Source organism: Lissotriton vulgaris, chromosome 7 (assembly GCF_964263255.1).
Source record: "Lissotriton vulgaris chromosome 7, aLisVul1.2, whole genome shotgun sequence".
NCBI lineage: Eukaryota > Metazoa > Chordata > Amphibia > Caudata > Salamandridae > Lissotriton > Lissotriton vulgaris.
The window spans coordinates 1402047779-1402624494 of NC_141695.1; the positions used below are offsets into that span (position 1 = coordinate 1402047779).

Genomic DNA, 576716 nt, shown 5'->3' on the forward strand with positions numbered 1-576716 from the left:
AAAATGAAATGATAGAGATAACCTTCTCCAATTTTTATATGGCGAACGCACTGAAGGGATACAAAACACAACTGGATAATTGGGGAATAAAAATTAAGCCTCCTCTACCAACGAAATACCCTGAGATTTTGAAAGATAAATTCCCTCAACAGGGAGACGAAGACTCCAAGGAACGGAAAAACATGAACATCAATTTTCTAACTTCACCTGCCACCGGATCCATCTTACTTGGCTCAATCGGTGGCACACAAGCAATACAGCTGAGCAGGAATTTAATTCAAATCTCCAAACACACAGAAGGAGGTAACCGCTCTGGCTCAATCATGGAACGATGCAACACAGATTGGTCTTGGCTTTGCCAGGCCGTAAATTCTACTTCCTAATAGCAACATGGGTGATCCACTTAACAGTCAACTGACAACAACAAAGAATACCTTGGGCCATACCAGGCATTACGAGCTGGTATCTTGCAATAACTGCACCGGTCAAGAGTTGGGCAACAATCTAGCACCAACAAATTCCAGCATTGGCCACACTGACCATAATTTAATCATCAACATAGTGTCTTGGAATGTCGCCGGGATACACAAAGATTTGCAAAGCCCAGGAGCAGTGGGACTCATGGTCGACGCAGGCATAATCTGTGTACAGGAAACATGGGCCACCTCTTCTACACCAAGAGGGAACTATGCCGAATATTTTAAACCAGCAAAAAAGGTTAACATTTTTGGGAGACCGTCAGGGGGCATTTCAATGTACATTAAGGATTCCCTGAAAGTAAATTTTTGAACAATACAGAACATTTCAGACATGTTTCTGGCTGGAATTTTGAAAGGCCTTACAACGATTGATGACCCGATTCCAATTCTTCTCATCAACGTCTATTACAATCGGCATGGGCCACACTCAAACGATAAACTGACCCGCCTATTAAATGAGATTGAGACCCTCTTAGTACGCTACGCAGGTATGGACTCAATTATCTTGGGCGACTTTAACATCCACGACATAGGGCAAATAATCGATGAAAAACATTACAACAGAAGCACCAAAAGATGTAATGCCCTTATGCGAGTCCATAACTTGGCAACATCACACAGCATAACTACAAAAAACAATCCAACAGCACTGATACCCCCTATGTTCAACAATCAGACAACAATCGACTACATTTTACTAAGCGAACGCTAACAAAATCACATGTTAATCTACAATGTACAACCTCGGACTGAATGCGACCATGCCGCTCTCATAATAAAGTTGTCCATGAGAGCGAAAATCAGGCATACTCTCCATTGTATCGGAGCCACAAATGGAGATGAGCAACATAGACTCCTTGGAAGAATTAAATGGGGTCCGCTTCCGACTCATAAGTTTGCTGCATGGAAATCTACCTGGAAAGGTTGGCAGACCGTCCGTAACGATAAGGGCAGAATCGGTGAGTGGGGCGCTCTTGCATATGATTTAGCCTACCAACTTCGAGGGAGCAAAAACCAAAGAGCCTTTGACAATCCTACTTACAAACTGGGATTCCAGCCAGCAATTAAGAAATCCTCAAAAGCATTCAACTCCAAACACAGAGCCTATCGAGAAACCAGATCGATGACTGCGAAAAAAGATCTAAAGGAAACGGCCAAGACTCACGCAAAAGTTGTCTGGCAAGTGAAACGTAAAGCAACAGAGCCAAAATGGTTGAAGATCTTCGAGCTGCTTGCCCCCAGCAAGACCCAAGAATTTTGGCAATATATAAACAAGCTTACCCATGGAACCTGTAATAGAGAGGACCCCCTTGATGCAAGTACTTGGATAGCCCACGTAAAAACCCTTTATACCAACGACTCAGAGAAAAATTCAAGTAAAAAAACATCCCTTGATGAACATCCAAATGAAGAAACGACTGAACTCACGTCCCCTCTCGTTAATGTTACACCTGCTGAAAGAAAGGTTTTAAGAGCAATTTTGAGAAAAATACGCCACAATGGGGCCCCTGGACCAAATGATTCAGAAAAGGGGGTGGTGATGAACAGAGTGTCTGAATTAAGCAGACCACTCTTACCCAGTCCAAAGATCAAGGCTTGATCCATCACCGTTATTTATCTCACTGCACCATCCCAGCTCAGAACCTGGCTATATGCAAATCAGTCTGTCCCTGGCCCAGTGCATCATGGGAACAGGGCAGACTAAACTACCAAGCCAATTCTTCACCAGAAAGGAGACAAGCTACCGGGGACCGGTTTCTGGCATTTCAGCCGTCTTCGGCCCAGCTTGCTTGAATCCTGATGGTGCAGTGAGAAAGGGACTCATGTCTGAGTATACCCTGCCACACTTATAGTGGCCAAAAACGATTCAGAAAAGGGGGTGGTGATGAACAGAGTGTCTGAATTAAGCAGACCACTCTTACCCAGTCCAAAGATCAGGGCTTGATCCATCACCGTTATTTATCTCACTGCACCATCCCAGCTCAGAACCTGGCTATATGCAAATCAGACTGTCCCTGGCCCAGTGCATCATGGGAACAGGGCAGACTAAACTACCAAGCCAATTCTTCACCAGAAAGGAGACAAGCTACCGGGGACCGGTTTCTGGCATTTCAGCCGTCTTCGGCCCGGCTTGCTTGAATCCTGATGGTGCAGTGAGAAAGGGACTCATGTCTGAGTATACCCTGCCACACTTATAGTGGCCAAAAACGATTCAGAAAAGGGGGTGGTGATGAACAGAGTGTCTGAATTAAGCAGACCACTCTTACCCAGTCCAAAGATCAGGGCTTGATCCATCACCGTTATTTATCTCACTGCACCATCCCAGCTCAGAACCTGGCTATATGCAAATCAGTCTGTCCCTGGCCCAGTGCATCATGGGAACAGGGCAGACTAAACTACCAAGCCAATTCTTCACCAGAAAGGAGACAAGCTACCGGGGACCGGTTTCTGGCATTTCAGCCGTCTTCGGCCCGGCTTGCTTGAATCCTGATGGTGCAGTGAGAAAGGGACTCATGTCTGAGTATACCCTGCCACACTTATAGTGGCCAAAAACGATTCAGAAAAGGGGGTGGTGATGAACAGAGTGTCTGAATTAAGCAGACCACTCTTACCCAGTCCAAAGATCAGGGCTTGATCCATCACCGTTATTTATCTCACTGCACCATCCCAGCTCAGAACCTGGCTATATGCAAATCAGTCTGTCCCTGGCCCAGTGCATCATGGGAACAGGGCAGACTAAACTACCAAGCCAATTCTTCACCAGAAAGGAGACAAGCTACCGGGGACCGGTTTCTGGCATTTCAGCCGTCTTCGGCCCGGCTTGCTTGAATCCTGATGGTGCAGTGAGAAAGGGACTCATGTCTGAGTATACCCTGCCACACTTATAGTGGCCAAAAACGATTCAGAAAAGGGGGTGGTGATGAACAGAGTGTCTGAATTAAGCAGACCACTCTTACCCAGTCCAAAGATCAGGGCTTGATCCATCACCGTTATTTATCTCACTGCACCATCCCAGCTCAGAACCTGGCTATATGCAAATCAGTCTGTCCCTGGCCCAGTGCATCATGGGAACAGGGCAGACTAAACTACCAAGCCAATTATTCACCAGAAAGGAGACAAGCTACCGGGGACCGGTTTCTGGCATTTCAGCCGTCTTCGGCCCGGCTTGCTTGAATCCTGATGGTGCAGTGAGAAAGGGACTCATGTCTGAGTATACCCTGCCACACTTATAGTGGCCAAAAACGATTCAGAAAAGGGGGTGGTGATGAACAGAGTGTCTGAATTAAGCAGACCACTCTTACCCAGTCCAAAGATCAGGGCTTGATCCATCACCGTTATTTATCTCACTGCACCATCCCAGCTCAGAACCTGGCTATATGCAAATCAGTCTGTCCCTGGCCCAGTGCATCATGGGAACAGGGCAGACTAAACTACCAGGCCAATTCTTCACCAGAAAGGAGACAAGCTACCGGGGACCGGTTTCTGGCATTTCAGCCGTCTTCGGCCCGGCTTGCTTGAATCCTGATGGTGCAGTGAGAAAGGGACTCATGTCTGAGTATACCCTGCCACACTTATAGTGGCCAAGAACGATTCAGAAAAGGGGGTGGTGATGAACAGAGTGTCTGAATTAAGCAGACCACTCTTACCCAGTCCAAAGATCAGGACTTGATCCATCACCGTTATTTATCTCACTGCACCATCCCAGCTCAGAACCTGGCTATATGCAAATCAGTCTGTCCCTGGCCCAGTGCATCATGGGAACAGGGCAGACTAAACTACCAAGCCAATTCTTCACCAGAAAGGAGACAAGCTACCGGGGACCGGTTTCTGGCATTTCAGCCGTCTTCGGCCCGGCTTGCTTGAATCCTGATGGTGCAGTGAGAAAGGGACTTGTGTCTGAGTATACCCTGCCACACTTATAGTGACCAAAAACGATTCAGAAAAGGGGGTGGTGATGAACAGAGTGTCTGAATTAAGCAGACCACTCTTACCCAGTCCAAAGATCAGGGCTTGATCCATCACCAATATTTATCTCACTGCACCATCCCAGCTCAGAACCTGGCTATATGCAAATCAGTCTGTCCCTGGCCCAGTGCATCATGGGAACAGGGCAGACTAAACTACCAAGCCAATTCTTCACCAGAAAGGAGACAAGCTACCGGGGACCGGTTTCTGGCATTTCAGCCGTCTTCGGCCCGGCTTGCTTGAATCCTGATGGTGCAGTGAGAAAGGGACTCATGTCTGAGTATACCCTGCCACACTTATAGTGGCCAAAAACGATTCAGAAAAGGGGGTGGTGATGAACAGAGTGTCTGAATTAAGCAGACCACTCTTACCCAGTCCAAAGATCAGGGCTTGATCCATCACCGTTATTTATCTCACTGCACCATCCCAGCTCAGAACCTGGCTATATGCAAATCAGCCTGTCCCTGGCCCAGTGCATCATGGGAACAGGGCAGACTAAACTACCAAGCCAATTCTTCACCAGAAAGGAGACAAGCTACCGGGGACCGGTTTCTGGCATTTCAGCCGTCTTCGGCCCGGCTTGCTTGAATCCTGATGGTGCAGTGAGAAAGGGACTCATGTCTGAGTATACCCTGCCACACTTATAGTGGCCAAAAACGATTCAGAAAAGGGGGTGGTGATGAACAGAGTGTCTGAATTAAGCAGACCACTCTTACCCAGTCCAAAGATCAGGGCTTGATCCATCACCGTTATTTATCTCACTGCACCATCCCAGCTCAGAACCTGGCTATATGCAAATCAGTCTGTCCCTGGCCCAGTGCATCATGGGAACAGGGCAGACTAAACTACCAAGCTACCGGGGACCCTGTTCCCATCATGCACTGGGACAGGAACAGACTAATTTGCATACAGCCAGGTTCTGAAACTGGGATGGTGCAGTGAGCTAAAAAACGGTGTTGGATCTAGCCCTGATCTCTTGACTGGGTGAGAGTATTCTGCTTAATTCAGAGACTCTGTCCCTCACCACCCCTTGTTGTAAATATTTTTGTCCACCCTGAGCGTGGAAGGGTATACTCAGATGTGAGTCCCTTGCTCATTGCACCATCTGGATTCAAGCAAGCCGGGCCGAAGACGGCTGAAATGCCAGAAACCGGTCCCCGGTAGCTTGTTTCCTTCCCAGTGTAAGAATTGGCTTTTGTAGTTTGGTTTGCCCTGTTCCCATCATGCACTGGGACAGGAACAGACTAATTTGCATACAGCCAGGTTCTGAAACTGGGATGGTGCAGTGAGCTAAAAAACGGTGTTGGATCTAGCCGGGCTCTCTCTTCCGTGAGGACATCGACTTTTGGGTAGAGAACCTGGGTCAGCTGTACGCAGAGTGCAGGCTCCTGATGGATGTCCCAGACTCGTGGAGAGGATCTCTAATACATCCAATCAAAAAAAAGGGCAAAGCGCAGACCCTAAGAACTATCGAATGATTGCCTTATTGGATGTGGAGGGCAAGGCATATGCAAGTTCTCTTCTCATGGAATTAGTAGAGTGGGTCACCAAGGAGAACTTGCTTCCCTTCTATCAAACAGGGTTCCGCCCGGGAGGCTCTACCATAGGTAACATTATAGCCCTATCATATTTAATACAACAAACAACGGTTCGGGCGACCAGCCTCTCTTCGCCTGTTTCATTTATTACACAGCAGCCTTCGATGGCGTAGATCGGAATATTTTATGGAAGAAATTAGCTAGCTGGAACATCTGCTCAAAACTTCTACAAGCCATCAGATCACTGTATATCTCAAACGTGGGTAAGTCCAACTACTACGGCCATCCAACGAGTTTTGAGAGCAAAATTACTACCCTCCCTCAATTACGCCATACAGGCGTTCCCAGGTAAATAGGGGCAAGACCTTGAAAAAATAAACTGTGCAGCTCACAAAAAGCTATTTTGTCTTCCGTTATGCACAAGGAACACTCTAATTCACTTGGAATTCAATCTCAACTGGCAATCTTTGGAAGAATTAGCAAGCCTGGCTAAATATTACTATCTGACCACTATGGCATCAGAGAATTCGATGAAGTTTGTTATAAATAAAATATTCAAAAAGCCAGGTAACCAGTGGTCAGCTGGTCTAACTTCAGCCAAAGAGCTTCTGAATCTAGCGACAGAGAATTGGGACCTCAATATAATAAAGTACACAACCATTAAAACAGTAATAAAAAAGCAAGTAAGATCCTGCTCATGAAAACTGGACATTGAAGCTTTGACAGTCAGAGGCATCCATGAGACGCAAAGCTCTCCTCACATTTTAAATGGCCATACATCTCACCTTCTACAGCCACTGGGCAGGCAAGCCCTACGAAGGATTCTGGCAGCAAGATTGCATGTGCTTCCCTTAAAACACCTGTATCCTTCAGTCAAAGTAAGTCCAGAGTGTCGTCTCTGCCACTACAAGCGTGAAACATTGTCTCACATCCTATTATGCTGCCCTGCCATGTTGTCAGTCCGTAGAATCCATCTAAGGCCTATCCTTCTCCAACTGGGAACACGGACGGTAAAAGAGGCAGTTCTTCAACTATACTTGCTGGACACGGTGAAGCACATGGCCAACTACGTCAAATTTATTTACCATGCGCGACAAGCCCTAATGGACAGTCCGACCATGGCACAACTTGACTTTTAACTGGTGGAAGGTCCAATGTAGTACATGCCTCCCATACACACATTATTTTACTCAACTTTAAACACATTTTTTACACTGATTGTTCTCTTTTTTGTATTGATTTTTATTAATCACTCAAATAAAGCATTGTCATTGCTAATTGGATAGTACCCTTAACTATGTGATTAATGCGCTCAACTAATACATTCTTTGTGGATTGTACAGAGAGCAACAAGAGTGTTTTATACCCACAGAGTAAAAAAAAAACTTCATTTATGTTGAAGTCAGTTGCCTACCATTGTCAGTAAGCAACACAGAAGGAAATTTTCCCTCTTAAAGATGTCTGACAAAACAGCAATTGTAGAGGATGTGGTAATACTGCTCATGAAGGCAACCTCAACCCACTTTGATTTCGCATCCACCAATACCACAGCATATCTCTCACTGTCCTTTAGAAAAGAAAACAGACCAATGAAATCTAAGTATACCTTTTCCCAAACTTCATCATCCAAGCAAAACATGCTGGGGCTCATCAGAAGAACCAATACCAACCCTCAACTTTTTCTCAGATTCCTTACATGCTACACACCTTTCCACTGGATCCTTCACCTTCTGATCCATAGAAGGCCACTAATAAACCTCCCTCAATCTCTTCATAGTCATGGTCTGCCCCAAATGTCCCACATGCGCTAAACTAATCAATCTGAGACACAAACCAAAGGGCGGTACAAACTTGTCTTGACACATAATAATTCCATCAGCAGTTATGAATAATTGATCCACAATCTTTAACCCCTTCCATGCTCATGACGAGCTCAGCTCGTCATGAGGCACAGTTGAGCTGTGCTGATGACGAGCTGAGCTCGTCATGAATCCAGGAAAATACCGATTTCCAGCACAGGGGAAAAATAACCACAGCAGCGATGTGGTTAAAAAAGGTCTCTCACCCTCTGGAAGGTTACTCTCTCTTCTGATGTTACCCTTTATCAACTTACAACGCCCATCAATGTTGCATCCTCTTCCATTTCCTTAATCCAAGTCTTCCTTGGAATAGCATTGGCAAACCCCACCAACGCATTATCCACATTTGCCACTACTTCTTCAGTAGCAAAATCGGACACCACTGTCTCTTTATCCGGAAGTCTTGACAAACAGTCAGCAACCCTGTTTCGCCAACCTGGAATATTCTCTACCTTGCAATCAAATTCTTGCACTCTCACAGCAAGTCTCGCCAATCTACCGGAACAATTGGTTGTACCACCAGGACCCAATACTTTTAACAAAGGTTTATGATCCGTAAGCAACCTAAAAGGACAGCACCACAAAAACACTCTGAAATGATTGGTAGGCCAAGCTGCTGCTAAAGCCTACCTTTCAATAACCGAGTAATTACGCTCGGATTCAGACAAGGAATGTGAGGCAAACGCTGTGGTTCTTTCATCTCTCCCACGCACTTGTGCCAGTACAGCCCCAATGCATACAGCACTGGCATCTACAGTAACAATGTTGTTAAGCCCATTTTGAAAAGGAGTTAACACCCCTGCATGAGCTATCTCTTCTTTAATTAAATCAAAATCGGATTGTTGCATCTTCTCCCAAACAAATCTTTCCCCCTTCTCAAAAGTTCCCTCAAAGGCTTGGTCTTGTGTGAAAAATCTAACACAAACTTTAAATAATATTCTACAAGTCCCTTAAAAAATCTCAAGGAGTCTCTGTCATGCGGCACCCGTGCATTCACAATGGCACTAACAAGATTTTCCTTAGGTATTATTCCTTCTTTAGTAACCAAGTGCCCCAAATACTCTACCTGTTGTGTCATGAATTTGCAATTCTCTCTCCCCAAAGTTAATCCAGCCTTTGCAATTCTGTCTAGTACCTTAGATAAGGTTTGATTGTGTTCAGTATCATCCTTTCCAAATACAAGGATGTCGTCTTGAAACACCACAGCTTTGTAAACACCTGAAAGAATTGAATTCATTAATTGCTGAAAAACACTCGCAGCAGAGCATAAACCAAACAGCAGCCTGCAAAATTGAAACGTGCCCTCACCAGTGATGAACGAAGTGAGAGACTTAGATTCAGCACTAAGTTCAACCTGGTGATATGCACTCCTCATATCAAGTTTTGTGAAAACCTTCGCACCATTAAGCATCAAAATTAGTTCATTAATGTTTGGCAAAGTAAATTTGTCAGTTATAACATTTTCATTTAAACTCCTCAAATCCACACAGAATCTGAGGGACCCATCAGCTTTACTTGTGATGACGACCAGAGCTAACCATTCAGCCACCTCTAGGGGTTCAATCATCTAGAAGTTGCTGAATGATCTCCTTCACCTTTGCCCTGGCTGCTATAGGAGCCCTTCTAGCTCCATGCTTAATGGGAATAGAATGTTTCTTTAGCTTGATGACATGCTGATCATTTTTGAATTATCCCAACCTAGGTTCAAATACAACATTGAATTTTTCTAACAACTCACTCAAACTTTGGACATTGCACGCATCCACACTCATAACAGGAACCTCCGCCCTGGGACCCACTTTGATGTTCAAGTCATACTGGTGTGGCCATCCCAGAATTGGTGGTCCCTCTTTAGCCACATAGACTTTGCCAAGAGTTTATTTTCCTTCAAACACAATATCTGCTTCTATGTACTCCACCACACTAATTTCGCTCCCTTGGTATGCTTTTAGAACAACATCTGATCAAGATAATGGGCTATTTGGCCAAGTTTGTTCATAAATTTCAAGTGGGATAATAGTATAAAGCGATCCAGTATCAACCATCAAAGAAACTTTTTTCCCATTGATCTCAAAGTCAGCCTTAGGTCGTGTTCTCCTTTTTTCCACTCCTTCCACATCTGCAACAGTAATGTTATCATTAACTATGACCCTGTTGGTAGATTGCACATCTTCCACAGATGCAACCTTTTCAACTTGTTGTTTGCACATTCGTGCCAAATGTCCTTTTTTTCCAACAGCATAGCACTGTTTAGAATTCGCCATATGGTAACTGCTACCGCACCTAAGGCAATGTTTTCCTGCAAATTTTCCAGAGGGTTTACTCATATTCTTTTGATATTTATTTTTATTACCAGAAGAAACTTGAACCTTATTTTTATTTGCACAAACTCCATCAGGATCATCTTCCAGAACTGTTACATCTTTATCTTTATTGCTAGGGAGACCTAAGCTCCATCTGCGGCCGCCGAGTAGGGGGACTACAGCCCCCAGAATCCCTGGAGGCAATCCCCACCCAACCACGCCCACTTCCGCGCATGGAGGCACAGAAAACACCGGCGCCCCCCCTGGGGGAGCGGGAGACTCTGTCCTGCTTGCCTACCTGGTTACATTTTGACTTGCTGCATACCCAGCGCCGTGAGCGCACACTCTCCTGTGGCTGCTTCTTCCCCTCGCTGCCACCCTAAGCTCCATCTGCAGCCACCGAGTAGGGGGACTACATCCCCCAGAATCCCTGGAGGCAATCCCCGCCCACCCACGCCCACTTCCGCGCGCGGAGGCACAGAAAACGCTGGCTCTCCCTCCGCGTCGCGGGACGCGCGCGGGCGTCGCCGGGCTAAGCCCGGGCAAAGGGCGGGCCGTCTGTGGCCGTCCGGGGCTGGCTGAGGCTGGGCTGGGCCACCACTCTTGTTTTTTTTCTGAAGACATTGGACCTTGTAAATAGGATTGTTATCGCTCAACCCAGGGAAAGACATCACACATAAAGACTGGACAGATGTTATTGTTATTATCCGTCACCTTTTGATACTGTTTCTGTAAACTGTATATTATTCTTAAGATGGCGATACGTTTAAAGAAAGGGAGGAAGTCCCTGGTGGGGGGAACTGTCCATGGGACTCTGAATAATTTTATAACTAGGGCCGCCTCGGTCCTGGAATAGGAGATCGCTGTCACTGAGCGTAGATTGTCTGCCGAACTTCTCCAAAATAAACGTTCTTCCCTTGGAGCTATTCATCAAGCAACTACCACGAGACAAATTTGCCTAAATGATAACAGTACCACCCAGCAGACACAAATTGCTGATTTCTCCCCAGAGCTTAGCAAGGAGGTTAGCATTGAAGACTTAAGTGCTGACCCGTTATTAGAAGATATCACAGGAGACCCTATTATATTATCATCTCCAAATCCGATCCCCATGAGTCATGCACATAATAAACGATCACCAGCAGCCGCTACTATGAAGAGAAAGTGGGGGGGGAGAAGGACATAAGGGCAGATGCTCAAAAATTCCTAAAATACTCCCTGGCCCCGTTAAGGGTCATACCTTGAGTGCTATGAATACCTCGTCGGACAAGTCCCCCCTCTCACCAATAAAGAGCTTATGGACAACATTGAACATTTGGTTAAATCTCTTTTGTTACCGTTGGCGGAGAGGATTAAAAGGATTGGGGAGAAACTAGACTCAATTGAGCAAATGATTGCTGCTAACACCTCGCTAATAAAGGAACTTTCCCCTGATAGGTCAAGTAAAAACACTCCTGGAGAAGTTAGAGGGTTGATTTTACCCAGTCCATTGACTCAAAATACTACCACCATTTTGACACATGTGAAACCCAAGGGTCTAATTAATCCTGATGCCATCAGTATTAAATGCAGTATTAACCCTAGGTCAAAAGTCCCCGTAGTATCAGCTAAACAAGTGGATAGTAAACAGGTCAAACAGGCTACGTGGAAGGAAACTACTAATACTAGGAAGCATCAGATAGACCTTCCACCCGAAGCAACTCCGTACGTCATAGTTTTAACTGGCGTACCAGAGTTACCACCGGGGAAGAGAGAAGGCTATTCAGAGCTCAAAAACAAGGTAATTTACTGGTTGAGGAAAAACAGTCCCCTACCCCTAGCCTAAATGGTATAGTCCTGCATGTAAGGAGACTCGCCTGGGCAGGCCATAGACCTAAAGAGATACACGGAGACATCATTTTCGTTAACTTTAGGGACCGCAGGGTAGTACCATATATAAATGATTGGTACCAGGAGAGAGGTGAGGGAGGGATAGCAACATGTACACGGAGCTATTTTTATCCCCGTCTCTTTTTTCTCAACCAACTGAAAGTCTGCTTCAACAAGGAAATAGTGCTCCTGATCTTAGCTTTGCTGTTCATACCTCTAACCGTTTTGCCACACTATTAGGGATGGAAGGGGTAGACTGACTTCCTAATGAGATATGTCCCCCCTCTCGAGCTCAGACCAATGCAATCCACAAGCGGCCTTGAAGGGAACCAACGAGGAGGGACTCCTTTTATCTTGGAATGTTGCCGGATTATCTGATAAAGTGACCCCCTCCCCCCCTGGTTAGATCTAGTCACCAAATATAGCATTATTTGCTTACAGGAGACATGGTCTGTGGTTGACTTCCATATTATGGGGTTTTCGACCTATAATACACCAGCTATACAGAGTTCACACAGGAGAAACAAAGGGGGCATATGTACATATGTTTCAACTGTGGGGGGGATTAAGGTGCCTAAATTTATCACCGCCGAGTAGTACCAAATTATAACAATTAGCTGGGGACAGGTAAAATGTATGATTTTGGTGAACCTTTATAATAATGTGCCTTCCAACTCTCTGGATACCGTGACTAATAATCTCATGCATACTGTAACCACCCTTAAGGAACAATGGGGCGGTGAAATGCTTATGCTTTGGGTGGGAGATTTAAATTGTACCATTTGTCCCCATGGTTTGTTTGGTATTTGTGGTTTAGCCGAAAGTAAAGACGATAACCCTACTCACTTTGTACATTCTACACTGGGAGATGTGTTGAATAACATTGTTTTTTATTTTAATTTGTCCTTTGCTAACGAACTATGCAGTCCATCCTTCTCGTTCCAGCCCACCTTTCACGGAAGGGGGTGCAACTCGACTATTGATTTTTCACTCCTTTCCTCTGTTCATTTTGAGTTAGTATCCTCTTGGGAAACACTTAAAGTTTTGTTTAGCGACCATTATCCCATCTCCCTCGGTCTAAAAATCAAAAGCCGCGAACAGAGCTTGAGTGCTATCCCTTTTTATCCATCTAGGATAGTCCTTGCAACCAGTAATGGTTATACCTAAAAATGGGAAAAGGTGGAGCCAGTGGCATTACTTCATAACCTAGTATCTAATTTATATGAAGAAATTACAACTTGCCTTACATATGAACCACAAACTGTGATAGATTTGTTTATTAAAATTCAAGCAGAGATGAAAAAATCACTAACAAGGGTTTATAGACAAGTTCCAAGTAAAACTAGCAGTTGGTTTAACAGCATCTGTACTAATGCCCTCACTATCCTTAAAAAAGCATTACATACATCACCGAAGTGTCCTGTGCTGATACGGAAAGCCAGAAAGTCTTACCAACTTACGATTAAAAATAGAAAAAGCCAATTGAAGAGGGAGGCCTGGCTGGCTTTACAAAAAGCTTCGCAATGTAAAGACAATACTGCCTTCTGGAAGGTGGTTAACGCACCTTTCCTACAATGCAAGGAGACAAATGTGATCGATCAAGCAATCACTGGGGATACTTGGGTAAACCACTTTAAAGGTCTCTATGAGCAAGTGATCTCCCCTGTATCAGGTAACCCAACAACGGAGGAAAGGGGTACCGGCCATGATAGCAACATGCAAGAAGCTTTCCCAATTAATATAATTTTTGACCTCCAAGAGGTCATAAGGCCATTAAGGATAGCCCTTCTAGTAAGGCTCTGGTCCCTGACGGAGTCCCAATCGACTTATATAAAGCCGAGTGCAAACTTTGGGCTCCTTTATTGACCAACGTATTAAATAAAGCTAATCAGCATGGGTTTATACCCTCTTGGCCTGATGCTATTGTCGCCCCCATTTTTAAAAAGGGTAATAGAAACGACCCTACCTGCTACAGGCCAATCTCGCTCCTTAACGCTCTGATGAAGGTGGCGGGTCGGATCATTTTAAATAGGATGCAGAAATGGGCAGATGAAAATAACGTGATATCGAACCTACAATATGGTTTTAGACCTGGCAAGGGAACAATAGAGCAGGGTTTAAACTTGGCCTTAGTAACATCTAAATATACGCATGCCAAGAAGGGTAACATCTTTGTGACTTTTGTGGATCTCAGCTCGGCTTTCAACTGTGTAGACCATGTGAAACATTGGGCAACCCTAAGCACCATGGGCATTGATCCTCAAATTCTTATATTCATTAGAGTTATATAATGGTGCAGGACCTAGGGTGAGATACGGCAGGTTGGGTGAATGTTCCGACAGATTTGATATACGGAGGGGAGTGAGACAGGGGTGCATACTTGCGCCCCTTCTCTTCACCCTGTATATCAATTCTGTTGGGCAACACCTCAGAGAATCGCAGTATGACTACCCTTCCATCTCGGGAACACCGGTCCCTATACTCTTGTACGCCGACGACGCGGCTATTGTGTCTCGGACTAGGGTCGGCTTGCAGAGGGCCGTCCTTAAATTTACAGACTATATGAGAGATAGGGGGCTCAAGGTTAATACCAAAAAGACTTATACCATGTCCTGCGGAGCAGGGACAAAGAGGCTACCCTGTCCCATCTTCTTGGATGGGAAAAGGATTGAATGTATAGACAGGTTTTCCTATTTAGGGATAAACCTTGATAGAAAGGGTTCTTGGCATTCAGCAGCGATGGCTAGAAATGTGGCTCTCTCTAAAGCGATAGGAGCTTTGAGAAACTTTGCAGTGAAACTTGGTGGGCGGCCCGTGAGGGATGTCATTCAAATTTACAAGGCCAAATGCGCCTCCACAGGTATTTATGGGTCAGGTTTATGGGGGATTGAAAACTCGCAAAAGATACAATGCTCCGAAAACCAGTTTATACAGTACCTATTAGGAGTCCCTAGATCAACAGCCACCTTTGCCATATATACTGAAGTGGGCTTACCCTTTATTTCCTATATAATTAATATAGCCCCTGTGTTGTTGTGGCATAAGGTTTGGGTGACTCCAGAGACAGCTTTTAATAGAGATGTAATCACTGATTGTCTCAAACTTGACGGTGTGGTCAATATAAAATGGTTGATGTACGTTAAAAAGACATTGACTGAGATTGGGCACCCGGAATACTTCAAAAAACCAGAAAGTATGGCAGCTGTCCCCAGAAGAACCTTGAAAAAATTGGTACTGGACCACGTAGCGAATAAGAGGTGGGCTCGAGAAAAAACGAGGAGCACTCTGGTAGTGTATCAGCAAATTGCACAACGTGAAGGGATACAACAGTACCTTTTATCTGAGCTGAGTTGGTACTCCCGTACACTATTGACCCGTTTTCGTATGGGTACCATCTTCCGCCTCGTTACTTTTCCTACATGTAACTAGTCCAGTGAACGTCTTATATGTCCCTGCGACGATATCTCATTTCAATCAAACATACACTGTGTCCTTTTTTATAAATTTTATAAGATACCAAGGGGGGGTTTCTTGAAACCTATTTTAAAAGCCTGGGGGATACGCACTTGCTGTGAGGCTTTTATTAAGTTACAGTTATTAGAAAATTATTTTATTGTACAGGCAGTATGATGTTTTTTAAAACGTGTAATTAGGTTCCGAAATTCTATGTAATTGAAATGAATTAGCAATTAAGGTATTACTAGCCAAGGAATGTGTTTTGATATTTTCTGTACATTTTCTGTGTTAATACTATTACCTAGCCCTTGCAACATGAATTTCTGAGCCTAGGTGACACGTGCAACCTGTTTTATTGTGAATTTTTTAATAGGATTTGTGCAAACTTTTGTTTTACTGATTGTATAGCCTTTCCTTTTTATCTATCTGAGAGTATCTTTTAATGTATGCTTTTATGATTTTCAAGTGAAATTGAATAAAGCTTTTTGAAACTGAAACTGAAACTTATTGCTACTAGGATGTATCTTCATTTCTCGCATGCACTTCTCAGATTCTTCCACAACCTTTGCAATAGCTATTGCATCCTTTAACGTGGGATTGCTAGATACCCACAGTGTCTCTTGCATCTTCTTGCAACTGCACTGAACAATTAGCTGATCTCTAATCATCTCTTCTTGCATTGCACCAAATTTGCATTTTGCTGAAAGTTCTCTTAATCTAGCAACAAAGTCATCTATACTCTCATTTTGGCGTTGTGGTTGTGTGTAAAATTTATGGCTTCTCATGACCACATGGACATGTTTAGCGAATCTCTTTTCTAACTTAACACTGCTTCCTTATAGACATCTTCCATTTCTTCTCCAGATGGAAGATACTTAAAAACATGTTGCCCCTCCTTGCCAAAGCAATCCAGAAGCAAAGCTTTTTTTCTGACAGCAGGAAACTCTGTGCCATCTAATGCAACCAAATAATTTTCAAAACAGTCTATCCAATCTTCCCATTCTATAGGGGGTTCGCCTGGAGACATTGGAAAAGGAGGAGGTATTACAATAGCAGTGCTCACATCCATGTACTACTTGAACAACCACTTCTCACTTCCTCCAGAAGATGGCAGCAGCAGTCTTGATTTACAGTTCTCAACTTGAATGCCTTTCCAATGAAACAGCGAGAGCCAATGAGCATGCAGTTAACAACTTGCCAATTTTACTTCACACATGGACTGCAATGGTTCGACACACATCTCTCCTTCTGCCATTCAAATGTGAGTTTTTAATCAAAATTAACTTCCTTATAGTGCTTGCTGCGGTGAAAGGGATACATTAGGCTAACATCGTGATTAATCTCTCGAGAGCGCTCCACCTTTTCCTTTTGCCAAAGAGTGTTTACTCATGAAGGTCTAGCATTCCATGCAGACCGTTACGGCTTAATTTGAGCTTTAAACACTCTCCCAATTATAGATTTTTTTTTTTTAAAACCTTTATTATCAAATGCACAGTACACAGCGTCTGCCTACAACCCAATCGGGCCGGCCGCTATGACAATCGACAGAGTAATCAACCACATTACGTTGCGGACAAGGCCATAAATCGCTTCATTACAGTGTAGTGGCATCAAACATATAAGAAGGATCAAGTAGGTTTCATTTTATGATTTTGATGAAGTTCAAACAAACAACAGAAACACTCACATGGGGAAAACAATGTCTCGGGTATGGGAGGGGGGAAAAGGGGAAAACAATCACTAAGAATAAAAAACAGCTCTTCAAGGGGCGGGGAGATGGCGAAAAGGAGCAATAGAAAGGAATGGTAGTCAGTCTAAGGGAACGTCAATTACGGGGACGAGGGAATGTTAGCAGTGTAATCAAGAGGTGGGGTACAGATGTCTCCAAGGTATTCGTTCCATTGTGACCAGATCCTACCCCATTTCTTGGGACGGCCCGAGCCTCATATACTGTCTTTTCCCGAAACATGCACCAATCCATGTTATCTTTCCAGGCACTTATTCCAGGTGGTCTGTGGGAGCCCCAGAGTTGCGCAATATCCCTCTTGGCAACCATGTTGCCCAGAGTGATCCAAAAGGTCTGAGCTGCCGTACAATCCGTAGGCTCCCACACATTAAGCAGGCAGCGCCACGCCTCAGGAAGGAGGGAGACCCCGGTGACTCGTCCCATTACATCATGCACTCTAGACCAGAAAGCAAAGATAACCGGACATTCCCATAGAATGTGAAGAAAGGTACCATCCATACCACAGCCACGCCTACACAACCCATCGGTTGAGAACCCCATCCGGACCAGACACATACCAGTCATGTAGACTCGGTGGAGTATCTTCAATTGCACAAAACGAAGTCGAGCCGGAATAGCCACCTCCCTGGGGGAGGAAATCGCCATTTGCCAGTCCTCGTCATCCAATTCGAGGCCATCCGCTATCCAAGAGGCCCTGAGTTTCACCAGAAGATCAGCCCTGGTGTTAATGAGCTTTTTATAAATTAAAGAAATCGTACTGTCCGGCACATGGCCGTCCAGAATCCGATCCTCCAACGGGGACGACTGGGGGACCTCCGTCCCAGGGGGAAAGGCAGAGAGCAGAGCGTGACGCACCCGAAGATAACGAAAATACTCCTTATCGTCCAGTTGATACTCTACCTTCAGGGCCTCAAAGGACTTTACTGTGCCTCTGGCCAAAAGATCCTCCACCTTGCTAATACCGATCATGTCCCATCTGTCGAACCCTTTCGTCCGCCACAGGCTACCTAGCCGCTCAGAGTCATACAACGGGGTCATTCGCGTCAATCTATCACTCCAACCTGTGGCCACAGTCGCATCTTTCCATGCACGCACGGCGCATTTCGTAGTCCAGTCAGAAGTCAGAGTGGTGCCTTCGAGTATAAGGCCCTATTGAAATTGCCGCCCGGCAACAGGAGTTTATCCATTTCGAAAGCGGGAGTGGGCCCCGGGGAATACGTCACGTGGTTAATAGCACTCAATTGTGAGGCCCAATAATAACGCCTGATGTCCAGCAGGGCAATGCCACCATCGTACCATGGGAGCGTGAGTTTAGATAAGGAGATACGAGCTCGTCCGTCCCAAATTAACTGCCTATGAAGGCCCTCAACCTCACGGAAGTTAAGGGAGGGAACAGGGTCAAAAAAATTCTGTAAGGCATACAAAAACCTGGGGGGGGGGCATCATTTTAAAAAGTGCCGCCCGTCCCAGTGGGGACAGAGGCAAGCCACGCCACCTCCGTAAATCCTGCTTAAGGCGACGAAGAGGAGCATAGAGATTACGATCATAGCGTACTGAAGAGTCCATAGAAATGAAAATTCCCAAATATTTGAAGCCAATGTCTGCCACTTGGATCGGGAATCTACGAGGTAGCGGAGGCAGCACCCCCGCTATAACATACACACATGATTTGGTCCAATTAATAACGAGCCCTGAGTTCTTCCCAAAAGAGGTGAGAATATCGAAGAGCACGTTGAGGGACTTCTGAGGTGAGGTAAAATAGAGAAGAATATCGTCAGCGTATAGCGAGACGCGATCCTCAAGGTCCGGTGTCCACTGGATCCCCTTCCTCGAGGGCTCCCATCGACGCCACGCCGCGAGTGGTTCCAGTGCCAAGGCGAAGAGAAGTGGAGAGAGCGGGCACCCCTGACGGGTGCCACGTCCCAATGTAAACGATTCAGAAACCCTGCCGTTAACTACAACTTGGGCCAACGGTTGTTCATATAGGAGTCGAACCCACGCAATAAAGCTAGGGCCAAAACCAAACTTGGAAAGGGCCGCCCACAAATATGGCCACTCAATGGTGTCAAAGGCCATTGTGGCATCCAGGGAGGCCATGACAGCAGGTTCAGTAAGGGTCTCAGCTCTCGCGAGAGCGCTGTGGAGTCTACGGAGATTGAGCGCTGTATTCCGATGAGGAATAAAACCGGATTGATCCGGATGGATCAAGTCGCAGATCACTGTCAGTAAGCGATTAGCAAGGACCTTAGCCAGAATCTTAGGCTCGGCGTTGAGCAACGAGATGGGGCGATAAGAGGTGCATCGATCACGAGGCTTGCCATCCTTGTAGATGACTACTATGGTAGCCAGACGCTGGTCGGAAGGGAGGAGGCCCGCCTCAAATGCATCAACAAACATAGTACACAGATGGGCCGCCATTTTGTCCGGTCGCAGCTTGTATAGCTCGATAGGTAAACCGTTGGGCCCCATTGCTTTGCCTGATCGCAAGGACCGAATGGCAATAGCGATCTCATCCACCGTGATAGGCGCGTCTAGAGCAGATCTATCCTCCTCCGACACGCAGGGCAGCGCGATATCGCGCAAAAGCAAGCGGGAGTCAGCCTCATCTCGGTCACTCACAGATCGGTATACTGTTTGAAAATGGTCCACGAAACATTCGACAATCTCCCCCGGATCAGTCACACACACTCCAGTCTCACTGGTTATTACGGGCACCACACGATTCAGTCTCTCAGATTTATCCAACCATGCCAAGAGCTTACTAGCCTTATCACCCACATCATAAAGCCGGCCCAGCTGATTCATACACATCACTTTAGCAGCGTCAGTTACCAAGGCTCTATAGTCTGCCTGTTTCAGTGGTAAGGAGTGCAAAATTGCAGGTGTATCATCACCACCCAACTCACTTTCAAGTGTAGCAATTTCCGCCTCAAGAGCTGACGCAGTTTCTCTCCTGGCCTTCTTATCAGCCGCAATAAGGGACAACGCGGAACCCCGTATAACGGTCTTGAAAGCCTCCCACAAAGTCGTAGGGGAAGCGACTGATCCCTCATTCTCATCAAAATAACAGTCAATTGCCTTAACCAGGTCCGAGCGAAGCTGAGGATTTCTAAAGTGCCAGGGATGAAGAGGAGGGACCCTACCTCCGGAAGAGCCTCCCCTCGAAACTTCAAGTAGCAGGGGGGAATGGTCAGAGATACCCCTAGGGAGATGTCGGACCCCACGCACCAAGGAGGTGTTAGCAGTTAGCATCAGAAAGTAGTCAATCCTCGAGAGGCTGCCATGGGCACCAGAGTGAAAAGTGTACTGAGTTTGTGTGGGGTGCAACATCCGCCAGACATCCGCTAACCCAAAAGTCTCAATTAACTCAGTCAGCCACATCTGGGACAACGGCAAAACCCTGGGGGGTAGCCGGTCACACTCGCCCGAAACCACCGAATTGAAGTCCCCACCCATGATAAGGAACCCATCCGGAAGCCCCAGAAGAGTCTTGCCAAGGTCAGCATAGGTGGTAGCCTGGAGTCCCGGAGGAACATAAACAGCAACAATTACAATCAGCCTCCCCTCCCATCTCCCCGAAACAGCAGCATATCGACCCCGATAGTCGAGAACGACTTCATCTATCTCAAGGGGCAAGGAGGATTTCACCATTATACCAGCCCCCCGGGAACCGGATGTAAAACCAGCATGCGCCACCAGGCGGTATCCTCGGCGATCTAGGGCTTTACAAGCATTCCCTATCAAGTGGGTCTCTTGGAGTAAAACTACATCAGGGGAATGGCGTCTAATAAATTGAAGCACAATACCACGCTTGATCCTGTCTCCCAGACCATTAACGTTCCAAGACAGCACTTTCATGTCACCCCCCCATCCCTGCAGGACCCCCAAACCATCCCCTCCCAGAACCCCCGAGCAAGGATACAGGCAGATGAAAAAGTACCATGTGAGAAACAAAACATAGAACACCAAAAACGACCAAAACCCCTCCTCCCACCCCCCAACCAAGAACCCGTTACAACACCCCCCACCCTGCACCCCTGCAGACTCATAAGCCACCCCAAACTGCAGTGTGCCTGTCGCCCCTTCATAAAATCTACACAAAGAACCCCTGAGGAGGAGGGGAGAGACAACCCCACCCCACCCCACCCCGGGGCCTAACAGTGAAAACATATAGAAAATACTCTGCAAATAGTTACGACCCAGAATCGGACCTAGGGACCAAAATGTCATTCCTGTGCCGATGCACCTCCGTCCGCGCCTCCGGGGCCCCTGCTCTCGGTGTCTTCCTTAGGCAATGAATCCAGCCAGTCGCTAACACTGTCCGGTTGATCAAAAAAGAAAGTACGTTCTCTATACTCGATGCGAAGGCGAGCTGGGAACAGCATCGCGTATTTAAGTCCCAAGTCCCTAAGTCGACGTTTCACTCCCAGGAATCCCGATCGTTGTCGCTGCACTTGAGGAGTGAAGTCAGGGTAAATAGAAATGGAGCTGTTCTCAAATTTCAGCGGACCATGCCTGTGAGAGGCCTGAAGGATGGCGTCCCCGTCCCGAAAGTGGAATAGCCTAGCGATCATAGGCCTCGGGGGAGCCCCCGGTTAGGTCTGTCCACCCGGGAAGCGGTACGCACGCTCAACCGCAAAGAACTTGCTGAGGCCTGCGGGAGCAAGTTTGGTCACAATCAATTCTTCGACCAATAGATCGATAGAAGCAGCGCCACTGTCCTCCGGTACCCCGACCAGGCGGATGTTGTTCCGTCGGGCCCTGTTATCATACTCCTCCATACGTCTGGCAAGCAGATCATGCGATGACCACAAATTTCCGATCTCCGATTGTGCGTCCGCCATGTCGTTGACCAGACTGGTGGCTTTAAGGTCCAAGGCTTTGACCCTCTCATTGGTCTTAGCCAAGTCAGCTCTGATAAGGGTAACATCAACCGCCACCGTGCCTATCTTGGATACGATGGCCTCATACTGTTGACCCATATCTGTCTTGAGTCCAGCAATGGCGGCCATGAGGTCTTGAAGGGACACCTCCGATGTAGCCACCAGGTCCGTCCTCGGGTCCTCAAGACTGCGGCCAGCAGCGCTGGGGGAGCCTCTTGGTTGAGTGTAGCGATCTATTACGTTGGACTGGACTGATCCCCCTCGATTAGTGACTTTTGTCCTGCGCTTCTCCATCTCGGGTTTAGTCGCCATATTGGAATCAGTGCCCCGATGGGTCTTCCGGGTCCTGGTGTAATGGCAGCGATCCGCTGGTCTCCAAGGCAGCACTTACACGAAAAATCGCAGACTGCCGGCCCAGGGCTATGGTCAGAACGCACAACTGGTTAGACTACCGGAGCCAGGAATGCAGATTGCACCTTAGGTAGTCAGCCCGGAGGAGGAATGGAAACCGAAAGTGAAAGTGACAACACCACTGGTTGAGCAGATGCCAGGCGACCGTTGTTGTTGAATTACTGCTCGGCCATCCAGAGCAGCAGAGGCCCCAGTCCCGTCCGGGGCTAGGCCAGAAAACTTAAGACGACGTAGAGATGGTTCCCGAAGTCCGATCTCAGCCCTGAAAAGTGCGGCAGCATCAGCACGAGTAGTAATTCAAAGGCCCATCAAAGTAACCAGGATATCGGAAGGATAGATCGATGAGGGCGGCGTGGGTCTCGGGAGCTCTCTGCTCACGTGACCATCTTGGATGCCCGCGTAGCTCCTCCCCCTCCCAATTATAGATTAATCCTTTTCCACGACTTTGCCACCACAACACTAAAGAGGGTGTAAAATCGTAAATCTCGTCTTTAAAATGCCGATATACATTATTCGCCGAGCGCTTCGATATTCACCTCTCGCTCTCAACGGCAATGTGATTTAACTAATATGCAGTTGCAAGATGTTTAACAGATCGTTATGCCAACACAGTAAAAATATCAAATATTAGCGCTGCAGCACATTGTTTCACTGGATACTTGCGTTGTCACTTCCAATAAATCACAGTTTGTTGACATTAATTCTTCATGCTGCGCTTAACAATAGCTTTACACGTTTCCGCTCAGTGTTATTTATTTAACAAGAGGTGAAGAGCTCACACGCCTGTTAACTTCGCTCATAAATCTACAATTGAAGTTTAACTCAGTCTGCTGCTTGCTGTCCTTAGACAAATTAAAATACTTTACAGCTTTGCGCTCACTGTTTCCGGCATTTAGTTTAATAGTAATTATATTTAGCGTACGATAACGCGCTTGCTTAAATGCAATGATGGCAATCCACATATAATGCGCAGTTAGCTCTTACTGAAAACATCAGATGTACTTCAGTGAGCCAATTTCTTTTATGCAGCACAGGTTTTACGCAGCAATCTTGTAATACTGCCTGCAAGGTGTCTCCACTTTCCTTGCAGATAAACTTCAATACTTGCTGAGCATGACGAGTTGGGTTCTTGTTCTCTTATGTTTGAGTCGATCTTTTCCACATATGATGTCTTCTACATGTCTGTCTTCTCCGTGTCTGGCACACGTGAAGCATCACCAAAATTGTTGTATTTACACCACCGCAATGAAGACAGGAGAAGAATACCTTCTTAAGTATTTAATGATTGGAGAAAGATCTCAAACGATGTTCATGCCAGACACAGCTGGGCCAACTGACAATGATGCCACAGATATGACATCATGCTAGTGATGGAGCGGGTTAATGAACTATATTTTGTTCAGGCTTGTGAAGTCAGTCTTCCATAATGTTTTAATAAAACTAATATGTTTGCTGCATGTTAATAAATCAACCTAGAATAAACTGTGCAACATGAACATATGGGGTTAACATTATGCTTATTTGTGCAAAATGCAAAAGAAATAATACAATAATTATTGTCTATTGTCTTTGTCATATACTAACTGCTGCTGTCAAAAATAATAGCATGTGCTTTTTAAATGTGCTTTTGTCTTGTCTTTTCTGTGACAAATGCAGTTCCAGATCGGATTGGTACATCAAAGGTAATATATGCTGCTTAAATGTGCTTTTGCTAGGTAACATAGTTAATGGGTTAACATTTAGCAAAGGGGGTGGGTAACAGAACAAATGTCAATTCTTTAATTAATTACTGTTTTGTGTTTGTTTAAATAATAGTTTACTGAAAGAAGCATAGCTGCAGAAAAATAATGTATTCTGAAAAAGTGACGAAAGCTAAAAGTGGCGCAGTGACGCAAGCAAAAGTGGCACAGAAAATTGACACTTTCTGAAAAGAGGCCTGCTGATGAAAAGCCACAAGAGAAAAACTTATTTTGAAAAAGATGAGAAGCCTATAAACTTTTATTGTGAAAAGTTTTTGAAAAGAACTGCAAAAGGCGACTCTGTGGAGAGGTTTGCTAATGTGCCACGAGAAGCTCAGAACGGACAGGCTCAAGGCCAGGATGTGAGTCGTGGCATTTTTGTGCACTACATGAACAATCTTTGCTACAAAATGTAGCAGCCTAAGGAAGTGCCGCCAGGACTCTGTGCATGAACAATGGCTTTGTGTAAAAGCCCGGACTCGAGGTGGAAGATGTCACAATTTACTGTGGCGTGAGGTGGTTCAGCCAATGGGGAGCCAGAATTCAGCTGTTGGAATGTGAAATTAGTTAGTTTAGCCTTAGTTTTAGGGTATAAGAATTGGCTCAAGGAGCAGACTTTGGCCTACGCTTCTTGATTCCAGAGGGTCGTGTTCTGCTGTTCGACGACACGTAAGGAAAGGAGATTTTTTAAAAGACTTTGTTTTCAGGCAATTAGGGTAGAGACAGAGAATGAGTTAGAGTTTGGAAATGCACTTTTTCACTTATTCCTGTTAATGATTAATATTTCTTGAAACAAGCTCACTTTATAAATGCTGAATAAAACTCTCTTGATGACTTTTTCTAGATGCTTGCTTAATAAAGTTCCAAAACCTAAGTTTTCTTGAATATGTTTGAATAAACGTTTAAAATGACAAGCTGGTCTTGTTTATTGTAGACAGTTTAAACAACATATTAGATTCATTTGCCTCATGATTCAGCTGCTCTGTTATTTTTATGGGCCTGGTATTGATTGGTAAGTATGGTGGTAGATAGTGACATCATTTATGCAGAATTTTAGTAGGAGCGCTGGATCACTAGAATGTACAAAGCATCACAGAGATGTGCCATTCCAAGCAGCTTCTCAATGAAATATAACAGAGGACTCGTTGCCGGACGCCTCCCAAGACGCACAGTGTGCAGTATTTATACAGATGGCCAAGACCAAAGGACTGGCTTGGACCACGGGGATCGTGAAAGCTGTTGATCCGGAGGACTTGGGTGTTGTCTGTGAGCCCCCCACTCCAGAGCATGAACACAATGCGGAGGCAGGGCCCTTGAGGCCCAAGTGGCACCGCAAGCCCATGTCGGAGGACTTCATAGGCAGACCCGCCACCTGCAAAAGCCAGGTTCCCCTCAGTACACGGGGTTGGTAACCCCTTCAGGCAGTCTAACGGCTGCAGCTAACTACACAACTCGGGAAGATCTAGGTAAGCTCACAGGCACACTGCAGAACTTTATGGCAGAGCTCAGGGCCGGTCAATCGAGCACCAGCCCCCACAGTTGGGCAGTGGGTTACTCACAGGAGAGGGAGGGGCGCTTACGGCTGTGATTGTGTGGGCAAGCCAGGGGACCATGCAGCAGGCACATCAAGGGGCCCCTACCTCGGCCACCCCAGAGGTGGCGAAGGAGCGTGCGACCACACCAGGGGGGTTTCACTCTTAACTACCCTCGCCATCCTCCCCTCATCATTAACTCCTAGCCTGGGTACAGTGGTGGGCACGGCAGCCAAGCCGGCCGCTGTGTCAGGGTCACCGTCACTTTCCAGCTTTTTGAGTACTTTTCTCCAGGCAGCAAGGGGGACACCCTGTCAAAAACACCCTTGTCTTCACCACTCACCCTGCCTGCAGTTGTTACTCCACTTCAGCTGAGCTTGACTCCCGCTCCGACCCCGGTTGTCGTAGTGGCCCCGCTGCTGTCAGGCCATTGCTCCCTAGCCTGGCAGCCACCCAGGCAGCCAAGGAAGCAAGTTGGAGAATGGAATTGATAGATATATTCTCCCTGCTCTTGCTTGGGCAGGATGGCTTAGATGCCAGAAAAGCTGGAGTGAAGGAGGAGGACAAGAAAGTTAAGTTTCAGACTTGGCCTGAAAAGAGCATCGAGATTTGGCTAGATGCTTTTTCTATATTGTCCACAGTCATTTTGAAAAAACATCCGGAATTGGCTCAAGGGCTCGTACAATACGGCAGGCTGATTCACAAGGAGGTTTTGAAGTGGTGGACAGGGCTGGTTGAATTACGACAGGGAATTCAGGAAAAAAATGTCCATGTGTCCAGAGATGACGTGGGACCAGAAGGAGGTCCAGCGGTGTTTGGAACACATGGGATCACGCACAGGGCACGGGGCGCAGCCTAGAGTTCAGACAGGCGGGACGCCAAACAAGGGTTCCTTCCACACAGACATGCGTGGAGCCAGGCAGTCTTTTTGGGGAGGGAACAGGGGGTGAGGGAGCCAGAGGGAGATTAGAAGGTCTCCCCCGGGGACCTGCCGCTTGTTTAACTCTGGTTCGTGCTCATGGGGTAAAACATGCAAGTTTCTGCACACATTCAACAGATGTGGGGGCCCTCACCCAGCGGTCTCTTGCCACAGTCAGGAAGGGAGTGCCGCCAAAGGAAAGCAGGATAACTGAAGTTGGGGGGGGCACAGCAGGACCACCCAGCACCCCTTTCCTCTCCACAGGCGCAGCAAATTCTTTGTCCTCACAAGTGCACCAGGCAACACCTCTTTCACCCTCCCCTGCAATGGACCATGCCCCCAACCACTTGCGCACAGTTGAGGGCCCCTCGCCAGTTAGCCTGACCAACCTATTGCCTCTCCTCAGACAATACCCAAACAAACAAGACAGTTGGTTGTTGCTAACAGGATCTAGAGAAGGTATCAGGATTCCTTATGTGGGACCCCAGGCGAGCGGGGATGCCAATAACCTCGTCAGCTAGGGACTTACCGGCTATAGTCAGAGCCAAGGTGGAAAAAGAGAGGGCCCTAGGCAGGGTGGTGGGGCCTTTCCTGCAGCCTCTGTTGGCCAACTTTGTGGTCTCCCCTCAGTGGGTTGTTCTCAAGAAGGAGCCAGGGGCTTTTTGCTTAATTCACCACCTGTCATACCCGGAGGGGAGGTCAGTCAACCATGAGATGGAAGAGGTATACTGCTCTGTGACGTATTGTACCCTGGACGTAGCATTGGACTTAGTCAGGAGGGCGGGCAAGGGGGCCTGGTTAGCCAAAGCGGACATCGAATCTGCTTTTCGCTTACTGCCAGTTCACCCAAGCAGCCAACACCTGCTCGGTTTCAAGCTGCAAGAGAGGCACTTTTACGACCGGTCATGTGCCTACTTCGAGGCATTCAGCAGTTTCCTTAAGTGGGCACTACAAGCAGGTTATGGGGTTTTAGGGGTGAAGCACTACCTGGACGGCTTGCATTACATGGGGGGGGGGGGGCACACAGGACTGCAGGAATGCCCTTGGGGATTTTGAAAAGCTGGCCAGTCATTTGGGGGTCCCTCTGCGCCTGGGAAGATGGAAGGTCCGGCGCAAGGTGTTAACATTTTGGGGGATAGAGCTTGGCACTTTAGCAGGGGAATCCAGGCTGCCAGCAGACAAGGTCCAGGACCTTACACTTCAGATCCAGTCAGCCTTCAGCCAAGACAAGGCCACCCTGGGTTTCTTACAGAGCCTCCTAGGAAAGTTAAACTTTGCAGCCAGAGTAATACCAGCAGGGAGGGTGTTTGCGCGGAGGATAGCCAGGGCAATGTTAAAGGTCAAGAAGAAAAATCACCTAGTGAGGTTGAGCAAGGGGATGAAGGAAGACCTGAGAATGTGGGCTAACTTCTTGGAGAGCTTATATAGCACAGTCTTATGGAGGGCGCCTTGGGCGGGACCCCAGAACTGGCTTTATTCACAGATGCCTCTAGTAGAGAAGGTTTCGGGGTGATCCTAGACAGTGAGTGGTGCACGCAGAAATGGGCCTGATGTGTGGCACAAGAAGAAGGTCACGACCAACATCACAGTTTTGGAATTGTTCCCAATAGGGATAGCTTTTCACCTAGGGCCTGCAGTACTGGCAGCAAAAAGTGTCCTGTTCTGGTCCGACAACCAAGCTATGCTGCAGGCCATCAATTCACAGTCAGTGTCTTGTCCTCTAGTCTTGTGTCTATTGAGGAAACTGGTGAGGACTTGCCTATTTAACAATATTGAATGCAGGGCGCAACACATCCAAGGAGTGCAGAACACAACGGCTGATGCTCTCTCTCATTTTCAGTGGCACAGGTTCCGTGAGACGTGGCTTTGAGAGAGGGAGGAGATGACCCTTTTCCACCACACCTATGGTTCCTTCTGAAACTGAAAGGTGTTTAATCGCATGCGCGCTAGCGGGTTTTCCCGCTGCGCGCTGAAAATGTAAAAATCCCGCGTTACGTGACAAAGCCAGCTCGTCATGCGAGCAGCGCAGGTAACGCCCATGACGAGCTGGCTTTGTCACCAGCATCGTAGGGGTTAAGGGGGCCGGGCGAGCTGTCCTTAGCACCTAGGACCAACAAGAGAAACAGAGCATGTGTGGCCAAGTTTTGTGCAGTAACTGGTGCATGGGTAGAAGGGAGGTCATCTCTGGAGAGCAGGATTCAAAATTTCATTTTATGGGCCAAAGATCAGGGGGAAAGCCCCCCATGGATTGTGGGCCACATGCCGGCAATCAGCCACCACACCGGATTAAGGGGGTAGGATGATCCTACAAAATCATTCCTGATCAGGGCACCGCTCAAGGGCTGGGCCAGGAGCGAGCCACGGGCACCGGACAACTGGTCCCCTATAGATTTTGAAACTCTACAAGGGATGCTGAACTGGGTGCACATGGTGACCCACTCAGCTTTAGAGGCAGCCCTCTTTTTGGCTACCTTTAGCCTGGCCTTCTTCGGGGAATTTAGAATTGGGGACCTGGTAGCCAGGTCTAAGCAGGACACATCTGGTGTGGCTTTGAACAAACGGGATGCGGTGATGTCTGGGAGGACTTCACCATATGTTTAAGAAGATCGAAAACTGACCAAGCGGGGGTAGGGAGGGGGATCTCGTTGAACAAACTAGAGATTGCCAAGTATTGTCCAGTGCGCCTAGTCTCCACTTACCTGACTCTGTGCCCAGTGACAGAAGGTTACCCGCTTGTGCATGCAGACAGAACCCCCCTGACTATGTTTCAGGTGCAGCGGATAATGGAAGTTTGGAGTTGTCAGGCAACAAGGTTCAGTGCAAATGCTTCTGCAGCCATTCATTCCAAATAGGGGCAGCGACCACAGTCTTAAGGGCAGGCTTGCCGGCTGAGCGCAGTAAAAAAACATGTGGGGCGGTAGGAGTCCCAGTGCTACAAAGATACATACAGTCCTGAGGGCACACAGTTAGGCCAGGGGATCTTGAGGAGGGGGGAGTTGCGTGAACAGTACTATGGTGGCGCTTAGGGAAATGTTGAGGCACCAGATGTCGGTGGCTTGCAGTGAGGTGTAATGAAGTACATTTTTGTTTAGATGTTGTAATGGTGTTCAGTTTTCAATAAAACAAGTTTGCAAACCTTCACCTCTTTATTTACCAGGAACGAAGGTCTGGGTGATGGGCCATTCTGGAGTCCTGAGGGTGGCACTGTGGGCGGAAAGCAAGAAATGGAGGCATGGCTTTACTGTCAAGGAGATTATTAGGCTAAGATCACCAGGCATGCAATGTAATTTCTTGATGAAGAAACTCCAACAGAGACTGGGGGGGACTCTGCCCGATGTGTTGGTGATTCAGCTGGGAGGGAATGATCTGGTTTCCCTGGGTAGAAGGGCCCTCCTTCAAGATATGGGGGCTACAATGTGTGAGTTGAGCAACAAACTAGGTACTTGTGAATAATGGTGGTCTGAAATAACCCCCCGGCAGGTGTGGCAGGGGGCGCGTTCAGGGGAAGCAATGGAGACCTTGCGCAGGAGGGTCAACAGCGGCAAGCGTAAATTCACCTAGCAAAGGGGTTTTGGTTTTATCCAGCATGGGTTACTGCACGCCATGTCCACAGAGTGTTTTGATGAGGATGGGATACAGCTGTCCAGAGTGGGAATGGACCTATTCTTGCTTGATCTGGGGGTGGCCTTGGAATCAGCAGGGTGTAGGTAATTAGGTCTATCATGCTGGGGGGCCCTGGGGTGACGGTGGCCACACCTAGTGCTTTGGTGGAGTTACAGGGCGATCCAGAGGTTGTAAGGTACAGAAGGGTATCCTCTGCAGGAGCACAGTAAGGGTGCTGAATATCCCCAGGGAGGTCTTCGCGTTGGACCCTGGAGGATCGACGGCACCCCGTTAGTCCTACAGGCGGTTGTGGACCTGAGCAACTGGGGGTTTCCTGCAATGCTCCGCCCTCCCTTAGCTTGAGGTGGTGTGAGTAAGGGGGTGGACTGGCGGTCCACAGTGTAATTTGTCTCATCAGGCGGGCAGGCGGCGAGGGGCTGCCTGCCCTGGGATCGTCCGTAAGATAACCCACCATGTTGGCATATTTCTCCAAATTATTGCTGTGGGAGGAATGGGGAGTGTTGCCGATATTGGCACTATGCAGGGCTGCCCCGGGCCCGCAAAGGGGGCCCTCCTAAGAGGATGGCACACAAATCAGCCTTCCAGTGTTGGGGACACTCTAGGGTCCCCCATGCACGCGTCACTTTCGGGCAGGAGGGGGTGGGGGGAAGAGGTACTTATACCTCTCCTGCCCACTGTTGGCCTTCTTTCTCATGCTGCCCTGACACCGTTTCCCTCCCCACTGCTTACCCGGCATACAGGCAGGGGGGGGGTTATCTAATTTATTATTTTGTGTTGCAAGCGGAGTTACAGGGTGATCCAGAGGCTGTAAGGTACAGAAGGGTACCCTCTAAAGGAGCACAGTAAGGGTGCTAAAGCCAAATATCCCCAGGGAGGTCCTCGCGTTGGATCCTGGAGGAGTGACGGTGCCCCGTTAGTCCTACGGGCGGTTGTGGACCTGAGCAACTGGGGTTGCCTGCAACGCTCTGCCCCCCTTAGCTGGGGGCGCATGAGTAAGGGGGTGGACTGGTGGTCCACCGGTGGGAGGGGCTATCCTCTCCCCCAAATCTACAAACACCAGTTGGCTAGGGCCACGGTGTAATTTGGCTCATCAGGCGGGCAGGCGTGAGGGGCTGCCTGCCCTGGGATCGCCCATAAGATAACCAACCATGTTTGCATATTTGTTATGCAAATAAACCTGCAGCAATTTTCTCCACTAAGAATGTGTCTTGTCTGAATATTTCTCCAAATTATTGCTGTGGGAGGGATGGGGAGTGTTGCTGATATTGTCAATATGTCACAGGTTCAGTATCTTGATATTCCTTGATTCATACGTCTAGTCTACCTTTTACTCAACATTATGCACAGAAATGTAGGACCATCTAGAATTACCTGTATGTACTGGTAGTGCATTGGTTTAAAAGAAATATACAGTTTGGAACATAGAAAGCATGTTGTCAGGATTGTCTATAAAGTTCCCTACTGAGTTTCTATACATCTACAAAATGATGTTGCAGTATTCTCCTAGTACTATCTATCTCTTATGATAACTTGCACCTAGCTGCTCAGCCTGTGTGAGTGTTCTGAGTGGAATGTTTGGTGTGTGGACTATGTGTGGAATGCTTGGATACTTAGGACTGCTGATATATACATATTGATGAAGATTTATATTTATTTATCTGCCACTGGAATATACCTACATTAACTCTATCACACCAGTGTTGTCCTGATTATTACACTTATTTTTGGCGACGAGGATGTAGACGTCCCCACGTGCAACAATGTGTACAAGTGGCCTGAGAAACCTCATCATGCTTTCTACATTATGCTGGAGAAAAGATACTACAAGTATTGGATGACTGGTCAAACCAACAGGAACAATATGCCACAGAAAAGACTTTCAAGAGTCCTCACAGGTATCTTTCTTTAAAGACATTAAGTTTCAAATGAAACAAAGGAAACAAGCACAAAGACAGCACACTGTCCAGTCCCACCGGTGTCGGAGAGCCCCCAGACAAGTGTGCTGTTCACCGTCTAAACAAACTACTACTAAAAGTCACAGAATGGATGCTGCGCAGAGTGACCTTGAAAGTATAATAAGCTGTTTTTGTCATTTCATGACGCTGCCCATTGTGTATTTACCATTAACATTTTGACACCAGCTCAAGCATGCTGCACTCTGTTCAACTGATAATAACAAGAAGTGTGCATTCATGGGAAGATTTCATTAAGATAAACAGAGTATTTGCTCAAGTCATTTTTCGAGTTAGGCTTATTTCTTTGAGACCTGTTGTCTGCAAATGGCCTGCTTGTTGGATTCGTTCAGATTAATGTATTCCCTTGGCCAAGCAGACACTTTTCCTAGTTTTTATTAGTTTTTGAATGATTACGGTGAACTGTTTTGAGAATGAATATTGGTAGTTTAACCGCAGGATAGAGGTTTGAAAAATGAAGCGTGTGCCGTGCTCTGCTCGCGCCCTTACCTTCATGAGGACTGCATTCTCTACTCTGCTCACGGAACTGCCACAGGATGTTTCTCACTTTCAATGTGCCTTGAGCCAACCCGGAGTTAGCGTAAAAAAAAACGTGCTGCTATTTTGTGCTTCCACCGGAACTCTGCACTGCTTCTACTCTGTCTCCGGCATTTCATCTTTCAGCATCCTTCTGCCAACCATGCCAACCACAATTTTGTCACTTGAAACGTTTTCAATTAGGTTAATTGAAGCTTTGGCCTGTCTGAACGCTGTCGTGGGAACAAGATTTACACGTTTTTGTCTGTTTGCCTGCAGAATGTCCCTGGTTGTTTCAAAAGGTACTTTTCCTTCTTCTTCACAATGTAGCTGCTCTGCAACATTACAATCTACGCTCTCTAGTACAAATACTCGTTTGGATGAGTAAATCTTTGGAGGTTGCTCATACGCTCATAACATGGGCAGTGACTCGTTTTTCGAGATGGCATTCTTTTCACGAGTGCAGCGTAGGATTGCTCTAAGTTGTGAAATCTTCTTTTCATCCATTTCAGTATTCACTGTTCTCTACTATGCTGCCATCTAGTAACTATTCCTTAAATTTTTTTTAGATGCCTTATTTATATGACAGTTTACAGTATTTCAGTCAATGCTTCATTGTTCAGTATGTATGTGGATATCTTGAAGGTCTTATTTCAATTATAATTTACAGTATTACTGCTTCCACATTTCACATATTAAGTTTTCCCTTACGTTCAGGATGGGGTTTTTTTCAGTGGTTAGCTGCACTTCATTATCCCTTACATGAGGGATGGCCATTGTAAAATATTACACGTGCCCCTACATAACAGTGAACCCTTACACGGGGTGAGTGTTCCCTTACATGAGGGTTGACCCTAAGTCGGGGTAAGTTTTGGGATTTTTATGTCAAATTTTACGCTATATTTTCCTTATACCTTTACGTGAGGGTGGTCTCTTTGATTTGTTGCAGGGGTTAGTCCCTGCGTGCTTAAGACGCATTGCGCTGCACGAGTTGTTGTTGCAGGGGTGGGTCCCTGCGTGGTTAAGACGCCTTACGGCGCACGAGTTTTGTTGCTCTCTCTTCACATTGCTTGCCTCCTCACATTGGAGAGCTTTCACATTTTATTTCAGGTTGTCCCTTAGTTACTAGTGGGGCAGGATATTGGGTGCAAGTCCCTATGTTGTCATGGCGTCCTATTGTCCCTTTTTTTGGTTTATAGGGGCAGGACATTGGATATTAGTCCCCCTTGTCCACATTTACATACAGGTTGTCCCCTGTTTAGGACAGGGGCAGGAATTTGCGTCCCAGTCCCTCTTTCCACACCTTTACATGGATTGTTCCTTACATGGGATTGCATACATTTTTGTCATCTATTTATTGCCTTTATTGAGAGGAGGAGATGGGTAATTTGTATTTTATATAATGTACCTTTTTCTCTTTTCTTTATCTTGCTTCGTCGCTACCCCTCTCGTGATGTTGTTTCTGTCATTCCTGGGTTACTGACTTTTTTACTTATCTTTTGGTGTTTTTATTAGTCTCAAGATGTTCGGTATATGTATTTGTCTTATACATATATGCTTGTAGTTTTAAGATGTTTTGTTTATTTATCTTATCTTGTACTTTTGGGTTTATAGTTTCAAGATGTTTAGTTTCGTCTTTTGCTTATTAGGAAAGAGCTATGTAGTATTCTCCTATTACTATCCATCTCTAATAACTTGCACCTAGCTGTTCAGCCTGTGTGAGTGTTCTGAGTGGAATGTTTGGTGTGTGGACTGTGTGGAATGCTTGGGTGACTGGTTGAGAATGACAGCTGGTGAATGGGGCTGCTAGCTGGCTGCTCCCGGTGGGACTGTTGATGGATACTTAGGACTGCTGATATATACCTATTGAGGAAGATTTATACTTATTTATCTGCCACTGGAATAAACCTATATTAACTTCATCACACCAGCTTTGTCCTGATTACTACAGATGTCTATGAGCAAAACCGTAGTCTAGTCCATTCCCCTGAACTGAGAATACTACAACTCAAAATTCTGTTTGGGCATTGTATCCCTTGTCTCTCTTAGCGAGAATGGGGTAGACTCTGAAAATATATATGGATATGTTGTCTCCGAAGACAACATAGCCCATTTGCTATCTTTAGGCTTATTGGAATGTATGACCTTTTGGGAATTGAAATAGGGGAACTGCGTGTATTACATTTATAATTGTTTTTTGTATCACTGTCTGGTCTCCAGTCCTCTCCATCTGACCGTCAATATGTTGTGGCTAAATATATATGGAAGGCTTGAAAAGAGAGATGATATCCGAGATGACAGGCTCCATCCAGTGTATTAGGCCTTAACAGATCTTACCCTTTTCTAGCTCGAAGGTTTTTTGATTATGTTTGCCTACTACGATTGTTACATCTGTCCTGGATGGCCTTGAGTAGTAAATTATCTATTGTATTTTACTTTTTATAATACAGTTTTAAGGCGTTAATTTTAGAATGTAGCCCAGGCTGATGTTTTAATTGTGTTTTGTATTTTAAGATTGTATTGATTGTAATGCTCTGTCATCTTGTTTATCTTTGGTTTGTAATCTCGAGCGCAGCTGCTTGGTGGTTGAGGATCCCCTAGCAACGCCAGTGTTGGCATTGGATTCTCCGCAGCTGGATGGCTACGGTCGTGGGTGCCTGCTTCTTGGAGTAAACCCACTTCAAAATCTGCAAATCTACTGCCTTTTCATTTAACAAAGATTGCTGTAAATGCAAACAAACTCAGACCTGAAACAATGTTGTGCCTAAATTCATAATTCTTCTATAGAGCTGAGTGACACATTCATCCCCATAACATAAGCACTCCTGGAGCTATTACCTCTTACCCGTCAGCCTTTTTATACATGCACTGGGCTATTTGCACTAGTGAAGGATCCACCAGCTCCTTTCCCACGTCCTGGACACCATACTGCACTCCTGTCTAATCCTTATCACTTTGAAATTGACTAAGTAGCCCTTCTGTGTCGTGTCCTACAGCTTTGGCCATGATGTAATGCCTATCTGGCCTCCTTCCTTCTTTGAATAATGGGACTTTCTTTAACATTCACCCTTCTCCATCTTCCTTCTTGCTGACTTCTTTCTTTGTTTAGCTTCATATGCTCACTTATTTTTTCACCGAGTGCAGTGCTTCATTGACGCAGTTTGTAGTGGAGGGGAACGCCAAGCACGACAGGAAACTCCATAGAATGAAGTAAATCTTCGATTTATTTATAGTAGTACAGATAAGAGGAACCCACAGTATGAGGAGTTGAGGGAGCAGGAAACAGACAGCAACTGACCCACCATACAGAGTCCTAATGACCTAGCAGAATTCTAAATAAAGGATTATAAATAATTAACGTAACTACATGCATCATACCCTACCCCCATATAACAAAAACAAAAAAACAAAAAAATTCAATACAATACATAATCATGAAACTTGAGAGGCATTCTACAAATTTGTTGATCAAGTACAGGTGCCACAATGGGTGAAACACCAGAACAAATAGGTGAAGCCATGTTAGTGCAATTCTGTGAAGAAAAGTTAACATTAGTGTCATTAGAAAAATTGGTGAAATCAAAACCAGGTCCAAAAGTAAAATCAGTATAATTTTTGTCTGACCTGTTAGCATACACTTTGTTAAAACTGTTAACATGATTGGCAGTAACTTTTACAACATTTTTCTTATTCTACCAACCTTTATTCTCTAAAAGAACAGATTTGGTGACTGATGACCCGAACAGGTAATGTGAATCTAGATTGACCTTTGCAAACTTTGTAGGTATTTTTTATGAGAACCCAATCACAAGTCTTGATGTTAGGGCCAAATGACGTACAAGGACCATCATAGGATTTTTTCTGTAGAAATTGTTTGTCAGCAACTCTGGTTTTAAAAATGTGAGGATCTACCAGAGTATTTCTTTTGTGAAGTAGAGTAGAACCCACTGCTAAATTAGTGAACCACTTAGGCATGAGCTTGGACCGACCTTCCCTGCCCCTAAGAACTTTAAAAGGTGTAACACCTGTAGTGGAGTGAGGTATTGTTGAATAAGCCCACATTTTTCCTTGCAAAAAAACACCTACATCCACATTGGTTGCTATAGCAGTTTGAACTCCTTCTTTAATGAAACAATTGGCCCTTTCTACAAGTCTGTTAGAAGAAGGACTATATAATGTAACTTGACCATGTTTAATCTTGTGACTTTCCATAAAGTTGGTGACTTGACAAGAAAGAAAAGGTTGGCCATTGTCCGTGACAACACAATCAGGAGTACCTTCGACCTTAAAAATACTTTGAAGAAATGAAATGACAGTAGAGGAGTTAGCTGCCTGTACAAATGAATAATATATCCATTTAGAATGATAGTCAATGGCAACTAAGCAGTACCTTTTCTCTAAAGGAAATAAATTAAATGGTCCTGAGAAATCCAAGACAATTTTCTCCCAAGGAGAGTCCGGGAATGGGACAGGAAGCAAAGGTTTCTTGTTAGTTTTCCAATGCTTATCTGAAACAACACAACTGGGACATTTGTCCACAAAAAGAGCAGCATGTTTATCTAGGCCTGGCCACCAATAGATTTTCTTTATCCTTTTGCAGGTCGCAGAAATGCCTCGATGGCCTTCGTGGCCAATGTTAATGGTCTTCTCTTTAAGTGACGTAGAAGCTACAAACAAACCACTTCTTACACAAATCTCATTTTCAAAAGATAATTATCCACTAATTTGTGCAAATTGCTTCACTTCATTGCTCATGTTTTTATTACCTGGCCACTTGCTTTTAATGAAGACTTCCACTTGTTTGAGAGTGTCATCCAATGCCATAGCTGATGCCCATTCATCTTGTAATATTCTGCCATGAGATGGGATGTTGTTTCTCGCCAGAGATAGCCAATTTGGTTATGTCCCAATTTGAAAACAAGTGGATATATAGCAACAACAACTCATTTAAATATCATGTAGAGTTTTGGTGTCGCTATATAGATGATATTTTTTTAATTTGGAAGCGGGACCAAACCTAATTATCTGAATTTCATAATTGGTTAAATTCACGTACCCAAGAATTCAACTTCACTGTTTCCAGTGATAAAGAAAAAATCAACTTTCTAGACGTTTATGTTCAATATGATGAGGGTCAGTTAGCTGTTAGTTTATATACCAAACCAACTGACAAAAATACATTATTACATTTCACCAGCAGCCATCCTCGGTCCTTGAAGGAAAACCTTCCCTATGGACTATTTCCTCAATGCTGAAAAATGAAAAGACAAATTGATCTTGAGAGGATATCCTAAAAGATTAGTGAAGGTAGCTTTAAAAAGGGCTTTAGTATAACCCATGGGAGACATTGTTGGTACCTAAAACACATGAAAAAACTACACCTCTCACATGTGTATTAACATATGATCCAAGAGCTAATAAGGTGAAAAGCTGATCCAAAACAATTGGAAACGAATTGAAAACTAGGGTATACCTAAACCGTTATTTGCCTTTAAAAAGTGTAAAAATATTCAGAACCAATTGGTGAAATCCGCCCCCCCTACGTTACTGCCTCTGAGAGATACCCACAATTTGTTAAAACTGCCGACGATTATTGGACATTACAGATGCCATAACTGTTTTGTGTGCGATTCTACAAAAGACTAAGGAAATTGAGATAAATGGTAAAACCCATCACCAAAGATCTTTCTCTAACTGCAATACCAAATTTACTGTATACTGCATAAAGTGCCCATGCGATAAGTTTTATATAGGGCAGACAGTACAAGCGTCAAAAAACGAATATTGCAGCATAAATCCGGAGTGAGATGCAATACTCCAGGGGCTCCGTTGGTATTGCATTATCAAAGAAACAGCCACTCCAAAACAGACATGAAATGGTCAGTACTATGTACTGTGTTCAACACAAACAGAAGTGAGACAGAAAATAAACTAAATCGATTGGAGGCCAGATTAATTGAAAAATATCAAACAGCTAGAACAGGTCTAAATGACAGAGATGAAATTTGGTCATTACTACAATAACTCACAGAAGGATGTCTGTGATTAACATTCATGGCTGCAATATATATATATTTATATATGGTTTGAGGTGTTACAAATGTCAATGAACAATTGGTTATAACGAACCCAACATTGGGATCAAGATGTTTTGTATGACGAGATTGTGAGAGGTGTTGGCATCACACGGGGTTATAAGGTGTCTAAATTCTTTTAACTAAAAGATTCGTTATTAAATCTATATTTTCTCTCTTTCCGAAATTTGTCTCAATTATGTTCTGATAACTAGGACTTTGTCCTGTCTTTAGCCTTAATTGTCCCGATTATGGCATGAAAATTTGGGCGTAGTCCGGTCTTTAGCTTTACCGATAATATTATTGCGAGATTATAGTATATGGTAGCTGGGAAGTCCGCCGTTGCATATAATATGGAAGCAACGCACGTTTTGTTGTAATTCAAACGCGAGGCTTGAGCCTCTACGGGTAGTCTGTCGTTTCTGTCTACATGGTACAACGCAAGCGATACTGAGATCGAGTGATAAGACCCGGGGTGACTTGCTAACTGAAACCACCGCCGTCGTGGAGATACTTTGGATCCAAACAAGAGGTATGAATATAGAGCGGAGCTTTTCTGCTCCCGTGTGTTTGTGTGTGTTAACAATTTAAAAATAACGTAGAGGAGACTAGTTACTTTTAGGTATCTCCATTACAGATTTTCATTTCTGTTGAGGCAACTGCCCGAATTTGAAGCGTCCTTTTAACAAGGTTAGCCTGGTGCTTACAGGGCTCTACACTCAGGCTTTGGTGGTTATTTTTCGATACTTAGTAAGTGTATGCTTTTCTCTTATAGCCCGTATAAGTGAAACCGCCCGCTAGAGAATTCTGATCTCTCTTTCCTGGCTACATAAGTTCCAGTCCTGGTATGCTATATGTATTTTAACCGCACCAAGGGCTACTGAATTGGGACTAGTCTATGCATGATATAGTGGTTGTCGACATAGAGGCTTTACACAACTAACACGTTGTCATGGCTGAGGGTCTTTTCTTTATCTTCCTTTAATTAGTATTCACTAAATATGGAGTTCACTAAATATAATATATTCACTTTTGATGCCATTCACTTCAAGATGAGATACTTGATATTGTAAATAGATTCACAGCACTTGATGTTGTGAATAGATTCACAGTAGTTATGTGCATAGGTTTGTGATACGCTTTCCCGGATAATATATATGGAATACAAATTCAGTTTTTTTCGTTTTAGGTTTCCATTATATTTGCCCTCATAGTCCTGATGAGGCCTGGATTAAGTAGAGGCTGAAACGCGTCGACACACATTATTTGAAGACTCCAATACAACAAAATCTGTACTAACTTTGATGATGAAATTACAATCTTAAAGGGAGTGCTAGATGGAGACCGGTTAAAAGTGGTTAAACCTTTCTACACTCCTTTTGTGTTGGTTTTGTTTTGGTGATCTGAAAAGAAGGAATGTTATGTGGATCAATTATGCATTGACATCCTTGTATAAAATAAGTGGGGCAAAAGAACCTTGAGTTTGGTTCTAAAAAATTGTATATATGTGTAAAGGAGAAATATTTCTTTGTGTTTGTATATATGAATTTTGTATAGTTATGTGTAATGTGAGAGACAAATATTTAAGGTAAAATGAGGTTGAATTAAAAGAAATACCTGAACCACATACTTGATAAATCTCTGTATTTGTTTAGTTTTGGCAATCCAGTGGGAGTATCTCTGTATCTGAAAATGTCTTAATTAATTTGTTTTGAGAATGATTAATACAAGAATGGATAAGTAATGGTATCCATTCTTACAATTAACTAGATGTATTACAATTCCGTAGGCTTTACTTTTTTGTTTACTTTGTTCAATACCCAAAAGCCTATGGGCTAATTGGGTCACCCCTGTAATATGTTCGAGACCTGGAAATAGCATCATGATGCCAACTACACAATCTTTGTGGATGTCAGTTTCACCTTCACTGCAATCAGGTAAAGGAATACGTGAAAGACAATCAGCACTGATGTTTTCACCTCCTTGAATATATTTTTATAATGAGGTTGTATTCTTGTAATTTAGAAAGCAATCTAACTAGTCGTGCTGAAGACTTCCCCAAACCATTACCGGACAATAGTGAAACAAGGGGTTTGTGGTCAGTAAAAATTTCACACTGAGTACCCCAAATATACGTTTTGAATTTCTGGACTGCCCAGACAATAGCACAGGTCTCCCGTTCAATCGTGCTGTAATTGCATTCAGTAGGAGTTAGAGCATGGGAGGCAAAATCAATGGTATTTTCTTTACCATCAACCCATTGTCCAAAAGCTGCTCCAAGGCCTTTTTGACTGGCATCTACAGACACAAAAGACTTGGCATTGGAGACAAATGGTTGTAAAGCAGGAGCATTGATCACTAGTAATTTGATTTTTCAAATGCATCACACAGAGTGTCATCCCATTCAAACGTTATACCTTTTTTAAGTAGACTTCTTAGTGGTTGGACTAATTGTGCATACCCCAGTACAAATTTGGCATAATGTTTGCAAAGTGCTAGGAACGAGCGTAGAGAATCTTTGTCATAAGGAGGAAGAGCATTACTTATAGCTTCAACATTGCAAAATTTGGGTTTAATGCCTTTGCTCGAGATGGTGTGCCCCAGGTACTCAACCTAGTTGACAAGTAATTTGCATTCATTGGCTTTTACTGTCATGCCTTTGTCTTTTAAGATTTTGAGTACAATGTTGAGTATGTGTAAATGCTTCTCTTTTGTCTCTGTATGGATTAAGATATCATCTTGGAATGCCTGCACTTGAGCAAAATCACTAAATAGAGTATCCATAATTTTTTGAAATACACTCGCGGCTGATGCAAGACCAAAAGGAAATATAAGATATTTAAAAGCCCCAAAAGGCGTTACAAAAGCGGTAAGTGCTTGACAATTTGGCGAAAATGGAATTCGATGGTAAGCCGAATGAAGGTCTATAGTTAAAAAAATGTTTGACTTACCAAGATTGGCTAGCATTTCATGTATGAGGGGTAAGGGATGGCAATCAACAAGGATGTTTTCATTTAGAGATCTTAAATACACACAGAGTCTCAAGTCCCCAGTCTTTTTTTCCTGTAAAACAACCGGAGAAATCCATTCTGATGAATCAATAAGAGAAATGATACCTTAATTTTGAAGATCATTGAGTAGTGACTTCAAATCTTCTCTAATGCTAAGTGGTACTGGTCTGACTTTATGTATTCTAGGAACAGCATTTTCCTTTAACATAATAGTCTGTTTATAACCCTTGACAGTGCCAACAGTATCGCTGAGGATACGTTTTTGAACAATATCCTATCAGTGCCCCAATCAACTCCTGGTTATATTGTCCATCAGGAACTTGGGGTTGGGTATTTGGAAGACCGTATAACTGTGGCACCTCTTTTAAAATGGATAACAACATGGATAAATCCGGAACTGGTTTTAAATCATGAAATTTTGAACTACTGTTTGACTTTGGACCACAGTTTATCCATTCCATGGTTGAGATATGTTAAAGCCTTAGCTGATTTATTAGGTCGCCCAAAACTGTTCACACAGCCCCAAAACCTGGTCAAGGGAGATGTAAAATGGACCAAAGATACTTTTATGCTGAACAAGAGTTTTGTAAGGGAGGAAATGGAACTGAGTAAAGTGACCGTGAGGGCTCATCAGCTCTTAATCAATTCCAACGATACTGAATTATATTTGAAAATAGTCAATAACTCTAATCACCGTTTTCTCCTAACTAGATTTAGGTTGAACAAAATTCATCTGCTCCTTACTACACGACCAAGCTGGACTAAAACAAAAAATCTAGACATTTGTCCATGTGATGGCTTTTCTATAATGGACACTGCACATTTTTTTTTTTTTTGTAAATACTTAGTGGAGCTACGGAAAAAGTTCAATTATACCATTGATCAAATACAAAGGGTTTAGACAAGTTAAACCAGCCCTTATGTACCTCCAGTTACTGTCGAACACTTGGGAAATTTTTAACGTGGCATGCTTTTTAACCATAGCTATGAGACTTGAGAAAAAAATGAATTGGCCTAGTTGTAAATAGCACATTTTTGGGGGGTTTTAACAAATTATATTTATTATGTTCATGTTTGATTTTATTAATGTAATATGATCTTGATTTCTGATGTGTGTATACTTTTATGGTTTTTGATATGAACCGAATAATGTACTTTTGACTGACTGGCCAACAGTATCTTTAAATACATTAGGAAAAGATTTTACCAAATCTTCAGCAACTGGGTCTGGTTGACTGATGGAAAAAACACTAGATGGTAAATCACCTAAAATTATTGGCGGATCTTGACCAGGACGCAGGATGATACCTAAAAGAGCAAGGTCTTTCCCACCAATAATGTCCCTTCCTTTTATGGCTATATACATTTAATTTTAATAGATCTGCCCAGACACTAATATATCCTAAAAATAACCTAGGTGATCAATATCTTGTTCTCTGAAGGTGTTAGGGTTAATGTCAGGAGTGATAAGAGTCATAGTGTTCGGCCAAAATTTGTAAAATGTTTTGTCTGCTAAAATGGTGACAGGAGCTCCTGAATCAGCCAGGGCTAAAATGCTTATATCATTAATGGAAATGTCAACTAAAGTTCCTTTAATGGGTTTGTCTGAAGATTCAGGAACTTCTACAGTAACTACTAAGTTAGTGAATTGAAAAGGTACAATCTTGGATTTCCGAAGTATCTAAGGAAATGTTTGAAATATTGATTCTATTAGATGATGTAGGATACATACCATTCCTATATAGTCCTTGAGAGTGTCTTAATTTTGGCATTTAATATATTTTGTTCCTAAAGCAGAACAGTTTGGATTGTTTCCTATGTGATTTTTTTAACCACATCTGAAACAAACAAGTTGACTCCTTTGTAGTTGATTCCTATAAAGCCGTTTGTTGAACATTGTTTAGAATTTGCAGCATTAAATGTTTGTTTAGTATTTATAGCACATACAGAATTGTCATCATAAACTAAATTCACATTAGACGGAACAGAAGATTGATTGTAAGCGAGAGTGGTTTGATTGGAATGAGTAGATAGTACTTTAGATGTAACAATCAAACTTTTAATACTTTTTGCGATGTTGATTGTTTCAGCTAGAGTAGGATTGATAGAAGTAAGAAGATGCTGTTGAATCTTCTTAGAGTGACAGTAAAAAACAAATTGATCTCTTATGTAAATATCCACATTAGCACCAAAATCACATTTTTCAGCTAGAACTCTAAGAGATGCTATATAATCTTCCACTGACTCTTCAGGAGATTGCTTACACATAGCAAAGTTAAATCTTTCTAAAATAACGCTTGTAGAGTCAGAATACTGTTTGCCCATGCGTAGTTTGGCTTCAATGAAAACATTCCAGACAGCATCTTCAGCTATTGGAGGAGGATAGCGTGGTAAGTTCACAAAAACTCTGCGGCCAGCTGTACCAAGGTGATTTATTAGTAGGGCTAACTTCCTTGAAGGTGAGTAACTGTCTGCATCAATAGCAGTGAGATCGTTTTCGAAGTCTCTCAACCATTCAGCCCACTTTAAATCGAGTTTTCCTGGTTTTGACAAGAAAGGTGCTGGCCGAATAATTCCTTGGCTGGATTATGAATCCCAAATAAGCATAAATCACTCTTTATGAAAGTATAAAAATTATTAGCAGGCAAATATTTGAATTAGTACAATCAAATTAAGTATTAATAACACTTGTTTTTAAAATGAAGTATAGATATATATAATCTGTAAAGTACCATAAAATGATCATTGAAGACTTCAAATATAAAGTAGAAATTGATGTGCCGGTTGATAATCAGGATCTCGCATACAGCTGAGGCTGTTTTTGTTGTAAATATGGTGTGCAAATCACCGATAATGGTCTCCGGCACAGTTAAGATGCTACTGGTTACAATTGAGGAAATCCGTCTTCGAAATACATTTTTAGACTGATTCAAGATGGCCGCTGGAGAACGTATGACATCAGGACGTTCTCCCAGCATGCATCGCGGTGGTCTGATGGCAGAAAAAGACAGAGAAACCAGGAGAACAGAATGGCCGGTGAAGTTCCACCACTTAGAACGAAGCGGGAATAGGAAGGGCGAGCCACGTAAGCAACATTTTAAACAGTCGCGCGCTTCAACGGTCAGCCAGATTTCTCACAGAAATAGCGGGTAGAAGTAGAGGAATAAGACGTAATATTTGACCGACCTGAATGCAGCCAATGTCTTGTAGGGAAGTAGTGTCCAGAATACAGGAACAGCGGTCCGGTGGGCTCCAATTCAAATAAGAGCAGGACAGGCAAAAAGTTCCTTTTTACCCTACTCCTGGTACCAATATGTTGTGGAGGGGAATGCCAAGCACGACAGGAAACTCAGCAGAATAAAGTAAATCTTCTCTCTATTTATAGTCGTACAGATAAGAGGAGCCCACGGTATGAGCAGTTGAAGGAGCAGGAAACAGACAGCAACTGACCCAACATACAGAGTCCTAATGACCTAAAAGAATTCTAAATAAAGGATTCTAAATACTTAAAGTAACAGTAACAGTAACTACATACCACACAGTTATTCCTACAATCTCTACCAGCTTTGAACCACTAATAGGCAGGCATCTTCACTCAAGCTTATGTTCTTCTTTACTTCTACCCAATCTGCCCTCTCCAATAACCATGTCTTCTCTTTCCAATTAATGCCATTTTCAATCTACTTTTGATTCGTGCCTTTTGGAATGTCTTCATCTATGTGATCATCACTCAAAAACTCTGATTCTCATCCCTTATCTTATTTGGGTAGGCCCCATTGCCACCTACCTCTCAATTACATGTTTTAATTCATTATTCATGATACCTCCGTCTTTGCAGGAAAAGCTTGCCCCTTATGACGGCTCGATCCTGGATCATCAAAATGAATATGGATTATTTGGACCAACTCAACCTGTGAGAAATGAGGGCGCGGACATGTATTACAATACAGATGGAGTGAAGCATCAAAATGCTCAGAGTTGTCTTGGTCAGTGTCAGCCTAAAGGAGGCAAGGATAAGGGCCTGTGCATTACTTCCCATGAACCTCTGGTTTCTAAATATAAACAATTCTTGAAAGCTTCATGAAATACTGCTCCCAGTCCCTAGCAAATACACAGCAGATTATAAACTGGGATAGGTGATTGGTTCAAAAAGAGATTATAACAGGGCAAGACAGTGGCAAAGGTGGGAGACTAGAATGTTGGCTAGAGGGTGGGTTATTCCATTGGTAGACAGCAGTAGTTGCTGCGGCAACATGGGATAACAATGGTAGGCTAGGCTCTCATTAGAGAAATGATCAGTCAAGAATGGTGAATGATGCAAATTCAAAAACATCGAGAGCAGTAAATATATTTTTTAATGCAAAACACTGAGAGGTACAGGTTTGAATGTCATATCTCCGTCCTGAAGTGCAACAAGCTGCCCGCCATCTTCCTCTCATAGTCTTCATCGAATCTCTCATTCTGTGCAACAGTGAAGTGGTTCTTCCAGTCCCCTGTAATCCCTGTGTAGAGAGAAAGAAATAACCATTTTTGTATACATTGGGAGTTTCATATGCAACAAATAGGGTACATTTGCACTTCTTCCTTATTTATGCATGATATGGCAAAGCTGGAACAGAGTTGTAAACAAACTTTATCTGGATTCCATTACCGTTTTCTAACATACAGAGGTGTAGACGTTCAGTTTATCCATGTAGCTAACTTCTTCAACGATAACCACTGAGTTCGGATGAGGGTCACAATCCACTCAGTAGACATAATGGTATAATTGCAAGATAAGCAGGAAACGTACTCTGCTCAACAAATTTCGATATGAAATATGAATACTTCCCTTGTTATCCAAACTAGCGGTCGAAATGCGTGAGATCTGAGGGCAACGGTGTGCCCATACATTTTTAATTTAAGAAAAACAGTTGCCCTACTTTATGTGAAAAGAAAATCATCCTGGGATGGTTAATTCTGATCCTTGAAATGCTTCAACTGAAGTTAAGGCAGGGAGTCTCAAGTGCTGTGAAACCGAGAACGTGACGGACAGCCACACACGCCTTCTTGCCAGGGTGTCTGCTTGCTCGAAAGAAATACACATGTGCACAACTGGTAAATGTTCAACTGCAAAGTGCACTTGGAAGCCAGTACAGGCTTTAATTGATGAAATCCCTTGAAGGTTTCTGATGATCAAGATTTATTCTTTTGAGTGATACTGCAACGGAGTTACCAACTGAGCTGTGAAGTGTGAGCTTGTAATGAACAGTCATAAAAAACAATCACTACATATAGTTTCAGAATTACTAAAATCTATATTTTGGAAGCATTTTTTATCTTAAACTTTATTGAACATTTTGTAGCAGCCCATCTTTTACTGCGTGTAAATCAAGTTAAAAAAAATGACTTTCATATTTACTGCACTGTTTGTCACAGGCTAGGGCCCTTTGCACTAAAAATACAAACTTACTAATACTATTCTCCACTGCACCGACCCGGTTTCACTGCTGTGGCTCTCTGGTTACACACAGAGACCTCTGCAGTACATTAACTAATACAGGTTTCATTTATGCTGTGCGTTTTTAGGTCTCGCCTATGCAGCGCGCATGCACTGCATAGGAAAAAGACCTTTAGCCATGGGTTCCTTTTTTTGCCCAAAAAACGTGCACCTGTTGCATTGCTTTCAATGGCAACGCGTGCACGTTTGGCGATTCCCTTGTGGGAGCGAGCAGCAGTGCCATATGTTCTCAATTATCGTGCCTTGCTGCTCGCTCCCGCAAGGGAATCGCGCAGGCCCCTCCTCTCTCCCCTCCCCCTGTTGCAGCGCGAGGCGAGAGCGCTTGTGCTTGTTTAAGTTACATCGACAAATTTGCACACGGAGCAACAATCAAATGAAATGTGGGGGGCAAACTGGTTAATTTTGTTGTTTAATTTTAACTCCTTCATCAAGTAGTATTCATACGAACAAATGATGCAGCCGCGCATCGCTAGCATCAAGACAGGGAGGTGAGAAATAATTCAACAGAAGCTTCATATGAGAGGTAATGCAAACTTAGATTTTTCTTGCATAAATACCTATTCCTCAAGAATGAGATGTGGTCCTTCCAGTTAAACTCTTAACTAACTGCGGAGCTAACAGGAAACTCCTATAATCCCGGCTCCGTACTTTATGAAATTGTGGGATCCTGGGCAAAATCTCCACGCGCCCAATACCCTTAGCTGATAAAAAATTCAGAAAAAAATGAGTGTCTGAATTAGATGTTTGTGGCCTGAACTAGATCACAGGCACTGTGGGCAACACATTTTTTTCTGATTGGGGGGTTTGTAAAGAGCTGCAAATTACTTTTCAGTAGGTCACAGGCACTTTGGGACACATAGGGGAAAGGACAGTTATCAAACTAGAGGTAACGCGACTAGTCAATCAAACAGCAAACGGATGTGTGCTGGTTTGGTCACCACTGTGCGAATTTGAATCCCTGCAGTCGATAAAATATTTCAAAACTCAAACATACAAATGACATGACCTTGGAAGTATGAAACACAGAGTTAGGCGGTATTTAGACCTGTGACCTGCAGACTGAACTCACATCTCAGCCGTGAGTACGAAACTCACTGAGGTACCATAACAGTTTACTCACTCAAACTGTCGGATAACTCCATGCATTTGCATCACCTATAATTTAAATCTGCTTCAGAAAACCGAGGATTTCCCCGAAGAATAAAGGGGATCAGTGTGCGAGCGAGACAGAGAAGCTTGGAAAGAGAGAGCGAAATGGGGGGAAAGAGGGAGACGGCGAGGGACAGAGAAGAAGACAGGGAAAGAGATAGAGGGGGACGCGTTAGAGGCTGAATATACAGGCAAGGCTTCAAAATCTATATCATATAAAATAAGGTTTCACAGGTGGAAATGCGTGTTTGTAGGTGAAAATGAACAATTTCACTCCAGGTCCTGCTGATGTATTGGGTTAGGCCTGGATTGAGGCACAATGTGCCAAGTACCCCAGAAAACGTTGGCAGGGTGGAAGGGGATGAACAGAGTAGATGTGGGACGCGCTTACGTGGGGGCATTTTAGCTGCTGTCCTGTGCCGGTCCAAAGGCGAGACCTATTGGCCATGCCAATGCTTGTTTTATATGCAGTTACCTAATGGAAAAGGACCTAAAAAAGTTGCAAAATATTTTTAGCCACACCTTTGACCCCGTCCCCATGCTCACTGGCCCCACCTTCATTACATGCACCATCACAGTTCCCACACTTTTTTTAAAGCACTTCAACTCCTGATCCAAACAGATTCTCTTTAGATCTAATGAATGGAGGTATGGAGGTGGCATGTTCATGCATATCCTGGAACACTTGTTTTCTGATTTAAAGTTTACATACATATATAAAAGCCTTTACTTTAACAATTTTTGAAAGACCTGACATGCCAAAAAATGCATTACTGTGTGATATACCTCGAAGAATGATCAGCCAGCAGTGAGTAAGTGTGAAACTGACTTTCTCCCTGCTCTGAATGAGGACATGTGGTGGTCAATAGGAGACAAATACCTTTTCTCATGAAAGCGGATACCTGGTGATCCATCCTACATTTTGGAGTGGTCTTATAGTTGGTCATCAAGTTATCCTTCATTTCCTTGAAAGTTGTGTGGTGATTGATCCTTTCCAAAATCTCTTCTTCCAAATCCTTCTCCATGAACTGCATGATCTTCCGAATTTCCTGCTTTGGGTCCTGAAATAGAGAGAAAAGCGGGAGCCACCAGATTAACATACACCAATAAAATAGTACAGTGATATCCGAAGGTGAAATTTTACAAGCAGGAATGTTCATTGTGGTTTTCGTTCCTTTGGCTTCTCACCTCCTTCATATCTTCATAGAACAGGTACAGGATGCAGTTGTCCTTTCTCTTCTCCCACCAGCCCTTGACGTGTTCATACCAGGAGCCGTATGCAACTGACAAAAGGAAGAGTCATGAGAAACAACACATATCAACCTTCAACTCTCCTCCAAACCCACAAGAGACATCGTCCAGCCATGTTCTTTAGAGGACAAAACACAAACAAATGTACATTGTGCACGCTATACCTCATTTTGGTATACTATATGCAGAGCCAGCTTCCTACAGAGTCTAGTGGAGCCCAAAAGGTAGGCAGAGGTAACGTAGATAGGATGTCACTTTTTATTTGGGATAGTGTGATCGAGCAGTAAGGCATTAAGCATTTGTGCTTAATGCACAAATGCTTAAGTGCTAAGCATTTGTGTAACACACTCAGTCAGCAAATTAATTTACACACTCAAAGACTGAACTTCAGACCAATTGTTTTTGTATAAAAATATTCTTTCAGATATTTTATTTCCTAGAACCAAGCAAGCCTGGCAAAGGTAAGTGATAAATAATTTGCAGTAAATATACTGTTGAAATACAGTTTGAATTGTAATTGTATATGCACTTTGTTTTGACTTACAGTGCTGTTACTGGGAAATGCAATGCTTTGTATATACAGTACATATACTTTGAATGGGCTTTTTAGTAAAATTACCAGTACATTACTTTCAGATTACTTTTCTTAAAAAGTGTAGTATACCTGGATACTACACTGGGACAGTACCTGCAAACACATAAGTAAATGCGTTTTGTTAGTACAATTTTAAAGAATTTCTTTAGGTTTTCAAACTCCACACTTAGAAACTTTTCATAGAAAAACAGTCAATGTTATCCTACGAAGGAAAATCGTGTTCTCGGTTTAAAGGTAAGTACTTGGTTGTGGGGTTTGGTATTTTTTAGGATTAGACTCAGGGGTCCCCCAGGGTCTAGGATACACTTGTGTTACACCCTCAGCGGCACTAGGAGGACCGACTGCAGAGTGCTGAAGCCCAATGTTATCCAGTGGGGGTGCAGAGTGCTGTTTTGGAGTCAGAAGCCCTGTAACCTTCAATGGGGTGTCTCCGGTTTGCAAAAGCACTGCAGGCTTGGGGACAAAAGTCTTCTGGGTGCGACCATCACTTGGAGGTCAGTTGGGATCATGGGGATTGGTTAGGCACTGTCTGTTAGGCCACCCAAGCCTGTGGGGTGTCAGGTGCAGGGGTGCCTTTTAGGGTCAGATCTTCTTACCAGCTCCTGGTCGCAGTTGTGGAGAACTTCCAGTTCGAGGCTGCAGGCATCGGCTGGATGATTGAGGCAGGTCAGGGGTCATCAGATCTCAGGTAAGGATGACCAGGGGGGACCGCCTCTTTGTGCTAGGCCACTCGAACTCCGGTCGTGGACGTCTGGTGCAGAGTGGTGCAGACCCACGGATCCATGTGGAACTGGGATCTGTTGATTGAACAAATCTGGTGTTCACAGGAGGCAGAGTCTTTAGGATTGAAGGCAGGCAGGTTCTCCAGGTGTGTCGAGGTTGCTGGCTGCAGGACACACTGGTATTTTGCTGGAGCAGGTTTGAGGTGGGTACAGGCCGATAGGGCTGGGGCCAAGACAGTGGGCATCCTCCTCCTGTTCGCTTTGGCACGACTGTTAGGTCCTTCTTTTTATCTTCTTGCAAGTTCTTGTCTGAGGAAGCAAGGTTCAGGGGTGCCCCTAAATGCTAGATTTAGGGGATTTACAGGTAGTTAAAAAGGTTGGGACCAATTGGGTCCCTTCCCTGGGGTGGGTACACCCCCTATTATGCCACCGTCCAGTGGGAGGGGGCATAAACCTTTCCCTGGTTGGCTGGGTCCCCCATCTGCAAGATGGCGTGGACTGAGAGTTGTGCTTCACCTTGCCTACCCCACCTGAGGGGTGGAGTTTGCAAAAGTAGGCACACCTCTCTTCCTCACTTGATTTTCCCGCTGGTTCTCCACCCAAAGTGGGGGTCAGAACCAGTGGGGACCAGTTGCTGAAAGCAGCAAGTGGCCTGGGGAAGCTCACAAAGGTGGCAAGCCTTTGAAGCTTCCCCTTCGTGGTCCGTGCCCATAATGGGGGAAGAGGCTTAGCACCTCGTCCCAGATTGTGCATTGTTTCAGGCCCCCGAGAACAGCAGGCTCTCAACCCAGGGGTCCAGAAACATGTCTGGTGGTGGCAGCTGAAAGCAGCCAATTAGCCTAGCACTAGTGGTAGGTCGTTTTTCAGGGGCCATCTCTAAGATGCCCTCTGTGTACATTTTTCATTAAATCCCACACTGGCATCCGTGTGGTTTAATGTGCTGAGAAGTTTGATACCAAACTTCTCAGTTTTCAGTGTAGCCAGTATGGTGCTGTGAAGTTCGTAATGACAAACTCCCAGCACCATAAACTCTTAATGGCAGCACTGCACATACAATGTTTAAGAATGAACTTAGACATTGTAGGGGTACAGGGCTCATGCACCTGTACCCTCACCACTGGTATAGGGCACCCAGCTAGAGGAGTGATTGATATATGCCAGGGCTGTGGGTTGTAGGCATGGCACACACGGTTGTGTGCCATGTCGACTCTTCACTCTGTTCTGCACCAAGACATGCAGCCTGCAAAGGCAGTGTGTGAGTGTAATGGTACAGGGCCTCTAAGGGTGGCACTATAAGTGCTGCAGCCCTTTAAGGTCTTCCCTGGTCACAGTGCCCAGGGTACCTGTGGTACCATTTACCAGGGGCTGACCTGTGGCCAGAGATGCCAATTGGGTTTTGTTTTCAATGCAGTTTTAGGGAAAGTACATAGGCCCTGGGTGCTTGATTGGCTGGAGCCCAGGGCACACTCAGTTAAAACACATCAGCAGTTCAGCATAAACTGGGGGCTACCATGCAGAACGAGGTCACTTCCTCACACAATGCCCCCCAAAATGAAAGAGTATGAGACTAACCTTTCCCTAGAGAGTCTTCATTTTCTAAGTGGAAGAACCTGAAATGTCCATCTACATTGGCAAGGGCAGTCCCAGGTCTGTGTTCCCCCGTAAAAGTCTAATCCCGGTAGGAAGAGGGACCACATCAACAGTATAGAGTTTCCCCCTTTCATCTGCATTAGCCATCTGAGAGGTCTGTGATCAGTTTGAACTGGGAAGTGAGTACCAAACAAGCATGGTCTCTGCCTCTTCAGGAACCAACCCACAGCAAAGGCCTCCCTCTCAATGGCACTCAAATGCTGCTCCATGGGGAGAAGCCTTCTGCTTATAAAAGCAAAAAGTTGGTCTTGGCCTTCATCATTGGTCTAGGATAGGACTGCTCCTATCCCTAGCTCAGAGGCATCAGTCTGCACAATAAACAGTTTGCAAAGTCTGGAGCTTTGGGAATTGGAGCTGAGCACATTGTCTCTTTCTAGTTGTCAAAAGTCTTTTGACAACTAACTGTCCAGTTTACCTTTTTGGGCATTAGGTAAGTTCTGTGAGGGGAGCCACAATGGACTCATATCCCTTCACAAACCTCCTGTAGTACCCTGTCAAGTCAAGGAATGCCCTGACTTGGGTCTGGGTTGTTGGAGCTTCCCAGTCCAGGATAGCCTGGATATTGGGCTGCAAGGGCTGTACTGGGCTCCACCAACAAGGGGGCCCAAGTACACCACAGTTACCTGCCCTATCTGGCATTTGGATGCCTTGAAAGTTAGGCCTGCAGTTTGCTGGGCATGTAAAACCTTCTCAAGGTGGATAAGGTGATCCTGCCAGGTGGAACTAAAGACAGCAATGTCATCTAGAAAAGCTTTACTAGAGGATTCCAAACCAGCAAGGATTGATTCACCAACCTCTGGAAAGTGGAAGGTGCATTCTTTAAACCAAAGGGCATTTTAGTAAACTGATAGTGCCCATCTGGTGTGGAGAATGCTGTCTTTTCTTTTGTTCCTGGTGCCATGCTGATCTGCCCGTACCCTGCAGTTAAATCAAAGGTACTTATAAACTGATAGACAAACTAGGTGCAGCCAAATTTCTATGCTCCTGTGACAGAGTTGAGCACTTTATTGTCCACACAGAACCTAATCCCTCTATTTCCACCCTGTGGATAAGGTTTGGGGACTAGAACCACTGGGCTGGCCCAAGGGCTCTCAGAGGGTTCAATAACCCCTAACTCCAGCATCTTGCTGACTTCAGCTCCAATGTTTTCCTTGACTTGATCAGACTTGCGATAGATTTTGTTTTTGACAGGTGAAGTGTCACCAGTGTCCACATCATGGATACATCAGTTTGTCTGACCAGGGGTCAAGGAAAAGAGTGTTGCATACTGCTGCAAGACTTGCTTGCAATCAGTCTGCTGTTGGGCAGAAAGGGTATCTGAAAGGACAACTCCATCCACCTACCCATATTTTGGGCTGTATGAGAGGAGGTCAGGGAGAGGGTCACTCTCAGGCTCCTGATCCTCATCAGTAACCATCAGCATGGTGATGCCAGCCCTATAATGAAAAAGATTAAGGCGGTTCACATGGGTAACCCTTTTGGGTGCCCTGCTTGTGCCCAGAACAACCTTGTAGGTGACCCACTTTTCTTTTCTAGGATAGGGTAAGGGCCACTCCATCTGTCCTAGAGAGCCCTTGGTGCCACTTGCTCCAAAACCCACACCTTTTACCCTGGTTGAAATTTAACCAGGGCAGCCTTTTGTTCATACCAGTGCTTCTAAAGCTCCTGTCTGGCCTCAAGATTCTTGGATGCCTTTTTCATGTACTCGTAAGTTCTAAGAGACAGTGGTCCCTTCTAACATAAGTTAATGTAGATAGCCACAACGTTACAATCAAGATTGGGTCTGCTTATGTCTACATAGACAATTTTTAATATTAAATAAACAAAAAATTCAGGCAAAGCAGTGTACAATCAGTGAGTGAGCAGGGCGTGAAGAGATATTGGGAAATCAGCCGATTTCCTTACCACAGGCAGGTGACTTAAAAGTGACTTCCGAAGTGAAATGCAAATAAGTAGAAGTCACAATACAAGGAACATATAGAACTCTACAAATTTTCAATTTTCAGGAGGGGCGTGAACAGGGACGGCGGCCAAGATGGCCGCATCCGCTTGAAGCTCTGCCGGTCGGGCTTACAAGCTTCCATTTAGCTTAATGTAGGAGCTAGAACTGGCAGCTGTACACCATCCTACAGTGCCCGGGATCATGAGGCGCATGATCGGAGGTCCGGAGCGGTACGACATTTGTTACGGAGGAGAGCCGATCTGAGCTGAAGGCTGTGGTGGTGTTGTGGCCAACGTCGTAGCTGCGCAGTGTTGCTGTGGGTGCGGTGAGTTCGCGTCCGTTAGCTGCCCTTTTACTGCCTTTTTGCCCTTTTCTCCTGGCCGGCGGGCTTTCCGCTATCTGCTGTCCCCCCTGCCGCCCCTCCAAATGGCTCCCTCAGTATCTGCTGGGCCCGCCGGTTTTCGCGGCCTAGTGGGTGCTCCGAGTCGGGGGCCTAGAGTGCTAGAACTGGCGGGTGTGTGAGGGTGCATCTGCGAGGAGTCCTGGGTTTCTGGGGGAGGGAGGGCAGAGGTGGTGTTGGGGCAGTGCGGAGAGCGTGAGCTTCCACCCTCAGCCCCCCCCGAGGGTACTCCATGCCGGTAGTGGGTAGGGGCCTGCACTGGGTGTGTATTGCCCAGTGTTGCTGGGTCTACCTCATGCTGGTTGGAGACCCTGTTGGGAACACCGGCTACTGTTGGGTCCCCGACTGTGATTGCGCCGCTTATCTTGTGCGGTCCACCAGCCCTACCAATTTGTGCTGACCCTCTCCTGCGGCGACTACTCCGGTTGAGCCCCTGCTGTGCTGCTGCAGCCTGTGCCTCTGCTGCCCGGACCCCTCCCGGATGTGGCTGCACCGCTGGAGGCCCCTCACGCTGTTGGAAATACAGTCTGCCTCGCCAACTTGTCTCTAGGTGCGGGGCTGGCGCTGAGCTTGGGCCTGACATACTGGCATACCATGGTACTCGTCTGTGGAGTCTGGGTGGATTGGATGCTGGTTGCCGAATTGTGATCTGTGCCCTTTGTAGCCTTCAGAGTGGTGGAGCTGCGAATGCCGTGATCGCACGCAAGCGCCCACATACCGCGACTGATCTTGCATTGTATTTAGGAGTCATCTGCTCCCCCTCATTTGCCGCTGCCCTTCGAATCCTGGTTGCCCCACGACCTGGGCCTGGTGTGTGTGGCGCCGCCAGTCGGCTCGGCTGAGTTTCTTCCACTCGCTTGGCAGTACCCCCTTTGGAGCTCGGCTTGTACAGTGGTGCTCTCCTCATGCTCCTTTCATCTGGATCCCCTTCTAAACTTCAACAAAATGGTGAAGAAGGACCCTAAGCAGACCAAGCTGCAATTTGATAAAACGCTGGGCCCTGCATCAGATGCTCCAACAGCTCAATCTGCAGAGGCCTCGGCCCCCAGGACACCGAATGCTCGACTCCTCTTGCTGCGGCCATGCTAGCTGAAATGAGGGCTGGCTTCAAGGCGCTAGATGGCCGGTTCGATGACCTGGACAAGAAACTGGCGGATATGAGTACTAAAATCCAGGTGCATGATCGTAGACTGGATGTAGTTGAGTCCAGAGTATCCGACGTCGAGAATGGTGCCTCCTCCTCTATGAAGCAGCTGGAAAGAACACAGAAGATCCTCAAGGAGGTGGCTATCAAGGACGCGGACTTATAGGCCCATAGTCACCAAAATAACATTTGTATTATTGGAGTTCCGGAGACGACAGCCACCGGTCGGATGGACACATTCGTTGAACAGCTACTGTTGGACCTATTTGGCAGGGATACATTCACGCATGGCTTCGTAGTTGAACGTGCCCATAGATCCTTGGGCCCCCGTCCTAGACCTGGACTGCCTCCAAGTCCCATCATTGCCAGACTCATGAACTTCCGAAATAGAGGCACCGCACTACGTGCTGCTCGTGATTTGGGTGAGGTCCAGTGGCAAGGGAACAAACTGGCTTTTTTCCCTGACTTCACCATCGTGGTTCAAGAGGCAAGGCGCAAATTCCAAGGGGTCAAAGCTACCTTGAAAAACCTGAGTCTCCGTTACGGTACGCTGTACCCAGTGAGGCTCAAAGTAGACCTCAATGGCAGGTCCCGAGTGTTTGACACTCCCACTGAGGCGCAGGAATTCTGCCGGGAATACAGGAGGGACAACGCTGGGGCCTCCGGAGAGCCTAGATCTGCTTCCCTGCCGCAAGAGGCCTCCCAAACAAGTGTTGGGATTTGCCTCTTTAGGGTTTACATGAGGCTGTGTGGTGGGTGGGATGGGGGTGTTGGCTCAGCATTAATGGTTTTTGCAGCTGTTTGGAATCTATGGTCGCAATGTGGTTTAGATCAAGCGTATGTTTGTAATGACACTGTTTCAATGGTCAAGCTAGGTAACTTGCCCTGTCCTTCCGGGCTGTCTCTGATGACGTGGAACGTAAGAGGACTAAACATCACTAGAAAACGTAGACAAGTTCTCAACTATATTGTAAGACATAAGATTGACATCTTATTTATGCAGGAGATGCACTTGTCCACATCAGATGCGGCGCCGGTTGCCACAAGTTTTTTTTCCAATTATAGCAGCTACGCGAGAGGGGTTTCCATCTTCATACATAAAAGGGTCCAGTTTGCACTCTAGAACATGATCCACGATCCTGATGGCCACACCCTGATGGTAACTGGCTTGCTGACGGGACACAGGGTTACCTTGGTGGGAATTTATGGCCCTAATGTAGACTCCCCGGCTTTCTTTCATGATTTACAGGTTCGGCTCCTTTTGCTTGACACCGGACTTTTGATATTGGGGGGTGATTTTAATCTCTTGTTAGACCCCGCTAGGGATAGTACCTCTGCCTCCCCTGATGCCAAGCCCCGCGCACGTCAAGCCCTCAAGGATTTGTGTTCAGTATTCCTTGGTTGACGTTGAACTTCAAATGCATGCACACCTTCCAGCTTTCACTCATTATTCAGGGTTTCATAACACATGGACCAGGATCGACTATTGGTTAGTTTCCCGTGGGGTAGCGGGCTGGTTGGCTGCTGCCCTTACCCTCCCTCGCACACTTTCAGACCACTCCCCGGTGGTCCTGCAGCTGAAGGTTCTCAGACTAGGGGGTTATAAGAGGCAGTGGCAATTCCCCGGCCATGCCTTGTTAGATATGGTTTTTAATGAAGAGATTAGACGAGCTATCGAGGAATATTTCAACATAAACACGGAATCGGTAGACACATGGGTGGTTCTTTGGGAGGGCTTTAAGGCTTACATTAGGGGGGTGTGCATTGCCAAACACGCTGGCGTCCTGCGCGACCTCCCCACCACCTTGAACCGCATTGAGCACGACATCGCCGCGTTAGACCGTGACATGCTTGCGGCGCTCTCTGCGACTATAGAATCAAGACGATTGGAGTTATTGCTGAAATATAGAGAAGCCGCGGAAAGGGAGCTGTAGTTCCGGAGTAAGCAACACGTTGCACGGCGATACAGCGAGGGTGAGCGCCCCGGCAGATTGTTGGCCAATACTCTGCGCCCCCCACGGGTCTCTGCTTACATTACTGAAATGACTGGTCCAGGCGATACCCCACTACACTCTACCCCGGACATTTGCGACCATTTTCTCTCTTATTATAAAACACTCTATACTTCTCGACTCTCTGGTGACCTGCGTGACCAAGGGGATTACCTATTGGAGATTGCTCTGGCGTATTTAGAGCGCTACATGCAGGACTTTCTGTTGTCCCCTATCACTCCAGATAGTGTTTTGGAGGCCATCGATGCACTACGTGCCTCTTCGATGTCCGGTCTCGACGGATTTTCAGCCAACTTTTTTAAGGCTTATAAGGACATCTTGGTATTGCGATTGGTAGAGGTCTATGCGGAGGCTCTTGAGATCGGTATCCTTCCCCCAACGTTCAGAGAGGCGGTAATCATTCTCCTGCCCAAACCGGGGAAAGACCCCAAATTGTGTGGTTCTTATTGGCCATTGTCGCTGTTGAACCTGGACTATAAAATACTGGACAAGGTTGTTGCAATTAGACTGTCATTTCGCTGGTGCAGTTGGGATTCGTTCCCCATAGATCCACCTCTCTTAATTTGAGGACCTTATATACGGTGTTGCATAGGATTGACCCCTCCACGCCCGCAGCTGCCATTCTTCTGGATGCTGAAAAGGCGTTTGATTCCCTCAAATGGCCCTTTTTCCTATCTGCATTGTGCCGTATGGGTATGCCGGACTGCTTGGTCTCCACGGTCGCTCTGTTATACACTAAGCCGACAGCCAGACTGCTCCTTAACAGCACTCTCTCCGATTCTTTCCCCTTTAACTTGTGGTACGAGACAGGGGTGTCCATTATCTCCGCTCCTTTTTATTTTGGCCATGGACCCTTTGGTACGCCAGTTCCAAGAGAATCACTTACACCGTGGCCTACAATTTCGAACTGGCCCCCTTTTAATTTCATTGTATGCGGATGACACTGTTCTCTATGTTAGGATGCCCCATATCAATCTAGAGCCCTTGATTTTGGAAATTATTAGGTTCAGAAGGTTTTCAGGGCTCAATATTAACTGGCATAAATCCGTTATTTCTCCCCTCACGGCTGGCACCACTGCCTGGACCAGCAAGTTCCCACAGGAATGGTGTTACGACTCGGTTAAGCACCTCGGAGTTCATATAGATCTAGACACTGCTACAATGATCAGACTCAACTATTGTGGAGCAATTAGCTTGTTGGAGTCACAGATCGTAAAATGACTATGTCTCCCGCTGTCTATGGCAGGCAGGATTGCTATAATTAAGATGGTGGTCCTGCCCCAGTTTCTCTACCTTTTTAATAACATCCCTATCCCTCTCACCAAGACTTTCTTCCTACAGCTGCATTCACTACTTTTACGATTAGTGTGGGGGGATAAATCACCACAAGTCAGTTGGAAGATTCTTACTTTACTATATGGTAGAGGTGGGTTCGGGGTGCCGGATTTTTATTTGTACTACCTGATCGCACAATGCTGTATGCGTATGCTTGGTTCCATCCGGATGCACGCGTCCCATATTTGAAACCAGAGGCAGACCTGGTACTCCCGTGTCAGCTCATTACTATCCTCCCCGCGGGCTTCCCCCGGGATCCGCGGGATGTTCAAATGGTCTGAACCACGTGTTGGGCTTGGGACAGGCTACGTAAACTATTAGGGTTTGATTCACTATACTCTCCTGATCTACCTCTGCCTAACCCTTCCTTGCTTCTGATAACTGGTGAGACCTTGGACCAACGCACCTTGGAGAAATTTCATGTTCGTACCTTTGGTGACTTATTCCCGGAAGGTCATGCTTTTTCGATATCGGAAGAGGCCCGCTTCAGTGAGCGTACTTTTATGGATACCTTTGTCCTGACCCCGTGTGCGTTCCGCCCTTCGAGCCGTGTTTCCCTCTTTTCCTGCTGCCCCTGAACCTACCCCTCCCTTGACGCTGGTGATACAGAGCCCAACTGGGGCGCATCTGATTTCCAAACTATACAAACAGTTTTGTGCGATTCGGCCAGTGGCCGACACCAGGGTGCGGGCGGCATGAAAGGTAGGCTTAGGAAAGCCTATATCGGACGACCAATGGGAGCAGTGTTGTAGGGCCACCGGGGAGATCTCCTTGAACAGTAGACACAAACTACTCCATTTAAAATTTCTCCGTAGGATGTACTACACTCCCGCCCACTCCCATAGAATAGACAGCACCAGACCTCACCACTGTCTGAGGTGCTTATCTCCATTTGCAGACTTCTCTCACATGGCCTGGACGTGTCCTAAAATTCATCAGTATTGAACGCTTGTTCACTCTACGCTAGAAGACATACTATCCATGCAACTCCTGCCCACTTCAGAGATTGCTCTGCTGGGTTATGTAGCAAACTTCCTTCGGAAGGTTCGGAAATTGGCTGCCCTGGGTTTTCTATTGGCCAAGCGCGAGATTGCATTATTGTGGGGTAGCAGTAGAATCCCCACTCTGCAAGCCTGGCTAAGAAGCTTGCCATTTTGTAATGTCAACAGCAAGTAATTTTATACTTTACTTTCCAGTTCATCCAGGACAGTGGACATAATATGGGGCCCATACAGAGACTACATAGCCCGAAGTACAATGACACAGAACACACAAGTGGCTGCAGGCATAGTCCCTGAGGGGATGGGTTAGATACCCATTTTAGGTAGGAGGTGAGGTCATCTCTTGGAAGTGGTTCGTGGAAATTCGTGCCTCCCTGCTGCTTGGCATGGTTCTCCTTGCTGGGGATTTAGTGTCCTTTTTCCATTTTTTTTGCTTTTTTTGTGTTGTTTGGCCTTTTATTCATTATATGCATTTAATATTGGTCTGTAATGCATTTTTTTTGTTACCATTGCAATAAGTGACTGTGTAATGCTTGGTCTGCCACGGGTGAACAATATCACAGTTGATGACATAATCTGCATTGTATCACTGTTATATCTCTGTGTAAAACCAGAAAATAAAGTTTAAAAAAAAAATCAATTTTCAGATATGAGTTTTAAGATGTAAGTGTCGACAACATTTCGATCCCCAACTTGGTTATGGGATAATCATCAGGACTTAAGCATAAAGCAAATGCCTGGGAAGTTGCCTGGTTAAGCATAGGAGAAGAAAATAGGGAGGGGGAAGTTGGTAGAACAAGGGGAAAAGTTAAAATATACTTGAGGTGTGAACACCCATTTATCATCTATTGCACTGAATTCCACGTTTAAATATTCACATCAGAAGTTACATGGACTGTGGGGCCACAGTGTGGCATTAAATTGTTACAATTCAAGGGAAAAAAAGGGTGATCATTTTCGGCCGTTTATGCTGAAAAATTGTTACAATTCAAGAAAAACGAAGCGTGAACATATGCGAACATTTACGCTGTGTCCCTTGCCCAGGGGTGAATCAATACGGGAGTAATAGTCATAGCTGTCGTGTGTAGGCCATGAATATTGGTGCCAAGTAGCGGGGCGCGTTAGAACCAAATGAGGAATGTGATGGCTCTGGCGTAATTCACTGTGTGAGTAAAAGTAAAAGCCGTCATGTGTGGGTCGTGATTAAAGGCGATAAGTAGCGCAGTGTGTTAAAACCAAGTGAGGGATGTGATGGCTATGGCGTAATTAAGGGAGGCAGGGTGAGATGCGCTGGGGAGAGAGAGACTTACTCAGGGCAAACCACCGCAGAACGTTCTCAAGAATAGGCAGAGCAGGGAATAAAAACGTGATCAAGTGAAGCAATGGCAGATATCAAGATAAACAGCCAGCCTGAATGAAAGGAAATAAGGGTGGGTTAGGAAACCAAGGTATTGTGGTGAGACAGCTACACGGGGCGCTGTGAGAGGCAATGACTTACCGGAGAATTGCAATTGCTGGGGTAGGGCCGAGACTGTCGACTTGGAAGAGCCTGGTGAATTGGCAGGTGAGATGTCCTCTGGCGTCCAACCTAGCTGGATGGGTCCTGGGAGGGGTTTAGTCAATGAGGGACTGATTGAGGTCCGGACAAGGGCACGGCGCCAGGAATGAGGAATTAGCAAGCAGGCCCAGGGTGATGCGGCCAGAGGTTGAGGTGAAGGCGAAAGACCACAGGAGTGTTGGCTCGGATGAGGTCCCGTGTCTGAAGGAGGAGGGGAGCAAGAGGGTGAAGGCATGATGGTGAAGGCCGGATCGGACCGGAGTCCATTAAACTGGGTACTTACTTGAGTCAGCAAGGAAGGGGTTGCGAGGGCATGTTGACCGCTTTGCAGCAGTGTGGAGCAGGTGTCTGTGGCAAGTTCCGGTGTGGGTGGCTCTGAAATATGACACGATGGAAGAGTGCACATGCATGAGGAAAAATAAACTAGACTTGGTGGGAGCGTCTAAGGTACGGCGCGGTGCCGCACTGTGCATGCGTGAAAATTGAGGAACTCGCCCGGACAGTGGCACGGGATGGGTGAGACAGGTATGCCTTATGGATGGTAAAATTGATTGGACCAAGTGAGAAGTAGAATAAAAGCTGTAACTGGGGGCCTAAAGGCTGACAAGAGTGAGAGATTAGGAGAGAAACCCTCAGGGAGAGAGCAACATCGCCCCAACGCAGAGTTAACACTGTATAAGCACAAGAATACAACATGTATGGCACAGTCTTCCTACTGGTAGATTGAGGTAAAAAATTAATAACAATTACAAAAAGAGCTGTCTGGGCAATCCAAGGACAAAAAAATATTTGACATAATAGCCGTGATACTGTCAATTGTAATCATAAGGGTATTGGAGGCCAACAGTGAGGAAACTGAGAACAATATTCACGTTAAGGGGGAGGAGAGGCCTCCTATAACAAATTAGTCCAATCTTCCATGCGATTTAGGCCTGTGTGGAGGCTGTCCGTGTAGATAATCCATTTTAGCTCCTATTTGTTCAGGATGCTGGTGATGTTGGCGTTCCTTGGGGGCAGCTGGATCACACTGATTACTTGCCCCCGTAGGCACAGCTCTTCCCTAGAGGGTCCCCCTGGGCCCAAGAGTTCAACCTGGTAAGGGTCAAGCTCCATGGGCTCAGTCCCCTCAGGGGTGTCCAAGTCTTCTCCCTGAGGAGAGGGGTCCTGATCCTTTTGCTGCACAGAAGCTGGTTTCCCAGTCTTCTTACCTTTCCTCTTGGAAGGTTGGGTCATATGTTAAGGCTCCCATACTTCTTTATCACCCTGTTTTCTGCTCTGTGCTCTTGTTTTTATACACACCATCTCAGGGCTATCCAGCATTGCTGCATGGGTTTTCAGTTCAACCTCAGCCCATGCTGAGGTTTCCAGGTCATTGCCAATCAGACATGCAGCTGGTAGCTTTGGAGAGACCACTACCTGTTTCAGGCCAGGAACCCCCGTGTAATTTTACTATAACTATTGCATGGTTAGTAGTAGCACTGTCAGCATTGATGACAAGAATTGCTCAGGGGAAACCAGTGTATCTCTCACCATAGTGTGACACTGGCACCTGTATTCCTCAAAGCTTCTATCCTAGTTCCATTTATCCAAGGGTATTGCAAATACTTCTTTAAGTTGGGTGGCCACACAGCAACAATGGCAAACTCAACTTCTCCCTCTGAAACTAGAACTGCTTCAGTGTGCAAACTGATTTTTTCTTGGCACATCCCATCTGGAGACTGGCTACACCAGGAGTATCTGTACTAGGACTAGGGGGCGTCTTGTTAGGACAAGTAGCATCTCCAGTTAAGTGTCCCAACTTACTTCAGATGTTACACTAGGCATTTAAAGGGTCAACGTTCTTTTCCCTGTACTTGTTAGTAGATTGGGAAGGGTTTTGGGACCCATCCCCCTATGCAGGTTTTGGGGCCCTTTTGAAGACTCAGGCTTTTTATCTTGGGGATTATCACCGCCTTTCCCCTGGGCAGGCTGTGTAACCCCTTTCTTTTGGGCACCCCCAGTGGTTGTTTTTGCCACCCATGTCTTGACCCAATGGTCTGCCTTCTTTCCCAATTCTTGCGGAGAGATTAGACTTAGGTCTACCAAATGCTGATGTAACTTTTCATTAGTGAAATTACTTAATATATGTTTTTTCATAAACAGATTGTAAAGTCCAGTGAAATCGTGCACATTGTGTCCAGTTAATCAACCATCTAGTGTTTTAATTGAGTAGTCTACAAAGTCAATCCAGGATTGGTTTGGGATTTTGTGAGCCCCCCCTGAATCTACTTCTATATTCCTCAGTTGTGAGTCCAAATCCCTCGATCAGAGTTTCCTTCATGAGATCATAAGACCCAGCTTCTGCCTCAGAAAGGGTTAGGAGTCTGCCTCTTCAGTTACCAGAGAACAGTTCCCAAAGAAGTGCCCCCAGTGTGACTTCTTCAGTTTCCTCATTTCACAAGCCCTTTCAAAGGCTGTGAACCATTTTGTGATATCATCACTCTCTTCATATTTAGGCAAAATCTTGCACTGTGCAAGATGAGGTTTTCACTGATTGCACAGTGTGGACAAGCATCCAGGACTGTGCAATCAGTGCGAACAGCATTTTGCACAGTGCACTACGCAGTTAGCGTAGCTATGCGTAGCACGCGTAGTGCAAAGTGCACTTTGCGTAGCTACGCGTAGCGCTACTTCGCAAACTACAACCAGGGTTCGTTTAGGCCAGCACAAAAGACGCACCCTCAGCGGCACTGGGGCAGCCGGGTACAAAGTGCTGTTTTGGCATCGGAAGCCCTGTAGCTTTCAGTGGGGAGTCTCCGGTTTGCAAAATCACTGCAGGCTTGGGGACAAAGGTCTTCTGGGTGCGACTACCACTTGGAGAGATAAGTTGGGATCTTAGGTTGTTTAGGCACCATCGGTTGGGCCACACAAGACCATGGGGTGTCGGATGCAGGGGTACCAGCTCCTGGTTGTGGTTGGAGAAACCTTCCTGTTTGAGGCTGCAGGCATCGGCTGGAGGCTTAAGGCATGTCAGGGGTCGCCCGATCTCAGGTCAGGATTGCCAGGGGGACCGCTCTTGGTGTTGGGCCACTTGAACCCGGGCCGTGGGCATCGGGTGCAGAGTGTTGCAGACCCGGGGATCCTTGCAGAACTGGAGTCTGTTGTTTGAACAAATACGGTGTTCATGTGAAACATAGTCTTTGTAATTGAAGGCAGGCAGGTCCTCCTGGTTTGTTGAGGTTGCTGGGTGCAGGGCTGGGGCCAAGTCAGTGGGTGTCTTCCTCATGTTAGCTTCAGCATGGCCGTTCGGTCCTTGCTCTTCTTTTCCTCTTGCAGGTTCTTGAAGAAGCATGGTTCATGGGTGCCCGTAACTACTAGATGTAGGGGCATTACATGTAGGTAAAAAGGTTGGAACCAATGGGACCCTTGCTAGGGTGGGTACACCCCCTATTATGCCACCCTCCAGTGGGAGGGGGGCATAAGTCTTTCCCTGGTAGCCTTGGTCCCCCCATCTGCAAGATGGTGGGGACTGAGATTTGTGCTTCACCAGGGTGGAGTTGACAGAGGTGGGCACACCTCTCTTCCTCGCTTGTTTTTTCTGTTGGTTTGCCTACCCAAAGTGGGGTCAGACCCAGTGGGGACCAGTTTCTGAAAGCAGCAAGTGGCCTAGAATAGGTCACAAAGGACGCAAGCCTTTGAAGCTTCCCCTTGGTGGATCCTGCCCATCCTAGGGAGGAGGCTTGGCACCTCATCCCAGGATGTACATTGTTTCAGGCCCTCGAAGGGAGCAGCAGGTTTTTGACCCAGGGGTCCAGTAACATGTCTGGTGGTGGCAGCTGAAAGCAGCCACTCAGCTTGGACACTAGTGGTAGGTAGTTTTTCAGGGGGCATCTCTAAGATGCCCAATATGTGCATTTTCATTAAATCCCACACTGGCATCAGTGTGGGTTTAATGTGCTGAGAAGTTTGATACCAAACTTCTCAGTTTTCAGTGTAGCCAAAATTAGGGGGAGAATAAACATATGCTAGATAGTCAATATGTCCTTTGTCCAGCCGGACAGGAATTTATTTTTCAAAATGTAAACAATAACATTGGGTCAAAAGTAATGTCAAGGGGGCACAGCCTGTGACCCACAGAGAACAAGACAGAACAACAATTTTCAAGCAAGTGCAAACAAGGCGGTCTGTTTACTAGTATTCAGTGTACAGACTTAATTACTTCAAGGTACCATTGTGCAATACATTGTAAGTATTTTGAAAACATATGGTACAAGGGTGTCGACGTTTTGATGCCAAAACTCAAATACGTGGCATCATCTTCAGGACAATCTTATAAACCATGTTTGTCTTGAAAAATACAGTTGCCTTTCATACCACAAACATACAACAAAGGAATTTAATAAAAAAGTGATTAATTAAACATTGGAGAAAAGAGACTGGAGAAAAAATGGGAAGAGAAGGGGAAAAAAGGGACAATGTAAATACAGTGCTAGGCATGTACTAATATTTCCACAATCAGTGACTCAAGGGCATTTAATGTAATGGTCATTATACTGGTAAACTGTTGCTAAACATATCAAGGCGGCTGTACTTTAGCATACTGGTGGGGAGGGTCAAATCCTGCAGAGTGGTATATGCACGCTGTGACCAATGGCGAGGTCATTCTTCTAAAAAACCTAAATTAGGGTTTGTTTAGGTTGCTTTCACGAAAAAGTAAAGATACGGTGATGGTGTTTACATACATAAATTGCTGCGCAGTGAATGGCTGGCGTTGTGCGACAATTGGCAGAACAGTTACGGCACAGCGGGTTGTATGGTAAACGAGTTACATGCACGCTGAGAACAATGACCCGGTCATTCATCTTAACATACCTTAATTGGGGTTTGTGTGGGTTGCTTTCACGAACCACTAATGGTGTTAGCATACAAATTTGGGGCTCAGTGAATGGCTTTCGTGGTGGGGACAATTGGCAGAACAGTTACGGTTGCAGTGGGTTGCCTGGTAAACAAGTTAAAAACAGTCATGCAAGGGAGACGGTGAGTGTGGGTAATAGGAAATTACCGGTTTCCAATTTGCGTGTGGTGAGCTTCAGCGAAAGAACCTGGCGGAGTGCTGGTAAAATAATTGGCGGCACGGTGTTAAGAACATCGGTGGATGCACTAACATTTCTGAAATGTGATGTGACTACAATTTGCAGGCAGAATGCACAAGAGGGAGGGTAAAAATTACCGAAGCAAGGTGTGTGGGTAGACCGGAGATACTGTCAAGTCCCGGGCGGGAAGTGGACCTAAAAGAATTACGAGAGTGTAAGTGAATAAACCAGGGTTGATAAAGGTACACATGCTACAAGTATTAAGAGTAATATTTACCCAAGGGATAACGGGTTTGCACTTCTCCGGCTAGGGAATAGGTTGCTGTTGTGGATAGCGAAAGTGGCAATTTCTGGAGAGAAAAGGGCAGATCAGAGCGGGACTTAGTATCAGAGCGTGATGGCAGGGAGGGGGGAAAAAAGGGAGAGGGGGATCGGGTATTGACTTACTAGAATGATGCCGAAAGCCAGATCGCTAATTCTGGCTTGTTCTGCGGTGATCGCTACAGCGCTGCAGTAGCTAGCCGGCTTAAATGTGAACGTGTCACGTGTGGAGACATGGGGAGAGGAAATGGAAGAGGTACCGTCTCGCCAGCATTGGCAGCAATCTTGTAGTGGAGCTCTTGCATTGACAGAGAGATTGTAATGGGGGAATGCAAAAATGGCAATTCATGCGGCTGTAACGGTTGTTTGCATGATCAAGGGTGCACTGTGGATAGAGAACCAAATCAAGTGTATATGGTGATTTGGACTAGTGTCATGCATGACTATAATCTTGGCGGAGAGTGGTGATAGATTGTGACATGAAAGTCTAAGTACATTCAATTACAAGAGCAAATACATATATGTGTATTTAAGAAAAAGACAGTTAAGATATGCGCAACACAATTGCATGCTGATTGAGTTTCTGGATTTTTGCTTAAATAACAATATTTTCCTTTTTGAAGATGAATATTACAGACAGGTGTCTGGTACGGCGATGGGCACCTGCTTCGCTCCCAGGTAAGCAAACTTGTTCGTTGGCTGGTGGGAGGAGCGGGTGCCCAGAACCTACAGGGACGACATATCGAGTGGCTCAGTGATAAAATGGCATCGATATATCGATGATTTATCTATCATCTGGCAAGGAACAGAAGAGACTGCATGTCACTATATCGCTAACCTGAATGAAAAAGATCACAATTTGCACTTTTCGGGGACAATTAGTCCAACTTCTGTGGACTACTTAGACCTGAGAGTGCAAATTGTTGGGGGCAAGATCGAGACCTCATTATTTCGGAAAGCCACTGCTGGCAATTCGATATTATATGCAACAAGCAGTCCCCCCCTAAACTAGTGCAAAGTATCCCCTATGGAGAATTACTTAGACTCAGGAGAAATTGTACACGCGATTGTGACTTTGAAACAGCAGCTTCTGAGAGTGTAGCCAGATTTACTGTAAGAGGTTACAATCCCATTACCCTGAATAAGACACTTTGCAAAGTAAGATCCATGACCAGAGATAATTTACTGGAACAGAGCAGGGATAAGAACACTGAAGGAGGTAAATTCCGATTAATTACCCCATACTCAGCGGAAGCTAATCACCTAAAACAAATGCTGAGAAAAAACTGGCACATCCTGAAAACGGATAATGTTATAGGTGAGGATGTCCCCCATCACCCATTGGTCACATTTAAAAAGGCTAGATCCATCCGAGACCAATTGGTAAGGAGCCATTTTGAAAAAACACCTCTTAAAACAAACACCTTGAGAAGCATGAAAGGTTTTTTCCTCTGTCATAAATGTAAAGCGTGTTGTAACAGCAAACGAGCGCTTACATATACTATTCAAGACACTGGTATGATCAAGAAAATCAGCAAGTTCATCACTTGCAGTACACCGTATGTGGTGTACTGTCTTGTTTGCCCTTGCGGGCTGCGTTACATAGGCAGTACTGTTCATCCATTTAAAATCCGGATATTAGAGCACATGAGGGCAATAGACAAGGTGGACCAGGCATATCCGGTCGCAAGACACTTTGTGAAAAAACATCAAAGTGATCGGAACCAGTTACTTTGTTATGGACTAGATGCAGTCCCTGACAATATCAGAGGAGGGGATAGACTTAAGAAACTTCGAAGGCTGGAATCGAGGTATATTATTGACCTCCATACCAAAACACCTTGGGGTATGAACTGTGGCGAAGACCTGGTGGTCCATATTGGTACATAAATGATTGGTAACAACGTTAATGGTATTGCAAAGGATGTACTAATGATACCTTTATCTGTGTACATATGTATATTTATGTATATATGTAAATATGGATGAGTTTTACAGGGTTATTTTGGACAAACTATGTTTTCTGTACTTTTGGATTTATGATTAATTGGTGACTTTGTAATCTGATTTGAAGTTATAAGATGAGCCTTGGTGGGCCCCTGTTACCGCAAAACATGAATTTGATATGATGAACTAATAATGAACTTTAAAATTTGATCAAGGATAAAGTTGCACAAAAATGCATATAGAAGAAGAAAATGTTAATGGTTGATTTATTTTGTGAAACAGACCTGAATAACATCTAAGGGAGGATAATGGCCGATACACGGCTCAATTTTGTTTGTAAACCAAGTAATTTAATTTGATGTAATTACCGAGAATTGTATGTGTGGAATGGTGGTAAATTATGTACATTTCACAGTTCGAGTTTACTTGGACAAATGAGTGGTTAAAATGTATGTTCGAATCGTAACATGCATAGAGTTGATTACATCTTTGGGATAGCATACCACTCTAAGATGGCGCTGGTGAATGTCAGCAAGCCAGTAGTCCTTCCTTTATTGTGAGGATATTGTTTAAAAACATGCCGATGTCTAGTGGCTACTGACATCGAGAAAGGCTGTGTGCCGAAACGCGAGGGCGTCTGTCTTGTCTGTAATAAAGCAACCTTGGAAAATCAACCCCGGGAGTGTGGATAATTCTTTGGTAACGGAAGGATTGGGGATATATATATATATATATATATATATATATATATATATCCAACACACCGTCACCTTTCTCGCGCTCTGGACCAACTCCAGCCAGGAAAAAAGCCAACGGACACGGACCAGTTGAAGTGCTCCAATTTTTATTTCAGGTGCAGTAGAAGCCTCATACATATACATATACATATATATATATTACCTACTGGCGGTCGCCAGTAGGTAGTTATAGTTAGGACCTAGTTTCCATAGGAAATCCTCAACATTCTATTTGGAATAACTTTGGCCCTGGTGGATGAGTCTTTGCGAATTTCTCAATGAAGAGGGCTCGGTCCGCTGCGCTCCTTCCCTGAAAGTTTGGGGGGGATTGGTCAAGTGGGGGCTGAGATATAAGGGGGGTCCCAAAACGTGTTTTCTCCATGTTATTTTCCATAGGACCTTTAGACTCGGCTACAGGTCGAACGGCTGAATGGATTTATAAGAAATTTGCCAAAACTGTAGAGTCTTGTTCGCAGATTACGCTTTTTTTGGTATGGTGTAAATCCGTTCAGTAGTTGTTGAGAAAATTAAAGTTAAAGTCAATTATATATCTATAGGCGCGCACACGTGCGCGCACCCAAGCGGCTGCGCGTGAGCGGAATTTTTTTTTGCTGCGTGACGTCTGTTAACGTTCGATTCGAAGGAAATCAGGAAGTTTTGTCCGCCATTTTGTCACTGCGAGTAAATATATTGTTCATTTCAAAGCGTTGAAACATGGAAAGGGGAGAAGGTAGAGATTGTCTTGCTGCGTAGGTTTTCTCGGGGTGTGCAGTAAGGCCCTTGAGCGTGAAAAGATATATTTTTTTTCGGGAAAAAAATAACGGGGTGCGCGCACCCGGTCGCGCACACCTATTCACAAGAGTGTGAAAATGGAGATAAATCAGAAGTTTAAGTGCTTAGATATAAGGTGGCTCTGAAAAGAGCCCTTGTGTTAATTGAGTGTTTTCTGCATTTATAAGTAAGTACCGATGCAGAGCCTGATGTTGCAGAGGAAGATTCTGTTTCCCTCATTCGTGAAATGAACACCGTCTCTCCTATAGACGTCTTGCATGTGGTATCGCAAGTTGTTGTGGTAAATAGAACCCATGCTATAATCTCTGAGGAACGCAGAAACAGATTTATTTACATGTCTCCTTGCTTTCTCAAATTGTGCACAATGTTGATTGGACCAATTCCATTTCTGTCTTTGGCATATATTGGAATATACCAAGGCAGATCGAGGAAAAAGTGTCATCAATTGTCGAAAGGTGTCTTTTAGAAGCATTTCCAGACCTACCCCAGTGATTGTGCCTAGATCGTTCCCACCACAGTGCACAATTATAAGGTCTGGTTCTGGGAGATGCATAAAAGTTTTCACCAATGGAATCAATTGGTGACATTTCAATCCTCTTTTGGCAATCCATGTTATGTGTACATTTGGTAAGCCGAGATTGCAAATTCGTCTGCTTACTGCATATTTTTCACTCCAGTGAATATAACTGTGTCCTATTAGCCAGACCTTCATTTTCAAGGGATTTGTAGTCGTCCTCCGATCGGTTGTGGAAGTGGAATGGTAGTTAGAAGTTGAAATTCTAAATAAAGAAAAAGGAAGAGGCTGGGTGTGGTTTAAAAAATAAAAATGATTGGTTGATTGTAACAAGTGGAGATTGAACAGTACGTTCCATGTTAATGTTTATGTTAAACGAAAAGTACTATTGGGTGTGAAAAAACAAGACATGTAACAGAGCTGTGTATTGGCAGGAGTTTCTGGAGGGAAAATAGTGTTCTTAGTTTGTTGTAGAACGTTAAGACATGAACTTTTGACCTGTGCCTTCAGCAAGGTGCAGAATGAGGTGTAACCATGGAAACAGCCGGAGATGGCAGTTGGTGATGGGTTCACTCTTTGGTGCCTCTGCATCTGAGTCTGTTCTCTGGTGGCAGGCGGAGAACTGTTTGTTATTGTGGAGATGAAAGGGTGATAAGGAGAGAAATACGACATAGCGTCTGGCCTGTAGAAGCATGGGAGCAGTGATTAACTCTGAGTAAAGCGGAACTGTGTCGGTGCTTAGTAACAGTAAAAAAAAAATGTTAACAGTGGTATAACTGTCTTTACGGTGCGCGACCTACTAAGAAAGAGTTCACGGGCCGTAATTGGCTTGGAGGTTCTAGTATCAGTAAGTGAGCTCGAGAAAAGAAAACATTCAGGATTTTATTTATGAAGGCCTTGCGCCACCGGTGCGTTACTTTTTCCCATTTTAAAAAATGAGGCCCCGGCGGCGGAAGGTCTTTATAAATAAGGTCTTCAGTGTCTACAGTTAAGGTTATGTGGAACCCATGAATAGTTTTTCAAAATGAAATCATTTCAGTTGAGATTATGGATTAAAAGAGAAACCGTGAATATTTGAAATGTTTATTTAGAAATGTACTGTTTTAAAGGCAAATCATTATGTAATATGAGTACATAAATTGCAAAAAACACAGTAATTGGTATTGTCAGTAGTACATGGAATACAAACGCTATAGTTGAAGAAAAATGAATATAGTTGGAAAAAAACATTGTACACTCTTATAAGGAAGTATATTATATTTTAATAAATGGAAGAAGGTCTCTGGCCTTTCAGTTTAGGAACGATATATGAAAATGCAAGTGGTTATACATCATTACTTTATGAATCAGCTGTCAAACAACACGAAATCATAATGTCCATTGTTAGTAAAGCAAATAGGTCTGTTCTTCAAAAGAAAATATGGAAAAGAACGTGAACGTATAGAAAACCAAAAGGAAATGAGGACGTCAATGGCTTGTATAAGAGTTATTGAAGCATTGTTTAGGCAAAATAGGTAGATTCTGCTTGTAACAGGAAATCAGTTTTATCATTTGAAAGTATGTCAGCTATCCAATGGAAAAGAGTAAAGCAGTACTGATGATCTGTTATAATCGGAGCCTCTTTTACCATCAGAGGGCAGGTCGGTGGGTTTTCGATGTAGCTCGCTGTTAGGAAAGAGTTAACCGTCCATTGTGTAGGCAAAGTATGCAGCAAGTGCCTCTAACATGAAATCACTGTTATCATCTGAAAACATGTCAGCCATCCAATTGAGAAGATGAAAGGAGCATTCATGATCTGTCATTATTGGAGCGTCTTTTACCATCATAGGGCAGCTCGGTGGGTTTTCGATGTAGCTCTCTGTTAGGAAATCTTGCGCCGCTGCGAATATATTCCAATGACCCAGAACTCCTTGTATTGCTGCAAAGGTCATAAACCCTCCGTTGTAACAAAGCTGTTCATGATCAAGTAACGGATTCATGAGGTGATTGTAATTCGGTTCAGGAGGTACCAAATTGCAGAGACATAAATCCAGGGCCCAAGTGAAATCACAGCTCAGGCAATGAAATACAGGCTGCACACAGGTGAAATACGAATATCGAAATGATAATCGATATGAAGTATTCAAAGTTGAGAGTGGTAAGGTGCCGTAGTACAGAAGCATTCTCTGTCGAAATAGTTCTAAGTGGCCCGGCTCGTTTGCGAAGGCAGGAGGGACATCCATTTTGAATTTCCCTAGATGGTAAAGGAAACGGCGCAGCACCGCTGGTTGTATAGCAACTCCACAGAATTAGGTCGCCGGCTATGCAGTGGAGAGGAGCAGAATGACTTGATAAATTTTCTAGGAGTCTAGTCATTTATATATTGCTTAGTAGTTATCAAAAAAGTAGCCTGTCTTGAAGTGGAGGATGCGTTAAAAAATAAGGGAGTGATTTGAGGGAGTTGTAAAGCAAGGTCAATTTTTTTTTACATCAATGATGTTTTCTGTGAATGTTAGCTTAGTGAAAGATATGTGTGTGAGCAGATGCAACGTTCAGTTTTAAATGTGACAATGGCGGTCTTGTTCATGTCTTCCGATTCAAGGTCGGTATTCGCTGCCAAATATAAAGATGAAGAAACGCATGCGTGGGGTACATAGTCTGCATTCTTAAAGGAAAGCAAATGAAGGGTTATTTTTACCGCGTTAGCATTGTTGTTTAAAAAGTTATAGTGATTTCTATTATATGTTAAGAAAGTGTCACTGATGAAGACTGAAAATAAATCCTTATAAATGATAGGGACTGGTGTATTTTAGAAAAGGTGTGTAACATTACATGAATTGTGGAAAAAAAAAGAATGTAATTGAAAGTGTATGGTTTGAAAATGAAAAGTAGAGGTTTATAGTTCACGTTTTGAAAGCAGTTGTAGAGGGTCAGATGAAAGTGTATGGTTTGAAAATGAAAAGTAGAGGTTTATAGTTCACGTTTTGAAAGCAGTTCTAGAGGGTCAGGTGCATGATAGATTTATAAAAAATAGAACATGTTTTTAAATAGTATTATGGAAAAAATATGTGTCTTTATGTACTATTTACATTATCTGCCTGTTGCGTATTCTTTGAGTTTTAGTAATCCTGTGTCTTATAAGTTTTCTAGGGGCGGTTTGAGGTTCATGGTGGGTTTGGGCAGGGAGGGTAGGTTGGGGGTTTGTAATAGGGGGTCCGGGTGGGGTGGAGTGCGGAGTTTAGTGAAAAGTGAGGGGGGCGGGGAGTTACGGTGTTTGGTAATGGAGCAGAGTCAGAGGACGCCACATTTGTGTTATGGGGTGCCACGGAAATATGTATTTATTCTCAGAGGTTTATTATATTAAGGATATATATCAACATGGTGGCTCTTGTCGTTTTGTGGTTCTGTGCATGTTTATAATGCTGGCCCTGTAGTTTTTGTTTATGGACCTTATTACGACACACAGGGGAGGTACGTTGCACACTTGGAGATCAGAGACTTAGGAAATAAAACTTTATAATTGTAAGGATCAAAGCGATAGAAATCGCCCGTTGTCGGTGTAAAAAATATCACCGCTATTGGTGGTATTTTCTACGGTGTTAGTGCTCGAAGGAGAATAGTAACATATATGTGAAAGCAAATTGTGTAACAGGCTCAGCATTTCACATTATCGCGTGAAAACAAAAGTTGCTTTTACATAGCAATAAGTCTCTTATAATTAAGGGACGGAGTGTATATAGTGCTATTTAGTACTCCGCTATGTGATTGATGTCGAATATTTCATAAGAGGAGGCTTTAAAAGTTTTCCGATAAAGTAGTTTTCTAGGGAAGTGGGTGGAGTGTTCCGTGTAAATTGCAGAATAGAAACTAGTAAGAACCAATTGGAAGTGTTGTTTTAAAGTCACATGACTGCACATGCGTGTCTCGACGCCTGTATGCGATAGGTGGGTGCGCGCACCCGGTTGCGCACTATACGAAAGCGGCGAGAAAATATCAGCTAATATGCTCTTGAAGCTTGTTTTGGTACAAAGAGTTAGTTCTGAAAATAACTTTTTTTTTTTTTTTTTTTTTGGGAAACCAGTGTTATGATGCTTTTGATTTCTTAAAGTTGGTACGACATTTTTCAGTATGTTATACTATCCAAATAGTGAAGAAATTTAACTTTTCTTGGAGCATTTATGACTCTCAATTTTGTGTTTAATTAGAGTAAAGCTTTGCTCTCCGTATACAAGAAGTTCTCCACAGTTGTTGCATTTTATGTGCACCTTCGCCAGACATGGTTTCAAGTCCATTTCAGCACTCGATGGAGATACAGGTCGTCCACCGGAAGATGTGCTGATTACTTCTGATGGTAATAGCGTGGTCTCCGTTTTTCTTGTCAAAGGTGGTCGCTCATTTTCATCAGATTCGGAAGATGAATGCGGAACGGTAGCCATTGTACCGAAGTCTTCGGGAAGATGTTCGACGTTGTTGTCTCTTGAGAGTAGAAAAGAAAGTGATGGAAGTGGGTGGAGTGCTGCGTGTAAATTCCAGAATAGAAACTACCAAGAACCAATTAGAAGTGTTGTTTAGAAGTCACATGACTTCACATGGAAGTGTCAGGTCCTGTACGCGATAGGAGGGTGCGCGCACCCGGTCTCGCACTAAAATAAAGCGGCGAAAAAACATCTTATAATATGCTCTTGGAGCATGTTTTGGTGGAAAGAGTTAGTTCTGAAAAGAACTTTTTTTTTTTTGGAAACAAGTGTTTTGATGCTTTTGATTTCTTAAAGTTGCTACGACATTATTCAGTATGTCATACTATCCAAATAAAGTGAAGAAATTTAACTTTTCTTGGAGCATTTATGACTCTCAATTATTTGTTTAATTAGAGTAAAGCTTTGCTCTCCGTATACAAGAAGTTCTCCACAGTTCGTGCATTTCATGTGTACGTTCGCCAGATATGGTCTCAAGTCCATCTCAGCACTCGATGGAGATACAGGTCGTCCACCGGAAGATGTGCTGATTAGTTCTGATGGTAATAGCGTGGCCTCCGTTTTTCTTGTCAAAGGTGGTCGCTCATTTCCTTCAGATTCGGAAGATGAATGCGGAACGGTAGCCATTGTACCGAAGTCTTCGGGAAGATGTTCGACGTTGTTCTCTCTTGAGAGTAGAAAAGAAAGTGATGGAAGTGGGTGGAGTGCTGCGTGTAAATTCCAGAATAGAAACTACTGAGAACCAATTAGAAGTGTTGTTTAGAAGTCACATGACTTCACATGCAAGTGTGAGGTCCTGTACGCGATAGGAGGGTGCGCGCACCCGGTCTCGCACTAAAATAAAGCGGCGAAAAAACATCTTATAATATGCTCTTGGAGCATGTTTTGGTGGAAAGAGTTAGTTCTGAAAAGAACTTTTTTTTTTGTGGAAACAAGTGTTTTGATGCTTTTGATTTCTTAAAGTTGCTACGACATTATTCAGTATGTCATACTATCCAAATAAAGTGAAGAAATTTAACTTTTCTTGGAGCATTTATGACTCTCAATTATTTGTTTAATTAGAGTAAAGCTTTGCTCTCCGTATACAAGAAGTTCTCCACAGTTCGTGCATTTCATGTGTACGTTCGCCAGATATGGTCTCAAGTCCATCTCAGCACTCGATGGAGATACAGGTCGTCCACCGGAAGATGTGCTGATTAGTTCTGATGGTAATAGCGTGGCCTCCGTTTTTCTTGTCAAAGGTGGTCGCTCATTTCCTTCAGATTCGGAAGATGAGTGCGGAACGGTAGCCATTGTACCGAAGTCTTCGGGAAGATGTTCGACGTTGTTCTCTCTTGAGAGTAGAAAAGAAAGTGATGGAAGTGGGTGGAGTGCTGCGTGTAAATTCCAGAATAGAAACTACCGAGAACCAATTAGAAGTGTTGTTTAGAAGTCACATGACTTCACATGCAAGTGTGAGGTCCTGTACGCGATAGGAGGGTGCGCGCACCCGGTCTCGCACTAAAATAAAGCGGCGAAAAAATATCTCATAATATGCTCTTGGAGCACGTTTTGGTAGAAAGAGTTAGTTCTGAAAAGAACTTTTTTTTTTTTTTTGGGAAAGAAGTGTTATGATGCTTTCGATTTTTTAAAGTTGCTACTACATTTTTCAGTATGTAATAGTTTGAAAATGAAGTGAAGAAATTTATCTTTTCTTGGGGCATTTGTGACTTTCAATTTTGAGTTTAATAAGAACGAGGCTCTGCTCTCCATACAAAAGAATTTCTGCACACTGGTTGCATTTCATATGCACCTTCGCAAGATATGGTCTCAAGTCCATCTCAGCACTCGATGGAGATACTGGTCGTACACCAGAAGATGTGCTGGCCACCTCTGATGGTAATAGCGTGGCCAGGGCTCTTGTCGATGCTTTTGCATAATGCTCAGGATGCCTTTGTTTAACATGCCGCTGCATGGTGTGTATAGAAAAGGAATATTTTCTATTTGGATTTCCCCTTGAGAGCTCCGAATTGCATATCGTGCAGGTTACTTTTGGCGCATTCACTTTCTTTTGATCTTCAGGATAAGTAAAAAATTGCCAAATGAAAGATTCCTTTTTTCTTCTTAACGGTGGTCGCTCATTTCCTTCAGATTCGGAAGATGAATGCGGTAGGGCAGCCATTTCAGCAAAGTCTTCCGGAAGATGCTCGACGTTGTTGTCTCTTGAGAGTAGAAAAGATTGTGAGGAAAGTGGGTGGAGTGCTTCGTGTAAATTCCAGAACAGAAACTACTAAGAACCAATTGGAAGTCTTGTTTTCAAGTCACATGACTTTACATGCGCTTCTCAGGACGTGAAGGCGGTGACACTATCTAGTTACGAACGTGATTACATACTTAGGAACTAGCATTCAAAAAAACTATGAAATTCACTGAAAAAACCATAGGTTTTACACACGTTATAGTTAGGAAGTAGCATTTGAAAAACCTATGAAATTCACTGAAAAGACCATAGGTTTGACACCAGTTATAGTTAGCTGGAAATTTTACTGACATAAAACCAATGAAATTCCACGTTATAGTTAGTTGGACTCACTATAACTTGCGCGTGTAATGCACTGCTGATGACATTACATATTACATCACTCATGACATGGTCAGTGACATCACTTATTACACGATCCAGTGAATGTGTGTCTTTCTAAAAAATAAATATGTTTTATATATGTATATGTAAAGGTCGAGGGAAGAATAAATGTTTAAATTATTGTCTTAATGAATGTTTTTTTCAAAAAGAAATGATTGGATAACTGGCTTATTAAGTGTACCTTAGTGAATACATATATTAGCGAGTAATGTTTAAATATTTAAATACATGTATCAGTGTTTCACTTTGTGAATAAGTGGCTGCATGGGTTGATGAGTACCTACATGTGTAGGTATTTGGGTTCTTAGATGTTTTTTTAGTATCAGTATGAGTGTTTCTATGGTTTTGTGGGGGTATTACTAATCACATAGATGCATGAATGACTAACTCTCTCTTTGTATGTGTTTAGAAGACACCATATGTGCAGGACTGTATGGGTGGTTGAGTGTGTATATGTGTGTGTTAGTGAGTGAATGCCTGCCTCACTAGTGTCTTTATCAGTAACGAGATATGTTTTAATTTAGTATATGTGAGTATTGATATATATAAGTCAGTATATGTGAGACTAAGAGATACAAAGAGTTCCTGTTTAAATAAGTATGTGTTTCTATAAGTGATTGTTTAAGAGAGTAAGTATGTATAAGTTTCTTTAGAAGTAACGTGGTAGTGTGTGTATAGTTTTATATGCAAATAAATGGATGTTCAATAGTTTATTTGCATGTGTGAGTATGTGTGTGAGTAACATTTGGATGATTGTCGGTGTGTAACAGGATGTATAGGTGTATCACTACATATGATGAGTGAGTATATGTATGACTGACTATATAGAACTGTTGGTGAATGAGAGAATGTGTATATAGATGGTGGAATTACTGAATTGGTTGTTGTAACTGGTATGGGTATCTCCATTTTTTTGAAAATGTTAATTTCTATTTTCCAATATGTGTTTTAAGGGTTACATTACACTTAAAGGAGGTCTGTCATCAGTGATGTCATAAGTGATGTCACTGACCATGTCATGAGTGATGTAATATGTAATGTCATCAGCAGTGCATTACACGCGCAAGTTATAGTGAGTCCAACTAACTATAACGTGGAATTTCATTGGTTTTATGTCAGTAAAATTTCCAGCTAACTATAACTGGTGTCAAACCTATGGTTTTTTCAGTGAATATATATATATATATACACATGCCTAGGCTGGACGAGAGAGCCAATAATTACAGAACCAATTTCAATTGGAGGAACCAAGCCACTGGATCAATAGTGAAGTGGGTTGGATCGGAGAAGTGTCTTATTATAGGTGGGATGTCCAATCTTCAAGACGATTCAGTCCGTTACGGATACTGTTGGTGCGTAATATCCAATTCAGTTCCTCTTTATTCAGTAGTTAGGACACATCTGCTCCTCGCGGTGGTGGTTTTATCACAGTGATGATTGTCCATGTGAATTCTTTCGTTTTGTGTCCCATGGCCTTGAAGTGCTCAAATAGAGGTGCATTAGCAGTATTGCATCGGATCCCACTGCGGTGCAGGCCGATGCGAAGCTTAATTTTTTGGGTTGTTTGCTCTACATAGATTTTCATACAAGGGCAATAGATGGCATACACAACATTTGATGAATTACAATTGGTAAGGTATCTTCTCTCATACTTAAGTGTCATGTATACAAATGTTTTTCCTTCAACTGTAGAATTCACCTTGAAGGAAATCGAAGCTCTGGAGGAAGAGTTGCTTGCCAATTCAGAGAAAGATCAGCAAGATCAACTCAGACAAGCAATGAAGAAAAGTTTGGAGAAGTAAGAGACTAAAATTAAAATTCGCAAACAAGAAAAATTTGATTGCGACGAAAGGCACTATGCTATGGGCAGGGTCCTGACCTTCACTAAGAAGTACGAACAAACACGTAAGGACATGGCAAGCAAAAATCAGGCATCTAAAGCGACAATCGCTCAGAGGGTAGAAACCTCCAAGTCAGAAGTCACAGAAGGAGAACAATCTGGAGATGAAGTGGCAGGCCCATCTGTTACAGCACAGAAAACTCCTTTTCAACAGGAGTTCAACCTCATCCAACAGAATTGGTTAAGGGGGGGAAAAGCCACCCCCCCCCCCCAGAAGTAGGGGGAAAACCAGAAGAGATGGTCTGAAGGGGAAGAGGGAGAGCAAAACAAAATCAAAACACAGAGTGACAAGGAGCAAGAGAGGGGGCAGGTGGTAACCAACCAAGATCTCCTGACCATTGTCAATCTCTCAAATAGAACTCTGACTGATGAAGAATCCATCTTGAAGTTAGGACTTACCTTCTGTCCCAATGATGGCATTGAATACACCCAAACAAGAATAGACTTTTTTAAATTTATTCGGAAAATGAAACTGCACAAGTTCTATAAAATCAACCCCACCCCCAAAGAAAATAGACTTATGAGGGAGAGCAAAACAAAATCAAAACACAGAGTGACAAGGAGCAAGAGAGGGGGCAGGTGGTAACCAACCAAGATCTCCTGACCATTGTCAATCTCTCAAATAGAACTCTGACGACTGATGAAGAATCCATCTTGAAGTTAGGACTTACCTTCTGTCCCAATGATGGCATTGAATACACCCAAACAAGAATAGACTTTTTTAAATTTATCCGGAAAATGAAACTGCACAAGTTCTATAAAATCAAACCCACCCCCAAAGAAAATAGACTTATGAGGATTACCAACAGAGAAACGGATCTACTCAATGTAAGTGATCTCACGGCATGGGAACTTTTGGAAAATCTTCACAAAGAAAGTAGTGGAGGAGAACCAGTGGAACCCACTACGCTGTCACAGAGACTATTGAACATAGACATTGAACAAGATGTACCAAACAGTGGATTGAAGCCCTCCAGCAAGTTTCTTCCACAGTTACCACCAGATGCGATCGATACATTCTCGGATCTAATTATCAGGGAGCTAAGAAACTTCCAAGTAAAGAAACCATCGAAAAGAAGATCAGACAATGGAACGAAGGCACAACGAAAAGCTTTAAAAGATCTAATGGATGATCACTCTATTGTCTGCAAACCCTCAGATAAGGGGGGGAATATTGTTCTTCTTTCAAGGGAACAATATATTGAGGAGACCATGCGTCAACTGGGCGATGTACACTGTTATGAACCAACGACCAAAAAAGTGTACTTGGAAAGTATTGAAAATCTACATTGCCTACTGAAAAAATGGCATGATAAACATATGCTTGATGTGGAGGAATATCTTTTTCTGAAAACGATTAACCCAATCCTGCCTACTTTTTATTATCTACCAAAGATACATAAAAACTTGAATCATACACCGGGACGACCCATAGTTTCCTCAATGGGGGGGTTAACTGAAAGTCTATCTAAATTTTTGGATTATTTTTTGTTTGATTCAGTTCTTACCTTAAAATCGCACATCAGAGACACTGCTGACTTTATTGAACATGTTGAACAAATAAAATGGAAATCATCATACTGCATCATAATTCTTGATATCACTAGTCTATATACGTGTATAGACCGTATACAAGGTCTTCACGCAGTGGAATACTTTTGGGAAAGAAACCATTGAAGCATGCCACACATAATCAGATGCTATCGGAATTAATTGACTTGTCTTTTGAACAACATTTTTCTTTTTCAGGACAAAATGTTTAGACAGATCTCAGGGACGGCGATGGGCTCCTGCTTCACCCCCAGCTAACCGAATTTATTCGTGGGCTGGTGGGAGGAGCAGGTTGCCTGGGCCCCAAAAAATGAAGTCTGGTCTGAGAAGATTGTCTCATGGTACAGGTATATTGATGACCTGTTCCTGATATGGGATGGGTCGATCATTGAGGCAGAAAATTACATCACTGTACTGAAGGATAATGCTTGCAATTTAAAATTCACGGGACAGGCAAGCTCAGTGGCAGCCAGCTATCTGGATTTGAGTGTTGAAATAACTAACAACACTATAAATACATCTTTATACAGAAATCCCACGGCGGGCAATAGCACTCTGCATGCTTCAAGTAGCCATCCGAAAAGTCTTATTAAAAGTATCCCGTACGGGGAATTTTTAAGACTAAAACATAACTGCACGTTGGACAGTGATTTTCGAAAGGCAGTAAGTAATAGCAGGATGAGGTTCCTAGCAAGGGGATATAAGGTTGAACTTTTAAACAATGCCCTACAGAGAGTAGAGCGGCTGACCAGGGAAAAATTGTTTAAGAAGAAAACCAAACCTCCTGTTGATCAGGGCAAATTCAGGCTGATAACTGCATTTTCACAGGATGCTGGCTGGTTCAGATCTGTCTTGAAGGAACACTGGCATGTCCTTAAGACAGATCATATTATTGGTTCAGACATACCCCCCAGACCACAAATAACATTTGAGAAGGCCAGATCCATACGGGAGCAACTTGTACATAGTCATATGGACCCCAATAATTAACACCAAAGGTACCTTACATGAAGTAAAAGGTTTTTTCCCTAGTGGAAAATGCAAAGCGTGTGCTTTTAGTAGGAGAGTACTCACCTACCAGGTAAATGGAGTGAAGGGAGGTAAAAGAATAAATAAATTCCTGTCCTACCAATTATGCAGTATACTGCCTGAGGTGTCCTTGTAAACTAAATTACGTGGGGAGCACCATCAACCCCGTGAAATGGAGAATACTAGAGCACATGCGGGCCATAGCCAAGAAAGATTTTGCGTATCCTGTCGCAAGACATTTTGCGATTAAACACCAGAGTGACAGGAATCTCCTTCAGTATTTTTGTTTAGATCAGGTACCAGATACCCCCAGAAGGGGGGATAGGTTATTAAAACTCAGGAGACTGGAGTCGAGATATATAGTGGACATGCAATCAAAGGCACCAGGTGGACTTAATAGTGGAGAGGATCTGTCCGTACATTTATGAACTATGAAATCAGGAAGTTGAAATCATAGGAACTACAAGTACAGTAAAGAATTTTGAAGCAGTGATGAAATATGAAAATATCTTCTGACAAAATATGTTAGATGTAATGTGAACTTTTGTACATAATGACAGAGATCTGCCGATTATGGTTTTTTTGTCTCATGTGATGAAATTATATATTGATGGATATGTGGATATCTAGACTAGACTGATCATGTGTTAAGTAGAGTAGCTTAATGTTTGTATGTATTCTTATTGACCACAAAGTAGGAGGGACGTGGCAACCTTATAGGTTGCTTTGCCGATCCACGGCAAGATAACAGACTAAAACGATATGTTTTAAATGTTTAAGGCGCAATATCCATGCGTGACTTAGACAAGAAATGCGGCATGAATATGTATGCCAGAGATTGCATCTAGCACTTACAAGATGGCGCCCATGAATATTCAAAGAGCGCGTAGTCCCTCATTTATGTCATTAGACCGTGAGTTACCTTTTAAAAATGTTGGCGCACAATGCGCGATTGTTTGACACGGAAAAGGGAGTTTCTCCCAAAACGCGTCTGTCTAAGGCGTAAATAAACCCACTTTTTTGGCTACTGTTCCCGTGAGTGCTGTTTGTGTTTCTCAGAAGGGAGAGAAAACATTGGAGCTTATATATATATATATATATATATATATATATATATATATATATATATATATATATATATATATATATATATATATATATATATTCACTAAAAAAACATAGGTTATAGACCATATATAGTTAGGAATTAGCATTTACAAAACCTTATTTTACTCACACAAAACCATTGAAATTCCATATATAGTTAGTTGCACTAACTATATATCGCGCACCCGCAATCCACTGCTGATGATGTCACATATTACATCATTCATGACATGGTCAGTGACATCACTGATGACATCTCAAATAACATCACTGTTGACATCACTGATGACATCTCAAATGATATCACTGATGACATCACTGATGAAATCTCATTTGACATTACTGATCACATCACTGATGATATCATTTATGTGATAATACAATGAACATCTTCAGACTCTAATATAACCTTAGATACAATCAGTATAAACAGACACTCACAGACTGTCACTTATCCATGGAGTTACTCACACACCTAGTCAGTCATGCAAAGAATCAATCACACCTCCATTTTCTCAACTATACAGTTATACACACCTTACTTATTCAAACATATACTAACACATATTTACTCTCTTATACAATCCCTGATACATGTTCACAATGATCCATACAGCCACTCACATATTCACTGGCTCTTATGCACAGTTATTTATATATGTCAACTCTCACATGTACTGTGTTTTACATATGTACTTACTTTGACATGTAGCACTGAGAAATCCATTTACTCACCAATACACTCATGCAGACAGTCAACCGCCCATACAGCTGTTTCCACATGCCCTTTTGAACCCAAACATATAGTGAATCAACTACTCACACATCTATGCACAGAGTCACACACCTCCCAGCCACCCACACACACACTCAGTCTCCCATACAAATGTGTGGGCAATTAATCAATAACCCATATAGTTACTCATATAGCTACTGATCAACACATGCAGCAGTTTACAGAACAACAGACATAATGATGCACAAATTAAGACAGTTTAGTCACTAACCCATGCACTCAGTGAGACACATTAAATCACTCACTCATACAGTCAGTCATGCACCTACTAAATCCTTCATCCAGACACTTATACATCCACTCATTCTTCAATATGTAAGACATATTTTAACTTTACAGAAACATACAGTCACTGGGTGTTGTCATCAGTGATGTCATCAGTGATGTCATTTGAGATGTCATCAGTGATGTCATCAGTGATGTCACTGACCATGTCATGAATGATGTAATATGTGACATCATCAGCAGTGGATTGCGGGTGCGCGATATATAGTTAGTGCAACTAACTATATATGGAATTTCAATGGTTTTGTGTGAGTAAAATAAGGTTTTGTAAATGCTAACTCCTAACTATATATGGTCTATAACCTATGGTTTTTTCAGTGAATTTTCAAGGTTTTGTAAATGCGAATTCCTAACTATATATGGTCTATAACCTATGGTCTTTTAAGTGAATTTCAATGGTTTTTTAAAAGCTAATATCTGTAGCTGTAAAATGTATTCTTCTTTAAATCTTAAAATATATTTTACATGTTTTTTATACAATTTTTTTTAAAAAAATGTTTTTGTTTCGCTCCCAGTCCGCGAACCGGTCAGCTTCCCGTTAGCTCAATTTAAAGCCGCGACTCGGTCCGCGAACCGGTAAACGTTCCTTTAGCGTAACTGTTACGTTAGAATGACGTTTTGCGTTGTCGCGTAATACGTCATTTGACGCGCCAAGTTAGCGGACCCGGAAGCTGACCGGAAAGCGGAGCAAAGCACGAAACGTAAACACAGCAGGTCATGTGACTCGGTAATAACACTTTTCATTGGTTCATTTCACTTTTGGTTTCCTAATGATGTAATACTAGGTCATGTGATCTAAAATTAACACTTTTCATTGGTTTAGAACTTATACTTTTCCCAAATGATGAAAACCCCTCCTTCTTTCCTCACTCTGACTTTCATCTTGGTGAGAGAAAGACCCTTTTTCATAGTTGAGCAATGGCTTCAGTAGTTGCTTCAGCTGGTGCACCCCCACCACCACCTCCACCTCCTCATGGGAAGAGAGGACCACCTGCTTCAGTAAACATACAACAAGAAGAGGAAGAGGAGGAAGAGCAGGAAGAGCCAGAGTTTTTGCCAGAGGAGCCCAGGAGGTATAATCGAAAAGAAAACTACATTTGTCATTTTTTTAAATTTCCTGAGGGGCAAAAAAAAGTGAATGCAAGATATGTGTTTTGCCGTATATGCGATGATAGACTGTCAAGGGGGACTGATAAAAAATACAGCTACGGCAATTACACTATGCATAGGCATATGAGTAGGTGGCACCCAAACAACTATAGTGCTGCCCAGCTTCGTGATGAGCAACAAAATCCCCCTGCGATGGCAAGAAGATCGGTTGTCCAAGAAGTGTCGGGACCAGAGGCGAGGGAGATGGTCCCAAACATTCAAATGAACTTTGGGGAAGTGAAGCAAGTGTGCGTGCGCTGTAACCAAATAATTTGCTACAGAGAAAGTAGCATTACTCTAATTATGAAAGCTATTAATGATCATGTTTGCCCGAAACGCCCCAAACAATAAATTCTTCTTTTTTTCGTTGCTCCTGTTGAGCCCTTTTCAATGAATCATTTTTGTTTCCCCCCTCCCCCAAAAAAACAAAAAAATATCAAAGTGTTCAGAAAATACAAAAAAAATAAAAAAAATGTTCAGAAAAATAATAAAAAAAATTTAAAACAACAAAAACAAAAAAAAAGTTCATTTCAGAACTACCTCCCCATTATAAAAAAAATTGGTAGAATTTTTGAAACTCTGCCAACCTCTATTTCTTTTAGTTCGCTCCCGGTTCGCACTCCGGTACGCGAACCGGGAGCAAACCAAAAATTTTTTTTTTAAAAAAAGAACAGTAAGTATAAGGGAAGGAAACAGACAGTTATGTTACAAGAAAGACAGCTATAGGGAGTAAACAAAAGATACTGTTACCCGCAATCCACTGCTGATCATGTCACATATTACATCATTCTTGACATGGTCAGTGACATCATCAGCAGTGGATTGCGAGTAACAATATCTTTTGTTTACTTCCTATAGCTGTCTTTCTTGTAACATAACTGTCTGTTTCCTACCCTTATACTTACTGTTCTTGTTTTAAAAAATGTTTTGAGATCATTCAGAAACAGTAACATTAATAGAGACAGAATGAGTAAATAAGAATGAAGAAGTATGAGAAGAGAGGGACTGAGAAAAATACTGGAAGGAGTAGAATAATTAAGTAATAGAGAAAGGAATGAGGGAAGTAGCAAACGCAGGAAAGTAAGGATTAAAGAAATGAAGCAGTAGAACTAATAGATGTTAAATGTGATAGATTAAATGATTGATTCAGGATGACGATAAGGTGTGTCCTCTCCAAAAGTTTGTTTAAGGTGAGGCCTACTCAGGGTTGCATATCAAATTTATGCTTGTTGAAGAATACAGAGGAGATAATACATGTGAAGGCCTACCATTGAAGTAAAACATGTCCACTTCACTCTTGAACAACGGCCAGACCTCTTCTGTGTCCATAGACAGACCTAAACTTCATCTGCACAATGTCATTCGTAAACTTAGAAAACACAAGTAATGTAATAGAAAAATGTGGAGTTTCTTTTGCTCATTTCACAATCACATCACCTGTGTTGCCTTTGCTTAGGTATCTCATAGTGCAGATGTAGTCCAGCATATGAAACAGTACGCAGAAGTGCAGCAGTGTATGCATTAATACATGTGAAGGCCTACCAATGAAGTAAGTCATGTCCACTTATTACATCATTCATGACATGGTCAGTGACATCATCAGCAGTGGATTGCGGGTAGAAAGAGTAGAATACATTTACCTTATAATTCTTGTTAACTTTTTCAATTCTTTTTTCATACTTTCAATCTGTAAAAGAGAGAACAAACATTTCAAAAATATTAAAACATGTATTTAAAAATTAGAAAAGACAAGGGAAAAGGTTCAAGAACAAACAGTTTTTCAACAACTTTGACATTTACAGAAGCCTCTGCTTCTCTACGCCCCCTACACAATCCTAAAGATATATATTTTAAACAAACAGTATCTTGATGCTGAAAAACTGAGGCCTATTTTGGAACATGGTGCATCTTTTGCACTGCTGATGTCTCACAATAGTGATGCAATAGCAGCGCAAAAAAGATGTAAAGCCATCATAAAATTGTGTCTAACATTTTAAATGATTGTTTCAGGATGCAAATAAGATGTGTCCTTTCAAGAGGTTTCTTTGAGGTGAGGCCTATTCAGTTTTAAAAAAAAACAGTACCCAGAAGTGCAGCACTGTAAGCATTACCTTTGACACTTACAGAAGCCTCAGTTTCTCCATATCTACCTCACATTTCTAAATGTATATCATAAGTACAAAAAGTAGAACATTAATTATACATGTTAAATGGTTTATTTTTGCTGTTCTCAGAATGTATCAAATTTCACTTAAATCAGTGACTTGAAGGTATTCATCATGTAACAGCGGGGAAAAAAAAACACAATCAAAATGATTGTGTTTAAAAAACCCATACAACCTAAGAAATCTGAATTCAAAACTCCTTAAAATTAACTTACTTTCCATAACGTCGAAGGATGTCCTATGAATAGCATACACTCTGTTGTGCTATAAATATTTTCAGCCCGCCACTTTCTGAAAGAAAACCTCCATCGTTTTGAAAAATATGTTACATACAATAAAAGACTTCTCACATTCTACCACATGTTTCCACTTGGCCAAATCATGTTGCAGCGTTTTTCAACTCTTGTAATTCTTATAATGAAATCCCGTCATTTTCTATTTTCGCAACTTTCAAAAAGAAAACATTTAAGATTACTTTCACAATCCTGGACTACTAATATCTTACCCTTCTTTCTCACTCATGTTCTACTTTTCCTATGACACTGATACTGCTTACTATGAAGCAGACTTACTTGCATCAGGTTTATATAGTTGGATTTTTAAATTGACATTAAAATTAAAAGTTTTGGACCAATAATCTAGACAGCATTGCAGACTTACATTCCCTCTACTCCAAGAACCTCTTGCAATTCCTCAGAGCAAATCCCGAGATTCTTTCCTTAAAATTTTGGTTTTAAAAACACCAGGTAAGAATTTTTAAGGTCAAACGGCAATTTTTTTTTGAAAGTTACAACAGAATAGTTGCAGAATGACCAGCCGTTTCTAGACTTTAAATAAGCTGTGTAATGTCCTGATGTTGTTGAAGGACCATTGTGATAGATAATTGCTACAGTTACAAAAGTCCTTCCTGATATTGACAGCTGAGAAGCAACAACATTTTTTATTAAAGTTGACAATTTTGATCCATCAGGCCTACATCGTTGGATCATTAAAATGACATACTGGCCATATCTTCGTATAAATAATGTTGACATCATTTCAGATTTACATTGGCTACACTCCATGTTGTGATCAGCTGCATTTACTAGCTTATTAAAGGAGACTGATTTACTGTCTGGCAAAGCTAAATATATAAATCTTTCTGAGTCTACACTAGTAGTACTTGATACCATACAGTTCTCGCAGTCATGCTGCCATTGATAAGAAAGCCCAAACAGGTGATCTACATCTACACCCTCATCTTGCAATACATCAAGCATATACATTAAAAACTCCTGACAATCCTGCTGATTATTTTCAGAGAAGTCTGTTTGACCTGAACATTCATCTAACAGATAACGAACTGCAGACACACTTTCTACTTTTGTTCGATCAGTGCTACATTTCTCTAACACAGAATTCAACAAACAGCATAAACTTTGTTCCGAATTGAACACAATCTGTTCTTTTAAAGTCTCTATTGAAAAGAGAACATTAACCACTACATTTGCATAGCAGTTGACACCAGAACTGTTTTCAAATTGAAAACCGACAACATCTTCAACAGAATCCGTTTTCTTTCTGCTTACAATTTTCGGTTCATCGACTTTTCGGCTTTTTGCTACAACCTCCCTACTATTAGTGATATTTCTTCGTTTACGGCCTACCACACGTTTCTCAAACAAAGGATATTGAGGCAAATGTGGCGCATACTCTCTTCTTGACCTATTGTATTCCTTAACACAATCTAGATCCGCACAAATGTTTGTGACATCACAATCAATCAAGTACAATCCCGATAAAGTTCTAACTCGTGACAATGCCACATATGCCATACCCTCTTTGAACACAGAACTGCCAATATTCACCAATGCATTATCTACACTTAAACCTTGCGATTTATGGATTGTCACCGCATATGCCAAGCAAACAGGAAACTGTTTACGGCGAACATATAAGTCTTTAACAAGCAAAAACCTAGCAGAACAACGACCAATTAGCTGTACTTCCTCAATGCCATCAAATTTAATTTTTAAAAATTCAATACCATCTCTACTTCTGTATTTCTCAAAATCAACAACATTACCCATTGATCCATTTACCAGACCTCTTTCAACATGTAAATTCCTTCTCAAAATGATTCGGCAATTTAAACACACATTCAAAGTCTTTTCAAAACCCGCTGTTTTAGATATAGTCTTCTCTAATGAATCCAATTTTGATTTCAAATTCTCAGACAAAATAATTGTTGATCCCATATGCTCTATTCTGTCAATAGCTTCAAGTTTCACAATGTCTTGCTTTTCTAAATTCAACATTTTGTTGTTGAAGATGGCACATTCTGCAAGAGTTGGCATCAAACATATTATACCTGGGTGACTTCAACCTCCACTGGAACGATCCTAACGATGCGGTGGTAAATAGTCTTAAAAGCTTCCTCAGCGCACTGGACTTCACACAATTATGTAACAGCCCAACCCACGAGAAAGGCTCTACCCTCGACCTTATCATCACCAAAGAGGGCGCTACTCAACTTGAGACTATTCAACCCTGTGACTGGTCTGACCATCATATTGTTACATTCCACATCAATGAAAAAGTCAAACACAATTCGGTTCAACCCACCAGAACTAAAGTCTGGAAAAGAGACCTGAAAAAACTCAACCTATCATCCTTACCCCCGAACAGTCGCGACCTCCTACTCCCCCCTACTGGCGTTACAGATGTCCAATCCCTGACTGACCACTATCTTAGCGCCGTGACCTCAATAATTAATGAGGCTGCTCCCATGCAGCTAAAAAGAGTTTCCGCTAAAGTCTCCAACCCATGGTACGACGGGAGTCTCAATGAAGATAGACGAGCCATGAGACTGGCAGAGCGCACCTGGAGGACAGCTCCCTCTGCACTACACCTGAAAACCCTGAAGAAAAAGAGAAACGCCTACTTCAGGAAAATAAAGCGCTCAAAAGCAAACTTCTTCAGCCTCCAGCTCGACCAAGCTAAAAATCGCCCTAGAAAACTCTTTGAGTTAATCAGAACACAAGCCAAGGAACAACCCCAACCTCTCACTACCTTGCACGAAGCACCCTCCTGTGAAGACTTCGCCACTTTCTTTACCCAAAAAACCGACAACATAAAGAATGATCTCCGCGATGACGCAAGACTCCACAACACACTGAACTGCATAACACCCACCGAACCTAAAAACAATGCAACATGGTCAACCTTTGAGACCTATTCCGAAGAAGAAATAGGCAAACTGCTCCACACCTTGAAACCTTCCAATCACCTCACGGATCCCCTCCCTGCTAACGCTGTCAAAGATTTCATCCCACTGCTCCTTCCTCTCTGGACTAAAATCATCAACAGCTCGCTCCAAGAAGGAACCATCCCTGACTCCCTCAAAGTTGGACAAGTCACACCTTTGCTAAAGAAACCTACTGCTGACCCTTCCGACCTAAACAACTACCGTCCCATTACCAATATTCCCACTCTCGCCAAATTATTGGAAAAATGCGTTCAACTACAACTGACTAAACATATCGACCTGCTTGATCTCCTCAACCCGCATCAATCAGGCTTCCGGGCAGGACACAGCACTGAAACTGCTATGACGCACATAATTGACGACGCCCTTCAAATCCTAGATCAAGGTGACACCTGCCTCCTCATCCTGCTTGATCTTTCTTCGGCATTCGACACTGTCAAACATGAGAAGTTACTCGATCTTCTGAGCACAAGAATGGGTCTTTCTGGGACTGTTCTCAAGTGGTTCACCTCCTTTTTACACAACAGGACGCAGAAATTCAAGAGTAACAACCTGATGTCCTCTCCAATACCTGTGTCGTTAGGCGTGCCCCAAGGATCTTCCCTATCACCAACCCTGTTCAACCTAGTTATGGAACCTCTCACCACCTTGCTTCAAGCATCCAATGTACTTTTTCACATGTACGCAGATGACACCCAACTATATCTCAAATTACAATCCCCCAACGACATTTTACTACTGAACTCTACGATTAGAAGCACCCAATCCTGGCTTGCTGATAATCATCTCAAACTCAATGCTCTGAAAACAGAATTCCTGCTGATCGCACCTCCCGCGAAGATCCCCATCACGCAAACCTGGCTTAAACAGTTAACGGCACTCAATGTCCAACCCATCATAGTGGACTCAGCGAAATCTCTAGGCATAACCCTCGACTCCAACCTTAACATGCAGCAGCATATCAGCAAGGCCACCAAGGGAGCAAACTTCCAAATCAATACACTGAGGAAACTTAAACCCTTCCTACCAGCCAAAGACTTCCAAACTGCAGTACAAGCTTTAGTAATCCCGCGAATTGAATACGGCAGCACCGCCCTCTGCGGTCTCCCGTTAACAAGCACTGCACCCCTAAGAGCCTCTCTAAACGCTGCAGCCAGACTCATCACTGGATCAAAAAAACACTCGCACATCACACCTGATCTGAAAACGCTGGACTGGCTGCCTTTTGAAGCCAGAATACATTTGAAAATCGCCTGCATGACACACAAGGCTCTACATCTGAGCTCTCCCGGATACCTCGCTCAGAAGCTGTCAATCTCTGGCGGCTCTAGAAACACTAGAGGCACAGACAATCTTCTGCTAAAACCTCGAAGATTCCGGAAGGTAAAAACCTATAAACGCTCTTTCTCAGGAATGGCACCCAGGATTTGGAACTCACTCCCTCCTGAAACCAGGCTCATCTCCTCCTTCACACTTTTTAAGAAAGAAGTAAAAGCTATTTTTATGGCCAAATACACTTGACCTATTAGTTTGGATTTGGAAAGACCCTACTCTGACCTGTATTACTTTGCTCGAACTCTATGACTATGTATTTCACCTTGAGCCATTTTGAGTTGTAGTAAGACCGCGACTATGTACTTCACCTGAACTATTGTCGCTACTAACTATCTACGCACACATTTAACTCGCTGTTCGAACTCTATGAATATGTATCTTACCTGTATTATTGATGCTATTGACTATCTATGCACACATTTAACTGTTATACTGGTATTATTGATGTGCTGTACGTCTTATGTGTAACCCCACTCTCTTGCTGGCATTCCCAGCCGTGTAAAGCGCTCTGATATCTGCAAAGATCTTGTTCGCGCTATATAAAACTTTCAAATAAATAAATAAATAAATATTCCGGATTTCTTCTCAGTAATTTTCTGAAAAATATTCTCAGGCACAAAGTCTTGTTCTGGATATAAATTTGACAGTAATCGTGCATTTAAAGCTTCTTTCCCATGCTCGGTCACTTTTCCAATTCTAATATCTTGTAGAATATTCTTGTAATCTTCCTCCTTTGCCTGACGCATATTTTCATGCAGTTCAGCATAATTGAAGTTTAACCATATATTGACGTTGCCAATGCTCCCTAGGCACTTCCTGGTATCCTCATGCGTGAGTATTTTGAACACAGGTTGTCCTTTTACTGGTGTCAGCTGCAGAAGATCTCCGAAAACAATGATGTGTTTGCCACCAAATAACACATCATACTCAGTTTTAAGAACTTCTTGCATTCTCAAATGCACAAAGGCAAGCATGACATTGGAAACCATGCTTACTTCGTCAATGATAAGAAGTTTCATTTTCCTCAAGACTCTTGAAACTTCACAACAAGCATCCCCAGATAACTTGTGGTATTGTATTTGTTGTCATGCTCCACTGGCAGCATCAGTAGACGATGCAAAGTAATACCTTTAATGTTATGTGCTGCCAGTCCAGTAGGAGCGGTAACAACACAAGACAACGATGACTCAGTCCTTTCCTGCAAATAACAAGAAATTGCTTTAATAAGGAAACTTTTTCCAGTTCCCGCTTCTCCACTCACGTACAGTCGGACAGGCTTCAACGACGTACATGAGCACTCTTTCTTCTCATGACTTAATCCATGATCAATTTGCTTGGTAACTTCGTCATATATTTTCCTCTGCTCAACGTTGAGTTGTTTTTCCAAGTCTTCTAAGTTACCCGCATCCTCCTGAGCATGTGCCATGGCTCTTTCCACTTCATTCATAGCAGTGGCAGCTTCATTTTCGATAATAGGTCCTCCTAGTGGATCCTGACTCAATGAAACAGAACTCTGACTGTCCTGAGAACTGTCTCTGGCAATCTCGGCTGCAATCGTTGCTTCCTGCTCAATTTCCAAAGTCAACATTTCTTGATATTTGGGAAAAGCAGGACATTCTATGGACTCCTTGGCTGCATTGAAAGAGTCTTCGTAACAGAGGAAATCTCCAAGCAGTTCCTCTTCTGCACGCCAAGGCTTGAAAAGTTGCAAAAGTGCTAAATAGAAAAACTCCTTTTTTTCTTGAGATTCACCACTCAATTTTCGATGGTTTACTAATTGGCATTTTCTTTGCTTGACCAGACATCCCTCACTTCCAATTACAGCATACACTCCTTTCTCAATATCTTCTTTGATGTTCCTCTTGAATATATAATTTTGTAGAACCTCATATAGACAAACATTCTCAAGGTGACTGCTTCGATTTGGATAATATGTATCCAACATGTTGGTCTTCAAAATGTCGGTACTGTTTGGTTCCTTTTCTGCCAAATACTCAATTTCCCGGACAGGTTTTAGAACTCGATTTCGCGTTGCAGCAAGACCAAGACTCGCCCAAACGATACTCCTGGATTTGGCATAGAGACTTGCTGAAGACAACCGGTCAGAACATTCGTAAGCTCTGATTTCTCGATGCGACAACATCTTCAGACTGAAACTGTACAACTTCTTGCTGAGGCTCTTTTCATGGGAAATGTCCTCCCACATATCCTTCAATTCTGTCTTTTCTTTTTTGGTGATGTAAGATGTCACATACCGAGCCACAGCCATACAGTTGTCAGCCACAAACTGTATATCCATGTTAGCATTCCACATGGACAAAATCACTGGGTTGTAGTCGTTGATGTACTTGGACTCTTCGTTCCTTTTCAAATTGTATGTATTTTTGGGTGATTTCCTCGTCACATTATGTCGCAGCGAAGACATCAAACTGTTCACTCTTCCTTTAGAAATCACCGGTCGTGGAAAGTTGAAACGACATTTGGTGTAGAACTTGTCCTTGTTTCTGAATTTACGACGACCGTACTTTCCACAACGATGGCTTTGGAAACGTAGAACTTGTTCTCTTAGGCTTTTCTTCTCCGTTGCGTTTGGAACAGCACACGTAGAATACTGTTCTATGAAATTCATCACTAAGTCATCCGGATCTGTTCCAAATTTAGGTGCATCCTTGATCCACAGCAACATATGTATATGAGGAGCACCTCTTGCTTGGTACTCCTTTCTCCAGAAGAAATCCAACACCTCTCCAAGAGGTGGATTCTTCTTATTTGTGATGAAAGACATCATAGCTTCAAATCTATGATTGAAGTACCTGCATACATTCACTGGATCCAAAGAACACAGTTCTCCAGGTGTCTTGAATTCAATGTTTTCAATATTTCCATTTGCCTCTCGTAGAAATTCAAGTAAGTCTTCCCAGCCATACTCGGCACAGCTCAGAGTGAGGAACCATGTTGGAGTTCCTAAGTTCCTCAGCATACATTTTAAATCACCATGACGACGGTACCAGTACTCATTAGTACCACGCTGACACGCCATGAGATTAATTAGGTGAGAATCCAAAATACTGTCTTGGACATTGACTTTATGCATAAAGTCACTTGCCGAGATATTTCGCATCTGTATACCACTTTTTAAGATGTGGTTTACTGCATATGACAGTCCAGACAGATCGCTTTCAAACAGGAGATGAAACAAATAGGGAATGCATTGACGAAACCTAGGATCTTCTGCATACAATCGTAAAGTCCGGTATTCAGACGCAGGAATTTGATGAGGTCGCTCATCATATCTTCCTCCTTGACCTGTTGGAAATAGCTGTGGGAAACACCGAGCTTCCAAACTTTCCTCCCAAACACTAATGGGACTCCCTTTGGCTTGTTTCATTTGAAACAACTCAATTGCATTCCCCATGACTTCCTTGGAATGCAAAGGATGAACACTATAATGTTCATATATTTCTTCACTTTTAGAGGCCTCTACTTTCTCAATTTGGCCAGCACACAAATCGCTATCCTCTTCATCACTTACTTCCTCTTCTGCAACATATACATTCTTATAGTCCCTATTATTTTTCTTCAAATACAATGTTGCCTTTTTGACTTTCCTAACATCCACTAAATCTTGCCATATTTTCTTATTCTTTGTCGGAACCCCATTAACCAAGATAACCAGAGGTTCCTCTTCCACTTTTTCTACTCCAATTGTGTTAATGTTTTTGTTCAAATCTAGAGGCAAATAAACAACTCTTCCCTTTAATCCTCTCTGTAAATCTGATGGAGGCAACTTCCCTGTCTTTGGCTCCATTCTTACAATAGCCTGAAAGGGATGGATACTTTGAATCAAAATAGATTCATAAGTATTTAAATCCTTCAATTCAGAAGGAACCTCAACCAATTCCAGATTATTATGAACCGCCCTAGCAGGCATCTGGTTTTGGTTTAATTTGTTACAACAATAAGTACACACACGTTGATCCGATCCCAAATTAAAATAATTTTCTACAAGTATGTGGCAAAATCCTTCCATTCACTATTATTTTCCCTTTCACTTTTTACATATAAATCCACTAACTTAGTCTGATTCTTATAATAAGTGCGTCGACAACACACACAAGTGAAATTAGGCCTCTCACTTGATTTCATCTGAAACGTGGCAATTTCCTTCTGAAATTTATCTGTACTAGAAACCTGTACATTATCTTCAACATTACCCTCTACTTCTGGGTCAATTTGAACATTCTCATCTTTACTTCCAAAGTAACAAAACTCAATTTCTTCACAAATATTCTTGACATCTATTTCAGAACCATGCAAAAGAGCAGCACATAATTGTTTAAGCATAATTGCTGGACTCTTAGCATGATACAACATTCTCACTAATTTTCTCATTCTATTATGATGCACTGCTAGCATCCTGAAATGATGAAAAACACTCTGGCATACTCTCCTGGAAAGACAAGCCAGTGAATGACCACGCAAACCTGTCATTTGTCTCACTCTGCAAGGATCTAATTCTTGCAACAACTTCATTTTCTGCTTCAAACTTTTCATATTAAATGTCCGTACAAAATCACAAAGTAAATTGATGGAATCCTGTTGCACACTGCAAATAGAACTACACTTCCAAATGTACACAGGACCCTTAGGACGTCTTCCTAAAACCTCATTACCTAACACCTCGTCTGTCTCTGTTGTCACAAGTTTTTCTTTTTCAACTGGACAACCATCCTTCACTTCATAAGCTCGACCACTGGTGTCAACTGCAAACACCAAATCATTATCCTGAAAATAACTCTCCTCATTAAAAAATGCCTCACAACTTGAACTATGCATCCATTCTCCGGAAAAAACTTCACAAAAGTTACTACGATTTACTACTCTCTTCCATCTACTATTTGATTTGAAATCAGAAATTACCTTGTTTAGTTTCCTAATTCTATTGATTACCAAAATAAATAACTTTCGCTTAATTTCGAAAGCATGATCAATAATTTTCTCTACATTTTTCTTCTTATAAAATGCCACTTTCTGTTGGCCTTTCTTAATATTTTTTAATAAATTAACTATTATCCTGTTGCGGAACATTCGTTTTCGAATGTCCCTAAACTGTTGTTTCCTTCTACTATCATGCACAGAGTTATCTCTTGCTCTACCAGTAACAATTTTGATTGGTCTTTCCTTTCCATTTAACTTGCTTTTCTTTTTCTGGACTGAAACATTTTTTGGAGAAATACTTTTTTTACTACAAATATTTCTTATGAATGATTTCGTGCTCTTACCCGAAGCTTTCTTGGTGATTTCACGAGTATTTTGGGGAGAGGACTGCTGCAATAATAGATGATCTTGCTGTCTTTGACGTTTTCTAGCCTTTCTAATTCGATTCTTAGTTGGCATTTTTCAAATTTTGAAATGATCTGCAGTTGAATCTGTGGAAAAATATAATAAAAAATGTTATTAACCACTATTACCAAACAGTAAAGGAATAACAGTCATCAAAAACTTAACACCCTACTTATTATTTAACATAGCAAATCTTTTGCACCACCACTGCGTCACAAAAGTGACACACAGTGGTACAAAACAGGCATACACCTATCATAAATCTCTCCCTAACATTTTAAATGATTGATTCAGGATGACGATAAGGTGTGGCCTTTCTAGAGGTTTGTTTGGGCCCAGATCTTTGGACTGGGGTGAATGTGTGTCATTGATCCACATTCGGTCCATCACCTGTTTTGTTGTTTGAGGTGAGGCCAACACATGGTTGCAGATGAGATTTTCGCTTGTTGAAGAAAACAAAGGAGATAATACATGTGAAGGCCTACCAATGAAGTAAGTCATGTCCACTTCACTCTTGAACAAAGGGCAGACCTCTTTTGAATCTGTGGTCACACCTAAACTTCATCTGCACAATGTCATTCATAAACTTAGGAAACACTAGTGATGTAATTGAAAAATGTGAAGTTTCTTTTCCTCATTTCAGAATTACATTATCTGTGTTTCCTCATTGACTTAAAATGTCCTTAATACACATGAAAGCGTTTTTTTGATTGCCCTTGCACCATTTTTGGGTCAATTTGAACATGGCTATGTTACTCCCATAATCAAAATCTAAATTTGCCAAGCGCAGGTGGGAGCGTATTTACAAGAAACTTGCCCCATGAGGAACGCTTTCCATTTAAAAAGGGAAAAATAACATCATAGACACTCAAATGCCTTATAAATATGGCCCAAACAACCTATGAAGCTCTAGCAGTACATATCCAGAAATGTAATTGATTTCAAAAATAGTTTTTAAACACAACATATAAATCAATTGTATACCTACATTCAGTTGGAAATGACTGTAAATGTCCTTGAGACACATGAAAGCGTTTTTTTGATTGCCCTTGCACCATTTTTGGGACATTTTTAACATGACTATGTAACTCCCATAATCAGAATCTAAATTTGCCAAGCGCAGGTGGGAGCGTATTTACAAGAAACTTGCCCCATGAAGAACGCTTTCCATTTAAAAAGGGAAAAATAACATCATAGACACTCAAATGCTTTATAAATATGGCCCAAACAACCTATGAAGCTCTAGCAGTACATATCCAGAAATGTAATTGATTTCAAAAATAGTTTTTAAACACAACATATAAATCAATTGTATACCTACATTCAGTTGGAAATGACTGTAAATGTCCTTGAGACACATGAAAGCGTTTTTTTGAATGCCCTTGCACCATTTTTGGGACATTTTTAACATGACTATGTAACTCCCATAATCAAAATCTAAATTTGCCAAGCACAGGTGGGAGCGTATTTACAAGAAACTTGCCCCATGAAGAACGCTTTCCATTTAAAAAGGGAAAAATAACATCATAGACACTCAAATGCTTTATAAATATGACCCAAACAACCTATGAAGCTCTAGCAGTACATATCCAGAAATGTAATTGATTTCAAAAAATCGTTTTTAAACACAGCATATAAATCAATTGTATACCTACATTCAAGAGGAAATGACTGAAAATGTCCTTGAGACACATGAAAGCGTTTTTTTGAATGCCCTTGCACCATTTTTGGGACATTATTAACATGGCTATGTAACTCCCATAATCAAAATCTAAATTTGCCAAGCACAGGTGGGAGCGTATTTACAAGAAACTTGCCCCATGAAGAACGCTTTCCATTTAAAAAGGGAAAAATAACATCATAGACACTCAAATGCCTTATAAATATGACCCAAACAACCTATGAAGCTCTAGCAGTACATATCCAGAAATGTAATTGTTTTCAAAAATCGTTTTTAAACACAACATATCTGTTTCAGCTTACATGAGAGACCATGGAATGGGCTCCATGTACAACAATAACTTGTGTTACTGCATGCCAGAATGCTACACCGAATATGCAATTACAATTTCTCAAAGAAACAAAATCTATTTGTATATCACTTGAGACAAAGCCACATTTTAAAAACACAGCTTTCTTCATCATTTTCTCCTTAAATCATACTATTCTCTATCTAAATTAAATAAATCTTTTCTCACCTTAGCAAATACTTTTTGAGTTTCAAAACAGTCTCAGAAATACTCCAAATTGTCTTCAGCAGAACAAAGAGGATGCACTCCAGAGGCTGCAGCTATAGAAAGCACAGAAATGCTGATATTCATTACACATATCTCTCATATTAGCCAATCATAACTCTTCCCTCACTTTTTTCAAATCAAAACCCTTCCCCCCTCTGCCCTCTCTGCCTTTTTTGCTTAGCAACCACCTCCTGAAAGACCTCTCATGTTTGCAAGTTCACACAACAATGTTTCAATTGAACTCTGAACTCTCAGTGCACCTGCGTATCCAGTGCAATCTTTCATTAAATGTTTTTTCCTTGACCATTCAAATTACATCTTTCAAAGAACACATCCATGCACCCTAACTTTCTGTTTTCAGAAATGGAAATGCACCAATCACTGCTAATGAATCATTAGCACTGGAAATCCACAGTTTTTTTTCTTTACAAACTCCAACTGTTTCAACTGCCCCTTCATTACCACACTTCATCTGACTGCAGCCCAACCTTCTCTCACCATGTTTAATGTCTGGATTGTTGGACATAGTTACATCTACTGGGCTCAAAGGAATGCTGAGAACAGAAATTTACCTAACCTCAATTTACAAGATGTGGAAATTACGTGGTTGGGCCAAAGAGGATTAAAATGTCACCAATTGATACCATTGGTGAAAACCTTTATGCATTTGCCAAAACCTGACCTGTTAATTGTGCACTGTGGAGGTAATGATTTGAGCACTTTGACTGGGGTAGGTCTGGAAATGCTTTTAAAGGACACCTTTGAGCAATTAATGGCACTTTTTCCTCAAACTGCCTTGGTATATTCCAATATATGCCAAAGACAGAAATGGAGGTGGTCCAACCAATTTTGTCCACAAATTGAGAAAGCGAGGAAGCATGTAAACAAATCTGTTTCAGCTTACATGAGAGACCATGGAATGGGCTCCTTGTACAACAATAACTTGCGTTACTACATGCAAGATATCTACAGAGGAGATGGAGTTCACTTCTCAGATGAGGGCAACAGAATTTTCATTTTGAATTTAAGACTGTGCATTGGTACCTACTTATAAGTACCAAAATGTACCATAAACCCAAAAGCTCTTCTCAGAGCTACCCTACATCTGATCACTCACAATTATTATTTTTCTCTAACTTTTTTCTCTAATTTTCAACAAACTACGCTCAAAGAGCGCTACCCGGTACGCGAACTGGAAGCTAACCGCGCAAAATTTCTAAAAAAAATGTTTTTCCCCGCACATATGGTCCTCCTCAGCCACCCTCAGAAAACCTAGGGGGTCAAGATACTTGTACCGTGCCCCCTTCTACCCATTCTGAACATTATTTGCCCTCCATCTTGTATCTTAATTCGACCGAAACACAAAATGGTGGACTCCCGTTACGCTCCTGGTTCGCGGACCGGGACGCATACCGGGAAGCGGTCCAATAAAAAAGGTGGGAAAGTAATTCACAGAAAAACGACTGGAGACACTCTCACCAAATATACATTGGCTCATACTACATAACAATCCCTTTCATTTTCACAAATTTGATTGAAATTCCATTTAGCCATTAAGCCTGTAGACCTCTCTAAATACCGTGAGGTAAATTCCTTCACAAAACACATCTGAAGTGTTGGAATTGACAACCAATGAAAATGTTACTTTCATTTTCTACTTTTATTACCTGACATTTGATTGGTTATATACCTGAATATATATATAAAGGAAGAGAAGAAAACACAGCCATTTTGACTGCTACTTCTTGTTGTACATTACATTTGAATAGCTACTAAACACTTCAACTTGTTTGTGAAGGTAAGTTGTTATTTTTAAAACTGAAGTATATTGTGCACTATAACTTAATATGGTAGACTTTTTCTGATAGATATATACTATCCCTCTGTAGTAGTTATAGATTTAGATAGACTTCTCTGTTATAGTTATGGATGGAGTTAGGCTTCTCTTGGTTAAATCACATACACTTTTTTATAGTCCTATTTCCACTCTGATACTATACACTGCCAAAAGATAAATTCACTGATAAAAACTGCCTATCTAAAATTAATCCCAACAGTGCCCTATCTCTACTAATATATATTTTTTTAATCCAAATTTCAGGCAAAATGGAAGGCGAGCAGCAAGTTCAATTTAAAATTGTACTGCAAGAGAGCAGCCAAGGAAACATTGATGAAAATCAAAATGAATTTATGGATGAAAGTAGGGACCAGGAACTACTACAATGTGTGGAAGCAGTGGATAACCTGCTTAAAAATGAGGACATTTTACACCCTCATAGAATACAAAATATATTCAATGACAATTTTGAAATTTCTGACAATGAAATGTTAGAAAGTTTAATGAATTATGAAACACAATCAAAATAGAAAAAATGCTTTAAAAATAAAGAAAACAAAAAAAAAATCAACAAAAACAACAAACAATTACCATACAGTATTTGAAAAGTCTATCATTCTTTTATCCTTATAGTACGCTGCCCAGAACGCTTTCCGGTTCGCGGACTAGGCGCTCACCACGCAAAAAAAAAAAAAAATTTTTTTTTTTGCCCTGCTGGGCCCTTTTAAAACCTCCACATAAAACCTAGGGGGTCAATGAGGATCTACTATGCCCCCTTATGGTAATTTCCCCCTTTGTTTTGGCCTCCTCTTGTCTCTCGATCCTACCGAGAGACAAGATGGCGGCCGCTCCGGACTGTTTAGAATGTTGACAGACACCGAAGAGCCAATCAGCTTCGCATCGCAAAGTTCCGTTACGCGAAAAGTACGCGAACCGGAGCGCTACCCGGAGCGCTGTTACAGATATATATCTTTTTTTGAACGTTAATTTCTCAAAATCCACTGGAGCACATATATTGAGACCTAGCAAAGGCACATCGGGCTAACAGTCCCTACAATTTTGCCAAGTTTCGTGCAAATCCATTCAGCCGTTCGGGCTAAAAGTGAGGCCAACCGCCCTATGGAAATTAACATGGGAAAAACGCGTTTTGGGACCCCCCTTTTTTCTCGGCCCCCCCTTGCCGAACCCCCCCCCCCCAAAATTTCAGGGGCTGCTCAGAAACAAAATGTGCCATTTTCCTGAAAATTTCAGCCAATTCCGTCCACAAACGCCAAAGTTATTAGACATAGAATTTTCAGAAATCCCATAGGGAAAATATCCTAACTATATATACCTACTGGCGACCGCCAGTAGGTAATATATTTATATATATATATATATATATATATATATATATATATATATATATATATATATATGAATGTATTTGCTCTTGTAATTGGATGTACTTAGACACTTAGACCTTCACGTCACAATCTATCACCACTCTCCGCCAAGATTATAGTCATGCATGACACTAGTCTTAATCACCATATACACTTGATTCGGTTCTCTATCCACAGTGCACCCCTGATCACGCAAGCAACCGTTACAGCCGCATGAATTGCCATTTTTGCATTCCCCCATTACAATCTCTCTCTCAATGCATGAGCTCCACTACAAGATGGCCGCCAATGCTGGCAAGGCAGTACCTCTTCCATTTCCTCTCCCCATGTCTCCACACGTGACACGCTCACATTTAAGCCGGCTACCTGCTGCAGCGCGGTAGCGATCACCGCAGAACAAGCCAGAATTAGCGATCGTGCTTTTGGCATCATTCTAGTAAGTCAATACCCGATCCCGCTCTCCCTTTTTTCCCCCCTCCCTGCCATCAAGCTCTGATACTAAGTCCCGCTCTGATCTCTCCTTTTCTTTCCAGAAATTGCCACTTTCGCCATCCGCGACGGCAAACTTTTCACTAGCGGGAGGAGTGCAAATCTGTTATCCCTTGGGTAAACATTACTCTTAATACTTGTAGCGCGTGTACCTTTATCAACCCTGGTTTATTTACTTACACTCTCCTAATTCTTTTAGGTCCACTTTCCGCCAGGGACTTGACTGTATCCCCGGTCTACCCACACACCTTGCTTTGGTAATTTTTACCCTCCCCCTTGTGTATTCTGCCTACAAATTGTAGTCACATCGCATTTTCGAAATGTTAGTGCATCCACACATGTTCTTAACACCGCACCGTCAATTATTTTACAAAAAACACAGTTGATGGACAGAATGCAGAACAATGTCTTACATTCACCCCAGTACAAAGATCTGGGCCTAAATCCATCGTTTTTTTGCACTCCACACCACCCTAGGTCAGACAATGGCTATATGCAAATCAGCCTTGACCCTGTGCCTCATGGGAACAGTCAAGCCCGAACTACCAAGCCATGTCTTTCCTAGACCGGAATCAAGCATCCAAGGACCGGTTTCTGGCTATCAGCCTTCTTCAGCCTGGATAGCTTGACTCCAGTGATGTGGAGAGCCTGGGACTCACGTCTGAGCATACCCAGCCCACTCGGGGTGAAAATTGCAAAAAACACAGCTGATGGACAGAATGCAGAACAATGTCTTACATTCACCCCAGTACAAAGATCTGGGCCTAAATCCATCGTTTTTTTACACTCCACACAACCCTAGGTCAGACAATGGCTATATGCAAATCAGCCTTGACCCTGTGCCTCATGGGAACAGTCCAGCCCGAACTACCAAGCCATGTCTTTCCTAGACCGGAATCAAGCATCCAAGGACCGGTTTCTGGCTATCAGCCTTCTTCAGCCTGGATAGCTTGACTCCAGTGATGTGGAGAGCCTGGGACTCAGGTCTGAGCATACCCAGCCCACTCGGGGTGAAAATTGCAAAAAACACAGTTGATGGACAGAATGCAGAACAATGTCTTACATTCACCCCAGTACAAAGATCTGGGCCTAAATCCATCGTTTTTTTGCACTCCACACGACCCTAGGTCAGACAATGGCTATATGCAAATCAGCCTTGACCCTGTGCCTCATGGGAACACTGGATTCAAGCAAGCCGGGCTGAAGACTGCTGGAATGCCAGAAACAGGTCCTCAGAGGCTTGTTTCCGGTCCAGGGAAGACATGGCTTGGAAGTTCGGGCTGGACTGTTCCCATGAGGCACAGGGTCAGACTGATTTGCATATAGCCATGTCTGAACTGGGGTGGCAGAGTGGGCTAAAGAACGGTGATGGATTAAACCCAGATCTTTTGACTGGGTGTGAGTGTTTGATTGATTCAGATGCTCCGTCCATCACCACCCCCTTTTGTACCGCTTTTGGCCGCCATAAGTGTGGCAGGGTATGCTCAGACGTGAGTCCCTTGCTCACTTTGCCACTGGATTCCAGCAAGCCGGGCTGAAGATGGCTGGAATGCCAGAAACCGGTCCTCGGAGGCTTGTTTCCGGTCCAGGGAAGACATGGCTTGGCAGTTCGGGCTGGACTTGGGGGACATATCTTGGGGATTCTCACCGCCTTTCCCCTGGGCAGGCTGTGTAACCCCTTTCTTTTGGGCACCCCCAGTGGTTGTTTTTGCCACCCATGTCTTGACCCAATGGTCTGCCTTCTTTCCCAATTCTTGCGGAGAGATTAGACTTAGGTCTACCAAATGCTGATGTAACTTTTCATTAGAGAAATTACTTAATATATGTTCTTTCATAAACAGATTGTAAAGTCCAGTGAAATCGTGCACATTGTGTCCAGTTAATCAACCATCTAGTGTTTTAATTGAGTAGTCTACAAAGTCAATCCAGGATTGGTTTGGGATTTTGTGAGCCCCCCCTGAATCTACTTCTATATTCCTCAGTTGTGAGTCCAAATCCCTCGATCAGAGTTCCCTTCATGAGATCATAAGACCCAGCTTCTGCCTCAGAAAGGGTTAGGAGTCTGCCTCTTCAGTTACCAGAGAACAGTTCCCAAAGAAGTGCCCCCAGGGTGACTTCTTCAGTTTCCTCATTTCACAAGCCCTTTCAAAGGCTGTGAACCATTTTGTGATGATATCACTCTCTTCATATTTAGGCAAAATCTTGCACTGTGCAAGATGAGGTTTTCACTGATTGCACAGTGTGGACAAGCATCCAGGACTGTGCAATCAGTGCGAACAGCATTTTGCACAGTGCACTACGCAGTTAGCGTAGCTATGCGTAGCACGCGTAGTGCAAAGTGCACTTTGCGTAGCTACGCGTAGCGCTACTTCGCAAACTACAACCAGGGTTCGTTTAGGCCAGCACAAAAGACGCACCCTCAGCGGCACTGGGGCAGCCGGGTACAAAGTGCTGTTTTGGCATCGGAAGCCCTGTAGCTTTCAGTGGGGAGTCTCCGGTTTGCAAAATCACTGCAGGCTTGGCGACAAAGGTCTTCTGGGTGCGACTACCACTTGGAGAGATAAGTTGGGATCTTAGGTTGTTTAGGCACCATCGGTTGGGCCACACAAGACAATGGGGTGTCGGATGCAGGGGTACCAGCTCCTGGTTGTGGTTGGAGAAACCTTCCTGTTTGAGGCTGCAGGCATCGGCTGGAGGCTTAAGGCATGTCAGGGGTCGCCCGATCTCAGGTCAGGATTGCCAGGGGGACCGCTCTTGGTGTTGGGCCTCTCGAACCCGGGCCGTGGGCATCGGGTGCAGAGTGTTGCAGACCCGGGGATCCTTGCAGAACTGGAGTCTGTTGTTTGAACAAATACGGTGTTCATGTGAAACATAGTCTTTGTAATTGAAGGCAGGCAGGTCCTCCTGGTTTGTTGAGGTTGCTGGGTGCAGGGCTGGGGCCAAGTCAGTGGGTGTCTTCCTCATGTTAGCTTCAGCACGGCTGTTCGGTCCTTGCTCTTCTTTTCCTCTTGCAGGTTCTTGAAGAAGCATGGTTCATGGGTGCCCGTAACTACTAGATGTAGGGGCATTACATGTAGGTAAAAAGGTTGGAACCAATGGGACCCTTGCTGGGGTGGGTACACCCCCTATTATGCCACCCTCCAGTGGGAGGGGGGCATAAGTCTTTCCCTGGTAGCCTTGGTCCCCCCATCTGCAAGATGGTGGGGACTGAGAGTTGTGCTTCACCAGGGTGGAGTTGACAGAGGTGGGCACACCTCTCTTCCTCGCTTGTTTTTTCTGTTGGTTTGCCTACCCAAAGTGGGGGTCAGACCCAGTGGGGACCAGTTTCTGAAAGCAGCAAGTGGCCTAGAATAGGTCACAAAGGACGCAAGCCTTTGAAGCTTCCCCTTCGTGGATCCTGCCCATCCTAGGGAGGAGGCTTGGCACCTCATCCCAGGATGTACATTGTTTCAGGCCCTCGAAGGGAGCAGCAGGTTTTTGACCCAGGGGTCCAGTAACATGTCTGGTGGTGGCAGCTGAAAGCAGCCACTCAGCTTGGACACTAGTGGTAGGTAGTTTTTCAGGGGGCATCTCTAAAATGCCCAATATGTGCATTTTTATTAAATCCCACACTGGCGTCAGTGTGGGTTTAATGTGCTGAGAAGTTTGATACCAAACTTCTCAGTTTTCAGTGTAGCCAAAATTAGGGTGAGAATAAACATATGCTAGATAGTCAATATGTCCTTTGTCCAGCCGGACAGGAATTTATTTTTCAAAATGTAAACAATAACATTGGGTCAAAAGTAATGTCAAGGGGGCACAGCCTGTGACCCACAGAGAACAAGACAGAACAACAATTTTCAAGCAAGTGCAAACGAGGCGGTCTGTTTACTAGTATTCAGTGTACAGACTTAATTACTTCAAGGTACCATTGTGCAATACATTGTAAGTATTTTGAAAACATATGGTACAAGGGTGTCGACGTTTTGATGCCAAAACTCAAATACGTGGCATCATCTTCAGGACAATCTTATAAACCATGTTTGTCTTGAAAAATACAGTTGCCTTTCATACCACAAACATACAACAAAGGAATTTAATAAAAAAGTGATTAATTAAACATTGGAGAAAAGAGACTGGAGAAAAAATGGGAAGAGAAGGGGAAAAAAGGGACAATGTAAATACAGTGCTAGGCATGTACTAATATTTCCACAATCAGTGACTCAAGGGCATTTAGTGTAATGGTCATTATACTGGTAAACTGTTGCTAAACATATCAAGGCGGCTGTACTTTAGCATACTGGTGGGGAGGGTCAAATCCTGCAGAGTGGTATATGCACGCTGTGACCAATGGCGAGGTCATTCTTCTAAAAAACCTAAATTAGGGTTTGTTTAGGTTGCTTTCACGAAAAAGTAAAGATACGGTGATGGTGTTTACATACATAAATTGCGGCGCAGTGAATGGCTGGCGTTCTGCGACAATTGGCAGAACAGTTACGGCACAGTGGGTTGTATGGTAAACGAGTTACATGCACGCTGAGAACAATGACCCGGTCATTCATCTTAACATACCTTAATTGGGGTTTGTGTGGGTTGCTTTCACGAACCACTAATGGTGTTAGCATACAAATTTGGGGCTCAGTGAATGGCTTTCGTGGTGGGGACAATTGGCAGAACAGTTACGGTGCAGTGGGTTGCCTGGTAAACAAGTTAAAAACAGTCATGCAAGGGAGACGGTGAGTGTGGGTAATAGGAAATTACCGGTTTCCAATTTGCGTGTGGTAAGCTTCAGCGAAAGAACCTGGCGGAGTGCTGGTAAAATAATTGGCGGCACGGTGTTAAGAACATCGGTGGATGCACTAACATTTCCGAAATGTGATGTGACTACAATTTGCAGGCAGAATGCACAAGAGGGAGGGTAAAAATTACCGAAGCAAGGTGTGTGGGTAGACCGGAGATACTGTCAAGTCCCGGGCGGGAAGTGGACCTAAAAGAATTACGAGAGTGTAAGTAAATAAACCAGGGTTGATAAAGGTACACATGCTACAAGTATTAGGAGTAATATTTACCCAAGGGATAACGGGTTTGCACTTCTCCGGCTAGGGAATAGTTTGCTGTTGTGGATAGCGAAAGTGGCAATTTCTGGAGAGAAAAGGGCAGATCAGAGCGGAACTTAGTATCAGAGCGTGATGGCAGGGAGGGGGGAAAAAAGGGAGAGGGGGATCGGGTATTGACTTACTAGAATGATGCCGAAAGCCAGATCGCTAATTCTGGCTTGTTCTGCGGTGATCGCTACAGCGCTGCAGTAGCTAGCCGGCTTAAATGTGAACGGGTCACGTGTGGAGACATGGGGAGAGGAAATGGAAGAGGTACCGTCTCACCAGCATTGGCAGCAATCTTGTAGTGGAGCTCGTGCATTGACAGAGAGATTGTAATAGGGGAATGCAAAAATGGCAATTCATGCGGCTGTAACGGTTGTTTGCGTGATCAGGGGTGCACTGTGGATAGAGAACCAAATCAAGTGTATATGGTGATTTGGACTAGTGTCATGCATGACTATAATCTTGGCAGAGAGTGGTGATAGATTGTGACATGAAAGTCTAAGTACATTCAATTACAAGAGCAAATACATATATGTGTATTTAAGAAAAAGATAGTTAAGATATGCGCAACACAATTGCATGCTGATTGAGTTTCTGGATTTTTGCTTAAATAACAATATTTTCCTTTTTGAAGATGGATATTACAGACAGGTGTCTGGTACGGCGATGGGCACCTGCTTCGCTCCCAGGTAAGCAAACTTGTTCGTTGGCTGGTGGGAGGAGCGGGTGCCCAGAACCTCCAGGGACGACATATCGAGTGGCTCAGTGATAAAATGGCATCGATATATCGATGATTTATCTATCATCTGGCAAGGAACAGAAGAGACTGCACGTCACTATATCGCTAACCTGAATGAAAAAGTTCACAATTTGCACTTTTCGGGGACAATTAGTCCAACTTCTGTGGACTACTTAGACCTGAGAGTGCAAATTGTTGGGGGCAAGATCGAGACCTCATTATTTCGGAAAGCCACTGCTGGCAATTCGATATTATATGCAACAAGCAGTCCCCCCCTAAACTAGTGCAAAGTATCCCCTATGGGGAATTACTTAGACTCAGGAGAAATTGTACACGCGATTGTGACTTTGAAACAGCAGCTTCTGAGAGTGTAGCCAGATTTACTGTAAGAGGTTACAATCCCATTACCCTGAATAAGACACTTTGCAAAGTAAGATCCATGACCAGAGATAATTTACTGGAACAGAGCAGGGATAAGAACACTGAAGGAGGTAAATTCCGATTAATTACCCCATACTCAGCGGAAGCTAATCACCTAAAACAAATGCTGAGAAAAAACTGGCACATCCTGAAAACGGATAATGTTATAGGTGAGGATGTCCCCCATCACCCATTGGTCACATTTAAAAAGGCTAGATCCATCCGAGACCAATTGGTAAGGAGCCATTTTGAAAAAACACCTCTTAAAACAAACACCTTGAGAAGCATGAAAGGTTTTTTCCTCTGTCATAAATGTAAAGCGTGTTGTAACAGCAAACGAGCGCTTACATATACTATTCAAGACACTGGTATGATCAAGAAAATCAGCAAGTTCATCACTTGCAGTACACCGTATGTGGTGTACTGTCTTGTTTGCCCTTGCGGGCTGCGTTACATAGGCAGTACTGTTTATCCATTTAAAATCCGGATATTAGAGCACATGAGGGCAATAGACAAGGTGGACCAGGCATATCCGGTCGCAAGACACTTTGCGAAAAAACATCAAAGTGATCGGAACCAGTTACTTTGTTATGGACTAGATGCAGTCCCTGACAATATCAGAGGAGGGGATAGACTTAAACTTCGAAGGCTGGAATCGAGGTATATTATTGACCTCCATACCAAAACACCTTGGGGTATGAACTGTGGCGAAGACCTGATGGTCCATATTGGTACATAAATGATTGGTAACAACGTTAATGGTATTGCAAAGGATGTACTAATGATACCTTTATCTGTGTACATATGTATATTTATGTATATATGTAAATATGGATGAGTTTTACAGGGTTATTTTGGACGAACTATGTTTTCTGTACTTTTGGATTTATGATTAATTGGTGACTTTGTAATCTGATTTGAAGTTATAAGATGAGCCTTGGTGGGCCCCTGTTACCGCAAAACATGAATTTGATATGATGAACTAATAATGAACTTTAAAATTTGATCAAGGATAAAGTTGCACAAAAATGCATATAGAAGAAGGAAATGTTAATGGTTGATTTATTTTGTGAAACAGACCTGAATAACATCTAAGGGAGGATAATGGCCGATACACGGCTCAATTTTGTTTGTAAACCAAGTAATTTAATTTGATGTAATTACTGAGAATTGTATGTGTGGAATGGTGGTAAATTATGTACATTTCACAGTTCGAGTTTACTTGGACAAATGAGTGGTTAAAATGTATGTTCGAATCGTAACATGCATAGAGTTGATTACATCTTTGGGATAGCATACCACTCTAAGATGGCGCTGGTGAATGTCAGCAAGCCAGTAGTCCTTCCTTTATTGTGAGGATATTGTTTAAAAACATGCCGATGTCTAGTGGCTACTGACATCGAGAAAGGCTGTGTGCCGAAACGCGAGGGCGTCTGTCTTGTCTGTAATAAAGCAACCTTGGAAAATCAACCCCGGGAGTGTGGATAATTCTTTGGTAACGGAAGGATTGGGGATATATATATATATATTCACTGAAAAAACCATAGGTTAGAGACCATATATAGTTAGCTGGACATTTTATTGACATAAAACCAATGAAATTCCATATATAGTTAGTTGCACTAACTATATATCGCGCACCCGCAATCCACTGCTGATGATGTCACATATTACATCATTCATGACATGGTCAGTGACATCACTGATGACATCACTGATGACATCTCAAATGACATCACTGATGACATCACTGATGACATCTCAAATGACATCACTGATGACATCTTCTAGTGTCTGTGTGTTTTTGTAAAGTTTAAATATGTTTTACATATTGAAGAATGAGTGGATGTATGGAAGACTGAGTGTGTGTATGGCTGGCTGGGAGGTGTGTGACTCTGTGCATATCAATGTGTACTTGTATCAGTGATTGTATAAGAGAGTAAGTATGTGTTAGTATATGTGTGAAAAGTATGGTGTTCTGTGTTTAACTGTATAGATGAGGAAATCGAAGTGTGATTGATTCTTCACATGACTGACTAGGTGTATGAGTGCATATGATAGTGTTGTAATAATGAGTGACTGTATGTATGAGTGATTGTATGGGTGAATGAGTGAATGTGTGTGTAGACGTAGGAATCAGTGAGTGCGTATGTAGTAACTGGTATTGGTGTGTCATGATGTCATCAGTGATGTCATTTGAGATGTCATCAGTGATGTCATCAGTGATGTCACTGAAGTATGGTGTTCTGTGTTTAACTGTATAGATGAGGAAATGGAAGTGTGATTGATTCTTTACAGGACTGTCTAGGTGTGTGAGTAACTCCATGGATGAGTGGCAGTGTGTGAGTGTCTGCATAGGTGTATGAGTGCATATGATAGTGTTGTAATAATGAGTGACTGTATGTATGAGTGATTGTATGGGTGAATGAGTGAATGTGTGTGTAGACGAAGGAATCAGTGAGTGCGTATGTAGTAACTGGTATTGGTGTGTCATGATGTCATCAGTGATGTCATTTGAGATGTCATCAGTGATGTCATCAGTGATGTCATTTGAGATGTCATCAGTGATGTCATCAGTGATGTCACTGACCATGTCATGAATGATGTAATATGTGACATCATCAGCAGTGGATTGCGGGTGCGCGATATATAGTTAGTGCAACTAACTATATATGGAATTTCATTGGTTTTATGTCAATAAAATGTCCAGCTAACTATATATGGTCTCTAACCTATGGTTTTTTCAGTGAATTTTCAAGGTTTTGTAAATGCAAATTCCTAACTATATATGGTCTATAACCTATGGTTTTTTCAGTGAATTTCATTGGTTTTTTAAAAGCTAATATCTATAGCTGTAAAATATATTCTTTATTACGTGACGTATCACGTAGCCACGTGAGACGCCTCATGACGCGTCGCATAACCGTGACGTATCGGCTCTGCAGCGCAAACAAAACCCGTAACGTAAGCGTGCCGGAGCACGCTTACAGATATATATATTTTTTTAACCTTAATTAGACAAAATCCACATGTGCACATATCTTGAGGCCTTGCAAAGGCACATCAAACAAACAGTCCCTACAATTTTGCCAAGTTTGCTGGAAATCTATTCCCTTAATTTTTTTTTTACTGTTTCTCTTGGTTTTCCCCTTGTTACGCTTACCAGGACGCTACCCGGTACGCGAACCGGACGCTCCAAAAACACAAGATGGCAGACTCCCGTTACGCTGCCGGTTAGCTGCCCGGTTCGCATACCGGGAAGCGCCTCTACCGCGAAAAATCGCGGGGGACTTTAATATCCCCCTCATCAATCCTAGGGGGTCAGGAGGGGTTTACCTTGCCCCCTTTACTTCATTTCCCCCTTCTTTTTTCACCACATCTTGTCTCTCGAACTTACCGAGAGACAAGGTGGCGGCCGCTCCGGACTGTTTACAATGTTGACAGCTACGCTGCCGGTTAGCTGCCCGGTTAGCTGCCCGGTGAGCTGCCCGGTTCGCTGCCCGGTTCACGTACCGGTACGCGCCTCTACGGCGTAAAATCGCAAAAAAAATTTTTTTTTTATTTATTGCCCCGCGGGGCACTTTAATATCCCCCTCATCAATCCTAGGGGGTCAGGAGTGGTCTACCTTGCCCCCTTTCCTTCATTTCCCCCTTCATTTTTCACCACATCTTGTCTCTCGATTGTACCGAGAGACAAGATGGCGGCCGCTCCGGACTGTTTAGAATGTTGACAGACACCGGAGAGCCAATCAGCTTCGCTTCGCGAAGTTCCGTTACGCGTCAGGTACGCGAACCGGGGCGCTAACCGGAGCGCTGTCACAGATATATATATTTTTTTAAACGTTAATTTCTCAAAATCCACTGGAGCACATATATTGAGACATAGCAAAGGCACGTCGGGCAAACCATATCTACAATTTTGCCAAGTTTTATGTAAATCTATTCAGCCGTTCGAGCTAAAAGTGAGTCCAACCGCCCTATGGAAAAATGAATGGGAAAAACGCGTTTTGGGACCCCCCTTTTTTCTCGGCCCCCCCTTGACGAAACCCCCCCAAATTTTTAGGGGCTGCTCAGAAACAAACTGTGCCATTTTCCTGAAAATGTCAGCCAATTCCGTCCACAAACGCCAAAGTTATTAGGCATAGAATTTTCAGAAATCCCATAGAGAAAAAATCCTAACAATATATACCCACTGGCTATCGCCAGTAGGTAATATACATATATAAACATATATAATCTGCATATCTATATAAATATAAATGCATGCTTACATATACATATATGCATACATATGCATGTTATTTACATGAAAGTTTTAAAAACACTAATAAAAGCAAAGCTAAAAAGCCACCTCATTACAAACAGAATGGCTTTAACTTAAACGAGGGCGAGATCTATTGCATTTTCAATGCTTGTTTACTTTGGTTCTATCAAGAAGGCATTCAGATGTGTCACACATTTGCCATAAATTCTGAATGTTAGCACTCTAGTTGCTCATTAGATCACTGTAGTAAAGCTAGTGCTCACCAGGGAAGTCTGCTGCTAATCATGGTTTGCAGCCATTTTCCCGCATTTTTTATCCCGCAGACTTTCAGTCCGCATACCATTATCCCGCAAGGTCATTGACCTCGCATACCATTATCCCGCATTTTTTCAAAACGCATGTGCATTTATCGCGCATGCCTTTACAAAGAATTACGTTTTAAAGGCATGTATGGTAAATGCATTTGCGTTGTGAAAACCACGATGACGAGAGAGGTAAGTGGGTTTGTGTTAATTTTTTCGTGGGTTAGTGATTGTGTAGTGTAGTGTTGTGTTAGTGTAGTGTAGAGTTGTGGTGGTTGTTTAGTGTAGGGTCATGCTGGGGGTAGTGTTTTAGGGTTTAGGGTTGTGTTGTAGTGATTGCGTAGTGTAGGGTCATGCTGGGGGTAGTGTTTTAGGGTTTAGGGTTGTGTTGTAGTGTTTGCGTAGTGTAAGGTCATGCTGGGGCTAGTGTTTTAGGGTTTAGGTTAGTGTTGTAGTGTTTGCGTAGTGTAGGGTCATGCTGGGCATAGTGTTTTAGGGTTTAGGATAGTGTTGTAGTGTTTGCGTAGTGTAGGGTCATGCTGGGGGTAGTGTTTTAGGGTTTTGGGTAGTGTTGTAGTGTTTGCGTAGTGTAGGGTCATGCTGGGGTGTAGTATTTTAGGGTTTAGGGTAGTGTTGTAGTGTTTGCGTAGTGTAGGGTCATGCTGGGGGTAGTGTTTTAGGGTTTTGGGTAGTGTTGTAGTGTTTGCGTGGTGTAGGGTCATGCTGGGGGTAGTGTTTTAGGGTTTTGGGTAGTGTTGTAGTGTTTGCGTAGTGTAGGGTCATGCTGGGGTGTAGTGTTTTAGGGTTTTGGGTAGTGTTGTAGTGTTTGCGTAGTGTAGGGTCATGCTGGGGGTAGTGTTTTAAGGTTTTGGGTAGTGTTGTAGTGTTTGCGTAGTGTAGGGTCATGCTGGGGGGTAGTGTTTTAGGGTTTTGGGTAGTGTTGTAGTGTTTGCGTAGTGTAGGGTCATGCTGGGGGTAGTGTTTTAGGGTTTAGGGTAGTGTTGTAGTGTTTGCGTAGTGTAGGGTCATGCTGGGGGCAGTGTTTTAGGGTTTAGGGTAGTGTTGTAGTGTTTGCGTAGTGTAGGGTCATGCTGGGGGCAGTGTTTTAGGGTTTAGGGTAGTGTTGTAGTGTTTGCGTAGTGTAGGGTCATGCTGGGGGTAGTGTTTTAGGGTTTAGGGTAGTGTTGTAGTGTTTGCGTAGTGTAGGGTCATGCTGGGGTGTAGTGTTTTAGGGTTTTGGGTAGTGTTGTAGTGTTTGCGTAGTGTAGGGTCATGCTGGGGGTAGTGTTATAGGGTTTAGGGTAGTGTTGTAGTGGTTGCGTAGTGTAGGGTCATGCTGGGGGTAGTGTTTTAGGGTTTAGGGTTGTGTTGTAGTGTTTGCGTAGTGTAGGGTCATGCTGGGGGTAGTGTTTTAGGGTTTAGGGTTGTGTTGTAGTGTTTGTGTAGTGTAGGGTCATGCTGGGGGTAGTGTTTTAGGGTTTAGGGTAGGGGTAGTGTTGTAGTGTTTGCGTAGTGTAGGGTCATGCTGGGGTGTAGTGTTTTAGGGTTTTGGGTAGTGTTGTAGTGTTTGCGTAGTGTAGGGTCATGCTGGGGGTAGTGTTTTAGGGTTTAGGGTAGTGTTGTAGTGTTTGTGTAGTGTAGGGTCATGCTGGGGGTAGTGTTTTAGGGTTTAGGGTAGTGTTGTACTGTTTGTGTAGCGTAGGGTCATGCTGGGGGTAGTGTTTTAGGGTTTAGGGTAGTTTAGTTGTTTAGTGTATGCTAAAGGCATATTCGTTCTAAAAGTTTTCGTTATTTTAATTTGCGGCCTAATAGTACATGCGGGATTTTTTTTGCGGACTGATGGTATGCGGGATTTCGTCATATATTTGCTAATCATACTTTCTATGGCAAAATGAGCCCCCTCATTTTGTTCCTTTTTAAATTAAATGTTTTAAGAGTTACCACTTTATTCCAATCAAGATGGCTTCAGGTGTGCCATACCTTTGTAATAAGCAGGACTGTTAGCACTCTAGTTGTTCTTTAGAACTCTCTGGGACATTCTGTCATTGGGCTATAGTTGGGCTACATCTGGCTGATATTTGGGCTACATTTGTTTTTTTTTGTCTCTGGTGGCCATCTTTGGGCTACATTGGGCTACATTGGGCTACATTTGGGCTCCAACATATATATAGCCCAATGTAGCCCAATATATATTTTTCAAAGTTAATTTTCGTAAAAACCACTGGAGCCTATATCTTGAGACATAGCAAAGGCACATCGGGCTACCAGTCCCTACAATTTTGCCAAGTTTGGTGTAAATCCATTCAGCCGTTCAGGCTAAAAGTGAGGCCAACCGCCCTATGGAAAATTGCATGGGAAAAACACGTTTTGGGACCCCCCTTTTTTCTCGGCCCCCCCTTGACGAAACCCCCCCAAATTTTCAGGGGCTGCTCAGAAACAAAATGTTCCATTTTCCTGAAAATTTCAGCCAATTCTGTCCTCAAACGCCAAAGTTATTCGACATAGAATTTTCAAAAATCCCATAGGAAAAAAATCCTAACTATATATACCTACTGGCTATCGCCAGTAGGTAATATATATATACATATATATATATATATATATATATATATATATATATATATATATATATATTACCTACTGGCGGTCGCCAGTAGGTATATATAGTTAGGATTTTTTCCCTATGGGATTTCTGAAAATTCTATGTCTAATAACTTTGGCGTTTGTGGACGGAATTGGCTGAAATTTTCAGGAAAATGGCGCATTTTGTTTCTGAGCAGCTCCTGGAAATTTGGGGGGGTTTCGGCAAGGGGGGGCTGAGATAAAAGGGGGGTCCCAAAACGCGTTTTTCCCATGTTAATTTCCATAGGGCGGTTGGACTCACTTTTAGCTCGAACGGCTGAATGGATTTACACGAAACTTGGCAAAATTGTAGGGACTGTTAGCCCGATGTGCCTTTGCTAGGTCTCAATATATGTGCTTCAGTGGATTTTGAGAAATTAACGTTCAAAGTAAGATATATATCTGTAACAGCGCTCCGGGCAGCGATCCGGTTCGCGTACTTTCCGCGTATCGGAACTTTGCGATGCGAAGCTGATTGGTTCTCCGGTGTCTGTCAACATTCTAAACAGTCCGGAGCGGCCGCCATCTTGTCTCTCGGTAGGATCGAGAGACAAGAGGAGGCCAAAACAAAGGGGGAAATTACCATAAGGGGGCATAGTAGATCCTCGTTGACCCCCTAGGTTTTATGTGGAGGTTTTAAAAGGGCCCAGCAGGGTCAAAAAAAAAAAAAATTTTTTTTTTTTTTGCTCGATGAGCGCCTAGTACGCGAACCGGAAAGCGTTCTGGGCAGCGTACTATAAGGATAATAGAATAATACACTTTTCAAATACTGTATGTTAATTGTTTGTTGTTTTTGTTGTTTTTTTTTGTTTTCTTTATTTTTAAAGTTTTTTTTTTATTTTGATTGTTTTTCATAATTTATTAAACTTTCTAACATTTCAGTGTCTGAAATGTCATTATTTTCTTGAAATATTGTTTGCAATCTGTGAGGTTGTAAAATGTCCTCATTTTCAAGGAGGGCATCTACTGCTTGGACACATTGCAGCAGTTCTTTATCCAAGCTTTCATCCATAAATTCCATGCCAATTTGATCAATCAATTCTTGGCTGCTCTCTTGCAGGTCCATTTCAAAAGAAACTTGGTTTTAGCCTTCCATTTTGCCTGAAATTTGGATTAAAAAAATATATATTAGTAGAGATAGGGCACTGTTGGGATTAATTTTAGATAGGCAGTTTTTATCAGTGAATTTATCTTTTGGCAGTGTATAGTATCAGAGTGGAAATAGGACTATAAAAAAGTGTATGTGATTTAACCAAGACAAGCCTAACTCCATTCATAACTATAACAGAGAAGTCTATCTAAATACATAACTACTACAGAGGGATAGTATATATCTATCAGAAAAAGTCTACCATATTAAGTTATAGTGCATAATATACTTCAGTTTTAAAAATAACAACTTACCTTTAGAAACAAGTTGAGGTGTTTGGTAGCTATTCAAATGTGATGTACAACAAGAAGTAGCAGTCAAAATGGCTGTGTTCTCTTCTCTTCCTTTATATATATTCAGGTATATAACCAATCAAATGTCAGGTAATAAAAGTAGAAAATGAAAGTAACATTTTCATTGGTTGTCAATTCCAACACTTCAGATGTGTTTTGTGAAGTAATTTACCTCACGGTACTTAGAGAGGTCTACAGGCTAAATGGCTAAATGAAATTTCAATCAAATTAGTGAGAATGAAAGGGATTGTTATGTAGTATAAGCTAATCTATATTTGGTGAGAGTGTCTCTAGTCGTTTTTCTGTAAATTACTTTCCCACCTTTTTTTTGGACCGCTTCCCGGAAAGCGGTCCGGTCCGCGAACTAGGAGCGTAACGGGAGTCCACCATTTTGTGTTTCGGTCGAATCAAGGTATAAAATGGAGGGTAAATAATGTTCTGAATGGGTAGAAGGGGGCATGGTACAAGTATTTTGACCCCCTAGGTTTTCTGAGGGTGGCTGAGGAGGACCATATGTGCGAAGAAAAAAACTTTTTTTTTGAAATTTTGCGCGGTTAGCTTCCAGTTCGCGTACCGGATAGCGCTCTTTGAGCGTAGTTTGTTGAAAATTACAGAAAAAAGTTAGAAAAAAAATAATAAAAGTGTGTGATCAGATGAAGGGTAGCTCTGAGAAGAGCTTTTGGGTTTATGGTACATTTAGGTACTTATAAGTAGGTACCAATGCACAGTCTTAAATTCAGAATGAAAATTCTGTTGCCCTCATCTGAGAAGTGAACTCCATCTCCTCTGTAGATATCTTGCATGTAGTAACGCAAGTTATTGTTGTACAAGGAGCCCATTCCATGGTCTCTCATGAAAGCTGAAACAGATTTGTTTACATGCTTCCTCGCTTTCTCAATTTGTGGACAAAATTGGTTGGACCACCTCCATTTCTGTCTTTGGCATATATTGGAATATACCAAGGCAGTTTGAGGAAAAAGTGCCATTAATTGCTCAAAGGTGTCCTTTAAAAGCATTTCCAGACCTACCCCAGTCAAAGTGCCCAAATCATTACCTCCACAGTGCACTATTAACAGGTCAGGTTTTGGCAAATGCATAAAGGTTTTCACCAATGGTATCAATTGGTGACATTTTAATCCTCTTTGGCCCAACCACTTAATTTCCACATCTTGTAAATTGAGGTTAGGTAAATTTCTGTTCTCAGCATACCTTTGAGCCCAGTGGATGTAACTATGTCCAACAATCCAGACCTTAAACATGGTGGGAGAAGGTTGTGCTGCAGTCAGATGAAGTGTGGTAATGAAAGGGCAGTTGAAACAGTAGGAGTTTGTAAAGAAAAAAAACTGTGGATTTCCAATGCTAATGATTCATTAGCAGTGATTGGTGCATTTCCATTTCTGAAAACAGAAAGTTAGGGTGCATGGATGTGTTCTTTGAAAGATGTAATTTGAATGGTCAAGGAAGAAACATTTAATGAAAGATTGCACTGGATACGCAGGTGCACTGAGAGTTCAGAGTTCAATTGAAACATTGTTGTGTGAATTTGCAAACATGAGAGGTCTTCCAGGAGGTGGTTGCTATGGAAAAAAGGCAGAGAGGGCAGAGGGGGGAAGGGTTTTGATTTGAAAAAAGTGAGGGAAGAGTTATGATTGGCTAATATGAGAGATATGTGAAATGAATATCTGTATTTATGTGCTTTCAATAGCTGCAGCCTCTGGAGTGCATCGTTTTTCTTCTGCTGAAGACAATTTGGTGTATTTCTGAGACTGTTTTCATAACTCAAAAATTATTTGCTAAGGTGAGAAAAGATTTATTTAATTTAGATAGAGAATAGTATGATTTAAGGAGAAAATGATGAAGAAAGCTGTGTTTTTAAAATGTGGTTTTGTCTCTAGTGATATACAAATAGATTTTGTTTCTTTGAGGAATTGTAATTGCATATTCGGTGTAGCATTCTGGCATGCAGTAACACAAGTTATTGTTGTACATGGAGCCCATTCCATGGTCTCTTATGTAAGCTGAAACAGATATGTTGTTTTTAAAAACGATTTTTGAAATCAATTATATTTCTGGATATGTCCTGCTAGAGCTTCATAGGTTGTTTGGGGTCATATTTATAAGGCATTTGAGTGTCTTTGATGTTATTTTTTCCTTTTTAAATGGAAAGTGTTCCTCATGGGGCAAGTGTCTTGTAAATACGCTCCCACTTGCGCTTGGCAAATTTAGATTTTGATTATGGGAGTTACATAGCCATGTTAATAATGTCCCAAAAATGGTGCTAGGGCATTCCAGAAAACGCTTTCATGTGTCTCAAGAACATTTTCAGTCATTTCTTCTTGAATGCAGGTACACAATTGATTTATATGCTGTGTTTAAAAACGATTATTTGAAAACATTTACATTTCTGGATATGTCCTGCTAGAGCTTCATAGGTTGTTTGGGGTCATATTTATAAGGCATTTGAGTGTCTTTGATGTTATTTTTTCCTTTTTAAATGGAAAGTGTTCCTCATGGGGCAACTGTCTTGTAAATACGCTCCCACTTGCGCTTGGCAAATTTAGATTTTGATTATGGGAGTTACATAGCCATGTTAATAATGTCCCAAAAATGGTGCTAGGGCATTCCAGAAAACGCTTTCATGTGTCTCAAGAACATTTTCAGTCATTTCTTCTTAAATGCAGGTATACAATTGATTTATATGCTGTGTTTAAAAACGATTATTGGAAAACATTTACATTTCTGGATATGTCCTGCTAGAGCTTCATAGGTTGTTTGGGGTCATATTTATAAGGCATTTGAGTGTCTTTGATGTTATTTTTTCCTTATTAAATGGAAAGTGTTCCTCATGGGGCAAGTGTCTTGTAAATACGCTCCCACTTGCGCTTGGCAAATTTAGATTTTGATTATGGGAGTTACATAGCCATGTTAATAATGTCCCAAAAATGGTGCTAGGGCATTCCAGAAAACGCTTTCATGTGTCTCAAGGACATTTTCAGTCATTTCCTCTTGAATACAGGTATACAATTGATTTATATGCTGTGTTTTAAATCGATTTTTGAAATCAATTACATTTCTGGATATGTACTGCTAGAGCTTCATAGGTTGTTTTGGGTCATATTTATAAGGCATTTGAGTGTCTTTGATGTTATGTTTTCCTTTTTAAATGGAAAGCGTTCCTCATGGGGCAAGTGTCTTGTAAATACGCTCCCACTTGCGCTTGGCAAATTTAGATTTTGATTATGGGAGTTACATAGCCATGTTAATAATGTCCCAAAAATGGTGCTAGGGCATTCCAGAAAACGCTTTCATGTGTCTCAAGGACATTTTCAGTCATTTCTTCTTGAATGCAGGTATACAATTGATTTATATGCTGTGTTTATAAACGATTATTTGAAAACAATTACATTTCTGGATATGTACTGCTAGTGCTTCATAGGTTGTTTTGGGTCATATTTATAAGGCATTTGAGTGTCTATTATGTTATTTTACCCTTTTTAAATGGAAAGCGTACCTCATGGGGCAAGTTTCTTGTAAATACGCTACCACTTGCGGTTGGCAAATTTAGATTTTGATTATGGGAGTTACATAGGCATGTTAATAATGTCCCAAAAATGGTGTAAGGGCATAATCAAAATCTAAATTTGCCAACCGCAGGTGGGAGCGTATTTACAAGAAATTTGCACCATGAAGAACGTTTTCCATTTAAAAAGGGTAAAATAACATAATAGACACTCAAATGCCTTATAAATATGACCCAAAACAACCTATGAAGCTCTAGCAGTACATATCCAGAAATGTAATTGATTTCAAATAATGACTTACTTCATTGGTAGGCCTTCACATGTATTTTCTCCTTTGTTTTCTTCAGTGAAAATCTTATCTGCAACCATGTGTTGGCCTCACCTCAAATAAACAAAACAGGTGATGGACCGAATGTGGATCAATGACACACATTCACCCCAGTCCAAAGATCTTGGCCTAAACAAACCTTTAGATGGGCCACATCTTATCGTCATCCTGAATTAATCATTTAAAATATTAGGGAGTGATTTATGATTGTTCTATGCCTGTTTTGTACCATTGAGTGTCATTTTTGTGATGCAGTGCTGGTGCAAAAGATTTGCTATGTTAAATGATAAGTAGGGCATTAAGTTTTAGATGACTGTTATTCATTTACTGTTTGGTAATAGTGGTTAATAACATTTTTTATTATATTTTTCCACAGATTCAACTGCAGATCTTTTTTAAATTTGAAAAATGCCAACGAAAAATCGTATTAGAAAGGCTAGAAAACGTCAAAGACAGCAGGATGATGTTTTATTGCAGCAGTCCTCTTCCCCAAATACTTTTCAAAACACCAAGAAAGCTCCGGGTAAGAGCACAAAATCATTCTTAAGAAATATTTTTAGTAAAAAAAGTATTTATCCCAAAAATGTTTCAGTTCAGAAAAAGAAAATCAATTTAAATGGAAAGGAAAGACCCATCAAAAATGTTACTGGTAGAGGAAGAGATAACTCTGTGCATGATAGTAGAAGGAAACAACAGTTTAGGGACATTCGAAATCGAATGTTCCGTAACAGGATAATAGTTAATTTATTGAAAAATATTTAAAAAAAAGGCCAACAGAAAGCGGCATTTTATAAGAAGAAGAAAAATGTAGAGAAAATTATTGATCATGCTTTTGAAATTAAGCGAAAGTTGTTTATTTTGGTAATCAATAGAATTAGGAAACTAAGCAAGGTAATTTCTGATTTCAAATCAAATAGTAGATGGAAGAGAGTAGTAAATCGTACTAACTTTTGTGAAGTTTTTTCCGGAGAATGGATGCATAGTTCAAGTTGTGAGGCATTTTTTAATGAGGAGAGTTATTTACAGGATAATGATTTGGTGTTTGCAGTTGACACCAGTGGTCGAGCTTATGAAGTGAAGGATGGTTGTCCAGTTGAAAAAGAACAACTTGTGACAACAGAGACAGAAGAGGCGGTAAGTGATGAGGTTTTAGGAAGACGTCCTAAGGGTCCTGTGTACATTTGGAAGTGTAGTTCTATTTGCAGTGTGCGACAGGTTTCCATCAATTTGCTTTGTGATTTTATACGGACATTTAATAAGAAAAGTTTGAAGCAGAAAATAAAGTTGTTGCAAGATTTAGATCCTTGCAGAGTGAGACAAATGACAGGTTTGCGTGGTCATTCACTGGCTTGTCTTTCCAGGAGAGTATGCCAGAGTGTTTTTCATCATTTCAGGATGCTAGCAGTGCATCATAATAAAGTGAGAAAATTAGTGAGAATGTTGTATTATGCTAAGAGTCCAGCAATTATGCTTAAACAATTATGTGCTGCTCTTTTGCATGGTTCTGAAATAGATGTGAAGAATATTTGTGAAGAAATTGAGTTTTGTTACTTTGGTAGTAGAGATGAGAATGTTCAAATTGACCCAGAAGTAGAGGGTTATGTTGAAGATAATATACAGGTTTCTAGTACAGATAATTTTCAGAAGGAAATTGCCACGTTTCAGATGAAATCAAGTGAGAGGCCTAATTTCACATGTGTATGTTGTCGACGCACTTATTATAAGAATCAGACTAAGTTAGTGGATTTATATGCAAAAACTGAAAGGGAAAATAATAGTGAATGGAAGGATTTTGCCACATACTTGATGGTAGAAAATTGTTTTGATTTGGGAGTGGACCAAGGTGTGTGTACTTATTGTTGTAATAAATTAAACCAAAACCAGATGCCTGCTAGGGCAGTTCATAATAATCTGGAATTGGTTGAGATTCCTTCAGAATTGAAGGATTTAAATACTTATGAATCTATTTTGATTCAAAGTATCCATCCCTTTCAGGCTATTGTAAGAATGGAGCCAAAGACAGGGAAGTTGCCTCCAACAGATTTACAGAGAGGATTAAAGGGAAGAGTTCTTTATTTGCCTCTAGATTTGAACAAAAACATTAACACAATTGGAGTAGAAAAAGTGGAAGAGGAACCTCTGGTTATCTTGGTTAATGGGGTTCCGACAAAGAATAAGAAAATATGGCAAGATTTAGTGGATGTTAGGAAAGTGAAAAATGCAACTTTGTATTTGAAGAAAAATAATAAGTACTATAAGAATGTATATGTTGCAGAAGAGGAAGTAAGTGATGAAGAGGATAGCGTTTTGTGTGCTGGCCAAATTGAGAAAGTAGAGGTGTCTAATAGTGAAGAAATATATGAACATTATAGTGTTCATCCTTTGCATTCCAAGGACGTCATGGGGAATGCTATTGAGTTGTTTCAAATGAAACAAGCCAAAGGGAGTCCCATTAGTGTTTGGGAGGAAAGTTTGGAAGCTCGGTGTTTCCCACAGCTATTTCCCACAGGTCAAGGAGGAAGATATGATGAGCGACCTCATCAAATTCCTGCGTCTGAATACCGGACTTTACGATTGTATGCAGAAGATCCTAGGTTTCGTCAATGCATTCCCTATTTGTTTCATCTCCTGTTTGAAAGCGATCTGTCTGGACTGTCATATGCAGTGAACCACATCTTAAAAAGTGGTATACAGATGCGAAACATCTCGGCAAGTGATTTTATGCATAAAGTCAATGTCCAAGACAGTATTTTGGATTCTCACTTAATTAATCTCATGGCGTGTCAGCGTGGTACTAATGAGTACTGGTACCGTCGTCATGGTGATTTAAAATGTATGCTGAGGAACTTAGGAACTCCGACATGGTTCCTCACTCTGAGCTGTGCCGAGTATGGCTGGGAAGACTCACTTGAATTTCTACGAGAGGCAAATGGAAATATTGAAAACATTGAATTCAAGACACCTGGAGAACTGTGTTCTTTAGATCCAGTGAATGTATGCAGGTACTTCAATCATAGATTTGAAGCTATGATGTCTTTCATCACAAATAAGAAGAATCCACCTCTTGGAGAGGTGTTGGATTTCTTCTGGAGAAAGGAGTACCAAGCAAGAGGTGCTCCTCATATACATATGTTGTTGTGGATCAAGGATGCACCTAAATTTGGAACAGATCCGGATGACTTAGTGATGAATTTCATAGAACAGTATTCTACGTGTGCTGTTCCAAACGCAACGGAGAAGAAAAGCCTAAGAGAGCAAGTTCTACGTTTCCAAAGCCATCGTTGTGGAAAGTACTGTCGTCGTAAATTCAGAAACAAGGACAAGTTCTATACCAAATGTCGTTTCAACTTTCCACGACCGGTGATTTCTAAAGGAAGAGTGAACAGTTTGATGTCTTCGCTGCGACATAATGTGACGAGGAAATCACCCAAGAATACATACAATTTGAAAAGGAACGAAGAGTCCAAGTACATCAATGACTACAACCCAGTGATTTTGTCCATGTGGAATGCTAACATGGATATACAGTTTGTGGCTGACAACTGTATGGCTGTGGCTCGGTATGTGACATCTTACATCACCAAAAAAGAAAAGACAGAACTGAAGGATATGTGGGAGGACATTTCCCATGAAAAGAGCCTTAGCAAGAAGTTGTACAGTTTCAGTCTGAAGATGTTGTCGCATCGAGAAATCGGAGCTTACGAATGTTCTGATCGATTGTCTTCAGCAAGTCTCTATGCCAAATCCAGGAGTATCGTTTGGGCGAGTCTTGGTCTTGCTGCAACGCGAAATCGAGTTCTAAAACCTGTCCGGGAAATTGAGTATTTGGCAGAAAAGGAACCAAACAGTACCGACATTTTGAAGACCAACATGTTGGATACATATTATCCAAATCGAAGCAGTCACCTTGAGAATGTTTGCCTATATGAGGTTCTTCAAAATTATATATTCAAGAGGAACATCAAAGAAGATATCGAGAAAGGAGTGTATGCTGTAATTGGAAGTGAGGGATGCCTGGTCAAGCAAAGAAAATGCCAATTAGTAAACCATCGAAAATTGAGTGGTGAATCTCCAGAAAAAAAGGAGTTTTTCTATTTAGCACTTTTGCAACTTTTCAAGCCTTGGCGTGCAGAAGAGGAACTGCTTGGAGATTTCCTCTGTTATGAAGACTCTTTCACTGCTGCTAAGGAGACCATAGAATGTCCTGCTTTTCCCAAATATCAAGAAATGCTAACTTTGGAAATTGAGCAGGAAGCAATGATTGCAGCCGAGATTGCCAGAGACAGTTCTCAGGACAGTCAGAGTTCTGTTTCATTGAGTCAAGATCCACTTGGAGGACCTATTATAGAAAATGAAGCTGCCACTGCTATGAATGAAGTGGAAAGAGCCATGGCACATGCTCAGGAGGATTCAGTTAACTTAGAAGACTTGGAAAAACAACTCAACGTTGAGCAGAGGAAAATATATGATGAAGTTACCAAGCAAATTGAGCATGGATTAAGTCATGAGAAGAAAGAGTGCTCATGTACATCGTTGAAGCCTGTCCGACTGTATGTGAGTGGAGAAGCGGGAACTGGAAAAAGTTTCCTCATTAAAGCAATTTCTTGTTATTTGCAGGAAAGGACTGAGTCATCGCTGTCTTGTGTTGTCACCGCTCCTACTGGACTGGCAGCACATAACATTAAAGGTATTACTTTGCATCGTCTACTGATGCTGCCAGTGGAGCATGACAACAAATTACAATACCACAAGTTATCTGGGGATGCTTGTTGTGAAGTTTCAAGAGTCTTGAGGAAAATGAAACTTCTTATCATTGATGAAGTAAGCATGGTTTCCAATGTCATGCTTGCCTTTGTGCATTTGAGAATGCAAGAAGTTCTTAAAACTGAGTATGATGTGTTATTTGGTGGCAAACACATCATTGTTTTCGGAGATCTTCTGCAGCTGACACCAGTAAAAGGTCAACCTGTGTTCAAAATACTCACGCATGAAGATACCAGTAAGTGCCTAGGGAGCATTGGCAACGTCAATATATGGTTAAACTTCAATTATGCTGAACTGCATGAAAATATGCGTCAGGCGAAGGATGACGATTACAAGAAAATTCTACAAGATATTAGAATTGGAAAAGTGACCGAGCATGGGAAAGAAGCTTTAAATGCACGATTACTTTCAAATTTATATCCCGAACAAGAGATTGTGCCTGAGAATATTTTTCAGAAAATTACTGAGAAGAAATCCGGAATATGTTTGATGCCAACTCTTGCAGAATGTGCCATCTTCAACAACAAAATGTTGAATTTAGAAAAGCAAGAGATTGTGAAACTTGAAGCTATCGACAAAATAGAGCATATGGGATCAACAATTATTTTGTCAGAGAATTTGAAATCAAAATTGGATTCATTAGAGAAGACTATATCTAAAACTGCGGGTTTTGAAAAGACTCTGAATGTGTGCTTAAATTGCCGAATCATTTTGAGAAGGAATTTACATGTTGAAAGAGGTCTGGTAAATGGATCAATGGGTAATGTGGTTGATTTTGAGAAATACAGAAATAGAGATGGAATAGAATTTTTAAAAATTAAATTTGATGGCATTGAGGAAGTACAGCTAATTGGTCGTTGTTCTGCTAGGTTTTTGCTTGTTAAAGACTTATATGTTCGCCGTAAACAGTTTCCTGTTTGCTTGGCATATGCGGTGACAATCCATAAATCGCAAGGTTTAAGTGTAGACAGTGCATTGGTGAATATTGGCAGTTCTGTGTTCAAGGAGGGTATGGCATATGTGGCATTGTCACGAGTTAGAACTTTATCGGTATTGTACTTGATTGACTGTGATGTCACAAACATTTGTGCGGATCTAGATTGTGTTAAGGAATACAATAGGTTAAGAAGAGAGTATGCGCCACATTTGCCTCAATATCCTTTGTTTGAGAAACGTGTGGTAGGCCGGAAACGTAGAAATATCAGTAATAGTAGAGAGGTGGTAGCAAAAAGACCAAAAGTCAATGAAGCGAAAATTGTTAGCAGAAAGAAAGTGGATTCTGTTGAAGATGTTGTCGGTTTTCAATTTGAAAACAGTTCTGGTGTCAACTGCTATGCAAATGTAGTGGTTAATGTTCTCTTTTCACTAGAGAGTTTAAAAGAACAGATTCTGTTGAATTCGGAACAAAGTTTATGCTGTTTGTTGAATTCTGTTTTCGAGAAATGTAGCACTGATCGAACAAAAGTAGAAAGTGTGTCTGAAGTTCGTTATCTGTTAGATGAATGTTCAGGTCAAACAGACTTCTCTGAAAATAATCAGCAGGATTGTCAGGAGTTTTTAATGTATATGCTTGATGTATTGCAAGATGAGGGTGTAGATGTAGATCACCTGTTTGGGCTTTCTTATCAATGGCAGCATGACTGCGAGAACTGTATGGTATCAAGTACTACTAGTGTAGACTCAGAAAGATTTATATATTTAACTTTGCCAGACAGTAAATCAGTCTCCTTTAATAAGCTAGTAAATGCAGCGGATCACAACATGGAGTGTAGCCAATGTAAGTCTGAAATGATGTCAACATTATTTATACGTAGATATGGCCAGTATGTTATTTTAATGATCCAACGATGTAGGCCTGATGGATCAAAATTGTCAACTTTAATAAAAAAAATTGTGGCTTCTCAGCTGTCAATATCAGGAAGGACTTTTGTAACTGTAGCAATTATCTATCACGATGGTCCTTCAACAACATCAGGACATTATACAGCTTATTTAAAGTCTCGAAACGGCTGGTCATTCTGCAATGATTCCGTTGTAACTTTTTTAAAAAAATTGCCGTTTGACCTTAAAAATTCTTACCTGGTGTTTTTAAAACCAAAATCTTAAAGAAAGAATCTCGGGATTTCCTGTGAGGAATTGCAAAAGGTTCATCAAGTAGAGGGAATGTAAGTCTGCAATGCTGTCTAGATTATTGGTCCAAAACTTTTAATTATAATGTCAATTTAAAAATCCAACTATATAAACCTGATGCAACTAAGTCTGCTTCATAGTAAGCAGTATCAGTGTCATATGAAAAGGAGAACATGAGTGACAAAGAAGGGTAAGATATTAGTAGTCCAGGATTGTGAAAATAATCTTAAATGTTTTCTTTTTGAAAGTTGCGAAAATAGAAAATGACGGGATTTGATTGGAAGAATTACAAGACTTGTGAATCGCTGCAACATGATTTGGCCTAGTGGAAACATGTGGTAGAATGTGAGAAGTCTTTTCTTGTATGTAACATATTTTTCAAAATGATGGAGGTTTTCTTTCAGAAAGTGGCGGGCTGAAAATATTTATAGCACAACAGAGTGGACGCTGTTCATAGGACATCCTTCGACGTCATTGAAAGTAAGTTAATTTTAAGGAGTTTAGAATTCAGATTTCTTAGGTTGTATGGGTTTTTTAAACACAATCATTTTGATTGTGTTTTTTTTTCCCCGCTGTTACATGATGAATATCTTCAAGTCACTGATTTAAGTGAAATTTGATACATTCTGAGAACAGCAAAAATAAACCATTTAACATGTATAATTAATGTTCTCCTTTTTGTACTTATGATATACATTTAGAAATGTGAGGTAGATATGGAGAAACTGAGTCTTCTGTAAGTGTCAATTTTAATGCATACAGTGCAGTACTTCTGGGTACTGTTTTTTTTTTTGAAAACTGAATAGACCTCACATTAAAGAAACCTCTTGAAAGGACATATCTTATTTGCATCCTGAAACAATCATTTACAATGTTACACACAATTTTATGATGGCTTTACATGTCTTTTGCGCTGCTATTGCATCACTATTGTGAGACATCAGCAATGCAAAAGAAGCACCATGTTCCAAAATAGGCCTCACTTCATCAGCATGAAGATACTATTTGTTTAAAATAAATATCTTTAGGATTGTGTAGGGGTCGTAGAGAAGCAGAGGCTTCTGTAAGTGTCAAAGTTGTTTAAAAATTGTTTCTTCTTGAACCTTTTCCCTTCTTTTTTTTATTTTAAAATACATCTTTTAATATTTTTGGAAATGTTTATTCTCTCTTTTACAGATTGAAAGTATGAAAATTTTTCTTTAAAAGTTAACAAGAATTATAAGGTAAATGTTTTCTACTTTTTTAACCCGCATTCCACTGCTGATGATGTCACTGACTATGTCATGAATGATGTAATAAGTGGGCATGTTTTACTACAATGGTAGGTCTTTACATGTATTATCTCCTCTGTATTCTTCAACAAGCATAAATTTGATATGCAACCCTGAGTACGCCTCACCTTAAACAAACTTTTAGAGAGGACACATCTTATCGTCACCCTCAATCAATCATTTACTCTATCACATTTAACATCTATTAGTTCTACTGCTTCATTTCTTTAATCCTTACTTTCCTGTGTTTGCTACTTCTCTCATTCCTTTCTCTATTACTTAATTATTCTACTCCTTCCAGTATTTTTTTCAGTCCCTCTCTTCTCATACTTCTTCATTCTTATTCACTCATTCTGTCTCTATTAATGTTAATGTTTCTGAATGATCTTAAAAAATTTTTAAAACAAGAACAGTAAGTATAAGGATAGGAAACAGACATTTATATTTCAAGAAAGACAGCTATAGGAAGTCAACAAAAGATACTGTTACTCGCAATCCACTGCTGATGATGTCACTGACCATGTCAAAAATGATGTAATATATGACATGATCAGAAGTGATTTGCGGCTAACAGTATCTTTTCTTTACTCCCTATAGCTGTCTTTCTTGTAATATAACTGTCTGTTTCCTTTCCTTATACTTACTGTTTTTTTTAAAAAAAAAATTTTTGGTTCGCTCCTGGTCCGCGTACCGGAGTGCGAACTGGGAGCGAACTAAAAAAAATAGAGTTTGGCAGAGTTCCAAGAATTCTACCAATTTTTTTTATAATGGGGAGGTAGTTCTGAAAAGAACTTTTTTGTGGCTTTTTGTTGTTTTGAATTTTTTTTATTATTTTTCTGAACATTTTTTATATTTTTTTGTTTTTTTCAGAACATTTTGTATTTTTTTTTACTTTTTGGGGGGAGGGGGGAAACAAAAATGATTCATCGAAGAGGGCTCAACAGGAGCAACAAAAAAAAGAAGAATTTATTTTTGGGGGCGTTTTGGACATACATGATTTTTGATTGCTCTGATTATAAGAGTTATGCTACTTTCGCGGTAGCATAATATTTGATTGCACCTCACGCAGACTTGTTTCACTTCCCCCATGTCCATTTGAATATTTGGGATCAACTCCCTTGCTTCTGGTCCCGAAACTTCTGGCACGACCGATCTTCTGGCTATTGCTGGGGAATTTTGTTGTTCGTCCCGAAGCTGAGCAGCACTATAATTATTTGGGTTCCACCTACTCATGTGCCTGTGCATTGTAAAATTACCAAAACTATATTTTTTATCCGTACCCCTTGAAAGGCGATCATCACAGATTCGGCAAAAAACATATCTTGCGTTCACTTTCTTTTGACCTGGTGGAAATTAAAAAAATTGCCAGATGAAATTTTCCTTCCTGTTGTACCTCCTGGGCTCCTCTGGCAAATATTCAGGTACTTCCTCCTCTTCCTCATCTTCCTCTTCTTGAAAGATTGGTTGAGTAGGTGGTCCTTTCTTTCCATGAGAAGGTGGAGGTGGTGGAGGGGGAACACTACCAGAAGCAACAACTGAGGCCATTTCTCTGGAATGTAAAATGGTCTTTCTCTCACCAAGATGAAAGTCAGAGTGAGGAAAGAAGGAGGGGTTTTCATCATTTGGGAAAAGCCAAAGTTCTAAACCAATGAAAAGTGTTAATTTTAGATCACATGACCTAGTATTACATCATTAGGAAACCAAAAGTGAAATGAACCAATGAAAAGTGTTATTACCGAGTCACATGACCTGCTGTGTTTACGTTTCGCGCTTTGCTTCGCTTTCCGGTCCGCTTCCGGGTCCGCTAACTTGGCGCGTCCGATGACGTATTACGCGACAACGCAAAACGTCATTCTAACGTAACAGTTACGCTAAAGGAACGTTTACCGGTTCGCGGACCGAGCCGCGGCTTTAAACTGAGCTAACGGGAAGCTGACCGGTTCGCGGACTGGGAGCGAAACAAAAAAAAATATTAAAAAAAATGTATTAAAAACATGTAAAATATATTTTAAGATTTAAAGAAGAATACATTTTACAGCTACAGATATTAGCTTTCAAAAAACCATTGAAATTCAATGAAAAAACCATAGGTTATAGAGAATATATAGTTAGGAATTAGCATTTACAAAACCTTAAAAATTCACTGAAAAAACCATAGGTTATAAACCATATATAGTTAGGGATTAGCACTTTCAAAACCTTATTTTACTCGCATAAAACCATTGAAATTCCATATATAGTTAGTTGCACTAACTATATATCGCGCACCCGCAATCCACTGCCGATGATGTCACACATTACATCATTCATGACATGGTCAGTGACATCACTGATGACATCACTGATGACATCTCAAATGACATCACTGATGACATCACTGATGACAACACTGATGACATCACTGATGACATCTCAAATGACATCACTGATGACATCTCATTTGATATTACTGATCACATCACTGATGACATTATTCATATGATAATTTGATGAACCTCTTCAGACTCTAATAAAACCTTAGATACAATCACTGTAAACAGACAGTCATAGACTGTCACTCATCCGTGGATTTACTCACACACCTAGTCAGTCATGCAAAGAATCATTCACACCTCCATTTCCTCAACTATACAGTTATACAAACTTTACTTATTCAAACATATACTAACACATATTTACTCTCTTATACAATCCCTGATTCAAGTTCACAATGATCCATACAGCCACTCGCACATTCACTGGCTCTTATGCACAGTTATTTATATATGTCAACTCTCACATGTACTGTGTTTTACATATGTACTTACTTTGACATGTAGCACTGAGATATCCATTCACTCACCAATACACTCATGCACACAGTCAACCGCCCATACAGCTGTTTCCACATGCACTTTTGAAACCATACATCTAGTGAATCAACTGCTCACACATCTATGCACAGAGTCATACACCTCCCAGCCACCCACACACACACTCAGTCTCCCATACAAATACTTGGGCAACCAATCAATAACCCATATAGTTACTCATATAGCTACTTATCAACACATGCAACAGTTTACAGAACAACAGACATAATGATGCACAAATTAAGACAGTTTAGTCACTAACCCATGCACTCAGTGAGACACATTTAATCACTCACTCATACAGTCAGTCATGCACCTACTAAATCCTTCATCCAGACACTTATACATCCACTCATTCTTCAATATGTAAGACATATTTTAACTTTACAGAAACAAACAGTCACTGGATGTTGTCATCAGTGATGTCATCAGTGATGTCATTTGAGATGTCATCAGTGATGTCATCAGTGATGTCACTGACCATGTCATAAATGATGTAATGTGTGACATCATCGGCAGTGGATTGCGGGTGCGCGATATATAGTTAGTGCAACTAACTATATATGGAATTTCAATGGTTTTATGCGAGTAAAATAAGGTTTTGAAAGTGCTAATCCCTAACTATATATGGTTTATAACCTATGGTTTTTTCAGTGAATATATATATATATATATATATATTACGTTTCACAGTTGCCATTTGCGAGGCGCACTCCTCGTTGGTGAAATATTAGGGTCAGGAGAAGGGTGTCAGGCATGACGGCGTCTGCAGCTACCTGACGCGTTTCGGGCATCCGCCCTTCTTCATAGGATACGCTGCTACCACACATTGCCACCATTTTGGATTTCCAGTGTTCACCCTTTTATTGAAAATCGTTTCAATCAGCCAATAACACACAGGTAAGTTCCAATGTTGCATTATGGGACTGGAAGTCCAATGAAATGAATCCCAAGTGGGGCTGCTGGCAAGATGCAGTAAATTACAAAATAAATGTCCTCGTTATGCCTGCAGCACCTTTTCAATACTGCCAAACACCAGTTGGTCCGCTCTGCTCTATAGTTGAAAGGCAGGGGAACCGCTCCTCTCAGCGGCGGTGCACCTCTCGACCAGACCGGCCGAATTAGATTACGTTTCACAGTTGCCATTTGCGAGGCGCACTCCTCGTTGGTGAAATATTAGGGTCAGGAGAAGGGTGTCAGGCATGACGGCGTCTGCAGCTACCTGACGCGTTTCGGGCATCCGCCCTTCTTCATAGGATACGCTGCTACCACACATTGCCACCATTTTGGATTTCCAGTGTTCACCCTTTTATTGAAAATCGTTTCAATCAGCCAATAACACACAGGTAAGTTCCAATGTTGCATTATGGGACTGGAAGTCCAATGAAATGAATCCCAAGTGGGGCTGCTGGCAAGATGCAGTAAATTACAAAATAAATGTCCCCGTTATGCCTGCAGCACCTTTTCAATACTGCCAAACACCAGTTGGTCCGCTCTGCTCTATAGTTGAAAGGCAGGGGAACCGCTCCTCTCAGCGGCGGTGCACCTCTCGACCAGACCGGCCGAATTAGATTACGTTTCACAGTTGCCATTTGCGAGGCGCACTCCTCGTTGGTGAAATATTAGGGTCAGGAGAAGGGTGTCAGGCATGACGGCGTCTGCAGCTACCTGACGCGTTTCGGGCATCCGCCCTTCTTCATAGGATACGCTGCTACCACACATTGCCACCATTTTGGATTTCCAGTGTTCACCCTTTTATTGAAAATCGTTTCAATCAGCCAATAACACACAGGTAAGTTCCAATGTTGCATTATGGGACTGGAAGTCCAATGAAATGAATCCCAAGTGGGGCTGCTGGCAAGATGCAGTAAATTACAAAATAAATGTCCTCGTTATGCCTGCAGCACCTTTTCAATACTGCCAAACACCAGTTGGTCCGCTCTGCTCTATAGTTGAAAGGCAGGGGAACCGCTCCTCTCAGCGGCGGTGCACCTCTCGACCAGACCGGCCGAATTAGATTACGTTTCACAGTTGCCATTTGCGAGGCGCACTCCTCGTTGGTGAAATATTAGGGTCAGGAGAAGGGTGTCAGGCATGACGGCGTCTGCAGCTACCTGATGCGTTTCGGGCATCCGCCCTTCTTCATAGGATACGCTGCTACCACACATTGCCACCATTTTGGATTTCCAGTGTTCACCCTTTTATTGAAAATCGTTTCAATCAGCCAATAACACACAGGTAAGTTCCAATGTTGCATTATGGGACTGGAAGTCCAATGAAATGAATCCCAAGTGGGGCTGCTGGCAAGATGCAGTAAATTACAAAATAAATGTCCTCGTTATGCCTGCAGCACCTTTTCAATACTGCCAAACACCAGTTGGTCCGCTCTGCTCTATAGTTGAAAGGCAGGGGAACCGCTCCTCTCAGCGGCGGTGCACCTCTCGACCTGACCGGCCGAATTAGATTACGTTTCACAGTTGCCATTTGCGAGGCGCACTCCTCGTTGGTGAAATATTAGGGTCAGGAGAAGGGTGTCAGGCATGACGGCGTCTGCAGCTACCTGACGCGTTTCGGGCATCCGCCCTTCTTCATAGGATACGCTGCTACCACACATTGCCACCATTTTGGATTTCCAGTGTTCACCCTTTTATTGAAAATCGTTTCAATCAGCCAATAACACACAGGTAAGTTCCAATGTTGCATTATGGGACTGGAAGTCCAATGAAATGAATCCCAAGTGGGGCTGCTGGCAAGATGCAGTAAATTACAAAATAAATGTCCTCGTTATGCCTGCAGCACCTTTTCAATACTGCCAAACACCAGTTGGTCCGCTCTGCTCTATAGTTGAAAGGCAGGGGAACCGCTCCTCTCAGCGGCGGTGCACCTCTCGACCAGACCGGCCGAATTAGATTACGTTTCACAGTTGCCATTTGCGAGGCGCACTCCTCGTTGGTGAAATATTAGGGTCAGGAGAAGGGTGTCAGGCATGACGGCGTCTGCAGCTACCTGACGCGTTTCGGGCATCCGCCCTTCTTCATAGGATACGCTGCTACCACACATTGCCACCATTTTGGATTTCCAGTGTTCACCCTTTTATTGAAAATCGTTTCAATCAGCCAATAACACACAGGTAAGTTCCAATGTTGCATTATGGGACTGGAAGTCCAATGAAATGAATCCCAAGTGGGGCTGCTGGCAAGATGCAGTAAATTACAAAATAAATGTCCTCGTTATGCCTGCAGCACCTTTTCAATACTGCCAAACACCAGTTGGTCCGCTCTGCTCTATAGTTGAAAGGCAGGGGAACCGCTCCTCTCAGCGGCGGTGCACCTCTCGACCAGACCGGCCGAATTAGATTACGTTTCACAGTTGCCATTTGCGAGGCGCACTCCTCGTTGGTGAAATATTAGGGTCAGGAGAAGGGTGTCAGGCATGACGGCGTCTGCAGCTACCTGACGCGTTTCGGGCATCCGCCCTTCTTCATAGGATACGCTGCTACCACACATTGCCACCATTTTGGATTTCCAGTGTTCACCCTTTTATTGAAAATCGTTTCAATCAGCCAATAACACACAGGTAAGTTCCAATGTTGCATTATGGGACTGGAAGTCCAATGAAATGAATCCCAAGTGGGGCTGCTGGCAAGATGCAGTAAATTACAAAATAAATGTCCTCGTTATGCCTGCAGCACCTTTTCAATACTGCCAAACACCAGTTGGTCCGCTCTGCTCTATAGTTGAAAGGCAGGGGAACCGCTCCTCTCAGCGGCGGTGCACCTCTCGACCAGACCGGCCGAATTAGATTACGTTTCACAGTTGCCATTTGCGAGGCGCACTCCTCGTTGGTGAAATATTAGGGTCAGGAGAAGGGTGTCAGGCATGACGGCGTCTGCAGCTACCTGACGCGTTTCGGGCATCCGCCCTTCTTCATAGGATACGCTGCTACCACACATTGCCACCATTTTGGATTTCCAGTGTTCACCCTTTTATTGAAAATCGTTTCAATCAGCCAATAACACACAGGTAAGTTCCAATGTTGCATTATGGGACTGGAAGTCCAATGAAATGAATCCCAAGTGGGGCTGCTGGCAAGATGCAGTAAATTACAAAATAAATGTCCTCGTTATGCCTGCAGCACCTTTTCAATACTGCCAAACACCAGTTGGTCCGCTCTGCTCTATAGTTGAAAGGCAGGGGAACCGCTCCTCTCAGCGGCGGTGCACCTCTCGACCAGACCGGCCGAATTAGATTACGTTTCACAGTTGCCATTTGCGAGGCGCACTCCTCGTTGGTGAAATATTAGGGTCAGGAGAAGGGTGTCAGGCATGACGGCGTCTGCAGCTACCTGACGCGTTTCGGGCATCCGCCCTTCTTCATAGGATACGCTGCTACCACACATTGCCACCATTTTGGATTTCCAGTGTTCACCCTTTTATTGAAAATCGTTTCAATCAGCCAATAACACACAGGTAAGTTCCAATGTTGCATTATGGGACTGGAAGTCCAATGAAATGAATCCCAAGTGGGGCTGCTGGCAAGATGCAGTAAATTACAAAATAAATGTCCTCGTTATGCCTGCAGCACCTTTTCAATACTGCCAAACACCAGTTGGTCCGCTCTGCTCTATAGTTGAAAGGCAGGGGAACCGCTCCTCTCAGCGGCGGTGCACCTCTCGACCAGACCGGCCGAATTAGATTACGTTTCACAGTTGCCATTTGCGAGGCGCACTCCTCGTTGGTGAAATATTAGGGTCAGGAGAAGGGTGTCAGGCATGACGGCGTCTGCAGCTACCTGACGCGTTTCGGGCATCCGCCCTTCTTCATAGGATACGCTGCTACCACACATTTCCACCATTTTGGATTTCCAGTGTTCACCCTTTTATTGAAAATCGTTTCAATCAGCCAATAACACACAGGTAAGTTCCAATGTTGCATTATGGGACTGGAAGTCCAATGAAATGAATCCCAAGATGCAGTAAATTACAAATAAATGTCCTCGTTATGCCTGCAGCACCTTTTCAATACTGCCAAACACCAGTTGGTCCGCTCTGCTCTATAGTTGAAAGGCAGGGGAACCGCTCCTCTCAGCGGCGGTGCACCTCTCGACCAGACCGGCCGAATTAGATTACGTTTCACAGTTGCCATTTGCGAGGTGCACTCCTCGTTGGTGAAATATTAGGATCAGGAGAAGGGTGTCAGGCATGACGGCGTCTGCAGCTACCTGACGCGTTTCGGGCATCCGCCCTTCTTCATAGGATACGCTGCTACCACAAATTGCCACCATTTTGGATTTCCAGTGTTCACCCTTTTGTTGAAAATCATTTCAATCAGCCAATAACACACAGGTAAGTTCCAATGTTGCATTATGGGACTGGAAGTCCAATAAAATGAATCCCAAGTGGGGCTGCTGGCAAGATGCAGTAAAGAAGAAGGGCGGATGCCCGAAACGCGTCAGGTAGCTGCAGACGCCGTCATGCCTGACACCCTTCTCCTGACCCTAATATTTCACCAACGAGGAGTGCACCTCGCAAATGGCAACTGTGAAACGTAATCTAATTCGGCCGGTCTGGTCGAGAGGTGCACCGCCGCTGAGAGGAGCGGTTCCCCTGCCTTTCAACTATAGAGCAGAGCGGACCAACTGGTGTTTGGCAGTATTGAAAAGGTGCTGCAGGCATAACGAGGACATTTATTTGTAATTTACTGCATCTTGCCAGCAGCCCCACTTGGGATTCATTTTATTGGACTTCCAGTCCCATAATGCAACATTGGAACTTACCTGTGTGTTATTGGCTGATTGAAATGATTTTCAACAAAAGGGTGAACACTGGAAATCCAAAATGGTGGCAATTTGTGGTAGCAGCGTATCCTATGAAGAAGGGCGGATGCCCGAAACGCGTCAGGTAGCTGCAGACGCCGTCATGCCTGACACCCTTCTCCTGATCCTAATATTTCACCAACGAGGAGTGCACCTCGCAAATGGCAACTGTGAAACGTAATCTAATTCGGCCGGTCTGGTCGAGAGGTGCACCGCCGCTGAGAGGAGCGGTTCCCCTGCCTTTCAACTATAGAGCAGAGCGGACCAACTGGTGTTTGGCAGTATTGAAAAGGTGCTGCAGGCATAACGAGGACATTTATTTGTAATTTACTGCATCTTGCCAGCAGCCCCACTTGGGATTCATTTTATTGGACTTCCAGTCCCATAATGCAACATTGGAACTTACCTGTGTGTTATTGGCTGATTGAAATGATTTTCAACAAAAGGGTGAACACTGGAAATCCAAAATGGTGGCAATTTGTGGTAGCAGCGTATCCTATGAAGAAGGGCGGATGCCCGAAACGCGTCAGGTAGCTGCAGACGCCGTCATGCCTGACACCCTTCTCCTGATCCTAATATTTCACCAACGAGGAGTGCACCTCGCAAATGGCAACTGTGAAACGTAATCTAATTCGGCCGGTCTGGTCGAGAGGTGCACCGCCGCTGAGAGGAGCGGTTCCCCTGCCTTTCAACTATAGAGCAGAGCGGACCAACTGGTGTTTGGCAGTATTGAAAAGGTGCTGCAGGCATAACGAGGACATTTATTTGTAATTTACTGCATCTTGCCAGCAGCCCCACTTGGGATTCATTTTATTGGACTTCCAGTCCCATAATGCAACATTGGAACTTACCTGTGGGTTATTGGCTGATTGAAATGATTTTCAACAAAAGGGTGAACACTGGAAATCCAAAATGGTGGCAATTTGTGGTAGCAGCGTATCCTATGAAGAAGGGCGGATGCCCGAAACGCGTCAGGTAGCTGCAGACGCCGTCATGCCTGACACCCTTCTCCTGATCCTAATATTTCACCAACGAGGAGTGCACCTCGCAAATGGCAACTGTGAAACGTAATCTAATTCGGCCGGTCTGGTCGAGAGGTGCACCGCCGCTGAGAGGAGCGGTTCCCCTGCCTTTCAACTATAGAGCAGAGCGGACCAACTGGTGTTTGGCAGTATTGAAAAGGTGCTGCAGGCATAACGAGGACATTTATTTGTAATTTACTGCATCTTGCCAGCAGCCCCACTTGGGATTCATTTTATTGGACTTCCAGTCCCATAATGCAACATTGGAACTTACCTGTGTGTTATTGGCTGATTGAAATGATTTTCAACAAAAGGGTGAACACTGGAAATCCAAAATGGTGGCAATTTGTGGTAGCAGCGTATCCTATGAAGAAGGGCGGATGCCCGAAACGCGTCAGGTAGCTGCAGACGCCGTCATGCCTGACACCCTTCTCCTGATCCTAATATTTCACCAACGAGGAGTGCACCTCGCAAATGGCAACTGTGAAACGTAATCTAATTCGGCCGGTCTGGTCGAGAGGTGCACCGCCGCTGAGAGGAGCGGTTCCCCTGCCTTTCAACTATAGAGCAGAGCGGACCAACTGGTGTTTGGCAGTATTGAAAAGGTGCTGCAGGCATAACGAGGACATTTATTTGTAATTTACTGCATCTTGCCAGCAGCCCCACTTGGGATTCATTTTATTGGACTTCCAGTCCCATAATGCAACATTGGAACTTACCTGTGTGTTATTGGCTGATTGAAATGATTTTCAACAAAAGGGTGAACACTGGAAATCCAAAATGGTGGCAATTTGTGGTAGCAGCGTATCCTATGAAGAAGGGCGGATGCCCGAAACGCGTCAGGTAGCTGCAGACGCCGTCATGCCTGACACCCTTCTCCTGATCCTAATATTTCACCAACGAGGAGTGCACCTCGCAAATGGCAACTGTGAAACGTAATCTAATTCGGCCGGTCTGGTCGAGAGGTGCACCGCCGCTGAGAGGAGCGGTTCCCCTGCCTTTCAACTATAGAGCAGAGCGGACCAACTGGTGTTTGGCAGTATTGAAAAGGTGCTGCAGGCATAACGAGGACATTTATTTGTAATTTACTGCATCTTGCCAGCAGCCCCACTTGGGATTCATTTTATTGGACTTCCAGTCCCATAATGCAACATTGGAACTTACCTGTGTGTTATTGGCTGATTGAAATGATTTTCAACAAAAGGGTGAACACTGGAAATCCAAAATGGTGGCAATTTGTGGTAGCAGCGTATCCTATGAAGAAGGGCGGATGCCCGAAACGCGTCAGGTAGCTGCAGACGCCGTCATGCCTGACACCCTTCTCCTGATCCTAATATTTCACCAACGAGGAGTGCACCTCGCAAATGGCAACTGTGAAACGTAATCTAATTCGGCCGGTCTGGTCGAGAGGTGCACCGCCGCTGAGAGGAGCGGTTCCCCTGCCTTTCAACTATAGAGCAGAGCGGACAAACTGGTGTTTGGCAGTATTGAAAAGGTGCTGCAGGCATAACGAGGACATTTATTTGTAATTTACTGCATCTTGCCAGCAGCCCCACTTGGGATTCATTTTATTGGACTTCCAGTCCCATAATGCAACATTGGAACTTACCTGTGTGTTATTGGCTGATTGAAATGATTTTCAACAAAAGGGTGAACACTGGAAATCCAAAATGGTGGCAATTTGTGGTAGCAGCGTATCCTATGAAGAAGGGCGGATGCCCGAAACGCGTCAGGTAGCTGCAGACGCCGTCATGCCTGACACCCTTCTCCTGATCCTAATATTTCACCAACGAGGAGTGCACCTCGCAAATGGCAACTGTGAAACGTAATCTAATTCGGCCGGTCTGGTCGAGAGGTGCACCGCCGCTGAGAGGAGCGGTTCCCCTGCCTTTCAACTATAGAGCAGAGCGGACCAACTGGTGTTTGGCAGTATTGAAAAGGTGCTGCAGGCATAACGAGGACATTTATTTGTAATTTACTGCATCTTGCCAGCAGCCCCACTTGGGATTCATTTTATTGGACTTCCAGTCCCATAATGCAACATTGGAACTTACCTGTGTGTTATTGGCTGATTGAAATGATTTTCAACAAAAGGGTGAACACTGGAAATCCAAAATGGTGGCAATTTGTGGTAGCAGCGTATCCTATGAAGAAGGGCGGATGCCCGAAACGCGTCAGGTAGCTGCAGACGCCGTCATGCCTGACACCCTTCTCCTGATCCTAATATTTCACCAACGAGGAGTGCACCTCGCAAATGGCAACTGTGAAACGTAATATATATATATATATATATATATATATATTACCTACTGGCGATAGCCAGTAGGTATATATAGTTAGGATTTTTTTCCTATGGGATTTTTGAAAATTCTATGTCGAATAACTTTGGCTTATGAGGACAGAATTGGCTGAAATTTTCAGGAAAATGGAACATTTTGTTTCTGAGCAGCCCCTTAAAATTTGGGGGGGTTTCGTCAAGGGGGGGCCGAGAAAAAAGGGGGGTCCCAAAACGTGTTTTTCCCATGCAATTTGCCATAGGGCGGTTGGCCTCGTTTTTAGCCTGAACGGCTGAATGGATTTACACCAAACTTGGCAAAATTGTAGGGACTGGTAGCCCGATGTGCCTTTGCTATGTCTCAAGATATAGGCTCCAGTGGTTTTTACGAAAATTAACTTTGAAAAATATATATTGGGCTACATTGGGCTATATATATGTTGGAGCCCAAATGTAGCCCAATGTAGCCCAATGTAGCCCAATGTAGCCCAAAGATGGCCACCAGAGACAAAAAAAAACAAATGTAGCCCAAATATCAGCCAGATGTAGCCCAACTATAGCCCAATGACAGATTGTCCCAGAGTGTTCTAAAGAACAACTAGAGTGCTAACAGTCCTACTTATTACAAAGGTATGGCACACCTGAAGCCATCTTGATTGGAATAAAGTGGTAACTCTTAAAACATTTAATTTAAAAAGGAACAAAATGAGGGGGTTCATTTTGCCATAGAAAGTATGATTAGCGAATATATGACGAAATCCCGCATACCATCAGTCCGCAAAAAAAATCCAGCATGTACTATTAGGCCGCAAATTAAAATAACGAAAACTTTTAGAACGAATATGCCTTTAGCATACACTAAACAACTAAACTACCCTAAACCCTAAAACACTACCCCCAGCATGACCCTACACTACACAAACAGTACAACACTACCCTAAACCCTAAAACACTACCCCCAGCATGACCCTACACTACACAAACACTACAACACTACCCTAAACCCTAAAACACTACCCCCAGCATGACCCTACACTACACAAACACTACAACACTACCCTAAACCCTAAAACACTACCCCCAGCATGACCCTACACTACACAAACACTACAACACTACCCTAAACCCTAAAACACTACACCCCAGCATGACCCTACACTACGCAAACACTACAACACTACCCTAAACCCTAAAACACTACACCCCAGCATGACCCTACACTACGCAAACACTACAACACTACCCTAAACCCTAAAACACTACCCCCAGCATGACCCTACACTACACAAACACTACAACACAACCCTAAACCCTAAAACACTACCCCCAGCATGACCCTACACTACGCAAACACTACAACACAACCCTAAACCCTAAAACACTACCCCCAGCATGACCCTACACTACGCAAACACTACAACACTAACCTAAATCCTAAAACACTACCCCCAGCATGACCCTACACTACGCAAACACTACAACACTACCCAAAACCCTAAAACACTACACCCCAGCATGACCCTACACTACGCAAACACTACAACACTACCCTAAACCCTAAAACACTACCCCCAGCATGACCCTACACTACGCAAACACTACAACACTACCCTAAACCCTAAAACACTACCCCCAGCATGACCCTACACTACGCAAACACTACAACACTACCCTAAACCCTAAAACACTACCCCCAGCATGACCCTACACTACGCAAACACTACAACACTACCCTAAACCCTAAAACACTACCCCCAGCATGACCCTACACTACGCAAACACTACAACACTACCCTAAACCCTAAAACACTACCCCCAGCATGACCCTACACTACGCAAACACTACAACACTACCCTAAACCCTAAAACACTACCCCCAGCATGACCCTACACTACGCAAACACTACAACACTACCCTAAACCCTAAAACACTACCCCCAGCATGACCCTACACTACGCAAACACTACAACACTACCCTAAACCCTAAAACACTACCCTCAGCATGACCCTACACTACGCAAACACTACAACACTACCCAAAACCCTAAAACACTACCCCCAGCATGACCCTACACTACGCAAACACTACAACACTACCCAAAACCCTAAAACACTACCCCCAGCATGACCCTACACTACGCAAACACTACAACACTACCCAAAACCCTAAAACACTACCCCCAGCATGACCCTACACTACGCAAACACTACAACACTACCCTAAATCCTAAAACACTACCCCCAGCATGACCCTACACTACGCAAACACTACAACACTACCCAACACCCTAAAACACTACACCCCAGCATGACCCTACACTACGCAAACACTACAACACTACCCTAAACCCTAAAACACTACCCCCAGCATGACCCTACACTACGCAAACACTACAACACTACCCTAAACCCTAAAACACTACCCCCAGCATGACCCTACACTACGCAAACACTACAACACTACCCTAAACCCTAAAACACTACCCTCAGCATGACCCTACACTACGCAAACACTACAACACTACCCAAAACCCTAAAACACTACCCCCAGCATGACCCTACACTACGCAAACACTACAACACTACCCAAAACCCTAAAACACTACCCCCCAGCATGACCCTACACTACGCAAACACTACAACACTACCCAAAACCCTAAAACACTACCCCCAGCATGACCCTACACTACGCAAACACTACAACACTACCCAAAACCCTAAAACACTAACCCCACCCTACACTACGCAAACACTACAACACTACCCAAAACCCTAAAACACTACACCCCAGCATGACCCTACACTACGCAAACACTACAACACTACCCAAAACCCTAAAACACTACCCCCAGCATGACCCTACACTACGCAAACACTACAACACTACCCAAAACCCTAAAACACTACCCCCAGCATGACCCTACACTACGCAAACACTACAACACTACCCTAAACCCTAAAATACTACACCCCAGCATGACCCTACACTACGCAAACACTACAACACTACCCAAAACCCTAAAACACTACCCCCAGCATGACCCTACACTACGCAAACACTACAACACTATCCTAAACCCTAAAACACTACGCCCAGCATAACCCTACACTACGCAAACACTACAACACTACCCTAAACCCTAAAACACTAGCCCCAGCATGACCCTACACTACGCAAACACTACAACACAACCCTAAACCCTAAAACACTACCCCCAGCATGACCCTACACTACGCAAACACTACAACACTACCCTGAACCCTAAAACACTACCCCCAGCTTGACCCTACACTACGCAAACACTACAACACAACCCTAAACCCTAAAACACTACCCCCAGCATGACCCTACACTAAACAACCACCACAACTCTACACTACACTAACACAACACTACACTACACAACGCTACACTACACTACACAATCACTAACCCACAAAAAAATTAACACAAACCCACTTACCTCTCTCGTCATCGTGGTTTTCACAACGCAAATGCATTTACCATACATGCCTTTAAAACGTAATTCTTTGTAAAGGCATGCGCGATAAATGCACATGCGTTTTGAAAAAATGCGGGATAATGGTATGCGAGCTCAATGACCTTGCGGGATAATGGTATGCGGACTGAAAGTCTGCGGGATAAAAAATGCGGGAAAATGGCTGCAAACCATGATTAGCAGCAGACTTCCCTGGTGAGCACTAGCTTTACTACAGTGATCTAATGAGCAACTAGAGTGCTAACATTCAGAATTTATGGCAAATGTGTGACACATCTGAATGCCTTCTTGATAGAACCAAAGTAAACAAGCATTGAAAATGCAATAGATCTCGCCCTCGTTTAAGTTAAAGCCATTCTGTTTGTAATGAGGTGGCTTTTTAGCTTTGCTTTTATTAGTGTTTTTAAAACTTTCATGTAAATAACATGCATATGTATGCATATATGTATATGTATGCATGCATTTATATTTATATAGATATGCAGATTACATATGTTTATATATGTATATTACCTACTGGCGATAGCCAGTGGGTATATATAGTTAGGATTTTTTCTCTATGGGATTTCTGAAAATTCTATGTCTAATAACTTTGGCGTTTGTGGACGGAATTGGCTGAAATTTTCAGGAAAATGGCACATTTTTTTTCTGAGCAGCCCCTGAAAATTTGGTGGGGTTTCGTCAAGGGGGGGCCGAGAACAAAGGGGGGTCCCAAAACACGTTTTTCCCATTCATTTTTCCATAGGGCGGTTGGACTCACTTTTAGCTCGAACGGCTGAATAGATTTACATGAAACTTGGCAAACTTGTAGATATGGTTTGCCCGACGTGCCTTTGCTATGTCTCAATATATGTGCTCCAGTGGATTTTGAGAAATTAACGTTTAAAAAAATATATATATCTGTGACAGCGCTCCGGTTAGCGCCCCGGTTCGCGTACCTGACGCGTAACGGAACTTCGCGAAGCGAATCTGATTGGCTCTCCGGTGTCTGTCAACATTCTAAACAAACCGGAGCGGCCGCCATCTTGTCTCTCGGTACGATCGAGAGACAAGATGTGGTGAAAAACGAAGGGGGAAATGAAGGAAAGGGGGCAAGGTAGACCACTCCTGACCCCCTAGGATTGATGAGGGGGATATTAAAGTGCCCCGCGGGGCAAAAAATTTTGCGATTTTACGCCGTAGAGGCGCGTCCCGGTACGCGAACCGGGCAGCTCACCGGGCAGCTCACCGGGCAGCTAACCGGGCAGCTAACCGGCAGCGTAGCTGTCAACATTGTAAACAGTCCGGAGCGGCCGCCATCTTGTCTCTCGGTAGGTTCGAGAGACAAGATGTGGTGAAAAAAGAAGGGGGAAATGAAGGAAAGGGGGCAAGGTAAACCCCTCCTGACCCCCTAGGATTGATGAGGGGGATATTAAAGTCCCCCGCGATTTTTCGCGGTAGAGGCGCTTCCCGGTACGCGAACCGGGCAGCTAACCGGCAGCGTAACGGGAGTCCGCCATCTTGTGTTTTTGGAGCGTCCGGTTCGCGTACCGGGTAGCGTCCCGGTAAGCGTAACAAGGGGAAAACCAAGAGAAACAGTAAAAAAAAAATTAAGGGAATAGATTTCCAGCAAACTTGGCAAAATTGTAGGGACTGTTTGTTTGATGTGCCTTTGCAAGGCCTCAAGATATGTGCACGTGTGGATTTTGTCTAATTAAGGTTAAAAAAAATATATATATCTGTAAGCGTGCTCCGGCACGCTTACGTTACGGGTTTTGTTTGCGCTGCAGAACCGATACGTCACGGTTATGCGACGCGTCATGAGGCGTCTCACGTGGCTACGTGATACGTCACGTAATAAAGAATATATTTTACAGCTATAGATATTAGCTTTTAAAAAACCAATGAAATTCACTGAAAAAACCATAGGTTATAGACCATATATAGTTAGGAATTTGCATTTACAAAACCTTGAAAATTCACTGAAAAAACCATAGGTTAGAGACCATATATAGTTAGCTGGACATTTTATTGACATAAAACCAATGAAATTCCATATATAGTTAGTTGCACTAACTATATATCGCGCACCCGCAATCCACTGCTGATGATGTCACATATTACATCATTCATGACATGGTCAGTGACATCACTGATGACATCACTGATGACATCTCAAATGACATCACTGATGACATCACTGATGACATCTCAAATGACATCAGTGATGACATCATGACACACCAATACCAGTTACTACATACGCACTCACTGATTCCTACGTCTACACACACATTCACTCATTCACCCATACAATCACTCATACATACAGTCACTCATTATTACAACACTATCATATGCACTCATACACCTATGCAGACACTCACACACTGCCACTCATCCATGGAGTTACTCACACACCTAGTCAGTCCTGTAAAGAATCAATCACACTTCCATTTCCTCATCTATACAGTTAAACACAGAACACCATACTTCAGTGACATCACTGATGACATCACTGATGACATCTCAAATGACATCACTGATGACATCTCAAATGACATCACTGATGACATCATGACACACCAATACCAGTTACTACATACGCACTCACTGATTCCTACGTCTACACACACATTCACTCATTCACCCATACAATCACTCATACATACAGTCACTCATTATTACAACACTATCATATGCACTCATACACCTAGTCAGTCCTGTGAAGAATCAATCACACTTCGATTTCCTCATCTATACAGTTAAACACAGAACACCATACTTTTCACACATATACTAACACATACTTACTCTCTTATACAATCACTGATACAAGTACACATTGATATGCACAGAGTCACACACCTCCCAGCCAGCCACACACACACTCAGTCTTCCATACATCCACTCATTCTTCAATATGTAAAACATATTTAAACTTTACAAAAACACACAGACACTAGATGATGTCATCAGTGATGTCATTTGAGATGTCATCAGTGATGTCATCAGTGATGTCATTTGAGATGTCATCAGTGATGTCATCAGTGATGTCACTGACCATGTCATGAATGATGTAATATGTGACATCATCAGCAGTGGATTGCGGGTGCGCGATATATAGTTAGTGCAACTAACTATATATGGAATTTCATTGGTTTTATGTCAATAAAATGTCCAGCTAACTATATATAGTCTCTAACCTATGGTTTTTTCAGTGAATATATATATATATATATCCAACACACCGTCACCTTTCTCGCGCTCTGGACCAACTCCAGCCAGGAAAAAAGCCAACGGACACGGACCAGTTGAAGTGCTCCAATTTTTATTTCAGGTGCAGTAGAAGCCTCATACATATATATACATATATATATATATATATATATATATATATATATACATGCCTGGGCTGGACGAGAGAGCCAATAATTACAGAACCAATTTCAATTGGAGGAACCAAGCCACTGGATCAATAGTGAAGTGGGTTGGATCGGAGAAGTGTCTTATTATAGGTGGGATGTCCAATCTTCAAGACGATTCAGTCCGTTACGGATACTGTTGGTGCGTAATATCCAATTCAGTTCCTCTTTATTGTGAAGTAGTGTGGCTCACTGGTTAGAGGCGGCAGACCCGAGAGCAGAGGACGGCCCGGGACCAAGGTTCGATTCCCGGCGCGGCAGGTTTCTGGACCAGGGTCAGCGGACTCGATAATTCTCTCGCCTTGGTGCCCACTCTGATCAGCGATCACACTCGGCAACTCTGGGCATTAGCTTGCCTCATCTTCACTAACGGCCCCACCAGACCACCGGGGATGCCTGGTCTCACCCTGGAGATACCCATTAAGGGACTATCTCTCAGGGAAGCCAGGAAGGGTTTTGCAGCGGTCGAAGCGCCTTGGGACCCTACGGGTAAGTAGTGCGCTATATAAATTCCAATACATTTACATTTACATTTATTCAGTAGTTAGGACACATCTGCTCCTCGCGGTGGTGGTTTTATCACAGTGATGATTGTCCATGTGAATTCTTTCTCTTTGTGTCCCATGGCCTTGAAGTGCTCAAATAGAGGTGCATTAGCAGTATTGCATCGGATCCCACTGCGGTGCAGGCCGATGCGAAGCTTAATTTTTTGGGTTGTTTGCTCTACATAGATTTTCATACAAGGGCAATAGATGGCATACACAACATTTGATGAATTACAATTGGTAAGGTATCTTCTCTCATACTTAAGTGTCATGTATACAAATGTTTTTCCTTCAATTGTAGAATTCACCTTGAAGGAAATCGAAGCTCTGGAGGAAGAGTTGCTTGCCAATTCAGAAAAAGATCAGCAAGATCAACTCAGACAAGCAATGAAGAAAAGTTTGGAGAAGTAAGAGACTAAAATTAAAATTCGCAAACAAGAAAAATTTGATTGCGACGAAAGGCACTATGCTATGGGCAGGGTCCTGACCTTCGCTAAGAAGTACGAACAAACACGTAAGGACATGGCAAGCAAAAATCAGGCATCTAAAGCGACAATCGCTCAGAGGGTAGAAACCTCCAAGTCAGAAGTCACAGAAGGAGAACAATCTGGAGATGAAGTGGCAGGCCCATCTGTTACAGCACAGAAAACTCCTTTTCAACAGGAGTTCAACCTCATCCGACAGAATTGGTTAAGGGGGGAAAAGCCACCCCCCCCCACCCCCCGGAAGTAGGGGGAAAACCAGAAGAGATGGTCTGAAGGGGAAGAGGGAGAGCAAAACAAAATCAAAACACAGAGTGACAAGGAGCAAGAGAGGGGGCAGGTGGTAACCAACCAAGATCTCCTGACCATTGTCAATCTCTCAAATAGAACTCTGACTGATGAAGAATCCATCTTGAAGTTAGGACTTACCTTCTGTCCCAATGATGGCATTGAATACACCCAAACAAGAATAGACTTTTTTAAATTTATTCGGAAAATGAAACTGCACAAGTTCTATAAAATCAAACCCACCCCCAAAGAAAATAGACTTATGAGGGAGAGCAAAACAAAATCAAAACACAGAGTGACAAGGAGCAAGAGAGGGGGCAGGTGGTAACCAACCAAGATCTCCTGACCATTGTCAATCTCTCAAATAGAACTCTGACGACTGATGAAGAATCCATCTTGAAGTTAGGACTTACCTTCTGTCCCAATGATGGCATTGAATACACCCGAACAAGAATAGACTTTTTAAAATTTATTCGGAAAATGAAACTGCACAAGTTCTATAAAATCAAACCCACCCCCAAAGAAAATAGACTTATGAGGATTACCAACAGAGAAACGGATCTACTCAATGTAAGTGATCTCACGGCATGTGAACTTTTGGAAAATCTTCACAAAGAAAGTTGTGGAGGAGAACCAGTGGAACCCACTACGCTGTCACAGAGACTATTGAACATAGACATTGAACAAGATGTACCAAACAGTGGATTGAAGCCCTCCAGCAAGTTTCTTCCACAGTTACCACCAGATGCGATCGATACATTCTCGGATCTAATTATCAGGGAGCTAAGAAACTTCCAAGTAAAGAAACCATCGAAAAGAAGGTCAGACAATGGAACGAAGGCACAACGAAAAGCTTTAAAAGATCTAATGGATGATCACTCTATTGTCTGCAAACCCTCAGATAAGGGGGGGAATATTGTTCTTCTTTCAAGGGAACAATATATTGAGGAGACCATGCGTCAACTGGGCGATGTACACTGTTATGAACCAACGACCAAAAAAGTGTACTTGGAAAGTATTGAAAATCTACATTGCCTACTGAAAAAATGGCATGATAAACATATGCTTGATGTGGAGGAATATCTTTTTCTGAAAACGATGAACCCAATCCTGCCTACTTTTTATTATCTACCAAAGATACATAAAAACTTGAATCATACACCGGGACGACCCATAGTTTCCTCAATGGGGGGGTTAACTGAAAGTCTATCTAAATTTTTGGATTATTTTTTGTTTGATTCAGTTCTTACCTTAAAATCGCACATCAGAGACACTGCTGACTTTATTGAACATGTTGAACAAATAAAATGGAAATCATCATACTGCATCATAACTCTTGATATCACTAGTCTATATACGTGTATAGACCGTATACAAGGTCTTCACGCAGTGGAATACTTTTGGGAAAGAAACCATTGAAGCATGCCACACATAATCAGATGCTATCGGAATTAATTGACTTGTCTTTTGAACAACATTTTTCTTTTTCAGGACAAAATGTTTAGACAGATCTCAGGGACGGCGATGGGCTCCTGCTTCGCCCCCAGCTAACCGAATTTATTCGTGGGCTGGTGGGAGGAGCAGGTTGCCTGGGCCCCAAAAAATGAAGTCTGGTCTGAGAAGATTGTCTCATGGTACAGGTATATTGATGACCTGTTCCTGATATGGGATGGGTCGATCATTGAGGCAGAAAATTACATCACTGTACTGAATGATAATGCTTGCAATTTAAAATTCACGGGACAGGCAAGCTCAGTGGCAGCCAGCTATCTGGATTTGAGTGTTGAAATAACTAACAACACTATAAATACATCTTTATACAGAAATCCCACGGCGGGCAATAGCACTCTGCATGCTTCAAGTAGCCAACCGAAAAGTCTTATTAAAAGTATCCCGTACGGGGAATTTTTAAGACTAAAACGTAACTGCACGTTGGACAGTGATTTTCGAAAGGCAGTAAGTAATAGCAGGATGAGGTTCCTAGCAAGGGGATATAAGGTTGAACTTTTAAACAATGCCCTACAGAGAGTAGAGCGGCTTACCAGGGAAAAATTGTTTAAGAAGAAAACCAAACCTCCTGTTGATCAGGGCAAATTCAGGCTGATAACTGCATTTTCACATGATGCTGGCTGGTTCAGATCTGTCTTGAAGAAACACTGGCATGTCCTTAAGACAGATCATATTATTGGTTCAGACATACCCCCCAGACCACAAATAACATTTGAGAAGGCCAGATCCATACGGGAGCAACTTGTACATAGTCATATGGACCCCAATAATTAACACCAAAGGTACCTTACATGAAGTAAAAGGTTTTTTCCCTAGTGGAAAATGCAAAGCGTGTGCTTTTAGTAGGAGAGTACTCACCTACCAGGTAAATGGAGTGAAGGGAGGTAAAAGAATAAATAAATTCCTGTCCTACCAATTATGCAGTATACTGCCTGAGGTGTCCTTGTAAACTAAATTACGTGGGGAGCACCATCAACCCCGTGAAATGGAGAATACTAGAGCACATGCGGGCCATAGCCAAGAAAGATTTTGCGTATCCTGTCGCAAGACATTTTGCGATTAAACACCAGAGTGACAGGAATCTCCTTCAGTATTTTTGTTTAGATCAGGTACCAGATACCCCCAGAAGGGGGGATAGGTTATTAAAACTCAGGAGACTGAAGTCGAAATATATAGTGGACATGCAATCAAAGGCACCAGGTGGACTTAATAGTGGAGAGGATCTGTCCATACATTTATGAACTATGAAATCAGGAAGTTGAAATCATAGGAACTACAAGTACAGTAAAGAATTTTGAAGCAGTGATGAAATATGAAAATATCTTCTGACAAAATATGTTAGATGTAATGTGAACTTTTGTACATAATGACAGAGATCTGCCGTTTATGGTTTTTTTGTCTCATGTGATGAAATTATATATTGATGGATATGTGGATATCTAGACTAGACTGATCATGTGTTAAGTAGAGTAGCTTAATGTTTGTATGTATTCTTATTGACCACAAAGTAGGAGGGACGTGGCAACCTTATGGGTTGCTTTGCCGATCCACGGCAAGATAACAGACTAAAACGATATGTTTTAAATGTTTAAGGCGCAATATCCATGCGTGACTTAAACGAGAAATGCGGCATGAATATGTATGCCAGAGATTGCATCTAGCACTTACAAGATGGCGCCCATGAATATTCAAAGAGCGCGTAGTCCCTCATTTATGTCATTAGACCGTGAGTTACCTTTTAAAAATGTTGGCGCGCAATGCGCGATTGTTTGACACGGAAAAGGGAGTTTCTCCCAAAATGCGTCTGTCTAAGGCGTAAATAAACCCACTTTTTTGGCTACTGTTCCCGTGAGTGCTGTTTGTGTTTCTCAGAAGGGAGAGAAAACATTGCAGCTTATATATATATATATATATATATTCAATGAAAAAACCATAGGTTATAGACCATATATAGTTAGGAATTAGCATTTACAAAACCTTGAAAATTCACTGAAAAAACCATAGGTTATAGACCATATATAGTTAGGAATTTGCATTTAAAAAACCTTATTTTACTCACACAAAACCATTGAAATTCCATATATAGTTAGTTGCACTAACTATATATCGCGCACCCGCAATCCACTGCTGATGATGTCACATATTACATCATTCATGACATGGTCAGTGACATCACTGATGACATCACTGATGACATCTCAAATGACATCACTGATGACATCACTGATGATATCTCAAATGACATCACTGATGACATCAATGATGACATCTCAAATGACATCACTGATGACATCACTGATGACATCTCATTTGACATTACTGATCACATCACTGATGACATCATTCATGTGATTATACGATGAACCTCTTCAGACTCTGATATAACCTTAGATACACTCAGTGTAAACAGACACTCACAGACTGTCACTCATCCATGGAGTTACTCACACACCTAGTCAGTCATGCAAAGAATCAATCACACCTCCATTTCCTCAACTATACAGTTATACACATCTTACTTATTCAAACATATACTAAAACATATTTACTCCCTTATACAATCCCTGATACAAGTTCACAATGATCCATACAGACACTCACACATTCACTGGCTCTTATACACAGTAATTTATATATGTGAACTCTCACATGTACTGTGTTTTACATATGTACTTACTTTGACATGTAGCACTGAGATATCCATTCACTCACCAATACACTCATGCACACAGTCAACCGCCCATACAGCTGTTTCCACATGCACTTTTGAACCCATACATCTAGTGAATCAACTGCTCACACATCTATGCACAGAGTCATACACCTCCCAGCCACCCACACACACACTCAGTCTCCCATACAAATACTTGGGCAACCAATCAATAACCCATATAGTTACTCATATAGCTACTGATCAACACATGCAGCAGTTTACAGAACAACAGACATAATAATGCACAAATTCAGACAGTTTAGTCACTAACCCATGCACTCAGTGAGACACATTTAATCACTCACTCATACAGTCAGTCATGCACCTACTAAATCCTTCATCCAGACACTTATACATCCACTCATTCTTCAATATGTAAGACATATTTTAACTTTACAGAAACATACAGTCACTGGATGTTGTCATCAGTGATGTCATCAGTGATGTCACTGACCATGTCATGAATGATGTAATATGTGACATCATCAGCAGTGGATTGCGGGTGCGCGATATATAGTTAGTGCAACTAACTATATATGGAATTTCAATGGTTTTGTGTGAGTAAAATAAGGTTTTTTAAATGCAAATTCCTAGCTATATATGGTCTATAACCTATGGTTTTTTCAGTGAATTTTCAAGGTTTTGTAAATGCTAATTCCTAACTATATATGGTCTATAACCTATGGTTTTTTCATTGAATTTCAATGGTTTTTTAAATGCTAATATCTGTAGCTGTAAAATGTATTCTTCTTTAAATCTTAAAAGATATTTTACATGTTTTTTATCCATTTTAAAAAAAAAAAAAATTATGTTTCGCTCCCAGTCCGCGAACTGGTCAGCTTCCCGTTAGCTCAATTTAAAGCCGCGGCTCGGTCCGCGAACCGGTAAACGTTCCTTTAGCGTAACTGTTACGTTAGCATGACGTTTTGCGTTGTCGCGTAATACGTCATTGGACGCGCCAAGTTAGCGGACCCGGAAGCGGACCGGAAAGCAGAGCAAAGCGCGAAACGTAAACTCAGCAGGTCATGTGACTCGATAATAACACTTTTCATTGGTTCATTTCACTTTTGGTTTCCTAATGATGTAATACTAGGTCATGTGATCTAAAATTAACACTTTTCATTGGTTTAGAACTTTTGCTTTTCCCAAATGATGAAAACCCCTCCTTCTTTCCTCACTCTGACTTTCATCTTGGTGAGAGAAAGACCCTTTTTCATTGTTCACAAATGGCTTCAGTAGTTGCTTCAGCTAGTGTACCCCCACCACCACCTCCACCTCCTAATGGGAAGAGAGGACCATCTGCTCAAGTCTTCATAGAAGAAGAGGAAGATCAAGAAGAGGAGGAAGAGCAGGAATAGCCTGAATATTTGCCAGAGGAGCCCAGGAGGTACAATAGAAAAGAAAACTATATCTGGCAATTTTTCAAATTTCCAGAAGGACAAAAAAAAGTCAATGCCAGATATGTGTATTGCCGTATTTGCGGCGAACGACTTTCAAGGGGCACTGACAAGAAATACTCCTTTGGAAATTACACAATGCACAGGCATATGAGTAGGTGGCACCCAAACAATTATAGTGCTGCCCAGCTTCGCGATGAACAGCAAAATCCCCCGGCAATGGCGAGAAGATCTGTTGTGCAAGAAGTATCGGGACCAGAGGCGAGGGAGGTGATCCCGAACATTCAAATGGACTTTGGGGAAGTAAAGCAAGTGTGCGTGCGGTGCAGCCAATTAATATGCTATAGAGAAAGTAGCATTACTCTTATAGTGAAAGCTATCCAAAATCATGTTTGCCCGAAACGCCCCAAAAAATAAATTCTTCTTTTTTTCGTTGCTCCTGTTGAGCCCTTTTCAATAAATCATTTTTGTTTCCCCCCTCCCCCCCAAAAAACAAAAAAATTACAAAATGTTCAAAAAATACAAAAAAAATATAAAAAATGTTCAGAAAAATAATAAAAAAAATTTAAAACAACAAAAACCAAAAAAAAAGTTCTTTTCAGAACTACCTCCCCATTATAAAAAAAATTGGTAGAATTTTTGAAACTCTGCCAACCTCTATTTCTTTTAGTTCGCTCCCAGTTCGCACTCCGGTACGCGAACCGGGAGCGACCCAAAAAGTTTTTTTTTAAAAAAGAACAGTAAGTATAAGGGATGGAAACAGACAGTTATGTTACAAAAAAGACAGCTATAGGGAGTAAAGAAAAGATACTGTTACCAGCAATCCACTTCTGATCATATCACATATTACATCATTTTTGACATGGTCAGTGACATCATCAGCAGTGGATTGCGAGTAACAGTATCTTTTGTTTACTTCCTATAGCTTTCTTTCTTGTAACATAACTGTCTGTTTCCTACCCTTATACTTACTGTTCTTGTTTTAAAAAATTTTTTGAGATCATTCAGAAACAGTAACATTAATAGACACAGAATGAGTGAATAAGAATGAAGAAGTATGAGAAGAGAGGGACTGAGAAATATACTGGAAGGAGTAGAATAATTAAGTAATAGAGAAAGGAATAAGGGAAGTAGCAAACGCAGGAAAGTAAGGATTAAAGAAATGAAACAGTGGAACTAATAGATGTTAAATGTGATAGATTAAATGATTGATTCAGAATGACGATAAGGTGTGTCCTCTCCAAAAGTTTGTTTAAGGTGAGGCCTACTCAGAGTTGCATATCAAATTTATGCTTGTTGAAGAATACAAAGGAGATAATACATGTGAAGGCCTACCATTGAAGTAAAACATGTCCACTTCACTCTTGAACAACGGCTAGACCTCTTCTGTGTCCATAGACAGACCTAAACTTCATCTGCACTATGTCATTCGTAAACGTAGAAAACACAAGTAATGTAATTGAAAATCGTGGAGTTTCTTTTGCTCATTTCACAATCACATCACCTGTGTTGCCTTTGCTTAGGTATCTCATAGTGCAGATGTAGTCCAGCATATGAAACAGAACGCAGAAGTGCAGCAGTGTATGCATTAATACATGTGAAGGCCTACCAATGAAGTAAGTCATGTCCACTTATTACATCATTCATGACATGGTCAGTGACCTCATCAGCAGTGGATTGCGGGTAAAAAGAGTAGAAAACATTTACCTTATAATTCTTGTTAACTTTTTCAAATATTTTTTCATACTTTCAATCTGTAAAAGAGAGAACAAACACTTCAAAAATATTAAAACATGTATTTAAAAATTTGAAAAGACAAGGGAAAAGGTTGAAGAAGAAACAGTTTTTCAACAACTTTGACATTTACAGAAGCCTCTGCTGCTCTACGTCCCCTACACAATCCTAAAGATATATATTTTAAACAAACAGTATCTTGATGCTGATGAAGTGAGGCCTATTTTGGAACATGGTGCATCTTTTGCACTGCTGATGTCTCACAATAGTGATGCAATAGCAGCGCAAAAAAATGTAAAGCCATCATAAAATTGTGTCTAACATTTTAAATGATTGTTTCAGGATGCAAATAAGATGTGTCCTTTCAAGAGGTTTCTTTAAGGTGAGGCCTATTCAGTTTTCAAAAAGAAACAGTACCCAGAAGTGCAGCACTGTAAGCATTAACTTTGAAACTTACAGAAGCCTCAGTTTCTCCATATCTACCTCACATTTCTAAATGTATATCATAAGTACAAAAAGTAGAACATTAATTATACATGTTAAATGGTTTATTTTTGCTGTTCTCAGAATGTATCAAATTTCACTTAAATCAGTGACTTGAAGGTATTCATCATGTAACAGCGGGGAAAAAAAACACAATCAAAATGATTGTGTTTAAAAAACCCATACAACCTAAGAAATCTGAATTCAAAACTCCTTAAAATTAACTTACTTTCCATAACGTCGAAGGATGTCCTATGAACAGCGTACACTCTGTTGTGCTATAAATATTTTCAGCCCGCCACTTTCTGAAAGAAAACCTCCATCGTTTTGAAAAATGTTACATACAATAAAAGACTTCTCACTTTTTGCCACATGTTTCCCCTTGGCCAAATCATGTTGCAGCGTTTTTCAACTCTTGTAATTCTTATAATGAAATCCCGTCATTTTCTATTTTCGCAACTTTCAAAAAGAAAACATTTAAGATTACTTTCACAATCCTGGACTACTAATATCTTACCCTTCTTTCTCACTCATGTTCTCCTTTTCCTGTGACACTGATTCAGCTTACTATGAAGCAGACTTACTTGCATCAGGTTTATATAGTTGGATTTTTAAATTGACATTATAATTAAAAGTTTTGGACCAATAATCTAGACAGCATTGCAGACTTACATTCCCTCTACTTCATGAACCTTTTGCAATTCCTCAGAGGAAATCCCGAGATTCTTTCCTTAAAATTATGGTTTTAAAAACACCAGGTAAGAATTTTTAAGGTCAAACAGCAATTTTTTTTTAAAAAGTTACAACAGAATCATTGCAGAATGACCAGCCGTTTCTAGACTTTAAATAAGCTGTGTAATGTCCTGATGTTGTTGAAGGACCATCGTGATAGATAATTGCTACAGTTACAAAAGTCCTTCCTGATATTGACAGCTGTGAAGCAACAACTTTTTTTATTAAAGTTGACAATTTTGATCCATCAGGCCTACATCGTTGGATCATTAAAATGACATACTGGCCATATCTTCGTATAAATAATGTTGACATCATTTCAGATTTACATTGGCTACACTCCATGTTGTGATCAGCTGCATTTACTAGCTTATTAAAGGAGACTGATTTACTGTCTGGCAAAGTTAAATATATAAATCTTTCTGAGTCTACACTAGTAGTACTTGATACCATACAGTTCTCGCAGTCATGCTGCCATTGATAAGAAAGCCCAAACTGGTGATCTACATCTACACCCTCATCTTGCAATACATCAAGCATATACATTAAAAACTCCTGACAATCCTGCTGATTATTTTCAGAGAAGTCTGTTTGACCTGAACATTCATCTAACAGATAACGAACTTCAGACACACTTTCTACTTTTGTTCGATCAGTGCTACATTTCTCTAACACAGAATTCAACAAACAGCATAAACTTTGTTCTGAATTGAACACAATCTGTTTTTTTAAACTCTCTAGTGAAAAGAGAACATTAACCACTACATTTGCATAGCAGTTGACACCAGAACTGTTTTCAAATTGAAAACCGACAACATCTTCAACAGAATCCACTTTCTTTCTGCTTACAATTTTCGGTTCATCGACTTTTGGTCTTTTTGCTACAACCTCCCTACTATTACTGATATTTCTTCGTTTCCGGCCTACCACACGTTTCTCAAACAAAGGATATTGAGGCAAATGTGGCGCATACTCTTTTCTTAACCTATTGTATTCCTTAACACAATCTAGATCCGCACAAATGTTTGTGACATCACAGTCAATCAAGTACAATCCCGATAAAGTTCTAACTCGTGACAATGCCACATATGCCATACCCTCCTTGAACACAGAACTGCCAATATTCACCAATGCACTATCGACACTTAAACCTTGCGATTTATGGATTGTCACCGCATATGCCAAGCAAACAGGAAACTGTTTACGGCGAACATATAAGTCTTTAACAAGCAAAAACCTAGCAGAACAACGACCAATTAGCTGTACTTCCTCAATACCATCAAATTTAATTTTTAAAAATTCAATTCCATCTCTATTTCGGTATTTCTCAAAATCCACAACATTACCCATTGATCCATTTACCAGACCTCTTTCAACATGTAAATTCCTTCTCAAAATGATTCGGCAATTTAAACACACATTCAAAGTCTTTTCAAAACCCGCTGTTTTAGATATAGTCTTCTCTAATGAATCCAATTTTGATTTCAAATTCTCAGACAAAATAATTGTTGATCCCATATGCTCTATTCTGTCAATAGCTTCAAGTTTCACAATCTCTTGCTTTTCTAAATTCAACATTTTGTTGTTGAAGATGGCACATTCTGCAAGAGTTGGCATCAAACATATTCCGGATTTCTTCTCAGTAATTTTCTGAAAAATATTCTCAGGCACAATGTCTTGTTCGGGATATAAATTTGAAAGTAATCGTGCATTTAAAGCTTCTTTCCCATGCTCGGTCACTTTTCCAATTCTAATATCTTGTAGAATATTCTTGTAATCTTCATCCTTCGCCTGACGCATATTTTCATGCAGTTCAGCATAATTGAAGTTCAACCATATATTGACGTTGCCAATGCTCCCTAGGCACTTCCTGGTATCTTCATGCGTGAGTATTTTGAACACAGGTTGACCTTTTACTGGTGTCAGCTGCAGAAGATCTCCGAAAACAATGATGTGTTTGCCACCAAATAACACATCATACTCAGTTTTAAGAACTTCTTGCATTCTCAAATGCACAAAGGCAAGCATGACATTGGAAACCATGCTTACTTCATCAATGATAAGAAGTTTCATTTTCCTCAAGACTCTTGAAACTTCACAACAAGCATCCCCAGATAACTTGTGGTATTGTAATTTGTTGTCATGCTCCACTGGCAGCATCAGTAGACGATGCAAAGTAATACCTTTAATGTTATGTGCTGCCAGTCCAGTAGGAGCGGTAACAACACAAGACAACGATGTCTCAGTCCTTTCCTGCAAATAACAAGAAATTGCTTTAATAAGGAAACTTTTTCCAGTTCCCACTTCTCCACTCACGTACAGTCGGACAGGCTTCAACGATGTACATGAGCACTCTTTCTTCTCATGACTTAATCCATGCTCAATTTGCTTGGTAACTTCATCATATATTTTCCTCTGCTCAACGTTGAGTTGTTTTTCCAAGTCTTCTAAGTTAACTGCATCCTCCTGAGCATGTGCCATGGCTCTTTCCACTTCATTCATAGCAGTGGCAGCTTCATTTTCGATAATAGGTCCTCCTAGTGGATCCTGACTCAATGAAACAGAACTCTGACTGTCCTGAGAACTGTCTCTGGCAATTTCGGCTGCAATCGTTGCTTCCTGCTCAATTTCCAAAGTCAACATTTCTTGATATTTGGGAAAAGCAGGACATTCTATGGTCTCCTTAGCAGCAGTGAAAGAGTCTTCGTAACAGAGGAAATCTCCAAGCAGTTCCTCTTCTGCACGCCAAGGCTTGAAAAGTTGCAAAAGTGCTAAATAGAAAAACTCCTTTTTTTCTGGAGATTCGCCACTCAATTTTCGATGGTTTACTAATTGGCATTTTCTTTGCTTGACCAGACATCCCTCACTTCCAATTACAGCATACACTCCTTTCTCAATATCTTCTTTGATGTTCCTCTTGAATATATAATTTTGGAGAACCTCATATAGACAAACATTCTCAAGGTGACTGCTTCGATTTGGATAATATGTATCCAACATGTTGGTCTTCAAAATGTCGGTACTGTTTGGTTCCTTTTCTGCCAAATACTCAATTTCCCGGACAGGTTTTAGAACTCGATTTCGCGTTGCAGCAAGACCAAGACTCGCCCAAACGATACTCCTGGATTTGGCATAGAGACTTGCTGAAGACAACCGGTCAGTACATTAGTAAGCTCCGATTTCTCGATGCGACAACATCTTCAGACTGAAACTGTACAACTTCTTGCTGAGGCTCTTTTCATGGGAAATGTCCTCCCACATATCCTTCAATTCTGTCTTTTCTTTTTTGGTGATGTAAGATGTCACATACCGAGCCACAGCCATACAGTTGTCAGCCACAAACTGTATATCCATGTTAGCATTCCACATGGACAAAATCACTGGGTTGTAGTCGTTGATGTACTTGGACTCTTCGTTCCTTTTCAAATTGTATGTATTTTTGGGTGATTTCCTCGTCACATTATGTCGCAGCGAAGACATCAAACTGTTCACTCTTCCTTTAGAAATCACCGGTCGTGGAAAGTTGAAACGACATTTGGTGTAGAACTTGTCCTTGTTTCTGAATTTACGACGACAGTACTTTCCACAACTATGGCTTTGGAAACGTAGAACTTGTTCTCTTAGGCTTTTCTTCTCTGTTGCGTTTGGAACAGCACACGTAGAATACTGTTCTATGAAATTCATCACTAAGTCATCCGGATCTGTTCTAAATGTAGGTGCATCCTTGATCCACAGCAACATATGTATATGAGGAGCACCTCTTGCTTGGTACTCCTTTCTCCAGAAGAAATCCAACACCTCTCCAAGAGGTGGATTCTTCTTATTTGTGATGAAAGACATCATAGCTTCAAATCTATGATTGAAGTACCTGCATACATTCACTGGATCCAAAGAACACAGTTCTCCAGGTGTCTTGAATTCAATGTTTTCAATATTTCCATTTGCCTCTCGTAGAAATTCAAGTAAGTCTTCCCAGCCATACTCGGCACAGCTCAGAGTAAGGAACCATGTTGGAGTTCCTAAGTTCCTCAGCATACATTTTAAATCACCATGACGACGGTACCAGTACTCATTAGTACCACGCTGACACGCCATGAGATTAATTAGGTGAGAATCCAAAATACTGTCTTGGACATTGACTTTATGCATAAAGTCACTTGCCGAGATGTTTCGCATCTGTATACCACTTTTTAAGATGTGGTTCACTGCATATGACAGTCCAGACAGATCGCTTTCAAACAGGAGATGAAACAAATAGGGAATGCATTGACGAAACCTAGGATCTTCTGCATACAATCGTAAAGTCCGGTATTCAGACGCAGGAATTTGATGAGGTCGCTCATCATATCTTCCTCCTTGACCTGTTGGAAATAGCTGTGGGAAACACCGAGCTTCTAAACTTTCCTCCCAAACACTAATGGGACTCCCTTTGGCTTGTTTCATTTGAAACAACTCAATTGCATTCCCCATGACTTCCTTGGAATGCAAAGGATGAACACTATAATGTTCATATATTTCTTCACTTTTAGAGGCCTCTACTTTCTCAATTTGGCCAGCACACAAATCGCTTTCCTCTTCATCACTTACTTCCTCTTCTGCAACATATACATTTATATAGTACTTATTATTTTTCTTCAAATACAATGTTGCCTTTTTGACTTTCCTAACATCCACTAAATCTTGCCATATTTTCTTATTCTTTGTCGGAACCCCATTAACCAAGATAACCAGAGGTTCCTCTTCCACTTTTTCTACTCCAATTGTGTTAATGTTTTTGTTCAAATCTAGAGGCAAATAAACAACTCTTCCCTTTAATCCTCGCTGTAAATCTGATGGAGGCAACTTCCCTGTCTTTGGCTCCATTCTTACAATAGCCTGAAAGGGATGGATACTTTGAATCAAAATAGATTCATAGGTATTTAAATCCTTCAATTCAGAAGGAACCTCAACCAATTCCAGATTATTATGAACCGCCCTAGCAGGCATCTGGTTTTGGTTTAATTTGTTACAACAATAAGTACATACACGCTGATCCGATCCCAAATCAAAATAATTTTCTACCATCAAGTATGTGGCAAAATCCTTCCATTCACTATTATTTTCCCTTTCACTTTTTGCATATAAATCCACTAACTTAGTCTGATTCTTATAATAAGTGCGTCGACAACACACACAAGTGAAATTAGGCCTCTCACTTGATTTCATCTGAAACGTGGCAATTTCCTTCTGAAATTTATCTGTACTAGAAACCTGTACATTATCTTCAACATTACCCTCTACTTCTGGGTCAATTTGAACATTCTCATCTTTACTACCAAAGTAACAAAACTCAATTTCTTCACAAATATTCTTGACATCTATTTCAGAACCATGCAAAAGAGCAGCACATAATTGTTTAAGCATAATTGCTGGACTCTTAGCATAATACAACATTCTCACTAATTATCTCACTTTATTATGATGCACTGCTAGCATCCTGAAATTATGAAAAACACTCTGGCATACTCTCCTGGAAAGACAAGCCAGTGAATGACCACACAAACCTGTCATTTGTCTCACTCTGCAAGGATCTAAATCTTGCAACAACTTCATTTTCTGCTTCAAACTTTTCTTATTAAATGTCCGTATAAAATCACAAAGCAAATTGATGGAAACCTGTCGCACACTGCAAATAGAACTACACTTCCAAATGTACACAGGATCCTTAGGACGTCTTCCTAAAACCTTGTTACCTAACACCTCGTCTGTCTCTGTTGTCACAAGTTTTTCTTTTTCAACTGGACAACGATCCTTCACTTCATAAGCTCGACCACTGGTGTCAATTGCAAACACCAAATCATTATCCTGAAAATAACTCTCCTCATTAAAAAATGCCTCACAACTTGAACTATGCATCCATTCTCCGGAAAAAACTTCACAAAAGTTACTACGATTTACTACTCTCTTCCATCTACTATTTGATTTGAAATCAGAAATTACCTTGTTTAGTTTCCTAATTCTATTGATTACCAAAATAAACAACTTTCGCTTAATTTCAAAAGCATGATCAATAATTTTCTCTACATTTTTCTTCTTCTTATAAAATGCCACTTTCTGTTGGCCTTTCTTAATATTTTTTAATAAATTAACTATTATCCTGTTGCGGAACATTCGTTTTCGAATGTCCCTAAACTGTTGTTTCCTTCTACTATCATGCACAGAGTTATCTCTTGCTCTACCAGTAACATTTTTGATGGGTCTTTCCTTTCCATTTAAATTGTTTTTCTTTTTCTGGACTGAAACATTTTTTGGAGAAATACTTTTTTTACTACACATATTTCTTATGAATGATTTCGTGCTCTTACCCGGAGCTTTCTTGGTGATTTCACGAGTATATTGGGTAGAGGACTGCTGCAATAATAGATGATCTTGCTGTCTTTGACGTTTTGTCGCCTTTCTAATTCGATTCTTAGTTGGCATTTTTTAAATTTTGAAATGATGTGCAGTTGAATCTGTGGAAAAATATAATAAAAAATGTTATTAACCACTATTACCAAACAGTAAATGAATAACAGTCATCAAAAACTTAACACCCTACTTATTATTTAACATAGCAAATCTTTTGCACCACCACTGCGTCACAAAAATGACACACAGTGGTACAAAACAGGCATACAACAATCATAAATCTCTCCCTAACATTTTAAATGATTTATTCAGGTTGACGATAAGGTGTGGCCTATCTAGAGGTTTGTTTGGGCCCAGATCTTTGGACTGGGGTAAATGGGTGTCATTGATCCACATTCGGTCCATCACCTGTTTTGTTTGTTTGAGGTGAGGCCAACACATGGTTGCAGATGAGATTTTCACTTGTTTAAGAAAACAAAGGAGATAATACATGTGAAGGCCTAGCAATGAAGTAAGTCATGTCCACTTCACTCTTGAACAAAGGGCAGACATCTTTTGAATCTGTGGTCACACCTAAACTTCATCTGCACAATGTCATTCATAAACTTAGGAAACACTAGTGATGTAATTGAAAAATGTGAAGTTTCTTTTCCTCATTTCAGAATTACATCACCTGTGTTTCCTCATTGACTTAAAATGTCCTTAATGCACATGAAAGCGTTTTTTAGATTGCCCTTGCACCATTTTTGGGTCATTTTGAACATGGCTATGTTACTCCCATAATCAAAATCTAAATTTGCCAAGCACAGGTGGGAGCGTATTTACAGGAAACTTGCCCCATGAAGAACGCTTTCCATTTAAAAAGGGAAAAATAACATCATAGACACTCAAATGCCTTCTAAATATGGCCCAAACAACCTATAAAGCTCTAGCAGTACATATCCAGAAATGTAATTGATTTCAAAAATCGTTTTTAAACACAGCATATAAATCAATTGTATACCTACATTCAAGAGGAAATGACTGAAAATGTCCTTGAGACACATGAAAGCGTTTTTTTGAATGCCCTGGCACCATTTTTGGGACATTTTTAACATGACTATGTAACTCCCATAATCAAAATCTAAATTTGCCAACCACAGGTGGGAGCGTATTTACAAGAAACTTGCCCCATGAGGAACGCTTTCCATTTAAAAAGGGAAAAATAACATCATAGACACTCAAATGCTTTATAAATATGACCCAAACAACCTATGAAGCTCTAGCAGTACATATCCAGAAATGTAATTGATTTCAAAAAATCGTTTTTAAACACAGCAAATAAATCAATTGTATACCTACATTCAAGAGGAAATGATTAAAAATGTCCTTGAAACACATGACAGGGTTTTTTTGAATGCCCTGGCACCATTTTTGGGACATTATTAACATGGCTATTTAACTCCCATAATCAAAATCTAAATTTGCCAACCACAGGTGGGAGCGTATTTACAAGAAACTTGCCCCATGAGGAACGCTTTCCATTTAAAAAGGGAAAAATAACATCATAGACACTCAAATGCCTTATAAATATGACCCAAAACAACTTAGGAAGCTCTAGCAGTACATATCCAGAAATGTAATTGATTTAAAAAAATCGTTTTTAAACACAGCATATAAATCAATTGTATACCTACATTCAAGAGGAAATGACTGAAAATGTCCGTGAGACACATGAAAGCGTTTTTTTGAATGCCCTGACATCATTTTTGGGACATTATTAACATGGCTATGTAACTCCCATAATCAAAATCTATATTTGCGAAGCACAGGTGGGAGCGTATTTACAAGAAACTTGCCCCATGAAGAACGCTTTCCATTTAAAAAGGGAAAAATAACATCATAGACACTCAAATGCCTTATTAATATGACCCAAACAACCTATGAAGCTCTAGCAGTACATATCCAGAAATGTAATTGTTTTCAAAAATCGTTTTTAAAAACAACATATCTGTTTCAGCTCACATGAAAGACCATGGAATGGGCTCCATGTACAACAATAACTTGTGTTACTGCATGCCAGAATGCTAAACCGAATGTGCAATTACAATTTCTCAAAGAAACAAAATCTATTTGTATATCACTTGAGACAAAGCCACATTTTAAAAGCACAGCTTTCTTCATCATTTTCTCCTTAAATCATACTATTCTCTATCTAAATTAAATAAATCTTTTCTCACCTTAGCAAATACTTTTTGAGTTTCAAAACAGTCTCAAAAATACACCAAATTGTCTTCAGCAGAACAAAGAGGATGCACTCCAGAGGCTGCAGCTATTGAAAGCACAGAAATACAGATATTCATTACACATATCTCTCATGTAAGCCAATCATAACTCTTCCCTCACTTTTTTCAAATCAAAACCCTTCCCCCCTCTGCCCTCTCTGCCTTTTTTGCTTAGCAACCACCTCCTGAAAGACCTCTCATGTTTGCAAGTTCACACAACAATGTTTCAATTGAACTCTGAACTCTCAGTGCACCTGCGTATCCAGTGCAATCTTTCATTAAATGTTTCTTCCTTGACCATTCAGATTACATCTTTCAAAGAACACATCCATGCACCCTAACTTTCTGTTTTCAGAAATGGAAATGCACCAATCACTGCTAATGAATCATTAGGACTGGAAATCCACAGTGTTTTTTCTTTACAAACTCCTACTGTTTCAACTGCCCTTTCATTACCACACTTCATCTGACTGCAGCCCAACCTTCTCTCACCATGTTTAATGTCTGGATTGTTGGACATAGTTACATCTACTGGGCTCAAAGGTATGCTGAGAACAGAAATTTACCTAACCTCAATTTACAAGATGTGGAAATTAAGTGGTTGGGCCAAAGAGGATTAAAATGTCACCAATTGATACCATTGGTGAAAACCTTTATGCATTTGCCAAAACCTGACCTGTTAATAGTGCACTGTGGAGGTAATGATTTGGGCACTTTGACTGGGGTAGGTCTGGAAATGCTTTTAAAGGACACCTTTGAGCAATTAATGGCACTTTTTCCTCAAACTGCCTTGGTATATTCCAATATATGCCAAAGACAGAAATGGAGGTGGTCCAACCAATTTTGTACACAAATTGAGAAAGCGAGGAAGCATGTAAACAAATCTGTGTCAGCTTACATGAGAGACCATGGAATGGGCTCCTTGTACAACAATAACTTGCGTTACTACATGCAAGATATCTACAGAGGAGATGGAGTTCACTTCTCAGATGAGGGCAACAGAATTTTCATTTTGAATTTAAGACTGTGCATTGGTACCTACTTATAAGTACCAAAATGTACCATAAACCCAAAAGCTCTTCTCAGGGCTACCCTACATCTGATCACTCACAATTATTATTTTTCTCTAACTTTTTTCTGTAATTTTCAACAAACTACGCTCAAAGAGCGCTACCCGGTACGCGAACTGGAAGCTAACCGCGCAAACATTTTTAAAAAAATGTTTTTTCCCCGCACATATGGTCCTCCTCAGCCACCCTCAGAAAACCTAGGGGGTCAAAATACTTGCTCCTTGCCCCCTTCTACCCATTCTGAACATTATTTGCCCTCCATTTTATATCTTAATTCGACCGAAACACAAAATGGTAGACTCCCGTTACGCTCCTAGTTTGCGGACCGGACCGCTTCCCGGGAAGCAGTCCAAAAAAAAGGTGGGAAAGTAATTCACAGAAAAACGACTGGAGACACTGTCACCAAATATAGATTAGCTCATACTACATAACAATCCCTTTCATTTTCACAAATTTGATTGAAATTCCATTTAGTCATTAAGCCTGTAGACCTCTTTAAATACCGTGAGGTAAATTACTTCACAAAACACATCTGAAGTGTTGGAATTGACAACCAATGAAAATGGTACTTTCATTTTCTACTTATATTACCTGACATTTGATTGGTTATGTACCTGAATATATATATACAAAGAGAGAGAAACACACCCATTTTGACTACTACTTCGTGAAGTGCATAACAAAAAATCAACTGATAACTTCAACTTATATTTAAAAAGTAAGATATTATTTATAAAACTTAAGTATGTTCTGTACTGAAAGCTAATTAGAAAAACATTTTCTGACAATTATATTCTATCACTCTGTAATACTTATAGAAAAAAATAGACTTCTCTGTTTTAGTTATGGCAGGGCCATTCCAAGGATTTGCAAGACCATGGGCTAAAAAGGAACGTGCGCGAAGCCCCCTCCAATTTACATAAGTGGCCCCTTGCAAGGAGAACATTCACAGGCACTGAGGGGGCCCCATTGTCCAGCATTTTGACGCCCCCACAGTTTTAACTTTAAATCCACACGCATATCTCACACCTTCATAGGTGTGAGAATTGATTGTGGTCTAAAAGTTAAAACTGTGGGTGCGCAAAAATGCTGGACAATGGGCCCCCTCAGTGCCTGTGAATGGTCTCCTTGCAATTGAGGGAGCGTCTCCTTCTCCCTCCCCTATACCTCCTGACACCATCCATGGGAGGCCCAAGGAGGGGGCCCCCTGCAATAGACCTTAATTGCAGGCGACACCTTTCTTTGTGAAAAAAACACTATATAAATAACCAAACTGCCAATCTGTACTGAAACCCAACAATGCCCTTTCTGTACTGATATATTTTTTAAAAATTCATTTTTCAGAATTGAAAATGGAAGAACAACAAAACAACATGAAAACTGAAACAGAAAAAAAAATTGAGACACAAGATGACATGGATTTCTACGACGACACAATAAATAATGAACTTGTGCAATGCGTAGATTCAGTAGATTTTCTACTAAAAAATGAAGAAAAAAATGATCACGATTTTTTAGATTTTCTTTTAAATTTTGAAAAACAAAATGAAAAATAAATTTTAATTTCTTAATTCAAAAATTGTTTGACACATTATTTATTTTTATATGTATATTGAATGTTAGAAAGTTTAATGAATTATGAAACACAATCAAAATAAAAAAAAATACTTTAAAAATAAAGAAAACAAAAAAATCAACAAAAACAACAAACAATTAACATACAGTATTAGAAAAGTCTATCATTCTTTTATCCTTATAGTACGCTGCCCAGAACGCTTTCCGGTTTGCGTACTAGGCGCTCACCACGCAAAAAAAAAAAAATTTTTTTTTTTTTTGCCCTGCTGGGCCCTTTTAAAACCTCCACATAAAACCTAGGGGGTCGAGGAGGATCTACTATGCCCCCTTATGGTAATTTCCCCCTTTGTTTTGGCCTCCTCTTGTCTCTCGATCCTACCGAGAGACAAGATGGCGGCCGCTCCGGACTGTTTAGAATGTTGACAGACACCGGAGAGCCAATCAGCTTCGCATCGCAAAGTTTCGTTACGCGAAAAGTACGCGAACCGGAGCGCTACCCGGAGCGCTGTTACAGATATATATCTTATTTTGAACGTTAATTTCTCAAAATCCACTGGAGCACATATATTGAGACCTAGCAAAGGCACATCGGGCTAACAGTCCCTACAATTTTGCCAAGTTGCGTGCAAATCCATTCAGCCGTTCGGGCTAAAAGTCAGGATAACCGCCCTATGGAAATTAACATGGGAAAAACGCATTTAGGACCCCCCTTTTATCTCAGCCTCCCCTTGCCGAACACCCCCCAAATTTTCAGGGGCTGCTCAGACACAAAATGTGCCATTTTCCTGAAAATTTCAGCCAATTCCGTCCACAAACGCCAAAGTTATTAGACATAGAATTTTCAGAAATCCCATAGGGAAAAAATCCTAACTATATATACCTACTGGCGACCTACCAATGCACAGTCTTAAATTCAGAATGAAAATTCTGTTGCCCTCATCTGAGAAGTGAACTCCATCTCCTCTGTAGATATCTTGCATGTAGTAATGCAAGTTATTGTTGTACAAGGAGCCCATTCCATGGTCTCTCATGAAAGCTGAAACAGATTTGTTTACTTTTGGAGAGGCCTCACCTTATCGTCATCCTGAATCAATTATTTACTCTATCACATTTAACATCTATTAATTCTACTGCTTCATTTCTTTAATCCTTACTTTCCTGTGTTTGCTACTTCTCTCATTCCTTTCTCTATTACTTAATTATTCTACTCCTTCCAGTATTTTTCTCAGTCCCTCTCTTCTCATACTTCTTCATTCTTATTCACTCATTCTGTCTCTATTAATGTTACTGTTTCTGAATGATCTCAAAAATTTTTTAAAACAAGAACAGTAAGTATAAGGATAGGAAACAGACATTTATGTTACAAGAAAGACAGCTATAGGAAGTAAACAAAAGATACTGTTACTCGCAATCCACTGCTGATGATGTCACTGACCATGTCAAAAATGATGTAATATATGACATGATCAGAAGTGAATTGCGGGTAACAGTATGTTTTCTTTACTCCCTATAGCTGTCTTTCTTGTAACATAACTGTCTGTTTCCTTTCCTTATACTTACTAAAAATTTTTGGTTCGCTCCTGGTTCGCGTACCGGAGTGCGAACTGGGAGCGAACTAAAAGAAATAGAGCTTGGCAGAGTTCCAAAAATTCTACCACTTTTTTTTATAATGGGGAGGTAGTTCTGAAAATAACTTTTTTTTTGGTTTTTGTTGTTTTAAATTTTTTTTATTATTTTTCTGAACATTTTTTATATTTTTTTGTTTTTTTCTGAACATTTTGTAATTTTTTTTATTTTTTGGGGGGAGGGGGGAAACAAAAATGATTCATTGAAGAGGGCTCAACAGGAGCAACAAAAAAAAGAAGAATTTATTTTTTGGGGCGTTTTGGACATACATGATTTTTGATTGCTCTTATTATAAGAGTAATGCTACTTTCTCGGTAGCATAATATTTGATTGCACCACACGCACACTTGTTTCACTTCCCCCATGTCCATTTGAATGTTCGGGATCAACTCCCTTGCCTCTGGTCCCGATACTTCTGGCACGACAGATCTTCTCGCTATTGCCGGGGGATTTTGCTGTTCGTCGCGAAGCTGAGCAGCACTATAATTATTTGGGTGCCACCTACTCATGTGCCTGTGCATTGTAAAATTTCCAAAACTATATTTTTTGTCCGTCCCCCTTGAAAGGCGTTCATCGCAAATACGGCAAAAGACATATCTTGCATTGACTTTCTTTTGCCCTGCTGGAAATTTAAAAAATTGCCAGATGAAGTTTTCCTTTCTGTTGTATCTCCTGGGCTCCTCAGGCAAAAACTCAGGCTCTTCCTCCTCTTCCTGATCTTCCTCTTCTTCAAAGATTGGTTGAGCAGGTGGTCCTTTCTTTCCATGAGGAGGTGGAGGTGGTGGTGGGGGAACACTACCAGAAGCAACAACTGAAGCCATTTCTCTAGAATGTAAAAGGGTCTTTCTCTCACCAAGATGAAAGTCAGAGTGAGGAAAGAAGGAGGGGTTTTCATCATTTGGGAAAAGCAAAAGTTCTAAACCAATGAAAAGTGTTAATTTTAGATCACATGACCTAGTATTACATCATTAGGAAACCAAAAGTGAAATGAACCAATGAAAAGTGTTATTACCGAGTCACATGACCTGCTGTGTTTACGCGACAACGCAAAACGTCATTCTAACGTAACAGTTACCCTAAAAGAACGTTTACCGGTTCGCGGGCTGGGAGCGGAACAAAAAAATATTTTTTAAAAAAATGTATTAAAAACATGTAAAATATATTTTAAGATTTAAAGAAGAATACATTTTACAGCTACAGATATTAGCTTTCAAAAAACCATTGAAATTCAATGAAAAAACCATAGGTTATAGAGAATAGATAGTTAGGAATTAGCATTTACAAAACCTTAAAAATTCACTGAAAAAACCATAGGTTATAAACCATATATAGTTAGGGATTAGCATTTACAAAACCTTATTTTACTCGCATAAAACCATTGAAATTCCATATATAGTTAGTTGCACTAACTATATATCGCGCACCCGCAATCCACTGCCGATGATGTCACACATTACATCATTCATGACATGGTCAGTGACATCACTGATGACATCACTGATGACATCTCAAATGACATCACTGATGACATCACTGATGACAACATCCAGTGACTGTATGTTTCTGTAAAGTTAAAATATGTCTTACATATTGAAGAATGAGTGGATGTATAAGTGTCTGGATGAAGGATTTAGTAGGTGCATGACTGACTGTATGAGTGAGTGATTAAATGTGTCTCACTGAGTGCATGGGTTAGTGACTAAACTGTCTTAATTTGTGCATCATTATGTCTGTTGTTCTGTAAACTGTTGCATGTGTTGATAAGTAGCTATATGAGTAACTATATGGGTTATTGATTGGTTGCCCAAGTATTTGTATGGGAGACTGAGTGTGTGTGTGGGTGGCTGGGAGGTGTATGACTCTGTGCATAGATGTGTGAGCAGTTGATTCACTAGATGTATGGTTTCAAAAGTGCATGTGGAAACAGCTGTATGGGCGGTTGACTGTGTGCATGAGTGTATTGGTGAGTGAATGGATATCTCAGTGCTACATGTCAAAGTAAGTACATATGTAAAACACAGTACATGTGAGAGTTGACATATATAAATAACTGTGCATAAGAGCCAGTGAATGTGTGAGTGGCTGTATGGATCATTGTGAACTTGTATCAGGGATTGTATAAGAGAGTAAATATGTGTTAGTATATGTTTGAATAAGTAAAGTTTGTATAACTGTATAGTTGAGGAAATGGAGGTGTGAATGATTCTTTGCATGACTGACTAGGTATGTGAGTAACTCCACGGATGAGTGACAGTCTATGACTGTCTGTTTACACTGATTGTATCTAAGGTTATATTAGAGTCTGAAGAGGTTCATCAAATTATCATATGAATAATGTCATCAGTGATGTGATCAGTAATGTCAAATGAGATGGGTTTATAACCTATGGTTTTTTCAGTGAATATATATATGAATGTATTTGCTCTTGTAATTGGATGTACTTAGACACTTAGACCTTCACGTCACAATCTATCACCACTCTCCGCCAAGATTATAGTCATGCATGACACTAGTCTTAATCACCATATACACTTGATTCGGTTCTCTATCCACAGTGCACCCCTGATCACGCAAGCAACCGTTACAGCCGCATGAATTGCCATTTTTGCATTCCCCCATTACAATCTCTCTCTCAATGCATGAGCTCCACTACAAGATGGCCGCCAATGCTGGCAAGGCAGTACCTCTTCCATTTCCTCTCCCCATGTCTCCACACGTGACACGCTCACATTTAAGCCGGTTACCTGCTGCAGCGCGGTAGTGATCACCGCAGAACAAGCCAGAATTAGCGATCGTGCTTTTGGCATCATTCTAGTAAGTCAATACCCGATCCCGCTCTCCCTTTTTTCCCCCCTCCCTGCCATCAAGCTCTGATACTAAGTCCCGCTCTGATCTCTCCTTTTCTTTCCAGAAATTGCCACTTTCGCCATCCGCGACGGCAAACTTTTCACTAGCGGGAGGAGTGCAAATCTGTTATCCCTTGGGTAAACATTACTCTTAATACTTGTAGAGCGTATACCTTTATCAACCCTGGTTTATTTACTTACACTCTCCTAATTCTTTTAGGTCCACTTCCCGCCAGGGACTTGACTGTATCCCCGGTCTACCCACACACCTTGCTTTGGTAATTTTTACCCTCCCCCTTGTGTATTCTGCCTACAAATTGTAGTCACATCGCATTTTTGAAATGTTAGTGCATCCACACATGTTCTTAACACCGCGCCGTCAATTATTTTACAAAAAACACAGTTGATGGACAGAATGCAGAACAATGTCTTACATTCACCCCAGTACAAAGATCTGGGCCTAAATCCATCGTTTGTTTGCACTCCACACCACCCTAGGTCAGACAATGGCTATATGCAAATCAGCCTTGACCCTGTGCCTCATGGGAACAGTCAAGCCCGAACTACCAAGCCATGTCTTTCCTAGACCGGAATCAAGCATCCAAGGACCGGTTTCTGGCTATCAGCCTTCTTCAGCCTGGATAGCTTGACTCCAGTGATGTGGAGAGCCTGGGACTCACGTCTGAGCATACCCAGCCCACTCGGGGTGAAAATTGCAAAAAACACAGCTGATGGACAGAATGCAGAACAATGTCTTACATTCACCCCAGTACAAAGATCTGGGCCTAAATCCATCGTTTTTTTACACTCCACACAACCCTAGGTCAGACAATGGCTATATGCAAATCAGCCTTGACCCTGTGCCTCATGGGAACAGTCCAGCCCGAACTACCAAGCCATGTCTTTCCTAGACCGGAATCAAGCATCCAAGGACCGGTTTCTGGCTGTCAGCCTTCTTCAGCCTGGATAGCTTGACTCCAGTGATGTGGAGAGCCTGGGACTCAGGTCTGAGCATACCCAGCCCACTCGGGGTGAAAATTGCAAAAAACACAGTTGATGGACAGAATGCAGAACAATGTCTTACATTCACCCCAGTACAAAGATCTGGGCCTAAATCCATCGTTTTTTTGCACTCCACACGACCCTAGGTCAGACAATGGCTATATGCAAATCAGCCTTGACCCTGTGCCTCATGGGAACACTGGATTCAAGCAAGCCGGGCTGAAGACTGCTGGAATGCCAGAAACCGGTCCTCGGAGGCTTGTTTCCGGTCCAGGGAAGACATGGCTTGGAAGTTCGGGCTGGACTGTTCCCATGAGGCACAGGGTCAGACTGATTTGCATATAGCCATGTCTGAACTGGGGTGGCAGAGTGGGCTAAAGAACGGTGATGGATTAAACCCAGATCTTTTGACTGGGTGTGAGTGTTTGATTGATTCAGATGCTCCGTCCATCACCACCCCCTTTTGTACCGCTTTTGGCTGCCATAAGTGTGGCAGGGTATGCTCAGACGTGAGTCCCTTGCTCACTTTGCCACTGGATTCCAGCAAGCCGGGCTGAAGATGGCTGGAATGCCAGAAACCGTCCTCGGAGGCTTGTTTCCGGTCCAGGGAAGACATGGCTTGGCAGTTCGGGCTGGACTGTTCCCATGAGGCACAGGGTCCGACTGATTTGCATATAGCCATGTCTGAACTGGGGTGGCAGAGTGGGCTAAAGAACAGTGATGGATTAAACCCAGATCTTTTGACTGGGTGTGAGTGTTTGATTGATTCAGATGCTCCGTCCATCACCACCCCCTTTTGTACCGCCAATTATTTTACCAGCACTCCGCCAGGTTATTTCGCTGAAGGTCACCACACGCAAATTGGAAACCGGTAATTTTCCATTACCCACACTCACCGTCTCCCTTGCACAACTGTTTTTAACTTGTTTACCAGGCAACGCACTGCGCAGTAACTGTTCTGCCAATTGACCCCACCACGAAAGCCATTCACTGCGCCCCAAATTTGTATGCGAACACCAATAGTGATTCGTGAAAGCAACCCACACAAACCCCAACTAAGGTATGTTAAGATGAATGACCATGTCATTGTTCTTAGCGTGCATGTAACTCGTTTACCATACAACCCACTGCGCTGTAACTGTTCTGACAATTGTTGCCACCACACCAGCCATTCACTGCGCCGCAATTTATGTATGTGAACACCATTACTGTATCTTTACTTTTTCGTGAAAGCAACCTAAACAAACCCTACTTTAGGTTTTTTAGAAGAATGACCTCGCCATTGGTCACAGCGGGCATGTACCACTCTGCATGATTTGACCCTCCCCACCACCATGCTAAAGTACATCCGCCTTGATATGTTTAGCCACAGTTTACCAGTCTAATGAGCATTACACTAAATGCCCTTGAGTCATTGATTGTGGAAATATTAGTACATGCCTAGCAATGTATTTACATTGTCCCTTTTTTCCCTTCTCTTCCCGTTTTTTCTCCAATCTCTTTTCTCCAATGTTTTATTAATCACTTTTTTATTAAATTCCTTAAAAAATCATACAACAGGGTCGAGGCAAAGAAGATCTGCACCTGTTAACATGTGTGGCTAATAGGTCTGGTGATAGTGCTTGTGAAACCATGGAACACAACCCTATCTGTTTCTTCTTGAGCAAAGCTCAAATTACAACATGAACAGAATATGGAATCAGCACCCATCAAGTGAAAATCATGATCAGTCTTTTTTGTCTTGAATAAATCAGAGAAAAGGATTTCGTAATCAGCAGGCCTGGACTTCGGTGATGATCGTTTTCAATTCTTTATTAGTCGATCCAAAACAGATAAAATCCAAACATACAAGTACTTTTTCTTTTTTTAGCCAACGCGTTTCGTCTCAAAAACGAGAATTCTTCAGGGCTCGATAAAGTATCTGTGCTAGTTCATGAATAAGATGATTGCTCTTGTGTCAGTAACATAGGATTTGCTATCCTGTCTTGTTCTCGCTGTGTCTCATGTGTGCGAAAAAAGGCGTGGTGGCCAGAAACGAAAAACAGCGTCTGCAGTTCGGCAGTGCTATTTTTCAAGACAAACATGGTTTATAAGATTGTCCTGAAGATGATGCCACGTATTTGAGTTTTGGCATCGAAACTTCGACACCCTTGTACCATATGTTTTCAAAATACTTAAAATGTATTGCACAATGGTACCTTGAAATATTTAAGTCTGTACACTGAATACTAGTAAACAGACCGCCTCGTTCGCACTTGCCTGAAAATTGTTGTTCTGTCTTGTTCTCTGTGGGTCACAGGCTGTGCCCCCTTGACATTACTTTTGACTGAATGTTATTGTTTATATTTTGAAAAATAAATTCCTGTCCGGCTGGACAAAGGACATATTGACTATCTAGCATATGTTTATTCTCAACCTGATTTTTCGTGTGTAGTTTGTAATGACAAACTCCCTTCACCACATACTCTTAAGGGCAGCATTGCACTTACAGTGTCTAAGAATCAACGTATACACTGTAGGGGTACCTGGCTCATGCACATGTCCCCTCACTACTGGTATAGGGCACCAAGTTAGAGGGGTGACTGATCTATGCCAGGGCTGTGGGTTGTAGGCATGGCACAAAGAGATACGTGCCATATCTACTCCTCACTTTGTTCTGCACCAACATACACAGCCTGCAAAGGTAGTGTGTTATTGTAATGGTACAGGGCCTCTAAGGGTGGCCCAATAAGTGCTGCAGCCTTAAGAGGTCTTCCCTGGTCACAGTACCCTGGGTACCTGTGGTACCATTTACCAGGGACTGACCTGTGGCCAGAGATGCCAATTGGCTTTTATTTTCAATGCAGTTTTAGGGAAAGAACATAGGCCCTGGGTACCTGATTGGCAGGAGCTCAGGGCACACTCAGTCAAAGCACATCAGCAGTTCAGCAGAAAGTGGGGGCTACCCAGCAGAAAGAGGGCACTTTCTCACACACATCGCATCTTTTTCAGTAAAGAAGGATTATCTACCCACAACGGCTTGGGGTGCGAATGCCTCTCCCCACTTAGGAATCTCTGCATCTGACAAACTAGGTTGGGAATCCTAGTGAAGCCCTTTGTTTAGCGTGAAACTAGCTAATAGTTAGTGGAGCACTGTATAAGGTCAAAGATAATGATATAGTAAGTAGTTGTTTGGAGGGGTAGCTGGTTTCTGGGCCCAGAGGTGGACAGTTACTTCATTGTGATGTAGTGTTTCTACATTTGGAGTGAGGGGTGGCTGAACAAACTACTCAGCTCTTCTTTCCTCACAAACCCAGCTTCCCTGGGTGCAGTATTCTAGCTAAAGCTATTGTTATTTTTGGTATTATTATGGTACATACATATTGTTAGTATTAACAATCTTGTATGTTCCCGATGTTTTAAGCCACTTCACTGTCATGCCTGCCGATCCGATAAAGACGTGATTGGCAAAAGCTTGGTTGGCGAGAGCCGCTAGGGTCTGGAGAACGCATGCGCAAGGTCTAGTGCATGCGTGATAATACTATAAAGTCCTTTCTCTCTTATGGTACGACGCATTGCGTTCCTTCCGGGTATTGCGCATCGCTTCCGGGTCACGGTGGTGGCGTCCGGGCTTTGTCAGGAGTTCTCTGCGGTTCTTCTTCGTCCTCCTGATTACAGAGCACTCTTCTAGTCAGATAAGTACGGGTGCTATCCTACTTAGTAGTAAACTCGTGTGAGTTTACAACCAGTTTGTACTTGGCGCTGGTGATTGTTTTTGGTTACTTGTCGAACCTTATTTCGGAGTTTGTTTGCTTTATCCTTAGAAGCAGGGGTAGTGTTATGTTTTTGTTAGGTGCTACACAGATGGTGCATTTGAGCTCCAGGATTTCTTCTAAGCCTTATTTGAAGACACAAACAGGTACGACCATTTCCCTAAGGGTCAAAATCTGCACGGAACAGTCTAAGGAGATACTGATTATCTCGCTTATGTTTTAGGGAATCACCATTAGAGTACAATTACTTCTTGTGGAGAAACAGGGAGTCATTCTTCTCACGGCACGCTAAGCGTTAGGTACTCTTATATATTGCTCACTATACACATACCTGCCCATGTTACACCCTGAGAGCTAACCTAATATCCCTACCTTATAGGAGTGTTCTTTCCTTTGCATCACTCTACCTACCTTTCTGTGAAGACAACAGAAGTGAAGTCACGTACAGGTAGATGCACTGCACATAGTTTCCAGGTACTAAGTATCCCTGTTAATTGCATATATACTCACAGATATAATAGGCACTATATTAATCATTGTTCTTTGTATTATAGGAGAGGGTCCTGAGGCCATAGTGAGTGCTGACCAGTTCTCTTCGCATCCTGGATTTAAGATTCCTGTGTCTCCCCAATCTTTCCTTGTTTTGTTTCCCTGCTTTCCCTACATTGGCATCATCTCTTATCACCAGTATATATACATCATTGGTGTAGAGTGAACCGGTGTGGGGGAGTTGTGGACAGAGCTTCAACTCCGTGGTGTTTCCGAGGCATCCTCCTACAAGGCACGACATTCACCCTGTCCCTGTTTGGAATTATTTTTAATAAGGTGCTAGCTACATTTCTGAAATTATCTAATTTAATTCCGGAGGGCTGACTGCCAGTGCCTTGTTGTTATCTTTATTGGAGGGCATGGGTAGACATTACTGAAGCTTGCCCTGGAGTATAGAAAAGTGGTGGGATTACACACATCACTTCGTAAGAGCTAGCACTGCAAAACAAAGGAGAATATACAATTCACATTGTTGGGGTGATGAATATAGCTTTGATGGAAACAGAGGCCCTTCCTGGCACAGCCTCAAAGTCATTTCTATGCTGCAGTTACCTTAAAGTTCTGTAGTAATACCTTTATTTCGGTTGTGAGACATAAAATTGCAAGGGTGCAAAATAAATGATAAATAGATTTTACCACAGATCATTAAAAAGGTAAGGTATACAATACATATTACAAAACATTGAATATTAAAAGGAGACTACATTTTACATTTGAACAGGATCAAATAAAATCAGCAAAAGACTCAAAAGGCCATGAAAGGCGATAGGGCCTGCCATGCTGTCTAAGAGGTACTGTATTCAGTGAATACTCCGTAGAAAAAGTTCCTACAATAAAAGTAACATTAATAAAACAAGTTTAGCACACTGGGATTAGTAAAACAGGTAATCACAATGGGAAGCAAGGCTTTTAGAAATTCATTCTAGTTCCCCAAATGCGGCCCAAGAATTTAGCGAGCAAGCAAGCAAACAATGGGTCTAATAATACGTATATAAGTTCCACTAATCCCTTCCTCCCTAATGTTTCTTTACCCCCTGATAATCCTTTCCTTTCCTCTCTCAATCCCTCAGCAAGGCCTTTCCAAGATGCATCTTCAATTGCAGTTATTCCTCTGGTGTCTCCTAAGGAAAAAATAAATGTAGATACTTTGTTTCTTGATTTTTCTCCCTTATTTGATACTGATTTAATTCTAAACAGATCTGCCTTACTTATCTGTTTTAAAGAGATTGAAAGCCTAAAATTAATCCGAACGTCTGATCTGGATGTGGTATTTCTTCTTAACTCTTTGTTAGGGAGATCAACAAGGGTGAAATTTCAATCTAAAGTGGTGCTAAATCTTATTCTACAGTGGGCTGAGGAATTACAAATCAGAGGGATAGATGTTACCCCTTACTTCGGGGAAAAACGAAATCAAAGTGCTTTTTCCAATTTGTCAGCTTCCTCTAATACTGGTTTGATGCTGTCTGATTGGTCTTCTTCTAGATCGGAGGACTTAAAAATATGTGTGTCTAGAAATGAAAGGCAAGTTTTGTACAAAAACCCTCCTCCCCTTAAACAAACCTTGAAGGATGATCAGTCTAAATGGAGTTGGTTACCAGGAGTTTTATCGAGTAAATCTGCTTCCTGCCCCAAACCGCACTCAAATTTTTAACAGAGAGCTGAAGCTCATTTCTTGGAATACTGCAGGTTTTAAAGATCACAAGGAGAAACTATGTTTCTTGCGTTCCCTAGAGGCGGATATAATCTGTTTACAAGAAACGTGGGTGGAAGGTAGATTATCTCTAGAAAAAGATTACTTTGTCCTAGAAGATAGCGCAATCTCCTCCAGGAGAGGCCATGCAAAGGGAGGAATAGCATGTCTGTTGTCAAATAGAATAAAATGGAATTACTCGCATTATCTTGATCCAGGGAAATTGTTCCAGGCAATAACCTTAAAAAATGTATTCAAGGATTGCCCTAATAGATCTCTTGTTGTGATAAACATTTATATTCCTCCAAACTGTTGTTTTAATGAAGGTTTAAAAACACTCTTCTCTTTTCTAACTAAAACTATGGATACTACACCTTCTCCTCATGTATTAATGCTTGGGGATTTGAATTGCAACATATCCAATTGCGGACTTGATGTGTTTAGAAACAAACTTAGGGAAGAGACTCTGAATATACCCCAGGCCCAGTTCCCTCCTAAAGTTAAAACTAACAAAAGAGGTAAACTAGTCCTAGAAGGTCTACAAAAAGTCGATTGTTTAATAGTAAATGGGAGGCTCCCCTCTGACACCCCGGCAGCTTATACGCATAAATCAAATAAGGGAAAATCTATTATTGACTATATAATTGTAGATTATGCTTTCTTTTCCCTGTTGAAAGATATGAAAGTCATTGAGTCTAATCTTAGTGACCATAATGTGTTGATGCTTACAGTTTCCCTCAGTCCTCCAATGGCGGATTCTTGGAGCATGGATACGGATATGGTGAATTTTGACTCCAACTCTGGGAAATGTTTTTGGAATTTTCGTTCCTTTGAAAGTTTGGTGTCCCTCTTGAATTCGACTGTCGAGAGTTTATCTCTCTGGGAGGGGAGAGAACTGTTGGGATTTGCTGACTTTTTAGAATCAGTAACTTCTTTAGCTAAAAAGAAATCCTGTGTGAAAAAACCTTTAGCAGTCCCCCAACCCCTTCGGGCAATAAACATAGAAATAAATAAAGTAATAAGGGGGCAATATTTATCATTTACTCAAGAAGCCAACCATAAGTTGGCAATTTTAAAAAGAAGGAGATCCAGGCTTAAGGCTCGTTTAAAACGAAATAAGGAAGATTCAATATGGATACAACTTAGGGAAGCTTCTTATAACGGCCAAGCCAAGACTTTCTGGTCCTTAATTGGCAAAGGTTGTGGTACTAGAGCCAGTCCTACACCTATTGCCATTGAGGAACAGATTTGGGTCCAATATATTGAGAATTTGTACAGTAATAATAATTCACAATTACATAATGTGGAATCTTATATTGTCTCACATGTATTTGATTGTCCATCTGAAAAGGAAATTGAATTTTCTATTAAGAACATGCGCTCCTCTGGTGCGATGGGACCAGACGAAGTCCCCATCTCTGTATTAAAACAACAGAGTGAACTTTGGAGCAAAATCCTTTTTCCAGTGTTTAAATTTTGCTTTTCTAGCGGAATAGTCCCCCCTTCCTGGAAAGGGAGTATCCTTGTTCCTTTACATAAAAAAGGGGCAAGAGACCTTCCTCAAAACTATCGTCAAATCGCTTTACTTGATGCTATTGGTAAGGTTTTCGCAAAATGTATTCTCACTTTAATTAACAAATGGGTAACCGAGTTCAAAATCCTGTCTCTTGAACAAACGGGTTTCAGGCAAAAGCACGGAACTTTAGATAACTTGACGGCACTGCAGGTTATCACGGAAAAGTATGTGAAAGTTCGTGGTGGGCAGGTATATGGCGCTTTTATTGACTTCTCCACCGCATTTGATAAAGTGGATAGAATATTGCTGTGGAGAAAGTTATTTGATTTAGGGATGCCCCCTTTTCTCATTAAGTTAATCCGCGCCCTTTACTCAGATACCTGGTGCAGAGTCCTGCTGGGAGGTGAACGAGGTTTATCTAAAATAATTCCCACTTCCAACGGGTTAAAGCAAGGTTGCCTTTTGGCCCCTTTGCTTTTTTCTCTTTATACAGTTGATCTACCTCTTGCGCTCTCAGCTTGCTCTGGTATTGCCCCGACCCTGGGGGGCGTTCCGATTGCATGCCTTATGTATGCAGATGACATTTTGATTCTCGTTCTTACCCCGAAGGGCTTGAATAATCGCCTGCAAGCGCTTTGTGAATACGCTGAAAACCATTATCTGTTGATAAACACTGCAAAAAGTAAAGTGATGTGTTTGGCTGGTAGGAAGAAACCTAAATTTCCTAACTTTCCATGGGTAGTGGGGGGTCAAAAATTGGAAATTGTGAAGTCCTATACCTTCCTTGGTAAAATTGTCACAAGTAATCTAAGTGACAAAGCGCATATGGACAATAACTCCCGGAAGGCTATCTAACAGGGAAAGAGTCTAGTATCCTTGTATAAAGCCACAGGTAGAAGGCATTTTTCTATTTTACTGGATGTATTCAGAGCGAAAGTTCCTGCCTCCCTGTTATACGGAATAGAGCTAATTGACCAAAAAAGTTTTTTAAACTCCTCGGAAGGAAAAATTTTGCGTAGTTTACTATCTGTTAGCACAGCAAATTCTACTGCTTCCTTGAGACAGGAACTTGGCTTACGCAGCAGCTGGGTTCAAGGTTTGGCCAGCATTATTCGCTGGGTTGTAAGTATTGCAAAAAGTGAGTCTAATACCTTAAGACATCTCATAAAAAATGAATTGCTGGGAAACTTTAATGACCATTCCTTGATTGTAAAAAATTTCAGATTTGCTGTGGCCCTATTGAAACTGGATAAAGAGATTTTATTTTCTTTGTCCTCTTATCAATTAAAAACCATCTTGAAGTCCTCCACATGGGAACTGGGGTTTAGACAGGATAGAGATTTCCGGTTGTTGAAAAAAGGCTGTACACCTGTTATTGAGTCCTGTATTTTGAGGAAAGCTCAACCCTACACTCACTGGAACATCTCTCATTGTGTTAGACGCTTAATGTTTTTAATAAGACAGGACCTGCTTCCATTGAAATCTCTTTATGCCAGATGGTATGGCCACTCAGCACTCTGTGATTTTTGTCAGATGTATGACCAGGACTTGGTTCATGTCATTTTTGTTTGTCCTGCCCTGATGCCTTTTAGGCGAAGATGGTTAAGACCAATTTGCTTACAACTCAACATTTTATCAGCCTCTTCTTTTCAGGCGGCCCTGATTAATCCACCAAATGAAATGTTTTGTTTTAAACTGTACAGTTTCTTTAAATGTTTTTTGGACCTATATTAAGATGGTAATTTTTCACCTTGTTGCTATTGCATAATCGACATTTTATGTGTTAATTGCTTTTGTATGTATATTCTGTCTTTTATGTGGACCTCATAAAGAGTTCCGTTATCATAATAAATAAACTTGAAACTTGTAAGGCTTCGCCATGCCCTCGGGTACCAATTGTTTACGTATAGGCGTAAGCCACCTTGCTCATGGGGATGTTTCAGCCAGACAGGCGAGTAAAACATGTGCAATTGATTCTATAGGTAAAAAACAAAACGGACATGACTGAGGATGTGTTTGATTGCAAAGCCATTGACAGGTGAATGATTTTAAAGGAAACGTTCCAAACAAACTGCATGTAAAGTTTCCTGTCAAAGGGTGACTGGATAATGTCCAGATAGTCTTCAAATGATTGAGTCAATTTTAACTCAACAAATTCCACTGTTAACCTACCACTCGGGGAATTATTGAGTTCAGAGAAGTGTACCCATTCCCAGTGAATGGCTTTCAGTTTATGCTTGCTGGAAGGTGGCAGAGAATGTGTTGTCCCAAAGATCCTGTACTCCAATAGATTTCAGTAAACATTTCATGTTTTCAAGCCAACTTATCTTGTTGAAAACATCAAGAGTTCTAACTCACTCCAATGAAATGGCATAGGAATGCAGTTCGGGGTAGATCTGATTCTCAGCCAAAAGAGGAACGGGCATAGTTTCGCAATATCAGAAATAGATTGGAGGCCAAAGTCCAGTCTTAATGGGATTAGAGGAGTGCACTGATGTACTAACATCAAGTTCCTCAGTAACTTTTTTTTCTGCTAGATTGAGATCAGTCTTTCGAAAACCCACAATTTGGCTCTGTATACAGCACAGTTTACAGCTTTAGAGTAATAAATTTAGAGAGCTGTTGCGGCTGGTTTGCTGTTAGAGGTGCAGTGTTCCTTCTTTAGAGCTCCTGTTACTTGCTTAAACTTCAGGGACAACCTAGCTATATGTGTATTCCATGACATGTCCATAATTCTAATACCTAGATAGTCAAAATACAAGCCATCTCTAACGGGGCAGCGTTTAAGGTCAAACGTCCCTTGTAGATTTTGTGGGGATTTACCTTAAAGTCGATACTAGTACCTTCCACAGTGCCAGTGGCTGTTTGAAATAGTCTCTCTGACGTGAAGCTAATGTACAATTACAAGCTGTGTCAACTAGACATCCACCCAACTTCCCAGCTACATTCCAAATACAATAGTGCTGTTGCTGGGCAGAACTGGGTTTGGGGTATGCATGAGGCTTGGGGATGTTTTCTACAGATGCTCGCATTCCTCTGAGGTGCAGGCTCAGTGGGTACTATAATTATGAGAGAAGCTAGACGGATATTAGAATTGTACTACAAGCACTGTATCATTGTAGGAAATAAATGTGCATCACACATGCTCTTATACACACCATGTATGAAGCATACACACGAGGTCGCCAGTTATGGGAACTGAACAGATGTTACTGAGAGGGCTAGGAGGGCTCTGTCCCAGGGGTACAAATATATGCCTGCCACACCAAAAAAATACACATTGCTTTGCCAGTCAGTCAAGCTACAACCTGGTTTGGCGGCACTAAGTATCCTACAATGTACGCGTACTTTGCTATTAGAGCACTGAAACCATGTACTCCCTCCAGTGGCATCAAAGAGAATGAGGCCACTAGGGACAAATCGGGCAAGACAACTGGAAACGGACAGGAAGGGATCTCTAGTAAGAGAATGGAGAGACATTCTACCTTCCACTGTCCAAAGACATATAACTGGATTTGGCTAGAAGCATTGTAATTGGTCACTTCGAATGCCTATCAGTGCTTTAGCCAACAAGAGGCTCCATCAGAAGGCTGCAAAGACTTACCTTCTCCAGTTATGAATTTTTCCAGAAACTCGACCCAGCTCCCAGGATCTGGATGCACAAAAGCCATCTTATAGAAGTAGTAATAGGAGACTGCCACGTCCTTTGCATTTCGTGCAATATAGACTATCTGCAGGAAACAGGAAATGAAGAGGTGTGCAATGTAACTGCAAATAGTTATAAACTGACACTTCACGGAGATGCACACATATCAGAGGCCCTTCAGTAGGAAGGCGCTACTCTAAGTCCTTCCAGCTGCAGAGGTAGCGGTTTGGTATTGCCTGCTATACTTATCGCAATCACCCAAGTTACACCAAGTGGTTACATCCTCATTTTACAATCTATACAAATCTCTATTACCCTAGGGCTTGGTACCTTGCAATTCTTCTCCCAGAAGGTCTTGGGAAGCAGCTTGACGGGCAGATGGGTCTTAATGATCCTGGGAGATTGAGAATTGTCCAGGAGCTCTACTCCTGTGAAAGGAAAGCAACAAAGTACAAAAAAGGTTAGTGTGTGAATGTGCTTGCTACAGGATTTTGACTTATATCCATGTTTTAGCCCCAATAAGATTTTATTTACTTGAAACGAACATCCTTTTTAGGTCACGCATGAGCCAGCGCATGCGCTGCTCTTCGATACATTTAGTGGTGGGATTTTAAACGTGCTGCCCCACGCTTTTGCTGGCCTAGCATTTGCGGTTACGCGAGCAGCCGCCAGCTTTTGCACTACTCGTGTGCTTGTTTTGCCTCGCGGCCATGACACTTTTTTTCCTTTGCGTGCCTATTTTGTTTTACTTTAGCAGCCGCGTCACTTTTTTCCCTTTCCCCTACCCTTCTTCAGCTTCGCCTCCAATACTCACCTCGCTCACCAGGTTCGCATTTCTCTTGGGGTTCACACGTGCGCCATCGGGACTCACAACCAAACGAATAGTGATGACCGTTTCCTCGACGAATTTCAAGCCCGAAACAGACTCCGACAAACTACAGCCAATAACAAAATGACAATACCTACCCAACCAATTCAAGGCCTCCTCAATTTTCCACCACAGAAAGAATATGATTGGTTGCGAGTATCTGGGTGGGACAGGCTCAGGCCCAGATTGCTAAAATTACGGGACAAAAGACCTCAGCTAAAGCAGTAATAAAAGACAACGGGTTCCAGTCTCCAGTAACAAACTGACCAGTGCAATTGTCGATCAGCTGTCTCTTTAACTTGCTGCAGCCACATCTTCAGACACCCCAACTATATACACCATAGGAGGCTTGGGCACCAAGATGTCCAACCGAGTGGTTTGCCGAGAAGCCAGTCATTCTGGGAGCTGAACACCTCATCAGGTACATGCATTGTTTTTCTGATAGCCTGTCACTCCAAAGAAAGCCCAAGGGCAATTGAAAACAAGTACCCAAGTGCCCGTTAGAAAAATTAAACCTATCAGCTTGAAGCAAATCAGCTTTCTCCTGTCCTCCGTATGACGCCACTGACACCCGGCTTGCCCAACTGGAGATTCTAGTGGCACTGCGAGCTAGCTAATGCGAAAACATAGGCTGACATATTTCGTCGGGGTGTACAGAGTCAGTTTGCTGCCAAGCCCACAGTATATGTTATCCTTAAACAGGGTAGGTCCTGCATGAAAGAGGGCTATCGGAACAATACTACATGGCGCCCAACGTGTCAAACATGGTTTACCCAACGTGGTATATACATGGCGAACTTACTCAACAGTAGAATCTGAGTAGCTCAGTTGTTATTCGCAGAGACCCTACTTACAAAACCTAGAGATGTCTGGAGTAGGTGGGAAAAAACTCCACCACAGCTGAGTAGGCGAGATATCCTATGTATTGGCTGTTGGTTAATCAAGCTTGAAGGAATATTCCCAAATTTGTGCATAAAACCTTTGCATAAAACCTTTCATGAACTTCCTTGGAAAGTTAGCCTGCATTCTAAACACAATGGTTGAACAAGAGGAAGATTTAAGCCATCTAGCCCAGGGACTTAATCGGTCTGGTGAGGAAGATACAAATGCAATACATATTGCACCCAAAGTAAGACACATTTTGACAATTAAACTTGTCAAACATGAGCTATCACCCAGAGGAGGTGTAGTAATATTTGTGATAGATGCACACGAAGAGTTCAAAACAGAGGTATCCTACTCAAGGGTTACATTCCCAGAAGCAGATGCTGTAACAAAACATTTTCATTATTACACACATGAAGAAGTTCCAGGGGCCTACACTCCGTTTGAGGAGATTGAGATTCCGCTTACTTTCCAGGAACATATTTTCTGGATTAATGGCGCCCCACCCCACACAAGAACAATAGCAAGGCTTGGTCCTTTAGGAAGACCAGGAGCAACATGGAGGATATTAGCGACCTGTGCACCACATCCAGACATTGACACATTGACAGATGATGAACTACTTGTTCAATCAAAGAGTTGATAAAACTCTACCAAAACATGGCACTCTTTGTCTTAAGGACACTAGCTGTCCAACTTACAGTAATTACACCAAATCCATCTCCAACACAGAGTTCAGGTACTAAAATGACTCCACTAACACTACACGCCATAATTGGCAAAGTGCCCACAAAACATGAACAAATTCCTTTCTGGGTAGCTCAGAAAATAATCCAGTTAGAAGCAGTTTTCCCAAATACAACATAATTTGAAAAATATAGAATGTTAACAATCTGTTTGCCCATGGGGATTACACCACAGTTAGAGGACTGCACCTCTTGGGGTACAGTCTTTGCTGCCATATATACCAGAACTCATGGTATTCCTTCATTAGCAGTAATCCCAGATGTATTAAGACAAATACAAAATGACTTTGGAGGAGAACCTGCCCTAAACTTAGGGATGAAGTTATTTAATGACTACGTTCAGGTATCAGCCATAATACTAGCTAATATTAAAGGAGAAGCAGTATCAGTGGCAATCTGCCATCGCGTAAGGGAGATCAGCCCGTTAACTGAGGAGGCTGAGCTACCCAAAATAATTGAAACTGCATATGCAGAATTAGGCGGAGATAGTTTGAGGGGAGAGCTTTAAAGCCTCAACTACAGGGCAGTCATGAAAAGGACACTTCTAAGCAGACATCCACTTCTTCTAAAAAGAAGTCGGATAATAAAAAAGAAAACTCTAAAGACAGATCTCAATCCCGAGGTAGGTCTCCTTCACAGGAGCCCTCTGAAAAGAAGTATAACCTTAGGAATAGGGATAACATGAGGAAACCTGACAGGTGGTATGATATTTATATACATTCCTCCCGTTCCTTTCAAGACTCGAAGAAAAGCTCTGAATGGGTAGGACGGTCATAAAACAGAGAGCAGCGCACACAGTACAGAGACAAGCAGTGTGCTCAAGACTTTACTTCTAAAAAAGAAGATAAGCAAAATCTAAAACCTCAATTTAAGAAAAAGAAAGTTGCAGGTCTGGAAGTCAGACATACCCAGAAGTCTGAGGACACAACTTCTGAACGGGGAATGGGCTCTGACGATGCTAGACAGTGCAGCAGAAGTAACAATAGCTCGCCTGAACCTGAAGGAATTTCTGGTGACAGCGGAGCTGAATGATTACATCACGGTAGAAACACCAGACACCAGGGCAAGCGACGCTCATAAGTTATATGAAATAATATTCTGGATGGGGGGGGAACAAGCCCAGGCATGTAAAAGATCTTTTTTGGAAGAACGTATCATCTGGTTATGACATCCTGTTAGCAGAACAAGATTGGTTGCCTGTATTTGTAATGGAGTGCCCCAGAGAAGAAAGAATAAATGTTCCTACTTTTTCCAACCACGGTACCCTTCACCTGAAACATACATATGCGCAGGAGTGGGCAGTAGCCCAAGCTCCGGCATTGTACAAACATCACACCGGGTGGGATGAGAACTCAGCCTACCACGTCAGCCTGTTAAAAGTTTCACCTAATGCTCATAGGCAATCTCCAATAAAGCAAGAAGCTAAAAAACAGGTCCGGGAGATCTTAGATCAACTTGAATACCAGGGAGTAATTAAAAAATGTACCTCTCCAATAAACAATCATTTGTTTCCTGTCGCTAAATCCGACAATACATATCATCTAGTTTTAGATTATAGACATTTAAACTTATGCACAAAGACATTTGCTGTCTAAAATGCACATAGTGCTGCATTAAGGAATAACATTGTGCGCAAAAAATTCAAAACCCTACATATCTCAAATGGAGATTTTCTGCCAAAATATAACGCCTGAAAGCAGGTATCTGACCGCATTCAGTGCGTTAGGACTTCTGTCGTCTAGCACAAGGGTATAAAACTGCCCGGGTATATTTTCAGCAAGAGTAACAGAGTTACTTCAAAAATTTGATGAAGAAGCGTTGTCCTACGTGGATGATATTTATCTGACAGACGGCAACTTAGAGAGGCGCTTGACCAGGGTAAGCACCATTATTTTGGGATTTGCCAGAGAGGGCTACAAATGTAACTTTAAAAAATCAAAAATAGCCCACCTCAAAGTTCGTATTTTTGGGATATGAGCTGTCAAGTGAAGGCAAAAGTCTGGCAGCTAACTTTTTAGAAAAATGTGCGCTGCTCCAGCCTCCAAAATCTTTTAAAAATGTACAATCAATTCTAGGATTCCAAAACTTTGGCAGGACATACATTTTAGATTACGCACAAAGGCTAAATCCTTTCTATGACTTAATAAAACCTGACTGTTCAGCCAGAGATTGGACCCCAGACCATACTCATATTCTTCTTTTACTCCAGGAAGACATGATAGCTTCCAAACACTTCCAAACACAGGTAATCGAGATTCATCTGACTGAACCCTCTGCTTATATATAGCTGTAGAGTATGTTCTTGAGCAGATTGCATTTATGCATCCTTGGGCTTTGTCTTTACCCACCATCATCAGTATCAAACTATATAAACATAATGAGAGTGTATCTAATGCCTAGTTGGTTGTGTGCTTGTGTGCTGGGGACAATTGTTACTGATGCTAATGTAAAAGACTGATACACCACAAGAATTCTAGTTTTGTGTATTCTTCTTTTTAGAGCGGTGCCTCCTATATCCTGAGCCGTTGCTAGGTAGGGTGAGGTTTTCTCTTCCATATTACAAAGGTAAGATGGAGTTTTGCACCATTCAGGGGCATATATGATGGCATAACTCTTTGTGGCCACATATTATGAGAGGACTATTAGGTTGTTTTTTTCTAAGAATCACATGTGTTTTGTGCTATTTTATTCCATTTATTTTTTCAGAAAATTGAAGATATCAAGAGGAAAAAGGGATTGTGAGATGCTGTACTCACACCATATCCTTTTTTGATGTATTATAAATAGCAGTTATTATATTTTGGTTTTTTGAGGTCCTGACGAAAGCACCTGGCTCAATTTTTTGCCTTAAAGTGCTGAAACATGTTGACCACTCCTGCTTAGGACAGCTATTTGTTAAAACTAGTCTTGGCGTTCACGTTTTTAATCCTTGATCGTGACTGACACGAATAAAAATTGTTAGTCTGTTCACGCACCAATTTTAAATTCTTGCACTCCACTATTTTGCACTGCATAAAAAAAAAAAAGTCATAAAAAAACTTGGTCCCACATATTCTATCCTGCTCATCTTGGTAATTACACCTGTCTGACATTCGCAAGCTCTGATGTTTATAGAGCTAGTCTGTCATTTTGCACATCAAAGGATACCCAAATGATGAAGCTAATCCCCAGGTTTGGTGAATGATGGGAATCCATATACATACATTTTTATGTCTATTTGCCATTTCACAATTCTGATTCTCAGTAGGAACTTCCTCTTTTTGTTCTCTCTTTCTCTAGACGCTGGAGTATAATTTGTATGTACAAGTCAGTTTGGGGCTACATATTCCAGTTAGTCTTTATAGATTTGACCCTAATCTATCTTTTTTGTGTGTTGTGGACTATTACCCACCCCAACTAATATAATCTACTTTCTCACAGTCTGCTTTTTTTGTCCACATTTTTCTTCTGCCCACTATGTATACTAACTAGATATTAAGGGCAACAGAGCAGTAAAAGTGATAGGTCACATAAGTGAACACAATTTGCTGGTGATTACTACAATTAAACAGTATGGTAACAACGTGTGGAATAGGTTTGTAGAAAGTCTCAAAAAATGAGTACAATCCAGTCACTACAACATGTTGCTACACTAATCTGTTCGTGTAAGTGCCAGAGAAAATCCAATCTAGGAATCCTTTAGATCATACTTTTGTAAGGGATGTTTACCTAGATTTAACTAACAATTGCAGGCCAGGAGAAGCATTGACCAAGTGAAATAGATAGTCCTGAAAACTGTTTTTTGGAATTAAAGTTACCTGTGGTAAAGTTCACCTAAGCAAAGTTAACCTTAGACTTAGCCCTGAGATAGAGTGACAGCTATCCAGGCGATGGGGGAGCAAGCTAGTACAAGAATCCAGAAATTAAGATTAAATAACCGTGAGCACTCGTCTGATGTGAAAATCCTTCATAATTTTGGATGCTATTCTGAGCTCGAATCACGCTATACTGTGTTCAGCAAGAAATGCAACACAAATACATGGAGGCCTAGCACAAGGAACAAATGAAAACTAGGAATCTCCAAGATGTTCCACTAGAATATCAAAGGCAAAATACTTTTCTACAAAAAATATTGTGGCCCAAATATCGACTGAAAAATATTATGAAGTTAAGTGTTTCTAGGTACGCATGGATTTTATTTATTTATTTATTTATTTGTGTTATTATTTTATGAGTTTTATATAGCGCTGGCTAGATCCGGAGGTATCAGAGCACTTTACAAGAGTATCAACAGAGGTACAATAAATTACACAAAGTTACACATTAAAAACAGGAGGTAAGGACATGAGAATACTCGAGGATGGCAGACGAAGACGCTAGGTGAGGCAACGAAAAGCAGTGGGATAGCAGTAAAAGCGACAGAGAATAGGAGACAAGAACAATCTAAGGGGCTGGGGAAGGAAGAGGGTGGGATAGAAAGAAAGGGAAAGGAAGGCAAATAAGAACAGGAAAGTGAGAGTGAAACAAAATTGGAGAGGGAAAGGAAGGCAGATAAGGACAGGAAAGTTTGAGTGAAACAAAGGGAGAGAGGGAAACCGAGATAGTAACAAGTGCAACAGCGAGGAGTAGGTCAGAGGTACAGGGGAAACGGCTGGGTCAGAGAGGGCTAAGATGACGGATCAGTTATAAGGGAGTAAAAGAAGCAAGTCACAAAATGACGGGTTGCACAAGGGTTCAAGTCCGAAGGTCAAAGGGAATAAAAATCCTCAAAACACCAAGAGCAAATTTAGCAGAGGGTTACCAGAGGTGGAAACAGGCCAGAGAGTCAGGAGGGAGGAAGGCAGTTGGCTCCAAAGTCACAACCACACCCTTCCATGAGCAAAGGCTTCCGCAGAGGGGCAATTGTGTCAAATTCGGTGACCATGGGTCAGGGAAGAAAGACCAAGGGTGCCAAGGCAGCTGTCCGCAGAACGACAGGCAGCAAAGTCCAAAACCAGAGTCCAAGGAAAGCCGGAGGGGGCGTCTCTCCAGCACGGGACAGAAAGATGGGCTCAGATAGCCACGGAGAGCTGTGTAGACTTCAAACCTCCGCTATATCTCCGAATCGGCTCAGATGTCAAGCAAGGAGGCGAAGCAGCAGCAAAGTTCGAAAAACCAGAGGGGGCGCCTCTCCAATACGGTTGAGGAACAAAGGGCTCAGAACAGCCACGGAGAGCGGCGCCGGTACTTCTCACCTCCGCCATGCCCCTAAAACAGTCCAGATGTCCTGCACAGAGGCAAAGCAGGAAGGCTGGCTGTAGGGAAGGGCAGCAGCAATCAGAGACAGGAGGGGGAGCCTCTGCTCAGCTCTTCAACAGTCTTCCTTAGAGATCCAAGAGGCATCAGCTACGAAGCAACGGGGTCCGTTGAAGGGCGTAAAACAGGAAATGAAGAGGAAAAGGCGGGGGAAGACGAAGACGAGGCGCAGACTTAGGAGGGGAGCTATGCCAAATGCCCGTCTGGGTAGGTGTCGGCCGCGGCGAGAAACCGGGCCAGATCCCCTGTAGCTGAACAGAGCGGGTCCACCGGACATCGGCCATGCTGGCTCTGGAACTCCGTGGGAGAAAGCCTCAGGCACCCATTCTGCCGAGTATCTCAGGCTCACAAGATTTGCTATATTTGACTCTGCATATGTGTACCTTGACAATATATAGGCCTTTAAAGGGCTTAGCTGTGGAGTTTAACTATTGTCAATCTTTACTTATTAATAAATACTTAACTTTAAAATATTTTTGGATCATCATGAGCGCCCGGGGGCACGCAGAGACGCCAAATCAAAAACTCCAACTGCCAAGGACGCAACCGATCACGCTGCTTCTGCTGCCACTGAAGGAGCCCCTAAAGCAAAATCTGAGGTCAGTGGGGACAAGAAAGTGGGGGGTACTGCTGGGCAAACCAGATGGGGGGCTCCGCCCAAAGACACTAAAACATTGAGACATTTCCTCCCCCCCTGCTAAAATATTCCTGGGAGGTAAAAAAAACCCTGCCAAATCCCAACAGCAAAACCCCCCTCTTTCCCTCCAGCAACCCACTAGCAGGAAATATAAATACTGGTGCTCAACAAGCGGGAAGCGTTGTTAAAAGTGATATCTTGCCCATCAGCCCAATAACCAGCTTGGCAGCACTAACAAAGCCCACAAAAGGTCAAGACGGGCTTCCCCAAGTCTCTGTCTCATTACATCTAGTGCTGACACCTCGGTCTCTCTAAGTCAGCCCACCCCACAGTCGCTGGGCACAGAGAGCATACTCGAGGAGAATAGCGAGGAGAATCGCCCTGAAATACCGCTGATCTCTTCTGAATTCGGCGATGCAGGGACCAACAAAGTTATCCAAAGCCTGGTGGTGCCCCCCGGTTCCCAAACACCTTGGACCCCAGAGACAGGAGCGGAAGATTTCTACTCAGTGTCAGACAGTACCCCGACCTCTTCTAACGAGGATGGCTCAGAGGAAGACAGCGAAGGGGACAGTGAGGTTTCATACAAGGATACAAGCACGGTTCAGCGTCCCAAAAAATCCATCAGCAAAAACAAACACCGCAGTCAGCTTAAGTGGGACTATTCCGATTCTCAAATGCCCTACCCCCCGGATGAAGAGGATTTAAATTCTACTCAGTGGGGAAGTACAAAGAGTCTGCAAACAGACTCCTCTGAACCTTCTCTAGCCTCCATCTTGGCCTCCATCAAGGATTTTCATGAAGAAGTGCGGGCGGACAATCATATCGCTAAGAACGCTGCTAAAAAGCGGCAGGGCGGGCTAAGGCGACTGAACAAAACCTGTGCCGATATCTGTGATCGGGTCACTATGGTAGAGGCACGAACTGAATACCTGGAAACAGAAACCCTGACCACCAAACAACAGGGGGCGTCCAATACAGCTTGTATGATCGACCTAATGACAAAGATGGAAGATCAGGAAAACCGCCAGCGTCGAAACAACTTACGCTTACTTGGCATTCCTGAAGGGAAGGAGAGGGAAGATCCAAGACGCTTCATCGTCAAGTTGCTTCAAGAGTCCTTCCCTGACGAATCAGGTTGGGATTGGGACCGTGAGGTACAGAGGGCGTACCGCTTCCCCTTTCACCTAAAACGACAACATAATCCAGCTGGAGGACACCCGAGGGTGTTTCTGGTCTATTTCGGAAACTTTCTTCTCGGAGAGATTATTTACAATAAAGCACGCTTCAACTCTAAAAAAGGTGCCAATGGAATAACTTTCTTTGCTAAGCCAGACTTCTGTCATCAGACAGTCGAGCGCAGATGGCGCCTAAGACAATTAATTCTGCCTTTTCAGCAACAAGGGGCAGACGTGTATCTCATGAATCCCGCCAGACTAAAGGTCATACGCAATGGAACAACTAAAATCTTCCTATATGAAATAAAAGCTGGGGAGTTTCTAGACGAGCTGAAGTCCAAGAAAAACAACAGATTAATTAAACTCTAGCTCTAGCTCTAGCCTTAGCCGACGCTGCCCACCCGGCAGGACGCCTGGCAAAGGCGCCTGTTACAAGCCACTATTGACTATTGACTAATTCTGGCCTTCATGCCACACACAACGATGTCTTTATACCGTATGCCTCTATACCGTTACCTTATTTTTTCTTTTTCACTTCTAGTTTCTTCTCCTATTTTTGTCAGCCCAAACATAGTAAACTATATGAGGATCTCTGACATCTGACCATTTAGAGGAGGGAACTTACTTGGGCCTTTTTCTTTCATTCCGGCGTGGCTGACGGCTGGGGTTCATGTAGATTGCCATCATTCAGGGTTTACCTGATTGCTCAGAAAAGGGGGGTGGGGGTGGCACTCGCACTTCTATTGGAAGAATCGGCACTACACTTTGTTGTAATTCACTACTTAGTTATTATATGTACATACAAGCAGACTGTGCATTTCATGGCACCGAATGGCGAACAAAATTCTTTTTCAAATGGCTAACCTTGATACTTTAAGAATCGTTTGTGTAAACATCTGTGAGCTAAATGACCGTTCCAAAAGGCAAAGTGTTTCACAGGGCCTCAGAACCTTGAGGGGAGACATCTACTGTCTGCAGGAAACACATGTCGAAGGCTCACAGAAATACCTACTTGACTCTTTAGGATTCAACATTTTGGGGGCTACTTCTCAAGGGTCTAAAACCAGGGAGGTGGGAATCCTGGCTGAAAAAAGGCTCCTTTTTAAAACTCCCAGGTCCAAAGCAGACCCTCTCGGTAGATGGGTCATAACGGAATGTCTTCTTCCTGGTAGTCCCTCTTTCACACTTTGTTCAATCTATGGGCAGTAATACGGATGATCCTGGGGTTTTCAATTTAGTATCAGGGGAATTAGCACACTGGCCTATCCCCATAATTCTCTGTGGCGACCTCAACCTACACTTGCCCAGTAATTGGGCAACCGATAGCACCTGGAAATATAAAGGCAGAAAACCACTGGCTTTTCAGGCTCTGACTAACCTGGTAGAGATGCATGGTCTAAAAGACGTTTGGGCTAGCTTGAAACCTTCCATCCCCTGCTACACTTTCTACTCTGCCCCTCACCACACTCTTGCCAGGCTAGACTATTTCTTCATATAATCCTCTCTTATTAACAACAGTACTATTGAGATAGTCCTGCGTTTTATGTCCGATCACAACCCCCTTATTCTTAACATCAAGGGGCTGTTAAAACCTAGAACTCCTTCCACTTGGAGCTTTGAGAAAGACCTACTGCAGGATCTAACATTTCAGACGCATATGCGTGGTTGGATACAGGACTTTCTAGAAATAAATATGGGTTCAGCTCCCTTGGCTGTTGTCTGGGACACACTTAAAGCAGGCATCAGGGGCAAGACTCTTGGTTTTTCAGTGGGTAAAAACAAAAAGGAGAGACTTGTTATTACTGATCTCCAGAAGAAGCTTAAGATTGCTGAAACTAAACTAACACCAGCTATCCAAGCAGGGTTAAACACTGAGGCTATCCAAGATGAGGTTGTCCTAGTTAGAGCTAAAATTGGAGCAATTTTTCCTGAACAAAATCGCTGCAAAGTGGACTGCTACATGACAAGAAAATTATGAATGTCGCGATAGTATAGGGCACCACTTGGCGGTCAAGACCCGACAGCAGGTTTCGAGTAACGAAATACACACAATTAAACTCCAATCAGGAGAGGAGACTAAAGATTTTGATCTAATACGTAAGGGCTTTCAGGACTTTTATGCTAAATTGTACACTGAGGAGAAAAAAACCCGATTGACCTAATTGAGAATGACATCTCCAGATATTTGAATGAGATCAATCTCCAAACACTTTCCACCAACTATCGATATATTAGAACTAACTCTTACTTGGGAAGAGATACAGGAATCTCTTTGGTCCCACCCCGACGGTAAAGCCGCAGGCCTGGATGGGATCCCTGTGGAATTTTATAAGGTCTTTGCACCTCAAATCCAGAAAATATTAGCGGAACTGGTAACATTCATTTTCAGCAGGGCTTCGCCTCCAGATTCCTGGTCTAATGCTAGGATAGCTATTTTTCCCAAAAAAGACAAACCCCCGCTTGAAATGAGCTCATACAGGCCAATAACACTTATCAACTGTGACTCCAAGATTTTTTCCAAAGTATTGGCAAGTCGAATCTCTTCCGTGGTGGAATCCCTTGTATCAGAGTAGCAGCATGGGTTTATCCCGAAAAAGGACACCACGGAGCATGTTAGACGAGCCATAACTCTATTTGACGCTGCACAGGCAGCAGGAGACCCGATGTCATTAACACTACTTGACGCCGAAAAGGCCTTTGATCAGGTCTTCTGGAGATACTTGTGGGCAGTCATGAAGAGGATGGGCTTTGGGCCAAAGCTCATATAGGCCGTACAAGCGCTCTACCTTAAACCCTCGGCCTGTGTCTCTATAATTGGTCAATTAACCGGGCAACTGGAGATATCCAGAGGCACCAGACAGGGTTGCCCCTGTTCCCCTCTGCTGTTTGCCCTGTACCTGGACCCCTTTATTTAACAGATTGAAAGCAACCATAACATCCCATCGATTAGTTTCCAAGGCTGCAGTATAAAAATTTTAGCATACGCAGATGACCTGGCCATTACATCACCAGACCCCCTAAAAGCCATAACGGGACTAGAACTTGAGGCAATAAAGTTTGGAAAGATCTCTGGCTACACTCTTAATAAAAATAAGACACAGATAATAACTAATAGCAAAATCTCCTGGACTGACCATAGGGTGGTACCTAAAGCTAAATATTTAGGAGTATTTATTTCTTCTAATCTGGACGAAGTTGTTTCCAGTAATCTACTCCCGCTCGCTTCACAAACCAGGAAAGCACTGAAGCAAATAAATAACCTTCACCTCACTTTAGTTGGCAGATGCAATGTCGTAAAAATGACCTATTTTCCCAAACTTTTACATTTCTTCCGGACAATACCTTTAGTAATTTAGTAAAGCTAACCTTATGAAATTCCAACAAATGTACACACAATCTATCTGGGCATACTCGCAACCCAGGAGGGCACTCAGACAACTATGCCTGCCTAAAGATCGAGGAGGCTGGGCCTTTCCCAACATCACTCTGTATTACTGGGCCGCGGTCATGTAATACAGCACTGAGCTAACTAAAGAACGTTCTGACATGTACCCTACAGTGCTGCCCTCTCCCTTCCAACTACTGGTGGGGGAGCACCATTGGGGGTGTCTGTTACGAGAAACTACCTTTGGATACTTTAAACGGGTTAGATTTAAGACCCTGCTCAACTCGTTTAAGGTATTTCGAAGCATCCGTAGATACCTCGGTATAGGCAGATACAACCATTATTCTCCCATTCTAAATATTAATAACCTCCCTGATATCTTTGGAAGGGCCTACTTCTCTGACTGGTATAGGGCTGGTTTTAGAATATTAGGTGACCTAATTACCAGTGAGGGAGTTGTCCCCTTCCCTGACCTTGTAGATAAATTCAGCCTCAAGAAAGAGGACGCTTTTAAATATCTGTGCATCTACGATTTTCTCTCTAGGAATGTAAGGGGTACCTCTGGATTTATGGAGGTGGAACTTCTTAATGTCTTACGGAAACCTCTGACCCCCCGAATTGGCCTCCTATACAGCATCCTAAATAGACAGACTCCTGACGATTTACAAACAATTGCAGGCAAATTGTATATCAAACTTGACTCTCCTAGGAATGTTTTCTTTAATTCACTTACCCTCTCACAAAATATTTTAATGTCTGCTAAACTACAAGCTCAGCACTTTAAAATCATTTTTTCTTATATATCACTTCTAGCAAAACCGCAAAATGGGGGACCGGCCAAGGTACTCTTTGTCCTAGTTGCGCTGAATTCGGGGCCAACTCCATACACATATTTGTTTCTTGCACGAAGCTCTCATTTACTTTGAACCGAATACAGGGGTTTCTAAGAGAAGTCATCTATCAGCCAATAACTTTGAACCATACTACCATTATGCTTGGGACACAAACAGAAACGCCACATCTGAAAAGGGAGGGCTTAATATTTATAGCAATGGCTGTTTCGAGGATCTGAGTTGCTACAGCTTGGCTAGACCCAGAGCCCCCTTCTTTCTCTCAATGGCTTGCCAGATTTATGGCAACTTATCACCTGGAAATAGCTGTATACGCAAAAAAGGGGCGCAGGGGTCGGAAGAAGGGTATTGAGGTGTAGGAAAATCTTACTAATAGTCTGACTCTGTCCGACTAGCCTGTGTACTCCTGTTTTTGTATTATTCGGTGCCAATCTCGCTCGTCCAGTTTTCTCTGCATCTTCTTAGGTTTGCTTTTTTTTCCCCTATATTTCCTTTCACCCTTTTACCTTTTTGATTTTTCTTCTAGTGTTTTTGTGTGCCCTTTATTCCAATTCCCAATGTAATCCTTTTCTTCTTTGCTATAGATGGGTGGGGGGGGGGGGGGCTCGACAGATCTTCAATATAAATTTGTATGTGTACTTACTTTGCAATTTGAAAATTAATTAAAAAAAAGAAAAAATATATATATATATTTTTGGACTTGATATTGAGGTTTCTCGTGATATTCCAACATAGGACCATCCCTGCAGCAGACACAGAGGGCCTGATTCACAAAAGTAAACTTAGACCAAAAGTCTAAGACCAGACCTGAAGTCTAAGTTTAGACCTAAAGTCTAAACTTAGGGGTAGTAAAGTTAGACTTTTGGTCTTAGTTTAGACCTGTAGTCTAAGTTTAGACCTAAAGTCTAACTTTAGTAGTAGTAAACTTCAGGTCTAAACTTAGACTTTTAGTCTAAGTTTATGTCACACACCAGAAAGGACGCAAGGCCAGGGACTTGATAGGGCACCGTGTTTATTTCAAATACAGTATGTTGTCTCTGTGGGTTGGGTGTGTCCTGCACGTCCTTTGGGGTCTTGGGTCCGTTTTCAGGTTGCTTCGCCGCGGGTCTGCCGGGATTTCCCTGGAGGGTTCTACTTTCAGGGGTCTCCGCCTCAGGGAAATGAAGAGTGGAACAGGCAATTAGAGACCTGCATTTTCCTACAACTGCTCCCACCAGTTTTCGTGAAACAAAACAAAGAAGGGGGAACCTCCTGTCTTGGGAAACGTGTTACCTCACCGGGTCATTCCAGGACATACCATCAAAAGGGAGGTTTGAATATCAAAAGAAAAGTAAATACCTACAGGAAAATAGGGGAAGGGTTTGTTGTGGGGGGGAACCCACCCGTGCAGGAAGGGAGGAAGGGCCAGGAGTTTTGAAATCCTCTCCAGGCTCGTGAGTGCCCCACTAGTTCTAGCGCTGCTTATTAGTCTTATGTGACCGTTGTGTGGAGGCTGTGGTGCCTCTGGACTTAAGCACCGCCTGGCTGCACCTCAATATCCCATGAACGCCACCCGGAAAACCGCCCAGTTTTTCTAGACCCTCCCCGCCCCTCTCGCGACTTGCCTTGTACCGTGACATTGTAACGGGGTTACGGCTGCCTCGTCCTCAGCGCGTTACCGAGGGGTGTTGTCCTGGACTCCCTCACTCCCGTGGTCTTCTTCAGTCTCAGCTCCTCCATTCCCCATCTCTGGTCCGCTGCTCTCGGTCTCTGGTCTGCTGCTCCCAGACTCTGGTCCACTGCTCCCGGTCTCTGGTCCGCTCTGGTCCCGGTCTCTGGTCTGCTCTGGTCCCGGTCTCCGGTCCGCTGCTCTCTTTTCCCTCGCCAGGGTCTTTGCCAAGGTCCGATACGCCGTCTCCATCCGCCACACCGCAACGCTCCACTTGTTCTGTCCCTTCATCTTTTGTTCTGCGGGAGCCGAGGGCTGGACTTCCTGAGGGGGAGAGTATGTCCTTGAAGGTGCCCCGGGGGTGCCTTTGGTCCACCCCCGCAACTTCTCTGTCACAGTTTACTATTGTGAATCAGGCCCAAGCTGGCTGAAAAAGCCCTTAAAATAATAAGGCAACTGGTGTAGATGGGTTACTCTCAGAATTTTATAAAGGTTTGTGCTATAGAAATTATTCTCAGATTGCCATCTTACTGAATTATAAGGGCAACCGTGAGAAGGGACTCAAATCCTGCGGGGAGTTATTTTTGGACCTTTACCCTAACAAATAAATAGCCATAGTGACTCATATCACTGAGGCTTCATTAATACAAGTGTTACTATATATACATCGCCCTGGGATGCTCTGGATGTTTTTACAGAAGCCATGAAGAACGATCTCATGCAATACAGGAAAGCGGATCATTCAGCTGCAAAGCACAATATCACTGAGTGGCGCCTGGCGTTGACAAACCTGATGAACGATAAAACCCTTGTGATCAAGCCCTCCGACAAAGGGGGGAATGTGGTCATAATGGGTAGAGAACAATATAAAAAAGAAGTACTAAGGCAACTTGCAGACGAAAATTTTTACAAGAAGTGTACAACTGCAACAAACCAACATAGTATCACAGAATATGAGACACTAATCCAGAAGTGGTACAGTCTTCAGATGCTGAAGAAAGACGAGCATCTCTTCCTAAGGAGCAATAACCCGATGATACCCACCTTCTACCACCTCCCTAAGCTGCATTAAAACATTGACTGTCCTCCCGGACGCCCTATAATCTCATCCATTGGCAGCTTGACGGAGAACAGGTCTAGTTTCGTGGACAATATCTTGTTCCCTTTGGTGGTAAAACTGGAATCGTATATACAGGACACCAAAGACTTCTTAATCAAGATACAGAAGCTAGTATGGAGCCCACGATATCTGTTGATGGTGCTGGACATTACCAGCCTATACACTTGTATAGAACATGGGCATGGCCTGGAGGCAATCAGACATTCTTTAGAACAGCGCCAGATGAGATTTGCTAAACACAATGAAATGATTGTTGGATTCACGGAATTATGTCTAACTCATAATATCTTTCTTTTTGAGGACCAACTATACATCCAAAGGTCTGGCACGGCGATGGGCACCTGCTTCGCTCCCAGCTACGCAAACTTGTTCGTAGGCTGGTGGGAGGAGCAGGTGCCCAGGAGCTGTAAAGTTGGACAAGATACAGGGGAGGTAGTATGCTGGCATTGTTACATCGACGATCTATTTATCGTCTGGAACGGTGAGACAAACACAGCTGAAGAATACATCAGGGTACTTAACACCAATGACCTAAATATGCATTTCTCAGGTTCAATTAGTCCGGTGGCAGCGGGTTACTTGGATCTGAAGGTGTTTGTCGAGGGGGACCAGCTACATACTGCCCTCTATAGGAAAGAAACTGCTGGCAATTCTACACTCTTTGCCAGCAGTAGCCATCCTCCCCAGCTCATAAAGAGCATTCCATACGGAGAACTCCTAAGGCTCCGAAGAAATTGATCCAGGGATTCAGATTTCGAGGCGGCTGCCTCGGAATGTTAACGCGCTTTTCTGTTAGAGGCTATGGTGGGAAACTCCTCAACAAAACATTGAAGAAGGTTAGAGGGATATAGAGGGCAACATTATTGTCCACAAAAAATCAAGGTATTGGTCGAGATAAAAAGGGTGCCGCCACTGAAGGGAAGTTCCGATTGATTACCCCTTATTCGTCAGGTGCCAACGACCTGAGAACAATGCTTAACAAGAACTGGCATATATTACAAACGGACAGCATACTAAAGGAGGATTTATCTGCCCAACCTTTACTAACTTTTAGTAGAGCAAGATCATTGGGCAACAAACTGGTCTCCAGTCACTTAGAGAAACCTATACCTAAAACCAACACCCTAAAACAGATGAAAGGTTTTTTCCCCAGCGGGCGGTGTAAAGCTTGTGTCGGCAGCAGAAGAGTGCTGTCGTATACCATACCAGACACAGGGAGAACACTTCCCATCAAGAAATTCATAACCTGCAGTTCTCAGTTTGTAGTGTACTGTTTGCTCTGCCCATGTGGCTTCCGCTACATCGGCAGTACAATTAAGGCACTCAAACTTAGAATATTGGAACATCTACGTGCAATCGAAAAAGCGGATCCCGCCTACCCGGTTGCACGGCATTTCGATGAAGAACATGGGAAAGATCGCAACAAACTCCAATTCTTTGGGCTGGACTTATTCCCACCCAATGCTAGAGGAGGCGATCGCTTGAGGAGATTGCGCGGGTTAGAATCAAGGTACATTATTGACCTTTCCACCAAACATCCAAGAGGACTCAATAGTGGAGAAGAAATGGCATTCCATTTAGGGAAGTAACACTAGACTACTAGTCTACCCTGTGGAATTAGCTCCCCATAAAGACAGAACAGGGGAACCTCCACCAGTATGCCATTCCCCGACTCGTAACAACTTTAGCCTTAGAGTTTTACTTGGGAAAGGAATAGGATGGGAACCGCCACGGTTACATATAAATATATAGACAGACTAGAGACAGTGATTTCTTCTCTCGACTCTCTGTCTTAGTGTAATAATCCTTCATTCTGCTGCCCTCTATGAACTTTATTCTGCCTTGCTGTTCTGTACTTTTGGTTTTCACTGGAATCTGCCCTACATCTATCTACCATTTATGTAGTTATGGCAGGCCTAGAAGCACACCATTGAAAAACCAGGTTACTGCGATTTGAATTGAACTTGGTGCACAATAACATGAAAACATCCTTCATTGAGGATATCGAGGAAATAGAACCTTTCTAGATGTACAAAAAGAACTCATTGATTTTATGGATGTCACTAAATTTAACAGTAATATATTTCGTACATTCTGTATTTTGAATTGATGATGATTGATCTCGATGAATTGTGAGGTTATTATTCTTTGATGAACTGCAGTGTTTATTTATTATTTTTTCAGTACATACAAAATGCTTTAATCATGATGAGACAACCTGTACATAGGACATTAGCCAATCCACGGCTCTATTTTTGTCAAATTCATTATGAACACCAATATACTCAGTACACCCTCCCTATATACAAACGAATAATCTCAGCATATGTCAAACTGCTTCTCATATGTAGATGAATGCTAGAAATAACAACATTCTAATATGGCATCCATAGTGATGTTTGAGGGTTCAGTCCAATGTCGTTGTCCATGAATGTTAAGAAACTTTATTAACATGCTGTTTCTGAGTCACGATTGATACACTGACGAAGGCTTACGCCAAAACGCGTCTGTGCGTTTTTCCCCAACAATAAACCCTTCCATGACTCATAACCCCTCCTTGAGTGCTGTATCTTTTCTCTGAACCGTGAAAAGTTTGAGTGCAATATATATATATATATATATATATATATAAATATATATTACCTACTGGCGGTCGCCAGTAGGTATATATAGTTAGGATTTTTTTCCTATGGGATTTCTGAAAATTCTATGTCTAATAACTTTGGCGTTTGTGGACGGAATCGGCTGAAATTTTCAGGAAAATGGCACATTTTGTTCCTGAGCAGCCCCTGAAAATTTGGTGGGGTTTCGTCAAGGGGGGGCTGAGAAAAAAGGGGGGTCCCAAAACACGTTTTTTGCATTGAGTTTTCCATAGGGCGGTTGGACTCACTTTTAGCTCGAACGGCTGAATGGATTTGCACGAAACTTGGCAAAATTGTAGGGACTGTTAGCCCGATGTGCCTTTGCTAGGTCTCAATATATGTGCTTCAGTGGATTTTGAGAAATTAACGTTTAAATCAAGATATATATCTGTAACAGCGCTCCGGGCAGCGATCCGGTCCGCTTACTTTTCGCGTTTCGGAACTTTGCGTGCAGAAAGCTGATTGGCTCTCCGGTGTCTGTCAACATTCTAAACAGTCCGGAGCGGCCGCCATCTTGTCTCTCGGTAGGATCGAGAGAGAAGAAGAGGTGAAAAACGAAAGGGGAATTTAATGAAAGGGGGCAAGGTATCCCCCTCTTGACCCCCTAGGAATGTTGTTGGGGTTATTAAAGGGTCCCGTGGGGAAAAGAAAAAAAAAATGATTTTTCACGGTAGAAGCGTTTCCCGGGCCGCGAACTGGGCCGCAAACTGGTAGCGAAACGGGAATTCGCCATTTTGTGCTTCGTTTTAATTGTTTAGAGACAAAAATTATCGCCGCACATCGGCCGCAATGCATGAATATCGCTGAAAAGTCAGCGATATTCATGCATTATCCAGCAAATGCTCTTAGCCATGTTATCCACCTTCCATTGGATAACATGGCTAAAAACTGCTCTGTGCGTGACGTTTGTTAACGTTCGATTCGATGGAAATCAGGAAGTGTTGAACACCATTTTGTCACTGCGAGTAAATATTTTGTTATAAATGAATCCTTATTGATAAACATTGTCTGCGCCATCTTGCGTTTTTGTCCAATGCCACAATTTTGTCGTGCACGGCAGCCATTTTAGATGCCTTGACCAGGGCCACTCTCTGCATGCCGCCGATTCTCAGCATGGCTCCCCACCCTCGCACGCATCTCCCCCACGCAATGGTCACCCCCGCTCTCTCTCTCATGCATGGGACATATACTTCCCCCATCTACGCTGCTCTTCTCTGAGAATCACACCCTGTGCCCGCTCGACACCTCCCTTTCACCCTATTCACTACCGCACCCTCTGACACTCCTCTTCCTCTGTGTCCGATTGTCCAGGCCGGACCTAGGCTATCACCTAGCCCCGCTGAATATCGTTGAAAAGTCAGCGATATTCATGCATTATCCAGCAAATGCTCTTAGCCATGTTATCCACCTTCCATTGGATAACATGGCTAAAAACTGCTCTGTGCGTGACGTTTGTTATCGTTCGATTCGATGGAAATCAGGAAGTGTTGAACACCATTTTGTCACTGCGAGTAAATATTTTGTTATAAATGAATCCTTATTGATAAACATTGTCTGCGCCATCTTGCGTTTTTGTCCAATGCCACAATTTTGTCGTGCACGGCAGCCATTTTAGATGCCTTGACCAGGGCCACTCTCTGCACGCCGCCGATTCTCAGCATGGCTCCCCACCCTCGCACGCATCTCCCCCACGCAATGGTCACCCCCGCTCTCTCTCTCATGCATGGGACATATACTTCCCCCATCTGCGCTGCTCTTCTCTGAGAATCACACCCTGTGCCCGCTCGACACCTCCCTTTCACCCTATTCACTACCGCACCCTCTGACACTCCTCTTCCTCTGTGTCCGATTGTCCAGGCCGGACCTAGGCTATCACCTAGCCCTGCGGATGTAGTTTATGGCCCCAGCTGTAGAGTATCCAGACATGCCAACCCTCCCGATTCAGGCGTGAGACTACTTATTTCAGTGGTAGTCTTTCGCTTCCCGATTCCTGCAAGGAAAAACCCGGGGGCATATTACCAAAAACTAGCGGTAATTTTTGTCTCTAACTTGTTTAGAGACAAAAATTATCGCCGCACTTCAGCGAATTTTATCGCACATAAACCTTGCTATTAGCAAGGTTTATCGCAAATGCGATAAAAAACGGCCGCAATGCATGAATATCGTTATAAAGTCAGCGATATTCATGCATTATCCAGCAAATGCTCTTAGCCATGTTATCCACTTCCCATTGAACAAGCGCATGGTCTTTTAAAGATTTGTGAAGTACTCGGGGCGGCGGTGTGTGTGTGCCCTCTTTCAGGAGCGGGCGGGGGGGCACTGCCAGCAATTTGCAGGCCAGGCAGTGTTCAACACGTGCATCACCCTTTCTCTGCCTGCTATTGCACTCCATGCTTCGGAAAGGTAAGAAAAAGAACGTGCATTTGAGTTTGAAATGTCCGATCTTGTAGCAGTACACTTGCAAAGCCCACACATGACAATAACCCGATTCAAGGCCCCATTCACCCGATTTTTAAAAAATATATAGTACTCCAAGACAGTTACATTTTAAAATTTTATTAACATTTAAATATAACGAACGCAACAAAAACTGTAAATATATTTAACCATTTTTTGAAATTAACCAGAACTATAATGATAACAACAACAACAACAATAATATAACTTTTATGCCTAAATTACGCAAACATTTAGCTAATCTGCTAAAGGGGGGAGTCGCCATTTCTTTACAATAATCAATAATGAAAAATCCACATCAATAGGGTTGCCCGTTTTCTCGATGCAGCACTATAGTGCAATATACACAGCACCTGGGGTGTCAAGAGTGAACAGGTCTTTCTTTGTTCCTTAAGATGTTATCTCCGAGAATGCTGATGCATTGGTGTCTGTACACTTCTTTGTCAATTCTGTCAAGATGATAACTGCTTTATAAACAGACGATATCTTTGTTTAGTCATTAGTGTTAAGTGTGTCTGAAACTACAGTGCCCTTCTGTTTTTTTTTCTTCAGGCTCTACAGAGTTTTGTGTGTTGTTCTTTTGAGCGACAATTATTCCAGAGGTTTCAGGTTCACTTGTTTTGTCCTGCAGTGAGTTAACAGCTTTAGAGAGTTCATGTTTATTTACTATGTCCTGCTGTTCGTCAACTGCTTCAGAGACGTCAGCCTCATTTTTTATGTTTCAGTAGATCCTGGACCTGCCCGGCCGCGCCCAAAATGGCGCCGGTGTAAATGGGACTCGTAACTGCTTGTTCTGTACTGGTTGCCCAACCTTGATATCACGAGATACATATGCAGTTTTGAAGCACATGGCGGAGGCTTGTCTGCTGTAGTGGGGCGCCCCTTTATCGTTTCAGTCGCCATTCCGCCCGCTTTTGCTACACTGTGCCTTTTCCGCCATTCAGCTGTTTAGCGCCCGCTCTTACGGCTACAGCGTCTCGCTCACCATGTAGTTGAGTTGCTCCCACTCTTGCGGTGCAGCGATAGGCGGCTGCCACAGGACTCTTAAAATGGCGGCCGGCTGTTCGGATTTGGGCCTGGTCCAGTAAAATGGCCCTGGGACACCTTGGAACTCGGACGCTTGTCTGCCAGGGCTTGGGTTCCATTCTCGAAAGCGTCCCCTCAGCCTTGAAGATTGTACAAAAGTCTTGGGGGCCCTCGACTCCCGCAGGCTTCCGGTGGGGAGCGGCTGCCATGATTGCTTGCGGAATGGCCACGACGGAGCTACGAGATGGTGGTGCTCTCATGGTGATGCCAGCTTCAGTCTGAAACATCCAGAAACAAGGTGGGGCTTTCATCGTTTGGGGAAAAAAAATGTTTTAATCCAATGAAAAGTGTTATTTTTAGGTCACATGACCTAGTCTTAAATAATTAGGAAAAGAAAAGTAAAATGAACCAATGAAAAGTTTTATTAACAAGTCACATGACCTGTTATGCTTACGTTACGCGCTGCGCGGCGCGCTCTGGATCGTTTCCGGGAAGCTGCGCCTTGCGCACCGGAGCACTTCCGGGTGCGCTAACGCGTCGCGTCATATGACGCATTACGCGACAATGCAGGTGCAGAATATAGTCAAAATGTCTCCACCAACCAGCGGTCGGAATACAACCGCTTTCAGCAGTCCAAAAAGTTCGGTCAAATCTTAAGAGCGGGAGCAACTCAACTACATGGTGAGCGAGACGTTGTAGTCGCAAGAGCGAGCGGTAAACAGCTGAATGGCGGAAGAGGCACAGAGTACCAAAAGCGGGCGGAATGGCAACTAAAACGGTAAAGGGGCGCCCTACGACAGCGTGTCTTCAGGTGAAACGGATTGTGGGACAAGGTCCAGAATGATTCTTCAAAAGGGAAAAAATTCCGCTGGACCCCGGGAGCCGGCCGCCTATGCCGGGGGCGATCTCAGGCCTCACCAGGGCAACACGACTTGGGGAGGGGGCAGGAGCCAAGCGCCCCCTCTCAGTCCGCGCCATCTCACCGCCCCTCGGGGGCCTCCGTCAAGCGGTTTAGGGAGGCACCGTATCACATTGTTTTCCAATGCAGTCAGGTCCACAAATGGACCCCACTTACTTTGAATAGTGAAGCTGCAGCAGGTGCAAATAAGGTTTAAACAGTGTTACAAGAGCTGCTTAGAACTCTGAAGTATGGCACTCAACAACCAGGACTTATGCCATTTATGTAAGGCAGTGACATGGAAGCAACTCAGGGACAAAAAGCATGAACGAACATTCACGTATGAAAATCTTATTTGGAGAAGGGGTAGAATCCAAACGCCCCCTGCCAGTTCGCGCCACTACACCGTATGTGGAAAATCTGAAGCCATCATTCTACAAACTCTCAACGCTTGTTATCAGTGCATGAGTTTCATGCTCGATCGATTGAGCTAGCCGGATCGGGCAATAAAAAGTATAAAATAGTTATGTAAATAGTTATTTAATAAAATGTTTTACTCTGTTTCTTTGGTGGTGTGTTGTGTATATTTATAATATTTGCATAGGGTTTGCCGTTATTTTGGGCGGTGTGGGTGGCGGAGTCGAGCTGTTTTGCAGCCCTCATGGTGTGGAGCTCAGTTCATTTCACTATTTTCGTATTTCTCATGAAGGGTTATTCCTAATGTTTGTATTTTACCGAGGTCAAAAAGAGATCGAATTAGTGGTCTACTGATTTTGCTCGATTACTTTTATTTTTTTACACGATTTTTCACTATCTGCAAAGACTAAACAGAGTATTGCGACTTTGTGCTTGTTTGTAAATAGAGAATGATCCAAAGAGAACCAATTGTAAAACAGTAAATGCTTGGATAATAATCAATCAAATGGAGAAACAAGCAGGTACGACGGATTACAACAGGGGTAAAGGTCTGAGTTAACTACCGTTCACTATCTGCAAAGAGAGAGTACTACTAAGAGAAAAGAGGGGAGTGGGGGGGGGGCAGCGTTCAAAGCACATCAGCGTGCATAAACACGAAAACGTTTTTACCTATCACGTACTTGACATTTGACAGCTTTTGATACTTGCTATTAAAAAACCATTGAAATTCACAGAAAAAACCATAGGTTATACTCCATATATAGTTAGGAATTTGCATTTACAAAACCTTGAAAATTCAATGAAAAAACCATTGGTTTTAGGCCATATATAGTTAGGGATCTGCATTTAGAAAACCTTATTTTACTCGCATAAAACCATTGAAATTCCATATATAGTTATAAGCGCTAACTATATATCGGGCACCCGCAATCCACTGCTGATGATGTCACATATTACATCATTCATGACATGGTTAGTGACATCACTGATGACATCACTGATGACATCTCAAATGACATCACTGATGACATCACTGATAACATCTCATTTGACATGACTGATCACATCACTGATGATATCATTCATGTGATAATACCATGAACCTCTTCAGACTCTAATATAACCTTAGATACAATCAGTGTAAACAGACAGTCACTCATCCATGGAGTTACTCACACACCTAGTCAGTTATGCCAAAAATCAATCACACCTCCATTTTCTCAACTATACAGTTATACACACCTTACTTATTCAAACATATACTAACACATATTTACTTTACTCTCTTATACAATCTCTGATACATGTTCACAATGATCCATACAGCCACTCACACATTCACTAGCTCTTATGCACAGTTATTTATAGATGTCAACTCTCACATGTACTGTGTTTTACATATGTACTTAATTTGACATGTAGCACTGAGATATCCATTCACTCACTAATACACTCATGCACAGTCAACCGCCCATACAGCTGTTTCCACATGCAGTTTTGAATCTATACATATAGTGAATCAACTACTCGCACATCTATGTACAGAGTCACACACCTCCCAGCCACCCATACACACACACTCAGTTTCCCATACAAATACTTGGACAACCAATCAATAACCCATACAGTTACTCATATAGCTACTGAACAACATATGCAGCAGTTTGTAGAACAACAGATATAATGATGCACAAATTAAAACAGTTTAGTCACTAACCCATGCACTCAGTGAGACACATTTAATCACTCACTCAATCAGTCAGTCATGCACCTAGTAAATCCTTCATCCAGACACTTATACATCCACTCATTCTTCAATATGTAAGACATATTTTAACTTTACAGAAACATACAGTCACTGGATGTTGTCATCAGTGATGTCATCAGTGATGTCATTTGAGATGTCATCAGTGATGTCATCAGTGATGTCACTAACCATGTCATGAATGATGTAATATGTGACATCATCAGCAGTGGATTGCGGGTGCGCGATATATAGTTAGCGCTTATAACTATATATGGAATTTCAATGGTTTTATGCGAGTAAAATAAGGTTTTCTAAATGCAAATCCCTAACTATATATGGCCTAAAACCAATGGTTTTTTCATTGAATTTTCAAGGTTTTGTAAATGCAAATTCCTAACTATATATGGAGTATAACCTATGGTTTTTTCTGTGAATATATATATATATATATATATATATATATATATATATATATATATATATATATGCAAAACCTTCGCTTCCCTCGCGCTGCAACTCCACTGCCAGCCACGATCAGGAATCAAGCACAGACCACAATTTTGGTAAATTTAGAATATTTTTATTGCTGTCGCCTTCATAACATTTCGGCTCGCCTGAGCCTTGATCACATGAAGGGTCTGTAAATAAACACTTTGTAATTGGAGATCTGTGTGCTTTCCCCTTTTCAACATCGGAACGGATGCTAATGTGTTTTGAAAAATATATATATATACATATATTCCAACACAGACAGCTCATATTGCTGAAAAACGAAAGCACACAAGTATCCTCTTAACTAATGTTTATTTGCAGACCCCTTAAAAAAAATCTATATTATATATATATATATATATATATATATATATAAATATATATTTTACCTACTGGCGGTCGCCAGTAGGTAATTATAGTTAGGATTTTTTTCAATGTTAAATCTCAAAATTCTATTTGGAATAACTTTGGCTTCGGTTGACGAATCTGCCTGAAAATGTCGTCAAAATGGCCTCGCGGCGCCCCGGTCCTTCCCTGAAAGTTTTGGTGGGATTCGTCAAGCGGGGGCCGAGATAAAAGGGGGTCCCAAAACGCGTTTTCCCCATGTTAATTTCCATAGGGCGGTCGATTTCACTTTTAGCCCGAACGGCTGAATGGATTTACACCAAACTTGGCAAAATTGTAGGGACTGGTAGCCCGATGTGCCTTTGCTATGTCTCGAGATATGTGCTCCAGTGGATTTTGAGTAATTTAGGTTCAAAAAAATATATATATCTGTAAGCGCGCCCCGGTACGCGCACCAGGGAGCGCACCAGGCGCGCCACGCGACTTGCGCACGGAAAGCTGATTGGCTGTCGGTTGTCTGTAAACATTCTAAACAGTCCGGAGCGGCCGCCATCTTGTGTCTCGGTAGGATCGAGACATGAGAGGTGGCCAAAACAAAGGGGTAATAGACCATAAGGGGGCAGAGTAGACACCCCCTGTCCCCCTAGGTTTGATGTGGGGGCCATTTTTTTTCGATTTTCGCGGGGGAAGCGCCCGGTACGCGCACTGGGGAGCGCACCGGGGATCGTACTATGGGAAAAAAATCACTTTAAAAAATTGTATGTTTATTAATTGTTTTTTTTATTTTTTTTTATTTTATGTAAGTACCTACATGTAGGTACCAATGCAGAGACTTAACTTTAATGTACACCATCTCCTCTGTAGATATCTTGCATGTTGTTATTGAAGTTTTTGTGGTATATGGAATCCATAACATAGTCTGTCTGGAAAGCAGAAACAGATCTTTTAAGCACTCCCTGAGAATTTCTAGGGGATCATGGGTAGTCTATCCTGATCCCTTATGATGAAAAAGAGGTGTAAAATATACATAGGAGATAATATAGTGGGAGAAAGGTAGTAACTATGAGTAAACTTACTATGTAACAGAAAAAAAGTTGCACAGTATACTATGAGTCTCATTTTATAATATAATTATTTTGGTAATACTTCATGAATTACATATAAAAATGAATATTGTCTCAAACAATTTTAAATTATTAAATATAAATTTATTCCTCTGATTCTTTTTCATAATTTAATAAAACTTGTAACATAATATTGTCCGGTATTTCCTCATAATTATAAGTACATGATTCCATTTGTTCCAAACATTCTATAAACTGTTGATCCAAAGAGTCATCCATGAAATCAACTTTATCTTTTTGCTCTTCTGGATTTTCCACTTTTACTTCGATAGAAGTAACATTTGCTTGTTTTTCTCCTTCCATTTTCTTTCTGAAAATTGCATAAAAATTAACTATATTAGTAGAGTTAGGGTACTGTTGGGTTTAAGTTTAGACAGGTACTTTTGAGTTTTTAACAGTCAAGTAATTTTTGGGCAGTGTATGGTTTCAGGCAGGAAGTAGAGTTATTAAAAAGTGCATGTGATTAAGCCTAAGTAAATTCATAATTATACCAGAGAAGCCTAACTCAATCTATAACTATTACAGAGGGATAGTATATAACTAACAGAATATTTTTTCTCAAATTAACTTAAAGTGCACAACATACTTCACTTTCCAAAATAACAACTTACCTTTGAGAAATCAGTTGAAGTTGTCAGTGTTATTTGTTTTCAAATGTACTTCTGGAAGCAGTAGTCAAAATGGCTGTGTTTCCCTCTCTTCTTTTATATATATTTTTGTACATAACCAATCAAATGTCAGGAAATAATCATAGAAAATGAAAGAAACGTTTTAATTGGTTGTAAATTCTAACATTTCATATGTGTTTTTGTCATGTAATTTACCTCAGGATATTTAGACAGGCCTGTAGCCTAAATGTCTCAATGGAATTCCACCAAATTTGGGCAAATGGTAGGGACTGCTATGTAGTAAGGCTTATTCTATATTTGATGAAAGTGTCTCCAGTGGTTTTTCTGAAAATTACTTTCCCACCTTTTTTTATGGAGCGCTTACAGGTGCGCGCTCCGGTACGCGCACCGGCAGCGTAACGGAAGTCCTCCATTTTGTGTTTCGGTACAATCGAGACACAAGATGGAGGGCAAACAATGTTTGGTATGGCTAGAAGGGGGCACAGTAGAGACTTCTCGACCCTCTAGGTTTTCTGAGGGGGGCTTAGGAGGCTCATAAACGTAAAAAAAAAATAAAAAATCTTTAATTTTTCGCGGGGGAAGCGCCCGGTACGCGCACTGGTAAGCGTACCGGGGAGCGTACTTTGGTGAAAAATAGTGAAAAAAGTTAGAAAAAGATAAACGTTTTGAATGATCAGAGGTAGGGTAGCTCTGAAAAGAGCTTTTGGGTTCTGTGGTTGAGTTAGGTACCTACAAGTAGGTTCCAATGCACAGTCTTAAATTCAGGAGGAATATTCTATTTCCCTCATCTGAGAAGTGCACACCATCTCCTCTGTAGATGTCTTGCATGTTGTAACGCAAGTTTTTATTGTATATTGAACCCATTCCACAGTCTCTCATGTAAGCAGAAACAGATTTATTCACATGTTTCCCTGCTTTCTCAAATTGTGGACAAAATTGGTTGGACCGGTTCCATTTCTGTCTTTGGCATATATTTGAATATACAAAGGCAGTTTGTGGAAAAAGTATCATCAATTGATGAAAGGTGTCCTTTAAGAGCATTTCCAGACCAACCCCAGTTATAGTGCCCAAATCATTTCCACCACAGTGCACTATTAATAGGTCAGGGCTTGGCAGATGCAAAAAGGTTTTCACCAATGGTATCAATTGATGACATCTTAATCCTCTCTGGCCAATCCACTTGATTTCCACATTTGATAAATCAAGGTTGTGATAATTTCTGCTTGCTGCATACCTTTGAGCCCAGTGGATGTAGCTATGTCCTATAATCCATACAGAATACATGATGTGAGAAGGTTCTGGTGCAGACAGATGAAGTGTAGGAATGAAATGGCAGTTGGACCAGTAGGAGTTTACAAAAAAATAATTGTGGAGTTTCACTGCTCTTGAATCACAAGCAATGATTGGTGGATTCAGATAGTTGAAAACGGAAAGTTAGGGTGCATGGTTGTGTTGTGTGAAAGAAGCAATTTGAATGGTTAAAAAAAGTCACTAAAAGCAAAAATACCCTGGATAAGCTGGTGTATTGAGAGGTCAAACATCCTTGCTGAGTTAATTTGCAACATTGTACAATACACTTTTGAACCTGAGAGTTCAGTTAGGAGGGAGTTGCTATGGTAACAGATAGAAAGATCTGAGAGGGGGAAGGGTGTTGGTTTGAAAATAGTGAGGGAAGACTTTTGATTGGTTGAATTAAGGCATATGTGTACAAAGTTAGAGATTTTCTATGCCAGTCTTGGTTTCAGTGTATTGAGTGCACACTTTTTGCTCTGCTAAAGAGAAATTGGTGTGTGTGTCTGACACTGTTTTCAATCTCCCAAAGCATTTGTAAAGGTAAGTAATGATTTATTTAATTTAGATAGAGACTTGTTTGCTCTATGGAGAATATTTGGAAGCAGATAGTTATGTTTCAGAAGTCAAATTGTATGCTAGTATATAAGTCCTGTGTTGTGTTTCTAAAATGTTATACAAAAAACGATTTTGGGTGCAAATGAATGGTATTTTCATTTGGCCCTTTTTTATGATTGCCTTGTGCAACTGGTGCATCACTTTGTACATGGGAAATAAGTGACGCTCTTGTGGCGCAAGGCCTTCATAAATAAGGCCCTGAGTTTGTTGGCTGTTGATTTATTTGCTTTTTGATAATACTTATTATGAACATATGCAAGATAGTGCATTTGTATTTTGGGACACAGTGATGTTTCAAAGCTGATATTGAGTGGTTGTACATAGGTTCTGCGCAGTGTTTCTTAAATGTTATTCAAAAAACGATTTTTGGGTGCAATTGATTGGTATTTGCATTTGGCCCTTTTTTATGATTGCCTTGTGCAGCTGATGCATCACTTTAAACATGGGTAATAAGTGACGTACTGGTGGCGCAAGGCCTTCATAAATAAGGCCCTGACTTTGTTTGCTGTTGATTTGTTTTTGGATTTTTAATAATGCTTGATATCAACATTTCAAAGATAGAGGATTTGTATTTGGGGAAACAGTGACGTTTCAAAAGTGATATTCTGTGCTTGTACATAGGTTCTGCGCAGTGTTTTTTAAATGTTATTCAAAAAACGATTTTGGGTGCAAATGAATGGTATTTTCATTTGGCCCTTATTTATGATTGCCTTATGCAACTGGTGCATCACTTTATACATGGGAAATAAGTGACACTCTTGTGGCGCAAGGCCTTCATAAATAAGGCCCTGACTTTGTTTGCTGATATTGAGTGGTTGTACATAGGTTCTGCGCAGTGTTTCTTAAATGTTATTCAATAAACGATTTTTGGGTGCAATTGATTGGTATTTGCTTTTGGCCCTTTTTTATGATTGCCTTGTGCAGCTGATGCATCACTTTAAACATGGGTAATAAGTGACGCACTGGTGGCGCAAGACCTTCATAAATAAGGCCCTGACTTTGTTTGCTGTTGATTTGTTTTTGGATTTTTGATAATGCTTGATATCAACATTTGAAAGATAGAGGATTTGTATTTTGGGAAACAGTGACGTTTCAAAAGTGATATTCTGTGCTTGTACATAGGTTCTGCGCAGTGTTTTTTAAATGTTATTCAAAAAACGATTTTGGGTGCAAATGAATGGTATTTTCATTTGGCCCTTATTTATGATTGCCTTATGCAACTGGTGCATCACTTTATACATGGGAAATAAGTGACACTCTTGTGGCGCAAGACCTTCATAAATAAGGCCTTGACTTTGTTTGCTGATATTGAGTGGTTGTACATAGGTTCTGCGCAGTGTTTCTTAAATGTTATTCAAAAAATGATTTTTGGGTGCAATTGATTGGTATTTTCATTTGGCCCTTTTTTATGATTGCCTTGTGGCGCCGGTATGTCACTTTTAATATGGGTTGCACTGGTGGTGCAAGGCCTTCATAAATAAGGCCCTGAGTTGCTGTTGTATAAACTTAAATATGTTGCAATTTTTTGTTTATATTGTTTGCTTTTTGACATTACTTTGTTGTTTGCTAATAGTGGTCTTTCATGTGTTTTTTTTTCAGAACAACAGATTCAAATCAACTTCTGAAAAGCAAGCAAAAATGCCTTCAAGGCAAAGAATTATAAAAAATACCATACGTAAAAGGAGAACATCAACAACAGAATTTATGGAATCCTCTACAACAACTACTTTAAAAAACACCAGAAAAGCTTCTGGTAAGCAACATATGTCGTAGAAAAAGAAATGATATTGCTAATGTGAATATTCAGAAAAAGTCAGCAAATCTAAAAAGGAAGGAGAGGCCCACAAAAAATGTTTCGATTGGAGCAGGAGAGAAGAGAATGGATAGCAATAGAAGGGTAAATCAATTTAAGGACATTCGTAGGTGAATGTTCCGCAATAGGGTAGTTTTAAATTTGCTAAAAAATGATAAGAAAAGTAAACTGAGAGCTGCTTTTTACAAGAAAAAGAAAAGTGTAGAAAAGATTGTTGATCAGTCTTTTGAAGTTAAGAAAAAATCATTTATTTTAGTAATCAATAGAATTAGGATACTTAATAAGGCAATTGATGTTTTCAAATCGAACAGTAGATGGAAAAGAATTATTAATCGGAGTAATTCTTGTGAAGTATTTTCTGGTGAATGGATGCATAGTTCAAGTTCTGAGCCGTTTTTCAATGAGGAGAGTTACTTTCAGGAAAATGATTTGGTGCATGCAGTTGACACCAGTGGTCGAGCATATGAGGTGAAAGATGGTTGTGTGATGGAAAAAGAGAAACTTGTATCTAGAGATGCAGAAGAGGTGTTAGCTGATGAAGATTTAGGGAGACGTACTAAGGGTCCAGTGTACACATGGAAGTGCAGTAGTATTTGTAGTGTGCGACAGGATTCAATCGATTTGCTTCGAAATTTCTTACGTACATATAGTAAGAAAAGTCTCAAACAAAAAATGAAGATCTTGCAAGAGTTAGATCCTTGCAGAGTGAGAGAAAGCACAGGTGTGCATGGGCATTCACTAGCTTGTCTTTCTAGAAAAGTTTGTCAGAATGTTTTTCATCATTTTAGGATGTTAGCAGTGCATCATAATAAGGTGAGGAAATTAGTGAGAAAGTTGTATTATGAAAAAAGTCCAGCACTTAAGCTTAAACAGTTAAACAGTGCTCTTTTGCATGGATCTGAAGTGGATGTGAAGACTATTTGTGAAGAAATTGAGTTTTGTTATTTTGGGAACAAAGAGGACAGTGTAGAAATAGATATAGTAATGGATGGTAATGTGGAAGATAATGGACAAATTTCAAGTATAGAAAAGTTTGACGAGGAAATTATCAAGTTTAAGGTGAAATCAAGTGAAAGGCCTAATTTAACTTGTGTGTGTTGTCGACGGACTCATTATAAGATTCAGACTAAGTGAGTTGATTTATATGCAAAAAGTGAATTGGAAAATAATAGTGAATGGAAGGATTTTGTAAGTTATTTGTTAGTGGAGAATTCTTTTGATTTGAGTTTTGATCAGCGTATTTGTAATTATTGTTTAAAAAAATTAAATGGAAATAGAATGCCTGCTAGAGCAGTTCATAATAATCTTCAGTTGATAGATATTCCTTCTGAATTGATGGATCTAAATACTTATGAATCTATTTTGATTCAATGTGTCCATCCTTTTCAGGTTATTGTTCGCATGGAGCCTAAGACAGGGAAATTGCATCCATCAGATTTACAGAGAGGATTAAAGGAAAGAGTTGTTTATTTGCCTCTAGATGTAAAGAAAAATATTGATACAATTGGTCTAGAAAGAGTAGAAGAGGATCCTCTAGTTATTCTAGTTAATGGGGTTCCGACAAAGAGTAAGAAAATCTGGCAAGATTTAGTGGATGTTAGAAAAGTCAAAAAGGCAACGTTGTATTTGGTCAAAAACAATGAGTACTACAAAGATGTAAGTGTTGGAGCAGAGGAAACAGCTACAGAAGAAGACAGTGATTGTTCAGTTGGTCAAATTGAAAAAGTTGATGTGTCTAGAAGTGAAGAAATATATGAACATTATAATGTTCATCCTTTGCATTCCAAAGAAGTAATGGGAAATGCAATTGACTTGTTTCAAATGAAAGCAGCAAAAGAAAGTCCCATTAGTGTATGGGATGAAAGTTTGGAAGCTCGTTGTTTTCCACAATTATTTCCAACAGGTCGTGGAGGACGATATGATGATCGACCAGTTCAAATTCCTGCAGCTGAATACCGGACTCTAAGATTATATGCTGAAGATCCAAGTTTTCGTCAATGCATTCCATATTTGTTTCATCTATTGTTTGAAAGTGATTCATCTGGGCTTTCTTATGCAGTTAATCATATACTAAAAAGTGGAGCTCATTTGCAAAATGTTTCTGCAAGGGACTTTATGGAGAAAGTTAATCTGCAAGATAGTATTTTGGAATCTCAGCTAATCAATCTCATGGCATGTCAACGTGGAACCAATGAGTATTGGTTCCGTCGTCATGGAGAATTGAAATGTATGCTAAGAAACTTAGGAACTCCTACATGGTTCCTCACTCTTAGCTGTGCTGAGTATGCATGGGACGACTTACTTGAATTTCTACGAGAGGCAAATGGCAACATACCAAATATAGAATTGAAAACACCTGGAGAACTGTGTTCTTTGGATCCAGTAAATGTTTGCAGATATTTTAATCATAGATTTGAAGCTATGATGTCTTTTATTACCAACAAAAAAAATCCTCCTCTTGGAGAGGTTTTGGATTTCTTTTGGAGGAAGGAATATCAAGCGAGAGGTGCTCCTTATATACATATGCTGTTATGGATTAAAGATGCACCCACATTTGGATCAGATTCGGATGAAACAGTGATGAGTTTCATTGAAGAGTGTTCCAAAATCTACTGAAGAAAACAGTTTAAGGCAACAAGTTTTACGTTTTCAATCTCATCGTTGTGGAAAGTACTGTCGTCGAAAATTTAAAAACAAGGAAAAGTACTACACGAAATGTCGTTTTGCATTTCCACGACCAGTGATTTCTAAGGGAAGAGTAAATAATTTGATGTCATCTCTACGACATACTGTGACGAGGAAATCTCCCAAAAATACATACAATTTGAAAAGAAATGAAGAATCTAAGTACATCAACGATTACAACCCAGTGATTTTGTCCATGTGGAATGCTAACATGGATATTCAGTTCGTTGCTGACAACTCTATTGCTGTGGCTCGATATGTGACATCTTACATCACCAAAAAAGAAAAGACAGAACTGAAGGAAATGTGGGAGGACATTTCACATGAAAAGAGTCTAAGCAAAAAATTATATAGTTTCAGTCTGAAGATGTTGTCGCATCAAGAAATTGGAGCATATGAATGTTCTGATCGGTTATCATCAGCAAGTCTCTATGCCAAATCAAGAACAATCATTTGGGTGAGTCTAGGTCTTGCTGCAACACGAAACCGAGTTTTGAAATCTGTACAAGAAATTGAATATTTGGCGGAGAAAGAACCAATCAGTACAGATATTTTGAAGACAAATATGTTGGATACATACTATCCAAATAGAAGTACTCACCTTGAGAACACTTGTTTGTATGAAGCTCTGCAAAACTACAGTTATAAGAGGAACATCACAGAAGATATCAATAATGGAAAATATGCAGTCATTGGCTATGAAGGATGTCTAGTGAAGCAGAAAAAAAGGCCATGTGATTAATCATCGAAAATTGAGTTGTGAAGCTCCAGACAAAAGAGAATTTTACTATTTAGCTCTTTTGCAACTCTTTAAGCCATGGCGTACAGAAGAGGAACTACTTGGAGATTTTCTCTGTTATGAAGACTCTTTTAATGCAACTAAGGATACCATAGAATGTCCTATTTTTCTAAATTATCTGCAAATGTTGAATGAAGAAATGGAGCAAGAAACCACAATTGCTGAAGAGATAGCTAGAGACAGTTCTCAAGACAGTCAGAGTTCTACTTCATTGAGTCAGGATCCACTAGGAGGACCTATTATCCAAAATGAAGCTGCCACTGCCATGGATGAGGTGGAAAGAGCTATGGAACAAGCTCAAGAGGATGGAGTTAACTTAGAAGATTTGGTAAAGCAACTAAACATTGAGCAGAAAAAAGATATATGATGAAGTCACAGAGCAGATTGAACATGGATTCAGACATGAGAAAAAAGAGTGCTCATGTACATCATTTGACCCTGTCCGACTGTACGTAAGTGGAGAAGCTGGAACAGGAAAAAGTTTTCTAATTAAAGCCATTGCAAGTTATCTGCAGAAAATGACTGATTTACCGCTGTCTTGTGTTGTAACTGCTCCAACTGGTCTGGCTTCACATAATATTAAAGGGATTACTCTACATCGTTTACTGATGCTGCCAGTTGAGCATGATAATAAATTGCATTACAACAAGTTATCTGGAGATGCGTGTTCTGACGTTTCACTAGTCTTGAAGAAAATGAAACTTCTTATCATTGATGAAGTAAGCATGGTCTCAAATCTAATGCTTGCTTTTGTGCATTTGAGAATGCAAGAAATTCTTAGAACAGAGTATGATGTGTTATTTGGAGGAAAACACATTATTCTTTTTGGAGATCTATTGCAGTTGACTCCAGTAAAAGGACAACCAGTGTTTAAAATGCTTACACATGAAGATACCAGGAAGTCCCTTGGAAGCATTGGAAACGTTAATATATGGTTACATTTTAAATATGCTGAACTGCTTCAAAATATGCGACAGGCAAAGGATGAAGATTATAAAAATATTCTACAAGATGTAAGAATTGGAAAAGTAAGCGAGCTTGAGAAAAAAGCTTTACATGGTCGATTAATTTCAAATTTGTATCCAAATGAAAACATTCTTCCAGAGAATATTTTTTAAAAAATGACTGAGAAGAAATCTGGAATATGTTTGATGCCAACTCTGCAAGAATGTTCCATCTTCAACAACAAAATGTTAGAGTTAGAAAATGAAGAGATTGTGAAACTGGAAGCAATAGATAAAATAGAGCATATGGGTGCAACAATTGATTTGTCTGAAAATTTGAAAACAAAATTGGATTCATTAGAGAAAAGTATTTCTAAAACAGCTGGTTTTGAAAAGACTCTGAATGTGTGTTTAAATTGTTGTATCATTTTGAGAAGGAATTTAAATGTTGAAAGAGGTCTGGTAAATGGAGCAATGGGTTATGTTGTTGATTTTGTGAATTACAGAAATAGAGATGGAATTGAATTTTTAAAAATAAAATTTGATGGCATTGAACAAGTACAACAAATAAGTCGTTGTTCTGCTAGATTTTTACTTGTAAAAGACTTATATGTTCGCCGAAAACAGTTTCCTGTTTGTTTGGCATATGCAGTAAAAATTCATAAATCTCAAGGTTTAAGTGTAGATAATGCTTTGGTGAACATTGGAAGATCTGTGTTTAAAGAGGGTATGGCATATGTGGCATTATCCAGAGTCAGAACTTTATCAGGATTGTACTTGATTGAGTGTGATGAGACAAAAATTTGTGCAGATCTAGATTGTGTTAAAGAATACAATAGGTTAAGAAGAGAATATGCTCCACATTTGCCTCAATATCCTCTGTTTGAGAAACGTGTGGTAGGCCGAAAAAGAAGAAATGAGGATAATTCCGGTGAGGTAGTTGCAAAAAGACAAAAAGTAGAGAAAACTGTAATTGAAAACAGGAAGAAAAAGAATTGTGAAGAAAATGTTGTTGGATTTCAGTTTGAAAATAGTTCTGGTGTCAACTGCTATGCTAATGTAGTGGTTAATGTTGTTTTTTTCTTAAAAGTTTACAAGAACAGATTGTTGAAAATCGGGATCAAAGATTGTGTGGTTTATTGAATTCTGTGTTTGAGAAATGTAGCAGTGATACAGCAGAAATAGAAAGTGTAACAGAAATTCGAAATATTTTAGATATGTGTTCTGGTCAAGATAAATTTTCACAGAACATTCAGCAGGATTGTCAGGAATTTTTAATGTATATGTTTGGTGTTTTGGAAGATGAAGGTGTAGATGTAGATAATCTTTTCAGCCTTTCTGATCTATGGCAGCATGACTGCCACAATTGTAGTTTATCAAGTACTACTAGAATAGACACTGAAAGATGTATATATTTGACTTTACCTGACTGTAAATCAGTGTCATTTAAAAATCTAGTTAAAGCAGCAGATCATAATATGGTGTGTACCCAATGTAACTGTACAATGCTGTCCACATTATTTATACTAAGTTATGGGCAGTATATCATTTTAGTTTTCCAACGATGTAGACCTGATGGAACTAAATTGACAACTTCTATCAAATATTTTGTGGCTTCTCAGTTATCTATTTCAGGAAGAACCTTTACAACTGAAGCTATTATTTATCATGACGGTTCTTCAACAACCTCAGGACATTATACATGCTACTTAAAATCTGAAAAAGGATGGAGTTACTGCAATGATTCTCATTTAACTTATAAACAACGTTTGCCTTATGACTCTACAAATTCTTATCTAGTGTTTTTAAAACCAAAGTTTTAGTAAAGGGAATTGGCCTTTGAAGTCGGGAATAGATACTAAAAGTTAGTTAGTTAGTTAGTTAATCTAATATTTTAAATTATTTATCTCATGTAGATACTTTAAGTGGATCTCAAAGTAAAAAATACTGATATATCTGGCACAAATTGGCCGTGAGGAAAGTGTAAGGTATGATGTTCTTAGATCTTTTTTCATAGGAAGTCGATGAAATGGAAGTTATAGAGCACAGCAGACTTTTTTTCCACCAAAAGGACCTTCACTATCTTCTATTTGGCCTCACGGAAAAGTAAGTGAATCAAATATTAGTGTACATATATGAGATGTATGTTTGAATGGTTTTTTTTAAACACAATCTATTAGATTGTGGTTTTTTTCCCGCTGTTATATGATGAAGACTTTGAACTCACTAATTTAAGTGAAATTCAATATATTCTGAGAACAGCAAAAATAAATAATGTAACATATTGTAGAAGTTATTGTGTAGTTTGCATTGTGTAATTTATATTGTGTTCACATTGTCTCACACTCATTTTCCTTTTTCACCCTTATTTACCTCTCTTTACTAATTTACACTCTTTTTCATCGCTGTTTTTTTACTGCACTTCATTCACAACTTCTCAATCTAATTTGAACTGTCTGCATTTCCTCTCTTCCATCCACCACTTTTTATCTTTTTCATATTCTCTCAGTACCACTGCTTTAGTTTTCTTACCCTCTCTTTCTTTTTCTCCTTTTTTTTCTTTTGCACTCATTGTACTGTAGTTCACTTAGTTCTTCCTTTTGTTTTTCTAGTACTTACTCTCTCACTCCTGTTTTATCCATCGTTCTATAATAACCTCATTCCTTTCATCCCTTCACTCTGTGACTCCACTTCACTCACTCTCAGTCATCTTGTATTCCTCTTTTTTATTAATAGTTTCTCATTCAGACTTTTCTCCTTTTCACTCATTTTCCTTTTACTTTATTATCTTTACTGATTTTGTTTTGATATCTTACATTCTTTTAGTATCTTACTTACCTTTAGGAATTTGCTCTCTTTCTATTTCTTTTTCCTTCTTTTTTCTCTTTCTACATTACTTTGTTTCTGTTTTTGTATCCTTCACTATTGCTTCATTTCTTAGTAAACTTTTGTAGATTTTTAAACCTCATGAACTGTTTCTTCTATTTTATTATATATTTTTAAGTAATTATAACGTGTTTTTTCTTTTATCTTTCACAGATACAAGTTTTCATTAATTATATGTTTTTACAAAATGTATTTTGTAATTATCTTTTGTTTTATTTTCACTTTTTTTTTCACCCTACCTCACCCCTGTTTCCTTACTTTGCTTCCCTCACTTATTCTTATCCTCCATGTTTACTTCCTACCACATTCAACTTCTTTCAGTACCTCTGCTTATCCACACTTCTTCCCTTACCTTTTTTACTGGTTCACTTAGTCCCTTTGTGACACTCCTTCCTTTACTCTCTCTCTTCTTTCTCTCTGTCAATCCCCATGTCTTACCCTTATTCACTTATATGTACCCTCTTTCACTCCTCTTTACTTACACTCACTGCTATTTTCTTTCCCTCCGTCACCGCTGTTCCTTTCCTCTGGTTCCGTCACTATCTGTCATTTCGCATACTTAACTCTCCTTCCTTTTACTTTCATCATCCATTCACATTCTCCCAGAACCTCTGCTTTAGTCTTCTTCCTATTTCTTCTCTTCTTTTGCTCCCTTATTCTTTTTCTTTTTCTCAGTTACTTCCTCTTACACTTTTTCTCTGTCTTACTATCTATTACACAGTCCCTCTGTGTTCCTCCCTCTTGCTCTCTTTCTCTTAACACCACTCTCTCTGTCCCCATTCCTCAGTCACTCCTTCATACTTTTTTTTTTGTTGGTGCGCTGACGGGACGCGCACCGGTACGCGCACTGGAGCGTTCACCGGTGCGCGCACCGGGAGCGCCCCAGAGACGAATATATAAAAAAAAAAATACTATTTTAAAACAAAAAACAATATTATAATATACATTATAGTGTTCATTTTTATAAAAACATACCTTTCTCAGCTATAGACATTTTTGAAAAAATAAGCTTAGAAATTTACTAAAAAGTACATAGGTATGAAGCCCTATAAAAAGTTAAAAATTAGCATTAAAAAAACCTATGAAATTCACTGAAACCAGAGGTTTCACACCAGTTATAGTTAGGAATTAGCATTTAAAAAACCTAAGAAATTCACTGAAAAAACCAAAGGTTTCACACCAGTTATAGTTAGAAATTAGCATTAAAAAAACCTATGAAATTCACTGAAAAGAACAGAGGTTTCACACCAGTTATAGTTAGGAATTAGCATTTAAAAAACCTATTAAATTCACTGAAAAGAACAGAGGTTTCACACCAGTTATAGTTAGCTGGAAATTTTACTGACATAAAACCATTGAAATTCCCACGTTATAGTTAGTCGGACTCACTATAACTTGCGCATGCAATGCACTGCTGATGACATCACATATTACATCACTCATGACATGGTCAGTGACATCACTCATGACATCACTGATGACACCATCCTTGTGACACAGTGACAGACCTCCTTTCACTGTAAAGTAACCTTTGAAACACATATTCAAAAAAAGAAACTAACATTTTCAAAAAAGTGGATATACCCATACCAGTTACAACAACCAATTCAGTAATTTCACCATCTATATACACATTCACACATTCACCAACAGTTTTATATAGTCACTGATACATATACTCACTCATCATATGTAGTAATACCCCTATTCATCCTGTTACACACCAACAGTCATCAAAAAGCTACTCACACATATACTCACACATGCAAATAAACTAATAAACATCCATTTATTTGCATATACAGATTTACACACACTACCACCTTACTTCTAAGGAAACTTACACATATGTACTCTCTTAAACAATCACTTATAGAAACACATACTTATTTAAAGAGGAACTCTTACAATCTCTCACTGTCACATATACTCACTTATATACATTAATACTCACATATACTAGATTAAAACATATGTCGTTACTGATAAAGACACTAGTGAGACAGGCATTCAATCAGTAACACACACATATACACACTCATCCACTCATACAGTCCTGCACATATGCTGTTTTCAAAAAACATACAAACAGTGAGTCAGTCATTGATACATCTATGTGCTAAGTAACACCCCCACCAAACCATACAGACACTCATACTGATACTAAAAAAACATATAATAACCCATATACACACACATGTAGCTACTCACCAACCCATACAGCCACTTATACACAAAGTGAAAGACTGATACATATATTTAAACATTTAAATATTACTCGCCAATATATGTATTCACTAAGATACACTTAATAAGCCAGTTAACCAATCAATTTTTTTAAAAAAAACATTAATTAAGACAATAATTTAAACATTTATTCTTCCATCGACCTTTACATATACATATATGAAACATATTTATTTTTCAGAAATACACACATTCACAGGATGGTGTCATCAGTGATGTCATGAGTGATGTCACTGACCATGTCATGAGTGATGTAATATGTGATGTCATCAGCAGTGCATTGCATGCGCAAGTTATAGTGAGTCCGACTAACTATAACGTGGGAATTTCAATGGTTTTATGTCAGTAAAATTTCCAGCTAACTATAACTGGTGTGAAACCTCTGGTTTTTTCAGTGAATATATATATATATACTGGCGGTCCCCAGTAGGTAGTTATAGTTAGGACCTAGTTCTGCTGGGATACCATGAATCATGTTTGAAAGAAAACTATTATCTCATGTTTTTCCCACAGTGTTTTGAAAGGGGATCTATAAGCTAAACTGAAAGCATATTTTTCTGTAAATTCACATTATCTTTCTCAGTTATGTGAGAATGAAGTCTGACATTCTCAGTAAAACTTGTACATCCAACAAGGACAGAGACTGTCAGTTGATTCCTTTGTGTTCTACTGCAGCTTCCCAGAGTGTTCTAAATAACAACTAGATCGCTAACAGTCCTACTTATTACAAAGGTATGGTACACCTTAAGCCACCTTGATTGGAATAAAGTGGTAACGCTTAAAACATTTAATTTAAAAAGGAACAAAATGAGGGATTATATTTTGCCATAGAATGTATGATTAGTGCTGCAGAAATAAAAATTAGGGCACATTTTGAGTGACATCTCAAATCCTCTTCTATTTCATTAAAGAATTCTGACATGCAGACTGAAACATGCACTTTCAATATCAGCAGCAGACTTCCCTGGTGAGCAGTAGCTTTACTACAGTGATCAAATAAGCAACTAACGTGCTAACATTCTGAATTTATGGCAAATGTGTGTCACAACTGAATGCCTTCTTGATGAAATCAAAGTAGAAAACTGAAAGTATTTCCTACTGAGGCGACTGTAGTAAATGAGGAAATTAGGAAACTTCATAACAAATAAGTTTCCCGAGATGGCCACCAGAGACAAAAGAGCCCAAATGTAGCACAAATATCCCCCAGATGTAGCCCAAGTATAGCTCAATGACAGAATGTCCCAGAGTGTTCTAAAGAACAACTAGAGCGCTAACAGTCTTACTTATGACAGAAGTATGGCACACCTGAAGTCATCTTCATTGGAATAAAGTGGTAACATTTAAAACTTTTAATTTGCAAAGGAACAAAATGAGGGGGTTCATTTTGCCATAGAAATTATGATTAGTGCTAGAGAAAAAAAAATAGGGCACATTTTGACTTCTCAAATCCTCTTCTATTTCATTAACAAAATTCTGACATGCAGACTGAAACATGCACTTTGAATACCAGCAGCAGACTTCCCTGGTGAGCAGTAGCTTTACTACAGTGATCTAATGAGCAACTAGAGTGCTAACATTCAGAATTTATGGCAAATGTGTGATACATCTGAATGCCTTCTTGATGGGACCAAAGTAAACAAGCATTGAAAATGCAATAGATCTTGCCCTCGTTTAAGTTAAAGCCATTCTGTTTGTAATGAGGTGGCTATTTAGCTTTGCTTTTATTAGTATTTTTCAAACTTTCAAGTAAATATTATGCATATGTATGCATATATGTATATGTATGCATGCATTTATATTTATATTTATATAGATTCACTGAAAAAACCATAGGTTTTACACACGTTATAGTTAGGAAGTAGCATTTGAAAAACCTATGAAATTCACTGAAAAAACCATAGGTTTGACACCAGTTATAGTTAGCTGGAAATTTTACTGACATAAAACCAATGAAATTCCACGTTATAGTTAGTTGGACTCACTATAACTTGCGCGTGTAATGCACTGCTGATGACATTACATATTACATCACTCATGACATCACTGATGACACCATCTTTGTGACAGAGTGACAGACCTCCTTTCAGTGTAAGGTAACCCTTAAAACACATATTGGAAAATAGAAATTAACATTTTCAAAAAATGGAGATACCCATACCAGTTACAACAACCAATTCAGTAATTCCACCATCTATATACACATTCTCTCATTTACCAACAGTTCTATATAGTCACTCATACATATACTCACTCATCATATGTAGTGATACACCTATACATCCTGTAACACACCGACAATCATCCAAAAGTTACTCACACACATACTCACACATGCAAATAAACTATTGAACATCCATTTATTTGCATATAAAACTATACACACTCAACCACCCATACAGTCCTGCACATATGGTGTCTTCTAAACACATACAAAAAGAGAGTTAGTCATTCATGCATCTATGTGATTAGTAATACCCCCATAAAACCATAGAAACACTCATACTGATACTAAAAAAACATCTAAGAACCCAAATACCTACACATGTAGGTACTCATCAATCCATGCAACCAGTTATTCACAAAGTGAAACACTGATACATATAATCAAATATTTAAACATTACTCGCTAATATATGTATTCACTAAGGTACACTTAATAAGCCAGTTATCCAATCATTTCTTTTTGAAAAAAACATTCATTAAGACAATAATTTAAACATTTATTCTTCCCTCGACCTTTACATATACATATATAAAACATATTTATTTTTTAGAAAGACACACATTCACTGGATGGTGTCATAAGTGATGTCACTGACCATGTCATGAGTGATGTAATATGTAATGTCATCAGCAGTGCATTACACGCGCAAGTTATAGTGAGTCCAACTAACTATAACGTGGAATTTCATTGGTTTTATGTCAGTAAAATTTCCAGCTAACTATAACTGGTGTCAAACCTATGGTTTTTTTCAGTGAATTTCATAGGTTTTTCAAATGCTACTTCCTAACTATAACGTGTGTAAAACCTATGGTTTTTTCAGTGAATTTCATAGTTTTTTTGAATGCTAGTTCCTAAGTATGTAATCACGTTTGTAACTAGATAGTGTCACCGCCTACACGTCCTGAGAAGCGCATGTAAAGTCATGTGACTTGAAAACAAAACTTCCAATTGGTTATTAGTAGTTTCTGTTCGGGAATATACACGCAGCACTCCACCCACTTTCCTCACAATCTTTTCTACTCTCAAGAGACAACAACGTCGAGCATCTTCCGGAAGACTTTGCTGAAATGGCTGCCCTACCAGATTCATCTTCCGAATCTGAAGGAAATGAGCGACCACCGTTAAGAAGAAAAAAGGAATCTTTCATTTGGCAATTTTTCACTTATCCTGAAGATCAAAAGAAAGTGAATGCGCCAAAAGTAACCTGCACGATATGCAATTCGGAGCTCTCAAGGGGAAATCCAAATAAAAAATATTCCTTTTCTGCACACACCATGCAGCGGCATGTTAAACAAAGGCATCCTGAACATTATGCAAAAGCATCGACAAGAGCCCTGGCCACGCTATTACCATCAGAGGTGGCCAGCACATCTTCTGGTGTACGACCTGTATCTCCATCGAGTGTTGAGATGGACTTGAGACCATATCTTGCGAAGGTGCACATGAAATGCAACGAGTGTGGAAAAATTCTTTTGTATGGAGAGCAGAGCCTCGTTCTTATTAAACTCAAAATTGAAAGTCATAAATGCCCCAAGAAAAGATACATTTCTTCACTTCATTTTCAAACTATTACATACTGAAAAATGTAGTAGCAACTTTAAGAAATCGAAAGCATTATGACACTTCTTTCCCCAAAAAAAAAAAAAAAAAAAGTTATTTTCAGAACTAACTCTTTCTACCAAAACGTGCTCCAAGAGCATATTATGAGATATTTTTTCGCCGCTTTATTTTAGTGCGAGACCGGGTGCGCGCACCCTCCTATCGCGTACAGGACCTGACACTCCCATGTGAAGTCATATGACTTCTAAACAACACTTCTAATTGGTTCTTGGTAGTTTCTATTCTGCAATTTACACGCAGCACTCCACCCACTACCATCACTTTCTTTTCTACTCTCAAGAGACAACAACGTCGAACATCTTCCCGAAGACTTCGGTACAATGGCTACCGTTCCGCATTCATCTTCCGAATCTGATGAAAATGAGCGACCACCTTTGACAAGAAAAACGGAGGCCACGCTATTACCATCAGAAGTAATCAACACATCTTCCGGTGGACGACCTGTATCTCCATTGAGTGCTGAGATGGACTTGAGACCATATCTGGCGAACGTGCACATGAAATGCATGAACTGTGGAGAACTTCTTGTATACGGAGAGCAAAGCTTTACTCTAATTAAACAAATAATTGAGAGTCAAAAATGCTCCAAGAAAAGTTAAATTTCTTCACTTTATTTGGATAGTATGACAGACTGAAAAATGTCGTCGCAGCTTTAAGAAATCAAAAGCATCATAACACTTGTTTCCAAAAAAAAAAAAAAAAAAAATGTTCTTTTCAGAACTAACTCTTTGTACCAAAAAAAGCTTGAAGAGCATATTAGCTGATATTTTCTCGCCGCTTTCTTATAGTGCGCGACCGGGTGCGCGCACCCACCTATCGCGTCGAGACACGCATGTGCAGTCATGTGACTTTAAAACAACACTTCCAATTGGTTCTTACTAGTTTCTATTCTGCAATTTACACGGAACACTCCACCCACTTCCCTAGAAAACCAGTTTATCGTAAAACTTTTAAAGCCTCCTCTTATGAAATATTCGACATCAATCACATAGCAGAGTACTAAATAGCACTATATACACTCCGTCCCTTAATTATAAGAGACTTATTGCTATGTAAAAGCAACTTTTCTTTTCCAAGATAATGTAAAATGCTGAGCCTATTACATAATTTTTTTTCACATATATGTTACTAGTCTCCTTCGAGTACTAACACCGTAGAAAATACCACCAATAGCGGTGATATTTTTTACACCGAGAACGGGCGATTTCTATCGCTTACAGCCCTCACAATTATAAAGTTTTATTTCCTAAGTCTCTGATCTCCAACTGTGCAACGTAGGTCCCCTGTGTGTCGCAATAAGGTCCATAAACAAAAACTACAGAGCCAGCATTATAAACATACACAGAACCACAAAACGACAAGAGCCACCATGCTAATATATATCCTTAATATAATAAACCTCTGAGAATAAATACATATTTCCGTGGCAGCCCATAACACAAATGTGGCGTCCTCTGACTCTGCTCCATTACTAAACACCGTAACTCCCCGCCCCCCTCACTTTTCACTAAACTCCGCACTCCACCCCAGCCGAACCCCCTATTACAAACCCCCAACCTACCCTCCCTGCCCAAACCCACCATGAACCTCAAACCGCCCCTAGAAAACTTATAAGACACAGGATTACTAAAACTCAAAGAATACGCAACAGGCACATAATGTAAATAGTACATAAAGGCACATATTTTTTCCAAAATACTATTTAAAAACATGTTCTATTTTTAATAAATCTATCATGCATCTGACCCTCTAGAACTGCTTTCAAAACGTGAACTATAAACCTCTACTTTTCATTTTCAAACCATACACTTTCTTCTGACCCTCTAGAACTGCTTTCAAAAAACATGAACTATAAACCTCTACTTTTCATTTTCAAACCATACACTTTCAATTACATTATTTTTTTTACACAATTCATGTAATGTTACAAACCTTTTCTAAAATACACCAGTCCGTATCATTTATAAGGATTTATTTTCAGTCTTCATCAGTGACACTTTCTTCACATATAATAGAAATCACTATAACTTTTTGTACGACAATGCTAACGCGGTAAAAATAACCCTTCATTTGCTTTCCTTTAAGAATGCACACTATGTACCCCACGCATGCGTTTCTTAATCTTTGTATTTGGCAGCGAATACCGATCTTGAATCGGAAGACATGAACAAGACCGCCATTGTCACATTTAAAACTGAACGTTGCATCTGCTCACACACATATCTTTCACTAAGCTAACATTCACAGAAAACAGCATTGATCTAAAAAAAAATTGACCTTGCTTTACAACTCCCTCAAATTACTCCCTTATTTTTTAACGCATCCTCCAGTTAAAAAAAAACTACTTTTTTAATAACCACTAAGCAATATATAAGTGACTAGACTCCTACAAAATGTATCAAGTCATTCTGCTTCTCTCCACTGCATAGCCGGCGACCTAATTCTGTGGAGTTGCTATACATCCAGCGGTGCTGCGCCGTTTCCTTTACCATCTTGGGAAATTCAAAATGGATGTCCCTCCTGCCTTCGCAAACGAGCCGGGCCACTTAGAACTATTTCGCCAGAGGATGCTTGACTACTACGGCATCTTACCACTCTCGACTTTGAATGCATCATATCGATTATCATTTCGATATTCGTATTTCACCTGTGTGCAGCCTGTATTTCATTGCCTGAGCTGTGATTTCACGTGGGCCCTGGATTTATGTCTCTGCAATTTGGTACCTCCTGAACCGAATTACAATCACCTCATGAATCCGTTACTTGATCATGAACAGCTTTGTTACAACGGAGGGTTTATGGCCTTTGCAGCGATACAAGGAGTTCTGGGTCATTGGAATATATTCGCAGCGGCGCAAGATTTCCTAACAGAGAGCTACATCGAAAACCCACCGAGCTGCCCAATGATGGTAAAAGACGCTCCAATAATGACAGATCATGAATGCTCCTTTGATCTTCTCAATTGGATGGCTGACATGTTTTCAGATGATAACAGTGATTTCATGTTAGAGGCACTTGCTGCATACTTTGCCTACACAATGGACAATTAACTCTTTCCTAACAGCGAGCTACATCGAAAACCCACCGACCTGCACTCTGATGGTAAAAGAGGCCCCGATTATAAGAGATTATCAGTACTGCTTTACTCTTTTCCATTGGATAGCTGACATAATTTCAAATGATAAAACTGATTTCCTGTTACAAGCAGAAACTACCTATTTTGCCTAAACAATGCTTCAATAACTCTCAAACAACCCATTGACGTCCTCATTTCCTTTTGGTTTTCTATATTCTTCACGTTATTTTCCATATTTTCTTTTGAAGAACAGACCTATTTGCTTTACTAACAGTGGACATTATGATTTCGTGTTGTTAGACAGCTGATTCATAAAGTAATGATGTATAACCACTTGCATTTTCATATATCGTTCCTAAACTGAAAGGCCACAAACCTTCTTCCATTTATTAAAATATAATATACTTCCTTATAAGACTGTACAATGTTTTTTTCCAACTATATTCATTTTTCTTCAACTATAGCGTTTGTATTCCATGTACTACTGACAATACCAATTACTGTGTTTTTTGCAATTTCTGTACTCAGATTACATAATGATTTGCCTTTAAAATAGTACATTTCTAAATAAACATTTCAAATATTCACGGTTTCTCTTTTAATCCATAATCTCAACTGAAATGATTTCATATTGAAAAACTATTCATGGGTTCCACATAACCTTAACTGTAGACACTGAGGACCTTATTTATGAAGACCTTCCGCCGCCGGGGCCTCATTTTTTAAAATGGGAAAAAGTAACACACCAGTGGCACAAGTCATTCTGCTTCTCTCCACTGCATAGCCGGCGACCTAATTCTGTGGAGTTGCTATACATCCAGCGGTGCTGCGCCGTTTCCTTTACCATCTTGGGAAATTCAAAATGGATGTCCCTCCTGCCTTCGCAAACGAGCCGGGCCACTTAGAACTATTTCGCCAGAGGATGCTTGACTACTACGGCATCTTACCACTCTCGACTTTGAATGCATCATATCGATTATCATTTCGATATTCGTATTTCACCTGTGTGCAGCCTGTATTTCATTGCCTGAGCTGTGATTTCACGTGGGCCCTGGATTTATGTCTCTGCAATTTGGTACCTCCTGAACCGAATTACAATCACCTCATGAATCCGTTACTTGATCATGAACAGCTTTGTTACAACGGAGGGTTTATGGCCTTTGCAGCGATACAAGGAGTTCTGGGTCATTGGAATATATTCGCAGCGGCGCAAGATTTCCTAACAGAGAGCTACATCGAAAACCCACCGAGCTGCCCAATGATGGTAAAAGACGCTCCAATAATGACAGATCATGAATGCTCCTTTGATCTTCTCAATTGGATGGCTGACATGTTTTCAGATGATAACAGTGATTTCATGTTAGAGGCACTTGCTGCATACTTTGCCTACACAATGGACAATTAACTCTTTCCTAACAGCGAGCTACATCGAAAACCCACCGACCTGCACTCTGATGGTAAAAGAGGCTCCGATTATAAGAGATTATCAGTACTGCTTTACTCTTTTCCATTGGATAGCTGACATAATTTCAAATGATAAAACTGATTTCCTGTTACAAGCAGAAACTACCTATTTTGCCTAAACAATGCTTCAATAACTCTCAAACAACCCATTGACGTCCTCATTTCCTTTTGGTTTTCTATATTCTTCACGTTATTTTCCATATTTTCTTTTGAAGAACAGACCTATTTGCTTTACTAACAGTGGACATTATGATTTCGTGTTGTTAGACAGCTGATTCATAAAGTAATGATGTATAACCACTTGCATTTTCATATATCGTTCCTAAACTGAAAGGCCACAAACCTTCTTCCATTTATTAAAATATAATATACTTCCTTATAAGACTGTACAATGTTTTTTTCCAACTATATTCATTTTTCTTCAACTATAGCGTTTGTATTCCATGTACTACTGACAATACCAATTACTGTGTTTTTTGCAATTTCTGTACTCAGATTACATAATGATTTGCCTTTAAAATAGTACATTTCTAAATAAACATTTCAAATATTCACGGTTTCTCTTTTAATCCATAATCTCAACTGAAATGATTTCATATTGAAAAACTATTCATGGGTTCCACATAACCTTAACTGTAGACACTGAGGACCTTATTTATGAAGACCTTCCGCCGCCGGGGCCTCATTTTTTAAAATGGGAAAAAGTAACGCACCAGTGGCACAAGGCCTTCATAAATAAAGTCCTGAATGTTTTCTTTTCTTGAACTCACTTACTGATACTAGAACCTCCAAGCCAATTACGGCCCGTGAACTCTTTCTTAGTAGGTCGCGCACCGTAAAGACAGTTATACCACTGTTAACATTTTTTTTTTTACTGTTACTAAGCACCGACACAGTTCCGCTTTACTCAGAGTTAATCACTGCTCCCACGCTTCTACAGGCCAGACGCTATGTCCTATTTCTCTCCTTATCACCCTTTCATCTCCACAATAACAAACAGTTGTCCTCCAGCCACCAGAGAACAGACTCAGATGCAGAGGCACCAAAGAGTGAACCCATCACCAACTGCCATCTCCGGCTGTTTCCATGGTTACACCTCATTCTGCACCTTGCTGAAGGCACAGGTCAAAAGTTCATCTCTCAACGTTCTACAGCTAACTAATAACACTATTTTCCCTCCAGAAACACCTGCCAATCCACAACTCTGTTACATGTCTTGTTTTTTCACACCCAATAGTACTTTTCGTTTAACATAAACATTGACATGTTCACTCTCCACTTGTTACAATCAACCAATCATTTTTATTTTTTTAACCACACCCAGCCTCTTCCTTTTTCTTTATTTAAAATTTCAACTTCTAACTACCATTCCACTTCCAGAACCGATCGGAGGACGACTACAAATCCCTTGAAAATGAAGGTCTGGCTAATAGGACACAGTTATATTCACTGGAGTGAAAAATATGCAGTAAGCAGACGAATTTGCAACCTCAGCTTACCAAATGTACACATAACATGGATTTCCAAAAGAGGATTGAAATGTCACCAATTAATTCCATTGGTGAAAACTTTTATGCATCTCCCAGAACCAGACCTTATAATTGTGCACTGTGGTGGGAATGATCTAGGCACAATCACTGGGGTAGGTCTGGAAATGCTTCTAAAAGACACCTTTCGACAATTGATGACACTTTTTCCTCGATCTGCCTTGGTATATTCCAATATATGCCAAAGACAGAAATGGAATTGGTCCAATCACCATTGTGCACAATTTGAGAAAGCAAGGAGACATGTAAATAAATCTGTTTCTGCGTTCCTCAGAGATTATAGCATGGGGTCTATTTACCACAACAACTTGCGCTACCACATGCAAGACGTCTATAGGAGAGACGGTGTTCATTTCACGAATGAGGGAAACAGAATCTTCCTCTGCAACATCAGGCTCTGCATCGGTACTTACTTATAAATGCAGAAAACACTCAATTAACACAAGGGCTCTTTTCAGACCCACCTTATATCTAAGCACTCAAACTTCTGATTTACCTCCATTTTCACACTCTTGTAAATAGGTGTGCGCGACCGAGTGCGCGCACCCCGTATTTTTTTTTCGGAGAAAAATTATATCTTTTTGCGTTTAAGGGCCTTACTGCACACCCTGAGAAAACCTACGCAGGAAGACAATCTCTACCTTCTCCCCTTTCCATGTTTCAACGCTTTGAAATGAACAATATATTTACTCGCAGTGACAAAATGGCGGACAAAACTTCCTGATTTCCTTCGAATCGAACGTTAACAGACGTCACGCAGCCAAAAAAATACCGCTCACGCGCAGCCGCTTGGGTGCGCGCACGTGTGCGCGCCTATAGATATATAATTGACTTTAACTTTAATTTTCTCAACAACTACTGAACGGATTTACACCATTCCAAAAAAAGCGTAATCTGCGAGCCGGACTGTACAGTTTTGCCAAATTTCTTATAAATCCATTCACCCGTTCGACCTGTAGCCGAGTCTAAAGGTCCTATGGAAAATAACATGGAGAAAACACGTTTTGGGACCCCCCTTTTATCTCAGCCCCCACTTGACCAATCCCCCCCAAACTTTTAGGGAAGGAGCGCAGCGGACTGAGCCATCTTCTTTGAGAAGTTCGCTAAGATTCTTCAACCAGGGCCAAAGTTATTCCAAATAGAATGTTGAGGATTTCCTATGGAAACTAGGTCCTAACTATAACTACCTACTGGCGACCGCCAGTAGGTAATATGCATATTATATATGTTTGTATATGTATGTATATATATACACACACACATATAAATGCATATGCATATATATGCATATATATATGTGTATATGTGTGCATGTAGAGAGAGGTAGAGGTGTAGAGGAGAGAGGTAGAGAGGTAATGGTAGAGGTGGAGATGTAGAGACTAGTAGAGAGAGAAGTAGAGAGAGGTAGAGAGTTAGAGAGTGAGTAATAGAGAGTAGAGAGTAGTAGAGAGCCATAGAGAGAGTAGCAGAGAGTGAGTAGTAGAGAGTAGTAGAGTGAATCGTAGAGTGAGTAGTAGAGAGTAGTAGAGAGGGAGTAGTAGAGAGTGAGTAGTAGAGAGTAGTAGAGAGAGAGTAGTAGAGAGAGAGAGAGTAGTAGAGAGCAGTAGAGAGTGAGTAGTAGAAAGTAGTAAAGAGTGAGTAGTAGAGAGTGAGTAGGAGAGAGTGAGCAGTAGAGAGTAGTAGAGAGTGAGCAGTAGAGAGTGAGTAGCAGAGAGAGAGAATAGTAGAGAGTAGTGGAGAGTGAGTAGTAGAGAGTTAGAGTGAGTACTAGAGTGAGTAGTAGTGTCACGACCTGGCTTCCTCAGGATCAGGATGATGCTTAAAAGGGGTCCACCTCCAGATTACCCTATGCTCCGACTATAGTATATGACAGAGCATAAGGGCAATCAGGCGAGAGAAAGGTAGGGAAGAGTCTTTAATGGGAAAGGGAGGCTGAAACGAGAAAAGAAGAAAACACACGAGGTAAGTTCAGTAAATTGCTGACTACTCTCATTCAATTCTCGCTAGAACACCACCTACCAAGTCGACTATCTGTAGACTATTTCCTCCTCTTTCTTGGTAGGTATTAGATGAACGTCTCTAGATTCTAATAACAACTCTGTAATACATAATAAAGATAGTGGTCATACATTTGATTCAACACACCAAAGGCTAGCAACCACCTCTCTCATGTGTCATGCATACCTTCCAGTCTTCCCAAAAATAACCAAAAAAAAACCCTTAGTCAATGTAATCCAAAACAAGAGAGCAAATGTTCTTTAAGGAATCCAAAAGAGAAAAGGAAGTCTTGCGCAAAACAATGCAATCAAATGTTAAAGCTTAAGTGTTCCTTCTTCTTAATATTAGCACCAAGTTCGAAAGTTATATATCATTCACTGCAAAATACCAAGTTCTTTATCTTTGCAGCTCCGGACAGCAATCGTTAAATGCGCGTCTCAGCCGAGAACGCTTGTACTCCTGTTACGAAGAGAACACTGGCAGCCTTCCAACAATGCTAAACTCCAAGATTCCAATGGGTTAACGAAGCGTCTCAGCCGAGAGCACGTTTGTTAAAAGTCTCCTTTTCCCGGCAATGGAGAAAGGCTCCGAGACATAAATCAGCAGCTTTTCTCGAGTTTATCCAAAAACGCCAGAGACTTCAAAAGACGTTCGGCAATCCGCCGAACGATTAATAAACAGCTGTAAACAAACAGAAAGTTCCGTGTCTTCTCCAAAACACGATACTACGAACAGGAAGCAAGGCGTTCAGCAGCCGCTGAACGTTAACCAAATCCACACACGAATCCCAGGACAACTCCAATTCGGGTAACAAATCACGTACAACGAGCCGTGCTAAAATGGCCACCTAAATAATGTACACAACTCCTCCCAGTTTCTAAGCCTTGTGGGAGATGTAGTCCGTATATTCATATGATAGCTTTTATGCAGTTCCAAACCTATTATCATTTTTTTTTTTTTTTTTTTTTTTTTTACACAATTTTTTATTGAAGTTCTTTGGTTCTTAAAAATCTGAGCAGTTATATACAATGTCAAAATCAAGATCAAGGCATAGGTAAAGTAACATTACATGCAGAATACAAACAAAATAAAATAAATTAAAATAGAAATAAGAATTATAGGGCTACTTTTTACCAAGCAAAAACAGATCCATAATTACTCAAAAAACGAATACCAAGTCTTTTCAAATTTCCTCAGCCCTCCTATCCGTTTTGCATATAAAAATTCACTTCTTCTAACATTTCTTATCTTTTGCAGCCATGCTTGGAGCGACGGGACCTGAGTTGATCTCCAATTTTGCAGTATTAACGACCTTGCTACAGCCATTGCAATATATAACAATTTGACGGTTTGATCATCAATTTCCAGTTCGAGATCATACCCATAGAGCATCAACTTTTCATTATATAAAATCTGAATCTTACAATCAGTTTGTAGAAACTTAAATAACTCATTCCAAAAGGGTACAATTTTAGGACAGTTAACTATGGTGTGAGGCCAATTAGCAGGGGAAAAGTGCTGGCATCTAAAACAATTGGCAGATGTGTTAACGTACATTTTTGAGATAGCGGCTGGTGTATAATATAGCAGCCATTTATTAAAAAATAACATTCTTCTCCAATTAGCACCCCGTAGCACTTTAAAGTTTAACTCATTTAACGTTTTCCAAACATTTACAGAGAGAACATGATATTCTTGATCTTTCCATTTTTTAATAGCTTTCGGGGTGACATCTATCTCAATCTGAAGAGCTAAACAGCGTTTCCATTCCCCTGGTTTCTTGGACCTTATGACCTCAAACAAATCTTCCCATAGCTGATTCTGTAAACTAAGATTTCCTGGGTCCAGCTGTTCCAGCATTTTATAAATCAGAATATAAGAACCTATTAGCAGGTAATTCCCCTGAATTAATAGTTGCATCTCGCACGGCTTTATCCAGACTCCATCCCTTATAAAATCTGATAAATTGTTAAAACCTCGATGATTCCATTGCATAACAGTATCTGAACTTATTTTAGTCTCTGTGTATTTGAAGACATATTTCAGAGGAGTTTTAGAGTTGAAGCGTGGAAGGGAATATCTTTTAAGGATAGCATCCCGTCGTTTAAAAAACCAATTCATGATCTTATATCGTACTAATTTTGGAGATTTCGGAATTTGCAAAAAGAAGGGAGTCTGGGTATCATGACAGATAAGGTCAAAGAAGAAATTAATAAATAAACTAGGTCTTTGCGCTCCAATCTTAAAGCGCTCTAGATATTGTGCAAAATATGCACTATAATAATCTTTAATATTCGGTAGAGATAGCCCACCTTGTTTTGTATCTGTATAGAGAGTACTTAATGCTAGTCTAGCTGTTTTTTTTGCCCAGATGAAACCAGAAAATAAAGATTCTACCTTTGAAAAGAAGGCTGCAGGAAGAAAACATGGAATAGTTGCAAACAAAAAATTAAACAGTGGAAGCACAGACATCTTAATCAGGGCCACCCGGCCCAAGATTGATAATGGCAGAGGACTCCACCTAGTAAACATTAAATGTATTTTCCGCAAAAGAGGTTCAAAATTAAGTATATATAAATCTGCGACCGAAGCCGAAAAGAAAATTCCTAAATATCTTTTTGGCCTTGGATTGATACATCCGACTAACTCTGGGTGAACATTTAGATCCTTCCCTCCACAGACTAAAATTTCGGTTTTTCTTTTATTAATCCTATAGCCACCTAAGGTTTCGAATTCCTCAAAAAGTTTTAAGGCGCAGACCTGAGATTTCATATCTGGTCTGATTAGCAGCATGATATCGTCTGCGTACAATTTAATTTTGGCCATAGTAGGAACAGGGGGGACTATATCTACGGAATTACGAATTGCTATGGCTAAAGGCTCAATAAAAAAAGCAAAAAGAGTGGGGGATAAAGGACAGCCTTGTCGAGTCACTCGCTGAACTAAGACTGTGCCTACTAAGGCCGAATTGATAATTATCTTAGCTTTAGCACCCGTGTACAAATTTTGAATTAAATTAATAATCTGTGAAGGAATGCCAAATTGTGTCAAAATAACAAAAAGTGTGTTCCAAACCACCAAATCAAAAGCCTTTTCTGCATCAAGCAATAAAATTAAAGCAGGGATCTTATTCATCTCAAAATAATCTAAGGCTTCTACTAAAAAATGAGTGTTCGTTGCAAGTTGGCGGCTTGCGATGAATCCATTCTGATCTGGATGTATAAGATCCGCAGCAGCCATGGAATTAAATCGCAAGGAAAGCAGTTTTGTTGTAATCTTATAATCAGTATTGAGTAAGGTAATGGGCCTATATGAATTGGGGTCTTTACGGTCTTTGCCTTTTTTAGGAAAGCTAACCACCGAGCCTTCCGTAAACGAGTTAGGAACTTGGCCCCCCTTTAACATAGAATTTAGCAACTGAAGTAGTAAGTCCGACAGGGAGTCATAGAAAACCTTAAAAAATTCGGCTGGCAGGCCATCCGGCCCACAGGCCTTGCCCATTAGTAAGTTTTTAACTACTAGTTCCAACTCAACGTTAATGAAAGGGGCTGACATTCCTTCCTGATCCTCTTGTGCTAGAGATGGTATTTCGTATTTATTTAGAAAGGTCCTAAGTTTAACTGCATCTATATCTTGGTGTTGAGTATATATCTTTTGATAATGTGACAACATTATATTACCTATTGCAGCAGTTTGTGAGGTCTCTGTGTGTGTAATCGGACAATTTAACAGATGAATCTTATTCGCAGCCGCTTGTTCTTTAGCTTGCCAAGCCAAAAGTTTACCCGTGAAATTACTTTCCTCATATATCTTCTGAGATTGTTTTAGAAATTGTTCCTCACTCTGTTTATAAACGTTTGTACTGAGTTCACGTTTTGCTTCATTTAACTTGTTTTTCACTGTATTTGAGAGATCAGATTGACGTAATAGTGTTAAGGTAGCGATTCTATGATACAGTTGATCTCTTGCTTGCTTGACAGCTCGCCATTCTGAAGCATCCTTACTAATTATAATGCCGCGAATGAAAGCTTTCAGTGAATCCCACACAATATGCAGAGGGGCAGTATCTAGATTACTTGTAATAAAGTCTGAGATCTCCACTTTTAATGTTTTAATCCACTGCTCATCCTGTAAATATGTCTTATTGAATATCCATCTTTTAGGAGTTTTTTCCACTTCTCCAGCCCCAAATTCAATCACTAACATAGCATGATCTGAGAACCCATTGTGCATCAACTTTTGAAAGGAAAACTCTAATTCCGTGGATGCTAAAAAGAAATCAATTCGAGATGAGGATTTATGTCTCCCTGACCAAAAGGTGAACTCTTTTTTTTGAGGATTATCTAAGCGCCAAGGGTCACAGAGATCTAGTGTAACTATATTTTGGCTTATAGATCTTCGTGATTTAGGTTTAAGTTGTTTTTTAGTGAGCACAGTTGAATCCAATTTTACATCCATCAGAATATTGAAGTCTCCTCCAATCACAATATCCCCCCTAATCATGTAGAGTGATTGAAATAAGTCATCATACTTCTGACTCGAGTCATCCACTGGGGCATAAAAAGAGACAAAAGTAATAGGCTTACATCTGCCACTCACCACGCATGACACCCAACACCATCGTCCCTCCCTATCTTCTTCAGTTTGAAGAATCTCAGTATCCATATTACGATTTAAAAAAATAGCCACCCCTCGAAGAGATTCTGAGGCACATGAAAACCCTCGATACGATGCCCAAGTTTTAAACATGGAAAAATTCTCGATTTTTGTATCAGGAATATGGGTTTCTTGCAACATAACAATAGATGGATTCTCCGTTCTAATCCAGGACTCAATAGCACGCATTTTTTTTTTATTATTCAGTCCGTTAACATTAAACGAAATTATCTTTAAACCTCTACTAGTCATTGTAAAGAAAGTACTTCATACTTTTTAGCATAAATAATTCCTTCATTATCACCCTTAAGCCACTCTTCCAAAAACTTCTGACCTCACCCAAAGAAACTTCAATATTTTCATTTTTTCTCCCCCCCCTCACCCTTACCTTGTGGCCCTGCTCTCTCCCTACCTCTCCTTTCCACGCTAGCCACCCGGTACTAACCCCTATCTTGGAGGTGCCTTGTGATTGCACCTCTTACCCCGTGATATCCTTGTTCCTCCCTACCCCGCCATCACCCCTAACCATGTAAACACATAGGAGAACACACAATTTAAACTGAAAAGCTAATATTTAAGCTTATATCATATTAACCCTGTGATATCTTATCCAAAAGTTCCCTTGCTTCATCCACCTCCGTAAACATATAGAATTTGCCCTTCACCAACACTTTTAGTTTAGATTGCTGTGCAATCATTGCTTGCGCGCCTTTATCTTTAAACAGCTGCAGTATCTTAACAAATTCTTTCCTGCGTCTTGCAGCAGCGGCTGACATATCTGAGAAAATCCTACATTTAGTAGTGGGATTCACCACAAATTGTCTTTGCCTAAATGCCACAGAAAGAATAGTCTCTTTAACGCGCACATCAGCAAAGTTCACTAGAATAGTTCGGGGATACGTAGAGTTGAGGGGCTGATGAGTTGGAACTCTATGTGCACGAGTAATAGTCAAATCTCCTTTAAACTCGGGAATGACCTCATGAAGAAAGAATGAAGTAAGCCACTGTTTCATATCAGACCCCTCAATATTCTCTGGAACCCCTACAATTCTCAGATTTGACCTTCTGTTATAATTTTCCAAATCGTCGAGTTTGGATTCCAGAGCTTTAGAAATTTTTGATACACTTGCGGTGACCTTCTTTACTTCTGCTAGATTCCCTTCTAGTCCCGTAATTCTGGTTTCTGCCTCTTGAAGACGAGCAGGAAATAAGGTCATTAAATCTTCCATTTTGTCTAACCGTTGATTAATCACTATGAGTTCCGCTTTCTGAGATTGCTTCATCTCTCTTACTTCACTAAAGATCAGATTAAGCATATCTTTTACTGATATCTGAAAGTCACCAGTGGTGTCCGATTCAATCTCAGAAGATTCTTGTACATTAGGAACATCCGCAGAGCACAAGTTTGGTAAAGCCGGGGCCAAACTGGGTTGCGGGCTAGCTGCTGCTACATGTTCGGTAGAGATTAAAGAACCGATTGGGTCCATCATCAATTCTGCGTTTAGTGCTGCAGAGGTACTATTGGCAGATGCCACAGATTTCTTTTCAAATAAAGGAAACTGTTTAGTGATTTTCGCAGTTTTTGGCTCTCCAAAGGTTTTTGTTTCTTTCAAATTTTGCAAGTCTTTCAGCTTGGGGTCCTTGATAGAAGATATTGCATCTTTCGGTTCTGGACCTACAGTCCCCGGCTTGTCCACTAAATTACCCGAATCCATATCCAAGGTGGGTGCTTCCAGAACTAACATACCACCTGGCCTCTCAACACAGATCTGCGGGGCATGAATGGATATAATTTCCGGAGACTCCTCTTCCCCCCTCACCAGAGTTCTCTGAGTTCTCCACAGAAGAGGGCCCTTTATCTCCTACCAGACCAGCAGATTTAACCGCATCCTCGCCGTCCTTAATTTGTTGGCGGCGCGCTCTCGCTTTGGCATGGGCTGTTAACTGTTTCCCCATTTCAATTTGCCGAGGGCTCAAGCAGCTCTACAAGTCTGTACTCCAAGTTAATCCTATCCACACTGCGGTTGAAGCTTTAGCTTATGCCCAGTTGCGATGGTGGGGTATCCTCTGCTGAGGTCAGGGAGTCAAGGGTCAGGGATTTTTATACGCTTTAACTTACTTTACCCTATTAAGAGTAGTTGACCAGTCTATCAAGCCTGCTAATAGATTGTCTGCCCAACGAGTAAACAATCCGCCTTAAGCCTTAAGGCACCACAGCTCAATAGTTCTGTTAATTGCCTACATTTGCATGAAATTCCAGAAGCGGCCCCCACTGACCTGCTTATCCGCCGTATCATTAGGGTCTGAATCAATCCAAACGTTTTTCAGACACTTTCTCCAACAAATGCCTAAAAGCGTGGCATTTCACCAGTGTCCCGGAATCCAAATTGCGTTTAGCAAACTACCGCCGTCAGTAATCCGGGACGCTGCAACAATGTTGCCGCCGTCAGCCGTCAGCCGCCATCAGCCTCATGGAAGGGGGGAGGAGTCTCGGGACGGAACAGGACATCCGAGCGCTACGCGAGTGCGTGGAGCTCCAGCGTTGCTTTCCTACCTTCCAAACCTATTATCATGTAGGCGCTTTACGTATTCAAAAAGGCAGTTCATGACAAGTAGAGAGTGAGTAGTAGAGAGTGTAGTAGGGAGGGAGTAGTAGAGAGTGAGAAGCAGAGAGTGAGAAGTAGAGAGTGAGTAGTAGAGAGTGAGTAGTAGAGAGTAGTAGAGAGCGAGTAGTAAAGAGTGAGTAGTAAAGAGTGAGTAGTAAAGAGAGTAGTAGAGAGTGAGTATTAGAGAGTAGAGAGTGAGTAGTAGAGAGTAGAGAGTAGTAGAGAGTGAGTAGTAGAGAGTAGTAGATAGTGAGTAGTAGGGAGTGTGTAGTAGAGAGAGAGTAGTAGAGAGTAGTAGAGTAGTAGAGAATGAGTAGTAGAGAGTGAGTATTAGAGAGTAATGGAGTAGTAGAGAGTAGTGGAGAATATTCCAAAGTTTGGCACAGCACCACTTGCACAACAAGTCCAATCAAATTATATCACTTAGAGTCCCTATTGAAGCGCTGAATCTTGGTGTATATGCAAATGCTTTTATTTTCCTTAAGTTTATGTACCACAGCCAGCCGACGTGTTTCATTCTGTACATCAGAACTTCTTCAGGGCGTTCTTATTTCCTTCAAGTTAGGTCGGTACCCTGTTGTCATATAACTAGATATTTCTTCCAAATGTTAGACGAGTCGTAAGTACATTCTTATTCAAAGTGACTAGGTATCAATTTTACCCACACAATTCGGGCAGACTTGAGTAATTTATAGCATCAAGTCCATGGATGCTGCTGGGAACACCCCCAGCAACACCCATTGCATGCCCCTTTAACGCAGGACACTGCGTTAAAGGGACTGATATTTATCAGGCAGGATTACGCCACAAAAAGGGGCTTAGTCCTGCCTGATAAATATCACTCAGTCTTCTGCGCCACTGGAACGTCACAAAAAGTGACGTTCCGGAGGCGCAAGGGGCTTGTAAATAAGGCCCCATAGGTTTCACACTCGTTATAGTTAGGAATTAGCATTTAAAAAACCTTTGAAATTCAATGAAAAAAACATAGGTTTCACACCAGTTATAGTTAGCTGGACATTTTACTCATACAAAACCATTGAAATTCCCCTGTTATAGTTAGTTGTACTCACTATAACTCGCGCGCCCGCAATCCACTGCTGATGATGTCACATACTACTTCATTCATGACATGGTCAGTGACATCACTGATGACATCTCAAATGACATCACTGATGACATCATCCAGTGAATGTGGTTTGCTTTGATATTTAAATATGTATTATAAATACAATACTTTGCATTGAAGAATGAGTGGATATGTAAATATAAATGTGTGGATGGTGGATTTAGTAACAGTGTCATTGATTGTTTCCTTGACTAATTTGTAGAGTCTCACTATATATAATGAGTAGTCACTAAACTGTGGGAAAGTCTTTATTGCTCTGTCTTAATTGCTATGTTAAAGACTATATTTGTTATTGGTTTCTTAACTGAGTATTTGTATGGGTAAATGAATTTCTATGTGGTTTGGTGAGGGGTGTGTGATTGCCAAAAAATGTGTGAATAGTTCATTCAGTAGGTATATGAGGTTAAGACTACATGTTATAACAGTTGTTTCAGTGAGTGTATATATTTATGGGTGTGGTGGTGATGAAATATTTCTCTCAATGGTACATCTCCATTAAACTTGAAAAAAAAGGCAGTGTATGTGACAGTTATATCTAATTAAGTGTTCCTAAGACTTAGTGATTGTATGAGTCACTATATGGATAACTGTATACTTGTAATAGTGATTTTATAACACACTAAGTGTGAGTTATTATCTATATAAATAGATGAAGTGGTGTTTATATAAGTGTGTAGGTGAGTAAATGTAAGTATAATCAATAGTTTGCATAAGTCAAAAGGATGTCTTTATAAGTAAATACAATGTGTGCTGGTGTGTAATGTTGAAATAGGCATATAAGTATATTTGATAGTGTTCTATTGATTATTCACTGCATATAACACTGAATCTATAGGTAAGCGATTAGATGTATGTATAGTTCTATGAATAGAAGAGAAGTGTGGCTCAATCGTTAGAGCGGCAGACCCTGATGCAGAGGTCTAGCCTGGGACCAGGGTTCAATTCCCCGCCTCAGCGGGTCTTGGGGTAAAAAGAAAATATTCCACAGACCTGATAATTCTCGCCTCGGTGCCTATTCCAATCATTAAGTCCCACTCTGCAACTCTGGGCAATAGCTTGCTTAATCTCCACAACGGCCCCCACAACGCTAAGGATGCCTGGCCTCCACCTTGGGGTGCCCAGGAGTGGACGCCTCACAGGGAAAGCCAGGATGGGTTCCACAGCGGTATTCATACAAGCGCCTTGAGACCCTTGCGGGTGAGTAGTGCGGTATACAAGTATCAATTTACAATTTTACAATTTACAATAACTGAGTGGGTGTTTAGAAATTTCTATTGGTGTGTGAATGGTTTCAAATATGGCACTTTCTATTTTACAGTGAGTGATGAAATATTATACTAGTGTGTGATGAGGTGTATTTGATTGTCACATGGATGATGTCATCAGTGATGTCATCAGTGATGTCATTTGAGATGTCATCAGTGATGTCATCAGTGATGTCATTGGAGATGTCATCAGTGATGTCACTGACCATGTCATGAATGAAGCAATATGTGACATCATCAGCAGTGGATTGCGGGAGCGCGAGTTATAGTGAGTACAAATAACTATAATGGGGGAATTTCAATGGTTTTGTATGAGTAAAATGTCCAGCTAACTATAACTGGTGTGAAACCTATGTTTTTTTCAGTGAATATATATAATATAATAGCAAAAAAATTGGAAATCATATTGCTATTCTAATTATTTCTTCTTTGGTGATTTATATCTTTAACCCCTTCGCTGCTAGGCCTTCTCCCCCAGTGCTAAGCCTTTTTCTGGCTAGTTGGGGTAGTTCGTGCTCGGTCCCTGTAACCTTTTGACCACATAATGTATCCCCACCAAATTTCCGTACTTTTCTTCCATCATCATGAGGACTCTAAAGGTACTAAGGGTTTGTGGATTTCCCTGGAGGGGACCCAGAAATTTGCCAAAATACAGCAAAATGTAGTTTTTCGGGGGGAAAATGGGTAAAAGTGCTGCAAATGAAAACATTTGTTTTTTCCCTGCAAATGGTATCAAAAAGGGTTTGTGGGACTGAAATCACCATTTTCCCAGCTTTTAGGGAACTACAGACTTTTGTCCGAAAACCAACAGTTTTTGTAAAACAATTTTAAAAACCCAAATTGAGGAATAGAAACAGGACACCAAAACACCGTGCAGTATCACAATACACAGCAATAAGGTACAGTCCAAAGCAGGCAAAAAAAAATTACAATGAGGTACTTTACAGCAAAGGAAGGATCCAGGAGTGGTAGATTCGCAGCACCAAAAAACCTCAAGGTCACTCCTCCCCTAAGGGAACACACATGAAAAAACAATATCAGAGTGGAGCAGTAAGCCACAGGGCCATCAGTAAGAAAACAGTAAGGGGGCAAGGCGCAAGCCAGCACCGGCAGCTGCTGTGGGCCGGCGGGGAGCGCCGGAGAGGCAACGCCGCCGGGGCGGGAGCAGGAAAGGAGATAGGCGACCAGGGAGCCAATCGGGCAACAGGGCGGGAGTGTCAAAATCTCAACACCATATACCCGGTGTCACACCCCCCAAAGGGAACACACATAGAAGAACAATAACAGAGAGGCTCATGAAACAGCAGTGGCGCCAAAGTAAAACGGTGAAGGGAACAGTCTCTGACCCACACCGGCGGCCGCCACGAACCCAGGGCCGGCGGGGAGCACGGGAGAGGTAGCGCTGCTGGTGTGGAAGCGGGAAAGGAGATAGGTGATAAAGGGCCCAAATGTCGACCGGACGGGACCTGGCAGGCATCAAATCCCAAAACTCAGATAGGAGAGTCTGACAGCGAGAGGCGTCCTCCAGCCAACTCTCAACCCTAGGAGCAGGCCGCCGACCCCAACACATGGCCACCCTACGCCTGGCTAGCACCAATAGCATCGCGATCAGACGGCGAGAGGCATCAGGACAAAATTTAACGAAGCCGAGGAGACACAAGGGAGGATCCGGGCACACAACCGCACCGGTGATGTCAGAGATGGTGGAACAAACTGCCTGTCAGAACTCGTGAACCTTAGGACAAAGCCACGCCAAATGAGCAAAAATTGCCGCGGGCAGCACATCGCATACAAGAGTCCCCGGGGATAAGCCCAAGTCGGTGGAGCTGCACAGGGGTGCCGTAAAACCTGTGCAAGTACTTGAAGTGAATCAGGCGAGGCGGTAATTCGGAGAAAGCTTTTTGGTTTGCCTACAACAATAAAGCCAGTCGGCCTCCAAGATGTCAATACCAAGGTCCGCAGCCCACGCCCAAGCTGAAGAGGCGGGGTAAGACAACAGGGCAAAAGCGTATAGTTTGGTGACCAACTTGTGTGGTGACGAGGAAGTATATAAAAAATCTAGAGCCGGAAAGGTAGGCAGGGGTTGTGGGAAGGTGGGATGTAGTTTCCGGCAAGTGGCGCGCAACTGATAAAATAAGAGCGTATCCTGCATCGTCGGAGACTCTGGAAACGAGTAGGTGGTGTTCTCTGGGTAGAGATTCACTATAGTCCTCAAGCCCAATTGCGCCGCATGTCGAGACATGCTGGAAGACTGAAGGAATAGGAAATCCGGGTGATTCGTAATTGGCATTGCATTGGCAGAGAGAAGAGAGAGACCAGTAAGCCAGTGCAGTGCAGCGTCTCGAACGTATCAACCCCCGCCTGGGGGCGCATCGCAGGAGTGAACAGAGCATCGGGGCAGCTGGAGACAGAAATGCGAGCCCGGCACTCTCTGGACCCCCACTGGGGTCCTTTAAACAATTATGCCCCCGTTGGAGCAGCCAGGCTCTGCAATTGGGAGATGCTCCCCCTCATGGGGGCGGTTTGTAAAGTGCGGCCTTGGTCCCTTCCCAGCCCTCACTCACTGGGATTTCGCATGAATCCTCGGGCTGCTCCTTGGTCTCTGGCGCTGGGAGAATCCTTTTCTGGGGTCCCTCAAAGCTCCAGTATTTCTCTGCTGCCACCTCTGGCCTCTGCACAGCGTTGTGGAGCCCCTCTTCACAGAGGCTCCTCTCCCGTGATGACGCTGAGGCAGCGGGAGGGCACAAGCAGTGTGCCCTGGTCGGCCTCCACCTCTCCTATTCAGGATGCGGGGCTCTCTCCAAGCATGGGAGCCCCACGCTACATACTGCCGTTGCTTCACCCGGTCCCCCTCCTCGGGACCGGGACTTCGTTCTGGAGCCCACGAGGCTCGCAGACTTCTGCAGCAGTCCTTCCCACATGTTTTTCTCTGGCCACACGCAGGAGCGCGGGGTAGGCTCCCGCTGCTTCCTGCTGGAGCACTGCCAGGTCGCCGTGGGCAGAGCGGCAGCCCGCATGTGTTGATTTCTTTGTCGACTGCAATATGGGGTAGGCACCCAGTAAAATATAAAGTCCCCTGCGGGGTGGGCACCCACTAGTGATATAACGAGCAACACCAGGTCCCTGGCGGGGTGGGCACCTGCTAGGGATATTAAGAAATGGCAAATCTGCGGGCGCACCCGCGCTGGGATCGGGCAGAATGCAGGGATCCCACGCGGTGCAGGTTCGTGCTGCAGGCCCTTTGCAGTCCTTACAGCGCTCCCCCGGACAATGCAGCGCTTCTTCAGCAAGGGAAGCCAAAGCTCTTCTTTTAGGAGGAAAAATAATGCGCTCCCAGGCGCAGGAGAACAACAGTCCCAGGGACATCTTTCAGCAGGTAGAGGGGGGCAAAGGCTGGAACGAGGGGCCAGCTCACAGGGCACTCCAGCAGGGAGGCTGTCCCCAGTGGCAGTCCTCCTGGCGCCCAGCAGCAGCAGCAGGCCCCCCTCAAGATAGGATCAGTGAGAACATTTTACATGGGGTCATGCCCCGTTTTTATACATACATTTCCTTTGTCTGGAGGGTGCAGGGTAGGGTGAAAACCAGACGCAGCTGGTTCTGTAGCACTTGGTTGTGCTCAGCCCCTCTCCCCATTCACAGGACAGGCTAGGAACATCAGTCGCACCACAGGGGGTGGAGCCAGCATTGTGTAGGGAAGGCCCAGCCATATTCAGGTCCCAGGTGCACTCCTCCCTCCCATCAACATGCAGATCTCTCCATTCACCACCGGGGCAGACCCATCCTGACTCCTGGAGCCAGGAAACCAGCCAGCTCCAGCCAATCACAAGCCAGACAGTCAATTCACATTTACTACACAGACATGCCAACTTCTAGAAGTGGAAGTTCTACACTAGACACAATAAATCTGTGCACACCGTCGGGCAGCATTTAATCAAGGATAATCTTCAGGGCGATAGTTAGTTAAGCATTTATGATCACATACAGTAAACCCACTGACCCACCATAGACGGACACCAGTCGTAAGGTAAGCATGGGCGGAAAATCCGTTTCGCTCGCGGATTTTGCGGATTTTTGGTAAATTCGCAATCCACGAGATTCGCGAATCTCCCGCAAAATCCGCAAATCCGCGAGCAGCGGATTTTATGGCTTGCTCGCACTGTTCGCGTGAGTTCGCGGCTTTCCAGTACAACTTCGCGCCCCGCCAATAAGCGCTAAATTGCAGAAATACGATCTTAGCAAAACTGAAACTACTTACCAGGTTCAAAAGTTCAGGCTCATCATTAGTAGCCATTTCCTGTAGTGCTTCCTGAGGGGCCCCTCCAGAGTTCAGTTGCCAGTTGCAACTATTATGTGACCCTGGTCTGAACCTCAGAATAGTTACACATATGCCACAAAGGTCCTGAATTACAGCTAAGGGAGACAAGCAGGAGCCAGGCTGGAAGTTCAAATCCATTAATCAGTCCCTAATTCATTATTGTCAGTTGGGGCAGGGCAGGTGTTGTAACTAATTTTGCAACAATGAAAGCACTTAGCAAGTGCAAAAGATCACTAACCAGGAAGCACTATGGAAGCAGGTGCCAGCTAAAAAAATATTCTGTGACACATTAATCAGCCCCAAATTAATTCAGGTCACTTGAGGCAGGGAAGGTGTGCTTTGCTTTGCCACAATAATGTAAAACTGGACAACCAGAGGGTGCTGTGATGAAACACAGGGTGGCATGAGTAGTCAGAGAATGGCAGTGGTGACAGAGAGTGGCAAACACAAAAAAAAAAATCCGCAAATTCGCGAGAATTCGCAGATTTTGCGGATTGCGAGTTCGCAAATCCGCAAAATTCGCGAACGCGAGATTCGCAAAATTCGCCCATGCTTATCGTAAGGTTGTATCCAAAAATACGTAGACTTTATGTAAAATATATACTTCATATGCAGGATTAGTACAAGACCATGTATAACGTTTATCGATTTAGGCCACCAGATTTAAATAGGCAATAGTTCTTAAGGGTTCTTTGTCAGCAAGGTACACTGTGGGTCGATGCGTGCTTCGCGCTGGTGAAGCGACCCGTTGGTGAATGATGGACGACAGGGAAAACAAACGTTGCGGAACTTGGATCCGATGTGAACTCGGGATCGAGCTCAAGTGTACCTTGTTGCGGTTGTCCGAGGCGTTTTAGGGGCGGCCTCAGCTGAGGGCAGACCCGGGACGAGGCCGGCAGTTCTCAGAGGATTTATCCGGGTTGAAGCCCCCTCGAGGTGCGAGGTGGGTGAGCGAGACGGTGGAGGGTTGTGGCGATCCGGGGTCTGGAGCAACTCATGGGGCGAGGCGCCGTTCAGGCCTGTGGGACATACTTCTTCTTAGTTGTGCCTGTGGATCTGTGTGGGTCGTCGCTTTCTCGCGCAGACCGGTGCAGCACCGGGCCTCCGGTACCAACGTATGGAATGCCTTCTTGAGGTGCGGCACGGGCCTTAGTATACAGGAGGGCAATGTGAGACAGTCGGATACGTATCAACGTACGGACCGTTTGGGGCTATCAGATGCGCTCCGTGTAGATTCCCGCGGGAGAAGATGAGGCGCACAATGCGCTCCGTAGCAGGCGAGGTGTCAGGAGAGCGGGCGGCCCGGCACTGATGCGGAGAGCGACTCAAGCTTGAGCGGGGCTCTCTGCGGCGGGGCGACCAGACTCCGAGCTGTCACGACCTTAGGAGGGCGAAGGCACCCGCGTTACAACTCCGGCGAGGGAAGAGAACTTAAGGGCCCAGCAGCAGACGGGCACAGGCAGAATTGAACCCACTGGTCCTGGGGTTCAGTTCAGGGGGCAAGCTTGAGATCAAGCCCTTGGAGATCGTTTCAGGCACAAGTCTTCAAAGTCCTCTCTGGTCTTTTCCTCTCCGTTCTCAGCAAGGCACCACTGCAGGCCAGTCCCCAAGGTCAGGGACAGGTTTCCTTCCTTCAGCTTCTCTTGGTCCTTCTAGTCAGGCAGAGGTTCGACGTGGTCAAAACAGGATCTGATTTCTTAGGAGCAGGGCTCCTACTTTTATACACAGTTTCTTTTGTCTTTCCTGGCCAGGGGGGGCTTTGCATAGCTCATTCCATCCCAGGAGTACTTTGTTTTGGCAACTCTGGTCTTTCCTTTCAGTGAGTGGGGCAGGCACATCAGACGCTCCGCAGGAGGTGGAGCCAGCATTGTGATGACAAGTACAGTCCAGGAGTACTCTGTTGACCGTCTTTCCCTCTCTCCTACGAGGTGCAGGGCAGAGTCATCAGCCGCTCCCCAGGGGGCGGAGCCGGCATCGAGGTGGCAGAGCACAGGCCTATTCAGAGTCAAGGGGCACTCCCCCCACCCATCCTGGTGTAATCTTTCTATTCACCACCTGGCTTTCCCCAGCCCTGTCACTCACACAACCCAGACAGCAAATACACATGAGAAGAGGCGGGCTGAGATGGTTAGGCAAGCAAATGCTAACTTTCTAAAAGTAGTATTTGCAAACACAGGATATTAAAATAAACTTTACTAAAAGAAGTATTTTATTATTCTGAGTTCAGGCATGCTAAACTTGACTTCCTACCACGTTCACTGAGTCTACTGGGATTATAGAGTGTAATAATCCAGCAGCCCATTCTGGCGTACGAGAACAGGTAGCCTTGCAATAGTGAAAAATGAGAATGGCTGTAATTCACTATTAGGACATGCCACGCACATCAGGGCTTGTCCTACCTTATGCTTACATTGCACCCTGCCCGTGGGCCTACCAAAGGGGTGACCGATATGAAGTAAAGGGAAGGGTTAGAGGCCGGCAAGTGTGTGCACTTACCCAGCCAGCATGACGGTACCAGACAGCACGCAGGTTCCGCGATGGCAGACCATAAACACATTTTACAAGGTGGCTTCTGAGAGTGGCGCAACCCGCGCTGCTGGCCCACGAGCCGTATCGGTCTTTACAAGCCCTGGCACTCCGGGTGCACTTTACTGGGGACTGACAGTAAATCCAATAAGCCAATCATAGAAATCAATTCATGTACACTTTACAGTAGGGAGAGCATATGCACTTTAGCACTGGTCAGCAGTGGTAAAGTGCCCAGCGTCATTAAACCAACAAAAACAGGTCAGGGAGAATATTGGAGGAAGGCAAACAAAGTTCAGGGATGACCCTGCCAAGAGGGCCAAGTCCAACACAACCCCCTTCCAGCCAAAACGCAGGGTAGACCAATCACTACCGTGATGGGCTTCCCTGCTTTGGGCGATAGAACATGGACCTGGCCCACAACAGCAGGGACATATTCCAGTTCTACGCCAATCTGAACCTATTTCAAATCCTCTGTCGATACTCTCAGGGTCCACCAAGCCAATCCCTGGGAAACCCTTCTCTACAACTGTGGACACCACCTGTACAGCCTCTAGCCTTAACTTGCTCACAAGTGTGTCCCAACAGACAGACAGCAAGTTACAGTGGCCACTGACAGTATTCAGGGATGAGACCCAGGCCTTATGCCTCTCGGGGCTCTCAAACCTCTGTGGCCCTAGAGAGCGGGGGGCAGTAGCCCCAGGTGCTCAGCACCCTTTGTCCACTCTCCCTCCTGTCAGGTCAGGTCAGGTATGACATCCTGGCACTGACCCACCAGCCCCAGTCCTGCACCCGGCGGCTGGACCAAAGTCTGGGGTGGGTACTCCCACACCCGGTTCTCCTCCTCGGGGCTCTGTACCCTCCCACCTGGAGTGGTACCCCCTTCCAGAATTGTCAGGGCACCTGGGGCAGGTGTCCTGTACAATTCACCCAACAGTTCAGGGGTGCTATCCTGCAACTGGGGCACCAGGTCAGGGGGGACACCCTGCACCTGGCCCTCTAACCTAGGGTCTAAACCCTCAAGCTGCACCAGGGTCAGAGACGAGGACTCCCTCCCTCTGCACCCCCTTCCAGATGGCTGTACCATCCCACCTGGAGTGGCACACCAAAAAGACAGACTGGTAGGGACACTGTTTACAGTGGTCCCCCCTCCAGGTCAGACAGCCTCTGAACCTCGTTCCCAACTCAGGGACCCAGACCTGCAGCTGAACACTCACATGGGGCACCAGAACTTCCTTGGGAGCACGCATGCCCCCCCTGAGGGTAACACATTCTTCCTGTGTTGTGTGACAGTCTGCCTGGCACCGATCTCCCATCCCTTGTCCAGTTGACAGTGCGCGAAATCCCCCTGGACAGAAGTGGTGTCACCATGGTCACTTCCTAGGGACGCAGCCCTTCTAGCTGGCCCCTGACTCACTGGTTCTTCACTGGGGACTCTCTCCCCCTCTTTCCCCTCCATCTGGACCTCTGCACCCTCCCAACTGGAGCGGTACTGCCAGATACCACAACTACTGGAGCTCTACTTACAGAGTCTCCACGTTCTCTAGCCAATTAGAGATCCTCCTCAAATGGCCGACAAGTACAGCCTAGGCCCCCGACCTGATGTTCCCTTAAGAAACCATCCAGGCCCTGAGACTGGGTTTCGGGTACCTAGGGACAGAACCCACACTCACTCCTTCTCTGAGACAGGACGTGAGCCCCTACACCCCTCCCACTACACTGAGACCTAGCTGGGCTACACTGAACCTCTTCCATCACACAGAACTGGCAGTTATCTGAGCCACTCTTGTTGGAATCACTCCCCAATGCTGCTTCAGACCCTCTGGAATCCACCAAAGGGTCAGCCTCCAATGTGAGCTCCCTGGGGTCAGAGAACTCACTCTAAAACAGGTGTTGACATAGCTCTGGAAAACAGGGACTTAAAATATGCTCTCCCAGAATTGGATCACATAGCCCCCTACAAGGGTCAACCAAACTATCCTTCACCTCACCATCCAGTGCCTCACACACATACTCCACACCTCTCTTCTGAGATTGGCAAGGCAGTATCTGACTGTCTCTGTCCCACAACCCACACTCTTCCGGGCGGTCTCCATACTCACATTCCAGGACCTCAACTTGGGGGATCCCCTCTCCCTGAACCTCTCATCTAGAGTTAGTGGAGTGTCCCTCCCACTACTAGGACCATGAACTCCTACGCCAGTTACCCTATTCCCTTCAGGGATACTGCGCACTACTGGAGCTACCTCATGTCCTTGAACCTCCTGGTGTATGTTAACCCCCTCCAAGTCAGGTACCACATCTCTGGCTGTGTGAACTATTCTCCCAGCACTAGATACCTGAATGTTGCTGCCACCATCTGAGCTGGATTCCTCCTCCAACTCAGCAAAGCTCAATCTCCGAGCTACACACATTTCTTGTTGCGGAGCTGAAGCCCTCCTGGCTTCAAGCCCCTCGAGCTCCATATCAGTTTTTCTCATTCTCAAGTCATGTTCCAATTGGAGCTTTTTCTCTTCCATTGCCAACCTTTGTTTTTCCATTTCCATCTGTCCATTTAATCTTGCCATCTCCATTTCATGTGCCCTGGTTGCTGCCCTGTCAGCCAACTCCTCTGGCGACCGACATCTGGTAGAAACACTGCTGCTCACCGGGGAGGTTGCCTTTTCCATTCTCACTGAACCAGGCATGACGTTTGAAAAACACATGGAGACCTCACAGCAAAACTAAAAACAATAAATCTGTGGCTGCGTTATAGGTCTATACTCTCACTACGTGGTGATCAATAATCACTGTACATAAATCATAAATGCAAATTCAAAAATCCTCACCGCTGCCTTCAATGTTAGACTCGGGGGTCTCTGGTTGGCACAGGTATGCACTTGTGACAAACAGGGACCCTCTCCTCTAGTCAGGGTAGGAGAACTACTCCTTAGAAATAACCCTTGCTTACCCTCTAGGTAGTGTGGTGCGAGCAGACAAGGCTAATCTTCGGGGTGATAGTTATGCATTTATGATCACATACAGTCAACCCACTGACCCACCACAGACTGACACCAGTTGTAAGGTTGTATAAAAATACGTAGACTTTATGTAAAAGATATACTTCATATGCAGGATTATTACAAGATCATGTATAACGTTTATCGATTTAGGCCACCAGATTTAAATAGGCAATAGTTCTTAAGGGTTCTTTGTCAGCAAGGTACTCTGTGGTTCGATGCGTGCTTCGCGCTGGTGAAGCGACCCGTTGGTGAATGATGGACGACAGGGAAAACAAACGTTGCGGACCCTGGTTCCGATGTGAACTCGGAATAGAGCTCAAGTGTACCTTGTTGCGGGTATCCGAGGCGTTTCAGGTACGGCCTCAGGTGAGGGCGGACCCGGGACGAGGCCGGCGGTTCTCCGAGGATTTATCCGGCTCGAAGCCCCCTCGAGGTGCGAGGCGGGTGAGCGGGACGGTGGAGGGTTGCGGCAATCCAGGGTCTGGAGCAACTCACGGGGCGAGGCGCCGTTCAGGCCTGTGGGACGTACTTCTTAGTACGCCGGGTTGTACCTGTGGATTTGTGTGGGTCGTCGTGTTCTCGGGCAGACCGGTGCCGCACCGGGCCTCCGGTACCAACGTGAGGTGCGGCAAGGGCCTTAGTATACAGAAGGGCAAAGCGAGACAGTCGGATACGTATCAACGTACGGACCGTCCAGGGCTATCAGATGCGCTCCGTGTAGATTCCGGCGGGAGAAGATGAGAGGCGCACAACGGGCTCCGTAGCCGGTGAGGTGTCAGGAGAGTGGGCGGCCCGGCACTGATGCGGAGAGCGACTCAAGCTTGAGCGGGGCTCTCTGCGGCGGGCGACCAGGCTCCGAGCTGTCACGACCTTAGGAGGGCGAAGGCACCCGAGTCACAACTCTGGCTAGGGAAGAGAACTTAAGGGCCCAGCAGCAGACGGGCACAGGCAGAATTGAACCCACTGGTCCTGGGGTTCAGTTCAGGGGGCAAGCTAGAGATCAAGCCCTTGGAGATCGTTTCAGGCACAAGTCTTCAAAGTCCTCTCTGGTCTTTTTCTCTCCGTTCTCAGCAAGGCACCACTGCAGGCCAGTCCCCAAGGTCAGGGACAGGTTTCCTTTCTTCAGCTTCTCTTGGTCCTTCTAGTCAGGCAGAGGTTCGTTGTGGTCAAAACAGGATCTGATTTCTTTTATACACAGTTTCTTTTGTCTTTCCCGGCCAGGGGGGCCTTTGCATAGGTCATTCCAGCCCTGGAGTACTTTGTTTTTGGCAACTCGGGTCTTCCCTTTCAGTGAGTGGGGCAGGCACATCAGACGCTCCACAGGAGGTGGAGCCAGCATTGTGATGACAAGTACACTCCAGGAGTACTCTGTTGATGGTCTTCTCCTCTCTCCTACGAGGTGCAGGGCAGAGTCGTCAGCCGCTCCCCAGGGGGTGGAGCCGGTATCGAGGTGGCAGAGCACAGGCCTATTCAGAGTCAAGGGGCACTCCCCCCACCCATCCTGGTGTAATCTTTCTATTCACCACCTGTCTTCCCCCAGCCCTGTCACTCACACAACCCAGACAGCAAATACACATAAGAGCAGAGGCGGGCCCAGATGGTTAGGCAAGCAAATGCTAACTTTCTAAAAGTAGCATTCGCAAACACAGGATATTAAAATAAACTTTACTAAAAAAAGTATTTTATTATTTGGAGCTCAAGCATACTAAACTTGACTTCCTACCATGTTCCCAGAGTCTACTGGAAAAACGAGAATGGCTGTAATTCACTATTAGGACATGCCACGCACATTAGGGCTTGTCCTACCTTATGCTTACAATGCACCCTGCCCATGGGCCTACCGAAGGGGTGACTGATATGAAGTAAAGGGAAGGGTTAGAGGCCGGCAAGTGTATGCACTTACCCAGCCAGCATGACAGTACCAGACTGCATGCAGGTTCTGCAATGGCAGACCTTATACACATTTTACAAGGCGGCTTCTGTGGGTGGCGCAACCCGCGCTGCAGGCCCACGAGCCGTATCGGTCTTTACAAGCCCTGGCACTCCGGGTGCACTTTACTGGGGACTGACAGTAAATCCAGTAAGCCAATCGTCGAAATCAATTACATGTACACTTTACAGTAGGGAGAGCATATGCACTTTAGCACTGGTCAGCAGTGGTAAAGTGCCCAGAGTCATTAAACCCACAAAAACAGGTCAGAGAGAATATTGGAGGAAGGCAAAAAAAGTTCAGGGAAGACCCTGCCAAGAGGGCCAAGTACAACACCAAACTCGCCCCAACACTCCCCACACATCAGGAACTACCATGGACACACACATTCCCCATGCATTCCTATGGGAGAGCAGGCCAATCTCACCACACGCACTCAGACTGTGCACGCACTTTACACAGGGACACAGTGTTAAAGTGCGCATAAGCCATAAACAACTAATACCAGGTCACAATTAAAAGCAAAAAGTTTAGGGGCGAACCTGCCAAAAGGACCAAGTCCAACACACTTCCCTTCCAGCCAAAATGCTGGGCAGACCAATCACCATGGTGATGGGCTTCCTTGCTTTGGACGATAGAACACGGACGCGGGAAGCAACTGCAGTGACACCCTCCTGTTTTATGCCACTGTGAACCCATGTGGTTCCTTCTGAAAAAGCTGTCCGGAACAGCTGGGCTACCTCACTGGTACTCCCAAGCAGTCCGCGGCCCGAACCAGGCCCTAGGCCACCCAGGTGCCACTGGTCCTTGCCCATTCACGGAGTGGGGGTAGTAACCCCTGGTACATAGTAGCCATTCTCCACTCTTCCTCTCCTCAGGACAGTTCTAGACTGCCACTGATCCTCCAGCCTAGAGTCTGTACCCTCAGGCGGACCAGAAGTCACGGGTGAGGCTCTCCTCCCCTACCTCTCCTTCTAGGTTTCCGCCCTCTACTCCTTTCAGGGGTACCCATAGAACACCACTCTCCCAACCTAGGGTTTAACCCCTCAGGTTGCACCGGGGGCAGAGGCGAGGACTCCCACCCTCTGCAGCCCCTTCCAGAGTTCTGCACCCTCCCAACTGGAGTGGTATCCCTGGGAGATGAACTGGTCAGGACACTGGTTACAGACGTCCTTTCCTCCAGGTCAGGCAGATCCTGAACCTGGCCTCCCAACCTTGGGTCTGAAACCTTTGGCGGAACACTTGCCTGGCACTCCAGGACTTTTGGGGACTCACACACCATCCCCCTGAGGGTGACACATGACTCAGATCTCCCATCCCCTGTCCACCTGACAGTGCGCGAAGATTCCCCATAACAGAAGTGGTGTCACAATGGTCACTCCAAGGGAACTTAGCCCAACTGGCTAGTCCCCGACCCACTGGTTCTTCCACTGGGGAACACATTCCCCATTCACTCCCCACTTCGGACTTCTGTGCCCTCCCAACGGGAGAGGCACTGCCAGACACTAGGAGCTCTGTTTACAGACGCTTCAGGTCCTCCTGACACTAGGATATCCTCCTCAAATGGACTAACAGGACAGCCTAGGCCCCCAAATTGGTGTTCCCTGAAAAAACTATCCAGGTTCTGAGACTGGGCTTCAGGCACCTGGGCACACTCAGTCCCACACTCACTCTTACTCCACTGAGACAAGACGTGAGTCCCTTTACCCCGCTCGCTATCCTGGGACCTAGCTGGGCTACACTGAACCTCTTGCACCACTCTGGGCTGGCAGCTACCTGAACCACTACTTTTGGAATCACTCACCAATACTTCTTCAGAACCTCTGGCCCTTTCCCAGTGGTCTGCTTCATGTATAAATACCCCTAGATCAGAAAATCCACTCTCCAACTGGTGTTGGGGCAACCCTGGCAAACAACAACTGAGCAGGTGCTCTCTGATAACCAGATCCAAACTGGTCATCAAAATTAGGTTCCGTCTGAACCTCTAACCACTCAGCCAGTGCCTCATGACATTCATCCGCAAACTTATCCCAAGACTGGTGAGACAGCTTCCTACTATACCTGAACTTCAACCTGTACTCCTCCTCTCGGGAACAAGGCACCATAAATTGGGAACTGGGAATGGGACTTTCTGCACTGGACTTTATATTGCTGCTTCCACTGGACTCCACCCTCACTGGGGAATCCAGAAAACTACCACTGCGCTCAGGGGATAATCTACCCTCCAGAGCTAATTTCTCTCTGGTGAGGCCCTCTCAGCCTCCTCCATTCTCTCCTGCGCTAAGACCCTCTCAGTCTCTAGATTTTGCTTTTCAAGGCCCAACGCCTTAAGACTCAACTCCTGAGCCCATAATGCTTTTTTTTTATCCTCGAAGGCTAACTTCATATTCTCCAACTCTAATTTCTGAGCTTCCATATACTCATAGCTCTCCTTCTGGAGTTTCTCTAATGCCAGCTGATGCTCCCTTTCTACCCTCCTATCTACCCACTCCTCTGGGGACAGGGAAAGGGATGGGACGCTTCCCCCGACACTGGACCCAGCAAGGGACTCCCTATCTATGGGGTCCACTATCTACTGACGTCCATGCACTGTCATCTTCTTCCTCTTCAAGGCTCCCCTCAGACCCACCACCCTCATGGCGTGTGGCCCGGGCCCTCTCCCCCTCACTGCGCTCACGTTCCCATTCATACTTCTGCCACTGGATTAGGTTATGCCTAATCTTGGACTGGGTGTCTGACCCACTCACTGCTATGTCTCTCTCTTCACAGAACTCTACCAACTCATACATTCTGTATTTGACCAGACCACAGAAATTGAAAGCAGACTCCATCTTGGCAGGATGCTCAGAGACACGTGCAACACAGGAGACCTAACTGTCTGAGCTGAAGCAAGAGTACACAATCTAAAAATGACACTCTTAGGAGAAATAAAACTCAAAAACAATAATCCCCAAACATGTGATTATCTAAATGCAGAGTTTGTAGTGCAACCAGTTGTCACTGAGGTATTGCACAAACACAAGTCCAGATCCCTTCCGCTTGACTTCCAGTGTTAGAAATGGGTTTTCTGGTTGGCTAAGGCTTGCGCCAAAGCCAGACAGAAACCACCACTCTAGTTAGGGCAAGGGAGTTACACGCCAAGATAACCCCTGCTCACTCCCTTGGCAACGTGACACGAGCAGTAAGGCTTATCCCAGAGGCAATGAGTAAAGCGTTTGTGCAACACACACACAGCAGCGACACACTAGGCACACCACAAAAAGGAACTCCACACCAGGTTATATATTAAAATAGCCTTTGTATTACCATAAACACATTATATCATAATCACACAATTACACTGTGCAACTGGCACTGGGCGGTATTTACTGGGGATTACACCAGAACAGGGCCACGTGGGCCACTGTCAGAATCAGCACTTAGTAGAAATAGCACTTCTAGAACATAGAATAATTGTAGCACAAAATAACAATGGTAGAACACAACCAGTAACCACTGGTAAAAGGTAGGCACACACTACGCAATACTAATCACCATAGGCATAGATCAGGCAGGGACACAAACTCACTAGTATAACCTATACTAGGCAATACAGCCTCCTAAGCATGAAAACACATTTAGAGGTATAAAACAGGCATAAAGGTATTACGCATAAAATCATATTAGGCAATTGCCATCATAAACACAAATCACCAATCCTCTTGCGCAAGAATCACATTAGGCATAGACACAGTGCGCCTCAGGCGGGGGTACAACACAGGCAAATTGTCCCCAGGCCTACTGGCCTCTCAAAGGGCACCAACGCCCAATGTCCAAAAGTCAGGGCTGGTTGCGCACGCAGCCAAAAGCAACAATGCAAAAAGACCAGGCCTAAACGTGGCAGCTGCCCACTACTTGCTGGGCAGCTGGAAATGGGTGGGGCGAAGGAGTGCGTCCCACTCCTAACTTCAACTGTGCCCCCAAAAGAACTGTGCGCCTAAACGGTGCAGCTGCCCACTACTTGCTGGGCAGCTGGTAATAGTTAAATGGGGCTTGGGCTCCCCGGGCCCTTAAAACAATTTATGCCCCCTTTGTTGGAGCCACCTAGGCTCTGAAAATAATCCTGTGCCCCCTTTAGAAAATGGCCACCTCTAGGACACAGGCTCCTCTGGCCTTGTAAAAAATGATGGCCCAGGTGGCAGCTGCCCTCTAACCATCGGGCCAGCTGGAGCCAGAAATACGGGACCGGCACCCTCTGGACCCCCACTGGGGTCCTTTAAACATATGCCCCCGTAGGAGCGGCCGGGCTCTGCAATTGGGAGTTGCTCCCCCTCATGGGGGTGGTTTGTAAAGTGCGGCTGTGGTCCCTTCCCAGCCCTCACTCATCGGGATTTCGCGGGACTCCTCGGGCTGCTCCTTGGTCTCCGGCGTGGGGGGAATCCTTCCCTGGGGACCATCGAAGCTCCGGTCTTTCTTTGCTTCCAGCTCTGGCCTCCGCGCAGCGTTGTGGAGCCCCCCTTCACAGGGGCTCCTCTCCCATGATGACGTTGAGGCCGCGGGAGGGCACCGACAGTGTGCCCTGGTCGGCCTCCATCTCTCTTCTTCAGGATGCGGAGTTCTCTCCAAGCATGGGAGCCCCGCGCTACATATAGCCCGTGCTTCACCTGGTCACCCTCCTCGGGACCGGGACTTTGTTCTGGAGCCTGCGAGGCTCGCGGACTTCTGCAGCAGTAGTTCCCACATGTTTTTCTCCGGCCACACGCAGGAGCGCGGGGTAGACTCCCGCTGCTTCCTGCTGGAGCACTTCCAGGTCGCCGTGGGCAGAGTGGCGGCCCTCAGTGTTTATTTCTTTGTCGGCTGCAATACGGGGTAATCACCCGGTAAAATATAAAGTCCCTGGTGGGGTGGGCACCCGCTAGGGATATTAAGAAATGGCAAATCTGCGGGGGCACCCGTGCTGGGATCGGGCAGAATGCAGGGATCCCATGTGGTGCAGCTTCACGCTGCAGGCCCTTTGCAGTCCTTACAGCGCTCTCCAGGACAATACAGCGCTTCTTCAGCAAGGGAAGCCAAAGCTCTTCTTTTAGGAGGAAAAATAATGCGCTCCCAGGCGCAGGAGAACAACAGTCCCAGGGAAGTCTTTCAGCAGGCAGGGGGGGGGGGGGCAAAGGCTGGGCCCAGGGGCCATCTCACAGGGCCCTCCAGCAGGGAGGCAGTCCTCAGTGGCGGTCTTCCTGGTGCCCAGCAGCAGCAGCAGGTCCCCCTCAAGATAGGATCAATGAGAAAATGTTACATGGGGTCACAGCCCCTTTTTATAAATATATTTCCTTAGTCTGGAGGGTGCAGGGTAGGGGGAAAACCAGACGCAGCTGGTTCTGGAGCACTTTGTTGTGCTGCGCTGATGAGTACAGGCCTCAGCAAAGCCTGCGAGTGCAAAGGGTTCGCCCTTCTGTGCACGAAGTCCTCAGACTATACAAAAAAATTGGCACGGAAACTGAAAATACAAAGACATAGTTTAATAAACCTTTAAAGGTGGTACTACAGCCCACACAACCCCCTACAGTATTGTACCAGGTAGCACAAAGAACTCTAGCACACAGTCCCCTTTTATACACAAAGAAGGGGCTCATAAGTGGGCGGATACAACTCAAGACATGATTTACAACCATATATGGACATTTCTTGAACATAATCAATACATGGGTGGAATTAACAGTTCTTGAGGCCCACGGAAATACACATTCCTATCTACGCTAATCAAAGACAGATGTAACTCCTACTGAGCATGCGCTAGACGCACAAAGGACTATTCATAGCTTGTTGCTGGGCAAACTTCAGGGGTGACTAGCAGAGAGGTAGGACTCGCCACATGTCGGGCACATGGCAATGTGTAGCAGACAAGATGGAGTCCAGAAAACAAAATGGAGTCTGGACGTATTTTAAAACACGAGTGGGAAAACGAGCAGACAGACACGATATCATGTCTTCAGCTAATGCTTAACACTATCGCTGTTTTATTTACAACAGCGCCCCTCTCCCCATTCACAGGACAGGCTAAGGTCATCAGTTGCACCACGGGGGCGGAGCCAGCATTGTGTAGGGAAGGCCCAGCCCTATTCAGGTCCCAGGTGCACTCCTCCCTCCCATCAAAATGCAGAGCTCTCCATTCACCACCAGGGCAGACCCATCCTGACTCCTGGAGCCAGGCACACCAGCCAGCTCCAGCCAATCACAAGCCAGTCAGTTCACATTTACTACACAGACATGCCAACTTCTAGAAGTGACACTTCTACACTAGATACATTAAATCTGCGCACACCGTCATGAAGCATTTAATCTCACGCGTTCGCACATACCAAACTCGCCCCTGCACTCCCCACACATCAGGAACTACCATGGACACACACATTCCCCATGCATTCCTATGGGAGGGCAGGCCAATCTCAGCACACGCACTCAGACTGCGCACGCACTTTACACTGGGACACAGTGTTAAAGTGCGCAGAAGCCAAAAACAACTAACACCAGGTCAAAATGTAAAGCAAAAAGTTTACGGGTGAACCTGCCAAAAGGGCCAAGTCCAACACTGCACAATTAGCCATTATCACTTAAGTGACCGGCTGCCTCGTGTGGAGACTTTGGAGGAGAGGATCTGGATTCTTTGTCGAGTCTCTTGGCAAATGCAAGGGCCTCTTGCGGGTCAGGAAAGACTAGAGTCTTGGAGCCTTGTCGGACCCTCAGCTTCGCCGGATATGCCAGAGAGTATGAAACCTCGAGCTTCTGGAGGATGCGCTTGGCCGGCAGAAACTCTCTCCTAGCGGTTTGCACGGTCAGGGTGTAGTCCGGGTAGAAAGAAAAGGTATTTCCCTGGTGCGTGATGGTGCCCTTGTCACGAGCCGCCCGGAGAATGGCAACGCGATCTCGGAAGTTAAGGATCTTCACCACTATTGGGCGGGGAGGCAGACCAGGACCAGGACTCGGGCCAAGGGAACGAGGAGCGCGTTCCACAACAAAGAAGGATGAGAGGACATCCCCGAAGATCTCCTTGATGAGTTGCTTGACAAAGTCATCCGTCTTGGAGATGTTGGTGGACTCGGGAAGACCCGTGATGCAGAGGTTACTCCAATGGGAGCGAGCCTCCAAATCTTCATTCTTCTCCCGAATGACAGCCAGGACCTTATCCAGCTGGAGTAACTTCTGCCTGTCCTGCATAGCCACGTTCTCGGCGTCAGAGATCCTGGATTCCACATGCAGAAGTCTGTTGTCGTGGGAGTCAACACGTGCCTTCACCGAGTCGAGGCGAGCGGATAACTGCTCAAGCTGAGAAGCCATACCAGTTACAGTCGATTTAACCTCTAGCTTAATCGCCTTAAGGTCATCGTCATGGCTCCGGGGAGGTTCCATTATCACCGCAGAGTCAGCGCCGTCCAAGCCCATGCCGTCCTGACATGAGGATCTCCGTAGTTCGAAGGCAATCTTGGACTGCTTGGGGTCTGACTTCCCCATAGCGATGCACAGTTCGGATGGGAACCAAATTGCACAGAGAGGGAAAAAAGGCAGGAGGAGTAGCAGACGATTAGCGGCCAGCAACGTTGAACCCAGCAGGTATTGTGATCAAGGCCACCAGAGGAGGCAGCACCAGCAAGCCCACAGACTTGCCTCCCTCAGGGAGGCACAGATCGTGGTTGGTGACCGGGAGTGTAGGAGAGGAGCTAGGAAAACTGTCCGAAGTCCAGGTGCCACTAGCAAGAGAAGAGATGGAAAGAACTGGGACACAGCACGATGCAGGGCGCTCCGGGCTAAAGCCACAGACAGTGGATTGCAGAGCCAGCAGCCAGGGCGCCCCTCTAGATCATAAGGGGCAGCACACAGTCCGAGGGTGCAGACTAGATGGAATAAGGAATCTGTGGGGCACGACGCAGCCTTGTTGCAAGGAATATTAAGGCAACTGGCCGGCCCGGGGCAGCCGCAGCTGGGGGGCCCAGAAACACACCGGCAAGCAGTGTGGCCGTGCACCAGAGCACCAGGGGAAGGAGGGGCAAAGACAGGTGAAATGGGGGCCCTGCGGCCTCCCACTGAACACAGCCACCATCAAGGAGCAGAGCATAGGAGAGCCAGTCTGCAGGACGGCCCACGCAGCTGATATGGCTTGCCCAGTACAACAGCAGATCTCCAAGGCACCACCAGGTAAGTAGGGCCCGTCCCCCAGCAGGCGGATCCAGATAAGGCGGGAGCACAGGATCGATGAAGGAAAGGAGCAGTGACAATCGCACCACCCTTCCCCCGGGGGCAGGCTGCAGAGCTGGGAGACAGGAACAGCAAGCGGGCCTCAGCGAGGCACCGAAGAGGAGGCGCCCCAGACGGCGCGGCCGCAGCAACAGGCAGTCCACACAGCGCCGAATAATAGCTGCAGAGCAGAGCGTGGCGACCGGCCCACACCGGGGGGAAACACCAGCAAGGAAAGCAAGGGGGGTGCGCCACTTCCTCAGCCAAGCCGGGCAGCGCCGCACCAGCGTAGGACCGGTGCAATACACTAGGCCGCAGCTAGGCCGCAGCGCCACCAGACTGGGCCGTACAGCAAGCGGCCCCAAGCCCCACCGGCAAACCCCCCCAGTGAAGGCACAACTCACCGTGACAGGCGTCAGCACCGCTGCCCAGCACAAAGCAACAGCTCCGGCAAGATCACAGGCAGCCCCCTGGCACAGGAGACCAGCACCAGCCACGAGGAAGGAAACTCGGCCGGGGAGGCACGAAAAAGCACCGGAGCGGGACAGGTAGGTGCGCGGTGCTCCCCCGAGGCCGGAATCAGAAGGTAATGCGGCAATGTTAACGATGTCAACTGGATTCTCATGGATTAAAGCGCCTGGCCGGCAGAGCCCACTCAGAGTGCGGCCCTCTTGCAGCCGGCCAAGCCTCCTCCGAAAACCCACCATTTTTACACTGTTTTGGGATTTTTCTGGGAAATATCCTATTATTGCAATTATTTTTGCTTGCAACCTCTTTCCAGTTAATGGTAGAAATGGATATGAAAGCAATAATGGATCCTGGAAAGCTATACATTTGAGAAAATTAGACAACATTCTGAATTCAGCAAGGGGTCATTTGTGTAGATCCTTCAAGTTTTCTTTATAGAAACTAACAGTTAAATATAGGAAAAATTGAAAATTAGTTGAAAAAACAGCCATTTGTGTCAACATTTTCACCTGTAACTTCTTCTAAATATGACAGATGTTTGAAAGCAATATATCATTGCATCCGCTGGGCCTTTCTGGTTGTGGGGATATATAGGACTTGTAGGTTCACCAATAACCCGACGAACCTAGAGCCAAAAACTGAGCAGCGACTTGCAATGGTTTTTTATTATGTACCGGGTATATAGCAATTATTCTGGGAAATCGGTATTAAAGACACCCATGTATTTATGAAATGGGAACAAAATATAGAGTTTAGAAACAGTAGATATTTGCACATTTCCGAAATTGGGAATACCCACACTAGCATGACAATTGTAGGTCTCTTTTCAAAATGACTTATTTTTTACACATTGTCTTTCATTTGGAAGGCAGAAATGCATCAAAAGTCAATAGGTAATAACAGTTGCTCTACAAATATGTGTTACGCTAAGGCTCCCAATTAAAATGGTACCTTACTTGTGTGGGTAAGCCTAGTGCCCACAACAAGAAAGGGCTTAAATCCACAAAGATTCCTGAATAAGCATGGGCGGATTTCGCGGATCCATGATCCGCAAATTTGCGGATCTGCAAAATCCGTGAACTTGCGAACTTGCGGATTCGCGGATTTTGCGGAATTTTTTTAAATGGGGGGATGCAAAGGGCCTCTATCCAGCATCACAGCTGATTTTCGACGGTAGATTTGGGAAGAAGGCACACCTGCCCAGCCTCGACGACGCTCACGATTGTTTTTGGGCTGATGAATGAGTCACTGAATTTCAGCTTCAACTAGTTCCAGCGACCATGTGTGTGTTACTATGCAATCGCCCCGAAGGGCGCAGGGGTCCCTTGCGTGAGCTGTCCATCCCATCCATCATCCTGTAACTATTTTAGGATGGCGCCGGCAAGCTGCCAGCGCCATCCTAAAATAGTTACTAAATTAGATTCATCAGGAAGCACTAATAGATAAAATAAAGCAGGTGCTCGGGCACCTGCTTTATTTTATTTATTAGTGCTTCCTGTTGAAGCTAACTGAAGCTAACTTAGTAACTATTTTAGGATGGCGCTGGCAGCTTGCCGGCGCCATCCCAAAATAGTTACAACTTCAAAAGCTTGAAGGCTTGAACTTTTGCCCCCCAAATCCGCCGCTCGCGGATTTTCGGTAAATTCGCGGGAGTTCGCGGATCACGCTTATTCCTGAACTTTCCCACACAGATATTTGAGAAAAAAGTGATTTTTTTCAGCGAAATTTGAGGTTTGCAGGGAATGCTGGGTAGGATAATGTTGGGGGACCCATGCAAGCCATACCTCACTGGACTCCCCCGGGTGTCTAGTTTCCAGAAATGTCTGGGTTTGGTTGGTTTCCCTAGATGGATGCCGAGCCCTGGACCATAAACTCATGGGACCCCCCCTTGTAAATCCAGGTTGGTTTGTGATAGGTAATTTTGATGTTGCCTCAATAGGTTTTTGGCCCTTGCCTGTCGCGGGTACTTGACCCACCCACGCAAGTGAGGTACCGTTTTTCTCGGAAGACTTTGGGGGATACGAGGTGGGTGGAAATTTTGTGGATCCACCCAGATTCCAGAACCTTTCACCACAGAAATGTGAGGAAAATGTGTTTTTGACAGTTTTTTATGTTTACAAGGGATTCTGGGTAACATAACCTGATGGCAGCCAGTCAAGTCATGCCATCCTGGAATCCCATGGGTGTCTAGTTTCCAAAAATGTGTGGGTTTGCTAGGTTTAATCTTTGACGGTGAAAATGTGGTGTGTCCACGTTGCGTTTTGCGTCATTTCCTGTAGCGGGCACTAGGCCTACTCACACAAGTGTGGCATCACTTTTCTCGATAGATTTTGGGGAACATTGAGTTGGTGAAATTTTGCGGATCCACCCAGATTCCAGAACTTTCCACCACAGAAATGTGGGGAAAATGTGTTTTTGGGGACAAATTTTAAGGTTTGCAAGGGACGCTGGGTAACAGAAACTAGGGCGAGCCAGTTGTCACACCATCCTGGATTCACCTGGGTGTCTAGTTTAAAAAAATATATAGGTTTGGTGGGTTTCCCTGGGTGCAGGCAGAGTTAGGGTTCAAAATCTACAGCTAGGCACTTTGCAAAAAAAAGGGTCTGTTTTCACTGGAAAAACGTGGTGTGTCTACGTTGTGTTTTGAGCCATTTCCTGTTGCAGGCACTAGGCCTACCCACACAAGTGAGGTACCATTCTTTTTGGAAGATATTGGGGAACTCGGGATGGGTGAAATTTTGTGGATTCACGCAGATTCCTAAACTTTCTATCACAGAAATAGGAGGAAAATGTGTATTTTTTTACAAATGTGTAGGTTTGCAAGGGATCCTGGGTAACAGAACTTGGTGAAAGCCAGTCAAGTCACCCCATCCTAGATTCCCCCTGGGTGTCTAGTTTTAAAAAATGTATAGGTTTGCTAGGTTTCCCAACGTGCTGGGAGAGTTAGGGTTCAAAATCTAGAACTAGGAACTTTGCAAAAAAAGGGTCAATTTTCACTGTGAAAATGTGGTGTGTCCACTTTGCGTTTTGCGCCGTTTCCTGATGCGGGCCCTAGGCCTACCCACACAAGTGAAGTACCATTTTTCTTGGAAGACTTTGGGAAACGCAGGGTGTGTGGAATTTAGTGGATCCACGCAGATTCCAGAACTTTCAACCACAAAAATGTGAGGAAAGTGTGTTTTTTTAGATACATTTTTAGGTATGCAAGGGATTTTGGGTAACAGAACCTACTGAGAGCCAGTCAAGTCACCCCAGCCTGGATTTCCCCGGGTGTGTAGTTTTAAAAAATGTATAGGTTTGCTAGGTTTCCCTAGGTGCTAGCAGAGTTAAGGTTCAAAATCTAGAGCTAGGCACTTTGCAAAAAAAGGGTAATTTTTCACTGTGAAAATGTAGTGTGTCCTCATAGCCTTTTTGCGCCGTTTCCTGTCACGGGCACTCGACGTACCTACACAAGTGAGGTACCATTTTTCTCGGAAGACTTTGGTCAATGCTGGGTGTGTGAAATTTTGTGAATCCACACAGATTCCAGAACTTTCAACCACAAAAATGTGAGGAAAGTGTGTTTTTTTAGATACATTTTTTGGTATGCAAGGGATTCTGGGTAACAGAACCTGGTGAGAGTCAGTCAAGTCACCCTAGCCTTGATTCCCTCGGGTGTCTAGTTTTAAAAAATGTATAGGTTTGCCAGGTTTTCCTGAGTGCTGGCAGAGTTAAGGTTCAAAATCTAGAGCTAGGCACTTTGCAAAAAAAGGGTGATTTTTCACTGTGAAAATGTGGTGTGCAGATTGGGGGCTTCTGCCCCCATCTGCCCCAAGGGGGGCAGAAATGCTGTAATTGTGGTGGAGTGGAGGCATTGGCATGCCTGTTCTTGGCAGCCCCCACCCTAATTAAATTGCCCAAAAAAATCCCTGGCATCTAGTGAGCTTTCTTCCCCACCAGGGGGTCAAATTGTGGGCTACTGCCCCCATCTTCGCTCAGGGGGGTCAGAAAGTCTGTTAATGTTGCGGGTGGGGGCATTCTTTGTAAAACAACAACGGTCCCATGCATAAGAGAAATATGCTAAGCAAATGAATATAGACTAAATCAATTCTATATTTGGAGCGACATGTCCAGCCGGACAGAGGTCTTCAATTTTTTACTCAATTGAAAATTTACACAAAAGAATTACCTTGAACAAATCACCAGTGTGGGGCACAAGCCTGTACCCACACACCATCGGATCATAACAGAAGGTGGACAGAAGACAAAACAGGGCTTTTTAAGGCAAAAGTAGCGATTTCTGTAAAAATGCAGGTGTACAGAAAAATCAGGCAAGCACCATTACATATACATAACATATAAATCAAGTTTTTGTATAAGGTGCACAACAGGTCGACGGCGTTTCGGTCCCACTAATTAATCATGGGGACCATCATCAGGACATTCAATAAATGCCTTAAGGTTGTAAGCCTCTAATGCCTAAGGAGGGGAGGAAAAGAGAAGGCATACATACATTTAGTTGTGGACATATAATAAACATTATTTCATTATTTACTAAGTGACTAAGTGAGTGGTGAGTTTAAATAGGTAGAGCCGCGGTGTGTGAAGCGTCGAGTGGGTTTCCTGTGGGCGTCAAGTAAATTATTCGAAACAACCCCATCCAGAGGGGATCTGAGCTCGGGTGCGTGGGGAGTAGAGTTAGCTACTCAATTTTTCTGTATAGAGAGGTTACCACATTAACCAGGAAAATCTCCTGGGGGCGGAGATTGAAACTAGATACCACCTAGGTACATCGCAGATTTTCTGTGTGGGCGGCACTTTAAGTGTGATACGTCTTGGTGGTTTACACTGAAGGGCGCACTGCGGACGGTACTTTAAGATGAGATTTCGACTGAAAAGCGTACTGTGGCGAAAATTATTTGATATATCGGTGAAAGTGAAAAATCGGCGCAGTGATCCGGTGCCGAATTATCTGTGTTCCGGTTCTTGGGCTAATGGTGTAGGCGGCACGTTAAGTGGGATACTGAGTGGCAAATATTAAAAACATTCCATTGATATATCGGCGAAGGTGAGAATTTACGGCGCAGTGGGACAGCGTGGAATTACCTTGTGTTACGGTTTTATGATGAGATACGAAGTGACAGTTCTATTATTATCATGCTGTGAAAGAAACGGTCTAACCGCGGGAGTGAAAGTTACACAGCGCAGGCTGAGGGAAGGCTCACCGGGGTATAGTAATCCCGATCTAACCATGCAGCAAGCTGGACGGTAGGGTGCCAAGTGAGGCGGAGCAGCCCTGTGAATAAGGGAGAGAGGATATCGTTAAGACCGGGTGGCCAGTTTACAAGGGCTGTGAAGGGGTAGGCGCGGCATGACTCTTACCAGGATCGGGAGCTAGACAAGGTACCCGCGTTACGATAGAGTGTTTCCGCGGTGCCAGGATTAACCTGCAAGGGAAATCGGGTGGTTAGGGTGGAGGAGTCGAGGAATAGAGGGTAAAGATTACCCACGCGTTGCATGACTTACCGGGTTAGTCGGTAATGGGATCTGCTTCCTGGTTTCCCCGTGGGGATTGCAGGGGAAGGATTAGAAGGGGTGGGCATGCCTGTTGTGGACAGCCCCCGCCCTAATTAAAATTTCCCATAAATAATCCCTAGCGTCTAGTAGGCTTTGGGGGGCAGAAAGGCTGTCATTGGGGCACGGGGTGGGGGCATTGGAATCCTCGTTTGGGCAGCCCCCACCCTATAAACAAGAGACCAAAAAATCCCTGGTGTTTAGTGGGCTTTCTGCCTCGCACAGGAGGCAGATAGACTGAATATGGCCAAAATATTATGGGGGGAGCACAGGTCCTTGCCCAAGGGGCCGCTCCCCCCTCCTTTGTGTTTAGTGGGTGGATCCCTGCTTGAGGATCGCCCTCTTGGGGCAATCACCAAGCAGGGATCCACTGGGGAGGGGTACCAATGATACTTCTCCGGTCTTTCTACATGCTCAGGGGGCTGAGATAGCCCCCTGAGCACGTAGAAAGTGAAACTGAAATGAGCCGGCTCATTTCAGTTTCGGTTTCTATGAAATGACGTCAGCGCAACATGCGTGATGATCGTCATTTCATGGAAACGGGGTGGGGGACTCGGGAGCTGGGGAAGCTCTTCCCTAGCTCCCGAGGCTTTGGGGAAGTAAAAGAAATCACTCTGGTGCCTGCACCAGAGGGACTTCTTCTGCAATGGCGTCGGATGCGTGGGAGTCATCCGACGCACAGGAGAACGTATGCATCGGACAACTCCTGCGAATCCAACACATGGAATGGGTTGAGAAATATTTTAAAACAATGCTGCCTACTGCGCATGACCTACACTTCTTTTCTGATTTACTGGGATAGTTTCCTCAGTTTTCATTCATTTTTTCACAGTGCAGATTCCAATTTAAAAAAAATCTTCTGAAATGCGTATATGTTTTCTTACCAAGTGTTCAGATATTTCCAGAAAATATTTGCGACATTCTTTAAAAAACATTCACAGATATGTTTAGAAAATATTTTCCATAATGTTTCAGAAAATGTACCACCTCATTTATTAGTCTGCATAAAAAAATAGGAAGACTTTTCACTTGAAAAGCATCTAGATCAGGGGTCTCAAACCTTTTCTGTAGTGAGAGCTAATTCTGCTCAAGGAAAGTCCTGCCGAGCTACTAGCATATTATTTTATCACTGTAAAATGCTGATGATATGTATTAACATTACACTATGACCACCCTAAGAAATATTTATCAGGAGTCACCACCCAAACATTCCAGATGAAGTCATAAGCAGAATGCTAAGAAAATGTTTATCAATATTGAATGCTTATAATCAAGTAAAATTTGAATCATCACATGCTGTGTGCCACAGCAGTAAGTCTCCCCAACTCAAATTGAATTATCATTCAGCTAACAACTTTAAATGTGTTTTAGAATTGTAATATTTTGCCTTCATTAGCATATTAGTTTTTAAAAAGACACATGTTTTTCTATCAAAAGCACTTTCCACTTTCCAGCAATCAAACTCAATTTTCCAAAATAAAAACCTTCTCAGAAAAATCATTATTTATTTTCTTTGTAAATCAAATCAGTTTTTATTGTTAGAAAATACGCAGTCCCTAAACATCAGCTTTTCGTTTTCATTGAGTACCGCCATGTAAAAATGGCAGGGATGGAGACATTCTGCTTCAAATACCCAAAAATTGGAATCATAGGCCATGCTTGCTCACCATAACACTGTTAATGCATCTTTTATGCTATTAATGCCCACCATTAAACCAGGGCTACCACTGTGCCACAGTTGGATGCCCACCATATATCAGTTATGGACATTATTATGGGAGAAGCGGTTGCCACTCTGTCAGCATTGGCTAAAAGCAAGCCAGTCATGCTCTTAATATGTCAGTGAGGGCAGCAAGTATGTCATTACTAGACTTGTATGCCCAAAATAGTCAAGGATGTAATATTATGGCAATGGCACAATTATACCATGAACGAGCACAATTGCGTCAGAGATTATACTCTTATGATGGGGACCAGCATACATATTTGGCAGCCCTTGACACTGGGAGTAGCTTTAATGAACCAACGCGGTTTATTACGGAAGAACACAATGTCACACACCCACACAAAAATGAATATGATGCTTCTAATTTTCTCTGCCCTGGATGCATCCTCTCTTCCCTCAGCTCTTTGGTTGATCATGCTCTCAACTAACACATTTTCACTCTAGTTCTTGGAGTCACACACTTTAGTGGGTCAGCCCTGGTTACTGCTCCCACTATTCTTTGATGTCACAAACAGTGTGACTGATAGAGCAGGGCATATAACATGGCCAATCTCCTTCTTAGGTAGACTTAAAGTGGATAAAGATGGTTCATGTGACAGACCCATAGGCCAACACCGTAACCTACACAGGCTTCAACACCCTCCGCATACTTCGCAAGACCTTTAAATGGATCCCTCCCGAATCCAGAAAGACCATCACCCATGCACTCATCACCAGCAGGCTGGACTACTGGAATGTCCTCTATGCCGGAATAAACAAATCTCCACAAACTCCAGACCGTCCAGAACGCCGCAGCTAGACTCGTCCTCAGCATCCCACAACAAGACCTCATCACCCAGCACCCACGGGATCTCCACTGGCTCCACTTCAACAAAAGAGTGACCTTGAAGCTGCTCACACACACCTACAAAGCCCTCCACAACACCGGACCCCATTACCTCAATGAAAGAATATTCTTCTACGCCTCCAAGAGAAACCTCAGCTCTGCTGACCAGGCCTTGGCCGAAATCACCCGCATCCCCAGAGCCAGAACAGGAGGCAGATCCTTCTCCTACATCGCGGCCAAGACCTGGAACAAACTGCCCCTCAGCATCAGATGAAGCCCCACACTGAAAGCATTCAGGAAGAGCCTCAAGACCTGGCTTTTCGGATGACCAGAGCTGCCCAAATACCCCCCCCCCCCAAGTGCTTTGAGACCCTCACGGGTGCACTCTATAAATCCCTGATTGATTGATTGATTGATTGATAGGCCAACAGAGTGTGTGTTTGAGTGTTACCAAGAGGTCCTGCCATTGCTTTGGCTATCTGTAACTCTTACAGGTAATGAAATAAGCAGTGCTGCCTTCTTTAATATACACAGAATCCCTGAGATCAGATTGGGTGGCTTCACCTCTGAGAGCAACTTTGAGGGTGCTGGTGAGCTACCAGTAGCTCCTGCGCTACTGGTTGGAGACGCCTGATCTAGATGTATTTAGACCTGAAACTTAGAATCCATTTGAAATAGTTCCAAGTTGCTCAAAGTCCTGTACAAAATTGTTTGTAAAATGCATAGACTTCTTTGGAAAAAATATTGCAGATGTGTTTTGAATCATTATGCAGACCAAATCTAAATCATGCAATGGAAGACGAGCAGAATACATAAGAACATGTGCTTAATTCATTAAGAGGAGTGCAGAAATATTCTTACAAAATTTGTGCTAAATCTTCCAGACATGCCAATAATTTGGGTGAAAAAAAAGAACATGATTAGCTCGAAATTTTTGTAAAATCTTTTATGAAACAGTGTAGAACTGTTAAGAAACTGTGCAAAATGCTGTGCAAATTGCTCCGAAACACTATACAGAATTCCACAGAATCCAATTGCAAAGGATTCAGAGTAAAGCAGAAAAAGATTGCAGGACTGAAAAATTGTCCATTAAGCTTAAACAAACAAGAAATCTTTAGACAAAAATGTATAAAATTCTTTGGAAAAGTCAGTCATATTTGTTGCAAATGTGATGAATAATGAAAAATGCCCTAGTAAGCATGACGGAAAGTTTCAAGTCTATTGAGGACACGGAGGCGAGGATTATGCTGTAACTTTCCTTTAGTCCTTACAGCTAGCAGTGTTTAACTTCAACTTTTTTTTATTTTTTATTAAAATAAAACTAGCACTCCCGTGGTGTTCTACACAGTTCATGCACAGTCCATCAATCAGCAGCATCCGCTATCCCCAAGAGCGTGTGCTTCCTGTGGCATATTCTCTTTCTTGACTGCGAACAGAAAAATCTTGCGTCGTTCAATCATTCTTGGAACCCTCAGAACCTGAAACAGATGAACCATAACAAACCATGACTGTTCTCGAGGACACCCTAAGGCAAACTCAATTCCACATATAACAACAAGCTTGAGATAATGATATCAAGGAATATAACACGAACAGCTTCATGAAGCATATAAGGTAACAACGAACTGAGGCATACCATGCCATACGACAAATCTCCCATTATGTGCCCACACTGGGTGGGAACAAGGAGATCTCCAGAGCCCGGGGTGGGAATAATCCTCGCCTCCACATCCTTAATAGAATTGAAACTTTCCGTCATGCTTACTAGGACATTTTTCATTTTAAGCGAGGACCGGAGGCGAGGATTATGCTTGTTCAAAGCTTATCCACAACAAGCGACGCCATGTTTATTACTGGTTTGAAAAAGAATCTTTTGAACATCGAGTCCGAAGACCAGTCAGCCACATTCAAAATGTCTTCCAGCCTGCTCCCATGGAGAATGCTTTTGACGCCATGGCTCCTCTAACCGAATGCGCTCCAAACTGCGAGATATTTAAACCCGCTTCTTGCATCACCCATCGGATCCAGCATGCTATAGTTGGTGGTGTAACCGCTTTGAAGGGCTTTTGCAAGGAAATCAGCGGCTGACGCTCCCTAGGGGGGCGTGACTCCTCCATCATGCTTTCGTATTCCTTAAACTCAATTGGGGGGTACTGTAATAGTGCCCCAAGCATGGCACAGTAGCTGCTGCATTTGCAGTATCATTATTTATGTTAATCCGCTTTAGTCTTTGTAATCCATATTATTACTTCTTTAACCATTCGTCATCCGTTTATAATCATCTTAAATCCACATGCAAGCTTTGAGCCAATTTCCTGTGTTTCTCATATTCATGATGGGCCATCCGTACCTCTGCATTCAAGAATACGTACTAAAGCACATTTCATCAGAAGCAGTATATTCAAAAACCCAATGCATTTCGGGCCTCTATGGGTCCTTCGTCAGGGGTAGCTGTGAAATCAATATAAACAAACATTAATATGCTATACGCCATTGTTTGTACAAAGTTACCTGTTAGTCAATTCAATTAAATTCAATAATGACTTTATTCGGTAGTTTAAAAAGAAACACCATAAAAGTTCACAATGAGCAAATTACAGGTTTACAAAAGTTAAAAACCGATATAAAAATACATTTGTTAAAAAAGCATTTAAAAAGAACAACAACGTCTCGATTTGTGTAAATTTTCGACCTTGCGATAACATACAGTTTTCCTGTTGTCTAGCATTCTTTCATTTGTGCAATGCTGAAATGTAATTCGTACTCAAAGATTCGTACGATGACGTAAACAAAATTTGAGAAAATGTACAATCGCTTTAGCATAGTTTTCATTTTCGAGATACTGAAGTGCCAGATGTGCAGGACGGCACTGTCGAAGACCCCAGATTTTCAAAATGGGCAGTATCCAGCGTTTACGGGGTTCAGTAAAAAACTTGCAGAATAACATTGTGTGTATCGTTGTTTGTGGGGACACTAGGTCACAAGGGCACATAGAAAATGTGGATGTCCAGACATTTTGCTTTGGAAATGCAACCAGTAAATGGAACAAATCAAATCTAAAACGGGTGAGCAACATTTTTTCATTCTGTGTTAATTTAAAGTTCAGGTAGGGTTCAATGGTGAACACAGTCTGCGCTAGTAAAGAGTGTTGAACAGATGGTTTGTGAATCTCGGATAGTAATCGTAACTGGCGCAGGTGTACAAGACACTCTTTTTAAATTCTTTTTTGGGATTTAGTTTATCAGTAACGGGTGGTCAAAATACTTCCTGTAACCTAAATCTGTTAGTAGTGCTTTAACATAGGATAACCATTTGATTTTCTTGCAATGATCAAGTGTTAAGATATCTTGAATGATCGCCCTAGTTAGTTGGCATTGCTCGGTGACCCATATTCGACGCCACAACATTATTGGTTGCAATTTTATAGTGTCTGTAATATAATCGATGCCCAGCTCTGTGTGGCAGGCATAAGTGGAGCAACTTTTTGGTACCGCCAGCAAGTATCTCAAAAAGGAGTTCTCGATTTTTTGTATTGAGTCCACATTTACAAAGCCCCATATCCCCGCCCCATATGTTGCCGTGCTTACACATTTTGCGTTATATATTTGCAACAGTTCTTTCAGTGGTCGCTGCCCCAGTCTTTGTGAAAACATTTTTAGCGAAGTTGTCTCTCGGAGAAATGAAAGCTTCCTTGCGTTAATAGCTGGGTGCCATTTAAATTTTTCGTCAAAGACAATCCCTAAATAGGGATAGGTTGTAGTCCTGTCCAGTTGATCACCCTGTACAAATAATCTCTGTTTTTTTGCGTTTCTTTTCCCCCCCGCGTGCATTGTGTAGGTTTTCTTTGCGGTTAGTGTCAGATTCAGACTTGCCATGAAGGCACAATATCTGTTCAAGGCCAGCTGTAGTTCAATTGGTGTTCTTGCTAAAATAACAGCGTCGTCGGCATATAGAAGCGCTGGTATCTGCCTACGAGCTATTAAAGGGAGATCTTTACTGCCTTGAAGCATGGCAGCCTCCAAACCATTAGTATAAAGGGTGAATAGAAAGGGGGCCAGTACACAACCCTGTCTGACCCCCTTTTCCACCCTGAAAGTATCCGTTAGCTCACCTCTCACCCCGAATCTTACCCTGCCTGTAGTGCCTGTATACAGTTCTCGGAGAAAGTCCACAATTGGAGGGGGAACTCCCATTTTCAAAATAATGCTCCACAGCGTTGAGTGTGCCACACAATCAAACGCTGCGGAGAGATCGACATATACCATATGAAGGGAAGACCCTTTAGCTTCCCTTTTAGTTTGTTAGTCAATAAAAACTCATTTTAAAGCAACAATAATGTAATCCAATATTTTAACTGGGTGCCTAATGATATATTCCCTTTATGGTTAAAAAAGCATTTAAACATTAAGTTCTCATAAAATTTCTAAACATTCCTAGTGCGAGTCGCCGCCTCTATACTCGTGTGGTTTTACCGCATTCAGGCCGGCCCTTCACTTCAAGTACATTATCAGCATGGTGGTTTCCCATCATCCCTCATTAGCAACTAGCTTCCCTTAACATGCTTCAACCCCACCTGACTGCAAAATGCTTATCGTTCTTGCTCTACGCGCCCCAGACGTTCTTCATAACTCAACAATCTTTACTTTTAACACACATTCCATGTTCGAACAGTCCGTATCACAACGCGGTTAAACCAGCATCTACAGCGCTTTTTTTTACATCCCCCGATCACGTACCTGCTGCTAAACATCCATCTCCTTTCTTAATCTGAAAGAGAGTCTCCTACCACTCTCAAAATCACCTGGCTTTTGAACTCAGTTATCGCCCCTCCTCCCTGCTGAGCCTTCCCATTAGCGCGGCATCGTCATCACCTGTCGAACCCTCAAACTGTCAAACCTTACTCCTGCACTACAATTCCCATGCTGCATTTTAACAATTAAAGGCATCCCCAAAAAATCAGTTCCGTTGTTTTTATGTAAAAAACGTGTCAATGTGGCTTTGAACAATTCCAAAACCTGTGGCGCTTTCCCAAAGTCCTACATATTGAAATGTTAATAAAATCGATTCTAAATTGCTTCTGACGTTCCAAATGAACTAAACTTGCTGAATGAAATGAGTTGTTCCGTCTTGCATGTGGGTCATGTCCTCCTCTTCAAGAACTCCTTTTATTCCAAAGTAGTGTGGGTGCTAACCCGGCGGAGCCAAGTAATTGATAAATTCATGTATAAATGGGTTGCACACCTAAATCGCAACAAGCTCCTTCTTTCTTGCCAAACTTTAACAAGCGCGCTCGATGGTATCGCGCCCAGCTCCATTGGCACTTGATACAGTTAAACTCAATTGGGGGGTACTGTAATAGTGCCCCAACCATGGCACAGTCACTGCTGCATTTGCAGTATCATTATTCATTTTAATCCGCTTGAGTCTTTGTAATCCACATTATTACTTCTTCAACCATTCGTCATCCGTTTATAATCATCTTAAATCCACATGCAAGATTTAAGCCAATTTCCTGTTTTTCTCATATTCATGATGGGCCATCCGTACCTCTGCATTCAAGAATACGTACTAAAGCACATTTCAGCAGAAGGAGTTTATTCAAAAACCCAATGCATTTCGGGTCTCTATGGGCCCTTCGTCAGGGATAACTGTGAAATCAATATAAACAAACATTAATATGCTATACGCCATTGTTTGTACAAAGTTACCTGTTAGTCAATAAAAACTCATTTTAAAGCGTGTGGTTTCACCACATTCAGGCCCGCTCTTCACTTCAAGTACATTATCAGCATGGTGGTTTTCGTATTCCTTAAGGCATCTGACAACACACAGCATGGGAGGACTATCGAAGGCTGGGTAAGAGCTCACTCTGGAATCCGACTTAGTCCAAGGGATATGTGGAAGGTGACTCCTTACGGAGTGTAAACCCATCCTGAGATGTCCAGTCCCCGGACGTCAGACACTCTGCAACAAGAAATGAGGCACAAGAGCATCAGCAACTTTGCAGAGAGTTCTTTATGGGACAAATATCTATTGGACTGCCAGGATTGAAACTGGTGAAGTCCCTTATTAATGTCCCAAAGAGATGAAAATCTAGGTTCCGCAAGGAGAGTTAAGTGTATACCCCTCAACAGCTTGAAAACCATTGAGTGTTCCTCAACAGGTCGGCCTTGGGCCAGTAGATGGCCCGCGGAAATTGCTGACCAATAGGAATTGATTGTTTGATAAGCCAAACCCTGAAAAGCTAGGGATGCAAGGAAGTTTAAATTTGCTACCACTTCGCACCCCATGGGATCCTGATTGTTCCGGACACACATACTGACCCATCAAGACCAGGCTGATCTATACCTCTTGTTGGTGCTGTCTGGCCACGCTGCTCCCAGCAACTGCTGAGCCTCCTACGAAAGGCCCCCAACTCACCAGCAATGCCTGAAATCCGCCAGGCCACTAAAGGCATTCTCCCTTGCAGGAACGAGGGAGACCCTGAGGATTCCTCAGAAGAAGAGGGTCGGGGGAGAAGGATTGGAGAATCCCAAGAAAGTTCCAGAAGAACTGGAAACCCTACTTGCGACCTACAGTAAGGTGTGATCAATACTACCCTCCCTTGCTGCCTGTGAACATACGTCGTGAGTCTCATGAGCATCGTGAACGGGGGAAAGGCATAGCTTGTGTCCCCGGCCCAATTCTGAAGAAAGGCATCAGTTGTGGCTGCTAGCAGGTCTGGTTTCCAGCTGTAAATTTTCAGAAGCTGGTGATCCAACCTGGTCGCAAAAATGTCCACCGAGAACGGGCCCCATATGTCATGTAGACTCTTGAAAACTTGTGGCTGAAGCTGTCACAGGCTCATGTCCGACCAACTCCTAGAGCACCAGTCTGCTACCACGTTGGAATCACTGAGATGTTATGGGAGAGACAAAAGGTCCACAGATCCTTGGCCAAGTCCGCCAACGCCTTGGACTTAGTACCTCTAGGTGGTTGATATAACGCACTGCTGAGATTTTGTCCATTTGTAACAAGACGCTGCAGGACACCCTGTACTTGGTCCAACACCGGATCGCGAAGGAGCCCCCATCAATTCTAGACAATTGATGTGGAGCTGGCCGGTTACGACAGACCACTTTCTTCCTGTAAAAGAGTCCCCGCAACCAGACCCCCAAGCCCCCAGCCCAATTTGCTGGCATCGGATTCTATGACGAAGTCTGGATCGCAAACGAAAATGGCCCGGCCATTCAAGGCCTCCATATGGTCGAGCCACCTTCTCATCTCCATGCGGGCCTCATCCGTGAGAGAAACTTGATCTGCATATTGGAGGCCCCTGCAAAGGTGGGAGGCTTTTAGGCATTGAAGCACTCTGTAGTGGAGCGGCCCCGGAAAGATAGTTTGGATCGACGAGGTCAAGAGACTAACCAGTCAGGCTACCTGCCGCAGCAAGGTAGAGGAGCGAGCCAACATTCTTCTCAGCTCTCTGTGGATGTTGGTAATCTTCTGCAGAGGAAGGCTCAGGGTGCGGACTACCGAATCGATGGTAAACCCCCAGAACGTGACTTGTCTGGAAGGGGTCAGGATGGACTTTTTGTCGTTGATGACAAACCCCAGACTCTGGAGTGGATCCGTCATTTCCTTGAGTTGGGTAACGAGACAGAGGGCACTGCTCTAGCAGCAAGATGTTGTCCAAATAGATGATGAGACGCAGGCCTATCGCCCAGAGCATCTCCACGACTGGTTTGAGAAACTTCGTGAAGCACCACGGTGCTGACAAAAGGCCGAAAGGCAAGGTCGCTAACTTATGAACCTGGTTCTTTCCGAGAAACTGTAGGAAATGAGTGTGTGGTGGAAAAACGGGTACTGTCAAGTACGCGTCCTTTAAATCCAGGCGAACCATCCAATCGTTGGGTTGCAGGAGGTCGCGCCAAAGATGGATACCTTCCATCTTGAAGTGGCGATAAACCAGCCACTGATTGAACTCCTTGAGGTTTATGACCAGCCGCTAACCGCTGTCCGTTTTGTTTACAAGGAAGATGTTGCTGAGAAACCCTGCCGGGTGCAAGTAAGAGCGCACAATTGCTCCTATTCGCAGAAGATCAGTCACTTCTCTGTCGATAAGCGGGATCTTGTCCTGAGCTAAAAATAGTGGTTTGGGACAGATGTCCTGAACAGGGGTTCTGTAAAACTCTATTTAGAAACCCTTTACAGTTTGTAGCACCCAAGCGTCTGAAGTAATCGATCTCCAATTGTGTATGAAAAACATCAATCTGCCCCCCTACCTTGAGATGTTGAAAAGGAGAAAGGCTCACTTGCTGTGGCCGGTGGTTGGCATCTTGCTGCTCCTCTGCCTCCCTGGCATCTGTAGTCTCGGCGTGACTGGAAGAATTCCTGCCTTCCGGGGTCCGTGGTTTTCTTGCCACCTCTTTGAGGGCCTTGTGTGTAGAATCTGCCGGCAGAGCACCCCCTGCCATGACTGGCACTGACAAAAACACTAGGTGTAAGAATTTCTTTATCGATGTTTGTGCCTTATCAAGGAAAGTGAAAGTTGATACGAATTTCGTCAGTTCCTTGATAGAGAGGCCACCTTTATCAGAGCAGCTGGCAGGAAAGCTCTGCCCAGGAGCGACTCACCCGTTGCTTATAGTGGGTGTCAAAGAGGTCTGGGACCGCCACCCCCACTACAGCGGTCAGCGCCTAAACAGAGCTGAAGGCAATGTGCTTTACCATAAAATCACCTCACGGTGATGGATCTGACCTACGGAGTTTGTGGGTTTAACGCTGTGGCCTCCTAATATATGGACCCGCTACTGCAGGCGTAAGGGTTCCCAGACTGATGCAGGCTTATCAAGAAGCGCGTCGGATTGAAAATGCGGACTGCGCGATTGAACTCACCGATCCCACCACAGAGAGCGGCATGGATCAGCGAGTTCAATCCTGCGTCCCCCTGCGAGCCCACGCGTCCTGCAGCCTGTCACAGGGGCCACGAGCGGAGCCTCGGCAGTGGTCCCGCGGCCCCAAGCGAAGGGAATAGTCACCTAATAAGGGAGAAATTAGTATTAACACAAGCGCAATGTAACACTAAGACCCTATGAGAAAAAAACAGGCGAAACACACTTGCGCACAAAAATGGGAAATTCAATGAAGAAACCTTTCCCCCATGCGCTGCAATCGCTGGGTGTTATATGGCAGCAAGATTAGCTGAACAAAGCGCACTCTGAAAATCACATTACATTAACATGAATATTTTCCCATTAAACGAGAGAAAAGATATAGACAACTTAACTGCTGGCAGCAGGAAAGAAAGAGGAGTTGCCATAGGAAGCACACGCCCTTGGGGATAGCGTATGCTGCTGATTGGTGGACTGTGCATGAACTGTGTAGAGCACCATGGCAGCTCTAGTTTTTTTTGGGGGGGGGGAAAGGGTGAAGTTAAACTCTGCTGGCTGTAAGGAATAAAGGAAAGTTACAGCATAATCATTGCCTCTGGTCCTAACATAGAATTTATAAAGAATTTGCAAAATATTTTTGTACTCAAGCACATTCATTAAAAAGGGTGTACAGAACTTGTGCAGAATTCCTTACAAAAGGAGCAAAGAATTCTTTAGAGGGACGTGTGCATAATTCTTTTGAGAAATCAACAGTATTCTAAAAAGTGTTGCTGTATTCTTTAGGAAAACGGAATACCAAGCTTTAAAAAGTTCATATACTTCCTAACAAGATGTGTGCAGATTGTTTACACTGTGTGAAGAATTCATTAGTATTAAAATTCACACAAAGGCACCCAGGCCAGCGGCACTGGAATGCTTTTCAGAGTGTGGGTGCTGCATCAATGTTGCCTGTACATCACTGAAGTCATGGGATTGTGAAACATTAAAGAATCACACAAAGAACAAGGGTAGCAACTGAGCCCCGCCTATTCCGGGACATATAAAACTTTAAAGTATATGCCAAACCATTTAAATACAATGCACTCTGCATTCTTCCTTAAGAATAGGGCTTGTGCTAGTGGGGACATCCTGGTGACATATGTAGTAAAAGGGAGTATTTTTAGGCCTGGCAACCTTTTGCCAGGTCAAAATGGCAGTTTTACAACTGCACAATCAGACTGCAATGGCAGGCCCTGGCCTTGACACATCTTTAAATAGGCTACTTCAGTGGGTGGCACAATAAGTGGTGCAGGCCCAGTAGCAGCATTTAATTTGCAGTCCCTGGGTACATGTAGAACCACATTTCTAGGGATTTACAAGTAAATTAAATGTTCCAATTCGGTGAAAGCCAATTTTACCATGTTTAAAGGAAAGAGCGCAAGCACTGTTTAGCTGTGGTAAAGTGCATTGAGCCATAAGAGTCACCGAAAATGGCCTAGTGCTACAGCTCACCATCCTTGAAGAGCATCTCCCCATGAAGTCCCAGTATCATTTTGAATGTTTAACACAGGAGAGAGTTTACAGATGCATATTCTTTAAAGCGCTGTGAGTGCAACTGCTCTTGTAAGTGTATGGATAGTGTATCACTATTCATTGTCACACTTTTCTAAGTATTAGCTGTTTCCACTTGGATTAAGATTGCTAGCCCAGTTGGCATGGGCCCCATTGCTCCACACCTTATTGGGCTGATTTAATATTGCCTGTTATCATCATATAGTAACTTCATCTAGCAGTGTTCAACTAAAACTTGAGTTTAGATCTTGACAAGACTTCAAATGCCCAGTGAGATGTGCCCTCTAGTAGTAGCGTTTAGTAGCCTCTGCATGCAAAAACAATTCGATGTAACTGATCATGTGCACCGCAGGAACCACGGATATACACTCACACCAAGGACAACAATTGGATGGTATTTGGTATGTGCAAACAAAAACGGAGCAACCAGTATTTGGGGCATGGGCGGCCCCCAAGCCTCTCACTCACAAAATAGAGGCTCTGGAGCAATCATCGTCAGTCATCTCGTCTCAGACCCGGCTCTGCCCTGCTCAGTGGAGTCAGAGTCTGAGTGAGTCTCAAGATGAGACCGACCGCTCCAGAGCCTCCAGTTTGTAAGTGAGTGGCTGGAGGGCCGCCCATGCCCCAAAAAATGTTAGGCAGCAATCTGATGGTATGTGCAAAAAAATTAAATGGGCCTGCATTACTTTCGTTGGCCGCCCCATGCAGCTGTGGTGAGCCTGCCCTGCACGCACTGTCGCGTGGCTGCAATAACTCAAAATTTGTATTCATGATGATTGTCACAGACAGTCATGGTGAGAATCATCATGATTAACATTTTTGATTTATTGCAGCCTCTGCGACGATGCTCAAGCCATCAAGCGCTTCCAGTCCCCCTAGGGCTGCTCCTCACAGACTGGTTATCTAATGCGCAGAACCAGGTCAGTCTGGGGGCTACCCACATTAGTCTGTGGACAAAAGGGGGTATGCCTTTCAGATTACAATGGTTCCCCATGGTGGTGGTATCTGGTGAGAGTCATTCATGCATGAAATGTTGAGATAGATACACTGGATTAAAGTGATAACCTCAGTTGTTTACATCGCTTTTGAGTCCGATTGAAATTTTAATAGCTGTGTTTGGAACGGTATATTGTTTTCGTTATTATTACTGGTTAATATAAGGCAAATTACGGAAATGTACTTTTGTTCCCGCCCGTGTTAGATCATATGCAGTCTCTCAGTAATACAATAAATGTTCAAAGTGACCTGACATTATACGATCAAGGGATGAGGGGTGCCCCTTTCTCTGGAGTCCGTTTCTGACACTAGATAGTCCAGTTGCTTCATTCTACACCCGACCATCATGGTCTAAGAACTGTGCCGAGAGGCCTAGCAACCACAGTAGGCCACAAATAAAGTAGGAGAATGAAGCAACCTGAATTACCTTCATTCTCCTACTTTAAAAGCGGCCTGGCTGCCCGCACCATGCCGTTTCATCCTGGATTCATGATTAAAATGTTTGATTGATTGCCTGCAGCCGCGGCCATGACGGGCCTGTGCGCAACTCAAGCCACCTCGCTCCATCCTGCTCACAACAATCAAATCCACTACTGCCCAGATTAAAACCGAGCCGGGGCCTAAACCTTTTGCTTGGCTGTGACACCCGCCCAGTGCCCAGTGCCCATGATGATTGATGACGACTGGAGTGGATGAAGTGGAGTGGATTGGATGAACAAACTCACCTGCTGCGGGTGGCAGACAGTGAGAAAACCTGCCCCCCCCCTCCCCCCCCGGCCAGCCTACATGGGGAATGCCCGGTGCCCGGAATTTCCAGTCCGGCTCTGCTCAACACCCACAAAAAAGTATGACTGGGGGCATCCACAAGGTAAGATCCAACCCCTTTCCACTTTAGACATGGCCAAATATTTACTCCAGAATAGGACAGGAGTGATTTCTCTTCTAGGGTGGGTGGGAGATGGGATCACAGCCACAATTGGTGTGAGTGTAGAACAAGCATTTACAATGCAATGGTCTCGGCATTATTAAAGGTAGAGCTATTGGCATTGCTCATGACATTTTATTTAAATAAATAGCATTGTCATTTACATTGCCAATAGCTTAATCATTTTCTATTTCTTTTTCTATAGTATATCCTCACTATATCGCATGTGTTATACTGTAAGATAAAAAAAAAAAATTGCGTCCAGTAGGTCAGCCTAATCAGAACATTGCAAGGTAAGTCTAGGTACACTTCAGAGTTGTGGAGGTAAAAATAGTGACTATATACAGACTACGACAATGTACTGCAAGGCACACATTACAGACCTTGATAATGTAACACAACCTTTTCCACCTCCGTCAGAATGTAAATCAATGAGGAGCTCCCCTGCTGCCGTGTTGGCTGATCTGTCGATCTGGACCTGGATTCTAACTCAAGTCTCTTGCACGTCACTGAGAACCGTGGTATCCTCGGCAAATCACTTGATCTCACGGTTTCCATAGCTCTCACTGTGTGTAAATAATGTCCTTCAGCCTGAATGGCTCTGTTGTTACTCGGCTTGGCCGTTTATTACACATACAGTACTTGACTTACAGTGACAGCTATCTTCTGTAAACGAGCAAGCACAAAAAACACACCCTTTTTGTAATGTCCCTTGTTGCAATTTCAAAGCATAAGTGAAGGAAAGAAGACAACAGACTCATTAGCCGCTGCTGGCCGGGGCTGCCCTGAAGGTACAGCATTTCACCCATGCACAGCGAGGCGTGTACAGGGCCTGCATTTCCTCAGACAGCGCCCCTGGCGACACTACATTTGGCGCCTCTCCCGATCTTCCTGAGACAATGCATCCCCATTGCGGATTTGTGGAGGGTGGGGGGTGGGCTCACTGGTGAGGTCCTGGCTGAATACACAGATGTGCATGCTGTTCCCTCACCGACATCCTCTAGTCCGTGCTAAACTGGAGGTGAGAGTCCCCGGGAGAGGGATTGAGAAAGAGGTAATCGGTGGGAGGCTACGAAAGTAAAGAAAACATTTTAAACACCGCCTGAAGTGACGATGACCCGGCGGTCTGCAACAAATGCGTTCTTCGTGGCAGTTCGAGAGGTCAACTACCTGTGTGCCCCTCTAAACGGAGGCGCCCCGGGCCATCGCCCATGACAAAAGCCGGCCCTGCTTGTGTACTAGGACGGCTGCTGACAACTTTGTGTGAAAGCGGTACCGACAGCATTATTGGCTTCCTGCGACTTTAAAGTGAGGATTCCAAGTAGGTTAAGAGCAGATCCTGCGCACATGTTAGTCACACCTGGCGCTGAGTGCAGCGCGAGCTGTGGTGACCTTCTACTGGTGGAAGCAGCTCTGTGCTGGCCGTACCCGAGCCTCACGTACAGAGAAGAAGCTAACCCGGCCGGTCAGGAGCCCCCTGTGCTCTGGTGGATCATCCGAAAGCGGGACGAAGGAGGGCTGCGGGAAGGGAGTGTGCGGGGGGCGGGAGGCGAGCGGAGCCGAGCAGCTCCAGAAAGAGCTTAAATATCTTTGATACGCTACAATATACAAGGTGTGCACAGGAAAAAATAAATAAACAAACAGCCAGTCAAGTACGGTGCGGGGGAAGGAAGGACAGCAAGCACGAACAAGGGAGGGGGGGCAGGACAGCAAGCACGAACAAGGTGAGGGGGCAGGACAGCAAGTACGAACAACGAGGGGGGCAGGACAGCAAGCACTCACCTGAGGACGACTTCTTCCGGCGGCAGTCGGGGGGAAATGGCAAAACAAAAGCGTCGCCCAAAAAAAAAAAAAAGTAAACGCCCACCTCCGAATGACGAACAAAAAGGGGCGGGCTTTAAAAAAGCAAGAAACGCCCACGAATCTGCTCCAGCCCTGAGTGACAAACATCTCTTCCAATGGCTAGCCTTCATTTATGAAGCTAGCCAATGGAAGAGAAGGCGGGTTCAAGCCCCAGTACTGGGAAAACATAAGATCTCGGCTGCGCGACACTGCTGCGCAGTGTACGCTAGGCCGAGCCCTAAAAAGGGCTTTCTCCATGAGGAAAATGATTACATTGTGGAGAAAAAAGTGTGTGTTTGCACAGAGAGCTCCCCTTCTCTGCTATGGTAAACATAGCAATAAGGGAATAGAATAAGAGACTTTTGGAAAAGTCACATGACATTCTCTGTAGCATGTATGGAAACTTGCAACTTTCCTGGAATATGTCTGTGAATGCCGGTAAATCCCACAAGAAATGTACACTCAGAAGAGGTGTAAATCTCTACCTATACTTTTCTTTTTTAGGTGAACAGGGCTATGTGTGTGTAGGATTCTTCTAAAAAGCATGATATGCACTATAAAAAAGTGTTTAGAATACACAAGTAAAGCAGCCTTTTTCAACATCTCCAATATATCTCAAAGACGATGGACCCAGGACAGAGCACGGAGCACCGAGTTGAGCGGAACCATGCTTAGCTGAGGAGGGTAACAGCAGCGCGGCATCGGAAGCTTGGCAGTACAGTCTAGAGCCCCAGAGCGACCCTAGAGCTACCCACGTAAGAGGGTGCACATGATTGCACGTATCACCATGCAGCCGGAGCCTCCCCCTCGGCTCATGCTGCGGCTCGAACTGCTCGGACTGCCGCCTGCATCCGAACCCAGCACTGTTCTTAAACTCCGACATCTGAAAACTGACCTGCCCCCTGTCTATCTATCTGGCTGTGTCATCCCTCTGGCCCCTCTACCTACAGCTCCCTGTGTCCGCAGCGACTTCCGGACCCCATCAGTCTCCAGGCTCCCATCAAGCCCACTTTGTCTGTTATATATTTGAAAAGGTTAGGAAAGAGGATGAGGATGAGAAAGGAGAGGAAAGTTATAGTGAATAAGTGAGGAGGTGAGGTGGTGGTGAGGGGCCTGAGCTGCAGCTGCAGTAGTTACAGCCTGCTTAGTGTGAACCGAGGCCCTTGCAGTAGCAGCCCAACCAGTGGAACCTGACCTTGTTGTGTGCAATACCAGTACCGCAGGATGGTAAAGCAGAAAGAAAAGGACAAAGCCCACCGCCCCACAAAAGTCCTTAGTCAAGAATTGGGGAGTAATGAGAACAAGAAATTCCACGCAATCACAACACTTCCATCCCCCCACAAGACTGCCAAAAGACAGAAAACAAAGATGTTGTACCCCCAAAGAGGAAAGTGAGAAGACTAGTTGCCATCTCCAATTGAAGGAAACCAGGAGGCACACCAGGGGCTCCAAATAGGAAGGCATGGTAATTTACTGACATCCCCGATCAAAGGAAAGCAAGACGCACATGAGAAGCAACAACCATGAAATACTCCAACGTCAGTAAAAGGAACAAATCAAATATAATTACAAGGAAAATAATAGTGACAGCAGAGATACCAGAGACATCAGGGACTATCTTGATCGGAAAAGTAAAAATACGCAAAAGCTCACGCAGGCAGCCTCCACTTTGGGAGCCATGGCATCTAGCAGCAATAGGAGGAAATTCAAATAAGCACACCTCATTCTATTCCCTCATCACCAGAAATATGTATCTGTGGGAAAGATCCAATATAATTGCGACCAGCCCTGACCACATCTCCAAGGAAATTCAGAGAAAGTCGACTTGATGACTCGCTAACTCTTGAGGTTTCTGGTATCCAGAAAGCCAGTGAGGTTCACCAACAACCCTGGTCACGTTTGGAACCTCAAGAGCTCCGAGAAGGCCAGGACCTCACTTTAAATCAGAACACTAGCCAGAAATCAGCAATATGGATCTTGTCTCCTAGCAGAGAGCCCAGCAAGTCTGTTAATCAACTCATCAACCCGCTGCTTCCTCAAATAGTAACTAAGCAATCTAATGGCAAACTGGGATCCTGCTCTCTAGAGCTTAGGTTTGACCCGCCTTCACCTGTACTCCCGTCGTCACAAGTTTTCTGCAAGCTACCCTATAATAACCACCTTGAGGAATCACACCAGCATGAATCCAGAAGCTGAATAACAAATGCTTCGATGGAAGACTCCATGTTCGTGATAACTACTAACAACATCAGTGATAGTAAAAAAAAAAAGCTAAATCACAAGACTACCAAAAAAATCCCAAGGGGAATGACCCTTACTAAGTAGCTGCTTCTCAAATTAAACAATCTTACATTTTCAAACCCTGGCTAAGGAACTTCCAAAACCAGAGTTCTTGCACAGGCAGGCCCTCCATACCTCATCCGCTCATAAGGTTGAGACCCTGCTTATAACTACTCACAAAGCCCTGAACTGAATGGCTAACACATCCCATATGCACACAGATAGACTGGATGTACAAATAAACATTCTCCACCTGATAGCTGAGCAAATAACTGGAACTGACACCAAGCCTGACCAACTAAACTCTCTGATACGTAAAGCTCAGACCAAGCCAGCGCAACCTCAAATGTACAAGGAATGCAGCTGCAACCCCATACTAAAGAAACTAGAAACATTCCGGAACATATTGACTACCCTAATTGAGGATTTGAAGAATGAGGCACAGAGGGAAGCATACACAACTCCTTCTCCCAGCCACCTCATAATCAACACCAATCCTGGCCCATATAAAGTAAAGAACACCCGCTCACCAGTGAGCGCCCAGGAGGTAACATTACTGGCACCAGAACAAGAATACAGTCGCACAGTTGTGATCTCTCTGAGTGACCACTGCGCCTCCTGGCCTGGTCACCCCCACGCTCCTGTGCCTTCCTGCTCAGCCCCAGCCTCCGAGGACCGTCGAGCACACCAGCCTCCCGCCACCCCAGCCACCCGAGGGCCGCCGAGGTCGCGCCAGATTTTCCCGCCGCCCTAGCCCCGCCCCCCGCCAGCCAATTGGCTCCCGCTCCCGCCCCCCCGCAGACCCTCCCGACCAGCTCCCTTTTTATGACGTCCCCAGAGCGACCGCGCAGTGGATGCGCGCAGCGGGAGCGCCGATTGAGCGCCGAAGGCGCGCCACGGGTAAGCCCGTCTGCGCCCGTCCGCGCCTGGACCGCGCCCAGTGCCAGGACCCCTGGCCCCCGCAGACCCCAGCCCACCCGCCGGACGTACGACGCCGCCACCCTCAACGCACTCAACATCGGCCGAATCCCGGGATGCTACCGAGCCACCCCGAGACGAACCCACGGACCCTTCAGCTGCCGCGCCTGCAAGTTCACCTGCATCCGGACCTGCCCCGCACCAGCACCCGCCAAGCCGAACACCAGCAGCAACCACCTCAAGTGCATCCTACTCAACACCCGCTCCGTCCACAGACACGCCATCGAACTCTGGAACCTCCTCGACACCACAGCTCCTGACGTCGCCTTCCTCATGGAAACCTGGATGAACGACTCCTCAGCGCCCGACATCGCCATCGCCATCCCAGAGGGCTACAAGATCACCCGAAGAGACCGCGGCAACCAGACTGGAGGAGGCATCGCCATCATCTACAGAGACACCATCCGCATCGCGAGCAACACCGACGACACCCTGACAACCGCCGAACACCTGCACTTCCAGATCCACACGGACCCCAAAACCACTCTCAGAGGCACCCTCATCTACCGACCCCCGGGACCACGCACACAATTCAGCGAAGACATCGCCGACTTCATCAGCCCGCACGCCCTCCCCTCCGCTGACTTCATCCTCCTGGGGGACATCAACTTCCACCTGGAGAACAACAACGACCGCAACACCACCACCCTTGCTTGACAACCTCGCCATCCTCGGACTCAAGCAGCTGGTGACCACCCCCACCCACCTCGCCGGACACAAACTCGACGCTGTCTTCTCATCCAGCAAGGACATCGTCTTCAGCCACGCCACCGGACTCCACTGGACGGACCACAGCTGCGTCCACTTCACCTTCAGAAGATCCACGATCCACCACCACCAGCAACAGGTTGCTCGAAGAAACTGGAACAAGATCACAGCAGACCAGCTCGCCGCTTCCCTGAGCCAGCACCCTCCCGCCAGCTCAGCGAACCCCAGCCAGGCCGCCGACAACCTCACGAAGTGGATCAGCAACTGCGCAGACGACCTCGCCCCACTGAGGACCCCGCCTAGCAGACCCGGCAGCAAGAAGGCCCCATGGTTCACCGACGAACTCAAGAGCTCCAAGAAGAACTGCAGAGCCCTTGAGAAAGCCTGGAGAAGGGAGCCAACACCGGACAACATGACCACCCTCAAGCTCGCCACCCGGAAGCACCATCAACTGATCCGCGCCACCAAGAAAACAGCATTCAAGGACCGGCTGGACAACAAGCACACAACTGCAAGGAACTCTTCAACATCGTGAAAGAGCTCTCCAACCCCAACGCCGGAATCAACGACATCACCCCGTCGCAAGACCTCTGCAACTCCCTCGCCTCCTACTTCCACAACAAGATCGCTGACATACACAACAGCTTCAGCCCACAAACAACGCTCCCCACAACCGCACCAACGCCCCCTACCACCACCCTCAGCGCCTGGACCCAGATCAACACAGAAGACACCATCTGCACGATGAACTCTATCCACTCCGGATCTCCGACCGACCCCTGCCCTCACCACATCTTCAACAAGGCCGACGCGGTCATCGCACCCCACCTGCGGGACATCATCAACACCTCCTTCGACACCGCCACCTTCCCTGAGAGCTGGAAGCACGCCAAACTCAGCGCTCTACTAAAGAAACCAACAGCGGACCCCACCGAACTCAAGAATTACCGCCCCATCTCGCTCCCCCCGTTTCCAGCCAAAGTCATCGAGAAGACCGTCAACAGGCAGCTGGCCGCCTTCCTCGAGACGAATGGATCCCTCGACCCCTCACAGTCTGGCTTCCGAGCCAACCACAGCACCGAGACCGCCCTCATCGCTGCCACCAATGACATCCCAGCCCTGCTGGACAACGGTGAAACAGCGGCCCTCATCCTCCTACACCTCTCCGCGGCGTTCGACACTGTTTGCCACCGCACCCTAGTGCAGCGCCTCAGCAACATCGGAATCCAGGAAAAGGCCCTGGAGTGGATCATCTCCTTCCTCGCTGGAAGGACACAGAGCGTACGCCTACCACCGTTCAGATCTGCAGCCACGGAAGTCATCTGCGGCGTTTCTCAGGGCTCCTCACTCAGCCCCACCCTCTTCAACGTCTACATGAGCCCCCTTGCGGCCATCGCACGCCAACACAACCTCAACATCATCTCCTACGCCGACGACACCCAGCTGATCCTCTCCCTGACCAACGACCCCGCCGCCGCCAGAACCAACCTCCACGAAGGGATGAAAGACGTAGCCGAGTGGATGACGACCACCCTCCTGAAGCTGAACTCAGACAAGACGGAAGTCCTCATCCTGGGCTCCTCGCCCTCCGCCTGGGACAACTCCTGGTGGCCTCCCGCCCTGGGCACCGCACCCAAACCGACAGACCACGCACGCAACCTGGGCTTCATCCTGGACTCCTCCCTCTCCATGACCAGACAAGTCAACGCCGTCTCCGCGTCCTGTTTCAACATCCTGCGCATGCTACGGAAGATCTTCCGGTGGATCCCCACCGAGACCAGGAAGACGGTCACCCAGGCCCTCGTCACCAGCCGACTGGACTACGGCATTGCCCTCTACGCCGGAACCACCGCCAAGCTCCAGAAGAGACTCCAGCGGATCCAGAACGCCTCAGCCAGACTCATCCTCGACATCCCCCGACGCAGCCACATCTCTGGAAATCTGAGAGACCTGCACTGGCTCCCCGTCAACAAGAGAATCACCTTCCGTCTCCTCACCCACGCACACAAAGCCCTACACAGCCAAGGCCCGAGCTACCTCAACAACCGCCTCAACTTCTACGCTCCCAAACGCCACCTCCGATCGACCAACCACGCCCTCGCCGCCGTCCCCCGCATCCGAAGAGCGACAACAGGAGGAAGGTCCTTCTCCTACCTGGCCGCCAAGACCTGGAACACCCTCCCTCCCGACCTTCGCCTGACCCAAGACCACCTCTCCTTCAGGAAGAAGCTCAAGACCTGGCTGTTCGAGCAGTAGCGTCCCCCCCCCCCCCCCCAAGCGCCTTGAGACCCTCCGGGTGAGTAGGGCGCTCTATAAATGCCTTGATTGATTGATTGATTGATTGATTGAGGTTCCAGTTCAAAAGACCATCGACACACAAGAGGACCAGGTTGGCATTCCGATAGTCAATGACAAATAAGAATATGACCTCACCCAAAAAACGACAATTAAAGATGCAGATAGACTCGCACAACCAAACTCCATAATAGATATCAGCAATCTGACTTTACCAGTTGAGGTAAAAAACACGACAAAAGCATCCTCCAAAGAAGGCCAGCACTTATCTAGGAAAAACAAGAAATAAAGAAATCAAATAAGTCCAAGAAAAAGGATGGTGCCCTAAAAGGATGGTGCCCTACTTTGCTGGCTCCTGTGTGAAGACATGGAACCTAAAGACCAAATAGACCCCCAGCCTAACAGCAGTCCTGGAGGAGAAACAGCAGCAACCTGCTCTCCTGAACAAAACATCAAAGGGAAAGGCACATGCCAAAACCATGCAGTCACCGAAAGATTTACAGAGCTTGGACCTGCAAAGAACCTTGAAAAAGCAAAGGTGAACCAACTATCAAAGAAAGGCTTTAGGCCAGAGGCTGTCAAATAATCCTCCTTGATTCCTGACAAGCCTACTCCACCACCAAAAGATAGGGTTCTTTGCAGGCATGTCGCAAAGGTAAACCCCGGTAGGGGCTCCCAACATAAAAACACCAGCTGCTAAGAGACACTACAGTTGCTTGAAGAAGACGAAGAAGACATCAAAATGAGAAAAATCACCCAAGAGATAGCTACACCTGTAAATCTCACGGTCTGGTCAGAAAAAAACAAAATGTGAAAGCACTAAATCACCTTGAAATCGCAGATGGCAGACTGCAGCATTCCCTAGAAAACGAAGGAGGAAAAGAACCATGCTTTGATGCTTCCCTAAATTGTCCACAAGTTGAAAGACCAGATCAGTATAGTTGACCCTCTGAGATCGAGGTGCCCAAAATAGGCACACCAATAAAAATGTTATGACAGCAGAACAAAGCAACAGCGAACACCGCTAAGAAAATGCAGCTGACCCAAGAAGGCTTAAAACTTGTTGAACCCTGAGTACGTGTCCGAAGCGAAATGGGACACCCTCACCAGAGGAAATATCTTAAAGCTGTGCTTGCACCTACCGGAGTAAAAAATATTAATACCATAGACATTGAAAGTGTGGCATTTGTAGACCCAGAACAGGGTAAGATAAATGAGGTCACAGAAGTAACCTATAGTAAAGATATGGCCTCTGCTCTAATGAAGAACAAAAATCATCTGAGAGATTGGAGAATCCAGGTCAGTTTCGCCGCTACAGTTAAGTACAGCATTTCTAAAAGAAAAATCCTCCAGCACTCCGAAGGAAAACAATGACAAAAGTGTGATCTACAGTAATACAACTATGCCCTCATCCATTTCAGTCGAGAGTGGTCCCCTAGCAGGACCAAAACCAATGCCTTGGATACAGGGCTTGCTGCAAATCACTACAAGTAAGTCGGGAGGTCCGCGCCTGTGTGTTCTTGAAAGGCAAAATTCTCAAGACTGGACCTGGTTCTCCCGGGCCCTAAAGTGAAGCACCTAGCATCCTGGTTAAAAACAAAACCAATAAGGAAGCTGCTTACTTCTTAAAAGTCTGTTCATGGAACATCCGAGGATTAACCAAAGATGAAGCCAAAAAGGTGACAAACTGCCTCCTGGCTAGCTATGACTTCATCGCCATACAAGAAACTTGGACCTTGCAAACAATCTCATGGTAGGACTATACTGTTTACGAATCATATGCAACAGCATCCTAAGCAGGTGGCCATTCTCCTGGAGGCATGCCAATCTACGTGAAGAACAATCTGGGCATTCAAGCTTGTTTACTGTGCACAGGGCAGGGAGATTATATTTTTTAAGACTCAGATCCAACAGGTGGATGATCATAGTTCCAAACAACAAATAATGAGCCTTGGCTGCATCTACTTACATCCATCCCGAAACGACGAGAGGTAACCCTGAGCAAATGTTCCCCACTCACTTTCCAAACCACATGTAGCTAATAATGGTAGATTTTAATGCCAACCTTATGGAGACTTGCTTGGATTCTTCTTCCTTAACTTTACTGGAAGGAGAAATATGGGCTTTTCCGGACATAAGACATCAGTACGGAGAGACGGATGTGGCATAAAGGTAGCAGCTTACCCAAATCAACTAGGCCTCCGCACTTTAAATGGAAGATCTGAATCAGACTCGCCAACCGCTTACACACATGTATCGTTCTTTAGAATAGCCACACTGGACTACATCTGGGTTTCAATCGCTCACTTCAATTTAGTGCAGGAAGTCACAATAACTCCTTCACCAGCAAGTGATCATGCATTGTTACGTGTAAAGTGGCACTCTAGCAGTGCCTCCTACCAGTAACCCAGTTGATCAGGAAAGAAGACAACCAGGAACCAGTAAAAAAAAAATACGGTGGACCGCAGGCGACCAGGACGTGATCGATGAGAGGGTAGACCACTTCCTGGATACATTGATACAAGAGTGCAACGACCCATTGACTGTAATATCATGGGAAAAGACAGTTGATGACCTACGAGAAAACCTAGTCATAAAAAAAAAACACAGGGCTAAAAAACACCACGACAAAAACACAGCACATTATCGAATACAAGGAAATCATAGTAAAAATTACATGTAAATTAAACAGCCTTCTGCGTAGACACACCTAAGATGACACCGAATGCAAATCTCTCCCAGAGTAGGTATCACCTACTCGCAATGAGTACAGGAAATCAAGATTCACCGTCCAGAGGTTGAAAGAAGACCACCTCTGAGCAACTGCTCACGAATTTATAAAATGAAAAAAATCAAAGGAGATTTTGGATCAGGGTAAACAAATGTGCCAGACCGGCCCAACCATCAACTATAACAAACATTGCCCCCGCCGAGTTGGAGGCTCACATTGAAACACTCGCAGAGCCCACCAGTAACAATCGGTTTGGTCTCCAAAGCTCTAGCCATGTCAACTTTCACACAGGACCTTAGCCCATCGTCAACATAACACCAATGGGCCCACAAAGGGCACCTGATCGAATTGCATACCAACAAAGGTGTACAAAGCTTCACTGCACAAGTGGGCTTTACTTTTGGCCCCACCTAGTCGGGGAAAGCCAAATGGGTGGGTCGATTCCTGACTACTAGGAAGGCTCTCTTCTGGTTCCCATTCATGAAAAAGGTTCCTGCTCCAGACCCAAAAAATTACAGGATGATCCCTCTTCTTGACGTTGAAGGAAAGCGTTATGCCAGTACTTTACTGCAAGAACGGACTACCTGGGTGGAAGATCACCAATTGATCCCATACACTCAAAACACCTTTCAAAACGGCTGATACATTTAAGACAATTTGATCTGTCTAGATCATGTGATCGAGAGCACGCTTGCTGCAAAAGGAAAGTCATTGTACTTGGGGTTCATCGACTTCCAAACAGCTTTCAAGAGCGTTGTCTGCCCCAGATGTGGGAAAAACTAAACAATTGGGGCATCCCGCAATCCTTAATAACTTAATAAATGCTCTTATCACTTTGTACACCGATACATGGGTAAAAATGTGACCCTCGTCTGGATGGTATATGACTAATTAAATCATGACCAACAGAGACGAGGGTGCATATTGGCCCCACTACTTTTAAATCTGTACCTAGCAGACTTGCCAGAGTGGCTGGCAGCCACTCCGGTATCTCCGCCCAAACTTGCATCCACCAAAATCCAATCAATGTAATACGCAGACAACACAATTATCCTTGACCAAACCCCGGTGGGCCTCCAGAGGCTCTTTGTCTCACTGGCCTCGTACTGCACAATAAACGCTTCAAAGATTACATGTGCAAAGACTAAGGTGATGATGGTATTGAGACAAAAAAAGAGAAAATGCCTCTGGTACATCAAAGGAAAACCTATATAGGTAGTGGCCACATATAAGTACCTGGGAGTGTGGATAGATCACAGAGGAAGATCAGCACCGCATATTACAGCAATGGAAGGAGCGGCCCACTGCCTAGAGGGGGCTTTTTTAAGAATGAGGAAAGCCTTGAACACTCTGGATTTATCGCCGCTAATTTGTGTAATGGGTGCTAACTTTTTACCAACAGTAGCCTATGGTGCGGTGGCCTTTAAAGATAAAATTTTCACGTGACTAGATAGAGCGCAATCAGCCTGTTTCCACAGAGTGTTCCATCTTCCCAACTCAACCTCTCATGCCCAAATCCACATAGAATTTAACCTGTCATCTCAACACTGGATCCTGAAAGAAAGATTTATAGACTACTGTCTAAAAACTAAAAATGCCCAGGACCCTACATTAAAGGGCTGCATTTGATCCCTGATAAACAACCCTAGATCCTCTTGGAGTACATTTCTAATGCACTGTATAGATGCATTGGAAGCCCATGAAATCTGGTCAAGCTCATTACCCACAGGTGTGCCTGCACGATCTTGTCAGCTGAACAGGATGTGCTAGTCGTGAACAATATTTCCCATGGCAGCTGGGCGTCAAAACTTTATGATTATGAAACTTTACCACACTATTTAACATCTCTCCTGAAGCCTTCAGTAAAACACCATTTAATGAGGCTACGCTTTGTTTTAATCTGTCTGATGCCGTAGAAGTATGGCCAGAGGAACAAGGAAGACATGCTCTCCAAGTGCCGCATTTGCAGCAAAGGGGAAATGGGAGAAGCTGGCTTGGTATAAGGTGTATTCTTATCTAGGTGGGCACATTTTATCAATCCAGGCAACCCTTATTGTGATTTTAGTGGTCTTAGACAAACTTAGAAAGCTCTCGAACTGATAGCTGTGGAGAGCAGCCTTCAGGCTTAGCCCAGAAGGAGTGTAAAGCAGCTTGTTTTACCAGAACATCATCTTATTGATATAGATTAAGTGAAAAAGGACCACACAGTGTATTTATAAAAATATACATTTATTATAAGACACTCACTAACACACACAGATATCTCCTAGCACAAGATATGCACAATGCACACAATACTTTTCAATAGAAACTGGTAAGTAGCACAAAATACTCTGTGGTCACCAGGGGGAGACCCAGCCATATGCTAAAATAGTGTTATCCGAACCACGATTCGAGTCAAGACTATAACCAGAAGACATAGAAGGGCCAAGGACCCAAGAAACCATCCGAGGTAAGTAACTAGGAACCCCATGGAAGCCGTGTGCAGAGTGGGAACACGATCCCAGGATCAATAAAAGTCAATGGGTAAGTCGCGGTTACAATTTCAGCCGCTTCACATTCTACACATCCACCCGCCAGCTCCGATCCGCCAGCCTTGCTCTCGCCACCGTCCCACGAATTCGCAGAGCCACCGTCAGAGGAAGATCCTTCTCCTACCTGGCGGCCAAGACATGGAACTCCCTCCCCACCCACCTACGGCTGACCCAGGACCATCTCTCCTTCAGGAAACAACTCAAGACCTGGCTGTTCGAGCAGTAGCGGCTCCCCGTCCTCCCTGCGCCTTGAGACCCAAGCAGGTGAGTAGCGCGCTCTACAAATATGTCTGATTGATTGATTGATTGAATTTTAAAGAAGAAGAACTCTTCCCAGTGGACCCTGAAGGAAACTCTGTGGGAGACAGAAGGCTGGAGAGCCACCCCACCTGTGAATACCCATGGATACCCTAGGAACCAGGATGCCAACACCAGGGAAGCCAGGTGCATGGGTGTAAAGTGGCGTTGGAAACCGGAGTCAAATTCAACCAAAAACTCTAGGAAGATGCCGCTGCTGGAGAAGGTGAAAGTTCCAGGTGAAACCCAAAGGTGGATTTAAGTTGAGAAGTACCTGCAAGCAGAGGGGACAGTGTCTATGCCACTTGGAAGTGACCAGCAGGCACAGAATACAAATGCCCACCGATTTTGAGTGTTGCAGGAGAGATGATGGTGACCTTGGAGCTGCAGCTTTGAGGAACAGGCGATGCTGTGGAGGAATAGGAGCCACTCACAAGCTGTCCCAAGTCGGATGTCGAGAGTTGAGGGGTCGGTGTCTGTCGGGAGCACCAACAAGACTTAGCAACTTCAAACAATGTGGAAAGCAAAGAAGGTGCAGCGTCGGGACCAGCAAGGTCCAGGTGACTCACCACAAGCAGTGGACTCTGAGCAGGCCCGAGCAATCTTGGGAGCCCAGAGAAATTGAAGGCGACCCTTGAGAAGACCCACATGCCGGAGGCACTGGAGTCGCGAGAGGACCTCATGCAGCTCACCAAAGATGTAAGCCCACAATGCAAGTGATGCGTTGAAGATGAAGATCTTGGTCACAGGAGATGCTGGAGGTTGGTGCCACGTGAAGCCTGAAGATCTTGATGGAAGGAAGCCAACAAGCCTTTGCAACAACAAATCAGCGTGGTGCACAGGGGTTCGGTTCCTGTGGCTCCAATGAGGGATACTAGCCTTAAAGTTGGCGAGAGGACAGGGCAGGCCTCGAGGGATGTGAAGAATCATCTGTGTTTCTGAGCTTTTCGGAGTCCGTGGGAGCCCAGGATCAGTAGGCCAGTCAGCTTAGTTGCAGTGCCTGCAGATGCAGGTAAGTGACTCCTTCACTTCAAGGGAGATTCCTTCAGTTGTATTAGATGCCCACAGGCCTTGAAAGTTTCCTTTATGGAGCACAGCATGGATATTGCAGCAGACGAGCAGGGCGACAAGATCTGGAGCTGCAGGAGCCTTCCCAGTTGCAGCCTTGATGCCCAGAGCATAGTCCAGAGAAGTCCAGAGTGCCAAGATGGTCGAAGAAGTAGCGTCTTGAAATTAATCTAGTCCCACGCAAGATCTAGGGACCCACCCTTAGGTAAACCCTTAAGTACCCTATGGAAAGGGTTGGGATGATTCAGGGTTCCCTCCCAGGAGAGGGGTCTGACGGTGTAGTGGATGCTCTTATGTCGTTTGTCCAGTTTTACCCTACAGCCGGAGCCAATGGATCCCTGAGCTGGTTTGAACTGGACTATGCAAGGAGGGCACCAAATGTGCCCTTCAAGCAGACTGAGTGGCGCTGGCAAGCACTTTTACCCAGCCCCAATAAACTAATACCTGTCGGGAAGGTGGTCACACCACCCTGTGACAGGATACCTATGGTTCTGCCTTCCCCTGCTCGAGCTTGGCTCAGCAGCAGGATGGCAGCATTGTGTCTCTGGTCAGCAGCATCCATGTTGTGCTGTTGGGGTCTAGAAGACTGGTACTGGGAGCACTGAAGGGCCTCCTGGAGGAGCTTTACAATGGATGGAATCATACCTCCAACACCACTAACTGTGTGGGGGTATGATTCCAACATGTTTGATACCAAACATGATAGGGTATGTTACAGTCAGTTTAGTGATGGTCATTGCATATTGACGAATGGCCCCTCATATCTATGCTACAACGCTGCCAGCTGCCACTGCCAATACCAGGACTCCAAAGCCCAGGGTGCCTCATAGAAGGCAGGAGGAGTCTGTCTGGCCATCGCCCTACAAAAGCTCCGACTCTTCCACGCAGCGCGGGACATGCTGCTACAACGCCACCAGCTGCCACTGCCCATACCAGGACTCCAAGCCCCAGGGTGCCTCATTGAAGGCAGGATGAGTCTGTCCGGCCATCGCACTACAAAAGCGCCAACTCTTCCACGCAGCGCGGGACGTGCTGCTACAACGCCATCAGCTGCCACTACCCATACCAGGACTCCAAGCCCCAGGGTGCCTCATTGAAGGCAGGAGGAGTCTGTCCGGCCATCGCACTACAAAAGCGCCAACTCTTCCACGCAGCGCGGGAAGTGCTGCTACAACGCCATCAGCTGCCACTACCCATACCAGGACTCCAAGCCCCAGGGTGCTTTATTGAAGGCAGGACGGGTCTGTCCGGCCATCACGCTACAAAAGCGCCGACTCTTCCACGCAGCGCAGTACACGCTACAACAATGCCACCAGCTGCCACTGCCCATACCAGGACTCCAAGCCCCAGGGTGCCTCATTGAAGGCAGGAGGAGTCTGTCCGGCCATCACACTACAAAAGCGCTGACTCTTCCACGCAGCGCAGGTCGCGCTGCTACAACGCCACCAGCTGCCACTGCCCATTCCAGGACTCCAATCCAAGCCCCAGGGTGTCTCATTGAAGGCAGAAGGAGTCTATCCGGATATCGCGCTACAAAAGCGCCAAATCTTCCACGCAGCGCGGGACGCGCGCAACGCGCGGGCAAAGCCCGGGCCAAGGGCAGGCCTGTCCTTGCCCGTCATAGCCAGGAAGAGGCAGGGCAGGGCCACCCCCTTATGTCCAAGGGCCCAGGTCTCTGCGCCCTACAAGAGTTGGCAGAAAGGTACTGTGAACCACCCTCCGCAACAGCCCGTGTGTTTGCTGTGAACAGTGCCCCCCATGTAGTTAGTTGGTACTGGTTTTTATTTTTTTTTTCAGCCTACCCGATAGAACATATCACTAACCTTTATATTTCTTTAGTTTATTTTTTCTCTTCTCTATTTTGGAGCTAGATAACTGTACCCTATTGGACTTGTTTAACAGCTAACACTGGAACAATATTCAATGTACGTTCTTAATGGTAACCTGCTTAGATGTCCACCATAGCTGACTGAACATCACGCATGTTACATTTTGTCCCTTGGGGCCAGTTTCTGACAGCCTTCTGCGCCTTGCACACCAGGGACCGTGCTCACCTGTCCGTTTGCTGCTAAATTTCTTATCTGTTGCACTTTTGTCCTTAGGGGCCAGATCCTGTTAACACTTAGCACCTTGCACTTTATGGTCTGTGTTTTTTTTTTGCCCTATTGCTGCTAAACATATTCCCACATTGCACTTTTGTGCTCAGGGTTTAGACCCCGCTAGTTATTAGCGCCCCGTATTTTACTGATTGTGTTTTTATGCCCTATTGTTGCAAAACTTATTCCCACATTGTACTTTTGTCCTCAGGTTCCTGATTCTGTTAACATCTAGCGCCTTGCACTTTACGGTCTGTGTCTTTTATGCCCCTCTGCTGCTAAACATATTCCCATCCCGCACTTTTTGAACGCAGGGTTTAGATCTTGTTAGAGTCTAGCGCCTTGCACCTTATGGACTGTGCTTTTATGCCCCATTGCAGTTAAACTTATCTCCACATTGCATTTCTGCCCTTTGAGGCCAAGGGTTTTGCTAGGCTCTCGATCAGTCCGAACTCAGTAGTTATAGGCATTTGGTCGAACTAATTGATCCTTGAGTGTGTGACTGCTTTGGCTATGGGGAAGCGTGGTTGTGTATAAAAAAAAGGTTGACTATTTTTGGAGGCATTCCACCCCATAGCAAGACACACGGCATTTGAAGATCGGGAAAGGGAGCGGTTTGTTGGGCTTTCCACAGTTTTATCGTTGGAAGCACTGTTGCAACATTTTTTAAGCTGTATCGAGTGAACTTGAAAAGCATTAGAATTCAGGAATTATTCCCCGAAATTGAAGCAAAGGCTCTTTGAAGCATTTCTCAAAATATTTGCAGACAGGTGCCGTAACAGGTCAAAGAGAGGTCCACTATAATTGAAGAGTCTAGCTCTGAACAGTGGACCCCTGTGTCTCTTTGACTCAGATATCGAGTTTACTGAGTACTATATATACTGAGCACTAAGTGGATATACTGGCGCGGAGGTAATTACAAGCCCCGAAAACACAGACTATTTTATTTTTATTTTTAGTAAGTGGAGAAGTGTGGCTCAATGGTTAGAGTGGCAGACCTTGATGCAGAGCTCTGGCCCGGGACCAGGGTTCGATTCCCACCTCGGCGGGTCTCGGGCTCAAAAATTCCTCGGACCTGATATTCTCGCCTCAGTGCCTATTCCAATCATGGGTCCCACGCTGCAACTCTGGGCAATAGCTTGCTTAATCTCCACAACGGCCCCAACAGCGCTAGGATGCCTGGCTTCACCCTAGGGGTGCCCAGGAGTGGACACTTCACAGGGAAAGCCAGGAAGGGTTCCACAGCAGTATGAGTAATAGCGCCACGAAACCGCTTGGTAGCAGTGCGCTCTACAAATACTTTACATTTACATTTACATATTTATATTGTGATTGGGACATAATTTATTTCCTGAAGGTGGTGTTGGCCACTCACCAATAGGCTTACCGAAACGCGTCGATGCTTTATGAAGAGGATACTATTTAAAATCTGCTTGGACAATTGTACTGTATGATAAATATTGAATCTTCACAGATTGTGGACCCAATTGAATACTGACTTGATTGAGTAGTCTCCTCTAGAATTAGGAACTAGTGTTCTTTTCTTTGTTCCCAATTTACTGTCCTATGTAAATAATATTTTGGTTTTTTATTTTTATGTTTGTTATTTCTATGTTTTTAATCAGCTATGTATCTTGCTTTTTATTTAATTGAAGATTAACTGTGTATGTATTTTAATAAAAATGGATCACTATTTTTAGTACAGATATTTGTGGATCATATCCATATGTCCTCTTTCTCAGCACTGGTGTAAGGTAGTGTGTAAGCTTTGTATGGTTGGTGTAATAGTAGCCACTGGGGCACTTTTTTCGTGACTTAAGTATAAAAAAAAGCCTTTGATGCTATTACCAGCCCCTCCCCTAAACCTCAATTGACAGGATGCTCCAGAGAGCTATTGGGTAGTATCAACAGAAATTGAGCTCAACGAAAGACGACTATCTTTAACCCCAGAACTTTTCCCCCAACCCACAGGGCCACATATCTCACCAGAATCCAGCCCGGGCTCCATTCACAGTCCTTCTAAATCCCTACCCGGACAACACCTGATCTTGTCACCACCGATACCTCCATCCCCAGTTAAACCAAGAACTCGTAAAGGCAGAACAAATACCATACTGCCCAATGCTCCGAGGCGAAAACTTAGCAATGTGGCAGGATCAAACAAAAAATCTAGCATAGAAACCTGCCCCAGTGAGGGTTAACCAGTAAGACTGGAAAGAGTGGCAGAGCCACCCTTAATCCATTACAGAAACCCTGACTGTCCCCCATGGGTGAGGAATTTGATAGTGGAACTAGAGGTACAGATGAGGGCTATTGTAAAGGAAGAGCTAGCGCTTCATCTCAGTAGCAATACTAGTGGCCATATGCCCGTCCTGCGTGCACCTGGCTACTCTGTTGCCAACAGCTCGCCGACCGTAATGGAAAATAAAGATGGTAGTGCCCAGACGGATAAAATACAGCATCCTCTGCCACTCATTAAAGTACTATGCCCATCCACCACGAGTACTGTTGAGTTAGGTACATCTAGAGCTGCCCGCATGGTCAACGAGCACCCCCTTGGTAAGGAACCCAGTTCATACAAGGTTCAAAGTAGGCGGCCTGCTCCTAGCCCTAGGGGATCCTGCATGCAGAGAACGAGCACCCATTCCAACCAGTCAATAGACAGGGAAGAGCCCACCCCAAAAGACCATGTGCACGCAGGCCCAGCCCACCCTCCACTTCCATTTATCGACCTACCTCCAGCCTCACTCCCCTACGTTATAGTTTAAACTGGGGTACCTGAATCTAAAACTGGTCAGGAAGAAACACATCTTGAACTGAGAAACAAGTGCCTTTATTGGCTCACTAGGCATATACAATTTCTCTATGAATAGGCCGGTGAGATACTATTGGTGCCGAGAGTATGATGGGTCGGGAAGAACCCTAAAACTAGTAATGGAGATTGTATAGTTGTCAACTTTAGCAACCCTCGGACAGTCCAACTCCTGACCGATAAAATCCCCAGTCCCTGTGCACCGCCCAGAGGGATCCAACTTCACACCTTGGCCTCCTTTTACCCCTGTAACTACCCACCACAATGGACACCTCACACAAGTGCCCCAACACACTGGCTTCAAACTCCTATCACTTTTGGTCAATCACCCAGAACACAGTTTAACGTACCAGTAGCATACAGGTTTGGGACCCTTGAGGAGGTAGATTGACTCTCAAACCTTCCAGATTTCAATACCATCCAGAGACTAGGGGGGCTAACAGATAACTCGAATTAAAAAGTGTAAAGCTGCACCCCCTTAATGTCACTAGAGATTCTCCAGTCGCCCTCCACAAACCTCCTCACAAACCCCTTTTGGGGTTCCAAGGCCTGGCAGGTGTTAACCTAGGGGTACCAAAAAACCAGTCTTCCTTTACTACAGAATTGACAGCGGCAATGCAGGAGGGAGCTGGATCCTCAGCGCAAATGAAAGTACCCGACCCCGTGCCTGAGTCAAACACCACACAAACCACAACTCCCACTGATATTAGTGAAAGTGATGCCACCTCGAATCCGGGTCTACAGTTGAGGGTGCGGTCATGGAACATTGCTGGTATAAAAAATAAACTTCAAATTCCTGATTGGCTACAGTTTGTCCAGAAGCACAATATATGCATGTTCCCGGAGACTTGGGCCTGAGAAGACACTGTTATGAGGGGTTTTGCAATTTTTAATGTGCCAGCAACAATGGGGGGCAGAGGCAAACCATAGGGCGGGTTAGCCACATGGGTGGCCACACATTTATACTGCACTGTCGAACAGTTGAACACCTCATCGGATGATATCCTGTGTACACTCCTTACTTTTAATGTTGGGACTATAGTTGCATTCATCAACATTGACTCTCGCCCGGTGTCCTTTGCCCAGGCATCCCAGGCCATAGATATGCTCACTACATTTCTTGAGCTAGTTCCCCCGAATACCATGCTGGTGTTAGGTGGGGATTTTAATTGTCAGTTTGAACCCCTAGCTCTCCCCACCGATCCTTTGCTCACTGCCGAGGATTCACTTGGGTTGATTCCTGAACCGTTGATCCCTCTGGTGAGAGCCTGGACCGCCCTGGTTCTACAGATCAACGCAGTCACACTAACCTACGCTTTGAGAGCCTGCAACGGTCGCACCAAGTCAGACCAACCCGGAAAATCAACCTTCAACAGACGAGGGTGAACATCCTTATTGGACTATATCTTGGTAGAAACTAGTATATGGCATTGGGTTGTCGACTTTGCCATCTGGCCAAGACACGACAGCGACTACAACGCTCTGGTACTAGACCTCAAGCTCCCGGAATCTTATAGCATTTCAACCTCTGACAACCCTACCGGTACCAACCTAACTTTAGATAACAGCAGGAGACAAATTAGGTGGGAAACGCTGAAGCAGTCACCAGACAAGATGGCCGCCCTGTACTCCCTAACAATTCCACCTCTATTGGCAATAGAGAAGTTCGCACAGACCCCAGACCCCAAGGGCACCATCACTCAATTATCAGCTATCCATACAGACTTGACCATCAGTCTGACTAACATCTTTAACCCCCTGACACACTCTAAAGCCAAGAGGTCCCCCAAAACCACTTGGTTCAATAAATCTTGCTGCATGGCATAGGGTGCCCTCATTGATGCCATAAAATTAAAAGATAGATCTTTGATAGAAACCAGGAGGACCCTATATGGCAACACTTTAAAGTCAGCCAAATCGGAGTGGGAGTCCGAAAGATGGCGTGCAATAAAGCAGGCCCTCACTAATAAAGATAGGAGGGGGTTTTGGACCTTGGTTCGCACAGGTAGCACCATAGGGAGTTCACATATTGAGCCGAACATTGCAGCCGACGCCTGGGAACTTCATTTCCAATTGTTGTATTCCATCCAAGACACTGCAGAGCCTGCAGGAGAATCCTCGCAAGCCATTGGGGGGGGAACTCCTTCAAAGATGAGGGTAGATTTACCCTGTACAAAGTGCTTAGTGCAATTGGTAAACTTCCCCGGGGAAAGGCCCCAGGACTCAATAAGTTCCCTGAGGATTTATTCCGGGAACAGCCTTATATATGGGCCCCCTACTTTTGTGTAATATTCAATGCCATTTTAAACAGCATGGAAAAACCAGACACCTGGTTAGGAGCAGAAATGTTTCCAGTATCTGAGAAGGGATCCCCCCTCCTGCCCACCAACTATAGGCCAATCAGCTTGATTGACATAAAACAGAAGCTGTTTGCCAGGATTGTTTTGGAGCGTCTCCAGTCCTGGGTGGATGAGTGTGAGATCCTGACCCCATACCAGGCCGGTTTCCGTAAAAACATGTCTACCATCGACCAAATCTTTAGGCTCCAACTACTATACTGGAAGACGGTGACAATAGAGGATGGCAGCCTCTCTTGGATCTTTGTTGATCTCAAATCAGCTTTTGATTTGGTTCCCCGTGACAAACTGTGGGTGGTTCTGGAGCAACTGGGCATTCCGCCATACTTACTCTCTTTGATCAAGAGACTTCACAGCGGAAATGTTGCCCAGGTGAGATTCAGGAAACTTGGAGAACTGACATCATGTTTCCCAGTGAACAGGGGTGTAAGGCAGGGGTGTGTTTTGACCCCCACCCTGTTTTGTCTTTTTATTAATGCCCTAGTGGACCAACTGAACATAGTAGACTACACCGACGCCCCCAAGCTCGTCCATGGCAAGGTGCCAGCAATGATGTTTGCGGACGACACCTTGTTATTATACAAATCACCTATGGACATTCAAAGGACGCTCGACAACTTCTCTCCATTTTGTAAGCAAACAGAACTAGAGATTATTACACAAAAAACAAGTATATGGTATTTAATCCTAGTAAAACATCTCGCCCTGATCCCGTGTTAAATGGCATCCACCTAGAGAGGTTAACTGTCGTCGATTACTTGGGTGTGACATTAATGGAAACCTTTGGATGGGGCCCTCAGCAAGAAAAGGTAGGCCTAAGGCTAGCTCAGTTGGTAGGTGGATTAGCAAAATATAGTGTTTTCCACAAATTAAGTATAACAGAAAGGCAACATTAGGGTTTGAGCACGATGAGTTTATTTCACCTCATCCACCAACAGCCAGGGGATAACTGACTCTCGTGAAATCTCTACAACATTCTTAGTTAACATTCCTAGGAGAACGTCCGACAACATTCTGCATAGGTAATACAGACATAAAGCTGGAAGAAATACAACAACAAATGTCACACATCTTTCTCTTCAACAAAAAAAAACAATAATAGAAAGATGCAATAAAAAAACAACAATACAAAGATGCAATAACTTTGAATAATGATAAACTACATGAATGACAAGAAGAAAATCATTAACCGATCATTTATACATAGTCTTTCATATACGCTGGAAGTCTGCGTACTTTTTTACTTCTTTCCCTGACCACATTTTGAGTATGGGAGAAATTAGATGTGGAAGGTAAAGCATTGTACAATTTGTCTAAAGAAATATCATTCTCATGAGTTACAGACTTGCCAGGTTTAACTAAAACAACTCTACTTTTGTTTCAAATTATCCCATCACTAGTTTTAATGGCAATTTTGAAAACTTTGACATAAGATTTATCGTTGGTAAATTTTGACCAAGGTCTAGTTCCAACAGGAGCTCTAATCTTGACCAGGTCACCTACTTTCACCTCAAGAAATTGCGAATTTTTCTTTTCATCAAAATAAAACTTCCTATCAACTTGTTTAGCAATCTCCCTATTTCTCCAGTCTCCTATCTTATTGTCCACAAAACTCCTATTGAGCTTCATCCAACCAGGGTACATTACTTAGTTAGAAATTCTACCCTTGAACAATTCAAAAGGAGATTTTCCGGTGGTTAAATGGGGAGATAAGCGATAGGCAATAATCCTATCTTGGAGGGTTTCTTTCCAACACAAACCATTAACTCTTGCAAGTTGAATACTTTCTTTTAACATCTTGTTTACCCTATCAATAGCTCAATTGGTTTCCGGGTGATAAATGGAACATCTTTTGTGAACTATACCTCTGCTAGAGAGAAAACGTTTAAATCATTTGAACAGAATTGAGGAACATTATCAGAAAGAATGCTGTTAGGAAAACTTTCTCTTTTAAAAATATAATCTAAAAACTTAATAACACAGTCTGTGGATTTTTTTCTAACGGCACCAACTTCAATCCACCTAGAACATAAGTCTAGAACTACAATGAGATATGGAGTATCACTAACTCCATGTAAAGGACCTACAATGTCAATTGCAATTTCATCCCACGGATGAATAGGAAGATTTGTGCACACCATTGGAGATTATCTAGTCTTCAGGATCTTATCACTCGCACTCAACTCCACACACTCAGGAACCATTCTCTCGATGTCCAGATCCATACCTAGCCACCAGAATTGTTGTCTTAACAGTTCTTTTTTTTCATAATACCTAGATGGCCACTGTTAGACCTGTCTGCTTCTGGGGATACTCTAACCATTATTATTTATTTTTGTCCCCCTTAGCCTCCCAGAGTTTCTATTTTTATTTTTACATATGTCCATCAGGATTTTTCAGTGCTGTCAGGGGGCTAGGTGTTCCTTGGCTATGACGCCATTTTTCCCTCATAACCTGTGAGGCCTAGTCAGGCCCCTTGAAAATCTAGGGACATCCAGAAACCTAAAATGGTGTCCACCAACTGCCATAACGGACACTACTGGAGGGCAGGCCCATAGGCTAACATAGGGAACTTTCTAGAAACCACCAGAGACTTCTGCAGGTCTCAGGCCACCCTATATAAGGCCAGTGACCAGCAGCCATTTTGTGCTGACCCAAGAGTGGAGGAGTGAGGCAGTGGTGAGAGGAGGTGGACGCACTGAGAGCAGCTAGTTTGTCTTGGAGGCAGACAGTCACTTCAGAGAGACGTTCCCCCTTCAACCTCTGACCAATCCCTCCCCATACATCAACTGCTGAGCAGAAAAGCAACCTGCGTGTGAAGGAAGACCCTTCTAAGTCTTGTCCCCATTGATCCCTAGTGGAACGCCCTTGCTGGGAGACTTTCCTAATTTCCCTGGATAAGACTTTCACCTACCAGTGTTGAGAAGAGAGTGGATTCCAGCCAGGTGTGGTCTCTGTGGTGCCCCCGAGGCTTTGTGAAGGAGGCAAGCGGCGGCGGAGCCTTTTGGGACCCTGAGGATAGAGCGTCCTGCTCTGTGCAGCGTTTTCCCTTGGAGCCAGGTGAGGGGAGGAACTGTGGCCGAAAGAGCGGTGACAGCGCGGCGCCAAGCGGGAACACTGGTCCCTCGCGCCCGCGCTGCCTTAATCGGCCTCTGTGAGGCGAAGTGAGCCGGCCCCTGTAGGAGACGGTTCCAGCGTCAGGCTCGCGCATGCCCCGTGTTTTGTGGATGTCCCCGGAAGGAGGGGCAACGAGGTGAGCAGGCCCGGAGCAGTGTCCGACGCTGAGGAGAGCCGGGAGAGGCGGAAACGGCAGGAGCGCTACTGCGCATGCCCGCCGGAGGAGTGTTTCCTTCGCGCTGCGCTGAGGAGAGGCGCCGGAGGGCTCTGCAGCTGGCCGTGTGACAGGTCGCTTCCTCCTGCTCGTGCGCCGCGTGGAAGAGACAGCCTGAGCAGAGAGGGAGAGCGTGGAGGCCCGGCAGCGGTGAAGAGGGTTGGGGTCTGTCCGGAGGGAATTACAGCGCGAAGGTAGCGCGGAGGAGCAGGCTCACGTTGAGGAGTCAGGTGAGGCGGAGGAGCCTCTCTAGCCTTGTTTTCCCCCGCCCCTCACGCTGGATTGTTCTTGGCCCCTGAAACCGAACTATCTGCACATCCGCCTGGTTTAGACAAGTAAGGAGGAGTTCTAAAAGGGGGAGAGTGACGCTGGTGATTAACTTAAGGAAACCTTCAGTGACTGGGTATTTTGAGTGTAGTGTACTACAAAATATTCCCATTCAGCTACTTTTGGGGCTTAACTAAATGCTGATGTAAGTGAGTCTAAACCAATGATTTAGGAGTTGACCTTGCTATATTCCAAAGTAAGCTGAGTACAGTCATTACCTAATTGAGCCCTCTTAGTTCAACTGTAATATTCTGAATTGTGATTCCTTCTGAATCTAATAGGCATAGTAATGTGATTCTAACTGAAGCTGAATTGTTGCACTTTCTCAATTGTTTGCCAGAAGAGAGGAGTTACTTTCTAAAAGTGACTGTATAATAAGTGTGAGAGTACTGAGTTAATTGATTAATCGCTTAGAAGTTGAGTAATGTAACTGCTGATACTAAAGTGACCTGCAATGTTCTGAGCTATTTGTATTTGAGAACAGAAAGTATATTATTTTTATAAAAGGTACTGGTATTTTCCTAAGTTTGGTGTTGTGTCTTTTATTTTAGTGGTTCATCACTGAGTTACTGTGAGTGGGTCTTGTAAGCGCTTAACCAACGCCTTGAGTTTAGCTGTAACCACTACTGTGCCAGGCTACCATATGTAGACTTGGATACCCTAAGTCCAACATAATTGGTGTTTCAGCGGTGGGATTACGGATTTGTGCTTACACTCACTTAGTAGTAACGCAGTGCCTACCACGGGACCTCACCTGGTGTTTTCTCCCTGCGGCCCTCCTAATCTAAATTTTGCTTTTTCTAAATTAACTACTGGTGGTGGGTGGAGGTTGACCCCAGGTCACTTTGTGGATTTCTCCTGTGTAAAGTTTATACTCTAAATAGAAATGGAGATAAATGTGGAAGAGCTGGAAAATTATACCGTGACCCAATTGAAGGAATGGTGTCAGCAGCAGGGGGTGTTTTTTAAGAAAGGCGCCAGGAAAGTTGAGCTGCTGACCAGTATCCGGGCATGGGTGGAGGCTCATTCCGGGGAGGAAGTAGATACTGAGGGGAGTGACAGGGATACTGTCCTGGAGACCGCAACACTGTACCAGGCGGGAGGGGGGAACCTTTTAACAGGCCCTAGGACACCTTCCAGAGCGGGCAGTAGTGTCTCGGAGAGGGGTTTGACCATCGCCGAGTTAGAGGATAGGAGGGAGGAGAGGAAGATGAGAATAGAACTAGCCAGGATGGACATGGAAAGGGAGGACAAGAGGTTGGCGCATGAGCAGACCATCAAAGAGATGGATTTACAAGCCCTAAACCTAAGAACCCCCAAATCAGAGAATGGTGGCAGCGATACCCAGACCAACATCCGGGAACCCAGACCTTACCTACCAAAAGATATTATGGCATGCTATGTACCCAGTGATGACATTGCCAAATGGCTAGCCGCCTACGAGGTTTCACTGAGGGCCCATGGGATCTTGGAAGCCCACTGGGGGGGTGGGTTATATAAATACATGCCCCCCACTGGCAGGGATACCTTGTTGGCCCTAGATCAAAGTGAACAGACCTACTACCCGGCTATGAAGTCAGCGCTGCTAAGGAAGTTTGGGTTGACCCCTGAGAAGTATAGGCAAAAGTTCCGGGGCAGCCACAAACTAGGCACGCAGAACTCGGTAGACTTTTTGGATTACTCCAGGAAGGCCCTGGAGGGTTGGGTGAGAGGCAGCGAGGTAGGGGACTATGAGGGACTATATGACCTCATACTCAAGGAACACCTACTCGAGAAATGTCTTCCTGAACTACGACAGCATCTGGTGGACAGCAAGCTGACCAGCCCCAGGAAGCTTGCTGAGGAGGCGGACATCTGGGTTAGTACCCGGGTGTCGACTAAGGGGACTGGAGGGGATTCCCAGAAGCATGGACAGGGCGCCCCCCAGAAGAAAGAGGGAGGGGAAAATAAGAGGGAGTTCTCAAAAGGGCCACAAAATACTTCGCAAGGAAGGGGCAGAGGATTCATCCCTAAGAGTAACCCCCCTCGCAACCCTACCCCTGGCCAAAGCCAGCAGCCAAGGGTTGTTCATTGTTTTGAGTGTGGTGGTGTGGGACACTATAAGGGAGATGTGAGATGCCCAAAAAGACCACCCCCTCCCACTGGAGGAAAAGCCCCGGGAATAACTAGTGTAGTGCTCGGGGAGGAGATGCCTTTGGGTAACGGAGGGGAGCGGGCGGGTGTCACTTTAGTGTCCCTGGGAGATAAGGAGATGGTTCCAAAGACCCAACTGCCCTCTAATACTACTAAGTATGAGCAGTGGGTCACCATCAATGGCCGTAGAGGGGAGGCTCTGAGAGATACAGGAGCCAGCATGACTATGGTAAGGAGTCAGCTGGTGTCTCCAGAGCAGGTCATCCCAGATGTACTCCATCCAGCCGTAATGGCTGACGGCAGATTGGGCCACTACCCTGTGGCTGAGGTTCCCTTTGAGTGGGGGGGGTTGCAGGTCCACTTCGAGTTGCCGTAAGCCCTGCCGTGCCTGTTGACTGCCTGTTAGGGAATGATATGGAGCACAATGCTTGGAGGAGGGTGGAGTACCAGACTCACTCTGAGATGCTGGGACCCCCTGACTGGACTTGTGTCAGCACAAGGTCCGCGACTGCCCGAAGGGGGAGTTCACTTACGCTGGAGCCTGGAACAATGGCCCAGCCGGCTGCCAGAGAGGAGAAGGACAGGAGGCCGGAGGACCCTGCCTCGACATCTCCACCTCGTGAGACAGACGGGCCACCTGCGGAGGTGGATCTGGAGTCCACAGGGGAGAATGTTGCTTCCCTGGAAAACCTACCCATCCCTACTGAGTGGCATGTGGAGGGAGGTCCTTCCAGGGAAGAGTTCTGCAAAGCTCAGAAAGAGTGTCCTACTCTCGAGGGGCTGCGGCAACAGGCCAAAGCCCAGGCAGCAGGAAACATTGTAGGGAGCTACCGGATTTACTGGGAGGATGGACTCCTCTACAGTGAGCCCAAGGCACCTGGACATGGTTCATCCAGGGCCTTGGTGGTCCCTCAATGCTTTAGAGCCTTTCTGCTGGAACTGGCTCATGAGATACCATTGGCAGGACACCTAGGACAGGACAAGACCTTTGCCCGGCTTGTCCCCCACTTCTACTGGCCTCGAATGAAAGTGGCGTCTGATACATATTGTCGGACGTGTGTGTCTTGCCAAGCCAGTGGGAAAACAGGGGTGAAGCTAAAAGCTCCCCTGGAACCACTACCTGTCGTTAGCACCCCCTTTGAGAGGGTGGGCATCGACATTGTAGGGCCATTGGATCCACCAACTTCAGCTGGTCACCGGTTCATACTGGTTTTGGTGGATCATGCCACACGGTACCCAGAGGCAATACCTCTGAGGACCATCACTGCACCTGCAGTGGCAAGGGCCCTGATGGGGATCTTCACCCGAGTGGGTTTCCTCAAGGAGGTTGTGTCCGACAGGGGGACTAACTTCCTTTCAGCATACATGCGGGCTATGTGGAAGGAGTGGGGCGTTACCTATTGGTTTACCACTCCTTATCACCCACAAACCAATGGTCTTGTAGAAAGGTTTAACAAAACCTTGAAAGGTATGATACGGAGTCTACCTGAGAGCCTGCGGAGGAAATGGGACGTCCTCCTACCCTGTCTCTTGTTTTCCTACAGGGAAGTGCCACAGAAGGGAGTGGGCTTCAGCCCCTTCGAACTTTTGTACGGGCACCCTGTACGGGGACCTCTCAGCCTGGTGAAAGACGGATGGGAACGGACTCCCAGGAAGCTTCCCCAGGACGTGGTGAGCTACATGCTGGCCTTCCGGAGCCAAATGGCTAAGTTGTGGAAGCAAGCTTCAGACAACTTGGAGGCCAGCCAAGCAGTTATGAAAGAGTGGTATGACCACAACGCTCACCCAGTGGAACTGGAGCCTGGACAGAAAGTGTGGGTAATGGAACCTGGAGAGCTAAATGCCCTCCAGGACCGTTGGACAGGCCCCTTTGAGGTTTTGGAGAAAAAGGGGAAGTCCACCTATTTGGTGGATCTTAAGACCCCGAGGCAGCCCCACAGGGTGCTGCATGCCAATCGCCTCAAGCCACATCATGAGAGGCCCGAGGTTGTCTTAATGATGGTAACCGATGGAGCAGAGGAAGAAGAAAGTGAACCTCTCCCTGATCTTCTCTCGTCCCAAGAAAAGGATGGGTCGGTGGAGGGAGTGATTCTCTCGCCATCCCTGACTCCTGAACAGCAGAGTGATTGCCGCCAGATCCTGGAGCAATTTTCTTCTCTGTTCTCCCTTGTCCCAGGTAGGACCCACCTGTGTACCCACGACGTGGACACAGGAGACAGCCCACCTGTGAAGTCTAAAATCTACCGGCTGTCGGACAAGGTGAAGGCCAGCATTAAAAGTGAAGTCGCCAAGATGCTGGAGCTAGGAGTGATTGAACCTTCTGGTAGCCCTTGGTCTAGCCCGGTGGTTTTGGTACCAAAAGCTGCCCCACCAGGCACCACACCTGAATTGAGATTCTGTGTGGACTACCGAGGCTTGAATTCAGTAACCAAAACTGACGCACATCCCATCCCACGGGCGGATGAGCTTATTGACCGGCTGGGAGCTGCTCAATACTTAAGTACCTTTGACCTAACTTCAGGGTACTGGCAGATTTCCCTTACCGAGGAGGCGAAGGAAAGGTCAGCCTTCTCTACACCTCAGGGACACTACCAATTTCGTGTGATGCCCTTTGGGCTCAAGAATGCCCCTGCTACTTTTCAGCGGCTGGTGAACAGGGTCCTTTCTGGAATGGAAGCTTTTTCTGCTGCTTACCTGGACGACATCGCTGTCTTCAGTAGCAGCTGGGAGGACCATTTGCAGCACCTGCAAGCTGTTCTTCATGCCCTGCAACAGGCTGGCTTGACAATCAAGGCCAGCAAGTGTCAGATCGGACAGGGGTCGGTGGTGTACCTAGGTCACTTGGTGGGCAGAGGGACGGTGCAGCCCCTCCAGGCAAAGATTGAGGCTATCATCGCCTGGGAGCCCCCCAAGACTCAAACTGAGGTCCGAGCCTTCCTGGGCCTCACTGGATACTACCGTCGCTTCGTGAAGGGGTATGGCACTATTGTGGCACCCCTCACTGAACTTACTTCTAAGAAACAACCCCGACGGGTAGTCTGGACGGAGGCTTGCCAGCGAGCCTTCATGACCTTGAAACAAGCATTGTGTTCCGCTCCCATTCTCAAGGCCCCTGATTTTGCTAGAGAATTCATTGTCCAAACAGATGCGTCAGAACATGGCATTGGGGCAGTGTTATCGCAGCTAAATGATGAGGGCTTGGATCAACCCGTGGTCTTCTTGTCCAGGAGACTACTCCCCAGGGAAAGGAGGTGGAGTACAATTGAGAGAGAAGCCTTTGCGGTGGTTTGGGCTCTGAAGAAGCTGCGGCCATACTTGTTTGGCTCGCACTTCCTAGTTCAGACTGACCACCGCCCCCTTCGTTGGCTGATGCAAATGAAGGGGGAGAATCCCAAGTTGCTAAGGTGGTACATCTCCCTACAGGGAATGGACTTTAGGGTGGAACACCGACCTGGGACGGACCATGCCAATGCAGACGGTCTATCCAGCTATTTCCGCCTTAGTGATGAGGACTCCCAAGGGGTTGGGTAGTTCTCCCCACTTTCAGCTGGGGGGGACGCGTGTTAGACCTGTCTGCTTCTGGGGATACTCTAACCATTATTATTTATTTTTGTCCCCCTTAGCCTCCCAGAGTTTCTATTTTTATTTTTACATATGTCCATCAGGATTTTTCAGTGCTGTCAGGGGGCTAGGTGTTCCTTGGCTATGACGCCATTTTTCCCTCATAACCTGTGAGGCCTAGTCAGGCCCCTTGAAAATCTAGGGACATCCAGAAACCTAAAATGGTGTCCACCAACTGCCATAACGGACACTACTGGAGGGCAGGCCCATAGGCTAACATAGGGAACTTTCTAGAAACCACCAGAGACTTCTGCAGGTCTCAGGCCACCCTATATAAGGCCAGTGACCAGCAGCCATTTTGTGCTGACCCAAGAGTGGAGGAGTGAGGCAGTGGTGAGAGGAGGTGGACGCACTGAGAGCAGCTAGTTTGTCTTGGAGGCAGACAGTCACTTCAGAGAGACGTTCCCCCTTCAACCTCTGACCAATCCCTCCCCATACATCAACTGCTGAGAAGAAAAGCAACCTGCGTGTGAAGGAAGACCCTTCTAAGTCTTGTCCCCATTGATCCCTAGTGGAACGCCCTTGCTGGGAGACTTTCCTAATTTCCCTGGATAAGACTTTCACCTACCAGTGTTGAGAAGAGAGTGGATTCCAGCCAGGTGTGGTCTCTGTGGTGCCCCCGAGGCTTTGTGAAGGAGGCAAGCGGCGGCGGAGCCTTTTGGGACCCTGAGGATAGAGCGTCCCGCTCTGTGCAGCGTTTTCCCTTGGAGCCAGGTGAGGGGAGGAACTGTGGCCGAAAGAGCGGTGACAGCGCGGCGCCAAGCGGGAACACTGGTCCCTCGCGCCCGCGCTGCCTTAATCGGTCTCTGTGAGGCGAAGTGAGCCGGCCCCTGTAGGAGACGCTTCCAGCGTCAGGCTCGCGCATGCCCCGTGTTTTGTGGATGTCCCCGGAAGGAGGGGCAACGAGGTGAGCAGGCCCGGAGCAGTGTCCGACGCTGAGGAGAGCCGGGAGAGGCGGAAACGGCAGGAGCGCTACTGCGCATGCCCGCCGGAGGAGTGTTTCCTTCGCGCTGCGCTGAGGAGAGGCGCCGGAGGGCTCTGCAGCTGGCCGTGTGACAGGTCGCTTCCTCCTGCTCGTGCGCCGCGTGGAAGAGACGGCCTGAGCAGAGAGGGAGAGCGTGGAGGCCCGGCAGCGGTGAAGAGGGTTGGGGTCTGTCCGGAGGGAATTACAGCGCGAAGGTAGCGCGGAGGAGCAGGCTCACGTTGAGGAGTCAGGTGAGGCGGAGGAGCCTCTCTAGCCTTGTTTTCCCCCGCCCCTCACGCTGGATTGTTCTTGGCCCCTGAAACCGAACTATCTGCACATCCGCCTGGTTTAGACAAGTAAGGAGGAGTTCTAAAAGGGGGAGAGTGACGCTGGTGATTAACTTAAGGAAACCTTCAGTGACTGGGTATTTTGAGTGTAGTGGACTACAAAATATTCCCATTCAGCTACTTTTGGGGCTTAACTAAATGCTGATGTAAGTGAGTCTAAACCAATGATTTAGGAGTTGACCTTGCTATATTCCAAAGTAAGCTGAGTACAGTCATTACCTAATTGAGCCCTCTTAGTTCAACTGTAATATTCTGAATTGTGATTCCTTCTGAATCTAATAGGCATAGTAATGTGATTCTAACTGAAGCTGAATTGTTGCACTTTCTCAATTGTTTGCCAGAAGAGAGGAGTTACTTTCTAAAAGTGACTGTATAATAAGTGTGAGAGTACTGAGTTAATTGATTAATCGCTTAGAAGTTGAGTAATGTAACTGCTGATACTAAAGTGACCTGCAATGTTCTGAGCTATTTGTATTTGAGAACAGAAAGTATATTATTTTTATAAAAGGTACTGGTATTTTCCTAAGTTTGGTGTTGTGTCTTTTATTTTAGTGGTTCATCACTGAGTTACTGTGAGTGGGTCTTGTAAGCACTTAACCAACGCCTTGAGTTTAGCTGTAACCACTACTGTGCCAGGCTACCATATGTAGACTTGGATACCCTAAGTCCAACAGCCACAATGTGCAAAATCAAGCAATTTATTCCTTACACCTTCAGGGGGAACTAGTTTTCTACCTCTAGCTAGTAAACTATCCACAACAGAAAGTTTATCACCAATAAGAGACCAAGGTTTATCTAATCTCACTTTATTCTTCATCTTTTTTTATCACATTTTTAACCTCACTATCTTTCTCTATTTCACTCTTCCAATGAGTCTCACTAACAGCACCCTGTGTAACTTTACACACATTAATCACATCATCATCCTGACTCACCTCATCATCAGTACATTCATTAACCTTTACTAATCTTTACAAACAATCAGCTGATTTGTTAACCACACCTGGAATATAATCCACTTCAAAATTAAACTCTTGCAAAGAAATTATCCACTTCTTTATTCTTGACGGAATGGCAGTCAGAACTTTTTTGAAAACACTTCCTTCAATCGTTTATGGTCAGATAGCACCTTGACCTTTATACCCTAAATCAAATTTTTTAAACTTTCTTAATGCCCAAAATATAGCTAAAGACTCTTTCTCAATGACAGAGTAATTGAGTTCTGACGCCCTGAGACATCTGGATGCACACGCAATCCAAAAATCTTTTCCATACTTCTTCTGAATAAGAATTGCACCAAGTCCCTTTTCACTAGCATCTGTTATTATGAAAGTAGGATCACTTGGATTAAACGCCTGAAGAGAGGACACATTACCAAGTTCAGCCTTTATGGACATAAACTCGTCTCTACACTCAACTGACCACTGAAATACACAGTTTCTAACAGTAAGTTTCCTCAAATGATATGTTTTCTCTGCATAATCAGATATGGATTTACTGTAAAATTCAACCATCCCAAGAAATGAGAGAAGCTCATTTTTATTGAGAGGTTCAGCTATGTTGACTATGGTATAAACTCGTTCTTTTTTAGGAAAACTCCTTGCCCAGTAATCTTGTGACCAAGATAATTTACCTCTTCTACTCCAAATTTAATTTTTTTTTTTTAAAACAAACCAGAATCTCGTAGACGTTCCAACACAGCACTAACTTGTACATTATGTTCTTTCATTGAGTTTCCAAAAATCAGTAAATCATCCTGATAACATTTGATACCACTAAGACCTTTAACAACTCTAGACATAATACGCTGGAACACTGAAGCAGCTGAAATCAGGCCAAATGGCTTCCTGCAAAACGTATATGTCCCCATGGGAGTGATAAACGGCTGTTAACTCCTGAGTAGATTAATCTAGTTCAACCTGATGATAGGCTGACGCCAAATCGAGAGTAGTGAAATATTTAGCGCCACCCAAAGTACTGATCATCTCATCGATATTAGGCAAAGGAAACTTATCAACGATTACCTCCTTATTTAAGGAACGCAAATCAATACATAAGCGTATGTCACCATTGGCCTTCATGGCAACCACAATGGAAGCCAACCGTTCTGTGGCTTCTACAGGTACTATGACCCCCAAGTCAATCAGCTTATCAATTTCCTTTTGTACATTATCTTGCTCATTTATTGGAATCCTCCTGACCTTCGCTACTACAGGAATAGCACCCTCCTTTAATTTATTATGATGTTTATAACCTTTGAGACAGCCTAGGCTGTCTCTAAAAACATCTTTGTATTGTTCACCAAACATGGAAGCAAGATCATTAACTTCCTGGACTTCTACCTGTGGGGTAGCATTGGGATTAAGTCGTACCCCAAGCAAACGTTGATGTGCCCAACCAATAGGAGCATCTCCATGTTTGGCCACATATATTTTCCCTGTAATCACCTTTGCTCCAAGTTCAATAGTAGCCATAAAACATCCTTACATTTTAATAGGAATGCCACCATAACCCAAACGAGATACCTCCGATTTTTCAAGTTTCACTTTGTCAGACAAATGTTGTTTAAAAAGGTCTTCACCCAACATAGTTAAATGTGAACAAGAGTCACATTTAAAATTAAGTGAGACTCCCTCAATGTCTACTAAATACGAAGGATGTTCTGCTTTTCCTTCATTGACTTGAAATATAACAACTTTCACTTCTGGCTTTTTTTTGTTAGGCACATATTCAGTTCTATTAACTTTACTTTTGCAATATTTTGCAAAATGCCCTCTATGCCCACAAGTGTTACACACAATGCGTAAAGCAGGACAGAATGAAGAATTCGCTAAGTGACCAAAACAACCACATCTGAAACAGGTTGGCTTACCCCCACTTGAGAAATTCTTCATATTACTAAATGCAACATTACATTTTTCTTTCTCTGTAGAATTTTTCTTTTCAACTTGACGTACCACTTCTTCTGTTTTCGTTTGTACAGCAACCACCTTATTGTATTGTATTGTATTGTATATTGTGTTTATATAGCGCTTATCACCCAGGGGTCTCTAAGCGCTTGCCTTGGGAACCCGTCCTGGCTTTTCCCTGTGAGATAGCCCCTACAGGGCATCCCCAAGGTGAAAGCCAAGCATCCCGCCGCGGGGGGCCGTTGTGGAGATTAAGCAAGCTTAATGCCCAGAGTTGCAGAGTGTGAACCCATGATTAGGTCAGGCACCGAAGCGAGAATTATCGAGTCTGTGGACATTTGAGCTCAAGACCCTGCCGCGTCGGGGATTGAACCCTGGTCCCGGGTCTGACCTCTGCTTCAGGGTCTGCCTGCTCTAACCAGTAAGCCACAATTCTTTTCTCCACTAAATTCATCTACACACTTCAGCATGTGTTCAACTTGTTTTGCAATGGTGATAACCTCATCTAAAGGAGGTTCATCTTTTAACCAAAGTTATTTTCTAATGTTATCATGTGCACACTTCAAAACAAATTGATCTCTGATCCTTTCTTTGAATGCAGGACCGAACTTGCACGAAGAGGCAAGTTTTCTCAAAGCTGCAAGACAATCCACCACAGATTCATCTTTTTTTTGCTCTCTCAGACCAAAGTGATATCTTTCAATTATAGTACTAAGACGCGGGAGATAGTGACGATCTAACTGAAGAATACATATCTCATATTCATTGAGATTTCTTTGTTCGGCTGCACTTAGTTCTGGAAGATGTTCTAAAACTGTTTGACCTTCTCCTGTTAAATATTGGACGGATTTGTTAGCATGAGCTGAAAGCCAATTTGTATTTCTGGCAGCCATTTTATTTAGTCATGCGCTGCCACATGCATGCCATGTGCTCTATCCTCCCTCAGTGTTGACTGCTCTTGTAATCTGCCTAGAAACAAACTATATTCAGCATCTTCCACCTTCGCACATGCTCAGTTGAGCTTGTAGCTGTCCTTGCAACTGTTCCTAGTCTGTAAATGTCAGGATGTGTTTGCCAAAAACAGCCACTGTTAGCTCCTCCCACTTTGTTGAGCAAGCAGATCTTGTATGCCCCTATTAGTCATTTTGCATGCTTACATTAGGTGTGGGCGGAAAATCCGTTCCGCTCGCGGATTTTGCGGATTTTCGGGAAATCCGCAATCCGCGAGATTTGCGAATTTCCCGCAAAATCCGCAAATCCGCGAGCAGCGGATTTTGCTCGCGCTGCTCGCACTGTTAGCGTGAGTTCGCGCCCCGCGAATAAGTGCGAAATTGCAGAAATACGATCTTGGCAAAACTGAAAGTAACTACTTACCAGGTTCAAAAGTTCAGGCACATCATTAGTAGCCATTTCCTGTAGGGCTTCCTGAGGGGCCCCTCCAGAGTTCAGTTGCCAGTTGAAACTATTATGTGACCCTGCTCTGAACCTCAGAATAGTTACACATATGCCACAAAGGTCCTGAATTACAGCTAAGGGAGACAAGCAGGAGCCAGGCTGGAAGTTAAAATCCATTAATCAGCCCCTAATTCATTATTGTCAGTTGGGGCAGGGCAGGTGTTGTAACTAATTTTGCAACAATGAAAGCACTTAGCAAGTGCAAAAGATCACTAATCAGGGCGCACTAAGGAAGCAGGTGCCAGCTAAAAAAATATTCTGTGACACATTAATCAGCCCCAAATTAATTCAGGTCACTTGAGGCAGGGAAGGTGTGCTTTGCTTTGCCGAAAATAATGTACACTGGACAACCAGAGGGTGTAGTGATGAAACAGAGGGTGGCATGGGTGGGCCAGAGGGTGGCATGAGTAGTCAGAGAGTGGCAGTGGTGACAGAGAGTGGCAGTGATGAAGAAGAGTGTCCCAAACAGGCTGGACACGTAGAAACAACAAGTTCGCAAAACTTGCGACCCGACAGGTAAGTTCGCAAATTGCGAAATTGTAAAAACCCTCGCAAACTGGCAGAAACACGGGCGAACACAAAAAAAAAAAAAATCCGCAAATTCGCGGGAATTCGCGGATTTTGCGGATTGCGAATCCGCAAATCCGCAAAATTCGCGGATTGCCAATCCGCAAAATCCGCTCATGCTTAGCTTACATGAGCCAGGACTGCCCATTGGTCTTATGCTGACTATGTAACCCTAAGCATATATAAGGCCCCAGTTTTCTGTACTCCGTAGACTGCCTCATTAAGTTGCTAAGGCTTCTGTGTGACGTAGTCTACTTCATCTGAGGTGAATAAATGTATTCTTTTTATATTACAGATTCTGTGCCAATTTCTTCTTTGTTGGTTTAAAAGCACCAAGTATCAGTGGGACCTCTGAGAAGGTTTGTTGTTTTCTTCAACTGGCGTTCCAACGTGGATCTCATCAGAGAAGTGGCTATCTGAGGGAGTGATCTTGTCAGGAGACAGAAATCTACTGAGGAGGACAGGACAGTATTCTACTAAGGAGGTACTCTGTGCATGGAGATTCTGGGGATTCTCGGTCTCTGCAGCCCAGTATATTTCTGGTCTTCCTGATTTTATTCCTCCACATGATGTCACCCCTGAACTGGGGTGGTGTGGAGTGCAAAACAACAATGGATTTAGGCCCAGATCTCTGTACTGGGATGAATGTATGACATTGTTCTGCATTCTGTCCATCAACTGTTATTTTTGCATTTGTCATCCCGAGTGGGATGGGTATGCTCAGACATGAGTCCCATGCTCTCCACACCACTGGAGTCAAGCTATCCTGACTGAAGACTGCTGATAGCCAGAAACCGGTCCTAGGATGCTTGATTCCGGTCCAGGAAAGACATGGCTTGGCAGTTCAGGCTGGACTGTTCCCAAGAGGCACAGGGTCAAGGCTGATTTGCATATGGCCATCTCTGAACTGGGGTGGTGTGGAGTGCAAAAAACGATGGATTTAGGCCCAGATCTCTGTACTGGGGTGAATGTATGACATTGTTCTGTATTCTGTCCATCAACTGTTATTTTTGACTATGTAACCCTAAGCATATATAAGGCCCCAGTTTTCTGTACTCCTTAGACTGCCTCATTCAGTTGCTGAGGCTTCTGTGTGACGTAGTCTACCTCATCTGAGGTGAATAAATGTATTCTTTTTATATTACAGCTTCTGTGACAATTTCTTCTTTGTTGGTTTAAAAGGACCAAGTATCAGTGGGACCCTTGAGAAGGTTTGTTCTTTTCTCCAAATGGCGCTCCAATGTGGACCTCACCAGAGAAGTGGCTATCTGAGGGAGTGATCTTGTCAGGAGACAGAAATTTACTGAGGAGGACAGGACAGGATTCTACTAAGGAGGTACTCTGTGCACAGAGATTCTGGGGATTCTCTGTCTCTGCAGCCCAGTAGTTCAAAGTTCAAAAAGTACTTTATTCGGTTAAAAAGCAAATAACCATAAAAGCAACAGATAAGAAAGAAATAAATTTACAGTGTTGAATTGTACAGTTGTTTGTAAAAGGAGAAGCTATCGCAGTTCATGTAATTTCATAATATATACAATGTTAAAATTCATCTGAACAAATTGATTTCCGATATTTAAAAACTTGTTTAAAAAACTCAGCTAACGAAGCAACAGTAAAAACATTGTCCATTTTTTGCAGTTCTAAAATCGCTGGGCGACATCTATACAAGTTCATTTCTTTTAGGAAGTGACAATAAGTTTCCTACGTGGCAGGGTATTAGATTTACAAAAAAATAAAACATGTATGTTGAATTGTGCAGATAATTCATCGCAAGGGCATACAGGCAGTTCATTAGACCAAGAATTCATTTCAGGGAAAGTGAATAGTCTAAAAACAATATTAAATCTAAAACGTGTTAAGAGGAATCTATCAAAATTAGGCAAATGCAGGGTTAAGTATGGCTGTAATTTGTCTCCGGTTAGAATTAACTGATGTGAAGAGACAGTCTTTTTCTTATTTTCATCAAGTAGTCTTTTTTCACTCAGATGCTCCATACATAATTTTTTCAGTGTTTTTCTGGAAATATGTGCCATAGTAGATGGATCTTCATAGTATTGTGGGCAATCAATTTCCATCAGAAATGTTCTGATGTAGTTTAGCTATTCAAGTCCATTTACTTTTCCAAGTTTCAGCATATCCTGTAAGATGGCGCGATTTAATACACATTCATTTACAGTCCCGGCCCTGTGCCACAAAAGAATGGGCTGTATTCTAATAATATCTGTAATATACGGAACCCCCAACTCAGCATGGCAAATAAATGTCGCTGTACTTTCTTGTATTGAAAGGATGTGCCGTAAAAATTTATTTTCAACCATTTGAAGTGATTTTATATTAGAATAGCCCCAGAGCCCTGCTCCGTACAATGCCACCGATACACACGTTGCGTTATAAATAGTTAAAATTTCCCTGATCATTTTTTTCCCTAGTTTTCCTATGAAACTTTTTAGTGCCATTATTGTCTTAGAGAATAGGAGCGTTCTTGCCTTCACCGCATTTGACCAAGTACCTGTCTCGTGAAACAAAATTCCAAGACACGGAAAGGTGGGTGTTCTTTCTAAAGGGGCGTTGTTTATATACATCGTTTTCATTTGCTTTCTGACGCGAGTGCCACAATTCATAGCAAAGGTCTTGCTACAATTTATTTTTAAGTCCAAGCTGAGCATAAACTGGTTAAAAGATGTTATCAGTTTTTGCAGGGCCATGGGGGTACAAGCCATTAAAACAGCGTCATCTGCATACAACAGTGCAGGGATAGATCTTTTTCCAATCTTAGGCATATCCCCACACTCTTGCAATAGACAATTTTCGAGGCCATTTATATAAATAAGGAATAGAAAGGGGGCCAGGATGCACCCCTGGCGTACACCGCGCACTATCCCAAAGGGCCTACTGCATTCCCCCCCTTTTCCATAACGTACAATGGCAGTGGCTCCTGAATATAGCTCCCTTAGAAATTGATTTTTTTCTACGCCCAGCCTTGACATCAGGTCCCATAATTTAGAGTGAGACACACAATTGAAAGCTGATGTAAGATCAACAAATGTGAAATACAAATGCTCCCTTTTTATCGTAATGTATTTCTGTTGGATCAAAAATAGATTTAAACCCTGCTCCGTTGTTCTTATGCCCTTTTGGAATCCAAATTGTAGGTCCCTTATTACCCCAAACTCCTCTGCCCAGTTTTGTAATTTGGCTAAAATAACTCTACCAAGGATCTTTATTGATGAATCAAGAAGGGCTATTGGCCTATAGCAGGCACAGTTTTGTCTGTCTCCCTTCTTGTAGATAGGTACAATGATTGATGTGAACCAAGATGGACTCAGTCCCTTTGCTAGCGCTGCATTAAAAAGTTTAACAAGCATCGGACCCCAGATTTCGCTGTTCCCCTTATACAAATCTGCCGGGATCCCATCTGGACCAGCCGCCTTACTGCCTTTTGTGGCTTCCAAACTTGTTAAAACCTCGGAAAAAGTTACAATCAATTTATGGACCTCGTCTCCTGACACATCTAGTGTTTACCTCAGCTGAGGTGAATAAATGTATTCTTTTTATATTACAGCTTCTGTGACAATTTCTTCTTTGTTGGTTTAAAAGGACCAAGTAGCAGTGGGACCCTTGAGAAGGTTTGTTTTTTTCTTCAAATGGTGCTCCAACGTGGACCTCATCAGAGAAGTGGCTATCTGAGGGAGTGATCTTGTCAGGAGACAGAAATTTACTAAGGAGGACAGGACAGGATTCTACTAAGGAGGTACTCTGTGCACAGAGATTCTGGGGATTCTCTGTCTCTGCAGCCCAGTATATTTCTGGTCTTCCTGATTTTGATCCTCCACATGATGTCACCCCTGACTGAGAACCTTTTTGGCATGAGTATTCTAAAAAAGACTGTTATGTCATTCAGAACTTGGCAGTTAGAATTTGGACAACCATTTGTTTGGTAAGAGTCTTTCTGCGGCACTTGCTGTTGGTTTGATGCCTTGGATTGGTAAGGTAGTTTAGTAACACTTACTGTGGCTTTGGAATTGTGGAGTTTGTGTTGGCCAACTTTGGATTTGTATGGGATAGATATACGAATTGCAATTTGTGTAGGCAGGTAATGAGGAGACTTTTCTCTACTTTGTATAAGATTTGAATGGCGCAACGTACGAAGAGTACCTTAAGCACAACTTTGATTATAATATTTGCATATTCTGAAAGATTTTTGGCATGCCTGTTTCAAGCACACATCGAAGAATGTGTTGCTTTTTGGAGGTACCATAGGCAAGATATCAGAACTCAGCCCTTCAATAATTTTATCTGTTTCAGAGGGTCCCGGGCGGTATCAACAACAATTACCCCTTTATCTCCGCCAGTACCAGCATCCTCTTTTGCAATTTCCTCCTGCGTTACCACTGTCTGACGCTTGGCCGGCGGGTTAGCCATCACAATTCCCTGAGCCCCCTCCATATGTTCAAAGTTTGTTTTTCAACAACAAACCCATAAAGTGAGAGTTTGTTTCTGAAAAACAAAATCAAATGAAATGAATGAAATGAAATGAAAATTAAACTTATATAGCGCGTAACTACCCTCAGGCCTCGCAGCGCTTTAGCTAGAACCCTTCAGGTGGCAGGGCAGGGCGCTAAGCTCTTGCAAACAAATGCGTTTTTAATAGCTTTCTAAAAGCTGTCAGGTTGTTATTTTCTCTCAAGACTAATGGAAGAGCGTTCCACAATCTTGCAGCATTGTGCGAAAAAGAGCGACCACCCCAGCGGGATTTCTTTACTTTTGTGGTGGTGGCCAGATGTAGCACACTGGAGCGGAGAGCTCTAGAAGGGAAGTATGGAGTGACCAAAGGGAACATGATGGATGGACCGGACTTACGAAGAGCCTTCTGAACCCGGCACATAGATTTAAATTGTATCCTGGACGCTATCGGGAGCCAATGCAACTTCTTCAGGCAGGTTTGGACGACTGCCAGCGAGGAATCTGAAAAAGTAGTCTGGCCGCACAATTTTGAGTAACCTGGAGTTTGGTAATTGTAGCAAGGGGGGCTCCAAGATAAAGTGCATTGCCGTAATCCAGGTGAGAGAGAATCAGGGCCTGGACCAGGACTCTCCTCGCCTGGAACGGCAATAGAGGGAGAACCTTCCGGAGCATTCTCATAAGTCCGAAGCACGTGGCAGAAGTCTTAGTAGCCTGGACAGTGAAATCAAGTGAACTGTCTAGCCAAACTCCCAGGCTCTTTATCTGGGGTTTGGGGGGAGGAGGGGGGCCTAGACAGAAAGGCCAGATGGGCGTCAGGATGGTAGGTGAGGGATTAGCCAACAGCATGACTTCCGTCTTTTCCCCGTTTAATCAGAGACAGGAAAGTTCCATCCATCTGGCGCCAGCCTCAAGGCATGGGCTCAGAGTGCTAGACGACCCCTCAGCATTGTTCAAAGATACCACAAGCTGAGTGTCGTCTGCATAGGTGACAATACGGACGCCAAATATATGGACGATCTGTGCAAGGGGCCTCATATAGACATTAAAAAGTGTGGGGCTCAGGGCAGAGCCCTGAGGCACCCCACAGCTGAGTGGCTGTTTGGCGGAGGTAGCTTCCCCTTCAAAAACTTGGAAGAAGCGTTCCTCTAGGAAGGAGGTGAGCCATAACAGTGCCGAGCCCGACACTCCCATGCCACTAAGACTATGTAATAAAGTGGCATGGTTAACCGTGTCGAACGCGGAGCTGAGATCTAGTAGTATGATGGAAGCTTTTCCTCCCTGGTCCAAAACTGTTCTGGCCTCCTCAGTCACTGCTAATAGAGCTGTCTCTGTCCCATGTTGAGGACGGAATCCAGTTTGAGAGGCACATAACAAATCATTGGATTCAAGATGTTCAAATAGGATGTTATTAATGTGCTTCTCCAGCAGCTTACTCATCCATGGCAACAGAGAGGGGACGAAAATTAGCTAAATTATTCGGATCTAAATGAGGTTTTTTTAGTAAGGCCCTAACCTTTGCACATTTCCAGGACTTTGGGACGGTGATAGAGGAATTTCAAACGTCCAAAATGGCTGGGCGAATTAACTCAATAGCCGAGGTAAGGACTTGTGGCGGTGCAGGGTCCTTGGGGGAGCCTGAGGTGACTTTAGAAATTATTTTGTCTAGCACGACTGGGTCTATAAGGGTGAATTTTTCTAGAATACAGGAAGGGGGTGTATTGGGGCTTACTACTATCTCGGCCTCAAGGATGGTCAGATCAGAAATAAAAGAGGAATAAATGGTCTGAATTTTTTGATAAAAGAAAGTTGCTAGGTTATTGCAGGGAGCAAGCGCCTCATCTAGTGGTTTTGTTCCGGGGGGTGGGTGATCAAAGACTTCGCTATCCGAAAGATTTCCTTGGGGGCATTGGTGGCTAAAATAATTTTTGATTCATAAAACTGGGCTTGAGTTGCCTTAATTTCAGTTTTATAGAGTCTGATGGCGGCTCTATAATCTGCCTTTTTTCCCTGTGTCCGATCTTGTCTCCAGATCCTTTCTAATTTGCGGCATGATAATTTCATATCCCTCAGTCTGGGAGTGTACCAGGGAGCTACTTTTTGCCGTTTTATACAATGAAGAGCTTCCTTCGGAAGAACTAAATCAAGGGAGTTGTCAATCCAATTGTTAAAATTGGCACTAGCTATATCAGGGTTAGAGGAGCTCGGAAACTCGCATGCCGCAAGCATGGATTCCCACTTAATGGAGGGAAGTTTTGACCACTTCCTACCCAGGTGTCTTTTAGGTTCTTGTACAGGGGGTTAGCTCCTAGTGACCCAGTTAATGGGTAACAAGTGGTGATCCGTCCAGGGTAGAGGAATAGGGGGTTCAGTTTTTAGGGCATCAAGATTTCTGAACACGTGGTCCAAGAGGTGACCTTTAACGTCTATCGAGAGGAACCCCTTTTGAATCGGGTCAATTGCTCGAAGGCTGTTGGCTGCTGAGTCAAGTTGATCGTCTAAATGAAGGTTTAAGTCACCCAAGACGGTGAAGTTAGCCGATGTAATCGCTAAGTTAGCAGCTAAGTCTGCTAAGTTTGAGGTAAATTGATCTGGCGATCCGGGTGGTCGGTAGATCAAGAGACCCGTGAAACTTCAACTTCCAGGCAAATCGTCTGACATCCCCCTCCCCCGAGCCCCTTCTCGTCCCTGGAAAAAACTGGACACAACCTTATGGGATCAAGCACTGACGTCCACGATTCCCCTAGTAGACCCTAACCCCTCGTCAGCTGAAATCCAACTTCATAACTGGATAAAAGACTCCCTCGACTCAGTTTTACCTCTTAAAACTCTCCCATCCAGTAGGAAATCGTCCAAACTACCATGGTTCACGGAAGAACTTCGCGAATTAAGAAGAAAGGGCAAAAAGCTTGAACGCCGTTGGAGAAAGAACTGGAATGCAAATGACAAAAGCGACTATAGAACCCATATTAGACTGTACAAAAACGCATTAAAAACTGCACAGGCCAATTTCTTTGAGGAGCAAATAGCCTCAGCCGCTAACTCCGCGAGAGAGACCTATTGAATAGTGAAACTCCTCACCAAAATACAAGACCCTCCATCTTCCCCAGACGTGGATGGCGCAAAATGCAACCAAATGGCAGAGTTCTTCTCGGCAAAAATTGCTAAAATCCTAACTTCCCTTCCAACCCCATCTACCACTCAAGCACTCCCTGGCTCCTCCTCTCTCCAAGATACCCCGAGACTAACCTCTTTCTCCCAAATCTCCATTGAAACGTTTCTCACCATTTTACAGAAAGTCAAAAGTGGCTCCCCATCAGACCCAGCCCCCATTAGTAAATTGAAGCTAGTTGCTCCCACTATTGCTCCCCTATTTACTAAGCTGATCAATGCCTCCTTTGAAAACGGTATAGTCCCGGCGAACTGGAAAAAAGCCACGGTTAAGGCCCTCATAAAAAAACCACACTTGGATCCCACAGACCCTTCCAATTTCAGACCAATCTCATTGCTACCAGCTATGAGTAAAATAGCCGAACGAGTAGCAAATCAGCAACTTTCGGATTTTTTAGAGACCAACCATCTTCTCCGCATGTCCCAGACAGGCTTCAGACCAGGAAAGGGGACTGACACCGCTTTGTTAGCCGTTGTCGAGGAAGCCAGGGGCATATTGGACGCAGGAGGATCAGTGGCAGTGATCCTCCTCGACCTGAGTGCCGCCTTCGACACGGTGGACCATGCAACCCTTGTCCAGCGCCTTGGCCTAATGGGAGTGGCCGACTCCGCCCTGGCCTGGATATCATCCTTTCTCAAAGACAGGTCCTTCCAAGTGGCTGACGGGTACTCCGTCTCCACTGCTCAGTCTCTTAGGTGTGGTGTGCCTCAGGGATCTTCCCTGAGCCCCACACTTTTTAATGCCTACATGGCTCCCCTTGAGGATGTTGTAAAGCCGTTTGGCATTAAATCAATAATGTATGCTGATGACACCCAGCTGATCGTCTCCCTTAACCAGGCTGACAACGCCCTGTCTAACCTGAGCAGCTGTCTAGAGGAGGTGCATCAATGGATGTGCGAATCAAGGCTAAAACTAAACTGGGAAAAATCGGAAATACTCCTCTTAGGAACCTCCAACAAAATTCCCACTTCCCTTCCTTGGCCACCGTGCATGGGAACACCACCCATTTCCAAATCCGAAGTCAAGAGCTTAGGGATATGGCTTGACCAGGATCTAAGTTTCAAAACTCAGGCGAGAAAAACGGCGGGAACCTGCTTCGGCCTGATAAAAATGGCTCGGAAGATTTTACATCTACTTCCGCTCCAGTCCAGGAAACTCTTGCTGCAGGGGCTCGTGAACTCCAGACTGGACTACGGAAATGTCCTGTACCTGGGAGCCCCAGCCTCGGTGATCCATAGACTTCAATGCGCACAGAACGCGGCGGCGAGAATCCTCACAGGAACTTCAACGAGGAATTCAGCTAAACCAGCTCTCAGAAGTCTGCACTGGCTGCCAGTGAAGGAGAGGGTCAATTTTAAGACCCTGTGCATTACTCACAGAATTTTGCACAATGAAGGCCCTCCCATTCTCAGGACACTGGTGACTCAACAACAGTCAACTCGCCAACTAAGATCCAACTCTCTTTCCCTCGCCAATGTCCCCAGAATTAGGAAGGCCAGAACAAGCGGCCTGTTCTCCTATAATGCTCCTAGACTGTGGAATGCCCTTCCCCTTTCCCTGAGGCAAGAACACAACTACCTCAGGTTTAGGAAACGCCTAAAAAACCTTACTTTTCCCCTGAGTTCACCTCCTGACCTTTTCCTTCCCTCAGTACTGTGGTCTTTTTTAGCGCCGGGATGCCTCAGGGTAGCTGCGCGCTCTAGAAAACATAAAATCAAATCAAATCAATCAAGGAATCTGTAGAAGATAGCTCTAATGAAAACAACAGGCTTTCGCAGGCTGGTATAGATGTAGGTGTCAGACGGCATTTAAATCTTTCTCTGTAAATGATGGCCAGACCACCTCCTCTACCCTTATTAGGATCGAGTCTCTTGATTGTGTATGCTTGTGGGGTTGCCCATACAGTGGCTGGATCAGCTTCTAAATGGAGCCAAGTCTCCATCAGGAAGAGTACATCAGGGTTGTACTCCTCTATTAGAAGGGCCAGCTCGGTGTGATGTTTGGGTAGTGATCTACAATTGAGAAGGAACATCTTCCATGTCCTGTGGGTGGGGATTCTCTTTAAGGTTTTTCCTGGTAGTTTCCAATTACAATATGCGCACTTATGTGAGGCATCTAAGGGGCGGGTGCAGTGCAGGCATTTGGGGTTAGGGACCTTTCTTAACTTATGCAGAGCAACGGAGTTATACGTGATTAAATTCCTGGCCATTTTACCAGAAAACTTGGTTATAGGCACGATAAGCGCGGCTGGGCGCGGACTGGCTTCTCTTAGGCGACTCTTCGGCGCCATGAAGGCGCCCGCTTACGCGTCCGCTGTGTGGAGAAGAAAGCCTCTAATTATATAGCTGAGCAGGGGAAGTGAGAAAGCCCGCCCCACTGGACCGCCGACTAGCGTGCCTGGCTCCGCCTATGATGGCCGCTGGTGGTGTATGCAGCCTACAGGTCCCACAATGCCCCTGCGGCACTTAGTCTGCCGTACAGGTATGGGAACAGGAAGTAGTGTAGCGCAATACAATGCCACCGGACAGAGGAATGCAAGAAGGATCAGCAGGAATCGATAGCAGGAATCGATAGATCCAGAAAACACCCGGCTTTCGCCTCAGGTGTAGGAAATGAAAGGAGAGAAAGGTGCACAGAGCACGTAAACATGGACAGGTAAGGGCAGCGAGTGGCGAAGTACTAACGCGCTAGCAATCAGCGCAGAGTCAAGCTAAAACAAAATTAAATTAAAGCAGCAATGATGGGGGAATATTACCGGCGCTAGCAATCAACGCGGCTTACACCAATGCAGCACAAGTTTAAAAAGCGCTTGTGATCAGCGTGTTCGACGCAATAAAACGGCTAAAAGCGATGCAATCGCTTAACTACCCCCCAACCTCCATCTCAGGTTCTAGCAGGGATGAATTAACAGCCCGGGGTGAACTTCAGCTCAATTATATAGCTGAGCAGGGAAAGTGAGGAAGCCCGCCCCACTGGACCGCCGACCAGCGTGCCTGGCTCCTCCTATGATGGCCGCTGGTGGTATATGCAGCCTACAAGCCTACACGTCCGGCAATGCCCCTGCGGCACTTAGTCTGCCGTACAGGTATGGGAACAGGAAGGAGTGTAGCGCAATGCAATGCCACCGGACAGAGGAATGCAAGAAGGATCAGAAGGAATCGATAGCAGGAATCGATAGATCCAGAAAACACCCGGCTTCCGCCTCAGGTGTAGGAAATGAAAGGAGAGAAATGTGCACAGAGCACGTAAACACGGACAGGTAAGGGCAGCGAGTGGCGAAATGACACCCCACGCCCGCGAGATATATCCCAGTGTGGAGGTCACTACTTTTTTTCTGTCCCTCACTGCCAAATTTACAAGAGGTGACAGATGAGGAAAAAAAGGCTTTACACCCTGAACCCTAAGTAGAGCCTCCGATAGACCTTACTCCATCAGAGGAAGCTTTCTGTCAATGGGTCTAATGGTGAGTCTCTCAATGGAAGCTGATGGTTAGACCACCACTAAATGAGGCAGACAGGCAGAGGATTTGCCGGACAAGGTACTCTATCATGTTTGTGAGTACCCAGTGTACCAAACACTAAATCAAGCCATGTGATGTGCACAATCTCAAATACTCAATATGAAATGTAACACATTGCTTAAGACTACTGAAATTTTGAATGTATGGATGATAGCTCATCAGATTTGTATTACAGCAGCTGAATTTAGGTTCCACCCTTTATTTGTAATAATTTTGCAAACATATATTGGTTTCTGACGTATTCACTCTGTCTTAACTTCCTTTATGTGTGTGAAACATTTAAATGAATTAATGAAATGCAATCATCGTAGGGATTAAAGGTTTATAGTCAAGTGCACTAATGTTTAGTTGAAACATGTAAACATGTCTTCTCCTATTGACATCTTGCACTTATTCTTAAAGTTATACTTATGTATGTATAATCATGTATTAAAAGTTCATGTTGACTGCTGAGTTAGCTTAGCCTGACTACAGGATACAATCGAAATGCCTTTAGCCTTATAGTATATTATCTCTTTCTTTTTGCAGATGCATTATCATGCTTCTTATTAGTTAGAGAAAGGTGTATTGTTTCTATTAGACTGTCAATAGTAAGGCCTAAAGGAAGGAACTTGGCAGTAAACGTTGAGAACGAATTGCCTAAAATAGGCCTTCTGTTCATCATGTAAGCTTCACCCGGAAGCTGCGATATTTAAGGTGTGGTTTACGGTCCCAGTTTCATTTCGATGGGAACCTAGAGGGAGAGTCTGCTCTGCTCAAGTAACACTTTGTTTGGTTCCTGGTGGTGTGAGAGGAGATAAGGATGTTTCTGGGGCTCCTGTTATCTTAATTTGTGTTCTCACAGCTAGTGGGCAGATACGTTTGAGACTTGGGAGGGTCAGACCTCTTTGCTTACCTTTTCCTGCAAGGGTCAAGCTTTAGGCTAGTTTTTCCAAGATTTTTACAGAAGTCTATATTATGGTGATGCCTTCTAAACTCCCTAAATAGAATAACTGGAAACATCATCCTGTAGTTGATCTATGTTTAGAAGAGAGAAGGGATGTATGTTTCCTTATGGGAGATCTATTTACTTTGATATGTTTCATTATTGTTTTCGCTGTCACTATTCTGTATCTCATTTTATTAGGCCCTTTCTACTAAACTATTTCTGCTCACCTGCTGCGTTGTTGTCTCTCGAACTTATTTTTATTCTGCTCATATACTGGATTGATTAGTATCCTAAAAAAAATCTATTCAATTATATTTGCCTATTCCTGGTATTTATTGTGGAGTCACCTTGGCTTCACAAGTCATAAATATATTGCTGATGTCTTCTCCCTTACATCGCTTCAAGTCAACCAACAAAGGTCCAAACAACCAATAGGGAAAAATCTTTAACGATTTTACTAAAAGATTGCAGTGTAAGTACATGTGCACTGTCAGTATAAATCAGCCGTAATTGTCTGAGGAAGAGGGTATGCAGGAATTTCAGTAGTGCAGAACATCTGCTCCGCAGTTACGAAATAGCCACACTGTTACCTACTTTATGGGGAGGGTCGGTAGGACCACTTCCAAGTAGGTGCCAGTTATAGAGAAGAAGATATGAAAGACTGAAACTTATTATGTTTATGTGATTATCTGGGCAGTCATGACATTTCTTTGCCACCAGATATATAAAAAAGAGCAGCGAATTTCTTCAAAATATCTTTTTTGAATATAAAATTTTACTGTCCTGAAGCGATACAAGAATATGGGTAATAATTGGTTTTAAATTCTTTGGATATCATTTATACATCATACAATAGCAAGTGGAAGATTATACTATTTCAAAAATCTATCTTTCACCTCACAGAAAAATTGTTGTTAATATCACAGCCAAGAATGGACTACTCTAGGTGCCGTTGTGAAGTGATCATATTAAGAGTGATACCACAGAGGTAAATACTCAGAACCATTTTTCCCTTCATGGAGTAACTGCACATTTACACAATTCATTAAAAATATCTCATAATGACTCTAAAAAAACACATGCAAAAACAGTAAAATATATGCACATGAATGATTCAGTACAGATGTTCATTCAGTCTCAGCACAAGTGAGTAGGTTTAATTACCAAACATCTGAAAAATTGATTTTATAGAAAGGTGGGATCAAATTATTAAAGAAGTGTAAAGATTTTTTTACTAAAAAGAGAGCAGAATTCTTCAGGGAACAAGTTCTGAATTTACCCAAATAAGTGTACAGGATTTATCAGAAAACGTGCATAAATTGTTTAGCGAAAGTGAGAAATTCTTGATAAAAATGGAGCAGTATCAATTACAATCTGTTTGAATATTCCAACATTAACAGCACCAGAATCAATCAGAAAATGCGTAGTTCTGATTACAGATATGGGGACACGTTATTTATAAATAAATGCACAGAATTTATCAAAAAAATTGTTCAGGTTTTCATAACCACCATAGTAGTGGACCTAAGCTTTCAAATATACTCAGCCCCAGCCACAAATGACATGAGAAGTTAAAGCTGTATTTTCAGATATTGATTGTGAAGGGGAGGGGGGTTGTTATGAGCTTACCTGAAGAAAATTGTGGGGATGCAAACTCCAGGAATGGAACTCGAATATTAATGGGATTGCGCTTGGTTTTCTCCACATCACCATTGTTAAGAATGCAGTCCACTATTTCACTGATCCAGGTGGTACCTGAGAAGAAGCCAAACAAAGATGGGACAAAGGGTAAAAAATGTTTAAGCATTCACTTAATTGGAAAATTCCCAACTTGATCTTTCGGCCCATAGAAAATACACCAAAAGGAACAGGAATGTGTGTGAAAACACCTTTATGCCAGATTCAGAAACTGCTTTCTGTAGTACTTTAGGTACTACTAAAGTACAACAAAATATAATTCACAACCCTATACGCGGAGACCTCTCCTGTCTTTTATATGCAAAGAGATTCGCACAAGTGAACCCAGGATCTACTTGTAAATGTGGGAGGGATTGGAAATTGGGGAATACTTTCTCCTAAATGGGAAGGTAATTCAGACTACGAAGGGGTTTAGGGAGTGGTAAGTAAGAGTTTGGAAGAGGAAGGCTAGCAAAAACACCCACCTAAAAAACAATATGACCAATTCTATTCACAGACTACACTTCTAAAGTGACTACAGCCAAAAGGTCCCAAAAACAGTAGTAAATGTACTTTAGCCCAGCCTTGGAGTAAACCAATTAAAAACATGGCCATTAACATGTCCTACACAGTCTCCCAGAGTAAACAACAGACGCAGTGGCCTAATGCCACATTAAAAGGAAACAATATTAAATAAATGTATTATTTCGATTCCTAACCTAAATATATACATTCACTGTTTTAGTGTTAAAAATTAGATTAAACATTAAATATTTTCATATTTTAGAAATTAACATACTTTATAAAACCTAAAAGAAACTCTTAAACTTCATAAAAATTGAAAATTATTGTAGAAACATACACAAACACAATTTTTAATTAAATGTACTAAACATTAATTAAATATTAAAGGCTAGTGATGGAGATTTTTCTATTTTGTTATACACAAATTATAAATAAAATTAATGCATTTCATTTATTTAATTATGTATTACATGCAATTTAATGTGTTAATGTGCTATAACGTTTTATTATTTCGAGGTTAATTTTTATTTTAAATCAATTTACATTTTTATTTTACAACACAATGTGTATTGTTTTAAAATATGTAACATTTTATTATTTTCCCTGGTCTTTACCAACTACAAGTCACAACCGTACAGTCTCATATTCAGTTTTAGATTTCTCCACCTCCTTAACTGAGGAGGCGGAATCATGTAAGTCTACACTTAGGTGTAAATCTACGCACACCAAGTGAGAATCTCCAAAAAAGTGTAGACTTGCACCTAGGTGTAGTGGTAAATCTACATATGAGTAAATCTACACATGCATATTTACCTTTGTGAATCAGAGGAAACAGACCTGAGCTTACTGGATCAGATTGTTTTGTAGATAGATGACTATCTCTGTAAACTACTGGCAATATCAAGATTTTCTTGTGAGTGCTCTAAGTGCCAAAAAGACATCTGTCACAACTTATTATTTAATCCTTCAGGTTAGGCACCTTGGGCAACCCACAGATATCAAAATCAATTTCTATGTGTGAGGAATGCAGATCTCCATAGTGAAGCATTATCATTCTAAACTTAGACTAGTATAAATAAAGTAGGGCCCTATACTGTGGTTGAGCTGTGATGCACCGGAATACATAAGTGAATTGGTTTCCCATCTACCACGGTAGAGAGATCCCAGTGAAGTATTGGAGTAGATGCAGGTGAATAGGTGGCTCCTCACCCTGACATTGGAGGAGTTGAGTGGGTATGTGTAAATGAGCAATTGGCGCATGTTTCTGGATTAGAATGAGCTCACATGAATCTTGAACTAGGTAATGATAAGAAGTTATTGATATTCTCTGGGATTTAGTGACCTCATTAGAGTATTAGGTATGAGTATAGGTGTGTAAATGTTCCGCTCTCCTTAGCATAATAGGATAAGAAGTATGCAGATAGGAAACAATGAAAGGTGTGTCTATTTACAGGGTCAACCACTGTAATTCATTCTATTTTAAGATTCACCACCAGCCTACTGAAACACTTGCAGTTGTCAGGTAAATATTTTCTGGACTTGTTGAAGTCTGCAGATCAAGACTGGACTGAAAGTACAATTCATTGCCCTAATCTAAAAATAAAAGGATCATGGCAAAATTAACCTACCTCATATGAGGGTCCTAGATACATAATGTTTGTATTGTGTAGAATAATTATTTCATCACTTGGTGTACCTCCAGGTACAAGCTGGAGTTGGTGGCCACCCAAAGATTACTCCCTTTTCTAGACAAGTCTGGTGATGGTCTATGCTTCTGAGGCCAAATGGTGATGTTGTGATTCACACTCCAGGTTTCACATCTGAGATGATTGCATAGCTTCCAATGGTCCACTGCTAACAGGCTCTGACCTTGGGTGCAGGGGTGTTTTTCTGGCAGAGTATCAAACTTTTAGGTGAATTGAGAATTGTTGGGAAAGTTGTAACATGAATGGCTGAGGGATCTGATGTGTTACTGAAAAGGACTGGGGTATATGTAGAAGAGAAGAAGAATGATGATGGTCACTTGTAGAAACCTAGCAAATGAAGTAAATCTGACAAAAGATAATAGAATCTGTGTTGGACCTTTCAACAATGTATGATGAGTTCCAATGCAAGACAATACCTGAAGTTCCAATCTTACTTAATATCTATGTTATGAAAGGATAGTGTACTATGTCAAAGGTAGAACAGTAGTACAGTGGGAGGTAGGGTGGCCACTTTGTTTTGTCAAAAGTGTCCTTGATGTTATCCTAGATGCCAAACAACGTGAAGTCTGCAAATCGGACAAGTCACTCACAATGCTTTAAGTGGCTCCATCCCCTAAAATAAGAGGATACATGGGACCTACTCATTGGTGCCTGGGTGGCTTTCCTCTTTATCCTTGTCTAGCTAATTTGTAACATATCTACACTCCTATATAACTTCAGCAGCTTCAGATCTCTGTAGTATTTATTTTGTGTCTGCTTAAGTTCCTCTTAGCTGGAAACATGCATTGGTGGTTCTACTTCTAAAAACACTACAGCTGATCCATCTGTGTTTATTACTTATTGGCTGATCCATGTTGAAGCTTATTCAAACTGATGATAGGCAGCAGCTAAGTCAATTTTCAAATAAAGCTTGCCCAAGCATTGTGGCCAATATTACTGTGATGTTTGGGAGCGGGTGAGGATTTACCTAGATCACCTTGTTGAGACTGTGAAGGTCTACACATACTTTGAGCTCTCCACAACCAATAGGGCAAGCCAAATTTATGATTTAATCGGTTCTATAATCCCTCTGTCACACAATGATGTAAGATATTTTTCTAAATCTTCCCTGATACTAAAAAATCCCCCCTCAGTTTGCTCTTGATGGGATTGGCACCATCCTTTATTTTGATTTTATGTCTGAAACCTTTCATTTTCACCAATTCTTCTGAAAAAAAACCACTAGGAAACATGTTCAACATCTCTTCTACAAAGTTGTTTTTTCTTAGAACTAGAACCTGTTCCTTTGCACCTGGGAGCAAGATCATGCCAAACAACCCTTTATGGAACCATATCAGAATTTTTAGTAGCTTGACTGCAACATATATAATGCACTGAATGTGGCTACCTTTAAAGTCTATCTTACAACCCTCGTAGGAAACCGGTGCTCGATCTGGTGGCAACAACTGTCCGTTCCTCAAATTCACCAAGAACAGCTCTAGGTGATCATGGTTATACGTGCACCAGAACCCATCAGTAAATAAAAAGTATTTTCTCAAATTAAAATATCCACATAAGGATCAAAACATTCAGAAGGATCCCCTGTTCTAATACTTCCATCACCAAACGCCAACACTATGTCCTGCATGTCACCGATTAGATATTCTGAGTCACTCACTCTATTAACCATAATTCACCCATAACACACCCTACTTTCGTTCCATTGCGTTTCATGCTTTGACACACTTTTGTAAAACGGCTATTTTGCTAAATATTTTACATGTTACATTCTTGGCTGGACAAGCTATATCCCTTGGGTGGGACTCAGATTGCCACACCAAAAACACATATTTGTTTGTTTAAAAAAATGATTTGCTTGGCTTTCCCTCTTTCCTTTGTTATAGTCTGTTGTTAACCATACTGGATTTACTGAATCAACTACTTTATCATCTCGCTCTTTTGCCGATTTCTGTGATGTTTCAATACTCTTGGCTATCCTAATAGTTTCCTCTAAAGTTGGGTTACCATGCAACAACAATATCTGTCAAATGCCTTTATCTATACAATGGTTAATGAAGCAGTCATGTACCAGTAAAGCACTGAAATTTTGAAATTCCCATTCTGGGACCAATTTCCTTAATGCAGTAATATAAGTATCTACATCTTCCACAGACTTCTGGATCCTTTTGAAAAATGTATGTCGTATTACAGCCAAATTCAACTGAATATCAAATCTGTTTGCAAATTTGTTTTTTTTCTTTCCCAATTGTGAAATTGAGAATTCAGAGCAAAACAATATAAAAAGGGTAGGGATGGGAAATATAAGATGCCATTCATGAGAAAATAGTGAAAATAGTACAGCATGAAAGAATATAATACAAAGTGAAACAAATGCTGGCCATATGACATACTGCGTTCTCACGGAACAGGGACCCTTGAAGGGCGAGGAAGGGCAACATGAAAGAGAGCTTGTGGACCCACAATCGCATACAATATAATCAATTGGATTGGCTGGGGACCAAAAGGAAGATGAAAACATGACAGAGAAGAATGCAGGGGGGGCAAGTTCATACTCTCATCCACACCCACATGTCCATGGGTCGGAGGGAATTGGGGGTGAATAACAGGAATGAAAGAGGAATGAGAGAGAGAGAGAAAAGAAAAATATGGAGATGAAAAAAACGAGAACCAAGAAAGAAGAGAGAACTGGAGAAGGAGGAAATAAGAGGAAAAGAAAGAGCAAATATAGGCAAGCATCTGCATGGGTCATGGCCGCATACGATCCCAAGAGCTGCATCAATGTGGTACAATTTAGCAACCAACCAAACCATTAGGGATGGGTGTACATGCAGTTAAGGACTTGTGGGTGGTGTCCTGGGGGAAGGGCGCCCAGGTGTGAAGAAAGGCCTCCGCTTGTGCTGGAGGCCGTCTGGTACATAGACGAGAGCCATTCATAATGGGAAGGGGGGGTGAGGGGGAATGCCAGTGGTGGAGAATGCAAATCTTAGCCATGGTGAGTGCCAAATGCAAGAGATAGGAGAGATCCGGGAAGTCCACGAGGTCATGCAGAAGGATCAGAGGGCAGTCACAGAGGAAGTCCAGTAGGTCATAGCGTCACGGGGGCAGCCAGAGCAATTTGCATGAGGTAACAGGCCCACTGCAAGCAACTTCACAGGAGTCCAGTACCAGTCATGGGCCCAAGATCAAGTGCCTCTAGGAGTTCAGCTTAATCCTACAGTTCACATTCCAACTGGAGTCTGGTTTGCCATGTGCTACGGAGGCTATTGAGGAGGGCAGGGAGAAAATATGGTGGCTTAAGAGACTATAGATGCCGGAAAACACCCCATGGAAGTGCCCCAATGTCATAAGATAGGAGACTGCAAGAGAGGGTTGGAGGACCCAGGGTCAAGTACCCAGACCTCGATTGAGGCAATACATACATGCAGGTACTGCCAGGACTGGAAGGGTGTTAGGCCGAATTCCTCACAGAGCATCGCAAAGGATTTGAGGGCATCCTGGTAGAGGATCTGATGGAGATTGCTGATGCCCATTGAACGCCATGCCTCCCAGTTCTACATCTTGCCACCAATGCATAGGCTCGAGTTGCCCCGCAATTGTGGGAGTCATGGAGAAGGGGTCCACCCCAAAGAGGCCTGTCACAATGATTTTACCTACCATGGCTTGCACCATCGAGTTGGCAGGACCTGACATGGGCACGCCACCCTTGTAGAGTAGATGTAATCCCTGGGGGCAATCCAGCAGTTTACGCTCTGCTAACACCCAGTGCGGTGGGTCCAGAGTTCCAGGGAGCATGTAAGCAAGTGTGATATGTAAAGCACTAAGGCGTAGTGCTCAAATGAGGGATGACCAAGGCCCCCACATGAGTGGGAAAGCCAGGAGTTTGGTGCTGGCCAAGTGGAGGTGGGACTCCCCCCTAGACGAAAGACCTAATATTCCGTTCCACGGAGTGCAGCAAGGATAAAGGGACCAATAACGAGAGCATACTGTTGATGTAAGTATAGCGTGGCAGCGTCACCATTCTCACCGCCTATACCTTACCCCATAATGAGAGTCCGAGGTGGGTCCACTTCTCAAAGTCTGGCTTCATATATTCCAGCAGGTAATCTAGGTTGTCTGCCACTATTTGGTCCAAGCCTCTGTTTACACAGACTGCCAGATACTTGAGGGTGCGAGGACTTCCACTGGAAGGGTAGGCACATACTATAGCGCTGGTGGTTGCCCGCAAGATAGGCAGTTCCTCGCTTTTGCCCCAGTTAACCTGGTAGCCCGAGTGTGCCGCAAAGCTAGAGAGGCTGTCCAAGGGAGCCAGAAGGGAGTGAGGGAGATTAGTGACTGTAAGCAAGAAATCGTCTTCATAAAGATAGGTGGCGGACGTCCTGCCTGTGATGCCGCTAAGGAGTGGGGATTGAAGTAGGGTGCATCTTTCTTAAAGCTTTTGGAGGAAAGTAGGATCTGCTTTTATGGTTACCCTCACTTTTTGCCTGGTGTTAAGCTATTATTGACTAGTCTGACTGGGATCCTGCTAATCAGGACCCCAGTCTATCTGCTTTCTCCCTTAAATTGTTATGTTCAGTACTTAGGTACATCCTAGATTGGATACTGGGGTACCCTTATCAGTCCCTAAAATACGGTACTAAGGTACCTAGGGCATAGGTACCCTAGAGGTTACCCATGGGCTGAAGCATGCAATATGCCACCCATGGGAGACCATTCAAAATGAAACTAGAGGCCTGCCTTTGAAGCCCGTGTAAGCTGGAGCTAGCACCACCTACTAAGGATATACATTTCCTACATCTGGGGTCATTGCACTTAGAACCAAGCACCCTGCCTTCAGGATTGCAAAGGCCTGCTATAGGGGTGACATTGTTTTTAAGTGTGAGGGTGCCCCTGCATGAGCAGGACACCCCCACAGCCCACGGACTTCATTCTCCCGGGTTGTAAGTGAATCAGCCATATTCTATGTAGAGGGGAACTGTGTAATAACATGATGACCATCTCAAAATAGGCTGCAATGAATTCGATCATGTTTGGTATCAAACATGTTGGAATCATACCCCCACACAGTAAACAATTCCAAGCACTGGAAGAGCACGCAGTTAGGCTCTCAGTGCTCCTAGTACCAGTCTTCTATACCTGAAAGCACCAAATGGTTGCGGCTGAACAGAGACAGGATTCTGCCCTCCTGCTGCTGAGCCAAGCTCGAGCAGGGGAAGGCAGAACAAAAGGCATCCTGTCACAGGGAAGTATGACCATCTCCCAGACAGGATTAAGTGTATTGGGTCCGAGTGGGTGTGCTTGCCAGTGCCCCTCAGTCAGCATGAGGGGCACATTTGGTGTCCCCATACATTGTCCAGTTCAAACCAGCTCTGGGAGATGTTGGCTCTTGCTCTGGCACAAAACTGGACAAAGGACATGGGAGTAACATCCCCCTATCCAGATCCTCCACTGGGAGGGTCCCCTGAATCGTCCAAACCCTTTCCTTAGGGTACTTAAGGGCTTACCCGGGTGTAGGTCTCTAGATTCGTCATGGGACAAGATTCAATTCGGACACCACTTCTACTTTTAACATCTGCGCTCTGGACATCGCTTGACTTTGTTTGGGCTCTACTTTGTCTCTCTTTCAGTCTGCTGCATCGTCTGTGCCTGTGCACATACAGGAACCTTCCAAGGCCTGTGGGCATCCAATACACCTGAAGGAATCTCCCTCAAAGTGAAGGAGTCACTTCCCTGCATTCGCAGGCACTGCAATTAAACTGACCAGTCTGCTGATTCTGATCTCCTACGGACTCTGAAACACAGGAGGTGGTTCTTCACAGCTCCCGAGGCATGCCCTGCCCTCTCACCAACTTTGAAGCCAGTATCCCTCGTTGGAGCCACAGGAACCAAATCCCTGTGCACTGCGTCATCTTGCAGTTGCAAAGGCTTGTTGGCTTCCTTATACCAAGAGCTTAGGGCTACAAGTAGGCCCAACCTCAAGCACCGCCTGAGATCAAAGTCTTTGTCCACATCACATTTTTTGCACTTTAGCCTGCATTTTTTGATGAGCTGCTCGAGGTCCTCTTGAGATGCCAGTGCCTCCAGCATCTGGGTCCTGTTGAGGGTCAGATTTGCTTCTTTTGGGCTACCTTGATTGCTTGGGGCCTACCCTGACTCCCCTGCTTGTGGCGAGACCCCTAAACCTTGCAGGTCCCGACATTGCACCTTCTTTGACTTCTGCATTGGTTGCATTTGCCAAGGCTTGTTGGCACTCCCGCCAGACACCGACCCCTCAGCACTCAATATCCGACATGGGACAGCTTGTGCACAACTCCTGGTCTTCTTCAGCATCACCTGGTCCTCCCAGTTGCAGAGATAAAGTCCTTGTCAACTCTCCTGCAACTCCCAACATTGGTGGGCATTCATCTTCCAGATCTCCTGGTCACTCCTAAGTGACATAGACTATGTCGCCTCTGCTTTCAAGTACCTCTTAACTAGAATCCACCTTCGTGTTCCATCGGACACTTTCTCCTTCTTCAGCAGCGGCACTCTCCTGAAGTCCTCAACTGGGTTCAACTGCGGTTTCCAACACCACTTTACACCTATACACCCAGCTTCCCTGGTGTAGGTAACATGGGCACTAGGGTATCCACAGATGGGGTAGCTCTCCAACCTTCTGTCTTTCATAGCGTTTCTTCAGGGTCCACTGGGACGGGTCCTTAATCTTAAAATCCCAACCAGGACTTACATGTTGATTTGCTCGGAGAATGCGGTTGTGTTCCCACACTGCACACACTCTCTGTGAGGCTCCTAGTAACTCACCTTGGGTGTTTTTTTTGGGTCCCCAGCACTTCTATGTCCTCTCAACATTGTCTTGACCCCAGTCGTGGTTCTTATACCACTTTCTAAGTATATGGTTTGGTCTCCCCCTGGGGTCCACTGAGTATTTCGTGCTATTTACTTGATGTCTATGCATTGTGTGCAATGTGCATATCTCTAGGTAGGAGATATTTGTATGTTTTAGAGTATTATATGATGAATTATATAATAATATACCTATTTTTATAAATCCCTTGTGTGGTTCTTTTTCACTTAATCTATACATATAAGATGGCATTCTGGTACAACAACCTGCTTTAAACTCCTTCTGGACTAAGCCTGAAGGCTGTTCTACACAGTTACCACTTAGAGAGCTATCTAAGGTTGTCTAAGACCTCTTAAATCACCATAAGGGTTGTCTGGACTGGTGCAGGATGCCCACTTACATTAGTGGACATCATATACCAGGCCATATACCAGGCCAGCCTCTGACAAGTTTTTTCAAATTCTTCAAGTTCTTCACCATCCAACACCAACACCACTTCATGAAGATTTTTGAACATTCAACTGCCCTCAAAACCAAGAGAATGCCTCAGAGTATGTGAATGGTCAGAGTTGGTGGATGTTAAAAAGCTAAAACCCTATGATCCCTCACTAAGTTCTTAATAAGAAGGTGGACAGAGAAGAGCAAACTACTGAATTTTCATCTCGGGTACTTTTAAATGCTGAGTTACATTATTCAGCAATTGCAATGCAAAAAGAACAGATGATGGAAGGAATGCTGAACAAATCAAACATTCACCCCCTATCACAGATTTGAGTAAAATTTTAAAAAATCACACGCGACGCCATTCCAGTTTAGACCCAGATATATACAAGTCAGTCTTGATCCTGCTCCCCATGGGAACAGTCCAACCCGAACTGCTAGGAGAGGTCCTTCCTGGACCAGAAACATACATCCTGGGGACAGTTTCGGGGCATCACCCCTCACTGTGCCTCTGGGTTCAAGCTAGCCTGGCTGATGACAGGTGACATGCTGAAATCCTTCCCAGGATGCATCTTTCCAATCCAGGGAGGACCTGGCTTGGTAGTTTGGGCACGACTGTTCCCATGATGGGTATGGTAAAGACTGATTTACGTTTTGATAGGTCTGAACTGGGGTGGCCTGGTGAGCAAAAGAAAGATGGATTTAATCCAGATTTTTTGACTGGGTGTGAAATTTTGATATGTTCCGCATTCCAGCCATCATTTGTGTGTCTTTTGCTTTCTCACCCTAATCACACCGGGTATGCCCAGATGTGAATACCGGGCTCACTATGCCATTGGATTTAAGCTAGTCTGGCTGATGAGGAGTGATACTATGAACCCGGTCCACACGGAGCAAACAACCACCCTTGTTCCGCTGCTTAATCGACTACAGTGCAGCCTTTGACAGGGTGGGTCTGGGTATGTTGTGGGGAAAACTAACAGAATGGGAGGTCCCCTACCCTACTCCTCAAAGCTATAATATCTTTATACCACAGGAATTGGGTCCAGATAAAATCAGGCACCACCAGAGAAACTTCAAAGGTCCCTACCAACAATGGCCTCAAACAGGGCTGCTTGATGGCCCCCTTCTTTTCAATCTTTACTCGGATGACCTGAGCAGAGTAACAGAAGGCACCAGCCAAGTTACACCAAGGCTGGCAAGGGTGCGCCTCGCAATTCTGCAGGATCCAGACAATACTGTTATCATTGACCACACAAAAAATAGGTCTACAGAGAGCCCTTGACAGACTTCATAGCTTCTCCAAGGCCAAAACACTTCAGGTGAGCAAGGGAAAGACCAACATTGTCAACTTAGGAAAATACCCCATAAGAAACAAGCACACTGGCAGCTCTGGCCTATAATTACCAACGACAGCAAACTACAATTATCTAAGGGTCTGTTTCACTGAAGAGGCAAAACTTATGGCCCATCTAAGAATCTTAAAACAAAGGGCGTGGGAATCATTCTCAGGCCTGAAATGCCTCAATAGTCACCTAAAAAACCCAAAGATTGAACCAATAATAAAAGTCCAGTGAGTGAAACTGATTACAGCTCTCAATTACAGTCATTTAGCCTTACCTGGTGGACTGGAAAACCAACTTAAGAGCAATCAAATTTCAAGCATACAAAAAAATATTTTATGTCGCCAGCAAGCCAGATGCGGGAGGCTGAGATTGGAGCTGTGCCTTGCAAGAATGGACCTCGAGTTTCAAGGGGATCTAATAAAACACTACATAAGTACCCTTTGGGCCCCAGAGAATACACTTAAAGCACAACTCAAAATAATCTTCGAGGCAGGTGACTCCCCATGGAAAGTGGATTTAGCCGAAGCAATAAGTAGCCTGAAAATCGAGGCCACCAATTTACACAGCATGGACAAACCTTTCTCGGCCTGGAAAAGAGATGTGAAAGTACAGGTCAAGAAAATCTCATTAAAACCGGAAATCGAAAGTCTCCATCTTTGCCCCACTTCCGAGGCACTTGACGCCTCCTACATGCCAGGGAATGGTCAGTTCTACTTTCATCAAACCCTCACAGTTCATTCTTACTCTACCAGTCACAAAAGCAAGAACAGACAGGATAAAGGTAAGAGAGCCCAGACTTCTGGGTGACACAGGATATGGTGGTTCAGAATCAAGTAAGGGAGAGTAAGACACTCTTTTAGTGTTTATTTTACAGAAACATTGGTCTGAGGAGAGTTCCCTGTTGGAGGAACTCGAAACGATTCGAACACTTTACTTGCTAGGCCAATCTTTTGAAAAAGTTACCAAAATACTATGAATGTATTGAGTTGCAGATGGCCTTTTTCTAAAAGAGTAAATTATAGGTTTACAGTGTTTTTTTGTATATTAGACTAAAGAGAGATTTTTTTGATTGCACAGCGAGTTGATTCCCCTCAATTGGGTTGGAAAAATGTAGATAGATTGTTAAGATGAGAGATGGAATGAAAGAGTACACTGGTTTTGTCGTAATTTGACGGTGATCGGGTTAGCGTTAAGCTTTGCTACACGTATTTCCCTTATCTTGACTATGGTTGTTGGAAGCCATTTTGTATGTATCGGCGGGCATTTTAGCTGAATGCGTTGCCTTGTGGTCAGCATGCCCTTTTGTCCTTCCTCTGTACCACTGGCCACTCGAGTTTGCCCAGCAACAGGCTATTTTTAGTATTGGTCAAGCTCACGCATGCGCAGTTTAGTCTGAACAGTCATCACTTAGGAATGTTTCGCCAAACTGACCAGTGGTGTTATAGCTCCTCCCATGAGTTGGCTGTGTTCCAAAAATGACCATATATGTACCTAAAACTCTGTAAATGTATTCCGCCTACATTTTTATTACTGTAAACTGTATAAAAGAAGGATTTGCACCGATGTTCGGTGTGATACTTCTTGCATTACCGAAGGGTGCTGTAGGAATGTACCACCACCCCATGGGGTCTTAATAAACTTGTCTTTTGCATTTTCTAGTTTCCGTGCCAACATCTGTTATGGTGTAGAGGGTATTCTACGGAGTATGTAGGCCTGGAGAACCCAATACCACAAATTGGCGACCACGAAGGAACTCATCGGTGACTCGGATGCCCGAAGGAGAGGTCGTGACGAAGGATTGGAAACTCGCCATGGACGCGTACGCTGCCACTGAGTGACCCGAGTCTTGGCACCCACGGTGTTTTCTTCCTTTCCTTCTGATCTGACCTTCCAGGTGGCGCCGGTCCTCGACTGAGATCCTGTTCGTTCGAGTTGTCGTACAGTGCCGGTTTGGCTGATTTGATCAAAGACCTTGGCAGTTGGAACCTGGATATCTGAGAATTTGGTAAGCCTGTGATTGGTAAGATAGTCTACGGACGCTTACTGTGGCTCTTTGAATATGTTTTGAGTTAGCTAACATTTGATTCTATGATTTGAACTATATGTGCAGTGCACTTCACATAGGCGGGCATGTAGAGATATTTCTCTAAATTTGTTTGTGTTTGAATGGCACATTTGTGTGGAGTATATTAAGTGCCATTTTTTGTGGTATCACGTTTTCCGTGATACTTTTTGAACATGCCTGTTTTAAGCACACTTCGAGGAATGTGCTGTCTTGGAAATGGTACCACTTATCGATTAAATGAATCTCAGCCGACTCCCCCAGAGGGGACTCCCAATCGGGAGATGTATGTGAAATTCGGTCTTCCCCCTATATTATACAGTAAATTATGGAATAAGTACACCAGATCTGATCCCGAGTTGCAATGGCCACTACATGGGTCGTTTGATTTACGAAAGGTTCAGTTTGTGGAGCAATGTTTGTTTCAGGGCAGGTCTAGACAAGATATGTTTGATTGTGTACGAATGTGGGAGAAAGCAGTGCGTGAACGAATGAAGCGTGAAATAGCCTTGGCGGATAAAGAGCAGCGTAAGGCTGCTCGAGATAAGGCTTTACAGCTGGAGCAGAAGGAATTGCAGGAGAAGAAAGAGAGGGAGGCACGGGAACGTAATTTGCAAACAAGTGGTCAATTTCCTATTCGGCGTCCGCTTTATCCTGTCCTTACTAATGAAGTTGATGATTTTTCATTATTAGATCGGTGCCCGCCTCCGTACGTTTCGCCTACGGCCCCGGACGAGGACTCGGACGGTGATGATCACGGGAGTAAGAGTATGAGGTTAAGTGCCAGTGTAACTGCGGAGTTGCGCAGTTTCGCTCGCAAGTTTAATTTGAACATAATAAATAGGTCGGAGAGTAACAATGAGATGAGTAAGTGGTCGGAGCGAGAACGGTTGTATTTTTTTAACACTTTTGGAGATGAAGTTGTAGAACGGTTTAGGAAACATTCGCCTGATTTAGAGCCTAAGGATATATCAGTTCATCATGAGAATATGAGTAAAGGTTTATTTGTTATTGCAGATGCGGATGAATTTTTCCGACGATTGGTCCAGCTATGGGACGAAGCGTCCAGATTGCGGGAAGTACGAAAAGCATCAGACGTGCCTGCGCCGGGGTCGACGGAGCAATCCAAAGAGTGTTCTATCTTTGGAACAGATAAGCGTTCTACAGTTCATGTTATGCCTATGCGCAAAGCCGCACCTTTGTATGTTCCCCCCAAAGGGCAAGGTACAAGTGATGATAAATTGTCCGGGGATGCAAAGGGTTATTTTGAATATAATTGGGTATATACACCTTGGAATAGAGCAGATGTTATGGCATTGAAAAATGCTTTACCCGATCCCCGTAAAAATCCGGCAGCTTTCTATGAAGGAGTGGAGGGGGCTATTTCTTCATGTGTTATGACACTGGTTGATATCGATCTTTTCTTTGGGTTAATATTGCCCCCTGATATGTGGAGAGCGATTCGTAAGTTTGATGACCAAGCAATTTTGGGAGCAGATTGGAAAGTTTTAGCCCAAGCTGATTTAGACAGAGAGCCTGCATGTAAGCCTTGCCAATTAATTCTAGATCTCCCGACAGCTATTTTGAGTAAATTAAAAACGCTTGTTCCCCCTAAAAAGATTGATTGGACTATGTTAGCCTCTTGCAAACAGAAACAGGATGAGTCGGTGTCTGACTTCTTCTCACGTTTCGAAGAAGCGTTTCATGATTACAGTGGGCAATTATTAACGGATGACACGGGTAGGCATTTGTTTGTTGATAAGTATGTGGCTAATCTCCTGCCGGAGATTGCAAAACGTTTGAAAACTAGTGAAAGTTCCTGGACCAAGGCGACCCCTGCATCCCTGTTGACTATGGCTCAGTATTACGAGCGACAGGAATTAGAGGCTAAAGAAAGTACTGATAAGAAAGCGAAGGAGTTAAAGACGTAGGTGATGTTGGCTCAGGTTCGTGCTACGCAGCCAAGAGGGAATGATAGAGGCAGGCGAGGAGGGTATGGTACGTCTTATGGTCGTACCGACATTGCTGAGGATCAATGTGCATACTGTAAAGAGTTTGGACATTGGGCTTCAGGTTGTCCGGTGATTCGTGACCAATGTAATCAGCGTGGTCGAGGAAGTGGAAGGACACGGAATAGTTATTCGGGAGCGAGAGGTGGAGCAAGTGATTGTGGTAGGTTTGAGGCGAGGGGTCGTGGTCAGGATGATCATAATACTTTTGATCGACTGAATCAGTACCAGATATCGGAGGGTGAGAGTGCAGAGTCTCAGGACTATGTACATGCAAAGGATTGCGTAGGATGGGGTGTGGAATCGGTTGAAGTGCCAGTAGATCAAAGAGGTCCATATGTATCAGCGGGCGTTTTGGGTTCTACTGATCAGTTTTTGGTTGATACAGGAGCTACTCGTAGTGCTCTGTCTAAAAACTTGGTTCCAAGGGCTCCCCTGTCTGGCAAAACGATTACATCCATAGGGTTCGATGGAACACCCTCTCTTAGCCCATTGTCACAACCTCTTACGTTTTACATTGACAGATTCTTTGGCCCGTGCCCATTTTTATTGTCGCCGAATACCCCAGACAATATTATGGGCATAGATTTGCTTACATATTTTCGAGCAACAATACGCTGCGCTCCTGAAGGAGTACGGGTTATTTTGAATGACAATTATCCAGATCTAGGAAGACTATGTCCTATGCAAGAAATTGAAGCGTTAGCCTCTCTCCCACACACGTTATGGGCTACATCAGACACGGATGTGGGACAGATGCTTATTCCACCTATTCGAATAACTTAAGAAGGGAGTGTCTCTGCCACGTGTACCACAATACAAAATCTCTAGGGAAGGTGAAATTGCCTTGACTCACATTGTTCAGGATTTGATTATCGCAGGAGTAGTGGAGGAAATTCCCTACAATGTCTGTAACAGCCCGATTCTTCCGATCTTAAAGAAAGATACTGATGACAAAGTCTATCGATTTATTATTGATTTGAGGGAAATCAACAAAATTGTAGTGCCCCAGTACCCGGTGGTGTCTGATATCACCACCTTGCTTACTTTGATTCCACCCACTGCTACCACGTTTTCTGTAATAGATCTCAAGAACGCCTTCTTTTCCATTCCCATCCATCCCGATAGCAGATATCTATTTGGCTTCACATTAAATAATAAATCGTATAGATTTTGTCGAGTTCCTCAAGGCTATACAGAAAGTCCTAGCATCTATAGCCAGGCTTTAAAAAGACAGCTTGATTCTTTTGATTTGCAGTCCGGAGTAGCTCTCATCCAGTATGTTGATGATATTTTACTTGCTGCAGACACGTATGCACAGTGTGAGGAGAGTACTCTTGCTTTGCTCTCTTTCCTTGCTCAGAATAATCACATAGTGTCTAGGAAAAAACTACAATACTGTAGACCAAAGGTGACCTACCTCGGTCATCTTTTGTCTAAGGAGGGACGTGCATTAACATCTGATCGAATTCAAGCAATTTTAGATACACCAGTCCCCCGTACTCAGAGAGATGTGCGTGCCTTCATAGGTTTAACGTCCTTTTGTAGGCAGTGGATAATGGGGTTTTCGCACATTATAAAACCTTTGTTAGCATTATTGTCCAAAACTACACCAATGCCTCTTGAATGGACAGATGAATGTCAGAATGCTTTTGAACAATTGAGACAAGCCCTTTGTTCTGCACCAGTGTTAGGTACACCGGATTACACGAAGATTTTCACGTTGTACGTACATGAGAAAGATGGGTGTGCATTGTCAGTGTTAGTGCAGACAATCGGGGATAAGCAGAGGCCCTGCGCATACTTTTCGGCAATACTTGATCCTGTGGCACGAGGATTACATGGGTGCTTTCGAGCAGTTGCAGCAACAGCAGTGGCTATACGGCAGAGTGAGGGAATAGTTTTGTCACACAAATTGCTAGTGTTTGTTCCCCATGTGGTAGATGCACTGTTAAATCAAACAAAGACCCAGTATCTTACGAGTGCACGTTTAACAGGATATGAGCTTACACTGTTGGCGCCACACATCACACTAAAGAGATGTGCTACCCTGAACCCTGCTACTTTATTGCCGCATCCGGTTGCTGAGGGCCAAGAGGAAGAACACCATGATTGTGTTTTCCTGACCGAAGAACAAACAAAGGGTCGTGTCGACTTACAGGATACGCCACTTCCAGATGTGGATGGGGAACTGTGGGTTGATGGATCGTGTCTAAGGCTGCCAGATGGCACAACTTCTGCAGCATATGCGATCACGACACTTAAGACAGTGGTAGAAGCAGCACGAATACCACAGAAATCGGCCCAAGCAGCGGAACTAATAGCTTTGACAAGAGCCTGCGAATTGAGTGCTGGCTTATGTGTGAATATCTACACAGACAGCCGGTACGCCTTCGGAGTAGCGCATGACTTTGGCCTACTCTGGAGAGAGCGTGGGTTTTTGACTTCGCATGGAGTACATATCATGCACGGAGAACTAGTACGTGATCTTTTGAATGCGTTACTTTGTCCAAAAAAAGTGGCGATAATCAAATGCAGTGCACATAAAAAGGTCACTGACAAAGTGGGACAAGGAAACGCTTTTGCAGATAGCATAGCAAGAGAAACGGCTATGTTACGAAATGCCTCGCCAATGTATGTAGTGAAATCACAGGCTGAGCGATGGCATGATGCTAGAGAGGAGATACTAGACATTCAGAAATCAGCGTCTGAAGCAGAACTTGCAACCTGGGCAGCAGAGGGAGTGCTGGATGATGAAGGTTGCTGGCGAAGCAAAGATATGGAAAGATGGAAATTGCCTGCAGCTTACTTGCAAGCGATGGTCCAAATGACACATGGATTGGCACATGTTGGAGCTCTTGCAATTACTCGATTGCTAATGCGAGTTTGGGAGCATCCTGAGATTGCCAATACGGCCAAAAGAGTAGTGCATACCTGTCTGATATGTTTGCAGCACAATCCTGCGAAAGGGACGCATACTCCGAAAGGAGGGTTTGTTCCACCTACTGCACCGTTTGAAGTACTGCAAATAGACTACATTCAGCTTCAGCGTTGCAATAACCTTAAGTATGTCTTAGTGGTGGTGTGTGCTTTCAGTAAATGGATTGAGGCCTTCCCCACGAAGGATAATACAGCGCTGACAACAGCTAAGGTTTTGCTCAAAGAGTACTTCCCTCGCTACGGTGTTTGTAAATTTTTGTGGAGTGATAATGGTCCTCATTTTGTTGGGAAAATTGTGGAATATGTGATGAAGGGATTGGGAATTCAGCAGAAATTTCATGCTGTATTCCATCCACAGTCAGCAGGTCTTGTTGAACGATATAACGCTACTCTGAAATTAAAGCTAGCAAAGATTGTGGCATCCACGTCTTTGAAATGGCCGGATGCTCTGCCTCTGGCATTGCTATCTATCAGATCAGTGCCCCATTCCCGAACTGGCCTCACACCTTATGAAGTGGTGTTTGGAAGGCCTATGATTATATGGGGAGTTCCTAAGCCTCGATTGTTACATGATGTGCCTTGTATAATGATGAACGATTATTTGGCACGATTAACAAATGATTTACTTTCTATTCATCAACCGGTTCGAGAAGCGCTCCCCGACAATTCTATTGGAGAAGCTCACAATCGTCGTCCTGGGCACCACGTGATGGTCAGGTCCTTTGAGAGAACAAGCAGCCTAGAGCCGAGGTGGCGTGGCCCCGAGCAGGTGTTGCTCGCAACTCGAACGGCTGTGCGAGTCACCAACAGGAAGCGGTGGGTGCACTCCACTCACTGCCGCCGTGTCTCTCCGGATCTGGTGAGCCCAACTGTGCTGTCTGATTATCGAGACATCTTGGACGAGGAGAAGAGCCCAGCTGTAACGTCTGTCGAATCGGAGGGAGCCTTCCGGGACCACACTGTTTCTGGAAAAGAGAGATACAACCTACGACCACGATAAGCAGTTGTTTTTGTGCGAGACTGGTTGAGTTACCGCTCTGGGGTTTGTGAAACGGAAGCCGGGAATATCAAGGGGGGGGATCTGTTCTGCCAAGTGTAGCGACACCCGTCTTGAATCTCGGAGAAGAAACCAACGGCTACCTCAGAGCTCAGCACTCATATTTTTATTTTTTTGTGTTTTTTGAGACATTTTGAACTTTGAACTATGGCACCTTCTGAAGTGCGAAACAAGAGAATTCTTGGTGCAGTACTATTTGTTTTGACAATTGTTGTGATAGCTGTGATAGCTTGGGTAGTAGAACTTTTGGTGCCAGTAAGAGAACATTATTGCCAACTACCCCGATTCCATCTGAACATTTTCATTTTACTCTGCCTTATCATGAAGAACGACATAGACAGACTTATTTGAATAACAGCTTTATTCAGATTCTGCATCACACCCACAATATGACTAATACTTCGAACTGCTGGGTATGTGGGATGTTGCCTGGACATCAAAAGAAAGTGGGCACACCACTTATCCCACTCCCGTTCTCCCATAATGGCTCTTGTAATGCCTGGTACACACTCTTATTCACTTTGCGATGGCCAACGAAAGGTGGGCTGCTTTTTCGACTCAACAAAATCTGCTTCAACGATCGAGATGGTTATCCACAAGCTGAAGGAACTAAGTTTGAATGGGAGGAGTACCGCCCGACAACGTGTCAGCACCACGAATTTATAGTAATCAGAGGAATGTAAATATGTCCAGCTCACATGTGATTACTGTTATCGATACAAAAGCTGATCTTTGTGTTCGTAATAAAGGTACAATCCCAGTAGGAAGAAGTGAATGCAACACCACTCTTACCTTTGACACTCCAAATGGCATTACATTTGTGGCTTCCCGAAATACGTACTTCATATGTGGAAATAAAGGCTATCACCGTCTTCCTATAGGATGGTTAGGAACATGTTATATATCTTTTGTATTACCCCCTGTGTTTATTGCCCCACCTATGTATCATAATAACTACATTCTGTATCATGATTTTATATTGAATAGAGTGAAGAGAGCACTAGTTCTTGAAGATATTGACCAGACCGACACTGCGTTACAACAATATGTCGATTTTAATTTAGGCCTCTTTTCATTTGTTGGAGCTGCTTTGAACAGTCGAAAAATAAGACAGTTGACACGTGTTGTAGAAGCTGTTGCTAATGATACAGCTTTTGCTTTAGGAAACTTAACAGAGGAACTTCAGATTACCAGAATTGTAACGCTCTAAAACCGTATGGTGTTAGACGTAGTATTAGCTGATCGTGGAGGAGCATGCCGTATTATTGGAAGTAGTTGTTGTGTATACGTGCCAGATAATTCACCTTCTGTGTATGATGCAATATCTAAATTACATAAAATTGCTGCTGAGATACATCCTGATAATGGTACATGGACATTCTCGGGGTGGTTTTGGTCATTACTTAGTACTTGGGGTTGGAAGTTGCTGACGATTCTATGTGTAATAATTGGGATATTATTATTTTTATGCCTCTGTATCCAGTGTGGCCCTGTATTATGTTCTATGTGCCTTTCTGCTTGTATTCCATCCAAACGAGCTATTGCTAAAAATGAACAAATGATTCATAAAGAAGTAGCACAAATTATGTCTATCGATATTGAAGATGAGTATCCTGATTACGTCCACTATGAGGTAGCTTCAGCTAAACGCTAAAAGGGTCATCTGTCGTAATTTGACGGTGATCGGGTTAGCGTTAAGCTTTGCTACACGTATTTCCCTTATCTTGACTATGGTTGTCGGAAGCCATTTTGTATGTATCGGCGGCCATTTTAGCTGAATGCGTTGCCTTGTGGTCAGCATGCCCTTTTGTCCTTCCTCTGTACCACTGACCACTCGAGTTTGCCCAGCAACAGGCTATTTTTAGTATTGGTCAAGCTCACGCATGCGCAGTTTAGTCTGAACAGTCATCACTTAGGAATGTTTCGCCAAACTGACCAGTGGTGTTATAGCTCCTCCCATGAGTTGGCTGTGTTCCAAAAATGACCATATATGTACCTAAAACTGTGTAAATGTATTCCGTCTACATTTTTATTACTGTAAACTGTATAAAAGAAGGATTTGCACCGATGTTCGGTGTGATACTTCTTGCATTACCGAATTTGTAGGAATGTACCACCACCCCATGGGGTCTTATTAAACTTGTCTTTTGCATTTTCTAGTTTCCGTGCCAACATCTGTTATGGTGTAGAGGGTATTCTACGGAGTATGTAGGCCTGGAGAACCCAATACCACAGTTTGAATGTTTTCACCACTTGTATGTGTGAGGAAGAGAATGTATATAAGGAATATTAGAAACACATTAAAAAAATTGTATGTAGCTGAGGTTCTGAAGGGGAGACATTGAAGAGATGTAGCGAGATTTTTGATACAAAATGTTGTGATTCAAACGATATTCATGTGCTTTTGAAAAAATAAACGGATTAATTCAAACTGAAAAAATAGTTGTGAAGGGTCAGTTTGATTCTGTCTCTTCCCATTAAGAATTAGGATTGAACAATTAGCAGTATTGGCATTCAGTTTTGTTTGACATTATTGGATCAGCACTTCTAATTGTGACACTTGGGTGACATTGACCCAGTTTCAATACAACTTGTACTCTGGAAATGCTGTGTTTGTTGCTTTCATGTAATGACTAAGTAATCGAGCATCAATAAAATGTATTGATTCAGGTTAGTGACTGTTGGGCCGTGAATCCTCAGGATTGTATGTTGCTATATATGGTCCACATCCTGATAGCCCCATGGTCTTATTAATATATACAGACTTGATGGAGTGATCAAGCGGGGGAGGGTAAGTATGGGAACAGCAGGGAAGGAGATCTGCAACAAAAGGAATATCGTTGAGAACACTCGTCATATAAGAGTACCACAATTTCACCCTTAAAGCTACATGAATCTTAATTTACCTGTAAAGGAAAATAAGCTGAGCTCTAGAACAGTCCTATATCATGAGGTGAGGATCCAATGCTAATCTAAGGATTGGAAACACAGGATCAATACATCATCATACCTAATCAATGGTTATTCTAGGCATAACTTATTCAGAGGAAACACATACCAAAGCATTACTCCGGTAAAGCATAACAGGGGGCGTGAGCTTGCTATCCAGGAATGCTCATCCCCGCCCAGTGGCAGTGCGTCCATTGGGGGAGTTGGGGCATTGCCCCACTAATGCAACATGGACAGCATGGCCACGTTTCCTCGTCATGTCACTTACTTTACTGTTCTGACCAGCCTCAAAATCCATGCCCGAGTCAGAATGCTGAAGGGGTGGGGCTGAGGGTTGGGTTTGTGTAGTGCTTGAGTTTGACTGACAGCTGGTAGGCTCAGTGCGCATGTTCGGGTTGGTCATTTTTCTGACCAGCCCAAACATGCGCACTAGTACTGTCCTGCAGTGCTGCTGCTGAATATTTGGAGAGCAGCAAGGGCTGCTACTGACCAGTTGGCGCAGACCCCGGTCACCTATGGGAGGGGACAGTCCCTGCTTGAGCCAATCCTGGCACTGCTGGAGCACCGTCTGGATTGGCTAAGAGGGGTTGCCACCAGCCACTAACGCAGACAGAACAGAAGAGTTGAAGCAAGGCACCATTCCACCAACGCGAGCCCAGGAGCAGACAGCAGAGGTGGCGCGACCCTGCAGGTAAGTTTTTTTAAACTTTATTTTTACCCATCCCCCCGTGCTAACCCCCTACCCCCGCGCTTCCCCCGCGTGTTACTACATTTGGGAATGGCCCCATAACCACCGGTCCTACAAATCCAGGGTAAGCTGTTGAGTACCATTGTGCTAGCAGGGCAATTACTAATTGCCTGCCCGTGTGAAGTTGTCGCTAGTACACCTGGGGATTGCGCTACCTCCCCAGACTGCAACCAGACTTGTGCTATTCCGCTACCCGGCTGTGCGACTACTGGAGGTAAAGGTGCTCTGCATTTGCGACGGGCACCACCCGCAATGTTAGACTGAGTGTTACTTCCCCCAACTGTGCCCGACTGAGGGATACTGTTTTCTTTGGTTGTGTTAGGAATCAAGTCTATTGTCTCGAGCACCTCCTTCTCACCTGAGGATGCTGGTTGGGACTTGACTGCCCTGGGCCGCTTTTCCTTCGAGGCCTCTTTAAACCTTTCCGGTGTGCGCCGAGCTCGCTTGCCTCGCCCTCTTTCCTCTTGAGCATTCGTTCTTGCCCCTTCTCTCATTGTCTTTAACGCCCAATCGACGCCTTTTTCCTTTGTAAACTCCAGCAGCTCCGTCAATGCCAGGTAGTCATCTCTTTTGGTCATGGCCCCCTTGCCCTTCGTTGGCCGCTTCGGCGGCATTCTGCACTTAATAAAATAGAAATGTGTTAGACCTTCTTTTAAATGACGAAACACCCTTCCGGATTAACCACCAATTCGTTACCTGGCATCAAGATCCTTATTTATAAGAATTACAGCAACACTGAGCACTCCGATTCTGCAGATGCATTGCAACTAAATATGGTTACCCCGCATTGATTGCTAATTTTTGGCCAATTGCGCTGCAACCTGATGCCATCTTGTCGCCTATAATGGATGTCTCAACATGAAACTGCCCACAATGAGGTTTAGGTAGCACGGGCCCATGACTAAGCCTTTTGCGAGAAGCAGGTGACCATATTTCCCCATCAATAGCCAAGCTTCCAGCTCCACTGCCCTGTCGAGAACCCACTGGTATTATTTTTGTTGTTTAATGAGAGACCGGAAGTACCATTCGTGCACTGTACCCTGAAAATGTATTATAATTAAGGGCATAAATCGTGACGAGATTTGGGTCATCATGGCATCCCACCCCGCTCCAAAGCAACCCCCTGCCCTGCACCCCATCGGGAGAAGCTAGTGCTGGATCGGACAGTACACGTTTGTGCACTGTACCCTGAAATGTATTGTAATTAAGGGCATAAATCGTGACGAGATTTGGGTCATCATGGCATCCCACCCCGCTCCAAAGCAACCCCCTGCCCTGCACCCATCGGGAGAAGCTAGTGCGGGATCAGACAGTCCCGGCCTGCGCACGATTTTAAAGCGTCGGGGATTTGGCGCCAAATGCCTCTCTGACCAAGTCACGCACTTGAGGCGCTCACAACATACCCGGACCCGATTCAGGCAAGCCCCACACAAGCGGTGAACGTTTTTCCTCATCCGCACGCTCGCTCCCCTCAACCAGCCCCCACGCCCCATGCTGGTCACAATTCACGCACTGATCACACATACCACATTCCAACAACACTATCACACTGCGAGGCCCACTCACCTGCACCTGAAGTCGGATGACTTTCCACGCGCCCCAGCTGCCGCGACACGGTTCCACCAGGACTTCCTATGCGACGTCCGACTCTTGGGAGGCGAAGTGGACAAAGAGGGGGCGTAAACTGAGGCGCTGGCTTTTCAGGCCTCGCGCTCCCGAACTGCTTCTGGGTCACTCTGACCCTATTTACTGACGCACTTCCTGTTTTTTCTCCACCGCTCCGCTATCCCTTCCGGGTCGCAAGACCCGGAAGGGGACCCCTTACCTATGCGGCCCTTTGGCTGGCACTAACGGAGCCACGCCCTTATGTAGGGTGGCTCCTTGCAGTGCGCATGTTCGGGTTCGGGCTGGTCATTTTTCTGACCAGCCCAAACATGCGCACTAGTACTGTCCTGCAGTGCTGCTGCTGAACATTTGGAGAGCAGCAAGGGCTGCTACTGACCAGTTGGCGCAGACCCCGGTCACCTGTGGGCGGGGACAGTCCCAGCTCGAGCCAATCCTGGCACTGCTGGAGCACCGTCTGGATTGGCTAAGAGGGGTTGCCACCAGCCACTAATGCAGACAGAACAGAAGAGTTGAAGCAAGGCGCCATTCCATCAACGCGAGCCCAGGAGCAGACAGCAGAGGTGGCGCGACCCTGCAGGTAAGTTTTTTTAAACTTTATTTTTACCCCCCCCCCCGTGCTACCCCCCTACCCCCGCGAGATCCCCCCCCCCCCTCCTCCCTCCCCACGAGTATTGCGAGCCACGGCAGCATGACGCAACACGGGAGGCGTCGATGCTTCAGTGCTCCTCTGTGCATTTTTTAGATAACATCGAGGCATATAATAAACGCAAGCGCTTTTTGCACTTGTGTTGCCAATTCTTCGTTTATCACACGACAGGCCATGGAAGTGTTTAAAATGTACGTAGGTAGCCATCACACTGAAATTTAGCAGCACAGGCCTAGACAAGCGAGCGGGAACACCTGATAAGGATTTTAATTATTAAAGCCCTGCTTGATAGATGTGACGAACACTGCAGGATTACCTGTGTTCAATCGCATTTCTTCCCTGAGCCCTAAAGATCGAATAAACAAGCTTGTTGGTCGATTATGTGGACACATTCACGGACAGCTCCACGTGACCACGGACATTATGCCCCAAATTATCCAAACTATAGGTTGTAAAAAGGCAATTGAAACAGCTACAGAAAGACACCAGTAATGTGTGTAACGGTGCGTTGCATTGCTATGAAAATGAAGCCAACAAGCATCTGAATACAACAGTGTTTATATGCCAAAATGTACAAAGAACTCAAGCTTAAAATCCACTTTAACACTATTAAACGTGCATTAGCACTCAATGCCTTCCCTGAAACACAAAGAGAACATTCGGATGGCTTAACATTGTTTAGTTAGTTTACATTGCATAGATTGGTCTTAAAACAGACCAACAACTATAAAAATTGCGTTTTAATACACAACGTTGTGTGTTTCTACTAATGGCGGCTTTCAGCATTTTGAACAGGTGAGCCACAGAGGCTGGGATCGCACTGCGTCCAGTGTGTTTACATTCGAAACCTTTTTAAAAGCTAGGCACCTGTGTTTCTGAAATGCAGCCCTCCTTGCGTTTGTATATGTATTAGGGGAAGAAGAGGAGAAAGTGACATTGCCTGTGAGAAACAGGAGATGAGAAACAAATACCCTGAACAAGAGAAGGTGTAGTGGAGGAGAATTGTGTGGGAAGGGCAAGTAAGCACCGTTTGTAAGGGAAATTAGGATTTAAAAGAGGAGAAGCTACATGTGCATACGTATGTGCAAGGGGTTGCCCTCGAGTAACAGAGGAAGGTGTGAGCACCGCTAATATAGTGCTAAACAGCCGACTAGGTTTTGTTTTCCGACACATGGCCCTTAGTCACCGGGACATATAGACCAGGCACTAATTGTGCAGAAGAAGCAATAACACACCGTGTCTAGATTTCCAGACAGGGCTGCGCGTTTACCCAGTGTTACCGAAGCACTTAGGCGGCTAGAAGGCAGGTGAAAAGCGCTCCCTATCTGCTGGCCGTACCTGCCTTGCCAGGTCACGCGCCCACGTTTCTGAACTCTTAACAGGCCTCCTGGGGAGGGAGGGGAGCAGGTTGTCCGTCTGAAATTGTTTGGTTAATTAAAAGCATAATGACACAATAAGTGTGATGGTCTCGCATCGCAGCTGCGCTGACACTACATTAGCTCTCGGTCGAGATGATAACAGCCATGTTTGTCACTGTCGGCGTTCAAGATAAAACCTGACATAGGCACATTTATTGCATTTTGAAAACTACTCTCCGCCGCCAAATTCCCTATATTAACTGAGTCCAGTTTCCGCAGTCTGTAGCCTGCTGGTTGTGTAACCTGCAGGTGAGAGAGGCTGTAATTTCGTTCAGGGTTGATGTGCATTATCCAGAGCAATGTCCGCGCCCTGCAGTTCATAGATTTCAATCCTTGTCATGTCATGTGGCTCAGTAGATGAAGTGCGCAACTCAAAAAATAGGATTTATAATATATATAGTCCCCACCTATATTAACCCCATGCAGGTTTCACTTCTGTGCACCAGACACCAGCTTCACACCTAGGGGTTCTATATACTCCGCCGTTTCCAGCTCGTGGCCCAGGTTCTCAATAATGCAAAAAGAGCACTTTATCTGCATCCAGTGTATGGAATTAGTCGGAAATCTATGTTTAATGTGCTCTGCTGCAGCGCCAGCCGTGGCGGTGCGGAATAGGAAGATAGGAAGGAGGCCTGCAGATGAATGAATGAATGAATGAAAATTGCACTTGTATAGCGCTAAACTACCCGGAGGCCTCGTAGCGCTTGTGACTGAATTTGCTTAACGCGGGCTCAGGGCAGGTCAGCAGAATTTGGCGTAAAAGTGTGTTTTCAAGGCTTTCCTGAAGGACAGGTGGTTACTGTTGCCTCGAAGGGATAGAGGGAGGGTGTTCCAGAGCTTGGCCGCAGTATGGGAGAAAGAGCGGCCTCCCCATCGAGCTTTCCTGACTCTGGCGGAAGTGGCCAGCCGGAGGGTGCAGTAGCGGAGGGAACGGGACGGGACGTAGGGAGTAGCCAAGGGATGCAGAATGGCGGGACCTGTGCGATGAAAGGCTTTGTGTAGGATACACATAGCCTTAAATTGTACTCTTGCCACAATAGGGAGCCAGTGAAGCTCCCTTAGGGCATTCCTCGCTGACTGCCAGCGAGGGAGGTTATAGAGTTGGCGGGCCGCACTATTTTGTGTGACTTGGAGCTTCTGGGTGGCAAAGGTCGGAGCTCCCATGTAGAGGGCATTCCCGTAATCCAGGCGGGAGAGTATAAGGGCCTGGACCAGGATCCTCCTTGCCTGGAATGGGAGCAGAGGGAGCACCTTCTGCAACATCCTCATAAGCCCAAAGCAGGTGGCGGAGGTCTTTGTGGCTTGGACTGAAAAGTCCAAAGCTTTATCGAACCAGATCCCGAGGCTTTTTATTTGGGACTTGGGGACGGGGGGCAGGCCCAAACATGGTGGCCAGATGGATGCAAGAACAGAGGGAGAAGGATTACCCAATAGGATGACGTCTGTCTTCTCCCCGTTAAGTTTTAGACAGGAAGATTGCATCCATCTGGCAACAGCCTCCAGACAGGGGCCTAAGGTGTGGGACGATCCCTCAGAGTGGTCTAGAGAGACCACCAGTTGGGTATCGTCCGCGTAGGTGACGATACGATACGCACACCGAAGGGATGGACTATCCTGTCTAGGGGTTCCATGTAGGCATTAAACAGGGTAGGGCTCAGGGAGGAGCCCTGAGGGACCCCACACCTGAGTGGGTGTTTTGGAGACACCGCCTCGCCCTCAAAGACCTGGAAGAAACGGTCAGCCAGGAAGGATGTCAGCCACTCCAGGGCCGCGCCCGACACGCCCATGTCCGCCAGTCGTTGTAATAGCGTGACATGGTTCACCGTGTCGAACGCGGCGCTGAGATCTAAAAGGATGATGGCGACTTTTCCACCCCGGTCCAACACAGCTCTTGCCTCTTCCGTCACCGCTAAGAGAGCGGTTTCAGTCCCATGCAGAGGACGGAACCCTGTCTGAGAGGCCTGCAGAAGACTATTAGACTCCAGATAGTTCATCAAGGTGTTATTTACGTGCCTCTCTAGCAGTTTGCTTAGCCAGGGGAGTAAGGAGATAGGACGGTAGTTCGCCAAGTCGTTCTGGTCGAGGTTGGGCTTCTTCAACAGAGCCCTCACCATCGCGCACTTCCATGAAGGTGGTACGGATTTAGAGGTGATGGATGTGTTGAGAACGTCCAATATGACCGGGCAAATAATGTCCGTGACCTTAGTGAGGGTCTGAGGGGGTGCTGGATCGTTGGGGGAACCAGAGGTGATTTTGGGGATGAGTTTATCCAAGGCAGGAATGTCCAAAAGTGGGATTGTATCAAGCGTACAAAGGACAGAGGAATCGGAGGTTGTAGATACGAGGGGTTCCGTATCATTGTTAGCGTCCCTGAAAGAGTAGTATATGGCCTCGATTTTTTGGGAAAAGAAAACGGCCAAATCGTTACAACGATTTTGGGCGCCCTCGGCAGAGGGACACTCAGCAGGGGATGAAATAAGGTATTTGACAATTTTAAAAATTTCCCTTGGGGCATTAGCGGCTGCGTTAATTTTGCCACCGTAAAAAGAAGCTTGTGCCACCTTTATCTCCTGTTTGTAGAGCTTAATGGCAGCTCTATATTCATTTTTCCTGAGTTGGGAGTAGTCCTGTCTCCAGGCTCTCTCGATTTTCCGGCAAGCTAATTTCATGGTCTTAAGGACAGGCGTGTACCATGGGGCTGCTTTGGGTCTTTTTATGGAGTTACTAGATTGTATGGGGAGGACCATATCGAGTGTGCTAGAGATCCAGCCATCGAAATTGTTGGTGGCTGTGTTGGGATTCGTTACCTTCCTAGGTGGGTCTCTAGCAAGGGCGTCTTCCCATGCAGGGAGGGGGATTGAGGACCACTTCCTACCACGATGTCTAGCAGGATGGAGAGTCGAGGGAGAGGGGTTTGTGCGCCACGTGAAAGGTATCAAAAAGTGGTCGGTCCAGGGTAGTGGTCTAGGGGGGTCCACCACAAGAGCGTCTATATTGCGATAGATGTGGTCAAGAAGATGACCCCTATTATGGGTTACGTGAAAGCCCTTTTGATGTAGATCCAAGGCTTGTAAGTTGGAGCGAAGATTATTAGCTGTAGTGTCGTGAGGATCATCTAGATGTAAGTTGAGATCCCCCAACAGAGTGAAATTGGGCGAGGGCAACACGAGACTTGCAGCAAGGTCTGTTATTTTAGTAATTAAATTGTTAAGCGCGCCAGGTGGGCGATAGGCTAGGATGCCAGAAAAGGTGGTAGTGGGGGAGAATTCTAGTGAAAAATGGAAGCTCTCACAAGTTGGTGAGGTGGTGGGGGTAATACGGCATTTATAGCTGTCTCGATAAATGATGTCCAGTCCACCACCTCTCCCGGTCTGGCGATCCAGTCTTTTGAGCGTGTATCCTTGTGGGATGGCCCATACAGTAGTCGGATCGTTATCTGTGTGAAGCCACGTTTCAGTTAGGAAGAGAGCCTCAGGTTTGAGCTCTTCAATCAGTAAGTGCAGTTCGGTATAATATTTGCATAAGGACCTACAGTTAAGGAGGAACATTCTCCATTCTTGACCAGGGGATGAAGGGCAGGTATGAGATGGGCTCCAATTACAGCTTTTACAGAGGTACTCAGTAAGGGATGGGAGGAACGTGTGACGACATAACAAATTGGGGCAAGGACGTAGGGCGAGAAGCGATGAGGGGTCATAGGAAAGTAGGGGCCCTACCATTGTGAAAGAGCCTGGCCGCCAGCAAGCAGGAAGCGTCTGGACGCGGACTGGCGCAGACTGGCTTTTCTTAGGCGCCTCTTCGGCGCGTCTATGGCGCTACCGCTGCGCGGGAAGGTGCGGGGCTAAATAGATTAGGCGGAGTGGGAGACTAGCGCGTCAACCCACCTAAGATGGCCGCCTAGAATGGAGCAACCAGGAAGTGGTACCGCTTGCCTCCCTCCACAACAAACAGCACTGGTTGCTGCGGTGGACCGGGGAGTGAGCGAGCAGAGTACAAGTGATATTACACAATTTTAAAATGCAGGCTGGCATGGTGTCACACCAAGTTGTTGAAAGTGTCTTAGATGCACGAGTCCGTGCCTTGCTCCTTTGATTCATGCTTTGCTCTCAATGAATATGCGTACCATGATTTGGCTTTCTTCAGAATCTAACAAATGTTTCACTGTGTGTGTGTTGTAATTTTATTTAAATAAATCACACAGTGGAATTTAGTTTTTTGTTTGATGGATGAGACAATGTGTATTTTTTTTATTTCTGTTCCCGTTCTGTAGCTGTCTGGGTCAGTCGTGGTGTGAGAATCAGAGGGGGGGGGGGGGGGGGGGGTACAGGGGAAATTAATATTTTAAACAAAAAAACACGTCAGAGAATCTCTGCTGTGTGACATTAGGCCATTATTTTACACAGAGTCCATATGGTAATAGATAGTTTAGTGCTCCCTGGTTTGGAGGTGGGAGGTGCTGTACATTAAGACCCAGCTGCCTTCTTTTACTGAAAGTATATATGAAGGTTCACATGAAAAGCATGCCAAAATATTCCTTACTGTATTATCGAGTGACATTTTGGTATCTTCTGGCTGGCTCTGTAAAGGGATAATACCATCTACCTCGAGATCTGGTGCCATTCAACTTTTTCTGCGCATGGGTAAGGCAGTTCTGAATTGTGGCATGCATCGTTTTTCAAAGGAGACACTGAGCAGTGTTGCAGCTGTATACTGTTCACATGACAGTCAGTCTTCTGACGTCTTCTGACGCTGACGGCTGCTTGCTTCTCCAAAGAGAAGTAGTGAGTCATTAGGGGAATGGTATGCTAGGCAGAGAAAAGTGGAAATGAATCAAACTTTAAATGAATGCACTTGATCTGATGTTTCTTCTCGCAACAGCGAGAAAGCAAAGTAAAAAAAATGCTTTCTGTGCTCGAGTGCAGTATCACAAGGTAAGCAAGCGCAGCCGGTGATGCTAACAAGTGTGGGTGGTCCTGTCATTCAAAGTTACTGTAGTGGAAATTCCTCACTAAGTCTTGGGGTTCCTCTGAAGTTTATACTGAATAGCCTGCCCACCTGTGGCTCTGTACTGCACGTCATTGGGAGGGATCTTTATTAATGTAATAACTGCACTTTAACCATTGCTTTATTAGCCTTCCTGCTTTATCAAATTTGCCTGAAAATGCAGCATTTGTCCACTCTTTTTTCAAAATTTTCTAGAGGGGGAAGCCCCTGAACCCCCCAAGGTTGTTCCAGCTCGCTCGCAGGGGTGCAGTATGAAAACATTTTTACGGCTCACCACTTTCAAATGTCCCCAGCCGCCACTGTCCACCCCTGTTGTAGAAAACATATAAACAAAGACAACCCCAGTCTTAGCACCAATGGTATAGGTAAACAAATGGTTTCAGTACTCCAAAATATGTAAGGTTGCCACTTAGACAGGCAGTGGCTTCAATATTATGGTGCATAAAGTTTACGAGAAAGAAAAGGAATAGTCAAGTTATCCCTAATAACTCCTTGGGATTTGTAGTCAAGTTAACCCCAATAACTTCTTGGGATTTGACACACCACCACACTCTTAATATTCCATGAGGCAAATGCTCAACTGCCTACTCGTTCTTCCCTGCATGAGTTAGAGATAACTCGCCAACAAGGGAGAACCGCCTAAACCAAAGAGGAATTCCAGGAACAACCACGTACAGACCTGCCAAGTATCACGCATCAGGTGTGATTCTTACGCATTTCAGTGTGGTGATCCTCAACACCGCACTGAAATGCATTGTCACGCATTTTTAATGCCACCTATGTGCACCGGGTCTGCTGCTCTCGGCAGACTTGCCAGCAGCTCTGGCTCAGTTTAGTTAATAAACAGTTAACTAGATCTTGGTCTGCTCAGCTCTGGCTGAGAGTCTGTATGTGCTACAATGTTGCAAATCTGCTGCCCTGCTATCGCTGTATATTAAATCATTCTCGCAGCGCGGCTGTCAGTCACTGACTGACACTGCCAAATCAGACCCGGGGGCGGGGACTGCACTCAGCAGTGGTTGCTACTACTGGGAATGTGTGGCACCGTGCAATAGAATATTACGAGTTTTAACATCATTGGGCTTCTCCCTGGGTGCAGCACCATGACAAATCTTAGATGCTTGTTTCATCTGATGGCATCTGAAATAGAAACAGATCAACTACTGCCAGGCTTCCCGGGCCACCGAAGGGGGCCACCTAAGATGGCGGCCACCCTGATGGCACAGACCCCAGGAGCGGTCTAGTGTCTGGGACCTGGCGGGTCCCATAGTGATGTCATTTCCGGCAGGGGGAGAGGTATTTTAACCATCGTCTTCTACCTGGCGCCCTCTTTTGGACCTGGTCGCGACATGGACGGTCCCCCTCCTCAGCCCGCCGTGCAGAGCTGCCCGAACGCTGTTTTTGGCCTGGCAGTGGAGGGGAGTCGTTTTCCTCTGGTGTCGCACCCCCCCCCTTCTGGGCCGCCGGGGTTTTCTTGCGTTTCAGGGGTTTTGGTGCTGGTTGCCTTGTGCGGCTCCGGGTGGTGGGGCGGGCTGGGAGGAGGGGGAGGCCAGCAAATGTCTTAGATGTTTGGCCGTACCGTCCGAGGCGGCGTGGGTGGGTTGAGGATCAGGCCGTGCACACTGGGATGGTTGGGTCGTGTGTCGGGTGAGCTCCTCAAGGTTCTGGGTCAGCTGGGGGGGCATGCTTTCGTGTTCCCCTCGGCGTTGCACGGCGGGGTCTGTGCTGCGCTGCTTCGCTGATGAGTGGTGCTGCCATGAGACGCCACGCGGGTGGGGCCGGGTTCGAGTTGCGGAGGGGTTTGGTGGGTGTGGGCGGGTTGCCTGGTCTCCCCCGTGCCATTTGTTGGGTCTCGTGGCTGTCACGGACGGTGCTGCCATGCCCTAGGGATGGGGCGGCCATGGGATGCTTTCGTTCAGGATCCCGCTCGCTGGGTTGGGACGCATACATCGTCCCCCGCCTGCCCAGCAGGGGACCGCGCTCCTTTGATTGCATTGTGCGCTGGAGACGCGGGGACCTCAGGGTGAACGCTCCAGTGTTTGGGATCCCCCGATTGCGAGCAATGCTGTGTGCGGCGCACATCGCTGAGATGTTGAGCTTCTGGCCGCGTGGGCGCTGCTCGCGGGGGCCATATGGGGCGGGGCAGCAGCGCCTCGGACCTCGGATGATCGCGGGCACCGAACTCGGTTGACATATATCCCAGGGGACAGTGGTTCAGTTGGGCGGCACGGGCCGGTCGCCGGGACGTCCGCGGCGGGTGCTGTTGCGGCGGGTGGTGCGGCGCGCATCAGATGGTGTGGTGCGCTTGAGGAGCCATGATCAAGGATAAGCCTGTATCCAGTGGATAGGGGCTCCCACAGCCCCGCTGCCAGCCAAGGTTAGGGCAGTGCAAGCACAGAAAGAGGCATCTCCCCTGCCGGTCGCCCCCCTGCCCTTGGCACCTGTGGCTCCCCAAGACAATCTCCTTACCGTGGCGGGGTACGCCACTCGTGAAGATCTGGGTAAGCTCTTGGACACTCTGAAAGACTTCATGGCAGAGCTACCCCGACTCCGGTCCTGCCGGCCAGTGTCTCAGCTGTGGAAGAGGGAGGAGCTAGGGCGGCGGCATCAGTATGGGTCAATCAGGCTACGGTGCCACTGGCCGCCCTGGGGGCTCCTCCCCTCCTAGCCCGAATGTTCCTTTGGTGGGCTCAGCCACACCTGTGCTAAGTGGGCCCACTGTGGGAGCGGTAGCACCCCCCCTTTGGCGCCCGGCTTGCCTTCCACATGCAGCAGCAGTGGTGAAGCTTTGGATGCCGCAGTTGAGGGGTTAGCCAGCTCCGTTACCCCTTTCCCAGCACATCTGTGGTTCCTACTGAATATGAAAGGCGTTTGATGGGGCTAGGTGAGCTGGCCTTGGCACCGCAGACCATCAAGCGGTACCGGGCGGGTGTGGAGAAGTTCTGCGCAGTACCCAGTGCATGGGAACAAGAGAGGCCCCCCTGGAGAACCTGACTTAAGATTTCATCATGTGGGCCAAAGGTCAGGGGAAGTCACAAACATGGGTAGTGGGACACCTGTCAGCAATCAGCCACCACGCTAGGTTGAGGGGGCAGTTAAATCCCACCAAGTCCTTCTTAATTAGATCGGCTAAGAAGGGCTGGTGCAGGAGCGAGCCACGGGCACCAGACACCAGGTCAGCTATAGACTTTGCAACGCTTAAAGGGATTCTTGATTGGGTCGACAGGGCCACTCACTCAGTTTTCGAAGCTGCTCTTTTTTCGGCAACTTTTGCGTTTGCTTTCTTTGGGGCATTTAGAATAGGGGAGCTGGTGGCGAAATCTAAACAGGACGCATATGGTGTAGCCTTTTGCAGACAAGATGCTGTCCTGACACATGAGGTCCTGACTTTAAGGCTCCGGAGATCAAAAACTGACCAGGAAGGGGCAGGGAAAGTGATACTGTTGAACAGAATGGAAGTTGCTAAGTATTGTCCGGTGTGTCTAGTCGCGAGGTACGTGGCATTGCGCCCCCCAGGCAAGGGTTACCTCCTGACGCACACTGATGGTATCCCTTTGACCAAATATCAAGTACAACACATAATGGGGGTGTGTTTAGAACTCTCAGGCAAATAGGTCCAAGGCAAGCGTTTTTGTAGCCACTCATTTAGAATAGGGGCAGCACCCACGGCCTTCCAGGCAGGCTTGCCAGTAGAACATATAAAACATGCGGGGCGTTGGGAGTCAAATTGCTACAAGAAATATATACGTTCTTAAGAGTCGGGTTTAAACACTGCCTTGGAATTTAGATGTGCTGTTGTTGTGTGACTTAAGAGTTGGTGTAATTATGTTTGAAGTGGTTGAAGAATTTAATTTTGTGTACATAATAAACAATGTGGCAAACATCTGCATCTTTATTTACAAGGTAAAACGGTCTGTGTGACGGGACATTCGGGAATCCATAGGGTATCTCAGTGGGCTGATATCGGAAAATAGAAGTAAGGGTACACAGCAACAAGGATAATTTGGCTGGGAACTCCCGACATGCACTGGAATAGCTTGCAGCTGAAAATTTGTCAGAGACTGGGCGGGGGCTCACCACCCGATGTATTGGTAATACACCTAGGCAATGACTTGGATCCCTTAGGATGCAGGGACCTGCTGCACATGATGAGGGGCACTTTGTGCGAATTGAGTAACATGCTGGGGGCCTGTGAGATATGGTGGTCCGAAATTATGCTGAGGCTATTTTGGCGCGGTGCACGGTCGGGGGATGCCATGGAGACCTCGCGCAGGCAGGTGAACAGCGCGATGCGCAAATTCACTGGGCAAAGAGGATTTGGTTGTGTCAGGCATGGGTTGCTACATGCAAAATGCACAGGGTGCTTTGAAGACGATGGAATACACCTATCCAATGTGGGGATGGACTTATTCCTGCTTGATTTAGCAGAGGCATTGGCAGCAGCAGGTTGTAAGTGAAAGGACAGTATAAGTTGGGGGGGGGCTCTGGGGCGTCGGTGGCCACACCCAGAGCCATGGTGGAGTTACAGGGCGATCCAAATGCTGGAAGGTACAAAAAGGTACCCTCTACAGGAGCACAGTAAGTTAGTCCTATGGGCGGTTGTGGACCTGAGCAACCGGGGGTTGCCTGCAACTCTCTGCCCCCCGTAGGGGGGAGGGGCATGAGTAAGGAGTGGACTGGAGGTTTGCCAGTGGGAGGGGCTAGCCCTTCCCCCAAATTGACAACACCCCCACGGTTAACACCACTGGGGTTTATGGCTCATCAGGTGGGAAGGTTGCGAGGGGCTGCCTGACCCTGGATCGCCCATAAGATAACCCAACATGTTGGCATAATGTTATGCAAATACTTCTGCAACAACTTTCTCCACCAAAACAATTGTGTTGTGTCTGTTATTCAGATAATTGTTGTGGGAGGGCTGGGATATGGGCCGATGTTGGCACTATGCCAGTTTGCCCCAGGTCACCGAAGGGGGCCACCTAAGAGGGAGGCCATCCTTAGTGCCACATGATGGCACAGACCCCAGGAGCGGTCTAGTATCGGGGACCTGGTGGGTCCCCTAGTGACGTCATTTCCAGCGGGGGGAGGAGGGGGAGGGAGAGGTATTTTAACCGTTGTCTCCTACCTGGCACCCTCTTTTGGTCCTGGTCGCGACGTGGACGGTCCCCCTCCTCAGTCCGCCGTGCAGAGCTGCCCGAACGCTGTTTTCCCTCCCTACCGCGAACCCGGCGGTCGAGCAGCGGGGGGGGGGTGCTTCATCTAATACTATTTGCTTTGTGTTGCAGGTGGAGTTACAGGGCGATCCAAACGCTGGAAGGTACAGAAAGGTACCCTCTACAGGAGCACAGTAATGGTGCGAAAGCCAATTATCCCCCAGGGATTCCTCGCGTGGGATTCTGGAGGAGTGACTGCACCCCGTTAGTCCTACGGGCGGTTGTGGACCTGAGCAATCGGGGGTTGCCTGCAACTCTCCGCCCCCCGTAGGAGGATGGGCGCGAGTAAGGGGTGGACAGGAGGTCCGCCGGTGGGAGGGGCTAGCACTTCCCCCAGATTGACAACACACCCGCGGTTAACACCACTGGGGTTTATGGCTCATCAGGCAGGCAGGTGGCGAGGGGCTGCCTGACCCTGGATCGCCCGCAAGATAACCCAACATGTTGGCATAATGTTATGCAAATAAATCTTCAACAACTTTCTTAATTTTGTTTTCTTCTTTGTTCCCCTGCAGGTTTGGCTCAAGAAGTGGCCCGATGGAGACGACAGGAGCTTTCGTCTAAACCAAGGCTCGCGAGTTTGGGACCCATTTAAAGTGCCAGGTTGCCGGGGACAGCGCCGGCGAGGCAGGCCAACATGGGATTTCGTTGCGGCTGGGATGAATCGTGGTGAAGGGTGCAGCCGCTTCCTAGAGGGCACAAGTTAAGTACGGGGCAGGGTTGTCTCTGTGTGTGTCGTAACTGAAGGGAGACAGTATGCTCTATGTAAGGCTTTGTGTTGGCACGGTTGTCACGCTAGAAGCCCCCTGGGTAACTAGAGATGAAATACGCTGGCTCGTGGACGTTTGAGCCGGGGATTGCGGGGATATTGGATGTGCTGCATATTCTGTGTAAAACATTTGTTGCATGTACCCGGTTTGGAATGGACTCGAAATAGTATATGGACAGACTTACATTGTCGGTGTCGAGTGCTTGGGGGCCCTTATGTTATGGAGCGTACGAAACGTGTTCTTTCATATGTACAAAAGTAGGCGCGCCTGTCTCAGATTGTAATTGGGAGGCTTTGCGCTTAGTTTAAACAATTGCCACTGTCGGTATCAGGTGCTTGGGGGCCCTATGTAAGGAATGTATAAAACGTATCTTATGCTTATTGACAATACTATGGGATCCTGTCACGACTTCTAATGGAAAAGCTTTGCGCGTAGTTAAAGGAACCTCCACTGTAGGTATCTGGTGCTTGGGGGGGCCCTATCTTGAGCATATAAAACGTGTTCTTCTGCTTATTTAGAGTAGTATGGGCGCCTGTCTCAGCTTGGAATGAGGAAGCTGTGCGCGTAGTTTAAAGGGGGACTGATGTGAAGGAGCAAATATAACGTGTTTTAGGCTTAGTTACAATAATATATGGACAGAAGCCTCCAGCAAAACAGTTTGATTCCAGTGCTCTAAATGGGGTATGTAAGCAAGGAAGGGTGGCTCAGCAGCCTGCCATGGCTTGAGGTAATCAGGTTACAGTAGCTGCGCAGCTCTAGTACAGAGTACAAAGGAATGCAGCCTACTTTAATGTGAGCCTTGGTATCGATGGCTCAGTGAGCAAAGCCCAGATCCTCAACAATACGCACAGGCTGCATGTGTTTTAAAGTTCGATATTACACAATACTTTCTAGCTCCTGCTGTTTGCACAAGGCTCTATTCTAGCACTAGGACGGTCGCGGGGTGTTCCCATAGGCCCTAACTGCTTCTTGCTGTGCTCTTGCTTCTATCACCAAAAATTGACGCCTGGATGCCTTTCGATGTAAAACATAGGGGCTTATTTTCAAGCACCTGTTGTCCCCGTGCATCAGGAACGTCAGCAGAGGCAACAATGGGCAGTTAGATTTGAACGGTAGTGCAGTCATCGAGAAGCCAAGCAGGTGAACTCCCTCTCTTCGCGTGAGTTCCAGGCGGCATTCCCCAGATATTGAATTTTGTTTGTGAATTTTGGCAATGCTGTCCCAATTTTTGCTGGGTGATCACGGACGCAGATGGACATTGTCCATTTCGGGGGGTCGAGGGTGGCCCCTTTTTTATGTCATAGGCCGGAGAACAGAAGGGTGTAGATTTTAGACTAGGTTTGACCTACCCGGCCTCTAGTAAAAGGCCATGAGTTCTAGACTAGGTTTGACCTACCCTTATTCACCTGTTGTTTTAATGTTTTATGTCACGAAAGAGCAGTAAGATGTTAGCGGGTTTCAATATTTTTACAGGCCATGGTCGCTGCTTATATATCCCAGGCAGCGAACAGCCACTGACAAAGCCAATAGTCCTGATAAAGGCCATGGTTGCTGCTCATTTATGTTAGGCAGCAAACAGCCACTGAAAAAGCCAATAGTCCAAACTTAGAGGTATGATACTTGTAGCACCAATATTGTTGTGGTGTCCCCAGGGTTTCAAATGTTAGCGTTTTTTCAATATTATATAAAGGCCATGGTTGCTGCTCATTTAGGTTAGGCAGCAAACAGCCACTGACAAAGCCAATAGTCCGGACTTATAGGTACGATACTTGTAGCAGCAATATTGTCGTGGTGTCCCCAGGGCTTCAGATGTAAGCTTGTTTCAATATTATATCACAAGTCATGGTTGCTGCTGATTTATCTCTTAGGCAGCGAACAGCCACTGACAAAGCCAATAGTCTTGACTATAGGTATGATATTTGTAATATATAACTGTGGGAAATGACGGAAAGACTACAAGTGTGCAGCACACTAGTTTAGACCCCAGTTTTTGTCGTTTACAGTCGCTGCACCTTCTTAACTTTAGTTGTTACTGCAGCAACGGAAAGCCAATAAGGGATGATAATATTTCATTGAAAGGCAAATAACACCGTGGTGGGCATAGGAATGAATTCAGTATGATGTATATATGTGGGAAGTAAACCATTACATCAATAAATAAATACCAGCAGCTGAGTTCCTATGTGATTTAGCACTGTTGTCGGTAAGCACTTTACCATACGTACGCTGTGTTAGAACGAGGCCACATGCCCGTGTCCTCTTGATCCTTTTTAGGTCTCGCACTGCGAACCGATCGTGAAGCGATCACCGCTGCACGACTCTATTGTAGTAATTTCTGCTTACAAGGAGTCATGGGAGACAGGAGACAAGTGATGTGCACGCGCAACCTTGCGGAATCGGATCAGGTCGCGCGCGTTCACAATCTCCTGTCTCCCTTAGCTCCTTGTAAGCAGACACACACACACGCACGCACACACACCTAGAGAACCTCCCACCCACCCACCCCCCCGCGCGCACACACACAAACATACATAGAGAACCCCCCCTCCTCGTGGGCCTGAAACTACTGGCAGCACTCGATATCTTCATAATGCCCCTGGGAGCCCTCGCAGCTAAGCAAGGGAAGAAGGCCCCCACTCACTGGTAATAGTCTGCGGCGGCGGTCTCTTCCTTTGGTGCGGGCTCTCTCACCTCACGGGAGCCCCGCTAGCGCCGGACGCCCTTCTCCTCCAGCCCACACGTCCCAGTGCGGGGTAGGCTCCTGACTGGCCTTCCGGTTTGTCTTGTCGTCCCGCCCCCAGCCTGCCTGACTTCCGGCCGGGCGGCAGCGCAGATTCTTTCTTTTTAATGATGGAACCAGGGGAGCGCAGTCACATCTGTGGATGAAGTCTTCCTGAGCGCCGGCCAGACTGCATGCAAATCATGAAAGGGTGTGCAGGGTGCGTAAATAAAGCGGACGTCTTCTTGATTTACACGCAGTGTGAGCAGCACTCTGCAGGCCTGAATTCACAAATCACGCTGGATGTTTATGAAATGAGCGTTCTTCTTCTACAAAGACATTTTGGTGCACGTATAAATGTTGTTATGGAAAGACACACATTTTTTATGCGTGTCCAAGCCATAAGTGAAAGAGTCGGAAATAATGTGGCAGCACTTAAATCACTTGCACAAACATGTGAATTTGAACAGCTCACTGACTCTCTTATTCGTGATCAGCTTGTCAGCTGTACTAATGACCAAAAGATTCAAGAAAAGTTGTTATCCAAAAATCCAAATTTGAAAGAAGCTATAACCATAGTTGAGTGTTGAACATACTTCTAATTGGGTCAAGGAAATACGCAAAGGTTTCAAGTCAGACTGACCTTGTTTATAATATCAACATTGAGACCAAGAACATTTTTAACCAGAAATGCTGGTTGCATCTGTCGCTAAAGTGAATGTAAAGCAAGGTAAGACTTTTCAAAAACCAGACAAAGCGAAATCTAATCTCACTTTTAATAGAGATGGGAAGTTTAGATGTTCCAGGTGTGGTAGTCAAAACCACGGGGCTAATTTTCCAAATTGTTTTGCAAAAACTACTAATTGAAGGAATTGTGGCAATAAAGGCCACCGTGCACGTATGTGCAGGAACAACAAAGTGAACCTTGTGGATGAAGAAGAAGAATTTGTTCAACAAGCTGTTCATTGCATCACTGACACACCTCATGAGATTGTGAATGATGTAAAATCTGTAGACTCTGATACTGTGACCATGCCTAAATGTGAGATATACATCGGAGATGAGATCGTTCTAGTGTTGGCTAATTCAGGGTCTTTGTATACTTTAATTAGCGACAAATTTCGGTTCTCAACTTTTGGGTTTGACAAAATAAAACCTTTAGCCCCTGACATCAATCCAGTTGGGTATGGCAGGCAAAAGATTGACTTGTTGGGCTATTCTGTTCAGTCTATTTTGTTTAAAGACAGAGAAACGGTTGGAAAAATGTATTTTGCCAAGCGGGGAGATAATCTTCTCGGTTGGCGTCACCAAAGAGATCTCGGGATTGTCTTAAGTCCAAATGCACCTGAACAAGCCATGTTAATTTCTCTACAGAGTGATGTTCAAGATATTGTGGGATAATTTCCTGGAGTTTTCACTGACAAACTTGGTCTTTTGAGTGGTTTCAAACATAAAATAATTTTAAAAGACAGTGCGAAGCCTGTAGTGCATAAAGTAAGGAAGGTACCAAATCTCATGTTGAAACCGCTTCAGGAGGAGATTGACAGACTACTTAAACTAGAGTTAATTGAGGAGATAGAGTCTTCAGAATGGCTTGCGCCCATTGTTTTGGCACCTAAGGACAAAGGAACCAAAATTAGGATGTGTGTGGACTTAAGAAGTCTGAACAGTTCAATTTGGGTCGATAGGCAACCCCTGCCGAACATCAATGAGATTTTGTCTTAGTTAGGTGGGTCATGTGTGTTTAGTGTAATGGATTTATCGGCAGCGTATCATCAAATTATGCTCCATGAAGATTCAAAACATCTAACCTCTTTTGTAACCCCGGCAGGGGCTTACAGATTCATCATAATGCCATTCGGTCTGGCAAGTGCTGCTGCTTGTTTCCAAAGAGTCATGAAAAATGTTTTGTCAGGTATTGACTCTGTGCTGTTTTTTCAAGATGATATTCTTGTACATGGTATTGACAAAATTAAGCATGATGAGGTTTTATTTGATGTTTTGTCTAGACTGCAGAAATTTGGGTTGACTTTGAAACGTGAAAAGTGTAAATTCAGGGTGAGTTCCGTATTTTACCTTGGGCATTCCATTTCTGGGGAGGGGATCAGTCCAAAAGTTGATTTGGCAGAGGCCATTTTGCAAGCTCCATCTCCTTCAAACAAGGATCAAGTAAAATCATTTATTGGTTTGACCGAATACTATTCTAAATTCATTTACAATTTTGCAAGTGTTATGCAACCCATCAGACTACTTTTGAAGAAGGGCACCGTTTTCAATTGGAATCAAGAGTGTGTTGATGCTTTCAATGTTGTGAAATCAGAAATAGCAAAAATTTAGGACATTTTGATGTGCACAAGAAGACGATTTTGACCACTGCAAGTGTTCGTTGGTTAGGGGAAGTTCTTTCCCAAATGGTTGATGGTACTGAAAAGGTAATTGGTTTTGCTTCTCGATCGCTGAAGGGTGCTGAAGAACGTTATTCAGTGATTGAACGTGAGGCACTGGCCTGTTCGTGGGCCATCAAGCATTTTAGATTCTACTTATGGAGTTTACCATTTTTGGTCAGGTCAGACCACAAACCTCTTGTACAATTGTTTTCTTGTAGAAATGTTGAGTGCACCACTCCGAGGATAAAGAGGTGGATTGAGGGACTTATGGAATATAATTTTCGTGTAGAATATTTAGCTGGTCTTAAGAATATTCCAGCTGATTTTCTTTCAAGATTACCCTTGCAAAAGTTTGTGGTAAATGATTCAGAATGTCAAAGTGTTTCATGGTTGAAAGAATCAGCACTGAATGAAGTTGAATGGAAGGATTGTTTTATGAGTGACGAAGCAAGAGCACCGGTCATGGATTTCACTATTAATGGTTAGCCTCTTTTGAAAGATGTACCTGAAGTTGCTAAAGGTTACTGGAATGTCAGGGAAGAGTTAAACATAGTGCAGGGCGAACTTTTTCGTGGAGACAGTTTTATACCCCCTTTGATGATGCGTGAGAAGATAATAAACCTTGTGCATGATGGACACCTGGGGCGAAGCCTCACAAAGGCCAGGGGCAGAGAATCTTACTGGTGGCCTTAGGTGGACCGTCAAGTTGAAGAAACTGTCAGAGATTGTACCATTTGTGCTGGGAATGATAAATCGAAGAAGGTTAGGACTACTCCTCTTTCTCCTGTGGCTATTCCAGAACGTCCCTGGTCAAAACTGGCAGTGGATATAGTTGGCCCTTTTGATAATTTGACTCCCTTCTGAGAGATTTGTTGTTGTACTAGTAGATTATACATCAAAATGGGTATCTGCCGCTTGCATGAGTTCTGTCGTAACGAAAAATATAATTGAATTTCTTAAGGATGCTTTTACTTGCGAGGGAATTCCTGATAATCTGGTGTCTGATAATGGGGTGCAGTTCACCTCACAAGAGATGACTGATTTTTTATAAGATATATCCATCACTCAAAGAACTGCTCTTTATGCCCCTCAGGCAAACGGTTTAGTAGAGAGCATGACTAGGTTGATTAGGGCTTCTGCTCAAACTGCTTAGGATTTAAGAACTCCAGTTAAGCCTATCCTCAGAGAAAAGTTATGGGCACATAGGAACACACCCAACAGTCTGTCTGGTTGTTCTCCATTTAAAATATTGAAGGGTAGAACAGCTGGTTCAAAATTGAATCCTTTATGGTTAAGTGTAAATGACAGAGGTTGTTTTGTCAATAATTGGAGTGTGAGGAATTATCAAAATAATTACAAGTGAAGGTTTGACACTAAAATGGGAGCAAAGACAATCCTATGGAAAGTGGGTGATTCTGTATTTGTTAAGAAGGCAGTGTGGTCACCCAAAGGTGAATCTAAATATTTTGGTCCCAAACGTATTATAAAAGTCATGAATAATGTAGTCATGCTTGCTGGTGGTGATGTTTGGTGTATGTCTCGTTTGGCAAAATGTACGGGGGAGGATGGGTGTGTTAAGTCGAAATGTTCCAATGATGTTGTTAAGCCGAAATGTTTCAGCAATTTGTCGCAAGATGTTCTTTCTCGCAGTTCCAGAGTCAAAAGACCTCCATTGTATTTGCAGGATTATTATTTTAAGTAATATTTTCCATTTTTCTTGATTACAGAATTATTTTAATTTTATTGTTATTTTATTTTCTGTTTCATTTTATTTGTGTATTATAAAAAGGGAGATGTGTTGTATCTTTGCCTTTAAATCTAACATTCTCTATTAGGAATGTTATATTGGTCATCATTAAGAATGTGTTGTGGCAAGCTATGACCAGTTGAAGTTGCCGTTTGACTGTTGCCATATGCCTCTCCGTTGGGTGTGAATAAAGCTATATTAATTCACTTGAATTGGATCTTCCCTTTATTACATACTAAAAATTCTACATCCTTTAAACACCCACTGGGTGGATCTAGCAAAATTGTTGCTGGTCGGTCAGCTGGATTATTGCACGAATGCCTCACCGCCTGAAAACTCATGAACAAGCTTTAGCTGATACAAAACCAGGCCACAGACAGAGCCACAATGTAAAAAGACTATATGTAAGACCTATTATAGCGGAGTCCCAGGTTATCTACAGAATTTAGTGCTTAACTGAGTAAAAAGTAAGACTTACAGATTAACATAAAGCAGCATGGTCACACATCCAAAATTTAAATGTCAAACTGTAAGCAGGAGATCTCTCAATGCCCATGGGTAATACCCAGAACCCAGAAATAAGATATGAATTTAATTAACTACACATCATGAAATTACTCAAAAAAGTGAATTAGGGACAACATGCCATAACACGGAACTGTGAACCCATTGCAAAGAACTATGAGCAAGTTGGCCAACTTCACACATCCACTCAAAACCTGAAAAGTCCAGGGAGTCTCAATAAATGTGGAGATTGAGGAGGGTCACTGACCTCAGTTTCTGACGAGTAGGAAGACAGAAAGAAAATGTCATATGGTAGTTGAAGAAAAGGAGGCATGGTACCCATAGAGGCCATTTTAAGATCCCAAATCCTATTCAAGAGGACTTTAACTGCTCAGGGAAGTGTTATCTTCCTCACACTCTTCCTTCATCACCTACTAACAAATACTCTCCCTGTGCTCCCACCTAAAAATATTGGTTCAATACAAATACCAGGTACTGCCTTCTCAACTGCAGTGCACATCAAACTATCCCCAGAAGTATTTACACAAGCCATTATGTGGAGATGAATTCACAATTAAGCAATAATTCTCAAGGGCCAGATGACAGTATGTGAGATCTCAACAAAATTCTAAATGAAATGATAAATGATAATACTTATTCTGTGTCTACCCAGTACAACCCCTTGTGTTTTTTTAGCCAAACACTCACTCTGCTTTCGCACAGTACTACATTCCCAATTTTAACTAAGGAGTGCCTCATGAGAATAGCAATATGTGGATTTTTTAAAACCCCTAAAACCATAAAGGCTGGCATATTACATGATCTACTAACCCAGCCTGAATAGCCAATGATGACCGGAAACTGTACTCAAACACACTCCCAGGCTAGGATAAAAACAACGTCCCCTTTGTATCCTCGAGTAACACATCCAAAGATGGCCAAGAATTATGAAAACATGGGATTCAATATAGAGGGTAAGTAATCCAGTTTTAATTGGGACTATTACAGTGTTGAAAAGCTGAAGTCTAACAACTCAGCGGGTAAGAACCAGTGTTACGCCACTTAGAAAAACAATGCTGAGACTGCGTGAGGTTTTTATCAGAATTCCTGGGGTTCAAAACATACTCAAGAATGGCTTTTCATATTACCGACTAGGCTTTACTCCTATTACCATGGAGGCACTCACCTGCTTTGGGATAGGTGCAGATAAGCAGATCATCCGGCCGAGCCTGAAAACTCTCCACTTTGGCCCAACCATCAGCAAAATACTTGAAGAATGGGATTCCTCCGACGATCTTTAGCGGCTGTCGTGGTATGAATGTCTCCTGTTTCTCCATCTGGATGCAGAGATGACTGAAAGAGAAATAGAACACTAAAGAACATGAAAGATTTCCAGGCAGAGGTTTCCTAGGAGGTGTCCCAAACATGTTGTTCAGTTGTGGGATCTGTCTCCAAAATACCCTCAGCAGCACTGTGCGGATTTGAAATTCAGGTGGAAAAGATAACAACTTAATGAATGACTTATGTTTGAGGAATTTGCATCGATTTGCTTATTGAAGGAATTTCATACCAAAATATGTGTTAGTACAAGAATTTTTCTGTTACATGTAGGCCTTAAGTGGAGTTTCTCCATTAAAAAATGTTGTGGATTTTTTTTTAAAAAAGCTTCCCCAACTTTGGGATACAATACATTTGTAAACTATATTTTAATTTCAAGTAGTCAGCATAAGCAAAGTAAGACAATGTTTAACCCATCTGACTGTGAGTGCTAATGTCTAACCTATATTAATAAAGTTGCATGCTCTTTAAAAAGGCAGTGAATGTATAATTGTGACCTCCTTGCAAAGAGGTGTAAGTTCTTTTGAAATTAGGTGAATCATGTATATCATATCCACTGTTTTTTATTGGAAAAACCTCACAAAATACAAATTCATCACCAAAGTCAAAAAGAAATTCCATCAATTATAGAGGTACTATCACCAGTCAGCAAGAGCGACAAAATGTTAAGAATCACAAAGTGCAACATGCATCAGATAAAATACATAAAAATAGTTTATTATTATTGGAAAAAACTATGTATTACCATATGTTATACCAGTGATGAATCATGACCAACCAAGACCTCGGGCATCCACAGTCTAAGTGGGTCCAAAATATGATTTAATCTAGGTCAGCGTCTATCATTTTCTAAGATGGACATTTAAAGAGAAAAGACATTTAAAAATACCTGGGCCTGATGCTTAACTTAGCAGCCTATGTGATTCCAGAACCAGTCTTGAAAGATAATAGCTAAAAAAAGATCCACTTAAGCCTTGATCCCACCTCCCAGCCCTTAAACCGACCTTATCTGCCCTTCCACAAGATCTAACCCACCCCCAACCTCTATGCCTAAACCCTGAGCCATTACCCACCAATACTTATAGGCTGATACCAACCAAACGTTTAGACATCTAAGAACTCCCCCCGAAGTGTACCGAGATAATCAGTGATCAAGACAGACTGATATACCCAAAGAGTACAGCAGAGAAAGAGGGAGAGGAAGAATAAAGAAGGAAAAGAGGAAAGAGCAGCACAGATTACCAAACCTGGAGAGAAGGAGGTACTCCAGATAAAGAGCAGATTTCTGTATTAGCCTTAAATTGCTCCAAGCCTCTCAGAAACAAACAGGTAATTTAACTGATTGCCATTTATTTAGCAGTTCTTCAACTTTAGAGGCATTTTGGCAACAATATGTATGTCCTTTTAAATTGGTCCTTAAACTGATTTCATTAGGGAGACCATTGCTCCGATCTTTTGTAGCACCAGAATAAGCACACGTAGCCACCAGCGGCACACAAATGTCTTGTGACGAAAGTCTGATCAGACAAAACAACTGCACCACAAGCTCTGACAGAGGACAAGCCACCTGGAAGATCATCTGCTGCACAATTAAATTCCCTACATAAATTTAGACAGCCCAAGGATAACAGGTATTTCCCCCGTCCTAGGTTTCTGAATGGAAGGCTGTGCGCTCTTTGAAACATGGAATCAAAGTCCCAATGGGTTAATGCTGTGAAGGCTTCTCTGAAGGGATAACCAATATACCTGTCATGTGCAGTGTCTTCCGCGGATCGCGGTTGTAATCGACGTTGCAACAAGGAGTTCTGAGCTACATATCCCGGCATGCTATGGGTTACGTAATGGACGCAGCGCGACTCGCGCTGAATCAGGAAGTAAATAGCTCGCCCCAGAAGACGGCGTTGCAGATTATTCTTGCTTTGCTCTCTGAGGTGGTTGGTATGCTGCTCTACGGGTAAGAGACACCCTGCTGTTATACTTTGGCATTAAGACTTCACGTACCCCGCTTTGGATCGGGTACCAGCCCAAGTGAGTTCACAGCGATCACTCGCGGTTAGCGAGTGCTGTAAACACATTGCGGAGTCCATATCTCCCTGTTGGACAAGCCGAACTATTGTAGCCTCATTGCAGGGAGAGACATTTGTGCTCAGCATTGTTGGAGGTCAGAAACAAACCTTCTTTGTCATTGATTGTGTATGGATTTGTGGATACAGTTCAAAAACTTTGAAGTATGGTTTTATGCAATAACCGCTTATAGGTTGTGTCTCTTGATACATGAAGTAATTGGCGTCTAAGGAACAGTAGACGTCAGAAAGGGCACGAAAGCGGTACTATTGTATCAGAATACTTGACTATTACTTTTACCTTTTGATATCAAACTTCTGTGATTATCTTCACGTTCCTTTTGTTCTTTATATCATTTATGCACAGGAGAAATGAGAAAAGGGTATCAAGTCAGAAGAATAGTGGCAACTTCAGGAATGAAAACAGACTTTGTTTGGTATGCAGAGTGAAAGTGGGTGTTTGAGTGCTTCTCACAGGGAAATTGGAGTTACATGTTCTATGATTGTGTCTCCCTCTGCAGTTGGTTGCAATACCAGACTTCACCTCCCGTCTCATCTCCTAGGTTCAGATCCTGCCGCATTTTCCTTTACAGGTAGGGGTGACACTAGGTTATATAACACCAGAAAGGAAGCCTAAGGTTTTTCATAGAGGGTTCTGGGGGGGGTATATTCTAATTACCTGTCATTCTCGTTACAGATCTCCCTCCCCGCTGTCCCCTTCCTTTCCCTCCCCGGCAGAACTGTTCTGGTCGCCTGTGTTTACACTTCAGGCTCTGGGAGAGTTGTGTAGGGGAGGTTGTAGGTCTTTCAGCACAGCCCCGAAGAAAATCGGAGGAAGGAGCCGGACAATACCATCTTGGGTCATCACTCTTGCTGAAGTTAGGGATACCTAAAACTCTAAGGTTATTCTTCCGAGATCGATTCTCCAGGTCTTTTAATTTAGAGGAAAGTCCCTCCAACTGAGATTCATGCTTCTGAGTAACAGACTTGTTCTCTCTGACCGTTTCTTGTAGATCGAGTTGACATACCTCTAAATTCTCCAACAGGGTGTGAAGAATATCCATGGTTCCAGACAACTTTCTCAGCTCTATGGAGTTGAAGGAGATTGTAGATAGCATCTAGTGTGGGATCGTCATTGAGGGGACTTTCTTAGGCACAGTAGGGGTCACCTCCATTGCGCTAGGCCGGACCAGTGCTGACTCCGCTGACTTCTTGTTTTTATAGAAAGATGTTTCTTGCAAAGGAGGGAAATAATTTGTTGGTGTAGGCACCAGGCCCTAAGAGTCCCATAACAGCTCTTCATCCATTTTGAAAATAAAGGTATATAATCACCGAGTAAAAACCTTAACAAACATTAACAACGCCAATAGATTTTACTTGTGAGGTTTATTGGTTTTGTCAGAAAAGTTACATACCTTTAGTAATGCCTTATCTGGTAGAGACATGATCTAGCCTAGCCATGATCTAGCTAAGCTGAATCTGGAAGATTTTTGTGAGCAATACCCCTGCGCGCCAGTAGGTGATGTTGGTCGACTCCGCATGATGTCAGCGGCGTCGTGTTCATCATCATCATGACATCCGCGGCATCAATATAACCACCACTCTGGTGTGCTGATGTCAGTACTTTTTTTTACGATTTTTCACGCCAGAAGTGACTGACCAAGGTATGAAAAAAGTTGTTAGGGCCCTGAAGGGATGCAGCCCTGACACTAAAAGGCTAGTCCGCAGTGCAGGGAAGATGGGTGGGTGAATAAGGAATCTGCAGCTAGATCATTTCCCTACCAGATAAGGCATTACCCAAGGTAAGTAACTTGTCCATCTGATAGAGACATCTAGCCGCAAATTCCTTACCTTTGAACAGATATCCAAGCAATACCTACCCCGGAGGTGGGACTGTGGTAAAGCTTTAAACTTGGAAGTCCTGTAAAACAGGGAGGCCAAACAGACCCTGCAAACCTGAGAATCCAGGCAATAGTTCTGGTGAACGTGTGCAGAGACGCCAATGTGGCCGCTTGGCAGATACATAAACAGATACATCCAGCTGAAGAGCAGTGGTAGCTGCTTTTGCCTTGGTGGAGAGGGCCGGAAGGCCTTCTGGATGCTGCTTCTTTGCCAAGGCATAACATATGCAGAGGATAACCCATTGAAAAATGGTCCTCTTTTGGACAACACACCCCTTCTTTGCTCCCATGTACCCTATAAAGAGTTGGCCATACACCTGGAACTCTTTAGCGTGATTAAGGAAGAACAATAATGCTCTTTTTGAGTCCAGAGAGTGAGAACGCTCCTCTTCTTTTGAAGGGTGTGTTGGTGCATAGAAAGTGGGTAGAGTAATGGACTGTCCAAAATAGGAGGGAGTTACAACCGTGGGCAAAAAAGATGCTCTAGTAATCAGTACCACTCTGTCTAGGAAAACTGTCAGGTGAGGAGGCTGTAATAACAGTGCCAGTCAGCGGCAATTGCCAACAAAAGGACAGTTTTGATAGTGAGCAACCATAGAGAGCAGTTGTGGAAAGGCTCAAACGGTGCCCACATCAAGAAAGTAAGGACCAAATAAAGGTACCATTGTGGCATAAGAAAAGGAGAAGGAGGAAACAAAAGGGTTGAAGAAAGGCTGAGAGGGCCGAAAGGTACCCCTTCTGAGTGCCCAGAGCAGAGCCCTGCCGGGCCAAGGAAAGGATATAAAGGAAAATATCTGCTAGAGAAGCAGATAAGGGGTCAATGGACTGTTCTGTACAATATTTACACAATTTGTTCCATCGGCAGGCATAGACCGACTTCGAGATGGGACACCTGCCTGCCAGAATAACATTGTAGACTTCAGGAGAAAGGTCAAAAGCTGTTAACTGTCACCTCTCATACTCCTCACAAGGAGGTGGAGAGTGGACAGGTTTGGGTGGAGGACGTTCCCCTGCTGCTCCAACAGAAGATCCTCCCGAAGTGGCAGGCTGGCCAGATGATCGAGGCTCATAGCCAGAAGCTTGGGAAACCAAACTCTCCAGGTCCAATCCAGAGTCACAAAAATCACTTTTGCCTAGTCGCTCCTGATCTGCTTGAGAACTCTGGGCAGGAGTGGCATGGGCTTAAGGGCGTAGAGTACGCCTGTGCTCCACCTGCTACAAAAAGTATCACAGAGCGAGAGCCACCTTGGAAACTCCAATGCGCAAAACTACTGACATTGCACGTTCTTGTCGGAGATTAACTTATCTAAATAAAGGCTCTCCCCACCACTGTAAGAGACCTTGTGCCACCTACGGATGGAGACGCCACTCATGATCCTGAAGGCCTCTTCAGCTGAGTTTGTATGCTTTGCCGTTCAGAAAGCCTGACAGATGTTGAACCACCTGGAAATGCCCTGTTGATCTAGCTAAGTCCAGAGGCTTGGGGCCTCTTGACAGAGGATCCTGGACCCCACTCCGCCCTGTTTGTTGCAGTAACACATGGCGGTAGTGTTGTCCGTGCACTCATGAACCAGCCTTCCCTTGTGGATGGTAAAAAGGCCTTCAGTGCCATTCGTACCATTCGAGGCTCCGAGAGGTTGATGCGGAGCTTTGCTTCCACCGGAGACCACATCCTCTGATCTCCACCTCCCCCAGATGCTTGCCCCATCCCAGAAGAGATGCATCTGTCACTACTGTGAGATCTGTTTAGGAAAGGGAGAAGGGTCTGCTTCTGACCCAATCGTGGTTTGTCAGTCCCCACTGCAGGTCTTTGGTAGTGCCCTCAGATATCTAAACCAGGTCGGTGAGATTTCCCCGATGCTGTGCCCATTCGAACTTCAGGTCCCACTGCAGAGTCCACATGTGCCACCATGCATAATCCACCAGCAGGATGCAGGAGGTCATTAGGCTCAAAAGCCTCAGAGTCAATCTCACCAAAATCCAGGATAGAGGCTCAAACATTGGTATCATAGCCTGAATAACCTGGACTCACCGTAGAGGGAGTTAGGCGTGACTTTGGCACGTTGATAGTGAAACCCAGCGAATACAGGAAGTTTGCTGCAGTCTGGAAATAGGAGATGACTGCCTGAAATGAGCCCGCCTTCAAAAACCAGTCATCTAGATAGAGGAAGACTGGAACCCATGATCTATGCAGATGGGCTGCGACCATCGATATCACCTTTATGAACCCCCCAAGGGCCGTAGCGAGGCTGAAAGAGAGCATGGCAAACTGAAAGTGCTTGTGGCCCACTGAAAAACCGCAGGTAGTGACGATGTGCAGTCAGAACGGGTATGAGAAGTTGGCTTAGTATATGGTGCACATTTATGTAAGTGTAGCACGTTGCCCTAATCAAGACAAGCATTATGGTGATTTTAGTGGTCTTAGATAACCTTAGAAAGCTCTCCAAGTGGTAGCTGTGGAGTGCAAAGCAGCTCGTTTTACCAGAACGTAATCTTATTGCTATTGGATAAGTGAAATAGAACTACACAGTGTATTAAAAAAATAGGTATTTATTAAGCCTGGGCAAAGTTTGCAAAAAACTCTGCCATGTTACGCGAGCTCCGCAAGTGGCAGAGTGCGTGAGGAAACTTCTGCTTGCAGTAGTTTTCAGCGCTGGGTGTTTTTTCAGCGCTGTGAAATTATCATGAACGGAAACATGCACAGTGCAAGTGGGTGCTGCTTCCTTTCTGCTGCTCAAGTAGATTTTCTACTCAAGCGGCAGCTCTCTAAATGAGAACGGACGGTTTATCAAAGTGAGCAGTCGCAAGCATACGCCGCTACTTGCATTCAGAAATCTGATTGCCCCGTTGAGAAATCTTGGCGGGAGGGTTGATTTCCCTCGCTCGCCAATGTGATGTTGACAAGTTAGAGTGAGGAAAACAACTCTGCTACGCGAAGCAGAGTTTTCCCGAACTTCGCAAGCTCCGCGTAACGCAGAGAGTGAAAACTCCACAATTGAAGCGGAGTTTGTTGCCCAGGCTTAATATTTACTATAAGACACTAACTAACACATAACAATGTCTCCTACCCAGAAATATAACACCATTCACGTAATACTTTGCAAATAAAACAGATAAGTAGCACAGATACAGAATGGTCTCAGGGGGAGGCCAAGTCCTATACTAAAAAGGTGGAATGCAAACCATAACTCAAGATAAGAGTGGGCCCAGAAGATTCAGTAGAGCCGGTGATACTAGGAACCATCCAAAGTGAGTACCAAGGAACCCCACGGAACTCATGTGCTGAGTAGGAACATCTTTGAAGACAACAAGGGTTCCCTGTATGCAAATAAACAATCAACCCCTAGGTCAGGGAAATAACTCAATGGAGAAAACTACCTAGGCAGTAATTTCAAATATAAAAACACAATACAGAAAGGACCAAAACTGAGAGTGAACAGCTTCCAGTTAAGTACATAAGTTTATTACAGTCACAATAACAAAAGATAAAATAAACATTTCATAAAAAATTGAATTTACACCAATCTTGACATAAAAATTCTTGAACATGGAAGGTAAGTTGTGTGTCGACGCGTTTCGGCGACCAGCGCCTTTCTCAAGACAATTTACAATGTTCTGAAAATAAAATACAATGTATAGTTTAATTTTACATTCTCGGTTCACAAAATGACATATTATATACATGTTTTCTAAAATTTACGGAATAACTGTTCAAATAAACTCAGGTCCCAAATTAGTTTAAACATCGCTGATAATTCGAGAAGATATAAAACCTCGTTCTACTATCATATCCTCTGTTGTAGCCTGCTACTATTGAATATAATTTATCATCATAGTCTATTGATGTAATGACTTATAATATGCTGATCTCACTGTGTTCATGTTTCAAAGGAAAGGCTCTGTTATTGTCCAAAATATCATCTCTGACAATTGTAAATCTTGATGCGTCAGCCTACGTAGCAAACATAGATAGAGTGTTGATAGAATATAGATTGAAAAGAAGGAAAAAGATTCGCTCTAATGATTACTGTTTGTATCTTTCAACACTGTTTTGCTTTCTACTCTTTTGCTTTCTACTCTTAATTTGTTCAGATTTTTATTGATTAGATGGTATTGATGCTAAGGTTCTTAATGCATTGTTCTCCCTATTTTAGAATTAAAGTATATAGCACTTACCGCAGGTAATATTAGAATGAACATCTATTTGATGACTTTAGTTTAAAACGGTTCCATCTAGTATTCCGAACCGGATCGCGGAATTTCAAAATTAAATCTGTAACATTGGATGAAAGCAATTATTTTAATAATTAAATTGCAATTACGTTCATAGGTAAGCACGACTCTCTAAGAGAGGATTATCTACGAAGGAGGGTAATTTAATTGAAAGGAGAAGGGGTGGGGGGGTGAAAGCTTACTAACCTTTCAAGGACGTGTAAGTTTTTGTTGTCTGCTTCTAATAGGTTGTAAAATTTCAGTCTATTTCGTTTACAAAATAATAAATGTCTAAATGGAAATAAAAGATACATCCATTGTCATATGCTGTATTTTAGGCTATATCTGGTTTTTATTCCCCCAAGGCTATAAGGGAGGTAAAAAGAAATGAACACTTTTCTTACCCAGGTTAGGACTTTAAATAGTATAGCCTCCACCCTACAGTTATAAATCGGTCGATTCTAAGTTGCGTGTCGAGATCTGATCTATCTGCGGTATCTGAATAACTGTAAACAATCACATAACAACTAATTAAATATGGTCAACCTATACTGATGTCTTCATTCATCAGGTATTTTTATTGAAAACCCTATTGCATACTTACCGGGTTTATAGATACTAGGATAGCGTCTAAGAATGAGGTTCAAAGGCCGTTAGGTACTTGATATGTCCTCTAATGGCCATACGTTTCAATATGTTTAAAAACGTTTGGATCCTTAAAGACAAGAAAATAATATAATGCTTGATATAGATAAGAGTTTGCATTTAGTAGTGAAAAATCTAATAATTAAACTGCCGGTTATGTATTACGTACCTCTATTTTTCACTTCAATATTTACAATTTCTCCGCAAAGTGGCGAAGTGGAATATGGGCAAGATAATACCCGTTGTGCCGTTATCCAGATTCCTGTGGGGCTACAATAATTCCTGTGTTATAATTCATGTAACTATTGCTCCCGTATGTAGTTCTAGGGTTTAACATGTCCCTAACTCTATCTAAGGGTAGCTTACCTTTTAGTATAAAACTAGCTGCGGCGTGGAGGCTCACGTCTGCTTCGGGCGTAGTCCCGGGATAAAGTGAAAGTAAGGAGCGGTTCGCGCATTTTTATAGTCCGTCGCTGAGACTAATTGGACTGATCTCGACCTAATTAGTGATAATGAAGCGCGAAGGGAGACTATGGTATGTTAGTAACGAACAACTAGACCCGCGTTCTCAATGGATGTGATGCAGCTTGTCCCGACTCTAGCTAAGATTAGTAAAGCTAGATGAAAGACTCAGGTGTGCTAGATGACAGATTTAGATGCGTTGAGCTAATATCAGGTATACACATGCTATCGTTGCGAGGGACAACCGGATCCGCGTTGTCAATACATGTGATGCATTCTCTCCTGATTGTAAATAAAATTATTGATGCTAGACGGAGGACACAGATGTGCTTGCCGGAAGATTCAAATATGTGATATGCACATGTTATCACTGCTACGGACTAGAATCTGTCAGATATATAGGATCTTATATATTGCTCCTTACTATATATCTATGAAAATATTAAACCGACTTAGAATCAGAAATATCGTAGAAACGTTTAATTAACAAGAAGAAAGGACTTTGGAGACATCATACTTAAGATATCTTCATGGATATTTCTAAATGAGGCTCAATGAATGGTGAAACTTCTTTTACCTGTAATTGTATATTTAGAAGATTGCATTCTCCCACGGGATTTCACTATTCAATCCTGCACGGAATGTGTTGAGAGAAAAAATCCAAAAAACCTCGCGTTTTTTGCGTATTGCCTCTCCTCCTCTGTCATCCGCCGTGTTAATCTTCTCCAATATGCGCCAAGAAAAATCGTTCGGACCATGGCCATGATCCAAAAAATGTTTCACAATAGGTGCAGTCAATTTTTTAGTTTTGACTGCAGACCTGTGTTCTGTCAGTCTTGTCTGTATTGCACGAGACGTTTCGCCTACATACCCTTGCGAGCATGGGCATATCAGAAAATATATGACATTGGATGTTTTACAATTATACATCTCTTTGGCATTGGCTATATATCCATTGTGAGTAAAAGAAACTCCTGGATGGATGTTTCCACAGGATTTGCAGCTTGAACATGGAAAAGTACCTTTTACAGGGTTATCTCCGGTCAAAGATTTCTGAGCCAAGTGTTGAGAATCGATGGGCCTTTTAATTCTAGAGTGTAACAGGTCATTAATTCATCTTGGCACATCTTAAACAGCAATGGAGCAATCAAATTAGAAAAACCCCTTTTTGCTCATAGACGGAACAAAAATATTAAAGATCATATTGTACACTCTAGAATTAAAAGGCCCATCGATTCTCAACACTTGGCCAAATGCCAAAGAGATGTATAATTGTAAAACATCCAATGTCATATATTTTCTGATATGCCCATGCTCGCAAGGGTATGTAGGCGAAACGTCTCGTGCAATACAGACAAGACTGACAGAACACAGGTCTGCAGTCAAAACTAAAAAATTGACTGCACCTATTGTGAAACATTTTTTGGATCATGGCCATGGTCCGAACGATTTTTCTTGGCGCATATTGGAGAAGATTAACACGGCGGATGACAGAGGAGGAGAGGCAATACGCAAAAAACGCGAGGTTTTTTGGATTTTTTCTCTCAACACATTCCGTGCAGGATTGAATAGTGAAATCCCGTGGGAGAATGCAATCTTCTAAATATACAATTACAGGTAAAAGAAGTTTCACCATTCATTGAGCCTCATTTAGAAATATCCATGAAGATATCTTAAGTATGATGTCTCCAAAGTCCTTTCTTCTTGTTAATTAAACGTTTCTACGATATTTCTGATTCTAAGTCGGTTTAATATTTTCATAGATATATAGTAAGGAGCAATATATAAGATCCTATATATCTGACAGATTCTAGTCCGTAGCAGTGATAACATGTGCATATCACATATTTGAATCTTCCGGCAAGCACATCTGTGTCCTCCGTCTAGCATCAATAATTTTATTTACAATCAGGAGAGAATGCATCACATGTATTGACAACGCGGATCCGGTTGTCCCTCGCAACGATAGCATGTGTATACCTGATATTAGCTCAACGCATCTAAATCTGTCATCTAGCACACCTGAGTCTTTCATCTAGCTTTACTAATCTTAGCTAGAGTCGGGACAAGCTGCATCACATCCATTGAGAACGCGGGTCTAGTTGTTCGTTACTAACATACCATAGTCTCCCTTCGCGCTTTTTTATCACTAATTAGGTCGAGATCAGTCCAATTAGTCTCAGCGACGGACTATAAAAATGCGCGAACCGCTCCTTACTTTCACTTTATCCCGGGACTACGCCCGAAGCAGACGTGAGCCTCCACGCCGCAGCTAGTTTTATACTAAAAGGTAAGCTACCCTTAGATAGAGTTAGGGACATGTTAAACCCTAGAACTACATACGGGAGCAATAGTTACATGAATTATAACACAGGAATTATTGTAGCCCCACAGGAATCTGGATAACGGCACAACGGGTATTATCTTGCCCATATTCCACTTCGCCACTTTGCGGAGAAATTGTAAATATTGAAGTGAAAAATAGAGGTACGTAATACATAACCGGCAGTTTAATTATTAGATTTTTCACTACTAAATGCAAACTCTTATCTATATCAAGCATTATATTATTTTCTTGTCTTTAAGGATCCAAACGTTTTTAAACATATTGAAACGTATGGCCATTAGAGGACATATCAAGTACCTAACGGCCTTTGAACCTCATTCTTAGACGCTATCCTAGTATCTATAAACCCGGTAAGTATGCAATAGGGTTTTCAATAAAAATACCTGATGAATGAAGACATCAGTATAGGTTGACCATATTTAATTAGTTGTTATGTGATTGTTTACAGTTATTCAGATACCGCAGATAGATCAGATCTCGACACGCAACTTAGAATCGACCGATTTATAACTGTAGGGTGGAGGCTATACTATTTAAAGTCCTAACCTGGGTAAGAAAAGTGTTCATTTCTTTTTACCTCCCTTATAGCCTTGGGGGAATAAAAACCAGATATAGCCTAAAATACAGCATATGACAATGGATGTATCTTTTATTTCCATTTAGACATTTATTATTTTGTAAACGAAATAGACTGAAATTTTACAACCTATTAGAAGCAGACAACAAAAACTTACACGTCCTTGAAAGGTTAGTAAGCTTTCACCCCCCCACCCCTTCTCCTTTCAATTAAATTACCCTCCTTCGTAGATAATCCTCTCTTAGAGAGTCGTGCTTACCTATGAACGTAATTGCAATTTAATTATTAAAATAATTGCTTTCATCCAATGTTACAGATTTAATTTTGAAATTCCGCGATCCGGTTCGGAATACTAGATGGAACCGTTTTAAACTAAAGTCATCAAATAGATGTTCATTCTAATATTACCTGCGGTAAGTGCTATATACTTTAATTCTAAAATAGGGAGAACAATGCATTAAGAACCTTAGCATCAATACCATCTAATCAATAAAAATCTGAACAAATTAAGAGTAGAAAGCAAAAGAGTAGAAAGCAAAACAGTGTTGAAAGATACAAACAGTAATCATTAGAGCGAATCTTTTTCCTTCTTTTCAATCTATATTCTATCAACACTCTATCTATGTTTGCTACGTAGGCTGACGCATCAAGATTTACAATTGTCAGAGATGATATTTTGGACAATAACAGAGCCTTTCCTTTGAAACATGAACACAGTGAGATCAGCATATTATAAGTCATTACATCAATAGACTATGATGATAAATTATATTCAATAGTAGCAGGCTACAACAGAGGATATGATAGTAGAACGAGGTTTTATATCTTCTCGAATTATCAGCGATGTTTAAACTAATTTGGGACCTGAGTTTATTTGAACAGTTATTCCGTAAATTTTAGAAAACATGTATATAATATGTCATTTTGTGAACCGAGAATGTAAAATTAAACTATACATTGTATTTTATTTTCAGAACATTGTAAATTGTCTTGAGAAAGGCGCTGGTCGCCGAAACGCGTCGACACACAACTTACCTTCCATGTTCAAGAATTTTTATGTCAAGATTGGTGTAAATTCAATTTTTTATGAAATGTTTATTTTATCTTTTGTTATTGTGACTGTAATAAACTTATGTACTTAACTGGAAGCTGTTCACTCTCAGTTTTGGTCCTTTCTGTATTGTGTTTTTATATTTGAAATTACTGCCTAGGTAGTTTTCTCCACTGAGTAGGAACATGACAGTGTACTCAATGTTAGTCAATGGGTAAGTTGTGGTTGAAGTTTTAACGAAAAAGGACCCTTCCCAGCGGACCCTGAAGACACCCCATGGAAAATGGAAGGTTAAGGAGTAACCACACATGTGAATACCCCAGGAACCAGGATACCTACACCAGGGAAGCTAGGTGCATATGTGTCAAGTGGCGTTGAAGACTGCTGAAGACCACAACGAAGGTCTTCAGGAAAGAGGCTACAGGAGAAGAAGGTGAAGGAGTCTGGTGAAACCCAAAGGTGGATTCAAGATGAAAGTTACCTGCAAGCAGAGCGGACAGATGTTATCCCATTTTTTTAGGTCTCGTCTGATGTCACAGCGCATGTGCTGCCCGCTCTGCAAGATCTATTGTCTTCAGTCGTTTTCAGAAGTGGAGTGGAAGCTCCACCTATGCTTTCGATTGGAGCATGTCATCCTCTATGGTAAACGTTGGTCTCCGATGGAAAGTGAGGCTTTTTGGTGGCAGCCCTGTCTCCTTTAGGCCTCACCCACCTGGACTGGATCATTTGCGTGCGGCTTAGAGCAGCGCTTGAAGCTCTGACGTGGGCAGAGCGCAGACAGGCTCCTGCCTGGGAAAGGGCTGGCATGCCAGGCGTCAGAGTGGCCCTGCCGAGAAGGGACTCTGTCCTTGCTGGACACCCAGGCCCTGATATGTGGCTGGCCATGGCAAGCTCCACACCAGTGCTTTCAGTCTGGAAGAGGGAGAAGCGAGTTAAACGCTCGCTGCTGACATCTTCAGTAAGCTTAACTTGCGATATTACACCTAGAAAAGGCTAATTCACTTTTTCTTCATCCCAAGATCCGTTAAATTGATGATTATAATACTGTGAAATAAAAACATCTGCTATTCAAATCACGAATATCTTCACTACGAGTCGCCCGTGTTTGAGACGTTAATAGCTGTATCCATGGGGGCGTGGCCCGAGGCGTCAAGATGGCGGACGCACTCTAAGAGTGCTCCCGGACCCCATACGTCATGTGCTTTGCATCCGCTCTGGTCCCTTCCCCGGGTGGATCGGTGCTCCGACCGCCCCGGGGGAGCTCTCCTGCAGCCGGCAGCCTCAGCTATACAAAATGACGGACCCACTGATGTCTTGATCCCGGGCCTACCGACATCCCTAGAGGGTCCGGTCCCCCCACCTGCGGTGAGGCAGCTGCAATGTCTGGGGCCCCTCTGCTTGTCCCGGACGTCTGGTGCAGCCTGCTGGTGAGCCCTCGGCACGGGGGCCCTCCTGCGCGCGCCGGCAGTCGGACGAGGTGTGTGGTGCTCTGTGGCTCGGGGCTTGACTGGCCGGAAGGATCGTTCTGCTGCCCTCGAGGATCACATCGCGGGCCTCGGCCGCCATTGTCGGGCGGTGGCGTGGAGGCCAAGGCATTCCTCGGGCCTCCCCATGTGTGTTCATCTCCCCTGGAACTGCTCTCTGCAGGCAGTCGCGGACGCCCTCTAGTTCCTGTGTGGGGTGCTGCCTCAAGGCCTTCTTGGGGCCTCTTGGGGAGCTGTGTGCCGCCTTGACGTTGTGACTTCTGGCGGGGCCTCTCCGGGGCTGGCCTGCCCACTGGCCCAAGCCAACGCGGGACCGGCGCAGCTTGCCCCGGGGGCATCTGGGACTTTCTGGTGACACAGCGGTGTTGCACCGGTGAGTGGGATCTGGGGTGGGGGTCCGGCCATCTTGTCGGGTGGCAGGGCCGAGGGGTACCCGGTCCCCCCGCACCCCTCCCAGCCTCCATCACTTTCCTGATTCCCCCCTCAGTTCCGGGCCTATTCCCCCAGGTCATCGTCTCTGTCGGTCTCGGGCCTGTGGCGACTGGACCATCTGGTGTCCTACGTGGGGCTGTGGGCTGCGGGCTCCCCCGTGGTGGATACCTAGACTGCCCGGGACATGAACCATCCCCCACTGTGACTTTGCGAGGTACACCGGCTTCATTGCTGCTGCGGGAGGGTCTGGGCCAAGGGACGTGTGGGAGCCTTCTGTCGCTAGTGCCACCAGTACATCGGTGTGTGGGGTTTGGGAGTGGGAACTGGCCACCAAGTCGTGTAGTGGCACGAATCACTGAGGCGGAATCCCGCATTTCCACGGCGGATGATGATATTTGCCAGCTTAAGATTCAGGTGTCCCATCTCCAGACCCAGACCGCGGAGCTCCTCCGACAGGCGGAGGATGCCGAAAACGGACCAAGGTCATGCAGACACATTCGTGGAAAACTGAGTGCGTTCCTGGATGCCTAAGGAGTCCCTTTCACCCTGGTTCGCAGTTGAGTGAGCACATCGCTCCCTGGCCCCCAAGCCTCCACCCGGGGCTCCGGCCAGACCCATAATCCTGAGGGTCCTTAATTTCCAGGACAGAGATGCCATCCTCAAGGCAGCTAGGGCGCAGGGTCCACTGCTGTTCCATAACAACAAAATCATGGTGTTTCCAGATTACACCAGGGAGGTGCAAGCCCAGCGTCGAACCAATGACTAGGTCAAACGGAAACTCTGCAACTTGGGTCTTCGTTACGGTCTTCTCTTACCGGCCCGGCTCAGGGTGGTCTTCCAAGACAAGACGTTCTTCTTCGACAGCCCCCAGGCGGCATGGACCTGGCTTACCGAAGATCGGTCCCTCCTGAACCAGCCGACATCTTCCCCTACCCAGCGAGCCTCCCTGCAGCCCACCCTATCTTGCCTAAACCCCAAAGATGCCAGACTAGGTCACGTAAGAAAAACGACCACCGGGGGGGGGTATCCCGCTCCGCTCACCAGGTGCACCGTCCCAGCACCCTCCCTCACATGCTTCAACTCAGAGGTCCGCCACTCCCAGTCCGATTAACTCTCTGATTAACCTGAGCTGTGTCCCGGACCCCACCAGGGCCCTACGCCCCTCCCTATCAGACTACGACCTGTCTAGGAGCCCTGCGCTTCATGGATCCAGAGATGATGAAGGAGCTTGAACTGCAGCCTAAACAGGAGCTCTCCGCTTTGTTTCAGGGTGATTAAATAACCCAAATCACAAAAGGAATATAGCGTGGTTTATTGGAAAGTAAAAGAAGTGTAAGTGACAAGGATACCAGGTACATTTTTGTGTAGACTATATATGAAGGCCCTACCTGGTTCCGGTCTGTTTGGCCTATCCCCCCTAGTGTAACTTTGTAAAGAGCGGGTGTTGACCCGCGAGGGCATATAGACGCCATATTTAATCAAAACAATTGTGGTAGTAGTGGTCTTTTGGTCCACTACAAGGTAATATGTCATAAAAGGATACACTGTCCTTCACAGAGGAACACATACAGAATTTACTTTCAGCACAGTCACCTTTTGCAGCAGTATCTTTAAGTACCCAGGCTAAACAGCAAAATGAAGTAGAAAGCATAACTAGGCTGAGCAAGTAGCCCATTAGGACAGAATTACATCGCCACTTTCTTCTGGCACATTTAAGGGGTGGCACAATCTCATGGGGGTTGCAAGTGAAAAATACACCAGTAATTTTCGTTGATGATCCTGAATACAAGAAGGGTTTCAGTTGCATTAGTACGAAATGTAGCAGAGATTTAATGGTTCATACTATAGAGAATGCGCAAAGAATTTGCAGAAAAGAGCTGGAAGAGTTAGATAAACTAACACAGGAACTGAAAGATAAACATTCGGAAAGTGAAGCGAAGACACTGCTTGACAAAATCGAGAAGGAGATTTTAACATTCAAAGATAATACAATCAGCTTTAAGACATCAAAGTTTGAAAGAGACAGCAAATCATTCAGCTTGGAACAGGCTTACCCGTACTTAAAGGAAGATTACTACTCTTCCGCTGAATCACGTAGAGCAGTGGTTCCCAAACTTTTGACTCCTGAGGACCCCCATTGAGTCACCACTGGAAGACGGGGACCCCCAAGCAATTTGTATGAGTTAAATTTCAAACGTGTGCACACAAAACAAATGCTCAAAGTACTAAGGATTTTGGGGACAGATGAACGACCATTTCATTTAGCGCCTCGCAATTGGCGACACATTGCGAGTGGCAAATTGCGAGTCGCTAAATGAAGTGTACAACAGTGTGTTTAACACTGTTTGGGATTCCCAATGGGGTCGCAAATTGTGAGGTTCATTAATATTAATGAGCCTCTCGCAATTTGCGAGCCCATTGGGAATGCCAGCGCTCCCAGGGATGGTGGCCTGCTGGGCTCTGCAGGCCACCATGTCTCGGACTGCTTTTAAATAAAGCAATTTAAAAAAAATGTACAGCCTGTTTACCATGCATTTAAAAAAAAAAGGAAATGAAACATTTTTGTTTGTTTTCTAAGGGCAAGCAAAGGTCCCTGGGACCACTGCCTGCCCTTAAAAAATTATTTTGCATGCATTTACAAAGGGGAAGGGGTCCCCTGGGGACCCCTTCCCATTTGCGAATGCATTACAGTCTGCTTGAAGAAGGTGGTAATTGCGACCGCAAAACATTTGTACATGGTTTTGAGACTCCCTATTTGAAAGGGAATGCCCCTTCCAAATAGCAAGTTGCAAAACCTATTTAGCGAGTCACAAACAAATTGTGATTCGCAAAATAGGCTATGTGCATGGCTCAATAGGTTGTTGCATGCATAAATGGGTTCGCGAACCCGTTCGCGCATATAAAAACAGATCGTACATCTGGGGCTTAGTATTTTATATTGAAGTAATAGCCCCTCTGTCACATGTATTTCATTTGTTTGATAGCATCTCTCATACCATTGTAGGATGTCAGAGCACTTTACATCACACACATATATAGAGACATTGAATCATACATGTAAATCAATGTGTATATAAAATGTTTAAAGAGTGCTCGGTCTGGAAAAGCACAAACTCAGGATTCAGAACATAACCCAGTGGCTAGCACTGACTTTAACATTAAAAATGTATTTCCACCCAAATAAATCTATTTAGCAGCATCAGGATAATGAATAACTGGGTGAAAATATAAGTTACTAACTGGTACCATGCAGTTTGCAAGCAGCTCTTTGATGACAGTTTATAGGTCCCTCTGCTAGATTATGATTATCACTTATGAAGTGCACAGTAACTAAAGAATTGCTGTGACAAATGCATGATACACGTTCTTTGCAGTAGGCACATTAACCCTCTGTGCTACATTAGTTCAATCAAAGCTGCGACTGAACAAAACTCTCCTCAGCTCCAGCAGGTACATTAATCACTGGCATTCTCTTGACACTTTTATTGTTGCTGGAAGGCTGCTAATTATACAAGAAACGTTTCTGTGCTTTTAAAACGGTTGCCTGCGGACCCCCTGGGAATGTGTCACGGACCCCTGGGGGTCCGCGGACCACAGTTTGGGAAACACTGACGTAGAGCATTGACTAATTTCCAAGGGCGCTCCAGAAATAGGTTCACTACCTTTTATGAAACCTCTTCCTCTGAGTCTTCCAGTGATTCAGACTTACGTACAGGACCACAGAATAGACAGGGCCCTTTTTTAGACAAAGGCGAGCCAAAGGGAAAGTAAGGTTCAAACAGCAGCCATGGGAGATGAGAACAAGGAGGCAATATTACAAATCGTAAAGAAAAGTTCTATTGTCAATTTATCCCAAAAAGTCTTGTCAAAAACTGAGGAATCATTCCTTGAGTTGGGTCTTAAGTTTGTCCCCAATAGAAAGACTGATTTCACGAAACTGAAGATGGAGGCAAATGAATTTTGTCAAAAAATACGCCAACAAGGAATATAAGGGCAATATGGAGGTAACCGGGCTGGCCAATAAATCTAAATTCATCCCACCATCGGTAGGGCTTCCAAAGGAAATCCTCGCATATGAGCAAGCTGTATTGTCATCACTAACACAACTTGAAAAAAAGAGAAAGTACTTCAAGAGTAACATCACACTTAACCAACAGAGGGCCCTAAATAGTCTAAAAAATGACTTATCTGTCATATTCAAACAGGCAGACAAAGGGGGAGCTTTAGTTATTTGGCCCCGTGAGATGTACATGAAGGAGGGTAAATCTCAAGTAATGAATCAGGATTGCTACAGGAAGATAAATATGGATCCCACAATTGCAATACAAGGACAGATTGAACAAATACTAAAGGAAGGCTTTGAACAAGGGATGCTGGGCCTACGGGAATTTGACTTTTTAAATAAGAAATATCCCAGGGTTCCAGTAATCTACTTCCTCCCGAAGATACATAAACAGCTGCTAGAACGACCGGGACGACCAATCATTTCGGGGTGTGATTCTATTTTAGAACCCATATCAAAGTATGTAGATGTGTTCCTTAAGCCATTTTTGATAGAAGTAGAATCGTACTTGAGAGATACGACCAACTTCATACAGAAGGTAGAGGGAGTGGAGTTTGACGTTGCAGAACAGTGGATGGTCTCCTTTGACGTTACCTCCCTCTATACCCAGATTCCCCAGGAGGAAGCACTGGAAGTGATTGAGCTCTACCTTGACAAGAGACCAAGACCACACAGAGTCTCAAAAGAATTCATTTTAAAATTGGCCGAGGTTGCCCTCAGAAAAAATTCTTTCAAATTTGAGAATGAGTTTTATCTTCAAACGAAAGGGACCGCCATGGGATGTCCTTTTGCCCCGGAGATGGCGGTCCTCTTCATGGCACAGTATGAAGCCAAATTCATCTTTAATAATAATCCCTTCTCGAGGAATGTGAAGCAGTGGCTCCGGTATATTGACGATGTCTGGTGCCTGTGGTCGGGCCCAGAGGGGGCCCTAGAAAGCATCTTCGGGTGGCTCAACTGCAGGCATCCAGACATCAAATTCAGTCATACGAAAAGTAAGACCAGATTAACTTTCCTAGATGTGGAAGTAGTCCCAGGCATTAACAATGGTATTGCATCAGCAAGCAACTGACAAAAACTCTATTCTTCACTATAAAAGTGCCCACCCCAAGAGCCTAAAAGAGAATTTGCCTTACGGCCAATTATTAAGAATCCGCAGAAATTGTTCGGCAAAAGAAGATTATGAACATCATGCACAAAACTTCTGCGAACAGATTTCAGAAAGAGGCTATTCTAAAAAGATGTTAAAGCACACAAAAAGCGAGCATGGTTCACACCTCGTGAAACATTGCTTGAGCAAAAGACCAAACCACCGTTAGAGAGACTAGTGTGTGTCTCAACATTTGGGCCAGATACTAACAAGTATAAACAAATTGTTTTAAAAAATTGGCACTTACTTGAAAACCTGGAATGCGGTTTTCCCAGGCCTTTATTTGCTATTAAAAGAAACAGAAATATCGGCCAAGAGATAGTTAGATCAGATATTTTCGCAAAAGAAGCCAAGATGGATCTATGAAGTCAGTGGGGCCTAAAACCAATAGAAGGCCACCACAAATGTGGGAACTGCGTCGCTTGCGACTATACAATTGAAGGCACAGAATTTGTCCACAAGGATGTTAGGTGGAAACACACCATGTTTAGTAATTGCAAAACCAAAAACGTGGCTTACGCAGTAGTTTTCCTGTGCGCGAAATTGTACATAGGGAAAACCTGTCAACAGATTAACCAAAGGTCTAGAATTTAAAAAAAGGTGCTGGTCATTCAGAGAGGTATTTGAAATGGACGGTGCCATTAGCATTGAATGTGTCAAGGAGAGTGGCTGATGTAGAATCTCTCTTACTCAAAAAAGAAGCCTATTTATATTGAGGTTCAATAGTGTCCAAACAGGACTAAATGAAATGTCTGAAATTTCTAGGATTTGAACAACTAGTCCTTACATGCCTGATGATAATGTTAATGAGTGCCACCAGCACGTTAAAATACTGTAGTCATGTAACACAACATTAATCACTTGTCGCCAACTGAGAGGCCATAGATCATCTATCTGCAAACATTGATCGCATGATGGGTAACTAACAGCGCCCTTTTGCATTGAGCATGCCTTAGTTGCCGGCATCAGACAGTACCCGAATTTGTTATAATAAGGGATCCAATCCACATTCCATCGTTTAAAATTTCGGGGTTATGAGGGCTGCATGGTAAGGAATGACAACGCGTAACACTGGAACAATAAAGTTCAGTTGCTTTGAATTAAGTAAATATATGGTTATTACGGTGTAAGCAAAATTCTATCTGCTTTACTTTAAACGAGAGTCCCTAATAGTGGATACATCTTTCCACACGATTTCACGGGGGCAAGATTAATCAAAATTTACAGAAGCACCCGTACACGAAGTGGCAAAACTACATATCCCAGCAGCACACGCACGCCTCGGTCATGCGCAGGCTTAGCGCGTCACACGCTGCAGTAACGAGGCAGGCGAGCAGGGAAGAACGCAGAGAGCAGAGAGCCCCATCAGCTTTTAAACGGTAAAAGAAGACGTTGCACATGTTAATGGTTTTTCTGATATACGGTTCTTGTCGCGTTTTCAGTAAAGAAAAATTATCCATGGGAGTGGGCTGAGGCGGAGATTAAATAACAAAACGCCAAAGGTATGTGTCTTAAATGCCTTCCTTGATTAAGTGAAATGTCACACCATGAATAGTTTGCACTCACTAGACGTGTTCTCCTCTTTTCTATCAGAAACAGAACGCTCCATAAATACAGATTGTAAACACAAAACGAACAATCAGGAGTTCAGGTATGTGCTATTTACTTGACATTCAGGTGGCTTGAACCAACCGTAACATATACAGGCGCTATAAAATAGAACTTTATTAATTATAGGTCCACCAGCAAAACAGAATGCGCTTTCTGCTCGTGAGCTTAAAGAAATAGTCCAAACACAGAGACAAGTGTGTTACCATATTGGCAGGTATGTGTCCACCCCTATAAGGTAACAGTATAAGACTGAAAAGAATAGTGCAAAAAGGTGACGGCTGTTACAATTTTTGTGTTTATAGATGAGTCCAATGTGGGAAAGTAAGATGCCCTGATGAGAGCCCACAGAGACTACAGTGAGGCTCGAAACGAGTCGGTGCAGCAATTAATTTAGCTGGTCCCCCCAAAAAAAATGATCAAGAGAAAGGAATAAGAATTGATACCTCACAAATATACAACAGTGTTCAAAAACTTGAAAAGAACATTTTCTCATTTTTGGTGCAACAAAAAAAAAAAAAGAGTTCATTCTTTGTTCCAAATTGGTATTGTTTTTATGTGATTGTATTGTAAAAGTATTGTAAAAGTCTTATTCATTGGTACGAATACGTTTTGGTTGCATGTATAAATGTAAATTGTGTTATGTATAAATGTATGTGCTATATGTCTTTAACCCCTTCCATGCTCATGACGAGCTCAGCTCGTCATGCAGTACACTGCTTTTGTGCTCATGACAAGCTCGTCATGAACAATGGGATTCATAGATCATCAGCGTGGAGGATGAATTGCTGTAGCACTGATAGTGTTAAACTGGTTGTTTAACTGTGTGAAGGCCATATTCCTTACATAGGGATAATCTGAAAAAACAGGGTGATTAAATAACCCAAATCACGAAAGGAATATAGCGTGGTTTATAAGCATGGGCGGAAAACCTGTTACGCTCGCGGATTTTCGGTAAATTCGCAATCCGCGAACGCTCGCGAATTTACCGAAAATCCGCAAATTCACACGCAGCGGATTTTTTTTTCGTGGTGATACAATTTTGCGGCGTGCAGTGTAAGTTCGCAATTGGGAACATGTAGGTGCGGCGGGCAGCAACAATCTCGCACTCGCGAAATTACAAAAATTGCAATTCTGCACAAGAAATCCACTAGCAAGCAGCATAGACCTTCTGAAAATGATGATTTTTATCAGAATAACTCCTCAGGTTGACATTTGCCTGCACTTTTTTGGATTTGAGGCCTTTTGACTTTTTTTGGATCACTTTTGGATTAGAAATCAACTTTCACAAGTAAGCTTGTTTGGGGCATTACAGTTGCTGTAATGCTGTTCTGCAGAAAAACGAGTTTTGCAAAAGTGAAAGCATTCAGCAGGTGCAAAAGTTCAAACTCATCATTAGTAACCATTCCCTGTAGTGCTTCCTGACTGGGGCCCCTCCAGAGTTCAGTTGCTAGTTGCAACAATTGTATGACCCTGCTCTGACCCTCACGGCAGGCTCATAGAATAGCTACAAGTAGGCCACAAAGGTCCTGGAAAAAAAAATTGCAGTGCAACGGAAAGCAAATTACAGATAAGGAAGCAGGTGCCAGACTGGAATTTTAAAACAGTGACACATTAATAAATCAACCCCAAATTAATTCATGTCAGTTGAAGCAGGGCAGGTGTGCTTGCTTTTTCCCCCCCATAATCTACAGTGATGATGAACCAGAGGGTGGCATTGATGTACCAGAGGGTGGCATGGGTAAACAGAGGGTGGCAGGGGTGAAACAGAGGGTGCTGGGAACCTGTGATGATGAACCAGACGTAGAAACAACATAATCGCGACCGTTGCGAGCCGACATGTAAGTTCGCAATTGCGAACTGGTACAAACCCCTTGCGACACAAAAAAAAAATCGTGAGAATTCGCTGATTTTGCGGATTGCGAGTTCGCAAATTCGCAAAATTCGCGAACGCCAGATTCGCAAAATTCGCCCATGCTTAGTGGTTTATTGGAAAGTAAAAGAAGTGAAAGTGACAAGGATACCAGGTACATTTTTGTGTACATTATATATGAAGGCCCTACCTGGTTCCGGTCTGTTGGGCCTATCCACCCCTAGTGTAACTTTTTCCAATACGGCACCTACACCTCCGACTGTTACCTAACCTCTATAGTAGGTGCGATCCATCTTCAATTTACCCACAGCCTGGTGAACTGTCTCCTAGTCCGGTTGCTGGACTTATAAGTACTACTTAATGCAAATTAGTGTAAAAGTACTTGCAGCTATTGTGAATCTGGTATCCGGCTTTATGGATGGGGGTCCATCCCTGCCATGTCCATGTTCAGCTAACCGTTTTAGCTTAGCATTTAGACCAGGGGTCTCCAACCTTTTCTTTATTGAGAGCTAATTCTGCTCAAGGAAAGTCCTGCTGAGCTACCAGCATATTATATCACTGTCAAATGCTGTGATATGTATTAAAATTACACTATGACCACCCTAAGCACAATTATCAGTAGTAACAACCCAAAAATTCCAGGTGAAGTTATCAGCAGAATGCTAGGAAAACGTTTATCAATATTAAATGCTTGTAATCAAGTAACATTCAAATCATCACATGATGTGTGCCACAAAGGGTATTACCACAGCAGTAAGTCCCCCAACTCAAATTGAATTATCATTCAGCTAACAACTTTAAATGTGTTTTAGAATTGCAATAGTGTGTCATCATTAGCATATTAGTTTTTGAAAATACACATATTTTTCTATCAAAATCCCTTTCCACTTTGAGCAATCAAACTCAATTTTCCAGAAGAAAAACCTTTTCTGAAAAAGCATATTTTTTCCTTTAAAAATCAAATCAGTTTTCATCGTTAGAAAATACACAGTCCCTAAACATCAGCTTTTTGTTTTCATTGAGTACGTCCCTATAATTATGCCTCTCGTGGACAAATTATGCTTCAAATACCCAAGTATTGGAATCATAGGCCAGGCTTCCTCACCATAACACTAACAATGCCTCTGTTATGCCACTAATGTCCACCATTAAACCAGGGCTACCACTGTGCCACAGCTGGATGCCCAACATACATCAGTTATGGCCATTGTTATGGTAGAAGCAGTTTCCACTCTGTAAGGAATGGCTAAAAGCAGGTCAGTCATGCTCTCAATATGTCAGTGATGGCAGCAAGTATGTAATTACTAGACTTTTATGCCCAAAATAGTCTGGACGAAAATATTATGGCTATGGCAGAATTATACCATGAATGGGCACAATTGCGTCAGAGATAATACTCTTATGATGGAGACCAGCATACATATTTGGCAGTCCTTGACGTTAGGAATAGCTTTAAGGACCCAACACTGCTTATTTGGGAAGGACACAATGTCACACACCCACGTACAAATGAATGTGCTGCTTTTAATTTTCTCTGCCCTGGATGCATACTCTCTTCTCCTCACCTTTTTGGTTGATCATGCTCCCAACTAACACACTTTTACTCTAGTTCTTGCAGTCACATCATGTGGTGGGTCAGCCCTGGTTACTGCTGCTACTATTCTTTGATGTCACACACATTGCAACTGATCGAGCAGGGCGGATAACATGGCCAATCTCCTTCTTATGTAGATTTAAAGTCGATAAAGATGGTTCATGTGGCAGACCCATGGGCCAACGCTGCAGCTTCCACATGCTTCAACACCCTCCGCATACTCAGCAAGACCTTCAAATGGACCCACCCCCCGAATCCAGGAAGACCGTCACCCATGCACTCGTCACCAGCAGGCTGGCCTACGGGAACGCCCTCTATGCCGGAATCAACAAATATCTACTCCATAAACTTCAGACAATCCAGATCGCCGCAGCCAGACTCATCCTCAGCATCCCACGACAAGACCACATTACCCAGCATATAGGAGCACTCCACTGGCTCCCGTCAAAAAAAGAGTGACCTTTAACCCCTTCCATGCTCATGACGGAACGGTTCCGTCATGAGCGTCGGTTGAGCTGTGCTCATGACGGAACCGTTCCGTCATGAGCCGATAGGCTCATTAGAACCTTCAGCACAGTGCGAAAATTCGCGCCGCGCTGAAGGGGTTAAGCTGCTCACACACACCTATAAAGTCCTCCACAACCCCAGACCGCAATACCTCAGCAAAAGAATCTTCTTCTACATCCCCAAAAGAAACCTCCGCTCCGCTGACCAGGCCTTGGCTGAAATCCCCTGCATCCACAGAACCAGAACAGGAGGCACACCCTTCTCCTACACATGGCCAAGACCCGGAATGAACTCCCCCTCAGCATCAGATGAAGCCCCACACTGAAAGCATTCAGGAAGAGCCTCAAGACCTGGCTTTTCGAAAGCCCTGAGATGCCCAAATCCCCCCTACACACTCCCCCAACACATTGAGACCCTCACAGGTGAGTAGTGCGCTCTATAAATCCCTGATTCATTGATTGATAGGCCACCACAGTGTGTGATTGAGTGTTATCAACAGGCCCTCCCATTGGTTTGGCTGACTGTAACTCTTAAGGGTAGTGAAATGAGCAGTGCTGCTTCTTTAATATACACAGAATCTCTGAGATTGGCTTGGTTTGGCTTCACCTCTGAGAGCTACTTTGAGGGTGCCGGTGAGCTACCAGTAGCTCCCGAGCTACTGGTTGGAGACCCCTGATTTAGACTCACTTATGGGTTGTTGTTGTTTTGTGTGGCTTTCCTTTTCAGGGCGACAGATGCTTTGTCTTCAGAAGTGTGGCTCACTCGTTAGAGCAGGCAGACCCTGAAGCAGAGGTCAGACCCGGGACCAGGGTTCAATTCCCGACACGGCAGGGTCTTGAGCTCAAATGTCCATGGACTCGATAATTCTCGCTTCGGTGCCTGACCTAATCATGGGTTCACACTCTGCAACTCTGGGCATTAAGCTTGCTTAATCTCCACAACGGCCCCCCCGCGGCGGGATGCCTGGCTTTCACCTTGGGGATGCCCTGTAGGGGCTATCTCACAGGGAAAAGCCAGGACGGGTTCCCAAGGCAAGCGCGGAGATACCCCTTCGGGGGTCGATTCAGGCGCTATACAAGAAACATAATAATAATAATAATAATAGGTTGGGGGATAGGTTGGGGGGTGAGGGAGGGTGGGTAGACCGTGGTCTCCCATTTGTTTGTTCTTTTAGGAACCTACGGGCCGCTATTCCTTGTTTTCCTTGGTAGCTATCCATTCATGTTTGCCAATGACGAAGACATGAGACTTGCTAGAACGCACTTCTATCACTCAGAGACCCCGGCCATGAAATGCTACCTCCCTTGGGACCCGGGCCGGCTTGCGCTTGCATCACCTCTTCCATACACTTTCCACCCGATGATGTCCGCCGTACATAGATCTATCCACATCCTGTTGTGGAACATCAACGGCCTATTAGACTGCATAAAGCATACTGCTGTCCTTCGTAGCACCCACGACATGCGCCAGATATCTTGTTCTTACAAGAAACACACCATATGGGCACCCAATGTAATTTTCTCGCCCGGTATGGGTTCGACAGGGTCTGGCATTCAGGTTTTACACTGGGTTCCCGGGGGGTTGCCATATTGCTCCGGAAGTGAGCAATCCCTTACCCTGGCGCAGGCCTGAGAGAGTCACACAAGACCGATACGTGGCCCTGACTGTTAAGATAAAGGGACATCCTGTTAATCTTCTCTGTATTTACATCCCCCGCCACCATGGCCTCTGCCATTTGCCGTCTCACATCTGTGGCCTCCTCCTTTCCACAGGGTCTGACGGTCATTGAAGGGGATTTCCAACGCCATTCTGCAACCCTCTCACCACACAACGGGTGCTTCTTCGGCATTCCGCCTTGCCTCTGCTAAACGCTTATCTGACTGGTCCTCTGCCTTGGCTCTTCGCGATGCATGGAGGGTGTGGAACCCCCACAGAGCACAATACACTCATACATCGGCGGCCCACCATACCCATTCACACGTCAATCTGTTCCTACCACCTGCCCCGGATTGTCAACTGATGTCCGGGGCCAAGGTCCTGCCCAGGGTATCTCGGATCACTCCCCCGTCTCACTCCATCTCGGGAACACACTACCGGTGCTTGTACGGCATGGCAGATGAATGCCTGGTTCCTGCAGGATGCGGACTTCGTTAAGTTCCTCGGGCAGGAACTGCAACATTACATCTTGACTAATACGGACTCGAGCTCCTCGCCAGGGATGTTATGGGAGGCCGGCAAGGCCTTCATGCAAGGGATGGCTAGAGGTTTGGTTCACGCGAAGCACACGGAGCAGACCGCCCGACTCGTACAGCTGGAGGCCCAAGCGGCACAATTGGAGGAAGCCAAGGCGTGTGCTAACAGCTATGACTCGGACCGGTGGCTCACATTGATCTGGGAAGAGATCCGCCAGATCTCACTGGAGTCCGCTAAAATGCTTTGGCACTCCTCTGTGGCACGCGTGTATGGCTGGGGCGATAAAAATGGCAAATTACTACATAATTTAGTGTCCTACCTCAAAGCCAACTGCATTATCCCTGAGATCTCTGACAAGACCGAGGCTCACCATGCCACCTCCCAAGCTATCGCCCGAACGTTTGCGACAATTACGATGCCCTTTATAAGGCCCAACCCCCCGGGACCGCCCTGGCTGACTTGCTAACAGAGACTGGGACTCACCTACCCTGCCTCTCCCACACGGTCTCAGAGTTGTTAGATCTTCCCTTCACCCCGGAAGAGATGCATGGGGCCATTACACTGTTGCACTCCGGCAAAACGCCCGGGCCCGACGGTTACCCCCAAGAATACTACGCGACTTACCGGGACACACTGGTCACACATTTAGTGGAACTGTTCAAACATGTAGTGGGCACGGGGTCCTTCCCACTAGAGACCTGAAGTGGCCACAATTGTGGTCCTCCCAAAAACACAGCCGCCCTCACTTGCCTGTGCGGACTATCGCCCCATTTTCTTCATAAATACTGAGGTAAAAATGTTTGCCACTGCCATGGCCCTGCGACTCCGCCCCCCCCTTTTAAGATTTGGTTCATCCAGATCAATGCAGCTTCATGCCTTCCCGGGGCACCCGGCACTGCATACGTTGCCTCCACCTTGCCCTGGCACACCGTCACAACCCCACCCCTTATCTGGCCCTGCTTTTCGTTGATTTCAAAAAAGCATTTGATACGGTGGACTGGAACTACCTGGGGAACATGTTGGAGAGGCCCCCGTTTCGATGCCTTATCCGGGTCCTATACTCCAACACTAGGGCTAGGGTCCTCATTAATGGCGTGCTTTCAGAGACGTTTCCCATTCGGAGGGGCACTCGCCAGGGCTGTCCTCTCTCGCCACTCTATTTGCGTTAGCAATGGAGCCCCGGCCTCCCTCGTCCATCAGAATCCCCTCATCCGAGTTTGGGCTTAGGACCCATATCAGATCTATAAGATCGCGCTATATGCCAATGACATCCTCCTCTTTCTGGCGGACCCAGCGAGCTCAGGCCCGAGATGCCTGGACGCCTCCTAGGCTTTGAGCGGGTCTCCGGCCTCCGGCTCAACCCGACAAAGTCCACACTGGTTCCCCTACATCCATCCCAGGCATTCTTCGACTGGCAAACAACCACCCCCCTGCGCAGGCAGTCGTTTAAATACTTGGGGGTATTGGTTGCCCTCCTTCCAGAACTTGAATGGGCCCTGAACATTAAGCCGTGGTCACTAAGTCCAAGAAGGACCTCAGGAAGTGGCAATCTCTCCCCCTCAATCCCCCTGGCAGGAGCGCACTTTTTAAAATGATACTCCTACCCCGTTTTCTATACATTTTACAAAATATCACCCTTCATCTCCCGGGGGGGTTGGTTCAGAGAAATAGATAGTGCCCTTACCCGATTTCTGTGGGGATGAGTCAGGTCTTGTTTGTCCCTGGAACATTTCTGCATACCTCCCTACGATGGGGGCATGGGTGTAACCATGACTGGTTCGCGGACAGCTGGACCGACCCGGCGTACCGGGTGGAGCTCAGGTCAATGGACTTCCCACAGCTTCAAGCCTACCTTTATGTGGCCCCCGTGCCGCAGGCCCTCCCCCCCCCCCCCCATCACCCGAACGGTACTTTTGGCCTGGCACACGGCCTTACATCACACTAAATGGGACCGGAAGCATACCCGACAGATACCTCTGTGGAGTGGTGTCTGGCTGGAGGAGGGCTTGTCACTCCAGGACTTCCGCCGATGGGACCACATCAGGATCTCGCTGCTTGGGGACGTTTGGGTGGGGGACCACATTAGATCATTTGAAGACCTACAACACCGCTATTCCCTCCACTCATCCCAATTTTACAAATATTTACAGCTATGGCATGCCCTCTGAGCACATATTCCATCTCCCGCCTCCTTCCCGGAATTCAGTCCCCTGGAAACCCAAGTGATGATGGGGAACCTAGGCAGAGGAGGAGTGTCGTGGATTTACCGCTCCTTAGTGAACAATGGCCTGCATCCCTGGACCTGCTGCGTGTCCGTTTGGAGGGTTGGCTGGGCACCCTAGATGACACGGACTGGAGGAATGCCCTCATGGCTCCCAAGACCCGGACGACCTACTCCAAGTTGCGTCTAGTCCAACTCTATTACCTCCATACGGCATACCTCACCTCGGAGCACCTCTACAGTGCCCGCATGCCACCATACCCGCCCTGCATGCACTGCAACCACGCTCCTGTGGACTTCTACCACATTACAAGGCAATTCCCCTCTTGCACCATTCTGGGCGGTGGTGGAGCTAGAGCTTACACAGACCTTAGGGTGGGAGGTTCCTCATGACCCGCTACGCCTGATCCTAGGAGTGTTCGAGGGCCTTGATGGTTCTCGGGCGGACAGGCGCTTTCTCGGCACAGCGATGGCAAAAGGCGATATAGTGGCACTTTTGTCTCAGGCCAAACCACCTACTATGCAGAAATGGAGACGGGGAGTGGATTGGTGTGGAACTCAGAAGGAAACCCTCTTTGAGGCCCGGGGCTGCCCCAAGCTTTTTGCAAGATATGGGGCAAGTGGTTCAACTTAGTGCCCTGAGGGGCGCAAATGCGTCTTATATAAGAATGTGTACATGCAAGTGTTCTATCCAGTCCAAGAGTGTCGTACAAGTCCACCGTCCTTCTTTCCAATGTATTCACCTATATATCATGTCGGATTGTGCTGTCACTCTATTGTGTGATTTGTGCTCTAAAATACCAATAAATTTGATTATCAAAAAAATAACTGTGGGGCATATTATCAAGCCTGTGCGCTAAAATTATCGCCGCTTTATCGGCCGAAAACGGACGATAAAGCGGCGATAATGGGCTTGATAATATGCTCTATGGAATTCCAATCGAAGCACATGTTAGATGTGAAGACATCTAACATCTCTTTGAGAGTGTTGTGAATTGGATCGGAAACGGCTGAACGGGTGGGAGCCGGGGGGGGGGGGGGGGGGGGGGGAGCCTGTAGGAGGGGAGGCGGACCATCTCTGTAGTGGGGTGCACGGATCAGGGACAATGTCGGGGGAAGGGGGTGTGTGTGGTGGCGCCAGGACTTTGCAAGGCACAAATAAATGTATATTATTGAACTAGTCAATTATGCTGTACCCTAAGGATGTAACATTGCTTAGTTACCAACTGTAGCCGTGTTATAATGATAATTGTGCACTTTAGGCCCACCTTGACGGATGTATATTGTCACATAACCTCACAATGCTTAAGGGAGCGCTCAATCGGCTATCGCTTCCCTTGGCCTTGGACCGGGAGTCCATCGGAGCCTCGGTTCTCCTGGCAATGTGCTCATTGCTGATGCAACCACTCGCGTCTTCTTTTACCGGCGCCGCCCGGCTTTCATTCCTTGCCGAGCGAGCGCACGGAGCAGATCTGAATGCTGAGAGGCCCTTCTGACTAGGTATGTGCTTCCTCTGCCGCACTCCTGTGAATTTTGTGTCTGCGGGCTGCCCCTCCTATTCCCATTCACTGCCTTGTAAGGGGACCGTTTTAAGACCGGCGCCCTTTTCACGTCAGCATTGTTTAAATAGCGCATTTATAGGTTCACCATCTATATACCAGTGAAAGTTGCCTACTACTCGACCACATATCCATTATGGGCCACTGTGGTGTTAGCTCCTTGTCACCACGTACCCTCCTATAACCATTAACTGCCGTGTAAGGGTACCGTTATTAGACCAGCGCCTTTCCCATGACGGCAGTGTTTAAATAATGCATTAATATGGTTCTCCATTACTACCTGTGTTCGTTTCCGACTGCTCCACCACATATCTATTATGGGCCACGGTTGTGATATCCTATTGGCACCGCGCACCGACCAGATCAGGGTGTCTACCTGCCCTGGCCCTTGTTTAGTGGTCTCCGCGAACACATTGTTGTTAGGACCTTGGGTAGTTGCAATTAAGCCAGTTTTTTCCTATCCCTTGACTAATCAGTTCGCTCCCCCCCCCCACCTCCGACAATGGCACATCGGACTCTTGTTTTCACATCCTATAGGAGATGGGCCATTATAATTAATTGAAGAGGACAGATGCCCTACCCTACCACTGGAACATTGGTATCCCTGGCGACATTGAGCCCTGGAACCAGTATTGGAAACATAAACCAGAGAAACTTGAGTAGCCAGGCTTGGCACCAGGTTTAGGTCAGTACCCATTGCCTTATTCATCCTTAGTACCACACACACACACAGCGCCTGTTCAAACCCAGCTTTTTCTCATAGGTTGCCACCTTCTGTCCTGATGAAGACTCATAGCTTAGGCCCCAAAGCTCCCTCCTCGCATCAGCCGAGTCGAAACGTCGACGCTGCTCCACCTGAAACAATCCTGTACCCGCATTTCCCTCCTGTTGTATCATGTCAAAATGTATTGATTACATACCACAATTTACAGATTACGTGTAAATGAAAGTACTAACCGGGACAGGATTATAGAGTCTGGTTTTAGTTACCAGCGAATATAAAATATTTGAATGCCTTTACCTCCAATTCTATGATTTACACTTCCCCCTACCCACCACCACCTCCTTACTATTTTCCCTTTTCCTTTTTTCACGCGCAACCTAGGAGTATTGTAAAAAATAACCCTTGATCTAATAAATATTACACATTGGTGTGCAGCGGTTGGATTCAAGCTTGCTATTGTTTTACCAGATACATCTCGAGTGATTATCTGAAAACCACTAAAGGTATTAGGTACATATAATACTTCAAGATTAGAAAAAGTAAGTTCTACTGAACTTGGAGTTGGGGAGTTAAGGGTCTAGCACACCCTTTCTCCAACCCAAGAGAGTTTAGTTTCCACTGGGTTAGGTAGGTGTCTACACCACATAATACTAGTATGTCTTCTAAAGGAGAAGCCAGTGGCTCTTTGCCAAATAGGTATGATCATCTTTCATTTCAGGAATTGAGTAATATGTGTACATTTAGGAAGCTGAGGACAGGGAGAAGTGCAAGCACCCAACTTCTCATAGAGATGTTGCTCTTAGATGACCTCAGAAAGACCCCAGGGTCTGATGAAGTAGAAAGAGTGGGTGGGACAGGAGGTGAGGACAGGCCAGGAACTGAATACTTCTTTTAGCTGGACTCTAACCCTGGCCAGAAGGATCAAAATGATTCCAACCTGGAAAATACAACTCTTCCTTTAGGTGGGGAAGAAGGCCCCAGTAGCCCTCTCTTTACTCCACCAGGGAGAGTATAAAGTTTATTTAAACAAAAAGAATTCACACAAGGATGTTATTGGGGTGGTCCCTACAATGGTGGGGAGCACACAGTGTTCTTTAAATACCCCACACACACCAAAAGGTACCTTGGTGTCATGCTTCATCATTGGGGTCCTCGCACCCCTCTACAAAATGCAGCGTGCTACTATCCGACGATTACCTGGGAGCACTTTAAATTTAGGCTATGTGTGGTGTGTTTAGGGGTTTGGATGTTAAGTGAGTGGTGGGTTCGAATAAGTGAAAAAAGTGAATATTATAAAAGTATCTGGCATGTGAGGTCTAAAAGTTTTAATGGGCCTCTGTGCTGATACTGTTAAAAAGGGTGAAGTCGAGGTATTTTGTATGTTAATGTACAACACCTCATTTGTGCGTCAACATGTTTTGAACCTAGGCTTCTTCTTCAGGACGGGGTGCACAGATCCCCACCTTACTCATGTCGTAGTGTCACTAGGCGTAACTATAAAACCCAGTTCTGTTTAATTCAGGCTAAAATGTGCCTACTTCTTTATTCACAGATATCTGCAATGTATACCTGAAAGAAATGTGGGAAACAGAAGCATATGGCATTACAATAGTTAAATATCCAACATGCTGGTTCAGTGACCTAGAAAAAAGTGAGGGCAGCACTGTCTAGACAAAATATGTCATCCTATTCCTGTGAGGTGCCCTGTAAAAAAAGAGACGAACACAAGACACACACACACACACACGTAACATAAAACACACGCACTATTTGAATATCCTTTTAGATGATTATCTGCTCTGGGATATGTGGTTCAAAGTCAAAAGATCAATTTATAGTGCATACTTGCTGCCAAACTAATGGTTAACATCATGAGCCTTCAGGACGGGGGGTTGTAGTGCTTAATAGCATCCTGGAAAGAAGCAGGCAAAAACAATCAAAATCATAGTCCAGCTTGCCCTTGTATTACTCACATAGCGAAAGATGACCCTGTGATCTATCTCGACTATGCCGTACTCACTAAAGCAGGAGAATCCCTGTGCTTGACTGCCCCTGACCGCTGCTCCGTCGATAATGTAAGTGGTCTGGTTGTCTACCTTTAAGTACACCCTTCAATTACCTTTAATTGGTAATAACCAGGAAAAACGGGGAGCCATATAAGGTATTTCTGAGTTCGGATCGCCCTTGTGATCACTCTGCTCGATAGTATTGACATTTGGCATGTGCTAAATAGAAAAGATGCATCGCGCGTCTGAGCGTTGGGAAAAAAACAGTAGTGGACCATGGTCGCGCATGCGCAGAATGAGCTGCGGCGCGTTAGTTACCAACAGGTGTTCTTCTCTTGCCTGCCTTTCTCCTTAGTACAGTATTGATATTGGTAAATAAACTGTGTGAGCAGCATGCCGTTAGTCAGTACAGCTCATAGATATTGCTCATAAAGAACGGGGAGCGCAAGGGTAAAGGGGCAGTGGTTTGCACATATCGGACCTTTTACAGGTAATTCTTTGTGACGCCAGTTTTTCAAGGTATGAGACATAGTTTAGGCCACAAACCCATTGAGTTAGGGCAGTGATAAATACACATATACCAATCGTTCCAAAAGTGGCAATTTAGAGGCAAAATGGTATTGCACCTTCCTATGTGTAAAGGTGTTTAGAAAGCACATGGTGACTGTATACAGTGCCCATAGGGAATTCAGGTTGGACTGAGTGGCCTTGATGCATGGTTTCTAGTAGGCCTGGGGGGGGGGGAATTCTGTTCCATTCGCAGAATTTGCAGAATTTGGGTAATTTTGCGTTCCGCGGAGAACGCAAAATGTTTTGCTTGTTCGCGTCCACAAAATGCGTATTGGCAAGATATTCCCCCCCCCAGCACGCATACAGCAATTGCGAACAGTAAAAAAGCATCGCGAACATGCAATTACACGTGTTCGTGGAATTTCTGCGTGTACCCAGGTATTTTTTACTGTTTCGCAGAGATTTGCGTAACGCGATTACGCGAATTCCACCCACCCCTAGTTTCTAGACACCCTATAGATAAATGATGGATGTACCACCCTGCCCAGATAATGGGAGCAAAACCCATATATTCGTGTTTCGTATTGAGGGGCGGAGACTGACACCTTGTCAAGAACATGATCCCTAGAAGAGACTAATTAAGCTGGCCCCAATGGATGTCATCGTTAAGCCCATCAATATGGGTACCTAAACAGAACACCCAGAATTGTTCTTTCTCAAAGAGGCCTTTTTCTGAGGGCAGTTGCTCAATTATGGTCCAAATGAGGTCATTCACAGTATAAAGTTTGCCTAGAATATCAAGATTTCCCCTGGTGGATTCTAATCATTCAGGTACTTCTGTAGGGACCTCTGCTTCTCATAGAAGAGAATCCTCCTATGATAAGAAGTGCCAATTACTTTGAGAGAATCAAACTCAGGCTCAAAAAGGAGCTATTGGCCTTAGACAGGGAATCCCTAGAACTCCAGAGAGTTTCCAGAAGATTAGGGTGGAAGTCCCATGGTGACAGCAACAGTGTCCCTAGAAGTAGAGAGTATTCTCATTATCATAGGAACCTGAACAAGATAGTTTCTCCCTATCAGAGTGGGGATGACATCCACAAATTGATAACTGCACTAGAGAGGCCAGGTAAAGTACAGAAGGTCCCTCAAGAGCAGTGGGCAGCTATCTTGTGGCTCTCCTTTGCTGACAAACGTAGAGATAAGCTCCTCACTATCAGAAAAGAGGATGCTGATAATTACAGTCTTGAAGAGTGCTCTCATTGATGGGTTTGGCTTAGCCACTGAGCAATACAGGATTAAGTTCAGAGACACCCAGAAGACAGACTCAGGACTGGGTTGACTTTGTAGATTGTGCTACTAAGGCTCCGGAAGGCTGATTACTTGGCAGTAAAGTGTGTGATTTTAAAGGATTGTACAATTTAATTATGAGGGAACAGATCCTTAATAATTCTCAAAATCAGTTGTTGCATCAGTACCTGGTGGACTCTAATCTGACCTCTCTCCAAGCATTGGGAAAGAAGGCAGACAAATGGGTCAGAACCGGGGTGAAGCAGAAAACTCAGAATCAAGGTAGTGACTCTAAGAAGTACGATTCTAAAACCTCAGATAAGGGTGGGGAGAAGGGTAAAGACCAGAAGTCTTCACATGGGGCCCCAAAAGTCTTCATGGGGGGGGGTCACAATTCAACAGGGGTACAGGCAAAAATAAACCTTGGTGCTATATCTGTAAGAATACGACCCATTGGACAAAGGATGCTGGTTGTTCAAAGGCCAAGGAATCTACTCTAGCCACCACCGCCCATAAGGCAACTGTTCCCCCTAGTTCAGCTCAAAGTGGTGGTACACAGAATAAAGGTGTAGTAGGGTTAATCCTGGGATCTGAGATGGATTCTGGCCTAGTCAGAATTCCAACTCAGGCTGTGTTAGTCTGTGATGGAGGCATGGATATTGCCTCCTTATTGGTCAGTCCCAGTAATCTGGACAAATACAGACAGCAGCCTTTGATCAATTGTAAGAAGGCCATGGCATTCAGGGACACAGGTGTAAGTGTCACAATGGTAACAAAAGATCTTGTGGCCCCTGAACAAATCATACTTGGTGAGATATACCAAGTGACCAATGCAAGCAATGTCAAGACAGACCATTCCTTGCAGTTGTGAATTTTACCTGGGGAGGGGTAACTGGCCCTAAGGAGGTTGTGGTAAGTGCAGACCCTCCCTGTTGAATGCTTATTGGGCAATAATTTGGAAACTTCAGCTTGGGCTGAAGTGGAACTCAGGACACATGCAGAAATGCTGGGCATCCCTGCAGATGCGTTTGCCATGACTAGGTCACAGGCAAACATTTCTTCCACCGAACAGGCCCTGGATCCTGGAATAATGGACCAGGTGCCTACCAAGAGAAGGAACAATAGGGGTAAGGCAGTGTCTTCCCCTGCCTCAGAATACAGATCAGTCTCTTGAAGGAGATGATCTTACATCTGAAGAAGGAACTGTCTCAGAGGAACTTGAACCTGATCAGGTTGAGTTCTTAGGAACAGGGGGCCCTTACTGGGCAGATCAGAGCCAAGAGCAACTGAGCGGCCCCTCTCTTGAAACCCTCAGACAGCAAGCTGCTGCTGAGGCTGCTGGGAGGGCCAGTGGGTCCCACAAGATATACTGGGATGAGGGACTCTTATACCCAGAGGGTAGAGACCCCAAACCTGGTGCCACCAGGAGGTTGGTTATACCTCTGAAGTTTAGGGGCTTCCTATTGACACTGGCACATGATATCCCATTAGCAGGACACTTAGGCCAAAATAAGACCTGGGACAGACTTGTTCCTCACTTTCATTGGTCTCACATGTCAGAGGACACAAAGGATATGTGTCGCTACTGTATCACTTGTCAAGCCAGTGTTAAGGCTGGTGCTACTACAAAGGCCACCCTGATACCACTACCTGTGGCGAGGGTTCCCTTTGAGAGGGTAGGGATTGACATTGTCAATCCCATGGATCCTCAAACTGCATCTGGGCACAGATTCATACTAGTAGTGGTGGACCATGCCACTAGGTATTCAGAGGCAACCCCACTTAGGACTACCACAGCTCCTGTGGTGGCTAGAGCCCTCCTCAGAATATTTTCCAGGGTTGGGTTTCCTAAGGAGGTAGTATCAGACAGAGATGCAAACTTTATTTCTGGTAACTGGACTGCTATGTGGAAGGAATGTGGAGTAAATTACAAATTTACCACCCCTTATCCCCCACAATGCAATGGGTTAGTTGAGAGAATCAAGAAAACCCTCAAGGGCATGAATAAAGGTCTCCCTGAAAAGCTCAGGTGTAGATTGGACATCCTTTTGCCATGCCTTCTCTTTGCCTACAGAGAGGTTCCTCAGAAGGGGGTTGGTTACAGCCTTTTTTTTTAAACTTTATTGTGCAACACAAAAGAATTACAAATACGGGCCTACAACCACAGGGGCCGGCCGCTATTGTTTGTCGAGTAAATACGCATTGAATAAGGCAGCGGCTGACCCCGTTAGGTCCAGCAGAAGTACAGGATACACGTTCGGCAACACAGGAAGTATGCAGGATACAAAATGTTTTACATTTTATAAAGGAACAAAGAAAAAACAAGAGGACAAACAACTCGAGGCGAGAAACATTATAAAAGAAGTCGAGCTCAGACACTGGGGACCTACCATGACGGATAGGGAATCAGGAGGACATTGGAGAAAACCAATGGGGGGGAGGCAGTGGGGAAGTCAGGACAATCGGATAAGGAATATGACAATCAAGTAACCTCAGAGGTCAGGGGGACAGAGAAGCGTCTGGGATATCTACGAGGGGGGGTGTACAGATGTTTCCTCGGTACGCGTTCCACTGGCCCCAAATTGTACTCCACGCCCTAGGCTTGCCCCTAGCCAAATATACCGTCTTCTCCCTGAACATGCACCAATCCATGTTCTCCTTCCATATCGACACAGTGGTAGGCTGTTGGGAACCCCAGAGCTGTGCAATGTCCCTTTTGGCAATCATGTTCCCAAGTGACGCCCACCGGGTCTGGGCAACGTTGTAGTCATTCGGCTCCCACACATTCAACAAACATCTTCGAGCCTCAGGTAACAGAGCGACCCCAGTGACACACTCCATCACAGCGTGCACACGGCGCCAATACGCAGCGACCTCTCGGCACTCCCAGAGGATATGAAGGAAAGTGGCACTCATTCCACAACCGCGCCTACACAACCCATCCGACGAAAAACCCATGGCAACCAAACGAGGACCAGTGACATACACGCGGTGAAGAATTTTAAGCTGGACAAGACGGAGACGGTCCGGAATGGCCACCTCTTTAGGGGAGGACAGTGCAGACTGCCAGTCTTCGTCGTCCGATTCCAATCCGTCTCCAGTCCAGGTCTCCCTGAGATGCACAAGGAGAACTGCCCGATTGTTGATCAACTTTTTATAGATCAAGGAAATCGTACTATCGGGCAGATGACCATCAAGTATACGGTCCTCAAGCGGGGAAGATTCAGGGACCATAGTACCGGCCTTGAAGACCGACAGTAAGGCATGACGCACCTGTGCATATCGGAAGAACTCCCGCTCACTCAACTCATATTCACTCTGAAGCTCCGCGAAAGATTTCACCGCACCTTTCACCCAAAGATCACCCACTCTACTGATTCCCATTGTGTCCCAGTTCTCAAAACCTTTCGTCGTCCAGAGGCATCCCAGTCGTTCCGATGCAAACAAAGGGGTCGCTTGCGTCAGTCGATCATTCCACCCCATAGCCACATTAGCATCCTTCCATACACGCACTGCAATTTTAGTGGGTTCCGTGAGGTTCCTCCCCGCCGTCCGAGAGTAGAGTGCTCTGTTAAAGTCGCCACTGGGCAACAGGTATTTATCCATGGCATACGCTGGATTAGGCCCAGGTGCGAATGTAGCATGGTTAATGGCGGGCAACTGGGAGGCCCAATAATACCTCCTGATGTCCGGGAGTGCGATACCCCTGTCATACCAGGGGAGGGTTAGTTTTGAGAGAGCAATGCGCGCTCGACCGTCCCAAACAAGTCTCCTCTGTAGTCCCTCCACCTCCCGAAAATAGCTCGCTGGAATAATATCAAAGGAGCTCTGGAGTGCGTAGAGAAATCGGGGTAAGGACATCATTTTAAACAGCGCCGCTCGACCAAGTGGGGACAGCGGCAATCTACGCCAACGGGCCACGTCAAGCTTCAAGCGCCGGAGAGGAGGAAGGAGATTATGCTCGTAATGGGCAGCCGAGTCCAACGATACGTAAACCCCTAGATATTTGAAGCCAGAGTGAGAAATTTGAATGGGGAACCTGGTAGGCAAGGGAGGAAGACCACCAGAGATGACATAAACACACGACTTAGACCAGTTGATAATCAACCCGGAGTTTTTGCCAAAGGAAGTTAGGACGTCAAAGAGGACATTGAGGGGTTTGCGAGGGGAGGTAAGATACAGAAGAATGTTGTCTGCATACAACGGCACCCGGTCTTCAAAGTCAGGGGTCCAACTAATGCGCTTTATCAAGGGTTCCCATCGGAGCCAGGCCACGAGCGGCTCCAGGGCAAGAGCAAAGAGCAGGGGGGACAACGGACACACCTGTCTAGTTCCCCTCCCAAGAGAGAAGGACTGGGAGACCCTACCATTAACAACCACCTGAGCCAACGGATCCGCATATAAAAGCCGCACCCAACTAATGAATCCCGCACGAAGCCAAAATTTTCAAGAGTGGCCCAGAGATACGGCCACTCTATCGTGTCGACAGCCATTGTGGCGTCTAATGAAGCCAAGATGGCCGGTTCGGACAGAAGCTCCGCCCTCGCGAGAACGCCATGAAGGCGACACAGGTTTAGAGCGGTGTTCCGGTGCGGGATAAAGCCAGATTGATCCGGATGGATCAGGTCACAAACAACAGTGAGGAGGCGGTTGGCAAGAACCTTAGCGAGGATCTTAGGCTCAGCGTTTAGTAAGGAGATGGGCCTGTATGAGGCACAACGGTCACGAGGTTTGCCCTCCTTAGGAATTACCACTATAGTGGCTAGGCGCTGATCAATAGGGAGAAGGCCAAGATCATGCGACTCCGTAAACATATCTCGAAGATATGGTGCGACCTTGTCCGGGCGAAGTTTGTATAATTCAATGGGCAGGCCATTTGGCCCCATGGCTTTGCCAGAATGGAGGGAACGAATAGCAATCGCTATCTCGTCAACCGACAACGATGCCTCCATACTCTCCCTATCCTCTTCAGACAGGCAGGGCAGCGCGATGTCTCAACAAAAACCGAGAGTCATCCTTGTCCCTGTCGGACACCGGGGAGTAGACCACACGAAAATAGTCAGCAAAACATTCCACAATCTCACCAGAGTCATTCACCTCCACGCCATCAGGATTCTGAATTACAGGGACAACACGATTCGCTCTCTCCTTCTTATCGAGCCAGGCAATCAGCTTACCCCCCTTGTCACCAACGTCATACAATCTGCCTTGCTGTTCTCTGTACATCGTTTTGGCGGCCTCTGTCACAAGGGATTTGTAATCAAACTGTTTCAAGCTAAGGGCGTGGAGTTTGTCTCGGGTGACACCCGTGTCCAGGTCATCTTCTAAATCCAATATTTCAGAATCCAGACTCTCGACCTCCCCATCCCTCGCTTTCTTAGTCTCTGCTATTAAGGATAGGGCGTGTCCGCGAATAACAGCCATAAAGGCTTCCCACAGGGACACCGAAGACGAGACAGACCCCTCATTCTCCAGGAAGTTGTGGTCAAGTGACTTTGTGAGGCTGGCGCAGGTCTTGGGGTTGCGCAAATGCCAAGGGTTGATAGGAGCGACCCGTCCCGCAGTATGTAGACCCACATCAAGAAGAAGCAATACAGGAGAATGATCCGAGATACCCCGGGCCAAGTGGCTAATTTCCCCAATGTAGGAGGACTGGACAGCGGGCATAAGGAAGTAGTCTAGCCTAGAGAGACTCCCATGAGCACCGGAGTGAAAGGTGTAGTGACGTAGCGTCGGGTGCATTAGCCTCCAGCAATCCACCAGACCAAAGGTGTCCAGGAACCCACCGAGCCATGATTGAGACGTGGGAAGGTCCCTGGGGGGGGGTGACGATCGAAATCGCCGGAGAGTACCGAATTGAAGTCCCCGCCCACATAGAGAAGACCATCAGGGAGCCCCAGCATCAGCTGACCAACATCTGAGAAAGTAGAGGTCTGGAGGCCTGGGGGTACATAAACAGAAACCAAAGAGAGAGTCTTACCCTCCCACCTACCAGTGAGGGCGGCGTAGTGCCCTCTGTCATCAAGAGTGACGTTATCGATCTCAAGAGGGAGGGAAGACCGGATCAGAATACCCACACCCCTAGAACCAGTGGTGAATCCGGAATGTGCAACCAATCGGTAACCCCATCTATTCATCGCGTGACACACATTGCCAACTAGGGGCGTCTCCTGCAGGAGTACCGGATGTATGACGTTACAACGCAGGCTATTACAACGCCTGCCTTTACAACACAGTTTTTACATCGCATACCTTTACAACGCATAGCGCTTAGAGGTGCTGGATAGTGAAAAGTTTAATTTTCTATTCCAGCTCCAGTCCCCGTGGACACTAGGGAAGGTGTTGGATAGAAAATTAAACTTATTCCCTATCCTATAGCGCCCCCCAGCGCAATGCGTTGTAATGGTTTGCGTTGTAATGACCGCGTTGTAATGGTAGTGCGTTGTAAAAGTTTTGTTGTAAAGGCTGTACCACATCAGGGGACAAACGTCGTAAATATTGCAGAACAACACCCCATTTTATACGATCACCCAAACCATTGACATTCCAAGATAGAAGTTTCAGCCCATTACCCCCCCCCCCCCCCCCCCCCATTCCCTAACATGTTGCATGGGGCTCCCCATGAAGAGCAGGACATCTGAATCAGAGAAAAAACCAATACGCCGCCTTGAGAAAGAAAAACACAAACAACAAACACCCCCCCACCCCCCAACTAGAACCCATTACAACTCCCCCCTCCCTGCACCCCTGCAGAAGAGTAAAAAGCCACCCCAAAACGCAGTGTGCCTGTCGCCCTAACAATCCCATTCTACAAAAAGACCCCGGAGGAGGAAAGAGGCCCGCCCCCACCCACCACCCAAATGTAGACTACTACAGGGCAACATAACCAAGAAAGAGTACCCAGCTGAGCAAAGTCCAGTGTTCAGAAATCAGGGACCGAAGAGTCACTTATGCGTAGGCTCACCACCCTCGGCACCGCCTGGGTGCTCCGTACGATCGCCTTGGCCCGGCAGGGAATCCAACCAGTCACTCACACTGTCAGGTCGATCAAAAAAGAAGGTCCGTTCCTCATATTCCACTCGAAGCCTGGTAGGGAAAAGCATGGCGTACTTGAGGCCCAGGTCCCGGAGACGTCGCTTCACTCCAAGAAAGCCCATCCTTTGTCTCTGCACAAGTCGCGTGAAGTCCGGGAAAAAGTTAATCGAGGAGTTTTCAAATTTCACTGGGCCATGCACTCTCGATGCCTGCAAAATCGCATCACGGTCTCTAAAATGAAAAAGTCTCGCAATGATAGGCCTCGGAGGGGCGCCCGGCTTGGGTTGACCGCCCGGGACTCTATGTGCACGCTCGATAGCGAAGAATTTACTCAAGCCAGAAGGGGCAAGATGGGTGAGGATCAGATCCTCGACCAGGAGATCCACTGACTGAGTCTCAGGGTTTTCTGGGACCCCAATGATGCAGATGTTATTGCGTCTTTCCCTGTTCTCATAATCCTCCAGCCGATGGGACATTTGGTCATTCACCCATTTTAGATTTCCAAGTTCGGTTTGGAGTTCTGCCACATCAGCCGCGAGGCTGGAGGTCTTCAGATCGAGTGATTTGACCTTTTCGTTCGTTTTAGATAGGTCGGCCCTGATCAGAGTGACATCCACGGCAACCGTGTCAAGTTTGTTAGCCAGGGCCTCGTACTGCTGGCCGATGGTTTCCCTCATGGCGGTGATGGCGCCGATGATGTCCTGCAGGGACAACTCAGCAGGAACGGAAGGGTCATCTCGGGCGTCCTCCGGGGTACGAATGGAAAGCCCAGGGGAGCCTTTGGCTTGGGTATACCGATCCATAACATTTGTCTGGACCGGTCCACCACGAAGAGACGTCTTGGTCTTCCGCTTCTCGGCGTCACCCCTGCCCACCATACTGGAGACTGCTCCCTGGAGGGGCCCACACGACCTGGTGAAAATGGCCACCGACAGTCCGGGCGCCAACAAGACCACAAGTGCTGGCTCGTATGACCAAGAAAAAGTCAAGATGTAATTCAAAAGGGATGAAATGAGGGATAGTTCAGACACTAAGTGGGGGCTGGACTGGTCCCCAGCCATGCGAAACGGTCTCTCAATCAGACCATGCGGGGATCCGGAAACGAAACCGAAAGTAGAGATGCGGCCACCAGGGAGGCCCCACTACCGTTGTTGTTCAACTCCGTCCCGGATCCGCAAGTAGCCAAGACCCCGGCACAGCCTCCAGGTAGGCCAGAAAATTTCAAAGTGACATAACTTCGGTCGCCAATGTCCAATTTCAATTCCGAGAAGAGTTATGGACTCAGCTAAGGTTCATCTTCGAAGAGCTGTCCAAGAAATCAGGATATCCTCAGGATAAATTGCGAGGAGTGGCGAGGGTCCGGGGAGCTCTGTGCTCACGCGACCATCTTGGATGCCCGCTAAGCTCCTCCTCGGTTACAGCCCTTTTGAACTTCTGTTTGGACATCCAGTTAGGTGTCCTTTATGTCTAGTGAAGGAGGGATGGGAGTTACGTCTCAAACCCCCTAAACAGGATATTGTGGACTATGTACTTGGTCTCTGCTCCAGGATGGCTGAGTACATAAAGAATTTGAAGTTGAAGAGTTTGGCCCCAAAGGACAAGGGCTAGGCAGGGCCGTATACAAAAGTAAGAAAGAAATTGCCTAACCCTTAAATTATTAACAAGCTCTTATACTTTATGCTTCATGGCCAAACACATTTCTTTAGGTTTGTACCGGTATTTTATTTACACCTTTTACTTCATCTATTTATACTTTCATTTAGTTTTTTGGTATGAAAAGGAAAATGGTCCACAATTTTAGACAATACATATAAACAAAATTTCCAAAAAGCTTACAAACAACATTATGACATACTCGACATACTACATCACAGTACACAATTAAATACACAAGACTGAATAGACAAGGAAATTATAATCTTGTTCATAGGTTACTATGAATAAATCAGTATCAAAGATTTTTGTGAAAAAATATATCTATATATCCTTAAGAGCACACAGACAATCACATAATTTGTCAAATAGAAATTAATTCTAAATATAGTGAAATGCAAGTTTTTTAATCATTATTCTTCTGTGCTCTTTTGCTGTGCCGACGTGTTTCGAATTATAGAAAATCAATGCCTGGATGCTCATCAGGGCTTTCTGATTATCTGTACAGAGTTCGTAGAATAAAAATAAAAAAACATTTTAAGAAGGGGGGCTTCATTCTTTCTAATTCTTCTCAACCCATATCCACACGCTCTCCATTCTACTCACTATTACACCTGAAAAGGTGCAAATGGTTCTTCCTCCTAGGTTATTCCAGGTAAATCTCTGTATTCTCTTTTAGTCAGGAATTCTCTATTGGCAAACAGAGAGTTAAATCAGTGATATTCATATTGGACCCTTTGTCTTTTTAAGTTCCTTACCCAAAAGTGTCCTACCTTTTGTAATCGCTTGGTCGAAGTTATTTTCAGGCCATATATTCAATTACATTTCCTTTACTATTTATGCAAAAGGCACAAATGTCTTTGCGCATCCACTTCTATTAGGAACTTGTGTCCCAGCGTTATTATGGTCTGCAGTGGGAAGAAGCGTAGCTCTAGGCAACGTGAGATTGACCTGTTGAAATCTATTTAAACTAAGGAGTTTGAATTACAGAGGGTTTCCTTAGTCTCTTTTAGTGAGGTTCCCCGTCTTAGTAAGGAGTTGGAGAACCTTCAATTACAATACCGGGGGCTTTTGGATATGATTATAATAAATAGATCAAAAGTCAGTAAATTGCACACATTTTCATATGGGGAGAAAAGTGGCCGGCTCTTGGCTTTGAAAGCTAAAACTGATAACGTTCGCAATTCTATAAATACTCTGAGAGAGAGTTCAACAGGCCAGATTTTAGATACAAGTACAAAAATGTATAGATACTTTTGCCTAAGCCAAGTTCCTGAGTACATTTGACCTGACAGCTTGCTACTGGCAAATCAAATTAGCTGAGGATGCAAAGCCAAAAACAGCATTCTCAACCCCCAATGGGCACTATCAATTTGTGGTGATGCCCTTTGGCTTTAAGAATGTACCTGCCACTTTTCAAAGGTTGGTGAACAAAGTCCTTACAGGCCTGGAAGCCTATAGTACAGCTTATCTAGATGATACTGCTGTCTTTAGCTCCACCTGGGAGGATCACATGGTCTACCTGAGAAATGTTTTAGAGGCTCTGTAGAAAGCAGGCCTCACTATCAAGGCCACCAAGTGCCAGATAAGGCAGAGTAAGGTTGTATACCTAGGCCTCCTTGTGGGAGGAGGTCAGGTTCAACCATTGCAGAGCAAAATCCAGACCATCGTTGACTCAGGATCACTGACCGACCCGTGCCCACACCACATATTTAACAAGGCAGACGCAGCCATCGCACCCAAACTATGGAAGATCAGAACGCCCTCCTCAAAAAGCCCAAGGCGGACCCCAAGGACCTCAAGAACTTCAGGCCCATCTCCCTGCTCCCGTTCCCGGCGAAGGTCATCGAGAAAATAGTCAACATGCAACTGACCCGCCACCTCGAAAACAACATCCTGGACCCGTCCCAATCCGGTTTCAGACTAAACCACAGCACCGACACAGCCCTCATCGCCGCCACAGAAGACATCAGGTGCCAATTAGACAACGGCGAATCATCTGCCCTCATCCTCCTGGACCTCTCGGCCGCCTTCGACACGGTCTGCCATCGCACTCTAAAAACACGCCTCCAAGAAGCCGGTATCCAAGAGAAGGCCCTCGACTGGACCACATCCTTCCTCTCCAACAGATCCCAGGGTGTCCGCCTCCCACCTTTCCGATCCAAAGCCACCGACATCATCTACGGCGTCCCCCAGGGCTCCTCCCTCAGCCCGACGCTGTTCAACATCTACAGGGCCCCCTCGCACAAGTGGCCCACCACCACAACCTCAACATCATCTCCTACGCTGATGACACTCAGCTCATCCTCTCCCTCACCAAGGACCCACGCACTACCAAACCAACATCTACGACGGAATGAAGGCCATCGCCGACTGGATGAGGAGCAGCCATCTGAAACTGAACTCGGACAAGACGGAGGTCCTCATCCTCGGACCCAACCCCTCAGCCTGGGATGATTCCTGCTGGCCAACCACTCTGGGGACAGCACCGACACTCACCGACCACGCACGCAATCTTGGATTCATCCTCGACTCCTCCCTCTCCATGTCCAAACAGGTCAACGCCATCTCCTCCTCCTGCTACAACACCCTCCGCATGCTCTGCAGGATCTATAAGTGGATCCCGACCGAAACAAGAAGAACGGTGACACAGGCCCTCGTTAGCAGCAGGCTGGACTATGGCAACGCACTGTACGCCGGAATCCCAGCCAAACACCTACGACGACTACAGCGCATCCAAAGTGCCTCCGCCCGACTGATCAGCAACTTCCCCCGCCGCAGCTACATCATCCCCCACCTGAGAAACCTACACTGGCTCCCCTTCGACAAGAGGATCACCTTAACACTCCTCACCCACGCACACAAAGCACTCCACAACGCCCGACCAGCCTACCTGAACAGCAGACTCTGCTTCCACACCCCTCGCCGCCAGCTCTGCTCCGCCAGCCTCGCCATCGCCTCCGTCCCCCGCATCCAACGAACAACCTCAGGCGGCAGATCCTTCTCCTACCTCGCTGCCAAGGCCTGGAACACCCTTCCTCCCCACCTACGGCAGAGCGAAGACCTACTCACCTTCAGAAGACTCCTCAAGACCTGGCTCTTCGAACAGTAGCGAAGCTTCCACCCCTCAGCGCCTTGAGACCCTCACGTGTAAATAGCGCGCTCTACAAATAGATTGATTCATTGATTGATTGACTGGGTTGCTCCAACTACCCCGATTCAAATCAGAGCTTTATTTGGCCTGACTGGGTATTACAGGAGATTTGTCAAAGGAAATGGATCCTTAGTGACCCCTTTAAATGACTTAACTTCCAAGAAAATGCCTAAGAAAGTTCAGTGGACAGTTGGCTGTTAAAAGGCATTTGATGACCTGAAGCAGACCATGTGCACTGTTCCCATTCTGCAAATCCCAACTATTCCAAACAATTCATTGTTCAAACTTATGAATCTGAGTTGGGTGTAGGGGTTGACTTATCACAACTAAATTAAGAGGGTCAGGATCAGTCAGTAGCTTTTATTAGCATAAGTCTGACCCCCAGAGAGAAACGTTGGTCAGCTAGTGAGAGGGAGTCATTTGCTGTGGTTTGGGCCTTGAAGAAGCTGTGACCATACATGTTTGGTGCTCACTTCATTGTTCAGACAGACCATAAGCCCCTCTTACGGCTTAAACAGATGAAGGGTGAAAATCCCAAACTTTTGAGGTGGTCCATTTCTCTACAGGGGATGGACTATTCAGTGGAACATAGGCCAGGGAGTAACCATGCCAACACAGATGGACATTCCAGAGGTTTTTAAAAATGAAGACTCAATAGGGCAAGGTTAGTCTCATCTCCTTACGTTTGGGGAGGGCTTGTGTAGGAAAGAAGGATCTGCTTTCATGGTCACCCCCACTTTATGTTGGGTATCATTTTTTCCAGACTAGTCTGACTGTGATCCTGCTAACCAGAACCCTAATGTTGGTGCTTCCCCCCATAAATTGAACATTGTGAGTACTTGGGTACACTCCAGATTGGCCCACATGTAGTTTCAAAAGCTGACTCTATTCTGAAGACTCTCTGCCTTGAATCATACATGTATAATCAAGACTTTACCCGATATCTTTTTGATAAGAATGCTCCGCCTTCATGTTTCAACAATAAGATACATTTTTAAAGATCTCTCCTTATTGTTCGCTGCTATCCCATTTCCTCAGATATCTCAAAATAGCTTATTTGTTGGGACCATAATTTTATCCATAAGGTGGATATCATCACTCCAACTGTCTACCCCTATCCCTTTGGGGCACCATCTATTTTCATTTCCTGTCCGTGTTAACTATGTTTATGTCTCTATTTTTGGCATTTTTCCCAAAAATTCGTTCTCTTGGCATATTTGAATGCTTTCCAGCGATTCGCCTGGAAGTGCTATTAATTAGACCATTCCTATATGGCCCTGGCATCTAGCTTTCAATATGGTTTTCTTGATGAAGGTGAAAATTGCCAAAATGCATGTCGATACATTGAAAGAAACCAACATTGCATTGTTCCTATTGAACATTATTATGATACATTGAAAGGAAACAAGATTGCATTGTTCCTATTGAACATTATTGTGATACATTGAAAGAAATTAACATTGTATCGTGTTTATTGAACATTATTGTGTCTCTTCCTCTCACCTATTGATTGTATTGTTTCCCATATGTTCTAGGATGTGTTTGTATCTATTGTGATGTTATATTATTCACTGTGATATGGTCTTTATATTTTCTGTGCAATATTGTCCTGTCACTTGGTGCATTTCCATTGTTGATTAATATTGAACCTTATGAATTCATGAATTTCACAGTTATTTTAACCATAGTTCTATATTAATATAATTGAATTTTGTATACATTCACGGTACATTGAGTATAGTGCTATTTGGTGGTATGTTATAGCTAGGGCTCCCGGTTTTATGGTATTTATTTTTTTGCCATTTCCGTCTGTATTTATCCATATTTATTTTTTGGGCATTTTTTCTGTATTTATCCACATTTATTTTTGCCACAAGCTAAAGACGACGCTACAGCTAGTATTTTTCCACCTTTATTTAAATTGACAATGCACACATGCACGCGCTCGGTTGTTTTTGGTCAACACTATACATTAAACAGAAAACTTTGCCATTTGCAGAACGTCCCAAATATGCTTCAAAGTACAATCACAAGCCATTTGTCTCAGAGCCTTGCAGTTTCTGTAATCTGCAGAGTGCCACATCCTCTACCCCACTGAATACCATACTGCCCTACTGAGAGAAACTCACATTGCCTTCAGCTGCAACCCAATTGTGCCCGCTATAAACACCTGGAAGCAATTCAGTTCAAATTATGCACTAGACTGCAGTAATATGCTGCCTGAAAAAAAGTAACAACATACTTGAAAAAAGCAAACACTCATAGGGAATACAACTTAACGCTTTTACACTCAATATTCAGAAATCAATGAGCGTTTTTGCTTGAAAAGCTAACAACATGAAAAGAAAAGTAGCGCTTCACTGGCAAACTCTGTAAGGTAGCGCTAATGTGTTCTAGTGTAAATAAACCCAATCTGGACACTTTGCGACTACTCTGTCTTGCTTTACTTAGTTATGTATTTATTGCTTGTATTTTAAAACCTGTAATAGTCGAGTGAGGCTACTGTTCGTACCCACAGTGGGGAGGGCACAGACCGAGGCAAAGGCATGTGTTATGTAAATACTTTTACTCAGACACAGTCACTGACGGCCCATGGCCTGTGGCGAGCTGCTGCCCTCCTCCTCAGTTATGCAACCTCCAATGGCACAGTAGTGACCGCTCCCTGCTTGCTCTGGCACCAGCGACCTTTCCACCCTCACCTGTTGGGCTACTGCTACCTGCACAACAAACGTGCTCTTCAGATAACAGAGGGTGCAAGTGGCCCCTCAGTGCCAGACCGTGTTTAATTGAATAGGCTTTGACGCCCCACGGGGTGCTGGTGTTCGATTCCTGCTTTTACCGCCCCAAAACTGCATACACCAGTCACTCCAGCCCCCCACCCCCTTCCCCGAGGGCACCTACATTTGTTTTGAAATGGCTGCATATGCTGCAATTAGGCAGGTCTGGGGTCAGACCATCAGCCTCCTGGCACCGCTGGGCGGCTTCTTTCTATTACTGGAGGGGTGAATTAGAACAACAAAGCATCATTAGCACATAAATGGTCTTTCAAAGACCTGTGAAGCCCCGGAAGCTGTCTCAGCCCGGGCTCACACCTGACAGTTTTTTTCCAGCACCATCAGTATTTTGATGTCCTGCCCTGTACAGAAACATGTAAAATTACTAAAAGCCGGTATTTTTTATCATTTATCCGTAGACACTTCAGGAAATAGAAATTATTTTAATTTTAAATGTGTTCTACTGCTGTGTTAATGAACCATGACTAATAATAAGTAAGTAAAAAAAAGCAGGCAAGTGATTGTTACAAATGGATACATACGTTTTTATTTTGAGTCATATTTAGTATCACGTCTCGTCCTTTGCAGGCTCTTAAAGCAACAATAAATGACCGGTATGTTTCTCTTGGAAAGGTGACAGCCCTAGGTGGAGTCCGACTTTGAGTGCAAAGCTAGGTCTCTCCCCTTCATTTTCGTTTGTGTGCTTTCTCCTGTGAGAATTCACAAACAGCGCGATTTAAAAAAAAAGCTGCTGACATTCTTAGTTTCCCCCTTTCAACCCTGGCGCTAGGGGTTAAGGGTTGGAGTGTGGGAAGGTGTTGCCATGGATGTTGGCGGGGTTCACAGGAGGGAATAGGGGCGCCGCAGTTTTGGGAGAAGGCAGATCATGCGAAGTACAGGGTGTTATCCTGTCCTTGTTGGTGTCTGGATGCTTCTCCCTTTTCTCACTATTCACCGGTGCTCAAGAGAAGGCCTCCTGCCTGTGGGAGATGAGTGAACTGCGAAGTGGGTCATTGCAAAAGGTGAGGAAGGAAGGGGGGGGAGGGGCTGTTCTTTGGCCAAAGGCATTCCACGCTCGCTACTTAATGGACCACTCACTGACGCCCGAGGACATGCTCTGACCCAGTATCGGGCCGGAATACAGTCTTCACACTGATACATCACTCACAATACAATAACATGACCTCGATGGCTGTAGGGAGCAGAGGGGACGGGGTTAAATAAATGTATTTTATTGGTCACATGTTTTTCATGGCAATCAGATAGTGGGAGAGCAGAGCGGAGCCCCTGGAAAAGCACTGCATTCTTGACCCAGAGAAGCGCTGCAAAATGTACTAGTATTTTCCCGTTTTTATGTATAAATACAGATAAAGGAAAACTTGTTTTCCGTCTGTATTTATATGTAAAAATCTGTTTAAACGGAAAACCGGGAGCCCTAGTTATAGCCTATGACCTCATGGTTGCCTAGGAACTCTTTATAAATGATTGTATTTTCCCTGTCCTAGGACCTCCTAATAGTATCAGGGGGTCCTTATATTTACATTATATTATTCACAACTTCTTCAGGGTCCAGACCACAGCAAAGTCCTCCCTCTCCATAGCGGACCAACGTTTCTTCCTGAGAGTCAACCTTCTGCTTACAAAAGCTACTGGTTGGTCCTGGCCCTCTGCATTCAGTTGTGACAAAACATCTTCTATGCCCATCTCAGATGCAGCTGTCTGGATAATGAAGGTATTGGAATAGTCAGGACTTTGCAGGATGTGAGCAGAGCACATAGCCTGCTTGAGGTCATCAAATGCATTTTGAAAGCTAACTGTCCAGTGAACTTTCTTTGGCATTTTTTTTGGAGGTGCGAACATTAAGGGGAGTCCCAATTGACCCATATCCCTTAACAAACCTCCTATAGTACCCAGTCAGGCCTAAGAAAGCACTGACCTTAATCTGGGTAGTGGGAGCAACCCAGTGCATGATGGTCTGGATTTTGCGCTCCAGGGGTTGAAAATGGCCTCCACTTACCAGGTGGCCCTAGTATACAACCTTACTCTGCCCTATCTGGCACTTGGTGGTCTTGATAGTGAGGCCTGCCTTTTTCAGGGCCTCTAGAACATTTCTGAGGTGGACCAGGTGATCCTCCCAGGTGGAGCTAAACACAGCAATATCATCTAGATATGCTGCACGATAGGTTTCCAGATCTGTTTGGACTTTATTCGCCAGCCTCTGAAATGTGGAAGGTGCATTTTTTAGACCAAAGGGCTCATCACAATAAATTCGTAATGCTCACTAGGGGTTGCAAATGCTGTTTTTGGCTTGGCATCCTTAGCTAGTCTGATTTGTCAGTAGCCAGCAGTTAGGTCAAATGTACTCAAAAACGTGGCTGAAGCCAAAGTATCTATGAGCTCATCTGCCCTTGGAAAAGGATAGGTATCAGTCCTAGTGACTGCCTTGAAACCTCTGTAGTCCACACAAAACCTCATCCTTATTTTTCCACCCTTGGTGTGAGGTTTTGGTACCAGGACTACTGGACTGGCCCAGGGGTTATCTGAAGCCACAATGATCCCCAATTCCAGCATCTTTTGGACCTCTATCATAATGCAATATCTGATATGGTCAGACTGTCTGTAAATATTTTCGTTACTGGAAGGCTGTGCCCTGTTTTCCCTGTAGCCAAGCCCCTTCTGAGGAACCTCTCTGTAGGCAAAGAGAAAGCAGGGTTATAAGACATCCCATTTCCGCCTGAGCATTCCTGGGAGTTCCATGATCATACCCTTTTTGGGTCTTGTTCTACCTTTCAAACAGCCCACTGCACTGTGGATGGTAGGGTGCGGTAAACTTATAATATACTCCACACTCTTTCCACATTGCAGTTGTGTAACTAGACTTGAAGTTGGTACCCCCTGAACGTCTGAGGTATTACCAACCTCCTGGAGGCCCCAGGCTTGGGGTCTCTACCTTCAGAATTCAGAAGCCCATCTTCACAATAGATCCTATGGGACCCACTGACATTCCCTGCTTCCTATGTAGCAGCTTGCTGTCTGGGGGGGTTCAAGAGAGGGGCAGGATTGCAGCTCCAAACTCAAGTTTGCTATGGCAGGCCCCCGACCCCAAGAACTCTGCCTGGTCAGGCCCAACACTTCTGGGACAGTTCCTTCACAGGGACTGAGATCATCTCCCTGAGGAGACTGATCCTCACTGGGAGTTTGGGAAGAGGATAATTCCTCACCCTTCCTGCTCCTTCACTTAGGAGCAATCTGGTCCATTTTTACAGAGGCCATTGATCCCTCAGTGCTGAGCTGTTTGCCCTGAGCCCTGGTACAGCAAAGACACCGGCAGAAATGCCCATAATTTCTACAGGAGTCTTGAACTCTACTTCAGACCGGGCTGAAGTTTCAAAATCATTGCCCAACAGACAATCTACAGGTCAGTCTGTAGATACCACAACTCTTAGGTCCAGTAACCCCTCCCCAACTGAGATTCAACATTGCCAAGGAATGATCAGTCCTGACATTATTAACGTTGCTTACTTGGTACATTTGTCCAAGTATGATTTTTCAGGTGACACAAGTTTCTCTGTCACCATGGTAACTCTGGCCCGTGTGTCCATGAAAGCCATTGCATCCTTTCCATTGATCAAAGGTTGTTGCTTGTGCATGCAAAAGTTAGTGGGACCTACTAGTAAGGTGGCAGGATCAATGCCACCATCCCAGACTAGAACAACCTGAGCTGGAATTCTGACTACTGGTGCTAAGGGGCGCAGTTGACTTAGGGGCAGTGGTAGTAAGTTCCTTGGCCTTTAGACACTCAATGTCAGGAACTGCCAAGGCGCCTGCCTAAAATGTAAAAACTACATCTCCCAGAAGTCCTGGAGGTGGGCGTGGTCCTATAAAAGCTGGGTGGGCCCATTCCACTTTGTCCGGGATTTTGTAACCGACAGTGCTTTTGTATCCAGACCTTGTTTGCAGGCAAGCCTCTTTCCCTGGTTCATGCGAGAGAAACTCTAGACGTTCCTTGGTTTGTTTATTGGAGAGCGGAGGAGCCGCGTGTCTGCTGCTTCCCGCTGACTCGGGGGTTTACCGAGTAGCGTTGAATGTTATTTGGCGTCTAGTGGCCAAACTCGTCACGGTCGAAGCTGTAGACTGTGAACTGAGGAGAAGTGATCTAGAGTGAGAGCGGACCCTTGACAGCGATCCTCGACCTGTAAGTAACAGGCAGCGCGTGGATTAACGCGCTACATGTTTGTTTGAAAAGTACTCTTGTCTTTGATACAGAGACAGTCTGCTGATTTAGGAACTGACACGGCAGTGTTCAGTACTTGTGTATTTTGCCTACAGAGAGAGAGCAGAGTGTAGTGGAGATTCCTTATCTGCTCACTACCGCTACGAAGAAAAGCACTAGTGTTTCTTGGTTTAAGTGCCAAAGCGGAAGGTTGTGGGGTTCTACGCCTTGCCGTGTTTGGAGCAAGTATTCATTGAGGATCCAGTGGATATTTATATTGTAGAGCGGAGGACAGTAGTAGGAGGCTACGTCTTGCCGTATCTATTAAGGAACCTTTTTCTTGTGCATTTTAAAGGAACTACTTTCAGTTTTCACGTCACCAGTTATTTTGGATTGGATTCACTTGGAGTTGTGGGAGCGAAGCACATTTATATTTTGGATATGAACTAACACAAGGCGGGGTATGTTACCAGCTGAACTAAGGAATACATATAGGTGATCTATATGGTATAGGAGGTTAACCTTTTCTTGTATTTCCTAGGTACCAGAGGTTCTGTTATTCAATACATAATACAACAGGGAAGAGGTGGAACACACTTTCTTTATTTAAGGTGAATCACTTGTTTTGTTTAGCGAGAATGAAATGAGTGTAGGGTTTAGCTGTGTTCATTTATAACCGTGTATTTATTTCCTTGTCTTTCAGCTATCCCTTCCCTGCAGTCCCCTTCCGTCCCCTCCTTGTTCTGTTTATTTTCCCTCGCCCTATCCCTCGAAAACACTGTGTTTTGTATAGCAGTGTGTTGGTGAGGTCGGGAGGTGGAGTTTTATGTGCATCAACCGGATCCTGCAGCGTGGAGTCTGACAGAATCACGAACCCACGAATTGCATTCTGCCTGGTCCGGTTGAGGTACATATGGCCACCTTGGAGGATGTTTTACGTGCTTTGGTTTTGGTCCAACAAGAATTGGCATCGTCCAAGGCCGAGGCAGTTGCGCTTAAAGACAGGGTTCAGCAGTTATCCAAGAATCCTTTTTCCGCTAGCCCTTCCCAGATACAGGTCACAGTTCCTCCCCCTATTCCATTGGCTACCCCAGAAAGATATGCGGGTGATCCACGTAAAACGCAAGTATTTTTGACACAAGTAATGCTCCATTTCTCGTGTAAACCAGCCTCTTTTCCTACGAACCACTCCAGGGTTGCGTTTTCTATCTCTTATTTGGTGGGGGATGCGGCCAATTGGGCAGTACCCCTGATAAAGAGAGACGATGCCATATTGTCTAACTGGAATGCTTTCAGGGAAGAATTTGAGAAAGTCTTTGACAGAAGGGCCACTAATTTTAGCGCAGATAAAGAGTTGCTATCCCTGCGTCAGGGAAGAAGTGATCTGATAACATATCTAACCACATTCAACCGTTTTATTGCTGAAACGGAATGGCCAGAGGGAAAAAGAATGTCTTTGTTTTATCAGGGTTTAAGGGATGAATTGAAGGATGTGGTGGCGCAGATAGACCCTCAGCCCACTACATATGTAGACATGGTGAATTTGGTTCTAAGGTGGGATGGTAGGCTGACTGAGCGGAGTGGAGACAGGAGAAAATGGGACAAAGGTTATGCCCGTACTACGAGCTTCCCTCCTAGGGCTATGGGTACCGCTGAGGCAGGAATAGAACCAATGGAAATAGGAGCTATTAGACCCCCTTTATCCAAAGAGGAAAGAGAAAGCAGAAGAGTCCAAGGCCTCTGTATGTATTGTGGAAAAAAGGGGCACTATGTACGAGAGTGCCCCTCCAAGCCCAAAACTTCATCAGGGTGGAACAAAAATAAAAGAGTAGCCGTTTCCACTACTGCTAGAGAGTCAGATACTTTGTTGGTACCTGCGCCTAGGGAGGTAGATAACCCTGATTGGAAACTCACCTCATTGTCTTCTTCTGGGATAGGGGAAACTGAGTCACACCTGGTGCTAGCTATGACATTGGAGTGTGAACAGAAAACCCATCAAGTAATGGTTATGTTGGACTCAGGTGCAACGGGTAGCTTTATAGACAATGGGTTGGTGTCTCGTTTGTCTATACCTAGGGTACCAAGAGACAATCCAGAGGAAGTTTTGGCAGTCGATGGGCAGCCCATAAAATCAGGTCTCATAACTGAGAAAACAGCTGAAGTAGAATTGTCTATAGAAGTGTCAGTAGGGAGACATGTGGAAAAGGTGGAGTTGAATATAATCGATGCTCCTCAATACGAGATCATCTTGGGGATGCCTTGGTTCACATACCATAACCCTTCTATTGACTGGAAAACACGCACTGTGCATTTCTCATCCGGGTTTTGTAAGGAACATCTGGTGCCTTACGCATCTTCCCCCGTAGCAGTGCTAGCTTTACAGTTTATAGTGTCAACAGCAGCAGAGAAGGAGGTGGTTCTTCCAAAACAATATGAAGCTTTTCAGGATGTATTCAGTGAAAGCAAGGCTGAGATGTTACCGCCTCATAGGGCGTATGACTGTCAAATTGATTTGATCGATGGGGCAGTGATTCCCACATGTCGAGTATATGCCTTGTCTGTCCCTGAGACCACACATTTGAAGGAGTACATCGATCATTATGAAAGTATAGGGTTTATAAGACCTTCTCGTTCCCCTGCAGCCTCTCCCCTTTTTTTTATTGCAAAAGCTAATGGTGATTTGAGGGCCTGTGTAGACTACCACGTCTTGAATAAGAATACCATTTGCAACCAATACCCTCTCCCCCTCATAACTGTTTTGATTGACCAAGTGAGGGAGGCTGTGATCTATACTCGCTTGGACTTGCTGGTGCCTATCACTTGGTCAGGGTGCGTAAGGGGGATGAGTGGAAGACGGCATTCAAGACGCAGTATGGACTATACGAATATCTGGTCATGCCCTTTGGGCTGTGTAATGCCCCTGCGGCTTTTCAATTCCTGATCAATGATGTCCTGAAGGAATATATTGATTTGTTTGTAGTCGTCTACATTGATGACATCTTGGTGTACTCTATGGAGGAAGACAATCATGTGGATCAAGTATGCAAAGTGCTGGCTAAGTTAAGAGAACATAGACTGTTTGTGAAACTCAGTAAATGTGAGTTTGGTGTATACAGTGTGGAATTCTTGGGTGTGATGATCAGTCCTTTGGGTTTGGAAATGTCAGAGCGCAAGGTGAAGGCAGTGCGGGACTGGCCGGTTCCGAGGAATGTGAGAGAGGTTCAGAGTTTTCTGGGCTTCGCGAATTATTATCGTCGCCTTATCTTGCATTTTTCGCAATTGGCAGTGCCCATTACAAGGCTTTTGAGGAAGGGCATTCCTTTTCTGTGGACTCCGGAGGCCGGAGAGGCTTTCCTCACACTCAAGCCATCGTTTACTACCGCTCCGGTACTGTCCCATCCTAATCTAGAACATCCTTTTGTGGTAGAGGCGGATGCTTCGGATGAAGCCATAGGGGCGGTGTTGTCTCAGAGGGATGTAGGTACAGGGCAATTGCACCCAGTGGCCTTTCTGTCACAGAAGTTGAGTTCGGCTGAACTCAACTATACAATAGCGGAAAAGGAATTGTTATCTATAAAGAGGGCTTTTCAAGAGTGGAGGCAATATCTTTGGGGTGCTCTTCATACCATCACCGTATACACTGACCATAGAAACCTGCAATATATGTCCTCGGCCAGACATTTAACTCAACGGCAAATGAGATGGATGCTCTTTTTTGCCGAATATAATTTTGTGGTCACTTTCCGCCCTGGGTCTGAAAACAGAAAAGCTGATGCCTTATCCCGTCAGACAATGCCAGCAGAGAGCGAGGAAGAGAAACAGGCCATCATTCCTGCAGGGAAGGTGTTATGTGTAGTGAGGGCTGTGACGTTTTTGGATGATGTTAGAAGTCATCATTATCCTGGAGGCTGGATGACATGGGTGCATGGCATAGTCGAGAGGAAGGTGAGAGACGGGTTGCCTTTCTTTCAGGATAAGTTGTTCTTGCCCTCGGTTCCTTTGCAGAAAAAGGCGTTCAGCTGGTGTCATGAGGGAGAGTTAGCAGGACATCCTGGTATTCGTAAGACCATCGTTACCATTCAAAGACATTTCTGGTGGGCTACCCTGATCAAGGATGTTACTATGTGGGTAGCTCGTTGTGATATCTGTGCCAGAGCCAAGGGAGTAACCACAAAGAAAGCGGGGAAACTCATTCCCATGCCTACACCCAGTCAACCGTGGCAGAACATTAGCCTGGATTTTGTGTCAGGTCTTCCGCTTGATCAGGGTTTCTCAGCAGTTTTGGTGGTAGAGGACAGTCTCACCAAAATGGGACACTTCATCCCTTGTAAAAACCTTCCCAATGCGGGCCAAACTGCACAGCTGTTAGCCAGCAACGTGGTCCGTTTGCATGGGATACCAAGAGTAATCGTGTCAGATAGGGGACCTCAATTCATTGCACGATTCTGACGCATGTGGTGTCGTGCCCTGAATATCGAATCCAATCTGTCCACATCCTTCCACCCTCAAACAGACGGGCAAACGGAACGTCTGAACCAAACTTTGAAGAAGTATTTGAGATGTTTCGCTAAAGAAGCTCACGAGTCCTGGGTAGATCTGTTATGGATGGCTGAGCTGGCCTATAATAATGCTTGGCATAGTTCCACTGGGATGTCTCCCTTCAAAGCTAATTTCGGATTTGATGCAAACACATTGCCTGTTGACATTCGTATAGATCTCCAAGATCAGCCTTCTGTTAAGGAAAAGATTCTATTGCTGAGGAAGGTTCATAAGGGGGTGCAGGTGCATTTGAACAATGCCAAGGAGGTGTACAAGAAGTGGGAAGACCGCCGCAGGATAGAGAGTCATCAGTATGTGGTGGGTGACAAGGTATGGCTGTCAACCAAGAACATTAAGTTTAAGCTGCGCAGTGTGTTTCACCCCAGGTACATAGGACCTTATCCCATTGTGAAACGGGTGAATCCCGTAACGTACAAACTAAGACTGCCTGGTTCGCTGCGGATACACCCGGTGTTCCATGTGCAATTGCTGAAGCCAGCGCTTTCATCTCGTAGGGCGGCCCCTCCGCCGGTGTTGTGTGATGGGGGAATGGAATATAAGGTCAAGTGCATCCGTGACTCTAAGTGGCGCAGGGGTATGCTTATGTACTTGGTGTCTTGGAAGGGGTACACCGCAGAAGACGATTCTTGGGAGCTTTGTTCTGATGTGCATGCTCCTGGCGCGGTGCAATCTTTCCACAGGAGATTCCCTGCTAAGCCTGGCCCTAGGAGGCGCTAGGGACGGGGACATACTGTCAGGAACTGCCAATGCGCCTGCCTAAAATGTAAAAACTACATCTCCCAGAAGTCCTGGAGGTGGGCGTGGTCCTATAAAAGCTGGGTGGGCCCATTCCACTTTGTTCGTGATTTTGTAACCGACAGTGCTTTTGAATCCAGACCTTGTTTGCAGGCAAGCCTCTTTCCCTGGTTCATGCGAGAGAAACTCTAGACGTTCCTTGGTTTGTTTATTGGAGAGCGGAGGAGCCGCGTGTCTGCTGCTTCCCGCTGACTCGGGGGTTTACCGAGTAGCGTTGAATGTTATTTGGCGTCTAGTGGCCAAACTCGTCACGGTCGAAGCTGTAGACTGTGAACTGAGGAGAAGTGATCTAGAGTAAGAGCGGACCCTTGACAGCGATCCTCGACCTGTAAGTAAGGATTAACGATTACATGTTTGTTTGAAAAGTACTCTTGTCTTTGATACAGAGACAGTCTGCTGATTTAGGAACTGACACGGCGGTGTTCAGTACTTGTGTATTTTGCCTACAGAGAGAGAGCGGAGTGTAGTGGAGATTCCTTATCTGCTCACTACCGCTACGAAGAAAAGCACTAGTGTTTCTTGGTTTAAGTGCCAAAGCGGAAGGTTGTGGGGTTCTACGCCTTGCCGTGTTTAGAGCAAGTATTCATTGAGGATCCAGTGGATATTTATATTGTAGAGCGGAGGACAGTAGTAGGAGGCTACGTCTTGCCGTATCTAATAAGGAACCTTTTTCTTGTGCATTTTAAAGGAACTACTTTCAGTTTTCACGTCACCAGTTATTTTGGATTGGATTCACTTGGAGTTGTGGGAGCGAAGCACATTTATATTTTGGATATGAACTAACACAAGGCGGGGTATGTTACCAGCTGAACTAAGGAATACATATAGGTGATCTATATGGTATAGGTTAACCTTTTCTTTTATTTCCTAGGGACCAGAGGTTCTGTTATTCAATACATAATACAACAGGGAAGAGGTGGAACACACTTTCTTTATTTACGGTGAATCACTTGTTTTGTTTAGCGAGAATGAAATGAGTGTAGGGTTTAGCTGTGTTCATTTATAACCGTGTAATTATTTTCTTGTCTCTCAGCTATCCCTTCCCTGCAGTCCCCTTCCGTCCCCTCCTTGTTCTGTTTATTTTCCCTCGCCCTATCCCTCGAACACACTGTGTTTTGTATAGCAGTGTGTTGGTGAGGTCGGGAGGTGGAGTTTTATGTGCATCAACCGGATCCTGCAGCGTGGAGTCTGACATTCAACATATCTTGTAAATGGGTCTTTATTTTACATAAATAACACCAAGGTTTCTTGTTGCTTTTCTTGGTAATTTGGGACTCCTCCACCAGATGCAGGTTTTTGTAGACATTGAGAAATTCCTTTTTATCTTTATCCTTGAACCCACCATTATCTTGGGATTTAGAGGAATCTTGTTTCTTCTGGGCACCTCCATTACCAAGGTTTTTCTGCTTTACCCTGGTGTGGACCAGTTTGTCTGCCTTCTTTCCCAATTCTTGGGGAGAGATCAGAGTCTATCAGGTACTGTTGCAAAAGTTATCAAATTGTACAGGCCTTCATAGTCCTGTACCTTGCTAACATGAAGCCAGCCTTCCAGAGCCTTAATACAATTATCAATGAAGTCTACCCAGTCCTGGGTGTGAGCCTTCTGGGTATCTCTGAACTTAATCCTGTACTGTTTAGTGGTTAAGCCAAACCCATCAATGATTGCAATCTTCAGAACTGAACATTGTCTGCATCCTCTACTCTAACATAAAGGAGCTTATTTCTACCTCTGTTAGCAAAGGAGAGCTACAGGATAGCTGCCCACTGCCCTTAAGGGACCTTCTGAACTTTACAGGCCCTCTCTAATGCAGTGATCCATTACTAGATCTCATTGCACTACTGGAAAGGAGGGACTATCCTGCTCAGGTTCCTAGTATCAAAAGAGTTTTTCCTGACTCTAAGTACACTAGGGCCGCCACCATGGGACTCTATTCCCAGATTTTTCCTAGCTCCTTGGACTTCCAGGGCCTCCTTGTCAAGGGCCAACTGATCTTGCCTGAGCCGGAGTCTAACTCTCTCAAGTTTGATCAGGTGGTATCCCCTTTCCAAGGTTTCCTCTCTCGGACTAAAGTTAGAGGTCCCTATGGACTGTCCTGAAGCATTGGACTCAGCAGGGGGAGACCTATATCTCCTATGCATGCTATGAACCCTCCCAGGAGGAATAAAGGGGGACCCACTTCTAGGAATACCCTCTGTGCCATCTACACTATTCCCTGGATCAGAGTTCACCGAAGTGGAGTCCTCAGACTCCTCTTGGTCATGCTCAAAATTAGGGTCACTGGGCGTTACCCCTCCTGTCCCACCTTCTGGAGCATCTCCACCCACTTTATCCTGATCCCCAACCTGTCAGGGTTCTGGAGATCATCTAGGATAAGCAGCTTTAAGAGATGCTTAGTAGTTGGATTTCTACATGTCTATAACTTACTTGATTCTTCGAACTTAAGACCACTGTATCTAGAAGACTGGGGGTACACTAGCATCCCAAACTAAAGACATGGTTACTAGTGTAGTGTGGTGTTGCACCTACCTAACCTAGTGTAAACTAAACTCTCTAACGTTGGAGAAAGGGTTGTGCTAGACCCTTAACTACCCAACCCTAAGTTCAGTAGAACTTACTTATTCTAAGCTGTATTATATCAATCAATCAATCAGGGAATTTTAAAGCACGCTACTCAACCGAGAGGGTCTCAAGGTGCGGGGGTTGCAGCTCTGGGTCAATAGAAAGACTAGGTCTTGAGGCTCTTCCTGAAGGTGTGCAGAGTAGGGGAGCGTCTAATGCTGACTGGGAGCTCGTTCCAGGCCTTGGCCGCGATGTAAGAGAGGGTTCTTCCCCCCATTCTGTTTCTGCAGATGCATGGGGTTTCTGCTTGGGTGAAGTCGGCGCATCAATGGTTTCTTTCGGGTATGTGGAAGTAGACACTTTCGTTGAAGTATTTTGGTCAGGTGTTGTGGAGGGATTTGTAGGTGCAGGTGAATAGCTTGATGATACTCTCTTTGTGACGGGGAGCCAATGGAGGTCTCACAGGTGTTGGATGATGTGCTCATGTCGTGGGATGCAGAGGACTAGTTTGGCCGCTGTGTTCTGGATGGCCTGGAGTTTGCGTAACAGGGATTTGTTGATTCCAGGGTAGAGGGCGTTTCGGTAGTCCAGTCTGCTTGTTATGAGTGCGTGGGTGACAATCTTTCAGGCTTTAGGGAGATCCACTTGAGGATCTTGCGGAGGGTGTTGAAGCAGGTGGAGGCATCGGCGTTGACCTGGCGAGTCATGGTGAGGGAGGAGTCGAGTATGATGCTGAGTTTCTGGGTGTGGTCTGTGGGGGTGGGGGGGTTGCCAAGGGCAGTGGGCCACCAGGTGTTGCTCCAAGCTGAGGGGGTGGGTACAAGGACGAGGACTTCGGTCTTCTCCGAGTTGGGCATCAGGCAGCTACTGCTCATCGAAGCTGCAACGTATTTCATTCCCTCCTGGAAGCTGAGTCTGGTAGTATCGGGGTCCTTCGTGAGGGAGAGGATAAGCTGGGTGTCGACAGCATAGGATACTAAGCGGAGTCCATGATGTCGGACAATGGCGGTGCTGTCTGACGATGGTGGTATTATGACGAAATTATATGTGCCTAATGTGGTTATGAGCCCCAATGTACACCAATATAGGTCTAGACAGTTTCACAACATTTTACCTACATTTGTTCTACCTTGCTCTACATAACGGCTCTGGCGCTGACCTTTTACCTAGTTAGGTGCAGAATAAATGTTGCTTTACACTGGATGGTGACAGTTCTGTTTTTATCAGTGCTCTTTACGCTATTGTGATACTATGTCCAGGGCCCCTATGCGAGGAAAGCTGGGGCGCACACATTAAGCGCCCCCAATTCAGCATCCCAGTGAGCAATAGATATGAAAGCTTGGAGGGGGTAGATTGACTTGGGGTGGTTTACCCAAAGGAGGAAACTTAGTAATGTTGTGGCAGGACCAAAAGGGCGAAGAAGGGTGTAACGGGAGGGGATCATCCCGTGGTAGTAGCCTAGACACCGCCCAGTGGACTAGCCCACTTAGAGCTAGGATACAGAGGAGAAGGGTCCCTGATGCCACACCGCCTACCCCACTGGGTGGCTATGGTGGGGAATCCAACAATCATTGTTGGGCCTTCTCAGGTGATCCTCCTTCTTCCCATGCCACTGCTTCTGAGGCACAGAGAGACAAGAGCACAGGGTGGTGGATTGTGGATCTTATCCTGGAACCTGGCAGGACTTAAAAACAAACTGTCCTGCCCAGAATGGGGGCATTTTGTGGATGAACAGGACATTTGTATATTCCAAGAGACCTGGGCGAGGGAAGCTTTCCAGCGGGTTGGCTTTGCGTCTTTTAACACTCTGGTAACAATTGGGGGGGAGGGGTGACCCTCCGGTGGCCTAGCTATTTGGGTAGGCACACACCTTGGCTGTAGAGCTCAGCAGATGACATCACCCTCAAATGATATTCAATGTGTTCTGCTGGCGTTTCCCACAAAGATAAAAATTGCCCTAATCAATGTTTGCTTTAGACCTGTGAATAACAGACAAGAATCCGTTGTCATAGAAAACTTGGCGCGTTTCATACCAACTTTGAATCCAGCATTGTGGCCAATTGTTGGGGGTGACTTCAACTGTCAATTTGAGCCCCTCACTGATCCAAAGCACTCTGCGCCCTCGGAAGAAGATCTATTATGGCCGATTCCTGATCCGCAGGTCTATCCAATCAGGGTATGGTCACCATTGGCATTGCAACTCCACTCACTTACTCTGGCTCTTTCACTGAGGGTGTGTAATGGAAGGACTAACTTGGACCACCCGGGCCAGCTCATATTCAACAGACTAGGGCAGACCTCCTTACTCGATTGCATCTTGGTGGAAACAAGACTCTGGGAAAACGTCTCCTACTTTTACGACCACCAAAGGCAGGACAGTGAACACAGTGCCCTGATAGTGATCCTAAAACAGGGAAGCTCGGCTTGTCTAATTCTCCATCCCTTCCTACAAACGAGCCCAGTGCACTAACGCTGTCCAACAACAGAAGGAAAGTTAGATGCAGTCACTTTTAACACTCTCCCACAAAGTTGGCCAAAGTCTACCAGATAGCAATGTGGGGGTTAGTACAGGAAATTCCTACACCGGATCGAGACAAGGCAGGTAAAATTCATGAGGAGCTAATTACAAAATTGACTGACGTATTCTATCCGGTGTCGCAGATGAGGGAATACAAACGTCCCATATGCTCCTGGTTCAATGATAATTGTCGTAAAGCCAAACAGAACCTACTGGATGCAGTGAAGGCGAAGGACAGGCCACAAATCAAACTCGCCAGGGCCAGGTATAAAGGGACCATCCAGCAGGAAAAGAAAAACTGGGAAGTAGATAGGTGGGATGCCCTCAGGCTAGCCCTGAATGATAAAGATCTATACACTTTCTTGGCTATAGTGAGCTCGGGCGATAGGGAAGGGAGTTCGGCCCTAGAGCCCAATATAGCGCCTGAGGCTTGGGAGTCACACTATGGGTCTCTGTATGACACTGAGGATGGCAGCAGTGATACCTGTAGCTCACCCAGTTTATCCTCGTTTTCCATCGGGAGGGGGGATGGGAGATTACTATGGCTGAAGTAGGAAATGCTATCAACAAGCTGCATCGCAGTAAAGCGCCAGGCTTAGACAAACTTCCGGGGGACCTTTTCTGGGAGGAACCCAAAATCTGGGCACCATATCGGTGCGCCCTCTTTAAAGCAATCCTGAAGGGCATGGATCCCCCGGATACCTGGCTTGGGGCAGAGATGGTTCCCATATTTAAAAAAGACTGCCCTTTTCTACCCTCAAATTATAGACCTATCAGTCTAATTGACATCACTCAAAAACTGATGGGTCGGGTCCTTCTGGACCGTCTACAGGGTTGGATGGAGGAGGAGGAGATTCTAAGTCCCTTTCAGGCCGGCTTCAGAACAAATATGTCAACCGTAGACCAGATATTCAGATTACAGCTACTCTTCTGGGAAACGGTGACCATAGAGGGTGGCAGCCTCTACCTAATATTTGTTGATCTGAAGTCGGCCTTCTATGCACAAGTTAGGTGTGGAAAACACATGGAACTGTCCTCATGTTTCCCCGTCAAAAAGGGGGGTACGCCAGGGATGCGTTCTCGCCCCTACTCGATTCTGTCTTTTCATCAATAGGCTTATCGACCACCTCAAAAACTTCCAGGATAATGATGCCCCCAAGCTAGTCTCCGGGAAGGTACCCGCATTGATGTTCGCGGATGATACCCTCTTACTGTCAAAACCGCCAACGGGTATTCAGGGCATCCTTGATGGTTTTGTGAACTTTTGTAATATGAGGGATCCTATAATCAACTTAACAAAGACCAAATATATGGTCTTCAACCCCCCACCCCAGGACGACCCACCCAAATCACTCCCTAAATGGTACACTCTTAGAAAGGGTGAGGTTTTTGATTATTTGGGTGTTACATTATCAGACACTTTGAGTGGGGGTCTCAGTTGGATAAAGCAAGACTCAAGTTAACCCAGACCGTGGGTGGGATTATGAAATTGCACAGTACTTCAGCATTCAAGCCAGTTGCCCCCATTGTGGAAATATATAAAGCCCAAGCAAGGGGGGGCACATTATATGGGGCAGAAATGTGGGGGCATTGCTCCACCTCTAATCTTATGAAGGTCGAGAACAACTTCATGAGGCAGCTGTTAGGCCTTCCTTGTAGCACCTCCCTAGTACCCCTTTGCATGGACTTGGGCATGAGGCCTATCGAGGAAGAGATCGCCTTTAGACCTTCTACATTCTGGCGCCTGGTATGGATGACCCCAGAGTTGTCCTTCTACAAAGCCGAGCTTAAGGAGATTTTGTAAATTTCTGTCACCAAGAAAATACCCTGGCTTTGCCACATAAGGGATCTCTCCTTAAGATTAGGCAGGTTGGACCTCTGAAAACCCCTGACACTTCATGCCCAGTGATATGAAGGCTGGAACTAGTGCAACTTTACAGGCATTCTAACATACTGTCCATACGGGAAAGTCCCACTGGCGGTCGGATGACATCAGAGTGGGCCAAAGAGAATACAGCTGAGTGTCCTGCTTGCAACTACACGCTAGAGTCCGAAGTACATGCACTGTTTTTCTGCCCTGCATATCAAATGCCTTGCAAACGCTGGTTAATCCAAATATGCAGAAATTTAGGCTTTGTACGCTATACGGAGGCGTACAGAGTTCTAAAATATGACACGCACCCTCCAATTGTGTTTGCTGTGTCATGTTTCTTAAACCATATGTGGCACATGCGGCGGGGTTTGATTAAAAACCACCCTGTGTAGATCTACGTGTAGGAACTGTAAATGTCCACATCAGTGCAAACACGATCAGGGTCCTCTGTCTCAGGCTATATTTTTTTATTTTTTTAACCTTGTAAATATTTTAACTTGTGCTTTTATCAAATGGGTGTTTTTATTGGGTTCTAAAAGTGTATGAGGACACCTGCTTTTTAATTGTCACATCTTTGTAGAAGCGGGAGAATCCCGTCTTAAGAAGACAATTTTGATATATGAAACATACAATTGCAAGTGCTTACACTTTTCATGTGTTTTACTGTTGCTGTGATTTTTAATTATGTACTTTTATGGCAGTAGAGCCCGAAATAAAGTTATTGAATGAATGATACTATGTATTCATAATTACAGTCCTGAAGAAGTTGAGGTATATATGACCTTACGACGAAACACATGTTGGCTGTTTGACTGTTTGAAGATGTATTATTGAAGATCTCAGTATCTGCTATGGATTGTCTCATGCGGATATTTGGCTGTGAAAAGGAACATTGGTCCTGAACTGACACTTTGAATTAAAAGTGGACTGAGACTATATTTTTTTAACAAACTTGTTTTCTGAGTACTCTTGGAGTGTTTGGAAAGGGATTTTTTTCTGTTGTGTTCTCTTCTTTGAAGAGACTATTTGGGGTTGGATTGGTAACCGATCCTCCCATCCTAGTAGCAATGCCACTCCCCAGCACACGTCGAGGGTGTATAAAAATTGTTTCACAGTGCACAATATCAGCATAAATGTTACAAAATAATTAAGATTCTCTTTTTCTTCTTTTTTCCTTTTATTTTGTTAATCTTCAGACAGCCGACACGTGTTTCGCATACAGGGGAAATTGTCCCGCGCCTTTTTCAAGGCTGTATAGGTACAAACAAATAAACAAACCAATGTACTTCCTTACAAACCAGGAGTACAAACATTTAATACATCTCACTATGTGAGACGTGAACTCAGGGTAAAATCAATTCTCATGCACAAGATGGAAAAACCTCTCAGATGCCAGATTGATGTCCCAATACAAAATAAGGGAAATTAAAATAACCAGAAGAACAGTGTAATCCAATTGCCTGTCTCAATTTCCATGTGAGTGATTATTAAAAATAGTCATGTCAGTCAACAGGATATTGTGAAAGTGAATGAGAACATGTGATTAGAATAAGTGCGGTTACTGAAACCTAATCACTATAGTGTCGGTGAAAAGAATCTCAAGAAGGCTCTATTATAGCCCATACTGTGTGAAGGCACCATAAATACCTACGTTTTCTCTGTAGAAACCTCTATAAATTAAAATATATAATGCAAAGTAAGCATATTGTTCTCCTGAACACTGCATTTACTACTGTTCTCAGTGCAAGTCCACAATGAATACCTACTTAATTTGTGGTGATAGTTCCAAACCACAAAGGGCTTTAGTATCTCACGGTGTCCTTAACAGTTCCTAAATATCCTGGGATCCTGATATGTCTCGATATCACAAGCTGTAAGACAACCAAACCCCGGAAAAGCTCAATGAATAACTCTGTTGTATAACTATAGTGCATAGATCTCTACCAAACAAGGTCTCTTGCAGAATATTGTGCATATTGTTTGCAAAGCAACTAACAGCATTCCACATTATTTATTTTATTTATTTATTTAAACTTATATTGTGCACAGCCACCCTCAATGGGTTTCCCGGTGCCAGGGATAGATAAAAGAAAGAAAAACAAGCAAAAGGCCCAAAACAGAACAAACCGTGCAGAGGAATTAATTGAACAGAAGGGTCTTCAATTTTTTACGAAAAGGGAGGAGATCAGTCTCGGCTTTCAAGGCCGGCGGAAGAGCATTCCACATCTTTGGGCCAAGATAAGAAAACAAGCGGCCACCCATTTTGGCCAGTTTAATTCTGGGAACAGAAAAATCGCCACTAGTGGAAGATCTTAAAGTGCGACCAGGCGTATAGACTTGAACCAGGTTCTGTAGGTATTTAGGGGCAGAACCCTGCCTGATTTTAAAAAGAAGGTATAAGGTTTTAAATTTTACACGATTCGGGACCTTAAGGCAATGAAGGTCACGCAGAGCCTGAGCTGCGGAAGATCTCCGGGGTACATTACATAATAAACGAGTTTTGCACCACCTGAAGCTTATTTATAGTGGCCTTATCGGCCCCAAGATAAAGCACATTCCCATAGTCGATGCAGGAGGTCACAAGAGCCTGGACGACAGTTCTCTGAGTAGGGCGAGGCAGCATCCATAGGATCTTCTGCAACCATCTTAAGGTGGAAAAACAGATTGCAGCGACCCTTGTTACCTGCTGTCTCATAGAGAGCCTGTCGTCAATGAGGAAGCCGAGGTTGCGGGCTACGGGGACTGGATTCGGCAGAAGACCCATATCACAGGGCCAATGCCGAGGGCCCCACAGATCTTTATTCTTGCCCAAAATAACAACCTCGGTCTTGTCACCGTTGAGCTTGAGCAGATGGTCATGCATCCAAACAGCAACACGTGACAGGCCAGATTTCAAGGCAGAGACCTCATGGCCCTCACTGCTGGAGAGAGAGAACACAATTCGCGTGTCGTCGGCATACGAATAGATTGTCAAACCGGCGTCCTCCACGATGGTAGCAAGGGGTCTGACATAGATGTTAAACAGCAGAGGGCTGAGAATCGACCCCTGGGGGTCGCCATATGCCGAGGAATAGACAGCAGATTCAGCTTCTGTCGAAAACACCTGAAAGGTGCGCTCACTTTAGAAAGGAGGCAATCCAGGCCAGCGCAGATCCAGCAACACCAAGGGAGCGGAGAGAGTCAAGAAGAATGGAATGAGACACGGTATGGAACGCTGCACTCAAATCCAAAAGGATGAGTGCAAATGTCTCCCCGCGAGTGCGGATTCAGTGGAGTAATGTGCGCGAAACCCAGATTGGGACGGATGTAGATATCCCACGTTCTCAACAAACGAATTAAGCTGAGTGTTCACATGTCGTTCCAAGATTTTAGAACATGCGAGCAGCAGGGATATGGGCCTGAAATTGGCTAAGTTAGTGATGTCCGCGCCGGTCTTCTTCAGCAAGGGAACGACCATGGCATGCTTCCACTCTTGTGCCACCATAGACTCTGTAAGAGATGTATTCAGAAGTCTCATTAGGACTCTCCGTGGTTCGAGGTCCAACAGTTTTAGGATTTTCATAGGAACAGGGTCCCGAGGGGAGCCTGACCTGATACTGTTCAAGCACGATGAGAAAGTGATGTCAAACAATAGCCAGTCGTAGGTGTGCATTGAGGGAGAAGGAAGAGGACTGCTAAAAGTATCCACCGGTGGGGAATCAGCAGATGGCAGAGGAGTTATCAAGGATTCATGAATACGCTCCACCTTAGAGATGAAAAAATCTGCGATGGCATCACACTGTGATTTATCCAAAGCCGGAGGAGAAGGTACCATGTCTGCTCCCGTTAGCTTCTTCACCACTGCAAAAAGAGTCCGTGGACAGTTCTGTGCTTGAGTAATCGTGGATGCCGTAAGGGTGGCCTTGGCCAATTTACAGTTAGCATGATAGCTCTTTAATGCTTCTTTATAAGCCACCTTACTAGGGGTTGAATAGGAAAGCCTCCATTTTCTTTCCAGAGCCTTGCACTTGGCTCGTTGTAATTTTAAATCTTCAGAGAACCAAGGTGCAGGAGAATGAAGGGATCTGTGGTTATTAAGTGTAGGAGGAAGGAATGCAGTTACAGCATCAGTTAACCACTGGGAAACTACAGCATTAGATTCTGATCCAGAGCTTTCTAGAATCGGAGTAGATTCAGTAAGATGTTGATTGAATGCCACCATATTAAGCTTGTCCCACCGATAGAAAGGCTTACTCTTACCGGTACAGGGCTTAGAATTGGGTAAAGAGAGAGGTAACATGAAGTGTACCGCAAAATGGTCTGACCATTCTAGTGGGCGGGCCCTTTGGGAGCAGTCGTAGGGTATATTAGAGATAATTGGGTCTAGCAAGTGACCGGCCGAGTGAGTAGCCCCCGAGTTGCGAAGTAAAAGATTAAAAACTTCGAGGTCAGATAATAACGACTGACTGAGAGTACCTTCAACATCTTCAAGATGGATGTTAAGGTCACCAAGAATGGTGAAATTAGCCGTTTTAAGTAGTACGAGAGATATACTATCAGCCAATGAGGATATCCAAGGGCCAGCATTGCCCGGAGGGCGATATATCAAAAGACCGGAAAGCGTTAGTTGAGGGCCAATCATTAATTTCAATAGTGCAGCCTCGCATCCAGGGAGGGGAAACGACTCCAATTTACATTGGTAGATGGTTTTAAAAATAATAGCAATCCCCCCACCCTTCCCGGAAGCCCTGTCCTGACGTACCATCACGTAGTTGTTGGGAACGGCTATGGCAATGTCAGGTCCAGAGCTTTCGTGGAGCCAGGTCTCAGTCAAAAACAATGCATCTGGCGACTCATCATTTATAAAAATCAAATAGATTGAATTTATGTTTGGGGAGCGATCTACAATTAATACTCCAAAATTGGAGAGGATGGGAAGTCAGGAGTTTCTTAGTGGGCTTCCTTTTGCCCCGGTAATGCGCCTTGGTTGTTTGGGTCTTAGATAGCAACATTTGGCCGGTAGAAAAGCCGCAACCAGCACAGGTAAAGTAATGGGTAGGCAAAGAACAGGAGATACAGGAGACGGGTATGCGGGGTCGCAAAGATCTTAGTGTAAAAGCAGAATACGTTAGATGATTGGCAGAGAGATCGTGAGTTAACCAACCTGAGCTGGAGTGCGAGATGTCAATATGCAGCCCGTCCTCAGCGCGGACGGGCGCAGACGGGCTAAACTCAGGCGTAACTCCGGCGGAAATCCGGCGATCCCGCTGCTCGTTACCGCTGCGCGTCAGCATGGCTTGCCTTTATGCTGGTCTAGCCTCCTAGCGACAACTAGACCGCTGGGAGCATGAAGCGCCGCCGGGCGTGTGCCCCACTCAAGATGGCCGCCAAACGAGACAGGGCGAGGGACCCGCAAAGTGCGGTGTTCTTCACGATTAAAATGCAAGTAAGCTGGTCAGAGATGCGAGTGTGCGAAGGCCAGTTTTAAAAACAGGGAAACAGACAAATAAAATTCAACTTATTAGACAAAACGGGGATTTTTAAAATATGCACGCAGAAGCTGCACGATGATGCAGCGATAATCCAATAATGCGCCTGAGCTTGTAAGATTGAAGATTGCAAGCCGTAAAAGCTTAACCCCAAAACCCACTCATAAGTCATATCAACCTATGCGTTGGCGGTTGTGTATTACCTCTGAGAGCATTTCTGTATCAATGCCATCCAGTCTGTCTGTTACAATATCAAGATATAATTGTTCCCTTATCATCCGTATCCGCGCCCCCGTAATGCATTTGTGATGCCAGAAAAACAATCTATGTCCAGCAAAGAAATGTACATATAAATAAAAAACAGTGTAGTGTATTTTGAGGATGTCTTACTTTAGAATTACCAAATAAAGTAAAACCGCCCTAATATACCACATGCTCATATGTTATGTAAACGAGCGTGGTGGAGAATGTCAGATGCCTCTAAGGCACTGCCATGAAAAAGCCCGTCTGCATGCCCGATTGGTAGTATCCGCTTGTAACTCACAAATGTAAATGCAAGCATACATTTTCAATAAAACATCTAATTGATGTAATCATATATTTTACTTCTTCCCTTACCGTACATAAGTCTTCTTGCCACAGGATGCCGCCATTCGTGTATTGCAGAGTACGGAACACAAGTGATTTCAAACCTGCCCCGCTTTTGTACAAGAGCTCCTCCTCACCGACGTCATCAGAATCAACTGAATTTCTGGGTCACTTAGACAGTTCCTAGTAAACACAGTGGAGGGACTAAGAGTACGTCCCCTCCAAAGTGGTGGCCCTCTTGGAATGTGACTATCTCCAGCAATGGAACATGCACTACTATTAGCTCAGAATTACCTCGTAAGCAAAATGAACACCATTCTCATAATAGAGTGGGTTCAAGGAACATGTGAGGGTGAGAAGTATCATCACTAACTCAATATATAGTTTCCATCTATAAGTGATTTGTCCTTATAGGAGTGAGTGCACACTATGTGGGGGCGTGATTCCTGCCAACAGGAATCTTTTTCCATCCCCCTTGGGTTAACGAGACACACAAACTAAGATTGATAAATATACAATATCAGAAAGCAGTATGCATAAAAATCAAATGATATTGTACAGCTCACAGAAACCAGGAATGATAACCAGCATTTAGTGCACACAAAGAATTTTCCTTTCTCATTACTACACCTCCGTGACATTGACACAAATGGTTCTGTAAATAATGTGGCAAACCTTAGCATTTTATCTCCCATGGAAATAATGTAGGTTCCTGCCAAATATTTAATCCAGTCTCAGGATCCATAACGCCTCCTTCTTATGTAAGGCTAATTCCCTCTTTCCACCTCTGGGATGTCATAATAATCAAAGCGTCTGTTCATGGTTTGAGTGGAACATAGTGTTATGTGAGCTGCAAGAGGATATCTCATGTCTCCTTGCTTGACTGCTTGCATGTGTTCTCCTATTCTCTCGGTAGCGTCCTTATCGTGCTACCAACATCCCTCTTTTTATACCTACACTCAATGATGTATACAACAAATTTGGTGAGGCAGTTGATGTTGGACAAAATTTTATAAGGCCTATCTGCCGGTCCCAAAAATTGTGTTTTTTTGCTACATGCCCATTTGCACGAGCTACAGTGACCCCTTGTGTGTCTGCTCATCCAGCTGTCTTGCATCTCCACCTTGGGGTAACTAGGGCTGAGTATGTTCCTAAGGGATACCCCCCGTCTGCACGTAATGTTGGGTATGTCTTTGATGTAATCACTGGGGGATTTGTCAGCCCTCAGCAGGTGCCAATTATGGGTGTGCGGAATTTGCGTTGTTGCGCTGCTACGTAAAGCTCTGCGAAACGGTAAAAAATCTCTGCGAGCACGCAAAGTACCACAAACATGCATAATTGCTTGTTCTGCCCGTTTGCAATGCTTTTTCCTGTTTGCGAACACGCATTTTGAAAGCCCAAAAAAGAAATAAATTCTGAGAAGCCGAATTCTTGACAATTCCGCGAAACGCAAAATGACCAAAATTACCCAAATTCCGCGAGCGAAACGGAATTTACCACCCAGGCCTAGTGCCAATGTCTGTTAAAGCTTCGCATCAATACCTCAGACCAGTTGTTATATCTCATGATCGTACTAATTTTGTCATCAGTCCTAGTAGGTTTCGTCTGTTCCCTCAGTGTGTCTTTTCATTTGATTTTGTTCATTAGTTGTTCAGCTTTCATCAATGTCTTCTTGTCATAGCCCCTATATTTCAACCGTGTCAACACACCCTTCTTGCCATCTTCAAACTCTGGGTCAAAGCTACAATTACGTCTCACTCCTACAAGTTTGCCATAGGGAATAGAAAGGATTTGGTGAGAAGGATGTGCACTCGATGCATTAAGTAATGAGTTGCACGCTGTCTTTTTACGAAAGAGTTTGCTATGAATATGGTTCTCACTTATGTAAAATTCAACTTCTAGAAAGGAGTTTCTATTCTTGCTATGTTCAAAGGTAAATTGAATGTTGTGTTCATTACTTTTCAGGTATTCAAAAAACTGTCACCTTGGTCAGTGAGCCCGTCCATATCATCAGACAGTCATCAATATATCTGCCTCAATAAAGTATCGAGTCATTTCTTCTGGATCCCATCGAGCCCCAGATTCTCATCTCCTCAAACCAACCAAAACACGTTATTGGCCAAGATTAGCTCAATCTTATCGATTAGCATCTCAGTGTGACTCCATGCACTAGCTGATCTGCTATTAAGAATCTTTCTGATTGCCACCAGACCAATGTTTCTCCTGATATTGGTGTATAACGCTGTCACACCCAGAGTCACCATGGAAGAGGGATAACTTGTCATACAAGGAACGCGATGCCCTAAAAAAACTGATGAGTGACAAAAACATCACGATTCGGGAAGCGGACAAAGGGGGCAATATTGTTATCATGCGGAGCTCAGATTATGACAGTGACATACTCTCACAACGAAACGATCCAGAATGCTATGAGCCTCTCCCCAATAATCCTTTTTGGACTTTGACAGACCACATTAACAAGCATTTAAAACAGTGGCATGGGCTGGGGCTACTAGATGACAGTGAATTGACATATTTGAGGGTAGACCGGCCTAGGTACCCTTGTGTGTACACGCTACCTAAGGTACATACGGCTCTTCCATTTCCCCCTGGCAGACCCATAATTTCTGGAAATGATGAGCCTACAGAGAGAATTTTGGATTACATTTACACTTTCTTGAAACCAATGGTGATTAACTTACCGTCATATATCCAAGATACAATACATATCCTAACGATCATGGCTGATCTTAACTGGGATGAAAATATGCCCATGGTGACTCTGGATGCGACATTGTTATACACCAATATCAGGAGAAACATTGGTCTGGTGGCAATCAGAAAGATTCTTAATAGAAGATCAGCTAGTGCATGGAGTCACGCTGAGATGCTAATCGATATGATTGAGCTATTCTTGGACAATAACGTATTTTTGTTCAAGTAAAAATGGTACAGACATAAGCAGGGGGTTGCCATGGGCTCCAGATTTTCTCCCTCGTATGCCAACCTTTTCATGGGGTGGTTCGAGGAGATGAGAATCTGGGGCTCGATAGGATCCAAATGGAATGACTCCATACTTTATTGGAGCAGATATATTGATGACTGATGATATGGACGGGCTCACTGACCAAGTTGACAGAGTCTTTTGAATACCTGAATAGTAATGAACACAACGTTCAATTTACCTTTGAACATAGCAAGAATAGAATCTCCTTTCTGGATGTCGAATTTTACATAAGCGAGAACCATAGTCATGGTAAACTCTTTCGTAAACAGACAGAGCGCAACTCATTACTTCAGGCATCGAGTGAACATCCTTCTCACCAAATCGGTTCTATTCCCTATGGCGAACTTGTAAGAGTGAGACGTAATTCTAGCTTTGACCCAGAGTTTGAATATTGCAAGAAGGGTGTGTTGACACGGTTCAAGTATAGGGGCTATGACAAGATGAGCCTTACTCTAGCCCACGGAACCCTTGCAGGACGTTTTTGCCCATCACCAGCGCATGCAGCCTCTACTTTGCCGCTTGAGTCACGGAGTGACTGAACTTTGCACAGCGCGGCGGGAGCGCAATCAACACGCCGCGAGGTCCCCCCCCGCCGCCGCCTAGTAAACGCGGCTGTCGAGCGGGGGGGCTACAGGTCCCACAATTCCTGCTGGCTCCATCCAACTACGCCAGCGGAAGCGCCCGGAGGCGCACAAAAACACCTGCGCTCCGGTGAGTCAGCGGGAGCCTTACTCTAGCCCACGGAACCCTTGCAGGACGTTTTTGCCCATCACCAGCGCATGCAGCCTCTACTTTGCCGCTTGAGTCACGGAGTGACTGAACTTTGCACAGCGCGGCGGGAGCGCAATCAACACGCCGCCAGGTCCCCCCCGCCGCCGCCTAGTAAACGCGGCAGTCGAGCGGGGGGACTACAGGTCCCACAATTCCTGCTGGCTCCATCCAACTACGCCAGCGGAAGCGCCCGGAGGCGCACAAAAACACCTACGCTCCTCCTGCATCGCGGGACACACGCGGGTGAAGCCCGGGTCAAGGGTGGGCCGTTTTGTGGCCGTTCGGGGGCCGGAGGAGGCCGGGCTGGGCCACCCCCCTTTCACCAACTTTTTTCAGATTGACCATCTGTGACTCGCACAGCGACAAACAAGTAAGCGGGACATAGCACTGTTATTCGTTTGGGAACTGTTTATTGCAGTTGAAAATTCCTTCCTCTAAAATTCCCAATCAGGCCAAAAATAACATTAAAACATTGACTGCCATTGACCGCATGTTACAAAAAACCATTGGTGCGGTAACTACTGCTATCGAGCAGTCGGAGAGACGCTTGTCCCTGCCTCTAACTGGACTACCTCCCTACTCCATCATCAACTTATCAGAGACTATTGATAACACACAGGACTCATATTTGTTGCCATCTTTTGTTGCCCTTCCATATGTGGCTAGTTCTTTGATCCCAGAAGCTGATACACCCCTTGAAGATCCAACTAGTGTTGATCCCCCCTCCATCCACTCAACGGCGTTAGCCGCTAGCCAGGAGAACACGGTTGGAGTTCTTCGGGGGCAGGGGGATGCGGCTTTGTCACTCTTGCACCACTCGTCTGAAATTAACAACATTGCAGACATTAGCATCCCGCTCCAACTGCGCGAGTACCCTAGGTCCCCTACACCTACTAGGGATTCATTAGGTATTAACTCTCTTTCTATAGAGGGGGTGAAAACCCTCCCTCAACGTACTCCTCCTGTACTCGAGGGGAGTAAAAGCCATTCCCCTACAAGAAAGAGGAAGCGAGGGGCTGATATTCTTCTAGCAAGAAAAGTAAAACCGAGGAAAAAACCAGAGAATAAACAAGGGAAAATTATGATACCCTTGGGGGACTTGAAGACAAAACAACCCTCTTTAAACACACCTGCCATTCAACCTCCCTTTGTTAAGGAGGTTGTAGAAAGCATACAAACTAATGCAATCCCTAGTACTTCCAATTGTACACAGGTTAAAAATAATTACTGAAAAATTGGGAGAGTTGGAAAGCAATACACAAACTAACACTCAACTCTTAAAGGAACTAATTAAACAAGTACCTAAGAATGTTCCTGTTAGACAACCCAATCCTGTTCCAGCTTCCCAGACTAAAGCGCCCAGATTGGAAACTAAATCAGCGCAAGGCCAAGTTTATTCTAAATCCAATGGGAATCCTTCTATGTCCAAAACTCCATCCACTACAATTCCCGCCCAAAGTAGAGACAGCTCCAAAGTTCCTATCACACAGGGCTTAGGCACTACAGGGGAAGCAAGGGAGGGGACAGTTTCAAAAGAAAAAACACTTGCCACTGACGTACTAGATGCAAGGGGTGCAAAAAGTTCGTCATCTGTACCCCTGGCAGCAGGAAAAAATAATGGCCCAGTTCAAAATAAGCCCTACAGGAGAAACCATTGTGAGTTTCCCATTATGCTCCCCCCGGAATCTGCTGCGTATGTCGCAGTTCTAACAGGGGTCCCTGAGTTACTACCAGCTCAATATGAAAATCATGGGAGTCTTAAAAATAAAACAATTCATTGGTTAAAAAAAGAACAGACCACTACCTCCACACATCAACGGGGAGATCTTATATGTAAGAAGGGCTAAGTGGGTGGGAGTAAGACAAAAGGACACTAGTGGTGACATTATAATTATAAACTTTAGAGACCATAGAGTGATGACTTTCCAGAATGAATGGTATCAGGAGAAAGTAACCCTAGGGATACATCTAAAACAATTAGATTATTTCTATCCTAGGTCCATGGTTTTTCCAAGACATCATCAGGCTACCCAATCCCAGAGGCAATACGAAGACTATCTGTCCTCCCCCCTGTTTACAAATAGATATAATGCCTTACTAGGTTTAGATAGTGTGGATTGACTTAATCACCCCATGCTCCAAAACGATCTTTTTCATTCCTACTTAACACCTCTACCTGTTAAAACTTTATTACCCCCAAATATTAATGTTGCTTCTCCTATTCCTTTTCAACCAGAGTGGTTACCGTTGCCCAACTTAGAAACTCAGGGTACGGTCATGACATGGAATGTGGCAGGTCTAGCAACCAAAATACAAGATTCCCAATGGCATTCGATCACTTCAACCCACTCGATTATTGCTACCCAAGAAACGTGGGCAATAGAACCACTACACTTACTGGGTTATCAGACATTCTTTACCTCAGCTATCCCCAGTAAAAGAGGTAGAGCAAAGGGAGGTCTAGCCACTTACGTGTCTATTACCACAGGCCCGATTATTCGAAAGTCTTTCCTGGACAACTCATATTTCCAAATCTTACTGGGATCTTGGGGTCACCATAAAAACCTGGCCTTTATAAACTTCTATAACAACATCCCAGTATTAGAGTTGGATAAAACTCTTAAAAATCTGTTTAATACACTAAACTCTCTAGAAGACCGAACATCGGGGGATATGGCTGTCATTTGGGCAGGTGATTTTAATTGTTCAATCTGCCCTATGAGTGCTAAGGGGGTATGTGGTATAGATGAGGACAAACAGGGGGCAACAGGTTATAATTTTGCCCACACAAAAGCCGGGGATTTATTTAATACATTAATGGGGGATTTCTCGCTTGTATTCTTTAACGAGCTTTGTAACCCACCGAAGAAATTTTCTCCAACTTTCAATGGTAGGGGTGTGAACACAACAATAGACTTCATACTATACTCATTACGGTATGTTTCACTGGTAGCAGACTGGGAGACCCTTCGTTCCCCAATGAGTGATCACTATCCCATACTAGCGACACTTATCTTTAAATTAAATAGTAAACCCCCTGCTATATGTCCAAACTATGACTTTAACCCAATCTTGGGCCAAAAAAATGGTTTTACCATCAAGTGGAACAAAATCGTTCCGGAATCCTTTTTAAAAAACCTTTTGAGTTCATCCCTTAGTGAGTTTAATGTCTGCCTGTCTTTAGAGGGTGATCTGTTGAAGGTGACCAAGGTGTTTGGAAAATTTGTTCTTCTATAAAAAATCTACTAACAAGAACTTTTTCTAATTCCTCGAAGGGCCCCAGGGGCTGGTTTGACGCAAAATGCACAAGGGCTCTGAGGACACTAAAGAAGGTCCTTCATTCATCCACAGTGAGTAGATCCGAGGTTAAGCTTGCGAGGCTAAACTACCGCAAGGCACTATTGGTCAGGAAAGAAGATCTTAAAACTCAGGCATGGAATACATTACGGGAGGCTTCAGAAAGTAGGGATAATGTGGCCTTTTGGAAGGCCGTAAATGCACCTTACTATCAAGAGCGTACTGGCCCTATAATAGACAACGCCATTTCAGCGCAAGAATGGGTTCTCCATTTCGAGCGACTATATAGTATTTCACCCTGCTCGCCAGTCATGGGAGCTATCACAGAAACACAGGGATCTAAAACCCAGATAGATATCTGTTTTAATTTACATGAGGTTCAAAAAGCTTTGCAAGAAAGCTCGGCTGCTAAAGCCCCCGGTCCTGACAATGTCCCAAATGATATTTTTAAAACTTTTCCTGATCTCTGGGCTCCTATTCTTACCAACGTCCTTAACTGCTCTAACAAAGTCGGCTTCATAAAAACCTGGCAGGAGTCAGTCCTTGTTCCTATATTCAAAAAAGGGGATAGAAATGATCCTGCCTGCTATCGGCCGATTTCTCTTCTAGACGGCCTTATGAAGATTGCAGGCAGGATCATTCTATCCCGAATCCAGGAATGGCTTGAAGAGAAGGACATTCTTTCCCCGCTCCAATATGGGTTTAGGCGTGGGCGGGGAACTATAGAGCAGGGTTTGAATTTAGCCCTCATAACTGCCAAATATACGCACGCCAGAGCTAATAATTTGTACATTACATACGCAGATCTTAGCTCTGCCTTCGACTGCGTAAGGCACGATCTTTTATGGCAATCACTTGGGGACATAGGGCTGGATATTAATATTTTAAACTTCATTAAACAACTTTACTTTGGTGCAGGGGCCCGAGTTAGATATGGAAAGAAGGGGGAATGCACAGATTTCTTTCGGATCCACAGAGGTGTTTGACAGGGGTGCATTTTGGCAACCCTGTTGTTTAATCTGTACATTAACGGTGTGGGCGCTAAATTAGTGCAGACTTACGATTATCCTGTTATTAAGGGAAGACCCATACCGATATTGCTCTACGCCGACGATGCGGCTATCCTTTCACAGACCAAGAGAGGACTTCAAAGGGCCGTTGATACCTTTGCATTGTTTATGACTGAACGGGGGCTCAACATAAACATATCAAAAACCTTCACAATGTCCTGTGGCATAAAGAAAGTGAGAGCTCCATGTAGCATCCTCCTAGAAAATAAACCACTGGAAGTAACAGATACTTTCTGTTATTTAGGAGTTCTCTTTGATCGGCGCAGCAGCTGGAAACCAGCAGTGAAGGCCAGAGCCCTTTTGTTTAATAAAGCCATTGGAGCTCTTTTAAACTTTTCCAAAAAAAATAGGGTCAAGACCTCCTAGGGAGCTCCTTCAGGTATATAGAGCAAAATGTGTTTCGATAGGTACATACGGTGCTGGCCTATGGGGATGGTTATCGGCTGAAGTAATTCAGACTACAGAAAATATATTTTTACGCTACCTTTTAGCATTACCGCCTATCACGTCTACTTACGTACTTCACGAGGAACTGGCAGTAGTGTATATCACTAACATCATAAGGGTGGCACCAATATTACTTTGGCATAACATCTGGACCGATCCGGCCACCTCCCTTAATAGAACGATAATAGAGGACTGTCTAAAAAGTGAGGGAGTAAAAAACGTAAAGTGGTTCTCCTATATTAAGAGCTTTGTAAATGACATCGGCCACCCAGAATATTTCCAAAATCCCTCATCATTGGACCTGGTGTCGAGGTCAACCTTAAAAAAGGTCCTGATGGAGCATCTGGAAATTAAGAGATGGGGTAATGAGAGGTTAAAAATAACAGTACAAAATCATGACGCGGTTATCCTCCATAATACTATCCAGCTCTATCTCTTAATAGTTCAGCCTTTTTATGACCGTAGACTACTAACTTACTTCAGGTTGGAAACATTTTTTAGGATAATTATGCTCCCAATATGTAAGGAATGGTCCAAGGAGAAAGTAATCTGCCCATGTGACATGTCTTCCTTCCAGTCTAACATTCATTTTACCTTTTTTTGTACCTTTTATGCACATCCAAGGAGACAAATTTTAAGGCCCCTATTGCGTACATGGGGAGTGCGAAAGTCCCGTGAGGCTTATAATAAATTGCGTTGTTTGGCCGATTACCATGCAATTACTACAGTAACGGCTTTTTTGAAAGTAGTATTAAGATTACGACGCTCTATTGTATTGGATTAGATTAACTGGCCTCCCATTCCAAAATTGTAATTCATTTTGTATAGTCTGTGTAGTTCGATAGGTGGTTTCGCTATTTTAATTTAGAGACTAAATATTTTAATGAATTGCTTTGTATTTTATGACCTGGTTTATAATCATGATGAAATTCAAATAGATATATTTTATTGTATGCTTTTATGAACTGTTTTTACAATTCCAATAAAGCTTTTTGAACTGAACTGAACTGACAAGATGACATTGATGAAAGCTGAACAACGAATAAACAAAATCAAACGAAAAGAAACACTGATGGAACAGACAAAACCTACTAGGACCAGTGCTTAATTTGTGCAGGTTCTTTCAGGTGCTGAGCACCGGCACCTATTTCTCAGGGCCGGGTCTATTGAATTTTTCTTCCATGCGCAGCCAGCACTGTGCACAGGCCATTAAAAAGCAGCAGCCTCAAGCAAAGCTTGTGCAGCTGTACGTTCAGATTTGGTGCATGCTGCTAGTGTGTTTGCTTTAACGCACCAGTGCCTGGTCTTCAGGGTGGGGGAAGGGCAGGTATGTTGTGTCATGCGAGTATAAACTGCACAAACGATGAACTGGGAGCATAATTTCAGCTGCGCTACCCAGCAGTCTGCGCTTTCCAGTGTAGCCAAAGCTGCAAGGTTAGGTGAGTTGTGTGTGTGTTATTTTACACACAACTGTTATCCTACAGGTGAGAGAATAGTGCTTGACCGTAGGACACCATTGATAAATTCCTGCACAGTGGCACCCGCAGGAAACTGCCCAGTAGCTGCCTGCCTCAGAACCTGAGACCAGGCCTTGCTGCGTAATAACAAAATATGGGAAGCAGCTGAGGGTGGTCCGAAAGTGAAAACATTTCTTCCTGCCAATCAGTGTATTAGTACCACTCTCCTACCTGTCCCAGTACCATCTCATCTCTATCACACCCGTCCTCTCCCTTCTGCAGTGGGCACCGTTGCAGCCACAAGCACCATGAAGAACACCTCCCATCCCTGCCACTGTGACTGTGCCCCACCGCCACCTCCGACAGTGCTCCTCTCTCCACAGTGGCCTTCTCCCACTATCCCAGTGCCTCTCTCTCCACAGTGCCTTTCTCACCTGCATCTCAGTGCCCCTCTGCTTACAGTCAACTTCCGCTCTGTATCACAATGCCCCTCCCTACAACAACTCTCGCTCACTCCTGTTACAGTACCCTTTGGCTTCCTCCTTCACTCTCAAAGTACCCCTCCACACCATCGCTTGTATTAAAGCATGCAATGGGCCCTGAGTATCCATACTTTGAGTTCGCACGTGAGACCACGAAGCCCTTCCCAGTCTTGGCCACTCGAACCAGGAGGCTTTCCCAATTACCCCCTAACCAGAGAGAGGATACACAGGGAATTTCTCAGCTTTGACCTGGAGAAAAATAGCATTGATTCAAAACGTGCAATCAGAGGGGCTAGGCTGTGTTGGGCGCTCCGTACCTCCCCCCACCCCCACAAGTCTGCTAAAATCTATCGCCCCACACCTTCTCTTCACCTCCAAAGACCCATGTTCCGTAAACCCCTGCAGCATACTTACAGCCTTATGTTCCTGTTGGAGAGAGATCAGAGTTTTGTCTAGTTGAAGTTCTGACTGTAGCACAGAGGGGTAATGTAGAACATATACCATGCAGATGACAGAACTATATTTATGTGGATAGCTCAGTGGGTTTCTGTTTTTTGTTTTTTGTCCTTTTGTTACTCGCTGATCATAAATTACAATCCTAATAGAGCACAGGCGGCAGACTCCGTTGAATTTTGTGCTTTATTAGTTAAAAAGTATTTGTGGGAGCCTGTCTGAATGGAGTTGAATGTCTGACCTCATTTGAAAATAGGTGGCAGTGGGATTTTGCAATTTATAGTCTGATCATGTAATAGAACTATTTGTTTGAAGCATGAGAGCGTGGTTCTCCATCTAGGCGTAATCCCAATGGTATAACTGACACTTTATTATGTTTTATCAGGAATACTTATTGTGACATAACAAAACTTCTTTTTATGGCATAAAACTTAACACAGTTAAAGAATCGCTATTGTGTGTCTTGGCCAACACTGCTGTGCTTTGATGAGACAGGCCAAGAATAATACACTCCTGTCCCCTCTAAACTTTACATAATTAATGACTGTATATTTAATAAAGCAGAGGTGTACTCTTTGCTTGCTCTATCTCAGTATCTGCTTTTCTTCCTCCCCTTCACACCTCACTCCTTCACTTCTATCCAATGTTACTTCACTTACTGCCCTACATCTGCGTTTTCTCTTAATCGCCACCTACCCTCATTAAATGCTTTTTATTGTTCACCTTCCCATCTTTTCCTTCCACCCTACTCTCACACGCTCCCCACTGTCCGCTATTGTTCCCTTGCCTTTCTCCTCTTTTCACTTTTCCTTCTTATCACGTTCGACTCCAATCTTGCAATCCCAATCTCTGCTTTCCATATTTCTCTTCACATTGTCTAATGCATCTATATTTGCCTTTGGACCTCTCCTCCTCCCTCATTATCCCTTTTAATTGTTTCCTTCTTGCATATATGTTTATATCTACTCCAGGAATCTGTGTTCTATCTCAGGGTCATAAAGTTGAAATCTTGATGTGGCCGCTCAGTCTTACATCTTTAGATAAAATTAGTACACTTGAGCTGGATAACAACATTTTTAATTTGGTCTCAAGGCCCCCTCTAGTGAATATGTGATTTACAAACATACATGGTGTGTTTCTCACTCTATCTCTTCATTTCTTCCTTTCACATTATTTTCTTATTTCCTTCTTCTTTCATCCATTACCTATTTATTTCCTTACTCCAGTGCTCCTCTTCCTGCCTGCATTTGTTACTGCCTTCTTTAATGTGTTCCTTCATTCTTTTCTTTCTTTTAAACAGCGCAGTGCAAGCACATTTTCTTTTGTTTGCAAAGCTGCCGCAAGTCCTCAAATGACCTCTCTCTAATTTGAGTTCACTTTTAAGTTTTTGTCATAGGCTTCCAAAAAGTTATATTATGTTATATTGATTTGCATAGCACACTAATCACCCAAGAGGGTATCCAGAGATTTGGGCAGCTGTGTAGGTATGAGGTGCCTGGGTTGCTTTTATGAAGAGCCACCCCTTCATCTTCTTGCGGAGCTCATAAGGGAGAAGGGGATTCCGATGTGTTGAGGCTTGTGGATGTAGGTGGAGCCCAAAAAAGGGAAGTGGTTGGGGCCACTGAAGGGAGTGGGCGGAGCTGGGGAAGTGGGTTTGGCCTCGTTAAAGACTGAGCACTTCCACTTCATATTTTACAAATTAAGCACTGCTGATGACAAAATAAGGATGATCACAGATATAACAACTGGTCTGGGGTATTAACGCAAAGCTTTAGCAGACATTGGCACCTGCTGAGGGCGGACAAATCCCTCAGTGATTACATCACGGACAGACCCAACATTACGTACAGACAGGGGGTATCCCTTATTAACATACTCAGCCATAGTTATCCCAAGGTGGAGATGCAAGATACCTGGATGAGCAGACACACAAAGGTTTTTATTTTTTAAATATCTTTATTCAGTTTTTCTTCAAAAACAAAAACCCTCCCCAAGCCCACCTCCCACCCTCCCCTGTCAGACAGGAATACATACAGATCCTTAATTCGTCATATGTTATAACCTTATCTGTAAACTTATAATAGAATACAATCAGTTAAAATTTTTACAACTGTTACATACATCACTCTTAAAAAGAATGATGTATGTAACATAGTATTATCAGGATTAAGAGATAGTCTTACGTCACAAGAAAGCCCCTGCTCGGCAGACTTTACCAACTTGTTGAATGGTTTGAACTTTACCCAACACATCAAGGTACCAAGCATATTTAAGGGCATATCCTTGACCAGGTCTGGACATCCAATCTGCAGATCACTGACCTACAGGTCACCCCCTGCACATGGTCATTCTCATGTAATGTAATGTAATGATGTCTTGTAAAGCGCATTAATCACCCCACATGGGGTATCTCCGCGCTGTAGACTGCTGGGGAACCCGTCCTGGCTTTCCCTGTGAGATGGTCCCTACTGGGTATCTCCAAGGTGAAACCAGGTATCCCCGGCGTATGTGGGGGGCCGTTGTGGAGATGAGGCAAGCTAATGCCCAGAGTTGCAAAGTGTGATCCCTGGTTAGAGTAGGCACGAGGCGAGAATTATCGAGTCCGCTGACCCTGGTCCACGACCCTGCTGCTTCGGGAATTGAACCCTGGTCCCGGGTGGTCCTCTGCTTACGGGTCTGCCGCCTCTAACCAGTGAGCCACACCACTCCATCTCATTGTCAATCCCTAATACCCCCGTCACAAAAGCCCCCCTCTAGATTCCGCTATGGCCAGAAACTGGAGCCGGGTAGACACCACTGTGCTCTGCTCCCTCTTGGCCACTTCTATGCCCCCTACCTCTCTGCCCAATGGCCACCTGGGTTTTCCTCACACTCAGGCAGAAAACATCAATGCCTGGCTGGCATTGGCGAGAGCCTCTCGTGCGCTACGCTCTGCTAGCTCGAAATTTTTGACCCCTTGCTCATTCAAACAAAAAAAACATGGTGGACTAAGATTCTCGATCTTGGCACCTCAGTTCTGGAGCACCCTTTCCCCCTAATTGAGCCAAATTCCCTCCTATCCTCTGTTTAGGAAGTCTCTCAAGACATGGCTCTTCTCCCAGGCTATTAATTTACAATTTTTCGCTGCACCTGTCCACGTATTTCCGACTAGCACCAAGAAACCGCTGGTGAACGTGCGCTTAATAAATAATTTTATCATATCATCATTCCGTCGATTAAAGGCTATCTTGGGACTGACACCAGTCTAACAGGGGAGACCAGATCTTCACCCCTCTTCTACGTTGTTTCCTATCCTTCCATTTATAAATGGCAGCTTTCATATTGGAGATTGCTAACAGCCTAGATAGCCACTGCTGGAAGGAGGGGGCCACAGGATCCAACCATGCTGAGGAAATGCACATTCTTAAAACAGCCATAGCAATAAAAATTAGTTCATGACCTACCCTTGCATTACTGGGATCTGCCGCCTCTAATAAGATAACATCACTAGACAGTACTATTTCAATTTTGAGTACTTCGGTCAGGAATTTCTCTATCTCTTTCTTTAATGCTAATAGTGTCTCACATGGAAAAAATATGTATGCTGTTGGCGTTGAATAGCTTACATCTTGGTGAGCAAGTCCCCTTACCACTCCCCCACTTAGCAATTTTATCAGGCGTATAATATAAAAAAAGTTTTAAAAACTGTGCTTGTAATTTCGTTGCCATGAGAATAGATTGAGACATGAAGTATGCATAAATAAACTCATCATTAGAAATTCCTACTTTTTCCTGCTACTTCCGTGCAATTTTCTCCATATCGTCAGGGAATACCACATTATTCAGAGAGTATATTTCCCCAATAGTGCTTCTTTTAATGTGAATTAGTTTCTCCACAATACTCACTTTCTCGAATTGTGCCCCCCCCACCTTTAGGGACAAAAAAATCTCTGATTTGGAGGTATTTGAAAAAATCCCGCCAGTCCAGCTTGAAATCTTTTTTTAGTTCTTCAAAAGATTGTATTCCTGTAGCGGAAAGGATACAGCCTATCTGAACAATTCCCGCCTCTTTCTATTTATTTATACAGCTACCTCTGAAAATGTCTGGGAGGATTGGGTCGTCATCTAAGGGGGATTAGAATAATATTCACCCTATACCGAGCATTTTTCTTACCGATTTCAATACCTTAAATCCACAAAAAAGCGTTTTATATCTAACTTTTTTGTGGTAGCTGTGATGTAGATGATGCCAGAAATATCCTCTACTCTTACTGCCTAGGACCAGTTGGAATGTAGATGGTGTATTGTCCCCGGGTCCTTCTGCCCGCCATGTTCTGTATTAACTCTCTGCTATATAATAACACAGAGGCCCAATAGTAAGTTTGGGAGTGCTAACCCTCCCCTATCTTTAGGGAGGGTGAGGAATTTATAGGCCCGCCGAGGTTGTGAGTACACCCAAATAAAGCTAGAGAACATATGCTCTATTGATTTAAACCATTGAGCTGAACATTCTAGGCAAATCGCTCTAAATAGGTATAGAATTTTATGGAAAAACATGATCTTCACAACATTAACTCTGCCAATGATAGAAAGATGCAAGTTATCTAGGCATTGGAGATCTAAATGCATTTTGTCCATCATTGGTTTTAGATTTAGAGTAACCATATTATCAAGTTTGGATGAAATACAAACTCCTAAATATGTAGCCTTTTCTATTACACGGATGTCATTCATATTAGCATTTTTGTTCATTACTGTGTTTTACCTTGATTCAGTGCGTATCCGAATACTAATCCGAAGTTGTCAGCCTCACTTTCAATGGCTATCATGGCCAGATTAGGATCGGCAGTTACCACAGCTATATCATCTGCATAAGCTAGGGATTTGGTGGGATAATTCTGTGACCAAATAGGTTTTATTTCCATGTTTCCTTCAATTCTACAAATGAAGGGATCGATGTATATGGCAAATAAAAGTGGTGAGCATGGCAACCCTGACGTGTTCTGCATGATATTGTAAATTCTTTAGTTAAAATCCCATTCACCATTACTGCTGCTATGGGTTTAATATACATTTTTTGCACTGCCTGGATGTACACATCCTTGATTCCAACCCTAGACATGTCATCCCACAAAAATGGTCAGGAGACCCTATCAAAGGCCTTCTCGGCATCCAACAGAACCAATGCCATAGGGTCTCCAGCAACCTCCATACAATCAAACAGCGTGATCACTCTCTGAATATGATTTATAGTGGATCTCCCTGGCACAAAACTGTGTTGGCACTTGGCTATTACTTTAGGGATGATGGGTGCAATTCTATTGGCCAGGATTTTTTACTGCATCATCACAGAAAATAGTCTTTAATGTTTCTGCTAGATCTATTATTCTCCTCTTTTTGATAGGCATATTTAGGGTAAATATGGCCTTTTTGGTTTTTTGATTATTTATATATGAAGGTGCTAATTTTGGGGGGAAAGATTCGGCGGGCACACGGGGCTCTGTTGTCTCGGATATCAAACCCCTGGCCTTGGTTAGGCCAGGTAATCTCGAAAACTGATGGGGGGGGGGCGAGGGAGGAGGGTGAACGGTGTCAGACAGGTAGTTTAAAAAAATTATATGAGTAACAATCTTTGTTTAAATTGGTTTGTTGTTAATACCAGGGTATTTGGCAACATATGGGCTGTGCAGTGCTCGGAGCATGGAGGCTCATCCGGTATGCAGGTTCTAGCCAGATGGGAGTGCTAAGGGTTTTGTCCATGAACATCTGTGGGCTTAACAATATTTAAAAAAAAAAGGCAAAATGTAGTGGTAGGATTACAGGCATTGGGTGCCAATATTGTCTGCTTGTAAGAAACACACATCGAAGGCTCATAAACACACATTTTAAAAACACTTGGGTTTAGGTTTATATGCGCAACAACGCAGGGTGCTAGGGTCCGTGGGGTAGCTATTTTAGCCAAAGGGAGTGGGCTTGTGTTCAGTCGATCTAAAGCTGAAAAATTTGACCGCTGGGCAGTCACCGAATGTCAATATGGGAGTGGGGAAAAGCTAACACTTTGTGCAATATATGGAAGCAACATTGATGATCCGACGGTCTTTGATGAGATCTCAAATGAACTTAGGCACTGGCCACTTCCCTTAATGATCTGCGGGGATTTTAACATTAACCTTCCTAGTGACTGGTCTCTGAAAGAGGACTGGCAATATGCTGGCCATAAACCTTAAGTCTTTAGGGCCTTGAAGAATATGTGTCAGACCTGAACTTATAAGAGATGCCTTTGGCGTTTTTCCTGGGACTTGTACACTGTGGAGGTGGGGGTGATCTATTATATATTGAAAGGTATTTAGAAAAGGTAGATAATGAAAAATTTGACTATGTAGATCAGGCAACCTTAAAGGGTGCACCGGACACGGAAGAAGTTTTAACAACAATCAAAAGATCGACAAAAGGGAAAGCAACAGGAATGGACTGTATCCCATCTGAATTCTATGTCACCTTTTTTGGATCAAATTAGTAGTATTTTCACAGATCTCATTATACATATTTTTAAAGGTGGCCAGTCTCCAAGCTCTTGGTCTAGGGCTAAGATAGGTATTTTTCCCCCAAAAAACAAGCCTCCTGAACAAATAGGCTCATACCGACCAATTATTCTCATTATACGACCTATGACCCTGCTTGCATGCAGGTTGCTCCCCACGCTGCTGCACGGCTCTGCCTGCATTGTTTTTGCCTAATCTTCTATTTTTCCCCTGTGCCTAACTTTCTTTCTTGCCCAGACTTGTTTTTATTCCCCTGTGCCTGTACTTGCTTTCTTGCCCAGACTTGTTTTTATTCCCCTGTGCCTGTACTTGCTTTCTTGCCCAGGCTTGTTTTTATTCCCCTGTGCCTAACTTGCTTTCTTGCCCAGACTTGTTTGTATTCCTCTGTGCCTGTACTTGTTTTCTTGTCTAAACTTGTTTTTCCTTCCTGTGCCCAGTTCTCCCGCGGCCCCGCTCATTTTTCCCACTGCTGTGTCCCTGTGGCCCCGCCCACCTGCAATCCCCTTTGCCGCCCCGCTCCCGCCTACCAGCTGCTCCTTCCTCCCACATCCCCTCATATGGAAGCTGCTACGTGGCCACTCTCAGCGGGCGCGCTGCGGGCGCGCCACTGGCGCGCCACTGGCGCATCTAAGGCAAGCCCGTCTGTGCCCGTCCGTGCCTGGACCGCTCCCAGCGCAAGGACCCCTGGACACCATGAACGCCACAACGCCTGACACCGCTACGATGCCAGAACCCTCCACGCACTCAACACCGGACAATCACACACCTGCTTCCTGGCCGCCCCGAAGCGCACCCACAGAGCTTTCACCTGTCGGAACTGCAGCTTCACAAGCATCTGCCCCACCACACTGCCGACCAGGAAAGAACCCAACCACCTCAGATGCATCCTTCTCAACACCCGCTCCACCCGAAAACATGCCGTTGAACTCTGGGACCTACTCGACTCAACCTCCCCAGACGTTGCATTCCTGACGGAGACCTGGATGAACCCCCCCTCGGCACCCGACATAGCCATAGCCGTCCCGGAAGGCTACAAGATCACCCGCAAGGACCGCACCAACAGAGCGGGAGGGGGAATCGCCATCGTCCACAGGAACACTCTCAGAGTCTCGACCAACACCGACGACACCCTCAGCACCGCCGAACCCCTGCACTTCCAGATCCACACCGACCCCAACACCACCCTCATCTACAGACCGCCCGGACCCAGACCACAGTTCAGCAAATCCATCGACGACTTCGTCAGCACACACGCCCTCGCCTCCACGGACTACATCCTCCTCGGGGACCTGAACTTCCACCTCGAGAACAATGATGACACCAACTCCACCACCCTGATCGACAACCTAGCCAACCTCGGACTCAGACAACTCATCACAACACCCACCCACTTCACTGGTACACGCTTGACCCCATCTCCTCCGCAAGCCCCCACGTCTCCTTCAACCATACCACCAAACTCCACTGGACCGACCACCGCTGCATCCACTTCACCTTCAAGAAACCCACCACCGCCCCCAACAGATGCCTCACCGCTGCTGGAGCAAAGCCACCGAAGACCAGCTACCACCACCCTCGGCCAGAGCCCACCAGCCGACCATACCGACCCGACACCGCCGCCCGCAACCTCAGACAGTGGATCAACGACTGCGCCAACACCCTCGCCCCGATCAAGAAACCCTCCAACAATCATACCAACAAGAAAGCCAGCTGGTTCACTGAAGACCTCCGGGCCTCCAAGCAAACCTGCCGAAAGCTGGAGAAGATCTGGCTCCGTGAACGAACCCTGGACAGCCACGCCGCCCACAAGAATGCCACCCGCAGACACAATCAACTCATCAGATCCGCTAAAAGGGCCTCCTTCAAAGACCGTCTAGACAACAACGCGCATAACAGAAAATAGCTCTTCAACATCGTGAAGGAACTCTACAACCCCAGCTCCAACACCAACGACGTCCCACCCTCGCAAGACCTGTGCGACTCACTGGCCACCTTCTTCCACTGAAAGATCACAGACATTTGTGACATTTTCAACGCCACGACCGCCCTGACAACCACTGAGACCTCCGCCCCCACGACCACCAACCGCCTGCTCTACTGGACCAACATCAGAATCATGAACACCATCCACTCCGGATCTCAGTCAGATCCATGCCCACACCACATCTTCAACAAAGCCAGCACATCCGTTGCACCCCATCTCCAGAAAGTCATCAACAACTCCTTTGAGACAGCAACCTTCCCGGAGAGCTGGAGGCACGCCGAGATCAACACCTTACTCAAGAAACCCAAGGCGGACCCCAAGGACCTCAAGAACTTCCAGCCCATCTCCCTGCTCCCGTTCCCAGCAGAGGTCATCAAGAAGACCGTCAACGAACAACTGACCCGCTACCTCGAGGAGAACATCCTGGAACCTTCCCAGTCCGGGTTCCGCAGCAACCACAGCACAGAGACTGCCCTCATCGCCGCCACCGATGACATCAAGTCCCTGCTGGACAACGGAGAAACGGTGGCCCTCATCCTCCTGGACCTGTCAGCCGCCTTTGACACAGTCTGTCACCACACACTACGAACACGCCTCCACAACGCTGGGTTCCAAGAGAAGGCCCTGGACTGGACCACCTCCTTCCTCTCCGGCAGAACACAGAGCGTCCGCCTTCCCCCCTTCCGCTCCGAAGCCACTGAGATCATCTGCGGCGTACCCCAGGGCTCATCCCTCAGACCAACTCTGTTTAACATCTACATGGCACCGCTCACCCACGTCGCCCATCGGCATGACCTCAACATCCTCTCCTACGCCGATGACACCCAGCTTATACTCTCCCTCACCAAGTACCCCCGCATTGCCAAAACCAACCTTCGCAAAGGAATGAAGGCCGTTGCTGAATGGATGAGGAACAGTCGACTGAAGTTGAACTCCGACAAGATGGAGGTCCTCATCCTCGGATCCAACCCTTCAGCCTGGGATGACTCCTGGTTGCCGACCGCATTGGGGACCGCTCCAACACCCACCGACCACGCACACGCAACCTAGGGGTCAATCCTCGACTCCACCCTCTCCATGACTAAACAGGTCAACGCCGTCTCCTCCTCCTGCTTCAACACCCTCCGCATGCTCCGTAGGATCTACAAGTGGATCCCCACTGAAATGAGAAGAACAGTCACCGAGGCCCTTGTCAGCAGTAGGTTAGACTATGGAAACGCCCTCTACGCAGGAGCCTTGGCCAAACTCATGAGACGGCTCCAACGCATCCAGATTGCCTCTGCACGCCTGATCCTCGACATCCCTCGCCGCAGCCACATCACACCCCACCTGAGAGACCTGCACTGGCTCCCGGTCAACAAGAGGATAACCTTCAAGCTCCTCACCCACGCACACAAGGCACTCCACAAAACCGGACCAACGTACCTCAGACGACTCAGCTTCTACACCCCCACCTGCCAACTCCGCTCCACCGACCTCGCTCTTGCTACAGTCCCCCGCTTCCGAAGAGCAACCTCAGGCGGCAGATCGTTCTCCCACCTCGCCGCAAAGACGTGGAACACCCTCCCCATCCACCTACAGCAGACCCAAGACCTGCTGACCTTCAGAAAACTTCTCAAGACCTGGCTTTTCGAGCAGTAGTAGCATTCCCCACCCCAGCGCCTTGAGACCCTCACGGGTGAGTAGTGCGCTTTACAAATGATATGATTGATTGATTGATTGATTAATGCTGACACACAAGGGGTTTTTATGGGTGTGGACACCTTAGTGCATGCAAATGGGCATGTAGCAAAAAGACACAATTTTTGGGACCGGGAGATAGGACTTTTAACATATTGTCCGACATCAACTGCCTCACCAAATTAGTCGTATACATCATTGAGTGAAGGTGTAAAAAGAGGCATGTTGGTAGCACGATAAGGACGCTACGTGAGAGAATAGGAGAACATATGCGAGCAGTCAAGCAAGGAGAAATGAGATATCCTCTTGCAGCTCACATGACACTGTGTTCCACTCAAACCATGAACAGGCGCTTTGAATTTTATGGTATCGAACAGACATTAAGACATCCCATAGGTGGAAACAGGGAATTAGCCTTACTTAGGAGGGAGGCGCTATGGATCCTGAGACTGCGTAGCACTGAGACTGGATTCATGATTGACCAGGAACTACATTATTTCCCGGGGAGATAAAATGCTAAGGTTTGCCACATTATTTACAGAACCATTTGTGTCAATGTCACGGAGGGATAGTAATACGAAAGGAAAAATATTTGTGCACACTAAATGCTGGTTATCTTTCCTGGTTTCTGTGAGCTGTACAGTATCGTTTGATTTCTGTGAATACTGCTTTCTGATATTGTATATTTATCAATCTTATTTTGTGTGTCTCGTTAACCCAAGGGGGATGGAGAAAGATTCCTGGTGGTAGGAATCATGCCCCCACATAGTGTGCACTCACTCTTATGTGGACAAATCACTTAAAGATGGAAACTATATATTGAATTAGTGATGATACTTATCACCCTCACATGTTCCTTGAACCCACTCTATTATGAGAATGGCGCTCATTTTGAATACAAGGTAATTCTAAGCTAATAGTAGTGCATGTTACATTGCTGGAGATAGTCACATTCCAAGATGGCCACCACTTTGGAGGGGACGTACTCTTAGTCCCTCCACTGTGTTTACTAGGAACTGTCTAAGCGACCTTGATATTTCGTTGATTCTGATGACGTCGGTGAGGAGGAATTCTTGTACAAAAGCATGGCAGGTTTTAAATCACTCATGTTCCGTACTCGGCAATACACAAATGGCAGCGTCCTGTGGCAAGAAGACTGACTTTCGGTAAGGGAAGAACTAGAATAGATGATTAAAGCAATGAGGTGTTTTATTGAAAGTATGTGCCCAGATTTACATTTGTGAGTTACTAACAGATATTATTCTCATGATCTGGCATGTAGACAGGTTTTTCATGGCAGTGCCTTAGAGGCATCTGACATTCTCCACCACGATTATTTACATTGCGTACGAGCATGTGATACAATTGGGCGTTTTCCTTTATTTGGTAATTCTAAAGTGAAACATCCGCAAAACAGACTGTACTGGTTTTTATTGATATGTACATTTCTTTGCTAGACACAGATTGTTTTTGCGGCATCACTAATGCATTACGGGGGCTCGGATACGAATGAGAAGGGAACAATTATATCTTGATATTCTAACAGACAGACTGGATGGCATTGACACAGAGATGCTCTGAGAGGTAATATGCAACTGAAAACGCGTAGGTTGATATAACTTATGAGCGGATGTTGGGGTTGAGCTTTATGGCTTGAAATCTTCAATAATGTGGGCTGCTGTTAGTTGCTTGGCAAACAATATGCACAATATTCTGCAAGAGACCGTGATGGGTAGAGATCTATGGACTATAGTTATACAACTGAGTTATTTATTGAGCTTATCTGGGTTTTGGTTGTCTTACAGCTTGTGATATCAGGACATATCAGGATGCCTGGATATTTAGGAACTGTTGTTAGGGACACAGCGAGATACTGAAGCCTTTTGTGGGTTGGAACTATCACCACAAATTAAGTAGGTATTCATTGTGGACTTGCACTGAAAACAGTAGTGAGTGCAGTGTTCAAGGGAACAATATGCTTACTTTGAATTATATCTTTTATTTTATAGAGGTTTATACAGAGAAGACATAGGTATTTATGGCGCCTTCACACAGCATGGGCTATATAGGGACTTCTTGAGATTCTTTTCACCAACACTATAGTGATTAGGTTTCAGTAACCTCACCTATTCTATTCACATGTTCTTATTCACTTTCCAAACGTCCTGTTGACTGACATGACTATTCTTAATAATCACTCGCATGGAGACTGAGGCGCGCAATTGGATTATACAGTTTTAATTTTGGGGTTTTCTTTCCTACATCTTCCTTTTGATTGTTTTAATTTCTGTTATTTTGTATTGGGACATCAATCTGGCATTGGAGAGGTCTTTTCATCTTGTGCATGAGAATTGGTTTTACCCTGTGTTCACTTCTCACATAGTGAGATGTATTAAATTGTTTATTTGTTTGTATCTATACAGCCTTGAAAAAGTCACGGGACAATTTACCCTGTATGCGAATAAAAAACATGTGTCGGCTGTCTGAAGATCAACAAATCATAAAGTGAAAAGAAGAAAAAGAGAATCTTAATTATTTTGTACAAGTTGTGATGATGTTGTGCCCTGTGAAACAATTTTTAAACACCCTCTACGTGTGCTGGGGCGTGTCATTGCTTTTAGTTGGCTCAGGCCTTAATTTTGGGGAGGTTGGTGGTGCTCCTCACCTTGCAGCACCGTCACTAAAATAAGTAACTTTATGATTGTGTGATGTGCTATTCTCCTTAGTGGTGCCAGTTTACCTAACTAGCATACCACTGTTCAGTTTTTCTCCAATTATTGTAGCACCTACTTTATTATTGTCAAACAGATTATACCAAGACTTGTATGCACTGTAGAGTGCCCTGTATGTACGCTTGGTACCCGGTTACCATATTCTATACATTTTGTGCAGAATAAATGTTGTGCGGTTTTCTTCGAAAACTAGCGTTAGTTATTATGCATGAGGATTCTGAGTATCACAGCAGGATTACCATCTTCTGCATAATAACTGTACAAAAGTCACCACTATTGTCATTCTTGTCAGACAGGCCCACAATACCATGACACATTTAGGTAGAACCTCTGAGGGTACCTTTCGGGTATATAAGTACCACGTGTTTGCTGGGGAAACCAGAGGAGTAACTTCCATGCTGACACGAGAAGCTTAAGTTCCTGCATGCAGACACTACAGCACGCAGTGTTCTGACATCCCGTGCGGGATGTCTATCCCGAGACCAAGACAGAGTCCTTCATTCTCTCACATCAGGTAATGGGGTTAGCACTTTCCTAGGGAGATTCTTGGCTATACACCTACATACATACTAGGTACACTACGGTACATCTAGTTAGGATTTTGCAAAATACGAGTACTCATGATTACTGCCATGCATCAATGTGCCTGCATATATTCACTGTTTTAGCACCCTGGAAGAATTCTACCATTTGTTTCGTCTGCTGGTGCTTATAACTATATATGTTTGTTTCTGTCAAATGTTTAATGCAGCATGTGTATTTTATATTAGAATGATGCTGCTTCAATAAATGCTTATTGAGAACGTCCCCATGTTTATTACATATACATCTCTCTGAGAATGAGTGAGCACATGTGACTGAGCGAAAAGTACTGTTTCCACGATCCCCGAGGAGTCAGGGTTGCCATGTTGGGTAGTTGCCAGAAACTGTTCGTTCCTTGGTAAGGTTGTGGGGCTTATAGTAGCACTGTGAGCCAGCTGGTCTACAAACTAACATTCTTTGGGGATGTCTGGATTCAGTCTAAACACCAATCCCTTAGTTTATGTTGTCTAAACGAGCAGATCCCATAAAGATTTGTAGGAACTAGACGACAATGTTAGTGATGGTTTTTCAATTAATCCACACCAAGATTAGCTGGTAACACAATGCAGACTTGAATCCTAACTGTTGCACACCAATGTGAGAAGCTGCCTTAGTATATGGTGCTCACTTATGTAAGTGTAGCACCCTGCACTAATCCAGACAACCCTTATAGTGATTTCAGTGGTCTTAGACATCCTTCGAAAGCTCTTGAAGTGGTATCTGTGGAGAGCAGCCTTCAAGCTTAGTCCAGAACATGTGTAAAGCAGATTGTTTTACCAGAAATTAATCTTATTGGTATAGGTTAAGTGAAAAAGAACCACACAGTGCATTTATAAAAATAGGTATTTATTATAAGACACTCACTAACACAACAATATCTACTACCCGGAGATATAACACAATGCACATAATTCTTTGCAAAAAACAAAATGGTAATTAGCACAAACTCGCAATGGTCTCCAGGGGGAGGCCAAACCATATAATGAAATAGTGGCATGCGAACCACACTCAAGACAAGAGTGGAGCCAGAAGACGTAGAAGGTTAATATCTAGGAACACCACAGAGGTCGGGTGCAGAGTGAGAACATGACCGAGTGCTCAATGTTAGACAAAGGGTACGTCGCAGTTTTAAAGAAAAAGGACCCTACCCAGAAGACCCTGAAGACACCCTGTGGAAGCGGGAAGGTTGGAGAGTCACCCCACCCTTGGATACCCCAGGAACCAGGATACCTACACAAGGGAAGCCAGGTGCATAGGTGTCAACTGGCGTCCGAAACTGCCGTAGACCACAATGGAGGACTTCAGGAAAGAGGCTGCTGAAGAAGAAGGCAAAGGAGTCTGGTGAAACCCAAAGGTGGATTCAAGATAAGAGGTACTTGCATGTAGAAAGGTCAGAGTCTATGCCTCAGAGGAGTGACCAGGAAGCACGGGAGACAAATGCCCGATGTCGGGGAGAAAGTAGAGGTGGACGGTGCACTTCAAGTTGCAGCTCTGTAAACCAGGCGACCCTGTGGAAGACCAGGAGCCATTTATGAGCTGTCCCATGGCGCATGTCAAAAGCTAGGGTATCAGTGTCCAGCAGGGGCACCAACAAGCCTTGGCAGCAGCAAACAACGTGGTTGACAAAAAAGATGCTGTGTCGGGACCAGCAAGGTCCCAGTGACTCTCCACGAGCAGGTAAGTCAGAGCAGGCCCAGAGCAAGCTGGGGAGCCCACTGAAGCCCAAGATGACTATCAAGAGGACCCACGGGCTGAAGTCAAAGGAGTTACAAGAGGACCTCGAGCAGCTCACCAATGAAGAAGACCTACGGTGCAGAGGAAGCAGTGAGGGTGAATATCTTGGCTGCAGGAGTTACTTGAGGTTGGAACTTCTTGGAGCCCGAAGATCTCTAGAGGAGAGAGCCAACAAGCATTGACATGACATGGCACCACCAACGTTGATTTACTTCTTATTTAACAGTCAAATCTGAGTCGTTCGGACGAGTTTTCTCGGAGGCCCCTATTCACATTTACCCTGTGACATCTAGAGTGGGGAGGGAAAATCCGCCACAGCTGAGTAGGGACACCCTATGTATTAGCTTTAGGCTTATTCAAGCTTGAAGGATTGCAGTTTCCAACATTGTGCAATCTCTTATCTCTTTCTCTATAAACTTCCAGGGAGGAAGTTGAGCAACAAGATGCTATAAACATTTAAGAAAATTGCAGAAATGCACTTGCTATAAAACTAAAATGTCGGTCTCTCAGCGTTCGGCGGGACTGTTACCTTTACGATTGAGGCACACGAGGCATTCAGAACAGAGGTGTTCTATTCTTGGGTTAGATTCCCACCTGCAGATGGATCATACATTTCATTCCTACACTCTAGATGAAATACCAGATGAATACTCTCCATAAGAGGACATAGAAGTCCTGGTAACTTACCAAGAGCATATAAATTGGTTTAAAGGTGCCCTCCCCCATATCACAGATAAAGTGAGACTCGGTCGGCTCAGCAGAGACGGAGCGACTGGATTAGTTCTAGCTTCTTACACACGGCATCTAGAGATTAACAGATTCGTAGCAGCAGACTTATGCCAACTTCACAAAGAACTAATACAACTTTACAGAACACACTTCAACCTACAAGGGTTACTCAAACAGCTCAAACTACAAGGGTCCGCAACTAAAATCAACCTACAAATGCTACATGCGATTATGGCTAGAATGCCCACTAAACGTGAGCAAATGCCATTCTGGATAGCATAGAAGATGACCAAATTAGAAATGCCCAGGCTACTGAGGACTCAATTTCTGACCGAGGAATGGGCTCCTACGATGCTAGACAGCGCAGAAGTAACAATAGTTTGCAAGAACTTGATCAAATTTCTGGTGACAGCAGCACTGAATGACCATATCACGGTGGAAACACCTGATACAAGGGTAACATCAGTTACATGAAATAACACTTCAAATGGAAGGGGACATACCAAGGAAAGTGAAAAGTCTATTTTGGGAGAACCTGACTTTTGGATACAATATACTTTTGACTGAAAACGATTGGCCACCTGAGTTCATTATGGATTGTCCAAAAGAAGACGCCATAATATTACCAGCTTACCTGACCTTGTTCCAGAATAACTAAAACATTCATACACACAAGATTGGGTGGTAGCACTAGCTCCTGCAGTATACCACAATCATGTAGGGTGGGATGCTGAGTCATCTCACCATGAAATCCCAGTAAAAACTACTCCTACACCATAGACGCAGTGCCTGGAAAGGGGAGACCTCTCGGTCACCCTGAACGTATGGCTGGGTGCCCCGACCGCCCAGGAAACCTTTGCAGGCGCGGGGCGTGTCCCGGGCCGGTATGGCCAAAGTGGCGTGGTTGGAGCACACCCCCGCCGCCTAAGAGGGATGTCCTAACACCCGCCCGGAAGTCCGTGCACTTTTGGGCGGGAGGGGGATGCCGCCCCGCCTCCCCGCTGCAAGTTAAAAGGCGCGGGGGTCCAGGCAAGCGTCCTCTTGTTCCTGCGCTCTGAAGGCTGCACCACTCGTCGCTCGTGAGTAAGGGTGGGCGTAGTTCGCGTAGCCGCATTCCGCGAAGCTACGCGAAGCCGTTCTCGCACTACGCGAGCTTCGCGAGCTTGCGTAGTAGCTTGCTGGTCCCGTTCGCGAGCCATTTTTCTTGCTCGGGAGCGCGTAGTGCATGTTCGGGGTGCTGTGTGCGTGTTCGGGGGATTGTAGCGTGCGACCTTACCCATGTGGTGGGCTATGGGCGCGGCCATCTTGTTTTTTCAATTGTCCCGCCCGCCCGCATCCCCTACTTCCTCTTCCGGGTCGCGAATAACGCGTTTGCGCAGTGCACGTCTTGTTCGGGAACACAACTAGTTGTTCGCGCGTCCGAATGACGTTATCGCGTTCTCACAGTCGGGTTGGATTGTGCGGCCGGATTCCAAACATCGTTGCGAACACGACCTGGAGAGAAAAGCGAGAAAGCGAACGCAGAACCACGGTAAGTAATTACAGCGCACGCGAGAATGCTATTGAGCGCGCGAGGAAGAAAAACTACTACGCTACGCTGTAGATTGCGAAGTAGGCGACAGCTTCGCGCGCTCCGCGAAGTGCGAAGTTGCCGAAACTTCGCAAACTCCGCGAACGGAGCGTAGTTCTCCGCCCAGGCCTACTCGTGAGCCCTCAAGGGAACAAGCAGCAGTTTTTTGAACGTGGTAATCGTTGTTTTTTCTGTTTCAGTCGTCGAGGCATATCTGGGATCCGAGGAGCTGCTGGAAAACAGGCAGAGAGAAAACAGAACGTCGGATATGCCTGGAAAGAAGAATGGGAAGAGCTCCGAGATGGAACGGATGCTTAGCACACTGGTAAACCAAGTGTCGGCAATGGCAGGAAATTTGGTAAGGTGGACCGAATGGGTAGCAGCTTAGCGGAACTCCAGAAGAAAGTGTAAGCTCAGGCGGTGCCCTCAGGGAGACCTAAGAGGATTGTGGGGCCTGCTTTGCCAAACGTTACTCCAGGGGGGAACAAGGGGAAAAAGAAGAAAGAGAAAAGGGGTCCTAGCGATGTCCCGGTCCAAGTTCCGCTGGTCCCAGTAACCCCAGTGGCCAGCCTGGTGCCCGCACCGGATGGGGGATTGCCAATCCCTGTGATTATCACACCACTGGATAAGGAACAGGTACCCCCCGAACTGGAGATGCATCTAGCGGCGGTATGGCCTTGGTTGAAGAAGGGAGCTGGGGGATCCGCGGTGGCGGAAGATCCAGCTGAGGAGGCCAGGCAAATTATCGACCAGCTCAGGCAGGCAATGGGCTCTGGGGCAGGAAACGTGCCTTCTATTCCTCCGCAGGTGACGAACACGGCCGCGGTCGAGAACCAGAATAAGGCGACGGACACGACCGGAGGTACGACGGAAAACGGTAAGAGGTCGCTCCCAATAATGGGGGAGGGCGCTGTGCCTTCAAGGCGGGAATGCCTGGCACAACATGTTCCGATGGCCATGAAAGAGATGGTGTGGGAAAACAAATATATTAATATGTTTTCATTGTTGACGGACAATCGTGAATTAGAGTATGCCAAAACCCAGAAGGAATGGTTGCACCCAAGTGAATGGAGGGCTAAAATGGCCGAATTCAGGGTGAAGGAGTCTATGATGAATTGGATCAGGGCTTTTTCTGTGTTTGTGGCAATTATGGTTGAGAGAACACCAGAATTGTTGGGAGACCTTGCTTGCTACCAGAGCAGGATCACGGGCTTCCATGAGAAATATGGGGGGGGACGCATGGAAAGGGTACGATGTGTCTCTTAGAAAAGTGAAAGAGTTTAATAAATCGTTGACTTGGGATTGTTTGGACACTGTATCATGGCATGCGCAGTTCACGCCAGGCTCGGCGGCAGGAACAGGGTCGAGTGCGAATGGTTTCAGGGCTTTTCAGCAGAAACAACCACAGCCCTTTCGACCAGCCCACGGGGGAGAAACTCAGTCTAGATCGGGCGGGAATGGGAACAAGCGAGGGGTATGTTGGGGTTTTAACAAGGGAACGCGTAGTAGGCCGCAAGGAACATGCAGGTTCAGGCATGCCTGCGCAGGTTGTGGTAACAACTCCCACCCCGAAACTAGCTGCCGAGCCAGAGGCAATGTTACCGGGGGAAAAGGTGGTACCAAGCAGGATTGACACGGTGGCTCGGATGACTAAGCAATCGCCCGTGGATATTTTGGCTATGACCCCCTGGTTGAGCAAATACCCTGATCATGTGTCCGCCGGGATCCTGCGGGATGGCTTCTCATATGGCTTCAGGATCCCGGCGGGTGATTTTCGGGGGGCCCCCTTATGCAGCAACCAACTGTCCGTTTCGCACAACCCGACTGTGGTCGCCACAAAAATTGCAAAAGAGGTTCGCTTGGGGCGGGTTGCAGGACCGTTTGGTGAAATACCAGCTGCCAATTTTGTGTGTTCCCCATTAGGGGTAGTTCCCAAGAAGGAGCCGGGCGAAATCATGCTCATACATAATCTGTCTGCGCCAAGGGGGGCTTCCGTGAATGAGGCAATCGATGCAGGCATTTGCAGTGTGAGGTATGCCTCGTTCGATGACGCAGTGGTCATGTTGATTCGCCTAGGCCCCGGGGCACTGTTAGCAAAATCAGATATTGAATCTGCATTTAGATTACTGCCGGTGCATCCAGAGGATCAGCACTTGTTGGGTTTTGCATTCCAGGGGAAGTACTACATCGATATGTGCATGCCGATGGGTTGTTCAATTTTTTGTGCTTACTTTGAAATGTTTAGCTCAATCCTGGAGTGGGCATTCTCGAGGGCCTCAGGGCACCAACATGTGATGCATTATCTCGATGATTTACTGTTCCTCAGCCCGGCGGGCTCTCGGGACTGTGCACGGGCATTGCAGGAATTGTGCGTGCTCATGCGGGGTTTCGGGGTTCCGTTGGCGCCAGGTAAGACAGTGGGGCCAACTACCTCCCTGGAGTTTCTGGGTATTGAACTCGACTCCGTGGAGGGTTGCTTCCGTCTGCCGGCGGAGAAGATCGCCAAATTCAGGGCCTCCTTGCTACAATGTCTTAGGAACGACAAGGTGACACTGCATCAACTGCAGCAAACAGTGGGACAGCTGAATTTTGCGCGGAGGGTTATACCGAAGGCTCGCCCTTTCTCACGATCCATTGCCCAGGCCATCGTTGACCTCAAGGAAGGGCACCATCGCACAAGACTGTCGGCAGAGGTTTGCCAGGACATGCTCATTTGGCTGGCATTCCTGGTGGATTTCAATGGCCGGGTAGTCTGGAGCAAAGCCCCGGCCTCGTCAGCAGAGTTAGGTTTATGGACCGACTCTGCGGGCAGTGTGGGGTTTGGCGCGATCCTTGGTAACCGATGGTCGGCCCAGAAGTGGCCAGCATGGTGGGAGGCAAGTGGCTTGACGAGCAACAATGGTTTCCTAGAGTTATTCCCGATCTGGGTAGCGTTGTCGGCCTGGCCAGAAGAGTTCCGAAACCACTCTGTGATATTCTGGTCTGATAACATGACTGTGGTGGAGTGCATTAACCAGCAGGCAGCACGCTGCAAGTGGATATTGCGATTGTTGAAAGAAATTGTGTTGAAATGCTTGAAGCTAAACAGGGCAAAACATGTGCCGGGAGTACTGAATAATGCAGCTGATGCGTTCTCTCGTTTCAAAACGCAGGCATTCAGGGATTGTTTACCCTCAGCGGAGCTAGTGGCAGCGCCATTTCCCGAAGCATTATGGCAAATCGGCGCCCCGGACTACAAAACCTCGTGGCAGCCAGTTTAGTGCCCAGGACAAGGAAAGCTTACGAAGGGGCGTTCCGCTCGTACTGCGCCTTTTTGGGCCCTGAATGGGAGCATATATGGGGTCAGGAGGGGTCCTTTACCCAATTTTTAGTGGCACTTCATGAGGAGGGCCGGTTGGCGGCAATCGCCAGTCAGTATAAGGCCGCCATATTTCTTGTATGGCTCAGCTCCAAGGGATCAGGGACCCGACGGACTCCTTTATAGTCAGAAAGGCACTGCGCAGCTGGCGGCGCCTAGAGGGGCGCGAAAAGGGATACCAGGCATCCAATAGGATTTGACAGGTTGACCGCCTTGCTGGCTAAACTAGGGGAGACGTGCTCCTCACCTAGTGAGGTTGTCCTATTCCGGGCAGCATTTGCACTGGCATTCTATTGGGCCCTGCGGGTAGGCGAACTAGTGGCTGCCAATAAAAGGGATACCGAGGGGGGTCTGCGCAGGGACCACATGCAAGTGAGGGGGGATTCCCTACTGATCACGATTGCCAGGTCAAAGACAGACCAGGAGGCCCAGGGGAGTAGCATTGTGTTGCAGCGCGCTCCGGTTAGTCCCTGTTGTCCAGTGATGCACTTTGAGGCCTACCTAAAGCAAAGGGTGACGACGTGGGGAGGGCCTTGCTGCGGCATGCTGATGGCACCCAGTTAACAAAGTTTCAGTTCCAAAGGGTGCTGGCAAACACGATTGCAGCTGCGGGCTTGAACCAGAGTGATTTTGGAACTCATTCATTCAGGATAGGGACCGCTACAGAAGCGACGGCCGGGGGTCTGCAGGCAGACAATGTTAAAAAGATGGGGCGATGGTCTTCAGACTGTTTCAAACGTTATGTGCGGTTGCACATGTTGTAATTTATTTGAGAAGTGCACTCACGCTTGTTGTCTTTTGTTTGGATTACAGTTTTACGAGCCTGTGACGCAGGGCGGAAATTGGGACCGGCCCAGTATCAGCTAACCACCACTTCAGGAGCGAGGAATGGAAGACGAGTGGTCTGGGTCGTGGGCCACTCATACGTGAGACGGGCCGCGGACATATTCAGGGCAGGTGATGCGATTCACACATCTAAGGAATATGGTTTCAGGGTTACCTTCCATGGGAAGGGCGGTTTGTGTATTGACCGACTGCAAAGTTTTGTGGAAGAACTGTTAGGGCGGCACAGGTCACCGCCATCAGTAGTCATAGTGCACATTGGGGGCAATGACTTGGTGAGGTTGGGCAGACGGGCTTTAATCAAACACATACTTTCAGCAGTTAGTTGGTTAGCAAAGACACTCCCGGGGGTGCACAATAGCTTGGTCACACATGATTCCGAGGAGGGTATGGAGGGGTGGGTTGTCCACGACAGCGTTGAACCATTCGGTAAAGAGGGTCAACAATAAAATGGAGAAATTGTTTCGCTCTAACCACCTTCAAAGTATACCTCACGGGTGCATCTGGGGGGACCACTGTTATTCAGATGATGGGGTACACCTGTCCAGGGTGGGGAATGACATATTGATAGGAGACATGATAGCTTAGCTAGTGGGATTGAGGATACATGACCTATAGGAGTTGTGGGGGGGCCAGATAGTCGGTCAACTATCTGGCCTGTGGCGGTAAGGTCATGATCGCTGAGCAGTGATTTCAAGGTCCCTAGTGGGGGCGCCACCCATTATGGATGGGAGCGCCTGGGGGGAGGCGGCCATTGGCCCCTCCCACGGGGGGCGGCACCCATTACGGATGGGATTGCCCAGGGGGAGACGGCTATATGCCCCTCACACAAATTTCCCGGGGGCCGGATATCCGCTGCGGCGGAAGAGAGTGCGGGGAAAGGGGGGGGGTGGGGAGTCTGTCCCTCTTACGTTTACCCCACACGGGAACTCGTACGTCCTTAAGATGGCGCCAAGTGGAAGGGGGCCCCCATGAGACAAGGGAAGTTACGGATGGCTACGAGGGTAAAGTCCCCGGCGCTTGCGCCACTCGCACATAAGGGCGGAAATTTGTTGATAGTGATCTGACACCGGTTAAGACCTTGCCGTTGGCCCCTAACGATAGGATGTACAAAATTCGTATGCAATGCATGATGTCATGATGTTAGACTCGGTTAGGAAAATCTTTGTATTAGAGATTTGTTAAGGTTAGCCTGGATACCTGTCTTCATCAAGTGTAATGAAAGTTGAATTTTGTACATGATAAATGAAACGTTTTTAATTTAAAGTTTTTAATTTTGTTTCATATTTTAATAAATACGTCCGGGGGGGTCGCGAGGCCCCCCTGCCTTCCAAAAGTTCAAAAATGTGTCTGTCTCCTACCATTGGGATTGGTGGTGGAAGGGGTGGCGGGCATCCCGGACCATATGATAAAACATGACGTGAAAAAGCAAGTTTAAAAAGGACAACGGTCCAGAGCACTTTCAAAAATATACCATAAAGATAATAAGACAAGCCATGATGAGCTGCTTATATTTTTATCCAAGTCCAGCCGGACATGGATTTTATTTTCATAACAATAGTGGAATTGTAAAATGCATATAAAACATTTAGAGAGCACAATCCTGTGCTTTTACCACAGAACAGAGAAGGTGAGGAATAAAGAATAGTTACAAGGAAAGGAAGATATCGCAGGCAAGAGAGGAGTGAGCAATCTGGGCACTTTTGGATTGAAGTTACAAGTGTTTTGCCAGAGTAGTACATACAGGAATTTGATACACAATGGTTTTACTGTATAACTTCTGTAAAAGGTCGATGTTTCGATCCCGCGCTCAAGGGTACAAGGGGATCATCATCAGGACTGTACAATTTAAGTATGCCTGGTAAAGAAAATCATGCGCCTCCTAAATGAGGGGCGGCGAATGACGAAGTGACTGCTATGTGCTCTAAGCCCGGCCAGCAGTGGGCACAGCTGAGGTACAGTTGGGATGTTCTTGCAAGGGGTAAAGTGTCCGTCCGAAGTGGACGCCGGGAGTTTTTTGGCCGTCAATTAATTGGCATTTCTCGGAGGGGGATTGACCACGGTAATAGTAAGATGAGCAGCCCGTGGAGTGAAGCCAGCGGTCCTAGGCGATGCTCGGATCCGCACGGCAATAGTAAGATGTGCAGCCTGTGGAGTGAAGCCTGCGGTCTTAGGCGATGCTCGGATCCTTGGCGAGAAGGAGCTGGGTCCTGGTTTACACGGCTGGCTGGTGCGATGACCCGGTGGCAAATCGGAGAGATCTCAGGTCAACTTGAATATCAAGGTGTGATTGAGGAATGCACCTCTTCAATGAATAATCCTTTGTTTCCCATAATGGAACCCAACAATTTATATGTCTAGTTTTAGACTACAGGCATTTGAACACATGCATGAAAACATTTGCAGTACAAAATGCGCACAATGCCGCATTAATAAATGACATTGTGTGGGAGAAATACAAAACACTAGATATCTCAAATGGATTCTTTTGCCAAAATATAGCGCCTGAAAGCAGATATTGGACAGCATTTTCAGCTCTCAGCTCTCACCACCAATTCTAGAGACAGCCCTAAGTGTATAAGAATAATCCCGGGTTCTTCTCAGATAGAGTATCAGCGTTACTTCAAAATTTTGATGAGGAGGCATTGTCCTATGCAGATACAATTTAGCTGACGGACAATGAATTATTGGATCATTTGAAGAGGGTGAAACCTCATCGGATTTGCCTGAGCACTGTTGGAGGCTCACTCGACCTTTGCTGCCTGTCACCGGATTTACCGACGACTTGCCGGACCCGCTGCGTGGGTCCCGCTGCGCCTGAGGAGACCCTGTGGGGCGCTGGAGGGGAGCTCTATATCGTAAAACTACTTTGTCCACCGGCAGGGCTGCGAGCAGCCTAGCAGGGACTCCATTGTCCAGGAGTCCCTGCGTGCTACACCTGTGGCCGCTCTCCCTGCCGGCTACGCCCCCTGACTGCTGGTAAAAAGTGCATCGCTTTCTCTGTCCAGCGGGAAACCTCATCGGATTTGCCTGAGCACTGTTGGAGGCTCACTCGACCTTTGCTGCCTGTCACCAGATTTACCGACGACTTGCCGGACCCGCTGCGCGGGTCCCGCTGCGCCTGAGGAGACCCTGTGGGGCGCTGGAGGGGAGCTCTATATCGTAAAACTACTTTGTCCACCGGCAGGGCTGCGAGCAGCCTAGCAGGGACTCCATTGTCCAGGAGTCCCTGCGTGCTACACCTGTGGCCGCTCTCCCTGCCGGCTACGCCCCCTGCCCTGCCCAGTCCTAGCCCTATTTTACAGGGCGGAGTATCCGCAGCGCGGGAGCGACCGGGGCGAAGACCGGGCAAAGAGCGGGCCATTTGAGGCCGTTCGAGTACGGCAGAGTCCGGACCGGGCCCACCCCCCTGGCCGTTTTGAAGGACTTAAGGTAGGCGGTCTACCTTACCTTACAATTTCTTGCTACTTGGTACTGCGGGGTCGGACTAAAGTAACAGTGTGGTTTTGTATTCAACCTATATCCCACCATGCCCTTAAGGTCAGGTAAAGAACGCACAGTCCAAATCCAAACCACCAAGGGAGTCGTATCAGGCCCACTAGACTCTTTCATCACACGGGCCACGGGGATATTGGAGAAGGAAATTGCAATGGTGGAAAAAAGACTCTCGCTTGACCTTATTAGCGGAAAGCGCTCATCGCTGGGTGGACTAGCTACCACCACCAGCCCCCTAGCACATGCCGCTTTCAATTGTGTACAAACTATTACCACGGATGCTATTGTTCATCTAGATAGCGTGGGGGAGAGCCCAACTGTTCGCATTCTGGAGGAAGATGCGTACAGCATAGATGACTCACAAGTTAGCCAGGGGGATGACTTACAGACTAGCGTGGGACCCGAACCTAGTCAGATATCTGGTTATTTACCCCTTAACGTCTCTAACACCGTTGTTACCATAGATCCCCCAAGTACAGATATCACTTCTAGAAAAAGAAAACAAGACTCAAGACTCTCGGGGGGGAGAGAACGTAAGATCCCAAAAACAAAAGATACTACAGACAAAGGGAGCCAGGGCCCTGAGCATCCTTTAGACACTCAAATTCCCTCTGGATTTCCCAATGTGTTGTGCCCCTCCCTCACCACCTTGGGCTCCTCGAACCCCTGCCCTATGTGCCTTAACAGTGATGAAATCTTGTTAGTAAAAATGGAGGCCATGTTTAAAACTCTACTACTACCCGTCCTGAAACGGACCAGGTTAATGACCTCGAAAATAGACAGCATGGAGGCTGTAGTCAACTCAAACCAGGCCATGTTACAAAAATTAACCGGCACCAGTCATATAGGAGTTATTAAAACACAAATAGCCCCGAAGATCTCAGGCACAAATAATATCCCTACGGGCAACTCTGCCCATAACAAAACATCAGGGTTAGACACCAATATGACCTTAGGGGGGGGGAAGCCAAAAGCTACATCCTCTAAGTTATCTACGAGTACCCTAACACAGGCATCTAAGATGAAGGTCACTGAAAAACACAATTCTTGTAGGCCTCAAAGTACTAGGCCACCCCCACAAGTAAAACCCAATCCTGCCCCCCCCCGTCTCCCACCACACGGAGATATAGCTGGCCAGCGCAGTAACACCAACCAAAGGGCGGAGAGGCATAGAAGGTTTACCACCCCTCGCGCTGATCTACCGGTGGAGGCAACACGCCACACAATAGTTTTAACAGGTGTTGCTCCATTAAAACCTGGTAGTAAGGAGTCGTATGGGGACCTCCGCAACAAAGTGATCTTTTGGTAAATAAAAACCAACCTTTACCCCCCCTCCTCACCTACTGAAATACTATTTGTAAGGAGAGTGGACTGGGTGGGCCATGGTACTAAGGATCTGGAGGGAGATTGCATTTTAATCTCGTTTAAGGACCCATGGGTGGTAGATACCATTCGAAGAGAAGCTAGGTTTGCTAGACAGGGGGACGTCCAAACACTGGGCCTATTGTATTTTTATCCTCATAGGCAAAGACCCATTCAATCATATTCCAACTTTGGTCAGCCCCCAGCTACAAGATACCCCTTGGAAACAACACCTCTTGCCCACCAACGCCCATTCCTCTTCAACCACTTTGGTCCCCTTTCCGACCTTGAGGCCATAGACTGACATCATATAACACCCTGTGAGACTTCCCCTGCTGAAGTAGTTGGTCATGAGCCGACAAGGTGGAATAGGGAGACCCCGCATCCAATTGATAATCTAGATGCAGTTATGGGAGGTCTAGCCACAAGGGAGACTACTTTACCAGCATCCAAAGACGATTCAGAGGCTATGATGAGTGGGGATTCTATGGATAACTTTAGGTTCATGGAGAACAGGAGGGTTAGAGGGTGCACCCAGGTACTTACTGCAGTTCCAGCCCTGCCACCCCCCCCTGCGGTGTCTGTCCTAGATAATTTGAAAATACTATCCTGGAATATCGCAGGGATCAAGGCCCGTATGCTCTCTGAAGATTGGATGGAGTTTGTGGACAAATTTGACATCATCCTACTCCAAGAAACATGGGCACCTGAACCAGTCTTCAAGTTGGGCTATGTTAATTTCTTTAAACCTGCGATTAGAGGGGGCAAAGGGCGTGCTTCAGGTGGCTTATTGATATGGGTAAAGCAGTCATTGGGACTTTGTCCAATAGAGCTACCTGTTCAGAACCCGGATCTCCTTATAATTAAGCTGAGTAAGGCCAGCCAACGGGATCTGATTATGTTCAACATATATGCCAGAGGTATGCCTGGTGGCCGCAGTCCCCCGTTGTTGAATGTCTTAGACCACAAGCTTGCTGAAATGGGTAGTGGGAATGTTACCCTCTTAGCAGGAGACTTAAATTGCACCATTGAGCCATTGTATGACATAGGGGACAGTTGGGGTTCGGCCGAGGACGCTGCTTGGGACATTCCTGATTTGATGGTTGATAAAACGGTTAAAGCGACCGAGGCGGCAGTGAACTGGATGGCTCTTTGCCTAAACAGGGGACTCCGGGCTTGCAATGGCCGCACAAGATCGGATAAAGGAGCCAACTGTACCTTTGACAACGGTCTAAGGCGGAGCCGTATTGATTATGTTCTGTTAAAACTGGAATACTGGCCCCTGCTAGTGGACATGGTAGTAATACCGCGCCCAGAAAGTGACCATAACCCCCTGTCGCTCCTATTGAAACTGCCAGGTATAAAGAGACTAGTTGAGCCTACCATTTCACAGACAGGGGATGTTTTGATAACCAACGATAGGAGGAGGCTGAAATGGTCCAGGGTTGTGGAGGACGAAACCTTATGGGTCAATGTTAATACAGTGGTTAAAAATGTGTGTAATGAAATGTTAAAAATTGACCTGTTGGGGGGAAAGTCTGGAATTGGCAAATAATGTTATTAATCTCCACATTAGCTGTTTCCACCATCTAAAGTCCCTACTCTCTCTCCCCTGTCGGAGTGCTCCCACCAAAGCCAACTCCCACCACCAGAAATGGTATAACAAAAAATGTAGGGAGGCCCATACAGATCTTATTAAAACTATCAAATCTCGTGATATGGGCGCAGTTAAAGCAGCTAGGTTACGTTACAGAAAAACCCAGTGGGAAGCTAAACAGGAGTGGGAGGACAGGTTCTGGTCGGATCTCTTGGATGCCTCCAATTCGAACAATCTGAAAAAGTTCTGGGATTTAGTCAAGTGGGGGAAGGATCCTGACTCGTGTACCCCGGCAAATCATGTACCTCCAGAAGAGTGGGTAACCTTTTATTCTGCCCAATTCAGAGTTGAAAACCCCAAACCCCTACCAATCTTGGGAAAGGCACCCCTGTTACACACTCATGGGGAGAAACTCATTTTTTCAGAATCAGAGGCCGAGCTTGCTCTAGGCTTGACCCTGCGAGGGAAAGCTCCCGGCATGGATCTCATCCCAGCGGATCTGTTTAAATCAAACTCAGCCTTGTGGCTTCCCTATATAACCATGATTGCCAACTCATTAGCTAAAGGAGCCAGTATCCCAAAATCATGGAAGGGAGCCGAGATAATACCAATATTTAAAAAAGGCGACAGGTCCAATCCAGGGAACTACCGCCCGATCAGTCTCATTGATTCCATACAAAAAATCATCGCACGTATGGTCTTGGGACGGGTTCAGGGCTGGATTGAATCTGAGGACATATTATCTCCCATGCAGGCGGGCTTCAGATCAGGTATAAGTACCATTGACCAGGTGTTCAGACTCTGTCTGATCTACTGGAAAGTGGTCTTGCTCGGTGGCGGTACCATCTTTGCTGCATTCATTGACCTGAAGTCCGCCTTCGATCTAGTGCCAAGGGACAAACTGTGGGGAGTTATGAGAAACGTGGGTTGTCCATCAGAACTACTTGACCTCATAATTAAACTCCATGAGGATAATTATGCGAGGGTGAGGTGGGGAGGCCAGGGACAAGTAACGGAAACATTTCCCGTAACTAGAGGTGTCCGTCAGGGGTGCGTCCTGGCACCAACACTCTTCCTCCTGTTCATCGATCAAGTGGTGAAATTTTTTATGGATACCCCTACTGATGCCCCAATGCTGGCTGGGACGAGATTCCCATTGCTCATCTTCGCCGATGACACCCTACTCCTCTCCAGAACACGCAGCGGTCTACAGCGGGCGCTGGACCGCTTTGAGGAGTTCTGTGCCATTAACAATCTTGCGGTGAACGTGGGCAAAACAAAGTTTATGGTTTTCTCAAGAAACCATCCTGTCCGGAGCTCCGTGAGCTTGAGTGGAGTCAACCTTGAGCAAGTTGAGACCATGACTTACCTGGGGGTTACCCTAGACAGCCGCTTGAGATGGAAAGATCAAGTTGGCGTACAACATATTAAGCTAGCACGGCTAACTGGCTGTCTAATAAAGGAGCAAAAGAGATCCATCACTAAGCGGGTCACCCCAGCTCTCAAGATCTATGACGCCAAAATCAGCACTGCAATCTTATATGGCGCAGATCTTTGGGGCTATATGGACCTCTTAAATCTCTTTAAAACCCAATGCAAGTTCCTACGGAACCTGGTAGGTCTACCACAGTCATCTCCATCTATTCCCCTCTGCTTGGATCTGGGGTGCCTTCCGATCAATGAGATGGCCAGATTCAGATTGGTGGCCCTGTGGAGGTGAATATGGACCTCCCCTGACCTGTCTCTATTTGCGAAAGAACTAGCAGAAGTCAGGTCAATCGGTGGTTCTGGAAAAATCCCATTGCTCCAAGCTGTAAAAAACATCCTGGTAGATATGGGATTAGAACAAATCTGGACAGCTCCCTCCTCTAATGCCTTTCCCTCCAAACAAGAGTTTAAAGCATTGTACTGGGCGTCTCTTCGTCAAAATCGAGTTTCGATTTCCAGCCTTACCAGCCTCACGGGCAGGTTCCTTACTTTTAAGCTTGACCTGTCCCTTGAGCCCTACTGAGATGTTATTAATAAACTGCTGGAAAAGAAACTCTACCACCAGTTCAGGGTAGGTGCTTTGCCATTGAACACTTTTGTAAATAAATGGTCCACTGGTGTATCAGATCTCTGTAAAGGCTGCTCGGGGCAGAAGGAATCAGAGGGCCACTTTCTTTTTGCCTGCCCTAGCTACTTGGCGCCGCGAAACAAATGGTTAAAACCACTGTTTCAGCGTTTACCATTTAGAAAATCTGCAGAGGCCATTTGGGCGCTAAAGACTATCACCTCTGAGGTCTTTGTAGTGAGCCTAGCCAAATATCTGGGGTGGGCCTGGATCATCAGGTCAAAACATATGTCAAAGTTGTTAGAGCCCTCCAATACTGCCTCATAAGGTGACATACTCTGTCTATTGCATAAACATCCGATTGCACTGATTGCACTTCTTGCACTTCATGTATGAAATGGTGTCCCATTGATTGCTATGGTTCGCTATGTAATTGTTAACTTTTATGTTTGAATCAGGTTTCTTAATTAAGATGTTTAATACTCTTTTTAAACTTCCTTACAATTAACTTATCTAAGGTTTATTATCGTATGGTTTATTTGGCTTGCTTTATTTGTATGTAGTTCTTGTTTACTAATGTATTGTATTCTTTCCCTTGTAAAAAGTTTTCTGAGTTATAGCTTTTATAAATGTACTATAATGTGTCTTTTATGATTTATCAAATCGAAATAAAGACTTGAAACCCGAACCTGAACCTGAAGAGGGTGAACAACATAATTCTGGGATTTGCTTCTGAAGGCTATAAATGCAACTTTAAAAAATAAAATAAAAATGGCCCACCTAAATGTCCAATCTTTAAGATATGAGCTCTCACGTAATGGGAAAAAAATGTGTGCTGTCCAAACTCCAAGGACTCAGAAAAATCTACAGTTCATATTAGGAGGTCTTAAGTTTGGCAGAACATACATTTTGGATTACACAGAAAAAGTTAAACTTTTCTACAACTTAATTTGACCTGATTTCTCAGTTCTACATTGGACACAGGAACACACAGTCATTATCCATTCCCTACATGCAGACATGATAGCTTCCAAACATTTCCACACACGTGTAATCACTATACCTTTGGTGGTACATGTTATAGAGAGTCAATCCGGGTACAACTACCACACCTTCAATGAAGGTGAAACTGTACCCATTGCATGCAAATCCCATTTGTACACAAGCGCTGAAATGCGCTTTGCATCAACAGAAAAAAAAACAACAGCATTGCAGACTGCTATAGTGAGAGAAAAAGCACTAGCTCAGGGATAAGCATAACTGTTGTGACTTCTGTACCCACGTTAGCGGCTGTTACAAAAGTAAACATTCCAAACATAAAAGCACTGCATCCACGATGGATACAATAGGATATTTTGGTCACTGCAAAAGATGTAGATTACAAATTTGATTCTACATTAGAGACACAAGTATTCTTGCAGTACGAACAGGAATATCCTCTGCCGAATGACATAATGCCTCTAGATCGGTATGAATACATAATTTACACTGACGGATCTGCCCAGCTAGTCGTAGGAAGTAAACAGAAATGCAGCGCCGCATGTGCGATTGTAAAGGGACATATACGGGACTGTAAATTCTGTTCTAACAATATGCATATGCAGTCTCTAGGAGATTGCAATGCATAGCTGGCAGAACTAAAAGCTATGATACTGGCACTAAAAACATAGATCAGGAATTTCCCACACTTATTGTGTGTCGTTCATTTTACTGTGTTCATTCTTACAATGAATACCTTCACTATTGGGGCCACAATGGGTTTAGGGACTCCAAAGGTTGCACAATAAAGCACACGTTGTTTTGAGAACAGGTGGCAGAGCTGAAAAAAGGCTTGCCACAGGCACACATGATTCATACGTTGAGTCATCAGCATGTTGGCGTGCACGTTGAAGGAAATTCATTGGCTGATGCAGCCTTTAAGGCAACAGTAAGAACTGCTGCCGTTGCTGCAATCACTTATTCTAGCACAAGAACAGACAGACAGATAATGGTAGCTGTCAATGCAATGCGTAATAACAGTTCATCCTTACCAAAATGTTTTCCACTCAAGTACTACTGCTAGTAGGATGTACAAAATATTCCATATGCTCAAATTCCAGGAGTGGGGGATAGAGTACTACCAAACATGGCTCGCAGATTAGTTTTAATACTAGCTGCACACAAGGGTCTTGGTTCAGCACACACAGGTATTACTGCAACAGTTTAATTATTGAAACAATGTTATTGGTGGCCAGGTCTTACCAAGCAGACCAAGGGCTTTGTCTTTAAGTGCCACATCTGATGAAGAGTTCCACCCTAGCACGTCCACTAAAGACACCACTACGGATAACAGACAGACTTCTTGCATGTGTTTATTTGGACCACTGCGACCCCTTACAATCCTATGGGGCTTACAAGTACATCTTGGTGGCAGTGGATTCATGCTCTATATTCCTGTGGGTTTGACCCCTGAGCTCGGCTGATGCAAATCCTTTGTAACAGATCGAGCGAGTCTTCATGGGGACATACTCATTTGGCACATTACATTCATACTGTGGCCCTGCGTTTAGCTCTCAGACTTACAAAGAAGCCATGGGCGGTTTGGGTAAGGTCCTGCGGTACTACTCTCCATATCATCCAGAGGGAAATTTTATTGTGGAAGGGAAAAACCAGGACAAAAGCAATCCTTAACAGCGAGAGTATTGGGTCTGGGTGGCTGTTGGGTCAATCACCTATATGGGGTCCAGAGGGTACTTAATAACATTCCAAGAAGTTCCTAGCAGGCTGTACTCCATACGAAGTCCTGTTTGGGACTAGAATGTGGGTACCCAACCTCGATTGTGGCAGCACAGTGGAAAATAAAAAACATTTGACATCAATGTTCGTTGGCTGTTTTACAGAAACTCAATGAATTCCGGGTACTACAAAGCAAAGTCCAAATGAAACGCACCACCACTGGGGAAGTGAAAGCTGTTCCAGCAACACCTGCCTGGGTCCCGAAGATTGGGGAACTGGTTAGAGGAAAGATTGTGGACAAAAAAGAATTTGGACCATCTTACAGAACACCTGTGCCTGTCCTGGCTGTTGAAAGAACAAGAACAGTACTTCTTCTGCCCCTTGCAGGCAAAAAAGAAAAAAGATTTACCTCCATCAATCTGATCAAGCCCACTATGTGGCCGATACCGATTAGCAGGCCGTGTGGGCTCCTGGGTAGCCAGCAATAATCTCCTGCTTCCATACCAGAAGTTCAGACAGAAAGACTAATAATGTTGGAAGATTCAACTATACGAAGTAAAGGAGTTACCAACAATGGAATGGAACTCGTAACTAATGAAATTGAACAGCTACAAAATACAAATGAAACAGATCTCAACTCGGCCTAATGCCGAAATCTATGTGAATATGTCTTGAAACAAATCAACAGCCAGTTCTACACAACCTGCTGAGCTACCAAAGAGAGATCGAACAGCATCTGGCTACTTCATCGATTTTGATACCTTTTCTCTAGATCCGAGTGAACCTGAGTCTCCACCAGCTTTTGTGTCGGCCTGGGTGGTAAATTCTATTCCGCTCGAGGAATTTGTGGAATTTGGGTAATTTCGCGTTCCGTGGAGAATGCGATATTGCCCAAAAGTCAATGTTCCATGGCTTTGCGGAATTTTTTCCTTGTCCGCGTTCTCAAAATGTTCGAGAGATATTTCCCCCTGAACACGCAAACAGCGATCCCGAACAGGAAAAAAGCATCGCAAACAAGCAATTCTGCATGTTCGCTGAATTTCTGCATGTTCGTGGAGATTACCGTTTGCAGAATTTTGCGTAGCGTGACTACACAAATTCCGCCCACCCCAACTTTTGTGCACCCCCCAAAAAAATATAATATCTACCTTTAGCTGAAAAAGTCTTACTTTTTTTCTCCCTGGCTACAGCTCTGGATTGCAACTGGTCTACTTTTCCTAGTCCTTTGGATAGGTGTACTGACTGTCTTTTTCCTGCTATTGAATGGACATTATCTCCCAGAATGCTCCGCAGTTCAACATGTGAACTTGGTCATGAAATCTTATAGTGAACAAAGAAACCTGTCATCCATGAACATAACAGCAGTTCCCGTTCCAGAAGGAATGGATTGTGAAAGGGTTTCATATGATATATTTGGTCCCACTGAAATTTTGAAAATACCAGATTTGTTCAAATTGTATTTGAATGATATCCTCAACACCAGTACTTTCTCTGATGATTGGGATTTTGAAACTTTAAATTCTATGCTGTCTGATTAAGAACAATCTTCTGCATTCTCTAGTAATGAATTGTATGATAGTATATCTGATTTTGACATAATATATTATTACCAACACCATGGTCATAATTTCTTGCACAATGCAAGTATCCCACATAATGTTTCCACTTACTATCAATAGAAAAAATGCCCAATTCCACCAAAAGATAGTTCACAAACGTTTGCAAAATAGTTTGCGTATTTTTCTGAGTTTAAAACTTCAGACCCGACATCTTCTTATTATTATACCGGGAGTACCCTATGCACTCACAAGAAATCAATCAAACGTTGTATAACAACCATTTAACAGTGTACAAAGAAACAAAGCAACAGAAAGTTGTAGGGATCTCTTGTGGGAGAGTAGTCCGATGAAATCCTTTATTGTGTTAGACAGCCAGCCGACACGTGTTTCATCGCCTATGCGAATCCTCAGGGCTGAAATAACAAATAGGTAACAATGGAGCATCTCATATGCAGTTGTGCAGTAATATTACAGGTAATCAAAGGAAGAGTGACCATAAAGGTAAAGTATATAAAGGAGGTGGGTGTCGCACGTGAAGTCTGAGGCCAGTTGTAAGTGGTCCGGTGGTAAGACCAATTTCAAGAAAAAATACACTGTTTTTTCAGGAAACCCTCACTCACCCTAGTGGTGACATGCTTCATCATCGGGTCCACCGGGAGAGATCGAATACCTCCCCGGTGTGCTGCGACGCCAGGAGACTGCGGAGCAGGTTTTTGTGTGAAGATGAAGTGTGAAAAAATGCTGGGGTTTAAAAATGTCAGAGGTTGTACCAAAAAAACTTTATTCACTGGTCAACCTGACATATTAAAACAAGATATGTGAAGGGAAACTAGCCAATTACTTTATACTGGTGTTTACCCTGTGGAGAAGGTCAACATGTTTCTGCCCGTTTTTATGTGTTACTTTACTGGGCTTTCATCAGGACCGGTAAGCGAGTGTGCCAATGACAGGAGGGGCGCGCTAAGGCCCGCCCTGCCAATGGTCGTGAAAGTTAAAAATAGCACTATGTGTAAAATGGTGCAAAAAGAAAGAAAAACAAACTCATAAGTAGTGGGGTTTTACCTCTTTTGCGAGGAACCTAGGAGTCTGTAGGAAGAAAAATGACAAACAGACAAATACAAACATAAACACAAAGATATCAAATCAATGATTTGTGCATATGTGCAGTGGCCATAAAGAGTGACTTTGTGGCATGACACGTGCTTGCATACCTATCAAGGGCCGTGGCCGGTATGCCTGGGTTGCGTAGTTGAGGTCATGCCGAAATCCGAAGTGGAGGGGCCTCAACTAACGCTGATTAAATCTATTCAGCGCGGGCTGTTGCATATGTGTGGTATAGCAACAGTGGCTAAACAGGCAGACTTGTCATGTCTAAGTCTATTTGTGAGGAAGTACAAGAAATATCATACTACCTATAGTGGGGTGTCAGGGAATGAACCCCGAAGGAAAACAACGTTAGAGCAGTGTTGCGGTGCAAAGCGCCGTGACACTGCTGGCCGTGGTATATAAATTACCCAAGCACACAACACTAAGTACAAGGTATAGGATAAATGTCCTCACTTGTAAAGAAATAGATCCACGCCCCATAGAACACAGGAGGGGGGTGGGAGCGACAATGGCACACCCTGTAAATAAGGGGGAGAGAGAAACAGATACACACAAAGGAGGTTTTTAGAACTGGCAGGGTCCCATTCATACAACTTATCTGGTTAGAATGATGTCTCCAAAGTAAGGTCTCTTTCGCCCGCAACGCTCAGCACCCGCTCGGCACCTAGCTGCACCCTCGCTGGATCTCGTGGATCCATTGCGACGGGCGAGCGAGGCGTTTATGGGGCGGTGGCTGCGCGCGGGCCAATCGGACACCTTAGATGCAAGCGAGGCTTGGAGCCCAAAGCCGTTAAGCCAATGGGGGACGAAGGAAGGTGCTCGCGTAATCTCGCGAGAGGTCTTGAAAGCGAGGCTTGCATTGACACGCAAGCCTCGATCCTGGGATGGGCGGGGTCCGTCCTTGTATACTCCTCCCCGGGATGTTGTCTTAGGTGCTCACGAGATCACGTGAGAGATTGCCTGAGATGATAACGAGGCTTGCACCTCAAGCTATAATGAAACGCAAGCCTGGATTTTGGCGTGGGTGGTGTTAGTACTATGCGGGAAAGCGCAATGTCCAGCATATGTTACCCAGTATAGATGAAGACATAAATGAACAGCATAAGTATGGGAACCCTAATCAGGATGGCTGATTCAGGTTGTTAACATGGGAATTTGATAATGAATGAATCTTAATAGCAGCGCTGGTGTTAATAAACCACTCAACACGTATGGTTGTGGTATTTGCATTCAAGGTGGGAGGGCATAAGAGAACTCAGGATAGTTTTAGTGTTTTAGGACGCTGGTCCACGGAATTTGGTCATTAAGTCCATTAATATGGGTGCTGAGTCGATAGACCCAGCGCTGTTCTTTTTCAAACAAAATGTTTTCTCTGTTTTTTACACAGTCAGTCAATCACTTTTATTCGATTTTTAAAAAATCATAAAAAGACACAGGATACATTTCAAAGATTACACATACAGAAAAATTAAATATCACAGGGCAAATATTTACATAGTATATACATAGTGATTCATAGATCATAGCAGCTGAATGTAAAGTGACATGAGCGCAAGCAATTTCCTATGTACAATGGAAAAGGATAAAAGGATAAAAAGGTACGTTTAAAATATATAACACATCGCTGATTCTATTTTCTTGTGAGAGTTAAATTCTTAAGAGCAGTTGCCTTTAAAAAAATTTGTTTATAATCAATCCATTATTACATTTTCTGCGCTTTTTATTGATGCGTACTCCTGCTACTAAAAAACTTGCTACATGAAAGGTGACTTGTGCATTGTGCAAAAGTTGCAGGAATAAGAGGGCTGGCCTCACGTGTAAGAAGCGGGCCTCTCTAAGGATGGGGACAAGATATTTCCTTCTGATTTTATCATAGTGATCACAGAACATAATAAAGTGTAAGGTGTCCTGGGGTGAGAAGTTATCACAATCACAAGGTTTGTTGTTTTCCGGGGTCTCCCATCTATAGTATGAGCCCAATAAAAAGTGAATTAAATTCAACCGAAATCTAATTAAAAGAAAGCGGTGGAAAGAGTTGTTTACAAGTATCAGGTAGGGTTCTGGGCCTGGAACGGTTTTCAGTGTGAAATTCCTTCTCACAGTGAATTTCATAAGTTCAGTTTCCTCTCGCTCGAAAATAAAAAGGTTCATCAGTGAATCCTTAACTGTTTTAACATCCTCTTTGGTTATACTCATAGGTGAGTAAAAAAGGTCGATGCGTCCCCCCTTTGCTAACATATTTTTTACATACAACATCCAGGGAATCTTGAGAACTCCATCCAAATTTAAACAATCTTTCTTGAAAGCGAGGCTTGCATTGACACGCAAGCCTCGATCCTGGGATGGGCGGGGTCCGTCCTTGTATACTCCTCCCCGGGATGTTGTCTTAGGTGCTCACGAGATCACGTGAGAGATTGCCTGAGATGACAACGAGGCTTGCACCTCAAGCTATAATGAAACGCAAGCCTGGATTTTGGCGTTGGTGGTGTTAGTACTATGCGGGAAAGCGCAATGTCCAGCATATGTTACCCAGTATAGATGAAGACATAAATGAACAGCATAAGTATGGGAACCCTAATCAGGATGGCTGATTCAGGTTGTTAACATGGGAATTTGATAATGAATGAATCTTAATAGCAGCGCTGGTGTTAATAAACCACTCAACACGTATGGTTGTGGTATTTGCATTCAAGGTGGGAGGGCATAAGAGAACTCAGGATAGTTTTAGTGTTTTAGGACGCTGGTCCACGGAATTTGGTCATTAAGTCCATTAATATGGGTGCTGAGTCGATAGACCCAGCGCTGTTCTTTTTCAAACAAAATGTTTTCTCTGTTTTTTACACAGTTGACCTGTTCGATCACTGTCCAGGTCATGTCATTCGGAGTATGATTAGCTTGCAGGAAGTGCTCGCTGAGTTTTGTAGTGATTTTTTTGCATCGAATGTTGCTACGGTGTTCCCCGATGCGTGTCTTAACTTTCCTGGTGGTCATCCCCACGTAGCGTTTCGCGCAGGGGCAGGTGATCAAGTAAATCACGTTTGTTGAATTGCAGTTTGTGTGGGATTTTTGTGTCCACACTTTTCCCGGTTCCAAGTTGAGTTGTTTAGAATGAGTGGTCAGATGACAGACACTGCAGTCTGTGCATGGAAAATGACCCGTAACTGGGGGTAGGTGCCAAGCATCTGTGATAGACCTGGTTGCTGTGTTTGCACTGGGGGCTGTTAATGGTCTTGTATGCACCAAAGCATCTTTAATACTCCTGCCTTTCTTAAACGAAAAAAGGGGTTTTTCCCAGTTACTGAAATTGCTGCTGATAGTTCTCCAATTTTTATTGATGGATTTTTTCACTGTGTCTGAAAGGGTGCTGTAGGTGGTTACACACGTGAGTGGTGTTTCCGTGGTTGTCCTTACATTGTCCTCTAGTAGTGCCTCTCTGGGTTGATTTCGTGCTCTGGTTTGGCCTTTTTTCAGTACTCCTTTGGGATACCCTCTTTGTGTTAATTTGTCTGTTAGCTCCTTGGCCTGTTCCTTGTAGTCGTTAATATTACTACAATTTCTTCTCAGCCGTAGGAATTGGCCGTAGGGCAAGTTTTCCCTTAAAGGTCTTGGATGGAAACTCCTGAAGTCGAGGAGGTTGTTTTTCTCCGTTGGTTTGTGGTGAGTCACAGTTGTGAGAGAGGTGCCCTCTATTTTAATTACCACATCAAGGAAGATGATCGATTCCTTACTGAAGTTATTAGTAAACCTCAAGAAAGGATCCAGAGTATTGACCCACTCTAGGAACTGCATAAGACTGGCTTCCGTCCCTGTCCATAGTAAAAGAATATCATCAATATACCTCCTCCATAATCCTATGGAGGAGGCAAAGGGGTTGGTAGGTGGTAGGATATGCTTTGTTTCGAAATCATAAACATACAACCCCGCTACGCTAGGAGCGAAAGTACTCCCCATCGAGGTCCCAGTGCATTGTAGATACAATTGGCCTTTGTACTCAAAGTAATTTTCTTTGAGTGCCATTCGTGCACATTTCAGGATGAATTCTTTGGGGGTGGTGTATTCCCAATTTTCTTTGTCTAATGCTTCCCCTAGTACCCGTAGTGTGTCTTCCTGTGGGATACTAGTGTACAGACTCTCTATGTCCATTGTTACCAGTATTACTGAGCTTTCTGGTAGAGTGGTATCGTTCAGTAATTTGAGTAAGCTCTTGGTATCTTTTAAGTAGGTTCTGGAGTTCTGTACTAGCGGTTTCAAGTAATGGTCACAAAAGGTGGATAAGGGTTCCAGAACTGACCCGATCCCTGATACTATTGGTCTACCTGGAGGTGGGTCCACATTTTTATGCGTTTTAGGCAGGGTGTAAAAGTAGGGTATGGTTAGTCCCCCTGCCATAAGGAATGCTGCTTCATGCAGGGAGATGTGACCTTCAGTCTCTGCTTCCTGTACTAGGGCTCGAATGCGTTCCTTCATTTCTGTGGTAGGGTCTGTGTTGAGGAGCAAGTAATTTGTTCTGTTGTTCAGAAGTGTCATGCAGGCCTTATCATATTCAGTGGTGTCCTGGATCACTATCCCTCCGCCTTTATCGGCGGGTTTTATGGTTATTTCTTTGTAGTTTCTCAGGTTGTCCAAGGCCTTGTGTTCTGCAGCGGAAAAATTGTGGAATCGTTTGGGGTCTTCGCAATTTTCCAGGTCTTTTATAACTGCCTGTTCAAAGGCAGTAATTGCTGCAGGGATCGTATGCGGAGGTGGCAAAAACGTGGATTTGAGTCTGAGATTCGTGTCAAACTCCTGTTCTTCTGTCAGGGGCTGGTCCTTAGATTCAAAGAAGGCCTTTAATTTTAATTTCCGAAAAAACTGTGAAAGTTCACAGTGTAGGAGGAATTTGTCAGGACGACAGGTAGGGACAAATCCCAGGCCAGTATCCCACATAATGTTTCCACTTACTATCAATAGAAAAAATGCCCAATTCCACCAAAAGATAGTTCACAAACGTTTGCAAAATAGTTTGCGTATTTTTCTGAGTTTAAAACTTCAGACCCGACATCTTCTTATTATTATACCGGGAGTACCCTATGCACTCACAAGAAATCAATCAAACGTTGTATAACAACCATTTAACAGTGTACAAAGAAACAAAGCAACAGAAAGTTGTAGGGATCTCTTGTGGGAGAGTAGTCCGATGAAATCCTTTATTGTGTTAGACAGCCAGCCGACACGTGTTTCATCGCCTATGCGAATCCTCAGGGCTGAAATAACAAATAGGTAACAATGGAGCATCTCATATGCAGTTGTGCAGTAATATTACAGGTAATCAAAGGAAGAGTGACCATAAAGGTAAAGTATATAAAGGAGGTGGGTGTCGCACGTGAAGTCTGAGGCCAGTTGTAAGTGGTCCGGTGGTAAGACCAATTTCAAGAAAAAATACACTGTTTTTTCAGGAAACCCTCACTCACCCTAGTGGTGACATGCTTCATCATCGGGTCCACCGGGAGAGATCGAATACCTCCCCGGTGTGCTGCGACGCCAGGAGACTGCGGAGCAGGTTTTTGTGTGAAGATGAAGTGTGAAAAAATGCTGGGGTTTAAAAATGTCAGAGGTTGTACCAAAAAAACTTTATTCACTGGTCAACCTGACATATTAAAACAAGATATGTGAAGGGAAACTAGCCAATTACTTTATACTGGTGTTTACCCTGTGGAGAAGGTCAACATGTTTCTGCCCGTTTTTATGTGTTACTTTACTGGGCTTTCATCAGGACCGGTAAGCGAGTGTGCCAATGACAGGAGGGGCGCGCTAAGGCCCGCCCTGCCAATGGTCGTGAAAGTTAAAAATAGCACTATGTGTAAAATGGTGCAAAAAGAAAGAAAAACAAACTCATAAGTAGTGGGGTTTTACCTCTTTTGCGAGGAACCTAGGAGTCTGTAGGAAGAAAAATGACAAACAGACAAATACAAACATAAACACAAAGATATCAAATCAATGATTTGTGCATATGTGCAGTGGCCATAAAGAGTGACTTTGTGGCATGACACGTGCTTGCATACCTATCAAGGGCCGTGGCCGGTATGCCTGGGTTGCGTAGTTGAGGTCATGCCGAAATCCGAAGTGGAGGGGCCTCAACTAACGCTGATTAAATCTATTCAGCGCGGGCTGTTGCATATGTGTGGTATAGCAACAGTGGCTAAACAGGCAGACTTGTCATGTCTAAGTCTATTTGTGAGGAAGTACAAGAAATATCATACTACCTATAGTGGGGTGTCAGGGAATGAACCCCGAAGGAAAACAACGTTAGAGCAGTGTTGCGGTGCAAAGCGCCGTGACACTGCTGGCCGTGGTATATAAATTACCCAAGCACACAACACTAAGTACAAGGTATAGGATAAATGTCCTCACTTGTAAAGAAATAGATCCACGCCCCATAGAACACAGGAGGGGGGTGGGAGCGACAATGGCACACCCTGTAAATAAGGGGGAGAGAGAAACAGATACACACAAAGGAGGTTTTTAGAACTGGCAGGGTCCCATTCATACAACTTATCTGGTTAGAATGATGTCTCCAAAGTAAGGTCTCTTTCGCCCGCAACGCTCAGCACCCGCTCGGCACCTAGCTGCACCCTCGCTGGATCTCGTGGATCCATTGCGACGGGCGAGCGAGGCGTTTATGGGGCGGTGGCTGCGCGCGGGCCAATCGGACACCTTAGATGCAAGCGAGGCTTGGAGCCCAAAGCCGTTAAGCCAATGGGGGACGAAGGAAGGTGCTCGCGTAATCTCGCGAGAGGTCTTGAAAGCGAGGCTTGCATTGACACGCAAGCCTCGATCCTGGGATGGGCGGGGTCCGTCCTTGTATACTCCTCCCCGGGATGTTGTCTTAGGTGCTCACGAGATCACGTGAGAGATTGCCTGAGATGATAACGAGGCTTGCACCTCAAGCTATAATGAAACGCAAGCCTGGATTTTGGCGTGGGTGGTGTTAGTACTATGCGGGAAAGCGCAATGTCCAGCATATGTTACCCAGTATAGATGAAGACATAAATGAACAGCATAAGTATGGGAACCCTAATCAGGATGGCTGATTCAGGTTGTTAACATGGGAATTTGATAATGAATGAATCTTAATAGCAGCGCTGGTGTTAATAAACCACTCAACACGTATGGTTGTGGTATTTGCATTCAAGGTGGGAGGGCATAAGAGAACTCAGGATAGTTTTAGTGTTTTAGGACGCTGGTCCACGGAATTTGGTCATTAAGTCCATTAATATGGGTGCTGAGTCGATAGACCCAGCGCTGTTCTTTTTCAAACAAAATGTTTTCTCTGTTTTTTACACAGTCAGTCAATCACTTTTATTCGATTTTTAAAAAATCATAAAAAGACACAGGATACATTTCAAAGATTACACATACAGAAAAATTAAATATCACAGGGCAAATATTTACATAGTATATACATAGTGATTCATAGATCATAGCAGCTGAATGTAAAGTGACATGAGCGCAAGCAATTTCCTATGTACAATGGAAAAGGATAAAAGGATAAAAAGGTACGTTTAAAATATATAACACATCGCTGATTCTATTTTCTTGTGAGAGTTAAATTCTTAAGAGCAGTTGCCTTTAAAAAAATTTGTTTATAATCAATCCATTATTACATTTTCTGCGCTTTTTATTGATGCGTACTCCTGCTACTAAAAAACTTGCTACATGAAAGGTGACTTGTGCATTGTGCAAAAGTTGCAGGAATAAGAGGGCTGGCCTCACGTGTAAGAAGCGGGCCTCTCTAAGGATGGGGACAAGATATTTCCTTCTGATTTTATCATAGTGATCACAGAACATAATAAAGTGTAAGGTGTCCTGGGGTGAGAAGTTATCACAATCACAAGGTTTGTTGTTTTCCGGGGTCTCCCATCTATAGTATGAGCCCAATAAAAAGTGAATTAAATTCAACCGAAATCTAATTAAAAGAAAGCGGTGGAAAGAGTTGTTTACAAGTATCAGGTAGGGTTCTGGGCCTGGAACGGTTTTCAGTGTGAAATTCCTTCTCACAGTGAATTTCATAAGTTCAGTTTCCTCTCGCTCGAAAATAAAAAGGTTCATCAGTGAATCCTTAACTGTTTTAACATCCTCTTTGGTTATACTCATAGGTGAGTAAAAAAGGTCGATGCGTCCCCCCTTTGCTAACATATTTTTTACATACAACATCCAGGGAATCTTGAGAACTCCATCCAAATTTAAACAATCTTTCTTGAAAGCGAGGCTTGCATTGACACGCAAGCCTCGATCCTGGGATGGGCGGGGTCCGTCCTTGTATACTCCTCCCCGGGATGTTGTCTTAGGTGCTCACGAGATCACGTGAGAGATTGCCTGAGATGACAACGAGGCTTGCACCTCAAGCTATAATGAAACGCAAGCCTGGATTTTGGCGTTGGTGGTGTTAGTACTATGCGGGAAAGCGCAATGTCCAGCATATGTTACCCAGTATAGATGAAGACATAAATGAACAGCATAAGTATGGGAACCCTAATCAGGATGGCTGATTCAGGTTGTTAACATGGGAATTTGATAATGAATGAATCTTAATAGCAGCGCTGGTGTTAATAAACCACTCAACACGTATGGTTGTGGTATTTGCATTCAAGGTGGGAGGGCATAAGAGAACTCAGGATAGTTTTAGTGTTTTAGGACGCTGGTCCACGGAATTTGGTCATTAAGTCCATTAATATGGGTGCTGAGTCGATAGACCCAGCGCTGTTCTTTTTCAAACAAAATGTTTTCTCTGTTTTTTACACAGTTGACCTGTTCGATCACTGTCCAGGTCATGTCATTCGGAGTATGATTAGCTTGCAGGAAGTGCTCGCTGAGTTTTGTAGTGATTTTTTTGCATCGAATGTTGCTACGGTGTTCCCCGATGCGTGTCTTAACTTTCCTGGTGGTCATCCCCACGTAGCGTTTCGCGCAGGGGCAGGTGATCAAGTAAATCACGTTTGTTGAATTGCAGTTTGTGTGGGATTTTTGTGTCCACACTTTTCCCGGTTCCAAGTTGAGTTGTTTAGAATGAGTGGTCAGATGACAGACACTGCAGTCTGTGCATGGAAAATGACCCGTAACTGGGGGTAGGTGCCAAGCATCTGTGATAGACCTGGTTGCTGTGTTTGCACTGGGGGCTGTTAATGGTCTTGTATGCACCAAAGCATCTTTAATACTCCTGCCTTTCTTAAACGAAAAAAGGGGTTTTTCCCAGTTACTGAAATTGCTGCTGATAGTTCTCCAATTTTTATTGATGGATTTTTTCACTGTGTCTGAAAGGGTGCTGTAGGTGGTTACACACGTGAGTGGTGTTTCCGTGGTTGTCCTTACATTGTCCTCTAGTAGTGCCTCTCTGGGTTGATTTCGTGCTCTGGTTTGGCCTTTTTTCAGTACTCCTTTGGGATACCCTCTTTGTGTTAATTTGTCTGTTAGCTCCTTGGCCTGTTCCTTGTAGTCGTTAATATTACTACAATTTCTTCTCAGCCGTAGGAATTGGCCGTAGGGCAAGTTTTCCCTTAAAGGTCTTGGATGGAAACTCCTGAAGTCGAGGAGGTTGTTTTTCTCCGTTGGTTTGTGGTGAGTCACAGTTGTGAGAGAGGTGCCCTCTATTTTAATTACCACATCAAGGAAGATGATCGATTCCTTACTGAAGTTATTAGTAAACCTCAAGAAAGGATCCAGAGTATTGACCCACTCTAGGAACTGCATAAGACTGGCTTCCGTCCCTGTCCATAGTAAAAGAATATCATCAATATACCTCCTCCATAATCCTATGGAGGAGGCAAAGGGGTTGGTAGGTGGTAGGATATGCTTTGTTTCGAAATCATAAACATACAACCCCGCTACGCTAGGAGCGAAAGTACTCCCCATCGAGGTCCCAGTGCATTGTAGATACAATTGGCCTTTGTACTCAAAGTAATTTTCTTTGAGTGCCATTCGTGCACATTTCAGGATGAATTCTTTGGGGGTGGTGTATTCCCAATTTTCTTTGTCTAATGCTTCCCCTAGTACCCGTAGTGTGTCTTCCTGTGGGATACTAGTGTACAGACTCTCTATGTCCATTGTTACCAGTATTACTGAGCTTTCTGGTAGAGTGGTATCGTTCAGTAATTTGAGTAAGCTCTTGGTATCTTTTAAGTAGGTTCTGGAGTTCTGTACTAGCGGTTTCAAGTAATGGTCACAAAAGGTGGATAAGGGTTCCAGAACTGACCCGATCCCTGATACTATTGGTCTACCTGGAGGTGGGTCCACATTTTTATGCGTTTTAGGCAGGGTGTAAAAGTAGGGTATGGTTAGTCCCCCTGCCATAAGGAATGCTGCTTCATGCAGGGAGATGTGACCTTCAGTCTCTGCTTCCTGTACTAGGGCTCGAATGCGTTCCTTCATTTCTGTGGTAGGGTCTGTGTTGAGGAGCAAGTAATTTGTTCTGTTGTTCAGAAGTGTCATGCAGGCCTTATCATATTCAGTGGTGTCCTGGATCACTATCCCTCCGCCTTTATCGGCGGGTTTTATGGTTATTTCTTTGTAGTTTCTCAGGTTGTCCAAGGCCTTGTGTTCTGCAGCGGAAAAATTGTGGAATCGTTTGGGGTCTTCGCAATTTTCCAGGTCTTTTATAACTGCCTGTTCAAAGGCAGTAATTGCTGCAGGGATCGTATGCGGAGGTGGCAAAAACGTGGATTTGAGTCTGAGATTCGTGTCAAACTCCTGTTCTTCTGTCAGGGGCTGGTCCTTAGATTCAAAGAAGGCCTTTAATTTTAATTTCCGAAAAAACTGTGAAAGTTCACAGTGTAGGAGGAATTTGTCAGGACGACAGGTAGGGACAAATCCCAGGCCTTTTTCCAAGACCTTTGTTTCTTCTGGAGTTAAGACTTTCTTAGAGAGGTTGGTGACCAGGCTTACACTGCACTGGTGCTGGCTGTCGCTGTTCTGCTGCGGGTGTGTTTTCCCACTGCATCCTCGTCTTCCCAGGTCACTTGTGTGTTGCCTCGGTTGCCTCTGTTCCGTCCACGTCCTCTCCCGCCCCTCCCTAAAAAAGGCATCGGTGGATGAATGAGGGGAAACTGGGGGTGCATGTACGGATTCCAGTTCATCATGGGGAACTGGGGTTGTTGATAAAACATTGGTACAGGACCGTTGTTAGGCTGGCCATAATTCTGCCATCTGGGTTGTTGGTTTGGGAAGTTAGATCTACCCCTTCCTCCTCTCCGTCCCCTTTGTCTTGGACTCTGATTGCTCGCTGTACTCCCACTTGAGGAGTTGCTATCTGAGTCATCTGATTTGCTGGTGTCCTTTTTTGGAACACTGTAGTTTGGATCGGAGTAGGGATATACGTTCTCAAATTTAAATTTTTTGAGGTCTTTTTGGAATTTTGTGAGTTTCGCCTGCATCAGGTTGTCCTTGTACTCCGTGAGATCTTTATTGGTTTCGTCCAACTTTTTTTTATAACCCGTTATTGTAGATTTATATTGGGCTTCTGTTTGTTGGATTTCAATTAGCAGAGTTTCGGATAGGCGTAGTGCTGTCTTAATAATGAGTACCTGCCAGTCTCTGGTGCAGTGCCAGGCAATCATGGCCCAATCTCTTCTAAAAGTGGCGTCATTGAGAAAAATCCTCGGGCGTTTGTAACCAGCAGACCTTTGGGTGCTGAATTGGAGGTAAGGTATTGCTTTAGGATTGTTCCATGAAGTATGGTTCTTATTCTGTCGCGCTTTAGTTCGGTAAGTTGTTCCCATTCTGCTGTATGTGAGATAGCCTGAGATATTGCTGGATCAGCAAACATATTAGGATCTGCCAAAAGTTCGTCAATCTCCTCCGTAGAGAAAGTGAGTCCCAAATTTGCTGCCATTATCAATACAAAACACAAGAAATTTGTATTTTGTGAAAGAAAATTTGTGTGACAAGAAAAAAAAAAAAAAAAAAAAGAAAAAAGTGCAGTAATATTAAACACAACATTTAGCATTCACGACTTCCGTGTCACATGTCCCTACAGGAACACGGCGACCCGGGAGTACGTGGCTTCACTGCACTCACGTCCGTCAGGTAAGATTCTGGTTACCTGATCAAGAATCGTATTTTCGTGTGTCGTTTTGGTCGAAACTTTGATTTTAGCCTAAAAGCTGACAGTACCTGGTCTCTGTTGTTCTCAGACATTTTGGAGATAATTGGGATTCTTTATTGAGTTCGCACACGACTCCTGGTAACTACACTTCTTTACACCATCTATAGGTAAGATGGAGAGCTGGCATCCAGGGTCTTTAATGTTGATGTGATGTACTGTGTTCTACTTTTAGACGTGTTCCTGCATAATCTAAGGGTACTGATTCATATGTTTTTTAACATTACAGAATAAAACGTTTTTTACGATTGTTCCACACGTTGCCTACGCTTTAGACCGAGATTCATCATAGTGATCATCCGCTACTGAATACAGGGGTAAGCACTGTTTGCCGAGACTTGATAATGCCGGATATGGGTTTGGATACTTTCTATGATCGACAATTCTTTATTTAGATTCCCGACACACACGCTAATTACCTGATGCACACCCAGTTAATAGTATGGAGTGCGAGTCCTATACTGTGAATACGGGCACAACACAGTGCCTGTATACTCTGGGGTGCTGTACGAGAAAGAGTAAAAGAGGCACAGGTTTCGAATCAGAGATTTACTACTCAGGTTTCCAATTGTGATAGATACTCCAACTATTAGATATTGACACATTGTCTTTTGTGCCTTTTAGCAATTTGTTGTTTGACTATTGACCCCTTTAGTTACTTTCCAAGTCAAACAATTGATTGAGACTTTGGCTGTTCTCCCTCATAGTATCTCATCACCCACATTGTTTGATCCCTGTACAGTGTGGACGTCATTTCCCTGAAATTTTCAACCAAGGTTACGGGCCCTGCTGGGTCGGAAGTATCACCAGCAGAGCGGTGAGCTATGTTCTCTTTTAAATTTCGACTCTTGTCACATGTGCCCTAGCTCTCAGAGAAATTGTGTGACTTATGAGGTCTTCCTCCCCTTCTTCTTTTTGTTTCATGTATACAGACCTCCTGGTTTGATACAGCCACATATAGGTATGTGCTATCTCCACGATGAAGCCACACCCTCACATCACCTTGATCTGTATTACCTTGCACTAAGTGTGAATGAACCGATCACTACTAGTTGCACTCGCTTGCACGATAGCCTACACAGTATGTTCTTATTGAACTCCTATATTTTAAGAGGAGTCACTGACTACGCCGTGGTGTGATCAATGAGTTTTCTCCTAGATTCTCCTTTCCCGAATTCCTTTTACTTTTTCACTTAAACAACACCAGCTCAAACTGTTAATCGCGCGTTATACGCACAATTGCCACAAATACGTTTGGGTGCACTCTTTTGCCATTAAAATGTAATGTTTTTCTCACACTAGTGGAAGCTATGACATGTTTTCACACACCATGAGATGTTGTGTTTAATATTACTGCAAAACTGCATATGAGATGCTCCATTGTTACCTATTTGTTATTTCAGCCCTGAGGATTTGCATAGGCGATGAAACACGTGTCGGCTGGCTGTCTAACACAATAAAGGATTTCTTCGGACTACTCTCCCACAGGAGATCCCTACAACTTTCTGTTGCTGTGTTTCTTTGTACACTGTTTAATGATTGTTATACAAAGTTTGGTTGATTTCTTGTGAGTGCATAGGGTACTCCCGTTATTCCTTTAGTTGGTAGTTCTTTCTACTAACTGCTGAGTGGTACCAAGGGTTTCCCACTCACCCAGTTGCACCACTTCTACACAGTGCGGTATACATTGATAAGTCCACAGATGGCAGTGCACCCTATGCGAATCTGACATCAAAAACCTTTCAGGATTTATCTTATTATTACACGTTTATGCCTACACCTGCGAAGAAAAATATGCTCACCAACACGAAACAGATATACTCTGCTTTCTTTATTTCCCAGGTGTCCGTACAGGGTTTCGACTTTTGGAGCCACACCATAGACACTAAATCTGCCTGAGGGACTAAAGATTGGCAAGTTCAGGCAACTGAGGCATTATTTAGAGCATGCCTCATACCACAGCAAAATATTTTCCTAAACAAAACGGTGCACCAGACTTCTTGTCTTGGACCAGCCAAGATCAAGGACTTGAACACACCTTGCATTCCCATATTCACACACTTTGAGGGGTGGCATAACTATACACAACATAGTGAGGATACGCTAGGTTACAATATACATGATGGTTCATACAATTCTCAGACCCCAATTGCAAGGGATGGTCGGTTTGGCCCATCAACACACAGTCAAGATTCAAGGGTACTGTGTCAAAGGGTTTAGTATCCATAAGCCAGATTAACGCTATGTACAGCCGGAACACATGAGGGTAGGGACATTTTATAGTGTTGGGAGGTTATGCCTAGAGTGGCCGAGAACCTCAACACTGTTCCAGGTGAAATAACAGTTGTCCTTACTCACCAAAGACATGGATCTTAGGGATTTTTGATAAGTCTCAAGAAAACACATAAGAAGTGCTTCCTTTATGCAATTTACAATGAGGTATGGAAGATCTCCCAGCAGGAGGCTGCTGAGATATTGTGTGAGATTGACAGGATTAAGCTAAAAAAGGCTTTGGCATTAGTCAACAATGGCATGACCATACTAACAACCAGGGTGTATTCACTGGGCAACATTGTGTCTTCTGCAATAGATATAATCAACCAGGATTGGTCTATTCTTCAACATGGACAATCTTAATTGCGATCCTTTCTATTAGTAAGCTGGATGCTACAATCATTACACTCTGGTTAGGTGCCCTGGAGGTATATCAACAGTACGTCTCTATTTCCTGTATACAATCTAATGGAAAGACAGACAACAATGGCATGAAGAGATGAAAAATATACAATGTTACACATTGAAAAATTGGACCAATTATCTTTCACCGTAGCTGAGTCACCCTCCACAGAATGGTTAATCCATGGCCATACTACACTGCAAGTCACGACATTCCAATTTCAATATTGACTACAGTATCACCAAGTAGGCAGGAATGAAGCGTTGGGTAAGGAATACATACACAAATCTTGAGAATTACCTTACAGATTTAGATGCAGGAATGGGGACACTGAAGACTTTCCCAGCAGTTCAGATTGTGAGAATTCGTTAGGTGGGTCTCAAATTTGTCAGGACTTTTTGCTTCAAGGAACTGCTTCAGTTGCAAACCTATCATGAAATTTAAAATGATCCCCAGGTGCTGTGATTCATCCAGTGTTCAAACTACTGCTCTCGAAAGAGTGTTATTTGATGATGAATGACCAGGGTTGTTGTGGGATGCTGATAGACATCACATATCTGGTCACAGTAAGTTCCAGGGTTACTTGTTGTATGCAAGTATTTTTTCCACCAACCCACATAGTCAGGGAGTGCTGCTATGCCCTTCATTGCCCTTATACAGTTTAATTCTCTGAGCACACTGAAAGCGATACTTTTACAGAAGGATGTGGCCTTAACCTCAGCCAGGGAGACTTCTGATCTCCAGGTTGCAAAGTCTTCGGCTGAGATACAGGCACTAGTCCGAACTAACTTCCTGATCATGGGGAAATGGTACACTGTATCTTTAACATGTCTGATGCAAGTGGGAAAGTACACCTATTAATGAGCATAGGTTCTGGGCTAATAAGCACCTTTCAGACGATCTTTAGATTTATTCCATAATTTATACAATCCGTGTCGGGAAGCGTTTTTGCAGGGCTTCCGCTGGTCCTACTACTTGTATTGGGTATCCTGGTTTTAAGTTTTTAGCTACGCAATGGACGTCCCAGTTTCCAAAAAGATTGAGAAAGCACTCCTTGTGCAACGCTGCTGAATGCATGGTACTCCATCTGGGCACACCTTGGCTTCGGGAGCTAGGCGAGCATTGGTTCCCATCGTTCAGATCAGTCTGGATTTGAATGAGTCTTGCCTGTGCTCTGCTGCCTATTCTGCGGATACAAATGTATGTTGGATATATGTCTAACACATCCATTTGGTTGTGCCTTTGTACGTAGATGTGCTACTGGGCCAATTAAAGGAACACGTATTGCAGTGTCCTCAGCGTATTCCAATGTTGATGTCGGCATTCTTAGAGCCACCACTGGATGCTTCAGCTCATGTCGGAATGGACACCGACTCTACAACAGGTTTACAGGCATCAACTGCTTTCTCAGCGTTCCCTGTGGGAACCGAAGAAGATCACCTTTGCTCCATTGGCCTGATCCAAAATGTGTTCCAGGGACCGTCGTCTGCGAAGACAAGCAACAGTGATGCTGCGTCTCCCACACAGGACACATAAAAATGTGGCTCTCCGTGTGATGAGAACAATTCGGTCTCTTTCCAAAAAACCCACATTGGAATTTGACCACCTCATTTTTATCTCTTGCTCGCACTGGGCACTATGGATTTTGGAGAGCTCAGTTAGTCTAACAGTATATTGACTACTTAGAGGACTTATAGAGCTTTTTTAACTTATGCTTCGTTTTTAACACATACCAAATTTTTAGATGTTTTTATACTCATATTTTAGCAATGTCTTTTATGCTTTTTAAACAGGCATATTTTAACATTAGTTAATGTTGTGGTCCAGTTGAATGAGGTGTGAGTGTGATGAGCCCCAATGTACCCCAATATAGGCCTAGGTAGTTGTACAACCTTTTACCTACATTTCTCTTACCTTGCTCTACATAACATCTGACACTTACCTTTTGCCTAGTTAGGTGCCGATTAAATGTCCTGTGTTTTTTTCCGAAAACTAGCCTAATTTATTATGCATGAGTATTCTTAGTGTCACAGCAGGATTACCATCTTATGCATAATAACTCTGTACAAAAGTCACCACTATGGTCATCCTTGGTCGATAGACCCACAGTACCATGAATCATCTTGGTTGAACCCCTGAGGGTACCTTTCAGGTATATAGGTTTCACATCTTTACTGGGCAAACCATGCAGACACTCCAGCATGCAGTGTTCTGGCATCCCTTGCAAGGTATCCAACTCGAGAACAAGACGGGGTCCATCGTGATCTCACATCAGGTAATATGGTTGGGTCTTTCCTAGGGGGATTCTTGGCTATACACCTAAATACTCTCTAGGGACACTAAGGTACATCCAGTTAGGTGTTTGCATCGTAGTAGTACTCACAATTACTGCCCTGTATCTATATGCCTGCAAATATTCACTGTTTTAGCTCTGTGGAAGAATTCTACTTTTTATTTACTCTGCTGGTGCTTATAACCGTATATGTCTGTTTAGGTCTAATGTTTGTTGCAGCACATGTATTTTGTAGCAGCATGACGCCAGATCAAAAAATGCTTATTGAGAATGTCCAACAATTCTTCGGTATATCTCTCTTAGAACCAGTAAGCACGAGTGACTGAGCGAAAAGTACTGTTCTGTTTCCACGATCCCTGAGGGGTCAGGGTTGTCATGTTCGATAGTTGCCAGAAAGTATTTGCTCCTTGGTAAGTTTTAGGGGCTTATAGTGGCATCGTGAGCTAACACATCATTTGGGGATTTCTGGAATCAGTCTTAACATCAATCCTTTAGTTTATGTTATCTAAACAAGCAGATCCTATATAGATTTGTAGGAACTACATGAAAATGTCAGTGATGGCTTTTCAATTTATCCACAACAAGATTAGCTAGTAAAACAATGCAGGCTTGAATCCCAACTGCTGTACACTGATTTTAGAAGCTGACTTAGTATATGGTGCTCATTTATGTAAGTGTAGCACTTTGCGCTAATCTAGACATCCCTTATGGTGATTTTAGTGGTCTTAGACAACCTTAGAAATCTCTCCAAGTGGCAGCTGTGGAAAGCAGCCTTCATGCTCAGTCCAGAAGGAGTTTAAAGCAGCTTGTTTTACCAGAACGTAATCTTATTGGTATGGATTAAGTGAAGAAGAACCACACCTTGCATTTGTAAAAATAGGTATTTATTATAAGACACTCACTAACACATGATATCTCCTACCCGGAGAGATAACACAATGCACATGATACTTTGCAAATAAAACAGGTAAGTAGCACAAATACACAATGGTCTCCAGGGAGAGGCCAAACCATATACTAAAATAGTGGAATGCGAACAATGACTCAAGATGAGAGTGGACCCAGAAGACATAAACGAGCTGGGGACCAAAGGAACCACTTAAGGTGGGTATCTCAGAACCCACAGCGGTCGTCTGTAGAGTGGGAACACAACAGCGTACTCAATGTTAGTCAACGGGTAAGTTGAGGTTGCAGTTTTAAAGAAAAATCACCCTTCCCAGCAGACCCTGAAGACACCCAGTGGAAGATGGAAGGTTGTAGAGTCACCCCACCCGTGAATACCTCAGGAACCAAGATACCTTCACCAGGGAAGCCGGGTGCATAGGTGTCAAATGGCATCAGAAGATGCCTTAGACCGCAATGGAGGTCTTCAGTAAAGAGACTGCTGGAGAAAAAGGCAAAGGAGTCCGATGGAACCCAAAGGTGGATTCAAGATAAGAGGTACCTGTAAGCAGAGGGGACAGAGTCTATGCCACACAGGAGTGACCAGGAGGCACAGGAGACAAATGCCCACAAATGTCGGGAATGCAGTAGAGGTTTACAGTGCCCTTCTAGTTGCAGCTGTGCGGACCAGGCGACACTGTGGAAGCAGTTTACGAGCTGGCTCACATCGGGTGTCGAGAGCGAGGGAGTCAGCTTCCGGCAGGGGCACCAACAAGCCTTGGCAGCAGCAAGCAACGTGGTTGATGAAAAAGGTGCAGTGACGGAACCAGCAAGGTCCAAGTGACTCCCCACAAGCAGATAAGTCAGAGCAGGTCCGAGCAAGCAGGGGAGCCCATTGAAGGCAAAGACCCTCAAAAGGACCCACAGGCCAAAGGCACAGGAGTCGCAAGAGGATGGAACTTCTTGGAGCCTGAAGTTCTCTGGAGGAAAGAGTCAGCAAGCCTTGGCAACGGCAAGTCAATGCGGTGCACTGGGATACTGTTCCAGTGGTTCAGACGAGGGATACTGGGCCTCAAACTCGGTATGAAGACAGTGCAGGCCTCAGGGGAGTTGCAGACCCACCACCTGTGTTCCTGAGCCATTCGGAGAGACCATGGGAGCCCAGGAGCGCTAAGAGACCGTCCGGTGATTATGCGCTATACAAATACCAGGTAACATAACATAACATAACATAACCAGATAAGCAGACCGTTCAGCTGTGTTGCGGTGCCTGCAGATGCAGGAGAGTGACTTCTTCACTCCAAGCGCGATTTCTTCAGGTGGCTTTGGATGTCTATAGGTCTAGTGAAGAACCTGTATGGAGCACATACCCAGACATTGCTTAAAACCGGCAGGACAACGAGAGCAAGAGCAGCAGGTATCTTCCCCAGTGCAGTCTCGGTTCCCAAAGCAAAGTCCAGCGAAGTCCAGTATGTCCAGACGGTTGAAGGTGAAGTGGTATGTGATCTGAATATTGTCCCACAAAGAATCTAGGGACCCACCCACAGATATACCCTTAACTTTCCTTAGGAAAGGGTTGGGACAATTCAGGGGTCCCTCCCAAAGGAGGGGCTAGACAGTGGGGAGGATACTCCCATGTACTTTATCCAGTTTCGCTCCAGAGCGGGAGCCAACAGCTCCCTGAACTGGAGTATGCAAGGAGGGCACCAAAAGTGCCCTTCAAACAGTCTCAGTGGTGCTGGCAAGCACCCCCACCCTGCTCCAATACACTAAACCCTGTATGGGAGGTGGTCACTCCTCCCTGTGATAGGATATCTATTGTTCAGCTTTCCCCTGCTCAAGATTGGCTCAGCAGCAGGAGGGCAGAAACATGTCTCAGGCCAACAGCAGCCCTAGCTTGCTGTCCCGTTCTGGAAGACTGCTACCAAGAGCACTGAGGGCCTCCCGGAAGAGCTTTACAGTGCATGGAATCATACCTCCCACACCGTTTATGGTATGGGGTATGATTCCAACATATTTGATAACAAACATGACAGTGTTCGTTACAGCTAGTTAATAGAGATGGTTATCGCGTAATGACGTATAGCCACTTGATATGTCTAAATGGCTGATGCGCCTACAGCCCAGAGAGAATGGACTCTGAAGGTTGTAGGGGTGTCCCGCTCATGCAGGGGCACCCTCACACTTAGAACCTAGCACCCTGCCTTCAGGATTCAAAGGCCTGACTTAGGGGGGACTAATAGGTTTTAAGTGCAGTGACCTCAGGTAAAAGGATACTTATATCTGTTGTGAGTGGTGCTAGCACCAGCTTACACAGGCTGCAATGGCAGGCCTGTAGTGACAATTGGAGTGGTCTCTCATGGGTAGCATAACAATTGCTTCAGTCCATGGGAGACCTCTGGTGTACCTATGCCCTGGGTACCTTAGTATCATTTGCTAGAGACTTATCTGGGTACACCAGTAGCCAATCTGGAGTGTTCCTAAGTACTCATCATGTCAGATTTAGGGAAAAAGCACAGAGACTGGGGTCCTGGATAGCAGGATTAGACAAAATTGACATGTATCAAAAATGATGATGTGTTCATAAAGGTGTGTTTAATTACCATCAAATTATAAACATATGCTTTACACAAATTTTGAATAATTTAGATTATAATTTAGTAATTGCACTAGACAAGGTAAACAATTGTAAAACCACTTCATTCTAAACGTAAATCATGTTATATATTTATATAAGTAACATTTCCCCTTGTATAGTGTATTTTCTGAATTAGCATTTTCTGTATTTCATAAATTTGTAATTCTTTTTATCAATGTGTAATACATATATGATTATCTTTTTTCGCTTATTAAGTTAAAAAAGCACACTTGCCTTAACACTTTAAAAAACTTTAGTTGTTTTTTTGGTGCAAGTGTCCGTCATCCTGATGAATGCTTGAACCAAAATGTCCTTAACAATTTTTATATCAATAATGTTTAGGCTGTACAAATATGTAATTTTAAAAACATTTGTATTTTCTGTCATTAACTTAAGCAAGAATATATATTTCCCATTTTTATTATTAACATTTCTAATAATTAATAAGTTGTAAATTAATAATGTCAGGAAAAACTTTCTAAAATGAAGATATTATTATTTTTAAATGAGATACTTCTCTCAAAGTTTTATTCAATTAAAAAGACAAAAGGAGAAAAAAGGGTTTCACAACATAAACTATGTGCAGGAAAGTAGGATCCGCTTTCATGGTTGCCCCCACTTTTTACTGGTGTCATTGTGTTTTCTTACTAGTCTGACTGGGATCCTGATAATCAGGACCCCAGTCTCTGTGCTTTCTCCCTAAATTGGACCATGGTGAGTACTTAGGTACCGGGTTGGCTACTGGTGTACCCTTGTAAGTCCCTAGAATATGGTACTAAAATACCCAGGACATCGGTACCCCTGGGGTCCCCCATGGGTTGAAGCATGTATTATGCCACCCATGAGAGACCACTCAAATTGTGACTACAGGTCTGCCATTGCAGCCTGTGCAAGCTGGTGCTAGCACCACTTAAGGCAGATCTATGTTTTCTAATATCTTACGTCACTACACTTAAAACCTATAAGTTACCCCTAAGGCAGGCCTTTCAATCCCAAAGGCAAGGTGCTTGGTTATAAATGTGAGGGTGCTCCTGCATGAGTGGAACACCCATCCAAACCCCGGAGTCTATTCTCTAGGCATTGTAATTGCATCAGCCATTACGATACATAGAGTGGCGATGCATTAGGACGCGATGGCTATTTCTAAACTGGCTGTAACAAACCCTGCCATGTTTGGTATCAAACATGTTGGAAACATACCCCAACACTGCAATCGGTGTTGAAGGTGTAATTCCATGCACTGCGGGGTTCCTCCGGGTAACCCTCCATGCTCTGGGTACCTGTCTTCCAGAGTCTAACAGCAAGCTATGGCTGCAGCGACCACAAACACGATTCTGCCCTTCTGCAGCTGAACGAAGCCCAAGAAGGCGAAGGTAGGATAATAGGTTTCCTGTCACAGGGAGTTGTGACCCCCTCCCAGACAGGACTTAGTGTATTGGGCTAGGGTGGGGGTGCTTGCCAGCGGCATTCGAAAACTTTGAAGGGCACATTCGGTGACCTCATTGCATACTCCAGCTGGAACCAGTTCAGGGAGCTGTTGGCTCCCACTCGACAAACAACATGGGAGTATCCTCCCCATTGTCCAGGCCCTCCTCTGGGTGGGACCCAGGAATCGTCCCAACCCATTTAGGGTCCCTAAGGGCTTACCTGTGGGTGGCTCTTCATATTCATCGTTGGACAGGATTCCGATCTGAAACCTCTTCATCTTCAACCATCTGGGCACTTTGGACTTTGTTGCACTTCACTTTGGGAACCGAGACTGCATCTAGGAAGACTCCTGCTGCTCCTGGTATCATTGTCCAGCCAGTCTTCTGCGTTGTCTGTGTTCCATACAGGATCTTCTACAGGCCTGCGGGCATCCAAAACACCTGAAGGAATCTCCCTTGGAGTGAAGGAGTCACTCCGCTGCATCTGCGGGCACCGTAATGAAGCTGACCAGACTGTTGCCCCTGAGCTCCCACAGACTCCGAAAGGTTCAGCAACACAGATGGTCATTTTGCAACTCCCTCAAGGCCAGCACTGTCTTTACAGCAAGCTTGAAGGCAGTATCCCTCAATGGAACTGATGGAGCAGTACCCTTGTGCACCGTGTGGAATTGCTATTGCAAGGTTTGCAGAGTCTCTCCTCGAGGGATGTCCGAGCTCCAAAAAGCTCTAACATCTCTTGCTACCAAGATCTTCATCTTTTGGTCACCACATCTTCTGCACCATGGGCATGCATCCTTGGTGAGCTGCTTGAGGTACTCTTGCGACTCCTGTGCCTCTGGCCTGTGGGTCCTTTTGAGGGCGTTCTTTGGCTCCAGTGGGCTCCCCTGTTTGCTCAGGGCCTACTCTGACTTACCTGTTCGGGTGAGTCACTTGGACCTTGCTGATCCCAACACTGTACCTTTTTTGTCTGCCACACTTGTTGCCGCTGCCAAGGCTTGTGGGATCTCCCGCTGGTCACTGACCCCCTGGCTGTTGACATCCGACTTGATACAGCTTGTGAATGGCCGTCAACTCTCCTGCATCATCCGACAACGGTGGGCATTTGTCTTCCGTGCCTTCTGGTCACTCCTGAGTGGCATAGTCTATTCTCTCTGCTTGCAGGCACCTTCCTTCTTGAATCCAACCATGAGTTCCACCAGACTCTTCCTCCTTTGCCAGCAGCATAGTTACTGAAGTCCTCCATTATGGTCTACGGTGGTTTCCAATGTTGCTTCGCACCTATGCGCCCGGCTTCTCTGGTATAGGTATCTTGGTTCCTGGGGTAACCAAGGATGGGGTGACTCTCCAAACTTCCATCTTCTACTGGGTTTTTTCAGGGTCCTTTAGGAGGTGCTTATGGTGAAGAAGACCCCCAGCCCTTTTAGGGGGTGGGGTTTGGCCACTGGGGGGAGTAAGAGGGAGGATGGAGATGTGTCTGGGTGTTGGACAAGGATGATGTTGGTACAGTGTTGGTAGGATATACCACCACTAGGGACTGGTCACTAGTGGAGGCCTTCAAAGAAGAGGACGAGGTGGTGGCCTGCTATCCAGTCCCCTCACCTTCCATGCCAGTGTCCATTGGTGTCAGAGGTTTCACCACCTGAAACACAGTGACCAACTGCTTTCCTTCCTTCTTGGATAATGTCTCCTTCACCTAATCTTGAATATGCTGTAAAGACATATACAATACTTTTATGGTATCTGTGTAAACATAACTGATCAAGAAGTTTTTTCTCAAAACATTTTCAAAATGTTCATATTTCACCTTCTTCAAGGCTTTTAAACTTTGGCCTATGTTTATCTTTATCTCCTCCATGTAGGGAACGTCTTCAGAAACCATTTGGTCACAGATTTGTAATTTTCTATTATTGCTCCTACCTTATGTTTGATAATTTTCCTTAAACATTTCCAATTCTCTCCAAGAACTGTTTCACATCTCTAAATGGTTCTGATTTGTTGTTAAGAAGAATGACTTACATCACAAAAAATAAAAACAAAAGTCCATTTGACCATTATGTGTACAAGGTATAAAAGGTGGATTTTTACTTTTAAAAATATGAATCAATGTGCGTTCAAATTTACTGTAATGTTGAACCAATATTTGTATAAACTGAATGCCTGTTTCTTTTGTTTGGGCATTTCACAATGGTAACACTTACTTTAAGCAAGTTTAGTTTTTTTTTAGATGTTAAAATGATTTTTATGGATTCAGTACCCAAGTTGCTTATTATTGAATCACAGCCTGTGTATTTACTTTTGCCACTGAAGAAATCCAAAAATAATATTTTGGGCAATTTCAAACTACTTCTACATCATAAGTAAATATATATAGCTTGATTGATGTCAACAAAATGTTAATTGCACTCCAAAATATTTAAATATATTTTTAGTTTGTTTTACCATTGTGAAAAAACATTAAGCAAATATTCTGGCATTTACTTTTGTCAAAAATGTGTACAACATTACAGTAAATTTTAAACACATTGATTCATATATATTACTAAAATTATAAATCAAAATACAATTTACAATATAATTTTTTTTTTTTACTTTGATGCATTTCGAAAATGTCCTAATGAGTCATTTTTTGTGCTTGATTTTGACTGTTGCAGATGGGACACCCCAACATATGTAACGGAACATTCCATCTGCAAAAGTCCTTTTAAGTAATATATTTTTGTTTATCATTGATTTAGCATCTGGACATAACAAAGGACGTGCAACAAATGTTTTGGGTATGTGCTACTCTGTCACCAATGTGTTGAAATTCTTGTTTTACCTAAAATGAAGGTCTATTAAAATATTTTTTTATTAAACTGACTGGCTTACATTCATATTTATGAATAAGTAAGATATTATGCAAATATTTCATTTTTAACAAATTAAATTGTGATTTGAAACATAATTTTAATGTTTTTAATCAAACATATAGCTATTCAATCTCATGTTCCTAGTCTTTTTTGCTCATATGTTTATTATTGTTTATTTATAATAATAACTCACAAATGTGGCGTTTTGAACATACACTGTACCATAAGTGCATTTTATGCTATTTCACTGGCAATAAGTCTCAAGCAACATCCTTCACATTTGTGACAGAGTATCACCCCGCCACAATTAAAAATTGTGCCCCGTTTGGGACAACTCTGCCTTATAACATCAAACAAAATCATGTTTAATTTTTTTTAGGCAGGCATGTGTCTGCTCTAAACAGTCCTGTGTAAGTGATCAGAAATATATCGGTATTATTTCTAACCCTGGGGATAGGACTACACTAAGTAGTTTGAGCTACTATGCGCTAAGCGAATTGCACGAAGCACTGTGCAAAAACGCGTAGCGTAGTGTAGTGGGCATTTTTTGCTTGCTCGCGGTCCTCAACGTCAAGTTGGCGATCACGAGCGACCAAAATCAACATCCCAGCGAGACCTTTCCATGTTCGCGATCAGCAGCATCAAGTTGCCGATTGCGAGCGTGGAAAATATACCTCCCGGTGAGATTTTCAACGCGGGGAGGTCAGGTTTCTCATTGCGAATGGTAGGGTATGCGCGCGACCGCTCGCAATGAGAAACTACTAGTCCGCCTTGAGAAAGCTGCTGCTCGAGTGCAAATCTACTCGAGCGGCAGAAAACGACTGCTTGCACTGTGCAAGATGCCGTTTGCAATGATTGCACAGTGTGGACAAGCATCCAGCACTGTGCAATCAGTGCGAACAGCATTTTCCTTACCGCACTACGCAGTTCACGTAGCTACTCATAGCTTGTGTAGTGCACTTTGTATAGCTACACGTAGCACTACTACACAAAACTACGTCCAGGGTTAAATATTTTCCACAATTGTATAATAAAAACATATCATGATACTGTGGTGATCTGGCTGCATTACATCATTACCCACGTCATGTGAATCTAGAATGTATTATGTATTGCCTGTCTGAGACATTCTATGTAACACAGTTACTTGGGATCTGCAACAGCTGTGACCAATAAACCTACATCTTGTAGTACCCACATTTGATGGTTCATTACTTCCATTACAGATACACCTTGTGCAAAACTTACACCTTCAAGTATTCTACTTGTGTGTTGGTCATGTGTCAACCTTTATGTTGATGCCAGAATGTGTTGCTGGAATAGGAAATTGTTATTTAAAATGAAAAACTATTTTTAGGTCGAGCTGGTGTTAGCAGCGCGAAGCGCTGCATCCAGTGAAAGACTTTGTTATCCACTTGCTGGGAATGTTGGACAGGGGATAGGCACGCGCAAGGCCGTCGGCGATTTCATCGCCTGTACGCGCCTTGCACATCTCCTGTCCCAGTCCCACAGCAGGACAGCCTCTCGAAAACGCGCGTGCACGCACACAGAGACAAACACACACACACAGCCACACACACAGACACACAGCCACACACATACACACGCACAGCTACATACACGCACACACACAGCTACACGCACACACCCCACTCCCCCACTCACCGGGCTCTTACGTCGCGACCCTGTTCACAGGATGTTCTGGGAGTTGGAGGACCTTCCTCGCTTGCACCGTTATGCCTTGCCTGCTCTCTCCCGGGAACCCCAGCACTCCTGTAATCCCTGCTTTCTTCTGGGCTCTCCACTACCCACACTCCTCTGCCTCCAAGGTGCCGCGCTCCGGACGAGCTACGTCACCGCAAGCCTGGCACAGAGGCGGGGCATCTCCCGGAACCACGCTGGCTCCAAGGAACTTTCCTGCCTATCAAAGCAGAGCGCGCCTCTCTCGCCTGCATTCCAGGTCTCGCTCGTAACATACACACGCCTTCTTTTTGAATATTGTGATCCTTCGGTGCAGCATAATTCCTGTGGTCCTGGGGACAGCTGTTTAAAGCTGCAGTGGGTGGTCCCGCCTCAAACAGGAAAATATCAAAGAAACAGAGCGCGATCCGAAGCTAAATTGCCCGCTGTGTCAGCGTCTGACGTCAGCATGCACCCCTCCTACCCCCTTAAGAAAAGATTCCCCCCATCTAATGCGTCCTTCTTAACCAGTTGTGGGTTGGGCTGCCAGCTGTACTCGGAGCAGTGGGTGGCCCTCCCAGCTCCTCGAAGTCGGCACCTTGGTGCTTCTGAGGTGGTGCCCAGCGTACGCCCAGTGGCAGTGCCTCACAGAGAGGCCTTTTAAAGTCAGGGGAAGCCAGGCCTGGTGCTGAGAGCTCTCTTTTCGGGGCTAGCCTGAGTCAGCCCTGACTGGAGCACTGTCAGTCTTGGCTGCCGCTGGTTTCTGATTCACTCTGTTTCTAGGAGACCTGGGGGTGAGGGTCACTCTGGAAGCGTTGCTTAGAGACGGGTTAAACTGCAGCGAGCATCACCCAGACACGGTCCTGGCCTGTGCTACATGTGTGCGTGCTAATGAGCTTGGATGGAGGGACGGGCGGCCACCCGGACTGACACGTGCTTCACCTCACTGACAAGGACGTGTGTCATCCCAAATGATGTGCCAAGGAGGTGTAGGGGCACCTAGACGGGTGTAAACTGGATGACTCTGATGGACGCCTCCCGTGACGTATGTATGTAACCTTTCTGACTCCAAGAGGTGTGGGTGGGTGAATGTGGAAACTATCCTATTGTCGCCTGCTTTACAGATAGCTACGAAGGGGGGGCATTGCTCAGTGTGTTTAGCCCGGAGGTTTCTGACCTTAGAAGTGGGAGTATAGGTGTTCATATGAAGCATTGGTATACGGCGCTGGACACACAAGGTCACTGTAACACATACAGCAGATATGATGACCAACTGGTATGGGTGCAAATTCAGGACACAGTGAGTGTAAAAATTGAGGACAAAAGGTCACAATTCAGGACAAACATGGAGGACAAGCAGTCCAAATTCAGGACAAAATGTATGTCTTACAAACACATCGGAGGAGGTCTCGCAATAGTATATAAGTAAGCCCATCCATATCCAAACATATTAAACCATTTGCAAACCTATCCATCATGTATCCTTCCATCCATCATTCCACTCATCCATTCTTCCATCCACCCATTCACCCATCCATCCTTCCATCCACCCGTTCACTCATCCATCCACTGTTTCACCCTATCCATCCATACACTCATCCATTCAGTCTTCCACCCATCCATTCACTCATCCATCCAGCCATTTACCCTTTCACCCACCCAGCCATACTTTCACTTACTAATCCATCCACCCAGTGAGTCATACTTCCACCCATTCACCCTTTCATCCATCCATCCATCCTTTCGCTCCCCATCAACCCTTTCACTTAGCCATCCTTCGATCCATCCATCCACCCATCCATCTACTCATCCACTCATGAATCCATCCATTGACCCTATCAGTCATCCATCCTTTCATCCCATCCACCCTTTCACTCCTTCACTCATCTATCCATCCTTTTTTTCCATCTACCCTTCCTTTCACTCACTCATCCATCCATATATCCACCCTTTCACTCATCCATCCATTGACCCTTTCACTTATCAATTCATCAATACATCCATCTTTTCACTCATCCATTCACTCGCCCATCATCCACCCCTTCACTTGTCCATCCATCCTGTCACTCATCCATCCACCCTTTTACACATCCATCTATCCATCCACCCGTACATCTATCAATTTACCTTTTCTCTCTTCCATCCATCCTTCCACTCACTGATCCATCCAGCCTTTCTCTCATTATCCATCAATTCACCCTTTCATTCATCCATTGACCCTTTCACTAATCCAGCCATCTGCCCATCCCTTCACTTACTCACTCACCCACCTTTTCAAATTAATTATGAGCCGAGCTGTTGTCTGCAGAGTTGCAGACAGAAGAGGCCAATCAAGAATTTCACCCTTGCTGTAGTTCCTAAAGCAAGGGGTGGGGGGAGGGTTCACTATGACCCTACACATAGGCAATTTGAAAAAGTGGAAGTCATGAGTCTTGCATGATGCACAGTGCCAGGCCATGAGGTTACTGTGACATGGTGTTGTTTCCACGGCTTTAAGTGGGATGAATAAAATGTGGGGTCTATCCAAAAGGGGTGTTCAATGTAATTAAGGGTGTGGCTTAAAACACCTAAGCTAAAAATATGTGCTTAGTATAGTGTACGGCCCAATTGATATTTTGCCTCTTCAGTCATTGTATCCAGATATAGAACAAGTAACGTTACACCTACAATAAGCCAGAACTATTGGCTGTGTCAATGGTTCTGAGTTGCATAAAATAAACTAGCATTTGCAATGCAATAGGTCTCGCATTTGCGAGAGTTTGAGCTATTGGCATTGTAAATGACAATGCCTTTTATTTATGTGTTTACAAAACCTGCAAGCAGTGCATGAACATGCACTTTGTACTTATAGTCCTTGCTTACAAGAATCAAGGCAGTAAAAGAGATGCAGTTACTGACAGCCTTGCTTCTCATACGTAACCACTATAAGTACAAAGTACAGGTTTACGCAGCACTTGCAGGTTTTCCAAACACATAAATAAAAGACACTGTCATTTACAATGCCAATGGCTCAAACTCTCGGAAATGCGAGACCTATTGCATTGCAAATGCTTGCTTTTAAATGTACCCCCTTCAGGCTGCTGTCTTGCTCTTAACTGGCCATTAAGTTGGAGATTGGCCACCGCAAGTAAGCAGGCTATTAGGGGGGTCAGGGTGTGGTGCCCATGCTTGGAATGTTGGGAGGACTGGCCGAGCTGAATTTCTGGTGACTTTTTGGCCCAGCGTCGTAGGTCCTAGCATCTATTACTACAGTGGATGATGCTGCACCGCTTCTAGAGCCCCAGGATCCCACCTTCTTGGCAATGGACTTCCATATCTCCTTCTTCTAATGTGAGTTGACCTGTATTGATACAAAAAATGTACGAGACAGAATTATTTTTGTTACTTTTTGAATTGATGTAACACAGCTTTGAGATATCAATCACAAGTATTTTTATGATAAAATATAAAACTGCATAGTTTTATTGAAAAAAAAACATTTTGTAGTATTCTGTTGAGTAACCTTATCCCTGGTTATGTCCTTTTTTAGTCATCCAGGATTGTGACAATCCAGGCCAAGTTATTTGTGTGATGCAATTGCTAAAATAAATGTTTTCTGGTATGTAATTATATATATATATATATATATATATATATATATATATATATATATATATATATATATATATATATATAGATATACTACTAATATAAAGTAAGAACTTTGAACCTTTGAGGCGGGTAAACTCGGGAACCACAGCGCCAATCCAAACACATGATACATCATTAGAATGGTCAGGGTCTGTACAGTGACATAGGCTATATATATCCAAAAAATATATGTTCTAAAAAAAAGATACATTCATAAAAAAGTAGTCCCTTGGAAGTAGGTCCGGGCGTGTGAGCCAACGACGTGAACGTGCGTGCTGACATCATCTAGCGCGGAGCGGCGGACAGGAGAGCGGGAGGAGCGAGGAACTCAGTCTGAGGTAGGTGAAGCGCGGGGAGGATCGGAACGTGTGCGGCTGAGTGAAGCGCGGGGAGGAGCGGAGGAAAGGACTCGGGCTGAGGTGGGTGAAGCAAGGGGAGAAGCGGCCCGTTAGCGCTCACACGCCTGCGGGAAGTCTCCAATGTGCGGCTGATATGAACGCCGGGAGGAGCGGAGGAAAGGACTCGGGCTGAGGTGGATGAAGCAAGGGGAGAAGTAGCCCGTTAGTGCTCACACACGCCTGCGGGAAGTCTCCAATGTGCGGCTGACAGGAACGCGGGGAGGAGCGGAGGAAAGGATTCAGGCTGAGGTGGGTGAAGCAAGGGGAGAAGCGGCCCGTTAGCGCTCATACACACCTGCGGGAAGTCTCCCATGTGGTACCACATTCACAACAGAAATAAAAGACAGAACGCAAAATAAAATAATAATAAAGAGAGACATGTGTGCGTGTTTGCACAGGGCATTGGTCAGCCGAAGATGAGGTTTATTGCTAAGAGGTGGAACGCAAAATAACATAATAATAAATAGAGACATGTGTGCGTGTTTGCACAGGGCATTGGTCGGTCGGAGATGAAGTTTATTGCTAAGAGGTGGGTGAAACAAGGGGAGGAGTGGCCCGGCCCGTTAATGCGGGGAGGAGCGGTGAACTGTGTGCAGCTAATTAGGGGCGCTGAAGGTGGCGGGTGCGCAAAGGGGGACCCCCCCCCGGACAACGTCGGTACGGGCTGATATATATATATATATATATTGCAAACCAATCACCTGAAAGCATTGGTGGGCAACTCGGCGGGTTGCAGTTACGCAGGACCTTCTATTTTAAAACTCCTCCACATCACGGACAGATACGTGTGCCTGAAGCATTTCGATGAAGCAACAACTTTCTCACAGGCTTGGCTGAAAACGAGTGGCAGAACAGGCTCATTTTTATTTTTATTTCCATAGTTTGAATAGTTACTACCCCCAGTGGGTGTGGCTCATATCAATACTCTTGCAATGTCTTTGGGGATTTGTAGTTCCCTGGAGCCATTCAGTGTCATACCTTTGTAGGTTTCTGCCCTCGTTTTGTAGTAACTGCTTTTCTCTCTCTCCTTTGTAGAATATACATATATTATATGTTAATTTGTATTACAAATTCTTTTTATAATTTAAATGAACATGTAGTTGATTTTGTACATATACAGAAATACACACCAAACCAGACAACACATACAACTGTTGTGATTTTGTCTAATTTAAATGTGTGTAAAAATGCACATCCTAATTTTTCTAAGTAATTAACATAAACAGAAACTTCACGTCATTCATTACACTGCACTCTGGAACTCAAATGGACATTCTAGCCTGTGTTTAAATAGAAAAAAAAAATGTTAGTGAGAATTCAAACATGTACCTGTTCCTCTGGTAATCCGTACAGCTTGCTGTGCAGGACCAGGTCCTCATCAACCAGCTCCTCTGGCGAGCAGTTTGGAGCCCGGTCTCCTGCTTTGCCTGGCATTGTGGCTCCCAGGGGTTGAAAACAGCAGCAAAATTTGAGGAGGTGATATTGGTGGCACTATTCGGAGACAAGTCAGCTTTTTAAAAATAAATGATGTGAGAAATCATCTAAGGAGACGGACACATTTACTAGCTTTTGTTTATAGCTTTCAAACACGTTAGTCTATGGCTGTGCCAGTCGTGGAGTTTCACACCCACAACCCGGTCAACCTCCTCTGACGTCAGTCTAATTCTAAATGCCATGACAGTGAAGTCAGGCTTCCGCCATGTTAAATTGTTAAATCGTGTGTTTGAGAATGTTAATGGCGCCACCACCCCTCAAAATGGTTGACTGTTTGCTTACATATACAAAATGTTAATGTTTCTTTGTTTTGGCAAAAACGTATTATGAGGTGCATTACTATGGTTAAATGAGATAGCTGCATGGTTATGTTTATACGTCCTTTGACGGAATTTTTGATAAAAAAAGAAAGTATAAATAATGCACTTAAAATGTATTATTTACACATTTCTTTAAAAAAATTAACACGCAAAAAATGTCATTTAAAAAAATTATTCACAAATCAATGTTGTGTAAATTTATGTTAAGAAATGAAAATATTTAAAAATACCTGAAATTTGTGTTGTATTTCAAAAAGATCTTTTTTTAATTTTTTTAAATTGCCAAATAATTAAATGCAGACATATGAACCTATGGAGAGTGAGAAGACGATGGCCTGAAGATATGAGACCATTTCCAGACCTTGCAATCATTGAAGAACAGGATATAATCCAAATATTTAGATTAAATAGGCGAACTATTATTGATTCATGTCATTAGCTGGATTCAGGTCTTCTGCTTCGCAATAGCAATCCCACATCAATAACACCAATAGTGAATAGTGGAGCAGAACTCCATTTTGTGGCCACAGGATCATTCCAATACAATGTTTCAGTATCTGGTGGAATGTCACATTCAGCTTTCAGTGGTGTGTTACGGGAAGTTATTTCTTTAATGAGGAGACGCAACAACAGCTTCTTACAGTGTCTAAGAAACGAGAATATTGCCAATCTGAAGGGAGATGTTTATGCTTTAGGTCACCTACCACATGTGGTTGGAGCAATTGATGGCACAAATATTGTCTTAGTGCAATCACACGACAAAGAACAAGTCTACCACAATTGACAAAACTTCACCTCAATCAGTGTGCAAGTTGTATGCTTACCAGATTTGTACATCACAAGCATATGTGAGCATTTTCCAGGATCAACACATGATTCCTTTGTACTGCGGAACAGTACCATATCCCTGCAAATGTCACAATTTGGACCTGAGTGGTTCTGGCTTGTTGGTAGGTACAATCTGTGAATATATTCTTTTGTTTATTTCATGTTTAATGGTAAAAAATCTAGATCCTTGTCCCTGTGACGGTATTGCGTCCCAAACTACAATTCATACTGTCTTATTCTGTTAATATTACAGGGAACAAAGAAAAAGGTGGATAGTTCCAATCTTAAAAATTTGGGGGCTGAGGCAATGTCACCCCGCCTATTTCACATTGCAACTATTGGAGAACGAATGTTACACTTGAAACATTGCACTATTTTTAAAAATAGTAATTAAGAACAGGAAACAATTGTTAATTTAAATGTATGGTTTTACTTGTAAAATGGTTTTAAACGAAATGCAGACATTAATAGCCAATTGGATAAATACGTGAAAGAAATAAACGAGAGGAAAATAAGAAAATTTAAACGAGACACAGTTGACTATAAACTGGGAGAAGTTTATAATTGGGCTGAAATCTACGCGGCTAGGCGACAAAACCGCGCACAAACCAACAGATCAACTGACGGAGACACTTCATCATCCGAGGACACCTCAAGAACAGGATCTACCAGAGGCCAACCAAGACCAAGGCCTAGCGCATCTGACCGCACAAAGACCAGACCAACCGTCAACTTCAAGTTCACTAAGTGACCCCAGGAACCTCACAGACGCAACACCTTCTTCTTTTTTAGAAGTTGGCCAAGCACCAACCACAGACCCAGGAGGTCCCGCAGGACCCACCGACTTACCACCGGCGAAATCCACCAGGAGTCACAGAATTTAGTAATAAATATCTCACAAACTCCACTTACTAACATCCAACAAGTACTCCAAAAAGGCGGCATGAATTTCGTACCAACGTACCACACCAATGAGCTTGATACCACCATCTCTTTCTATAAGTTCATGAGAACCTTGCGTCTAAGACACTTTTTCACCAACGTATGTCCCCCACAAACCGCTCAAGAATCAAATACCCTAATGGGATTAAGACCAAAGAGTTCCTTCATCCCACCTACAAGTCACAAAGTGTTGGACACGTTTGAAATAGCAGTGCAACAAGACATTCATACCATCTTTAAAACTTCTCCAAAACACGTTCCAACTTATCTACCAATGAATTTCAAGCACTACGACAACTTTCTTCTAATTGCAACATAAAAATCTGCAAAGCAGACAAAGGAGGAGCACTAGTAGCTTTAGACACCTGCTACTACAACCAAAATCTAGACAAGCATTTGAACAACCCTGATCTGTACATGCTCTTGAACACTGATCCCACCCACGAATACAAACAGGTTCTGATTACTATCGTCACCAAAGCTGTCTCATCTGGAACTATCACCGAAAAAGACAAAAGATTCCTAGTCAAAGAACATCCTCAGATACCATACATTTATCTTGTACCCAAAATTCATAAGCATGCCACCAAGCCACCTTTCAGGCCTATAGTGAGCACATGTGATTCCATTCATGAACCAACCGGCAAGTACATTGATAAACATTTGCAAAAATCCGTGACAAATATGCCCACTTACATACAGGATACCACAGATTTTCTAATCAAGCTTCAAAACATCAACATTCCACCCAACCAACCTGTGATCTTATGCACTATTGATGTTAACTCCCTATATACATCAATACCTCACAACTTGGGTTTGGAAGCATTAGAAACCGCCCTGGTACAAAGTCAAAAACCCACGGACTTACAAGTTTTCATCATGGAACTTATGCAATATACATTACATCACAGTTATTTCAAAGCGTCTACCGGCCAATTCTACCAACAGTTATCAGGAGTCGCCATGGGCAATTGTGCGGCTCCTGCGTACGCAAATCTGTTCATGCACTCATTTGAGACCAAATATATATTGAATCATCAAATGTGGCAACCATACATACATGCTTACTATCGATACATCGATGACATTTTCCTTGTGTGGATAGGTAATGAGAATCAACTTCATCAAGCCATCAGTGAACTCAACCACGTGAATGACCCTATCCAATTCACCTACAGTTTTGATTCTAAATCTATATCTTTCCTTGATGTACAAATCATACTATCCAATAATCAATTTGTTACTTCAATACACACCAAAGCCACTGACCGGAACAACTACCTGCATTATAAGAGTTTCCACCAACCTAGCTTGAAACGACATCTGCCATACTCGCAACTCCTGCGGGCTAAAAGAATTGCATCTACACCAGAGAACTATGACTATAACAGTACCACAATCATCACAAAATTCAGACAACGGGGCTACCCAGATGAACTCACAGAATCAGCTAAAATCAGAGTTTTGAATAAACCCAGACAGGAACTACTAAAACCCAGAGAACAGCCTACAGAATCAGACACCCGTGTTGTGTTTGTCTGTAAATATTCGACACAATCCACAAAAATAAAACAATCTATTCGCAGGCACTGGCAAATGCTACAACTTGAAACGGATTTCAACAAAATATTTGACCAACCACTGATTTTTGCACACCAACGCTCTAAAAATATTGCGTCTATGCTGAAGCAATCTCCTACCAAAGAACAAATCACCTACAAAGGCACTATACCATGCTACAATTGTGGTCACTGTAGTAGCATCATTCCAGGAAATTGTTTATCACACCCCACTCAAGGGACGCCCATACGACTTAGAGTTAATGCCACCTGCGACTCTACAAACGTGATATACATGTTGAAATGCCCGTGTGGTCTTCCATACGTAGGCAAAACTGAACGGAAAATCAAAGTAAGACTGACGGAGCACCGCAGTAACATACGTACTAAAAATCTCAAATCCTGCGTTGCAGCTCATTTCATCCAACATGGTCACAACCTCAGCCAAATTCGCTTCCTCATTTTGGAAGTAGTGGATAAACATCCACACACAGACAACAATAAAAACTTGTTACGTCGTGAACTATACTGGATACATCGCCTTCTGGCCATGCACCCTAAAGGACTAAATGATAGATTGGAATACAGTTGTTACCTTTAGGCATTGTTCCGGCATCCATATTATTCCACTTGTGCCTTGAATTGCTAATTTGATTGATTCCCTTTACGCGTGTTAACCTTGTTCCTTATATGTCTCAGATTTCTCATTTGTGACCACTGTCACCTCACTGTTCCTTGTTATTATCTTATCCTTTGAAATATACACTATGCCCACCATTGTATTTCTCATTTTCATCGTGTATACCTTTCCTCTGTTCATGCATGTTGTTCCCTGTTACTTCACTTTGATTATCCATTTTTACTTTTCTTGTATATGTTTCTCCATTCCTTCTTACTCTTTATTTCATCCTTTATTTTATCCTTTATTTTATCCTTCATTTCTCATATCTATTCGTTTTTCGGACTTTCCACCCTGTTCACATACAATTGCTTCACACGCGTTTTTCACCGTCCCCACAGCCCAGTCTGTCCTCACTTTTCATGCTCCTCGCGCTCATAGTTCACTCTAACGCGCATGCTCGGCGTCTTCCGGGTTCACGAATTCTATCTCGGAGGTTCCTTGGTTTACATCGGAGAATGCTGTTTAATCTCCGCATACTCGGTAAGAAGGCACGATTTTCCTTCACGCTCCTGCCGACCACAAGCTATTACCTATCTTTAAGCACCGCCGTTTTTTCTATTCCCATACGTTCACCTCGGGTTGGATTTCCTGGAACACTTTATCTTTTCACAGTGCATTTTGACCTTCCTAAATCATGTTTCATTTTCCATTGCTCATGTTCCTCTTCACAGACCGGTGATGACCCCACACTCTTTATATTATCCCCATGTTCACCTCAACCATGGTATTGCTTTCTATTTATCACTCACTCCCCATTAATGTATGTTGTGTATTTAGGACTCCTGTATTAGCGCCCTACATATGTTTCCTTTTACTTTTTAGATTCCCCCTGAAGAAGTGCACCTTTGCACGAAATGCATCGGGGACTATTTTGAATGTATAATTCTACAAGAATGCTGAAACTTTAATTTATTGATCATATGACCAGAATATGATGATGAAACATTGAACTATGATTAACAAACTACTCTCATGAATAAGAATTGTTGAAATAAATCAAATATAAGTTTTGTTCAACATTGAATCCAGAACTTTATTGAATATATTTACGCACTAAGGTGCCTACCAGAGTGCCCAGGATTTGTCCTTACCCCCTGTAAGGCTCATTCTGTTTTCATTTTAAACGAAATGCGCCAGGAACTGATAAACATTCATTTTTTTGTAAAACGAATTAAGGGAGTGCCAATATAATATGGATTTGTACTCGCTTAAAAACGAATTTAAACAGAATGTTCAAAACGTATAAATTTAGAATAGAAACACTGCTCTATTTTTGTAAAAAAGTATCAATTAAGTTCAGGAAGCAACTGTAAATATTATTGTATGGTTTTATTTGGAAAACGGTTTTAAATGATATGTGCCATGAATTGCTAAACATCCATTATTCTGTAAAACGGAGCAAGGGAGCGCTGATATAATATGGCTCTGCTACTTTCTTAAAAACGAATTTAATTAGAATGTCCAAAATGTATACATTTATATCTGTGTAATATGCTTTTATGGTTTTTTAATGCAAATGAAAATCGAATAAAGCGAATTTGAATTGGACTCATTTTTTTTTCTTCATATAGGAGACTCAGCTTATCCTAACCACCCATGGTTGTCAGCACCACTGAGGAAACCAAAAAAATCAGGGGAAGTCTATTTCAATTAGGTCAATGGAAGAACGTGGAGGCCTGTGGATTGGGCTTTTGGGCTCCTAAAGGCCATATTTCAACATCTGGATAAGACTTTTGGAGCTCTCCTCTACTCATCTGATAAAGTGTACAAAACCACAGTGGCATGCTGCATGCTACACAACATAGCCCTGCAACAGAACATCCCGTACATTGCAGAAGAAGGGTGCCGCCCGTAGTCGCGGTTGCAAGGCAAGAGGTGTTTGGCTGTTTCCCTGCTGTTTCCCTGTCTTCGTGGATATCGTGGATACCGGACCTGCATACTGGGGCTGATTGCCTGGGGAAATTGGATAGAGCGGGACTGCGAGTCCCAGCGGTGACTGCGGCGCTCAACCGTCCGCACCTGGAGACTCTTCCCGCCTCCACCTCCTCCTACTTAATCAAGCCCAAACCCGCGTTCGCGGGACGCGCGCGGGCAGCGCCGGGCAAAGCCCGGGCCAAGGACGGGCCCGTTGTAGCCCTTTCGAGCCCGGGGGAGACCGGACCGGGCCACCCCTCTGGGCCCGTGGCTAGCTTCCCAGGACTTACCTTATCTTGTGTCCCATCGTTCTAGTCTGGTTGAGATCCAGCTATATCAAGATTAAGGCAATATGTCAACAAGGGAGAAGAGGAGCAAAGCCACGGCATTGTCTACCATGGTTGCAGGTACATCACAAGCATATGTGAGCATTTTCCAGGATCAACACATGATTCCTTTGTACTGCGGAACAGTACCATATCCCTGCAAATGTCACAATTTGGACCTGAGTGGTTCTGGCTTGTTGGTAGGTACAATCTGTGAATATATTCTTTTGTTTATTTCATGTTTAATGGTAAAAAATCTAGATCCTTGTCCCTGTGACGGTATTGCGTCCCAAACTACAATTCATACTGTCTTATTCTGTTAATATTACAGGGAACAAAGAAAAAGGTGGATAGTTCCAATCTTAAAAATTTGGGGGCTGAGGCAATGTCACCCCGCCTATTTCACATTGCAACTATTGGAGAACGAATGTTACACTTGAAACATTGCACTATTTTTAAAAATAGTAATTAAGAACAGGAAACAATTGTTAATTTAAATGTATGGTTTTACTTGTAAAATGGTTTTAAACGAAATGCAGACATTAATAGCCAATTGGATAAATACGTGAAAGAAATAAACGAGAGGAAAATAAGAAAATTTAAACGAGACATAGTTGACTATAAACTGGGAGAAGTTTATAATTGGGCTGAAATCTACGCGGCTAGGCGACAAAACCGCGCACAAACCAACAGATCAACTGACGGAGACACTTCATCATCCGAGGACACCTCAAGAACAGGATCTACCAGAGGCCAACCAAGACCAAGGCCTAGCGCATCTGACCGCACAAAGACCAGACCAACCGTCAACTTCAAGTTCACTAAGTGACCCCAGGAACCTCACAGACACAACACCTTCTTCTTTTTTAGAAGTTGGCCAAGCACCAACCACAGACCCAGGAGGTCCCGCAGGACCCACCGACTTACCACCGGCGAAATCCACCAGGAGTCACAGAATTTAGTAATAAATATCTCACAAACTCCACTTACTAACATCCAACAACAAGTACTCCAAAAAGGCATGAATTTCGTACCAACGTACCACACCAATGAGCTTGATACCACCATCTCTTTCTATAAGTTCATGAGAACCTTGCGTCTAAGACACTTTTTCACCAACGTATGTCCCCCACAAACCGCTCAAGAATCAAATACCCTAATGGGATTAAGACCAAAGAGTTCCTTCATCCCACCTACAAGTCACAAAGTGTTGGACACGTTTGAAATAGCAGTGCAACAAGACATTCATACCATCTTTAAAACTTCTCCAAAACACCGTTCCAACTTATCTACCAATGAATTTCAAGCACTACGACAACTTTCTTCTAATTGCAACATAAAAATCTGCAAAGCAGACAAAGGAGGAGCACTAGTAGCTTTAGACACCTGCTACTACAACCAAAATCTAGACAAGCATTTGAACAACCCTGATCTGTACATGCTCTTGAACACTGATCCCACCCACGAATACAAACAGGTTCTGATTACTATCGTCACCAAAGCTGTCTCATCTGGAACTATCACCGAAAAAGACAAAAGATTCCTAGTCAAAGAACATCCTCAGATACCATACATTTATCTTGTACCCAAAATTCATAAGCATGCCACCAAGCCACCTTTCAGGCCTATAGTGAGCACATGTGATTCCATTCATGAACCAACCGGCAAGTACATTGATAAACATTTGCAAAAATCCGTGACAAATATGCCCACTTACATACAGGATACCACAGATTTTCTAATCAAGCTTCAAAACATCAACATTCCACCCAACCAACCTGTGATCTTATGCACTATTGATGTTAACTCCCTATATACATCAATACCTCACAACTTGGGTTTGGAAGCATTAGAAACCGCCCTGGTACAAAGTCAAAAACCCACGGACTTACAAGTTTTCATCATGGAACTTATGCAATATACATTACATCACAGTTATTTCAAAGCGTCTACCGGCCAATTCTACCAACAGTTATCAGGAGTCGCCATGGGCAATTGTGCGGCTCCTGCGTACGCAAATCTGTTCATGCACTCATTTGAGACCAAATATATATTGAATCATCAAATGTGGCAACCATACATACATGCTTACTATCGATACATCGATGACATTTTCCTTGTGTGGATAGGTAATGAGAATCAACTTCATCAAGCCATCAGTGAACTCAACCACGTGAATGACCGTATCCAATTCACCTACAGTTTTGATTCTAAATCTATATCTTTCCTTGATGTACAAATCATACTATCCAATAATCAATTTGTTACTTCAATACACACCAAAGCCACTGACCGGAACAACTACCTGCATTATAAGAGTTTCCACCAACCTAGCTTGAAACGACATCTGCCATACTCGCAACTCCTGCGGGCTAAAAGAATTGCATCTACACCAGAGAACTATGACTATAACAGTACCACAATCATCACAAAATTCAGACAACGGGGCTACCCAGATGAACTCACAGAATCAGCTAAAATCAGAGTTTTGAATAAACCCAGACAGGAACTACTAAAACCCAGAGAACAGCCTACAGAATCAGACACCCGTGTTGTGTTTGTCTCTAAATATTCGACACAATCCACAAAAATAAAACAATCTATTCGCAGGCACTGGCAAATGCTACAACTTGAAACGGATTTCAACAAAATATTTGACCAACCACCGATTTTTGCACACCAACGCTCTAAAAATATTGCGTCTATGCTGAAGCAATCTCCTACCAAAGAACAAATCACCTACAAAGGCACTATACCATGCTACAATTGTGGTCACTGTAGTAGCATCATTCCAGGAAATTGTTTATCACACCCCACTCAAGGGACGCCCATACGACTTAGAGTTAATGCCACCTGCGACTCTACAAACGTGATATACATGTTGAAATGCCCGTGTGGTCTTCCATACGTAGGCAAAACTGAACGGAAAATCAAAGTAAGACTGACGGAGCACCGCAGTAACATACGTACTAAAAATCTCAAATCCTGCGTTGCAGCTCATTTCATCCAACATGGTCACAACCCCAGCCAAATTTGCTTCCTCATTTTGGAAGTAGTGGATAAACATCCACACACAGACAACAATAAAAACTTGTTACGTCGTGAACTATACTGGATACATCGCCTTCTGGCCATGCACCCTAAAGGACTAAATGATAGATTGGAATACAGTTGTTACCTTTAGGCATTGTTCCGGCATCCATATTATTCCACTTGTGCCTTGAATTGCTAATTTGATTGATTCCCTTTACGCGTGTTAACCTTGTTCCTTATATGTCTCAGATTTCTCATTTGTGACCACTGTCACCTCACTGTTCCTTGTTATTATCTTATCCTTTGAAATATACACTATGCCCACCATTGTATTTCTCATTTTCATCGTGTATACCTTTCCTCTGTTCATGCATGTTGTTCCCTGTTACTTCACTTTGATTATCCATTTTTACTTTTCTTGTATATGTTTCTCCATTCCTTCTTACTCTTTATTTCATCCTTTATTTTATCCTTTATTTTATCCTTCATTTCTCATATCTATTCGTTTTTCGGACTTTCCACCCTGTTCACATACAATTGCTTCACACGCGTTTTTCACCGTCCCCACAGCCCAGTCTGTCCTCACTTTTCATGCTCCTCGCGCTCATAGTTCACTCTAACGCGCATGCTCGGCGTCTTCCGGGTTCACGAATTCTATCTCGGAGGTTCCTTGGTTTACATCGGAGAATGCTGTTTAATCTCCGCATACTCGGTAAGAAGGCACGATTTTCCTTCACGCTCCTGCCGACCACAAGCTATTACCTATCTTTAAGCACCGCCGTTTTTTCTATTCCCATACGTTCACCTCGGGTTGGATTTCCTGGAACACTTTATCTTTTCACAGTGCATTTTGACCTTCCTAAATCATGTTTCATTTTCCATTGCTCACGTTCCTCTTCACAGACCGGTGATGACCGCACACTCTTTATATTATCCCCATGTTCACCTCAACCATGGTATTGCTTTCTATTTATCACTCACTCCCCATTAATGTATGTTGTGTATTTAGGACTCCTGTATTAGCGCCCTACATATGTTTCCTTTTACTTTTTAGATTCCCCCTGAAGAAGTGCACCTTTGCACGAAATGCATCGGGGACTATTTTGAATGTATAATTCTACAAGAATGCTGAAACTTTAATTTATTGATCATATGACCAGAATATGATGATGAAACATTGAACTATGATTAACAAACTACTCTCATGAATAAGAATTGTTGAAATAAATCAAATATAAGTTTTGTTCAACATTGAATCCAGAACTTTATTGAATATATTTACGCACTAAGGTGCCTACCAGAGTGCCCAGGATTTGTCCTTACCCCCTGTAAGGCTCATACTGTTTTCATTTTAAACGAAATGCGCCAGGAACTGATAAACATTCATTTTTTTGTAAAATGAAGTAAGGGAGTGCCAATATAATATGGATTGGTACTCGCTTAAAAACGAATTTAAACAGAATGTTCAAAACGTATAAATTTAGAATAGAAACACTGCTCTATTTTTGTAAAAAAGTATCAATTAAGTTCAGGAAGCAACTGTAAATATTATTGTATGGTTTTATTTGGAAAACGGTTTTAAATGATATGTGCCATGAATTGCTAAACATCCATTATTCTGTAAAACGGAGCAAGGGAGCGCTGATATAATATGGCTCTGCTACTTTCTTAAAAACGAATTTAATTAGAATGTCCAAAATGTATACATTTATATCTGTGTAATATGCTTTTATGGTTTTTTAATGCAAATGAAAATCGAATAAAGCGAATTTGAATTGGACTCATTTTTTTTTCTTCATATAGGAGACTCAGCTTATCCTAACCACCCATGGTTGTCAGCACCACTGAGGAAACCAAAAAAATCAGGGGAAGTCTATTTCAATTAGGTCAATGGAAGAACGTGGAGGCCTGTGGATTGGGCTTTTGGGCTCCTAAAGGCCATATTTCAACATCTGGATAAGACTGTTGGAGCTCTCCTCTACTCATCTGATAAAGTGTACAAAACCACAGTGGCATGCTGCATGCTACACAACATAGCCCTGCAACAGAACATCCCGTACATTGCAGAAGAAGGGTGCCGCCCGTAGTCGCGGTTGCAAGGCAAGAGGTGTTTGGCTGTTTCCCTGCTGTTTCCCTGTCTTCGTGGATATCGTGGATACCGGACCTGCATACTGGAGCTGATTGCCTGGGGAAATTGGATAGAGCGGAACTGCGAGTCCCAGCTGTGACTGCGGCGCTCAACCGTCCGCACCTGGAGACTCTTCCCGCCTCCACCTCCTCCTACTTAATCAAGCCCAAACCCGCGTTCGCGGGACGCGCGCGGGCAGCACCGGGCAAAGCCCGGGCCAAGGACGGGCCCGTTGTAGCCCTTTCGAGCCCGGGGGAGACCGGACCGGGCCACCTCTCTGGGCCCGTGGCTAGCTTCCCAGGACTTACCTTATCTTGTGTCCCATCGTTCTAGTCTGGTTGAGATCCAGCTATATCAAGATTAAGGCAATATGTCAACAAGGGAGAAGAGGAGCAAAGCCACGGCATCGTCTACCATGGTTGCAGGTACTCTGGACAGTTTTCTTATTAGAGCTAACACTGTGGTAAATAATGAATTGATGGCCCTAGAAAGACAGCTCGCGGATGGGATTGAAAGTACCAGGAGATCTTCTCTGGGATTAACTGTGAATGCTAGATACCCGGAAATACTGGATGCTTCCCATCTATCTCTCTTGGATATCATTGACCAAACAATTGAGTCTGTCTTACAACAGCTAAGGACTTCCTCAACCTCACATCGAGACTCCCTCCAGATAATACCCGAGGTGGCTCCTCTTCCAACATCTGACCCAGTCCTGTCACTGGGTGAGGGGAGCGATCTAAACTTATCTCACCCACGGGGTCTTCGAGAAGGTGCTGTTCCGATAAGAAAAAGAGCTAGACAGTCTAAGGGTGTAAAAAGGGCCAAATTGGATCATGCCCCCAGTACCACTGACAATATGCCCGACATAATGGAATCTTCTTCTCCCATAACTGTCAATGAAACTGCGAGTCCAATACAGCCCTCCCTATTGCAGGTGCCAGTACAGTCTAGCACGTTTATTTTTGGTGAGGGGTCTTGTGGCGGGAGGGAATAGTCTATTCATTTTATTACCAATGTTTTGAAGAAACTCCTAGACCCTCTACTGGCTAGGCTTGACTGTTTTGATACCAGGCTACAAGCAATAGAAACGGTGACCGGGGGTATGGAGGATCAGCTAAGAACTTTGGGTAGTATTCAAGGTGTAACTTGGATGAATGTGGGGAGTCCCCTTCCCTCCAACTCATCCAGTACCCTAATCACAAAGAAGACTAACCCTCCCACTACAGCAAGTGTACCTATAGTTAACCCATCAAATCCTATCCCTCTACCCCTCCCAAGACAACCTCCTCCTGTGCCTTTAGCGCGGAAATCAAAGCTGCCTGTGTCAACGACCTTAACGAGGCAAGAAAAGACGCCCACCAGGACTGATGACCGCCCGCCCAGAATGTTACCAGCCTAAATCGGTCAAATATAGTTAATCTACCTCCAGAGGCGGCAGCCCATACTGTAATTTTGACCAGGGTCCCTGAGCTTTCCAACTCTGTACCAGAATCCTTTGATTCTTTGAAAAATAAAGTGATGAGTTGGTTGAACATTCATAGGCCCCCGCCACCTAACATGAGAGGTGAAATGTTGATGGTCAGGAGGGGGCCCTGGATGGGTTATACCACAAAGAAAATAAAGGGTGACTGCATTCTGGTAAATTTCAGGGATTCGCAGATCTTTTCCCATATTTGTAATTGGTTGGGCAGCCCGGGAAACACAACTATTCAACTGCTACCATTGTCCTTTTTCTATCCGCCAAGAAATCACAACTTGTATTCTGGGATAAAAGATGGTTGGACAAGGGTGGGATTTGCCATTGATGGTACAAGGTATAGGCCTACACGTTAAGATATACCAATACCGAGAAACTATTTACATGCTAATAGGTATAGTTGCCTAGACCAGGTGGACTGACTCCAGTGGGATGAATGCACTGGGGGAAGAGAAGGGGTGGTGCCCTATACAGCTCAGCTGGGGTCAGTGGCAGATATCTCTGACACAGAATCTTGCCTGTGACCATTTATTCCCTGGTCGGCCAAGTACTATTATTATAGAATCCCCTATACAATCTCCCAGTACCTCCCCCGGTCCACATGCACTAAAAATTCTTTCCTGGAATATAGCGGGCCTATGTAATAAATTGGCCTGCTCTGACTGGGGGTCATTTATAGACTCGAATTACATCTGTTTATTCCAGGAAACATGGGCGCGGGAGGACCAGCATTGTTTAGGATTTGCCTAATTTTCAGTTGCTGCTAGATGGGCGGGAAAAGGTCGCCCTTCAGGGGGGCTAACAATCTGGGTAGCAAATCACTTGGGCTGCAGTGCTAAAATTATAGATACAGCCTCTGACGATGTCCAGTGTGTAATTCTAGAGTGGCAGAATGGCTTCAGATTGGCAGTGGTCAATATCTACTCTCGACTATATTTTTGTGAAGTGTAGGGCTTGGAATAGAATAGTAGACTTTAGGGTCACACTTAGGGGGAGAGTGATCATAATCCTCTAATTTTAGATTTTAAAATCCCCGGCATTCATAAGGGGAATTTATCACCGCAATCTGTTATACCTAATAGGGCTACCCTGTCAAGTAACAGACACAGGGTAAGATGGGACAAGTTGGCCAAAAACCCTAACGGGTTAGCTAAATTGTACACTCCCAGTATTGGATGATGTAGCTGCTCTTACTGAACAGTATCCTGTGAATGATTTTCATGAAAGGTTGGGAAAACTTAACAATGTATTAATAAGCACCCTCTCAGAAATTTTAAATCCCCCAGGTCCATGTGCAGGAGGGGGGGTAAGGAAGGCATCCTGGTACAACAAGGCATGCAGACGAGCGAAAAGCGAGCTACTCGTGGCACTAAAACAGAATAATAATAGGGTTCTTATAAAAAGCAGGAAGCAAGCATACCGGAACCTCATTCGCCATGCTAAGATCGAATGGGAGAATGAGAATTGGGTAAAGTTAACACTGGCTCTTGGGGTTAAAGACGCACGAAAGTTCTGGCAAATTGTGAGCACTGGCTCAGTTGAACCAGAGCTGGCAGTAGCACCGAATATTGCTGCTGAGGTCTGGGAAGAACATTTTGCTAGATTGTACGAGGGGGATATCCCCAGCACGAACATCCTCTTGCCTGATGCAGCGAGCACTTCTGTCTCTGTTTTGTCAGAGATTAAGTTCACTCTAGGTGAGGTCCGGGCGGCTATAGCTAAGCTCCCCGCGGGAAAAACACCAGGGCTGGACAAGGTCCCGGGGGACCTCTATAAACAGGAACCTGAGATATGGGCCCCCTATCTCTTACAAAATTTTAATGCAGTTCTTGGGGGAATGGCACTTCCAAATACTTGGCTGGGAGCTGAGTTGGTCTCTATTATCAAGAAGGGGTCGCCTCTGCTCCCAGCCAACTACAGGCCAATCAGCCTAATAGATGTATCTCAGAAACTTTTTGCCAGGCTGATTCTGGATCGCCTCCTGGACTGGGCTGAGGACTCTGAAATTTTAAGTGATTATCCAGCAGGCTTCAGAATCAGAAGGAATGTATCCACCACGACCAGATTTTCAGCCTAAACATGCTTTTTTGGAAAACGGTCAAAGTGGAGGGCGGTTAGCTTTACACTGTCTTCGTAGACCTTCGTGCGGCCTTTGACCTGGTTCCACGAAGGAAACTTTGGAGTGTATTAGGGGATTTAGGAATCCCAATCCCCCTTTTGAATATCTTAATAGGCCTCCATTCGCAGAATTTCGCAAGGGTCAGGTGTGGGAGACAAGGCAATTTGTCATCTAGTTTCTCCGTTGGCAGGGGGATAAGGCAGAGTTGCGTTTCGGCACCAACCCTGTTTTGCCTCTATGTCAACGGAGTAATTACCCACCTGAATTCGGTCCCCAACAGAGACGCCCCAAGGCTCGCTGGTTCAGGGATCTCTGCGATTATGTTTGCAGATGATACCCTGTTGTTGGTAAAGACTCCGATGGGCATACAACAGTTTTGGACGGCTTTGTCTCATTTTGTCAAGATCGGGGACTAAAAATAAATACATCCAAAACGAAATTCATGATCTTTAATCCACCGAAAACATCTTGCCCTAACCCTGCTATAGGTGGTGTTCGTTTGGAAAGAGTGCAAACGTTTGAATACTTGGGATTAACTCTCAATGAAAATATGACTTGGGTGCAACATCAGATTAAAACCCAATTAAAGCTCTCGCAAAAAGCAGGGGGTATTCTCAAACTCCTAAAACAATCTACGTTAAAACCTATTTGCCCACCTCTTGAAATCTATAAAATGCAGGCACGGGGAGCGGTGATCTATGGAGGGGAACTGTGGGGTCACAGTTGTCCCCCATAAATTACCATCAAGGAAAATAGGTTTCTTAGGCAGTTTGTATCTTTGCCCGCTAGTACGCCCCTACTTCCCCTTAGGTTGGACCTGGGATTGAGATCACTTAAGGAGGAACTAGGACTTAAGCCTTTAACTTTCTAGAGGCGTCTCTGGGTAACCCCTGAACTCGCCAATTATAGGCACGAGCTTGTAGAATTGTTAAAATTCCCAAATGTCTGGAATTTCCCCTGGCTGAAATATATCAGACAGGAATTTGACAGGCTAGGTTGCCCTTCACTATGGACCAACCCTGAACAAGCGTGCAGGGGTATATCCCGTAAGGAGCTAGTTAGTCTGTTTTATGATCATAATTTGTCTGCCCGCTTAACAAATGCCCAAATGGGGACAATGACGAGTACATTCTTGGCACTAAAAGATCACTACAAATTAGAGTCTGCTTTTGATACTATCAGCCCTAATGGCCATTGGAAGTTGTACCTCCAATGGAGATTTGACTCCCTACCAATAAGAGCTCTCACCAGCCGTTGGCGCCCCAATGCTCCCAGTAACTGCCCAGCGTGCATTACGGAGTTAGAGAATGAGTTGCACATAGTCTTCTTCTGCCCTTCCTACCAGATTCCTAGGAAGAAGTGGATCATTCCTATTTGCAAAAACCTGGGGATCAGGCAGTGTTTTCACTCCTATCGAATATTAAAAACAGATTTATCCCCAATAATTGTTTTTGCTGTTACGAAATTCCTGGCTGCCATGTGGAATATCAGAAGAAAGCTGATACCAAATGTATTCGCGTACAATGCTCGGGTCTTTTGGGGGTATTGGTGACCAGAGGTTCTCTGGGCTGATTGTCTTTTTAACTTTAGATAATGTTTTTATGAAGAATGAATTTTACGGCACTTTGTACTTCTGTATTTTTAAACAATTGTAATGATGTATGTTGAAATTTTATTCTGTATTCTTTTATGACATCTTTTTGTCGAAATAAAGACGAAAAAGAAAGAAAAGAAGAAGGAAACCATGATGAGCCACCAGGTGGGGATCTTGAATTGCCCAATGAAGATGATAGTAGTGAAGATAAGGAATAGACTTAGTTCAAGAAGTCATTGAGAACTTCTTCACATGGAGTGTGAGTATATATTTTCATATTATTACATTACATTTTAAACCGACTTTTAATCTAATGAGTATAAAAGACTTCTGGACATTTTTAGAAATGGCAAGTTAAGGAAAATCCATGGCAAAGATATTTGTTGATCAAAGTTTTGACACATTGACTACTGTGTTTCTTTACATTGTTGATCTTTGATTATTGTTAGAAAATATGTTCTCATAATTAGGGATTTGTAGTGTGTTGATTTTGTAATGTATTGAAAATAATCTTTTTGTTCTAATTTGTTTTCGGTTCTTTATCATGTTATCTTCATTTGGACATTTCAAATTGTGACATTTGCAGTTATATGCTGCTGTTGCAAAGTATAAAGGAAACATAGGTTGATCCTGTGAAAGACACACACACACACACACACACTTTGGGTGTACATATCTTGTGTAAAGACAACTTGCACAGAAATGGAATTGAATTGAAGGTTTTAGGATTGCATTACACTTGTTTTCTGTTGGATTTTGCCACCAAGCCAATATGTGCAGTTTACATTGCTCTAATGACATGTGGCAGTTGACCCAAGGCTTTCTAATATCTCCCTTCACATTGGCAAAATCCTTATTTTGTGGTATGTGCATGAAACTGTTGAAGTGTCTCACCAATGAAGAAAGAATGCAGTTAATTGATTTTATTGTGTATAGTTAATTAAAACCATTACAAAAGTTGCCTTAAAATTATCAATTTGACAAAACATTCCTATTTACATTTTCAATAACCGAAAAGGAGAAAGACATTAAACATCTAAAATCCAAGAGAGATAGAAGCTTTTATACTAATTGATGCCAGGTACTAATCCTCCACCATTTCATATTTAGAGTTAGAGTGCAAAAATGCAAATGAGCGTACCGCTATAAACATGGAACTGTCTAAAGTCAGCTTAACACTAACAGAATGTGATCATTGAGAAAATGCACTACGAGCTTGTTAATACCAAATACAAAGCTATAGTTCTATGCTGAGCCCTTTATGGCAACCACCAGAACGGAGATTTGTGCAAAATTTACTGGTATTGTGGTGACCATATATTAACCCACACTGAAATGAGCATTATGTGATTGTTTTGTGTGCTGACTAGTTGCAGAAATGTAACTGCTCTACATGAAAACTGCAAAGTCTGGATGTTTAATAGTGCCATTACAGCTGCTCGGCACTAACTTGAAGTGAACGGAAAGCATGGAGTAAAAAGTGCTCTCTCAAGTTGCTTGCAGCTGGGCAAATGCGCAAAAGGTGTACAAGTGTCTCTTCCGCCTGTTCGCAAAGTCTGCACTGGGTGGTTGGCAATGTTTGCTTCCATACTGGAACCAGATCTTTTGAGCAAAAAACTCCCAGCTGGGTCAGAAGTAGACAGTGCTGAAAGGATGGAGTTATATGTTGGACGAGTTGTGGCTGTGGGGTGCCTATTTCATACGAGGATAAAACCATATAGCCTTGTTTTTTCTAAGTTAGTTCAGCTTTATCCATCAGCTTGGCTTTTTGTTTTGCTGCCTTGTTAGCTATTTTTTTGAAAGCGAGGAAGCGGTCGGTTTCTTTCCCAGGCTTCATGCAGATTTAGCATGGTTAGGGCATGTTCCAGAGCGGTTGTCCAGTCTTTTAGCACACCACTGAAAGTTGGTTGTCACAATTCACCAGATACTGCAACAGTGCATTGGAATGAACCTGTGGCCACAAAATGGAGTACTAACATGAATTTCACTATTTGTGTTATTGCTGTTGAATTTCTTTTGAGAGTCAAAAGATCTGGCTACAGCTGATAACATAAATCAATATTATTCTTCCAAGGTAGCAAGATCTGGAACTGTAAATTAAAAAAGGTCATTAAGTATTTGGAGCATGCATGGGTTGTTGTATATTTGAAAAATATGAAAAGCAAATTTTTATTCAAATGTTATACAATACTATATATAATTATTTTTAATTTGTCTTTTTTATTTTTTGTCATTTAAAAAAATGTAATGTATTTATTGATAAACAATCATTTTTATTTTAACTTTTCTAAAAATATGATTTTTTTTTACAATTTGAGAAAAGAAATACAACACCAGTTCTAAACAAAACACCAGTAACTGAAGGTGTTGTTCAACGCATGCCTACAATGCATTAAAAGACACCACCATTTACTGGTGGTGGTAATTACAGTTGCCTCCTAATATAATGTTTTCAATGTTTAGTTTAGAACACCATATATTGTTATCTTTCTTTGGGATTTTATAGGCCTGAAGAAGTCAATAAAAAAATAATGATTTTTGGAGTTCGAAATTGTAAAGAAGCTGTGAGCCCCAGTCTAGCTGAAACGTGTCTCCCAACGCTCCCCACATCAGATACTGGAGACTGCAGAATGACAGGCAGTGCACGTTCTCATGAGTGGCAAACAGCGGAAACTCCCATATCCTGAAAATGTGATTAACAACTCCCATATCCTGAAAATGTGATGGAGACACCACTCAGGATCGTCCGAGTACTACTGGCTGAGACTGTCCACACACACATTCAGTAATACGGACAGATGATTTTAGATTCACACAAATCCAATGATCCTGATCCCAGGACCAGAATTGCAGAGCCTCTCTACAGAGATGATATGACCCTACTCTTCCCTGTTTGTTTATGTACCATATCGCTGTAGTGTTGCTTATCAGGACTTGAACTGACTGACCATGAAGGGAGGGAAGAAAGGCCTTGAGAGCCAAACATATTGCCCCCAATTCTAGAAGATTTCAACTGGAGACCAAAGACCCTTGACCTCCAGATACCCTAGATGAGCTCCCCACCCTAGAGTGGAGGCATCCGTTATCTGTGTATCCACCGGAGAAGGAGGTTGAAATGGCTTCCTTTGAGACAGGTTGTCCGAAGCACTTAATCATGACAGCTCCTCTGCAGTATCTGACGATTCGGACCACCCTCCTGAGATCTCCATTGTGTTGAAAGCACCACTGGAGTGCCCTTGTGTGTCATTGTACATGGTTGACCAGCAGTTTGCAGGAAGCTAACAGACCTTCAGGACTGGAACAGCCGCTCCACCTTGAAAAATTGGCCTGAATGTCTAGAATCTTCTGAGGAGGCGGGAAAGCACAACTCACAGTAGTGTCCAGTAGATTTGGATACATTTATCAAAAAACCCAAGTCGAACAACAGCTGTGTTGTTACCTGCATATGATGCAGCACCATCTCAGGCGACTTTGCTTTGAGCAGCCAGTTGCCCAGATAGGTGAAAACAGGAATCCCCATCTTCTGAGATGTGCTGCAACCATTGCTATCATCTTCGTGAAGACCCGTGGAGCGGATGCAAGACAGAACAGAAGAATCGCAAACTGGTAGTGTTGAGATCCCATGGTAAAACTGAGATACTTCCAATGCGACTTCAAGATGGGAATGTGAAAATACGTATCCTATAAATCGATCAACACCATCCCGTCTTCATGCTGAAGTGCTGAAAGAACCTGAGCTAAGGTCAACATCTTGAATTTCTCCTGTTTGAGGTAAAAATGTGTGATCCTGAGGTCTAGGATCGGTCTCAATCATCCATCCTTTTTTGGGATCAGGAAATACTGGGAGTAGCATCCCTGACCCCTTTCCTGCTCTGGAACAATCTCTATCACACCTTTCTGTAGTAAAGACAGAACCTCTTGTTGCAGGAGCAAGAGATGGTCCTCCGCGCACCAGCCCTGGCGAGGGGGGAAAGGAGGGCTAACTCCCGGAAAGGAAGGGTGTATCCATTTTCTATGAGATCCAAAACAAAGAGATCTGATGTAACAGACCTCCAATTTCATAGAAAATGGGACACCCGACCTCCCACAGCACCAACATGCCCTGAGATGGGGGATCTAGAGCTGCTTCCCTGCGGTACCAGATAGGAGAGGTGGAGGAAGAGGAGACTAGCTGGCGATATGAGCCTCACAGATGACCTTTACCTTTCCCTCTGTATGATCTATACAAATAATTCACCTGCTGTTGCATCTGCCGAGCCTGAAAGGAAGTTGCCCTGCCAAACCCTTGAAATCTACGGTAATCAAAGCCTCTAAGTTGGGACTGCAGACCCAACAATCTAGCTGTGGCCCTACTATCCTTAAAGCGATGCAGTGCTGATTCCACTTTGGTACCAAAGAGGCGAGAGCCACAAAGAGGCGAGAGCCATAAAAAGGCAAATGGTAGCTCACCTCAGGACAAAAACCAGATCCCCTTAGCCAGGCATGCCTCCTAGTTGCCACTGAGGAGCCAATCACTCTTGCAACAGAGGGCCTGATTATGATGGCGGATTGACTTAATCTGTCTGCCACTGTCACAGGGATTGGGACTGGCCACCTATATGGTGGTGGTCCCGCAAGTGCAATCACAATGTGAGCGCCACTGTGGCAGTCGCATTGTGCATTATTACCACTGTGGCGGGTGCTGATGGCTGCAGCTCCCACCGCAAGGTAAAAATGCAAGTTTTGCATTTGCCTGCACTACGTGGCAGGCACCACGCGGTGCCTTGCACATGGTGAAGGGGAATGTTGGGGGCACCATAGGGCCCCCCTGTACAAAACTTGAGTGCCCCTGATGTACATCCCCACCAGCCTGTGAAAGGCAGTTTAAATGCCACACAAAGGCTGAAGGGGGATGCAGCATCCTAATCTGGTGGACAGTGCCTGCTAGGCACCGCCACTAGTTTGTGGATGCAGTGTGGGTCCGACAGGCAATCATAACGGTTGCTTGTGTCGGACGCGTGACGGACGGACTTGCCGTCCACCGGCAATCTGGCGCCATCCTGATCTGGGGGCGAAAAATGGTCGCTATCCTAATCAGCTTCAGTCCCGCTGTGTGAAGCCCAGATTGAATGACTTGACAGGCCGCAGCTCGAGTGTCTGACAGAACCTCAGCAAAATGACCCTAATTGTCCTCTGGAAGCTTATGGATAACTTCCTTTGCCGAATCCATCACAGCATGAATGTAGTGACCTAGTAGGCACATTGCATTTGTGGATTTTAAGGCCATACTGGCTGAGGAAAACACATTTTTAGTTAATTGTTCCTTCCTCTTAGATTCCGTATCTCCAGGTGTGGACAGAAAAGAGCATGTTGCCTGAACTACTAAGCTCTCAGGGGATGGATCTGTAGGCAAGAAATATAGATCCCTAGGTGCTACTGTGTACCTTCTCGCCACCGATCTGGACACAACAGGGGCTTCTGCCATACCTCTAAAATGGTCTCCGACAAAGCCTCATTAAAGGGGAGCAGAGGCTTTGTCACGGAAGAAAGAGAGTGAAGAACCTCTGTCTGGATGTTTGACTTGATTTCCACAGTAGACAATTTCAAGTCCAATAGATCAGCCGCCTTACTTATGAGTGAATGGTCAGAAGAGACCTCCTGTGAAGGAAGGCCTTTCGGAGAAGAGAATTCCCACTCTGGAGACGTATCTAAACCACTACTCTCCTGCAGTCTCTCAAACTCCTGCATGGGATCAATAGATCAGTGAGGTCAACTTACTGGGGTCTTCGGCATGGACGGCATGGATGGCATAAAACTAGCAAAATGAGGTGGCAAGCCTCCTAGGTTTAAAGACAGCAGTCCCATTGGGCCAACTGGCACACCAGTAGGGTTAACCGCCCTGGCAAAAATTACGACAATTTTGCCTCCCTCTCTTTGAGGACCTTCATATTCATGCGTTGGCACTACGAACACCCCTCAACGTTGTGGTCCGACTAAAGCCATCAAAGACTATCATCATGGAGGTCAGTCATAGACAAGGCTTGAAACCATATTTCTTCTCAGCAGCCATTGCAATGCTACATTTTCATAAAAAACAAAACTGGAAACAGCACGCCGACGAGGTCTTCCTATGGCCCAGATGACGTTGCCCAGAGACCCAAGCGGAGCCGTTCAATTGTGACATCCTCATTGACGTGGGAGAGCTTTGGCAAAAAGTTTCTGTGGGATGCTGCGCAAGTGGTAATTCAAAAGGTGAGGAATCCACAGGCAGATGTATCCATTAGAATCTACGTCTTCTACATCAGACAGACTGCCAGAATCTGACTGTGCGTAAAAAAACCTTAACAGGTTTCTGTAGATTTAGGACATGGTGCTGAGCACTACCTGTCACCAACTGGTCCTTATGCATAGACTTGTCCCACTGAACATTTCCCCCTCCATTCCTCCAGGTGCCACTTGGCATGTACCCGGATCCCAAATGGGGAACACCCTTCACTACATCTATTCCCTTAATTGATCTGGGATAATCCCTTTCTCCAGACTCCCACAACATACATTTCCAAGGAGTGCATTATTGCTCAGATCTGTTTTGCACAAGGGAGGCTTTTTACAGCAGAAACGTCACATGCAGAGAACATAAATGCAGGGGCAGGTATGAACGCAGAGTTGGTAACTGGTGGCTGGGTCTGGTGGCTCAGTGGACTATTGAGTCCATTGCAGGGGCCTGTGTTTGACCTCATGGTCATAGGTTCAAATCCCAGTGGGTCCACTCAGCCTTTCATCCATCTGAGGTCAATAAAATGAGCACTATTGAGTTGGGTAACAAAAAAAATCTGTTATTCAGCGCCAAGACACCTTTGGGTAATCGTGCGCGTTACAAATACACCTATTATGTTATGCTATGTTAACTACAGCTCAAGAGTGACTGAAAACTGTTCAACTAGTTTAATTAGTTGCAGGCTCTCTCCAACCCAACTCTGCCGCTAGTGTGGGGTAAGGAGGGTGTATGTACTAGTCAATATTTTTTTGAAAAAAGACATACCCTCTGTTAAAGCTTGAGAGGATTGGGATGTACTGGGGTCATTCAGGAGTCTGGCCGTTGTGCCCTTCCCCTACCACCTTCCCCCCAACTTAACACTCCCAGGTAGAGGATCCAGGGCAGTCAGTACGCATGAACCACCATTAATATTCAACCTCTATACCTTTTCCCTCTCTTTTGCTTTTCTGGATGTCACTCTTCCAGCTACCGGCCTTCTACCCACCACACTGTGTGTGCTTCAAAAGTGACCCATAAAGGCTCGGCAAGCCCCACCTCTAGCATCCATCCTTGCAGATATCCTGGCAAGTTTAACAGCCACAGCTGTCAGCAAGCTACAAGGCAGCAGGTAAATAAGCCAGGCACAAAATAAGATTTTTCAGGGCACCACCACAAAATAAAAACACAGTGTCAAGGTCTGTTGTTGTGATGGGTCCTTTTAAATTGTGTTTAACAGCATGCAGCAAAGAGTTCATAAAGCAAAGCGGATGATTCCATATTGTTTATTCCAAAGTCTAATAAAGCAACAGCTGACAAGTGTTTTGTTGTGAGACGACTTTTTCAAGACTGCAAATTAAGATAGAACTTATAAACAATATTGATATTGTCTCAAAGAACACATACACAAATATTGTGATCATGATGGACTAACCATGTGCAAAACAATTGGTTAGTGCAAAGAGCCATATACCATAATGTGCACCCCTTGTGCGGGTAAAATAGAAAAAGAAGTGCCAATGAAAAAAGGCAAAGATAAAATAGGGTGAAGGAAAGTAGAAGAAGCAAGAGATAAGTAATCATATGTTAGGCAGGAATTCCCAGAACAAAATACCACACCGAAATGTGTTGTGCAAAAAAAGCAAGTGAAACAAGGTGCGTATAAGACTAAAGCTTATCTTATTTGGTTTATTTATTAGAATTCCAGAAGTAAAGTGGGATAGAAAGAAAACATTAAAAGAAAGAAGCTTCAATGCAAACATAACTACCTCATGATGTGAAATTATGAGAATTCATCAAAGGGGTTGGTTCTTTTAGTTATAGAACCACAGTCAAAAATGTGTCTTTGAACGAACATAAGTCTATAAATAGAATGACACAATCAAATAAAATTGGCAAGGGATAAAGATACAGGCCTATCTTTAGAAAAGAGCAAGCCAGCCGAAAAATAGTCAGTAGAGGTTTTCTTTAAGATTTTGAAGAGATTCTTAATATAGCCTCATTTCTTAAAAGTGTAAACCCAACCAGTTCACCCACTCTTAATATAGGTAAATAGAAAAAGAATTACACTTTCTCAGTGCGGACATTTAAAACGATCATCATCAGTAACATCAAATCATATCACAGAGTCTGTCAGTTGCCCAGTATGGAAGTCAGTATCTATGATTGTTAAATAACCCCTTCTCCTACTTAAGGTCTATATGAAAGTAAACATATTTTTATGGTTTATCTCTTTATTGGTTTTCAAAAAGAAGAAACAAATTCTTCACCTACAACCAATTAGCCGGTGGGAAGACGTCAAATTTTTAGAAAAGAGAGAAAGGATAGTGGCTAGAAGTGTAGATGAAGAGAAACATGAGGGTTGTGTGAGGATCAGTCCTTGGTGTTATCAAGCTTGACTAGTGGGCTCCATCATCCATCATGTGGTACTGCTGCAGGGCTGTCGTCTGGTCTCAGGGGGGCGGATCTCTAGTAAGTCCAAGCACACATAGGTACATCGGGTAGGTAAGCTATATAAATTCAGTAGATAAAAACTTCAGTGTGGATTTCCAGGTTTTATCGAAGCAAGGAAGACTAGGAGATATGCTGGCTGTAATCTTCTCCATTCCTACCACCTCCAATAATGAATGTAACCAATCCAACCAGGTGGGAACCCCTTCCTTGCCCCACCTAATCAGTATCACCCGTTTGGCCGCCCCTAACACTAGTGTCAAATCAAATCAAATCAAATCATGGGTATTTATTAAGCGCAACATATCACCTGAAAGTCTCATGGCACTTTACAGAGGCTCAAAAGCTTGGTTTAGGCATAGGCAGGCTAAGAATCGAACAACCAGGTTTTTAGTTCCTAACGTAAACAATTGGGATCGGAGATGACATGTAGGTTTAAAGGTAATTTGTTCCAGAGGGCAAGTGTGAGAAAAGAGATTGATCTCCCCCCCCCCCCCATTCTAGTGGTACGAATGTTAATGGGTGTTAAAAGAGATTTACCTCTTGGATCTCAAAGTCCTGCAGGGAAGGTACCAGGTGAGTTTCTTCCTCCAGTTTCCGGGGCCTTTGCCATGTAGATTCTTATGGGCTAGGCAGAGGATTTTAAAATGGGTCCACTTCCTGATGGGAAGCCAATGAAGGAGCCTTAGACTGGGAGCTGAAGGAGTTCATGAAGGGAGATTCAGCACCAGTCTAGCAGCAGTATTCTGTAGTACCTGTAGTCGGGTAAGAAGATCTTTATATATTTAAGACAACAGAGCGTTTCCGTAGTCCATATGGTTTATAATCTGGCCCTAGACTTGTGGCCTCCTCGCTTCCATCAGGAGCCATTTAAAAACTTTGCGTAATCTTCGCATAATGCCAAATCAGGAGCCAATTAAGTGACTGACTTGATCTTTCATAGACAATTTATTGTCTATTTGGATACCTAGGTTCCGGACTGATTGTTTTGGCACTGGACAGAGTTCCAGGGATTGGGGCCAGCACTCATTTGACCAGTGTTCATGAGCTTTGCCACAAAGGACTATTTCAGATTTTCCTCTGTTTAATTGTAGATCGCTTGGCTTCATCTATTTATCAATGTGGATCATGTAGTTTTGAAAACATAACTTAGTGTCAACTGGATCTGGGCGTAAGGTGATCAGAATCTGAGTTTCATGGGCATATGACACTACTTCAAAGCCATAAGATCTGATCACCTTGGCCAGAGGGGTTTCTTAAAAATTGAACATGTTCAGGCTCAATATAGATCCCTGTGGCATGCCCATCCTTACTGGCCTGTCGTTGGAAACAATGTCATCAATCTGGATAGCTATGGCTCGGTAAGTTAGCTAGCTCCTCAGCGATTTAAGGGCTTACCTACAGACACAGATCTCCAAGAGTCTCAGATCTAAAATACGGTGGGAGAGGGTGTCAAAGGCTGCTGATAGATCTAGATCTAACATACGAGTTAAGCAATTTGATTCAAATGCAAAACATTCCAATAACATATTTCACAAATGGAGGGTTCAGGTAAATAATCCTCCTGTAGGGCATTGGACCGGCAGCCGACACGTGTTTCGTTACTAGGTAACTTTTTCAAGGCCTATATAAATGCCAAGTTTGGCTCAACAGTATTCCATACGTAGTCAAGAACTTCACGTATAAGATAATCATAGTTGTTAGTCTATTAGATATTTCTTGCCAGAGATGGAAGTGGCAGCAATTTTTTTTTCCCAATAAATCCAAATAGTTGCGTTCAGAAGCTAAGTAGGCTTGTGTCTTAATGTTTCGTAAATTTACACAGTTTTATGTATTTTACTGTTGATTTTAACAGATGACGGAAAGGGCTATGATATGCCCCTGTTCATGCAAAGTTGCTTCGTATATGGCAACTGTCCCGAGTAGGTCATCGACCCTTTCTAAAGTGTAATAACAGTAATACACTATTTTAAGGAATATCTCCATGCTGGCCGTGCTACAAGAAGATGCCCTAGCCCTTTGTGCAATGTCGTGCCATTGCTTAGGGGAGAATTCTCGTGCACACTCTGCTCTCATCTGTGCTGCGCTGGTGTTTTACATTGCTGTGTGGGCGTAATTAAAAAAGGCATATATGTCTGACATAAGCTTTTTTGTCAGGATCTGGTTATAAACCATTTCTCAGATTTTGTTAGAGGCCGCCCTGCGTGTATACAAACTGTTGGTTGTATCACCCAGTGTCTTAGGGCCAGGTACTACCAGAACATGGTTTTAGGTAGTCCATACCCCTCTACTAGTTGGTGGATGTCCATTATCCCATTCTCGTCAAAGAGATCCCCCACCCTCTTGCCAATAGTTTCCTGCCATGTAAGAAAGCTCTGTTCCTGACATGCCGGTGGAAACTCCTGGTGGCCAATGAAAGGAATCAATGGGGACTTAGGGGTTGATAGGCCCTGTGCGACTTGTACCCTGTCCCATGCCACCATTGTGGATCTCAGCACCAGGGAAATATATACCCCCACAGGGCGATAACATTTAGGGAGCCAAGAGACCTTCCACATATGTATACCCGCTATTGCCCAATCTATGAAACACCAATGTTTTTCAGACATTAGCCTATACCATTCAAACATATAGCGTAATTCGGCCGCTTGATAGTAGCGCACCAGATTGGGAAGTCCCAGGCCTCCATCAGCTTTCTTCAAATAAGATTGCTGGCATGCCATGCACACTTTCTTCTTGCCCCAGACGAAACCCGTTAAGAGGTTCTGAATTTTAGTGAGTATCTAGGGAGGGGGCTGCAGTGGGAGAGTTTGCATGACTTACAATATCCGGGGAGTATAGTCATCTTGACTGCAGCTAATCTGCCCAGCCAAGACCGTGTAAGATACCTCCATCGCTGAAGAGCCGCCGGGTGTTATTTAGAAGAGTATCATAGTTCTCACGTACTGCGCGGTCCAGCGTAGAGTATATATGAAGGCCTAGATCGGGGACACATGAGTCAGCCCACCCAAAGGGATAGTCCGCCTTTAAACGCTCAAGGTCAGCACTAGGAATGGTAAGGCTAACGGCTTGGGTCTTATGTATGTTCATTTTGAACCCTGAGACCTAGCCAAAGACCTCTAACTCGTGCATGAGTGGTGGTATGGAGGTGTCCGGTTGGGTAAGCAAGAGCACTACATTGTCCGTGTAAAGGACAATCTTGTGTTCCCTATCCCCCCTATCCCCCATATAAATCCCATCGATGGCGGCGTGTTGATGAATACGTTCCGCGAAGGGCTCCATACACTAAGCAAATAGCAGCGGTGATAAATGACAGCCCTGACAGGTGCCTCTCCCGATGTGAAAGGGCGGAGTTAAAAACCCCATTTATGGTAGTTATTGCCTCAGGGCCCTTATATGTGCTATTGACCCATTGCAGGAATCGCGATCCCATTCCAAATCCCATCAAAACCAGGCGCAGATAGGGCCACTGTACCCGGTCAAAAGCCTTCTCAGCATCAACCGACAGGAGCCAGTCTGGTTTCTGTGAACGTTGGGTCTTGTCAATAAGGTGACAGTCTATGGGAGCCATCGCTGCCTTTCGGGATAATGCTGCACTGATTCGGGTCTACTAACCCCTGCATGTGGAAAAATATTTGATAAATAACTAAGCCACAAGTTTGAATAACTGTACAAACATGTTCATACTGAATAACAATATTTGGGGATGACATGTCACTGAAATATCTTGTGGGGTTATAGTTCATTTTATTTTTCGGGGTTCTGTGTCTTTGCTATCCAAACTGTCGATTGTTTTATGTTCACTTTTTTACACAGGAGTTGTACTCCAAGCTTTTATTCATAATATTTCTTTATTTGAAAGACTCTAATGTCTCCCTGAAAGTAAGGATCTACCTACATCTAAAACGTACAACAGGTCCTCTGGGTCCATTTATACAGGAACTTGCTCCTCTTCTGTGGACTCTCATTTGAAAATATAGGTCCTATGGTGTAATTGACAAATGTGTCTTCATATTAATATGGCCTGCTTTTTTTCATGGTTAGGCCCTATTTATACATACAACTGTGTTCCTTCTATTTGTTCTATTTGAACTTCTACCTTTAAGTATCTTGGAATATCGTTTAGTATAAGAAACCCTGGCTACTTTCCACATTGTATAATAAGAAAAACGTAATATTTTCCTTTTAACCATATACATTTTTTTTATTGACTGCTAAGGAGTGAATTACTTAGAAATGTGCACCTCTAAACATATGCAGACACATGCATCAAAGCTTTTTGCGATTGCAATTGGGGCGATTCACAAAAGTCGGCCGTTTGAGATCGCAAAATTAGCTTTTGCGATGCATCAAGGGTCAAGGCCCTCGCAATTTGAGAATTCGCAATTAATTGTGAGTTCTCAAATTGTGATTGCATTTAAGGAATCGCATTCTGTGATTCCTTAAATGCAATGCAAGAACCACTTTGAAGTAGCGAATTCACTACTAGGGGTGGCAAAATTACCATGAAGTTGAACTTCATGGTAATTTGCAAAAACTTTGAAAGATGCACTAAAGTGCTTTTTTAAAAGTTGTAGGTTACACACACAAATGTTCTTGGGACATGTGAGTGCGCAACATTTGTGCATGGATCACTTTCAGGGGTGCAACAGTGTGTCCTTTTGACACCCTTGCACCCTTGATATTGCATGCGCAATCTGCGAGTACCAATTGGTATTTGCGACTTGCAAATAAGGAAAGTGTAGGAATCGCTATTTTTATAGCGATTCCTACATGCATAGGCTTTTGCTAGTCCTTAATTGCGATTCCTTCATAATCGCAATCAAGGACGTGCAAACTCCTAGCTTGATGCATGTGCCTTATGGTTTTTTAAATCTTTCCTTATCACCTTTCAATCTAAATATATGGGATGAAAGGTGACGTGAAGAATAACCCACTATCAATCCAATATGGGGCTTATGAGACCGAAACCTAAATGTTGCTCGTAGACCTATTTTTTGCCCTTCCTCGATTGTTATGTCTAACTTGACGTGCGTACGCAAAAGATTGAAGGTGAGTCGAATGAACATGGCATTCACACAGCTTACCGCGCATAGGGGCGGACGACCTGCTGCGACTTTAATGGTGAGCAAATAGGAATGGGAACGTTATGTGTCCCATTCTTGACCGCAAAGAGATGTGCCTGTGAGGGCGTTTGTTGTTCAGAGTGGGATTTCTTCCTTGGTTCTTATCTCGCCAATTACATAGTGGGTGTAATTGTTTTGATTAGATTGCATACTTTCTTCAAGAGACCTTTCACTAAATAATGTCTTGTATATTATTTCTGGCATGTTCGTGGGTATTTATTTTCACAGAGTAGTGTAACCGGATTCTACGAATGAGTTACCATGACACTATCTGGTTGTTGTGAGAAGTTGGCCTGATATATGATGTCTCCAATTATGGGGGCACCTTGTATCAGTCCAAACAATCCCTTATGGTGTCTGGTTGTAAGTCAACCTTATAGACAAGCTATCCTAAGAGTAGCATGGACTAAGCAGCCTTAAAGGCTTAACTCAAGAGGTCGTGGTAAGCAAGCTGTTATACCAATCACAATCCTGTAATATCAAATGAAAGGACACCACAAAAGTTATATATTATAAAAATGATATGTATTTATTACTGGAATAATCCTCTATACTCTTTATGAGTCTAGAGGGACATGCGTTTAAACAAAAGAACAGTTAAACATATAAAAGTTGCACAATTATGGATGAGACCCAGGGGCCACTCAAACCATTATTAAAAAAGTGGTATAAGTATCACTAATCAAACAGTGGTTAGGCCTAGGGCCTGGGGAATCTCTGGGAGCAATCGGGACTAGCAATGCTGAAGTCGGGAAAAGCCCACGGGAATCGGGTGCAGCGCTTAAAGCACACACATGCACCAATGCAAAGTCAATGGTGTGTAAAAGTTATCGAGTTACTGTTTTAAGAGTCTTCCGACTGACCTAGAAGGACAAAACTTTAGACTTAGACACTAGAGGTGTATACCAGTACAGGAGCACCGGCGTTCATGAGTTACCTCATCCACAGGAAGCGGGTGCACAGGTGCAAAGTAGTGTCGGCTTTCGACGTGTAGATCTATGGAGCCTGGAGATGAAGATGCTGCAGGCGGCCAGAAGAGAAGTGTCCGGTGTGATCCAAGGGTGGATCGAAGATGTAGATGACCTGAAAGCAGAGGGGACAGAGTCTGGGTCACTCATCAGTGACCAGGGTGGGACCAGGAAGGAACCAGGCAATGTCGGGCGCAATCAGCTCGATGTTGTGAAGCTTGTCTCCGCTGCCACGTGGACTTCGGGGCACCGAGGATGTCCAGGAGTGGATCACGAGCTGTCCCACGCTGGTTCTCGCTGTCGGCGGTGTCGGCTTTCGGATTGGAGCAAACAACCCTTGGCAAGCGCAACCCACGCAGCATTTGAAGATCGCTTCTTACTTGGACCAGGAGGGTCAGACGGGTGCTCCTTTTCAGGGGAGCGAGGGCAAGTCTGGAGCAACCAGACTCACAAGTTAGATTCAAAGGTTCGTCGGTACTGGGGCCGCTAGCCAACAGGCAAGCGACCGGACCAACGCGTTGAGCCAAAAGATGCAGAAGTCAAGTCAAGTCAAGTCATAAAATTTATATAGCGCACTACATACCCAGAGGGTTTCAAGGCGCTTAGGAGGGGAGGAGGATTATTTGTCAAAAATCCACGTTTTAAGCTGCTTTCTGAACGCTAGGTGATTCTGGGTGAGGCGAAGGTAAGCGGGAAGTGAGTTCCATGTTTTGGCAGCCAGGTATGAGAAGGATCTGCCTCCCATGGTGGTCTTGTTGATGCGAGGTACAGTGGCGAGGGCTTGGCTGGAAGAGCGAAGTTGGCGGGAGGGGGTGTAGAAGGACAGTCGAGAGTTGAGGCAATCTGGTCCGATGTCGTAGAGTGACTTGTGTGCGTGGGTAAGCAGACGGAAAGTAATCCTCTTATTGACGGGTAGCCAGTGGAGGTCTTTAAGGTGACCAGAGATGTGTTCGTTGCGTGGGATGTCTAATATGAGCCTGGCTGAGGCGTTTTGGATTCGTTGTAGTTTCTTCTGGAGTTTAGCGGTGGTACCTGCGTAGAGGGTGTTTCCGTAGTCCAGTCGGCTCGTGACTAGAGCGTGGGTGACTGTTTTCCTTGTTTCGGAGGGGATCCAGCGAAAAGTTTTTCTGAGCATGCGAAGAATGTTAAAGCAGGAAGAGGATACGGCGCTGACTTGTCTGTTCATTGAGAGTGAGGAATCCAGGATGACGCCAAGGTTCCGTGCGTGGTCTGTCGGGATGGGTGCACTCGGTGAGTGTAGAGGGGTGAGCTTCAGTGCAAGAGTGGCTCAGGGCTGGGGTTTTTCAAACCCCAATGCACAGCTTCGAGGGAGCCTCGGAAGCTGCACGGCCAGCGCCTCGTGGTCTTTCCAAGATTGCCGGCCCCACGCTTCAGGTCGCCTCCACGGGTCTCAGCTCTGCAGGGACTGTGGATCGGGCTGTTAGAAGGCAGGCACGCTGGGTCTTGTCGATCTCTGTCGCTAGAGTTCTGGCGGGAACTGCAACAAAGCAAATGTCGAGGTGCTGGATGGTGCCTGTTTGCACAGGGTGGTCACTCCTTGACCACAAGGGAGATTCTTCAGTCGTCTACGTCGAGTAGGATATCGAAGGGTCCAGAGTTTCGTTTCATAAGTTTCAGTCAAGATAATCTGAGTGCGTTGGCACTGCTCCCCATTCTTATACCAATCTAGGGGGCTGGATTACCTGCTAGGTCCCTCCTATGGGTGAGACCCAGGAAGGGGGTGGTTACACCCCTTTCCCTTTGTTCAGGGTCGCGCTGGGACTGGGCTGGTCTGCCCCAGAACTGGTTTGACAGGATTATGCAAGGGGAAGCCTTGTGCGCCCCAGGCACTGTCTAGTTTCTTTCAGCCCTCCCTGCCCCAATACACTATCTCCTGTCTGGGGTGGTGTAGAACCTCCCCGCGACAGGAAAGCCTTTGTCCAGGCCTCCTCTGCCAAGTTTCGGTCAGCAGCAGGAGGTCAGACTTGTGTCGGTGGCAGCAGCATCCATTTTGTGATGCTGAGGCTCTGGTTAGGATTAACCGCGTTTTAGTAAAGTAACATGTCTTCTCCCTCTAGAAGGGTGGAATGCTATCCCCGTCGACAGGACTGTCGAGGGGATAGTATTCCAAATCGTATGACACCTTACACGACATGTTTTGATAAAGCCAAACCAAAGTTAGCACATAACCGCGATGGATTATAATGCACTTAAGAGTATATGGTATGGCATTAGCCCGGAACAGCTAAGGGAGTTGTTCTCGACAGCTGCAGACAGGCTCAGCTCATGCTAGAGCACCATCTCACAGAAAACCAAGCACTCTGCCTCCAGGATTGATAAGGCCTGCCATAGGAGTGACTTATAGGTTTATATGTGTCCAGATATAGGTTTAGATATAGGTATACTATATCTAAGCAAGGGGTGATTACACCACCTTGCCCCAGCTGAGTGATCAGCCAGTTGTGTCAATCTAAGAACCAGCCAGGGGTGGCAAAAGATATGCTGCAGCCCCTGGTAGGCCTTGAATGCACCTATGCCCTTGGCACCTATAGTGCACTGTATAGCGGCTGACAAGGTGTCCAGTACCAAATTGGTTATGCACCTAGGGTGCATGGAGTCCATTTTAAGGAGAGAGCAGATAGCCTGGGGCCCTGATTAGCAGGGAACCAGGCCAACTAAGTCGAAAACCAGCTAAACACAAGGCAAAAAATCTGGGGTAACCATAGTCAGGTATCCACCTTCCTACACAACCCCCCCCCCCAAACGAAAGGAGATAAGGCTATCCTTGACCAGGTAAGCCTATATTGCCTGATTGGCCATATAAGGAAGTACCTGCACTAGCATGGTTACCCCCTGTCTCATGGTCCACTAAGCAATCCCTAACCCTTGGGGTATTAGAGGGTCTCCACCATAGGGAATCACTACCTTGGGTGTGTTTCTGCAAAGTAAAAGGCTGGTGTTGATATGGAGTACTGAAGTGAGGCTCCACTAACTTAGGGCTCAGCTTCCTCCAATTATCTTCCACCATGTGTGCCTTTCTTTCATCAACTGAGTTGCACTGTGCTCTCAGGGTCCACCTCTG

General features: G+C 44.1%; 1 protein-coding gene across 1 annotated transcript; it reads right to left on the reverse strand.

The window, feature by feature from the left end:
• Positions 1-46234: 46234 nt before the first annotated feature.
• LOC147705722 (sulfotransferase 1 family member D1-like) lies at positions 46235-463370 on the reverse strand. Its single transcript, XM_086932157.1, has 8 exons — positions 463254-463370; positions 389412-389578; positions 343523-343648; positions 188362-188459; positions 187990-188116; positions 49737-49831; positions 49429-49609; positions 46235-46401 (listed from the first exon to the last, which is right to left on the reverse strand). The coding sequence occupies exons 1-8, from the start codon at positions 463286-463288 to the stop codon at positions 46289-46291; spliced, it is 942 nt and encodes a 313-aa protein (XP_086788283.1). The 5' UTR covers positions 463289-463370; the 3' UTR covers positions 46235-46288.
• Positions 463371-576716: the final 113346 nt, after the last annotated feature.

Coding starts and splice junctions, on each gene's coding strand:
- LOC147705722 (XM_086932157.1), bottom strand. CDS start 463,288: ATGGCGGCATCCTGTGGCAAGAAGACTTATGTACG. Junction 343,649..389,411: donor CTGCACCTATCCCAAAGCAG/GTGAGTGCCTCC, acceptor GCTTCTTCTCAG/GTACCACCTGGATCAGTGAA. Junction 188,460..343,522: donor ATCCCCACAATTTTCTTCAG/GTAAGCTCATAA, acceptor TTCCTTTCACAG/GAGTAGAGCTCCTGGACAAT.